This window comes from Periplaneta americana, chromosome 14 (genome assembly GCF_040183065.1).
Source record: "Periplaneta americana isolate PAMFEO1 chromosome 14, P.americana_PAMFEO1_priV1, whole genome shotgun sequence".
Classification (NCBI taxonomy): domain Eukaryota; kingdom Metazoa; phylum Arthropoda; class Insecta; order Blattodea; family Blattidae; genus Periplaneta; species Periplaneta americana.
This window is the reverse complement of record NC_091130.1, coordinates 54,407,952-54,947,199: the sequence shown is the minus strand read 5'-3', so window position 1 is coordinate 54,947,199 and position 539,248 is coordinate 54,407,952. Positions and strand designations below refer to the sequence as shown.

At 35.4% G+C, this 539,248-nt stretch overlaps 8 protein-coding genes and 1 long non-coding RNA gene across 15 annotated transcripts; 4 read left to right on the top strand and 5 right to left on the bottom strand.

Annotated features, from left to right (window-relative positions):
- Positions 1 to 30,179: 30,179 nt before the first annotated feature.
- On the bottom strand, positions 30,180 to 68,525 carry LOC138713303 (uncharacterized). The gene is made up of 3 exons (XR_011335828.1): positions 68,392 to 68,525; positions 58,688 to 58,865; positions 30,180 to 52,632 (listed from the first exon to the last, which is right to left on the bottom strand). It is a non-coding gene; the product is annotated as an uncharacterized lncRNA (long non-coding RNA).
- A 55-nt stretch (positions 68,526 to 68,580) lies between these two features.
- Positions 68,581 to 80,153, top strand: LOC138713302 (chromosome transmission fidelity protein 8 homolog). Of its 2 annotated transcripts, none has more exons than XM_069845290.1 (3): positions 68,581 to 68,727; positions 74,724 to 74,835; positions 78,674 to 80,153. In XM_069845290.1, exons 1-3 carry the CDS (start codon positions 68,708 to 68,710, stop codon positions 78,911 to 78,913), a joined length of 372 nt encoding a protein of 123 aa, XP_069701391.1. In that variant the 5' UTR covers positions 68,581 to 68,707; the 3' UTR covers positions 78,914 to 80,153. The 2 variants fall into 2 exon arrangements, with proteins under 2 accessions (XP_069701391.1, XP_069701392.1); XM_069845291.1 differs by lacking the exon at positions 68,581 to 68,727 and adding an exon at positions 68,738 to 68,895.
- A 30,062-nt stretch (positions 80,154 to 110,215) lies between these two features.
- On the bottom strand, positions 110,216 to 184,455 carry scny (ubiquitin specific peptidase 36). Its single transcript, XM_069845285.1, has 13 exons — positions 184,302 to 184,455; positions 183,573 to 183,865; positions 169,875 to 170,056; positions 166,242 to 166,317; positions 164,926 to 165,039; positions 162,981 to 163,089; positions 150,908 to 150,975; positions 149,517 to 149,748; positions 147,740 to 148,309; positions 137,377 to 138,858; positions 132,553 to 132,773; positions 125,968 to 126,083; positions 110,216 to 125,841 (listed from the first exon to the last, which is right to left on the bottom strand). Exons 2-13 carry the CDS (start codon positions 183,841 to 183,843, stop codon positions 125,572 to 125,574), a joined length of 3,711 nt encoding a protein of 1,236 aa, XP_069701386.1. The 5' UTR covers positions 183,844 to 183,865; positions 184,302 to 184,455; the 3' UTR covers positions 110,216 to 125,571.
- Positions 184,456 to 184,659: 204 nt separating this feature from the next.
- LOC138713301 (ankyrin repeat domain-containing protein 54-like) lies at positions 184,660 to 205,150 on the top strand. Of its 2 annotated transcripts, XM_069845288.1 has the most exons (7): positions 184,660 to 184,886; positions 185,007 to 185,412; positions 186,210 to 186,327; positions 187,054 to 187,161; positions 189,349 to 189,499; positions 190,425 to 190,540; positions 191,474 to 205,150. In XM_069845288.1, exons 2-7 carry the CDS (start codon positions 185,176 to 185,178, stop codon positions 191,803 to 191,805), a joined length of 1,062 nt encoding a protein of 353 aa, XP_069701389.1. In that variant the 5' UTR covers positions 184,660 to 184,886; positions 185,007 to 185,175; the 3' UTR covers positions 191,806 to 205,150. The 2 variants fall into 2 exon arrangements, with proteins under 2 accessions (XP_069701389.1, XP_069701388.1); XM_069845287.1 differs by having other exon boundaries at positions 184,660 to 185,412.
- A 19,489-nt stretch (positions 205,151 to 224,639) lies between these two features.
- On the bottom strand, positions 224,640 to 417,809 carry LOC138713300 (sphingosine kinase 1-like). The gene is made up of 8 exons (XM_069845286.1): positions 417,164 to 417,809; positions 262,930 to 263,281; positions 257,523 to 257,622; positions 254,846 to 254,966; positions 252,076 to 252,293; positions 249,302 to 249,629; positions 246,628 to 246,767; positions 224,640 to 245,149 (listed from the first exon to the last, which is right to left on the bottom strand). The coding sequence occupies exons 1-8, from the start codon at positions 417,684 to 417,686 to the stop codon at positions 244,964 to 244,966; spliced, it is 1,968 nt and encodes a 655-aa protein (XP_069701387.1). The 5' UTR covers positions 417,687 to 417,809; the 3' UTR covers positions 224,640 to 244,963.
- A 285-nt stretch (positions 417,810 to 418,094) lies between these two features.
- Positions 418,095 to 424,246, top strand: RpL18 (ribosomal protein L18). The gene is made up of 5 exons (XM_069845284.1): positions 418,095 to 418,155; positions 418,276 to 418,362; positions 418,829 to 419,035; positions 419,679 to 419,802; positions 424,018 to 424,246. The coding sequence occupies exons 1-5, from the start codon at positions 418,153 to 418,155 to the stop codon at positions 424,161 to 424,163; spliced, it is 567 nt and encodes a 188-aa protein (XP_069701385.1). The 5' UTR covers positions 418,095 to 418,152; the 3' UTR covers positions 424,164 to 424,246.
- A 1,380-nt stretch (positions 424,247 to 425,626) lies between these two features.
- Positions 425,627 to 468,547, bottom strand: BHD (folliculin). Of its 5 annotated transcripts, XR_011335826.1 has the most exons (11): positions 468,409 to 468,547; positions 460,599 to 461,854; positions 457,535 to 457,789; positions 448,379 to 448,595; positions 446,226 to 446,372; positions 443,512 to 443,733; positions 438,735 to 438,877; positions 436,149 to 436,261; positions 433,098 to 433,342; positions 427,648 to 427,870; positions 426,295 to 426,397 (listed from the first exon to the last, which is right to left on the bottom strand). XR_011335826.1 is itself a non-coding variant. In XM_069845282.1 (10 exons), the coding sequence occupies exons 2-10, from the start codon at positions 448,574 to 448,576 to the stop codon at positions 425,778 to 425,780; spliced, it is 1,530 nt and encodes a 509-aa protein (XP_069701383.1). In that variant the 5' UTR covers positions 448,577 to 448,595; positions 468,409 to 468,546; the 3' UTR covers positions 425,627 to 425,777. The 5 variants fall into 5 exon arrangements, 3 of the variants coding, with proteins under 3 accessions (XP_069701383.1, XP_069701384.1, XP_069701381.1); XM_069845282.1 differs by lacking the exons at positions 457,535 to 457,789; positions 460,599 to 461,854 and adding an exon at positions 425,627 to 425,913 and having other exon boundaries at positions 468,409 to 468,546; XM_069845283.1 differs by lacking the exons at positions 460,599 to 461,854; positions 468,409 to 468,547 and adding an exon at positions 425,627 to 425,913 and having other exon boundaries at positions 457,535 to 457,669.
- A 46-nt stretch (positions 468,548 to 468,593) lies between these two features.
- Positions 468,594 to 496,006, top strand: LOC138713296 (PR domain zinc finger protein 5-like). The gene is made up of 11 exons (XM_069845279.1): positions 468,594 to 468,728; positions 468,899 to 469,073; positions 469,969 to 470,108; positions 472,794 to 472,982; positions 479,680 to 479,877; positions 482,891 to 483,177; positions 484,546 to 484,692; positions 488,157 to 488,408; positions 490,186 to 490,294; positions 492,653 to 493,001; positions 494,624 to 496,006. The coding sequence occupies exons 2-11, from the start codon at positions 468,905 to 468,907 to the stop codon at positions 494,959 to 494,961; spliced, it is 2,178 nt and encodes a 725-aa protein (XP_069701380.1). The 5' UTR covers positions 468,594 to 468,728; positions 468,899 to 468,904; the 3' UTR covers positions 494,962 to 496,006.
- A 24,491-nt stretch (positions 496,007 to 520,497) lies between these two features.
- On the bottom strand, positions 520,498 to 529,955 carry CIAPIN1 (cytokine induced apoptosis inhibitor 1). The gene is made up of 5 exons (XM_069845278.1): positions 529,691 to 529,955; positions 527,265 to 527,602; positions 524,722 to 524,899; positions 524,487 to 524,614; positions 520,498 to 520,765 (listed from the first exon to the last, which is right to left on the bottom strand). Exons 1-5 carry the CDS (start codon positions 529,839 to 529,841, stop codon positions 520,652 to 520,654), a joined length of 909 nt encoding a protein of 302 aa, XP_069701379.1. The 5' UTR covers positions 529,842 to 529,955; the 3' UTR covers positions 520,498 to 520,651.
- Between the last annotated feature and the right edge of the window lie 9,293 nt (positions 529,956 to 539,248).

Genomic DNA, 539,248 nt, shown 5'->3' with positions numbered 1-539,248 from the left:
TATGTTAATGTTTATATAGATCAGGCTCTTAACCTATGGTACAAGAAATGCTTTGAAATCGTATTCCTATAGAAGATAAAACTCTACATTCATTATTATTCGCTGATGACTAGGTGATATTTGCGGGGGATGAACATGATATGATATATATGGTAGATAAACTAATGGAAGAATATAGAAAATGGGGACTACACATAAATCTACAGAAAACAGAATATATATGTTTAGGAAAAGATGTGGGTGACCTCATACTTGAAATAGGAAAAATAAAAAAATGTGAATCCTTTAAATATCTTGGATCAATAATCACATATATAGGTACATGCGAGAGAGATATTCAAAATAAAATTGCTTTGGCAAAAAATGCTACCAAGACTTTGCACGGAATAATCTGGAATAAAAATATTACAAAAGAAACTAAAATTAAAATCTACAAGAGTATAATACAGAATATTTTATCATATGGAAGTGAAACTTGGTCCATGACAGAACTACAAAAAAACAAAATTAGAACAGTTGAATTCGACTATCTTAGGAGAAGTCTTCAAAAAACAAGACAGGATAAAATTAGAAATGAACTCCTTTGAAAAGAAATGAACGTCACCACATCTGTTGTTAAGAGACTAGAAAATCAAACTCTGAAATGGTATGGACATGTACAAAGAATGGGCAACGAAAGATGGCCCAAAAATATATATCAATGGTCACCCCCAGGAAAAAAGAAACGTGGTAGACCAAAATTGAAATGGAAAACCCATGTCAGAGCAATAATGGTCGACAGGAATTTGGAAGAAGGAGATTGGAACGATAGATATATATGGAAACTGAAGACGGCAAACCTATAAGTGGAAAAAAGCCGAAGAAGAAGAAGAAGAAAGAATATTTCTCAAAGCAAAAGCGGTAAATAGAGGTAAATAATCTTAATCCCTTAGTTTCCTGCTACTGCAATGCAGACCTGGAATATTGCTGGAGTATTAGTCCATGCTAATTCAATAATTATTTGACCTAATAAAGAAGATGAAAGCTGCAATGTCTTACCTTGTTGGCAAAACGTTTAGTCCACCATCATTAATTCTATTGGGTATCCACTTCATTATCTGGTATCCTGATGTAGCCAGTTGTTTGACTGGGTTAGTTAAAGGGTCCCACTCCATGGGCTGCATGTCATTCTCAGCACTGATGCCTTCCCACTGCATGGGCTCCTTTATTTTTAGAAAAAATTCAGAAATGTGGAATAATAAATGTTAAAATTTTAATCGACAATGGTGAAGTTTTAAGGTCCACAATGCTGTAAATTGGCTCACTTTAGAACAAAAATAAAGTGGGCGTCCCATGATGTAGATCGACGCAATTAAATTAGTGTTATTGCTGAATGAGTGGATTCTATGAAACATTTAGAATTCACTTCTTTTTTAAATCTTCTCTGTCGCAGGTAGATTTCTCTATAAACCTAAAATACTGCAAGAAACTTCGATAACACTAGTCAACAAGGTTTTTGTCACAAGGGTGAAAATGGTCATTTTAGATCAATTTTTGTGTGCTGATACTAGATCTGAACTTGAAAATTTTCCATCACGCACCATTTAAGAGGAAAATTGGAAATTGTGAAAAAATAAGAATGAATTTACCAAAGAACTCGGGTATCGAACTATGGACTTTATTTAAACGGTTACACAGTATATTCATACGTTTTATAACATATTGTTGCTCAGGATATACTAAAAGTGTATTTTAAGGAATAGGTTCTTTCAAATACATGAGTCTGCATTAATAAGATGCGTAGTGGAGGATATATACCTGTGTTATTTTATTGCTTTATGACGCTAGACCGACAGAAAGCACTGAGAGGGTGGGCTTTTGGAGTGACATAGATTGCATTTTAGGATTAGTTGAATATTATTTGAGCTTGTGACAAGTTGTATCGCTGGTTTTAAGTGTTTATCTTCGCGTTCATTTACTCTTTCTCAGAATGAAAAAATCTCGTCGTGCATTTGTAAATTCGCCGGACAGCTTTTGTTATGTATGTGGAGAATTTACGGCAAAATCGCAGCGTCGGCCGTTATCAGATAAGTTAAAACAAGCATATTATTACTATTTTGAATGTAATGTGTGTGATAAGGACAAATCATGGGCTCCCCATATGTGCTGCACAACATGTTACTCAAAACTGATAAACTGGATGAACGGAGAGAAGACTCGAAGTATGTCGTTTGCAGTTCCAATGATCTGGCGTGAACCGACAAGCCATGCAGAAGACTGTTATTTCTGTTTAACAAAGATTACGGGATTTTCAAAGAAAACAAGTTCTAAAATTGAATATCCTAATGTTCCATCTGCAATAAGACCTGGACCAAAACTCCCTGTTCCTAATCCTCCTTCGCAATTGGAGGAATTGGTTCTTCCAATAGAACAAACAGATGATTTAGCTCAACCATCAACATTCTCTGATCCGTCCTATAGCCCAGAACATCATAAAGAACCCCATTTAATTCAACAATGTGAACTGAACAACTTAATAAGAGATCTTAATCTCACTAAACAACAAGCTGAGATTTTAGGGTCTAGACTGCAACAATGGAACCTGCTAGCACTAGATACTAAAATTTCATTGTACAGGAAGAGACATGAACAGTTTTCAAAGTATTTTATAATGAAGAATTCTATGTGAATGTGTGCAAATATAGACGGCTTAATGGAAGAACTAGGATTTCAACACATCCCAGAGGAATGGAGAATATTCATAGATTCTTCCAAAATAAGTTTAAAAGCAGTGTTATTGCACAATGGAAACACTAAACCATCAATTCCAGTGGCGTATTCAGTAGATATGAAGGAAACTTATATAAATTTGTCAGTGTTACTAGATGCAGTCCAATATAAAATATACTGCTAGCAACTCTGCGGAGATTTGAAAATTGTCGCCTTATTGCTCGGACTTCTGGATGGATTCACAAAATACTGTTGCTTTCTCTGTTTGTGGGGTAGTATAGCGACTGAAAAACACTACATAGTGAAGACTGGCTTCCCAGAGAAAGCTATGTCCCAGGAGAACATAATATCAAGTATGTCCCTTTAGTAAAACAGGAAAAATTACTGCTTCCTTCTATACATATCAAGCTTAGTTTAATGAAGAGTTTTGTTAAAGCTATGGATAAGAATGGAGAAGGTTTTGCATATGTAAGGAATATGTTTCCGAAATTCAGTGAGACTAAAGTGAAAGAGGGAATTTTTGTTGGCCCTCAAATTAGGAAACTTTTGAAAGATGAGAGCTTTAAAAAAAAAACTAAGTGTTGAGGAACAAGAAGCTTGGAATGCCTTTGTAAGTGTTGTTAGTGGGTTTTTAGGTAACAATAAAGCTGACAATTACCAACAGTTTGTACAAGAACTCCTGCATAGTTACCAGAAGCTTGGTTGTCGAATGTCATTGAAAATACATTTCCTCCATTCCAATCTGGACTTTTTCCTAGAGAACTTAGGAGCTGTAAGCGATGAAAAAGGGGAAAGATTCCATCAAGATATACACAGGATGGAACAACGATATCAAGGAAGGTGGGATTCTAGTATGATGGGGGACTACTGTTGGTTTTTGTTCAGAGAAGGTGACTCAAACTACAAGAGGAAAAAATAACTCTGAGTAACTAAATACTTTTTTTTTTTAATCTAGCTTGAAGTCTGTATATGGTTGTTTACTTCTAAATTATTTGATTTGAGATTTTAATCAATTTAATTTATAAACCTTAAAAAATTATAGTTACTTTGATCCAGTTTTAAATTAATAAAGTAAAAGCCTATTTTGAAGGGGAAAAAAAAAGGAACATAATGCCATTTTTTCTTATTGTAATTATTATTTATGCGGCATTATTATTTTTCTGTGAAACGTCAGTGTATTTTGTGTATAAATTTTGCATCTTAGGAATTTATTTATTTTCACTGTTGTAATTACGTCTTTTGAAATGCGCGAAAACGTTTTTTTTTAATCAAAATATTTCCCCTTCTGTCACACAAAAATGTTACGTGTTACAGATTTTTCGCTGCCATTTTCGTAATCAGCAGGGTCGATTTAGTAAAAATCAGCTGATTTCATTTCTGTGACAGACAAAAAGTTAAAATTTGTTGACTAGTGTAATCGAATCAGTGAATTACATGTAGATTCCTGGAATTGTTTTGAAAGTTTTGAAAGACTTGTAAAAACAGCCTAAAATTTCTTAACACAGCTAGTGATAAGTAGGGAGCACATTTTTATCTGCTAAACATTTTTAATATATTTATTTCTTATGTGCAAAAAAATACGAAAATATTTGCTAAAAAAATATATTTCTTTTAATATGATAAAAATATCTTACTTAGCTTAAAAAAATTGTTACTAGGTACTCACCAATCACACTTGAGTATCAGTTGCTAGTAGCTGGCCGAGAATTGCAGTGGACAACAAAGGTCATCTCCAAATTCTCCATCATAAATGCATGCCGATTATCTCTGAACAACGACTTATACTGTGAAAACGATCTTTCCACAACACAGGATGTCAGACATGAATATTTAAAGGGAGGAATGTCACAAACACATACAGTACACCATCAATTTCACCTACAGGCACACCCTCCAATACTTGAGTAACTTCACACATTTTTTTATATCCACTGTTTTTTCCCAAACACATTCTGGAATTTGTCACTTAGTAGGCTTACTTGTTTTTCTGAACCTGGTAGCGAGTCTAGTTTAATCCATGGATGTTTCAAGTTTTTTATGGTGTCACAAAAAAAGCTTAAATTTGCTGATAGGAAAGCCAAATAGTTTTTTAAACAACCATTTTTCAGTAAATCTTGAAGGATATCAATTGACAAAGCATCGTTTTTGTCCAGCTCATTCACAACAGACGCAAAACTTTCAAATTGTTTGCATAATATACAACGGCACTTAGCCATGTACCCCAGCATGTGACACAGGCAAAGGAGGAAGTGTAAGATCTGGATATTTCTGTTTGAACACATCAATTTTTGAGGGTGATTTAACAAATACCTTTTTTTTCCATATGACACTAACTTATCTACTTTGGGGTACAGAGACACATAGTTTCATATAATGTAGAGCATGGACCACACACATTATATTTATCATTTTTGGAAAGCTCACTATAAAGCCTTCAGCTGTTTTTTTCATATACGCTGGACCATCTGTAAGTAGGAGTAACACATTGTCATACACTTCACCCCATTTGGCCACAGTAAATGCATAGCTTCGTTAAATAACACTGTTCTACAAGGGTCATTTTTCTTATATGAAAATATGTGATTCCAAAGGATTTTTATATGGCAAATTCAAATCTGAAAACAGAAATTCGCTATCAGGCACAGTTTTTTATTATACGACAATATACGTCTCACTTAACTTACATTTTAAGTTTGCGATAAAGATGGTGAACTTTGCTTAACAACAGTTGACAATATACGTCTCACTTAACTTACATTTTAAGTTTGTGATAAAGATGGTGAACTTTGCTTAACAACAGTTGCCTAAAGTTAATTTTGTTCTTCAATGGTTTTCATTTTCAAATTGTGGCATTCCTGTTGCTAGTAAAATGTTATGTTAATAACCAAGTCGTTGTCACAGGATTTAAAATTGAGTTAAACTGGCATTATTTGGAGACATTCCTTATCTTGTGAGTAAATATTCATTTTCAACCATAATATTCCGGCATCTGTGGTATATAAAATATGTAAAACTTTACATATTTATCTTTTACAGAAACCTCCTAAATCATAAAAATAAAATAGATTCTAACAGGGAGAGAGAGAAATCTTGAGTTTAACCTGAAATTCTTGTTAGAGGAAGTAAGTATTGTTTGTTTACATGAAATATTGTTTCTGCATATGCACAATTCAACTCATGATGACATTATGCAATGATGTTTGTGACCTAATGAATATTTTGAACTTCAAATACGAGCCACAGGAGTGGAGACTTTTTATAGATGCCTCAAAATACAGTCTAAAGGGAGTTCTCCACAATGGGAACATAATGCCTTCTGTCCCAGTTGCCTATGTAAGTATGACTAAAGAGTCACATGATATTTTGAAAAATACGAGTATGCTGAGATCAATCAAATATAATGAGCATAAGTGGAAAATATGTGGTGATTTGAAAATAGTTGCCATGATATTAGGTATGCAACAAGACTACACCAAATATGGATGTTTTCTATGTGAATGGGATTGTCGCGATAGGAATTTCCATTATAAAAGAGAGATTTGGCCTGAACTTAAGTGGAAAGTTGGAGAAAAATATACTGAATGAGAAATTCGTAGCCAGTGAAGATGTTCTTCTGCCCCCTCTTCACATCATGCTAAGCCTTATTAAACAATTTGTTAAGGCCATGAACACATCTGAAAGAGGATTTATGTACCTTTCAAAAAAGTTTCCTCGTTTTTCTGCAGCAAAAATAAAAGAGGCCTGTTGTGGGTTCCCAAATTAGAGACCTTCAGAAGGATTCAAATTTTGAACAATGCCTTGCACCAAAAGAGAGAAGAGCGTGGTCTTGTTTCAAGAATGTAACACAAAATTTTCTGGGATGAAAAAGAGTTAACGACTTCGAACAATTGGTTCAACAAATGATAAATGCATATAGAGATCTAGGATGTCACACGTCTTTAAAAGTGTATTTCCAAGATTCTCATCTACATCATTTTCCTGAGAGCTGCAGTGATGTCTCCGACGAACATGGTGATAGGTTCCATCAAGATATAATGTCCATGGAAAAGCGGTATGAAGGGAAATGGATGCCTGCGATGCTTGCTGACTACTGCTGGAACATTATTAGAGACTGCAAAATTGAACACAGGAGAAAAAGATAAGATTTTTAAATTCTTAGGGAAAAGTGTATTTTGTTCATATTTTCTAACCTTAAATAAGTTTTTCCATATAATATAATTATTATATTAAGGCTTGTATTTATTTTTTGTTTTATAGTGCATAAAATGTTTGTAAATAATTTTGTAAGTGACTAAAATATTAATAGTTACATATTTTGCCTACATAAATACATAGCGTGGAAACGAAAATTATTTAAAAATGAAATTGCATATAACTTGAAAACTATGCGTGACACAGAGAAACTAATTACAGATTTGAATTCAGGAGGTAAATTCCCATATTAATCAAGCATGTTATGCCCAGAAAAATGAATTTCATTTTTTTTTTGTAGAACAGTGTAATCTAGCTACTGTGACATGGTTTGCTGTAGGCATTTCTTTACACGCTAACAAAAACGAAAGTTCACAAGCAGTTTTGTCATTCTTTAACACAACAACAACAACAACAACAACAACAACAACAACAACAACAACAACAACAACGTTTCCTACTTTTCTACCACTTGAATTGGTTGTTTCGTCAATGCTCACCCCCAGTTTTTCACTTTCACACACTGACTGAATTTTCTGTGAAGTTTCCTTGTAACATTTTGGGAGGTAATGCTTCCTTAATGTTGATTCCTCAGAAGGTTCGATGTTGATGTATTTAGTCAGGATATTTTTAAGTTCCACATTATTTAATTTATGGAGTGGAATATCGGCTGCAACAAATGCTCTGCATAAACCTAAATAATATTGGGAACACTGACGGTTCTACGTTGGAAGAAGCTGGTCCACCTATTAGCACTTGTCGTGAATGCACACGTGAAGCAACGGCAATGTGCTTGTTTCCAGACAAATGTTGGGTTATCTGGGAACGCTGATCTTCACTTGCTGATTTATCATATGGTTGGTAAAATAACACTTTTCTGTCGGTAGTAAAAATGTTTTTAAATTCATTTACGTATTGCTGAAGGCACGATCTTAAACTCGATTTGATTTTAGCCATCTTAAGGGACTAATAGACACATGTCTTAATGTAAACGTTTCTAGCTACTGACTGACAATGTCAGAGAAAAGCTTCCTATAGTGAAGCCACTACACCTACACTACACAGCTTATGCTTATGGTCCAATAATAGGGAATCACAACAAGATGTATTGCCTCACTTGATAGGCATGGGTGACAGGCGAGAGATTTGTTTAAATAAAATAATGTTTATACCCGAGCTCTTATCTGTTTGAGTTTCACAAAGCCAGTTCTTATCTGTTGTGTTTGTGTTTCACAAACAAAGCGGGGAATGAAGTCATCTTCAGCAACAATAAACATTCCTATTATATGTTGCAAGATCTCTCCTTCTTGTCCATGTTAATTTATTCTCTAATAATAATAATATTGATATGCTGCCTTGCAGTTGTAAAACTTGAGGCGATACTATTACAAAAATGAATCAAGGACATGCCACACAGAGCATAGAAACACGAAGCAAGAATTCTTAAGAAGAACCAAGAATTCTTAAAAAGATAACGTACTTTTGAGTGATATAATTGATTTAGTTTTAAAATATTTGAAAGTTCTTGTAAAAAAATTATTTAAGAAAAAAAAAATTCCAAGATTAATGTGTTTATAATAGATTTCCTGAAAATATGTATTTACATAATTTTTTTGTGAAAATATGTGTTTTTATGTGAAATAAAATTCGGGTTTTAAACTTGAAACTTCACATTCGGGATTTTTAACTTTGTTAATTGTGTTTTATCACACGCAAAAAAAAAATAATATATTTAATTAGGCTACATAGGAATCTGCTCCTTAGTGATAAACGGTGTAGATGGATTAGGGAAAGGGACTTGTGTGCTGGGAATGTGAGTTTGATTACATTCCAGTTGATACATTAGATGTGCATGTATCTTTTCTCTCCATGCTCTTGGAGGCAATGTCGACAATGCAGTAGACACATTGCAGCTTTCCACATTTGAATGTGGAAAGATAAAATGTACGCACTTTTTTTTTTCCTTTCTGGCAACTTGTAAGTCTGTTATTTAATGAGATCACTCAGTGTCAAATGAAATGGTGAAATAGAGATGATATTAAGGCAAAATTAATCGATGATGAGCTACGGGACCCAAACAAGTGATCAGATCAAGTCAGATACAAGCAATCATGGGATTCAATATATTTCAATTTCTGTCAACACTGAGACCGCTTCGATAATAGGAGCAGCAAAAAAGAAAGATGAGTTCATGTCAATTTGGCCGTTATTCGAGGAACCTGTCATCAGTTCGTGGCTACCTGTAAGACCTCTGATATTGTGAGTTCGTAAAGTGACTGAAAAATTACAAACATTTCGAAGCAATTTTTCATTCGTACAATATATTCCTGTTAAATTACAGATATATTAAGATTTTCGTAACAATTACTTGAATTTGAATTAGATTTAAGGCACTCTGGCACACCCTATTTACCTACCAATGTTAAATTACTGATTTGAAGTGTATGTTTTCTCAGGACTTGCTTGGAGTAGAACTATGAAATTTTGTGGACTTGTTCTTGGGACACTTGTGAGCAATTTAACATGGGCTTTTCAAATTATGTCATATGAGGAGCATCGTTTCAAAACGTATTATGTTCCCGAATTCTAATTTTACAGGAAATTACAGGAAAACGTTTCTCTCCTAAAGTGTTTTGAATATGTATAAAAATGAACTGCCATAGTGTTAATATCGACATTTATAACTAATACTGATAAAATCTGACATGTGTTTCCTATCACAATACGGAGAAATTTGACTTTTAATTTGTTACTTAATACGTTTTGAAACGACATAATGAATTTAATACGTTTTGATCCAACACCTTTTGTTTCTTACACAATGCTGTTTCACTTATTTACCATTTTTCACAGAGATGTCATTTATTACTTGTTATAAACTAACACAAATTGATATTTGAGATTAAATACTCTGTGTTCCCATAGTTCTTATCAACGAAATACTATATCATAAATTATACTATTGACAAAATTGAAGCTACATTGTTTTTGAGTACCCTTTAGTCTAAAATTAAAGCACTTATGTAATATAATTATGAAAATACAATCTTTCAGAGTTTTTCAAAACCTGATTATTCATGAAGACAGCCACACTGTTCACCATGTTCACTATTTTCAGTAGAAGATCCTGCATCAATGCTTAGAGCAGAAACATAGAACCCCAAGTCATCCAGTTCTTCCCAGATATCTCCAAATCTCGCTTAGAGCAAAGTATCCTCATCGTTCTTCTTAGCATCAGTAAGAAGTCTAGAAGTTTCTTTTATTTGTGGCTCTGTTATTCTTCTTACTCCTCGTTTTATAATATGAATGCCTACTTTGAAAGGATAGTCACATCTAAATGTGGATACCATTTTCAAAGAAACCTCTGATTTTCCATTTTTGTAGATCCTTTTCAACATAACCCTTTTCATGTCCTTGATTCTGTCCACCTTTTTGCACTGTGAAGTTAGAGATTTGTAATCTCGAATTGTCCAATTTTCTCCTAGATTTTTAACGGAACCCACTGTTTCACAAACAGTCCTATAATCATTAGGGGTAATTATCTTGGCTTTTTTGCACAGGTTTACTCCACGACTCCGAAAAGTCTATCAGCCGGTAGAAATGAATGGCCCCGCACTGGAAAATGCACTACAACTTCGGAATTGTGTGGGGATGCCTCGCTTTGGAGCCAGAAACAAAGAGCGTGTACTATGTGCATGTTTTTGTTCTGCCAGCTGTATCCATCACAGAAAAGTATTATGCAAGTAACATCCAGCTCAAAGCTGAGTGCTTCGAGAAATGACACTACTCCATAATATGTAGAATGTTGGGGACTTTGTGGGAATGTCAGTGATGCACAGTGAATAAAATGCAATTTGGCGAGAGTGATAGGCTTCACCAAGTGCCAATTTTGGACCTGCTGTAAATCAAAGCGGAATGAAACTAAACCACAATGGCGTTCTTTCATAAAATTGTTTAGATCTGAGTTTCTGAGCATGCAGCTCAACCATTAGAATCTGTTTTGAAGCCAGTTTAGTTTTGTATAACTTAAAGAGTTTGTTGATATTAAAACAGATGACAGGTAAAGTCGTTGGCTCTTGTTGCGACTGTAATGAGATTCGGTTGCCTCTAATTTCTTAATAAATTCAATAACTTTCTTCTTCTTACGAGTATATAGTTCTTTCTTTCCCTTATCAGAGGCCTTCCTGGTTTCGGAAGCTTTGGTGAAGACACTTTCATCATTTGACTCAATTTCCGATCCTGATCCATTTTTTTTTTTTTTTTTGGTATGCTGTACACCAAAATCTTTGCTTTGAGTAGAAAATATACAGGAATACTGCCACATCTAAATCGACATTCTTTATGACAACATGGTGATTCGAATGCTGATAAATCTTCATCACGGTTTGAATACCTATGAAAGAGTAGGGGTACTCAACAAAATATATATATATATATATATATATATATATATATATATATATATATATATATATTAGTTTCATGTTGTAGCTGGTGACAGCATTGAAAACCGCAACTCAAAATATCAAATGGTTCTCGATATATAGAGCAAAGGAATTTTGTTCACTCCTATTGCTGATGTCATACTGTCTCACCTGTAGCTTGCATTGCGTAAGCTTAACACTTTGTTATCAGTGATACAGTTCCTGATATCACCCACTGTTCTTTTCATTATTGTGTGTGTTCTGTAAGTATATAATTAGCCTATATGCTGTTATGATGTATGTCTGTCGCAAAATAAAATCGGCAGCTACAAAATTCTAGGCGTTACAGATAGGAAGGACAAACCAGATAATATAGGTTCATTAATTAAGAAGAACCCAAGCAGAAAGAAGAACGATATTTTTGCGTTTTGGACAATACTGGATGTAACGTGATTAACAAAAGCAAGAATGAAGCATGACAGTGTGACGTACCACGCATCGCCATTACCACGTTTTAATTGCAAACGATTAGTTGCAGAAAGGTCTAGTTTGCCCCATTGTGTGTATAATGAAATGCATGTAGTTTAAAATATATCTCAGAATATGATGTTTAATTCAGTTTCTTGTAGTAACACAGCTAATGCATTTATCTTGCTTCCATTTCGTTTTTGTTTGTAGCCTTTTCCTGCTCCCTTTGATCTTTCTCAACTATTGCATAACCATCCATTCTGCACAAAAGTAGTAAGCAACCATTATTCGTTACATCGTACACAGGCTCTGACAACTTAGGAAAAAGGTGGCATTTCGTTCAGGTCAACAAACGAAAGGAAAACGTTTGGGAATTTAATACGATTTGAACCGATCAGTTTCACGAACATAACACGATTTGATCTGACACATCAGAAAGAGCATACAAAAAACACAGGATATAATATGAAATGATCCAATTTTGTTACAGAATATGATAGAAGACATGCTTATAAGCGCGAAATTGCATCAAACTAAATTTCGATGGAGGGGGGACCTAAACACGTTTTGAAATGACACTCCTCAAATACAGTCTGATCCATTTGGATATGAATAATATTAATTTATCATTATAAAGCTATTATGATGGTAGGAAAAATTTCTTGCTGGTTATATTATGATTAAAAGATGGGAGTTTCCATATATGACAATCAACAATGCATAATCTGAAAGGACAAATGAAAATCGTAGATGATTAAAATGGCTACTAAGAATCAACAGGGGGCACAATATGTTCTTTGGTATGCTAAATTTGAGTGTGTTAAAAGAGCTCAAAGGGAATTTCGACGTGAGTATGGTGTGCATAATGTACCTAAATATGATCCCATAATGTTGTTGTATCAAATATTTGTAAAAAGAGATTCTGTGTTAAAAAAAACATGCAAGAGATCGCAGGCGAAACCCAATAAGAGAACCAGCTATCTCTTGGCTTGGTCTCCAAACCCCCCAGATCTAACCCCTCTTGACTTCTTCGTGTGGGGTTTTGTTAAAGACATTGTCTATTCACAGAAACCCAGGAACATTGATGATCTGAGAGTAAAAATTACTCAAGCTTTTCAAGAAATCACCCCTCTTATGTTACAATGGACATGGGCTGAATTACATCACCGTTATGAGTTGTGCAGTGTGCGCAATGGGGGTCACATTGAGCTCTGAGGAATCTCCCATCTTTCAGTGTTGTGTGCACAAAGTTTCAACAAATAAAGTTCAGTAGTAAATGTTTTACGGTTGTTTTATTTTAACCACACCCAAACGAATCACCCTGTAGTATAATGATTAATTATTCTCTCTCTTCAGGCATCTTGTCAACAACATTTTTCATCATATTTTTTAGCTATAATTCATATAAAAAATTGAAAATCACAAAAAGCTCGTGTTAAATTACTGACGTGTTCAGATTAATAAGCCCTCAAAATCTGAACTAATTTTTACCAGTACAACCTGAAAAAAGGTACAATTTATAGAAAAAAACACAACTTATGGGAAATGGCCGCTGAAGTTTCTCAATACATTCCTGGTCCATATGATGGATTGCCAGCTTCCTCTTCCAGATCATCCACTAGTTTTCCTTATGCAGATCTTCTGTGCTGTCTAGTCTTCATTTCAATGTCCCTTACATACTAATCACCAGCTCCAAGTCTTTCTTTGTCCATCTTGTACATGGCTTTCACTGTACAGAGTCCGATGGTTTTCAACAAGCTCTGTAATACTTTACATCTACACATGTTGCCATCATTGAATGTAATCACAGTATCATACACTCGAAAGTTAAGTGCACTGATTGAAACAAACACTGTCTCTTTGGTAGTTGTGCCCATATGATAGTGTTGACGCACTCATTCGGATTCTGTATCTGATCGTGGAGGCATTTTTTCAAAAGCTCAGTATTTGTAAGATCTTTGAATATTGACTTGTATATGTATGTACATATTTGTCTTTAAGCAATATACCTTTCAGTGGGGCGGCAATTCACAGGATATTGACTTGATTTCTTCTACTATTGCACAAGGTAAACTGTTTTTGTGACTGAAAGGTTGGCCAGATTCTTTGGCTTTTTGGTATTTACACCAAGAGTCACCACCTTTAGGGCATAGTTCATGATATGGACTTTTGTCACTCGAAGACATGTGAAATAAAATACACCACACTGCAGTTTTCATTGCCTCAACACTATGGGTGTTCTGCCTTATAGCCAAAACCATAGTAATTTTGTATTTGAGACAAGAGGCACCAGTAAAGCATTCAAAGTGGGCGTACCCCTCGAAGAGAGACACACGATATTCGATCCTTCTGCATGGTGAAACCATTTCGATTTCGATAGAGTAGTGCGATTTCCAGAGCAGTGGATGGATAGGGAGGATGGCGTTTGGTTTCTGGAAGACAGCACAAGCAGTCATGAAACCGGAAGAAGAAGAAGAAAAAGAAGAAGAAGAAGAAAGAAAGAAAGAAAGAAAGAAAGAAAGAAAGAAAGAAAGAAAGAAAACGATCGGACAGACCCTCACAGAAACAACAGGAAAGGACTTCTGGACTATGTTCTTATGAAATGTGGAAGGGTTAAAAAGCATAGGTAGGTACTGAACTTAGCACTGGATAACCTGCTGGAGACACACGACATAAACCAGAGGTCTGCATTGGATGTTTTTGCTCGAGCGCCAAGTAGTTCATAGCATAATCCGATAGGTAGTGCACATGCATGATGGGTAAAATTGTCGCGAGCGATAAATCCTCGAACGGTATAAGCCAAGCGTTAGACATTCGTTCTTGTTACAGTGATGAACTGTGTAGTAACATCATAGATGTTATGATGTTATCACAGTCTACTATATACAGTCACGAAACTTGAGTTTTGAGGGTGCTAGAAACAATAGACTGTGACGGTACTATTCTGCATTGCCTGTAATGAGGCGATATTAGCAATCCTAGTGGTAAGCAACTATCTAATGTTTGCATATTTGTTACATATTGAGCTTCGCGACTGTATATACTAGATTGTGATGTTATCATTTCAAAACTTTGCAGTGTTTAACTAATCTCTCCATAGTAAAACTACAAAACTTGCTTTTAAATGTAATATAAACGTTGTAGGTAAACGTTTTTTTTTTCTACACAGGAGTGATTTTACTTTTGTCACATCTGATAGATGTTATTGGATGTAAATGTAATTATTATAAATGGAGAACACAATCACGATAATGCAAGAACCGTATCACGTTTTCTAGTAATAATAATAATCTCTAATAATTAGTGTATCAATCTTTGCGTCTGTAACAGTTGTGCAGCATGATTATTCGTTTTATTATATTTTCTGTGACGTTATCTCTGTACTAATATTGTTATTAATCTACTGCTATATCAATAACATTTTGTAAAACGTTTCTACATTGTCGCAGTATGTAGGCGGAACACTATGTATGGACCTATCATATTATATATGTGGTAAGTCATATAGTGAATAATTCTTAATTAGCAATAATAACTGTATATCAAAGTTTTTCATACTATTTTATTTATAACTTTGTGTTACTGTTTTGGTACGTTCCATTAGACCATTCCATTAAACGTTTGTCATAAATGCCTTATTTTTACCGTGTGAGCAAAACATATACATATCTTATCTGTCGCCTTCCATACAAGATAAGACATGTCGATGAGATAACCTTGTACTGTGCTTCTATTTATTACGAGCGTATCACGACCGATCTTATCTCACTCGAGGGTGCGACATTCGACCGAGTGCAAGTGAGCGATTTAACTCCAATGCAGCACTCTGACGTAAACATACTCACAGAAACCTTCACCACAGAACCTGCCGATATACCAGGTTACTATAGTATACATGCCTTGGCTACACAAGAAACAGGAAGATCCTCAGGTGGTGTATCATGCTATTATAAACTAATCACTGGTAGAATAGTGAATACACACATAAGTTACATACACAAAAAAACATCATCTTCCTAGAGACAACGAGTTTATACATAGCAGGAATGTACTGCAGACCCCAAGAAGACCCAGCAGACATCACAGCAAAATTACTAACTGCAATATCAAAAAATGTGCCATGACAAGCCTGCGCTGATAGTGGGCGATTTAAACTGCAGACTTGACCAACCGAAACTCAAAACAAAAGAAGTCTTGAAATGCCTAGAAGAAGAAGGTTTGATACTTATAAACGAGGCAAAAATGAAAATCTACTTTGTACCAAGTGAATGTAGCACAATCGACCTCGTTTTCTACCAAGGAAACATCAGTCATGGAAAGCAGAAAACACCTACCCATCAGGGGCGGCTTTCGAAGGGGGGCTGCGGAGCTGCAGTACCCCCAGACATTTGTGGCTCTTGTCTCGTTTTATGTTGTGAAATACATTTATTATACAATCACTATTTAGCGGCTCGAATTTTTTATAAAATTTCGCTCTCATTGACATGCACGCAATCATTAGTGAAGTCACTTCCTGCCCTGGTACTGCCAGAGCGAAACCAAAGACAAGGACTATAGGATGAAGCCACTTCCTCCCCTGGAGCTGCCAGTCTCATCTCGGATGCTTTGCGTGTTAGTTTTACCCCTTCCCCTGCTGCCCCTTGCCATGAATCCAGCATTTCCAGGCGCTGCAAAATTTGCAGCAGTTTGTCAGTAGCGCGCAGTTTTAAATACATTTTCTTTAATGTTATGAATATAACAAGTGCAACAATGTTTAATTCTGTACAATATTTACAGTGTATTTAGTTCAGTACCTTAACAATTCAGGAGAAATGTGAAATTAAGTGCCCATCAGTTGAATCTCATAATGAAAGAGCAGCTAAGCAAAATACAAAGGCTCACATATTTTTTGCTAATTTATCCAGTATCCCTGCTTTCTTCTCTCAATCTCCTCACAGTCTGTATTACATTATTGTGTTTCAAAGACAATTCCATTAGCTGAGGCAACAAGATGGAGTTTTAAAATAAGAACAGTAAATGTTGTTCATGAGAAGAAGCAGCCATTGTTAGAATGTTTTCAAACCATAATGAAATCTGAAACATCTAACAACATCACAATAAATGAGGCAAGCACGGAACAGTGCACAGTTGAGCAGCGAGATCTGTGAAAATGAAAACCCTAAAAAGCGTCGTAAGGTCGAAGGGATTCAGACAAGGGTTGCGGCGGCCAAGGAAGTGTGTGACCTCATTATCACACAAGCTAACACCCGATTCCAGTTCATAGATCATCTGATATCTTCTCTTCTGTGTCAAGAAAAATTTGAATGCTATGAAAGCTCATTTCTTGAAAATGACCTAAATATATGTGTGAAGCTTTTTCCAATGTTCGATAAAGACAAACTAAAAACGGAACTCACTGTGTTGTATCAGAGACAAGAATTCAGAAATATCAGTGACGCAGTCAACTCTTGCAGTTTCTTCTATCTGAGAACTTGCAGACCTCATTTTCAGAAGTTACGAAACTACTACGCATAGCTTCAGAAGTTACGAAACTACTACGCATAGCTATCACCATACCAATGACAACTTCCGAACCAGAACGTTGCTTTTCGTGTTTGAAGAGAGTAAAATCCTATCTTAGAAATACGATGAGAGAAGTGACTCCATTAGCTATGTTTTCCATTGTAAAGATTATGTTAAACGACATACCGGATTTTAATAAGAAGATGATTTAAAAGTTTGCAACCTACAAGACAAGGCGCATGGAACTAATCTTTAAATAAAATAAGTTGCTTGGTTTATTTTTGTATGCAGCCCCCCTTAATTCAATACCCACGAGCCGCCACTGCTACCCATTACCACGGAATTCCCCTTCAGTGACGACAGGGGATACAACAGGAAAGACGAGCAAAAGACCACCAACTCGAGAAAAATAGACCTGCAAAAGCTTACTACCGAAAGGATGGAAAGAGCCGAAACTCTAATACAAGATGGTAACATATGAATACTTAGAAAGAGAAGGAAGAAAAGAAGCCGAGGAGGCAAAGGTGGACCCCACTGAAACAAAAGAAAAGATACTGAATACAATACCAATGGAGAAATGGGAAGAGCACTTTGACAGCATCCTCAACAAAACTGGACGAATTCCACCCTTAACAAGAGCCTTAAACAAGTCCAGCAAAGAGTATAATAGAATCTCAGAAGAGGAAGTAACAAAAACGGTAACAGCCTTAAAGAAATGCAAGGCTGCCAGCCTTGACAAATTATTCAATAAGCACATACAGGACACCAGCATGTTAATGACGAACTATGGTCAAAAATCTTCAATCTAGAAATGGGAGACATCCCCGACCAGTGGAAGATCTCGCAAATAAAGTTGTACAAAGTTGTACAAGGGAAAAGGACCCACCGATAGCGTCGACTCATATCGAGGCATCACCCTAGAGAACACCATCTTCAAGGTCTTCACAAAGATTCTAACAGAAAGACCATCAAATTCCAGACCAGCAACTCTGCTTCCACAAAGGCAGGTCGACTTTACATGCAATCGGGAATCTTATAGACGACATAACAAGTGTCGTAAGGAGACCAAAACGAAAACTATACACTGTGTTCGTAGCTTACAAGAAAGCATTCGATTTTGTCGACAGGAAAATCCTTGTAAGGAAACTCGAAAAATTCACAGGAAATTACGAACCCAGTATGATCCTAATCAGAAATATTCTGACAGGAAACAAAGTTCATGTAAGTGATTCTATAACAACAGTGGCGTGCAGTGACCATTCAGACAGCCGAAGCACTGAATATTATATTTGTTAGGTAAACAATAGTAAATCAAGGGGCTTGCCCTGATAAAATCACAACTGAACAACTGATAATAATTTAAAAGAACATATATTAAAATTTAAATTTCTTAAAGCTACCATTAAACAACATTTGATATAAAATAACAAGCTTCTGGCTTTAAACTCACCCTTGGCACTTCTCATAGCAAGATCAACGGAACTGAAATTCAATCCTTCTCTCCTGGGAAGCAAATTTGGTAACCACCTCTTTTTTCTTTCTGAGTTCTCCTAGTAGGCGTGCTTCAATTGAAATAATTCCAAGATGAGATAGTCTTTCTTCTCCAGTAGAATTTCGAGAGTAGCTTTTGATTCTCTTCAGCTTTGAAAACGACCTTTCTACTGAAGACGTACTCACAGGAATTGTACACAGTAATGTCACTAACACATTTAACTGCTGAAAACTTTTTTTCAGCATTGAATTAGTACTCAATAGTTTTGCAAGTTCACTCATGGTTTTATTTCTAAACTCTTCACTGCTGTACACTACAATCAGCTCATTTTTCAATCGAATTATGTCGAAAAATTTTCCATATGTATCTATGAGACTTTGAAAGCAACTTTCTGGGAATTGGTTAGTATATTTTTCATAGTTTTGAGGCGACAATAAATTTAAAAATTTCAGTTTAGAATAATCTTGAAATCTTACATCCAAGTGGTTATCAATATTATCAAACACTTCGCAATAGATGCGTTTATAGTTGATATTTTTTCCCTTCGGAGGCTCACCTACTTGAGACATGGTTTCTTGGAAAACCCCTTCATAATCGTCACGTAATGTGGCTATGGAACGGCGAGTTTCTTGTATTTTCTCTTGACAGTACAGAATATCATTTGCTTGGTTCTGTAGGATGTTGTACAACACATCGGTGAAGGTAAATATTTTGTCAAACGTATTTAAGAGAAAAACAAATTTGAAATCTTCCAAAAGTGTCAAAAAGCCATTAATTGGTGCTAAAATATCTGACTCAATTTCTTAAGGGTGTTCTAGCATAGCACAAAATACATTACAAAGTTGAATTCTGTTCCTGCACACAGTGTTTACCAGTCTTGATGAATAATTCCATTGTGTTGGACAGACGTGTGGAAGACGACGTTGCAAAAATTGATCCAAAAAGTTTGCACGTTTCGGCGATCTTGAAAAAAAAGCTGCAAGTCCATTAAGCGTACTAAAAAATATTTTACACTCAGGTATTTGGCTGGTGCTTTGAGACAAAACGAGGTTAAGTACATGGGCATAACAGTGAAAAAATAGGGCTTCTGGATGTGTGACTTTGATTAATGCTTGTACTCCATTCAAATTTCCCGCCATTGTCGCTGCACCGTCATACGTTTGTGCAATCAATTTTTCATTACATCCGAATTCTGATAAGAAGTGCCGGATAAGTTCTGCAATAGCTTGGGCATGTTTGTCACTACTTATATCACAGAACCCCAAGAATCTTTCCTTTATCTCTCCTTCATGCACATAACGCAGGACAATAGAAAACTGTGCTTTATTTGCCACATCTGAAGTTTCGTCAACCATGACAGCTACAAAAGGAACTTCAATAATTTCCTGCTTTATAGCTGATAAAACGGTTGAACCTACAGCTTGGATTAGGTCATTTTGAATTCGATTAGAAATTCCTTTAAACACAGTAGAGGTTTCTAAATGCTCCGCTAAAAGAGGATCATATTCTGCAGTGTACTTCAGCAATTCCACATAATTGCCCCGATTAACAGAATTTTCTGTTTCATCATGGCCTCGAAAGGCCAACTCTTGTTTTCCCAGAAAACACACGCATTAATAAGCCTTTTAAGGATGTCCCTGTTCCGCTTTACCTTTTGATTGTGTAGAGATATTTCATTTTTAAGCTGATGGTCAAGTACAGTTTCTATTCTATTTTCCCCAAAAGCAGCTATAGCTACAGACGATCGTAGGTGGTTAACAGACAGCCAGTGCTCGGCTATAGATTTTACTAAATTTCCCAAATGCGTGTACCCAGTTCTGGTCCAACTAGTATTTCTATCCTTTCCAAACAACAGACAGTACCAGCAAAACACCGCATTTAGCTCAGCGCTGCCGGCTAACCAGTCACATTTGCTATACATATTAGACTGAAAATGTCTAGTAAATTTACTGGTCGGTAGTTCTGGTGTTGGCCGTCCATTTTTAATTATCTCATTTTTTTCTTGGAAAGAATGAGCGGAAAAGGGCTTCAACACAAGCTCTTTTATAATACATGTAGACATTGTTCTATATTATATAATGTATTGTATTATTAGTTACTACCTGGTACATTCATGAACTAAAACATTTTCACACACATTCGACAAACGTACACTGAAGAAAACATAACTATTACTGATACACTTTACACTTTCTATATACAACTTTTCACATGTGACTCGAAATTACAGAGAATGCTTCTGAGCGCGACGGTCTGAACAACACTACAAAAAAAAATAGGGGCGAAGTGTGGCATCTTACTGCTCTAAAAGAAAGCAACACACAGGTATAGTCGGTGACTCAGGAGAAGACGAGCGCGGAAGGGAACAGAAGAAAGGGTGGTAAACAGATTATCATTACGACAACAGTGCAATACTTGTACTACTAGTAGACGGAAATAATGTTTCCACTCACTAGTAGTACAAGTATCGCACTGTTGTCGTAATGTAATCTATTATCCACGCTTTCCTCTCACTCCATGCTCGTCTTCTTCTGAGTCACCGACAGTACTCGTCTCCATGCTCTTGCAGGCATTCTCTTAATTGACATGCGTAACAGTGACGTCACAACCCATGCTAGCTTCGGATTGTGGGGTGCAGACGCACATAGCCCGTGGCCTTCATCAGAGGTGCGCGCGCAATTCCTTCGCTGTTCAGCCGAAGTAGAAGTGACAATGCTTCGGTTCGCTCACAATGCTCATACCAATAATGTAACGTATTAAGCTCTAAGTTCTTTACGTTCTGAAGAAATTTGACGATTCTATACGGATATTATTGAATAATCGTGTAATTATAATGACATAATATATTGTTACCGAAGCAGTGCTTCAGTAGCTTACCCTGAATGCACGCCACTGTATAACAACATCAAGAGAAATAACTCAGATGAACGGTGTTCTACAAGGGGACCCCTTCAGCCCTCTCCTGTTCAACATATTCACATCTGATATCACCAAAGCACTGCAAGACACGCCAGCCTCACTGTATATGTACCTACACCAACAACATGATACTAGGATCAAGAGATAAAAACGAACTACAAGCGGCACTGGACACCCTGAGTGAATGGGCACACATCAACAGCCTGGAAGTCAACGAAACAAAGACCATGCAGATGGTGTTCAGAAAAGGGGGGCAAATAGCAGGAAGAGAATCTATTATACTCAATGGAAAAAAATTGCAGTTTGTGAACACCTTCAAATACCTTGGGGTAACTTTCCAGACAAGTGGAACATGCTTCAACATACATGCAAAGGAAAGGGCAGCAACAGTAACGAAAGCTTTTTACGAGGTAAGACAGCTACAGAAACTGTCGCTGGATACTGCAATGACTCTTTTCAGAGCAAAAATATCCCCGATTCTCAATACAGCATAAATCTAATTTGGCCATATTCATCCAAAAAAGCTCTGGAAAACTTAGAAGCAGTTAAAGCCAGATTTCTAAAGACAGCTCTGGAAATATCAATATATACACCATCACGACTAGCTTACAACCTTGCCCGGGAAACCTTCTTCATCGAGGATGTTCGAACACAACTGCTCCTGCCATCTTCAGAACGTCAGAAAGTTTCCGAATGCCCACACCACCAAATTTAATTGGGAGAGAGGCTTGAGTCCAACTAGTATCAGTAAAACTTATATTCACGATCATTTCCAAACTGGATCGAAAAAGAGCATCAGCTTTATGTAGGAAAGTTGGAAGAAGCCATAAAGGAGTAGTACGCATAAAGTAAGTCATCTTAGGGATTAGAAAACAATTTTTAAGGAGATAATAAGAAATATGAGGATGTATTAGTTTTAAACGATCGATGAAATATTGCAAAGAAATTAGTTTTTCTTCAGTGATGTGATCGGCAGCTTCCAAAAAGACGGGAGATCCAAGAATCGTTAAAGTGGATTTTGACATTAGTAAAATACCCAGAGCAAGTTTTTGAAAGGAAGAGAAGACAGTTTGATTAAACTTAGAACAAAAATAAATTTCACATTTATCAGGATTAAGTTCTAACCCTATAGTTGAACTGAATTGAATGATTTTATTAAGATCTTGCAAAACATCTGAAGGGGCTCCACTTAAGCAACCATCATCTAAGTAAAAAAGGTTGAGTTCACTAATAAGTTCTTTAATAAGGGAATGAATTGTTAGACTAAAAAGTAAAGGGCCAACCGGATCCCCTTGTTGGCAACCTGATTGAGACATAATTGTATCAGAACCAAAAAATAAAGTATAAGGGTGTCTGTATGATTGCCAGAAATAGGGGAAAAGTTGTGGAATTTTAAGTTTGACAGCTTGCAACATGGTATCTCTTTCAATACAATTGAAGGCATTTCTGAAATCTAACTTAAGAACGATTTTATCAGAGTGAGAATTGGCAGAAATGAATGAGCGCAATGAGTGAATAATACTTTCACAGCCCTGAGGTGAACCGAAGCCAAATTGATTCGGTCTAAAATATGCACTAATTTCTTCTTTGACACTAACACAAGCTATTTTGGATACCAATCTTCGGAAAGTGTTCCCAATGGCAATAGGTCTGATGCCACCATCCTTTTTATTGATCGCAATAAGGAACGCTCCATAAAATACAGGACAAATCCCAGGATCTAAGTAGCCATGTAACAGAAAACTGCAAAGGTGGGTTAACGAAGAAAGAAGCCGTTTACCGGAATCACCTGCAGATACAGAAACCAGATCCTTAAGGTGTTGAGGTCGTAAACCATCGATACCAGCCGCGGAACCTTGTGGAAAGCTCTGTAGAAATTTCAAGACATCTTCGCTGGTGACTGATAGGCTGGGTGCTGTAGGATCAGGAAGGTCAGGGAAGGAGGAAGGTCTAGAAGGAGATGGATGTTTAGATTTTAAAACATCATATGTAGCAGTTGTTGGATCTGCAACTCCCATATCCGAAGATAAGAAGCGAACAGCGCCACGGATATCTCCTTCCGAAACTTTCTGTTCTACACGACGGATGTGATTAGAAGGAGAATCACCTTTATATGAACGATTCCTGACATGAGGAGGATTGGATGGGAAGTTTGTCACATTGTCTTTGATTTTAGATATTAGAGATTAATTACCAGAACGATCAGGAACTCGAAGAGCTAAATATGGGAAAAGAAATAAATCATGCCAGGAGGTAGTAGTATTGTGCGATAAACAAAAATCAATTTGTTGACTTAAGCGACTGGCAGCTGAAGATCTAGTGCCTTTAGGTATTCGGCGTAATACATTAACATTTTTCTTTAAGGTACTTAATTTAGAGAAAAAATCATCTATAGAATTAGGTGTAGAAGAATCTGGAATAAAAGATTGAGAATGAACTCGAGAACAATGAATCTTTAATCCTCTAGCAGATTTGAAAATCTTGGAATCTGTAGAAGGACAAATAGGGCATGAAAAGAATCCTTCCGTAATATTATTGGAAGAAGGACTTGAATCGATCAAAACATGAGAATTATTGACAGAAATGTCAGACGAAACTGATGGATTATGATTCAAAGATTCATGACATCGGGCAATGTGAAGATTGATACCACGTTGAGAAAAAGATTTGCCACATGCCTTCTTACATAGAGCTGTTGAAACCAGGCAAGGAGATGAAGTGGTAGAGGAAGAGCAAATATCATTCATATTCATATGGTGTTGAATTATCTTGGATAATGAGGATTCGTTATTATCAGTATCATCCATAAGGTGAATAATTTGTTCTATATTAGAGCTATAATTAATGTGTGAAGTCACTGGCTCTTCGTTCTTCTGATCTGGATCGTATAATATGTCTTTATTAATATTATTTAGCGATTCTTGCATAGAATCGTGACTGCGGTTCCAAATGAATATTAATGCCTCTAGTAGTAAAAGTTTTTCCACACTATTGACTTTTAACAAATATAGGCGAATAAGCAATACGTTATTCCTTGATAGTAAAGCTCCTCTTCGTATGCAAGTACAAAACTTGAATTGTTTACCTTAGTTACGGAAAGACTGAATATCTGGACGAAATTATATACACATATGCCATCACTTCACAGAATTTACACGAAACAAGCAAAGCAGTACTTGACTGGTAGTGAAGATCACACAAAATAATATGTAGTAAGACACAAAAAAAAAATTAACTATTGAACTAACATTATGATGTGAATAATAATATTATAAGATGTTTTAAAAGAGATATCTCATTGGTGAAAAACAACATTAAAACTACAGTGCATACTTCTTAATTGTCCTATTAGCTCTCTATTCTCCAGGTTACTGATGCATTACTTTTTTAGCCTTTCTGTCCTTTTTTCCAGTCACTGTTCTACAACTTATTCTGTCACATTCATATTTTACAAAACAATTGATCATTACGTTAAGGAACTTATTAACGAAAAACATGTTTACAATATTTACATACTGAATTAGTTTGATCTATTTGTTCAAAAATAAGGGTCATTATCTTGGTTTTTACACCTTGTCTGCTTGATGAAAGAATTTTTCTGGTGCGTGTGAAATGTTGATCGAATAATTTTAGATAAAGAAACTGAATAACTTGTGGGAATTAGAAAATTAGCACTGTCATACTTTTTATTTGCAATGTGCTGATAAATGCCTGTCAAGTTCTCAGATTTGAAACTAGCTAGTTCCAGTTTGCGTGTCTCATGTGGTATTCTGCTACAAGCCCACCCTGTCACATATGTTAGTGCATTATCTGGAATCATACACTGATCATGATTGTCCTCTTCAAGTTCAGCGGTTTCTACAAAACTGTTTTCTGTTGCTGGATAATCACTGCAGATTCTAAATGAACTTTCTTCAGTCTCCTTCTTCGTAACTAAAAAATCACTGACTTCAATTTCACAGTTGCCTTTCTCTGAAGGTGTTAAGAGCTGGCAGCTCATAATTCCTCTGACGGCAGACTTGAATTTACAGCTGTCAGGGGTAATGTTATTACCACCCTTAGAATGCACGACAGAGAAAATATTTTCAATGCAGTCTTGTGTTATACGTCTTATAAGCAGGAACCGAAAGTTAAAATTTTGTTCCAACCCTTAAAGCAAGGAGGGTTTGTCCTTTTTTCGCTCAGAATTTTCAGTTTTGAAAACAGACTTTCCAGTTCTTGTACAGTCGTCCAATGATAAGAAGTAGTTTGTAAAGCCCTGCGTGAGGATTTTGCATCATTCATGGTCGATGAATTAAAATAGTCAAATCCATGCTCCACTAGCTCTATAAACTCAGCTGTTTGAAGAGCTTCTTCAGGTAGTGACTGAAACGACACATGAGTTTTTATGGCCTTGCTGACTGAATGACTTAGCACCTGTGCAGACAGACAAACCCTCATGGGCGAGAAAGGTGGAAGTTCTATATGCTTTTGTCTCAAATTTGGGCATAATCGAGGATTCATATCTTTATCCTTATTATACAGTTCAACAACATGTTGCCACTTGTATACTTCATCTTTGTACGAAAGGTCATGCCGCTTAAAGTTAATTCGTACTGATTTTAGGAGATGCGGTGTGTCATGGAAGAAGTACACAATTTCTCCATTTATTTCAATAAATGGTTTATCAACCTCGCATTCCAATAAATTCCTCATTCTAATATTACTGGCTGCCTGGTCACTAACGACTACTTTAGGAAAATAGCCACATTTCCTAACCTCGTGGATGGCTTCGGAAAGAAGATCCTTTAGAACATCATCGGGCGTGGAATTATTAGATAGGAAATATCCTATTATCTGCTTGTAGTTGGTTTGCAAGCCCCTAATCGTAAATACTAAAGCCTGATTTGCGGGTTTCAATTCTTCACTTTTTGTTTCATTTTGACTCTTGTATGGTTCAAATTCTACAAAGCCATCGAATAAATCTGATTTTGCATCATACAAGAAACTTTGTTTCAAAGATATCTCGTCAAGTACAATAGAAACAACTCTCTGAGCTGGTGTCAGACTTCTCGATTTTATCTTAAGAAGTTGCATTATTGTCTCATTGAAACCTGGACCAACACTCAATTATTGCAGCCAATTACATAAGGAGCGAATAGTCGGCAGACAGAAAGTCTTCCTCAAGTATCGATATGCATTTGGTGAAGCATAATGCAATGCCAGTGCGAAATTTTTGTCATACTCGGTATATTGCCTTCCCATAGGTTTTCTTTTTCTTAGCTTCAACTGAGATTTAAGAAATGAATCTTCTACCAGCAATTGAACGCATCTAAAGATGAATGAGATTTTTTCAATTTTTGTACATCAGGTCTTAGGGTTTGAATGAGTTTCCTTTGTTTTGACATAATTTTCTGCGCATTCCTTAGTTTGTTAGTAAGAAATGTATTTTTTTCTCAAACGAAATTTTTTATCTTTTAGGAGTTCTAGTATTCTCCAAATTTTATCTGTAACAAGATAAATTTTGTACTTTATAAGGCTTACAATATTATATTTCGAAACATTTTATATTGTAATCATATTTGCTAGCATCACAGCTTCTTAGACAGGCAACTATTCTTACTTCTAGCTCGCTGCAGGCAACACAAGAAATGTTTCGATCTCCTCTCGCACGGCCGACCCTCTCGTCAACTTATTCAAACCTTTCCGCTTGGAGTGCTGTTAGTCGATGTCGCACATATGAGAGCCAGCTTTCTGGTATTAGTATCTACAGTATTTGGTGGTACCATCAAATGTTTAACATTCACACCATATATATATATATATATATATATATATATATATATATATATATATATAATGTAACTTTAAATTTCCATAATAAATAGACGATAAAAATCAATTATGGTTATTACACAACTTCTAATCTAGCTTAAGCCTAAGAAGGTAAGCTTGTTTTCCCGTGCTCTGTAACAAGTGCTGTGAACTCTGGTGATATGGAGATTTTGAGTTAATCGTTGTTCTATTGTTGGAAAGGATAATTTGCATGTGGCACCTTTCTGTGTGTTTTTCCATTGACTCTGCCACTTTTCAAGACATTCTTTCCCCAGTTCAGTGACAACTGATGTTACAGGTTTCCTATTATAGATTATAGCTAGTTCACTATTTTTGGCTGCTTCTTTGGCAAGTCTGTCTGCCAATTCATTGCCTTCTATACCAATATGTGTCTTTACCCATCCAAAGTGAATTGTCCAGTTGAGATCCTTAAGTTGGCGAATCTTCTTTTGAATTACTTCTATTATTGGGCTATGTATAACAATATTTTTCAGTGAGGCAAGCGTCACTTTGCTATCAGTGTGAATGGCTGCTCTTTTGTTGTTGTTAGTACAGTTGAGGAGAGATTGTAGCTGTTCCAGGGACTTCAAAATGGCTATAGCCTCGACTTGATTGTTTGAGCAATTTTGATAAAGTCTGTACTTAAATTTCTTTGTCAGAGTTCTATTTACACATATTGTTACTCCTGCACAACTTTGTCTTCAATTTTGCTGCTGTCCCTGAAGATATCTACCTGGTATGATGTTGAGCCATTTATTTCATATATTTTCGTCCGTTGTGCTGGGTGTGGCCAGTCAACAGGTAGTGGGAGATCATAATCAGATCTTCTCTCTATGTGGTGTATTTCTTTGTAGAACTGCACTTTTTCTTCTATTACCATTCACTCCTACCGGTGGCACACTGACCATCACACAGGAGGCTTCAAAGAGATAGTTCTATAGGCCTTAGCCATCTTTATATTAATTATAAGCTTTTGTACTCTCTCCAACTTCCGGAGGTTTGCTTGTTTATATATAGAATCTCGGTATGTGTGAGTGTGTGTGCGCACGCATCAGAGATCCTATTATGAATGATAAGAGCGAAGAAAATGGAATTTTTCTTTTTCGTCGCTTTTATCATCCTATCTTTGCTTTTATCATTACTCCAGTATGCACACCTCAATGACAATACTTACTTACTTACTGGCTTTTAAGGAACTCGGAGATTCATTGCCGCCTTCACATAAGCCCGCCATTGGTCCCTATCCTCAGCAAGATTAATCCATTCTTTATCATCATATCCCAAAGTTTCACAACCATACAGAACAACTGGTAATATAACTGTTTCATAAATTCTAACTTTCAGACTTTTCGACAGCAGACTGGATGATAAAAGTTTCTCAACCGAATAATAACAGGCATTTCCCATATTTATTCTGTGTTTAATTTCCTCCTGTTGCTCCCAGATATTTGAACTTCTCCACCTCTTCAAAAGATAAATTTCCAATTTTTATATTTCCATTTCGTACAATATTCTCGTCACGAGACATAATCATATACTTTGTCTTTTTGGGATTTACTCCCAAACCTATCTCTTTAGTTGCTTCCAGTAAAATTCCCGTGTTTTCCCTAATCGTTTGTGGATTTTCTCCTAACATATTAAGGTTATCCGCATAGACAAGCAGCTGATGTAACCCATTCAATTCCAAACCCTCTCTGTTATCCTGGACTTTCCTAATGGTATACTCTAGAGCAAAGTTAAAAAGTAAAGGTGATAGTGCATCTCCTTGCTTTAGCCCACAGTGAATTGGAAACGCATCTGACAGAAACTGACCTATATGGACTCTGCTGTACGTTTCACTGAGACACATTTTAATTAATCGAACTAGTTTCTTGGGAATACCAAATTCAATAAGAATATCAGATAAAACTTCTCTCTTAACCGAGTCATATGCCTTTTTGAAATGTATGAATAACTGATGCACTGTACCCCTATACTCCCATTTTTTCTCCATTATCTGTCGAATAAAAAATATCTGGTCAATAGTTGATCTATTACGCCTAAAACCACACTGATGATCCCCAATAATTTCATCTACATATGGAGTTAATCTTCTCAAAAGAATATTGGACAAAATTTTGTACAACGACAACAAAAGTGATGTTCCTTGAAAGTTACTACAGTTAGTCTTGTCCCCCTTCTTAAAGATAGGTACGATTATGAACTCTTTCCATTGTTCTGGTACAATTTCCTTTTCCCAAATAGCAAGTACAAGCTTATAAATTTCGTTAGATAATGCGCTTCTTGTATTAATTCTGCTGGAATTTGATCGATACCTGGAAACTTATAATTTTTCAGATTTTCTATCGCAATTTCGACTTCAGAAAGTGTAGGTTTGGGTATAAATGGCTCAGCAGTTTGTATTTCAATTTCGTCCCAATCATTTCTATTTGGCCTATGTATATTTAGTAGTTGTCCAAAATAGTTTTTCCATCTGTTCAGGATTGAATGAGCATCTGCAAGCAAGTCACCATTCTCATCCTTGATCATGTTTACCCTTGCCTGATATCCATTCTTCAATTCCTTTATGCCCTTATATAAATCTATAATGTTTTTATTTTTACTATTTGTTTCTACCTCGTTCAGTTTTTCCTTCAAGTAATCTCTTTTTATTCCTAAGCATACGATTTGCTTCCCGTCTTTTATTGAAATAATTATCTCTATTCACCTCAACTGGATCCTGTAAGAATTTCAATTTTGCCTGTTTCCTTCTTTCTACTACCATGCAACAATTTTCATCAACCCACGGTTTCTTTTTCTTAGTTTCATAATAACCTATGCTCTGTTCAGCTGCAATTTTGATATTATCTCGGATATTTTCCCACATGCTATTAACATCTAACTCTTCCTCAACTTCGTCGGAACTTGCTAATACAGCAAACCTATTTGAAATTTCGACCTGATAATGTTGCTTAGTTTCCTCGTCCTTTAATTTCGGAATATTGAATCTTCTAATATTAACTTGTTGCTCTACTTGCTTGGCTACTGACAGCCTTTCTCTTAGTTCTCCAATTACCAAATAATGGTCAGAATTACAGTCTGTCCCCCTGAAGGTTCGAATGTCTACTATACTAGTATTCTTCTTTTATCTATCAAGATGTGATCTATCTGGTTATGTGTCAATCCATCTGGAGAAGTCCAAGTATATTTGAGGAGCTCGGAATCAAAACGCGTTATGTCCACAAATCAAAACTTTCCAGGAGAGTCGAAAAACTAAAAGCTCCTAAACTTCTGAAAAATTTAAAGTTTTGAAAGCAATTATATAATTAGAATTCTACGCAAAATTAGGTGGCACTATTGCGCAAAATCAAACAAAATTATCCAAGCGTAATATTTATATAAGAAGTTTTGAAAATCATGGACTTAATGCGTTTTGTTCCGAAATTACGGACTGAAATCGTTTTGTTACAAACATATATTCAAAACACTCATTTAAGCTGATTTTTTTAATTGTGACCACATTCCTTTCCAAAGACTCTTATACAAATACAAAGTTAACTTTGAAGACAATTATTTTATTAAATTATTAAATTATGTTTACCTGTTTTAGCAAGCAACATAGAATGAAAATTTAATTTATTAAATTTAACTGTCATTGTTGAGTTCAGTTCAGTCATATCACTGATAATCCAGGCTCTTCTTCCATACACTCACACTCCACTATTTCATCATCCTCACACTGATCAGAAAGTCCTTCTTCATGGTCAATAACCTTGACATACAACTGCAGCTGATCGTTGTTTTTCCAGTTTTCACCAAATCTTTGTTGCAATAACTTTTTTATATCCAACAATTTTTCTGCTTTTATTTTATTCCTTACTGGTACTAAGGGTGGGTCAAACCTCTCAATATTTTCAATGGCATGACCTCTCTTAAGTAGTGATACTGGACATTTACTTAGGTCATCCATTGTGTAAGTATACTCCAATTTTACATTGATGTAATGTTTGTTTGCTTTCATTATTTTCCTGAGCCTAACTCTCTTCATATCACTTATGCCAACTGGCTTTTTCAAGTAATCGCACAGATCTCTGAAATTGTGTATATGCCAATCCTCACCCAACACGTGAACGACACCGAATGTACCATAAATATCATGATATTCTTTTGGCGTCAGTATTTCTGCATGTTTCCTGAGGCTTTTCTCCAAAATACCAAACATTCGGTCTGCTGGCAAAAAGGAATGCCCTCGCACAGGAAAAGTCATACATATTTCCTTCAATGAATCTGGAGATTTATTCAACAACCACCAATACAAAGCATGGACAACATGTGCATTTCGATTTTGACCAGCGCAACCGTCGGAGAAGAGTCTCAGGAGGGAAATGTTTTTTTTTTTTTAATTATAATTTGTTAGGAAATGAGTCAGAGCAGAGCTAACTGCAATCGCCCCTCTTTTTGCCTGGTTTTCTGTCCAGCAGTAAAAGTTGGGAAATGTGTTATCAATATCAGTAATGCACAAAGCATAGTAAGAAAGCTGTCGTGCGTAGTATGCCTCCCCAATTGCTAGCTTTGGTAATGGCTGCACTTGTTGGAGATCAAAACATAAGGACATACTATTCTGAGGATCTTTCTTCATAATTTTGTGAAATGTTTTCGCTCTCAATTTATGAGCAGTTAACTCAGCTTGTAGTTCCAACTTCTTTTCTGGAGTATCAGCACATTCAATTTGGAATTTCGTCCTGATGCAAAAGCTACAAACGTCCGTTGCAGGATCCCCAAACCCCAAGTTGAAATTTGTAGAAAAAATGTTATAAAAAAACATTTTTTCACCTTTAAAGAATATGGAACTTCAGCATTGTACATTTTATGCAATCTATTTATGTTCAGTTCCGAAGCAAGGTAAAGTCTCTTACTTTTCCCCCTTGAATAATGGCTTTCTCTGGCTTTGAGTTTAGAAAGAAAATTGATTACAGACTGTTTTTTTTTCTGCATACAACTTGCTTTTGCGGTCACCCCCTCTCCTCTAAGTGATGGGTTTACACGACATTACTGACTTAGCAATACTGTTAGCTCTGCTTTGCCCAATATTGAATAAAGTTCTAAAAAAATTACAGCATATTGGAAGTGTTTCATCATGAACTCTAACTTGATACCTGATGAACATCGAGTTTAATTTTTCATCATCCTTCCTTGGACGACGTCGTTTCGGAACAGACACAGACATCATGGATCCCAGAAGTCTATCTTGCTGCAATTTATCATGATGATTAAGGACTCTTTCTCTTTGCTGAATTAGGTAGAACGCTGGGATGCTGCAGCATCTGTATCTTCCTTCCTTATGGTTACAGGGAGGCTCGAAATGAAGCATGTCAGGATCCTTGTCGGTATATCTAAAAATTTCAAAATTATGATTATATTAGGTGATGGACTATGCAACAAACTTACACAATATTGCATCAATTATTGCGTGATTAATTATCACATTATCATAACGGGTGAATTAAGGAGTCAATTCTAACTCATAAACTCATATGTAAAACTGTATGTAGAAAAGTATAATAGACTCACCTGTTTTCTTGTTCCCTCTTTCGTTTCGATGTTCCACTCTTCCGACGTTTTCGAGTTCCTGTAGAGTGCTCCCCAACTGGCATACCTTCTTCCATGATTTTATAACATGCGTAGTGCTTAAAGTGTTGTAATGAATGCAGCTAATACTCTATCAGCCCTTTCGTGTAAATTCTTAAAAAATATTAAATCTTTCACTTATTTCCAGAAGCTGTATTAACTAACCCCTTGCCTACTGAAGACTGGTCAGCAACGTGATGCGCTCCCAAAGCGTAGCCGTCTAGACATGACGTCTCGGAGACCCTGTGACTTTTATTTACAGTTTTCATTCAAGCTGTCATATTGAGTTTTTTGAAGCTGTCTATTTAGAGATTTGTTGTATGTTGTAAAACGACCTTTCTTGAAGAAGAGGAGTTATTTTGCTCCAAATATATGCAAAAGGTTTTCTAAAATTCGTAACTGTTTAAATAGAAGTGCATTGAAGTTGTCCTGCATCCCAAGTGGAATCGACAAAGTTTAAGAAAGGGAGTGAGAATCGAGGTCTTGTAAGAGTTATTGGCAGTAAAGTGACATGACAGAAAAGGTCTGTCTACGAAGCGCAAGATTCACATGGTCAACATAAAGGAAAAAAGGGTAACAATGAAGAGGAAGAAACGGTGGTGAAACTGAAGGGCGTAATAGAGTACAATAACGTTATGTTGTGGGTTCGCCGTCAGGTCAGCGTCAGAGTGAAGTCTTATATCCCTTCCTCATTATGGCAAAATACGTAAAAAAGACTGCAGAAATGTTTCCTTCAATATAATATTTATGGTACCGGTCCTTTTCAGCTTGTCAATGTCTACGTAATTGCATGTAAGACCGTGAAGGGAAGCAAACCCAGGCAGGAAAGGAACTTCACAAATCGACTAGACCTGAAAGCAGACATTTTATTGAGGTTTAACCTTGCCTAGCTGCAATGTTAGTGGAAGGGATGCTGGTGTTACGACGACAATGTTACAAGCAAACTGTCGGGCTCATTCCCCCCCCCCTTCCCGTCATATACCTATCACCCATAGAAAAAGAAACCAGCGATAACCTGCAAAGTTTTTAAATCTCACAAGAAACAAGCGAAATAACGTGGGAGTGCAAACAATGTTTTGCACTAGAGTCTTTCGAAGCCTACCATACAGTTCAAAATGTAACTAAATTATGAGTATAATATCACAGTTTGTAGTAAAAGACCCATGTTTATTGCAAACCACCTCCACCTGCTTTTAAATGCCACTTACCGCACACCACTAACTCACTGTCTGCGCGTGGGGATTTAAATAGAGATTCCAGGCAATAAACTCGTCCTTTTAAATCTTACTGCATGGACCTAAAGGTAGCAATAAAAAAAACTTTAGAGAAGAGTCAACAATGAACATTAGTTAAAGACAGGAGGCGAATTAATTACGTTCATTCTGGTGTACTGCTTTCGTTAGAAATCTTAACTTCATGGACTTAACTCGGTTTGATCCATTCAGGGTGATGGACAGAATACGTTCTGAATCAGACCCTCGATTTCAGGCTGACTTTAAACAGGCTAAAAATGTCAATTGCAACAAATGTCAAGCGTAGCATGATGAAGCGCCTCTAAAAGAATGTAAATTCGGAAAAAACGCATTTTCGATAAAATCTGGACTTAACGCGTTTTGATTCCAAGCTCCTCATTTATGTATATCCTTATGGGGGAATGTGGTACTTTTAACAATTAAAATTTTTGATGTGGCAAAGACCTCAATGACAATGCATGGTTCAATTCTCTCTGATATAGCATCACTGCTTCTTTTATAATTTATTGACGCTCCAACATGTACGTTAAGATCTATCATTTGTCTGAACTTAAACCAAATGCGTGATATAGTATACTAGCATGGATAAATTGAACCGAAATATTGAGAAACCCCACATGTCTAGAAAACTAAACCTTTCGTTGAGAGACATCCAACTCTCCCTATTTCTTATTAAATTAAAAATATTTTCATTACCTTACTTTAAATGTATAGAATCTTTATAACTTACGAATAACTCATGTGCTTGTGAGGACCTCGGAAAAATCATGTATTTATCTACAAGAAAAAAGCGGGTAATATTCCACTTCTCAAAACCAAATTTGTCGTACTCTCCTTGTCTATTATTCCGCAAGGATGGCAGATGGGTTCGAGTTGAGAATTATTTACGTCCATCACCTCCTTATTATTCTACTATGTTACGTTAACAGGATTCTCACACCACTATTGTAGAACAGAAGGACAACAATGAACTTCATACAGGATTCCTACTTGGAAATAACTTGTGGTTAAATTAAATTATTAGAAATTTGCACTTATAGTAACTGAAGTCTAGTTCACAACAAAACAAGGTTTATTAAGACTGTAAGTTGGAAGAACTTTAAAGGATACAAACAGATACAATATTGTTGGCTTGTTGCCTCTACGTATTGGTGATGGGTCTTCCTCTTCTGATGCCGTGGTGACATCAGACGCAAAGTCTAAATTTCTTCCTCGCAGAAGGATAAAGCCTTCTTGTCGACTTCATGATGTCTTGCTAGCAATGGTTCAACTACTGACTGACTACTGACTATCTAACTCGGGGTGACGCAACACTTAGCTGTGAACGAACACACACAAATTGATGACAGTGTTACGAAACCAGCAAAGGTGCACTTTATTCTGGATGTATCTGAGGTACAAACTCCAAATTTTCAGGGATTATTTAATATACATTTATCTTTAATAATACAAACTAGTTTTGATCAAATGTTATTAGTTTTTTAATTATTAATTTTTTTCTAAATGTTTAATTTTGTGTTTGTGTTCAAAATTTGAAAACTCAGGTTCTAAGTAATTTACAAAAATGTCCTTTCATATTATTATTAGTTATGGTCTTCCTAATGTACATTCCAAATTTCATGCATTTATCTTTAATGGTGTTGATGTAACGTGCACCAACGTTACAAAAAATGTACAATTGAGAAAAATGGAGTTTAAAGTTTTGGCAAATATTCTCATACTTACGTGCATTGCTAGGACATTCCAGCATCATAATCTGGATCTTCTGTGTCCTCATGGCTTCTCTTCTTATTCCTCTTCAATTTTCTTCCTTTTTGCCATTTCCTCCATTACCATTTCTGCTTTTTTGATGCGAAGAGAGTCTAATTCCTTCAAGATGTTATGGTATTGAAGCCTGGTTCAATCCTCAACTTTTGTAAGATTTCGACTCTTCCAATATTTCCATCACTGGATCATATGATGGCATCTCTTAGTCCTAATCTAAGTGTATTGACAATACCAAAGACTGTTTTGGGGGTCCTGCATCACAGAACACGGTTAAATGCTTCGTTTGTATTTTGAAACTTACTGTGCAAACATTTTTTTAGCAACTCTGGATGGTACAAGTCTCTATATATTGGTTTTATGGCAATAACAGATTCTGGTAAACCATAGTGTTTATAATGAGGTACCTTTCTATTATATTGGCACCACGAATTGTCACCTTTAGGGCACAGGTCATGTTGGGGATGATCGTCAGTGGAGAGTTCGTGAAAATATGTAGCCCATACTGCACTCCTCATATCCTGTAGACTATTCAAATTATTTCTTAGGGCTTGATCATAGTAATTTTGTAATTTATCTATCATCCCATCTGTAAGTCTCTTTGATCCCCCAACACCTTTGCCATCTGAAAGTTTCTCCCCCACTAAATCTTTCTTGAGTTTGCGAAGCCTGGAACCCATGCGCTTTTGTACATGTCCAATGCACTCCAGTTTCTCCACAGTATAATCGTCCCTGATTATATGGTTTACTTTCCACAACTTTTACAAAACCATTACTGTCTCCATCACCTAAGTACTGTTTTTATTTTACACCATGAGTCTGGTTGGGACGTTGAAAAATACATACAGCTCCCTTTGCATCCATACCACCACTGCTTCCATCAAAATTCTTTACACAACCTTCATGAGTCCCTAACTTTTTGCATGTATAACAATATTTTGATAGCAATTCTGAATCTAAAACTTTGCCTGTATGAACTGAAGTAGCTACCACAACTCATGGTTTGACATGTGGCGTCTCTTATGCCATGTCCCATCTAATGCAACTGGAATCTTATCATCACTGTCATTGCATTGCACTGTTTCCTTACATGCTTCTAACATACTATCTTTGAGACTCTATCAGCTGATTCTTGAATATGTCCAATCACCTTATGAAATTTTGAATGAGGCTTAGACATTCATCATGACACACAATCTACCAGCATAACCTTTTCCAATACAGCGTAGCCCATATATGAATCTTGTATTAACTTCATATCCACTAGCAGTAATTTTTTATGTTTGAAAAGTGCCTTCCTTTCTGCACACTGCACACACTATTACTAATGATCTGGCAAGTCCTTTTCGTTTCTTTATGTCTTCTTGAATTGACAGAGAGTCACATTCACAGTATTTACATTTTGTTTTTGAGATAATGCTTTTGACATCAGTTCCAAATCCACTAGTACATAACCAGATTTTAACATGTTATTTTCACAAATATTAGACTGTTGCATTTCACACATCTCATCAAATAGTTCTATGGAAGATGAAAGTTCCTTCTTCGATAAACTAGGAGGTGTAACACACTTACCGGCTCTGGTAGTTGTTACATTTGCTTCACATGGTGTTCGGTCAAACCTCTTCTGCACTAAATACATTACTAACTTTTCCATTACTAATTAAATCACTAGTAACTTCCTTCTTTCTTGTATAAGTGTTCCCAGTAAACTTTCTCTTTCCAAACTTCTTATTTCTTCCCATTTTTTACCTTCACAAATACAAAATAACAAATATTTACGTTTACCTCGCTTCCCGTTTCCTTGGAAACCAAACCATAGATGACCATGACCAAAGAGAAAGTTGACAGAGGTATCAACAGAAAATATGAAATTTCTCGCAAAAAACAAGAGTTAGTTCATAAAAATATCTTCAACGGTTTAGGAAATATATCGAAAAACATTAAAGTCTGCAAAAGTGGGCGTGGTCAGAAAAGACATACAATCAATTATATGCTCATTAAACATCCAATTTTGGTCCGAATAGATTATAAAGCGCATATTCGCATTCAGAACACTTGAAATACCTCAAGCTCAACACATCACTAATGGAAAATACAAACTCAGATAGATTGAACAAATATTTCTGTGAATCTCTTCTTAAAATTGCAAAAAAGCACATTCCACGAGGCAAACCAAAAAATACACCCCATTCTGGACAGAAAACCTGAATTTATTGAAACAAGCTAGAGATAAAGCAAGAACCAAAGCAGAACATACCAAAACACCATAAGATACTCAAGATTGGAGGAAGAAGACTGCCATTCTTAAAAAAGCAATCATAACAGCAAAAAAGAACAGTTTTAATAAATTTATTGAAAATATTAATTACAGAACCGATAGCGCTAAAACATATAAATTTCTGAAGAATATTTCCAATACACAGGAAAATTATAGCCAACCTATTATTCATAATAACAAAACACTAACAGATAGTAGAGATATGGCAAACGCATTTAATAAACACTACTCAAACTCTCACAGATTACATCCCAATATAAAAAAAAACTGACAAATTTATCAAAAGAGAATTACATAAAAATAATAAAAACAATATTACTAGTACAAAACCTGAAATATTTCATCAAAATTTTACTTCCAAAGAATTAAATATAGCTATACAAAATTTAAAAACCAAGAAATCTCCTGGCCCCAACAACATTCATTCCGAATTTTTTTAACATCTGGGGGAAAAAGCCAAGTCTGTACTTTTATCCATTTTCAATTTATCATGGAACACCTCAATTCCTGCAGCTTGGAAAAAAGCAATCATTGTACCAATTCACAAAAAAGGGAAACCTGCTCATGATGTTAATAGTTATCGACCAATAGCACTATTAAGCATGATAGCAAAAACCATGGAGTCCATGATCTCCAACAGATTAACTTGGTATTTAGAATCCCAAAATCTTTTATCACCAAGACAAGCCGGCTTTCGACAACTACACTCTACCAATGAACAAGTCATACGCCTCGGCCAAGAAATAAAAGATAGTTTTAACAAGAAAGAAGATACCTTGGCAATATTTATTGACTTTCAGTTAGCATATGCTCTGTTTGGAGAAATAAATTATTACTAAAACTCCAGAAATTAGGTATCTCCAGCAATATGTTCAGATGGATATCAGAATTCCTTAGTCAAAGATTCATTGCCACTAAATTCAATAACTCACTTTCTAGTTACAGACAAACATATTGAGGTCTACCTCAGGGTGCTGTTCTCAGCACAACTTTATTCAATATTTATATAAATGACTTAAGGTACGAACACACGATGCTACTTTTGCAGCGCTGCAGTACAAAAAACTGCGCAACTCTTGTACTGCGATGAGTGAACAACGGTGCAACCCGAAAAGTAGCGGCTGCCGAACCTGCTGCCAGCTACTTTTCCATGCTGCGCGCAACTTAAAAGTAGCGACATGTGAACAGGGTTCTCAGGGTTGCAGCCGCAGCATTTTTGATATCGGTTTTGTTGAAACTTTTGCTGCGGTTGCAACCAGTGTTACCACCCAAATGTGTCAATGATACTTTTATTGTTTGGATATATTTTAATGTTAAATGTGATGAAAATAAATTATCTGTAACAGTTATTAAATACACAACACAGTATGAGCATAATTGGTGACGATATAATTCATTTTTTAAATTTTCCGTAGCATAGTTCCAAACAGGAGGGTTGCCAACATTGATTACGTGAATATACTGTTGGTTATCATTTAAGTATATAGGCGTTTTTAAAAGCTTTATAGTAAAAATAATGTCAATTTCTGAATACTAGATACGACAGAAAAGCAAATAATAGATAAGGAAGCTTTCGCATGAGTTTCTTAATAATGCGAACATAACCACAAAATGTATATTGAGAAGTCAACACAGAGATGGGAACCTGCAGCATGACTACGGCTGCAAAAGTAGCGCCTTGCGTGTGAACAGACTCGCAACCTCCAGTTGCAACATTTGCAGCACTCGGGTTGCGCAGCATGAAAAGTAGCGTGCAGCACGCTACTTTTGGCTTACGTGTGAACATGACACGCAACTTTTGCAGCTGCAGTATAAAAGTAGCGCTGCAAAAGTAGCGACGTGTGACCGTACCTTTACCCTCCCTATTAGAGGAATCAAACATGAAAATAGCACTATTTGCAGTTGATATAGTTTTGTGGACTTCCGGATCTTACAGACATAGAGACAAAATTCAAAATTCTGCTCTTAAAGCTCTAAATCAATTACATGAATGGAATACATCAAATTTGATGACACTCAATTTAAGCAAAAGTAACTACCAAATATTTTCACTTGGTAAAAAAGAAAGAGAATTCAATATCCAATACAATGGCCAACAACTCCCTAGGACTTATGAATCCAAATATCTTGGAGTTATTTTCGACAGTAAGTTAACATGGAGCAACCATTTGAAATACATTTCTGAAAAAGCTCGTAAAAGATTCTCCCTTCTAAAAAGACTAGCAGGAAAGAAATGGGGATGCTCTAGGAATACTTTGAACACTACATACAAAATGTTTATACAGCCAGTGCTGACATACTGCGGAGAAATTTTAATTACTTCACTTTTCATAAACGAAATAGAATATGTTCAAAACCAAGCTCTCAGACTCATTACTGGTGGAATCAAAACAACTCCAATAGATTCTATGAGATTCCTCACTAATATTAACAGCATCAAAATGACAATAGAAGAAAATGCACTGATTCAATATGAAAAACTTATTAGATTACCAGGAAACAATTGGCATTCATACAGTCCTCTCTGTAGATTGAAAACTCAAAAAAGTTTCATATCCATTGTTCAAGAATTAAAACAGAAAATTAATATCCCGAATTTAAAAGAAAACCTACAAATTAAACCAAACCCTTTAACTCTATTAAATATAGAATATACTCTAAATTTAACAGAAGAAATACTAAAATCAGAAGTAAACACTGAAATACTAAAACAATTGTCTTTAGAGACTATTAATATTAGGTACCCTCCACAAAACTGGCTTCATTTATACACCGACGGATCCTTGAACTCCAGAGAACAAGGTGCCGGTGCAGGTGTTACGTGCTGTCTCTTCTCACTTTATAGATCTCTTGGGTATGGAACAACAAGTTTTGATGGAGAAATCATTGCAATAAGTGAAAGTCTCAGGAATCTTCTATGCCACATCAATAAATTTAAAAATGCAGTTATATTGTCAGACTCCAAAGCAGCTATTCTATCAATAGTCTCTAAACACACACCTTCATCTCAAACAGCAGAAATAACTAAAATGCTCTCTCAATTAATATCACTCAATAAAAGAATTGTATTCCAATGGATACCATCCCATTGTGGAATCCTGGAAAACGAGAATGCGGATGATTTAGCAAAGAAGGGCAGCACTGCTACTTACAGACCTGTCACTAAATCTATGTATTACTCTGTGAAAAGATTTATTAAATCTACATACTTAAGACTTCAACAAACAAAATTTGATAACACAATCCCAAGGGAAAAAATGGAACTCTCTGCATCAAAATCCACAGTTAATTCCCGATTTACCACGAAAATCGTCTGTAGCTGCATTTAGATTGGCAACAGGCCATGATTGTTTGGCCAAACACCTGCATAGAATTGGAATATATCAGTCCTCTAACTGCCCATTGTGCAACTCAAACCAAGAAATGGATTCGGAACACCTCAAAATCTGTGCTTCAGTGGCTGGCCTTGATAATATCTTTGAAAAATATTGGAGTGTAAGAGATCAAATGACTTTATTGTCAAACGCCTGGCATTAGAAAACAACAACATATTTTGAACCATAAACGAAGGCTTGCTTACCTTAAGAGTTACAAACAACACTTGATCATGCGATGACGTATGTTAATATGTCTTTACTTTAGCCAAATAGATTCGTACAAAGTACATTAACACTCAGTGGAAATACGGCGAAGCAGCACTAGAGTGCTTAGACAGCATATCTTACGGTGTCTCAGGTTGGGATTCCCTATCATCTTCTCTGATAATTTGGCTTTGAAACAACTTGTCATTCTAGCTGCAAAAAACAGCTAATGGTTCTAAATACAATTAAATTAAATAAATTTCTTGCCTGTCCTCTTTGTCCAAGAGTCATGATTTTGAAAGGTGCTGCTGCGTCCAAAGACTCTCTATACATCATAATCCCATTTTCTTGAATAAATCGAAGCCATTTCACATTTTTCCACATAAACTTTTTGCCGTTACCATTCTTCTTCTTCTTCATGTGCAAAGCATCTTTGAAGAAATCAGAACACTGGTAAAAATTTGCTTCATTTTTATCACTTTAATTGGTTTCTTTCTCCCTGTTCCTCTGACAAGTTGCATCCAATCATGTGGATGATCGATGGACATTCTTCTTATTTTCTTTCTTTTTTCTGTCCGAGCTTGATCTGATTTTAATATCTATAATTTCTCATTTATTTCAGTTCAATATTGCTTACAATAGGTATACTATCACTTACCTCTTGATGAAGAATTGGCAAGACGCATAGAACAGAGTGCTGTGATATTACAAGTCCTTTGCGAAATCTTAATTCACAACTCATAAAAATTTTGCTACTATTTAGGAAGTGCCAACACAACATACTTATAAGCTCTAATTTAGAAATTACAATTTAATACCACCAAACTGTGTTTAAGGAAATAAGTTTACATATTTCCTTTTACCCAAATCAAATTATTACATTAAAGTTCTGTGTCCTTTTACACACGTGGATTTAACAATTTCTAATAGAGATATCTCTTGTTTCCCTTTACCCAACTAAAGAACGCGCTTTCAGGATTATAACAGTATATATAACTCATTTTGGCCAAATTTTGACATATTCCTCTTTACCTGAAGACAACAGGTTTTATCCATTACTAGTGTCTAAGTTTAATTTTAAATTGTAGCCCTTTTCTTTGCAATGTGTTGTTTGTGAAGAAGTTAACTTCACTCCAGTTTATTTATCAACATCCTGCAAGTCTGCACACAACTGATATTAACGTCCTAGCAATTGTTTATCACTTATAGTGTATTTATTTGTTGTAGGGAGAATCTGTGAACGTACCAACTTGAAAATATGTTAAAGCTCCATTTTAAAATTACAGAGATGTCTATAAATGCATGAATGTATGGATTTTATTGCTGTGCTAATGTTGTCAAGGACAGAGTGATTTAAAAACTTTTAATTCACTGCTGTGAATGAAGTAATTGTTTAGGTTGCTAAGGACGGTGAAATAAAGACCAGGTTATATATGAGTAATGGATAAAATCAATTAAAATTTGTCCAAGTTATTACTTCCATGTGAATAGATAGTGTACCAGGATATTCAAATAAACAATTCATTTCTTTATATAAAAGATAATAGCTTAGAGCTAAAGCTCCATGCCTTCATGACCTCGGCACTATAACGAAGTTGTGTGGTTGGCACCATGCTCCAACCGCCTTTTATCACCAGGAAGGATCTGTTACTCAGTTTGATAGGAGGTTGAGTACACCTTGGGGCCATTCTGAAAGTTTTGGCAACGAGCAAAATCCCATCACCACTCACGACCCAACTGAGTCTGTAGCCATTCCCAAATAAACTACTAGACATTATATTCGTTTTTCCGTACTGAAATGGTTTTTTATTCTACACAAAACCAACCATTTGTTACAATAAAATATACTGTATACTAATCACTATATTGAGCACCAATATGCCTGGGTTAAATCCCAAATCTCTCTGCAATGCATATGAAGAGATGGCATATGTCACTGTTGATAGCGATTCATCCATTGGGACATTAAGCCTGGCAGCCCCCTTGGTGTTATTCGACAGAAGTAGGCTACAAGCCAGCAAAAGGTTTCCCCAGCGAATAGGGATTATAAAGAATGGACACTGAGCGAATTTTCCTGTGTTTTGTTTCTCTGTGCACCAGCATTTAGTTCCACTTTCAAGCGCTAGAGGTTAGTGTAATCGAGCATATGCTAAGATAATAATTGAGACTAGAGTTGAGACACAGGATCCAAACATCGCCTACCTTATTGCATAATCCAGTAATGCTTTGCTTCAAATAAATTCAAGTTAACAGCTTTTCCTTATTTCTCAGTGACAAACTAGTTGTAATAATAATATTTTACATTTCAGATATAATAAATTATATTATAAAATAATATAATACATTATAAAATTAAGTATCGAATTCGTTTAATATTTGTATATAATTATAATATAGGTATATGGTTTTACTTCTCGTAAGAGTTTTGTTTTTCCATTTTCAGCGCTATCAAATCATTACATATTTTAATTGTTGTTGGGGTCAACGTCTCAACTCTCATTATAAAGGAACTCTAGAGTCTAGACATTACAGTTAATGACGGATTTATTATTTTATGGATCCAATTTATTTTAGTTGAGTACATAATGTGCCTAGATATATTAATTATGTGTGTTATATTTCCAATATGTCGACTGCTAGCTGGTGTGATGTTAGCGACAACTCTAGGGAGAAAGCAGAATCTCACGCTTTAGCTGGCTTGAAGGTCATTGAAATCAGTCCGGCTACATCAAAGGTACCGACGCGAAGTGTCCATTCTTTATAATCCCTATTCGCTGGTTTCCCCTTCTCCCTTCCTCACCCATTCTCTACAACACATTTACACGAACACTTACACACACACTCACCTAAAAACACGACATAACTCTTCACAGATACACATCATGCATAACGTGGTCTGCTGAAGTGGTGTGCAACTTGAAAAAAAATGGGTCACAGTCCTGCCATCTATCTGCAGTATATGGAACCCGAATCACATTAAGTGAAGAGGGTAGGCATTAGACACACACGTACACACAATGTATACAACATTTTCAGAAAATGTATATGTATCTAATTAGGGAAAACACGGAAATTTTACTTGAAGCAAGTAAAGAGATAGGTTTGGAAGTAAATCCCGAAAAGACAAAGTATATGATTATGTCTCGTGACCAGAATATTGTACGAAATGGAAATATAAAAATTGGAGATCTATCCTTCGAAGGGGTGGAAAAATTCAAATATATTGGAGCAACAGTAACAAATATAAATGACACTCGGAAGGAAATTAAATGCAGAATAAATATGGGAAATGTGTGTTATTATTCAGTTGAGAAGCTTTTATCATCCAGTCTGCTGTCAAAAAATCTGAAAGTTACAATTTATAAAACAGTTATATTACCGGTTATTCTGTATGGTTGTGAAACTTGGATGCTCACTCTGAGAGAGGAACATAGGTTAAGGGTGTTTGAGAATAAGGTCATTTGTAAGTAAGTAAGTATCTAATTCCTACCCACTTCACTTGCGTGATTCGCGTTCCGCATATTGCGGATAGATGGCAGGACTGTGACCCATTTTTAAGTTGCACACCACTTCGGTGGGCCACGTGTTGCATGATGTGTATCTGTGAAGAGTTATGTTGTGTACTACGGTGAGTGTATGTGTAAGTGTAGTGTAGGATATGGGTGATGATGATGATGGTGAGGAAAGGAGAAGGGGAAACCCAGTGCCAGCACATAGCCCACTCCTATCGAATAGCATCAAGGAGACTGCCAGTCTTAACATCCCCATCCTACGGACGAATTACTATCAATAGTGACATGCACTGCGGAGAGATTGGGATTTAACCCAAGTATATTGGTGCACAATTTAGTGATTAGAAATTACGCACCGCCATCACTCCTAGACCTGAGGGTGAAATTTTACATGAAAACTTAGAAGAAAATGTAAATTACTTTTTATTGAGGTTTCTTTATTTGTTTGTTCATGTTCATATTTCATTTTTACACTGCATGTAAAATTACTTAAACTGGAATGTTTACCTAATTACACTAGCATTCTACCAGTCATTCTTTATTAATATTATGCATCTGTGCACTGAGGGATACTTCCAGCTCACTTCTTTGGTTAAGGGGTTAGGTACAGCTTACAGCAATAAAATTTTGGAAATATTTAACATGTTTTTCCTCCATTACTGTATCTTGTACAATAATGAAAATTAGTATATGTAAAGCACTGTCCTTCTGCTATATGAAAAAAAATACTTTTACAATTTAAAAAAAAATATTTACATTTTTTTTCTTCAAAATTCAAAATGGTGGCAGTTCACTGTGCAATGATGAAGCGTTTCCCTCATAACTCAAAAACTATCCAACATTCTGTGATGAAATGTTTTGTATGTATTTATGCATGTCATATCTACAATATGATGCAGAATCACTTCTCTACCTTTGATAGATTGTATGATAAAAAATAAATTCATTTAAAATATGGTCAAATATCAGTATTTTCTTCTAACACAAAATAAAAAAATATTATTTATCAAGGAATGTAGTTGAAAGAGCATGATATTGTAAACATGAGTTTCAGCAATAAAATAAAAGGGAGAGAACATGAAAAAGTTAACAAGTTTATGAGTTATGACGAAAATGCTTCATCACTGTACAGTGAACTGCCACCATTTTGAATTTTGAAGAAAAAAAAACATTTTTTTTAAACCGTAAAAATATATTTTTTTTTCATATAGCAGAAGGACAGTGTTTTACATATACCAATTTTCATTATTGTACAAGATACAGTAGTAATGGAGGAAAAAAATTAATATTTCCAAACATTTTTACTCCTGTAAGCTGTACCTAACTCCTTAAGTACTGCATTTTAGCTTTGTTGAAACAGCAGCAGCTCTGTTAAAATTTTGAAATGCATGCACTCTCGCACACACAAACACACACACACACACACACATAGATAATAGCTGAGCATTGTCCCAAATCAAGGGCATCTACCATGGTGATACAAATTGTTACTAAATATATTTTACTGGTCTTAAAAATGACTAATAATTTTCGACAGAAGGCGTGAAAGTGAAGGCCAACATGGGTTAATAAGCTAAGGATGCAATAACTTCAACAAAAATAAAAAGAACTGGGAAGAATCGTCAAGATTTGCAGATGCAAGATGAGCAACTGGAAACACAGTTGAGACTGTACTTAGGAGAACAGCAAACTAAAAGATATGTCCAGAAGTCTGCTCAGACAATTGTAGAAGTATCAACACCTTTTTCGCTCATTATCAGGCATCTTCACAGACTTGGAGGGTTACATTCTCCTCAGATAGGAGAATTTCGACCATGTTATAGGAAACTCCATGGACTCCGTAACTGAAGTGGACACCGCATCATTGAACTGTGATTGTAACCTCTGAGAAGTGCATAATTTTGAAATGCATATCAATACCTGTGACTTGTTGACTACTAGAAATGGGGTATAGATCCCTTTCCTTTGATGATTCAAGTCATCTCCTACTGCTGTCAATGAGAATGCCCATGAGTGCTGAGTGTAAAACTAGTCTATTCAAAGCCAATATTTCATTTAAAAAATTTCTGGGGGCAAACATGGTAACTATTTAATTTATTTCATCTCATGCAAGAAGAAAATAAAAATGGAGTCAATTTCGTGTTGACTGCTTTTTTTTTTTTTTTTTTCCATTATTTATTTCAAATAAATATCTATTAATTTCTTTGCTAAAATGATTGTAATTCACGTGCATCATTCTAAGATAAACTGATTTGTGAATACTGAATATGAACAAAATCCGTCAAATAGTTTATACTTTATAAGACTTCTCTGGTGCCGATAATATTAATAATGATCTAATTAAATATGCTTGCAACTAATTAAAGTAGGCCTACCGCACATTAAATCTATTAAACATATCTTAAAATTCGGTCATATACCTAACTGAAAAAAAGGCACAGAAATAAATGTAACAACTACAGAGGAATCAGCATTTTGTATATAATATGTTGTATTATAAAACATATGCGACAATAATAAAATAAACTAGTTCGAAATAATAATAGATATTAATATACTACTTTAGAAGTTCAAGACGGATTCTGAAAATGCAGAGTTTATGCAGTAAAGGATCACAATCTCATGCTTTAGTGGTACTGATTTTCTTTTTAATTCAGCTATCCACTTTTCAGCGGTTGCTTCTAATTCCTGTCCACCATAAGGATCTATCATTCCACTGTCCATCTTCTAAGTCGAATTTAATCATAACTTTTTCCACACTACACACCAACTTAAATGAGTCCTTCCTCTTTTCCTTCTGTCCTTGTGGGGGACCAATGAATTATCCGTCTGGGCCATCTCTCCTCCTCCATTCTTTGTACACGTCCATACCACTGCAGTATCCATTTTTCATTCCTGTTTACTACAATTTCTTCTGCTTCCATCTCTGCTCTAATAAAATCACTTCTTACATGCTGCAACCGAGACACTCTCATACTTCGACGTAACCCATCCATCTCAGTGCTCTCTAACTTTTTCCTCCATCTGTCATTCCAAGTCCAACACTCTGACCCATATATAAGGACACTCTCTACCGCTGTTTTCAAGATACATTTTTTAGTTCCTTTTGTCATTTCTCTGTTCCAAAGGATACCATTCAAGGATCTAGTTATTTTTCTCTTTTCTAGTTATTGTCCTTTTCACAAGTACCAGAACTATCTATAATTGATCCTGAATATTTAAGCTGACATTCTTAATTGTTACACCATTTACAACCAAGTCCTCTCCTTTCCATCCAACAACCATATATTCTGTCTTCATAAAATTCACTTTCAATCCGTGTAGACTATACTCACTTACAAGCTTGCGGAACATATACTCAATATCTTACTGATCTTGTCCCACTATTACCTGGTCGTCGGCAAATAGCAAGGTATGCAACATATGGTTATTAATTTATGCCCATACCTCTGCATGAGTCATTCCATTTCTTCGAGGCATTCTCTAGGAAAATTTTAAATAAAGTTGGTAACATTCCATGCCTTTGCCTCAAGCCTTTTGTAGTACAAAATTCTGCTGATAGATTTTCCCCCATTTTGACACATGCCATACACTTATACATTCTCCTTATGAGGTCTATGAGAGGATTTGGGACTCCAGTTTTTTGTAGGGCAGTCCAAAGTCGATTAACTGGTACTGTGTCATATGCCTTTTCTACATCAATGAAGATAAAATGTATCTCTTTTGCTTTGGTTAACATTCTTTCCATCATCTGTCTAACTGTAAATATATGGTCTACACAGGATTTGTCTGTTGTAAATCCAGCTTGTTCTTCGGATATCTTATTTTCTATTAAAGACTCCAATCGTATCTTGATTATTTTACTGAGTATCCTACTCACTGATGCCAAGACAATGATACCTCGATAATTCATAGGGTTCCTCTTTGTATATTGTACTTATATATGATAAGGTCCATTCTGGTGGAATAGTATCACCCTCTATGATCTGGTTGAAGAGTTTGGTTAAGATGGTACTGATTTTGAGAATTGAAGATATAAGATGCACAAACTATACATTTATCACACTTGAACTTGATTCTGACACATGTACTGCTAATTCAAATGCCAATTAACAATGTTAACAATATTGACATACTCACGTGGAAAGTTAGTGGTATGTACTATCACCTTAGGAGTTGCGCAGGAGGAAAATTGGGCAATGTTGCCAACTTTACTTAGAATAAGCCATGTACCCGTATTTTTTACTTGTATATTTCGGAAAGAAAAGTGTGTGGGGTATTCGAGAAATTACATGTAATTATGTGTGCAGCACAATAAAAAGATAACTTAAGAGTACTGGAAAGGAAACTAAACTAAAACTGTATGAACTAATGGCAGTTAAAGTGAAGTTCAGAATTATGGAACACAATCAAATACATAGCACAAGAAAACGGATACAATCCAAACATAATAGACAACATCATAAGGAAGACAAAACAAAAACTTAACAAACACAAAAATACACAAAACACAACACAAACACAAGAAATACATCACACTAACATATGAAAACAAAAGCACACATAAGATCGCATCTTCATTCAGAAAACAGAAATACAACATAACATACAGAACAGAAAACACACTACAAAGACATCTCAACACACAAAAAAAAAACAAACAAATAAATACGACCACACAGGTGTATACAAACTCACATGTAATAGTTGCGACAAGTTCTACATAGGACAGACAGGCAGATCATTCCAAACACGCTACCAAGAACACATTACAGCTATAACCAGAGGACACAATACATCTACATACGCCGATCACATAACCAATACTAACCATACATACAATAACATAAATACGGACATGGAAATCCTACACACACAACCCAAGAACCAAAAACTCAACACACTAGAACAATACGAAATATACAAACACACTAAAACACACCCCAATCAAATCCTCAACACACAGATCAATTTCAGTACACACACACTATTCGACTCCACACTTCAACACCTTCCAACAATAAAACACACCCTCTTAAGGGGCAGAGAAATTCGAGATGATGCCGCGATCTAGTAGGCTCTGATGATGGTGCGTGAAGCACTGAAACAGCTGTAAGCCGGACAAATATTACATATTTAACACGAGTAAGTCCACTAGTTCATCAATTAATGATAATTAAATTAGTTTCCACACATTCAGCAATATCGCAGAAATTATGAAAGGTATAAAAAATATACCCTTACTCTTTTTTATTCTTTATCTTATTAGGAACAAAAAAGTTTATTAGGACAATTGTTGTAGAACAGACCTGAGACAAATTACAGAGAAGAAAAGAGATAATTGTCTGTTACGTCTTACATCTTGAAATGGCGACTTCACACAGGCTTTCTGCCACAGATTCAGACAAAACACCTCTCACTCACAAGCTGTACATGCTCAGTAGTCATGCTATTCCTTCATTTAAAATTTTACGGACTAGGATATATGAACGTATACCCCTTCACTATACTGGGTGTAAAAAAATATATGCTACAAGGCTCGGTGGTAGGTAAGTGCGTACTACGTGATCATATTTTGTTAATAAATTCATGTCCGGAAACACTTTGTTTACATGCTAGCGTCTCTGAAATGTGGAAGAGAATATAAGCAGTATGGATCACAAAAACTAGGAAAGAAGTACAGTAAAAAAGACAATTGAAACTGAAATTGCACCCATGTCCAGAGACCCATGCCCAATAGTCTGGCCCCCTCGCTCACCTGACCTGACACCATTGGATTTCTTTGTACATGGAAACCGAAACTCCCATGGAGACACAACAAGATCTTGTGGCACGAATTCAGGTAGCAGCTGGAGTCATCCGAGATATGCTAAGAATATTTCCAAGAGTTCGACATGACATAACCAGGGGATGCACAAAATGTATCGAAGTTGGTGGCAGCCATTTGGAGCATCTTCTTTAAATAATGTTTACTTACAGTATTTCAATTGTCTTTTCAACTTCTTTCCTAGTTTTTGTCATCTATACTGCCTATGTCTTCCTCCACATTTCAGAGATGCTAGCATGTAAACAAAGTGTTTCTGGACATGGGTTTATTTAACAAAATATGATCACATGGTACTCATCTACCTACCACCGAGGCTTGTAACTTTTTTTTACATCCTGTATATGTTGTTAAAAACTTGCTACACTACATTCATTTAATACAGTTGGTATTAGCATTGTGCATTACAGACGCTATGTTGGGTTCAAGTTTGTCAAGTACAACGAAGTTCGATATTTGCCAATGTTTGCTCTGCAGGAGGAGGCTGCCGTGTTTGTTCCATCTTGTTAAAAAAATATTCTCTGTTCTCCCCTTCCACCCATTCATGTTTTAACAGCTTAAGCATTTTAGCACAGATCTTGCAATTAGTTTTTCATATGAAATAAGGCGAAATTTTTAATGTCTTGTTGCCTCTCTCATGTTCAAACATTGCAGACACTAACTGGTACAACTTCCACAAACTGAAGCACCACAAAAGCAGTATGATTGTCGCACGTGATTTGAGAACAATGCTCAACTATGATATGATTCCAATTTTAAATCTTGTTCACATTTTTGTAAATAATTCATAAATAACACCTGAACCACATTACTGCGAATGAGTATCTAGCATACAAACACTAAAACAAAAATTATAACACATTAATTGTTCATATATGATTAATTAAACAGTGATTATATATACACAATTCTCCCACCATTCAGATCTAACAAATATTTAAATATATTAATTCAAAAAAGTCAAATATTCCTAACTTAAATATATTAAGCTCTTCATCAAACTATTCCCTTATTTACCTATCACAGCAGCCCATAATATATCTTCAGAAATTTGTCTTGTATTTCTTTAGCTCCACCTTGATGTGATGAATATTCGTCAGCTGCACACGAGCATTTGGAGTTAATAATTTTTGGAAACGGTGATAGTACTGTACCAACTGGGTGACAGCCAACTGCAGAAGTGAGGAACCAGTCACCAAATTGGGAAATGAAGACAGGATCTCTAGATTCAACTCCTCCAAAGATCATTTCCATCCCGTAGAGAAAGAATGAACAAGTGCCAATGCTTTTTCTGGAAAGAAGGTATAAACTTTTAACCTTTTAGAACATTTTGCAAAATATACAGTCATTAGGACTGGCTATGTTTACTAAATTTTGAGCTCTCAAGTTCCAGTCATCACTCATCAGGAAAAATGAGAGAATTCAGAAATAGGTAGCATACCTCTTGTTGTATAGGTCTATGCTTTCTATCACCAAATCTTATCATCAGAATTTAAATTCTCTCATTTTCTGTTAACATTTGAAGGGTACAAAGGAATAACGATCAAGGTCCATTTTAGAATGTTTCGAGAGAACGAATTTTGAAGTTTAAGCACTTAGTACTTAGTTATGTGTGTATTTAATATAAATTGACGTAGTGGAATGTAAAAAACGATAATTTCTTATTAATTATACAATACCATTTTGTTATCAATTTGGATGGCAACAATGGAAAATGCAATATAAACAAACAATGTGTAAACTTCCAAAATAAAAACGATCAAGGTCCAAATAGGAAACTTCGAGACACATGGGATACAGCGTGCATTATACTGAAACATCTCTTCTACCTCAGACATTTAATTTGCTTTTGACCATTTTATATATAATTCCAAAATATAATTCTTGTTTTCCTTTCATTGGTCTTATACTGCAGGACTGCAGAACTGCTTCTTTATTTGAAAGTCATTGAATGTTGCCATTTTGAAATATAATAATCCTTGGTGCTACAGCCCATGAAGGGCCCAGACCGACCAGCCGGCTGCTGGCCTCACGTCCACATGTCGAAGTAGAGGTGGACGATCATCCAACCAGAATGGAGGTACTGTGTGCTTAGCATGATGATCCACCCAACCATTATAGCTGGCTTTTGCAACCGGATTTCGCTACCTATCGTAGCTCCCCGAGTGCATCACGATTCTGGGTGGGCACCGGTCCCATACACTGGCTGAAATTTCATGAGAAAATTTCTTCCCCCACCAGGACTCGAACCAGCACGCATTCCATAGCGCGAGTCTTAGGCAGGACGTCTGAGACCTTGAAATATGTCATCATATAAAGCGGTTGAAGATTTTCAACTCTTTCGCATTGTTCTTCTTCTGATTTCTTTTCAGTGGCTTGAAATATAATTAAAATAATGTTAGAAAATGACTATTATAGACTAATTTGGATGTTTAATAGCATTTGAAATTAAAATGCGATAAATAAAATTAAAGATAAAATAAATTTGACAAATAAAATAGAAACTCCCTATATAGCTTTCATATCGTCCGCTTGATGATAATCAGGATCATATTTTTAGTACAGTATCTTATTTTATATTGTAGATTGCAATGGACCTCTAGGCGAAAGGGCTTTCTTTTTGCAGTAGCTATTCAGAAATTCTCCCCGTCCATAAAATACTTCTTTTTTTTTATCGAGTTATTTTACGATGCTGTATCAACATCTCAGGTTATGTAGTGTCTGAATGAAATGAAGGTGATAATGCCGGTGAAATGAGTCCAGGGTTCAGCATTTGCTTATATTGGGTTGAGGGAAAACCCTGGATTAATTAAAAGCCAATTATAAAATCTAGCTTTGAAACTATTGGTTGGTAACTTATAATATTGACTGGGAAGCTTATTATATAATTTCATCCCCATGACAGAAAAATTTGTACTAATTTTATGTAATCTACAGTATGGAATATTAATTTGTTCACTATTTCTAATTTCATGATCATGTATATTGGCTATTAATGAGTAATTGTCTATATCTTGTCGAATGTAAGGGACTAGGTCGTATATATATAAATTTATGACAGTTAATATCTGTGATTGTTTGAAAAGAGGTCGACAATGTTCAAGATAGTTTGATTGACATAGAATTCTAGTGGCTTTCTTTTGCAAAATCAAGACACTCCCAATTTTGCTACCATTTCCCCAGAAAATTAAGGCATACCTAATTATCGACTGAAAGAACGAAAAGTAGGCACACCTTAAATAATTTTGAGAAACACAAGTCACTAATTTCTTTAATAAATATATAACTCTTGATAATATTGTGCATATATATTCGATATGTTTTTCCCATGTTAAACTGGAGTCTATAAAAAGTCCTAGAAATTTGGTATAGTTTTGTATGTTGTCCTTTTTTATTACATGATTTAGGGTAAAAGTTATGTTGAGTCTTTTCTTGATTAAGCAAAAAACCATTAGATTCAAACCATAAAGCCATCTGTGATAGAATATCATTGGTTAGAGCATGTAATTCATTCAGAGTAGAGCTAGAACATAAGAATGTAGTGTCATCAGCATACATAATTGTTATAGCTTTAGGAAGGTCATTTATTGCTACTAAGAATAGCAGTGGACAAAATTATTGAGCATTGTGGAACACCATAATGTATACTGGAGAGACTTGACCAATTTTCGCCTACTGAGACTAACTGCCTTCTGCCATGAAGATAGGTTCTAAAAATATTTAGTGTATTCCCTCGAATACCATAAAATTCTAATTTTGATAAAATTAAGTTGTGATCAACGCAATTGAACTCTTCCTTAATCATAGACTTTCTGGATTTGAAAGGTATCCAAACATTCAGAACACTTTACCTCATACAAAGTATCTCTTTTCCTCTTATGTAGTTCATTTTGAGTCGCTGTGGTTTTTGCCTATTCAAATTGTGTATCTGAGTTGCATCTTTATCGTTGTTTATTTCTAATTCAAGTTGAGATGTATTGGTTCTAAATTTATCGCAAATACATGCATCACTTCTGAAATACCCAAAACTTATGCTGTACTAATTCAAAAAAATCAATTAATATTTCTTGTAGAACCTCATAGTATTTACAATGATAAGTCCTGTCAGGTGAGCATTCTATGTAGCACAGGAAGCCATTAGATTTCATTCACTCATTAATCTACTCCTTTCTATAAGTAAAATATTCTGAGAACATCTCAATCCTCAACACTTAAACAAGCGTTTTCTGTAATTTATTTGACTCATGATCTGTATTCTTTTCGAAGAGTTAGAAGTACATCAAAAAATTTTATTTTCTTTGTACTAGCATTCTGCATAACTATATTCTCTGTTATTTCTGATATCTCCATTTCACTTATGACTTAATTTTAAGACAACATCAGGAACAACTAACACAAGCCTGAAAGAATGTTCATGAAACAAGCTGCAAATAAGACCTTGTTTACTTTAGTGCAAAAAATAATCATTGCATTCTTACTCAATAGTGGAAAAGTAATGAAATTGTCGTCAATGGCACAGCCAATGGGTAGGCCTGGGCCCAAAAAAACTCGTGAATTTTTAGTTTTTTTTTTTTACGGAAAACACTCAACATCAAAAATAAACCATGGATCCAGAGCAATAATTAAGATAAGAAGTAAAAAATTCGTTCATTGACACCTTATTTTATTTTAAAGCTAAAAATATTTTGTACAGATTTTGTTTTTTCAATTTTTAACTAAAAATGACATTATTATGCACTTATCATAAAAATTGTTACAAATCATATGACTTTAGGAACTTGATTCCTTACAGTTTAATTATGCATCCTAATGTACAGTCTTAAAGAATTTACAAGAGTGGTGTGATTTTTGTAACAATTGTTGTGACATGTGCGTAAGAAGATGCAATTCTGTAGTGACTGAACATTGAAATTAATTTACACTATGTGAATGCTGAATCGCAAGATGCGTTAATTAAGATTTCTCTGCTTCCAATTTAAAATTTCATATATAAATACTAATTTTTTAGGACACATATTTCCTCCGAATGTTATAAAAGAAAGAGATACAGATGTATTAGTGTCAGTACAGCACATTATAGCAATTGAAACCTATAATGATGTTCTGTTTTCTTAGTAGGTACCAATTGTTCGTTGGTTATGTATTATTTACTGATACACTTTTTTTCGTCATCATTTCAGTCGCACACAATGCACACGCATTGTTTACCGGTCTTCGTGTTCAGTCAACAGCATCAGTCTCCTCTACCAACGTCACAAGAAATAATCAATCCCCTCTCACTTCTCCGATCTTCACTTGTCATCGTACGTTTCCACAGTGTCAGCCAAGTGCTAGTTGTCTCGCGGCTTCTTGAGCTGCTTCTTGCTCTGGTTCAGTTTCTTATGCTTGTGGAGTGTCGCCTTCTTGGGTCTATGATCTTCCATGGAGCGGATTCCCTGTTTCTCCAGATATTCCCCTATCTTCAGGTTATCCGTGCTCTCAACTACCACAGAACGCCAGAGTTTCTGGAACTCATCGTCCACAGGCAGAGCTGCTGTCTTGTTTGTGAAGAACACAATCTTCTTCTTGTCAATCGGTCGCGAGATGTATAATGATCTCATTCTGCAAAGCCTTGAGGGTTTTATTACAATGTGGCAAAGATTCCTGAACGTCTTCCAACAGATTCCTTCAAGACTCTTCAAGTCTTGTTGTGTCAACAAACGCAGTTGATCCCGGTATTAGGCCAATATTTTGAATTTTTTAAAATAAAATATTTCCTCCAAAGCCAGTGTTTGAGGAAATGTCCCCATAACACTGGCAGCATTCCCATGCTGGATAGCAATATAGCGATTCTTTGTGTCAAGAAGTCAGTCGACCTGGAATCTCCATTGAGCGCTTGCAACTTTTTCCCGATGTCTGAAACCAGCATTTTAGTCTCTGTGCTCCAAGGTCCCAACGTCTCAACAGCAAAAACAGAGAACAAGTATTTGTCCTGGAGATCCCGATACTTATTCCTTTTGATGCTCACTGCGGATGTTGCAGCAGAACCAGCAACTTTGGAGGTGACAGGCAAATGGGATGGTGCTAAAGTGTCGACACAAGTGGCATCCCATAGCAGAGATTTTCCATGAGACCAGGGTATCAAGGTCAATCCATCTGGTCTTTTTCCATCAGAATGGCAGATTCCAATAGGTTCCAGGATTGATGGAAAACAAGCAGAGACAAGTGCCCTTTTAATGATGTCATTTAATTGAAAGTGCCTGGAAAATCTCCCGATATTTTTGGGGCAACTTAAGCCATGATGACCATAGGGATCAACAGTGGCTCCACAAAGACATTTATGTGGAAAACAGATCTTGCACCCGAGTCTTAAGGCGACAGCAATTTTGAAGGACATATTGTCCATTAATGTGCCAATATTGGAAGATGGTATTGACTTAAGCCAAGACCCTGATTCCTTCTGTCGTATTGCATGGTATCTAGCTTGATCGACCTCAGACGATGAAGACGCTAGTAGAGCCTGGTAGATATCAGAAGCATGGATGTGGTCCCATTGTTTCTGAATATCACAAGAAGCTGGGAGGTTGTTGTTTCCTGTAATACTGAACCATTTATCCAAAGCCTCATTCACATAACAGATCCCGATTTCATCACCGTTAATTGACCATTTAGACCATGAACATGAACAAGGAACTTCTAGAGAAACAGTGTTCCCTGTGAATATTAAATCAAAACATGTGTGTGACCTATATTCTAAACTACAGAACATAAGCATGGGTTTGGCATTCCAGGAACTACTCCAAGTTTTACAAATTATATGCCTACTGATCTGTCCCATCACGACTGCATCTGCAGAAAGGAATTTTTCTGCATCATGACGAATAAAAACTTACACCAGGACAGCCATGTCGAGCACAAGGCTTTGTAATCTAGCAATTTTATCCATCGAGAGGAAGAAAAGTTGGAATTTGTTGAAGGACCCATCATCAGTGGTCAACAGATTCGTGCTAGGAAATGTCGACAGCTCCAGATCAACTTATGAAGCATTTGTATGACCTGCATGATTGTTTATCATAATTTTGCATGTTATTCAATAAGACTTCCGAGAATGAGTTTCAAGAGGGTTGACGACAGTGCCATTGTCAGGTACTTTATAAGATCCTGTCTTGTAAACGCAGTACCAATCTAAGATAATAGCTCAACCATTACCTTTCTGATTATCCAAGTAGAGCCACAATAATTTTGGTGTCAGAACTGATCATAACAAAACTGATGACCGGTAGAACCAGCCATAACAACATGTTGGAAGTATCTAATATCTATAGTGTCAGTAACAAAATTAAATGATATGCAACAAAGATACTCACTTTCATGATTTTTCAGTTCATCTGCTTGTCCCTTGTCAACCAGCACTTCATCTTCCTTCACAAACTGCAATATGCCACCAAAGTGAGGTGACAAGATTTCTTCCACATATTCTGCACTGCGAGTATTGAACTGTTCACGGAAGCCTTCTGCCTCTTTAGAATTGTCCCGAGTGCGTTCCTTAATGCAAACATCAATATTTTACTTTACATTTGTTTGTTTATCAACTGTCAGAAGACAGGTCTGAACCTCATTAGTGACATCAATAAAGGTGCGTACACACATAGGGAACGAACAATGAACAAGGGATGAAGCGAACTTTCACTGTTTGGAGCAACATACAAATAATCAGCAAATGGTCAGGGACCATTCGTGTTTGCTGGTTATTCGCAATAATGGTAGATGATTTATTATAGTAAGTGCAGCAGTTATTATGGGCTGTCTAACAAAAATAAAGTTGAAAAATAAAGGGTGATTGTGACAGATTCCACTATACAAAAGTCGCAATTGGTATAGAATAGAAGCATTGACTTGTTTAATTACTTACGTTAAATTCAGTGGGATAGTTTTAAAACTTCTGTCGAATTTCAGCAACAGACTTTGAAATGTCATCATCATCATATCCATCACATATTAGATCCTACAGGATCTGTTATGGCCTCATGCCAGCGCCTTCGTGGTCTTCCCAATTTCCTCTTTCCTCTTGGTACATAAGTAAGAATCTGTTTAGGCCATTTAGTGCGATCCATCCTTTCCACATGTTTTTTCCACTGAAGTCGATATTGTTGAACAAAATTAACTATAGGATCCATTTTTAGTTCCTGCAATATGTCCACATTTTTACGGTGTTCCAGCAAAGAGCATCCCGCTGTTCGTCTCATGAACCTGATTTCAGCTATCATCAGCCTTTGCTCATCAGCTTTTCTGATTGTCCATGCCTCGCTACCGTAAGTGAGGACCGGTCGAGCTAGTGTTTTATATACCTTTAGCCTTGTATGTTTCTGAACATGGGATGATTTGAAGATGGTGTTAATTACGCCAGTGATTTTTATAAATTTAGATATTTTGTTCGACATATCTTCATCAGTGATGTAAGAGAGGTTATAACCTAAATAGTTAGGCTTCAACCACAGTGCAAGCGACAAGCGGCATGGCGCGTTGAGTGGCGGCGTGGATGAATCACAAACGCATGTTAGCAAATGCAGCTGGCCATAGTGTGAGCGGAGTGGCATTTTGGAGGGGAAGTTGGTTCAAAGACAATGCTACACGCCGCTGGCCGCTCGCTCTTGTTTGAGATTTTAGCGGCGCCGCTCACAATTGCAAGTATGAATTGTCAAGAAATGAGAAAGAAGTTATCATTTAAGAAGTGAAAACCCGAATATTCCTGTGGAATAACTGCGAGAAGAACTTCTAAAACTTCTCCATGACGAGGAATATGTAGAAAGACATTTTACTGAACGCGAATAATATTTTTATAATATGTCGTATGATTATTATTATTATTATTATTATTAATCATATTTCGTAGAATATTGTCGGGATAAACACTCAGTACTTCGTACAATATTAAACATATTCCAACTCCAAAATAAAGGTACAATTATTTGATTTAAATATTTCTGTTGTTACGATTAACCATCGTTAAAGCAAAGAAATACCGGTACATTAAAACTATTAGGTCAAAAGTAGCCTAATTATTTACAATCTCATACAAGAATATTGACACTTCTGTTATGAAAAACACAATCTATTAAGTACAAATTATAATGTTATATTAACATCTGCGACTGATTGAAATAATCAGTGAAGTTATCCTTATTTTTGTCTATCAAATTCACTGCAACTATTATTCCTGCGATCTGAGTTCTAATGAGTTTGCACATTATCAGTTCTGTAAATTTGTAAAATCGTTTCATGATAATGAAGATCATTCTTTGTCGCAATCTTTTCTCAAATGAAAGATTATAATATGTGCTGGCTCTTTTCACATTTTTGTCCATATTTCTATTCGTGAATCGCCACTTAGCACGCAATATTCCGAAAACACATTCCACGTATTATTTTTCGAACACTAGATAAACGTTGATTAAAATTTTTCCTTCTAGGCATTAGTTCTCTCACTAGATATTGCCTCATAAGATAAAGTTTTAGAGGATAGGCTTCATCTCCAATAAGTACAAGTGATACCATTACATGTGAGTTCTATAGTTCAGGCACATTGAACCTGTTAGTCTCCAACAAATTGAGAAGTGTAAAGTTGTGAAAATGCTTCCATCACTGTGTTTTCCTCTTCCCACCAAATCAATGGTTAAAATGTTTAGTCTGCGCCAGCAATACTCTGTAGTAATAGTACGTAAATTAAAATATCTGGAACCGAATTTATCAGGACCCTTTACTTGACTATGCTTTTCCTCGTTTGTTACGAAGCAATTAGGGAACCACAACGTTCGTAGTAATCACTGACTACTTCGTTTAATTTTTCTTTATTTGGTTATAGTATAAAGTCTTTAATTGATTCATTTTAGATTACCTCACACATTTCTCTTGCCATTACAATTGCTGTAAATTTTCCTACCCTGAAGGAAAATGCCAGTAATCGCAATGATGTCCCTGTGGTTATAAACCTACAAGAAAGAGTAATGTTAGAAATTTACCTTAAATTGTTCTTCATTTTAACGTAGTAGAAGACTTAATATTAGAATATATAAATATTTTAGTCACTAATTCATTAAATATTCATTATTGCATTCTATTTCAGAAGACGTGGCAAAAATAAGTGGTAGAATTTTAAAAATAAATTTGAGAAGGAACTCCAGAAGCTCCCAAAGATACGAAGCGGTTCCGAAGCTCTTGAATCGCTACATCGTTATGGACGTTTTTCGACCTGACGATGTTTATGAAGGACGTCGTCCTTTCTGATAGACTGTAGGAAATCTTTCCTTCCAGGAGATCCCATCGACTCCAAACAGTCCTGATTTGGGAGAAAGTAAAGACAATGATCAGCAATGATAACATATCACTTCAGACGAATATGTCTTCGAATGCCTCAACACCAAAGCCAAGGGCTCAAATATAAATCTAAATTATTTAAATATATATTACTTATATAAAAATATATTTATGTTAAATCTATTTATCAATAATTGGGTTTTTAAAATAGGACCTTATATATACACTAATATAAAAAAATAATTGATGCTGAAACTAGAGTAGTTCGATATCCTGTTAATAAAGCAACGGCAAGAGAGCACATTTTCAGTGGTCTGGAGCACAATTTTTAATGTCTCTTTTGCCGCATATGAAAAGTAATAATTATAAGTGCAGTGGAAAAATTAAAATTGCACAGCACACAATTGTAAGAAGTTTTAAATGCAATAAACCAAAATGAAAAAAATGAAAAATATTGAAAACTGCTCATTTCTAATGTTAAATTTTCGTAAGTATAAACATGTGTTTTTTTGCCATGTAAGGTGCAGCCCATGCAATTATTCGTAATGAATGAGACTTAATTCCATCAACACAAAAATTTAAGGATTCGTAGGACTATTTTTATTTAATTTAATTTATATGCAGTATAGCCTACCTGCATCATTGTTCGAAAAATGCATGATCCTGTGTCTTTAACTTAAAATAATTTTATCTTAATATAATGATTAGCCATTGTGCAATAGTGACAAATCTCTGAAATTTGATGGCTTGCTTCTGTAGTCGCTCCTTATTTTTATTTATAAAATAGCCGAAAGTTGTAATAGGCATGCGAGTATACTTCAAATATCTATCTGGAAATGTCCCTAATTCTCCATACAAACGATGAAATTCTCAGAGTTTCACATCTCTTATTAAATAGATGAACACAAAATTCTCTTCCATTCCTATTTTAAGCTGTTCTTTCTAGATAAGAATTGCCTAAAAGCAAACACTGTCATGATCTCATCTCCACACCATGCTGCATCGCTCACCTATACTGCGCTATATGGCCACACAAACGCTCTTTCCTCCCACTCCTCAATTTTTCGAGAGCGGTACCACGCCGCACGACGCTTCCAATGTGGCCGCAGCCTTAAAGGAATTAACACGTTCAATTAAAGTATTATTTATCATGATCTTACTTGGAATTGGATTCTCTCCCGAAAATGCCATGACTTTTGTTTTCTCTTTTGAGATTTCCATATTGAAATCTGATGCGGTTATTTGCAAATTATAAATGGCTCTTTGTACAGCATCCTCCGTTTTAGCAATAATAACCTGATCGTTGAAATGTTACTATGCAAAATAGGCTAACACTTTGCAAGAAAGACAGACTGGTGAGAAGCAATACCTGTTCATGAAAGATTAGCACTAACACTTCAATATCTGGCAACAGAGGATTCGTATACAAGTTTTAGGTATTTATTCGAAGTTTCCAAACAGCCGAGTTCCATGATTTTTCCAAAAATTTCCTGGTCCTGATATAATTCAATAAGGTTGATGTGGCACTGTATTTATAATTTTTGCCACCTCAGGCAACTAAAGAAATGTTGCCCCCTCTACATAAATAACAATATATGAAAATTAGTGAAAATGAAGACAGAGAATCGAATAATCAATATTCAAATGGAATTAATTAGTAAAAAAGGGAAAATAATACAAAAGAAATAAAATTGAATACAACTTTAAATGTCAGTAATGTAGGACTATTACAGTACATTCAGTGATCACTGCCCTGCTTTTTGTTGGATCTGAAATCTTCTAGATGGGCCTATTGTTTCACTCCTTGACTGGTGAAATAGTCTCTAGTTACTTCATTTATTGCTCAGAATGCTGGATCTAATTTTACTTATTTCATTTTCATACTGCAGTCATTATTTTAATTACATAGGTGCTGATCAATACTGCCATTCATTTCACTTTCATTATCGTACTTATTGTTAGTTTAGAAGATGTATCACATAACAGTGACGATGTACTCCCATCAGTTTTTGAAAGAATACCTCAGTTTCATTTTGAACAACTCGATTTTGTGTGTCTTACTACATAAGCACTTTTTGTTTCTTTTCTAATTATTTTAAGTTTTCACTGTTTTCTATATTCAGCCTCAATTCTTTTCATATCCGAACTTAATAAGACTAATAACTTAAAACTTCATAACAGTCATTTTAAACATATAACTTGTGTACTAGTTCATTTCAACTAATAATAATAATAATAATAATAATAATAATAATAATAATAATAATAATAATAATAATAATAATAATAATAATAAAATTTCAGGTATTTAACCAATAAGTTACCAATTTTTGCATAGAACAAGAATTATTTTGCTTTGAGATGTTATGAGCTGCCATGCAAAATTAAGTGACTTACAAGCTTTAATTATGTGACGCACATGTGAAATAAAGCCTTGACTGGTATATTATAATCAGATAACCTTACTACCTCTTATTAATTAGTTAATTAATTACATCCTGTTCGCATATAGTATAAAAATACCTATTGTTCGGATATATAAAAATTAATGTAAAATGTTTGTCATAAATGCACATGTATATAAAATTTCTCAAATTTTCACAGCTTGAGTATGGTACTAATCCCAAAAATTTGCCATCCAGAGCCATGGCTCATGTTGATCCATGCGAAAAATACGGCCCTTTGTTGATGACATCTTCTTCAATCCATTCCAGTTTTGATATATATTACTGGTTGGTGAAATTAGGTATATTAACCACTGCGGTCTGCTGCTACAACAAACTACGAAAAAGTGACAAATCCCATCCACAGCGAATACCAATTTCCTTTGATGTACTGATAAGCAATGGATCACATACAAAGCAAACCAAATGACTGGTTTACCTTCGTTGTACCGTCCACATGTTCCGAATTCAGTCAGCAAATGCATTTGTTCATTGTTTGGTCGCTATATGGGTTTAAAATTAGTGTTGTGGGATTTAATCGATTAATTGATCAATTTCTGTTGTAAGATTAATCGATCAAAAATATTTAATCGATATTCCTCTCTCGGAAATTGCTTACTTAAAAAGCACAATAGTACTGTTATTTTTTTATTGCAAAGCAGGTAGCTTAGGGAAAATCTTTGCACAAACACTTCAGAAAGAGATGGAAATATGAGGACAGTGACCTAGTCTACCTCTATTGAAAGTTTAAACACAATGCGAAACCCTTATTAAGTTTTATGGTTTTCCAAGAAAACTTCCAACTTGTTGTCAGCTCATCTTCCTAGCATATGAAATACATACTTTTCTGGGCTTCGTCTCCCTCATCCATTTCAAAATAGCCATGTATACACTGTGTGCAAGTGAGAGCATAACTACCTTCTTCTCTTTTTAAAATCTGGTAATTCAATTACAACAGGGGCCAGTCTTCTGTTTCGACCGCTGTACTTTTGCAGTGGCAGTTTCTGTACTGAGTTGGTATATGAAGGTTGTGTGTTTAGTTTGATAAAGAAAAAAAAAAAATCAGTTTTCTGTGGTTTGTGAAAAGTGTAAACTCTATTATGTCACATGAGAATTTGAGAGGTAAACTTGGTGAAATGTTAGGATTTAAATTAAACGATCGTGGAGAAGTGTTTGACAGAAAAAAAGTTTTTTCCTGTTTAGTGTTGCAGGAAACATTGTTACTAAACATAGAGTGGCACTTAATTAGGAGCATGTGAATGCACTCACATGTTTAAAATCATGGATGATGCAGTATTAACTAGGTGAGTCTTCATATTTTTTGTTATTTATGTTTGTCTCAAAAATTCCCGCAGAAATTGACACAAATTATAAGCCTCATAATAAATATGTTAACAAGTAATTAAAATAGTTGTTCTGTAATATAACGATACAATATATACAGATATACAACATTTAATATTTATGCTAATCACCTAACACAAGTTAAATTTAACAATAATTGAGTGGCTCAGTGCCAGACTTGCCTATACCACAATTACACTGAAAAGACTGGACGTCATTTTTTTAAATAATCACATGTCAAAAGATAATTATTTCTCTTTTACCGTAATCTAGTATGTATCTAGTCCATGTAAAAAAGTAAGTTGAAAAATATCATTAACCCAGAAATATGTTAAACTGTAAAACGAATGATAGGCAAGTTTAGTCCTAAAACAAATTATATTTCAAGTCCAAACATGTGGCATTGGCAATGTTAGGCAAGTTTGGCCCTCATAAAAAAAATTTGAAACCCAAATAAGTGGGATATGCAAGTTAGGTTCAAAAGTATAAGACATTAAAATCATTGCAGGCAGTCGTATGATGACCGATTTATTGGACTAATTAATGATAATAATAATAATAATAATAATAATAATTTATTTAATCTGGCAGAGTTAAGGCCATACGGCCTTCTCTAACACTCAACCAGGAGTAAAGACTGCGTTACAAAAACACTACAAATTTACAATGTACACTACAATTTTACACACAAAACTGAATAAGATAATAATAAAATGTAAACAACAAGTAAGAAGAAATCAGACATAATATATAACATAAAGAAAGAAAGAAAAAAACATAATAAAATGTGAACAGCAGGTCAAAACAAATGAGGCATACAAAGTATAAAAAATAAGACAATTATTCATAATAATAATAATAATAATAATAATAGTAATAATAATAATAATAATAATAATAATAAAAAATAAGAATAGTAATAATGATAATAATAATAATATTAATAATATTAATAATAATAATAATAATAATAATAATAATAATAATAATAATAATAATAGTAATAATACTAATAGTAGTAATAAAATAGTGCAGTACAAAGCATATAGTGAATACAATATTTTTAAGTACACACAAAAGGAAAATTAAGATTATATATAGCTCAACTTATCACATTAGAGATATGCCATTATCGGAAAATATGAAAACAAAAATATAAAATAAGTTGAATATCACTAGAACATAAAAAAATGTGAATACGTGGAAACATGCAATACAACACTTGTCATAATAGTAAGTTAGTTTGGCAACTCGTCATAAGATAATTTTCTAACTTGGATTTGAAAGATTTCAATGTTCGGCAGCCCTTGACTTCAGGCGGCAGAGAGTTCCAGTGACGAGAGGTAGCAACAGTGAAAGATGAGGAATACAGAGACGATGTGTGAAGTGGAATTTCAAGCGTGTTATCGCGTTGTGATCGAGTATTAATATTATGATAGCGAGAGATAGTATGAAATCGAGCGAATAAATAATAGGGGGATGAAGTGTGCATAATTCGATATAAGAGAGAAAGTGAGTGCAGATTTCTCCATTTAATATGTGTATCCCAATTGAGATTAGATTCGAAATGCACTCCGAGATTTTTTACGGTAGAGCTAAACGGGATGATTGTTTTATTCAGTTTCACAGGTGGAATATTCAGATCGTTGACTTCAGGAATTAATCTACGGTTCGTGAACAGAATAGCCTGTGATTTAGATGCGTTTAGGTTAAGCCCAAATTGTTGAGACCAGGAAGAGATGGAATCAAGATCTTCATTAAGACTATTAATGCTATCATTTAACAAAGTTACAAACTATAAATCTTTGGAACACAAAGAAAAATATGGAACTCTTTATTCATTATCCCCGTCAGTTCCTCCCATGTCTGGATTGTTGAAACCTTCTCCTTTTACTTTCAGACTTCGGTAATAATGGTGGTAAATTGGAGGGATATATTTGAGTAGTGACATTAAATCTTTCTTCTTCTCTTTCGTGATTGGCCGACCTCTGGAATACAGGAGGTTCAATTTCTGAGAAAAGTTTCGCGATGGGCACCCTCAGATCCCTTTCCGTGCTATATCAACCACATCAAAATCTATGCAGTCAGACACACTGTATGTTTTGTAGAAAAGTTTCTTGGGTTCATCTTTCCGAAACTGTAACCATCGAATCTTGAGCCATTCCACTTTTTGTTTATTTTCTGATGTTTGTTATTTCATTTTCTAAAGTATCTCAACTATAGAATAATTCGCTAGTCATACAATGGACCTGAAATTTTGGATTTCTTTTCTTCACATCAGCTATTACTCTTTCCCACTTTTCAGGAACATATATTTCTTCGTGATAGTGTTTAGACCTCTCGATGACTCCAAAGTCCATGTCACAGATATCAAAACTGTGGCCAGGAATGAAACATTTTTTATTGATCACTTCAAGGGTTGGGTGGTTTGCAATGCGTAAGATAAGAAGAGTGCTGTTTTAATATTACGATTCTGCCCTCCACAGCTGTCACTATAAAGTGTAAGAACTTTGGTTGTCTGTGGGAGAAAATTGTTGATATGATTGAGAAGGCATGCCATTCCTAACTCCATAATCATCAAAGATGACAAAATAAAATGGTACATGTGGTGACATAAGCTGTAAATTTTAGCCAAACAACAACAATTATTCGTACTTAGCACTAAACTTGCCTAACCAACCTCATCAAGGGATTTTAATAGATTTGATTTCGTAAAATAGGCTACTACCTTTAATTATGTTTCATACGCATGCAAATAGAGCAAACTTGCTTACATTATAAAATATTAATTGAAAATATAAACGAAAATATCTATAAAAATAGTGCCCAACCCTCTGCATTTCTTATGGGTTTTGAAAAAATGTAAGAGACAAACTTGCCTAAGCGTCACATTATATCAACTTTGCAAAAAATACAATTAAAAATAAGAAATCATCCATTAAAATATACTTATTACAAAAATAACTTACCTGATGAAGTCAGATCACCATAATTGGGTTGATAATCTTTGTCAGCATCACTGTTATCTTCAAACATGTTGGGAATGAACTCCAGGTATGAATCTTCATATGCCATGTTTGTTTGTTTCTTTGTTGCTTAGGCAACTATGTCGCGTCACCTGGCTCCATGGTTGGTATTCGTTAGAAGTAATCGATTCTTTGCAGAACCGACACATATCGATATCTGTCTGTATCGAAGGTTTGGCGCGTCTGGAAATCACATGTTTTATAAGTTGGTCATATTTTGGGAGTTTTATATTTTGTATTAATTGTTAATTCGAGACATATGGCCATAATTGTTAAACTGTAAGTGTGAAGCTGCAAGAATTAGATTAAGGGGTACCGATTAAGGTGACGCCTTACTATTCCGTAGATTTAAAGTTTGTGTCTTTAATGTCAGTAGGGCGTCCCGTCAATAGTAATACTGTAAGGACTCGATATTGCTAATTCTCCAGAAAAGATGCACCAAAGAAGGTATAATTTTCTTTTGTTTCATTGAGTTTTGTGAGATATATGTAACAATAAGTGCCTGCTTTTAGTTTGCAGTCACAAATACCTTTAACATAAAAATGGTTGTTACATTTAGGCCTACTGTTGTAACCCCCCTCCTACCTCCCTCTCACATGTTATGTTGGTAATTCTAATTAGTAACAAGTGAGAGGGCTAGGCTAGAACAGTGCATTAGGATATATAGATACGTATTAAACTGAAAGTATTTATGGCTAGAGATTAAAATCACGTGGGTAATTCTGGAGGAAGATTTTCTACCCTTTTTTTTTTTTTTTTTTTTTTTTCCACAAACTACGATTTTATGCTCGATTTTCGAAAGATAAAAACATTTCGGAAACATTATTTCGACTATAACCTATCACAACCGAAACTAAACCGACCCGACCTAACCTAACCAAACGAAACCTTAACTAACCAAGCAAAACTAAGCTAACCTAACATAAACTAACAAACAAATATAACGGTTAAATCGCAAGGAACAGAACGCAAGTAGGGGAAGTTATTACCACTTTCGCCACACGGCAGCTGCTCTCTCTGTCTGCTGTCTGTCCCCCCACACTGCCTACAACACACACCAGATCTACATATTTAGCATACACAACAAACCTACGCCCGCCAAACTGAAATGTGCATTCGACACTGGTGAACTAGTAGGGAAAAAGTAGAGGAAGGGGTGAGCGGAGCTTCTACGTTCTGTTCTTTGTGATTTTCCCAACATAACATTTTGTTACCGTCCAAAATTACGTAAAACTTTAAACATCTGAAACATGTAAAACAAATAGTCCACCCGCAACATTTTACACATAGGCTATAAGAGGATGGGAATTTAATATACCAGTAGTAGTATTATACAGAACTTCTAAAATCCATATTTTCCTCCAGAATTACCGTAATACCATGTGTTTATCACTTCATACATCTAATAGAAGCCAGTGAAGCAAAAGTAATTTGTGCCTCCTGGAAAAATACCTTATTCCGGTGCAAAATTGACATTGGTGCTCAATTTGTATTTTGTTTACAATATGTATGACTCGACTAAAAGTCAAAATATGTATGACTCGACTAAAAGTCAAAATATGTAAGTACATTATGTCTTTCTTTGGTAACGCAATTGTAGAGAATTATCGCAGAGGACTATCTTTATAAAATATCAATTTATGTTACCATTAGTTTGTAAGACCCTTCCGATGTTATGAAGTAACGATGCATGTCATGCACTGTAACTGAAAGAAAGAAAAATTATGACTTTCTTCTCTCACCCCCCCCCCCCCGGTCTATCTCTACTTCACGTTTTTCTTTCAGTGTTTCACGTTTCTGAAATTGGACATTTTTACATACAGAATTACCATTAGACCTACAAATACATTATAAAATGAAAGACCTACTTATTTTTAATTAGGTCATTTCTAATTAGCTACGTTTGTCGCCATATGAACTAGGCAATTAACATTATTCCTTTCATAAACATCTTAAAGCATGTTAATTTTCCTGTTTTCAAATGAACTCTTGAAAGTTATTGTTGAGTAAGTTAAGTGATTAAGTATAGGGCTACTAGGGCTTTGCATTGCTTACCAGGTTTGTAGCCCATTTTGATAACAGAATCCACGGTAATGTGTACTCATACTGCTTTACCACAATCCCAAATTTAGTCCAGGGTAGAATACTAATTTTTACTTCATTTGTATTGTATATTTGATCCAGGGAAAACACGTCTTACGAAAAGACTTGTCTTTTATTAATTGATGTATAATACTACATTTATTTGTTATAGTTGAGCCGCCTTTTTAAGGAAATAGACTACAATGTTTGCCTCTGATTGAGGGTACATCTAATATCAGGCAGTAGGCTACATCTCACATGACGATATGTGTCAGAGGAAGAACAGTAATTGTTTGTATGCATCTGAAGTCTGACTAGTGTAATATGTAGTTAGTCGGCGATGTATGCAATTGAGGGGGAAAGGAACTGGCCACCCTATCCCATTATCTCCTGGCCTAGTATCCTCATGAGTGGTGTCTTGTTGGTATCACTTGTGCGGTTCAGACCTCAATCAACAGCGAAGATATTCCACTTCTCTAGATTTCGACCAGCTTTGTAGGCTACTTCATTCCACTGTCTCTAAGTAACATTCTTTTTACTATTTGTCTTAGGTTGAATGATATGGTCAAAAACCGTAGTTTTACAAAAATAACACAATCTAGTCATACATTTTTCCTCAGCAATGTTGCAAGATAATATTTTCAAAAGTTCGCCAGGTGTTCCAAGAAAATATGGTAGCTACTTACTTTTTTTACAGCTTCAACTTTCTAAAGTCGAAATTTACAAGATAATGGCAGATGCAAACATTGTGAAGTATACTGGAGGATAGAAACACGTGAGGTTGTAATTCGTAGAACTTGCATAACACAATTCTTTCACCGCCCTTAGCATTTTCTTCTGTAAACAATTGAATAATGACTATATAATAATAATAACTATGTATTTCTTCTGGAGAATATGTTACTTGCTGTTTTTGACAGACTGTAGGCCTATCTCTCCTCCCTCTGAGCCTGGTAACAAGTGTCATCTCTTTAATAAAAGTTGTTCACGAGTTCAATTTGTTCTTTTCTAATAGCTCTTTGGAACCTACGTTTGCTGCCTTCAGTCTTCTTAAACACTGGTTGAATCTCCAATGTTAATTTAGTTCAGTAATAAACTTAACTTAATCACTTTTTTCATTACGGGTGTGACACCAATACATACTAACTTATTAAGTGCTGTAACAGCAATGAAATTTACCTCGACAATTTTTTATTGCTGAAGTGATGAATTCAAACTATGAACAACAGCACGTGTATATAGAGTATACAATTTTGATGTTGTACAGGAAGTCAGATAAGTGTGCCAATTTGACTTTTCCACTCAAAGCAGTTGATGATGCCAAATACTTGGGCATCACTTTCGACAGAAAACTTAGTTGGAAAAAACATATAACAAACATCTCAGAAAAGGTTGAAAAGAAACTGCAAATCCTGAAAAGGTTAGCTGGTGCTAAATGGGGCTGTTCAAGGAGAGTCCTTAATACAACATACAAAATGTATATTAAACCAAACCTCTTGTACTGTTCTGAAGCATTAATAACAGCAGCAAATGCTAACATCCATAAACTTGAACAAATACAAAATCAGGCTCTTCGCCTAATCACTGGAGCAGTTAAATCCACACCTGTTGATGCCATGCTTGCCTTAACATGGATCCCATCAATAACAACAAAAATAGAAGAACAAGCACTGCTCCAACATGAGAAAATGTTACGACTGCCAAACTCTAAATGGACAGAAAAGAACCTCCCTTCTTCAATCCTTAAAACTCATAGTAGTTTCCTAGAAAAGGTAACGCAGATTAAATCCAAATTGAACATTCCTAACACAAGAGAAAATTTACTTATAAGAGAAAATCCAATGGAATTATTGCAACCTACCTTCAGTTTGGAATTAACAGAGGAAATAAGTAAATCAGACACACCAAAAGAAATACAAAAACTTCTAACACTGGAAACGATCAATACTAGATACTCTACAGAAGAGTGGCTACACATATATACTGATGGATCAACCACAGAAAATCTTACTGGAGCTGGAGTTACATGTACACATTTTTCCTTTTATCATTCTGTTGGCAGAGACACAACAAATTATGATGGTGAAATAGAGGCTATACACATTGCTCTCCGACAATTATTAAATCTTCCCTTAAATAAATATAACAAGACAGTAATTCTTTCAGATTCTAAAGCTGCAATTCAGGGAATATGTTCAAATGCTTTAAAGAAGTCAACAAAAATAAGAGAATGCTACAAAATGTTAACACAACTTCAAAAAGTTAATAAGATTGTCCGTCTCCAATGGAGTCCAGCACACTGTGGAGTCATGGGGAATGAAACCGCAGACACACTTGCCAAGAAAGGCACAACAATATAACAAAAATCTAAATTTAATTTCTCATATTCCTCAATAAAACGCTTGATAACTACAAAATTTTCTCATTCATACCTACAAGAAATAGAATCAAATGCTAAAGACAAAAAATGGATTACACTACTTTCCAACCCAGATATAATCCCCCAGAGACCAAGGAAAACAGCAGTTGCAGCCTTCAGACTATTGACAAATCATGATTGTCTAGCAAGTCATCTCTACAGAACAGGTATCTCAGCTTCACCCATATGTGTCCTGTGTAACAATCCAGCAGAAATGAATGAAGACCACTTGAAGAACTGTGAAGCATTAAGATCAGAAGAAACTACAATTCAAAAGTATTGGAAAGCACGACTGCTAATGGCTTCATTGCCAAATGCAAGGCACTAGACAACAATAACAACTTTTCCTAATGCAAAACCATTATACACAGATTTTCAACTTCAACTACTCATAAAGTCGGTAAAAATAAAAATAAATCATAATTTTGTTTCCAATTCTTGTAATGTAATCGTTTTTTTATTACAGAATCAATTAGTAGAAATTATATAATAGTATATTATTTTTTAAGATTATGTCCACTTTTTCATGGAATGACATTTGGACGTTACGAAAATTTTTGTAAGAAACGAGTTTTTTCACCTGGACCAATAGTACAATGTCAAAGCGGCCATAATTGAAGACAGGACATAAAAAAGTCTGTAAGTCTTTGAAAAATATTTTTTTTCCAAAATAGGGTCTATGTCCCTGGCTCAATCCAGCAGAAAAAGAAGGTAAGTCGCATTGTAATTTTTATTTAGAACCTAGCTTCCCAGAGATGTGCAAATGGTATGACATCACATTACTAGCTGCACAAGAAATCCTTGTTTTCTAGAGCTCTTGCAACGTTTTTTTATGTCCAGTCTTCAATTATTTACAGTGTTCGCGAAGATAGCCAAAATTTATTTTAGAAATATGGTAAGCATGGCATTTAGTATCGTGAAACCGAACAATTTGTGTGTTTTTTTTTTTAATTCCTTTGCAGAACGAAAATGTACATTGGTTCGCCTTAAATTTCTGCACATTTAAAGGACAAAACTAAAATTCTCTCAATCATTTATTATTATAATACACTGTTCTCTTAAATTGACCGAGCATATTGGGATTTAATTCAGTAACTTTCCCAGAATACGCTATGAAATGTTTCATATAAAATATATATTTTTTTTTTCCTTGGAAAGAAAGCAAAAAGGAGCGAATTGTAAGTTTTTTTTGTTTCAAATATCTCAAAGAATAACTCCGTGAAATTAATGACATTACTTACGGTTCACCCTGTGTATATGTAGCTATGTAATGTATGTATGGCTTTTAAGGAACCTGGAGGTTCATTTCTGTCCTCACATAAGCCCACCATCTGTCCATATGCTGAGCAAAATTAATTCAGTCCCTACCATCATATTCCACCTCCCTCAACTCTATTCTAATATTATCCTTTCATCTATGCCTTAGTCTCCCCAAAGATCTTTTCCCTTCAGATCTTCCAACTAACATTCTATATGTATTTCTATATTCACCCATACATGCTATATCTTACCTATATATATTTACAGTTTAATTACCAATATTTGGCAAATATGCATAAATGATTCCATATTCAAGAAAGCCTAACGTCTTTCGATCAGATGGGAAAATGTTTCAAACTCACTGTATTGCCTACAGAAAAGTATTAGCAGAAAATTGTGAATTCTCGCATAAAAGAGATGATTTGCACTATTTGGTCATATATCATACTAAAATACCTGCTTTATAAATATTTTATTAATCAACATCTCACAGCATTCTTTTCTTAAGTTGCAGTGATTCTCCAGTGGAAGAGTGGGCAGTTGTAGAATTACAAGGAGATTTAGAATCCAGAGACAATGAAAACTTTCACGAGCAATTCATTGGTGATCTCCACTACACAAAAAAGGTTTGCATATTGAAAGGAACTTTTCTGAATTGTATTGCATGTATCTGTAGCTTTATGTTCTCGTAGATAAATGCCAGCCAAAATAAAATTGTTAATAAGTACCGGTACCAAAAATGAATACTGTATTGTCATAAACTACCGTATATAAGTGATTACTCCGCGCATATTTTTTTCCAAAATTTAGTAAAGAAAAACTGGGGTGCACGCATTATTTGAAATAAGGTTGGTACCGCTCCGCCTCAAACACTTTTTTAAATTTTCTCTCCTAAAATTTGGATGTCCGGAGCAGGGGCATATATTGCAGATGTTCAAGGTATGCGCTGGACACCCTGTAAATTCAGTAATCTCATTTTTTATTTTAAGTTGTTTTATATAATGCAACAATAATTTTAATTTATCACAATTTAAATGCGTGGTAATCTCATTGGAAGTTAACGTATATAGTTCAAGACTAATTTTAATTCATTACCAGGGAAAGGATTTATATGTAAATACATATTTACTTATAAAGCTAATATAATTTATATTTTGCATTATCTTTATGTTTCACAATGTGTAGGGTTGAAAAATCCTACTTTTATTTTCCATATTTTTCCATATTTTAGAGTTTAGTACATATTTTCGTTAATTTCCATATATTTTCCATATTTCATATAAAACAGTCCATATTATATTAGGTTTAACAATAAAACAAAACAAAATTCCATTAACTTTTAAAAATACATTTCAACAATAGAGATTTAAACACATGTTCAGTAATCCCTTTAACATCAGAGTTATTTGAAAATTAGCAGTCCTATCAACAATGGGAAAGTAAGTTACAAAACTGTATTAATTTAATTTAAAATTTTTAACAGACTTCAGTTGTGCAGCTCAACAGTTAAATGCCAGTCAGAGTACACATAGGTTCAGTTTTGTAAATCATACTATAAAGACGGTAAATATGCCAAAAGTACGTCATTCAGTCAATTTAAAATCAAAACTAACAAGTTACATTTCAGAATTTAAAGAAGATGGTTTATCAACTGACAATAAAATATTATTTTGTAATTTGTGTCAGTGTGCAGTATCATCTACACAAAAGTTCCTGGTGCAACAACACATTACAACTAGTAAACATCAGGCCAACAAACAACTAAATTCCAAGCAGAGACAATTGTTTTTAACACAACCAACAACATCGAATGTAAGATCTGAGTTTAACATCGACCTGTGCCGTTCTCTCATCTCTGCTGATATTCCTCTCTACAAACTAAAGAATAAGGTCTTCAGGGAATTCCTTGAAAAATATACTCAACATACAATCCCGGATGAGTCAACACTTAGGAAGACGTATGCTCCATCCATCTACGATGAGACAATACAGAAGATAAGAGATGAAATTAAAGATAGTTCAATTTGGGTTTCCATTGATGAGACTCCCGACAAAGAAGGTAGACTTGTTGGTAATGTAGTTATCGGTTTGTTAAGTGAACAATATTCTGAACGAATTCTTTTACATTGTGATGTTCTAGAAAAGTGCAATAACAAAACTATAGTTAAACTGTTCAACGAAGCTATGGGTATCCTGTGGCCAAAGGGTATTATGTACGATAATGTGTTATTCTTTATTAGCGATGCTGCCCCTTATATGGTCAAAGCTGGACAAGCATTATCTGTTGTATATCCTAAATTGACTCATTTTACTTGTGTGGCGCATGCATTTCATCGTGTGGCAGAAGTGGTCAGAGACAATTTCCCTAAAGTAGATTTGTTGATTTCATCAGTGAAAAAAGTATTTCTCAAAGCTCCCAGTAGAGTTAACGTGTTGAAAGAAATGTACCCTGAAATTCCATTGCCACCAAAGCCAATTTTAACTAGATGGGGTACATGGCTAGAAGCAGTTGAATATTATGCCGAACATATAGACTCTATTAACAATGTTCTCCTTGCATTGGACTCTGAAGATGCAGTCTCAATTGATACTGCGAAAACAGTTACCTGTGACATAAGTGTGAAGAATGACTTAGCTCACATTCAGCATACATTTTCATGCATCATAAAAACGCTCAAAAGTCTCCAAAATAGGCACCTTTCACTATCTGAAAGTTTTGAAATTATAAATAGTACTGTGGAACAACTGAATCGTGGTAGAGGTAAAGTTGCAGATGCAGTAAGAGCTAAGGTGGACACTGTACTTTCAAAAAACCCTGGATATGAAGAACTACAAAAGGTTGTTGCTGTGATGAGTGGTGAATCAACAGTGAAGATTAACTTGGACTTATCCCCAGCAGACATTGTGAAATTGAATTATGTACCAGTTACTTCTTGTGACGTCGAACGCTCTTTTAGTCAGTATAAATCTATCCTCAGAGACAATAGAAGAAGATTCACTTTTCAGCACTTGAAAGAAATGTTTGTAACCTATTGTTATGGTAACAGACAATAAAAATTGTGTTTTGTTGAAACTACATTGGAAGATAAGGTACGTCCATTATATTTTTTGTTTAGTTTGATTAAAATGTACCAATATTTAACGTACATAGTCATTTTTTTATAATTTTAAGTCCATATTTAATTCCATATTTTGGTAAAAATCCATATTTAATTCCATATTTTGGTAAAAATAACTACATATATATTTACATATTTCATATATTTTTAGTCCATATAAATCCGTTCCCTGTTCATTACCATTTAAATATTTTAAATGCCTGCTGGTTGAATGCGCACACCATCCCCAGAACAGCTTTCGTTTTATAACGTACACTCTGCCTGACAAAGTGGAATGAGTTCTGGTCTGGTTGTCCTGTCCATACAAAAGAACATCCCCTGCTGAGAGTTACTGCTGTAATTCTCTGCGCGTGCAAGGTGGCATGGTGGGGATACTCGCTTCTCTCAAGCTCGCAGGTCGTCCTGTATAAAGGCAACTAAACTTGTCAATAGCGTTACAAAATATTGTGTTTGACGCATGTGTTTACTGTTTGTGTGAGTGAATTTACTGTGTTTAGGTTTTACTAGGTTCATAGTTGTGTGCCAGCGCAGGTGAAGAATTTAAATTACTTATTTAATGATAATAGCACTTGGAAATATACACTGTAAAAGATCTTTTACAAAAGCCATTCTCTTCTCGCCCACTAGGAGAGAAATTACATATAGTGAATAAGGGTAGACCTACCCTGCCACTTCCGAATTTAGTGTAACAATATAAAACAAAAAGCAAACAATATACTAGAGATTTTTCTATTTCACAATATGAAATTGTAGAATAGTTAGCGGGTTGTGGAACTTCAAACAGGTTATTTTGCTGGCCATGGTTATTGTTTGATTATAAATAATGCAATTTTGAACGTTATTTGTAGTTGCCTCCTTTCTCTGGCATTTGCAGGGCAGTCATTGAAACAAGGTGATTAATTTTTAAGAAGTTGTGGCGCGAGTACTTTGAATAATATTTAAATGTCATTTTCTTTTAATTTTATGTCATTTTTCCTTTAGTTTAAGGGCATTTTAATTATCATTTTAAGTAGATTTTTAGGTCATCAACATCCGTCCCATAGTTATTATTTATAAATAATACTACATTATATATTAAAAATGGCAGTTAATGTTGACCCGATATTTCACTTAGGCCTATAATAATTGTGCGAGATAGACCAACTATATATTTTTAACAGAACACCCAAACTCCAGGTTCAGCATATGCCACTGATCTGGAGCATTGGCGTGTATATGATATGTTCCTTACAAACCCTATTATTCTTATACAATATGCCCTAATTAACCACCTGTTTTAATTAAATACATCTTAACAGTGGTTGATGACGGAAAATGTATTTACTATAAATATTTGTGCTTGCAGGAGAAGCCAGTATTAATCATAGGCCATCATATTCTACATGGTAACGTAGTTCCAATGGATAAACCATTTGCTGTTATTGAACGGAAATCAGAGTCTGATGACGATCATGACAGGGAAGACGCTGTCAGTTGTGATGTGCAGAAAAAAGTGGAGTATTATGTGAAAGCTGTTGTGAAGAAGAAACTTTTGTTCAGTGATAGACCAAAACCTATAATTGCAAATGTTCCTAAAACAGTGTAATAAAGGAAAATTTCTAAGGATGGTGCTGTATACATTATCTTGGACTAGTCTTGACAATTGTCCCACGCCGTAGCTTCGTGGTCTAAAGCATCCTGCCTAGGACTCGCGTTATGAAATGCATGCTGGTTCGAGTCCTCGTGGGAGAAGAAATTTTCTCATGAAATTTCGGCCAGTGTATGGGACCAGTGTCCACCCAGCATTGTGATGCACTTGGGGAGTTACTATAGGTAGCGAAAATCTGGTTTCGCAAACCAGCTATAACAGCTGTGGGAGAATCATCGTGCTAACCATATGATACCTTCATTCTGGTTGGATGATCGTCCACCTCTGTTTCGGCATGAGGACGTAAGGCCAGCAGCCAGCTGATCAGTCTTGGCCCTTCAAGGCTGTAGCGCCCCGGATTTACTTGTTTTACTTTATTTTTAGTCTTAACAATTAGTTTGTAATCAGTTAAGCGAACAGATGCATTATAAAGGCCAATCTCCTTATTGGTTGAATGATATGAATGTTACTATCGATATCTATTGTTGTTATAATCGATATAAAATATATTGCTAACTTCTAAATTAACTAGTCAGTTTTATATCGTTGACTTGTGCTTCAAAATGGAAATAATGGCAGTAATAGTAAAATTTATTTTCCCTGGACCAAAAATATAATACAAACTGGCTAAAATTAAATCTAGTAACAAACTATTTAAATTTTTTTTTATTTAATGTTTTAATTTGGTAGCATTTAATGCGTACTGAATACTAAAAATGCTAATCAAACCATTACTTCCGCTGACTTTTTTTTTTTTTTTTCCATATAATGTGTGATGGGTGCCCCTATAATGCATCTGTTCCCAGTTAAGCCATGTCTGCTAACCTCATTCAATGTTATGAATATCATGAACAATATATGCCACCTGGTATTCACAGGATTTCAGATGTTGTTCATGTCATGTGAAAGGAAAATTCAAACTTTACAGTATTCGAGGGAGTTATAAATTCCTTCCTCCAAAGATAAGGTTACCAGGCAGTCACATTCTACAGCCTGAAAAGTTTCCCAAGTGGGTTTTTGAGAAACTGCTGAATATTTTTTCCAGGATATATTATATAAACAGTAATTAACCATAATACGCCATTGAGATACATTTGAAGCTGTCCACTTTTCACATATTCTAGTTATGCATTAACTCGTGTTTTCCAGGATTGTTTAACTAAATGCATGGTGGGGAATAAAAACTATTATTATCGTACATTCTTTTTCCCTCTTTCTCTTTTATCTACCCTTTACCCTCTTTTTCCTCCTTTCTCTCTCCCTCTCACTTTCTGTTACTTTCAGTGTACTTCTTTATCAACACAAATTTATATATTCTAATTTTACTTATATTGAAACCACTGGGAATCGATCCGGGAACCCTCTGCTTAGTAACCATTAGACCATAATACAGTTGAAAATTCCACATTAAAATTATTTACAAGATATACCTTTGATAATGTCTTTTAACTAACTGTACAAATTTATCGATTCATGTAATGCATAAATGGTTTCAACTTAAAATTTACGAACTATATATAGATTATTACTTCAAAATTTCACACTGACATTTCATTCCTTATACACATATACAGTACATATATCTACATGGTTCAGTTTTCCATGCTCATACACATTCAATCTGGGAAGAATATTGAAAGAATCAAGTTTAAAACGCTTCAATTAAGATGCATGAAGATTTTGTCTCTACATGGTGCGCCATTTTGAACGTCATCTTCACTACGTATATATATTAATATTAAATATCAATCTTGTATGCATTGCTTGAATGGGTAAAGTTGAAAAAAGAGTTGAAACATGTAGAAGCACCTTCAAGTGTTCCTACAAGATACTCACAGAGTCTATCCTGAATACAGCCAAACCAATTTAAAACCAAATATTTACTTATTTCCTTGTGTTTATTTATTTATTTATTTATTCATTCATTAGTACTGATAACTGTCTTCCAATGAACAACTGTATGAATAAAGACAGCGAGTAAGGTATAATGTGAGTACTAAAATGACATACCTATCTGTATATATATAATTTGAACTGGTAATAGAAATTACAAGAAAATGGCTGAACGGATTTTAATGAATGACTTGTCATTTTGAAGCTTGGCATCCAAGGATTTTCAGAAAAATAGTAACTTTCAGTGAAGCGTTAGTTTTCCTACATAATTTTCCAAAATCCATCTTTCATCAGTTTCGAGAATTAATTGCATTTCAGAATAAAACAAAACACACACTACAATAAACAATAGGCTATTACACGAAGGCAGAATTTCTGACATATTTTCAAATTCAATTGGTTATTAAAAACTTCAAGACTTACTAAAATAATTTACAGGTCTGATTCTGCAGTGTATAATTTATAATCTGAGAACAGCTGTGGATTGGATATTAAAATCTACAAAACTTGAGGTGGTTTGATGACATTACTACCATTAGAAATGAAATATTATTATAGTTAATGCCATAGTTAATAGTTACAGTTCCTAAGGAAAGACGGTATAACTTATTGATAAAATAAGAGGCCTACAGAATTTTGTAGTCTCCCAATCATTTCAGCAAGATCTCTTAGCAGGATAAAATGACTTTACTCTCTACATTTCAAGCTCTAAACGCAGCAGCTATACCAAGATGCTATGTCTATTGTTCGAAAGCATAGCAAACCTGATATTTTTTAACTTTTACAGACATTCCACAATGACCTAGAATAGCTATTGCTTTACTCCCACATGAAAAACCCACTGATCGTCCTGACATTGTTACTTGCGTTTTCGCATTGAAACTCGAAAACTGAAGGTGGATAGATTCAAGAAAAGAGGGAGTATGTTTCATTATTATGGAAGCAAATAACTTTCAAAATGTCTGGTTATTTTTCATTGAAAATAAATCTGAAAAATTTTTATTTGAACGTTTAATGAACTTAGTTTGCAGCATTTGCTGCACAAGCCACTAGTTTCTTCTATCTATTATATAATTTGAACTGGTAATGGAAATTATGGGAAAATGGCTGAATGGATTTTAATGAACGACTCCTCATTTTGACCCTTAGAACCCAAAAATTTTCATAAAAATAGTAGTTTTCAATGAAATGTCAATTTTCCTATATAATTTTCCAAAATCCATCTGTCGTCAGTTTTGAGACACAGTGGCTTTTCAGAATAAAACAAAACACACACACACACTACAATAAACAATATCACATGGAGGCCATAACCTGCAGGATTGCTGACATAATACCAATATGTTGATCTTCATTTGTGTAATTGTTTCTTATATATTGATTATTCAAAACTCCAAGACTTACTAAAAAGAATTTACAGGTTTGATTCGTGTGTAATTTTCTGAGTACAGCTGTGTATTGAATATTAAGAACTACAAAATTTAAGAATGTTTGATGACATTATTACGATTAAAAATTAAACATTATTATAGTTAATGCCATGACGTATGTGTCACAAATTATACACATTATCGATAATATGAAACTAAAACCTTTTGGGACTATATAGACGTAGAGAATATCTTAAATTAGATCTTCATTTCTATAATTTACTGAGATGATAATATTGTTATATTAAATATTTTATAGTTATTAATCAAGCGGTGTAGGTATTTTTCACATATTTCATGGCGGTGTGCTGTAGATATTTATATGTGTGATTCTCTCATTTTCCTTGGTAGGAATGCAGTATTATGGAAGAGTCATTAGTAGGCCTAATTGTGTCATGCTTCCTATTTTAGTTGCGTTTTTAAACTACATCAAAATTAATTTCATATTCCTTTGGTTTAATCAATTAGATTTGTGATCGCTACCAAGCATATCATTTTGTTGTAGGGAGAATAGCAGACCATTTCACTTCTTGCTGCCGTGATGAGTCAGTTTATTTCTCGCAACCAGCAATGAATGAAACACTGAAACTGCTAACGATTTGCGATGAACAATATTATTTAGGGCACATAGGAAGATTCTATAACTCTGATATAGCATTTGCCTCACTTCCCACATCTCAGCATTAGATTCTCTCTAAACATCCTATACTGCTGAAAATATATGAGATAATACCATACATAAATAACTTATGTGTTTGATTTCCCGCCATTAACAATTCATTACGAGCTGATGGCCAATTATTAGGGATGGGCAAAAATAACTGGTTATTTTGATAACCAATAACCGGTTATATTTATTAGGTTAACACTTCACTGCAATCCAATGAAGTGGTCATGGTACCAGGTGTTTTTATTTATTCACGGAGTTTTATTAAAATTTGTTTAGGCATTTTATACTTGAAATTTCGAGGATCGTAGTGTCCTAAATTTGAGATAATTGAAGTTTTCACTAGTTTGAGAGTAGAAAGTGCTGACTGTCTGTTGAATCTCTTGTGTGATATACTTAAGACCAAGATCTTCATGTAATTGAACAATGCGAATGTCGTAATCTGCAGCAGAAATTATTCTACCAACTTTATTTTGAAGGAATTGTAGTCTTTGGAGATATGTCTTTGCTGTAGACCCCCAAGCAGGCGCTGCATAAAACATTACTGGAAGAATGAGACATTTGTACAACTGAATTTTCTTTTGAAGTTTCAGAACCGGAGAGGAAAGCAGGGGATACAATTGATGTATTCTTTGTAATGTTCTCTGCCTTATATAACTAATATGACACTGCCATGTTAATCTTCTATCAAGTTTTATTCCGACATATTTTGTGTTTGTTGCATATGGTATAACTTTGTTATTAATTAGTAATGGAGGTGGTATTAAAGGTCTTCTTTTTGTGAAAACTATTACATTTGACTTTTCTTTAATGACACTCGGGAGGAAATTAAACGCAGAATAAATATGGGAAATGCCTGTTATTATTTGGTTGAGAAGCTTTTGTCATCTAGTCTGTTGTCAAAAAATCTTAAAGTTAGAATTTATAAAACAGTTATATTACCAGTTGTTCTGTATGGTTGTGAAACTTGGACTCTCACTTTGAGAGAGGAACAGAGATTAAGGGTGTTTGAGAATAGTGTTCTTAGAAAAATATTTGGGGCTAAGAGGGATGAAGTTACAGGAGAATGGAGAAAGTTACACAACGCAGAGCTGCATGCATTGTATACTTCACCTGACATAATTAGGAACATAAAATCCAGACGTTTGAGATGGGCAGGACATGTAGCACATATGGGCGAATCCATAAATGCATATAGAGTGTTATTTGGGAAGCCGGAGGGAAAAAGACCTTTGGGGAGGCTGAGACGTAGATGGGAAGATAATATTAAAAATGGATTTGAGGGAGGTAGGATAAGATGGTAGAGACTGGATTAATCTTGCTCAGGATAGGGACCAATGGCGGGCTTATGTGAGGGCGGCAATGAACCTGCGGGTTTCTTAAAAGCCAGTAAGTAAGTAAGAGTTAATTTCTGCAAATGACTTTGGACTGTATTTGTTGAATCTATAATACTGAATTGTCTAAAATAAATTACTGTATCGTCTGCATATCGAACAATTTGACATGATCCATGTGTAGATATTATAAAGTGCAGGAGCAAAGACTGGGCAAATGTCTGATGTCCGCCAACAAATTGTTTTCTTGTATCATTCCTAGATGGCACATGGGATGTTGTTTTAGTTATTTAATAAGTCTATAGATGGCAAAAGAATTTCGACTGCAATTCAACTCACAATCTATGCCTATCTTAATCGCTGACTTTCTCTGTTTAGCTTAAACACAATATAAATGTGCATGTATTGGGACATTTCAAACAGGTGACAATTTTCACTTCTCTGATTGGCTGATGTAAATGCGTGGGTTACTGGAACATTTCAAATGATCTGTGATTTCAAACGATGTCGTATTTCCTCTTTTTAAAATAACTTTCTACTAATTAACCCAGATATGTCTATTGTCCTCCTTAATATTTTTCAAAATATTTTTATTTTTCAGATATAAAATGAGTTTCTTAATTTTTATTAAAAGCATATAAAAGTGATTTAACACTGGAAACTCTATTATATGCTTACAAAACAACTATTTTTAACAAAATAATCTGCCCTCAATGAGGGTGACCATAAAGATCCAGAATAAAAGCACAGAATAATTTAGAAAGACAAAAAGATTAAATACAGGAATTGTTTAGTAAAACATCCAGAGAAATGCAAACCGTATAGAATCGTCAATGGCCAAAATATAAGTGGTAGTCTAATATTTGGATTGAATACTTAAGAATATCCAATAAATTTTTTTGAATGTCAAAAAAAAGGAGACCGAGTGCTTTTAAAATATTCCATATGAATTTAGGAAGTGTGCCACGCGCACCAAACAAAAGACCAGAAACACTCCACTGACTAGTGGGAAGGTTATATTTCTCACTTAGGTACGGGATGCAGGACTCATAAATGGATTTCTTCTCCTCATCAACGTGTTGTGCCTGCAGGGCATCCCTCTCAAACCGGATTGTAGGATCAAGAATTATTCCCTTAGATTGAGTCCTGTGGATGGCTACAATATCTGCTCTTCTATTCGAATCTAAGGATGAAACGCAGTGGATTTCCTCGTATACCTCCCATCCGCGATGCTTGAGGACATCAGCAATACCGGTCCTGGCCTTATGGTGTCGATTGTTGCGCAGCAGCTCCGTTTTTCGACAGAATCCCAACACGTGACCAAGAGTTTCCATCTCATTGCAGCCAGGATGGTGACAACGGGTTGTGTTGAAACTTCTGCTGGGCACAGATCTAACCGCAGATAGATTGCTGGACATTTTAATTGCATTAATATATTCTGAAATTGATAAATTTGCTTTTGATGACATCCAGGAATTTGCCTTGGGTAACTCAGAATACAGAATAACACCTTTGCCCTTATGAGATAATTTACACCACGATTCAAAACTTCTTGTTCCGCAAGATCTCCCTCAATTGTCGACCTTTAGTGTTGGGAGCAATAGAAGACTTATTGATGTTTAGTCTACGTAGACTCAGTTGCTGTTCAGTGTGCAGGTTCCTTACAAAGTTAAGATGCATATCATTAATACGGTGAAGACGATTACAGATGTTGTAATGTTGAATGCTGGCCTCCCACTCTGCACAAAGAATTCCCAAACCTCTGACTTTTTTACTTGCATATAACATTGAATTTGGCGTATCATCGGGCAGCATCATAATTTCCTTCACAGCACTTCTAATAATTTTGTCAAGATCTCGTAAGAATGTATCTGATAACTGAGGTAATGGAGCACATTGCAGAGGGTAAATCAAACCTGGCCATATATCACGGGTGCTCGTGTAAAGAGGGTTAAGTCAAATTGTAAGGTATGTAAACTTCTCTCCTTTGGTACTGAACAAAACTCCTTTGTCACAAAATACGGAGCACTGTAACTGCATCATGGATGGAAGAATGATTTAACCCCTGTAACACAAGAAAAAAGTAATTGTAGAGAGTTGAGATCTGTACTTATCCCAGTTTAGCGAAATCATACTTAACCCCCTTTACACGAGCACCCGCGATATATTCGTTTATGATTTTTTAATTTTTGGTCTGATTTTAATAATTTTGTTTGGACGAGTCCATCCAAGTCTGAAGATAGGTTTTTGATAGTCTTGGTTTTATTGAAGGAGATTTTGTCTGTGAAATCTATTCTGAGATATCGGATATGCTCATTTTTATCACTCAAGGAAGAAATAACAGAGCCTTGTAGAGAGATAATGTCATCTGCACAGAGCTTGCCCTTTTGTAAAACTGTTGCCTTGCTTTTAGCTGGATTTATATGAAGACCAATTTCAGTTAAGCTACTTTCAGCTAAATCAACAAGAGATGTAGCATTTGCTTTAGTGCTACCAATTAAAGCAGGGTCATCAGCGAAGGCTAGCGCAGACAAATCGTCGCTTTGGTAGTGAATGGTTCTATTCCACAGTGAGCAAGTTTCGAGATAAAGCTATTTGAAATGTTTGTGCAATCAGAAAAACTACATTATTTAACATTGCTAGAGTATATTAGAAATTGAAATGGATTTTATGTTTTCATACAATTAAGAAGAATACTATACTATGTTTAATTTAATTAAAATATATTAATTTTAAACTTATATTTTATAATGTGGCTTAGAACCTTTCACCATATTCAGGAATGAGGAATTAACTAACTTAAAATGATGAAAGGACATAACCCAAATCCGATAATATGAAACAAAAGTATTGTAGATGTTGCTGAACACATGTACTTTATTTAAAAAAATATCAATTACAGAAAATCAGTGTATTAATCCTTTCTGGCCTCAATTTTTATTTGCAGCACAAGACAAAAAACCATTATAAGGGATCAAGGGATCTTCACCCTCATTTAATGCCTAAAATTAAAGTAATGTCAAATATCTTCAAGTATTACAGAAATGTTTCAAAATTAAGAATTTACACTTGTATTATAGGCCTAGATACTATAATTTTTAAATTAGGATGAATTGTTTTTAAAAAGGTGATGTACACTTGCGTGATAGGGTTAATACTATATTGAACAATTGATACAAAGCATTAATTATATATAAGTCATCTTCTTCTGATAACGTTGCTGTAGTAGATGTTGCATCCTCCGGTTTTAAGGATTAATAAAATGAATTATATGATTTTGGAATGCTGTTCCTTTTCTCAATTGGCAAGATCCTGAGTAGTGTGTGCTGATATCACTAGTAAGAAAATGTGTTTCTCTTCGTTTAGACATCTAATCACTCTGATGGTTCAAAACTCTAGGTTACTCAATCTTTCTTTAAAAAATATGCGTGTTGAATTTTCTTTTCTGTATTGTAACCATTTTACTGTCAACCGGTTTAGGGTACCTCCATCCTTATACTTGTTCTTATTAGTTGAGGCGTTCAGAAGTCAACATGATTAACTCCTTTTCCAAAGATTTTGAGATATTCAAGGTTAAAGTTAAAGTTAAACACACACTATATCCCCAAATAATTCATTTCTACTGTTTTCAAAGCCTGGATGTATGTCAGTTTTACTAGAAGTTGATTTTGATGGCTCAGTATACAAAAATTAATTAAACAGTGCTGCCACAAGTCCAAATTCCTAAGCACCCAGAAATTAAAAATAAAATAACTTAAGCATTTTATGTGGTTTGCAAATCTTCACAATTCACAACCTTTCGAGCATTCCTGTTCAAATGAAATTGTTGTGAATAGATGTAAGACACTTGCAGGTGGATTAAGACTCTTCACAACCGTACAAATGTTCCAGAATTTTTCCTTCCAATGGAACTGTGAATGGATGTAAGACACTTCAGTCTATTCACAATTCAGTAATTGTGGTATAGGGCTTTTCACAAAATTCAAATATCTCTTTATTTTTTAAACTAATCGCATATTATCTTTAACTAATGTAAAATTTAGACTTCTTAGACTCCATAAATGGTTTTAAGTCAAAAATAAAAAATTTTGTGGGTTAGGGCCCTTCACCACCAAAGCGACGAAATGAGGTAGTTGATCTGATAAAGAATAGCCATATTTAGTAGAAATATCATAATCAGTCAGATTTTGCATCACATGATTGATTGCCAAATTAAATAATATGGGTGATAACGGAGAACCCTGTGCTATGCCACAATTTAAGGCTATAGGTTTTGTTTTTTGAAAATTTGATTCAATTTGAGTAGTATTTGCTGATAACGAAGAAGAAATGAAATTGTAGAAATTCCGTGGAATGCATGCATGCTTAAGGGCTCTTTTATATGTTCATGTCCGATGGAGTCGAAGGCCTTGGATACATCAACGAATACGATACAGCAAATTTTTTTTTATTTTTTTGCTGATTGAAGACAACCATTAACAATTGAAAAATTTATATGCATGCCAGGCAGAGCCATAAATCCTCGCTGATATTGATTTCATGCAATATAACTTCTCAATTTTGAATCCAACACTCTTTCAATAATTCTTCGCAAGACAGGAAATATGGTTATCGGTCTCCAGTTTTTAATATTTTTTTCATCACTGCCCTTATAAATTAATACTGTCCGAGCCTGTTTCAGAGGAGAAGGCATAAAAGAAAATTGTAACATTGCATTGGTAAATAAGGTTAGGAATTTCGTTGTTTTGAGATGTCTTAATATGCGAACAGTAACGCGGTCAGGGCCAGGAGCCGTGTCAATCTTAATGCCATAAAGAGCCTTATGAATGTCTTCTTCAGTAACAGTAATGTTGTCAGGTAAATCAATATTAGGAGCGAAACTGGACAGTGGTGAAACATTATTTTCCGAACAAAATACATCTTCAATATGCTCAGAAATAACATTAAGAGGAATTTTGCAGCGTTATTGTTTGCTTGATTTTCGCAAAATTTGTTGGGCTATTTTCCCTCTTTGATTATAAAAATTATACTGCGCCAACTCATATTCGTATTTTTTTTCTATTTACTTCTCTCTTTCGAATAGATTTTCTCACAGGATTATTAGATGATGGAAAATTATAATTAATTGATGAACTAGTGGACTTACTCGTGTTAAATATGAGTAGGCTCTGATGATGGTGAAGCACTGAAACAGCTGTAAGCCGGACAAATATTACATATTTAACACGAGTAAGTCCACTAGTTCATCAATTAATTATATTCAAGTGTTAAAAGTGGTGTACGCAAGATTCAAAATGGATGAAAATTATACTTGTATTGGACGTTTAATTTGCGATTTTTGTAATGTCGTATAGCTGGATGTTGAGGGCCAGGTAATTCAGTGGTTTCATCAAGAAAAAATTTTAATCTTTCGTTAATAGTTCCAGATCATCAGTATTTCCGTCCGACAGAATATGCGAAATACGTCTTCCCATTGCTGCATCAGATTGTCATTATGACTATTGTGAGGCACTGCATCGAAAATATGACAATTATTATCTTGTTCAGGTGAAGTGCTTGCAAGTACCGGCGGAGGATCATTATCATTAGTATTAGAAATATAATTGTCCGAAACTAGATCATTGGAAGAAGTAGAAGAAGAAGGAGAATAATATTGACTCACGATTTTGTCCCATCATTGTTGCGGATGAGCTTTACCGATGTGAATATTGACACCAACAGAAGATTTGCACTCTTTTTTACGAACTGGATATATGGCAGTTGCACTAGTAAGTTACATGAAGAAACGTTCATAATGAGACTAAATAATATAACCACTAAAGTGTAGGAAAAATTTGGGTAGTCAGCGTCGAACATAGAAAAATATAAATATAAATAAAAAGTTTATATCACATTCACAAACACACTTAGATCCTCTTGATTGTAAACCAGTAGAAGATAACACAAGTCATAGACGGAAATGTATTATATAAAAGTCCATAACAACCATTAGAAATAAACAAGTCCACAATAGCAAATTTAAAAAATGTAACACTCTTGATGAATTAAGTCATATTAAAGGGAACAAATAAGTTAGCATATACAGCATAGACGGAAATGTATTATATAAAAGTCCGTAACAACCATTAGAAATAAACAAGTCCACAATAGCAAATTTAAAAAATGTAATACTCTTGATGAATTAAGTCATATTAAAGGGAACAAATAAGTTAGCATATACAGCATAGACGGAAATGTATTATATAAAAGTCCATAACAACCATTAGAAATAAACAAGTCCACAATAGCACATTTAAAAAATGTAACTCTCTTGATGAATTAAGTCATATTAAAGAGAACAAATAAGTTAGCATATACAGCATAGACGGAAATGTATTATATAAAAGTCCATAACAACCATTAGAAATAAACAAGTCCACAATAGCAAATTTAAAAAATGTAACACTCTTGATGAATTAAGTCATATTAAAGGGAACAAATAAGTCAGCATATACAGAATAAAGTAGAGAATTGAAAATCAGTACCTAAAAATAGTGAATATATGTTATTCTAATAATAACAGAATTATTTCTTCATCGACAACCGAGGAAACCAAATAGCAAAATTCCGTTTTCACTTTTCTTCACATATTAAATCAGATAAAAGGTCACTAACATTTGCACAAGTGTAATATGTAAGAATTTATATGAAAATTACAATAAATCAACAGTAAGTTATGCTTTTCCACTAAAAACTAAGATAAATATCAAGCTCAATGTATATTGCAATATTGCTGTCGTCATGGCCAACTGTATCTTGTCAACAATGGGTTGTTGTAACAGAGTTGAGTGATTCAGATAGAAACGACCAATGAGATTTATGTTTTTCTTTTTTAATTTTACTGCTTATTGGCTGCCATTTAACATTGTCGTTTACATCTTCCCGCTTTATATTCAAATCGATTCAAAACTTCAATAATAATAATAGGAAATGCGCACAAGTGTGCAGAGTAGTTTGTCTATACTGAGTTCAGTCACGGTTTTGGCATTCTTCTTGCAGTTCAGAACGTTGTATTTGCCACATTTTTCACCACACAGTTTGCATATGCATTTTTCGGACACTTTATGGAACCTATCTATGCCGCACACTTTATGGTGGAATCCGTGTACCACCAGTCTGGTAACAACGTTCCTCATTTGCTGATTAGCTCCTTCAATAGAAAGTGTGTGTGTGTGTGTATCTAATGCTCTGGATTTAACAATGAAGTCATCATCCTTCTTGCTTCCCAATATTTTGATGGAAGGTCCACAAATGTCCTAAGAGTTTCACAATTAGCCAGGTGCTCCATCTCCATGTCCTCTTCTCTGGTGCACAGTAAGCATTTAGGTGAATTTAGTACTCCAATACGATGGAGGTGTTTACTGAGGCAATCATGACCAGTAATCAATCTAAACATGGCCACAGCAGATTTTCGAGGTAGATCAGGAATTAGTTTTGGATCTTTGAATGATTCTTTCCATTTTGAATTTTGATGTTTTGCCTGTTCACTATAACTTATTCTTTTTATGACTCGCTTTATTGATTCGTATGGGAACTTGAAATTTGTTTTTAAGTTGATTTTAGTTCCTTTCTTTGCTAACATATCCGCTTTCTCATTACCGTTCAGTCCACAGTGGGCCGGGATCCATTGGAAGACCACTTTTTTATTTAGCATTTGAATTTGTTTTACCATGCAATGAATTTCTTTTACTTTTTCCATTTTAGGGGATGTAGTTGAGCTGATGGACTGGATTGCAGCTTTGGAGTCAGACAGGATGACTATGTTTTTGCACTGGTTTAGCCAAACAAATACATTTTGAAGTGATGTATAAATGGCTTCAACTTCGCCATCAAAATTTGTTGTGTACTTGCCATCATTTTTATAAATAGAAAAGTATTGGCAATAGAAAGTAGATTGTTGCGAACATGAGAACGTTAGGAATATATGTAGTTTCAGTTCTTGTATTAACAGCCGGGAAAAATGTACATTATGACCACAGTTTTAAGTTAATATTTTTTTAAGTGTCTGTTTATTTTCTTAGTTTTAAATTGCTGATATTTTTAAGCGTGTGTTTATTTTATTGGTACAATCAGTGATCCTCAAGAAGGACCGTCCATGCCGAAAAAAAAAAGTGAAATCAGGAAAGAGTTATCTAAAAGTGAAAAAATTTTGGCGGAAACAATCATTCATTGAATCATGGTTGGAGCAACCTCATTTTAAAGGTTGGTTGGTTGAATCTAATGATCCCTATAAAGTAAAATGTTTGTGTTGTAAAAAGGAACTATCGGCTGGTAAGAGTGAATTAGGAAGACACAGCTCCACGCCCTCGCATAAAAAATGCATTACAGTTGAAAAATGTCCCCAGAATTACCAGTGTTTTTACAAGAAAGCCATCTGATGACAAAGTAAAAGTTCAGATTACAATGTTTGGAGTTCTGTCAAGTAGCTTTCAAGGAGTCCTTGAAAATATTTCCCGTTCAACAAGATGTTATAAGTAATTTGACTTTTCTAGATCCAAAAATTGCATTAGGTATCAGAAGATTGGTGAAAGGTCTAGTATCACACTTACTTCATTAGTTGATAAATATAAAACAAAAGTAAACCAAGAATCAGTATTAAATAAATAGAGTCTTTTACCACAATTTCAATTCTGAATTTTTGTTAAAAAATTTAGGAAAACTAGCCAAAATTTGCCTTTCCTTGCCCCATTCAATGCAGCTGTAGAGAGCATATTTGCAATGGTTAGTGATATAAAAACGAAGAAAAGAAATAAACTATCAGCAAAAACAATGTGGTCTCTTGTGCAGGTGAAACTTGACATGAGCAACATGAACAAAAAGTGTTACTACTATCCAATCACCGACGAAATGTTGAAACTGTTCAATGAAAATATGTAGCCTACAAGGAATCAAGAGACAACAAAATAGCTGGGCTGCTGGTTGTGTAAGAAGAGTGGGAAGAAAAATGTGAACAGGATCATCAATAATATGCCGATCTGAGGGTGAGTACTCTGTTGCACTGTGATATTTATTAGAAACATTGTCTTGTTCTAATTTATTATTTTAATTCGTTTTTAAAATGTGTATTCTGGAGTTTAGACCATACATGTATTCAATGGGAGGTGCATTACTGAAAAGCGTGGAAGTTGTCAATGATTTGGGTGTTCAATTAGATAGTAAGTTAACTTTCACATATCACATAAGTAATATAGTAGCATCAGCGTATAAGTCTTTAGGTTTTATTATTAGAAATACAATAGGTTTTAAAAACGTCAAGGCATTAACATGTTTATATTCAAGTTTTGTTAGATCTAAATTAGAATATGCATCAGTTGTTTGGTCTCCCACTACTATTAAGTATAATACATTAATTGAAAATATACAAAAAAAATTTCTTAGGTTACTTTATTATAGACAAAATGGCAAATATCCACTACATGAAAATTATGTTCCATATTCCATATACTATGTTTATGAAAGTGTACAATTATAATACTTTAAAATAAATAAAATTTAACGAGCTTGGAACTACAGGGCCATGTTGCCAATGTGGACTACCACGCTGCCAACTGATGGAAGCTAGCAATTGTCGTTAAGATGGCTCAAGGCCGCCGACAGGATTTGACCCCTGTGCAATATTGTGCTTGGGCCCTTTTGAAAAGAAAAGTTAAAAATGACAAGTTACCAATTATTGTGACCATAATAATTATTTGGAAAATAAATAAAAGATAACCCCATACACAGATACGAATCTAAAAATATACGCCTTTGTTCCATTGAAAATTTTTAGCAAAACTTCACATTAACACAATATATTTTATTCATCACGCTTCTTTTTCAGTAGGGCCTACATAGTATGTTTCGTGATCATGACGAAACTTTCGTCTTTTCGTTGTCGTTTTCATAAAACACTATCCTTAAACAGCTGTAATTTCTGACTTGCAACATCCTTGACTTCATTGATGCAAAATCATCAATTATATCATCAAAATTTAAAGACATGGCAAGATTGCTCTCCAGACTAAGGAGGCCAAGGTTACTCAGTCTTTCTTGACACATCATCAAAAAAACCAACTAAAGTGAGATTCAGAAATATAAACAGGGAATCATTAAATAATTTTGATATAAATCTTAAAAATGAAACATGGGAATCAGTATACAGTCAAAGTGATATGAACAGTAAATTCAACGAGTTTCATAAAACATTTCTAAATATTTTTGAATCCAGTTTTCCTGTAAAGTATAAAAATGAAACAATATGTAACAATAGATGGATTACACAAGGTATTAAAATCTCATGCAAAACCAAGAGATCATTATACATACAGAGCAGAAATAGTAATGATACAAACTTAAAACAACACTATAAAAATTATTCAAAAATATTACACAAAGTAATTCAAAAAGCTAAAGAATTACACTATAATACAACAATACAAAACTCTGATAATAAAATCAAAACAACTTGGAACATAATTAAAAAGGAAAGTGGACGATCAAAAAGTAAAGTAACAAACTATACCCTTATATCTAACAATACAAAAACGTCAGACCCAAATGAAATTGCAAATATATTTAACAAATATTTTCTTACAATAACTGATAAACTCAACATCCCCCAAATAATGTTACTAACAGTTTAGATTTTTTAACACAATATTTTACGACAAAGTTCCCAAATATTCAAATATTTCCAACAAACAAGAAATAATTGCAATTATTAAAAATCTAAAGTAAAAAAACTCCTCAGGGTATGATGAAATAACAAGCAAAATATTAAAAGCGAGTTCACATATTATAGCTGGGCCATTAAGTTATTTATGTAGGTAACTATTCAATGTTCAATGGTATATTTCCCGAGAGATTCAAATATTCAGTGGTTATTCCTATCTTCAAAAAGGGAGAAACGTCTCCAGAAAATTACAGACCCATATGTCTTCTCCAAAATCTTTGAAAAAGTAATGTATAAAAGATTATATCATCATCTAGAAAGATACAACATTTTAGTCCCAGAACAATTTGGATTTAGGAAAAATAAAGACACAGAAAATGCAACATTTAGTTTAACTGACAAAATTCTGGAGGCAGTTAATAAAAAATTACAAGTTCGAGGGATTTTCTGTGATTTATCCAAAGTATTTGACTGTATAAATCATAAAATGCTGCTACATAAATTAGATTATTATGGAATTAAAGGTGTTGCACACCAATGGTTTCACTCATATCTCATAGATAGGAAACAGAAAGTTGAAATCCATACAACTATGAAATATGCATCGACATGGGGAACTATTAATAATGGAATTCCTCAAGGATCAATATTATGTCCCCTACTTTTTCTAGTGTTTATAAATGATCTTGCCCCCCTAATAAAAGATGTAGGTCATCCCATATTATTTGCAGATGACACAAGTATAGTAATTACAGCCAATAACTCCAACACATTCCAATCTTCAACAGAGGAAATTCTCTTCAAAATATGTGACTGGTTCTCAGTCAGTAAATTGGTATTAAACTGTAACAAAACTAATATAATTCAATTTAAATCCTGTCCAAACTCAATGTCGCAAATTTCTAGCGCAATAATTAACAATAGATCCCTATTAGAAACAACAACCAAATTTCTTGGCTTAAAAATCGATAATGTGTTAAATTGGAAAAATCATATTAAAAAAATTACCCCCATACTAAATTCAGCTTGTTTTGCTATTAGCTCTATGCAAAAGATAGTAAATATCAATACCTTAAAAACAATATACTTTGCATACTTTCACTCAGTAATGAGTTCTGGAATAATATTCTGGGGAAATTCCACAGATAGTAACAGTATATTTCTATTACAAAAAAAGTGTAATTAGAATAACAGTAGGTGCCAAATATAGGGAATCGTGTAGGACTATTTTCAAAAAACTTCAAATAATGCCCATGGCTTGTCAGTATATCTTTTCATTAATAATCTTCCTCGTATGTAATCGTGAAAACTTTGTAACTAATTCAACAGTTCATAGCATAAATAGCGACAAAAAAAATGGCTTTCATACTCCATCAGCAAGTCTATCATGCTGTCAAAAAGGAGTATGTTATATAGCAGTAAAAATTTTTAATAGCCTCCCTAGTGATATAAAAAATGAAACTCAAAACATAAAATTATTTAGGACCAAATTAAAGAAGTACCTAATTTCTCATGCCTTCTATTCTGTAGGTGAATTCATGACATTCAATAACACTTCATGAAATTGATACTAAAACTTTGTGTTGTACTATTAGACTATATTGTAAATCTCATTTGTATATATTTCATCTAGACTGTGACTATAAATTAAGACTTTATAATAGTATTAAGTTTTTTGACTTGTTCCATATTCTAACTGTAAGCAATGTATGAATATTATGGAATATTAATAAATTAATACAATACATTGTTATTCTGAATATATTTTTATTTCCTTCATTTTATTTGAAGTTGGTGTGAAATTGAGTGTTGCTATAACTTGTTTTTTTGAAAGATGGGACATGACAGTTCAGCGGCCGAGCTTGAAACTACACTATTGATTGATTAAATGGCGATCTTACTTGTGTTAATTGTGTAAGCATGTGCGGCTTACAGCTGTTTCGGTGCTTCTTCACACCATCCTCAGAGCCTACTTGATCTCGGCGTCATCTCAAACTTCACTGCCTGTTGTGTGGGTGTGTTCGATTGTTGAAAAGTGGTGAAATGTGGTGTCAAATAGTGTGTGTGTTCTGAAATTGATCTGTGTGTTGAGAATTTGATCAGGGTGTGTTTTAGTGTGTCTGTATATTTCATATTATGTTGCCAATATGGATTACCACGCTGTCAGCTGATGGAAGCTAGCAATTGACATTAAAACATTCATTGACAATTGATGCGAAGGTAAGAAAACAATACAAAAATCGACAGAGAATCAAAGACGAAACGTACCAATGCTAACTTGTGTGCACAATAAATGTCACCAAGAGAGCTGTTAAGCACTCACCACGTGGGAAAGGTAAGTTTGGCAACTCAACCGTTGTTACCATAGCAGCAGACCTACCACACTATGTGACATTCAGTTGTTTTTCCGATCGCAACACTCCTGTCATGTCCCATCTTTCAAAAAAACAAGTAGTGAAGGTGCAGAAAATAAACCAATCTCAGGCTTGTCTGTTCAGGTTGTCAAAAATGAAGACAGTTCAAACTTTGAAGTGAATACCTAATTTTTTAAAATGATGTTCATCCTCACAAAAAACAACACTTCCCGGTGCCGTACAGTCGATTTGGAAACAAACACCCCCTCCCCTCGCTGCCAGAGTTATTAAACGAAAGAATGGTGTTTTCAACATTTATTAAAACACATAAATGTAAAAACAAAAACAGTTTCAATTGTTGACAAATTATGGTGTACAATTTTGAAAATGTCTTCCCGTCTGCTGAATGCACAATTGTAACTGACGTATCAACTCTTTATAGTCTGGTGAGCATGTCAGGCGTAACCATTTGTATAGTGTTCAATTCGTTCCAATAATTCAGGAATGGTATGTGGCTTAGTTGCATAGACACAATCCTTGATGAATCCCCAGAAAAGGAAGTCCAGATGATCGCGGAGGCTAACGGATTGTGCCTGTGCTACCAATCCACCTGCCTGGAAACGTCTATGAAATAAACGCTTAATTTGAGCGACTGTTTCCAAGTTCAAACTAGGCAGCAATTTTTCTCTTCTGTAATAATGTTAAGCGGCTGTGTGGCATTTTATTATTCCAATCTATCACAACAATGAGTATAGGCATGGCCGTTTCCATTATCCTTGACGTATCGGCACTGGGAAGGGTTCTTTCTTGTGATGAACATCATTTCAAAAAATTATCCAAAATAGTATATGATCATTTAATAAAGATATTTTTGGGGGCATGTTTCTTACAGTTACATCCATATCCGCGAGTTTCAGATGGAGTTGTACAGGGCTTGAACAGTAGGTCTACTACAAATTATAATAGGGCATAACTTAAAACAATCTCCCTCTTTTTGTCTCTCGTACAAAAACACATGCTTACAACAATAAATCTACGTAACAGTGCTAACAGAAACTTTTTTATATGAAGCTTACCTTCCTGAAGATATCATATGAAATGTAAACTCTCATTTCTCGTCTTTAAGTTCACACATTATACCGGGATCACTTTTCCTTTTTCTGCATTGTTGTGCAGTATGTTTTTCATATTTCCTCCAAGTGGCGGCCTGAACACCTTCAGACTTCAAACACATGAGTACAGGCTGTTACAAAAGAAATATTACAATGCTTCCATTCTTCAAATGAGGTACAGAAATTCTTATACTTACTTATGGCTTTTAAGAAACCCGCAGGTTCATTGCCACCCTCACATAAGCCCGCCATCGGCCCCTATCCTAAGCAAGATCAATCCAGTTTCTACAATCATATCCCACCTCCCTCAAATCCATTTTAATATTATCCTCCCATCTACGTCTCGGCCTCCCCAAGTCTCTGTCAAGTTTCAGTGGCTACAGTGTGAAGCCAAGTTCACATATATGTTGTGGAACACAGAATCATATGATACTTGCTTGGAGTGTGTATCATAGAGAAAAGTATAAAATTTCATACAAATTATCCCAACTGCATAACATAAACATGGTGTAATAAAATTTGTCAGACGTGTATTATAACTCTGCTCCAAAAATTCAATACCGAGACTGGCAAAAACGTATTACGGCGAACGCCAGTAGGGGAAGTTATCCCCACCCGCGCCGTTCGGCACCTCGCTCGCATGCTCTCTCTCTCTACTGTCTCTCTCTACTATCTGTCCCGCTTCGATGGATCACTGCCTACCACATTGTAATACGCATTAGACAACTGTCCACAACCACAATGCAATACGCATTAGACAATACGCATTAGACAACTGTCCACAACATGTACTGACACAGCACAACACAACACAATGTAATGTGGTTTGCCTACCACATTGTAATATGCATTAGACAATATGCATTAGACAACTGTCCACAACCACAATGCAATACGCATTAAGGTGCGTACACACTTAGCGAACGAACAACGAACGAACGACAAACGATTGCATTCGTTGATTGAAATCGGTACATGTGTACGTCGCAGCAAAGGCAAACCGATCGTTTGGTTTGCCTTCGGAAGTGATCCGTCGCTTGTCGGTACATCAAAGGAAGTTGGTATTCGTTGTGGACGGGATTTGCCACTAGCTTGTAGTTCGTAGCAGAACGCAGCGCTTAGTTCAATTTCACTAACAGGATGTCGAAACTGGAGTGGACGGAAGACGCTGTTATAAATCTTATTAATGCATATAGGGAGCAGGAAACTTCATGGAATCCCAAGTATCCTACTTACCACAATAAAATAAGAAAACATGATGTTTGGGAACCTATTGGAAAGATGTTTAGCTGCAAGATAGGCGAGTCAAACACGCGCAAAATTTGAAAATTATTTTTGTTTATTTATTTTCAGTGGATATATGTTTTTTGTTTATTGTAGGGAGCAGAAGTCAAAAAGAAAATTGAAAATTGAATCCCTACTGACATCATTCTGGAGTGAAAGACAGAATTCCATAAAAAGTTCTGGAATGGGGAGTGATGAAGTGTACGAGTCACCTTGGTTCGCGTATAAACATATGTCGTTCCTTTTGGACAAATTCACGCCCAGGAAAAACAAAGTTCCAACCTTGTGCACACAAAATAAATTATTGGCATTGAAAAGTGTCTTTTCGTAAGCATGATGCGCATACGACAAACACAGACAAATCTCTCTTTTTAATATTTTAAGATAATTATTGTCAGTGAGGTATCCGTGTACTGAAACTTTCCCCTGGGGCCTATTTCATAAAAGTAATAATTTAATACCATTACTAAAAAGGTAATAACCAGACATCGGATTCTAGGGCAAATGCCTATTTTGTTTCTTTAGGAGAAAAGTAAAAATAATTATTAATATTTGTGTTTCATGGAAATTGAAAGGTATTCAAAGAGTTTTATAGTGCCCTAAAATTCCCTAAAACGGTTATTAGAGCCTAATTTGTTAATATTCGCCTAAAAATGCCTAACTCACTGTAAAGTTTCGCATTTTACTCTTACTTTTTATAATTTATACATGCATTCACTGCGAAATTTAAGGCATTTAAAAAGTGGAAAGTTTGCTTCACACCGGCCATGAAACCATTGATAAAGGAAACAAAATGTTTTGAATCTCACGACACTCGCAATAGATTTCACCGAATTTAACATGTTTGGAGGCATAAATGCCGACAAAGAACCAACCTTAGTTTTGAAGCAGGCAACAATCACAACATGTGCTGCTACCGATTCAGAGATATACTATACTATAAAAATGACTGTTTTCGGTCTGAAACCGATTAGCTGTACTGCCCTTCAGAGTGTCATAAAATCACAATTTTTGGAGAAAGAGTGTTTTTGAAATATTTATGAAAAGTCGTAAAACTGCGAATTAGTAGGGTAAACCGTTACAAAATATTTAAAAGAATGGCCCTCCTAGTGTTAACACTACCAGGAAATGCAACAATAAGTGGAACTTTGTATTTTTGTCCAATTGAATCTCAATAACAACGGTTCATTTGAATGCTCGTTAACAGTTGCTCTTTCCCTCACCTTATTTGTGTTGAGAAGTTTTGAGCGGTAGGGCGTTTTCCTGTGAAGTTTAACGCGATAATGCCGAAAAATATAAGTGCAAAATCTACATTGATCCGGCAATGGCTAACAGAATATTCAGAATTCACTTATGATGGAAAAATAATATTCTGCAAGATTTGTAGCAAACAGGTATGTAACAATAGTTGAAATATATAAATTCTATTAATTTTATTGAGTAGGCCTATAATATTTATACATTGACTGAGCTATCCTGAGGTATAATTCTTTTTAAGACCACTACACTTTAACCTTTTAAATTCCGATAGTTAAAGTATTTGCAGGTCATTAAAATTTTGATTGTTCGAACCCACTAACTTTGTGATAGAAATACGGCAATACAACAATTAGGATTTTATTTTAATTCAGTTTACTTTGCATTTTTAGATTTCGCAAGAAAAGAAGTGCCACCTAAAGCAGCATGTGCAAGGAGCGGCTCATAAGGCTAAAGCTCAGCAGAAAAATCAACTGCAACGAACTTTACTAACACAGCCTACTTCATCCAATCTCAGCAGCAATTTCTATGCTGATTTAACCAGAGCGTTTGTTGCTGCTAACATTCCCTGGAATGCAATTGAAAATCCGGTTTTAAGTCAGTTTTTACAACAATACTGCAAACAAAATATCCCATCTGAGTCGACCCTAAGAAAAAATTTCTTAGACAGAATATACAATGAAACTTTAGCTTCCATTCGGGAGGATATAGGTGATTCTTACATATGGGTCTCTGTGGATGAAACCTCAGATCCTATGAATAGGTATATAGCAAATATGGTAGTAGGAAAACTTAGTCCTGATGGACCTTCGATTCCACACCTCGTATGTGTTAAGGAACTTTCGAAAGTGAATAGCCAAGCCATTGCTTATTTTGTAAATAAAGGCCTACAGTCTTTATACTCAGGTAATATAGACGATTCTAAAGTTCTGTTGTTTTGTACTGATGCTGCCTCATACATGGTTGCTGCAGCTCCACTTCTTAAAACATTTTATCCTAACCTCACGCATGTAACCTGTCTAGCACATGGCCTTCACAGGGTTTCTGAAACAATCCGGAATGAATTTCCTCTTGTCAATTCGTTTATTTCTAATACAAAAAAATGTTTTTGTAAAGCCCCATCCAGGATTTCAATATTCAGAGAGAACTTTCCAGATATCCCACTCCCACCTCAGCCTGTTGTTACACGATGGGGAACCTGGATTCAGTCAGTGGTGTATTATTCTAAGTATTTTAAAGAAGTGGTCACAGTTATTGATAAATTACCTGAAACTGATAGTGCAGCGTGTGTGAAAGCAGTGAAAGATTGTCTGAATGACTCACGAGTGAAAAACGATATTGCCTACATAACATCAAACTTTTCTTTCATACCTGCAAGCATTGAACAATTAGAAAGTGAAAAACAATCTCTTTGTAGCCAAATAGCAATAGTAAAGGAAGCTCAAGTGAACATACATTCTGCTTTGGACGAAACTGGGAAAAAAGTTAAAAATAAGTGGGACAACGTATTAAATAAGAATGTAGGATTTTCATTGTTGGAAAAAGTATCAAGAGTGATATTGGGGGGAAGTGTAAATGTTCCAGTAAGTATTGATGTTTCTATTGTACCTAATTTAAAATTTGCGCCTCTCACATCAGTTTCGGTTGAAAGAAGTTTTTCTGCTTTCAAAATGATTCTCAGTGACAAAAGGCAAAGGTTAACTGTGGAGAATTTAGAAAAAATTCTGGTGGTGTACTGTGCAGATAGTTATAATAAAGTCTGAGCATGGAACTGAATTTCAATAACTTAACATGAGTAATCTTGATATCAATAATCATTATTTCATTAGTTTCAATATATTAAATTTGTGCAGCTCTGTTTATAAATATAATATAGTATTCTTTTTTAATGTTTAAACATACTTTTTTGTGCGTATTTTAGTGTATAACTAAAAATTTCAGCGAAAGAAATAAGTATGATACCTTGATGTGCCTAAAATGCCTATTTTCATTAAAATAGAGCCTAATTTTACAAATTTTGTGCTTATTTTAGGCGCCTAAAACTGCAATTTTTAGTGCCTAAAAATCCGATGTCTAGTAATAACATTAAGTAATATTATTACTGTTCTGTTTCATAAAAGTAATATTTAATAATATTATTTATTACTGTAAACGCTCATATTATTACTAAAATAAATAATAATATTACTAAAGTGTTTCATAAAGCAGCAAAGATAATTAAATTTATTAATAATATTAACGTTAGTTCCATGACTGTATTTTAAGTAATAGTTTAATAATTTGTAAAAAGTAAATGCCAATGTAGGGTTAGATTTTGAAGATAAAACCATGAAACCATTTGAAATGGATAATTCTGACTCAAATAGTGATGAAGAGGGAGTGTTTGTCCGACGTCCAAGAAATTTTAGACAACGAATATCCTACAACCATATGCAAGAAAGTTACGAATATAATGAAATAGTTGACCTTTCAATTCGAGAACTTTTCGCAAAAAACTCTGTTCCTTCAAGTTATTTTCACGTCTTTTCCCCATTTTAAAAAGCATAAGAGACAAAATAAATGACTAACAAAGTCCCTCTCCATACTTACAAACTGTCGTAGGCGCCAATGTAGGTGGACCAGGCTGAAATTGAAAACTATCTTATCTAATTGTAAAAGAGGAACAATTTGAAAGGATGAAACCTAAATTAAATTCAATTACAGTATAGAACTGTTAGAAAGTAATTACTGTATATTTTACATTATTTTATGTTATTTGAATGATTGAACTTAACGTTTTTCCCTCCTTTCTCGTCATTTTTTAAATTATAATAATTGTTCAGAAATATATGCCTATGGGACATCTACATCACAAAATACAGTAATATTAATATTTTCTGTACCTATTGAAATGTTTTTTCAGTGTATACTTGTGAAACCTGAATCTATATACTCTTCATAATTAACATTGTGAAGATCTTGGTGAGCCAAAATCGTTTGCAGACATATATCAAGTAGATCTATTACAAAATATGTGGACTACTTTAAACCACCCCTATTGAGGGCATAAACTAAAATTAACTTACGAGATTTATAGGTACCGTATCCACAATTCCACATCACAATCTCTAATTAGAACATATGTATTTGCACTTTGTATAGTCAGGTAACTTCTTGAAAATACTACTTACAACATAATCAGCAATAAAAACCCATTAAGACAATTTCAGTATTTTTATTAATTTCGTCATAACATTAATCTTCTACAACATCCACACCTTCAAACTCAAACACTATATTTTCTAGGAACGACTTCACCGCGTAAGTACTTATGTCGTTATTGCATTACTTATTTATTTTTGGTAAAAGAGTAATTTTTATGTGTATTTATTTACGCTTGCACCAATAATTTTTAAGTATTTTTATATAAGTACTTGCGCAGTATTCCGAATTATAACGGAACTTGAAATATCTTACATAAGACGCTTTGCAGGGTCCACTAACCCTGTCGTTAACACTGTCCTTAAGGCTGGTACAATATTGTCATCAAAAGTTTTCACTGCTTAACATTTTCATATGGTACTTCTTTAGATAACGAGGTCCAAGTTTTACACACGCGCGCGCACACACACGCTTCTGTCACTGATACACTGTTTTTGGAATTGCAAACTTTACAACAGCAGATACGTGATAAATATCTGTTCACAATATTTTAGATTTATCATATTGTTTCTTTTACTCGTAAATCAACTGAATCAAATAACAGAAACAATAACTTCGAGTTGCAGTGATTTACAATCTTATCTGAAATAAATTGTCTCCCAAACCTTCAACATATTACGATTTACTCTGTTGTTGCTATTAAAGATAGTACTTCAAAACTTATTTCATTCAACAACTGTTAACAGAGAGAATAATATAAATAGCTGTAGAGTGCAGACCAACTTGGTTATGTTTGTCAGCCTTAACCTCAAATCATCTGGCTACTGTACGTATTTTATGACTCGTGCAAAACGTTTATGAAACAGAATTTAGTCGGTTAATAAAATTGTTTTCATGACTGCAATACTATTAATTAATATTATTACTGTGTTTATGAAACAGGCCTGCACTTGCTATAATTATATTTTCGTCTGCCTTTATAGCGGATAATCAGCGAATGTGAATGTTTTCTGACAATTTGCTGATGATTTGTACGTCGCTTCAAACAGCGAACGAACAACGAAGTTTTGCTTCATCATTCGTTCGTTGTTCGTTCGCTAAGTGTGTACGCACCTTTAGACAACTGTCCACAACATGTACTGACACAACACAACACAATGTAATGTGGTTTTCATTAAACAACACTCACCTGTTAACTTTGCACATCCTCGAAGTAACACAATAGTCTTTTTTTCCCACGGGTTGGACACTCGTAATAACTAGCAAGTAGTCCATGCTCCTCACAGTACCTTACCGTATCCGCCTTCAAATTCTCCCTGGACATTTTCAGGAAGAAGTACACGTCTTCGGTACGGATCATCACTACATGTGGTTACGTCTGTACACGAAGTTGGACACGGACACAATGAAGCTCCGCGCGTTAACACTTCTGCCACCCCCGTAGTCAACCTCTACCAAGCGACATTCACAAGCCCACCAGTTTCTACCCACGCTATTCGGTCATTGTCCCCTTCTACAATACGTTATGGCAGTTCCCTTAAACATAAATAGATGCATTTTCCCTTCTACTTCAACTCGCCTCGATAGCCAAGAGGTCTAAAGCGTAATTAAAAAGCGTGCGTTTAGGTTTAGTTACGAACTTTCTCGGATCGCATCTCCCCTCCTGCGAAGTCGTAAGAAAAAGAAAAAAAAAAAAAAAAAAAAAAAAAAACACACAGAGGAGAGGAGAGAGAGAGAGACAGAGACTCACAGGACGAAGTTCCTCTTTTGCTTAGTAGATGTCGTTACTCTTTTTGTTCCACTTCCCTACACTAGATGTCACCCCACCCTAAACCCCTATTTCCACTCTTTCCCGCTAGGGTGTGTGGTGAGCTTGTAGGGGAAAAGTGGAAAGAGGACGTGGGCGGAGCTTTGCGTTCGCCGTATTACGTTTTTCCCCCGAGATTATAACTATTATGACAATCTGTTACACATGTTGTATAAAGAAAATCGATGCCATAATAGTACATTATGCAACGAGCCTATATTGGTAGTAATTAAGACGCGAGTATGTTTATGAAACGAGCACAAGCGAGTTTCATAATTTTCATACGAGCATCTTAATTAGCATTATAGGCAAGTTTCATACGACTTTTTATGCTCGACCATATTTCTAACTTGAAATTATTCATAAGTATTCATGTTATTCTTATCTGAGGAGTGGAACTGACCTTGTGCAATACCTCGTAAATTGTGAAATGTGCGCAGACGCGAAAGTATTGATTTTTTCCGAGAAACTGTGTCTAATCTCACGCTAGTTGTCTTTCGATTGCATATCCGAGAATAATTGATACTTGCGCTTTCATATTGCTACAATGGTATTTTCTGATTGGTGGAACATCTGAACTTTAATGAATAGGTGTACTTTAATGAGGTCCATTAAAGTGCTACTACCAAGTGTATAATTACTACATTTCGGCATGGTCGAGCATAAAAAATAATAATACTTCAAAGCTACTGCTAGTAAATGTACGTAGAAGGTTAAATACTGCAGCTGGTTCCAACAATTAGTATGTGATGTGTTTGTTGGTCTCGTTCCACCTTAACCATCATGTTAATATTATGTCAGCAAATATGCATGTTGTAAAGGAGTTCCTTTACATGGCGTGAACATCAGAGTCTGGTGTTTACAGAATAATTTGGGCCATTTCACAAACAGACAGTGAATTCTGAAATGTATCTTAATGACATATCGAGTCTGTTCTTCCATGAACTGAACGAAGAAAAAAAAAAAAAAAAAAAAACTTATAGTAATGTTATACAGAATAACACAACTGAGAAGATATCGGATATCATCACTGTCTCAAACTCCAAATTTAAATCCTGGATGTATTAAAGTCCCGACACTGTTACTTCCGGTGTGACTCTGCCTCTTTGCTTACGTCTTAGAAAGTGAAGGCTCTATAAAGTCTAGGTAGGTAGTATCGTTCGCCATATTTGTTCTTACGTTGCCCAGCTACCATAAGAGGAATCTATTTGCCACACCGTTAAACATTATCATGTCGTAGCTCCTATGATAATAAATCAAACACAATGTAATTCAGCAAATAATGAAGCGGCAAATAACGTCGTGTGCTTTATACGAACGCCAACGAAAGAGCTAAAATGGCGGGCGATTATATTAAGTATTTATCGAGCCTTAAGAAATGAATCAGCGAATCACACAAGATGCACATGTTTAAATGTAGTCGACCTGCAATGCGATTGGCTGCCGGAAATTAGAGTGACGGGACTATAGAAGACAATATTTATGTTGAAGTTTTCAGTAAGTATCACAAAACAAAAAATTTGTTGTTTCAGGAAACATTTCTGTAACCTGGAAGAGATGAAGCCATCACTTTGAGGATCTACTATAAGATAATTTTTATATGTGGAAAATTGGTCAGCAGTTAATATGGTAATGATACACCACTTTACAGAAACAAGACACATTGCAATTGAAAAATAATTGCATGTACTGTACTGAAAATACTATGTACAAATAAATAACAATGGTCTGCGTGGGTTTTGTTGTTTTGAAAAAATTAGTGTTTCTGAATCAGAATTTTATGCTGATTACAAAAATTAAGTCCATTCTCATGTACTACGTTAGAATTTTTCACAAACCAAAATTTTATTTTTCTAATATTTTTCATAATAGCAAATCATTATTATTTTTCTGTAATTGATATCTGTTAAAAACAATTATTTGAAAGGCACGACAGTTCATAATTACAACTTTATTACTTAAAATGTGAAAGAATATTCTTCCTTCTATATTGAGTAATGTTGTCTTACTATTGTCGTCCTTTTAGTAACTTAAAATGAACTGCAGGTAAGACATTATTAGCCTTTATCCAACATCATCTATAAAGAGAAAGTTGAAATCCAAATGTTTTCAAGTCATAAGATTTTATTGAAAGAAATATTTGCTCTTTTAAGAGCTTGCTATTGGAATAACCATGAGGGAGTGCGATCCAGCCTGTGAGATTACACATTTAAAATCTTTCAGAGATAAACTATCTCCCTTTAGAAGTTGTTTTAAACTTGGAGATTCAGTCTTGTGTTTTTCATTGTCGAGTAGAAGTGAAGTGTATATATTAGAAAGACACTCTTTCAGCTCTCCAATAACGGGACTGCCTCATTGGACAAAGCATAACAAACACACAGAGTGAAAACAAAACAGACCATAAAAGAGAAGTGTAGGGAACAAAAAAAAAGGGAAATTAAGTACAGGAAAGATAATAATATACATATAATAGGCCTAAACATAGTAAATAAACAGATTAGACGTTCAAACAAAAGTTCTTCCTTTTCAGAAAACAAAGTACAAGTGGTATTTTAAAATGACAAGTGACCCTCTGATAGCAATAATGGAAACATCACGAATGACGTCGTTGTTCAGCTGGAACTTCTTGCAGAAACCGACAAAGAGGCAAAGTACTGTGCCCCTAGCACCAATCATTAGCCCAACTACTTCGAAGGAGGTGAGGTGATATTTCTCCAAACAGGATAGAACTGTGGGCTCATAAATTCTGCATTTTTCTGCGTGGACTTCAGCGGGCTGTTGTTCCTGTGCCTCGAACCTGATTGTCGGGTCGATAATGTAGGCAGATGTAGAGCCTGGTGGAATGGCAAGCATGTCAATTCGCTGACAGAATCCCTCTTGAGAGATGCCATAGACTTCTTCATGTACGGTGAGACCTTTCTTCCTCGAGGCTATAGCAACCATGGACCTGATTCTGTGATGTCTAGAGTTCTGCAGCATCTCGCTGAAAGAACAGGCATCTAAAATGTGGCCAAGAGTTTCAATCTCATGACGCAATGACGACAGAGGTTTCCATCTCAGGACCTTCCTGGTATAGCGCACAGCTGACAAACATTAGCTGCCATTTTAAGAGCTAGACTCCATTCACTGCTAGCAGTTCTCTTTTCTCTGTGAGAACAAAGAATAATAGTGGTTGTTTCATAGAAATGTAGAAACGCGTGAAATTAAGTTCAATAAAACAATTTTTTAAAGCTCTAGATTACCTTTGTGCTGTAAATACCTTTGTGTTAAATTTCCCTCATTAACCTATGAAAAAATTAAAACTGATATATCCATTGGTCCACAAATTCGAAAACTGATTATGAACAGACAATTCGAGAATACTATGAGCTGAAATGTAAAGGATGCCTGGAATGCGTTCAGAAACATTGTTTTTAATTTCCTTAGAAATAAAATAGACCCAAATTATGTTAACAAAGTGAAAGTGATGTTACAAAGTTTCAAACAGATTAGTTACAACGTAAGTGTCAAAGTACATTTACTTTATTCCCATCTGAATTATTTTCCTGATAATTTAGGAGATTTAGTAAGAAACAAGATGAAATATTTCACCAAGATATAAAAAAAAATGGAAATAAGATATCAAGGAAAGCAGAGTGGTAAAGTAGTGGTTGACTGCTGGATGTTGAAAAGAAACTGCTCTGAACAAGATTCGAGGAGGCCAAAAAGGGGGAAATTTGAAGTGCAATATTGAGGTAAAATTATGGATGTGATTGTTAATGGTTAACAACAAATTGTAATCCATATTTTTCTAACAAGATGCTTGTCGAAAATCATTTTTATGACGTTTCACAAAGCTACAACTTCATTTCTAAGTAGTAATTTATTAGCATTTATTTAAATTTTTATGATTTGTATGAAAATCTGACGTGTTGGAATAAATTCGAGATTATTTTCGAATTCAGCACAAAATATCCGTTAAGAATTGCATATCAAATGCAAAACAACATAAAAAATTTTCAAAATGCAGACCAGTGAATCACAGAAATCTTTGAATGATGCATAATTGGCAATGATGCACCACTTTATAGCACCACGAAAACACACAGCAAGAAGACAGGATCTATGTACCGTACAAAGTATGTTATGATAGGAAACTTCTGATGAAAAAAAGTGATTGACTTTCTGGTGTCTCTTAGTTTACTATGGAAAAATCATGAAAATTCTGTTTAATAAATATTTTGTTATCGACTTATAAGTGTGGACACTAGAACAGTGTGGGGAAAAATGTGTGATTGACCTGAAAAGATACTTAATGAGCTCATCTTGACCTTTAATGCATCTGTTCAGCATGTCCAAATTGTTTCTGTCACAGTACATTCATACAAAACAACAGTGCACCCTTAATATATTGTTTACATATTCAATATGATTGGACATGACTTGATTCTAATAAGAAACTCATTGCTTTGCAAAAGTTTTATGTACTAAAATTTCAGATGTCCCCAAACTGCAAACTGCTTTAAAAGCTATGAACAATAAATACATTTTTAGGATACAATTTATAGATCTAATCACTGTACAGTTAGTTTATTTTACATTACCAGAAAAACACAAGTGCAATAATTTATATTCAAAATACTGAAATCAATTATAGCATGTTGCTACTCTCTTACATCATTCTAGAAGGTAACTTGTTGAAATCCTCATATTTTTCTTACATGTCATGGTACTCACACGACCACCAACACAACCTCTTAAATGTTCAAGCTAACAATACAATAAATGAATTTAATATATAAATGTACACTGTATTTATTGTTATTTGTATTATATAAAATTATAGTTTCAATTTTAATACATATTATGTGAAATACGTCTTATATAACACCTCAAATATTCAGCATACTTTCAATAACTTCAACGAACTCTCCTTCTCTATGTTTTTTTCTTAATTCTATTCTAACCCATTTTCACACATAGAGATTGAAAGCCAGTTCTCAATGTACAGTTTGGGGAACCTCTGATTACGTGGTTGAACCTCACAAGTTATGAGACAACAAAATTTGAATAGTACTCTGTTTATTCTCAAATTTGGTATATACTTATAGGAGCTAGTACGTTGTTAAAAATTAACTTTTGTTGTTACATATGTATATGAAAGGAAGAACTCTCTTCACGTTTCATATACCAACTTCTATGTGGTGCATAGCACAATATTATCATTATGTACAAAAAAGTGAGCAATGTTAAGTCTTACTTCCTAGCCCAGACATGCTATATTAATAAACAATTACATATCTTGCTTACTGCACGACACATTTTCCAGACACATCAGATCTGTACCAAATTAAATAATTATGATTGCCAACTGAACTCCCAACCCATGCCAACTAACTCGAGTAGTCTACTTCAAATCAATTATTTATTATATTCATATTCCAATTTATTTACTATAATCAAAATTGTTACAGTTTCGAATTTAATGGGAGGAAATAATAGCAGATTATTATAATATAATGGGCTCAGGAAATAAACTTTTGTCCAATTTAAGAAAATTCTGAGTAGTGACATGATGACGTGATGTAATGCTCATCTGTCACAAGTGTATCTACATCAGGCATTTTGAATTGAATAGTCCTGAAAGACAGCATTGCTTGCTTTGGAGATCACTAGGTAGAAAACCTAGAAAGAAAACTACATGAGAATAACACAGGAACATGTCTCACAAGAAGAGGACATTCTCTGCATATCACCGAATGGAATAAGATTGTGTGAGATGAAAGTACAAGAAGTACTGTTTAAAGTCATACCTGATATGGGTGGCCAATGACCCCTCGTTTTGAAAATATTGGCTATTGTTTGTGACATACTTCCGTTAGGTGCTCAATAGGGAAGCATTAGCCTGCATAACAGCATAGCCCATATGGTTGGATGCTGAGTTGTTATCCAGGCAACCCGAGTTCGAATCTTAACTGGTTCTATATTTTTTTTCTTTTAATAATGATTAATATTGTGATCACAGTTATCTATTTACATACCTATGTCATATTTCTCAATGTATTCAATGCTTCATCATGTTTTAAACAAATTACTAATTAACTAACATTGTATTGTAAAGGATAAACAATGAAATACTGTTCACGCAGGAAGGTAAGATGTGTCACTGGCGTCTGTTCTATTTCTGTAGCAGCTATTCCATTTCATTTTGTACCCGATTCATTATGTCATAAAAACACACAAAACATACATATTTCCTCCACCATGCACAGCAAATGAAAGAAGGTTGTCCACAGTCACACACATTTTTCCGCACTTCTGCTGCGAAACAGATATCTTCACATTCACAAACACTTCTCGTTCGTTTATCAGTTTTGATGCATACCACACATATTTCAACATGGCTTTGAATATAGGAACTGACAACTGAAAGTGAATTAAAATAATAATAATAATAATAATAATAATAATAATAATAATAATATCAAGCTTTAAAAAGTGAGAAGGCATTAGGATTCGAACTCGGGTTGCGTGGATGACAACTCAGCATCCAACCACATGAGCTACGCCCTTACACAGTCTAATGCTTCCCTATTAGGCACCTAACGGAAGTATGTCATAAACAATAGCCAATATTTCCAAAACGAGGGGTCATTGGCCACCATACCAGGTATGACTTTAAACAGTGTGTCTTGTACTTTCATGTCACAAAATCTGATTTAATTCGGTGATATACAGAGTGTGTCCTCTCCTTGTTAGTGATGGAAAGTTTGTCATGGTTTAATTATAAAACAGCATTTACAAAATAGGAATGTAGTTTCAATCGTACTGGTACTAAATAATTTTCTAATGAATTTCTGACTCAGTTGCTCTCTAACAGGTTCTCTATATGGAAACAATGATTTATGGTGGTTAGTTAATGCAGCATTCCTTTAAAACATGTTTTTCAGAGTCGAAAAAAAACGATTAATGTGGGTATTTCAAATTAATTTGTCCTTATACATGGTACAACAATAATTCAAAATTAAGTGTTAAGAAGTTGACATATGAAGAGTCCACTGCAAGAATGATGGATGTCATTCGGAATACATTTTTTCAGGAGAAGCAATTGTAAGTTTGAAATGCTTAGCGCTCAAAGCTTAACTGTGATTTTCCGATCATTACTGGACAATGACTATCAGTGTTAATGCCATATAACTCTCTATGTACATTCTATATGTCTTAAGCTATGCATTGACAGTCTTGGTTCATTTTCAACAAGAAAGTGACATCCATCATTCTTGCAGTGGACTCTTCATATACTCTCCCATCACACGTTTATGCATTTCAAAATAAACTGTTGTCGTATTGAGGATTATATTACTGATTTAGGGTCCTTTTCATGAACTATTATTATAGTCCAGTGAAAATGGTTATATTTTTAAGGAAAATTAATTTTAAAATTTCAAGATTTCGACGTTATTGCCAATTTGGCGGTGTTATTTTAAAATTATATATATATATATATGCAAGTTTTATAATCCTGGATTAAAATATAAAACACGATAAGAGCAGTATATGCAGCACTTTCAATATCAATTTTCAGTTTTTACAATTTATATAATAGATTTTAATATATTGACGGTCCAATTCAAAAGGAAAACTCAAAATTTAAAGTTTTGATAAACCTGCATTTTAAACCTTCATTGTTCCTGTGAAAAATCAAAGTGTTGTTGAAATTACTCCAAATTCTGTTAATGTTGTTATACCAGGTAGTTATAATTAAACTGACGGTGTTCAGCCTAACACAGCACAGCAATGAAGTTGATATTAGGCATGTGAAACCACGTAGATATGCCAATTAAGCAAAAAATGATTAGTTCTAAGTTTTGCCACCAGGTGATAATATGGCGCTGTAAGCAGTCAAAGCGCAGTATAGGCACAGGAAAAAGGCAAGAAAGATCAAACAGATGATAACAGTGGTTCTGGCACGTTTATTAGGAACTATGGTTACAAACACTGTTCAACATGGCCATGGCCTTCCACCTCAGCAACATGTTGCATCAGTAACACGGCATGGTCGACAGTTATAGCATATCTGGTGAAATCAGAGTGACATGTAGGTTGTTTGCTAGCCTTTAGATCAGGCAGAGACCGAATGTATCCCTGATAGACACAATCTTTCAAATATCCCCATAACCAGAACTCACATGGATTTAGGTTGGGGATCTTGAAGGCCACACATCTGGAAATTGCCTAGAGATGATGTGGTCGTTACTGAAAGTTTTTCACAGCAAATCTTTCACCTGGCGAGCGTCATGTGGTGTTGCCCCATCTTGCATGAAAATAATGGTTGGTCAGTTGTGTTCTTGCAAAGCTGGAATCACATGTTGCACAAGCAGGTCCTATAACGTGCAGATGTCACTGTACAGACCCACGAGATGTCATCTCCTCAAAGAAAAATGGACCAAAAATGAAGGAGCTTGTGAAATAACAACAAACAGTAATGTAAGCTGAGTGCAATGGTTGTTCCTGCACAACATGTGGAGGAGTCAAACCCTTATACATGACAGTTCTGTATATTCACTGCACTGTCCAGAGTAAAATGTCACCGAAAGAACATACTGATGTCAGAGTTACAGACAATTGCACGTTCTGACTGCTTACAGCACCATACTTTCACCTGGTGGCAATACTTGGAACGATTTTTTTTTTGTATAATTCGCGAGCACATTGGTTAATTAGCATATCTACGAGGTTTCACACTCCTACGATCATTACAGTCCGTGCTGTGCCACATGAACACCTTCAGTTTAATTATAACCACCTGGTGTGTGTGTGTATACTATAAGTTTCAAATTAGAATGTCTTAATTGGATTTTTCAGAACAACATTAAGCTTTAAAATTCAATTGTCTCAAAACTTCAAATTTTGAGTTATTTCCCTTTTGGTGTGGCCCATTGATATGGCTGCATTCAAGATATTAAGAGCAGTATATGCAGTACTTTCAGCATCAATTTTCAGTTTTTACAAATTACATAGATTTGTTGACAAAATGGCAGAACGAAATGTGCCATAAAAAAGACTTACATTATTAAAGTAAAAAGGTAAAGGTAAAGGTATCCCCGTAACATGCCATGAATGCACTTGGGGGGCATGGAGGTAGAGCCCCATTCTTTCCATGACCTCGGCACTAGAATGAGGTGGTGTGGTCGGCACCACGCTCTGGCCGCCTTTTACCCCCGGGAAAGACCTGGTACTCAATTTTATAGGAGGTTGAAGTATTACTTAAAAATACATTATTATTAAGATTTCGCAAATAAAAGAACAAGTACTGCTGAAATTCGTTTAAAAACTTAAATTATGTTTTTTTCGTGTTGTTATAAAAATTCGCGTTATTTTACGATTCAAAATTGTGTTTTTTGGGGTAAAGGGAAGAAGTAAAAAGAAATGGTGCAAACAGATTAGCAAAATGAGAACAATTTCCATTATCGCATCTAAAAAATTTCACAGATCGCTATTATTCGAAAGATATGCATAAATGAAGTAATATGCACTCAGAATTAATTTTTGTTAAGTGAATACTTTTGGTTAAAAAAGATAAACATTTCATTTTGAAGTTATTATCATTTGCAATATGATAGAAGAAATCAATTGATGTAGAATGCGTAAACTATCTCAGAAAGTATGTGTCATTTGCAACACTCTTTTATGAATCTTACTAGTCAGCCCTGGATACACTACAGTCTAATCACTGTGCCCAGTCTCGTACTTTCTGCTTTGTTTCCTACTTTCTCTATGAGAGGCCTATGTGGTCTCATGAAAGTCCTGCACAGGCATCTACGACAATGAACCACAGAGACATTTACCTTCAAAGCAGGAATTTTGAGTGAGGGAGAGTGAATAGCTGATCAATGGTCTTTGTATGGAGTCCTATCATTCAGAGACAATGTGCCATAAATTGACAATATGACCCTTGTCTTTACTTCCTTTCCAAAGAAAGTCATATTAAGGGTTTTTATTGCCTCTTAGAAGTCTATCACTCTCACATGAATCTGAATTCACCACTGTAACTTCGAATAAAATAACAACAATGGCAAGAACTAGATCACCAAGGATAATACACACTCCTCCTTGCAAGTCCACCATCCTCTGCTGACCTCTGCAGGAGAGAAAACTGTACACATTATAAATTGAGCCAGATAATAATGTCTGGTACAGATAAACATAATGACCTTGAGTTTAATATGCCAATATTAAATTATAAATCCTATTTCATATGTATGTCTGAACTGAACATTTGAATACCAAAATGTTCACATATTATGCTTCAACACAACAAGAACATATATTAAAACAATACTAATGCTCCAAGACCTAAGTTTTAATGGAAACATTCAAGCTTTCAAATGTAGTAACATACATCTGAGGTAAAATGAACCAATCAAGTTAACTTATGTTAAGAGAGGTGATGGGTGAAATTTCTATTTTAGAATTTTTTTGGCTAGAGACTTGATAGTTTGTACACATACTCATATTGATATCAATAACATGTTTTAAAAGGTATTTAAAATAAAAAAAAATTAGCATAATTTAAAAATGTTTCATTTCCCCCAAGTCTGAAATTTCTTTTACAATACACGTAAACTCTTTAGAAAATTCCTATGCTCTAATTTTTTTTATTTTATCTTGTAAAACAAAGGAAAAAAAAATTAAACCTATTCATATTCAAATTTATCAAATTTACAGAGTACATGCGCATATTTTATTTTTTTTTTATTAAAAAACTACTTTATTTTCTGAAAAAATTGCCAATATAACTGTGTTTAAGTATACTTTAAAGAACGTGCAGTAAAAATTTCAGCTTCCTAGCATAAAATTTGTTGAATCCTTAGCAATCCACATTAAGAAAAAAAAAAATTCGGGAACATGAGTTTTAAAAGTTTGCATGCATTTTAAACTTAAAGGATGCAGCCTTTTTAAAGATGGTATAATTAATGACACACCTACCGTAGGGTTCTAAAAATTTGTCAAAGTGTAAAGTAGGCATCATAGCTTCATTTTGTACAAAAAAAAAAAACAAAAAATATGATTTTTGACCAAACATTATCAAATTTTCACCCGTCTCCTCCCTTACAGAGTAGCCATCTATTGTATAACTTCCTTTCCTACTACGAAACTCATGTAACCAAAGAAATGGTACTGTACCATCAGGAATAATATATGTTTTATATAGCAACCCATATGTATGTAGTACAGTTTCATTCAACATCAAATTGTCTGTTATTAAATCGATTCATGAAGTTGATCTACATTTAAAAATGTAATAAGGATCAAGTTTCAGATTTAACTAGTTACACTGAAAAATTGAAAGTACAATTTAAAATACAAAGAATTTCGATTTCCTTATACAGCTGCACAATATTAACTAGTCTGCTAATAAGGCACTAATCCATCTTTTCATCTGCATGAAAGTTGATGCACATAATTTTACTAATATAAAATTATTTTAATTTTGAACTGGGAGAAACTGTTGCTCAAAACTTCTTATATTCGTTTTCCTTAATCAGACTGCAAAATTACTGCAATGTAATATGAGACTCTCCCTTCGATTAATTTCTTTTATGCAATATTAAGAATCCATGCAACTTACATTGCAGTGTATCTTTAAACATAAGTAATTTTAAATTGCCATATACTGTACGAATTAATGCCTCTCAACGTCGACATTACATTATCATACACAACCATTAAGTTGGCCTGATGCAATTACTGAATATTAATTATAGTGTTCAAATGTATCTCACATAGACAGGAATTAATAATTTTATCTAATTTACTTTGTTTCATATTAAAATCCCTTCAATTATCAGCTTAGTAGACTTGTTTAACATCTCTGAAGAAGTTAAATACTTGCACATAAAGAAAACAATAGCCAGGAGGATGTGATTATTTAATTATTTACAGTGAATGTATCACTTGACAAAAATTGAAGAAACATGATTTTGTGATAAAATTATCTCACACGTACCGGTATTTTCCATGCAAGACAAATGCTAATGGCAGATAAATATACATTCATGTGCAGATAATTTCTGGCAATACAGTATACAGTATGCTCTTCTTAGTCATTTTTACAATTACTGCAAAGACAAAATAATTTTGTGAAACAATTATCCCCCATGCATTTTCCATGCAAGACAAATGGTAATGGTAGACAGATATACAGTACATTCATGTGTAGTTAAATTCTGGCAATATAATGCTCTTCATGGTCATTTTCACAATTAATACGAAGACAAAACAATTGTTATAAAATTATCTCACACGTATTTTCTATGCAAGACAAATGATGAGATGTACATTTCTGTGCAATTAATTTCTAGTAATATATATGCTCTTCAGAGTAATTTTCACGATTACTGTGAAGACAAAATAATTTTGTTATAAAATTATCCTCCATGTATTTTCCATGCAAGACAAATGGTACGTAATACATATAAATGGCTCCCACAAATGTCCTTTCCTGTTTCGGACACATGTGACTTACATTTAATGCAGGCATGTCAAGGACATGGGCTAGGTTACAAACTGTTGGCTATCAGAGTACACTTTGTGAGTGATTTGGTTGAGTGAGCATAAGAGACGTCATTATCAGAGGTTAGGTTGGCTGCGTTCAGCCGGGACAGCGCTGAAATAGTGACAGCATTGAATGCCTTGCTGGCCGACAGCGCTGAAATAGTGGGCGCCATTTTTCGTAGCAAAATTTTTTTTGCTGCAAGCCTGCTGCTAGCCAGCGAAAGTGGAGGGGGTAGGCAACAACCAATGGTATCATATATTCTGCAGTAGACGGAACAATAGCAGCGTGTTTCTTTGTAAACACAGTGGACATTTTGCAATGGTCGTGCAGGAACTCACAGCTGCTGTAACTCAGCAAAAATGAATAGCTGAATTAGCACTATCCCGGCTGAATGTAGCTGTTGTTTCGACAATCATGTTAAATAATATTTTTCTGGCAGTATACTTGATAAAAATTCTTAATAAAAATTATTTCACGTTATAACACAAACAATTTGAAATATTACTATATTGTGAATGATACTATCCATTCATGAATAAATGCGCAGTAGGCTAAATCCTGGCACCTTTTCAAAATGTTTATATACTGACAATTTTTCGCAATAAAACTAAACTAATTCAAATCTCTTTTGTTTTTATACACATACACAAACATCTGGGTTTGTCCTTATTCGTGAAAATTTCTATCTTCTAAATTTTTGTAATGTCCTCTAGAAGTAATTCTTCCAATGTCAGTCTTGCTGGAAACTATCCTCATAATAGAATCTATGTGAGAATCTGTCCAATGTGGTCTTCACCAAGTTTTGTTGAGATTCACTTGTGAAAAAACTGTTCACATCTATAAGTGTTCCCAAATATTGACATTACTTCTGCTGCAAACTTACGAGCGAGATGGAATTTAAACAAATATATAATAACCACAGTAAAACTTTTTAAATTGTTAACTACCCAGCCTTATAACTTCTAGTTAGATTTTCAATATTTTAGTAAAATTTTGGACTACTTATAGTTTATAATTATCAGTGCTTTTCGTCCTATCATCTTCCACAACATTCTTGTATTCTTGGGAATTATATGTATCGTAATGTCGCTGTATATTAAATTACAGATAATGTGTTTTTTACACATTGTGCCTTTCCATCACTTGAAAATGTGAATAATCAATCTTAATGCTAAGACTGAAAAACAGCTACTGCTGATTCTAGAACTAGTAGTGCGATTTGAGTGTCAGTTAGTAGTCTTCATAATTACACTGATATCCCTAATGTAATTTAATCGTATAATGAACAAAAATGGATCAGCTTCCCATAAATATATAAATATAAAAAAAAGAGTTAATTAATTCTTCTCATCATCCCAACGAAATAAATTATACTACATTTTGAAATAAAATATTTAAACAAACTTGCTACTTACTTACTGGCTTTTAAGAAATCTGGAGGTTCATTGCCACCCTCACATAAGCCCGCCATTGGTCCATATCCTGAGAAAGATTAATCCAGTCTCTATCATTATATCCCACCTCCCTCAAATCCATTTTAATATTATCCTCCCATCTACATCTCAGCCTTCCCTCCGGCCTCCCAACTAACAATCTATATGCATTTCTGGATTCGCCCATACGTGCTACATGCCCTGCCCATCTCAAAGTCTGGATTTAATGTTCCTAATTATGTCAGGTGAAGAATACAATGCGTGCAGTTCTGTGTTGTGTAACTTTCTCCATTCTCCTGTAACTTCATCCCTCTTAGTCCCAAATATTTTCCTAAGCATAAACAAACATAATACATAAATATATAAACCTCTCTAGGGTCTCACTAACATGTGCCATTGTGTTGTTTTCAGAAGGTACTGCAAAAGCAAGCAATTGTGTGTTTCGTATTATCAGTATACTTATTCGCCTCTCGCGGCAAAAGAGGGGAAGAGTACAGAAGCCAGCAAGCTAGACTGTTTGCACAGCAGGCAACGTACTCATTGTAAGCTGATGTTGGCATGACTGGTTCAATGAAACTCAGATACTTAAAATTCATACTGACATAAAGAGAAACTCAGAAAGTTTTGTTTCAGTAGATCACATGTGGTAAGACTAACATCTGTTCATTGTTGGGACGAAATGGCTGCTATGGAGGACAGATAAAAATACTCTTGCAGAAAGAAAGTTGCAGTCCTTTGTCCTCTGGTTTTAGGGCCTGAATTTAGAATCTTCCACACAGTCGACTTCAGTATTTGCAGTTATCTGCTGGCTCTGATTATGGATTTTCGTGGACTACGTGAAAAACTTTCACGGACACACTGAACTGCTTCCTCGCTTACTGATGGGCGTCTGGGTAATTTCCTCTACAAATGCATTCCCTTGCCTCAAAATCGGAGTACCACTTGCGAATTGTAGACCCAATGGGTAGTTCTGCACCAAACCTTGTTCGAAAATGTCATTGGACACTAATAACTGACAAGTTAACATGAAAATCAAAAATATAAAAAAGCTTTTCTGTCCTCTATAGCAGCCATTTCGTCTCAACAATGAACAACTGTTATTACACAGCAGTCTTATCACATGTGATGTACTAAAACAAAACTTTCCGAGTTTCTCTTTCTATTGGTATGAATTTTAAGTATCTGAGTTTCATTAAACATGTCACATGTGTTCGAAACCGGAAAGTTCATTTGTTGAAGCTCTGTATGATGGAAACAGTCTAGTTTTTAGCAAAGAATAACAAACTGAATCATTATCCTTCAGTGAAATTTCAATCTGTGAACTTAGCAGACAAATTTCAACTTATATGTCACAAACACACAGTTTGTAATAGAACACTTTTTCTTTGATAATTTAAACGCATCATACTGTTTAGAATTGGTTCAAATATAAGCTATGCTTCCTCACCTTCACCAAACAATGCCTGCCTGATAACAAATGGTGTTAACACTAATGCGTCCAATGCTATTATTTTTCTCAAATGTAACAAATATGCCTCATATATGAAGTATGAAATGTCATAAAATATCTTTAGTTTGCAACACAATATGCATCCTATATAACTTAGTGTTTTATTACAGTTTGTAAAATGCGTCTTATAACTTAAATAGACACTATGTTTTTCATAATTTTCTGTAGTTTCCTAACTGTAATCGCAAATATAAGTTTATACTGATACATTATTATAGCAAAGACCTGCTTGGTGGTTATAAACAGTGTGCACTTTTAAGAATCAAAGGATGAAGTACTGTGTTTACCACTAGATACTCTTTCTTAATATTCAGAAAAGAATCAGTTTCATTTTCTGCACAATTTTTCATAGAAACATATAGATAAAAAACTATTGTAAGCAAACTGCATATATATTCTCTTATACAAAATGCAAGGACTATCTTAGAGCAATGTAAACAATGCCTTTTAAGTCACACGTAACGATTTCTACAGTAAAACTTACTGCTATTTTTATTTCCTCTAAATCTATACATCTTAGCACCGATTATCAATAATGTGTATTTTAGTTACAGTGCAGATGCATCATGCGTGTATATTTTAATGTCTTATGCTACCTGAATTACTCATACAAAAAGTTTGTACACAACATAAACTGCTATTATTTCCTTTAAAATAATTTGAAACACATTTTTAAATTTATATGCATTTACAAAAATACACAGCACATGAAGAAAAATGTTGGTTTTACCAAATAATACTCATGGGGTTCCTTAAATCTGACACATATCTGACAAAAAAATTATTTGAAGCATATTGTGAGCTTAAAAAATTAAAATGAAAAGCCTTAAGAACATGTTGCTTTTTATAATAACCAGACAGCGAATTTTCGGTCCCTACACAGTGGTAAGATCTTTGGCATAGGTAGAAAGTGTAATAATGAGTTCAATTTCCTGCAACTGAAGTACACCTAACATTCAGTATCAGGACCGAAAATCCACTGTCTGATTATAATTATGAGTTTTTAGGCTTTCACGGTGACTGTGATTGGAATTAGATATTTGGGTAATCCACCATGTCGAACTGACATTTCCAGGACACTGTGAATTACTCAAAAGTCTAATTCCAATATACTGCAGTTTAATGTATGAAAACAAACCTCGATTTCGAGATTTAATGCTTCATAGGAAGTTTGCATTATGGAACATATAATATCCAATATGGATGAAACCTTTGAAAATATGCTTATTTTCAAAACACTTGCACTTTTTAGTATCACAATACTTCCAAAGTATCATCACACACGAAAAAGTAAAATTGCCTTTCAAAGAAAAAAATGCTCTCTCTATCACGGCCACTATTATTTTAACAACTTTGACGATGCCTTCAATTAATTTCACAACAAGTGATAACAAATCACTAGTAAAATTCTTTGATGAACATATTAAATGAAACAAACACCCCTTGATAATTGGGATGAAAAATTCCAGTTCTATCATATGCCACATAAAAGGCATTTACTGACTGCTAAACTATGTTACTTGCTCTTTCTGTACATATGAACAAATCTTAAATGATCAGAGTTCAGAACATGTATACACGTCTATGTGGAGGGGAAAAAATCAATTTCTTCTGCACAAAACATAATGGTCTGCATAGTTAGCAAGAGGTAACTTCTGCTACTTCCTGTTAGCATTTAGCATGTTATGTCAATATTAAAATCATACATTACAGTATAATACATATATACGTGAATATTCCTCAGGTAATATTTCAATGAAATATGGCCAATATTTTCGTACTGTCTGTTTCAAATAATACTTATCCTTACTACGAAAGTAAACTCACAAAAGTATAGAAGCAAAGATCCAATTGAACTTCTATATCAATGTTCAAATTATCCCATGAAATGCATATAGCACGATAGCTTGAAATAACAGGTCTATTCAATGTTTTCACATCAGTGAAAAGTTCATAAAGTCTTTCTCGAGGTCTTTCAATAAAATAATATACACGATATCCTTTTGTCAACAAAATCAATTTACACAGGAATCAAGATGTTACAAAGAAATAAAGTTTCATAAAAGGAGATCACGTGCAACTTTCTATCTTATTATTTATGTATAATAATAAAATAAACCATTATTTTATACAAAATAGTTTTTAATTTTATTCATTTACGTTATTTTACACTAATGTCACAAACTATCTATAATTCTTTCTCTCTCTCAAATTGGGGATTTAAGAACTTGAGGGTGAAAATCGTGCAAATAAATATACACATGGGTAACCTAGTAATACAAATACTACCAGCATTTCTACTGACCAGTGTTTTAAAATTTAAATAACTGCAATACAGATAAATAAGAGAAGTAGAGACTCTTTACTTCATATCTAAAATGTCTGGAATATGCTGCCAACAGTGTAAACAAAGTACTGGCTATGTACATACCGCAAACATGTCTGAAAGGAGGGAATATGAAGGAGATCTACGAAGAAATATAAAATGAGAATTTGATTAAAGCATTGCATTCAACTGTACATATTTTATAATCTCTAAATACAGACTCAAATGACAGATTAAGATCATGGCTGATTGATGATTTCATCACAAATTTAAAAAAGTGTAATTTGGTACGAGTATGTCATATAGTGCATCTCTGTCATGATCAATGTTCTTTTAATATATTGTGACAAAACTAAACCATAGTTAAATATAAACAGTGACTTTTTCGATAGTTTTCCTTCAACTCATCAAAGTTCACTTAAATGAACAAAACATTAGAAAATGAATGTCAATACCCTAATAAATTTGAAAAATAAAACATGTCCTATAATCAGTGCATCCGTTGTCCATGTCTCAGAAACCTTCACAGTATACAATTGTAATCTACAATACATATCAGACACATTTAATTAAGGACTCCTCAGTTCATGTCCACTATGAGCAGCAATAGCAGATACAGATGCTTAGGCAAGTTATATACATTTGTTAATAACGCTTACAATGAAGAGCTGCAATCAGTATTTATACAACCAAAAATAAATAACCAACCCCCACTGAACTATATAGTATGTATTATATATTAATCACGGTGAATGGATCATGGGTTGCTGCTGTTTATGAAAATGAAAAGAATTTTTGCTTTCAATTAAAGATGCTCCCCTCTCCCCTCCCTTCCCTGGAACATGCTATGCATCATGTCCGAACTCAAAAAGTATTCTAAGATGACAAACACCCATGTTCCATCGTACATGATTCACCCAGTACAAAATTAAAAATGACTATCTTCTTGCTGAAAACCAAAGTTTTCAATATGATAAAAACACTACTTTTGTACACCACCAATTCTGTCCGTTGCACTTGTCAGTTGAGAATAACAACAGAGTTAGACTGCAATGATTCATAACCTCACTATTCACATTCTGTAATCTGGTGATTTGGAAGATCACTGCTACTATGTGGTGATATCTGTACTCTGTGAATATACATATATATTTTGTAATATAATACCATTATCCACCTTAATTACATCTACAAAAGTTCCGTAGATAAGTCAGTATCTACAAAATGCACAATCCAAGTTGAACAGCTTTGATTCCCATGTGGAATATAAACGTTGTATGTCAAATTCCACGGATTTGAAAGTAACTATAAATATCCCCCAGTGCTCTGGAGGAAAGAAAGCAAAAATACAAGGTGTTCTGAGCCACCTGCTACTCAATCTGAAAGGTTCCACTAATGGTAGCTCAATGTATCTCCACACACAACACAGTTACCCTAACAGCTCTTCTATGTGAGAAATGTCTGTCTAGATGCGACATCTCCAGCCCATTCTAGGAAATTTAGAAAAATCGTGTTTTTATGACCAAATAGATACTGTACATTAGAGCTTTAATGACGATGCAATTTCTAAATTTGTTACAGGAAAAATCTACTGACACCCACAAATGCAATATAATATTAAAGGTGTCAGAGTCACAAAGTTCAGTAGTCATTACAATAAACAAAATCGTTTTTAACATGATTAAGGTGAAGGAAATGTAGTCTGTTCATAGCATACCCAACGTTTCCAACAAAACAAATTGTCTGCAGTTTTTATCTTGACACAACATTAGTATGCACATTGAGAGAGTTACAAACAGGCTACACCCTCCCTACAGAATCACAAACTTGTATGTAGGAATCAGTGTCTCCAACGATCTCTTTTAGTGTAACGGTTGTGGTATTTGTTTCCATTGTGATAACCACCATTTCGCCCTGCATACTTGTTGCGAGGATGGTAATTGTTGTATTGATTGTAGCCTTTGTTACTATTATGATAATAAGGTTTATGATAATAACTGCCACCATTACTATTTCCCCACTGGTGTTTGTAATTGTGATAGTCCTGGAACACATTGTACTTCGGTTTGTTATGATGAGAGTCCATCTGATGATATTTGATCTTTTTAACCTGCAAAAGGAAAGTAAAATGAAACAGGCTATGACAAATAAATTAGTTCTCCCCTCCCCTTATTATTTTTACATGGCAAATATGACACATTTCAGGAGACACTGCATTAAATTATCCATGACTTACCCTCCCCCTATCAAACTCCTCATTGTAACTATTATCATAGCTTCTCTTTCTGTCTTCTTTGCGATCCCGTTCAACTTCCTCATCCATGTGACTGCGTTCACCAGACCAGCTTGTTACTGAAATGTTATACAATTTCAAGTCATTTTTATCCCACTAACATATAACAAGAAAATTAGAAACGTGTTAATGTCTTCAATTTGATTAAATAAATTGATAGCCTATGTGTATGAACTAATCAGCCTATATTATATTTGTATTCTATAATTTTGGAAGATATGTTTTTTCATAAATTGTCCTATTTTATTCACATAAAAAATTATTCTTCTCTATGTTAATGTTATATTATATAATTTCATCGCAGCTGTAATTTTAATTTTAGTTTCTATTTTATTTTATTTTCTATATTTCTCTTATATTAATATATTACATTATATAATTTCACTGTACCGGTAGCTGTAATTTTAATTTCAGTTCCTATTTTATTTTATTTTGTATATTCTCTTATAGGCCTATTAATAATACATCTGAACTGTGACTGAACACGAGCGTTGTTCATTTGGTCCTCAAATTTTGTTAATATACTGTATCTTCTTTTTTATATTGATTGTATTATTTTATTTCTACTTCTAGTGTTGCAATTATATTCTGTATTCCGTATATTTAAATTTAAATAATGCTGTGGAGAAACAGCTAGCATTCTTGGCCATGAAACGAGCAGGCCCAGGTTCAAATCCTGGTTGGGACAAGTTACCTGGTTGGGGTTTTTTGTAAGGTTTTTCTCAACCACCCGAAGCAGAATTGCTGGGTAACTTTCGGCATTGGATATCGGACTCATTTCGCCTTCATTAGTATAATTTCATTAATAATCTTAATAGATTACAGGTTACCAAGAGGACATGGCGGATGTGGTTCCAGGATCTGCCTATAGGCAGCATTTGTCTGCGGGAACTGCACACTTCCAGTGAAGCCGCAGGGGTTTTTCAGCAGACTGTTGGCAACTGGGGTAGTGTAAGCTCCCTCAGACAGATGACGCCTTGATGAGTTGAGGAATCGACAGCAACGTATTCTGGTTAAGGATTCACCAGATTCAAGCATATGAATTGCAAACAGATGCCGATGCATCGATCTGAGGAAGCCACAGAACAACACCACAGAAAGGCGGAAGAACAGGTCTCCAGTCAAGACTGGATGCTGTGGCTGAATTGGTTCAATGACACCATCCAGTGAATCATGCGCTTCAAGAGCGAACCTAATGGACTTCTACAATCATTCCAATAAGGAGGCTGCACAATAAGCCTAAGGCTACAGTGCTTGCCTGCGGGCCCTCCTCCGAAAAAAAAAAAAAAGAAAGATTTAAGTTTGTCTAATGAACGGAATGAAATAAGATATGAATAACAGCCAATCCTTCAATAATAATAATAATGATGATGATGATAATGCAGTGAAACAGAATGCATTATTAACGGGACAAATAAAGAATTGGTTTTGAGTCACAGACAGTAACAATTAACTGGTATAAGCAAATGAAACTGTTATTATTTATTCATTAGTATGCGAGTAATGCCAAGTTTGCATTAACTTTCTATAATTATGCATGTATTCTGCATGCATCTGTTTCACGTCCATTTCAAAGCATAACTGAGTAACATTTTTTTTAAATATATTTTAACCCACTATGACTTATAATAAAGTCTTCCAAGTATATTATGTATATGTACGGACTCCCTTTGTGTGTAGGAATGGACTTGTTCGCAATGACATCCTAATATAACGTAAACATTTCCATGCCAACGTCAGTATAATTTCCATTCCACAAAATCCTTTCATTTTTTCCCTCTCCTTTCTGAGGAGAGCTCAAAGGCTTGCATCGCAGCCTATGGCTTATTGTGCCGATCTTATTGGGATCATTGTAACTGAGTAACATTTTTTTAAATATATTTCAACCCCCTATGAATTATAATAAAATCTTTCAAGTAGATTATGTATATGTACGGACTCCCTTTGTGTGTAGGAATGGACTTGTTCACAATGACATCCTAATATAACATAAGCATTTTCATGGCAATGTCAATATAATTTCCATTCCACTAAAGCCTTTCATTTTTTCCCTCTCCTTTCTGAGGAAAGCCCAAAGGCTTGCATCACAACCTGTAGCTTATTGTGGGATGATTGTCGAAGTCCTTAGGACTGCAATCCTGTATGTATGCGATTCACTGTTTGGTGCCATCTTATCAATTCAGCTACAGCATCCAGATCTGATGAAGTCTTCCAATTGTCCGCAGCCTCCTCAGAAACACAAACAAAAGGTGCCAAGACCAGCACCAACCAGTTCTGAAGATGGCCCATAACATGCCGAAATATGTACGAGAAAAACATATAATACATATTCCATGTGATATAGTGTTAAAAGTTGTGTAATCAAGATGTACGATGGAATCTGTTTGCAAATCACGTAATAAGTCCTACTGCATCCCATATTGACCCAAAGATCGCAGCAATGTAGATACCATGATCCATTATGGTGTAATCTGTCTGAGGGAGCTCTCTGATCTGCTGTAGTCCACTGTGGAAGTCCCTTTGACTACATGGATTACATGCAGCTCCCTCAGACAGATGACACCTGAAGGTGAATCATGGTACCAAGTCTGCTGGATCTCCCGGTCGACCTGAAACTATTGTAGATGATACATGAAGTTGAAATTATTGAAGGTGAAATGAGTCCGAGGTCCAACATCGAAAATTTCCCAGCAATTCTTCTTCAAATGGCTGAGGAAACACCCCAATTAGGTAACTTGTTCCAATCAGGATCTGAACCTGGGCCAGCTTGTTTCACTGTCAGGCATGCTAACTGTTACTCCACAGTGATGGACCATTTTTTTCTGTTAGTGTAGGTAGAGCAAGACTGTATGTTACATTACCAAACATTATAACGCAAAATGCTTCATTAATAACAAAGTCTGAATAATTATTTTTCAGGTTTTCTTCTCTTTTGATTGTTATACAGGGAGGAAGGTGTTCAATGACAGAAAAGATAAAAGGAACAGAATTTTTCTTTGCTATTTTCAGGTATTTATTTTTATTTAGTGGGTATTCGACTTGGTTTCTAGAAATGCAACAATGCAGTAAACCAGAAGTACTTTCAAACATATGGAAGCAACCCTTCTCCGCAGCATTGTGTGGAAAAGCTGTAACACCACCTGCTGCTGCTGCTGCACATTCCACTCTGCAAAATATTCTATGCCCTGCGCTATTTGGGTCTTAGGGTGAAGCACGCATCTACATTTGGTAACAGCACTGCCAAACATCCATTACTAAAAACAATTTATTAATAAATAAAGTATTAAAATCCTCCTAAATCGTAAACAAGCCGGAAACATTGTGCAAAATTATTTTTTGGAACTGCCATCTCTAATGTAAAGATGTTTATAAAATGTGTCTTCCTAAATGTGCTTAAAGGATGATGGAATAAAAATCTATCATTAAAAAATTTATTTCTGGGAAATCTAAGCACAGAGGAACAAAATGGCAAAGGACTACTCCATTCTTACTACGTTAAGGATTCGTCCAATAAGAGACAGTCACTGAACACTTTCACTCTGTATACTCATCTTTAAAATTCGTTCATGAACTCAAATTAAATTGTATTATTATGCACTAACGGCTATTCTACAATGTATTTACAGGGTTGGCCACATACATTACATGATACATATTTTATGTACATTGGTAATTACATGTGATTTATATCGCATAAAAAATTAATATTTTACACGACTTCCTACACAGTGTAATAAATTACTTTTACGGAAGTAAATTAATAAGTTATTTACTCTACTAACTGCCTGAACATGCTGTGTTGCTGTGTTTTTAATTATCAAATCACAAAATGTAAATTTTGCGCAGTTTTTATTTTGAAGTTTTGTGGGAATAAAACCAATTTCGTCATACTTGTTATGTAAAGGTCTTCCTGCCATGTCATTTTCAACTTTTATTTTTAATATAGGAACTTAATAAGTTCAAAATCACTTATTATATAAAATCTTACTGAACACTTCGGAACTATGTTGTGAACTGAGTTGATTATGTAATTCCATCCTTTTAACATTTCTACACTATCACATCACAATATGATCACAAACAATATCTGTATTATTTATTTAGTGATTTGTCTATAACAGGGCAAAACCCCAATTACAACAGACAGTACAAAATTCTAGTTACTTTTGCAATTAAAAAAAGAAACAGATATAAATACAGATATAAACACGAGATACAAAAGTGTGTGGTAAATCCAAAGATGCCACCTCTGGGAAGTGTCTACAGAGTTCTCAATCAGACAACTAATTTTGTATTTCCTCTTTTAATATTGGCCTCTGTGAACAGGACTTCTTAGATTAGATGATAAAGGAAAATAAACAAGTCAGCATTTCCCACAAAGACAATACCCATTACCACAATGATACAAGGAATTTGGCAAAAAATATACAGACAAAAGATGCAGTGTTGCCAACTTTACCGACAAGTCACTAGATCTAGTGGTTTTGAGGGTGTATCTAATGACAAAAATTACAAAACAGCGACCAACGATTATTCCGGAGTTTTTATTAATCATTTGATGATAAGTTTAGCGATTTTTACATGTTGTCATTTTAACTGTTTTTAATACGAGGCGTGTTCTTAAAGTAAGTTCCAAAAGGGTGTAGTAAGTAAACAGGAAGATATTTACAAACCATTTTTGTTGCAATTGTAATCCCCACACTTCAATTACTACTCAACATAATCTCCACCATTACTGAGGCATTTCTCGAGTCGTGGCACAAGTCTTTCTATCCCCTCATTGTAGAATTCGCCCGCCTGTGATGCAAACCACTCCCGCACTGCTGTTTTCACTTCATCGTCACCATCAAAACGTTGACCACCAAGGAACTTCTTGAGATGCAGGAGGAGATGAAAGTCACTCGGAGCCAAATCCAGGCTGTAGGGGGGATGGCCAATTTGTTCCCAGCCAAATTTCGAGATGAGATTTTGGGTGTCACGAGCTGTGTGTGGCCATCTCCTGACCATTCCATCACTAATGGCATCATCACCATACACTTTACAAAGTTGACGATGAATGTCAGCTGGTTTGATGTTTCTCGCATTCAAGAAACGGATAACAGACCGCATCTCACAGTCAGCGGGGTGCTCAATCACTTTAAACATTTCAACTGATCACAACTAACCACACACACGGACTGAAGCTCTGAAACTGTATGCACAGCTTGCCTGAAGACTGAAGAAGAAAACATGCATGCACAAAATGATTGCAGCGATGCAACGGCTATAATTGAAAACGGAACTTACTTTAAGAACACGCCTCGTAAGATCTATTTGGAAACATTTTTAATTTGACATATTTAATGTTATTATAGAGAAAATATTTTCTTTGGTACAATTTCAAACATAAGAACAACTCTGCACAACGTATCATGACATCTTGGATAATCCCCTGCATTAGCTCTCCTTTGGCAAATACTTGGCGCTGTTAAATGATGCAATATAAATTTGCTGGGGCTAATTCTAATAATTTTCTATGTTTGCAACGGCTGTACTTCCTCTTTCCTAGGTTGCACTCCTGTTCAGACAGTCTAACCTAGACCTACATCTATTAGGTCCAGGTCTGACTTAGTGAAACCAAAACTACACAACAAAATTTATATTAAAACAGCTTGGGAAAAATGAGTTACAAATATCAAATTTCCTGAAAGTGTTCTGCGGAAGACTGGAAATACTGATGTGTATATACGTTCCACTTCCGGCTTATCCTTGTTTTCCAACTCAGCAGCTACAGGTAGAAGTGGAGGATAGGGATGATTTGTATCTGTAAAAGTTACGATACATTTTTGCCATTGTTAATTTTACTCGTTTCTTTTACTTTTTTACTTTTTTATTTTTCACTTGTAAATTGAGTTTAGCGACTTTTTAGCAACATTTGACATCTTATTTGGTGACTTTCATGTTGGCAACATTGAAAAGATGCCAGTGGAAACCATGAGAAAAGCAACGACAAAATGACGAAAGTCGTCAGCAGCCTTTGATGACTAGTAAACTCTGAAATCTGTATCAACGCAGTGAGAGTTACGGAACACACAGAAACACTGTATGGTGTCAGCTATCACTTCAAAGGATAGAAGAAATGAAGACTTAGTAGGACGAGTTCGAATGAATTAGTGATAGTAATGTATGCTGCTAGTCTGTGAGCTCGAGGAACACTGTAACATTTTGTTTATTTAATGTGTTACAGCTAGTTTTGAATTTATTAAATTTTTTTTTTTTACTTTTATAACATAAATTACGCATTTTTACGTGTTGTGTAAATTTTTTTTCCACATACGTCCCAATCATGCATATTTATTTATAACACAGTTTTAATTTGAGGCATTTACCTTGCCATGTGAATGATGTTGCAAATCTAGTTCAGACAGAATTCTAAGAGGAAAACTTCACCATTCACAATAACCACTTGAAAGTTGTTTTTTCAAAAGCATTATAAAATTCCTTAAAACAACGAACACATAGATAGTTACAAAGACACGCATTTCTTACCATTAGCTGTACCATAACCTCGATGGGAGAGATGTGATAAGTGGTTGGTAACTTCAGATTTGCGAGCTCCATCCCAGCAGTGACCGTTCGTTTCTGCTTGAGGGGTAGTTGTTGTAAGTCCCAGAGTTTCATGTGTCTTCTCTACCCACTCATAACAGCCATTTTCTTCATCTTTAGTAGACTCAGAGTTCTCGCTTTCTTCAGCTGTAGATTTCTCTCTCCTGTATCAGTCAACAAGTTCTTGTTAACAAACAACTATTATATACCCTGATGCACACATTGAAAATAAAAAAGCAGTAAGTGTTAATAGTAACTGTCACACCTCTAATCCTTTGCTTGCCAATCTACACAGTGTTAATTAATATGTGGAACACCTTTGGGGAATGGAAGAGCCATGTAAATATGTAGTTAATTTCATTTTGTTTCTAATTACATGTACTTCTTATCTTTTTTTCAAGTGGTCTAATTCTTACATTATTGGGTCATATTTAAATCAGTAAAAGGTAAAGGTATCTTCATCAGACGCCATGAAGGCACTTGGGAGGCATGGAGGTAGAGCCCCATGCTTTCCATGACCTCGGCACTAGAATGAGGTGGTGTGGTTGGTACCACGCTCTGAATGCCTTTTACCCCCAGGAAAGACTCGGTACTCAATTTTATAGGAGGCTGAGTGAACCTTGGGGCCATTCTGCAAGTTTGGCAACGAGAAAAATCCTGTCACCACCTGGGATCGAACTCCGGACCTTCCAGTCTGTAGCCAGCTGCTCTACCAACTGAGCTACCCGGCCGCCATTTAAATCAGTAGTCTTTGTAAATAAAAAGAGCATCTACTCATTATTGCTACCTGGCAAATGAAAACAAGGGATAGTGGAAGCTTTGAGATGCATGATAGGGTAAAGATTCTAAGTCAGTGATTCTCTAACAAATTGATATGTCGTCAGGATCAACATCCTGGTTTATCAATCCAATGGATTTTTATTTTTGGGGACATTTAAAAGCAATTGTGTATTTATTACTATTGAGAACATTGAAATTCTTTACCAGCATGTTGAAGAAGGAAGTCAGCAGATAGTGGTACAACAGATACTTTGAATATGAGAGTACAACAGCTCAGGATGCGGAGCTTAGTAGCCTGTATTAGAGATCCTGGTGGCCATTTTGGGCACTAAGTGTAGAATGTCTGAACTTTGTAAACAAAGATGTAAAAATAAAGTTGTAATAAGGAAACAAGAACTAAAATGTACCTGTAATTTAAAAAAACAAAGCGAAATTGACTAGGCCTATATAGCTAGTGAACTTTTTTTGCTCGTTTTTCGGTCCTCTATTCAATTCCTAATGGTTTCCCACATATCAGTTAACATCCTATTTGTAGCCTATTTATATTTCTATGCCAGAGTGTTATCACTAGGCAACAGATGTCTAGCACTAAAAGTTAAGAATCGCACTATGTTTAGTAGAGTAAATATGGTGTCCACTGGAAAGGTTTTTAGGTCTGGTTCACAGTATTCTGAAATCTAATGATAGTGAACTGAGTGACATGAAATTAAGTTCCAGGAGGTTTAACTCTTATGATCAGCAGTGAACTTCTGCCTACGCAAACTAGGCAGCTACCTGGGGTCCCAGCCAGGAATAATAATAATAATAATAATAATAATAATAATAATAATAATAATAATAATAATAATAATAATAGCAGTATTTGTCGGTACACTAAAATCTGAATGCACACATGCACACACACACATTTTGTGAAATTTATTTATACATGCTCTAACATCTGTGATCATCGCGTGTTTAGGATCTGTGGGTATACTGGTAGACCGTTGTTACTATTGTTGAGTTCCTGTTTCTGATTTTAGATTTTCATTAATGTTTATGACATTAGTGACTGAGGTGGTGATGAATCGTGGTATGTAAATTTCCAATCCGGCAATTGCCTTTGTGACTGAGGAAAACCATGAAAATCTCCAGTCAGATTGGCTAGCCATGGAATTCGGACCCCAGGACCTCCCAAATGCAAGTCTCAAATGTTACCATCTGAGTCAACTCGCTCGGGATGAAATGGTACATATTGAGGACACAGGACACAGAAAATATATAATGTGTAAAAAGGTATAGTTGATACTTGTCTGTTTCATTTCTAAGTCTACTTGTCTATTTTCTAAAGCCAAGGTACGTTAAATAAATAAACAATAAACATAAAGTTTGTTTTTTACTAAATTACCAAAAAGGGTTAACTGCCTAGGGCCCTGGTTCGGGCCTGCTTATGATGCAAAGTTCCTTAGTTTGCCACATTGGGGCTGGAGAGTTGCTAGCTGTGTTCTGACAGGAATGACGGGGAGAAACTAGTTATAAGTGTTGCCAATATGAATACTCATTATTTACAGAATTTCCCAGTTTTATAACAGTGATATTATTATTATTAATAATAATAATAATAATAATCCGTGGTGCTACAGCCCGTGAAGGGCCTAGACCGATCAGCCGGCTGCTGGCCTCACGCCCATATGCCGAAGCAGAGGTGGACGATCATCCAACCAGAATGGAGGTACCGTGTGGTTAGCACGATGATCCTCCCAGCCGTTATAGCTGATATTCACAACCGGATTTCGCTACCTATCGTAGCTCCCCAAGTGCATCACGATGCTGGGTGGGCACCGGTCCCATACACTGGCCGAAATTTCATGAGAAAATTTCTTCTCCCATGAGGACTCGAACCAGCGTGCATTCCGTAACGCGAGTCCTAGGTGGGATGCCTTAGACCGCGACGCCATGGCGCGGGACTATTATTATTATTAGTGAACTATAAAATCGCGTTTCTGAATAGCTGACTTAGAATTTCAGTCAGATACAAAGTAGCAATATTAGCCACTTTTGTTCATCTGGCCAGCAATAGAAGTTGATGATCCTGTTATATTTAAATCCAATAAACACATAAGCATTGTTGTGAACAGATCACACAGCAGAGGGAATGTGTTGTCAATGGTTTTCAGTTTAATGTTCAACCATTATATTCATATGCATATGTCAAAGCAAAAAGTGTATGTGGTATACATATTGTGATTAAACATTTCATTTAAACTGAAAAATCATTATGCGCTCCTTTGGGAAGTAATACAAACAACAACAACAATAACAATAACAATAATAATAATAATAATAATAATAATAATAATAATAATAATAATAATAATAATAGTACTGTTGATATCATGAATACCTGTAATATCTATCAGGCTGTGTAAAGAGATGTAGTTTCGATTTTTGCCACCACTGTCTTCAGCATTCGCTTATAAATTTCAATAGTCTCTCGAACATATAGAGTACATGAGTTAGAGGTATTTCTATGCTCAGTTCTCTATCATTAGATTTCGGAATCTTGTGAACGAGACCTAAGAACCCTTCCAATGGACACCACATCCACTCTACTGTACTTGGTGACATTCTTAACTTTCAATGCCTAAACATATAATGTCTAGTTATCACATTTCCTAAAGCACTTCACATACCAAATCGGTCCGAAAGTAATTTCAAACTCTGTGTACCCAGAAGATTACAGACAGATTAAAATTAAAGTACAAAACAGTCTAAAAGATGGCACAGCAATGAAAACACTGTTCCTATCGAGTTTAAATATCTCCTGTTGCCAAGGAGTTGAGAAGAATCATTACTTTATTCATGCATGGCTTAGGAGAGGAGTACTGAATATTAATAAAAAACTTGTGCACTCTTAATGGATTCTAAATTAAACAGACAATAACATCTGATATGCTACCAGTTGCCATTTCTCTTTATAAAGAATTAAAACAAAGATTAGACTGAAATTTAGAAAAAAAAAATTAATTGAACTATGTTAAGTACTGGTACATTAGCTTAATTCATCAAAATATGGCATCCATAATGTAATGCTTGCAGTCAAAATGATGTCCAAATGCAAGTTAGGATGTCGCAGTGTTTTCTGCTCTCTCTATAAAATATTACAATATTTATGTAAACATTTTAACAATAATACATAGATCATTCTAACTAGAAATATGCAATAAATGCATACAAGCTTGAGTTATTCAATCACAATAACTGATATTTTGTGATATACATCTCAATCGCTGATTTATTACATGGAATTAAAATTTAAACGATTAGTAACTAAAATAAAGCCAAATATCTAGTTTTTCAACTTTATGGTTAGTTAATAAAATAAAATGTTGATATTATCTATTTAAATTTCTTGAATGAACACAATATAGAAAATATTTAGATTTTTAGACTAAAATCTTTCAGTTTCACCACAAAATTAAAACTCCATAAACCCCATTATGTGAATCTTGAATATTCATATTACAAAAATTAATTATTTACACGTATTTAAAGAATGCATACATGAATAATTAAATAAAGAAGCTAAAGTTTCTGCTAAGCAAAGCTTTACCTCAGGGACTGCATGACTATGAATTGTTAGACACAAATAGTGTTGTTACTGATAATAACGAAGTATTTCTGTTTTTATGATTTACCATCAACATTCTAGATAATTCGAACCTTATTCTGATAAAAATCAACTTATAAAAGGAAAGTAACATTACAAGTAGCAGTACTACATGATACATATCAACATACAAATTTACATTATCTGTTTACCAACACTACTTTCTCATTCCTATCATAAACAACTGGCAGCACATCATTCTTACAATTAAGTGAATACAATGTAGCTTCCATACTGCTAACACTTCTACTGAGTCTGTGAAGTTACAATGGTGAGAAGATTGCTACAGATAATTTGTTATAGGTGGGTGTGTTAACTGAAATTCAGGTGTAACTCACTTTTTATGTTTCTTTAACTTCTTTAGCTTCTTTTCTCGCTTCTTGTTGTATTGTTTACTATTAGGATCGTCTGTATCAGAGTCTTTGTCATCCTTGCTTTTTTTCCACTTGGGAGATGCAGATGGTGATCGTATCTCTTCTTCGGACTTCCTTTTTTTCTTAACATGAACACTTCTCACGTCGTACTTTGATGTTTCACTTTCCCCATTACCAATGTACTCTGCACTTTCAGGTTTTGAAACTGCAATGTCACTGTAAGTTTTCCAAGCTACATTTTTACTAAATTCTGATTCATCTTTTAACAACGTCACTTCACTATGAAGTGTCGATTTGAGAGAGTTCACAGTCACGTCATTATGTAGGTCACTGTCTGAGCAAGATAACTTGTGAGCAGTTGGTTTCTTAATTTTCCTTGAATTAGGATTATACTTCTGCTTAACATCTGATACAGCCCAGTCTGTTGTTGAGTTGGCAACACTGTTACCGCTACTACTGCCCTCACTGGCTACTGAGGGGCTGTGCAGTAACAGATCAGTCACTTGCCACCCTGTATTGTATTTCCAACGGTTTGTAGCAGGAGAGGTATTTACATGGAGGTTCACTGTTTCACTGTTTTCTTTGCGAGTAACCGAGTCCGTGCTCTGTCTGATCTTTGGATTTGCACTTCCAACGGGCGAAGAGATCTTGTCTTCCGGCACAGACACATCCGTTCTCCATGGATCCACACCCTCTGCACCATTTTTGCTAGGCGAAACAGAACTGTTCCGACTCCGAGATGGGCACCCCATATCTGCCCTTTTCAACTTGAGGTTCTCGGTAACATTTCTATCTGGGGACAGCTTTCCCTGAGAACTGGTGTTATGTCCTTCTGTTTTCACGATATCTGTCTTACACTTATCTTGTGACACAAAACTGACACTATTCTGAGAAGGAACATCTTCAGTTTTCTTAATTTTTACAGCGTCACTATTACTTTTACCACTTGAAACTGAAACATCGCCAATAGAAGAAACATCACCAACAGAAGAAGTATTTACGATATTTAAGTCTGACCTCTTAGCCTGAACACTTTTACCAACCACTGTACAATTGGACTCAGAAATCTGATTGCTGCTAGTGGCCAGAGGCAGTACTGACTCCGCACTGTTGTTCCTTTTCAAATTGGTCTTTGACGGTACTTTGTTGCTAACAGGTACAGGTTTGGAGTGCGGGGAAGAAGGGCTCACTTCACCAAGACTAGGCATGTCCCACAAACAAGTCGGTGGTTCCTCTGAGTCACTCGAACTAGAATCATCTTCTCCCGACTCACAGTATGGCACGAGACTGGCTGCTGTGCTGGCTGCGGTGGATGCACTTGGCTCCTGCTGTTGAGGAGAAGGCTGAGGTGGCGAGCGGTAAACTTTGCCATTCTTAATGTGCATCACCAATCGCGACGGCGCGGGTGACGCAGCCGGCTGGTGCAAGCCAAACACAACACGGTCCCTGCAAAAATATTCAGGGTGTCTACCAATTCAAACACTACAGGGCTTCATCTGCTTTTGTTGTGCAGTTCCAGACTTGTGGAAATGCACAATAATTCTCTGTAATGAGGTTAGTGTTAATCCTCAACCATAATTCACTGTACTAATACTCTGGCATTTATCTATCTGAGTATCGCATGTCAGTATAGATCAAGCTTTTAAGCTTACACTGTTTCGTGTCCCTTGATGCATTTATAAGGGTTATGCATTCAAATTCAAAATTGCTTTACCCACGAAATTCTTAGTAGCTATGGGACGTAATATCTAATTATAATGACTATACCCTCACAAGCCAGAATTAATGTACTTACAAAAACATTTCTTAGAAGCAACTATATAACAAGAAACTTAAATTATATTTCTCTTTCCAGTAGACACCCTGTTTATGTACTTCATGCCATCATGCAGAAATATTCTTGAAAAAGACCCTATCTACCAACCTCAGCCTTTGATTCCATTCTCCCCAAATGCAAGTTACTAGCTATTAAAACAGTATAATGTTCTCCTCCACCAAAATATTAGCACTTGTCTTTCTTCTTTCATTAACATTCATTCCAAAGTAACATCCAGAACACTCGTATTTATAAGAATGAAAAACAGAAAATAAAAAAAAAAAAAAAAAAAAAAGTTATTGTAAATCTTCATCTCTCACTCCATATTCTCACTCTTTCTCTCTCTCTCTTTCTGAACTACTGGTTTTAAAAATTTTCCGAGAGATATACACTCACATTTATTAAAGTGTACATTAAAAGAGGACACATTTTTCACAAAGCAATCATGTTGTAGAAATATAAAATGTTAGCACTGAGTTTGTGTGAGCACATGTATACAGAGGGAACCATAAGAAATATCGTTCTCTGAGATATTTCAAACAAAAAAGTTTAATACAATTTTGCTCGTTTTTGCATTCCTTCATACGATAAAAATTCTTTTATATGAAACATTTCATACCTTGTTTTGGGAAAACCACTTATTTAATTTTCAAAATGGTCAGCCAATTTAAGAGAGCAGTGTATTACGATAATAAACGCTTGAAAGAATTTTAGTTTTCTCCTTTAAATGTTCAGAAACTTGATCCAAACAAATGTAACTTTTCATTCTACAAAGAAATTTTGCATGTCACATTTGTTCGGATCACAATTCTGCAGATTGAAAGGACAAAACTAAAATTCTTTCAAGCATTTATCAACAGTAATCTCACTAGAGGTTTTGATTTATCTAGAGAAAATCAAAACTCGAGTGAAATTTGACTATTACACGATTAGAAGGAAGTACCAGGTATATAAAGATTAGAAGAAATAAATTACTCTAATACAATAAAATATTGACTTACTAAACTATCTTCAAAATGTATTACTGTACCATCTCATCATTACAAATATTCCACTACATGGCAGTAGTGTGTTATGATCAGTGTTCTTTTATTACCAGTTGTACCAACTACACAATCTTCATTAAACTCTATGGACGATTGCTAGTCAAGAAGGTTTTATTGATTCAGTTTCATTTTTATTAAAACAGTTACATTCCACTTCAATTATCACTCTATATTAAACAATCTCTGATATGTGACTATCCATAATCTCATACAGCAGAAGTTATAACCTAAATAATATAAACAAGATAAATGATAAAAAAAATAATTAAGGATAATGAAATAAACATGAATTATTTTAAAAGGTACAATTATTGAAAGTACAATGTTGGCAAACACAGAAACAAATGCTAGAGAGATAATAAAACCAAAAGCTAGGGAGGTGATAAAAATTGTAGGATAAGCAGCCATAATTGTTTGAAACACTTCATTCTGTACTGTTTTATTTGCCAAAAGTAGTATGACGTACGAAAAGTGTAATAGTCATCATAATATACTGCTCTCTTAAACTGAATGAGCACATTGGGAATTAAATCAATGGCTTTCCCAAAACACAGTGTGAAATTTTTCATATAGAACATTTATCTCGAAAAGTAAGCAAAAACGAGCGAAATTGTATTAAACTATTTTGTTTGAAGTATCCCAAAGAATAACTCCCTGAAATTAAAGATATTACTATGGTTAACCCTGTATACAGGATGGTATGGACACTACAATGCTTGCAGATTTGGCAACAATTTCTTAATAAAATATGACAATTTTTTCATTCTTAGAAGATGACAGTGCAACATATTAAAAGTATTCATGTAACATGTATACTTTATCATATTTCAGTGACTGTACAATAATGCAACATATTTAATAAGATTACTTTGTAGCATTATGTCATCAATCATTAACTGTTGCTCTTCTCAGACATTTCTTTACCTGTTCGAATCAAATGCTCCTGGACATAGATAAAAAAAATAAACAGTTTTATACAAGTACAATATTCAGTACATTAAATACTGCAAACAAGGGCAATACAAGGTTATGTTTCATACATTTCAGATCTGAGAAATTTTATTGGCATGTCTTCTGAAGACACATTTACACATATATTGGATAGAGAATATTTGGCAAAAGAAACGGAAATTCCTGTGTCTTAAGAATCAACAATTATTTATAAATGAATAAAGATCATTTTTACTTCAAAATGGTGCTTTTCAACGAAAAATGTAACACTTCTAAGAACACCTCCATGTTCGCCCTCTACAGAGTAAAACTGTTTGCTTACCAACACTTGTTTCCTCCAAAAATTCATTAATCATTCCGTGACTTTTTTTTTAGTTTACTAGGGATAATACATAAGACTGAGAAATATGCAGTATTCAAATTAAACTGATAAAACTATTATCTTATAAAGCTGAAATGTTATGATATATTTGAATTCAAAATCTTAAAAAGTTTCCCTTCTGCAGCTGGTAAGTAAATATTAATTAACTGCATTTCTATTATGCTTTTCAGAAATGAAAATTTGTGTATAGATTTCTTCTACAAATGAATCACTTATTTATGAAAGGCTCGTTGTCCAAAAACATATTTTTGTGAGAAATTAAAAAAAACTGTTTATTGAAAATACTAAATATTTTAAAAATCTTAAAACATGATACGTTATACTACAAAATAAAGGGAACATGTTAAGGAAATTTTCAGTTACTATCATCAAAATTGTCAAGCATACAGCTTTTTGAAAAGGCTGGACAAAGGGCCTTTCTTAAATAAACACATTTTTTCCATTCTTCAATAAAACATTTATTACAAAAATAAGCATAAAACATGAGATGTAGGCCTGTGTTTCCTTATTTTTTTACTGCTTCCCTTCTGTGTTTCCTCCACTTGCCTCCTACTTTGCTTTTTTGGCCATGAAGATGTGAGAGTGCGGAACAATTCGCTTTTGTCTTCGGGAATGTCAGGCAAAAGCGATTTCGGGTCATGAACTTTGTCCTCTGTAATTAGTTGACAATCAGTGTAAGCCTTTTGGTTTGGCAGAGCTATTTCTGCTCCAAATGCAAATAGAAAGTACTTGGTTTGTAATCCTCCAGTGTAAGGTAATGCCTCTACATATCCATTTCTTTCTTCGTCCAGATGAACTCGTGGTATGTTGATATTGCAAAGACTTCTCTTTCCTTTTTTAGAATTCTTCGATCTGTGAACTTGGCTTTCTTCTGATACAGGAGATTTCTTATACATTGTGGAGCACCAGGTTTGGAAGTCCAAGATGTCTTCAATTTTAACAAGCCTAACACGAAATTTGTGACTTGCACTTACAATAATTTCTATCATATCTCTGACTGTATAATGTCTATCCACTTTGTTTCGGCTGCGCTTCACCGTACCAAAATCCCAGTCATTTGGCAGGTATGAATGTCCACGTATTGGTAGTCCGTACACAACTCTTGAAAAGCGACCCGTATGCATAAATGTCATCAAAAAGCAAATCATGGAATGATTTTTATTTTGCTTTGCTGCGTTATCACTGTAAATAAACAGCTCATCGATATTATTTGACACCTCTTCCCTCACATATATGACAAGAAAGAGCACACATCACTACTCCCTTTCCTTGCAATGCCTTCATGATATACAAAAACATAGGCCTCACCAGACTTAACATTGTGAATAGAAAATACATTCAGTGTCAGCGGCCTTAAGTAAAACACCTGTTAGAATGGAATATGAGGTCGATATGTATTCTGCATTTAATCAATGGTCAAACATAAAACATTGTCTTTATCTTTGCAGTATTCCTTCATTTGCTTCGTCGGTCTGGTTGGCGCCTTCTATGCCTGAGGTTGTGGGTTCGATCCCGGGCCAGGTCGATGGCATTTAAGTGTGCTTAAATGCGACAGGCTCATGTCAGTAGATTTACTGGCATGTAAAAGAACTCCTGCGGGAAAAAATTCTGGCACACAGGCAACGCTGATATAACCTCTGCAGTTGCAAGCGTCGTTAAATAAAACATAACATTTTTCATTTGCTTCAGTGATGCATACGAGTAAAATTAATTGCTCCTCCTTTTGTGAACAATTAGTTGAGCTTCTGCCACTCTCTTAGCAGTTTCATTAAGAGTGAAGCTCCTCGCATTCACAGTATGTATCTATCTGCAGTCTACCAAACAATACCGTACTCTTTAAAAATGTTATAGTAAAAACTATATTTTACAGAGCAATCAGAATATTTCTCCTTAAAAAGAGTATACATTTTTTAATGTTGAACTTTGCATCAAGGTAGTTTACTTCCTTGGATGAATAATGACTTGTTTTCAGGGAAAAACTTGCAATGTGAACTTTTACTTGCATCACTGTAGTGATTGGAATAGTCTTCTTTTGCCTCTGTTGTCCTTTTGGGATTTATCCAATAAAATGAGTTTTTGTAACCTTCTCACCAATAGCTAACAGATTCATGAATAGCTTTTTTACATACTTCCAATTTCCGTTCACCAACCATTACAACCCAAGATTATTTATGAAAGGTCTTTACTCCAGGACATAGGGCCATTCGTAAATAAACAGTTATACGAAACCCTATATTACACACACAATGAGTTGGAATGCGGCCTTTCTTGCCTGTATGAAGCGCCTTGGTATAAGGATTTCATCCACACAATAAAATGAAAATGCCTATTTTGTGGACAAATAGCCTTTTTTAAATAAGCGATTCAAATATTCAGTGGTATCATTCTAATTTTTTAAAAACTAGTTCTCTTCACTAATAACCGCAAATTTCATAATAGTTTTAATATAAAAATATTAAATAAAATAACAATTATAAGCTACAAATAAAGAAAAATTAAAATGCAACACGTTATTGCAGAATTATATACAGAGCTATTTAACCGTTAGGGGGGGGGAAAAAAAACGCGCGCGAGCGCACACACACACACACACACACACACACACACAGAGTATATTTTGTATTTGAAAGTTAATTTATTTTTTTTAATGATGTTTTTAATACTATTCATTGATGTGTATGTGCTATTAGCATAGTAAGGGGTAAAGGGTGGAGAACTACGAAAGTAATGTAGTTGGGTTTCAAGGTTGCAGGCATATCATACTCATGTCCTGACACGACAAATTTAACAAGAGGTTTGAGTGAACCAGACGAATGAGACCACTGAAAATATTTGTTTCCACAGTACTGAAATTAACACTCACTTCACATGTACCACAACTACTCAAACTGACAATACCACAAATTTAGTTAATATCTGAAATCAATAATCACTCAAAACATTCTTATTTTGCTTTAAAATCTTTATGTACACCAATATACTAAAGAGTACTTGTTTATTTTATTGTCAAGTCTTTTCTCTAGCGTAATGTTTGTGCATGGACGTATTCTGCAGAATTTATCGAACTGTTACTATAATAATGCTACCATTTCTTGTCAAAATAGCTATACAACATTCCTGAAAGTCTCTCATATTATGACTTTATGAGTTAAGTCTACTACTTGCTGTACTACAGTTTTACAATAATTCTCCATTATGACGACAAATAATATTGTTCCTAGTTAGACTATTTCAAAACACATTGCAACATTAAAGACATACTCAACAGTACACAAGATAACTAATTTCTCTCATATGTACGATAATTGAATAATTTTATTATTCTTTCAGTGTAGAAAAAACCAGAACAAAGCAGAATTCTATAAATCTGCATTCTACTCTTTTGAAAAGACAATGATTAAAGCATAATAAACTAGTATTAGCATTAAAGCATTTCGTAAATAAGCTATTGCATCACTTAATACTCAGTTTCAACTCGATAATTTATACAAACTTAAAAAAAAAAAAAAAAAAAAAAAAAACATTAATTTCATATTCTTTATTAACTTGATGGAAACATTCTCCTTTGAGTCAGTTATGAGTAAGAATAGATGTTGCATACAGCAAGGCTCAATGGCAATGACATCCTATACTGACCCAGTAACAAAATTTGGGCCGCCTGAATTTTATTTCTGGGTCTGTACAAGCTTCATTGAATCAGATAAATTTTACTTTCCTAACATAATTTTAGATAAACAGGAGCAAGTTTACTTCAATATAGTAACTTGCTATAGAATGGGAAAGTGCTGGTTCAATACTAGATACCAACAAACAATTTCTACATTTGACACAAACTGCATAAGGTAATAGAATAACGTCCAAATTTTTCTACTTAGCTTTCTATTAATTAAATGAAGATTCCTTTCAAATGCTTGAGTGCCCAAAGAAAGATGATCAATTACTCCTCCTGGCATAAGGAACTCAATTCCTTAAATCAATTCTATCTTAAGTACCGGATCAGAATTATTAGGCTTTTAGGTATTCCACTGTGTCCTGAAACTTGACATTTCCAGTGTTTCAGAACTGCATAAGTTCGGTCATCTAGACTAGCCAAGCATAACAAGCCTAACAGAATAAGTGACCCCTTTGGTCATATCCATCTGCCCTGATGATAGAACCTGTATGAAGTTCCGAAATAGTGGAAATGTTACATTCCAGGACACGGTGGAATACCGAAAAGCCTAATTTTGATCACATTCACCGTTGAAATCTAAAAGCATTATATGAGGGGGCAGAAGCAAAGGAGTACAATAACATTTCTAAGAACATGAGTTAAGTGCATCTAGGGCAAGGTAAAACATTTACAATTTTAGTGGCAAAGAGATACATCTTTTAATCACATCACAAACTGAAACTGAAATAAAAAATTTCCCGGAACTTACGAAATCTTAAGTACTTTCAACCACATTTTCTCACAAATAACTTAAGTGCACTTATACACCTTTGTTTCTGACCCCCTCATATGGCATAAATAAAGAATATTATAGATACCTGAGAGACTGTGCAGTTTTTCAGTGCAAATATTATATTGATTTACGTAATTAATATGTTAAGTATGTTTACATGTATGCTGCAAGATGTATAAATAAGCAAATAACTTGCTGACAAGCATGTAGCAGGAATTTAGACTGACCTACTGTATTCACTGAGAAATACTGATTCAGCTATTGCAGTGTGCTGGCTATATGTCAACAACTGCTAACCTGGATGCAGTATGATGACATGGAAGAATTATTTTTCATTTTTGTTTTGGTTTTCCGATAAGTTCACAATAATATAATGTATAATAAGTTTTAATTAATTATAAGCATAGATGGTTTAATTAAAACTTATTATACATTATATTATAGAAGAATTAGTTAATAGGCATAAGTGAACCTATAATTAAACATGAATATGAAAGTTATAAAATAAATTTAGATGTTTAAAGTTAAACAAAAAAAAAAAAAAAAAAAGTTAAAAATATTCATGGTAGAAAATTGTGAAAAGGAGCAGATAAATAAGTTTTAAAGTTTTAATAGTTATCACAATTGGTTTAAACATGCACTAAAACTAGATGTAAGTGCAAGTTTGAACAATTAATTACTGAGATTTGCGATAAATTATTTTGTTTAGGAAATTGTATATTTATTATGTATAACTACTTTTGTATATAGATAATTTTTTTTTAATTATTAAGTTTGCACTTTTGTGAACTAATATCAATAAATCTATCACTATCTATCAGTGGAAATATTAAAACTGAATGATGAAATTAAAAGAAAAAAAATGGAGAAAATGAATGCTGTATTATATCTGAACAACATAACATTAGTTAATTTCTACTGGAATTCATAGAATGTAAGAAATAATATATTGTAATCTAATCTGATCTATCCAGGTTAGTAAAACTAACTTTATGCGCCACTATATGGTAAACATCTTCTATAATCACATTATATGACCATTTCACACCTTAATTTCATTATTATTATTTATTTCAAGCGCAACTCTTGAAAGACTAAAATATATTGACAGTTCAAATGATCATACTGTAACTCAACAATCTCGACATAATTCGGATTCTTAGTATCTACCTTCATTAGGTCTACTTAAATAAAAGTACGCTGTCTCCACATTCAGGAGAAGATTCTGATTAGGTTCATTTACATTTTCACAACACATATGCTTCTCATGAAAACACAATGTGTCTTATGGGGTAGTCCACTTCCTTGCAGGATATTCACATGTGTACAGGAGGTATGAAAGAAAAATTATATCCATGATAGAATTACCTCATGCACTTGAATACTGAATCTGTACAGGAAATAACTTTCATATGAAAGAGGAGTCGATAGTTTTGTATAAAGTGTGCATGGTTATTTTGAAAATCTTCTGATACAGAGAGAAAGAGAGAGAAGTATATATGAAAATACAATAACATATTACCGCATCCTTAATACTGCACAACAAATCACACGCCTTACACACACATTAATCAATGAATAACTCTGTAGCGATTCACACGCAATCTATTCACTCATGCAATAAATGTTCTAGTGTTTTATCAGACTAACCATTATTTTATAATGCAGTTATAACAAAATTACTTACCTATCTTTCGCAGGTGGTAGAGGTGAAGCAGTTGCATAGCTAGGCGGAATAGTCAAGGAATTTGTATCAGATCCTTGCTTATGATTGGTTACGCTCATGGAATTTGTTTTATGGTTCACAGTTGCTCCAATCTTATGATTCAAAGGAACAACTGTTGGTCCCTGCACAGTCTGACCTCGAACTGCTGCACCGAGTTTCTGTCCATTAACAGTTGCTGATGTAGCAGTAGCAGATGGAATACTCTGTGACGACGATGGACCCTTCGGCTGCTGAAGCCGTGGCTCGCGCTCATACATCATAATGTATGCATTAGTGTCCAGGACGGCTGCCAGCGAGATGGGGCGCACTAAACTGTCATCAAACTGGTAATAATGACCTGTAGAAGTCTGTGCCACAGCAGTATAATGTCCACAATGAACTGAGGAGCCAACATGTGTCACCACAGAAACAAGACGGTATGTGAGAGGTACAGGCCCCCGATGGGCTGACTGTGGACAGAGGAACCTGGTGAGATCCAGTCTCTGGGAGAATGATACATGTTTGTTGATCTTTCCTCCAAGAATGCTGAACCTAAAAAAATTAATATACAGAATGAGACATACACACGCACAAAACTTATAGGTTTTATAGCTGTATATAATCATATACTCTTGAAATAATTTTGATCGAAATCGTAGGTTTCGTGTTTTTTGTATTTTCTGATTTCCTGCTAATTCTCTGCTAAATGTTTCTCTCTTCTTAACTTTTACAATAAACTGTCTAGCTTTTATTAATCAGTTAATCTTTTAGTACCTTGATTTTTATTGTATTTGTAAATTTAATATTAATTGTAATTATAATTGTAATTGTATTCTTAATATTGTAGTTGTAATCCCCTGGTAGAGGGGAAGAGAAGGCCTGATGGTCTTATCTCTACCAGGTTAAATAAAATAAATAAATAAATAATTCTAGTTTCTAAAATACATATAGTTCAGAAACAATATTTTCCATTGCACTGTGTACCAGTTGGTACCTTGCGAGTGAAGGTCAAACTACATTACACACATCCAGTGTGTTCTGTCTGAGTCATTCAACTGTTACCATAGTGCAACATTTCTTTAAAAAGTGTGTTTAAGTATTCTTAGAATATCATTCGGAGCATGCATCACAGGGTGGAGAACTCATTCGTATGCGGGGTAGACACACCGATTACTAAAGATTGCTAGCACCATGGGAAAAGAGATTTTCAAAGTTTTGTTGTTATGACTTAAGTTCAGAAGATTATCTTTTTATTTGTATATTTTTTTGTACATATTGTTCAAAATGTTTGATTCAGAGAGAATTATGCTTATTTTGTTAAATAATTACTGTAAAACCATCAAAACGTTGACTGTAAGAATTCAATATAGTCGTATCCATGTCATTCCAAACTTTTATTGCAGTGTGTATATAAATCAATTATAATTTAATCAACTGAGAAAGAATAATATTCTTTGCTGTGAATGTTACGTCAAACTAGTCTTTACAAGGTGAATTAGTTGATATACTGAACTCAACTTAGAAATTTATCCTTCTTCAGATAATTATGCAACTACTGTATAATAAAAGCACTTTAGATATGATGCAGTAAAGTTAAAAAAATCTACTACTACTAACTATTAAATCAGAATGAATTCTCAAATTTCATAATGGACGTTGTTCATAATTTAAGAATGTCTTCCAAATAATAAAATACTTATAACTATAACATAAATTTCTTTATTTTTAAAGTCAATTGTAAGAGAATTATGTAACATACCTTTTAAACTGTATACAAAGAACTTGTGGAGGCTTCTCTATAGAGAATTTCTTTGTAGCTGAAACTTTTCTATGGCATCGTTCACAACGATAAGCATCGTCACCATCCAGACGTTCTTTACAGAAGTAAGCAGCCAATGCATCATCCAATGTGGATGCACGTCGAATATCCAAAAGCAAGTCTTGACAGTGCTGGAATGTTGTGGACACCCCTCCACACTGTAAGCATGTCACTGTAACGCCAAGAGAACAAAACTCTAGTTGTGTAGACATCTTGTTTTACTGTCAAAATAGATCAAAGGAATGAGTAAGAAAGTGACGAATTCTCTCATGATGACGCATATCTCTTGCTGAGAATCATACACATATGATGGGAAAAATAATGTTCATTACAAAAACAAACAATATCTTCTACTTTCTATAAAAAAGTTTAATTCCAATTTCGACAATATTCCAGTACTACAAAAATTTAATTGTTAACTTCAGTGGAGCAAAGTATACAGAACTGAAAAGATTTATGTTTGTTCCCAGATGATTAATTTGTAATGAAATCAACATTCTTCAGTTAATAATAATAATAATAATAATAATAATAATAATAATAATAATAATAATAATAATAATAATAATAATTATAATAATAATAATAATAACAGAGTAATAATGGTAATAACATTAAGTTATTCAGTATTATTATTATTATTATTATTATTATTGGATTTATTATTGAGGAAAGAGAGTGGCAATATAAAAAAACTCGACATATATATATATATATATATATATATATATATATATACATATACATAAAAAATTAACAGGAGAATTACAGAATCCTATGATTAGTGAATACGTCTTTGTTTTATTGCTTTGTGTCTTATACAGTAGTTTTTAGTCCATCTTCTTGAAAATAAATAACAAACACTTCCATTTTTAGTTAACTCCCTCCTATTACATGGACTCATCAAGTGACATAATTTCCTTGATAATATCCAGTTATAATATGCAGGTAATGCTAGTTTGCTTATTAGATAACACGCTTTGCTTATTCACTTATAAGTAGATTATGCAACATTCAACAGATGGGAACACACATATGATATAGCATGTGCAGCATCTAGCGCAGACTTCTTGAACTTCAGATTACACTAAAATTGTTAGATTTTCTCATCAACTGTACCTCGAACAAAGATGTACTCACGTCAAAAAACAAGATTGTACAAAATCTAAATTTTTGTCTTTGAAATTGTAAAGAATGCTGATTTGGTCAGTATGAGATGCTCAATACATTTGCAATACATTTAAATGCTCGTATTAAAATCATGAAAATTATTTTAGTCTCCTTCATTAAACATTAACACATATTACATTTACAGATACTGTATTATATACCTTCTGTCCTAATATAACCACCAAAAATTTGATTCAGTGGTGTGGTCTCCTTGCTGTAATTGTCAAGCCTGCAACAGGAAGGAAAGAAAAAAAAAAACATTAATTATGATGTCATTACACCATGATCACTTTCGCATGTACTGATGCACACATTTTGAAAAGTTAGAATAATGGAAGCTCAAATCTGCCAAATATGAGAAGATTGCATTGAAAAGCACACCATTAACACAAATATATTCAATAGGTACAATTTTCTTCATAATTAGCTTATGTCTTAGCACATGTTTATGTTAGGAATGATAGGTATAAACAAGAAAGAAATTAATATGAAATAACCATTTCACACCAAACCCTTGCAAACCACCTACTATTGTAACATTAATCCCTTTCAGACCACCTAATGCACACCAAATACAAGACATTTCAAGAAAGCTTTCCTGTATGACTATATACATGTGTTTACATTTAACTTAACTATTTTTCCCCAACACCTACCACACATATACAGGGACATCATTTTATTTTTACTTCAATTTTCATTGTACCTCAGTCTTTGAATGTACTTCACTCCCACCCCTTCTACTAATGAAGTTCAATCGTCCTCCATACAGATCCAAGACCTCATATACAGTCATAGTAGCCTTATGGTCACAGTAAACAGTACGTTCCAAAAATATGTTCATGTTTTCCAGTGACAAAAGAGATTTCAATATTGAATCATTTTCGCACAGGTACTGTCTTCCATTTGCCTACGTCGTATCCCGGTTTCCCCCACCAGCTTTTATTCGCCAGCTAGTGGCTGGGCTGTCTTAGCTCTTTTCTGAGAACATTAATTTCTGTTAGGAATTGGACGTCTACGTAATATTATACCCATACAATTGTTTAAAATAACTTAAATAAAAGGGCCTCGTTAAGTAATTAACTGTCACGTGATTTCTTCCCTTTCTATGACGCTGCGACGTAACCACTTGGAAGGACAGTAGATAGCATGTCTGAGTAATTTTATCTTTTCGGATCGGGCAGAAGTGAAGACTGAATTCACAGTACGTAAGGTACTCTTTTATAGAGTAGGTACAGAATTATTTCAACATGAATTACTAGTACGAAGTACGAACCTGGTAATTGGAATTACGTACAATAGTCTATAGTGCGATAATATGCACATTAGAACTGAAGCCTGTATCGAAATGAACGGTCACCATTTTAAAAAATGTGTTCAAATATCCATATTATGATTATTTTTCAATTTAACTTCATTCTCTATATTGTACGCTAATGTGCTGTAGACAGTATAATATACACTGCATAATGAATACGTCCACATGGACAGCTCAGTTCACGAGTAAAAATACTTTTTGTTAATACTGTACTGTATTTTGATAAAACAAAAACCCAATGAAAATGATCAAACTCAAAAGCGTGACATTTCCTAGTTATGTAAATTGATGAGCTACTTTTCTTCCCTCCTATACCTAGTGAAGTGATTTGTTTGTATATTACTCCAGTATCATCGAACTCCAGTCGTGGAAGGGGGTAGCAAACGGTGTTGATCCAGAGGTATAGCCAAGTTAATATTAAAAATGTTAGTAAAAATAAAATGATGTCCCTGTAGAAACTATGTAACTTACCACAACATATGAATTTCAATCACTACAGCTTGAAATGACATACACTACAGAGTCTCAATGAACTAATATTAGTCATTATACAATTGTTATATTTAATAACTCAGCTGATTGCATAGTTTGCAACTTCACACCAGCTTAAACTTTGTTTAACAGTTTGCACTGAAATTACATTAGTACTGACGAATTTATATAATGATGAAAAGGTGCTGTAGGAAAACAAAAAATGTTTCCATCACAAAACAGGTCAATGTGACATTGTTGTAAGGAAACTGTTGTTAACATAAAACTATCATCAAATAACAATCGTCGTATTTAAACTGTTGTTAACAACCTAACAATAACCACTGAACAATCATCATGACAACTGCAAAGTTGTACTGTATATGAACAACTACAATGCGATATTTCCTCTCAGTGACGAAGCTAAGGTGTAAATACTGGGTAGGCTGAAAAATCTGTTTACCTTATATCTTTTTATAGAGCAGATGTTTCTCGGCTTTTCTATCAAAATATATTTTGTGACACAGACTCCACAAGAAGATGATGACCATTCATTTTGATTCCCAAATAGAATACAGGCATAACAATATATCTTATTTGTCTCAGAACACCCTGTTAGCCAAGGATATTTCTTATACCACGAAAATTGAACTATTTTGTCTCCTTCCATCTGCTATTTTAATATGTAAATGTGATGTCGGATCTCTTTATCTTTGTATGCACATTTTGTTTCATATGTCCAACTAAAATGGTTTCTCTTTCAATTCTACAAATAAATAATAATGACCTCAATGTTCTCTCAATACGAGCCATTTTACACAAAATTAATATGTAACACACACACGCATGCACTTTTGATTAAACTAACACTGAACTCAACGCATTGACAGAACACCAATATAGAGCGAAGTATTATTGAGACAGTAAGGTTAGCCTCATTTCGTAGAGATGTAGTGAATCGATACCCTCTCCCTAATTCCCAATCAAGCTTGCGAGTCAAGGTTGTAGCCATGTCTTTAGAGGCTTCTGCCACAAGCCTCTCGCATTGAACTCTGGAATGACTGTCAACAGTGAACTTAATATGTGAAACTATCGGAGTGCAACCAAGTATTACAATACATTGTTATTACGAACTTGTAGGCCTAATGTTACTAGGTATAATAACTCAGATTTTTTTGGTAGGATAAACCTCAAAAGTCTCTTAATAGCTTTGCCATTGTTTTCTTTATGTCCTGCTGCCAACAGATCTTGTGCAGCCACAAGACTAAGCCGAACTCCCTAGATTGCTAACCATTTGGGTCCAATAAATAGAGCAAACATATGAAGTAACATCAACACTTATCTACAGACAGTCATAGCTCATGGTTTCAAAATTGGAGAAGGCCCTAAACAAACACATAGGTAATATCATCTGTAAATTGTTTGTGACCTCGGGAGTTGTATATACAGGAATACCTGTTCAAGACAGAAGTGACATGGTCCCAATTTTTTTTCCATTGTGGACAGGTTTCTGTATTATTCAGGTGTGAAGTTAAAATGGAATATTTTATCATTTGTATAAATGAAAATCAAAATGGCAAGCTGCAAACTGCAAGAAGTACAAACTATTCCGATTAACACTACTGACATTAAATCAGCTTTCTGTCGCTTATTCCAGTGGTGAATCATATTGAAGAAAAATCTCATTTTCTGTATAAATGTTATCGTAACTCACTCATTAAACACAATTAAACCACAGTAAATTTAATATCTAATACTATACTATAATAGTGTACTGCATATCATTGCAGTTGGTCTAGAAGCCATCCATTAGAAGCCTTCAATTCTGGCTTATCTATTTTTTTTTTGCCAGTTCAAGGGTTTGATTTGCAGAATATGTCCAGAAATTGGCACGATCTTTGAAAGGGCATAAAGAACTCACTCTCACAACAGTTCATTTATTTCCACATAACCAGTTGCTTTCTGTTTCCTTTTCATGTCACCATTATTGACCGCAAGCCACTCACTCATAAGATGGTCTTTATTTTTCACTCACTCATGAGATGGTCACAACTGAACTTCAGCATTATCTCCCATACACTTAGTTTCTCATTTTCCTTTTTAAGTCGACAGCTTTTACTTCATCACTTAATAGTGCCACATTTTTATGCAACTTTTTTTTTCTGTCATGAAATCACTACACTTGCATTCTGCCCAGCTACAACAGTATACCGGTGTGAAGCATTGAGAATCTTTGAAGGGACTCGTCTGCCTAGTCAACAGGGTAATACAATTTATGACTGCCAGGCCAACACACCCTTGCACCCTCTAAAATTTTGCAAAGAAAACTTCTTTTTATCTTAGTGACCTACATATTTCGTACATTTCTTGAAATTACACACTATTTCAAAATATAGTTTATATTAAAATAGTGTGTCCAAAATAATATTTCTGTTTTGAACAGTATCAGACAGTTTCTGTTTCCGCATTGGACAGTTTCCGTTTTATTTGGACAAATTACGCATAATACATACGAATTTCGCCAGGACCAATAAATTGTTCCGAAATAGACAGGATTCCGGATTATTCAGGTTCCGATTTGAACAGGTTTCACTGTATTTATTTATAATCTGTACCTTATTTTACTAAGCATGGGTGTCCATTTTTTGGTATTTACGGATTCCTAATGATTCTTAATAAGAAAAGGCTTCTCTATCAGATCACAAAAGCTGGTAGTCTAACTCCCAATAGTTTACAAGAATCTATTTGTACAAGGTCGGAAGTCAATGTCATTCTTGGAGCACTAAGGGCAAATGTGGACTTCCAACTTCAAAATTCACAATAATGGACAGCTGCCTAGATAACATGGACAGTGCCTTTATGGTTAATAGTTTTTTTTCATGTTCATAAGGCAATAGTCCACAATCAATTTAATTTCGTTTTTTGCCTTTCCTTAAAAACCTCATAATTATGAAATGGCCTTTAGTGAAATAAGGTTAGGTATATTTATTTGCTTATTCGCCTATTTATTTTTGTAAGTAGGTAGTTGAAGAGTAAAGTTACTTATTACATTAAAGAGCTCTTGCCACAACTTTTTTTTTTTTTTTTTGTTATTGAAATCAGTCCTACTCTTCTGTATTGAAAAGTGATGTATCGCAAATTTATTGAAATTCACAGATTCCAATAGCTTGTTTTCAAATGGAATATATTGCAAGTGCATAAAGTCGAGTTAGCCTTCTTTCACTGTATTTCACACTAAGGTTACTACTCGTTTTAGATTACAAAAGTACTGTTCAGTCTCTCCAGTTGTTTTCATAAAGAAAGTTCAATTCACACATAATAAGTATAAAATTTCATCATCATATTCACGAGTTTATCATGCAACAAAGACTCACTAAATGGCATTATTGTCACATCTTACAGTACCATATGTTGGTGCTCTCTGACAAAAAATGTGTATACATCTTCGGATTATGGTTCTTCCTACCTGTCTGTTGTGGGGGACCAGTTAGCAGTGGGAAATTAAGGAAATCACACTACAAGAATAACATACTTTTTTCTTTCAAGTGCAATCATTTCCTCATCAATACTAAAGTAATCTTGGTATGACTACTGTTATCATTAGAGATGAGATAGAAATGCACGTAACTTATTGACACCAGCCTGTATACCACATACTGACCCAAAATACACACAATGGTTTCACAAAATGAAATTGTGAAAGTATGAGTTAAGCTGTAAGTTCACACAGTGAAACACAAACACATTAAGTACAATAGAAACTGATAAGACTAAATATGACAAAACAACATCCAAGACATTCGCAGTAGAGCTGAAAGTTAAAGATAAAAACTGTATGTAGTCAAAATAGACAAGACAAAGCTTGATATGTCAGAACATGGTACAGAGGCCAATGTGAAGGTGTTAAATACATACTTAATATTCTTGTCAGGATTATGAAACACTTGTAGCAATCCAGTCTCGACTTGTTATTAATAACTGCTCAAAATGATAATGTAAGTAATGAAACCTCCAAAAAGTAATTTAGTTATTTTGCATCTAATTTGATGTGATGCGTTGGCCTAAAACTTGAAAACTTATTTTAGCATTCGTATTAATTCTTCAATACTTGCTTCTAAATCATCAATCCTGAGAAGATGAAACTGTAACATCTTGCACCACGGGAAACAGAGAAGAAGCTCCACGATTTCTTAACCCCCTCACGAGATGGAGGTGAGTGGTTAGCTGCTTTTCACCCAGGGAAAGGGTCCCAGGTACCTATTTGAGAGGAAGCTGGGTGGGCCTCAGAGCTGTTCTGGAAGTGGTGGCTGAGTGAAAAATGTCCCTTCCCTGGGAACAAACCCATTATCTTCCAGCCCATGGTCAGTAATTCAGTATTACAACATATTTTTCTAATATCTATATTTACATGTTGGAATGTCAGCTGATTCAATGAGGCTTAAAAGCCTCTTCTTAGCAACAAAATGTTTTATCTGTAGCACTGCTGACCCTTTCAGAAGTGCTTAGCAGTTTACAATCATTAATATAATTTGTCTTTAATAATAAGTGAAAAATGTGTAATTTCACTTAAAAACTAAAATTTAGTGTCATACTTTCCCCATAATTTTATATGAATAATAAGAATTCTTAACTGTATACACTGTAGCTTTAAAGACACTACTCAACATTTAATCAAGGGGACACTAGGCTGAAAAATCTGAATTTTTGTGAATTCTTTTTTATTCAATATTTGGCAACCTTAATATATCCTCTAATATACTACAAAGGCATTTTTAAAAATTCAGCTACAAAATGTACTAAATGAGACTTTTGTTAGTGGCTCTGTACTTCACAATGGGGCGTGGCTGTCCAGGTAGCTGTCAAAATACTAATCTTTTTCTATTTTCGTTCAACACTAATTTTTTGTAGTTTGAATTGTGCGCGTTTTCACGCAATTGGCATTCTTGTTTCAAATAATCTCTTTAATTATTTTTGGTTACATCTATAGGCTTTCAAACGAACTTTTTAAGAAAATGAAAGGCATCAAAATTGTTTACATTCGAGTTACATCTTTACAGTTCCTGTGCCTTTGTTTTATGAAGGAAGAAATTTTGTGGCCTGCATAAGAATTTTGTTTATTGCAGAAGTTTTTAGAATATAAATTAATTACAATATTTAGAGTGTAGATAATACTTTGCAGTTGAAGTAGTGTATAGGTCATAGTCAGTATAATCGGTAGATTAGGAATACTGTAGTTTTTAGTTGTAAAAATGACGAACAGTAATGGCAAATTGTCCAAGAGAAAGAGGGCTAAAACAGCAAGCAGTTCAAGATGGTCCAGTAAACAAATTACTTCCACTGAAGCATTACCTCTTCCTTCTACATCCTCACTTCAATATATGTCAGCACATCTAGCTATGTCATCATCAGTTCAGGAAGTTTCAATGACTAACTCTGTAAATGCTAAGAAACTTGTCTCCGATAATAAAAACATTTATCAATCCAGTCAGTGTAACTCCACTCTTGCTCGCAGAAAACAACATAATGACACACTACTACTAATATTACAGTACAGTAACTGACCAACGTGAAAACTTTCTCCCAACAATAATTAAATAAAAAATAACACTTAGGCTATGTATACGTATTGCAATTTTAATAAATTTAGTGGTAGTGGATTATTTAAAAATATTTAGGCCTATCTTACAATGGACGGGTCAACTCGGAATCGAAAATTCGCTATCCCCTGCACATTCAGAAGCATCATCACCAATGCCATTCTCATCATCTTCTTCCTCGTCGTTGTCCTCCTAGTGGTTGGAAATTATACTGTCAGTCACATCGTCTATAATCCCTTCCCACTCCCTGTATTCTTGTTCCAATGCCTCTACATGTTTGCTGTAACCTTGCCAATCTTCTGCAGTAACAGATACTATTCCATCTGTAGTTAACTCCACCAGTTGCTTCAAAGAAAGATTCCCTGCCACGTTGTTTTCACGAACATAGCACTTTATTTTAGACCACGCCAGTTCAATCGGACTAAGTTCGCACATATATGGTGGCAGTCTAACAACAGTATGACCATGGTCTTTCAACAATTCATCAATAACGAATTGTTTTTTTCGTGGTTTCTTTGTCAGGATTAGATCATATAACTGATTTTTAGTCATAGATAAATCACAAAGTACTCCCTGTCGATTTTGTCACTTTATCACTTCTAATTTTATGAAATTCTTATTTGGCATCTTGTTTACCTCTACTCTATGATAAGGTGCGTTGACAAGTACAACAATTGAATTTGGAGGTAGATTGCTTATTAGTTTCTCTCGAACCCATTTTTTTTTTCAAAATTCTTACTATCCATCTGACCATGGTAGTTACCACTTGCAGAACCAGCTTTATATAATAAATCAGCATTCTCTAAGAAACCAGAACTTGATCCAACATGAATAAAAATAAGTCTTTGTGAAGCATTTCTATCGGCACATATCCTCTTTACATCATCACTCTCCCAACACTTTTTAAATGTCAAATGTCCACACAACTTTCGAGATAAAATATATTTCTTCCTTCCTCCCTCCCTAAGGGTTTTAATTCTACATAAATATCTTCTCCACCATTGTACAATGTCATCTCTCTCAATCAAGATTTTCCTTTTGCACATGCTTTTATTCCATCTAAACCCCAACTTATGTCACACTCTTCGTAAGGAATGCACTTTCCATTGACAATGTATTTTCTCCCTTATGACAGGTAGCAGTTTGGGGCAAGTCGGCACTTTCTTCTTCTTGACATAAAATTCCTGAACAGTTCGCCATATCAATGTGAAATCAAAATTGTCCAAGATAACATTTCTCTCACCAGACCTAAGCCCCTTCTTTCATGGTGTATATAATGGAGTCGATGAGCCCCTTTTGATTGAGTTTTGACTCCTTTCTAATTGTTTTAATTAAACTTTTTTAAACTCCAGTGTAATTGGCTGCTTTCTCTGTAGCACGTGCCAGAAGAATTGTTACTTTCTCTGTAGCACATGCCAGAAGAATTGTTAGTGTTTTTCCTCTTGCTTTTTCATCACACATTTTAACTACCGTACATTTGAGTGGCTCAGTGCCACAGCTGCCTAAACCACCATTACATGGAAAAGAGTTACTGAAGTCTAAACTTACAAGTCTTTTTTTTTTTAAATAATATGCTCTCAATTGGAAAGTACTTATATTTTACTATAATTTAATATTTATCTAGTTCTTGTACTTTGGCACACAAATAAATACTAATTTAAATCATTTTATGAGGATTAAAAATTTGTGGGTTAGGCAACTTTGGCACTGAACCACTCATTCGATATTATTTCCCATGCTTCACTATGAACAAACACTTTTTCCCTTTCTACGTACCTTCGGCATGTTCGATCAACTTTTAAAATATAAACTAACAGTTTCAACTTATACAATACACCAACTCAGAGCTAGTTTCAAACTGCCTGATATTTTCAGCCACAGTATAATTAAACACCATGTGGTGACAGTGATGTCATCTATTGAGTGTCATAAGGCTCATAACTCATTAACATATCTTATCTCTGGTCAGTTTTCAGAAAAGCAGTGCTTCATTCATCAATATCTCCAAGCACCTCACCTAATTAAAATACACCTCACAGAGAGTTACTTGTAAGCTCCACACAGTAGTCTGTTTCTGCTAGGGTTACAGTATGTCCTATATGAAATCCATACAGGACACCGAAAATTCCATATTTACGGGCATTATGTGCAACAATTTTTTTATTTTTCTTCTATTCCCTTCCCATACTGTATGTATGGATATGGATATCGTGTTGTAGAATTATAATAAGGAACAGTCACTTTTTTATCAACATAAGTGTCTTCAAAAATGCGACAACGAAGCAAATAACTTTAAACCTCTAGCTGCCTCTATTTCAGTTAAAAGTAATTATATTTCCAAACAGTAGCAGTGCTTGGTTATTGGTGTACAGTAATATTGGTGAGTGGTGTTCATACTCTCATAAAGGAAAAGGTGTTGAATTATTTTCAGAAGTACCATCTGCCAATGCTTGGATTATTAAAAAGCAAGGTCTTTCTAGTTCAGAGTGGAGAGATATAATAAAAATGACAGCCATAGTAGCGCCAGTTCGGGCTCTTCTAGGATATTTCACAGGTACATCCCACTCCAGACACTGTAATGAGTTTGAATCCTTACCTCATATGCTTGGGAGGTGTCATTAGGAAGAAATCTTAAGAATAAAACGACATAACATCATTCATTCTCTTCTTGCTGCTGCTCTCCGAAACAAAGGTTTGGAAGTTTACGAAGAAGTTCATTGTTTGGCTGATGAAGATAGCATACAGAGGATTGACATCATTGCAATCAATAGGAAAAAATCTCTAGCAGAGATCATCGACCCTACAATACACTTTGAACAGTCGAAAGAACAACCTCTGGATGTTGATAAAGAGAAAAAAGAAATATACGAGTCAACAATACCTTACTTCCATAGCAAATACAACGTCCAGAGTATCACAGTGGCAGGTCTGCTGTTGGGGTCCTGAGGAACAGTCCCTAAATTTTTTGTGATGTGGAAAGGGAAATATAAACTAGGCAAAGCTATTCAAGACGAAATTGTCCAAAACATAACTAAATATTTAGTTGCCATCTTAAAAAATCATCTATATGGTAAACACTCCACATAATTGTTTAATTATATATTTGTGATTGAAAATCTGTATTTTATCTTAAATTTTTATCTATTTATTTCTTTCATGTGCCCATTCATGTATATTGTGTGTTATTCTGTGTCTATAGGCAAGCCTTGGAAGGTCAGATAGTAAAAATAAAAAATTGTGTAGTATGTGTAAAGACATGAAGATTATTTCAAATGATATTAAATGTTTATCATCTACATGAAACAAAGAGGATGTGGTGCATTTAGAAAAAAGTAGAACATACTTAGTAGTTTGATTAAACACAACCTTTGAAATTACCTCTTCCCAATCTGAATTCCAGATATCAATACTGTGTCTTCTAAATTTTAGTAATAAAATAAAAACTGATTGTTAGTAATGTAACAGATTTAATGGTGTAAGATTAAATATATTTTTTTCTTAACTATATTTTAACAGGCTATTAAGTGCTCGTAGATGGCACTCACAGGTTTGTCTCTCTCTCTGTCTTTAATAGAATTTCCTCGTATTTTTCTCGACTTAAATGTTGCAACTGTCCCTTATTTATATTCTGAAAACCTGGCGACCCTAGTTTCTGCTTACTATTTTAGTTCAGTTAAGGTTCTATGTGGGGTTTGTATGTCAGTTCGTGAACTACTAGGCTATAATCAATTACTAGCCGAAAACTTCAACTCTAATTCTGATATCGATATGTAATTATCATCTTTCACATGGTGAGGTTACCCTCATATCAAAGAAAAAATCTATGACCTCTTAAGTCTGCTTTATCTTCTTTCCATAGTAAGCAATGCTACAGATTCCTGGGCTGGGACTGAATACGGGAATCAATGCAATCACTAGACCACCCAGAACTTATGCTAGGTATTCAAAACATTTGAAACAATTACTAATACACTGAAAATACCCAAAATAAATACATTTTAATGAAATCCCTTAGCATTTCATTATATCTTCAAAACTTACCTACCCTTAATCTTCTATTTCCTAAAAATACACATAATTGAAGTGACTATGTATTCCAGTTGTACCTCTTGATGAATAAAGATAAAATTTATTACCATGAGCTTCTACTGATGTGATATTAGCATCATTCTTCCACAGCACTTTAATTATTTTCACACTAAATTTCAAACATTTTCCATCGGCTTTTGACATTACAACATATCAGAGTAATTAAGTACACTTACTGTACAATTAAGCGTCAACTTATTAACAAATAATTTCTCATACATAGGTACAAAACAATTATAGTGTCTCTTGGCTATAAACTTCAAATTTATGTTTATCATGCTATGTACGATTATAGTATGAAAACGGATAATTTAGGGTGATATTAAGTTAACAAGATTGTGTATATTTATATTTGGTTGAGATAAAAAATAAGTTCCAAAAATCTTCAATGCTTAAAAATGAGGCATCCTTGAAAAAAATAACGGATTATCTCAAATATGAGTAAGTAATTTTTTTTTATGATTAAATAGTTTAGCGTCCAGACCTTTCCACATTACAAAATCATAAAAATCACTTTCTTTTTTAATAAAAAGGTTGTTTACAGCAAAATTTTGATGTCAATGTTTGCCAATATCACAATACTTTCTCTAAAATACTGTGTATGAGAAAGTATGAAAGAAGACAAGAGACTTACCAGAATTAGATCTGGAGATAAAAAAAAAAAAAACTTTAGAATTTTCACCTATACAGCAAACTTCATCAGGAGGTCACATTTCTCTTATTAAGTTAAGTTCACTGATAATAATAGTTTACACGTACTTGTTTCCTTTATAGCGAGTGAGGTAGGCCTTCTCCATACTTTCCAGAAGATATCGCATGAATTCATGAGCATCCTCCTGTTGACCATGTACCAAATGCTTGCAGATAACTGGAACACACAAGATTAGCTCAGCCTTCGTATGGGCAAGTGTCCCCCCCCCCTTCTCTCTTACTTACTTACATCCATAATTCTCAGACTTGATATCAGTCATTATTCACTTCAAACTGTGCTAGCTCCCAAATTCTACTAATCCAATTGAAGAGGTGGATTTCAAGCTGACCTAAGTCCAAATGACAAGTTATGAGAAAAATGACAAAAACTGATAAAATAAATTTGATACCCTCAGATCCATTTAAAAAAAACACATGCAGACACTAAGTTAAGATTTCGGAGAGTATGTTAAAATAAGCTTACACAGTTACAGTATATTACATAAGCTTGAAAAAGATAAATTAAAACGTGAATAATGCAAGTTAAAATCTTAAAAAAATGGACTTAGGACACTTTGGATCCACTTCTTCAATTATAAATACATTACTGTCACAAAGATAAAATATAGTTAAGTTTTTTATAAGTATAATTTTAACAATATTCTCATTCTAACCAAAGGAAATCGAATACAGTGTCGAAATATTTAGTTGCTAATAGTAAAATTAGAAAGATCTCCAAGATTTTATACAGAATAGTATTTATCATATTGATGAATATTTCCGGCTTTTGTGATGATACAGCTGGTGTAAGAAACCCCTAGTATATGAATTCACTCTTTGCAAATAATTCACCTAAGTCAGTCATAGATATTCATCCTGGTTTGTTACACTGTAGAAGAAAATTATGGCAAACCTAAGAAATCTTTTACAAACTAGCCTATGATAGTGAACTTCATAGGAATAACTTTTTTTTAATTGATTATTTTACGGTGCTTTATCAACTGCTGTGGTTATCTAGCATCTGGGTAAGTTAAAGGTGACAATGCCAATGAAATGAGTCCAGGGTCCAGCGCCGAAAGTTTCCCAGTGTTTGCTCTCAATGAGTTGAGGGAAAACCCCAGAAAAAACCTCTACCAGGTAACCTGTTCCAACCAGGATTTGAACCCTGGCCTGCTCATGTAAGTCAAGCATGCTAAACATTACTCCAGAGCAGCGGACACAAAGAAGTAACTACTGTTCTCTAATCCTTTTTTTGTTTTACATTTCCTCCCACAATGCAGTTACTTCATGATTCCACACCCGTTACACAGTTTTGGACTACAAACTACAGGAAGACAGGAAAATAATGAAACAAAAGATGACAACTTTGCTGAATCTCGGAAAGAACATAGTTTTCCTAAGAATGCCAGCACACTGAAGCACAAAAATCGAAACTGCAGATTCGCTAGCCAAGAAAGCAACTAATACCTTACTAGCAAAAACCACAAACTGATTTTACCAACCAGTAAAAATCATAAACAAAAGACTTCAGCTGTCATTGTCATTACTCATTACACTACACTGTCATGAAGCAAATGGGAACAAGTTTTGTGAAACTTGCCTTTAAAAATCCCACAGCACATCAAGCAAGCCAAGAAAGTATGCTATAGCTACTTTTCGACAATAAATTTGAAATGATTGCTTAGTAGCATGTTGGCACAAAATTTCAATATTAACATCTCCTCTCCCACAATGACTTATTATTAATAAGTTATATCATCTAAAAGAACATTTATTCCGGGAGAATGAAACGAAAATAAATACAAAAAGGCATTAATAACAATTTATTTAAAAGCCCAACATCAAATAATGGCATTAAGTATCACTGTGTTTAGCTTTTTATTTACATTATCTGATACCAGAAATAAAATGTTTAGTTCTATATAGCAGTTAAGACTTATTCCTGGATATGATTGCAAAGAAATGTGAGATAATATATTGTAATACAACACAGTGTGTGAAATAGAAAACTTACATTTGAGTTTGTTGTATATGAGGAATGGTTTTATAATTGTGCCCGATTTACTCTGAGATGCTTTTAATGTCTTATTCATTGCACAGATGATACATTCTCCATTCATTGTTCCATCTGGAAAAAGTACAAAACAAAATTAAACAATCTATGTTACATCATATTGTCACAAGAAATGTGTAAAATTATGCAATTAGTTAAAATGGAATTACAGAAGGAATGAAAATTAATTAATTCATATTAAATATTATTCAATAATAAAGTATAGTCATCGAAGATATTGTGGAAAAACAATATATCCATTTCTTTTCATTTGCATTTGCCGAGAGAGAAAAAAAAAACATACACACATATTTAAACATTATGTATGATCACTATGATGCCCTTTCAAAATAATTCTGAATATTCAGAAATCACATAATATACAAAGAAAGAGCAACAGTATACAAAACACAACGTAACAAACAAACAAATTAATGATGAATTTTCTTAACATTTAAATATTTCAGTGAAGCATGATTGGTTGAATTTTAGAAAATTGTACTCTTACAATTACAGTAGTATTTCAATTATTATCGCTAAATCATTCCATAAAACTGTAATAATCACTGAAACGACTTGCTAATTCATTCCACAAAACTATAATAATCATTCGAACGACGATAATCAAATTACTTATACCTATTTGCCAAAAATAAAACCTACGCACATATAAACATATTTTTTCTAGGTTGGAACTTTGAATAAAATGAAGTACTAACACTATAATACTGATTCAATCTAATATAAAAAAAGTTAACAGTAAGATGGAAAGGGTCCTTTATAGTCTTGATCTTGAGAATAGAAAGTCCAGGAAATAAATGACGTCTTTGATTTTACAATGGATGGCTGGAGTACTGAAATGGCTGGAACATCTTGTTTCTTGAAACAGCTATACAGACTTAATATTTCAAAACCTGCCTTCTTTGATTGGACATAATGATAGTATGCTCGTGATTGTGTGAATGGTATGAATTTCAGTCATGCAAGATAAATGTCTCAGGACAAACAGCAGCATGATTAATAGGATTTTAATGATAAATTAAATAGTATTACAAACAAAACGCAATTAATGGAAGTGAAGGCAGTCAAAGACAATAGTCAAAGCTCCATTATAAATATAAATATAGTAAACAAGGATACCAGTATATTAGGAAAAGTATCACTATTAGAAATACATCCAATTTTTTTCTTCACTACTTAATAATATTAATATTCAAAATAAACTACATAGGAAACAAGATCACACAGTTAAAAAAGATAACATGTTCAATACTTACTGGCAATTGTACAACTGCTGAGATGATTTGTGTCACTGTGAAGCCAATTAACAAATGCTGGCACATGGAATAATGCCTAAATTGAAGCAGAAAAACATTACATTTAAAAGAGATTGGAACACATTCACAACACTGACAATAAAATGGTTATTATTAGTGTAGTCCTTAGAGCACTTAAAAATTCTCGGAATCGAACCCGCTGAACTATACACAAATAACAAGCTACCATGTTTTCAAAAAGAAATAACTTATTAAAAAGTTACATTATAACATACAGTAATCAATATCTCCATATTTTCAAAAAGAAAGAACTTATTAAAAAGTTATGTTAAAATATACAGTAATCAACATCTTACTTATACATCCAATGGAAACAAGTTACTCTTTGTTTTATGTTCAAATGTCTATAATTATTTCTAACAGAATTGCCTTAATTTTTCTGATGCTACAGAAACACAGAGTGAGTCAGCCAGGGCTAGACCAGTGTCAATGGAAAGTCATATACATAGTAACTGCTGCGCCATCGCAGTCATTAGACCTCTTGCTCATGTATATTTCGTGTTTAGTTATGTAAACACGTTCACACAGTGAATGTGCAGCTGTATACCGTTTTAGAGTGCAGTAGTGTGTCCATCATGAAATATAGCCTCGAACAACGAGTGTTTATTTACGACAACTTCGTGAAATACGAATCTTGGAGAACAGTTGTAACAAACTTCTGTCAGTCATTCCCTCATTCACCAGAGCCTTCTAAAGCAATGATTTACAATTCAGTGAAGAAATTTCGTACAACTGATCAGTACTGTATAAGAAACAAACATGTGCGAAGCATGTTCTCACTGAGATCTTAGATGAAATTGGCTACCGACTAGAGAAAGTCCTACAACATCATCCCGCCGTGTAGCTCAGCAGGTAGGAGTGTCACAGTCTTCAGTGATAAGAGATATGAAACAATTAAAATTAAAACTTATAAAATTCGTGTAGTTCAGAGGTTAATGGAACCCGATTATCAGAGCAGACTTAAGTTTTGTCTTTGCATGGGTTCCAACAGTCAGTGTATGATGGACTACTTGACCCACCTTCAATTTTTTTTGTGACGAAGCATGGTTCCTCCTCAGTGGTTAAAAGTAAGGTTTATGCAAATAACCCACATTCACTTGAGGAACTGAAACAAAATATCCGGCACGAAATTCGAGCCATTTCGGAGAACAAACTGCGGCAAGTTGCTGGACATGTCTTCAGGAGATGTGCAGCCTGCCAGATATCACAAGGACATCATTTCGAACATGAATTGTGAATTCAGTAAGTACATCAAATTTCAACAGCTGCTAAGAACAATTAGAAATACACTGTTTAAGAAGGTCTGGCAAGACACAATTTTGAAATTCTACAAAACAATGGCCATTGCAACTTTGCTATATGGATCAGAAACTTGGACTCTAACAACTAGTCAACTGAAAAGAATAGAAGCAGCTGAGATGAGATTACCAAGACCGCTAGCAGGCTACACTCTCTATGACCATAAATATAATGAAGACATCTGACAAGAACTAAATATCGCAGCCATTACAGAGACAATCCACAAGTATCGGAGCAACTGGCATGAGCATGTTCTATGGATGCCAAATGACAGACTACCCAGGAGATTATTAAATTACAGAACCCTTGGATACCAAGATCGTGGATGCCCGAAGAGGCGATGGAGAGACCAGCTTTTCACCTGAGACGGAACAGGCCAAATGGCCTAAACCCTGATAGCTATTGGTGATGATGATGATGAGTAAGTACATCATTATGCAATACTAACTGCAAAAGTGCGGAACGAATCCTCCACATACGGTAGCGTCATTACATATGAATCAGCTGCCGTGGTTTAGTATAGATGATAATATAAAGTATCCATTAGAACAATTGACATGTGTGTCTGATGCACACATATAAATGAAATCATGTATTGAATGACGAATTATACATACATTAAACCCTTGCTAATTTGGCCCTCAGTAATCTGGCCTCCTTCTAGTGTACTTCCTATTGTTCCACTTTAATAGTTCTCTAGGAAATTTGCACCAGTATCATGCGTTGTACTGTATTACCGTACTTATACACATATATTTTATATACGTACTATACACGCACCGGGCACGAGTGGAATATTCTAGTTTCGATTTAGAAGTGCAAGCAGAATAGTTGGTGCAGTTTATAACATTAAATTTAATGACATCTTTAAGCACTCTCAGTAATCTGACACCATTCTGTACTATATAAGATGAACAGCATACTGCATAGGACATTGTCTCGGACAAGACAATTTTGTCTTGGACTGTTTGATGTGATAGTGATTACATACACTGTTATGAGGCTGCAGTATACTGCATCAGATATTCGTCCTGGGAGAGGAGTGAAAGAAAAACGACAATTTCTATATAAAAAAAACATTTTGTATTATTTATACCCAAGAATTTTGAATCAAGAACGTGCTCTTCAAGCCCTCAAAATTCTAGCAGTGCAAAATAAGGGAGCTTTTGTAAAGAGACAATATAAGACAAACAAAACAAAACTCAGGAGCAAACATGGACAGAAATGAAGTAACACATTTTGTATTATTTATACCCAAGAATTTTGAATCAAGAACGTGCTCTTCAAGCCCTCAAAATTCTCGCAGTGCAAAATAAGGGAGCTTTTGTAAACAGACAATATAAGACAAACAAAACAAAACTCAGGAGCAAACATGGACAGAAATGAAGTAACACAATGGAGGTACCTGCGGGAATGTCAGAAAAAATTAATCTAAAACTGTATAATTCACTCATAGTTTCATAAACGCGATGTGTCTGTTTCTTTATCAATGGCTATTGCTTGAGTAATCTTCCCACTGAACTTAGACAGCCTCAGCTTGGATAGAAAAATCAGCTTATCTTGACAGCAAATGTTTAAATTTATGCAGGTGGCCACATATTAATGGCTCTAGAATGTTAAATATGAAGTTGCTACAGTCAGCACCACCAATTTTGGCATATAACCACAGTCTAGTATATACAGTCACGAAGCTTGAGTTGTTGAGGGTACTAGGAACAATAGACTGTGCAGGTATTATTTCGCATTGTCTGTGATGAAGCGATAGTAGCAATCCTAGTGGTTAGCAACCATCTATGGATGCATATTTACTACGTATTGAGCTTTGTGATTATATATACTAGACAGTGCCCAGTGAACCAGCCTCTCCTGTCCTGTATGAATGAGTTGTGATAAAGCTGTCCCGCATTGTTTATATTTTCACACCTTCCACTCACATCATTATTATGAAAAATACTGATCAACCACAATACAGTCCAAAAGGATTCAGTAGCATGCTGTAAGTGACGTCCATTCACAATAATAAATTAAAAGGAAAACATTGCATAGCCAAAAGAAAGAAATTATAGCTAATGTTTATGACTTCATAAGAGCTGAAACATAGATATGAACTGTGTTCCCCAAGATTCATAACAAACAACCAGAAAGTACAAGAACGAGTTGTGGGAACAACAGAAATCTTCGATTTGTTTGATTTCAAGATACATGATGAAATAAGATCATTTGACATACAAAGCAAGATATGAATTACCGTATTTATTAATAAATAATACATACCTGCAATGTGGAATTGAGGTAGCATGTGTTGCCAACGTTAATCATACCAGCTCCCACACACTGAGTTCCTCTCCAGCCCAATTGTACGCATTCTGCTGGAAAGAGGGTGACTTTTGGTGCTGGGAGAATTGAGTCTGGTTCTGGCTTCATTGTCCCGTTGTAATTAATACTAGCACTACTCACTGCAACAAACACAAGAAATGGGAGCATAATTCCACATGTTGACAACATAATACTTCATAGCATTTTCAGAGGTAAGAAATTCGGTAGATATGATTACTACAACATTATATCAGAGAACTTCTATGTTCAGCTTCCTATGACATACATAAATATATGAAGGGCACAGGAAAAGAACGTGCTTTGTCCACTTTATCAAATTTTTCAGGAGAGCAATTTCAAAGTTTGAAACCGAATTCCATGGATACTAACGGAGATATTAATGAACACTTAAGTCAGTATGAAAGAACAGGTTATCTGAATGAATTTGAAGTTAAGTTTGCAACCTTAGTTTTGAAAATTGTAGTTTTATTGACATTTACGTAAAGTAATGTCATAAGTTACAGGGAAAAAACGTGCTTCTTATGTACGGAGGAATTAATTTTAGATTAAATATTACAAGTAAAGCTGTTTTCTCCCGGAAACGTGTTTGTATGTCTGTTTGTGCGTATTGTGTGTATAGAAATTTTGAATTAATATTCAGAATTTCAAAATCACGGGATTGACAAACCTTTAAATGATAACATAACGTTAATCATTTTCTCTTTCCTTTTTTAACTTTTTCTGTAATGAAGTGGAGTGGGGCATAATAATAATAATAATAATAATAATAATAATAATAATAATAATAATAATAAAGATCACTTTTGTCACAAAATGCGCAAGGCCTCATAAGAATAAAACAAGATCAATTCTGTCCCAAAACACACAAGGTATAATAATAATAAAGATCACTTTTGGCTCAAAATACACATGAACTAATAATAATAAAAATCACTTTTGTCCCAAAATGCACAAAGCCAAATAATAATAATAATAATAATAATAATAATAATAATAATAATAATAATAATAATAATAATAATAAAGTTCACTTTTGTGCAATTTTGTCCCAAAATGCACAGGACATAATAATAATAATAAAAATAATAATAATAATAATAATAATAATAATAATAATAATAATAATAATGCTCACTTTTGACTCAAAGTGCACAGAGCCTAATAATAATAATAATAATAATAATAATAATAATAATAATAATAATAATAACAATGATCACTTTTGTTCCAAACTGCACAGGACCTAATAACAATAAAAATCACTTTTGACCCAAAATGCACAGCCCAGTCTAGTGTGGAAGGTTTGTGTAAAACACTCTATCTTCGTGTCCACGAAATTCCTTCAAAATCTGGAGGTCCTAATACTTTTCCTTCGATATTACCAGAGAAGTTTCTTTGTTAGAAATAATGTTATCGATATTTAAATTATTAGAGAATATAAAATAAATTATTCAAAATAATTTGTGTTTTGCCTCTGTAAGCAGGACATGGGTATTCTTCAGATTGCTGCTCTCGAAATTGCAGTGAAGCTCTCACCACCGATGAAATCCTAGTTCCATTACACATATCACGATGTTGAATGAGGTGAGGGTGTTCTTTTGTGATGATTACCCCTCTGATGGGCCTTGTAAGAAATGAATATTTCCTCAAATATTTCTTCTGCAGAAATGACTCCCAACTTCCCATCATATCTTGATTGAACACCACAACATCAAAAGGCGTAGGTTTACTTCGAGCTTGTACCATGATCCGCACCCAACCCATTGGAAGTTCTGCTACTGCTTTTGTATTAGTTAGTCCTATATTTTATTACATTCCATAAACGACTGTTTCATTCTGTTCATAGCCTAAGTTTCAATTCGTTCACAAGATAAGATACTTCAGAACAATATAATTCTTGCTCTGGCCTGAACATGAATCACAAAAATTTTCAAGATATCCGCTTTGTTGTCCATTATTCCTGTCACAAAGTGATTTAAAAAGGATACGACTTCATTGGCTCCTTTTCTACCATTATCTTCAGTACAACTAAAAAACACTGAAGTTTCATCTGAAATTTGATGAATATTGAAAGAGTAAACAGATAATTGCCTTCTGTAATACTAATAGACATAATTGATACTAATGTACGGTAAGCATACATTTTTTCGTAGTCCATGAAAATTGCTTCTGTTTCTTCAAACTTCCGACTTCTTAAACGAGCATTCCTCTTTCTAGTATAAAATATTTCAACTTTGAGTTTATGGACCTTGTTGTTACTGGTGATCTTATTAATTTATTCCAAAACTTGTTTCTTCATGTTGCCATCTAAATTATTTTCAGTCAGTCTTGCATTCAGCACTTCCATCTCAGCTGTGTACTTATCATATGCATGTATCACTCCTTGGATATCCAAATGCTATATTGAATTTGGTGTTCAACATTATTCTGTATGTTTCATATGAAATTATTAAATTTTGGTATTTTTTCTTGAACATTTCATACATCTTTTTCACTGATAGTGCTTCTGGGAGATACAATTTATTGGTCCTTCCATTGCTGTAATGACTGATCGCTTTCGATAAACTGGAATTATTGTAATGAGCCCAGTCATATGTAATGATTGTTGATTCCAGTTTTCTAAATAATTAAATTGCCTTATAATACTTGATCTTTCTTCAGCACTTACTTCCTCGAAACACTTTAACAGTTGCAGTCTTCTCCTACTTCATGTGATTGAACCCTTAATTTCTTCATGACTGCAGTCATTCTCCCTCGTATTTTCTTTTTCTTAACACTGTTAGAAGTCGAAGGTCTCTGAGTTCCATCCTCAGATGAAGTACTCAACATTCAATAATATAATAATATTAAAATTTAAGTGACAAATTTACAACACTTATACTTCTAAACTGAATTTCTCAAACTAAAAAGATTTATACTTGTACATAAAGTTTATGGAGCAAGAACGAATTTTCTCATTATAACAATAATGAAAAACAATGGAATATTATTTTTACTCCAATTCCCTTCTTCCTGCTATAACATGCATGCCAATCCGTAAGGAAACTAAAAATTAAATCACAGAAACAGAGGACATTATTTCCCTGTAGTGAGAGGACTTAGCACATTCTTTCCCTGTACGCCAAATCTAAAATCTCTTGTAGCACTTCGACTATTCACATTATCACATTGGTCGATTAATAACTTTAAACTACATGGAATCCTGCATCTCATAGCATGCATAACTCATTTTTGAAAAAAGTGGACAAAGCACGTTCTTTTCGTGTGCTCTTCATATGTAATATACAGATTTATCTGTAGGTGTATTGTATTACTTACTAAGGTGCTGTACTAACGAAAATATGGGAAAGGAGAGGGAAATACATAGAAAACGCGTGCACAAACCTTCAAGATATTCATGACAAGCATACATTATACAGAGTAAACCAAGGGAACGAAGAGGCAGGGGCTGATCATGAAGGAGATGGACAGACCAGATTTTAGCCTCAGAACAGGTCTTAAAGACCTAAACCTTGTCTCGCAGAAGATGGAGAAGTTAGACACACAATTAGGGTTGGGTTGCCAACCCTTCCGTATTTCCAGGGATCTCCCGTATTTGCCCATAATTTTTAACAGGCTCCTGGCTCCTGTATTTTTCTTCTCTTCGAGCATTTTCCCCCCTTATTTTTGCATAACATAAAAACTTTTATTCTAAACATTTAATTTTGCCGTAAATGATTATGATTTATATGATGAATTTTGTTGAAGACAGGCATTAAAATGTGCAGCCTTTTTAGAAGGGTTTTAGTGCTCATCCGTTTAAAATCAAAACATGTTAATGTTATAAATTTGGAAAAACTTGCGAGTTTTGTTCTAAGCTTACTAAGTAGTAATGCTCAAACAAAGAGAATGTTTTATCTCATGAACAATAGTTGGACAGATATTCGAAACAGGAGCACGACATATCTAATCAAATCAGAGCTGCAAACTGAAGTCTAATTCAACTATGACATGACACAAAATCTGTCTCAAAATACTCTTAATTTAAGCCTAGCAGTCGAAGTGTAGAATAAAGTTGTTTTTAGTAACTCAACTGAATAACTAATTTATCAATTTTCTATGTGAAATTTTGTTGGTTCCTTAGTCTCCCGTATTTTCTTCAAAAAAAGGTTGGCAACCCTATACACAATACAACTCATTCTCCCCATTCAAACATATGTACCGAAGAAGAAGTCATATAATGTGTGTTTACACATGTTTTGGCAATGTTTTTTCAGAGGATACACAACCACTGAAACAGTGCGTTAAATATAAAATAATTAGAGAGACTCAGGTTTCATTCTTGACTAGAAGAAGCTGTCGTCTTTCTCAATACTGTTCAGACAACTCATTAATGGATACTGACAATGCAAAGTGCTAGAAGAACAGTGTTGCCAGCTTAGTGGAAACAACTAACCAGCAAAACCCAATAAGCTGCCTGTCAAAAAGCAACCTCATGGCTCAGTAAGAAAGCCAGTAACTTACGTTTTATTTCTGTATCACTAAATGGCACTTACTCTCGCAGCTGCGTCGCAAATTTCCCTTATGGATCTCATGCTATGTATACTGGTTAAGATCAGGGCCTGACATAACAATACAATAACACAGGGCAAACACAAGACATTTGGCTCATCCAGTGTGAGGGAGATAAATATCCAACTGAGTCTGATAATCAGTATGGTATAAAGATGACTAATACAAACTTAATTTAATTGTTGTATTAATACCAATGTTATACTGTCTGAAAGTTTAATGTTACAATGTTAGTTACTATATTATATAACAAAGATAAAATAATATGAACTTAATTTGTTTTTATTAAATGATATATGTTTGTGTGCTTTCAGTTTTGTTAAGATGGGATACCGGTACTTGAAATAATAATCGAAAGTATACAATGCATAATCGATACTACAGAATACTCAAGAGTGCGTCCTATGCGTCTGTTTCATCAATCAATACATCAACCAACCAATCAATCAATCAATCAATCAATCAATCAATCAATCAATCAATCAAAGGACATTATGGAGCATGTCGACTCCATGTCGATTTCACAAAATGCTTCCATTCTGTTCTATCTTTTGCTAGTTCCTCCCAGTTGGTAATCCCCATTTCCATGCATTCCTTCTTAATTTCATCTTTCCATCTACTTCGAGATCTTCCCAGTGTCTTTCTGTTGTTAAAGGTGTTCATATATATTTGTTTTGCGCTGCTGCAGTCATTTATATGTATAACATGTCCTGTCCAATTTAATCTTTTGATCCGTATTACATCTAAAATTGACAGTTGATTATAAAGTTTGTGAATATCATTATTATGTCGACTTTTCCACTTGTTTTCAAGTGGGTAAAAAATTGGATCAAAAAGTTTTCTCAACACTTTGTTTTCAAAAACCATTAACTTGTATTCTTCCTGTTTCCTACAGATAAGAATAAAATCTGAATACCTAATTTCAAATAATCTACTATGGAAAAATGCTACTTTCAACATAACAACTGGATATCTCACTATAACCCGTTCAGACAGCAAACTCACATCTCACAGAACAGAAATTGCTTTTATGATCATGTATTAACAATTGTTACTAACTTAGGCCTATAACTTACACTTACCGCAGCTATTATCAGTCATAACTGCAATAACCAGTAACAACTATATAGTTTTTTTATTAGCAATAGCAATTCTTAATTATAACACACAGAACTCATACGTAATCCGTATCAAGCGTAATTATTATAATTACAGAACTGGAAAATTATGGAAACCAAGCTACAATGTTGAGAGAAACATGAAAGTACAACAAAGACTATGACTGTGACGCAAAAGAAAGAATTTTTGCGTGTAACCAGTAACAACTATATAGTTTTTTATTAGCAATATAAATTCTTAATTATAACACACAGAACTCATACGTAATCATAATTATTATAATTACAGAACTGGAAAACCATGGAAACCAAGCTACAATGTTGAGAGAAACATGAAAGTACAACAAAGACTATGACTGTGATGCAAAAGAAAGAACTTTTGCGTGGCTTTGTGTTAAATTTTATGCAAGTGAAGCAGACAAAAGTGTAAATGAAGGGCTACACCATTATACTGCATATTAGCAATTGCTTGGATGATGAATACTTTGAAAGTTTGTCTTCTGGGGTACCAAAATGAATAATGGGTAATTTCTGTCCCGAAATTTGATAAAATACATGTCAATTACATAATATTATGTACCTATTATACTATAATACTGCTTATCTTAAAATATTACTGAAACCACTCTAAATATTTTAAATTCTTAGTAAATATTTATTTGCAGTTACATTATCTGATTAAAAACATTAACTATTATCAAAACAAAAACATTCCCCGACTGAGTATCAGATAAGAGTTTATGAACACCACTATGTGTAAATAACTCTTTAGCACTGCTATCTAAATAAGCACAAGTTTTTCATTATCTTTCAATTATGTCACTCAATATTTCACACCCAATAATTTCCATAGACACAGAGATAACAATTCTTATCTGCTGTGTTTATACCTAAATAAGGAAAGAGAACACGATAAGAGTTCATATACATTCAGGTAACAATTAATTATTGGTATACGAAAAGTAAAAGTTTATTCTGATAAACTTAGTTTATCACTTAATGGACTGTTCTTATGGCTGCTCATATGGCTCATACAGCATGCTTGGTAATCACAAAGAATCACTGTATAAAACCAAGTTCAGTTGAAATCACATGTTTTTCACGAAAATGAAGAATTTAAGAGGCAGCAATAGAATCGTAACCTGCAATATTAACATGGCACTTGTATTTAATACTGACTAGTTAGTTAGTTGCTAATGCTGTGCAGAATTGGAGTTAATTTTTCTTCTGGCTTCCCAGTAGTCATTTACAAGCCATGTTGGTGTATCAGTTTGGATCTTTAGAATGGCTTCGCACTGGAGGAGAGTATTAATACCGACTAAAACCACGAAAAACCACATCTTGTATAGCTCTAGGAACTGAATCCTGAACTTCCTACTTCAGTGAATGGCGCCAAAGAAAACTAGTTTCCCATTTTGCCTTCATTTATTCATAATGTTCTGCCCAAGAACAGGTCTTTCACTGAAAACCCAGCATTCTTCCATCTACTTTTAATGAAAGTTGCATGTTAAAAATGTAATTAACTATTACAATATCTAAATAATTTTCATTCTCTTTCTTTTAGGCGAAAATTTAAATTAAATCTCTAGTTTTATTATTCGTCTGCACTAACAATTTCCATTTTAACCTCAATGATGTCTTTCTTCAGTATCCAGGAGATGTTGGTGAGCTTATGCGCATGTACTCACCAGTACATGCATCAATCTGCCGACTATTTCTGACCGTTCAGGACCCATGTCAAAAGTTTGTTGAAATGTCCGACTATTGTACATGTATCTGGTTCAGAACTGATTTGGAATATACTAGAATGTCTTTTCTGTACTGTGCATGCTCACAATAGTTACGGAGGGTTCCTAACTGTTGTTGGAATGAACCTATATTCAGCCCATTTAGAATTGGTGGGTCAAGGTCACGTACAAACCATGCACAAGTCACTGAACTGAACTGTGAACTGTAATCCCGGCTGTCCCAGCTGATATTAGTTGAGGAGAATGGTCCAGGAATGGGGTAAGCAAGCATGGAAAATGCATTGCTTGATCTTGATCCACCAGTTCGAAATGCACTGACAATAGTGAACTGAATGTGTTGTCCCTTCCTCTTGAAAGTTAATAACATACTTTGCAAATGGTTGCTTTTTTCATTTCATCTTTAAGTTCAATTAAGACAGTGCTTCCAAGATCTGAGGACTTACCAGGGCTGTCGCCCTTATTGATAATGGCTGTAACCTCCATTATGCTACTGCTGTTATATGCAAGAAGCTATGAAATGGTCCCAAGAAGCTCAGGAGTTACTGCAGAAAACCTGGATCTGGCAAAAAAAAATGAAGACTTCAGCCTGAGATGACTGATTTCTTTTCAGTCAGGTCATACTACAGCACTTAAGGCTATAAACAAACTGTAATATGTATAGGTTGTGAATGTGAGTGAGAGAATTGTTCAGCAACTTCCTTTGAAATCTCCAGATGACAAGGAAAGAGTCTGGAGATAATTAGGAAACCAACATGTAGAGAGCACATTTCCTGGGAGAACGGCATTCTGCAGAGGCTTTTTAAGTGTGGGCTGGCATCTTCATGGAGGACTGCACAGGGTGGGTTCATTCTATGCTCACCACTACAACAAGATCCTCAGCTACATCGCATGTTTTGCTTATTTATTGAAGATCAATTTATAATCCTGGATGATAATGATCGTCCATATGCTGTGTGGTGCATGTTGCAAAATCTTGACACCATGGAATGATTCAGCTCAAATGGCCAGCACACACTCCCGACTTAAATCCTACAGGACACATCTCTGAAACAGGTTGGATAGACATGTCTAGGTGGTAATCCTGTTCCAGAGACTTTACATGATCAGCAGGTGGCACTCCAGGAGTAAAAGAATAACATCAACCCAGAGACATCGGAAGTCGCAATCAAAATCATAGCTGACAGAATAAAATAATAACAATAATCTGTTGCATGACAGCCCATGAAGGGCCAAGGTCGACCAATTGGCTGCTGACCTCATGTCCACATGCTTCAGCAAAGATGAACGACATCCAACCAGAACGAGGTACGACAATGAGCCCCGCCCCCCTCCCCAACTGTTATAACTGGTTCTGTAACAATATTTTGCTACCTATTGTTAGGGTGACCAGACGTCCTCTTTTGTCCGGACATGTCCTCCTTTTCAGGCCTTTATCCAGGGTCCGGGAGGATTTTTAAAAAATTAATAAATGTCCTCCTTTTCGTAACTTGTATGCCTGATATTTTGAAATTATCTGATTTGACATCTTTTACAAGTAATTTGCCTGCAGGTGGCAGCAGCATCGACGGAATATACTCTTTGCCAACGGTCATAACTTTCTTTGCTCTTACTTGTTACGGTCGTTGCTTTCATATGTAGCTCACTGTAAAATAATTTTATATCATTAAGTTTTATCATAAGTATGCTGTAATAAAATAGATACATCATTTTAAGTATAATATAGGCCTAAGCCTAAATCTATATAGATATTTTCTGTCCTCTTTAATATCATAGTTCTCATGATGTTCATATTGTAACTAACTGTAAAATCATTATTATTATTATTATTAAGTTTTTATCGTAATTATTTTGTAATAAAATAGATATTAACATACTTTTAAGTATGATATAAACCTAAATCTGTACTGTAAATATTTTATAATAAAATAGATAATGACGTAATTTAAAGTATAATAGGCTATAGAATAGAATAGAATAGAATAGAATGATTTATTTTCGCTGGCAGAGTTAAGGCCATAAGGCCTTATCTTCCACTCAACCACCCTTAATCAATACAATACATATTTAAATTACGAATATTTACACTACACTTAAAAGATTCTCCAGCAATATTCTTCAATTAAGTTTTAACGACTAGTAAATGTTTATTTAAATTTAGATAAACCTGTAAGATAAAGTAATAACATAATTTATGAGCTAATTTAATTCAATCAATTATAATTCAGTTGAGATAGCCAGTAAAATGATGATATAGGCCTATATATATACATATATATATATATATATATATATATATATATATATATATATAAGTCTAAATCTAAGTAGGCTACATATTTTCTGTCCTCTTTTTTTCGAACATTGTCCTCCTTTTTGAAGTTAATTCCGAGCCTTTGGCGTGAGATGAACTCGATAGCTCAGTGGTAGAGCACCTGACCGGAGACCAGGAAGTCGCAGGTTCGATTCCCGCTCGAGGTTGTGAAATTTTTCTTTCATACCATGGCATGATTGTGACTATAATAGTATTTAATTCATTAATATGTCACATCAACGGACGTATATACGTCACCCAAACATCGCAAGATGAAGATTACTTTATGTTCTCTTTTTTTATCTATGTGAATCTGTCACCCTACCTATTGTAGTTCCCCTAATTCATCACAATGCTGTATGGGCACCAGTCCTACACAATGGCCGAAATTTCATGAGAAAATTCCTTTACCATGAGGACTCGAAGCAGTGCACATTCTGTAACGGAGTCCTAGGCATGACGCCATGGACCATGACACTATGGCGTGGAACTTCATAGATGATAGAATGGACGCTGTAATTAGAGCGAGAGGAGGACTCACCATACTGAGTCTGTTTCTGTTATTAGTGTGGACTTGGGTTGTTGCAACATCACCATTATCATCATTATTTTCAGTGAAGTTTAGTGAACAAATATCCAGCTGGAAGGCAAGTTAACAGTCCGTTCAGACACATTGAAGAAGTTATGTAGATGAGCATTGGGGGGAGGGGGGGTCTTTAAGGACTTTGTGTGTTTTTTCACTAGAAGTCTTATAGGTAAATATTATTACGTCATTGTACCCAGTAAGCATATAAATCATTATCACAAATCACAATATCTTCCATAAGAATACAATATTTTATTAAGCTAATTTTTATTCTTTGCTGGACACGTTGAAGAAGTTACATAGATGGACACTTGGAGTCTTTCAGGGCCCCTGCAATTTTAACAAGAAATCTTGTGGTTATACAGAGTGAAGCATGAGCAATATCATTAATTTCAGGAGGTTATACTGTTAGATGTTGCAAACAAAAAAATGTAATACAATTTTGCTCGTTTTTGCTACCTTTTCGAGATAAAAATTGTTTTATATGAAACATTTCATAGCATGTTTTGGAAAAGCAATTGATTTAATTTCCGATATGCTCAGTCAATTTAAGACAGCAGTGTATTAATGATAATTATAATTATGATTGAAAGAATTTTAGTATTGTCCTCCAAATACGCAGAAATTCGATCCAAACAAATGTAACATTGTAAAATTCCTTTGCTGAACGAAAAGTTACATTTGTTCAGATCAAATTTCTGCACACTTAAAGGAGAAAACTAAAATTCTTTCTATAATTTATTATCATAATACACTATTCCATTAAATTGACTGAGCATATTGGGAATTCAATAAATGGCTTTCCCGAAACACTCTACGAAATGTTCCATATACTAAAACAATTTTTATCTAGAAAAGGAAGGAAAAACGAACAAATTTGAATTGAACATTTTTGTCTGAAATATCTAAAAATATAACCCTCTGAAATTAATGACATTACTTACAGTTCATCTTGTATATTATCACTTCATTGTAGTCATAAGAACATACGTCACAATCTGTTACAATATTTTTTTCCACCTATCATCATCATCATCATCATCATCGACGCTACAGCCCAATTTGAGCCTCGGCCTCCCTTAGAACTCTCTTCCATGCATCTCTGTCCCTGGCAACCAACCACCTTTTCCACCTATTATAACAATTATTATACAGTCAAACCAGAAATTAAATTGTATTTCCATTGGGGTCTTCAAAAGCACCAAGTGTCCAACAAACGAATTTTTTAATTTCACATCAATTTATGACAAGAGGAGAACAAATTTTTAAATTAGAGAAATGAATGTACAAAATCAATCAAAAAAGAGATATTTTGGATACCGGTACTGGTAACCCAGACATGTATACGTCATTCACTACACATTACAGAACAACTCTGATATCTCAAAAGACCCCAGTACCCATCAGAGGGTTAAAATTTTCTACAAACGTTGTAGGTTTTTTATTTGACAGCCATCATTTAACAATTGGTGCATACATCTCAAGTCTCATAAGTGAACTTCTCCGCGATGTATGAATTAATGAAGGGAGAAAGGAGCTGGCCACCCCACCCCATTATTTCCTTGGCTCAGCTGCCTCATGTGTGATGCCTTATTGGTGTCACTTATGAGATTCCAACAAGTCTTCGGACTGCTGACTAACATACATACCTAAAAATTAAAGAAAAAGGTGACACTTAATTTCTAACAAGTCCATGAAAATGTAGGCTAATCTTCAAGTTAAGTATGATAGCATCTATGTTAGATGCTAGGATTACTTAATAATTTACATTTAAAATAGACTGCCATAGTGGTCTACTGGCTAGAGTGCTGGACTCGATTTCCTGTGGACCCAGGTTCAATCCCCAGCATTTCCCCAATTTATAAGTTGTGTTGGGCAAGTCTGTGGTCCAGGTAACATAATACCAGTATACTCATATAAACTTAGCTTTTAGCTTTCTCTCTCTCTTTTCAGAGCATTTAAACTAACTTATACAATGAAGTGAAATATCTAACTTCTTGGGATTATAAGTAAATATGTTTTGTATGCAATCCAGAGAATGTAAGTTCATCTTAAATATCTGAGTGCACAGTAAACAACTCCATTTATATGTGAAGGCATTAGTTTCAAGCCAGACGTGACTATCCCACAATATCACAAAAATTAAGTTTCTTGTCTTAATTGAAGCTACTTATCTTAATCTAACTTATGGTAAACATAAATAATAGTTTCCTTAACTGCTGAAGGCTGCAATTGTAAGATTAAGTTTGGCATTAGGCTATATGAAAACCGATCGAAGTTGAACTTATGGGTCCCTTCAGACAAGGCCACTTTGAGAAAGTATGAGACAATTTCATGACACTACTTTTATCTAATGGCACTTCCACCTGCAGAAATATTCAATGTCGTGTAAATGAAATACGAATTGTGGTTGACAAACATGAAGGATTTTGAATTGAAAGGGGGTGAGAATGATATAATCATATGTCGCAAAGGCAAAATTTTTACAGAAAGCATATTGAAAGTTTAGAGTCCAATGCTATTAGGTCAAACGTTTGACGATTTCTTTTACTTTGTGTGCCAACACGGATCACCTGGTATAGCTTTCACCTGTAATTTTACATATTTCTCCAATTAAAACTGGTTATGAATTACATAGATGAATAGATTTACTGAACAAAAAAATAAGATATCATAAACATTTTATTAAAACTGAATTTATTTTTAAAGAGGTTCAAAAACTAGTAACTAACATTACTTAATTATGCACTTGTAACCTCGTATATTTTTTCAGAACGTAACCATTCCGAATTTATTTTTAATTTAAGATAGCCTATATCAAAACAATGGTGTCCGGTAGGTTACGTAGTTAAAAATCATTACTAGTCATTTTTTATTTTGGTTCACGTAAGTCTAAAGCAATTCTTCAGCTATATTGTAGTTCATTTTTAATCCGTTATTTAACGACGCTTTATCAACTGAGAGGTCATCTCACATCAGTGGAACAAGTGATAGCGACCTGGGACTATTTGCTACATTACCTAACATTCGCCTTACAGCTGGGGGAGAATCCTTGAAGAAAACTCAACCAGGTAATCAGTCCGAGCGTTTTAATAGAGCATTTTTTCTATTTATCTTAATCTTGTCTCAAACACGATAAATGATTATAATTGTTACTATAACGAATGAAAATGAAAAGAAAAAATATAACAAGTTATTGAGAAGGGGAAGCTGCAGTTGCGGCAATAGGACGACGACGTACCTGACGCTTTCTTACATCCATTTGCCCTAGGATAGGCTACTATATGGCAAAAAAATGGTAGACCCTAATATATTGTTTACCTGGCATGGTGGAATTTGTAGATAGAGCAGCTGTCTCTGCTCCATTCCTAATTGCATCTTGACTCTTAAGAACAATATATTTATTTTTAAGCTGAGTGATGGCATTGCCCAAGCAATTTCCAGCAGGTTCATAATCAATGCGAGTCAATAAAACTCGAGCATTTGAAGCTATCAGGCGTTTATCTAGATTGCTGCTGTCTTGGGAACCTTGGCTGGCTGTCAGAGACAAGCGCAAAGCCGCAGTCACTGGATCACCGCCGGATGCAGGCATAGTACTCCTCTCTTGCACAGGACTGTAAATACAACATATTACGTAGGTAACACTCAAAGAATATGAAATTTGCTGTTTATACTACAATGTGTTATTTGTCCACACTATAAGTTTGAATGTCAAGACTGAAAAGCTGTTTGCCTTGATAATCACTTAAACTTGACACAATTACACGAGTAACCCCATACTACCTACGATTATAGTCTTTCAACTAATCAGCCCGCCTTTGAAAGTTAAACACAAAACATAACTTAACAAGTAATCCATCATACCACACATGTCATATATTAACGCATATAACCTTCAGAAATCAAACTTTCAACACTTTATGTATCACAACATACGCACAAAGTCTCACATTGCCTATAGCACATAACCATCAATACATCACAAAACTGTGACTTTTAATATGCATTTGCAACGTTTGTAGCGTATCAATCATTGTATTACATACTAACCCATTGATATATGTTCCTTTAAAGAGATCGTATAAAAGAAATATGTCCGATATTCAGAAAATATTTTATAAATAACGGCAGACTATTCACCGATACCGGAACATTGGTCTACATAGCCCACACATGCCGCTAACCATTTCCGGTTAATTTTGTCACAGGAGTACTTCACTGACTTATTTCTGAGAACATATTTAGTACTGCCACTTATAAATGAATATATTACAATTCCAAAGCTACTTCAGTTAACTTAGAAAGAGAAATTGCAATTAAATTTAGAAACTAGATTGCTTAATTATTTTGCATGACATATAAGTTTACCATTATTGCAGAATTTATGTTGATTACTCCGTACATTGATAATTTCACAGAATCATGGGAAATGGAAAGGACTGGCGCAATAGTGTACGGAGTGTACGTATTTTGCGTAAATATATGATCGTGATGTTGTTGTGGTGGTAGCGAGCTACTGTAATAGCGGAACTTTAATTATGTTAGACATTTTATAGTTCTGATGCTTCACTTGAAATACTTAACACGGAAAAACCCATGAATAAAAAGGCAAATTTTATTGTGCTTATTATCTCAGTGCGTATGCTTGTTACCTATACGTAAATTGTGTTAATGAAGTATGGGGGGAGGGGAAATGTAATAGACAACTGTCACCTAGTGGTCAATATTTTATAATCAATTGTTGTGTTTTTATAGCTGAGTTGACAAGTGAGACAGAAGGAATCGCAAAGGAAATAACTCTTTTTACTTCACTATTACGAACAACGCAAGAATGTAAAACGTTACTACAGTTCGTTAAAGTCTTGAAAGAAAGAGCAGTGGCATGTGTATTTAGATACCAGATTTTTATAATTCTTTTCCTCCGATGACTTCTGTAGATTCTGGAGTAGAAACGGGAAATGATAGTAACGACAGTTACGCAACTTTAGATTCTCAGTCAACAACTCAAGAAGTGAGCCCTGTGAAGATATCAACTAATTTGGTTCACCCTCTTCAGCAGTCTGCAGTACAAAATTCAGTCATGAGTAAGTCTACATCATCTGCTGAACACTCCAGTGGCACCAATGGTACTGTGGATAGCAAGAGTCGTGACGATATTGAGGTAGGCATTGTCAATAATAGTATATTTACTAAACCTAGACGTAGAGCCCTCTTAACCCAGACGCAGCATTGTAAGAGTCTGCGCAGCAAAAATTGCCATTGATAAAATGAGCAAATTACAAGAATATATTTCAGTCTTATATTGCCTTTGTGGAAAATGTCAACAAAATTTATTCTACTAATTTATTTTTATATTTGTAGGTCTGCTCATGAAAAATTCGATAGAAAATGTTGGTCAATATGACGGACATCAATGACGTCATCGCGGATCAGTGGCAGGTTGTTTGGTTTGTTGAGCTTTTCAGTATGCTTTGCATTTAGACCTACGGTTTTTGGTAGTCATACCAAATCCTGAAAGAACCAAACCTAACCTGTCACACGTATCCTCAGTTATGTCCGTCATATTGACCGTTTTATACCGAATTACCCAAAGTTCATAAATAGTAAACACAGTGAATATTATTTTATAAAATTCTTATGAATTAAAAAAAAAAAAAGTAAGGTACAACTTCGATACTTCCCATACTACACGTGGGGGGGGGGGAGAAAACGTACTTACATCATTGAAACCCTTTCACAATCCTCGGACTCACGTCATTTACTTAAATATTTTCTCAACTAACCCACTTAACCCCCCCATTTAACCCATAACGAAACGCAAATCAGATGTCATTCTGTATATGGTATGGGAAGATATCGAAAATTGGCCAAAAAGGTAACAATTTTCACTCCCAACTTTTGTCCATTGGCCTACACATACATACCATGCATTAAATAACATTCTTTGCTCTTCTTCAGGATTTGGAATTTCGACTTCCATTGTACAAGCTATCAGAAATGGAATCTCCTGCTGGTTTGACATTCCGTAATTTGCAGCCTTCTAGCCTTGGTTTAGGCAATGGATATGAAGTCATAGGTATGATAGAAAACATATTATAGGACTAATACCATAATTATAGCCTAGCTTAATTTAATGTAAGGTTAATAGGTGAAGGTTACAGTACGATTATTTAGTCCTGACAGTCGCCGACATTATGCGCCTGGGTCAGGCTAGTCCATTATGTTACGCCAAGTGGTGTTTGGGTTAGTCAGTCACTTGCATTCAGAGCGATTGAATGGCATGTGTGCGGTAGAGCGGTGTGTTTCCAGTACAGTTAAGCTGTACTGCATTTTTTTACCGACCGCTCACTTATCTCTACTCCAGAGCTCTCCCCACTAATTACTCCTATTACTTTCCCTCTTTCACATCGCTGAGCTGTCAGGACTAAATAATCGGTCTGTACTTATGTCCCATCTCTTACGAATAAGTAAGAGATGGTAAGAAAATTAGTCTACTATCAACTGATGAAAGTCCAATGTCGGAGACCTTTCAATATCTGTTATTTGGAATAGGTATTTAAGTAAAGAAGGTTGTGTTAAATTTCTCTGTATAAATAATGATTCGATTTTTTTAAGAGGTTTCTTAGTGTTGACTTTTTCATTTCTATTCAAGTATGCTTGTACAAAATTCACATCGTCATTATTCATTTCTGTACTCTGCATAGTGGATTGTGCCAATTTAATATTTAATTTAAATAATTTTATAAATAATAATGTCTTATATATCATTCAAACACTATAATAATATTGACGTTCTTTCCAGGTCACACTTGTTCCGTATACCAGCATGAAATGCAACGAAAAATGCGAGTCTTGCATTGTCGCCTGAAGAATCATCGGGATACGTGGTACCAATTTAAAGGACCTTTGGGTAAATCAGTTTTCAACAGAGTAGGATCAGTGTGATAAATTGATAAATTAGGGTGCGCTTAAATAAATGAAATTCTAAAATAATGAAGTTCTTAAACACAATAACTGCAGATTTTAGATTAAAATAAGTATTCATTTATTAATTCATAGTGTTCTGCCCAAGGGTAGTTCTTTCACTGCAAACTCAGCATTCTCCAATCTTTCCTATTTTCTGCCTTTCTCTTTGTCTCTTATGATCCATATATCTTAATGTCGTCTATCATCTGATATCTTTTGTGCCCCGAACTCTTCTCCCGTTCACCATTCCTTCCAGTGCATCCTTCAGAAGGCAGTTTCTTCTCAACCAGTGACCTAGCCAATTTCTTTTCCTCTTTCCGATCAGTTTCAGTGTCATTCTTTCTTCATCCACTCTTTCCAACACAGCTTCGTTTCTTTTTCTGTCTGTCCATTTCACACATTCCATTCTTCTCCATATCCACATTTCAAATGCTTCTATTCGCTTCTCTTCACTTCGTCGTAATCTCCATACAATGCTACACTCCACACAAAGCACTTCAGTAGTCTCTTCCTTAGTTCTGCAGTGCCTGGGAAAAGTGACATAAGTCAGTTTCCGCAAATCTTTTTTGGTCATTTATTGACAACTTACAGAACATCTGCTCGCTTGAAAAAAGAGACATAAGTATTTCTCCCATTACAATAATTCATACAGAAAAAAATCAAATCGACATAAACCAGCGTAAGTTGTCAATAAATTATCAAAAAAGGTTTGTGTAAACTGACTTATGTCACTTTTCCCAAGCACTGGAGAGTTTCTCCAGAGGTCCACAGAAGATGCTCCTTTTTCTATTAAAAGCTTCCTTTGCCATTGCTATCCTCCTTTTGACTTCCTGGCTGCAGCTCATGTTACTGCTTATAGTACATCCCAAGTATTTGAACCTGTTTACTTGCTCTACTGCCTCATTTAGAATTCGCAAATTTACCTTCTTTACTTTTCTTCCTATGACCATGGTCTTCGTCTTGTTTTCATTTATCTTCATTCCATACTGCTCACAGCTGTCATTTAGCTCTAGTAGCATATCTCTTAGTATCATCTCCTCTTCTGAAAATAAATATGTAGTGTCATAATTAGATGACATACTTTCTTATACATTTTACACATTTCACAATAATTTAGGACAGCCTAATTCTACAGAAAAAGCAGATAAAAGGAGACACCATTTTTTCTTTAACAATTGCATACTATGAATAATATATAGTACTAAGCACTTGGTTTTACTTTCTGGTTCCCAATACTTTCCACAGAATAACCTAGAACTAGCCACCTGTTGTACATAGTAGTGAATAGATGTATCGCCGCCATATTGTGCATATCAAACGTCACGAGCAAATAAATCACCATTAAAATATAAAAGACAATTGTTAAAGTAAACACAGAACAACTGTAAACATGAGGCAGCACTAGATGCAGCTGCTATTCTGCAATCAGCCATTGAGATCGCTGCAACGTTGTCTAGTTGACTGCACTAGCTCGTTGTGGTGAATTCTTTTTATTTATTTCTTTACGTGCACAAAATGTATTTCATATAGGACTTTTTTTGATAAAATCATGAGAAAGAGCCATTTTTATTGAAGATGTCTGTCCATACCGCATGCCTGTAGGATTCTCGGTTGGCGAGATAAGTGCTAACCTTGAAACTATTATAAACACAGTGACCCTTGTTTTGTTAAACCAAAATATAACAACTGAAACTGAATTTTTTGAGTCCTGCATCATAATTCATATCAGTGTGATAGAAAATATGGGTAAAGACGTGTTTCGAGTTGTTGAAAGATGAAATTTATTTATACACGCTTTAATACTCTATGCCATATCGCATGTGTATGATATAGGGGTATATCAGTAGACCATGAACTATTGTGATTCTGTTTCTATTTTCATAAAATTATATAGCTTTTATACATCTTAACCTAATTTCAATTTTATTAAGAGGGGTGATGGGTGAAATTTTGGTCATTTTCAATCAAAAATCACATTTTCGTTTTCTTATTAAAAAAATGAATCGACAGTCTCTTATTTATATGTTGCTTATTTCTATTGCCATAAAATGCTATTTGACCTTCAGCACTTCTAAAAGTGTTGTGTAAATTGTGTACAATGTTAATGCTAAATTGAATTAATTTATAACAGATGAGCGCCGATTACGCCAGGCTGCCTCAACTAATAATGTGGAGCAGGTAGCAGCTTTATTGGATTCAGGAGTTGACCCTAATTGCAGAGATGAACAGCGTAGATCTCCACTTCACTTGGCTGCCTGTAGAGGCTATAGTGAAGTTGTGAGGTTTGTAATTTTCAGTTCTGTTAACTTTAATTATTGTCAATAGCTATTTATTAATATGACAACATCTTAATTAAAGCAGTATGTATTTATAAATGCTGTTGAAATAGTTAGGAATAAAGTAGGCCCACTTACTGCGATAAGAATGGATATAAATTTACAGTATATTATGAAAGAAAGTATTACTTTGTTAATCATTTAAGAATTCTTTAAAATTTTCTATAACATACATACAAACTGTACATATATGTATCTCGGTCGGCTAAGGTGCTTGCCTGCCGGTCCAGAGTTGCGTTCGGACACAGGTTCGATTCCCGCTTGGACTGATTACCTGGTTAGGTTTTTCCGAGGTTTTCCCCAACCTTAAGGCAAGTGTCAGGTAATCTATAGCGAATCCTCGGCTTAATCTCGCTAAATATCATCTCACTTTCACTAATCCCATCGACGCTAAATAACCTTGTAGTTGATACAGTATCATTAAATAATCAAATAAAATATTATATATGTATATATATATATATATATATATATATATATGTATGTATAAAATACAGTGCGTTCGTAGCTCGGCCGAACCACTAAAACATTCAAATTTGAAAATTGTACTTTCAATAATTGTTCCTTTTAAAATTATTCATGTTTATTTTTTATTTCATCATCCTTAATTAAAAGTTTTCTTGTTTATTTCATCATCCCTAACTAAAACTTTTCTAACACTTGTTTATATTATTTAGGTTATGTTATAACGGTCAGCCGAGCTACGAATACACTGTATTATTAGTACATATCCATTTGAAAATACAGTTCAGAAGTCAACTTTATCTTATTTCTTCAAATGCTTAGGAGATGGCCAGATTACCGGAAATTAAGTTGCAAGTTACAGATTTCATTCATCTTGAAACAGAAGTAAATTTTCCTTGGTTTGCAGATTATTGTTGGAGAGAGGGGCAGACCCAAATCGGAGGGATTCTCTGGGAAACACTGCTCTTCACCTTGCTGCATGCACCAATAACGTTGGTGTTGTTACTTTACTGCTCAAAGCAGGTATAGTTTTGTTCATACATATTTAGTAATGAGTACAAATTAAAACAAGAGAAATATTTTAAGTTTCTTTATGCTCAACCATGCCGAAATGCAGTAATTATACACCTGGTAGTAGCCCTTTAATGCACCTCATTAAAGTATACGTATTCATTATAGTTCAGTTGTTCAGCCAATGAGAAATCACCTTTGTAGCATTATGAAAGCGCAAGTATCGATTATTCTCGGATATGCAATCGAAAGACAACTAGCGAAAAGTCATGGAGGCTGGAAATCCAATACTGTCGCAGAAGGTTATGTTCTGTTACTATAATAATTAGCGTTAATTGTAAATAATATTCAAATAAATTCAATTTGTCATCTCGTTTTTCAATTCTAAATCAATTTCCAGGTTATATCAAGACTAATGTTCATGTTATTCTCTAGATTATATCAAGGTCAATGAAATTCGTGCCTCGGAAAAAATTAATACTTTCGCATCTGCACACATCTCACAATTTAGAAGGTCAGTTCGCTCCTCACTTACATAACCATAATATGAATACTTCTGAATAATTTCAAGTTAGAAATATGGTCGAGCATAAAAAGTCGTATGAAACTTGCCTATAGTGATAATTAAGACGCTCGTATGAAAATTATGAAACTCGCTTGCGCTCGTTTCATAAACAAACATACTCGCGTCTTAATTACTACCATTATAGGCTCGTTGCATAATGTACTATTTTACGTTTGTAATTTTCAGTAGTTTACAAGTAAAGGAATGCAATATGTAATTACATAAGAATCTGGGCCATAGTTATATATCTTACATGTCAAATGATTTAAGCTTGTGCGAGATATTTAATCTATGACTTTCAATATTGTTTTCTTTGAATAGAACAAATATACAGTATAAAAAGAGTTAGGTTGTACTGACCAGATTGCAACATTTTATAGGCACAGATGTTAGCTGCAGTGATCATTTTGGTCGCAACCCATTGCAGCTGGCCCAGTCCAAACTCAAATTGCTTCAGAGAGGTGCTGCAAATTCAGAGGATTCAAATATAGTCAAGGAAGAGGTACGACAAGTTATAGAAATGATGTTGGCTTATTTGCATAAACGTGGTCAGGAAATAGAGGCCGAACTGCTAGGAGCATTCTCATCAAGACTGACACTCAGCAACACTCGTGAGGAAGTGGAGACGGGAGTGCGGGACCTGCTGGCCAGTCTGGCAAGTCTCAGCATAGACAAGACTGCCAGTGACCAGACAAAAAGCACTGACAAGTAACAAGTGATTTTTATCATATCATCTGTACAGGACCAAGCGTTCTGATGCTGTATCTGTTTCTATAAGTGAGAAAAACTCATTTTATTTAATATGCCATTCAGTCAGACTGAATAAAGGTGTAACATACTCGTAATGTTGCATTGATTGAAATACTCTTATTTTAAATTAATTTTACAGAGAACAAATTGTTATTGTAGGAATCCATAGCAAATTTAATCTGGAGATTATGCAAATAAACCTCACTTGGCAGCAGAAATGAGCAGACTGAGTTAAGTTATATTTTGGCCATGAAAAAATATCTTCATAATCTTTCATGACTAATGAGTACATTGTGAAGTTGTTTAAACTTCTCACCGTTTTCTCCACTCTACTTTACTCTGATGTGGAACCACCAACTGAGTAATCACATCATTCATATTTGACAAGCTGGTCGTAACTGATTGTATGGTCACCTCTGCTATACAGGTAGAGCTTGAATGCAGAGAAAAGTTGAGATAATATGCATAAAATACAGTGTGTTTTAAATCACAGCAACAAAAATAGGGCTAATTCAAACTTTAATTCGATTGATAAAGTTGATACCAATATGTGCTAAACTCATACATTTACGGAAAAATTCAGTTTGAACTAACAAAGGAACTGTATGTAAGCTCATGTCGAAACCTCTCCTCAAACTGTGCACATAGATCTCTATAGCAGATAGGCAAACGTAGAAAATTAGCTACCCATACTAGCTGTAAGGTTATGCAAACTTACTTGTAATGTTGCGTAAAGAAATAAGTACATGTGGCCACTGGCGTAGCTCAGTCGGCTGAGGCACTTATCTCCTGATCTGGAGTTGCGCTCGGGCACGGATTCGGTTCCCACTTGGACCAATAACCTGGTTGAGTTTTTTCCGAGGTTTCCCCAATCATAAGGCAAATGTCAGGTAAACTGTGGCAAATTCTTGACCTCATCTCGCTATCACCAGTCCAGTAGTTTACACAGCGTCATTAAATAACCAACTAAAAATAAATAACTACATGTACTTGGAGCTCTTAGTTGAGTTGCCATCCTCTGTGAATCCCTAACTTATACGTGAGATGTGAGGCAAGGTTGTGCACTGAGGACTACTACTGAATGCTGGGGCTATTCAGTTTTTTATAATCCTTTATCCAAGCTTAATTTCTAGGCCTTATATTTGGTGTGGCCAGCTAATGTTTTTATAGTTGTATATCTGCTGGAGACATCAAACTACTTGTTCAATTTAAGGTTAGGTTTGGATATGAGCTCATTAATTCCATTGTGAAAATGAGACACTTAACTGCTGTTACACTGTAGAGAAGTATTTAAATACATTTTTTTTTCCGCCACATTTATGTGTTTACTGTCACTGTGGTCGGAATAAATGTTGTAACTTTCCAATATGATATTTATAAAAGAAATTACGTTCACATCAAGACAACTTCAATACCCTGTAGTCACTCAGGTAGAAATATTAATTGCAATGACACCAGTGAAAAACATAAGGAAACTAGCATTGTTTGCTCACTTCAAGCTTCAGTGATGTCAAAAATAAAGAAAGTTCAAAGTTTCAGAAAATGGAAGAGTTTAGTGCAAATTTGGTACATGTAATAATATCACTCAGATTAGTCTGAAAGTTATGCCTTCTCTACCCCCCCCTCCCTTTACGCCGTTATTTTTTTAAAATTCTGTACAAAGACTCATTCAAAATGAAAGCTTATCCACATCATTTGGTACCATTCACAGTGATTTGATGTAAAATAGAAGCATAAGCAGTTCGTGTATTCATTCTTTGCTGATTTCATCGCCAATGTTTTTAGTTTTTTATGTGTGTTCTCTCTTCCTGTCATCCACTCTCTTTCGATCTTCGATTTTACTCTTCAGAATTAATTTCAGCACTTCTTAATTCTCTACAACTTTTTCACCTAATAAGAGATTTTATCTGTACTTAATGATTCACCCAGATACCGTTAGTATAGTTGCTAGGAAGACTGTCCTGGTCGAAAGCAAGTGATTTTGTCTTCCAGAAAGGCTTTGGAGCTTACTGAGAATGACTGTTCTACTTTTCTTTTTTTATTAAAGCAGCAGAAGCATGTTCCTTAACTCCAAGTGTCAAGGTTACAAAAGTAATGAGTTCTGTAATTTGTAGTTTCTGAAGACCTTCACGGCGTATAACACTAATAATATAAACTAAAATGAGTAAGAAGCCAGGATTCGTTGATATTGAAGTGCTGAAGTAATATGTTATTTCTCCAAGAAATGATTTTCACTTTTCCAAAACAATTTGCATTTGCATGATAGGATTCAGTACTTGAATTTGTAACAAAGTGGTCATTTACAGATGGTATTCTTGAGTGACGTAACAGGAAACAACTTCTTCGAAAACCTGAGATTGAAAGTATTATAAAATATTGACTGTGAAAAGTTACTTGATCAGATTATCATGACTGACTGACTGACTACTCGCCACTACAGGCCTATGTGAGCCTTGGCCTCCTTCACAATCAGTCCCCATTCTCTTCTATTTCCAATATTTTCTCTCCATCTCCTTATGTTCATAATTTTCAGATCTTCCATCACATTATCCATCCATCGGATTCTAGGTCTTCCTCTCTTCCTTGTTGAATAACATCTTGCTGTAAACACTTTTAGAGGTATTCTATTCTCATCCATTCGTTCTAGGTGACCTAGCCATTGCAGCCTTAGTGATTTTATAAATCTTATTATATCTTCTCCTTTAATAAGTTGGTTGATTTCCTCATTATATCGAATTCTCCACATGCCGTTATCCAAAACAGGTCCATAAATTCTTCTCATTATTTTATGTTCAAATTTCCTTAAAGAATCTTGGTCTGATTTTATCAGTATCCATGTTTCTGCGCCATATGTAACAATTGGCCTTATTAATGTTTTATATATCTGTATTTTATCTGTCCTCGTTAATATTTTCCTTTTTAGTAATTTCAGATTTGCAAAATATGCTTTATTCCCTGCTTGAATTCGGTCTTTTATTGTGGCACCCATTTTAATTTCAATCATTATATTCCCCAAATAGTGGAATTTTACTACTCAAATACTTTCTGTTCAATCTGCAAATCACATGGTGTTCTCTTTTCTTCTGAGGCTGATACTATCATATATTTTGTCTTTTCTATATTAACTCCCAGTCCCATTTTTTCTGCTTTCTTCTCTAATTCTTTATATACTTCTGTTATTTTATACTTAGTCCTGGCTACAATGACTATCGTCAGCATATGCACAAATCTGGCTCATCTTATTGAAAACAGTACCTCTTTGATGTATATCCTTTATAACATGATGGAGGGCCAGTATGAATAATGTGATAGACAATCCATCTCCCTGTTTCACACCTCTATTGAACTGAAAACTATCACTTATTTTATTATCAATTTTTACTTTAGCTTTGGTATTTGTCATAGTCATCCTTATCAGTCTAATTTCTGTGGAATTCCCATTATATGCATAGCTTCATATAATTTCTTCCTATTAATACTATCAAATACCTGTCGGAAATCGATAAACAATATATGTAAATCTAACCCATATTCATAATGCTTTTCCAGTATTTGTCTTATGGTAAAGAGCTGATCAGTAGTTCCCCTACTGAGCCTAAACCCACACTGATTTTCACCTATTACTGTTTCTGTTATCTGTTTGTCTCTCATTAATTGCTGCTGATAATACTTTATTAGCTAAGGTTATCATGGAGAAACTATTGAAGTAGATGTAAATGCGAAGAAGTGAGAAGGTTGTCCATGTGGACAGAATGCCAGCAACAGACTAAATTGTCAGAAAAAAATCGTCTGACAGGGAGAAGGTACCTAGGAAGAGTCATAAAATGTTGGAGTTTCTGATGATCTAAATTGGAGTAACAGGTCACAGATCTGTAACATAGACGAGGACACAAAAGTTCAGTGAACTGTTAGCTACCAAATTGCTTTCATTTCGTTAATGTTCCATATTTATATTTCTCATTGTGAATGGTCCATGTCAGTCTATTTACATTTTTAGCAGTGATCATGTTTAAGTTTGCATTATTAATGAAGTCTAAATTAATTGTTATTTACTAGTATTTCTGCTCTAATTATTATGGAATATAATGATGTACCTCATATTCTGGAGCAGCTAATACTGCAGTTGAAGCTGCCACTGATTCGGTTGCTAGCCTATTGTGGAGTGTATTAGAGACTCTCCCAGAGCTGAAGACAAGAAACTGACATCTGTCTCTATCTAGTGCTAGAATTAAGAATCTTGATTAGCCAAGTATAAATCTGTAGTGCTCGGGAAAAATGGCACAAGTCAAAAATGTTAATTTTACAGGAGAAGAAAAAAACTGTCTTCACACTGGTTTATGTTGATTTGATTTTCTTCTGTATGAATTATTCTAATGGGATAAATACTTATGTCTCTTTTCCCAAGCAACCAGATGTTCCGTAAGTTGTCAATAAACTGATAATTTTTTTTTGTGGAAATTGACTTATGCCACTTTTCCCAAGCATTGCTTAATATACTTAGTCATAAATACTAGATAATTAAGGAACATGTGAAAACATATTTCATGTTGAATATAACATATGCTAGTAATGTAAGAATTATTTTTCATTCCATATAATACGAGAATGGGAGCCGAGTTAGCTTATATATAGGTCATTCGTTATCTCGTGAAACCAAATACTTCAGTCCGCTGTAGCATATAGTAAGAACCTTATGGTAGGGGTACATGAGCTTGCTTGCTACAAGTAGAAGCATAGTGAGGGAGAGAAGCTTCTCAGTCCACTTTCTTCTTCCTCTGACATTCAGTTAAATTTCACGAGATACTGAATGGCCTGTAGTAGAATGACAGATCATTGACTGACTGACTGAAAGGGAGAGGGTTCAGTCCTAGGTATAGGAGAGGGACTTTTCTTTTAGCCATAACTTTCAAAACTGCTCTGCGACTCAGTCTGTTATAAATTGATTGTTGGGATAAAGGCGGCTGGAGTTTGAAAGCTAATCACTTCGTTCTCATGACAGGGTTAAGAAAACATGGGACCTCTACTTCCCTGCTGTCTGTTCGACTTCATGATATGTGCTGTCTTAATCTTCAATACGTAATGAAACTATATGTGTACTTAATATTTAGAGACTACACTTGATATATCAATTTTATATTTGGCAAAATTATTGATATTTCAGGAGTAGTGTATTTATTTTCTCCATTGAGGTCATTTAAGGTAAGAAGTGTTGCCACTGATATTATACAATGCCACCTTTTCTGTTGAATTATCAGAGAAGGAAGCACAAACAAGCAACACTACATTCTACTTGTTATGTCCAAAATAACATAAGTCATGCTGAATTGAATAGTTAGTACCCATCAACTCAAGTTTATAAAAAAGGAAAATAGTAAAATCTTTATTCTGAGGTCCCAGTATTGTTATTGTTAATTAATGCTGAGCTTTTGGCAATAAAGCCATTAAGACTCTTGCTTTCCAATATAGGAAAGTGATGTAGCAAAAAGTATAAGCATTTTAATGTAGGCACCAAATTTTTATGTTATGGTGGTTATATCACCTACACACAACATCCAAACTGTTCAGAGGACCACACCGTGGGTCCAGATGATCTAGCTGGGAGGATTGTCCAGACAACTCCATCGACCGTATTCCCTCTTCACCACTTAGGGGACGCTTATGCATGCCACGGCAGGTCAGCAGCCTTGTTTGTTAAAAACAGGTTGCACCACGGGAAGGTGAGATGGGATCTGAGTAGAAGAGGTTATGGAATGCACTTCACTACTTCTTGCAACTCATGAGATGCCAATGTAATTACAAGGAAACTATATAGAATAGCAGAAAATTTACTGTATGTAATAGTCATTGGACTATAGTCATTTTCTTTGTGGATCTGAATGGCATAATGATTGATGATATTCATGTAATAACCTGATGTATGTACATACTAGTCGATGAAGTTGTTCTGAGTGATGTAATGGAAACAGAGAATCACAACTTAACCTTGTGTTAAATGGAATCCTGTGCCCTTATCCACATTTTAGGTTTTACATTGCAGAAAAATGCTCACTGGTGTCTACTTAATGGAAAACTAGGTGTATATAGACCTGTTATGAACATGGAATAGTTACTTGCTTCTTCCATTGTCAACATTTAAGAAGTATTGTTCAGAATTATGTGAAAGTTGGCATTGTTTCAGTCATTATTAATATTGTTATATGTGATTTATGAGGAAATATTAGATCTACATACCACATTCAGAAAACTTTCAAAGTGAAATCATCTTAAAATTGCGTTATTTTAAAAAGTTCAATTCTACAATCAACTTTTTTCACATACAGTAAAACCTCCTTTTAACGAACTCTTGGTGGTTTTCTTGAAAAGATATATTAATTTAATATGAGTAAAGAAGAGCTGAGAATAGAAATTAAAAATTGAATACCCACAGGCCATTTAACTATATCATCATCGTAATCATAACCATTTCATGTATTAGATAGACCTACAGGCCTGTTACGGTCTCTATCCAGCACTTTTTAGGTCTTTCCAAGTTCCTTCGGCCTCTTGGAGTATAGCGTAAGATCAGTTTTGGCAAGTGCTTGGCGAACATCCTGGCAACATGTTCTCTCCAGTTCAATATTTAACTATATTATAATGACCAAGCTGTGGATTTTTAGGCAGGCAAAATAGGCATTCAAAATTCTAAAAATAGGCATTTAAAAAGGCACTAACAAATTTCTAATTCACAATGGCTAACACGACCATAGCGTAGCATTATACACTACTTTCTATAGGAATGTCGTTATGGCAGTGAATAATTAAATATTCATCCAAATGTTGTAATGAGAACTGATGTCTATTGTCTGTAAGAATGTTCTTAAGTTGGGAGAAACTCCCTTCTACTTCACATGAAGTGATAGGGCAATACTTCAGGGATCCAATCTCAGCTGGGGACCAAACCAGTGGGAACACAGTAATGACAATGTATTTTCCAATCAGTGCTTCTGATGACTTTTGCTTCGGCATATCTCCATGGTATACTTCACGTATTACAGCAGAAAATTCAACTCCATACTCAATTCACAAACTCACAAAACGGATACACAATTTAAAACAACTACCCTAGTCAACAACCACAATGATTCATGCGGCTTTCAAAATGCATTTTTTCTTATTGGTTGATTTTAAAATTATTCGAATTTCTCCGCGCTCTGCTGGCAGTAAAATGTAACACACACAATTATTGATAGTTCTCTATCACTTCCCTCTGCTAGATAAAAAAGAAACAAATTACAGATTCAAAAAATATCGATAGAATGGTCAGTAAATTCAAGTATAATATATAATACGGATATTTAGGCAACTTCTAGGCATTTATAAGCAAATAGGCATTTACAAGTGAAATAGGCAATTGTAGGCACTATAGAATTCGCATATAACACTCACAATGTCTTAAAATGGATTTGTAACCTAAAATCTTCCGCCTTCAGGTTAAGGATTAAAATAGGTATATAGGCATAAATCCACAGCTTAATAATGAAATATCTTTAATATCCATTAAAATGTGCTATTAGCAAACACATTAACAATAAACTTTCGCAAACACATGGTATATTTTCACAAAATCACGACATATTTGAAATACTGTAACTAAATTTACTATTTTCTTATAGAAATACACAGTAACATTTCTATAAGCTTCCAATATCGATGTGTACTATTGATTGAGACTGATTACAGATGTTTGAAACAGTTACGAACTTTGCTAAAATAGGGTGTGTATTCGGAAATCCGGTCAAAATGTATTCTTAGATGTGAGATTTTTCTTAAAGCAGAGTTTCTTAAAATGGGAATGTTAAACCGAGGTTTTACTGTAAATTCTCTAGTGACTATTTGGATCACATGAAATAACAAAATCGTAACTAGTCATCCTTTTACATTTTAGTTTCTGTTGTCTTAGAGTGAAATGAAGGAAAAGAAAACAGGCTTGTAGGAAGAGAAAAAAAACAGAGAATTTTGTTGACAGTAAGGGCATTATAGTATTCGGAATAACTAAATTTTTCATAGTTGTACGGGTACTATTTTTTTCTCTTCCTCTTGCAGGCATGTCTGATAGACACCTTTAAAAGAAGTTGGTTACATATCACAAGTGTTTCATTCAAACTTGTAGACCTGTGGTAAGTTTATAATGCAGGTGTACATTTATCTTTTCAACATTGTTTTATCACTTTTGTGAATTAATCATTTATGTGAGTTTAGATTTCTAAACCTCTGTTATGCTTCTGATGTATGTTTTGGATGACGAAGAATTCAACTTAAAAACTTAGTAAACAGGATAGTAGATTATAGAAATATGACTCTGCGTTTTCTACATGCAAAATGAACGAGACCATCATTTGTTTTTGACATTTATTAACCCTGAAACTGTTTCAGTAGATGTGACTGTGATTCTCTTGACACAAAAAGATTTATCTGCATATCTGTAGTCATGAGGATATCAGATCGGACTGAGTCTACTTATTCCATGAAATTTATGTGAATTCTTATCTTGTTAAATAACTTGAAGTTTTAAAGTCAAAACTTTAGATAGCACTGTCTTCTTGAATTTTCATGAAAATAAATGTCTTTACTTTCTTTGGAGAACTTTACTTTTGTATTATTTCCGACTTGCTGTTAGATTATATAACAATGATAGGAGCTTGTACAGATCTGTAAATCATGTAAAGTTTATAAAAAATTGTTTGTTGCTTTGACTAGAACACCATTATGACCTTTTCCTTATTTTATTGATTTCTTGGAATTCTGAGTTTCTGTGAATTTCAATTAACTGTACTCCTTTATTCATAACTATCTGAATTCTTATAGTATTCATCATAGCCTTTTTAATTAGGAAGATTCTACTATCTGGTGTCCTAACCTGTTACATGCGTGTGTTAGAAAGTATGTACTGAAGGCAGTATGTAGATTAAAAATCTGCTTAAGCAAAATTTAGACGTACTTATTTAAGTCCAGCCATCTTTACTTTTATTTAGTTATTTACTATTAGACTAGGCACATCTAAATAGTTTGTGCAGACATGGTACTTAGGTGTTATATTTTCCAAATATATCCGCAAACTTGAAATAATGTTAGCTACTCTGGTAACGAGATTAGCTGTGGGGGAGGGGAGAGAAAAAGAATAAGTTTCTCTATGTAAAGGGAGACTCTGCAGCTGGAACACGGTGCTAACCACTTTCTAGCAGGGATTAAAGCATGCTCATACATTTTAATGCCATCGCCAACGAATACTTCACAGTTTGTCATTAACGTAGTAAACTGAAATAATGTTAAAGAAAATTGAAATATGGATAGAGTTGTATTTTTCTTTATTTTATATGTAATAAGTGCAGTATGACCAGGATTTTGTTTCGTGTATGTTTAATGTTGTTATTGTGATGGTTTTCTTCTGGATATTTTTGAATGTATGGCAACTTTTATATAACTCACAATGATTAAGTGCTGTAAATGGGTGTAATATATTATATTATATGTTCTTAGAATAAAATAGGTTAGGTTAGGTTAGGTTTTCTGTATCTGGAACATTTATAATAAGATAGTTCTTTCTTTGTAAAAAAGCTAGAATCTTGCCAGCATTGATACATAATAATTTATACATATTTTTAGTATAACAGAAGTTTTGTTACAGACACACTTAAGGAAGAAACTGGCTTTCTGCGCAAAGATCTTGGATTCAGAACTCTGGAAAACAATGCAACTTTTCTATATTCTTTTCTCTTTCTGACGAAATGCTAGGTTCAGGAGTTCAAGAAATACTCGATTCTTACTCTGTCAGTATCTATTATAGATTGCAATTCACACAACATTCTTTCAACTGTAACTTTTATCCTGGGAGAAATAAAACTAACTTTGTTCATCATGTGTCACAAATTAATTTACCCTACCTCGCCTATTGGATGTAGGAGAGGTAGATTGTTAAGATCCTGCTTTCAAATGTTCCAGGTTTTGTTAATATATCAGAATAATTGTATGACAACTTCGTGTCGTGAAGAAGATGTACTGTTGCATAAAAGATGAAAATGTTTCAGATGTTTGTTGAAAGTCTGTATTGTAGGACATGTTTGAATGTGCATAAAAATTGGATTCTAGGTGAAATGTATTTGGATTTATATATTGACATACCATTAACTGAACTTCAAACTTTTCCTATTAAAAAATGTCTCTAACACCATTCTAGTGATTTTGGAGTGAGGTATAAATCAATACTTGAAAAAAGCACAGTGTATTACAGTGAAGAAACCGATAAACATTAGAATTGATTTAATAAAAATTCGTGGTAATTAAATACAAAACAAAAAAATAAATAATTATTGTTAAGCACGTATGTAAAACATGCTACAGTTGCTACACAGAGAGTTCCTATGCAGACCGGTCCCAGGTAGTAATGTTCCATCAGCTTAATGACGATAGTGCGGAGTGCCTATTCCGAGGAAGCTAAGTGATAAGGAGTGGAGTGAGACTGGTCTGCTTAACGAAGTGTGCACAGAGTTGTGTGTACATCAGCATATGACTGCTCATCACCAGACAACAGATTTTTTTAGGTAGAGGTTGGAGTGGAACCGGTCTGCATAAGAACACTCTGTATTTTAATGTTGATTGTATAACAACATTGTAATTCAGCTTCTTTGATATGTTGCAAATAGTAAATTTTAATATTGATTTATAATAATTAAATAAGTCTATACCATAGATTTATGTTGCATTCTTTCCTTAAAAGAAATTTGTCGGTTCTGATATAATTTGTTGCATATTCCTCTTGGTATATAAATGTAAATAAATCTTACAAGGCATATACTATGAAGCATGGCTAAAATTATTTGAAATTACAATAATAGTTTAATATCACTGGACTGTCTGAAATTAAGCAAATTATTATTATTATTATTATTATTATTATTATTATTATTATTATTATTATTATTATTATTATTATTATTATGTAATTTCATTGTGGTAGTTTTCATGATGTGACATGATTGTGTTGTCTAAAATACAGAAAGTAATCCAGTGTCACTTTTGGTTAAGTACCTTGTAAGTACAGAGCATTCCAGCCAAGATGTCCCCCACTACCATGAAAACTGGTTAGCGGGCGGGAATGATGCAAGTCCCGGCGTTATGCCTGTCAGATTCCCACGGCTCTCAAATCAGTACCGTATTTATTGCATTTCTGTTGTGTGCATTTGTATTGTGATGTACAGTATAGAACAACGTATTTTTATATGCAAGACTTTCGTGAAATATACTGTACATAGAGAATGTGTTGCCGTATATTCAGGTGTCATTTCCCTAATGGTCCTGTGTCAAATAAGAAAACAATATACAGACTCGTAAAGAAATTTAACGAGACAGGCTTGGTTTAAAATATGAAGTGTCGAGTGAATAAATGGGTCTTAACTGAAGAAACATTAGATGAAATAGGTTTTCGATTAGAACAAAGCCCTCAGAATCTTTGCGCAGATTAGGCCAGAAAGTAGGAGTGTCAAAAACCTCAGTTCAACATGCCACTAAATTATTGAAGTTAAAACTGTACAAAATCCGTGTAGTGCATCACATATGTGAAAATGAACTACAGAAAGTGTCCGGGAATGTGCTGAAGCAATATCAAGCATGCTTGAATGCCGAAAGTCATTATTTCCAGCAATTACTACAGTAAAGTAAGTCTTTTATTTCAGTATTATGAGTTTATTTTGCCGCAAATTACGGTCACCGTTTGGTGGGAGACGGGCGATCTATACAGCATGCAGAGGCCACACGACTACTGGTAGTGAGTGGTCATCTTGGTTCCAACACTCTGTACAAACTACTGAAAAATTTGATGTTCCTGACAGCTGAATTTTTCTTTTATATAAAACTGTAATAATTATAGTAATTTTACCTGCAATTATTGCAGTATGATATTGTGTTGTGTAATGGACACTTGGAGCAATTGAACTTTATTATATATAAAAGGGAAGAAATTGCTTCAAATTACTGTAGTTATTAATTAATTTTGAAAAATATTGATAATATTAAAATGATCATTCTTTACTGTTTAATTTTGAAGACAAAAAGTTTTTGTATTTGATGGTTGTAATTTTATGGTACTAAGTCTGAAATTTTTATATTAGACTCAATTTTTATTCAGAAAGTATTATAAATTCTGAAAATCATTGTGAACACGCTGTAGTGCCAGGTCATTTCATAAAATAATTGATTTGCACTGGTTGAAGGGCTGTGAAATAATAGTCTGCAGAGTATAGAAATTATTGCATAAGAAGAAAATACTTCCGTTTGTTGCAAGATAATACTCAGAGATTATGTATGAAAAAGTAAACCTGTATAGGTTTTTTGTTTAATATATATCATATGCCATACTTACACATTTTTAACAATATCTTATTAAATATATTTTAAAAAGGTGCTTTGAAAATTGAAAGTTGACAAGAGTTTTTTTGGCAAGATGATGGAAATTTACTTCTGATAGTATTGAGCACTAAATCTATAAAAACTCAAATTAAAGGTTACACTGAGAAAACAAAATATTTAATTATAATCTATTGAGTTTTTGTATGTAAATAGAAAGTACTTGTTCCACCAGCAAATTTCTATCCAATTTGTGTCAGTTTCCCTTTTTATAATCCTCACACCCTCTTGCCCAGTAATATGATCTCAGTATCTACACACTTTTATTGTACTATGTTGGGGAATTCTCTATATGTATTCAGGAAGCTTTCATGTGTATAATAATGATACAATATGGAGTGAGAATTATTAGAGCTATAGAATAGTAAATATTTTTCAGAATTATGTTCTAACAGTCTGTATTCCAGCCAATGGAAAGTAACGAAACTGAAACTGAAAATGTTATGAAGTACCTGTCACATTGAAAATGCAATGGCTTATTCACTGCCACTATTTTATTCATAAATGCATTATTGAATCATCAGAAATATGACATTATTCAGGTGTACGTGAAACAATCACTTCCATACATTGAAATGTTACAAAATAAATCTCTGTGATAGATTATAGGAATGTGCTGTACATTTTACTTTGTATTATTATAATCTTGTATGTACTTTAGACTTGTAAACATTTTCACACTTTTGTAAACTGTATCTTTGTAACTTCAGTAGATTTTATGATGGGCCATTTGTTTGAAAAAGAAAACATTCCAGAATTTACTATTTAAACCCACTGACTACATGCTAATGTTGTGTTGTTAGTATTTAACATTGCATCCGTGGGATATGTAAATGAAAGATAAAAATAAAGAGATTCTCTAAAAAAAAGTTTATTTCTTCCTCTTTTCACCATAAGGATGAAGTATGCTCAGTATAGTTGACAAAAACAAATTCAACTAAAGGAATATATGTGTTACTGTAAATGTACGAAGACCGGTAAATCTTAAAATTTACCGGTATAACCTAACATTTACCATTATAGTGCGGTAAAACCCGAAATATCTTATTAGATGCATACATTTTGAACTTTTACCAAGAAATGTTGGTAAATCTCAGGATTTACCAATGCGAGCCGGTAAAAGCTAGATCGAAGAATCTCGCCTTCGTTGTGCAGATTCAGACATGTTTGCAGGGGTGAAGCAGTTCTGAGAGGCTGCGAAAGAAGGTCTTGATATGCAAGCGAAGAAAATGAAAGCAGCCACTTGTAATAAAATTCCAAAATTCTTAGTCGGATAGAATGTGAGAATCAAAGTACCAGATGCAAAAATTGACGCAAAATCAATAATAACTGTGATCATAAATATTTAAGATGAGTTTTATCAACTTGGTACCAAAGCTGGCAAACTGAAGTCATTGTACTCTAGGAACCAACTTATATTGTGTAAAGAAAATTTTATCAGCATTGAAGAATTAGAAAAGGAAGGAATTTATGTACGGGAGTGGTTCGTCAATTACCTTTCGTTGGAGGACAAGGGTTCAAAAAGTGTAAATGTTTAAAAAGTGTTCAACAAAAAAGTGCTTCATAATGTTTGTTTTACTTTATTTGTGGACCTAGACTCTTTGAGAAGATGTAAAGGCTTTGTTAATTTTTATATGAAATACTATAACAGACAGTGGTTAAAATTATAATATTTTTCGCTATTTTTAATATAGACTATTGTTTATTATACTCACATTAGAAAGTATGAATATTTAAATGAATATTTAAAAATATATACAAATTATTTCAGTCATTGCTGAGGTGATTTTTATTATGTTTTAAATAGATCCTAAAACAATAATAAAAGATGAATTGGAAATAGATATGTAAAAGTGCGAAGAACGGCAAATCTTAGTAAAGATTCTTTTTTCTTCTTTAAACGATTTTACCACAGCTGATCAGTAACTCCTGAGATTTACCAACATCTCTTGGTAAAAGTTCAAAATGTATACATTTAATAAGATATTTCGGGGTTTTACAGCACTGTAATGGTAAATGTTAGGTTATACTGGTAAATTCTAAGATTTACCGGTCTTCGTACATTTACAGTAACATATGAATAAAAAATACAAAAATGTACAATAACAATAATTTCATCTAAAAATATTATAGGTTTTCCCACTGTTCTTAAAAATTTGTTGCAACAGGAACAATGTTGCCACGTTCTATTAAATTATTTATGTTTATTGTTTTCTTCTGTAATCCAATAGCTTTTAGTACTTTTCACAATCAGGAACGTGAAATTTTAATTTGTAGTGTTTTGTGTTTTACGAGCTTAGGAAGTGTCACAAACATATATTTTTGAAAGAAATTTTGAGCTTTTCCCTCAGTTATATTTTTCACATGTAACTATATACCGCACTTTTAGACACACCCATTGCTTTAAGTGTTCCCTCTAAAACCTGGCTAACAGAAATTGCTTGTATTACATTCCTTGTATTGTATTTGCTCTGCAAATGCATATAAACACAACATTCTAGTATCAATGTGCATATAATTTCCTTCACCACCTAATTAAATATATTGTAATTGTTAAGCACACCAGTCACAATATCCTTCATCCTAAATAACATGTTTAAAATTTAGTTAGGTTACAAGCAGGCATACACTGAGGAAGGATAACAGAGAACGTCAATATGTTGTAAGAATATCCTGTCAAAGAGGTATACAATAGTAAGTAGCATACCTACAACCCCTCCTATTACTGATTAGCAAGGTTTTCCCTAACATTTAAACTTACCAGTGGGAAGTTTCCTTCTGTTAAAAAAACAAAGTATAATGATTGCTTTATCTCGAAACTTTTCCATGATACTTACTTCACAGATGCTTTTATTAATGTGAATAAAGTACAGTAACAATATTTTTTTTTACTTTAAGTTGTTAAATTTCCAAAATGTTAGCTTCAACTATGGTAGTTATTTGGCATGTGTGATGTGCAAATAAATAATTTATGCCACTTATTACTAATATTAGAAACATTTGTCTTCAGTAGTAATAATAATCCACTCCCATCACAACACAAACACAAGGAATGAGGGTTTTTTTTTCTTTCCCCATCCACTAATAAAAATCACTCATTCTCATTACCATTAGATGAAGTGTAACAACTTGATATATTGGGTTTTATTTTCATCTTGAATTTATTGGTATCAATTTTTTTTTTTATTTATTTCATTTTATTTAAATTTTACTGAGAAAAATATAGGTGATGAGGTAGAATCTCTAATGAATCCTTGATTATACCACTGTCTAGTACATACAGTCACAAAGCTCAATATGTAGGGAATATGCATCCAGTGGCAGTTGAACTTTAGTTGCTAGCCACTAGGATGTGTACTATCGCACAGTCTCTTATTCCTAATACTCTCAGTTGCTAACAGCTTGGAGCGCTGTATTGCGAGAAATGCAAAAAACCACCTCAAGCTTCGTGATTGTATGTATCAGATTGATTATACTTAATATAGTGTCACATAACCTGCAAATCTTTTAAATATGAAACTCCTCCCCTGCCACAAAACAGTAAATCAGTGACTGTTCATCTGTCTAGTGTTGGGTTACTTTTAGTTTACTTCATTGAGAGAGATCTTAAATTACTTTTTTCTTCTTGTTCACTTTTCTAGTAATCAAAAGTAACTATCAATAATATTTGTTTTATTATCTGAATGGTAGCAGATTATATTGTTAGTAGTTGTCAATAAGTAACTAGTCATAGTAGTAGTGGGATTTTTCCTCAACCAATGGTGATATTCGGCTGGTTTGCACTGGTTCAGACGAACTAGTTGTTAAATTATTTCTAGGTAATGTTTGCAATTACCATGGATGGATATATGTTACTGTTAAAACCTGAAATCCGTCAAAACCAGTTTCAACTAGTAAAAGCTAGTTTAAGCAAATGTAGGTAGATAGCGAGTTTTCGTAAAATTTAGAATCAATGACAGGTTAGGTTTGGTAAGTTTAGGTTTTTGTTTGATAAAAGCCTAAACAAACCAAACCTAACCCGTCACTGATTCTAAATTTTATGAAGACTCGCTTTCTATTATATAAGTTTTTAAAACTAGTTTTTACTAGTTGAAACTGGTTTTAACTGATTTCGGGTTTTAATGGTAACATATATACCTTATATATTTAACATAGGTACACATGAGAGAACTGGTTGTTAAACTTCTTGAATATCACCACTGTCTTCAACCCTTCAAGTTAAATGCTGGGAACTTTCGATATTTGATTCTTCGACTTATTTTGCCTGCATCATCTGAGTGAGGCGTCAATCAGATAAAGAAAGTAACAGAAAACTACCATATCTATCATTCATTTCCCTGATACAGTCTGGTAGCTGCTGAATTGCTAATATCATTACAGTCACGCACAGTCTGGTAGTTATCAGATCGTCAACATTCCTGGCGTTCCTGGAGCTGTAACATATAACATTGGAGCAAGATCTTGTCAGCCATCTAGACTTAAAAGGAAACTACCTCAAGATATCTTTCTTAGCGATACTGACGACTCTTCATAAATTTAACACAGAAAATCATCATATTTTTATTCTCATAGTTCACAAAAATGATTAATTAATTTAAAATAAATTTAATTAGAGGAGCCTTTACAGCCAACCTCAGCATGATATTCTTTATGGGATATTCCATAATTTAACAGTGGTCTGTATAGCAAGTTTGCTGGTCGACCAAAAATAAATAAAAAAAAAATCATCAACAATCGTTCTTATCAGGCACTTAAAGAAGAAGTCATAGCAGCAGCAATAAAGGTAAAGGAAGAGGAATAGTGATATGATTAAATATTCCAGTTTTAAAACTTTAAAATAAAATTAATGAACACAGTGTAAGGAGAATTTCTTTTTCATTTTTAACATTATGGAATAAATGCTTAAAATTTATAGACATCTGTTTAATACAATCCACAAAATTCATTTAATATCAATCCAAAAATAAAAGTAAAAATATCCATATAAACAAATTTCCATAGCAAACCACAAACGAAACAGCTACTATAATTATTATCTAAGATAATGTTCACAAACAACTAATGAAGTACGTATGGGGCTAGCAAAAGTAAATACATAAAATAATTGACCAATTGATCTGCATGAGATTAATCATGTAAGATGAAAGAGTAATAATGGTTAAGTAATAATTTTGAAAGAACTATTACATATTATTAAATTTTATAATTGTGAAAAAAAAAAGTCTAATCTGCTGGATTCCCAGACTTGTTTTACTATGTACTTTCAGAATATTCAGCTTTATATGCTTGCTATGTATAGCACCTAACAGCTCATACAACTGCTGACCCCATGTTCAATAATGATACTCCAATTGCACAATATAAATGTTTGAGACTATCAGAATAATTTAGATCTGTAAAATGGACTTTTAACCAATCGATGATATTTTGCAGTTTTGTACCACAAACTACAAACGATATGTTCTGAATCTTATATGAACAATTCAGTGCACAACTACAACAACCGAAAATAATAGGCAATGATGTGACCAAGTGAGAAGTGGACTTTAGAGTTGGAACATAATCATTACAATTTGTATACAGTATTTATTAATTCACTTCATCTTCATCCTTGAGTACTGGTACTGTAAATGTTAACTTCATTAGTTTTCATAAAATGATCTAGGAAGTGTAATTTTATTCACTGCCTTCTTGGCATGTATATTTCTGAAGCTCAAATGTTTTTCATGTTTTTCTGGCATGTCTCTATCGTCGTTGACTTTGGGTTCAATTGCGGGAGGAGGAGGGGGGGAATCTTCACTCTATCAGGGAAACACTGGCACGTAGAATACATCACCAAGTTTCAGGAATAAAAATACAGTTGTGTTAGTTTGAATGTTTTATTTTTGTTTCTGTCTACAAATGGAAAGTATGGGTTTATGATAAATTGTTAAGAGAAGTAATTAATGAAGGATGTGCAATGTTTTTTATTTTCATATGAAGTAACATTACGAAATTAGCCCCAACTCACAACAAATTTTCCATTATAGTTCATTTAAAAATGTATCAGTTCAGATATTGAGAAATCATTTGTATGGGAATGATAATGGAAATTTCAAGTTATCTTAACCGATGGCTGTTGATTGGTTTCGATATTGATGCCAATAAATCCGTACTATTATTTTTCTCGCAGTATATGGCATTCAAATCATTCTAACCTATCCCCCTTTTCTTAACTGTAAATGAGCACAAACGCTACTTAAGTGTAAATTTTTCTGACATTTTGTATATTCGATTCCCTAACCATTTCAAATGTATATCATTTTACCTTTTAGGTGTGTTTCCAAATTATATGTAATACGCTTTGTCAAATCTGGCAACCTTGTCATAAGGGAAGCTAAATTTATACTTTTTAATAACCTTAGTAGCACAGAACTCGCAATTACAAATCAAACGAGTCTGAGATATTACTGGAAAAGGCCACGCAGCCTGGCTAATTTTACACGCAACTTTAGCACCCTCATGCCCATAGCAAGGAGAGGTGGCGTCAGAAGTTACTTTGGAGCATGGCCTAACTACTAATAACACTATTAATTATTAGGTTGTGGCTAATAGTGTTGTTACAATAAGCATTTTGAAATTCTGTAATTTTTTGTTTTACCACTATCCCAGATGGGTGCCAATGCTCAGTGAGGGGAAAGACATATTCCATGTCAACAAAGAATACCGTACGTCAGCTTACAAGTAAGCCAATATTAATATTATAACTAGGGGACGGATGTTGATGAAAAGTCATCTTATTTTTCACATTAGGACGATACCTATTAATATAGAAATCCTTTCTATATTAATATCAACGTACAAAATTAATTTCTTATATTGCATTTTTTGACGTTTTTGAACTAATAGGTCATTTTTTACATTTTTTCTGCCTATTTATTTAGTTAATTTTTAATATTCTGAAGAATGTTTAGATCATTTTGAATGCATTTTACTTCTTTCTTTACATATAGACTTTTTAAATCTTTTTCTAAGCAAACAGATCAGTAGTAGGTCTTACTAGTAATTACCTACTGAATAAGTGAATAACAAAGAGTGAAATTTGAGTTTTATAGTTTGGAACAAACTCTGAAGTCCATTCCTCATTTCACTAAAGGCTTCACCTCACACAAAGGAAGTAATATAAAATGCTTCACAACAGCTTAGTTTAAGTGAGGGTTTTGACCACTACTGTTCTTTTGTTGGTACGAGGGTGTCTTTAGAATTTATGTTTGGAAGGGGGGAAACTTTCACCATTTCCTGGACAATAGGACATTGTCTTTCCAATATGGTTCAGAAGGGATGTACTATAGTACACAGTATTTTTAACACAAAGATTGCAAGAATGCACGCTGTGCCCACAATTTGTTTTGTCATTTACACTCCCCATCTGAAAGGTCTGGTAACAAAAATGAAGAGGAGACAGAGAATGAAGGCACTGACATGGACCACCCCTGATTGAAACACATTATAAACCCTCATTAAAATCTATAGTTTTCCCTTAAAACTTTCATTTTCTTGCTTGCTCTTTTCCTTTATCCTAGTCAAATTCCAACAAGTTGCCTCCTCTCTCCGACATTTGCAGGGCAGTCATTGAAACAAGGTGACTGACTAATTTTTAAGAAGTTGTGGTGCGAGTATGGTGAATAATATTTGAACGTCATTTTTCCATTATTTTAAGGGCATTTTATTGATCATTTGTAGATTATTAGGTCATCAACATCCGCCCCCTAATTATAACTAATCTTGAGATATGACCATGCTGCTTTACTTACACTATTGTCGACTTACGTATAAGCAAACATAATTAGCTCAGTGAAATGATAAGAGCAATGAATATATGCACTTCAGTTATTTATAGAACATTTTATATTCACATTTCATAATGTCTTAAATTCCCATATTTTTAGAGTATAAGAGAGTAGTGAAATATCTCTGATATTCTACTGTGTACAACAAGATGTGAAATTTTTTTCTTGCGCCGTATCATCATCAATGGCTCAACAGTCCAGAAGCTTTTTCCATTCCTCTCTATTAAGAGCCTTGCCCTCCCAGTTCCTTTCTCCAAGCAGTTCAACGTCTTGGCAGATACAGTCCTCTCATCTCACTTTAGGCCTTTCGGTTCCTCTCTTGCCATCTGGTTTTGTTTTAAAAATTATTCTTGTAATTCTGTCATTATTCACTCGTATTATGTTGTTGTTGTTGCTTTCTAATGCCAGGCGTTTGACAATGAAGTCATTTGACCTCTTGCACTTCAATATTTTTCAAAGATATTGTCATGGTCAGCCACTGAAGCACAGATTTTGAGGCGTTCCGAATCCTTTTCTTGGTTTAAGTTGCACAATGGTCAGTTAGGGGACTGATATATTCCAATTCTATGCAGGTGATTCGTATTATATGCCCTGTCCATTTGAGTCTATAAAGTTTAATGAAATTTAAGTTTAACTATATCTCGTCCATTGTACAACTGATCTAATTCAAAATTGTACCACCTTTTCCATTGACCCCCTTCTTCTACAGCCCCAAAAATGCATCTGAGTATTCTTCTCTCAAGTATACCCAGTCTTCTTTCATCAGACCTAGTAAAATTCAGGTTTCAGAGGCATATGCCACCACTGGTCTTATAAGTGTTTTGTAAATTAATAATTTAATATATTTTTTTAAGTTAAATATGATTTAAATTGTTTTCTGAGTCCACAGAAACATTTATTCCATGTAACTAAAACTATGTAGGCCTACAGGATGGATATTGCTTACAGTTTTTTTTTTTATGTAACTGGTATATATGTTTTGTCTTGAATTATTTGTAGGTGCATTTTACTTGCTGCTCTTTCCAGATTAATATAGGCCTACTTCATAGTTCTTTCCGTTCTTCCCACAATATCAATATCATCGGCATAAGCAAATATGCATCCATATCACAGGTATAGAAATACTGGTACCACGTTTTGAAGCTACATACAGTACCGGTACGTATAAGCTGCACCAGAGAGGGCGAGAAAAGCAGAGCCTATCTGTTGAATTTGTTACCATACCGAGAGTTATTAACTTATTTCCTTGGTTTAGAGCAGGAACAACAATAGGTGCGCATATGAGCAAGTTGCACATAGGAGTCAGTAGTTGTCCATCACTTGCTCGTATATGCTCCACTGATACCAAGTGCATCTGACGAGGCAAAGATTATTAAGCAAGGGTGTGCATGGAGGGAGAGAAGATAAATCTTCAAACCGTTTTAACCCCAACTGAGGGATAACTTTCCTTTTTAGGAATGCAAAATGGGGAAATGACCAATGTATAATATGCAAGAAGCACATTATATGCAGAAAACATAATTTAAAATAACACTAGGTAAATTTGCAGCCTATGTAGGCTACTGTCCATGTTTGGTAGTACATATGCTTGTGAAAAGTTATTCTCTACAATGAAGCATATGAAGCCAAGATAGAGCAAACATAAAGGATTAAAAGTTGCTTTGCGGCTTGCAGCATTAAAATATCTTAAGCCAGATATTGCGAAAATAAATTAAGAAACAAACGAAGCCCATTCTTCCAGAAAATAAGTTCCGAAGGTGCACAGACCTTGTTATACTGTTTGAAGAGACAAAAAAAAATTGTTTTTAATAGAGTACAGTACTTATGTTTAAAGTATCCATGAAATTACAAGTCAGTATGACATCTGCCAAAACCAAAATGAATAGAAAAAAATCAGAATTGTTTTAATTAAACAAATGTGTTATTTTTAATCCTATTGTTTTGGTACATTTCGACTTAAGCAGTGTGCAAACCATATTAAATATCTATTTACTGTGATCGAATAAGAATTATTGGTCTTGTTATATTCTGTTGGTAAAAAAAAAAACTGTAAGTTCTTGTAGTTTTTAATGTCGTTTGCCAGAAAGATTCAATTAATTTTCCTTAAGCAAGATGCTTTAGATACTGTGTACTTTTCGAAGTAAAATATATGTTTCTAAGAATAAATTCCTTGTACACGTATGGACTGGTGTATTTTTACTACTATGATACTGCAAATAAATCAGATGGCACACAAATTGTTTCTTTATTGAGATTCTATCAATAATAAAATTACGAGGCGTGTTCTTAAAGTAAGTTCCGTTTTCAATTATAGCCGTCATATTGTTGCAATCATTATTTTGCGCATGTATGTTTACTTCTTCAGTCCTCAGGCAAGCTGTGCATGCAGTTTCAGAGCTTCAGTCCGTGTGTGTGGTTAGTTGTGATCAGTTGAAATGTTTAAAGTGATCGAGCACCCAGCCGACTGTGAGATGCGGTCTGTTATCTGTTTCTTGAATGCGAGAAACATCAAACCAGCTGACATTCATCGTCAACTTTGTGAGGTGTATGGTGATGATGCCATTAGTGATGGAATGGTCAGGAGATGGGTTAGGAAGTTCAACGAGGGCTGCGTCTCTCTGCATGACGAGCAGCGTACCAGTCGATCAATGATGATTCGGTGCATGCTGTCAATGAAAAAATTTATGAGGACAGGAGGTTCACAATTTCCTTGCTTTCCTTGAATTTTCCACAAATGTCGCGGAGTGTTCTCTACAAAATTGTGGCAGATCGATTACGATATCGAAAATTGTGCCCACGATGGGTACCCAAGATGCTCACTGAGGAACATAAAAGCAAACGAACTTCCAGTGCATTGAGCTTTCTCACACGTTACAGTGAGCAAGGCGATGAGTTTCTTGACCATATCGTGGCAGGTGACGAGACTTGGGTGTCTCATATGACAGCTGAATCGAAGCAGCAGTCCATGGAATGGAGGCACACTGCATTGCCAAGGAAAAAGAAATTAAAACAAACCATGTCAACACGCAAGATCATGTGCACTGTTTTTTGGGACAGAAAAGGAATCCTCACTCATCGAATTCTTGCCTCGGGGTGAAACCATTAATAGAGAAACCTATTGTCAGATCTTGAAAAAGCTCCTTCGCGCAATTCAGAACAAGAGACGTGGGATGCTGACCAACGGAGTTGTGTTGCTTCATGACAACGCTCAGCCACACACAGCTCGTGACACCCAAAATTTCATCTCGAAATTTGGCTGGGAACAAATTGGCCATCCCCCTACAGCCCGGATTTGGCTCTGAGTGACTTTCATCTCTTCCTGCAGCTCAAGAAGTTCCTTGGTGGTCAATGTTTTGATGGTGACGAAGTGAAAACAGCAGTGCAGGGGTGGTTTGCATCGCAGGCGGGTGAATTCTACAATGATGGGATAGAAAGACGTGCCACGACTCGATAAATGCCTCAACAATGGTGGAGATTATGTTGAGAAGTAATTGAAGTGTGGGGAATACAATGCAACAACAATGGTTTGTAAATATCTTCCCGTTTACTTACTACACCCTTTTGGAACTTACTTTAAGAACACGTCTCGTATTCTTGAACCCTGACATGTATGGCGTACCCCCACAAATATTATTCTTCAATTCTTGTTCAGTACATTCATATTTCCATCATCCTTGGTACGAGATGTAAACAGTCTTTATGAATAGCACGTTTTGTGAAGTCGTTGTTTTCGCGTCTTTGCCACTCCTGGTTCAGAGTATATTTAATTTCAATACATAGCCATTGGCGTAGCTCAGTCGGCAGAGGCGCTTGCCTTCTGATCCGGAGCTGTGCTCGGGTGTAGGTTCAGTTCTCGCTTGGGCTGATTATCTAGTTGGGTTTTTTTCCGAGGTTTTCTCCAATGAAGTATAATGTATATCAGTATCAATTACTATAAAAATCGATGAAGTATCTGATAACATCTTAGCAAGAATATACAGAAATGTTGTCAACAGGGCAGGAAAGGGGCAATGATGGACTAGTTCCCACATGAAACTAAGCCGGTCCCATCTTTGTCTCCTCCCATCCCCATATAGATATTGATATGCAGCTGAGACTTGTTTCAGAACGTTTCCAATACAATTTACTCATTACTGCAATAGAATTGTTGTTAATTTAATTTATAACTTTTTCTTAGTAGTTACTCATCACTTCCTTTTATTGCAGCGCATAAACTCACAATGTTGATGTTTTAATATGATAAATAGGTTATTCTTTTTTCTTACGAGTAGGCTACATTGTGAGAAGATGTAAAATTAATTATAATTTACATCACTAGGAATACCGTAAAACGGTGAATAAAATACATCGTCGGCAAATAAAATCACTTACTTCGTGAAAAAAAAAAAAGAGGAGTTATTTCGATTTATGAAATTCGTGGAAACTCGGTATTTAAACACATAAGTTAAATCGTTAAGAAACAGTTTCAATTTAAACATAGAACTTACCTTTAAAAATTGGTAATAAAATACTCATTCTCCTACATTATTCCTTAGTTTTCGTTGCTACTCTTGGTGAAAGTATCTTTTACACATTTCTTCTTATTGTATTAGTATGTAGCAAACCTAAGCATTGCGCATGCGCAATATAGATTTTCATTTTTCACAGCTGAGCAGTCATGCTTTCCACGTGATAGAACATAAATAACAAACCAATATTTCCACTTATTTTGAATGTTTCACAATCGAAAGTAAAATAATGAAATTTCGCTACCAATGAATGCACGATTCTGCAATATTCATAAAAAAAATTCGCTTTAACGCAAAACATTGCCAGATTCGCAAAAAACGAGCAAGATTTGCGACAAATCGCTATCGTAAAACGTGTCTACAGAACAAGTCTCGTTCATACCTAAAGACATTTTAACTCTCTAATTCAATTAGTAGAAATTCGTGAAAAAATTATTCGCGAAACTCAGGTGTCCCTCTACATCACTCAAGAAACATTTCCGCATAACAATCTGAATAATGTGGGGTACACAAAAAAGGAAAGCTGTTCACCCAAATGCCTATGAAATAAAAAAAATGCTAGTAACGTCACAAGTCATAAGAAGTTCCTTAATCTTTCGTCCTAATTGTAATGATTATGTACCGGTATTGAAGTAGGTAGCCTAATGGTAGCTTGATGACTGATGATCCAGAAATTATGGAAGATAGCATTAAGGCACTATCACATCAACATAAGTGCAGTAAGAAAACCAATGAACGAGGCAATGTTAATTAAAAAAATGGTATCAGTACCAACGAAGTTTGATCGTACTTTTCATGTTAATGAAAGAGAAATTTCTCACTCACAATATAAATCTTTTACATTATCTAATCAAGACGTTCTATAGTTATACTTTAATGCCAATCATAGTCAAATAATGAAGCAAAAGATTTTATTTGCTTTTTTTTTTTTTTTCAAGTAAATAAAAATGTAATTTCTCATTATGGTATTTGTAAGAAATTTTTTATTTTATATAAGAATTATTAGAACTATGACAACTAAAATACATACAGTATAACATTTTGAAACATGAAACTACATAGATCTATTCCGCTCTCATAATTTGATTATTTGGTACCGTACCGATATATGAATAAAATTGTATGAATTTTACATTAAAAAGACCAAGTCGAAAGTGTTGCTTGCTATTAGCTTTGGCACTGCAGACAATTATTTAAATATGAACCATTACATAGCAAAATTATGAATTTCTTTTGTGTGTGATAAAAAGATATTTACCAGTAATATTATGTCACTATTTTAGTTGGAAAAATAATCGAAAAATTATAAAATGTATTTCTAAGTAGTTACCACATACCTCTAATCTACTCAGGTATCTTTGTGGAAAAAATTATTTGCTTTAATTTCTATTAGTGTTTTATCCTAAACTAAGTCGCTCCAATTTGGTATACGAAAAGAAAACTGCATATTGATTTTCATCATATCTTTGCTTCTAATGGTCACACAATGAACATTTTAACTCATTTTAAGCAAATTATAACATCTGTCTTATTTGTAACGATATTTCTATAGCAATATTCAGTAAATCCTGTGTTCACTCTGTACCATAACATAAACAATTTCGAAGTTTGAAAAATTGCTCTGGAAGCTGAATTAATATCATAGTTCTCAACTTTAAAAACTAAGAAGTAAAACATTTAAGTATTTCATGTATACTGGTACTTCATACTTTAAGTTATTGTTCAGTGTTGAAATATAAATAAAGAAAAGATACTTTGATAGTCTACTTACAATTAAAGTCTTTACATTTCATTGATTTTATAAACTGAAAGATGTAGAATAATTTCGATTTCTACAAAATCACATTAGGCTGTAAATACAGTAATTTCAATTAAGTTAAACTACGGTGTTGACTTTAATTTATTTTTAACGGTATTACATAAGAACAATAATTATGTCTGATTTCTGAAACACTATTATGACAAGCAGGTGTTCGTAATTCAGCTTCCAAATTATTTTACTATTATTTTAATTCCAGTTTATCTATTTTGATCAGTGGCGGTGCGTCCTATGTGTTCAATGGTTCAAAGAACTCCCAGGAAAAACAATTTAATTGTTTAAATAAATTTATTTATAATTTACACTATCATTCCTTGTTTATTGGTCATCTTTAATAAGTTTACTTGTGGTTCTGATGTACGGTACCATATTTTTGTCGTATAAACCTATGAATCAAAGAGATCGAATACATGCTTACGAGGTCCTCTGAACCTCACTGAGCCAGCTTCTGGACTTGCTTGCGAGGCGAAAGGTAAGAGGGGAATGCTGCAGGGGAAACATGTGCATGCGCTGGTCAAAAGATCAGTGCACTGCGCAGAGTGCAGCTGTCCAGTGACATAATAGTGAGACAGCCGACATGCTATGGTAAGAATGGTCGTTCTTGGTGTTTTAGTCTTAATATATTCATCTGTGAATGTGACCAGTGTTCGTTTCCAAAGAAAATTAATAATGTTCAATATCTTTTACAAACAAATTTTTCAGTTTTAATATTGGAAGATAAGTGTAAAATAAAGAAGAATGGAAGGTCGTTACTTCAATTCGATTTAAAGCAAGCAAAAACAAGCCGAGGTAAGACAATCTGCAGGATTTTAATGTAAAAATATGTGAAAGAAACAGCTGGATTTGCGGTTCTCAATCTACACATAAATTATTTTGTTTCCCGTGCCTGCTATTTGCTAAGGGTAAAGATACGAGCTGGACATGCACTGGTGTGTCTGATTTAAGCCATTTGACATAGAAAATTAAGACGCATGAGGAATCTATTGTTCATAAGAATGCTTGCCTAGATTTATCAGTCCTTGGAAGAACAGAAATTAGGCAATGACTCAGCTCAGCTTTCAGGCAGAATATTGAAAAACAGAATGATAACGTAAGGAAAAATCATCAGGCTTATTTTAAGGTACTTATACACTTTAAAGAACTGTAGTATTTTTTTAATACATACAGCAGAGTTCGTATAGGTCAGTTTCTGTCAGATGCATTTCCAATTCACTGTGGGCTAAAGAAAGGAGATGCACTATCACCTTTACTTTTTAACTTTGCTCTAGAGTATGCCATTAGGAAAGTCCAGGATAACAGAGAGGGTTTGGAATTGAACGGGTTACATCAGCTGCTTGTCTATGCGGATGACTTGAATATGTTAGGAGAAAATCCACAAACGATTAGGGAAAACTCGGGAATTTTACTTGAAGCAAATAAAGAGATAGGTTTGGAAGTAAATCCCGAAAAGACAAAGTATATGATTATGTCTCGTGACAGGAATATTGTACGAAATGAAAATATAAAAATTGGAAATTTATCCTTTGAAGAGGTGGAAAAATTCAAATACCTGGGAGCAACAATAACAAATATAAATGATACTCGGGAGGAAATTAAACACAGAATAAATATGGGAAATGTGTGTTATTATTCGGTTGAGAAGCTCTTATCATCCAGTCTGCTGTCAAAAAATCTGAAAGTTAGAATTTATAAAAGTTATATTACCGGTTGTTCTTTATGGTTGTGAAACTTGGACTCTCACTTTGAAAGAGGAACATAGGTTAAGGGTGTTTGAGAATAAGGTGCTTAGGAAAATATTTGGGGCTAAGAGGGATGAAGTTACAGGAGAATGGAGAAAGTTGCACAACACAGAACTGCATGCATTGTATTCTTCACCTGACTTAGTTAGGAACATTAAATCCAGACGTTTGAGATGGGCAGGGCATGTAGCACGTATGGGCGAATCCAGAAATGCATATAGTGTTAGTTGGGAGGCCGGAGGGAAAAAGACCTTTAGGGAGGCCGAGACGTAGATGCGAAGATAATATTAAAATGGATTTAAGGGAGGTGAGATATGATGATAGAGAATGATTAATTTTGCTCAGGATAGGGACCAATGGCGGGCTTATGTGAGGGCGGCAATGAACCTCTGGGTTCCTTAAAAGCCAGTAAGTATTTTTTTAATTTCTCAGAAATGAGATATTGTTTAAATTGTTGGAGAACTATATAATATCATAAAAGTAGTGAACCCCTTGTCATTTTAGACACGAACCGCCACTGATTTTGGTATCATATTTACTTCATAGCGTCTAAAGGGAATACCTTTACTGTACATTTATCAGATTAACATGGTGATTGGGTTGTTTTACAACAATAAATAAGATATTGTATACTGGTAATATTAGTTTTTTTTTGTACTCCAGCATTATAAAGTCTTTATCATTAGTAAAAATCGTGCATAATATGCCACATTATTGTACCAGGGCCATAAAATATTACCATGCCAACTAAAACGTTATAACACCTATTATGACGGCATAACTTGTGCCATAAAGTTAATATTATGAAAAGATTTGCCGTGTAATAATATTTAATAGCTACATAATTGTTGTCACAGAAATCCCTTTCTTCATAGACTATGATATCAAACAAATTTGATGTTATTTCTTTATTCATTATTTTATAATGCTGTCGTACAAAAAATCAACGTATGAAACACGTTTATAATGTTATACAGCGACTGCACTCGTCAAAATTAGAAAGCTACTTTTGCTCATTCCCTAAACATGACTCATGCCATAAAGTGTAATATTATAAACTTGTTTCATAATATACTATTCTTCACGATGCTATAAGCATTACTTGGGATACAAGTCAGTTATCAAAAAGTATTCCTTTCAGTTATCATAATGCAAATAATTATCAACTACGATTAACTAATATTTTCATTTTCTAGAACCAGTATAGCCTACAGCCGAATATTCTTTATATAAATTCGAATTTTAATTTATTACAAATTATAAATACTGCATTTACATAATGTGGAAATAGAAGACAATACATCAATTTCAACTACAGATTCTTAATGAATACTAATAATTTTTAACTCTTTAAAGTTACGATTTAGTAATTAATAAAAAATGTTAGCCAATACATAGTAGAACTACATGGGCATGGTAAAAATGTAAGAATTTTAGACACATGAATAAAAGCATAGGTACTGTAGGCCTGCCTATTTGTTCATTATTGTGGGATGTCGTAACTAGCTGGAGCTTATGTCCACTACTTCCCCAGTTATGAGATGATACCAATGAATATTGATCACTAGTATGTTTTCGAATATTTGAGCCTATTAGTCACAACCATTAAGGAACAACTTTATTTTTAAACAGTTATTACTTTCTGGCAAAATAATTCTCCTTTAACAATCCTGAGAAGCAAGCACAATAATTAAACTTAACATTTCATATCCAATGTTACACAATATTTAGTAGCATCTTATTTCATGATACCAGGATAATTTCATGTAAAAAATACAGACATCTGGACACATAACAAAATATCGTCAAAACGATAACTAGTTAACCAGCAGTTTCTTTTCCGAAATCAAATACGACATTGAACAATACAGCGCGATAAAATTGAATGGCAAATATTACGAACGGACGAAAGGTTCATGCACAAATGTTACTCAAATTATTCTTCGCTAATTTCTCTTCTAATTAATATTTTGCTTTATCAAGAAACGGGAGTTTAATTCTTTGTTTCATATCATAACATCATTCATACAAAATCATACTTATTTAATAGTAGAAAATAAAACAGACTGAAGGAAGATGTTACAATGGTCATGTAACATCGAATCACGAAAATGGTCACAATAATAACTGAAGCTATGATGTTTTTCATGTTCGATATGCAAGGAATATATATGGAGAAATTATATACGAGTAGGTATCATAAAATTCCTGAAGTACGAAAATTACAATCTTAAACACATTTCAAAGCTTCCAATCACAGATCTCATATAAATGAGCTGTTCCCTGGAATAATAACTTATCGTACGTTATGTCGTTTTTCCGTTTCCAGCATATATAGAATCCTTAATAACATACCTCCCTCCCGACAAAATATTATTCCCTTCAACAAACACAGCGTCTTCTAGAAACATTTGAATATCATTCTGCGCAATGTTTTATACGAGATCTAAAAATGTTTGATGCTGTGTCTGAAATCCAAGATTCTGCACATAAGTTCTTGTTCCAGAGAACGTCTCAACTTATGACAGAATTTTCCTTTCATCAATCAAATTTTTGTACCAGTGTCCGACATGCCAAATATAACAATTCTGAAAATCTCTAGATGAAAAATAAAAAAAATTAAGAAGTAATATCAGGAATATGATATATAAACAGTGGCCGAATTGGAAATAAATGACTGCCAATATGGACAGACTTGTCCTGTGATATTATTTTGGGGATTTTTTTAATAAGACATTACTCCTGCGCGCCAACTAAATCTATATAAAACATCACACATTACTGCAGGAATGTCTAAGAGAAGGTACAGAGTATGACAACATTATTGGTTGCGTAATTGATTGTGTGGTCAGCTTCACTAGATTAATTTTTACTGCTGGTATGCTTTTTGGCATCTTATTTTACTTCTGGTATGACGTATTGGCTCATACTGGCCTAATTTGACCACTGCATGTAATGAGGAAATTCTGAATATAAATTGGAAACTGCAAGAGAGTTCCAGTAAATATATTGACATCTGTTTTTTATAAGTAAGATATTGACAAACTGAATTGGCCTAAATCCATTAGAAACTATGAGCCAAGTTCAGGACTGTAACATATCTACAAGTACAATCTGAGTTATAAATAATTCTACAGAGCACGTACAAATTTTTACGGTACTTGTGGTATTCTTTTAAATTAAAAAAAAAAAAAAATCAACGGGGCACTACCCAAAGAATACCGGTATGAACATTTAACAATTTCATTGAAGCTCTCACAAAGAACGAGTTGAACTATGCGATAACATATTATTATTATTTTTGCAACAATGTCAAAATGTTAACATGTTTAGAAGAACATTTTGTTGGGTATCGGTACCTACTCTTATCATTATTTGCACCTAACTCAGCAATTTGAAGAAAATTTTAATAGACATCTGGTGAAAATTAAATATATTTCAAAGGTAAGGTACCGATATATAAACAGAAGTGAAGAAAAGATAAAAAACAGTCTTACTTGCTCTTACTATTTCAAAATAAAATAAACATAACGAAAAGAAAAAAAAAAAACCTCAGTAGGTACTGTAATTGCTATTCTGAAACATATTAGCCTACACACTAAAATCCAAAAAGAAAGATATATCAATATGCAAAGAAAAAAGGTTGGTTTCATTGCGAGTTTACTTAAAAATAGATCGAAGAGGAATTTATCGAAACAAAATGGCTATGCAGCCTGAGCAAATAACAATGAGATTTCAATCTTTTACTTGTAGAAACTAAGAACAATTACAATTAGTTGGTAATTTAAAGCTATCAATGTATGAAGGCCACTCTAATTTTGCATACATTATATTACAATTGAAAATTTACAACTACAAGGTTTTCATAACAGTAAATATGGCAGTTTTAAATAACAGAAACTTTTCAAATTTTAAAAATAGACTTCTTATCCTAGAAAAACTTGGTAATTTACTATTTTAACCTTGCTGTACTCTGGAGTCACAAAATGTAGAATTCCGACATACATGTCTTGAAAACAGACATTGATAATGGTATCCCAAATAGCTATATAAAGTAGGGCTGTCATCAATCGGATAAATTAAGAAATATTTTTATTTTTATTAACTGTTGAAACACACTCAGGCAGACCATTATGTGAATTCAGTGTTCCTAACATCAAAGTTAAAATCTCTACAATAAACTATTTGGAACTGCCATGTCACAGAACCAATTTCAATATAAGAAAACAGAAAATAATATCTTGAAAACCACAAACAAGTTTGTTCTCATAGTGTTAGTATTGCCTGAAAATTATTTCAATGTCATCATTATGTTGAGACAATAGAATTATTAACAATTACTAGAGAAAATAATTAACAGTTTTGGTTTCGAATCAAATGATTTAGGTAAAGTGGAGGAAAAGAAAGAAGGGAAGTCGAACAAGGGAACAACATGGTAAACTGCATGATATGAAAGTCATCAATCTATGTTAGAAATATAAACAGTCTTTAATATCAGACTAAATGTGCAAAGCATACGAAAAGCAGCAGTTTTTACTTACCAAATAAACACATTGGTATGAGACGCGAATGTTTGGGGAAATACTGTATATTTATTCTAGCAAATAGGCCTAGTACATAACAGAAGTTCACACGTACAGAGTGTTTTGCTTCAAGGACTGCACGAAAAGTAGGGTATATAGATTTAATTATTCGATTCTTCCTACTTTTTTGTAACATATGTGTAACTCAGTTTTTGAATCTGCTATCTGTGAAGTATGGAAAGTAAGAAGAATGCAAACTTACGTAGTTTAAGGGTTTAGGGATGATATAGGAGTGCATGAAGCTAACTATAATAGCAGCAACCATAGGCACTGATTCCTTTGAAATATTGGGGAAGGGGGGAGCAGGACCCCGCACAAAGGTCCGAGAAACCTTTAATTGCTGCTTCTCAAAAATTTTCTTCATACTATGGCTCTTATACATTATCTTTTCCCTTTCACTGCTTTGCTCACCCTTCATGGATCCTTGCGCGATGATGAACATGAGCTATTAGTTTCAATGCTGCTACTACAACAACCCAATTTATCATTCTATTCCAGATTATTTCAGTTTTCTTTATTAAAATTTATCCATTTTCAATAGTTACATGTCAATCACTAATCACTTGATATTAGCACACACCCATGACAATCATCATCACAAGAAATGATCATTGAAACTGAATGTTGATAACGACACTTTAAAATTTTGTAACAAATTTAATACCGTTTGCGAAAAAAATTACTATTAATAATGATTGGGAGGCAAAAGCTAACTGGAATTTCCCGGTCTTTGATTGGGTCAAAAATCCTGAAAGAACTAATATTTAACACTTGTGGTGAATTTCAGTGAAGTCCAGAGGGTCTAACTAATCAAATCCACTCTCCTCACCTCCACGTTGGGGCTCCCTGGGATCTTTTAAGATGCGAAAGAGAGAGTGGTATGCAGAAAGCAATGGAAAGCTACCGCATTTACCTTTCCCAATAAAAACTGCAAACATGGCATGATGAGTCTTTCCACGGTAAAAGATTCCAGACGTAAACTATCCCCTCACTCGGATGTCCGGGAGAGGGATGCTGGGGAAGGACACATTATGAAGCAACCCAACAGAGAGAAGAAAAGAAGATTGAGGATTGGAACGTGGAATGTAAGGACTCTTGTGCAGGCAGGTAAGTTGGAAAACTTTAAGGAAGAAATGAGAAGAAACAGAGTGGATGTGATGGGAATATCAGGAATGAGGTGGGGAAATAGTGGTGAGTTGGTGAATGATGAATTTAGGTTGTTTTATTCAAATGGTGAGTGCAAAGGAGTATATTCTAAGATGGAAGAACAATTGAAAGAAGAGTAGTTTGACTTCAGGAAGGGAAAAGGTACGAGAGATGCAATTGGACTGCTACGAATAATCAGCGAAAGATACCTAGAGAAGAATAAAGAAATGTATATAGTATTTGTGACCCTAGAAAAGGCGTTTGACAGAGTGGATTGGAATAAACTGATGGGGATCCTAAAGAAAATTGGCGTGGATTGGAAAGAGAGGAGGCTGTTCAGTAACCTTTATATGAAAGAGTCAAAGTCAGCATCTATTTGGAGTATTTAGTGAGGAACTGTTTTCAGAACATGGGAGGAGTGATAGTAAGAGGAAGAAGAATAAAGTGCATAAGATTTGCTGATAATATAGCGTTGTTAGCAGAAGAGGAGATGATACTAAGGGATATACTACTGGGGCTAAATGACATCTGTGAGCAGTATGGGATGAAGATCAATGCCAACAAGACGAAGACCATGGTCGTAGGAAGAAAAGTAAAGAAGGTAAACTTGCGAATTCTAAATGAGGCAGTAGAGCAAGTGGACAGCTTCAGATACTTAGGGTGTACTGTAAGCAGTAACATGAGCTGCTGTCAAGAAGTCAAAAGGAGAATAGCAATGGCAAAGGAAACTTTTAATAGAAAAAGGAGCATCTTCTGCGGACCTCTGGAGAAAGAATTAAGGAAGAGACCATTGATGTGCTTTGTGTGGAGTGTAGCATTATATGAGGCAGAAACATGAACATTACGACAAAGTGAAGAGAAGCGAATATAAGGATTTGAAATGTGGATATGGAGAAGAATGGAACGTGTGAAGTGGACAGACAATAAGAAATGAAGCTCTGTTGGAAAGAGTGGGTGAAAAAAGAATGATGCTGAAACTGATCAGGAGGAGGAAAAGGAATTGGTTGGATCACTAGCTGAGAAGAAACTGTCTATTAAAGGATGTACTGGAAGGAATGGTGAATGGAAGAAGAGTTCGGGGTAGAAGAAGATATCAGATGATAGATGACATTAAGATATATGGATCATAAGAGGAGACAAAGAGGAAGGCAAAAAAATAGGAAAGACTGAGGAATGCAGGGTTCGCAGTGAAAGACTTGCCCTTGGCCAGAACAATATGAATGAATGAATAATGATTTGTTAACTGATATTTAACAAAAATATAGTGGAATATACTGTTAATTCCATATTATCATTTCCTCCTGATAATATTCATGACCATTACTGTTCAATCACAATAGTTGAGAGACTTAAACTGAACTGAAAAAATGTGAATCATAAACAAAATGGAGTCACCATTGCACCAATCTCAAATGCAGGAGGAAAGAAAGGAAGGGAGCATTGTGAGTTGTGTCGATAACATGTTCATTACTGCAGCTGACCCTCTATATCGATTTGAAATAACCATTTATGGCTTATATCCTAGTTCATCTTTCAAAGAAATTCATTATTTTTTAAACATGAGAAATCACTCTTCTCGTCGGTGGTGTAATTGTTAGTCTAATTTGTATACGTCAGACGGATTTGAAGTCTTTAATTGCTTATTCTTCTGTAGCTCATATGGGTATCATTATTGGCGGATTGATAACTTTGAATTATTGGGGATTCTGTGGAGCATATATTTTGATAATTGCTCATGGTTTATGTTCTTCTGGTTTATTTTGCTTGGCTAATATTTCTTATGAACGGTTAGGTAGACAGAGATTATTAATTAATAAAGGCTTAATAGGATTTATGCCTAGAATAGCTATATGATGATTTTCATTAAGATCTTGTAACATAGCTGCTCCACCTTCATTAAATCTATTAGGTGAGATTAGATTATTGAATAGTTCAGCACGAATTAGTTACAATTTAATAAAGTTTTATGATTTTCAGGTTTATATATGAATTATTTGGAGGGGCCAGGCGATGCCCTTGACTGTATAAGTTGAGCGGACAGAAATTCGGTGCCTATGACAAATAAATCATCATCTTGTAACTTTGTTTGGCAATGGAATAGAGAAGAGGGACGGTATAGTGGCATTAAGTACAGTCTGTTAGCAGCACAAGACATTTCAGTAGCTTATGCAGTTATTTTTTTATCAGGTACAGAGATCTACTGAGTTCCTATAAAATCTCTGATTTTGTTAGGATGGGAAATATAAGGAATTTAGTTTTTACATGCAATTCATTAATTTATTAAAAACATACCATATTTCCCCCTGACAATTTTTTTCGCAAACGGTATTAAATTTGTTACAAAATTTTAAAGTGTCGTTATCAACATTCAGTTTCAATGATAATTTCTTGTGATGATCATCTTTTCTTAAAAGATGCCGTTGATACAATTAAAGAAAGAGAGAGAGAGAGAGAGAATATCTTCAACCTCAAGCATCTACACACGTCGCTACAAGTTTTAACGATTCTAAATTTTAATTGCTGTTATTCTGCTCAACTACAAACATCTGAACAAATCTCTATGCAAAGCATGCCCCAAGTTACCACTTCTAATAACTTTACATAAAAATATACACAAGTGCGTAGCTACGTTTGGCAACTCAAAACTTTAAGACAGTGGAATAATCAAGGAGTTGCGAAAAAAAAAAAAAATTGGCCTTGTTTTCTGCTTTCTTCAGAAGGGGATGTATGGATTGAAATTTCATTTGCTATGTACTTTTATTTTAAAACCAACTGGCTCAATATTACTGGATAAAAATAAGTTTTAAATAAATAAATTTTATATTTCATTTTCTTACGTGGATATGACGAAAGCGAATGAGCACATCTACATCTCAGTACAAGAATATGCTAATGAATGATACCAGTACCGTATGTTTAAAGTTATTATGCAAGGAGCTATAACTAAATGAAAAAGTAAGTATAGAGTTTCTTGGTATATTGTATTAATGTATGAAATATTCCTTCTGAAATTTCATTAACTGTCCAACTAATTGACTGATTACCATTTGATATCTGACAAAAGACTATACGGTACCATAGTCAATTGACAGCCCTAATACAAATGTACTCTACTGTCATAAGTGTTAGGAAAACACGAACTAACACGTACTAAGTGACGTGTAGATGCTTAGGAATCCTATTTAATCTGGAGAACATGAAGACAATAGTCCTGTCAATAACTGACAAAAGTTTTTAATTAAACTATAGGCTTGTTAAGAATAAATAGACTTATTAAGATCAATATAAATGCTTGAATTCTGAAAATGTGATGTTGAAATAGCTGCAAACAAAACAGAAATTTCAAATTTCTTAACTAATTTAACACTGAACATAAAAATAGTTATTATCGACATCCTTCCATGTACTAGGCTATCTCAGTGATGACCAACTCCTGTTCTTTGTGCATAAGCATTCTCCACTGCATACGAATAGTAAGCGAGACCAGATCCAAAACCATTGGAGGGATAAATAGGCTAGTGTTGCTAAACATTCAAGCACCTTTGTCACCACTCCTTCCTTTCATGCTACACATTCTCTATTCTGTACTGGGTGAGAATGCTATTTACGTTTTATATTTACTAACTGTTATTAGTTGTATAAATAAAAGAGTAGCATGAATATATATATATATATATATATATATATATAAGATTGGAAGATATATGTTTGGATGAATTGAGAAACAGTTAAAGACATGTAATTCCTCATCTTTATTGCAGATAATAATGTATAGGCTATGGTATAATTTTAATTGCATAGCATGATATATACAGTCTTGTTACTTGGAGTACAGTACTCGTATACTCATACTAAATAATTTTGTACTGAATGTTACAATGCTGTTTCATAAGTTTTCATAGAGTACTGTACCGTATCTCTACAATCAAATGTTCAATACACTATGAATTCTGAAAAATTCACCTGTGCTTTTTCTATTAAAGATCTAGATTTAATCTTTATATACCGTACAATTTAAATTTTCAAAACCATACTAATCAGATAATAGATGGAGTATACGGACAATCAAAATTTATTTTTCATAATTCCATAGATATTTTAAGGATGAACATGATTTGCAATTACTTTATAGGTACTAGTTTAATACGTAGAAAATTGGAATATGTTTTAATAATTTTATTGCGTGGTCACCTGTATTTAAAAATAATATTAATTACCAGAACAGAAACAAATTTAGAAGCATTTCCTTCGATAATCTAGTACATATTTAAAAAAAAATAGATATGTTTTACCAGTAAGTAAAGTCCCGTCGCTCTAATTTCCAGCAGCCAATCGCGTTGCAGGTCGGCTACATTTGAACGTGTGCGTCTTGTGATTCGCTGATTCATTTCTTAAGGCTCGATAAATAATATAATCGCCCGCCATTTTAGCTCTTTTGTTGGCGTTCGCAGAAAGCACACAAAGACGTTATTTGCCGCTCAATTATTTGCTGAATTACATTGAGTTTGATTTATTATCATAGGAGCTAAGACATGATAATGTTTAACGGTGTGGCAAATAGATTCCACTTTCTAAGACGTAAGCAAAGAGGCAGAGTCACGCCAGAAATAACAGCGTCGGGACTATAATAACATTTATTATAATGCATCATTAAAGGAATTTAATTATGTAGCCTAACTTTAATTGGTATAACATTGGTGGCACAACAATTACTCTTGTATAAAATTGTTAGCAGTGTAATTATGGTTGTTTATTTGCTAATGCTCGGCATATTGGAGTTCTTTCATTTCCCTTTTTCTTCCCAGTATCGTAATGACAGATCTGTAGCTGTTAAATTTATTTAAACTGAGATTGATTGGAGCTGTTTTGAAATGAGCACCAGTTTTATGTTTCCAGTGTAATTATTAGCAATGAACTATTATTAAATCTCATTAATTTTAATGCAGTGAAAACAGAATTAAAAAAAATGTACTATTAAGCTACCTATTGCATAGCCCATTTTAAAAATCAACAGTACTGGTATTCTTCTTCTTCTCCTTCTTCTCAAGGCACTACAACTTCAAAATTGAATGTCTTGGCCTTCTCAACAATTCTTTCCAGGAACTTCTATTCTGTACGACCATCATCCAATCCGTGATTCTTACCTTCCTCAAATCATTCACAATGTCATCTTCTCAACGGCTTTCTGGTATTACTACCTGACCATTCTGTTTGTGAAATGGCAGTTGCTTGTACCAATAAACAGCAGTTACATCAGCTGTCCGGGGTCCAGCACCAAAGGTTACACAACATCTGCTCATATGGGGTTGAGGGAAAACCCCGGAAAAAATCTCAACCAGGTAACTTTCCCCGACTGAGAATCGAACCCGGACCACCTGGTTTCGCGGCCAGACGCGCTAACCGTTACTCCACAGGTTTGGATGTGTATCATATTTAATTCCCTATCTCTTAAAAATAACCTTCTGGATTTTGGCTTATTATTACAATATCTTCTACAAAAAATTGTTTTATGGACTTTTGTACACGTCATTTGATTAAAATTTATATTATAATTTGTAATTTTATGTAGGCTCAATATATTTCTTTATCCTCCCTCGGACTTAATGAGTTTGTGTATTTTGTATTGTACTACACAGCACAACTTAGCATAATTGTGTCAACTGTAAGTGGGATTATTCCCGTTGTCGGCAGAATAAATAAATACAGTTTTCATAGTGCTCAATCTCTTATAGTAATCTACACAGAGGTTACATTCATTCACTTCGTGCTTCACTCTAATTGTATGGATACACGAAAGTTACTGCAAATTTAAAACTTTTAATGTGAGTTGAAAATAGATCAAAATCAAGCAAATGACCATTCAGACTCTCAAATATTCCCATTTCTGGAGCCTGTTTGGTGATATACAGGATTGTTTCCGATCTCTGATAACGAATTTGAATGACATCATGAGCGTCAGGAGTCACATGACAGCTGAACTGTGGCGCGAGGTGACAGACCAGTAGTGAGTGATCTCATAGTCAGAGTGCATGGTGACTCACAGCAGAAATTCCCAAGAAAATCGAGTCCTTTTGGGAGGGGTACATTACCACCCTTTCCAATGCCAAGTACAGTTAAGTGAAAATAAAAGAAGCCTGCAATATAAGAGGTTTCGTTATTTCCAAGAAAGGCATCTTCTGTGTACTTAATAAGATTGGTAAAGCTCGAATGGAATTAATTTGTATCATCTCATTGGGTGCGACTTGTGATGTGGAGTGGATTTGCTTGCTTTTTCCACTCTGGAATTAATCCCATCCGAGCTTTGCCAGTCTTATTAGGTACACACAAGATAGCTTTTCTGGAAATAACGAAACCACGTTTTTTGCAGGCTCCTGTGATTTTCACGTAACTGTACTTGCCATCGGAAAGGATTGTTATGTACCCCTTCCAAAAAGGCTCGATTTTCTTGGGCATTGCTACTGTGATACACCGTCCACTCTGATTATGAAATCACTCACTACTGGTCTGTCACCTCTCGCCGCAATTCAGCTGTCGATGTGATTCCTGATGCACATGACGTCATTCAAATTCGTTGTCAGAGATCGGATGTATGTATGTATGTTAGGTTATCTTACGACGCTTTATCAACATCTCAGATTATTTAGCATCTGAATGAGATGAAGGTGATAATGCCGGTGAAATGAGTCCGGGGTCCAGCACATAAAGTTGCCCAGCATTTACTCATATTGGGTTGAGGGAAAATCCCGGAAAAAACCTCAACCAGGTAACTTATCCCGAGCAGGTATCGAACCTGGGCCACCTGGTTTCGCGGCCAGACGCACTAGCCGTTACTCCACAGGTGTGGACTTCAGAGATCGGAAACAACCCTGTATGAATTATGAATCTATAATATTGCTACACCCCTCTTTCAAACCGGCTTCAAGTTATTGCATGACAAGTGTCTCCTTTTATTCCTTCAATATCTTTGGATTCCTACACATGGCTTGCTTCCTTGCTCGCAGGTGTACACACTGCTTCTTAAGAGCACCTGAGTTGGTCACCACTGAGCTATCTTAAACTGTTATATTATATATAACTGTATATTATATTACAGTGTTGCATTTTCTCTTCAACAATTCAATGAGCGTTTTATATAGTTAACAGTACACAAAAATAAGAGACAAAATTATTTTGTGCTACTGTATCATACAATACTACATCATACCACCCTAAATAATGCAGAAATGAATGATATAGTAGTACAATTAATACTCCCGAAGAGACAAACTAAGTAATATATGGCAATTCTATGAAACGTACACTCTGTACTTCCAATATTTTGGAGTCAATTGTGATCATCTGTTAATGTGTCAAATGCAATTACTTCACTATTTTTTCTTTGGTAAAAAAAAAGCACCAGTAACAGTCAATAGTATATTTATCATACAAATTATGGTACTTTTACTTTGTAATATAACAGAAAATTTATTATTTCGATATAAAAAACATTCCTTAAATTAATAAAAGAGTTCAATACTGATAAAGAATTTCGCATCATTTTTTTTCTTTCTAATATTTCTTAGTTGGCATTTTGAAACTGTGCATCATATTGAGTAATCACTTTAGGTAGCAATTTTCCGCACAGTTTGAATAACATTACATAAACACACAGAACCAATAAATGTCTACAGTATTAATGTAAAAACAATCTACCGCATGCTGCATAATAAAACTGAGAAACAATTACTGTTTTAATATTAAATTCTTAAAAAGTGTACCACCCATCTACACAGTGAAATCTATTCCCTTAATAACCACTGAAACTTTAACTGTGGATTAAATAGTTTCATGCAACTAATAATGCTTGTGCTACAATAATCATTTCTCCAACACCATTTTTAAATCTATTACTTTGCAGTGCTAATTTCAGAACAATAATTATTGCCAATATTATTCTCTGTATGTCTTAATATTACAAATCTATATGAGCTCTATTTGCCTAGGAACTTCTTGAAAACAAGTTAAAATATTACACTGCTGAAAACACTGCCTTCTAACTACTTAACAAAGTATGTGCATCATGCTTTACTATCTTCCACAGCAAATAAATAAAATTTAACAATATGAATGAGAGGTTCTTAACAATTCAAATTAACCTACAAATACAGCTAACTTTCTAAAAATTAAGGTCAATATATCATCAATTAATTGGCATTTCATAAATTTCTGTGTAGACAAACTTATGCCACCGGTACCATATTCTACTATTACTGACCAGTTATATGATAATATTGAATTAAAGGAAACAAATGATTGTTATGTCAAGTTAAGACACGTTAATTTTGAAATTACTCAAATTTATAAATTAATTATGTACTGTACTGTAAAGACATACTTCTGTACATCTGTCTGTGTCCGTAAACGAGAGTTAAATTTATCATTATTTCTATATTATTTCAGTTGAGATGTAAAAAATCTGTCCGTATATGAGGAGTGTCTGTAGGGAGAGGTTTCACTGTATGTAGTAAGGACAAATCTGAAATCTTAGTACAAACGTGTTTCAAATACATTTGTTACAACAATTCTTAGTACCGGTATCCTAGAATTTATTAAGCAAATACACAGTGCTTTAAACTATTAAAATATATGCCTATATTATTTGTGTCATAAGGGCAAAAGACCTATACTTCTCCAAAAATCGTGATTTCCTCCCATCCCCCGAAAATGATCAATAGTATTCATGGATTAATACATTTTTTCCTATTATCACAGTGAAACCTACAAAAGAAATGGGGATAATTATCTACATGCATATTATTAATAATACTATCATGGTACAGTAATTAGAATAGGTTAGATTAGGTTTGGTTTGTTTCTGTGTATAGTTAGAGGGAGACTATGAAACCTCAAGATTAATTATGTTATAACTGCCATAAAGAATACTGTTGACTACCGGTACTGTATAAATTATTCTAAATCACATTAACACTGCTCAGTGTCCGATATAACAGATACTTAACAAAAGATTACAGGAAATCGGGGGTACTGTAGTTAGTCATAAGTGCACAAAGGCACACACCCTTCCTGGAAAATTTAAGGCATTAAGGATTCAGAGGATAACGCAAACCACTTCGAAACTAGTCAACCAGGTAATCTACCACCAAAATTTACAATATTAACACAGTGAAGTAGTTATTACTTTTTCAACAATGTTCATCAGTGATTAAAATTAATATTAATCTCATGAATTTTAATATAATTTTATAGAAGATATATGAAAGTGCAATACATTTTCAGTTTACGTAATAGAGAATCAATGTTTTTAGCACACGCACATACCTGAGCACTGCTGAAGTAGGGCCGAGTAAAGCCCTTAGTGTCCTTGAAAAGAGATAGGAAGAGGATGTGGAAACTTGTGCAGTTGTTACATGGTTCTGTGGTGTGAATGTGTCTCCGTGCCTTTTGTGAGACAGGAGTACTGCGTCTGTAGTGTGGAGCACATGTGTTCTTCAGTACAGTTTTTATGTGATTTGTGTTAAAAATCGCCACCAATAATACAGTAATTGCTAAAATTAAAATTGCGATTTTAATTATTTCTGTGAATTAACTTAAAACATATTTTAGTAGGTAGCATACAACATCCATTCGTCTGTCTCTTTAATTTAATGTAACTGCATTAGTTTAAGTGACTGTACCGAGTTATCAATCTTCCCAGTATTCTATGCACTACACATGAAACAGAAATACAAACATTATAATAATAGATGCACCAAAGAGACATGATCTACATGATAGCTATTAGTTTATAATTTTTTCCAACGCTCATAAATATGAAAACTAAAATCAGTAGGTGGTTGTAGATAGGAAGAGAAGGAATAATGGAAACATTAAAAGGATGTAAATTAATGCTTTTTTTTTCACACTCGGAGAGACTATCACATTAATATGGAGCCTTATACAGTAAAATCCCTCGCAACAGGCACCCAAATAACCGGAAATACCAAAACAACGGCACTTTTGGCTGGGCCAAAAAAAAAAAAAAAATTTGAATCTACTACATTGTCACAATCAGGGCCGTCAGTTTTGTCACAGTAGGAAGTTCGTACGAACTTTCATGTTCAGTGAATATTCGAACCTGAAATTAGTGTATTATTTGTGTTGTGTGATGTGTTTTAATAAAGAAAATTCACACAGTTTTTTATGTTTATTTATTTATTTATGTTTGGGACGTCAGTATTGCCACATTAGGAAGTTAGCACGAACTTTCATTTTCAGTGAAGTGAATATTCGAAGCTAAAATGTTTGTATTATTTGTGTTTTGTAATGTGTTTTAATAGAGAAAATGCACACAGTTTCATGTTTATTTAGTTATGTTCGGGTCATCAATGTTACCACATTAAGAAGTTCACACGAACTTTAATTTTCAGTGAATATTCGAACCTGGAATTAATGTATTATTTGTGTTGTGTGATGTGTATTAAAAAGGAAAATCTACACAGTTTTTATGTTTATTCAGTTATGAGCAAGTGATAGAGAAATAAGTTTCACATGGCTGCAGTTTCAATATTTCGCACCATGAAATACGAACTTTTTTTTTTGTATATACTTACTTACTGGCTTTTAAGGAACCCGGAGATTCATTGCCGCCCTCACATATGCCCGCCATTGGTCCCTATCCTGAGCAACATTAATCCAGTCTCTACCATCATATCCCACCTCCCTCAAATCCATTTTAATATTATCTTCCCACCTACGTCTCGGCCTCCCCAAAGGTCTTTTTCCCTCCGGCCTCCCAACTAACACTCTATATGCATTTCTGGATTCGCCCATACGTGCTACATGTATATACTGGTATTTATTAAATTATCCGGCAAAATCTCATATCCAGAACTCTCCTGGTCCCTTTGGTGCCAGATAAGAGGGATTCTACTGTATTTTTACTTTATTGTCCACAAAAGCTGCGTTATATTGATAGTTTAATGCTATGATTATCCTTAATTTGAAGTTTTCTTCTTGTTAGAAGCAATCTTATTGTAACATATTGTACATAGTAATCATTAACAAAAGCAAGTGATTTATTTATTCTATCCTGGCTCACAATACTGATTTCTCAAAGAATGCTGAGTTCTTCAATATCCATAGTAAATACTGCTTACGTCAGCATGCAGCAAGGTGCTGAAGTTTGCCCAATATAACTACCATACATAGAACTAAAAATATCTTGCCTTTATATACATATGTGAAAAGTATCCTCCTGCAGCAAAAATACTAAGAATATAAAAGATAATACTGTAAAAAAACGTGTAAATGAAGAATGTATACAGTTAGAGCAAACAGTAAGACATAAACAGAAATAAATCTGAAAATAAACTAAAGTAATAAACACATAATTGGGCTGATTGTAGTAATGTATTTCATTACACCATTAACTACAAAATTTATTGAACAATACTGATAAATAATATTGCATGTGACTTACAGTGTTTCGAGCAACTATTACATTAGGCCTGTAATATTTTACTTATGAAAAAATAGCATTTATAACGGTTTCTAAATATGTAGGACTTAATTTTTTCATGTGAAATGAAAGGTTATGGCATGGATAATTCAAAGTTGCTCCAAAAACAATTTTTTCTTTAAGAATGTAATTTTGCAACATTAAAATGTTGTAATATAATGTAAAATATAAATAATAATTGTGAACAACGTAATAGGTATGGCCCTGGTGTTGATTAATTTATGTAAAATTGTATACAGTTCCTGCATATAAATTCATTGTGTACTTTTCCATATACATTTGACTATGTAACGAAATTACATAGAAGATTATATATTTGTAAATAAAGTATGGAAGATTTTTAATAACACATATTCGGACATAAAAAAATGATAATCGAATATAATTTTATATTTAATTACTATATTTTTCAGCACACCAAATCTATTTCCTTTACTACAAACTTTCAGAACCAAATTACCAAATGTCTACTTTGTATATGGGATGTACGAGGCTCGAGATCTAAGGCTAACTGTCATGACAGAGGTTATGATGGTTCTTCCCAAGTGCTTCGTGCCTGGTTACAGCACTTTAGAAGAGGAAGCAAGAACATTGTATATGCCAAGAAAAATTCATTTCTATAATTCTCTTTAATGCTAAATAGCCTTTGCTGTTGATAAAAGGCATTCTATAATGTAATAACATTTTTTAAAAATAGTCTATGATTCTCATGACATCTCTGAAATTATTATGCTCGCATTAAGTATTTATTTGTTTGAAAACGATGTGCCTCCAAAATCCACTATGTGCATTTAAACAGATTTTTCAGGAGAAAGAAAAAAGCATTATCACTTTTAATTCCCTATCTATGGATCAACAATTGGCTCTCTTCTGACAAAGAAAAAATTTTACAGTCTGTACAAAAGAAACCAAATGACCTGGAAATGTACAAAAACTTGCCCAGACATGTTCAAACTTCTTTTAACAAGAGCCAGAACAGGTCATATGTCATACAAGTGTACCTACACCGATTTCACCTTTCTGATAATCCTACTTGTCTCTGATGTAATAATCATGATGAAGATCTGGAACACATTCTTCTATACTGTCCATCCATAAACCACAAAAGAAGTAAATTAAAATAATCAGTACCAGTTGCAGAAGAGAAAGCCCTGCAGTACTGGGTGTTCAGTTCAAAATGTGTCTTGGCTCGCTGTATGCCGTCATGTGGCTAGCTGATGAGCCTAGAGAATTCAATCTTCCTACACTTCCGCAGCTCAGGTGTATAATCTAAGAGGAAGAGAAGTTGGCTAGCAAGTACGGCGTTCATTCTGAAGAGTACATACCGATACAAATGGTAACGCCGGTAGTGGCAGGAATGTGAACTGTTTGGAAATACGTACTGTCGGGATATGGGGAGAGGGTTAAGACGATTACTTACGTATTTGTTGACATTAACTTCGACGGTCAACATGGACACGGAGCATTTGATTTGTGTTGTGGAATGTTACCGTACGCAACCGATGATAACAAATACCCTGCGTACGACTTGCCGGCGCAAAACACAGTTCGAAAGAGGTTATGGTAGCACACAGACCGTACAGACTGCCATCTGTTGCTACGACGTTCAAGTTATACCATACACGTTCTCAAGTTCAGATTGAAGAACGCCTTAAATAATAGGCAACTTCTCTAACATATAAGCTGAAACTCGCTTCAAATCGGTGACCCAACAACTGTGACGTCATGACACACTTTGAAATGAACACCCAGTATATATTGACTACACCCCACCTCTGGCTACTAGCAACAGGCATCTACAATGAACACCGATCAAAATACCCCCCATTTCTCATGAAAAACAAGAACTGAAAAGACTACAGTGTACTATAGCGGACCTTATGTTGTCAGGAAACAGCTGAAGACATTAAGAAGATTGACTGATTTAATTCCCTTGATTTTCAATGGTACTTTCGATATAATTTCAATCACTACATGAAAGATAATGAAATTATGCCAAAAGTAGCTTTGAAAATCAAGGGAATTAAGAGTGATTTTTTTTCCTTTCTCCTGAAAAATCTGTTTAAATGCACATAGCAGATTTTGAGGGCACAGTGGCGATATCTCATAGCTCAGCACTTACGACTTTAGAAACAGAATATCAAATGCTGATCATTGTTTCCACAACAGTTACAATGCAGGCAAATATTATACGTATGTGGTGCATCTAGAAAGTTAAGTTTCCCTGGGACAGTTTAGAGAAAGAAAATATAATTTCATGGAAAAACTTATTGTAACAGATACAGCAATTGTTGGGCTATATTTTTCAACATATTCTCCACTGAAATTGAGACATCTGTCATACTGTGGGATCAACTTTTGTATCCCTGTGTCATAAAAGTCTGCCACCTGGGATTGGAACCAGTGTGTGACAGCCGTCTGCACCTCTCTGTCACTATGAAAATGCCGACCAGAGAGGAATTTCTTGAGGTGTAAGAAAAGATGGTAATTACTGGAAGCAAAATCCGAGCTGTAGGATGGACGTTGAAACACCTCCAAGCACAACTCCTGCAGATCTGTTGTGAGCAGAGCAGTATGTGGCTGAGCGTTATTGTACAGAACGACAACACAACACTGCCACTAGGCACAGTGATAGAGAGGTGCAGACAGCTGTCACACACTGGTTCTGATCCCAGGTAACAGACTTCTATGACACAGGGATACAAAAGTTGGTCCCACGATATAACAAATGTCTCGATTTCAGTAGAAAATATGTTGAAAAATAGCTCAATAATTGCTGTATCTGTTCCAATAATTCTTTTTTATTTTAGTAGGTTATTTTACGATGCTTCATCAACATCTTAGGTTATTTAGCATCTGAATGAGATGAAGGTGATAAAGCCGGTGAAATGAGTCCGGGGTCCAGCACCTAAAGTTACACAGCATTTGCTCATATTGGGTTGAGGGAAAACCCCGGAAAAAACCTCAACCAGGTAACTTGCCCCAACTGAGAATCGAACCCGGGTCACCTGGTTTCGTGGCCAGACGCTCTAGCCGTTACTTCACAGGTGTGGACTGTTCCAATAAATCTTTCCATGAAATTGTGTTTTCTTTCTCTAAACGATCTCAGGGAAACTTACTTTCTGGACGAGCCTCATAAAAGTCATAACGGCGAGTTTGAATCATGGTCTAGGGCTTGAAGAACACGCTGTTGCCACCATAATTGCCTATATTATTTTGCATTAAGATAAGATGAAATGACAACCACAAATCGCAGGAATCCCGCCGAATATCTGTCTAATGTCGGAAAAGCTGAAAGATAATCTAGGTTGACCCCAATAGGAATACGGTATATAAAACTACTGTGTGTATATATGTATGTATGTATGTATGTATGTGTGTGTGTGTGTGTGTGTGTGTAAGTGATGGATATAAAAGAAGAGTGAAAGGGCGTGAAAATAAGAGTACAGGGAAAATATGAATGAAAGAGAGTTCAAATCAAATACTTATAATTTTATATAAATCTTAAATTGGAACTGTTATGTGCAACCCAACCGAACTGGATACAAAAAAATTAAGTTATAAAACAAAAACTACCTTACCTATTTACAATATAAATGCACAACTCAGAAGACAACATATATCAACAAAAGGATTAATTACTAAGAGCGAATTATTATTTACCAAAGAAAAACCTTTCTATTTTTATCTTGTTAGTTTTAAACAGCGACACAAATTGCCATTCATATTGAAGAAAATTGACCTTAATTCAAGTAAACCAAGCAATGATAACGATGAGATCGTGATGTGTCAAGATTGTAACATTATATAAAGGTTTTACTACCAATATGTACAACGTTAGTGTGTGGTATTGCTGTGGATATATTGTTTATTGCGACCCAAATTGCACCAATTTTGTTAACACATTCAATAAGATCACAGCCTCCTCAACCAATGATTGTTCCTAAAGTCTTTAGACTAAAATGTTCTTTACCAGGTACTTCTCAACATGGAATGGCTTTTCTTACACAACGACACACCTGAGATTTCAGTATGAATGAATGTCACTACTCAAAATGATCTTCTTTCCTTAACCTCACCACATGACACAATTTGTGAATCCTCACTTCACTGTATGGAAATTAGGAGATCTTCCAGTAAGTGAGGTACCAGCTTAATAATTTTTATCCAAGTACAGATAATATAGGCATCTTAATATGAAAGTATTATTACAATTTTCATATTTTCACAGCAAGAGGATTTGAGTTTCTAACTACAAAATTGTTGAATAACTGTGTAAAGAAAATTCGGATTAAACTTTCTATTTCAACTGGGTATAAGAAAAGGAAAGACGAAGCATCTACGTACTATAGCACAAACATACACAGAGGTTTCCTTGTTTTGATTTTTCTTTAAATGTTCGTCATACAGTTTTTGTTTTACTCCTGAATGATATTTTACATGAAGTAAACACGTCCAATTAGTAAAATATGAAGCACTGGTACCTATATTCACACGTCATTACAGTCGGCTTAAATGGATCCCTTGTACTTAAGATAATAGAGAGTTTTCGCACCCTCACTGTAAGCTAAACACTTAACGTTATGTTGACGCGTCATTGATGAAAGAGCCAATCAGAGCCATTCGTCTCACTTATTTCAAAAGCGGATCCGCTATCTCTAATCAGATAACGTGGGCAAACAAAGTTTACTATAGGTTTGATTCAGCGTTAAAATAAGGCATCTCATTCTAGATTTACACTGTGGACGATATTCATCTACTTAGAACAGCTCAAGACAGATAAATTATTCATCCTAAAGTACAATAAGGCTCAGGATTGAAAGAATTTTTCGTCGATATTCCAACAAAAGTTGAGTCGTGAATACTCCGTCAAGCAAAATGCTCCTTTGTTCACTCGCCATAACTCGGAAACCGATGAAGATTTTAGTAGTGACCACTTTTAAAAGTAGTTTTCATTCTTTCTCAACATTTCTTTCGCTCTGAACGCCCCATCTAACGTGAAAAATAAATAAGTTTGCCGCTTACCAACTTTGAAAGTGTAAATGTCTATTCTGAACAGATCACATCGAAGTTCGTATTTCTTTTCTCACTTTTCAAGAAAGATTTTCATTTCGAATTTTTTCTATGCTTTTCTTAGACGTTGAGCTATCAATTAAAAAAAAATTACAGCGTGATTGATTGACTATCACAGGAGCTACGGCATGATAAATGTTAACGAAGTGGGAAATATCGTATAAGAGAAACAACAAACAAAAGACACCATAGTTAATGGAATATGTGCACCAATCCCTTTCAATTCTTTCCGAAGTTTTACGAACAAGAATATACGTCACCAAATACTTCACTACTGATGTCAACATGAGTTAGATGTTTAACTGGCGTCGAGGTTGCGAAAACTCTCTAACAAAATTAGTCTAAAAATGATTATTATTTATTCGTAAATAAATGTTGAGATAATAATAACGAAAGAGTTTGAATAAATAAACATATTAGAAAAATATCTATTTGAACTAATTTCTAACTCTATTTTTCTGTGAAATTCGTTTCTATAGTCATGCATGGTGGTCTGATGACGACCATGTTTGCAACTGAATCCAAGGTTCGCATTTCAAGCCCAGTCAAAGGCCGCAGTGTTAGCATAAGAGTGCCATATCGTAGATTTATGTCTCCATGCAAAATTTGTCAGCATTTTTCGTCCATATGGGAATTTTGATAGCACAATGGATCCATACCAGTGATCTATGTACGTGTGGGCTTGTCCCACTCTGCATCATTAATCCATACGAACTTATTATTTCCCTATATTTTTAATACAATGAAAATAATATAGGGTATCCATACAAAAATAGTTATCTGTTTATTGGTTATATTTGTTTTACTCCGTAACTACGTGGTCTAAGGCATCATGCCTTGGACTAGCATTACAGAATGAGTGCTGATTCGGGTTTTCTCACGAAGTTTCGGCCAGCATATGAGAACAGTACCCACCTAGTAACGTGATGAATTTGGGGAGCTACAGTGAGCACCACAATCCGATTTCCAAGCCAGTTTCAATGGCTGGAGGATAATAGTGTTAACTACACTGAATGATCATTCACTTCTGCTAAGGCATGTGAACATGAGGTTAACAGTCAGTTGGCAGACCATGGCCCTTCAAGGATTTTTTTTTTTGAACTGCTACTCATATAAGGTAATTCCGACAGTCAAAACTTTTAATGTCACTCCAATATTACACTTAACTACTATCAGCAACAAGCGAAAAGGATACACGATCTTATGAGGACGGACAATGCAAACGTAAAAAATATGGTTTTCTAATGTTTCGATGTACTTAATGGTTATACAGTATTCAACTGTTTTTGAAAGTACTTGCAGTAGTCATCATAACTTTAACTAGTATAGCATTCCTAAATTAATTTTGATTCTAGAGTTAGAATTAACGGGCCTAAAAAATAAAAACATCATGTAATAAAATTTGCATACGAAAATTTTTTCTGGTAACTTAAACTTATGTGTATGCCAATATATGAACACAGAATAAAATGGACGTTGTGAAAAAGAGTGTATTTTTTCGGAAGAAATTTGTTTTCAAAATCTTGTTATTGGTTTTAATCTTATACAGGGTGAGTTTTAAGTCCACCGACAAACTTCAGGGGGTGATTCTTGACTGAAAATGGAGCATAAAAGTTCATATCACCTTGTATCTGGAAATACATAGTTTCCACGGTCGATGGCACTGACGACATTCTCTCATAACTTGCAGTGTGCGTTTTGTGTGATTTAAGCAACGTAGAAGCACAATAGGCCGGTATTCCATCCAGGAACAAGCCGAGATGGTGCTTGTGTATGGCCAAGCGGATGGAAATAGTCGAGAGGCAGCACGGATGTACCGAGCCACGTACCCTGACAAACAGCACCATCCACAACACACAACATATGGAGCCATTTTGGGGCCTTTGAGACAGACGAATGTGCAGGGCAGCAATAGGCAGGGATTCAGGCCATGTACTGTGTGCCAGGGCTCTTTCTTCAGTGCCATCTACTGTGAAAACTATGCATTTCCGGACACAAGGTGATATGAATTTTTGTGCTCCATTTTCAGTCAAGAATCACCTCCTGAAGTTTGTTGGTGGGCTTAAAACTGACCCTGTATATGAAATACCTCTGAAATAGAAATAACTGTTGCTTCACTTACTGATAAGTCTCTGAACTATTATCATACACAACATCGTTATTCAGTAGACTATGCTCGCCTAACTGTACTCAATTTTTGAAATAATGACGTCAACGTATAAAACATAATCATGCTGAACTCTGCCAGCACTTTTCTGACACTTCACACAGCATCATAATCTATACAATAATAATTAGGCCTAATACTTAATCAGTCCTTGGAATGTAACCTCTTAAAGCTACATTGTAGAGGAGATCGTCAAACTGTTACAACTCTGTAGCTACCCGGAGGAACTATCAGTCTAACGCTACAATAGTAAAGAAATGTCACAACAACAGAAGATGAAGACAGTCTTCTCTTCGAAATCACGACACTGAGTATCGCTGTTTACATTGACATAACGCTTGCTAGACTGGGCATTAATTCTGCTTGGATTGGTCCATAATCCACAACTTCTCCATCTACAGTAATGTGTCCACCTGGAGTTTCTGGTTCCAGTCTGAAGGCAGTAACAGGTATCATCTCAGCTTGGGGAATTAATAAATGTGTTCCTGACGAAAGACCCAGCAGAAACTGCAATAACAAATAAAAAAAAAACTAAATTAATCAAGTCCAGACAAGAAAAATATGCAATATAAAATAAAAAAGTAAAAAAAGACATACATTTAGAAGATCTCTAAAATGTGCATTACCATAAATAACATCGTTATCTCAGAAATTAGCAATGTGCTAATGAAAGTTCTAAAATCCACAATCTTTTTAGCTAGAGAGTTGAAATTTTTACTGAATATGTATATCAATATCATAATCATACATAGTAAATTTCAATCTTTTGTTATAACACTTTTTAAAAAATTAAACTTTTTTAAGAATCCTATTATTTTTTGAAAAATCTAATTTTTTCTTAAAGATAACACTACATATTGTGCAATGGAGCATTAGTAATACCCTACTCTAATTTTTTTATTTGTGAAAAAAATATATATATAATTTCTTCAATGTTCAAACATTAATAAAGAAATAATACTGCTTTACATATAATTCTCTAGCAATAAAACTATGCCGAATACAGCCAATCAAATGCTCCATTTCACAACAGAGATACTAATGAATAAGTATGCCAAGTTTCATCACTCTAGCTTCAACCACTGAGAAATGAAATGAAATGAAATGAAATGAAATGAAATGAAATGAATACTTGTGGTTGAAAACTTACAACATTTCTTTTTTGAGATAATTAAATTTAAAGTTTTCGTTACACATAACACAACTTCTACCAATTATGTAAAAGTATACTCATAATTAAGATATTTAGATAAAATTTTCATGAAACCGTACATTTTTTAGCATAAAAATAAAAAAAATTATAAAATTGCTAAAAATTCGACTATTTTCAACAACAGAGCATCGCCTTAAATTTAATAGAGAGACATATTTTATTAATGCAATCCGATCATTTTGTTTCTATATTTGGCAAACTGCAAAAAAATGTCAAATGCTTAATAGGATTTATGTTACAAGAAGACAGCTCTAACAAAATCTTACATCTACCTAATAAAACATGCTAGACATACGAGATTTTAGGCTTTTGCAGTGATAGTGTCCAGAAACACTTTTGGATATTCCACTGTATGCTAGAACTTAAGATTCCAAAGTTTCAGAATGACATACCGGTTCCATCTTCAGAGTAGTAAATGTACCAGAAAGGTTTTTTACACTCATTTGAAGGCATAAAGACCCATAAGAGTAGGTTACTCTTTCTGTATAGTAATTGCTTTGTATGTAGTTTCAAAATGTTTGAGATGTTATGCTCCAGCAAATGAAATACCCAAAAGTATTTTTCTATGTCAGCCGTGTTTATACAAGTTACTCTAGTGACAATAATCTTAGTACTCTACCACACAAATTATCGTGCTAATACAGATCTCTCTAATTAAGCAACGTATTTCTTATTATTCAAATGAAAGAAATAAAGAAAAGAGAGATGAAGAGAGAAAAGACAATGAAAGAGAACTAGATTCTGAATTATACCTATGAATAAAACTACAGACCTGTAGTAGTTGTCCTCGACTAATACCAGCACGTATCACCAACAACCAAATGATTCCATCTGCCAACTTGGAGTTCGGTGCAAACAAGCAATCAGAACTAAGATGTGACAGGTAAGACGCATGAACCAATACGAATTCACCTACAAACAATACAACAAATTACTCTACATGTTTATGAACAAGTATGTTGACACGTCACAGACAAAAATATAATACAGAAAAATGGATATAAAATACAATTTTATGTGATTTGTTCTTTATACCTACAATTAATTTACTACCAATATCCAATTTATCATAATTTTTTAATTGGTTTATTTTACGAAGTGCGATGGTAATCTAGCATCTGAGTGAAATCAAGGTGATAATGCCGGCAAAATGGGTCCAGGACCCAGCACCGAAAGTTACCCAGCATTTGCTATTACTGGGTTGAGGGAAAACCCAGGAGAATATCTCAACCAGGTAAATTGTCCCAACGAGAATTTGTACCTGAGCCAGTTTCACAGTCTGACATACAGACCACCAGTGGCATAGCGTCAATGTAAGCTAAAATGCTCGGCTTCCCCAGTCAATAACTCCATAATAAACCTGCAGTTTATTAACAAAATTATTTATTATTTTTAATACAATTTATATTTACACGTTAAATGTTGTGATGCGGCAGCTTAGGATGATTTGTGATGCAGCAGGAACCATGAAGCCTGCACACACCAGCTTCCAATCCCCTCCACTGCGCTACAAACAGGCTCGTTTCTTTCACGCATTCTTCAGTGTAACCCATACCGCAGATTTTCCATCCCTTTCTAACTAAACTATCCTGGTTGCAAGACTCGCAAGAAGCTAGCTTTGGCATTGGAAAGAATTTAGCTTCCGAGTTATCCCTTTCGTGAGTTGTGTTCAGTTGAAGTGTTAGTGTGCACTGTGGCTGATATAATAAATAATAAGTGAAATAACAGTTGCTGACATTAATTCATGTAAATGTCAAAAATAATCTTCTGATAAAGATTTTAAAGTTGACTGATGTAATTATACTAACACTGTATCTATTGACTGTTAATATTGTGATTTCTCTAAATATGACAGGGAGTGAGCTAATGTTAAATTATACATATATGTGTCTATTTGATAGAGATATGTATAAATCAAATCATATTTTACTACCATTTGAGGTGATGCCTTATTGGTGTTACTTATGAGGTTCCAACCAATCTTCGGACTACTGACTAGACATGAACTACTATTTATTTTAAGACTATATTTTTGCAATACGTTTCCTCACACTATTCCAAATGGTGGACCTTTCTCATAATTTAAACCATCGAACAATAAGTTTAATAATAAAGAAAAATGGATCACCTTTGAACAAACTACAAGGGACATGGGTCACTTGTGTTGAATGCTGTTGCTTAAAATATCGAACGTCTGGCAAATGTGGACATGAATATGATTTTAAAACGACAGAATTGTCTTAGTTTATTTTCAAACAGGCCCATTAATATTCCGGGAACTTACCTATTATAATTAAGAAAAATCATATAATAAGCTTTAAAGAAGAATTATTTTGATATACTATAACTCTAATATTGATGGTGTAGTTGCATATCTTTGGAAGTTTCATCTTTCTGCTCTAAATGCTTAGTAAAGTACGGGGTTATTCATAACTCCGTGAAACATTTTAAAGTTTAATAACAAATAAAGTACGAAACATACCGTATCATGGTAATTGACATGCAGATAGAGAGAGAAACTCTCCAAGTTTTTTTTAATAAGAAAAGCCCACTCTTACTTGCCGTGATTTATTGATAGGTGGCAGTAGTTATCAATAATGGCAAAATGACGTTTACTAAACGTGAGCAATCGTTTTGTATGTTGAAATATGCAAGAACCTCGTCAAAGATTTGAAGTAGACGGTTTTGCTGACTTGCTCATCGCGACGAAGCAACTTTTCATCTCTCTGGAAAAGTGAATCGGCACAATGTGCACATATGGGGAACTGAAATTTCCCGTGCAGTGATAGAGCATGTGCGAGACTCACCTAAGGTGAAGGTCTTCTGTGTGATTTCGAAAGAGACGGTGTATGGGTAATTTTTCTTTGTAGAGTCCACCGTCACTGGGATGATTTACTTGGACATATTACAAAACTGGCTGATGCTTCAGTTGAATGAAGACACCAATGGTTACATCTCTCAGGAAGATGGATCTCCCCGTCATTATCACATAATCGTGCGAGAGTATCTTAATAAAAATTTACCACACAGCACGAGAAGATGACGCGTTAATGAAGTGGCCACCACGATCACCGGATTTAACTCCGTGTGACTTTTTCTTGTGGGGGTTTGTGAAGGATATTGTTTATGTGCCTTCGCTCATTGCTGATCTTCAGGAACTTCGTCACCGGATTACAGCTGCTGTGGCTCTGGTCAACAGTGACATGCTGGGGCGTGTATGAGGTGAGATGGATTACCGCATGGATGTATGCCGTATTAGCAAAGGTGGAAACATTGAGCATCTATGAGGTATATAACAAAACTTGGAGAGTTTCTCTTTATTCTAGTGTAAAGTAATTTGTTATTCGTTGTGTAGTTTAGTAGTTACGAATTTTTTTAATGTTTCATGGACTTATGAATAACCCTGTAAATTAAACTGAAAAGATGTCTTTGTTGTAATTTATTACCTTCAATAGAGCTCCAGTGATCAGGGACGGGTTGAGTGAGAGCAGGTAGTTGTGAGGGAGGACCATACATGCGCACATTGCTGTTAGGTCTCCGTGGTTGTATGTCTCCACCCCCCTGCCCACCCATGTAAGAGCCATTGTCAGCCACAGACCGATATTCTGAACCTGCTGTGGAGAAATACGTAGAGCGCCGGGAAGCAGCAGAGTAATAGGAATCAAGTCTGGGACGCCCAGAGTCATCTCCATCTGTCAGTTCCTCTAGTGCATGTCCCAAAGATGTCTCCAAACTTAATGAATCAGCAACAGGATCTTCATCACAGTCTGCTCCCTACACAAAATACAGCGAAAAGTTACATTACCACTACTACTGCCAATACTGCTACTATTATTGCTACTGGTACTAGCACTACTTCTTCTAGTGTTACTTGCTGCTAGTGTTATTACCCATTCATCCATCTACCCGAGAGTAAATTTATCTTTAGGATATTTTTTCTCTATTACATCAAGCGTATGAATAGTATAAGAAGGAGAACATGAGAAAAAAAAGGCTAAAAATAGGAGAAATTTTTTTAAATATTCTTTTTATCTTATCAATAGATAGTGGCATTAGTTTCGTCATTCCTGAAACTCTTTCACCATTATATGTGCCACTTAATTTCATCCTTCATCCTTTTACACTGCCGAGCAAAAAAAAAAAAAAAAACGCAACACTTGAATAAATTTGAAATATCAAACCGTAATACAAATTATAGCATTACTGTGTGCTTCTATGGACCTCTTTGTGTTCGGCAAGTGTTAATTCATGTTTTTGGAAGAAAAGTTTACCCATTGGGTGGTTTATGAACCATCTTTGCTACTTCCTGTCCCTTAGTCTGTATTTATTGCTGTGACATTAAAATTTACAATCCTAAACACAAGCAGCTAAAACAAATTTACAACATTTTTGTTTTCTTTTTTTTTGCTTATAATGGAATTCTGTGATATTGAACTGAGTTTTAAACAACGTTTAAGAGAGTTAAGATGCCGTTAAAACCCATGAAAGCTGCTAGAGCAGTGGCGTTGATAGAGGATGGCCGCATCTTACGTTATGTGGCTCAGGTATTGCATACAACTCTGTTGACGGTTTCACATACAGTGCAGAGGTACAGGGAACTTCGTTCATATTCTCGAAGACCGGGATATGGTAAGAAAAGATTAACTTCTTGCAATAGATGACCAGTTCTTGCGCCTTGAAGTGCTGCGTAACCACAGCACCACTGCAGTCTAAGCCAGAAATTGACTAGAAAAAGTGCGAAGTGTGAATGTCTGTGAGTGTACTATGAGGAGGAAGTTACATGATGCTGGCCTGATCTCCAGAAGACCTGCTCCTGGCTCAGAACTTACAAAACAACATCGTCAAACTCGCTTACAGTTTGCAAAGGAAGATCAGGAATGTGCTGAGGAACAGTGGAGAACAGTTTTGTTCTCTGATGAGACCCAATTCTGCCTCAGATTCCCAGATGGAAGAGAAAAAGTGTTGAAGAGGACTGGAGAAAGGTATTCTCCATGCAAATTTTCATCAAGGACAGCATTTCATAGCCGTTCAGTGATAGTGTGGGCAGGCATCAGTTTTACTCTACAAATGGACCTTGTCTTTATGGAGGGAGAGTTTCTTACTGCCCATCGCTACATGAAAGAAATCCTTGGGGAACGTGTTCTTTCTTTTGCATCATTTATTGGTGACAATTTCGTGCTCTTGGAAGACAGTACACGTCCTCTTGTGGCACGATATGTCCTCCAGTACCTCAATGAAGTAGGGATCCAACTCATGCAATGGCCATCACGTAGTCTGGATCTTAACCCAATTGATCATCTGTGGGATATTTTAGGAAGGAATGTCCGTCACCATGCTTCAGATACTCTTCAAGAGCTACGGGGCCATGTATGCAACACCTGAGTCACATAACTTAAGCTGTGGTCATCCTCTACCAACGCGACTACTCTAGTGGTGTTCTCGGGGCTTAACAGCATCTTAACTCTCGTAAATATTGTTTAAAACTGAGTTCAATATCACAGAATTCCATTATAAGCATAAAAAGAAAACAATAGTGTTGTAGCTTTGTTTTGGCTGCTTGTGTTAAGGGTTGTAAATTTTAATGGCACAGCAATAAATATAGAGTAAGGGACTGGAAGTGGTAAAAAAAGGGTGTCATAAACCACCCAATGAGTATACTTTCCTTTCCAAAACATGAATTAATACTTGCTTATGACAAACAGGTCCGTAGAAGCACACAGTAATGTTATAATTTGTATTATAGTTTGATATTTCAAATTTATTCAAGTGTTGCGGTTTTTTTGCTCGGCAGTGTATTTTCAGTTTTCTTCTATCCTCGACCACATCATCCAGTCATCTCTTTTTGAGTCTCCTGGCAAACATCCTACCATTAGACTTTCCTCTGTAGAGCTTTTGTGGAGACAACATTGATTGTGGTAATGTTGCTGATGATAGAGACAATGAAGATAACAATGTCGGTGATAACGAGAGAAGATGACAATGATCACAGCAATGGTGACAATAATGATGTTGATGAGGGACCTCAACCAACGACAATAAGGCAATAAAGATGTTAACGAGGGACCTCAACCAAGGATGATGACGATAAAGGCAAAGATGATGACAACAATGGTGTTAATAATGGCGATGCTGATGAAAAGCAATACGAAGAGGAGAATAAGGGGGAGGATGAAACAATATTGCTGTATCTGACATCCCATCTGGTTACCTACAAACTTACTTGAAAGGGACGGTAACGAGAATTGATGCTGTCATGGTAGCTGCGGCTAGGATGCACTGGAGTGTACGAGGTTGCTGGAAATATGTCAGGTGGTTTGCTGCCTGTATCAGCACAATGACTGGCACTGCGTGTCAGTCCACCGACATAATTTCTTGGAGATTGTGCCTTACACCCTGACACAGGCAGATACCACAGCTTGCCACGGTATGTTCTCAGTCCTGTAAACATCGCACCTCATCAGTATGTAATCAATCCTATAAACATTCAGATGTTATCAGTCCTTTAAACATCCAGCTTTACACATTGTGATATCATCAATATTTATAGAAACATTAAGATATCAGTCCTGTAAACATTCAGGTACTATAAGTTCTGTAAATATTCAGGTACCATCAGTTTTGTGAACATTCAGGTACCATAAGTCCTGTACATATTCAGGTACCATTAGACCTGTAAATATTCAAGTATCATCAGTTCTGTGAACATTCAAATACCATCAGTCCTGTAAATATTCAAGTACCATCAGATCTGTAAATATTCAAGTACCATCAATTCCGTGAACATTCAAGTACCATCAGTTCTATGAACATTCAGGTACTATCAGTCCTGTAAATATTCAGGTACCATCAGATCTGTAAATATTCAAGTACCATCAGTTCCGTGAACATTCAAGTACCATCAGTCCTATAAACATTCAAGTATCATCAGTCCTGTAAACATTCAGGTACCATCAGTTCTATAAACATTCAGGTACCATCAGTCCTGTAAACATTCAGGTACCTACTATCAGTTCTATAAACATTCAGGTACCATCAGTTCTATAAACATTCAGGTACCATCAGTCCTGTAAACATTCAGGTATCTACTATCAGTTCTGTAAACATTCAAATGCCCTCAGTCCTGTAAACATTCTGATACTATCGTCCTGTAAAAGTTCAGATACTGTCAGTCCTGTAAAAGTTCAGATACTGTCATTCCTGTAAACATTCAGATGTCATTAGTTCTGTAAACATTCGCATATTATGAGTTCTGCAAACATTCTCATACCATCAATCCTGTAAACATAGATACAGAGATCTTGTTTCACTTCTGCAAGAGTATAATACGCAGTATTTTTCTACGAGGTGTTTTACCACTGGCCGATCTTGGCTGGCTGGTAACAATGCATCACTGTTGGATAGAATGTTGAATAAATGTCTGCTACGTGTGACTGATCCTTCAGTACATTGTGTTTAGTTAAAAATCTGTATAGTGAATGTAGCATTAAACGTAACAGAACCATGACATGACAGCTTGAACCATTCCATTAACTGTTTTTTTAGTTGGTTATTTTATGTCGCTTTATCAAATGCTATGATTATCTAGCATCTAACTGAGATGAAGGTGGTAATGAAATGAATCCAGGATCCAACACCGTAAGTTACCCAGCATTTGTTCTTATGTGTTGAGGGAAAACTCCAGAAAGAAACCTCAACCAAGTAATTTGTCCCAACCAGGATTTGAATCTGGGCCTGCTAGTTTCACGTCAGACATGCTAACTATTATTCCACAATTATGAACTCCATTAACTGGAACCATTTACACAGATTTAAGAGATAACTACGTACAAGTAGAAGATTTGTAGCTTCAGAGTATTTATTTCAAGTTTGTGGAAAATATATAATTCAGGGATGACGCATTAAGAGAAGATCCAGAATTCTATCGAAGTACAGAATAAATCTAACATTGCATTTTTATGTGTGTTTTCTGTTTTTAAAATAGGTGTATAAGAAACCGAGTAATATTGCAAAACCAGCTTGCAATACCAGTTAGTACTCAAACTCCGTGATGGAGAATAATAACTATTGCCTGTAACAACACACAAATTGACAAATCAACAACATTACTCGATAACAAATAGAGCTGGCTAGTCATTATGTACACGTTTCTTATTCTGCAAGATGAAATTTTCTTTATTATCTTTCTGATTACTGGTACACCAAACTTTTAAACATATACGTTTACGTTGTAAATGTAGCTTTACAGTCACAGAATTTGAACTCTTAGTGAAGGATCGGCTTACGTATTTTGATTTCATTCAACATTGTAGGAGCAGTATACCGCATAAAAACATTAGATATGTTGGAATGTATAAAGTACAGTATACAATAAAAATATTTTATATATTCAAACAATGCGGACGAAATGATAACACAAAAGGTGTCTATATGAGTTGGCTTTTAATTGTTTCTGCTGCTGCTTATTCGTGTTCCTTCTAAATCATGTTCATGAAAATCTTCTATATTGAACTCTTTCTGTTGCGAATGTTTTACATTGTGTACACGTAGAAAATATTCTTCTCATGTTCACTAATATTACAGTTCTAAGATGATCTGATGATAGCCGACGCCATTTGTTGTTTACTGTTTAGGGAAATTTTTAGTGCTTCACTTGCTGCTTTTGCCTTATAGCAGCTATATTTTGACAGTAACTTCCAATTTACTAATAATTTGGATTTGCATTTGGAATGAATTTCAGTGCAGGCGAATTCATGTTTATTTGGTTTTGTGTCTTTTGATTCTTTTTCTTTTAAATCAGTGCTGGTGATTACATTTTAATAGTGACTATCGCTCTTTAACCTACATAAATATGTGTACAGTCTATAATTTGTGTAGTTTATATCATGAATATAATAATGATCATAAGAAAGTTACGAAACCTTACTTACTCAGTTGCTTTGAAAAGGGTTAGTTGCATGCCCATTTCAAAACAAAGGCATCAATTTACTCACCTATAAGTCTTGCAACGCTCCATACTGTGAACCTTTGCCCACCAATGGCCCGCAGTCTCTCAGATTCAATATCAATATCCGAGAGGAGACCCCAGCCCACAGAAAGGAAGGAAAATACGAACTGTAATGAGAAAAGTTCAGGATGAGACATCATCTGTCTACTTTTAACTCTCTTAACCATGATGAAATAGGCTATAAGTGTTATAAAAACTAAATAGTTAATCCAGCTAATTAAAGAGAGAAATGGTTGATATCTGTGGTGTCAATACGAGTTTTAAATTACAAAAATGAAATATTTTAAATTTAAATTAGTTTCTTTCTCATACTTCAATCCTTTTGGTATTATATTTGCCTTTGTCTCATTATATGGTTCTTTTCAATATTAAACTTGGCTCTGATTGACTGGACGGTATGACTTCTGGTGTTCCAAATAAGACTTCAGTACGATTCTTGGCATCTCTCAGTGCAGTCCCTACCCGGAGATCCGATTGAGGGACTATTTTACCTCTAGAGAATTTTACGCTGAGGGACTCCATGAATCATAAGCAGTCAAAAATATAGTGGGACTGCGTTGGTGTTAATGAAGCTTATGTGGGTACCTCTTTGTTACTTGTTAGCTTAAACAACAAGTTTAAGCCCCCTCACCACGACAAGGTGAGTACCCACGAGATCTGGAACACATTCTTCTATATTGTCTATCCATAAACCACAAAAGAAGTAAATTAAAATCATCAATACCAGTTGCAGAAGACACAGCCCTGCAGTATATATTGACTACACCCCAACTCTGGCTACTAGCAACAGGCATCTATAATGAACATCGATCAAAATACCCCTCATTTCAAGTGAAAAACAACTGAATAGACTACAGTGGACTATAGTGGACTTTATGTTGTCAGCAAACAGCTGGATACATTAAGAAGATTGATTAGTTTCTATTTCGAAAACATTTAGTACAACTGTCAACATTTTGTTAAGAACACATGTAAATTACGTTTAAAACCACATTGGCTAGGTTTAGAAGCAAGCAGTACAATAAAATTCATGGTTATGAAAGATCGGTTGTGTTGTATTACGTGACACACAAACAACCCTTCGGACGCTGCTAATTTGATCCCTTCATAAAAAAAAAATCATATTTGAAAAATGTTCTATCTTTGAAAGTAGATGCACTAGAATGTATCATATTTATAGATGTTTTTCATATGTTTTTCTGTTTGTATTTCATTCACAAAATAAACTTCAGAGGATCATCATTCAGATCTGATCTAAAATATAATTAGCTGAAAATCACAACGGGACAGCAAAGCTAATGTCTGAAAACAGGAAGTCCGTAATTTATATTTCAGGTAGTGGCAATTATAGAGCTCACAAAACCCTCATTCTATTAATACGCTGACTGGAAAGCTATTTGGGTAATTATATTCATTCATCTACAGTCTTAATTATGACGACCTGTAGCATATATTCCACATCCATATGTCTTCACGTTATATGGACTCTACCTTTACCTTAGAATTGTCAGATATTTAACATGGCAATTATAGCGGACGTGAAGTTTAATTTCATTTGAGAGAGCATTATGAAAACAAAAACTCACGGCAAATTCTTTAAATTCAAAATATTTTTAATAATTACATTCACGTGATATGGTAACTGTTGCCATACTTAAATTGATAACCTTTTTAATTCTCTCAAATTTGACATTTTTAAGACAAAGGTCAGTATAGGTAGGACCATTTATGTCTGAATTCTTATCATCTATCAAATTTCACACTGCAGTGCAGGTGCAACTGATAAAGAAATAGTAAACAGATTGGAAAGTTTATCTACTGGTACTTTATCTGTTTACAGATTGTAGTATATTTTACCAGCAGAGTAGATAAAACTGATAAAATCTTAATCCCATAAAGATATAGAGACACATTTTGGCTCACAGGTTATAATGGAATTTTCTATTTCAAGAATCTTTATGCTTACGATCCAGAGATATATATATATATATATATATATATATATATATATACATATATATATATACATATATATACATATATATACACATACATATATATATACATATATATATATATATATAATTATTTTAAGATCCTTTCTGCGAAGTGGTAGTACTGTAATGAGAAATATGTTTACTTTGCATTCAATGAATACAAATATAAATATTTCAACTCAAAACAAAAATCTTTTGTGCTACAACTGTTGATTCTAAATTATATCTAAACTAGTGTTCTTTCACAAAAGGTCATGTAATGATAACAATTAATTGATTAAAACTAATTCATTCTGCAACAATACGTGTATATTTTGTTCCAAGACATCTCCAAAGAAATAAAAGAAAAATGTATTTGCTGTAAAAACTGCGATGTCGAATCTACTACTATGGCAGGTAAATGACTGACCAGTAAATGGAATTTGGCGGGATATTAGTAGGATTAAAGCTACCAAATATAAAATTAGAAGTCATATTATTATTATACTCCATGTCAAGATTTTAATAATTTATTGTAGTTTATGAATAACTATAATGTAAATGACACCACGTATTTCGCGTTTTTAATATTAATGTGCAAATGAAGTGTCCAAATAACGCACTTTTGCAATTCTAAATTTCCAGTGGAATGTTCTCCTCGCTTACAAATTAAAATAGATGCTGTACCTGAGATTTTGTTTCCACTCGAACTAAATCCATCGGTGCAGACCTACATTTGATCACAGCCAGTGTAGAGATAAGAATCGGATTCTGGTCAAATGGCTCTCTGAAAAATACAAACATCCCATTATGACAGAGATGTAATATTATGTAATTGCCAGGTGTTAACTATAAATACACAAAAAATAATGGAGCATCCTAAAAAATTAGAAAATAAAATAAAATAAAGTAAAAATGAAAAGTGTTTCCCTCCCTATTTTTAACATAAAAGGATTTTTGTTGAGTTGTTGATCATTAGAGAAGAGATGTTTTCCTCTAGAAATGGGGCATAAACCACCAATTAGCTCAATTTAGTTAACTTTTCTAAAATAAAATTTTAAATATTTTTCGCCACAGTACTGTTATGCATTGTACATACCAGTATTTAAGCAGAACAAGTACTTCAACATTACAACAAATCATACTGTACAGAAATAAGTAAACCCTCGATTCAACGGACAATTTTTTCCGGACATTTTTATTATTATACTAGGGCATTCGAAAAGTAATGACAACATAATTACTGTTACACACTAAATTTATTTTGGTTACTTTTGACATTATATAAGTCAAATATAGTCCTCTGCCATGTCAACAATATGTTCCCAAATCCTTGGAAGATTGTGAACTCTATCTGCAGTATCATTTCTGGATATCTGGATATCGAACCAAAGTTCTTTGGATGCCAACTCTTGATTGAAAGCGAATGTGGGTTCGATTCCACTTGGGCTGATTAGCTGGTTGGTTTTTTTCCGAGGTTTTCCCCAATCGTAAGGCGAATGTCAAGTAATCCATGGTGAATTCTGGGAATCATCTCGCCAAATACCATCTCACTATCATCAATGCCATCGAAGCTAACTAACTGAGTGGTTGATACAGGGTAATGTAAGCTATTGGAGTGGGAACCAGCATGAAGTGTGTGTGCTGCGTGTTTGGTGCTTGTTGCCATGTGTGAGTATTGTCGAGTTACAGTGATGTAACTATTCATATAAGCCCACAGTTTCCTCAACAATTTATGGAATAAAAGTGCAGTCAAAAAATCACATACCAATGACAGGAGGTGCTGAAACTGGCTGCCTTCGTCAGTAGTGACTCGCCATAAAAAATAGGTGAAGTGCTGTTCACATACCAAATAAATGAACAGTTTTACCCATGTAATAAGTGGGCCTACTATTCGTAAACTACGTACAATTTTACTAGTTCTAGAACATATGCAAACAAGAAAATTAATTTATTTCAGGACTCACCCAATTTTTTGCATAACAAGTCAATCCTCCTATCTTTTAGTGATGTAGCATTCCGAGTGAAATTTTCAATATTTTCAAACAGAAAAGCTTCTTCCATCAGAAGAATTTTTTTTAAAGTTATTTTATACAACTTCTCTATTTTCTTAACACGTTTTAAAACAAAGAACAAGTGGAACTGTAGGTCATCCAGAATTTAAAACTTTTTTTTTATCCTCATATATAAGTCTACAAAACGGCATTTCTAATAAATTATAAACCGTGTCATTTTCAGGATACATATTTCGCATTCATCAATATTTTCTGTGTATTTATACCTAAGTATTTGTATAATAGCACTATAGTAATTAAATATATAATATACACTATGATTTAGGATTAATATACTATATACAGTTATCAATAATACAATCTAAATACATCAAATAAAATAAGTTAATATATACGTACACACCATTAAATTACATGTGTACATTTACGCACGCGTTAAAATTTCAAATACATAATCTGGAATAAAACTGGCAAGCTCATGAGCTCATGAGAAGATTAATAATACACGCTGCAAAAAATAACTTTTAAATATTGCGAATGTATGTGGCGTGTATCCTGATAAAATAACATAGAGCCAGCTAATTTACCGCTGCAGGGGTGGCAGCTTGGACACAAGGAATAATAATACTATTCTCGAGTCAGGTAATACATACTGTAAAATTTCACAGCCCTTAAACAACAGCCCCCAGCCTTGGAGACCAGCTTCAACCCTTCTCTATTATTAGTACCGTTAGATCTGCAAACTGGTTACTCCACCTACAGGAAGTCTGACAGTTCTCTGTAACTGAAAGACTCAGAAACGCACTTCACTCATACAATCTTTCTTCAGTGCGTGACGTCACGTTACCATGGAAACCAAGTGCTGTATGAGAATGGGAACCCAAATAATTTCACCTCTACAGTATTGTAAGTTTCAATAGCCACCGCTCGGTGCTAGTAACAGTTGAAATTATTCTATTCAGCGGACAGTTACAGGTACTATTTATACAACTAAACACTGTTCAAAAAGACGGAAAATAAAACTTTTTTATTATAGAAATACGGTACCGGTAATAGCTAGAATTAATTATTAATACGAAATAAGTTTGTGTTTTACATGTAAATAGGTGAAGTGACACTTCACCTACTTCACCTGAATAGCCGCCCCTGCCCTTCGTTCTTCGTACGTCTCTTCCAGGAACTATTCATCACTCACTGTAGTTCTCGTTGAGAAATTGTGGTAATCACCTAACGGATATTAAGTTTGTTCTTCCAGGGTGTATAGGAACTGTCTTGGAAACGACATTTAAAATCTACCCCAGAGATAAAAGTTATTACAGGGGATTAGGTCAGGAGACCACAAATCTCTACTAATAAGTCTGTTCTTGTAGATTGAATACACTCTTAATTAATTATTTCTGTCATCGAAATGGCTGTATGAGTTGTGGCAGGAGTAGGCCTACTGTTGAAAAAAGGAAAAACCACGCTTGCTGTCAATGAATTCTCAAAAAGGGGGAGGACAAGATCGTATTCATGTATGTATGAGTATACGAACATTTTAACTGCATTTATATCAGGAATGTCAAAACGCCTGCATTGCATGCTCATACCACAAGCAATACAAATCCAACAAGGTTGACTTTTCAGCAAAATGAAGTACAATTATCGTTCTTATGGTAATGTTGTGTGGATTCTTGAGAGCGCGCAGTGCAGGCGCTTCGACTCCCTGATTTATATTAAGGAAACTGTGTAAGTATGGTTACATCACTGCCCCTCTATGAGATACATGGCAACAACAGCTGCGCGCCGATGCCATAGTACAAACTTCGCGCACTGGTTCGCACTTCAATGGCTCTCTCTATATTAGTGTCCTGCAATGTTCGAACATGAGAGGCAACCAAGACATTAAAAACTTTGTCTTATTTCATATGAAACACTAATAGCAAGATCTGTGTTAAAATCCTTAAGCAGTTAAAACATGAAGGGGTGAGAGTGGAGGGGAGGGGAGGGGAGGGAATATTTTTATAACAAGGTGAAACAAACACGACAGGTCTCCTCCTGCAGAGTGAACATCGGCGAATATCGAACTTCGCCATACTCGACAAATATGAACCGAACATAGCGCCTGTAAAGGTACGTAAACACGTAGCGAATGAACAACGAACGACAAATGAATGCATTCGCTGATTGAAATCGGAACGTGTGGACGACGCAGCAAAGCAAACCGAACGTTTGGTTTGCCTTCGGTAGTGATCCGTCGCTTGTCGGTACATCAAAGGAAGTTGGTATTCGTTGTGGACGGGATTTGCCACTTGTTTGCGGTTCGTAGCAGAACGCAGCGGTTAGTTTAATTTCACCAACAGGATGTCGAAACTCGAGTGGACTGAAGAAGCTGTCATCAAATTTATTGATGTATGTAGGATGCAGAAAATTTCATGGCCATATTTTGCACAGTAATATTTCGAAGTTTGTTTCTGAAATACGACAGAAGTTGTGAAACTGTCCCGATTCAATTCGACGTAAATCATGAAGCAAATCAGTGCCTCTATATCGATTGCGACTTTCGTAGAGTGGCATCTGCCACCGTCACCGTTTGTTTTTCAAACTTGTTTTTTGTTAAACTGCCTATAATAATAACGGCTACACTTGCTATAATTATATCTTCGTCTGCTATTACTGCAGATAATCGCGAACGCGAATATTCTCTGACCATTTGCTTATGATTTGTATGTTGCTCCGAACAGCGAACGAACAACGAAGTTTTGCTTCATCATTCGTTCGTTGTTCGTTCACTGTGTGTGTACGCATCTTAATGCACAACGCTACTCTGCACAACCCAAGATCTGAATGGTCGCCTATTCTACTGGATCGTTATCCCAGGATAATAGAAATAATTGGATATATTACGTCCAAAAACAGTAGGAAAACAGAACTGTTCTAAACACAATAACCGTTAAAGCTCAAAATATCACAAAACGACTGGAAGCACTTGAAATGTGGATATGGAAAAAAATGGAACATGTGAAATTGACGAACAAAATAAGAAATGGAGCTGTGCTAGAAAGAGTGGGTGAAGAAAGGAGAATGCTGCAACTGCTCAGGAAGAGAAAAAGAAATTGGCTGGATAATGGCTAAGATGAAATTGGCTACTGAAGGATGCACTGGAAGGAAAGGAGAAAATTTCGGGGCAGAAGATATCAGATGATAGACGACATTAAGATGTATGGATCGTAACCGGAGATTAAGAGGAAGGCGGAAAATAGGAAACATTGGAGAATGCTGGGTTTGCAGTGAAGGATCTGTTCTTGGATAGAAAACTAGGAATGAATTAATATTTAACGACGCTGTATCAACTACGAGGTTATTTAGCGTCGCTGGAATTGGTGATAGATGATATTTGGTTGGGAAAATCTTGGGAACCAGGTAATCAGACCAAGAGGAAATCGAACCCAGGCTGACCGCACCTCCGGATCAGGAGACAAACGCGCCTACCACTTGAACTATGTCTGTGGCTTGCATTACATATTTATCATATTTAATTATTATAAAACTCCTATTCATGTACGGTAGCGATTTCTTTCTATTTAAAGTTGTTTTGATTCTTAAGATATAATTATGTTTCAAGTAAATAACATTAACTCTGCATATTTCTAGTGGTCTTAATCTTCAAGTACTTAATCTTTGCTTGAGGACAAAGAACAATTGAATGGTTCAGAGCCATAGTGGGCCAAGCGCCATTTATTAAAAACGGAGAAAGCAAGGGTTAAAGTTAAGTGAATACCATAGTTTGATGAAGATTGGCATATCATTTAGTTTTAATGTGTATACTTTATATTACTTGTTATATGTTTCCATTGAATTATGGTAATAACTTCATTTTAACCCTTGTTTTCTATAGTTTTAGTAAATGGCGCTTGGCCCACTATGGTTCTGAACCCTTCAATTAAGAGTTATCTAAAAATATTTTGATTTTTTAAGCTCGTGCTGAAAACTAAGCAGTTTAATTAAAATTTACAAAGCAAACGCAACCACCTCAAAGCAACCTATTTCCTCTCAGGAGGCTGTAGCTTGTAATATGAAGTTCATAAAAACATACTTACTCAATAGCGTAACTGATAGTCTTGGCCAACCCATTTCCTGACCCGCAAGGAATCACACCAATAGAAAGTTCTTTTAAGGCTTTCTGCCAGTCTTCGCGTTCAAACAGTCCATTTACCACCTCAAAAACTATTCCGTCACCACCTACCACAACGATACACCGCCACTGATAGATATCTTTTGTGCGAACAAAGTCTCGTGCATAGTTGGCGTGTTTTGTCACGTGTAGATCAAATCCCACTTCTGCTTCCGCGAGAACTGGAACCACCCTCTGCTGGAAGACTTCTCGTGCCTTTCCTGGACCACTCTTTGGATTCAGCAAGACTAGCAGCTTCCGCTCTTCCAGGTTTTGAACTGCAACACAAAAATGGAACTAACTTGTAACATTTTTCCGTTAAGCTCATTCTTCATTCAAAACCCGTACAGATGTAAAGAATACAATTTTATACAAATAAAAAAATTATGCCTTATGCTGATGACTAGGGGGCGGACGTTGATGAAAAGTCATCTTATTTTCACATTAGGGCGATGCCTATTAATATAGAAATCCTTTCTATGTTAATATCAACGTAAAAAATTAATTTCTTATATTGCATTTTTTAACGTTTTTGAACTAATAGGTTAATTTTAATTTTTTTCGGCATTTTTTGGTCATTTTTAATATTTCGAAGAACTTTTAAATCATTCTGAATGCATTTTCCTTCCTTCTTTACATATAGGCCTGTTAAGTCGTTTTCTAAGCAAACAGATCAGTAGTAAGCCCTACTAGTAATTACCTACTGAATAAGTGAATAACAGTGAAAGTTTGACTTTTATAGTTGGAACAAACTCTACTCTCACTTCACTGAAGGCTTCAACTCACACAACAAAGTAATATAAAATGCTTGACAACAGCGCAGTTTAAGTGAGAGCTTTGACTGCTACTGTTCTTTTGTTGGTTCGAGCGTGTCTTTAGAATTTATGTTTGGAAGGGACGAAACTTTCATCGTTTCCTGGACAATAGGACGTTGTGTCCCCAATATGGTTCGGAAGAGATGTACTACAGTAGCCAGTACTTTTAACACAAAGATTGCATGAATGAACGCTGCACCCACAATTTGTTTTGTCATTTACACTCCCCATCTGGAAGGTCTGGAAAAAAAAGGTGAAGAGCGGAAAGAGGAGGAGACGGAGAATGAAGGCACTGACATGGACCACCCCGATTGAAACACATTGTAAACTCTCATTAAAATTTATAGTTTTCTCTTACAATTTCCATTTTTTTTGCATGCTCTTTTCTTTTATCTTAGTCAAATTCCAGGAAGTTGCCTCATCTCTCCGACATTTGCAGGGCAGTCATTGAAACAAGGTGACTCATTTTTAAGAAGTTGTGGTGCGAGTACGATGAATAATATTTAAATGTCATTTTTCCATTATTTTAAGGGCATTTTATTGATAATTTTAAGTAGATTTTTAGGACATCAACATCCGCCCCCTACTGATGACCTAGTAATAAAATCAATATGATTGGTGTAAGTTAAAAGGCACCATATAAAGAAGTCAAGTTTGCAGCCAAAACTATTGGTTTAGAGGTAAACAACAACAAAACAAAAAATATACAATCACGTAGACTTCAGTTACATCCTGAAAGAGTAACTATTGATGAATATGTAATTTTTCGCAAGAGCGTTAAAATGCGAAATGACTGTAAATACTTGTGCTCTTTTATTTCTATTTTTCACGACCTGTATGTCTCTCTTTAATGAATTCTAAATATGTGATATAATTCGAAATGTACTCAAAATGCGAAACCGATTATTTTTTAAATAACATGTAACTTATATAAAATTACATTTATATAATACTATATACACCGTGTCCCAAAAGTTCTTTTCAACTTTGATGTCATACAGCACGACTTGTAATTAACACAGATCAGGCCTTCCCAAACTTTCTAGTGTCACGGATCCCTTGAAGCTCATACTTCATTTTGGATGACTCCGCAAAATATTTTGCATTAAATATTTGCGTAATAAAGTGAACTGAACATCCTTAATAAATTAATAGTGATATTAAATTTTGGTTTTAGTTTTTCAATATAGTCTATATCGAAGTTCTTATGTTAAGAGAATAAATTTTTCCGAAATGCAGAAACAAAATGAGAAGTTCCATTACATATCTAAGCCTTAAATAATGTTCATGGTCATTACCGAATTTCATAGCTCATAAACGAAAATGACCTTGAAGATAAATTATCACATCTATAATGTCAAAACAACAGGACACACATGTTACATATTGTTTCAGAACAGCAAGTGGAGTTGTTATTAAGCTATTTATATTAAATAGAAGTTATGAAAAGACGAAACAAAATCATGAAATAGTTCCGAAGTTTAACACGCAAAAAAATTATAGGAAACTTGAGGTCATAAATATGAATTCAATCTTTCCACATATACACTTATACAGTGTAATTTTTAAGATACGCAACAGTTTCAAAGTAGACAGCAAAGCGGCATGGACCCTTCCTCCCACAGAGAAACAATTTCTTTTGATATAGGTAATGAAATGCATCTAAACCCTACTTTTGGTTTAAGTCAGCGTACTGTTGTCACGTGCACTGTAAGTTGAGACAAACATTTTGTATCACTTCGGTGAGAGAAATAAGTTTGTGAGTTGCTGACAATCAGCTGTTGAATGTTGTCGTGCAGAGAATTTTTATGTAAGACACTTTTCTAAAGGGTGAGTAATCAGATTCAGGAACAATATTTCATAAAAAATTTATTATATTGCTGTTTCTAACAGGGTCACAATATATATGATTATAAATTATATGTATATCTGTTATCAGGCAGTACACCTCACCTGACGATATGTGTCGGAGGAAGATTTCTGATGAAGAGGGGATAGAATCCTAGATACAGAATACCATACATACAATTATTATTATTCTCATTCGATACGGCTCAACGCTTGGTCGTACTGTGTTGCTTGTCTTGCATCTTGGTCATAATAATAATTATATCCATGAGCAGGCTTAAGATAAGATGTGTAAATCTTAAGTTATTGATTGTTGTCAGCTTGCCGGTGATGACAGTAGGCTACATCAATATATATATATATATATATATATATATATATATATATATATATATATGTAGCCTATTGTGACCCTGTATATATTTCGCTTACTTTATACGACTTTATAAAGTATACTCGAATTAAAACAATTATATTTTGTTAGGAGGGATAGAAGTTATCCCTGGCAGGGATGATTATACGAATATATGATAACTTTCCAACAGGGGGGGAATCCCCCATCGCTCCGTTAATTCGCACCCTGGAATAGTGTAATATGTACTATATATATTTGATGTCAACATTTACATCCATGTAATGCGGACCTCACAATTTTGTATCCGGTGCCACAATTACATTCATTACAGATATATCTTTTGTAGACGCTCTTCTAATTTAGATTCATACCTCTTACTTACATTCCCTCATTATTGTATCCTCCTCTTTCCCTTACGCTCATTCACTATTTACTATAATCTCTTACTTTTGTCCTCATCTAAAGTGATTAGTATTACCACCTTTAAAACCTAACGACTTAATTTAGATAATTCAAAATTGACACTTTTACAACTCCTTTCTTGATTTCACTTCACTTATATCGAATACACTCTGTTTCTAATAATACTTGTTGCTAATCCTTACTACGTCACAAATAGTGTAATATTATAGCTAGTCGACGAAGTATGCAATGGTGGGGAAAGAAGCTGACCATCCGACCCGAATATCTCCTTGCTTAGTTGCATCATGAAGCTGCCTTGTTATCACTTGTGAGGTTCAGACCTGTCTTCGGACAGTTGACTAAACAACAAGATAGTGAGTTTGTTTTAAACAAGAAAACAGAAATGGTTCCGTCATGTTCAAAGGGAAATTAGATTAAATTCGAAATTCCTCTCCAGATCTCAGTCGTTTTAAACAAGAAAACAGATATGGTTACGTCATGTTCAAAGGGAACAAGAAAACAGAAATGGTTACGTTATATTCAAAAGGAAATTGATTAAATTCGAAATCCCTCTCCAGATCCCTGTCTGTTTTAAACAAGAAAACAGAAATGGTTACGTCATGTTCAAAGGAAAATTAGATTAAATTCGAAATCCCTCCCCGGATCTCTCGTCATGTGATTTGAATCTGCGGAGAAAATTAAAGAACAAAGTGCTGAAATACAATTACCACACTTCCGAAAAACTGAAATGCAATATCAGGAGAACCACAGGTGTAGCTACGGCGGTAGATGCGTTTTCCTGCTGATCCGGAACTGCGCTCGGGCTGATTACTTGGTTTGGTTCTTCCTCTGTATCAACAATTACATGAACGTTCAGTGAGTTTCAGTGAAAGTTCCCTGTGTTGCTGTAGGCCGACTAGCGGCAAGAGCTCTCCGCTTAAGCTGCTGCTTGCACTAGCGAACTCAGGCGCTTCACCGGATTAAAACTTAGTATGTTATATTAATAACATTCGGTACTCGCTCTCCATACAGTAGCTGCTGGAAGTGTTGCCTATCTTGTGTGATGTTTAATTCACATCACATCATTGAACCTGTTTCATTAAATCTATTCACTAAATTCAGTATTATTTTTCTATGCGGAACTGTGCGGCCAGGAAATTGACGTCTAAAGTTTCCTCTTGTTCTGCCATACGATATATTTTTCCGCATGTAGGCTACATTTCAAAATGTGCACACGTTCACGCACTGAGTGTGTAAACAACACAACGTAATAAACTGCACTTACTCTTAGCGTGCTATTATTGCCGCATGTCTGGGACAGATTACAGACAGACACAGCTAGTTTCGAGGGACAGTGAGTGATTCACCAACCATGTAACTTCCATGCAGTGATCTTTGTATCTCTTTCCCTCATTCCCTCTCTCTTGGCATATACATAAAATAAAAGCTTATGCTTGAAGGATAACATAAACACCGATCAGAAGTGATGAAATAATAATCATACACATAAGGGAAGACGAATTCGTGAGAACAGTCTTCGTGAGAACAGTCGAATCGGCATCTTTGGTGGTATCATAAAACAAGGAAGTCTAATTTTGAAACTTATTAAATTTATAAATATAACAATTTTTAATCCAGAGAAGCGTCTTGAGTTCGCGGGTGCAAGCAGGGCGGTAGCGGGAAGGGACCTGCCGCTGTTCGGCGACAGAAACACCGGGAACGTTCGCTGGAACTCACTGAAGTTGATACAGCATCATTAAATAACCGAGTAAAAACAGGTAAGAAATTTCGCTCATAAGTCCCATGATCTCTTTTGCATAGATTCAAACTTACAAAGATGGTGTCAGTTATTCTTTATAGGGTAAAGGTTGGTGATACTGTGATAGTTCTTTTTGAGAATTTATTACAATTTTACTAAGGGAGAGGACTGGTTTTGTGCAGAAACTTGTCCACGAACATTCCCTTAATACGTTGACGCAGAAAACCGATCTTCCTCTCACTCAGTAAAATTGTAATAAATTCTCAAAAAGAACTATTACAATGTTACCAACCTTTATCCTGCAGACATATACAGTATTACCAGCAACTGCTATGAAACGGGTGTACTGTTGTTAGTTTGCAAATAAAACAGCGATATAATCGGTACAATGTAACGTGAGGTACTAAGTTGCAACGTCAACATTTCCCCCCCCCCATAACTTGATCAACAGCTTAAGTTTAGTCATTTTCTAGTTGTTAGGTTCACTTCACTATTGGACTGGCAACACTTTCTTGAATTACACTCATGTTATAGATACCTACTGTGACAGTCATTTTGTAAATGTTATAATCCGTGGTGCTACAGCCCGTGAAGGGCCTAGACCGACCAGCCGGCTGCTGGCCTCACGCCCACATGCCGAAGCAGAGGTGAACGATCATCCAACCAGAATGGAGATATCGTGTGGTTAGCAAGATGATCCCCCAGCCGTTATAGCTGGTATTCGCAACTGGATTTCGCTATCTATCGTAGCTCCCCAAGTGCATCACGATGCTGGATGGACACCGGTCCCATACACTGGCCGAAATTTCATGAGAAAATTTCTTCCCCCATGAGGACTCGAACGACGCGAGTCCTAGGCGGGATGCCTTAGACCGCGACGCCACGGCGCGGGACTTGTAAATATTAGGTTGGCACAATTTTAGGTTTATCGGACCAGGCAGGCTACTCTAAATTCACCAATTTTACTTAGATAACATATTGTGAGTATAGTTCATATCGCAATTATAGTCCACACCTGTGGAGTAACGGCTAGCACGTCTGGCTGCGAAACCAGGTGGCCCGGGTTCGATTCCCGGTCGGGACAAGTTACCTGTTGAGGTTTTTTCCGGGGTTTTCCCTCAACCCAATATGAGCAAATGCTGGGTAACTTTCGGTGTTGGACCCCGGACTCATTTCACCGGCATTATCACCTTCATCCCATTCAGACGCTAAATAACCAAAGATGTTGATAAAGCGTCGTGAAATAACCTACTAAAAAATCGCAATTATAATATAATTCCGGAAATATAATTATTATTTATTTATATAGCGACGACGGCTACGATGGGAAGACGACCTCTGAGTCGGAACGAATAGGAATCGGTCCACCTTGAAGTAGATGATGATGATGATGATGATGATGATGATGATGATGATGATACAGCGAGTTGTGTGAGAAGTTACTGTTTTCATCACATCACATAATACACATTTTTAATAACATCAGTGCTTTAGGTTCAAGGTTGGTAACACTGAAGCGCCAGCAATCTTTGAGCTTTGGTATTTCACCATAATTGTTTTGAATATAGGTACAAACCTTTATGTTTCGCGGAAGAAGAGGTGGTAATTGTTTATTTGCGTGACTTAAAATCTCGTTATGTAAACATATGAAAGCCAGATTTGCATAATACATAGGATATTCGTTACTGTAGGTACGTAAACAGAAAGCCACAATTTGTCACACAGAATTGTGTGCACTCAAAGTTGGGTTTCTGGCGTCTTGTCAGCCCATTTGAGTTGTGTGGATATAAAGGGAAAAATTGTGACGGTGTCGTGTATAGTTCCTGAGATAGCTCAGTCGGTAGAGCATTCGTGTGCTAAGCGAAGGGTCCCGGGATCGATACCCGGCCACGGAACAATTTTTCCCTTGAAATTATTCAAACTTCGGTATACTTTATTCTGGGCCATTTTGTAGACGCGCATGCATAATTTATCATTAAAACACTTTCATTATATATTCTTTTCAATTACTACGAATAAAATTCCGTCTAACAATCTGAGACTTATTATAATTACATCTAAGTTCTACTAATTACTGGCATGTCAATCGTTCGTGTCGTTACCACTGCCCAACTGGTTATTTTGTGAGATTCTTTTCATGTTACCTGTTAAGCACGAAGCTATACAACCTTGAACAGCACGGTTACGTAAGCACTCGAACATTAGCCTGAACGCTAATGTACACTTTATTTCTTAATTGCGTACCAACTGCGTTTTTTACTCGAAGGCGAGTGTTTTCCAGTCTCTCCGTTTTAAAGAATGTTTTTCCACTTTGCTTTTATGAATTATTCACATCCTACAGGAACTTTTATGGGCGTTCTGTAGTAAAACTCTTTTCTTATGATGAACATGCCATCAGAGGAAGTTTTTATTGAACTGTACTTTATGTTTAATACACTGGTGTAAAACCAATCTGTAAGGAACGTGTTGGGTATGATCAACTATGACAGAGATGCACTATCCGAATATTAGGCTAGAAAAACATCAAGTCGTTTATAATAATCCTGTAACGCACAAATAAAACTACAATATTCTACAATACGCGAAGTGTTATTGACATTGAAATAATGGAAATATTAATGTGGCTGCTTAGCGGTTACCGGGTTTGGACCCCTCTTCCTTGAACTTAAAAAGAATTACATATATTTTATTATTTCCATGGATTTTCCTGGTATATAAAGGAAAGTGTATTACCTACCATATACAAATACAGTAACTATTGACTAAATATATAGGCTACATATAATTATGGTGTAAGCACAGTCTATTTTATAGTATATATGTACAGTCACGAAGCTTGAGTTGTGAGGGTACTAGGAACAATAGACTGTGCCGGTACTATTTCGCATTGTCTGTAATGAAGCGATAGTAGCGATTCTAGTGGTTAGCAACTATCTATGGATGCATATTTACTACGATTGAGCTTAGTGACTGTATATACTAAACTGTGGTGTAAGTTTAATTAATGATACTAACATTTTTTATTATACAAAATTAATCAGAAATTAAAATTGGTTGAAAACTGAATGGCTGTGAAAAAATTACGTTTCAAAGATTTTATAAGGATATTCATGAATATGTTCTATTAGAACATAGTATAGACTAATAATTCATAAGCCGTAAAATAATAATAATAATAATAATAATAATAATAATAATAATAATGCACAAAATTTAAAAATACTGATAATGTAAATTGTAAACAATTTTAATAATGACCTCCCCCTTTTTGACAAAATTCTGCGTACGTCACTGATTGCGTTTATTTTTTTGACGCGTTGAATAAATTTCAGTTTTTATTTAACCTCACAATTCTCATTTCCAGCTCCAGCTACAGATAAGCAAAACCGAATTCGATTCCCGGTAAAAATTGTAGATTCATCTCTCTCCCAAAGGAATCGAATCTGTTCCTTGCCTTTTATTTTGTATGTGCTGTGGCCTAGTGCCATGCTAACAACATTCCGAAGAAGTCACGCTACTTGTGAAGTCCTGACTTTAATAGGAACGGAACCGATCAAGGGTCAAATTCTTGAAGATGAATAATGGCATGGATGATATTGACCGTGACTTCTAATCTACAGAGATTATGAAATTCTGATACGGCGATAATGGTAGATTGATTCGATAGTTCACAGATAACAATGTAATATTCACTTAACAGAGAATTAAATATCAACAAACAGATAATTCAAGTCCACTATTTTTTATGATATTTCACCATTCTTCTGGTGGTACCATTTTTTGCACTTCAAAAAAAAACTTGTAATGTGTATACATGAGTAGGCGAGACCTGGCATGTGAGCTGTGCTGGAGTGGAAACAATGAGCTATCAGAAAGAGAGTTTGTTTCATGATGGTTAATATTATTATATGAATCTACCGACACGGAAGTTCATCTCAGACTAAAACCTATCTTCTCCCTCCATACGCACTGGTAATATAGCCACGGTACATGATAAGGTGGCAGGACAGATCTTGCCTCCTCTACTGTATATCTCATTAAAACTGACATGACTTTCAAGCAGAAAATGAACCAAGACCGGAATGTCGGTAAAACAGAATCGGAAGGCGCAATGTCTAATATTATGACAGGATGCATTAAAACAAAACATCAACGCCTTCCAGTTCTTGAACATTAATTTGTGTCACATATGATCAATGGGCTAGATATTATCATGTTTGTGAAGAAAGCAGTGTCGGTTGATGAAAAGGATCATGTTTATACAAAACGTGGTATATACGATGTAGTTGTTGAGAATAGTTCATCAACGACCCCACCATTCGGAATAAGTTCGAAGTGGAGTATAACTTCAACTTTCTACCCGTTCGAGGCGGTTTTATTGAACCACAGGTTGCGCTCTTTGACTATCAGGTATTCAACGATTTTTTTTCATCTGGACTGCGTAAAAAGATCCTCTTCCGAAACCTTTTACAATTTATTTTACTTCAGCTGGACAGATTCAATCCGTCGTTCGACTTGTATATACGTCAATTTGTACCGGTCTTGTCTAGGTCAGTTATTCGTAAACTGAAGCTTTCACAAGTAACGGATTTTTAAAGGTCAAGTGTTCTTGATAGTTAAGGCGTGTTTAATAGTGGTCTTTCTTCCGATGCAGTTCACAGTGTCCCACCGTTAACGTCAGTTGGCCATGTATATTTTTAGAAATCTTAAAGAAGGCAAGGTTAATATAAAAGTAATTAGGCCCTATGACTTTTGAATAAACCTAATGAAGCAATGTTGGAATGAGAACAGCATATGAACCAAATTACTTCGAGCAAACCTACTCTACTTTATAGTCTCAATTCCTACAGAATGTCTCAAAATCTGTCAGAAACAGAAGATATTCATTTAATTAATATTAGAGGAGAAAAATTCGCTCCGGCGCCAGGGATCGAACCCGGGTCCTTGGTTCTACGTACCAAGCGCTGTAACCATTGAGCTACACCGAAATTCAATCCATAGCACCGGATCGAATCCCCCTCCTCCAGTACGGAGAACCAAGGACCCGGGTTCGATCCCCGGCGCCGGAGTAAATTTTTCTCCTCTAATATTAATTGTTACAGTAACAGACGTATTCTGTAGGACCAAAAAATTAATCTTTACGTAGAAGATATTCAGCTACAAAACTGACTGTAAAATGTAATTAATGACATGAGAAATCCTACCTGTTCCAGAAATTAAACTTCAATTCTCTTACAATTAATAACAACGCCAGTAGTGACAGTAGTCGTTTCAGTGATAGTAGAGTGGTGACAGTAGCAGCAGCAGCAGGAGCAGCAGCAGCCGCAGCAGTAGTAGTAGTAGTAGTAGTAGTAGTAGTAGTAGTAGTAGTAGTAGTAGTAGTAGTAGGACAGCAGTAGTAATAGAGATTGTGGTGGTAGTAGTCAGAGAGCTGCAAACCGGTTAGAGAACATCCGTCAAGGTCGGGCAACCGACCGAATATTCGATTTTCAACCGGTTACCCCTTATGTTTTGCAGGTAGACGGAACATCAGGCGCACTTCATCATACATGAAACCGACATTTTCTGAGTACATAAACGGAGCAACAGTTGAAGAAAATTTACTTTGTCTTATTTTAAAAAATGTGTTTGCTAGATGTAGGTCTACAATAATTGATTGGGCACTTTAATACACTTATCTTCATAGTCTAACTAATGCATAAATGAATAAATGGACACCAGTAACAACAAAGGAAATAAGTGTAATGCGGAATATGAAATTTGGTGTGTGAAGAAATGCAAGAATACAATAAATTACAATTACTTACTAAAGAAAAGAGCAAATAAGTACATAAGTCTACTTTCTAGTTTAATATTTACATTTTAAACTCAAAACACATACCTCTAAAACATAGTTGTTAATATATAGTGCCTTTTAATTACTCTAAAGAGCTGCATTATTATTTCATCAATAAATCATTTTTTAAAGAAGATAGAGTGTTATTAACAAAACGAAAAGTAGTTACTCTGAAGCTTAAATGCTTGCACTTTCAGGAAGCATGTTGTTACCCTTGAAGGTACCCAACTGCAATACCTGGACTGGATGAATTAATTAAACAACGAATCTATAAATTAATCAATGAATTAAATAATCAGTGAATCAATCCATACATGAATGAATAAAAGAATCGATGTATGAATGAATCAATGAGTAGATGGATGGATGGTGGATGAATTGGTGGATGATTGATTGAATGTGGTCCACACATGTGGAGTAACGGTTAGCACGTCTGGCCGCGAAACCAGGTGGCCCGGGTTCGATTCCCGGTCGGGGCAAGTTACCTGGTTGAGGTTTTTTCCGGGGTTTTCCCTCAACCCAATATGAGCAAATGCTGGGTAATTTTCGGTGCTGGACCCAGGACTCATTTCACCGGCATTATCACCTTCATCTCATTCAGACGCTAAATAACCTAAGCTGTTGATAAAGCGTCGTAAAATAACCTACCCAGTAGTAAAAAAAATTATTGAATGTACTGAGAGAGGAAGAATTATCAATTAAATGGTAGGCCTACACGATGATAAACGCGTCCTTGCAAGGGCTCTTGTAACTCCTGCATGGCTCAATGTGGTCTGCCTTTGCCGTCCACCCACAAAGAATGAGAAACAACTCGAATATTCGATAAACCGAATCTGAGACACTCCGCGAGATAGGAGAGCTTTGCATACTGACTATAGTGCCAGGCGTTCAATAGCAATATACATATAATTCCTATTGTCCTATTTTTCGTAACCGTTTGTGCACAACTCTAGCAGCAGCAGCAGAAGCAGCAGCAGTGACAACAATAGTAGTAGAGGTTTGTGGTGGTGGTGGTGGTGGTGGTAGTAGTAATAGTAGTAGTAGTAGTAGTAGTAGTAGTTAGATAATAGTAATAGAGATTGTGGTGGTAGTAGTAATGGTAGTGATAGAAGTGACAGCAATAGTAGTAATAGAGAATGTGGTGGTAGTACAAGTACTAGTAGTAATAACTTAATAGCAGTTCCGGTAGTAGTGATAGTAGTGGTAGTATTCTCGAGCAGTAGAAATTATCTCAAGTAAGTATATTTACATTCAAATATTTCTTATTAGTCTGCCATGACGATCAGTGACATAGTACGAGCTTCGTGACCAGGCGGTCCGGGTTCGATTTCTGGTACAGTTTATGAAGAAATTTGTCATCATACCTCTGGATTAGGGGTTTTGTCCTTTGTCTTGTTGCTGTCCTCCGTTTTGCTAACCTCATTCCGAGAAGGTTCACATATTTTAGCTGTCATGTTGGTTCAGGTGATATAAAACAACCTCCACATTGTGTCGACGTAAAAAGACAAATCGAAGAATGACTGCATATTAAGTTACATTTCTGGACAAGTCAAGATCGACTCAAAATGCAAATGAAGTAATTCATGAAGTCAACAAACTCTACAAATATGCTGAAGTTCTCAATAGGCTAAACGAATTCAATTCACACAATAAAGAACAAACTGAAAACCTTTCGTTAAACAGCGTATCTGAAATCGTATGTGCTGTACATAATTTAAACACCAGTCTTCAACCTGCATATAATCTAAGGGCGTGGATTCGAATCATCCTTAAGTTTTATTGCTTATGCTGTCTCAGATGTGAAAACAGGTATCGTATTAATCACATCGATGGTGTTGAACAGCAATTTCGTATGTCAAAATATTCAATTTACAGGAGAGCGAAAGACCCTTTTAATATCTTGATAACGAACAAATATCTGACATAAGAGGTACTTAAATATTTCTATCTTCTTCTAAAGTTTGTATCCATGCCATGCCTTGACATAACATGTTTGCAGAAGATTCGGAAAGACTTTATCGTTCGGATAAACTGAAATCTCTTTTTGTTCATTTTTTTACATACGAGGTTGCTGTTCAACACCATCGTTATCACGCAACTCCTGTGTTGTTTGTCTAGAGTCCGGTTGAAAATCACGAAAACATACTTTTTGTAGACTTCCCAAAACTAAGAACTACAAAAATGAATGTGAAGAGTAAATTTCAATTTAGGGGCACTGGCCATAATAAGAAAGCAGGCATCAGCGCAGCTTATCGATCTGAGGTTCCACCTCCAACTGTAAGCCGAATTTTGGGTAATCCTATAGCAAACTGAAGAGAGTGATTCAAAACAATGCCACTCCTTGTCTAAAAGTTTGTGTTGCTGTGTATATCACTTGGAAACTCGCTCAGTCGATAAAAAAAAAAAACTAGTGCAGTCCTTTCACAAAAATGGACTGAAAGCGTTTTTGTATCAACTTTTCAATTCTCAGATTCATCTTGCCAAATACCATCTCGCTGCCACGAATTTTATCGACGCTACATAATCTCGTAATTGATTCAGTGCCGTTAATTCATTCATTCAATGTTCTGCCCAAGGGCAGGTCTTTCACTGCAAACTCAGCATTCTCCAATCTTTCCTATTTTCTGCCTTCCTTTTTGTTTCCTCATATGATCCATATATCTTAATGTCGTCTATCATCTAATATTTTCTTCTACCCCGAACTATTCTCCCGTTCACCATTCCTTCCAGTGCATCCTTCAATAGGCAGTTTCTTCTCAGCTAGTGACCCAACCAATTCCTTTTCCTCTTCCTGATCAGTTTCAGCATCATTCTTTCTTCACCCACTCTTTCCAACACAGCTTCATTTCTTATTCACACTTCACTTCACACGTTCCATTCTTCTCCGTATCCACATTTCAAATGCTTCTATTCGCTTCTCTTCATTTCGTCGTAATGTACAGTAGTGGCAAAAAAACCGGACCGATCCTTGTAGCTGATTTCAGAGCCTTGTTCACTCCAGAGCACGATAGACTGGTAACTAAGACTTTCGTGGTTCGAATCCTGCCTTGGAAGGAAACTTTTTTTTTGTTCCTTATTCAAATTTATTCCCAATACTTTTCGATTGCAGCGATATTTTACTACTTAATTAACTTATTATTCCCAGAACATGAATTTTACCAGCAATCGAAAAGTATTGGGAATAAATTTGAATAAGGAACAAACAAAAAAAAAGTTTCCTTCCCAGACAGGATTCGAACCATGAAAGTCTTAGTTATCAGTCTATCGTGCTCTGGAGTGAACAAGGTTCTGAAATCAGCTACAAGGGTCGGTCTGGTTTTTTTGTTTCTGCCGCGTACGTCACTCTCCATACAAAGCACCTCACTAATCTTCTCCTTAGTTTTTTTTTCCGAGGTCCGCAGAAGATGCTCCTTTTTCAATTAAAAGCTTCCTTGGCCATTGCTATTCTCCTTTTGACTTTCTGGCAGCAGCTCATGTTACTGCTTATATTACACCCCAAGTATTTGAAGCTGTCCACTTGCTCTACTGCCTCATTTAGAATTCGCACGATTACTTTATGTATTTTTCTTCCAACAGCCATGGTCTTCGTCTTGTTTGCATTTATCTTCATCCCATATTGCTCACAACTGTCATTTAGCTCCAGTATCATATCCTTTAGTATCATTTCCTCTTCTTCTAACAACGTCATATCATCAGCAATTCTTATGCACTTGATTCTTCTTCCTCCCCCCTCTCATGTTCTGAAAACAGTTCTTTACTAAATGCTCCAAGTAGATATTGAACAGGATAGGTGATAAATAAATAACCGATTAAAAATTAAGAATGCGCGTTTAAAACAGAACAGGAAGCATTACAGCAAACAAGCATCTCGAAATTATGTCGCAACTAATTTGTAATTAAACCCCACGGAGTGCTTGGCTGTTACTTCATGGAATTTAAACTCAGTCCTTGCAGAGAGATGAAAGTACGCGTACCCCGGCGCTTCTGTAAAGCCATCTACCGATCAACCGAATCTGGCGTCCAATATTGACATTTTCACCGACAGGATCCCAGGCAAATGTCTCTTAGCTGCCTCGTTGGGATTTCAATCTGTTTGTGTGTGTGCATCTTCACTCCTTTCAGCTTGTGTTGAGGGGGATAGATCCGAATGGTCTACACATCTTCAGATATTTCTTGCAACAAATAAAATATCATACGAATAGTCTTCCGACATATGTTATCTCGACTTACGTTTCCGGCTATAAATCCAGCGAACCTGGGTTCGTTTCTCAGCAACGAAGTGCAATTCATTTCTCATCGATAGGAACTATAAGGTACTATACCCCTTGACTTACATCTGGTATTGAGACATGCTGACCACATGACTGAGTTCCGATGATTTTACTATTTAATGATATGAAATTCTCACATGTGAGGACAAAACTGTCTAAAGCAGCGGTCGTCAGCACAGAGCTCCCTGGGGCTAGCGTCTCTTACCCGCGGAGAATACAGTGCACTATGGTGCACTCGTAACTGCTAGCGGGTATGCTCTCTACCTCTTTCTGCTGCACGACGGGCACACGGGACGGCTCCGCTTACCCTTTGCACATTTCAGCGAGTGCTGACGACTACTGGTCTAAAGGAATCAATGCTTATATTCGAAAATAATGATGATGGCGACGACGAAGAAAAAGCAAGATGTGATAATAGTATGTGATATCTTCACAAAATGCCCAACTATTATTTTTTCACAGCCATTTCAGAGGTAGCTATATATTTTAACGCCACGAAAGCGTGTTAAAAATGGACTATTTTAGTACAGTAGTAACGTGAGAAAAGTACTTTTAGCACTAGTGTATGTGCTATACATTATTTTATCCATTACTTGCATCTAAATTTAATTTTAAAATTGTACGTTTCTTTGTAATGTGTCCTTTGTGAAAAAGTTATGAATGAATGAATGTATCGATTTTATTGATTGGTTGTCATGGATAGAGTGATTTAAAAATGTTAATTCACTAATGTGAATTACATACTTTTAATTCATTGTTGTGAATAAAGCCATTGTATAGGATAATAAGAATGGTGAAAGAAAGATTATCAAATTGTTTCCCACCAGATGTCATACGACAGAATCTCAACCGATCATAAAAGCGCTTGAAACGATATTATAATACAATACAATGCATAATATAATATAATATAATATAATATAATATAATATAATATAATATAATATAATATAATATAATATAATATAACATAACATAACATAACATAACATAACATAATATAATATAATATAATATAATATAATATATAATATAATATAATATAATATAATATAATACTGTATAATGTAAGCTTCTTGTCCATGCGGATGACGTGAATATGTTAGGGGAAAATCCACAAACGATTAGGGAAAACACGAAAATTTTACTTGAAGCAAGTAAAGCGATAAGTTTGGAAGTAAATCCCGAAAAGACGAAGTATATGATTATGTCTCGTGACCAGAATATTCTACGAAATGGAAATATAAAAATTGGAGATTATCTTTTGAGGAGGTGGAAAAATTCAAATATCTTGGAGCAACAATATAAATGACACTCGGGAGGAAATTAACGCATATTAAATATGGGAAATGCGTGTTATTATTCGCTTGAGAAGCTTTTGTCATCCAGTCTGCTGTCAAAAAATCTGAAAGTTAGAATTTATAAAACAGTTATATTACCGGTTGTGAAACTTGGACTCTCACTTTGAGACAGGAACAGAGATTAAGGGTGTTTAAGAATAAGGTCCTTAGAAAATTTTGGGGCTAAAAGGGATGAAGTTACAGGAGAATGGAGAAAGTTACACAACGCAGAACTGCATGCATTGTATTCTTCACCTGACATAATTAGGAACAATATATCCAAACGTTTGAGATGGACAGGGCATATAGCACGTATGGGCCAATCCAGAAATGCATATAGAGTGTTAGTTGGGAGGCCGGAGGGAAAAAGACCTTTGGGGAGGCCGAGACGTAGATGGGAGGATAATACTAAAATGGATGAGGGAGGTGGGATATGACGATAGAAACTGGATTAATCTTGCACGGCATAGGGACTGATATCGGGCTTATGTGAGGGCGGCAATGAACCTGCGGGTTCCTTAAAAGCCATTTGTAAGTAAATAATATAATAGAATATAATGCGGTGGGGTGTGGTATGGTATGGTAGTCTACACCAGAAGAAGAATTGTTTGTATGCATCTGAAGTCAGACTAGTGTAAGATGTAGGCCTAGTTGTTTTTATTCTTATGACGCTTTCATCATGTAGACCTACAGTATAGGTATACAATACTTTGAAGAATTCTGGTATGTAAATTATTTACTTTTAGTATATGTCAGACGAAGTTACGATTTACCTCATCAATCGCCTTTCATAATTAAGGAATGCAAGAAAATATAGACAGATTAGATCTATCTTCTTTATATTTAATACCACTCTATTTTTATAACATTCTACAATACTAAGGGACATAAATTTAGAGTTGGCCTTCGATCTTTGTTATAAACTAAAACGAAAACAATGGCCATAGAGAAGAGTGTATTGTTTGATAAACAGTTACTCCATGTTTGGTGATAAGGTTATCACTTATCAGATTCTGTATTGTGAATTTTTAAATAAATTACGTCACATAAAAACTGTATTTTGATAAAACTTGAGTAGCAGTCGGTGATAAATTACCTCTTTTTGAAAGGATTGTCAAAGCAAGGGAATTTTTTGGGGATATGGCAGATACAGACCGATTATTTATTTAGTCCTGACAGCTCAGCGACGCGAAAGAGGTACATTGCAGGGTCAGCGTCCTTCGTACGCCACCATGAATCGTTAGGTAGCGGAACTTAAGAAAGTAAGAATGGAGATCAAATATTAACACCATGTTGGAACACCTGTGACAATTCCTCAGGACATATCGATGCAGTGCATGACATGATTTTGGAGGATCGATGAATTCAGCTCAAACTTGTATCAGAGATTTTGATATAAAAGTGTGCAAAATTAATCACATCAGTTAAATCATAAAATACAAAAACGAAGGCATACCCTTAGCTTTTAAGATTATACAATTTTAAAATTAAATCTATGTGCAATGCTCAAAACAAAAGTTCGTTTTCTCATTTTGACTGTACTGTAAATTATTTAAATTATGTATATCATTTACAGTAAATGAAGAAAATATACTACAAAGAGAATGCTCAGTAATATTTTAACTGAATTGTTACGTAAAGAATAAAACGTATAATAAGAAAATATGTCACCTTCATGGTATTCTTACTCTACTGTACTTAAGGTTCATCCGCTACACAGCCTCGGCAGTTTATTCTGCAGGCTACTGACGTATTGTGCCCACACTCATATTTCCTGCTTTGTTTTCGTTGGGGAATTTCGCAATCTCAAGAGATGCTGACGTGCAGAGGTAACTTCAGCTTCAATCTAGATTTGCACCGTCATAGATCGCGGAGATTAAAGAATGGTTCGTGAAATTTGTACACAAACAGTAAGCCTAGACTTTTCCCTGCGGTGTCTGAGTAGGTACTTTAGACCTTCAGCTTGTCATACAGGTGGTCCCAGTTCTAATATCAATCAGTTCCGGAACTTTTAATTAAAAATGCATGACACTTGTGGAGAAAAAGGTCGCAGTTGGAGTTTTTATCGGTGTTCTCGTAATTCCCCATGTTAGGCATCAATATCATTTTCTCCGATCCCCATTTCATAGAATTCCCCGATCACCGGCTGGCAGGGAGCTGATCCATAGACGAGTGAGGGCTGCCTGCTCGAAACCTAGACACCCAGCGAACCCTAATGTAGTCAGGTGGGAGTCAGCGTAAAATTTATCAAAATAAACAAAAAAGAAATTTAAAATACAAACATTATAAATATTAAAGGTGATCAGTCAAATAAACATGTTATAACAATACATCTTGAATTAAAATTAATAATATTCCATTCAATAAAATAAATTATATAATTTATAGCAAAATAAATTATATAATTTATAATAAAATAACCCCTCCTCCCAAAAAAAAATAAAATAAAATCTGACGAAGAGCTAGGATTCGCCATCCGCCTTCAGGATAAGCCTAAGATAAGAGGGATAAATTTATTGTCGAGAGTCTATGCATCATTATCGTCATCATCATCATCATCTTACATACTTATGTCAAGCACTGGTTCTTTGATTTTCCGTCCTCAATTATGTAAGACGTTCTCTTTAAGCTAACGGAATGAGCATCGCTCGGCAGTCTATTAAACACATCTATTGCAATAATGCTGAACCACTATTTACTTTTAGCCAACCTTACATTAGGAGCGACTATTTAATAATAATAATAATAATAATAATAATAATAACAATAACAATAATAATAATAATAATAATAATAATAATAATAATAATAATAATCCGTGGCGCTACAGCCCGTGAAGGGTCCAGACCGATCAGCCAGCTGCTGGCCTCATGCCCACATGCCGAAGCAGAGGTGAACGATCATCCAACCAGAATGGAGGTATCGTGTGGTTAGCAGATGATCCCCCCCAGCCGTTATAGCTGGCTTTCGCAGCCGGATTTCGCTACCTATCGTAGTTCCCCAAGTGCATCACGATGCTGGGTGGACACGGTCCCATACATTGGCCGAAATTTCATGAGAAAATTTATTCCCCCATGAGGAATCGAACCAGCGTGTATTCCGTAACGCGAGTCCTAGGCAGGATTCCTTAGACCACGATGCCACGGCGCGGAACAGGAGCGACTATTTAAATGGTTTATACCTAGTGGAGTAGGCCTAATAACTGGGAAATTGACAATGTAAATCAAAGTTATTTAAATGCATCTTTGTGAATATAAATTTTATATATGACATACACACAGATTAATTAATAACGGTAAGTACATTTAGATTTTGGAACGAAGGTCGACAGTGGGCATTATAAATAGTAATAATTCTTAGGATCTTTTCCTACAGAATAAGTATTTTTTCCACATTGCCACAGATATAGATACTATTGTTGTTTAGTCAACTGTACAAAGACAGGTTTGAACCTCATAAGTGACACGAATAAGACATCACTCATGAGGCAACTAAGCCAGGAGCTAATATGGTAGGGTGGCTAGTTCCTTTCCCCCCTCCATTACATACATTGCTGAATAGTAACATATTACACTAATCGGACTTCATATGTATACAGACAACTGTTCTTCCTCTCATATAATACCGTCAAGTGAGATATACTGCCTGATAATACTGTAGGTGTACGTATCAGTCAGAACCTCAATCAGAGGTGATACTATAAGACAAGATATTACGAAAGAAAGCGTAATATCAATAAATTAGATATTCTTGTGATACAATGGTTTTAAGGTGGCGTAATAAATAAAATACACGAGATAGTATATTGCGATACAAGTCTGGTAAGTGAGATTTACAGAAACTAGAAAAAGTTTGAAAAGACGAGACTCAGTTCAATAAGAAGAACGTAAATTTCCACTTATTTGCTAAAAATCGAACTCGGGCCTGCTGAATTTCTACGTACGTACTTAAGTGACGTACTTAAGAGAGTCTATGTCAAGCACTAAATTCACAGAACATGATTTAGAATGAGAGAATGTAAATTATTTAAGAGGAAGCAGATGTCACCTATTAACCACGCTATACACTCTCACAATAAAGCTCTTTCATGCTTTCATACTGTCAATGCCCTGGAAAGACATGCGAAACCACATTGATGATGATGGTCTGCGGTCAGATTCCCAACAGGGTAACTCTAAAACCAAAGCCAGAACCATGACAGCTTTACATCAAATCAGATGAGGTTTCTCGGAACATCAGAAGATTATATATCAGCTTTATTTAAGAGCAGAACGCTCAGCGAAATATAAAATATGGGTTAGTTGCAGATATGTATAGCACTTTACTACAACAGAGCCAAATTAATTCTCCTATATCGTATCGTATCGTATCACATCATATATCATATCTATATATCATATCATATCATATATCATATATCATATCATATACCGTATACCATATATCATATCATATATCGTATCATATCATATCATATATCATATCATATCATATATCATATCATATCATATTATATATATCATATCATATATCATATATCACCCCCCCCAAAGCAAAGTTAGGATATATAAAACTTTGATAAGACCAGTCCTCACTTATGCCTCAGAAGCCTGGACATTGACAAAAAAGGATATACATAGATTAAACATTTTTGAACGGAAGCTTTAAGGTCGATATTTGGGCCAGTCAATGTAGATAACGAATGGAGAGCCCAGTATAATCATGAATTATATGAACTATTCAGTGAACCCAATATAACATCTTTTATAAAAATGGGACGCCTGAGATGGGCTGGTCATATAATGAGATTAGAGGACTCGAGACCAGCCATCACAGTCCTCCGATATGAACCAGGGGGAAGTAGACGAAGAGGAAGGCCAAAGATCAAATGGGAGGGTGGCATCAGGGAGGATGCCAGAACTATTGGAGTTAAAACTGGATGAGTGTTGCTAAAAATAGGGATTAATGGCGGAAACTCCTATGGACAGCCAGGACCCATGATGGGTTGTCGAGCTAAGGATGATCATATCATATATCATATCAAATATCATATCATATCATATCATATCATATCATATCATATCATATCATATCATATCATATCATATCATATCATATCATATCATATCATATCATATCATATATCATATCATATATCATATCATACCATACCATATTAACACGCTAAAGAAGTTTACAATTTAATCAGTGTTATTAACAACTTCTGCGTCCATTCTGTGAAACATAAGAAAGAGAACACTTCCTCAAAGAAACGACTCTCTTTTGCCTTGCCTGCCTTACTATTCATAAATTCTTTAATTCGTCCAACTAATTAAAAAGTCTTCATTAAGTACTAGACAACAATCTGTTGAGTCTCTAAATTGACATATCCATCTTTTAACGCGATCGTTAAACATTTAAATGAATCAATTACTAGAAGGAATATGAAAAAAGAACTTATATACAGAGTGTTTGGGATATAGTGCAAATATTTTTAGAGGTAATCGGGTATAGTGTATTGAACCACATTATGTGAAGAATTTTTCACTCGTTGGAGTTATTTTTTAGATATGAAAAGATACCACATTTTTAGACTCGTTAACACTTCCAGGCGATTTGATTTCCCTGCAAACACCTGGCTAGTTATGCGGAGGTCCAGGCTTGTGGGGGTGGTTTATCATCCAGGCTTACCATGAAGGTCTTCGTACTGTAACAGGTAACCAAATAATTTAACGTGTATCCAAATACGAACAAGCTTTGCGATACCGTTTCACATTAACACATAGAATTAAATTAATTATTTATTTTGTACCGTAATACGTTCGAATTTTGAACACAGTCTACATTTTTATTCCTATAAGGATGATAGATTTCAATAAAACAAAAGCATTGAAATTAATATTATGTAAATTACAAAAAGAGAAAAAATTAAGACGGTATCGGGTGTAATTCCTGGGTAGATCAGTGGGTAGAGAGTTGGCGCGCTCAGCCAAATGTCCCGAGATATATGATGAACCAAAATGTGATACAATGTATTTTATGTAATTTGACATTGACACTATAATCTATGTATAATACAACACGTTGTGTTGGCCTATGTAATAGAGTCCCATCGCTTGTATATCTAGTGTGTGTGTGTATGTGTGTGTGTGTGTGTGTGTGTGTGTGTAATTATTATCTTTGAAAACCGCAAGCTGTAATCGATTATATACACACGTATATATACATAGGCCTACATAAAATATGGAGAAGTTCGGAACGATAAGTGCAGAACGGAGAGCGTCGTCATATAAGCCATCCCACCGTTTATGTAATTGACTGCAGGCAGTTACAGGAGCTCTCTATTAAATGTATTTAACAAGGGTCGAAGAGCAATATTCCCACTGGCCTTACGACTGAAAATACAGCTCCACTATCTTAATTGGTTCAGACGGTGTGTTAATTAGTTAACTATAAATAGCAGCAGGGGTAATATGGATGAGCGTTACGCAAAAGGGAAAAAAGAGATTCGAGAGCTAATGAAAACTAATGATGAAATTTTAACACTTAATCGTGAGAACGAGTATTTCATCTTTCTTTTGAAGACTACACAACGATGCATGTTGGGTTTCATACTATAAAACAAGAGAAAAAATTCTGCACATATCTCTTATTTCCCTTGACTCGAAGTTTCTAGGCCGGCACGTAGCTCAGCTAACAGTTCCTCACTTTAATAATTTCAAGGGAAAAATTGTTCCAGGGCCGGGTATCGAACCCGGGACCTTTGGCTGAACGCGCCAACGCTTCACCGACTGAGCTACCCAGGAACTATACCAAACCACATATCAATGTTCCCCTTATATCCACATACCTCAAGTGGGTGTACAGATCGTCAGATCCCAGCACTGTGTGACTTAAACTGATCCGTGGTCTGATATAGTAGAGCATTAGCTTGTTCAGCCAAAGGTCCCGGGTTCCATACCCGGCCTTGGAACAATTTTTCCCTTGAAATTATTCAAGTCAGCTTCATAGGGAGCTACACCTGAAAAAGCCAGATTTGTAGCTTCTCACTTGTCAGTGCGACAATTCCAAGCGCAGGAAATCATGGACAGAAACATATAAACTAAACAGGTCACGAACTCAAGAGCTCTCCGTAACCAGTCTTGTATATACACACTGAACTAATGTAGCTACCAAAAACGAGTAGGACTATAGTAAATAGGCCTACGTTTAGGAGAAACCGGCATACCATAACGTTTGCTATCAACAAGGCAATTTTTAACTTCTATAAACCGGCTTGGTTATACTTCGTTTTACACTAGCTTACATCTAAAATAGTATCAAAGCGGCGATCTTCGTTGGTATCATTTATATTTTGTTATGCAATAGATTGGTCGCTTGCTATACTGTCAGTTGTGGTGGACGAAGACCTTTCTGAACTGCTAGTCTGGTGGCGTGCCGTGAAGAACTTCAATTCTGAAATAGAAGAGCCTGTCAAGCAGAATTCATTGCCATTCATGAGTTTGATTTTGGCATTGGTAAGAAATGTGCGATAAAAGCTATTTCCATAATAAACGATGCTAATATTATTTTAACGCTCTTAAAAACCCATCGTCTTCGATGGGTTTGAACCCTCGAGCTTCGACTGTGACAGCAAGGACTTTACCACCGAGGACAACTTAACTTAAATATGAAAGGAATATACATCTTGATTACACAACTTTTAACACTATATCACTTCGGAAAACGTATTATGTGTCTTTCTAGTGTTAAATTGATGAAGATGGCCGATAACAGGCTGAAACATGTTAACGAGGTAACATAAATTTAACTCGAGAAAGACACATAATACGTTTTCCGAAGTGAAAGGAATAAATTAAAACGCAGATTAACACAAATATTGTTGAAACAAAAATATATGTTACTTCATTAATATAGAATTTATTTATGTTAGTTTTGTACATCAGTCATCTATCATCATCTTGAGGTGTATGACCTAGGTCTAGGGGCTTATTCCGATCTCATATAACATAAAATCTGGTCTGTTCATCATTTCTTTAGTCTACCAATACCAAGGTATCACCTTTCTTTGGACCTACTTTGGAATTTTCATTTTAACAATGTCGGCATTCCATTTTATCTTATTTTGGTTTATAACATCTAACAATTTTTAAAATTTACAATTCAATCTATATTAGCCGAGTTATTTAATCAATTAGTAGATTATATAGACTGAGACTTCTGCCAGAATCTAATTTCTGCTGCTTCAGTTCCTCACAGATTTTCTTGTTGAGGTTCTCAATTCAAAACGTCTGTGTGGTTGTATTTGTTTGTTTGTGTGTTGAGATGCTTTTGTAGAGTATTATTTGTTCTGTATGCTGCTTTTGTAGAGTATTATTTGTTCTGTATGCTGCTTTTGTAGAGTATTATTTGTTCTGTATGCGATGTAGTAATTTAATTTCTTGAATGAGCAAAGCATCTCAACACACAAACAAACAAATACAACCACACAGGCGTATACAAACTCAAATGCAACACCTGCAATAACTTCTACATAGGACAGACAGGCAGATTATTTCAAACACGTTACAAAGAACACATCACAGCAAATAACAAAACTACAAAACACTTCCACATATGCAGAACACATCACAAATGCTAATCACATCTACAGAGACATCAACACAGAATGGAAATTCTACATATTCAACCAAAAAGCCAGAAAATAAACACACTAGAACAATACGAAATATATATACACACAAAAACACATCCAAATGAAATTCTCAACACACAACTCAATTGCAGAACACACGCACTCTTTGACTCCACATTACACTACACAAACACACCCCCACAGGAAACACAAACAAAAGGCGCCAAGACCAGTAACAACCAGTTCTGAAGATGGTCGATAACAGGTTGAAACATGTTAACGAGGTAATGTAAATTTAACACGAGAAAGACACATAATACGTTTTCCGAAGTGATATAGTGTTAAAAGTTGTATAAATATTTTGTATTTCAAAGAGTCGTTAAATAAGAACTCTAAACAGAAGTTTGAAGAATAGAATTACTTCATCTGTATATCATACAACGAGAAAGCAGACAAAGGATGTAACAGAAAAAATAGTACATTACCATGAGAACTACACAATGAAGAGGAATGGCAGGGTTGTAATGGAATAGAAGGAAGCGGACGTGACTTGTAGCTCACGTAAGGGGTACAAGAACGCATGCATAATGTTTATTGTGAGGTATGAATGAAAAAAATGACAAAGCAGTAGACTCGAGGAATACCATACCAGGACGTGAGAATATTACTTCATTCCTTCGAGGACAAGAATATGATAACCACCGTAAAAAAGTACGAAGGAATTATGCAATTTCGGCTAGAAATGTTATGGTCTGGTAAGTCGTCTTCGATGGTCTAGTGATTATCAAGATAATATTACGCCGAAGTTCGCTGGTTCAATATTCAGGCCGAGGGCGATTAATTAAAAAAAAAAACAATTTTAGCATAAATTTCTTCGAAAGGGCAGTAAAACTGGGGATTCTGAGTCGTAGTTTATGGTATGCAAAAGAACCTGATAGAAGATTCCAAGCAAAATTTGTAAGCCATTTCTGGCCCACATAGAAATAATACAGTGGACCAATATTAAAAATATCTACGTTCGAGTGGGTTTTATCCTAACCTCTAACTGTAATCCATAGCACCCATCTGGTAAAGTAAATGGTTTTAAAAATCTGACAGCGACAATAACCTTGAAAGGTTACTAACAATTTACATTTAGCTTCCAGATGCTAAACTGAAAACAAGAAAACATGCAATATTCATGCGTAGAAATAAAAGTAAATAGAAAACTGAAAACTCAGGTGAAACAACAAATATATCAAGTTCAAGACTATCAAGATGTTTAAACCAGGCACAATAAATGAAGGGTTCAAATCCATAGTGGGCCAAGCGCCATTTATTAAAAACGGAGAAAGCAAGGGTTAAAGTTAAATGAATACCATATTTTAATGAAGACTGACTTATCATTTAGTTTTAATGTGTATACTTTACATTACTTGCTATATGTTTCCATTGAATTATGGTAATAACTTCATTTTAACCCTTGTTTTCTACGGTTTTAGTAAATGGCGCTTGGCCCACTATGGTTCTGAACCCTTCAAATGCCTCAGAACAGTAGCGAAGGGTACGTTATACAGGGCATTGACACGACCTATATTATTTACGCGATGCAGACCAGATCTAACAAGACAAATGCTGGATACAACTGAGAAGAACACACCAAGAAATGTGCTGATGAAAAGAAGACTGGATTACAGAATACACAACAATGTTGTATCCAACAAATTGGAGAATGGGTAATGAAACGAAGCAAGGAATGGTGCAACCATATGATATGATATATTATTTATTTGTCAGCCAACTTTACAATTCATAGTCATGGTGGACCTTCACATTTCTGCTTTTCGATCCACTATCCCTTTAATACATATCACTCTTTTCTATTAATATATTAATTTGCCAAGTATTTCTTGATTACTTCCTATTTTTCTGTTTTAACTCAATTGCTATCTATCCTCTTCTATTCTCTCTCATACCTAGATTGTCTCCCTTCCACTTCTCGCTTTCCTATTATATATTGCATATTCCTTTCCTTAATAATTTACTTTATTTATTTATTTATTTTATTCTATATTCTCAAATCTACCTACTCTTAATCATTCTTTTCCAGCTATTTTCTCCTAAATTATTTGTCTACATTTTTCGTTTCTCTATTTTACAACACATCACTTATTAGACCTATTTCTCTAATATTCTATCGTCTATTTACGTATTTACGTATCTTTTTCTCTTCAATTCACTCATGAATTTCCTCTTTTATTGCCTCTTTCCATAATTGTATTTCTATAATACTCCTACAGTTATAGTACCCCTAATACTACCCCCAACCCACAACATTGAAAAACAAGAAATATCTAATTCACTTAATTACACTTCCAATCTCTCTCTCTTCCACTTCACATTTGTTCAGAGTTCGGTGCAATCATATATTATCAAGAATGAATCCGAAGGCAATTTTAAATAATTATAAATAAGAGATGGCGTCTGTGTTGGAAGGGGAAGCCCAGGCAGACCAAATAAAAGAAGGGGCGATTTGTTATCTGCATAACAGGTTAACAGATATGGAAAAAAGGAAAAGAGGGCGAGGTGATTAGTAATAGTCTGAAGAGGCCGTATATGAAATGGCTGACCTACTTCCATTTGTTCTTGATATTTCACATTATTCATATTTTACTTTGTTTCCTTCTCCGCTGCAGTCAACGCCTGAGTTCCCAGCTACAAGACCATCGGATCAGAGCTCGATTCCACGCTACGAAAACAAGAACTGGATATATGCCCCTTATCCTGTGCTGTTTTCACTCAAGTGACCTTGAGCTGTGTTGACCATATGGGAAATAGAAAGTATTCTGCTTAGAACGTATAGTGGTCGTAACAAATTTGAACAAGCATATTCAGGAGAAAAAACCGACGATGATTATAATAATCTTCATGATATAGACATCATGGCCTCCTCCGGGTTCTTTTCCCGACAGGAATGTAACTCAAAGCTTGTTTATTTATTTATTTAATTTGGTGGAGTTAAGATCATCAGGCCTTCTTTACCACACTACCAGGAATATATTTTTTACTTGGTTATTTAACAACGCTGTATCAAGTACGAGGTTATTTAGCGTCGATTAATGTTATGTTTTATTTAACGACGCTCGCAACTGCAGAGGTTATATCAGCGTCGCCGGATGTGCCGGAATTTTGTCCCGCAGGAGTTCTTTTACATGCCAATAAATCTACTAACATGAACCTGTCGCATTTAAGCACACTTAAATGCCATCGACCTGGCCCGGGATCGAACCCGCAACCTTGGGCATAGAAGGCCAGCGCTATACCAACTCGCCAACCAGGTCGACCTTTAGCGTCGATGGGATTGGTGATCGCGAGATGGTATTTACCGAGATGAGGCCGAGGATTCGCCATAGATTACCTGACATTTTCCTTACGGTTCGGGAAAACCTCGGAAAAAACCCAACCAGGTAATCATCCCAAGCGGGAATCGAACCCGCGCCCAAACCCAACTCCGGATCGGTAGGCAAGAGCCTTAACCGACAGAGCTACGCCGGTGGCTACCAGGACTATAAACACAAAAAAAAAGTGCAGAGAGTAGAAGTAGGGACACGGTTTCCTTCCATCTGAATTCCATATGAATTCCTTCTAATTTTTGACAGTGTTTAATTTGATCTAGGAGAAGGATAACTTGTAAATTCTCTTCACGTATTTTCACTTCTGATGTGATCTCTTAATGTGCATTGCGTAATTTCTCTGGAAAACAACTTCATTTCGGATGCTTTTATTCTGATTTCTTATTTTTTGTTTGAAGACCAACATTCACTTCCGAATGAAAGTGTTGGTACTGTCATTGTTTTTATAAAATTTGAATTATATTTATTTGCTGGTTTAAGGAAGACGTTGTCTCAAATATAATTGATCACTTATCTCACAATTTTTTAGTTATCCATCTGGAATTTAGTACAGGTATTTACAACGACTCACTCTATTATGATACTTAATTACAACACCTTACCATGTCAGGAAGCCTAATTACGAATCTAACGTGATATCACAAAATATAAGGAACATTTTATCATGATCTGTTAAAGATATGGTTCTGAAATGTTGTACACATTTACTCTACATTATATGTAAAAAAAAAACCCTGCATACAGAATTTGAAAACTTCAATTGGTTTCTTTCAAAATAAATTTTCGAAAATGTAGTATTTTTGAAAAAAAAAATATATATATATATTGTTTTGCCAAATTAAAGTTCTTTAAATATTCACCTAAAAACAAAGTTTCTGCAGGGAAATTTGCACTATGCAATAATAAAGGTGAATGCAAAATTACTTTATCGCAAATAGTTTCTGAGAAAATGTTCCTTATTTATTGAAAATTGGGTATTGCAGATAAGTCGTAAAGTTTGAATATGCATGCCACATTATTATTATGATTATTATTATTATTATTATTATTTTTACTTCTTGTGACCAACAATAACAACAGGCACTGGTTATAGCACACGAAAGATAAATCAATTATTCTAAATCCTGAAGAAAAATCGTTAAAAAAAAAAAGAAGTTGAATAGGCATAATTATTACACAGAGAAGGGCGTGGCATTTAACAAGCCATGGCTCTTTAACTTTTAAAACCCATTTAGACTAACATTTCGGGCGTAAATTTTGTGGAAAGATTTCCAACACTACATAATATTTTTAGAGTAATTTTTAGAAAATGTGATTTTTGGTCAGCTTGGACCTACATTTTCCCTTAATTTTTAGAGTTCTTTGTATTGTACCGCACATATGATGATGATGATGATGATAATAATAATAATAATAATAATAATAATAATAACAACAACAACAATAATAAGCCTAATATACTATCAAGATTCGGGCTTTCATAACTTTCCATCCTCAATGAGGATTATGAACTAACATTAGATAGAAGTAAGGAAACTCCTTAATGAGGTCAAAATGGAACAAGACCAAAGCGACAGATAAGTTTAAACTTTCCTTCTCGAAGCAGCAGTTGCAGTATTGAATTGAGTTTCAGGAGAGGCGCTACGATCCAGCACTGCGACTTGGAAGATCTATTGCGCTAACCCTCGAACTGGGCGCATTTCCAACCCACACGGTCGCGCTCTTGTACTAATACAGCACGCTGCACCGTGAACTTAACCCGGGCTATGGTAATGACGACAATGGCATATGAATAAATGATGACCAAATGAGTCCGAGGTCCAACGTCGAAAGCTACCCGGCATTTCTGCTTCAATTGGTTAAGGGAAAGCCTCGGAAAACACCTCACCAGATAATTTGTACCAACCACGATTTGAACTCGGGGCAGCTCGTTTCAAGATATTTCAAGATAGACATGCTAACCGTTATTCAACAGTAGTACTCGTAGTAGCAACAGCAGCAGTTTTTTAGTTAGTTATTTAAATACGCTATATCAACTAGGTACTAGGTTATTTAGCATCAATGGGATTGGTGATAGCGTGATGGTATTTGGCGAGATGAGGCTGAGGATTCGCCGTAGATTATCTGACATTCGCCTTACGGTTGGGGAAAATCTCGATAAAATCCGAACCAGGTAATCAACTCAAGTGGGTATCGAACCCACGCCCGAGTGCAACTCCGTATCGGCAGGCAAGCGCCTCAGGCGACTGAGCTACGCCGGTGGCCAGTAGTAGTAACAGGAACAATAATGTACTGTAGAAGTATAAAGTTACCTCTATTACAGGTCATGGAAGCACATAGGATAGCGGGAGTTGAAGACTGTACCTCAGAAGGAAGGGATGTTGGTGCTACGTGCTTTCTGCCGTGTTACTCATTTCTATTGAGACAGAATCGACTCCAGGGCCATAGTGTACCCGGAAGGATTACACCATATTGTGAAACATGACCTCCATAGGAGATCGAACTCGCGATTTTCGACTTTGTAGCATAACTCCTAAACCACTACGTTACCGAGTGCCCGATGATGATGATGATGATGATAATAATAATAATCATCATCATCATCCTTGCAGGTATTAGGCCTAGTGGCCTGTTACGGTCTCCGTCCATCATTTCAGGAGGCGTCCCAAAGATCGTCTTCCATGTGATATATAGCGGAGAATTTGTCTTGGGAGTCTGGAACGGTACATCCTATTGACATGGTTAAGCCATTTTTGTCTATAGTGGTTGAGATGCTCATAAATAGGTGTAATTTTCAATCTTTTGTAATTAGTTCATTCCTTTTGTGGTCAAGCAAGCTGTAGCCGGCAGTCCTCCTTAGAAATCTCATTTCCGCAGTTGTTAGGCGTTGAACATCTGAGTTTCGAACAGTCCAGGCCTCACTATCATGAGGACAGGTCTTGCTAGAACTTTATAAGCTTTTAACCTGGTATGTTTTTGGGTTTTCTTGGTTGTGAAAACCTGGTTGATGGTTCTTAAGGCTCCATTAAAATGTTGAATATTTTCAGATATATCAGTAACAGGTAAATATGTCAAATTATAACCTAAATATTTAATGATTATATTTAATATTTAATGACTACTACCACTACCACCACCACCACCACCACCACCATTATTATTAAGTATTGAAAACCACTCAGCATTTATAGTATATGCCGCTGAAAATGCTTGTTCAGACTAACCAGCATCACAAGTAGTAAAATTCATTGGCCTTGTGGTTAACACAGACCGAATTCAATGCTGAATATAACATAACTCAGATACCTACAATATAACAGAGAGACGTTCATGCTAATATTTAACCCTTTGAAGCACAGAACTCTTGATTAACAAATTTGAGGTAGATATTGGTCAAATGAAATGAAATATATAAAATAGACATGAAACTTGCAAACAATTTGTATTTTCATGTACACTTCCAACGTGTTGCAATATACTGACATGTAACCAGTTACAGCTCAAGAACTTCCTTTCATACATATTGTCATCCAGTGGCCATATCTGAGTAGTCTGAAAATATGTTCACCGTGTATAGCTTAACAATAGATTCAGGTTTAGCTAATCAGGATCTGCACCTTTATAGTGGAAACGAATAGCTACAGTGAATTTTATTATGATTAAGGACACCATTAAAAATCACGATCAGATTGTCCGATCTCGGAATTTGAGCCCAGGACCCTCCCAAATGCTAGCCCAATGTTTTGCCATTGATCCATCTTGCTCGGTCACAAGGATCTTACGGTCCAGCTTGTATTTTCTTGATAAGAAAAATTTAGTTGAAGTTGGAATTAAAATCGCACATAGTACTGAGAAACTAACCAATACGTTTCGAATATAAGCTGGAAAACTCTTTAAAAACGCGTTTTATATATTATTCTCCTGTCCCTACTTCAAGCATCTACATTATTCCCCTATTCCCATTCCAAGCAGTGCGAAATAGTTAATAGGAACTGCTTAATTAGCCAATTACTCATAGTTAATCATGTTTTCATGTCTCGAAAAGGAAACTAATGAAGTCCAGTGCCCCACCCAGACCGCGAATTAGCAACAATTGAATCTTTCCAAGAACTTGCAGTTGCTTTCCATGTAGCTGCCTAATGCAGTTTCAACACTTCCTAAACTGGAAATACACACGACATTTTAGAGAAAGGACAAGGATAATATCTGAACTACCGCACATTAGATAAGTCGATCTAAATGCATTTCGTATGTTCTTAAGGAGATACAAAGGCTAATTTTACCGCGTTGAGTGAAATGTACGGTATGCTTACCTGTATCATCGAGTTTGGTTAACTAACACGCTCTAATTCTTTCTTACTCTCCGTTGTACCATTTCCAAAAAACACAAATAATTGTATTATCTTGAAGTAATATTTTGTGAAAAATATCTGATCTTGCATTGGTATCAAGAATATCCCAGTCTCCACAAGTGTATATACAGGGTTGTTTCCGATCTCTGATAAACGAATTTGAATGACATGTGCTTCAGGAGTCACACGACAGCTGAACTGTGGCGCGAGGTGACAGACCAATAGTGAGTGATCTCATAGTCAGAGTGAACGGTGACTCATAGCACAAGTTCCCAAGAAAATCGAGCCTTTTTGGGAGAGGTACATTACGACCCTTTCCGATGCCAAGTACAGTTAAGTGAAAATAAAAGAAACCTGCAATAAACGAGGTTTCGTTATTTCCAAGAAAGACATCTTCTGTGTACTTAAATAATAAGATTGGTAAAGCTCGAATGGAATTAATTTGTAACATCTCGTGGAGTGCGGCAACTCGTGATGAGGGTGGATTTACTTGCTTTTTCCACTTTGGAATTAATCCCATCCGAGCTTTGCCAGTCTTATTAGGTACACACAAGATAGCTTTTCTGGAAATAACGAAACCACGTTTTTTGCAGGCTCCTGTGATTTTCACGTAACTGTACTTGCCATCGGAAAGGATTGTTATGTACCCCTTCCAAAAAGGCTCGATTTTCTTGGGCATTGCTACTGTGATACACCGTCCACTCTGATTATGAAATCACTCACTACTGGTCTGTCACCTCTCGCCGCAATTCAGCTGTCGGTGTTATAGCTGACGCACATGACGCCATTCAAATTCGTTGTCAGAGATCGGAAACAACCCTGTAATTCAGAAAACCGTGTGTTGAACATGGTGTACAAACAAATCGTTTGTTCACATCGTGTACATGTATATCGTAAGTTTTCGTGTTGAGTTTGCCTAGGTTTGATGTTATTTGCAGACTGTACATTTAATATCATGCAAGCTACAATCATTTTCGTAAGTAGCAGCAGTACTACTCGTATTAGGCCGCATCCTTGGTGTAGCGGTTAGCTTGTATGATTGCGAACGGATTCGATTCTAGGCTATATCTAAGATTTTCTCAAGGATATACAGTAGGACCTAACACTGGGTCCACCCAGCCTCATCACCGTAAAAACTGAGCACTCTTATCCTGTCTAATAGTTACGCAGATAATAGATATGAGATTGAGATAATAATTGTTACCACAGAAGGAAAAAATGGAATTTATTATTTTATTAATCTCGTATATCTACCTACGTACAGTATTTATAATCTAAGTGTCACTTCTCCATACATTTATAACTTCATATTTTTTCGGATGCCCAATTTGATTCCAATAGTCAGTTATTACCAGACACTTAAGCACATAACAGTCCTGCACAGCTGTTTGGAGTAGTCAAGCATAAAAGGGTCCAATAGAGTAGGCAATCCTTTAGACCAGCGGTGACCAACGCGGGTGTCGTGATCACATCGTGTAATCACAGACATTCAAACGGGTACGAGGAGTTTCCTGTACATTGCTGTGTTTCATTCACGTACTGAAGGCAAGCAAGCAACGGTATCATGTCGCTCTACAAACTCTGTCTCTACAAGCAGTAAGAGGTGGTTTCGTAAAGAATGAGAATGAGAACTTTTTTGTTGTTCTGTCGGACAAAATCTTCTTAATCTTTAGATGAGGGTAACTATTTATTAGTTATTCATTTAATAGCAATAGTGTAGAAAAAGTGATTCAATATTATGTGCCAACGAACTGTTAAACGCCAGGAATATACAAGTCTTAAATCATAGCCAGGAAGAGAAAGAAGAGATAAATGTAAGGAAGTCAGCTACCTAATGAGGTTTGAAATATCTCGTGCTCTAAAGCCTTTTAATAGAACAGAATTTCTCAAAAGAGTAATGATTAAAATAGCTTAAATAACTTGTCCATAAGAAGTTTTTAATTTTGAAAAACTACGAATTTCTAAACCAAGTATCAAGAGAAGAATTTAGAAAATTCCTGATTATATTCAAGAGGAAGGTTAAAAAAAGAAGCAAGGAAAATAGTGTATTATTCACTGGCTCTTGATGACAGCAGTGACATTACTGATACAGCAAAGCTTGAGATTTTTATCCGCGGGATTGATCAAGATGTTAGTACAGGAACCACTACTGGTTGTAGTTTTCATCTGAACTACCTTTCCTCCGTCTCCTTACTTCATAGGCTGTCTATCGCATGTAATCATGCTGCTTTAGGTAAGTTCCAGCACATGGTAGAATACCCAACTGCTAATGAACACAACACCGTTAAAGCCTATAAATTCAGAGTATATTTGGTTTTATTTCGCTAAATCTTGAAATGTTGCAATATATCAATGATCATCTAATGCGCTGGTTTATAAATTTATATCTTATGTTTCTTAAATTGTTTATAATTTTATATGATGGAAACCAAATTTACTGCTAAGCTACTTCTCGCGTGCTTGGAAGTAAGAGAATGTGTGTCGCTGGCAGGCCTCGTTTTTGCATTAACAACGTCAAAATCCGGTGGTACAATTTTATGGATTTATTTTTTATTTTAGTAGGCTATTTTACGACGCTTTATCAACATCTTAGGTTATTTAGCGTCTGAATGAGATGAATGTGATAATGCCGGTGAAATGAGTCCGGGATCCAACACCGAAAGTTACCCAGCATTTACTCATATTGGGTTGAGGGAAAACCCAATTTTATGGATACAATACATTAACAGGGTAAGTAATGTGTGTCTTCTTTACAAATGTTTGTGCATTTAAAAAAAGTACAAAAGTAGGCCTAGTCATGTCTGGTAGACCGAACGTCCGTCCTTCCCACTCATACTAGGTAAGTACTTACGCAATTTGACATTCGGAAAGTTGACCAACAAAATCATAGGTCGAGAAATTATTCCGAAAATTCATTAAAAGTTGAACCGATTTGAGTTAAAATTAGCACAAAATTCGTGTCCATTATATTTGATAATTTACTATCGTTCACTTTACATCCATATCTCAAAATGCTAAACTTAGTGATTATTCAAAGTATAATTCTAAACTTTATACGTAGGTTGACTCTTCAGCGACTACTTAAACTCGTTGTGCTATGCATTACAAACTGCAAAATTTAACCACACACACACTCAATAAGAGAAAGCTATTTACTTTTTATCATTTTCACTCCTGTACCGTTGTGTTTAGATAGCCTGGCCGATGTTATGCGCGGACATTTGAAGAGGGGTGATGTGGAGTGAGTTTCTCAGCAGATTCAGTGGGACAGGAGGGAGAAGGAAGAGAACCGCATGCATGCTGACGTTAAGTTATAGCTACAGTATGTTGAAAAACATTGGTCACGTACCTGCACACAATGGGTGATCGCAGTTTTTCCACTCACTAATATCCAAACACTCTTACTTAACACGATGCGGTCTTCGCTTTTCACTCTTTCACTCGCACTGAAGTAAACTACAATGTCTTTATTGGTTCTATTATGGTACTAATATTTTTGCAATAGTATACTACGCACTTGCACAAGGAAAAGAAATTAACTCTACAGGAACTGCACAGCGACTAACCCATATATTCCTTTTTCCGTATCAGTTATCAAATGGAATTACCTAGTTTACTGCGCAGAATGTTATGACCGGCCAAGCTATCTAAACACAACAGTACATAGGATTAAGAAAGAAACTTCTGAAGGCTGGATCTGCCGTCATTTTCAGTCGGGGAAGGAAACCTGCACTTATGCCACAAGTCAACCGTCATTGTCAAGGACAATTCAATTTTTATTACACAATGTAAAAGAAGTAAATGTAGCCTAAGTTATATACAACTTTATTATGAAACGAATCCAAAGATGTACTATTTTATAATCTCTTTCCATTTCGATTAGAGTACTGACGTCTGGAATTTGAATGTAGTAACCGGCTATTATTAGGTCATCTCATAAGTAATGTCGATTTTTAATTCTGACAATTTGTAAGATTTTAAGGACTTCGTTCAGTTGAGAAATGAAATTTACAGGACGCTATGGTTATTATTGGGTACTGTGAGCATGTGACAGTCATTGGTTCGAGTCCTCATGGGAGAAGAAATTTTCTCATGAAATTTCGGTCAGTGTATGGGACCGGTGCCCAACCAGTATCGTGATGCACTTGCGGAGCTACGATAGGTAGCGAAATCCGGTTGCGAAAACTAGCTATAACGGCTGAGGGGGATCATCGTGTTAACCACACGATACCTCCATTCTGGTTGGATGATCGTCCACCTCTGATTCGGCGTATGAACGTGAGGCCAGCAGCCGCTGGTTGATCTGAGCCCTTCAAGGGCTGTAGCGCCACGGATTATTTATTATATATAGCATTATTAAATAAAATATCTTGCACTACAATGCACAATACTGCACATAAAAGTGTAAATAATGTGTGAACAATGTAGGCCTACATTCTTTATGATAGTTTAAATAGTAAAAATCGCGTATTCCAAGGCACATAGTGTAAATAATTTAAATTGTAAATATTAGTGTAATTGCTAAATGGTCCATGTTTTGTTCTGCCCAACTTGACCAGATAGGTCTAGAAGTACTTCGCTTGCATATGCAAGAGAGTTGTCCACTTAAAAACTTCAGTAATACTCAACCTTGCAGCCTCGTGGGACAAAGTACGGTTTCTATTTATAAAGATTCTGCAGAATGTGTATATTTCGAGGTTTTTAGTGCTAATTAAATTATCCAGTTATTATGAACTGATGAACGAAATGCGACTTGAAGAGAGTCCACTGTGCTGCACTTAAGTAAATATTTACACATTTCCAGGACGACGAAAGAAAACTAATCTAATCAGCTTACCTATCATTAACCATCCTCGAGAAATGAATCTTTAATGTTTAATCTTTAATTCAGCATGACAACTGTTACCGAAAATAAGTGTCTCAGAGACATTTGACAAAGTGTAATTCATTATCTGGTGAAGTCCTTTTGTTTCGCAAATGTTAATAAACATGAGTTACTCTGTTACTCTCACTGCCAAAGGCAAATCGATAACACAAATAAAACCCATGAGTAACCTGCGATATAAAGATCGTCTGATATTAGGGTGGTAAAATACTTTGTAATATTGATCTCATTGTCAGGTAAGCGTCACTTCTTGGAAAAGTTAAATATGGCTGACAAATCACTTCCGAACTATTATTATTGTGGACATGAAATATATTCCATTTTTGTTGTATGAAAATGTACAATTTCGTAATAAATATTAAAGTTATCGTACTTACACCTGTAGAGAGTGCGGTAGCGTCGCAGTTAAGGAGTTGCGATGCAAGCAGGAAAGTCATGAGTTCGATTTCCAATGAGGCCATGGATATTCTACATTGATAATCCTTTTTAGTCAGCTATTTAACGACACTATATCAACAGTCCTACTAGGTTATTTAGCGTCGATGGAATTGGTAATAACGATATGATGTAGGCCAGCGGTAACCAAAGCGGGTGTCGTGATTACATGGTGTAATCACAGACATTCAAATGGGTAAGGGAAGTTTCCTGTACATTGCTGTGTGTTTCAATCACGTACTGAAGGCAAGCAGTGGCGGTATAATATCGCTCTACAAGCAGTAAGAGGTGGTTTCGTAAAGAATGACAAGGAGAACTTCTTTGTTGTTCTGTCGGACAAAATTTAATATGTTTACTTTGCTCAACGGTTCAATTAGGAGTATAAAGAAACATTAATTGGCACGCTGAATGATGTATTATTATTATTATTATTATTATTATTATTATACTATTAGTGACCGCTAAGTATGTGTTTCTGTAATTCTTCTGTACGTGCATGAATATTGATATTTTTAGGTCTTCTTCTTAGAAGAATAAAATTATTAGGTTTTATCTCAATTTTAATTTTCTTAATCTTTAAATGAGGGTAACTATTTATTAGTTATTCATTTAATAATAATACTGTAGAAAAACTGATTCAATATTATGTGCAAACGAACTGTTAAACGCCAGGAATATACAAGTCTTAAATCGTATCCAAGAAGAGAAAGATGAGATAAATAAATGTAAGGAAGTCAGCTACCTAATGGGGTTTGAAATATCTCGTGCTCTAAAGTCTTTTAATAGAACAGAATTTCTCAAAAGAGTAATGATTAAAATAGCTTAAATAACTTGTCCATAAGAAGTTTTTAATTTTGAAAAACTACGAATTTCTAGACCAAGTATCCAGAGAAGAATTTAGAAAATTCCCGATTATATTCAAGAGGAAGGTTAAAAAAAGAAGCAAGAAAAATCGTACATTATTCACTGGCTCTTGATGACAGCAGTGACATTAATGAAACAGCAAAGCCTGATATTTTTATCCGCGGGATTGATCAAGATGTTAGTACAGGAACCACCACTGATTGTAGAGTTCATGCTAACTACCTTCCCTCCGTCTCCTTACTTCATAGGCTGTCTGTCTCATGTAATCACTGCAGCACGAGTGTTGGTCACCGCTAGTGTAGGCCATTCGTTAACTCATGAAATCTACTTGCGCGCAAGGGGAAAAGAAAGTGGACTGAGGAACTTCCCTCCCTCGCTAAGCGTCCATTTGCTGCTAGCTAGCTCACTTACCCTCACAATAAGGTTCTTACTATGAGCTAAAGCGCACGCATGCATTTGGTTTCACGAGATAACAAATGACCTATATTTGAAAAGATGAGGCCAAGGATTCGTCACGTCATTACCTGACATTCGTTGGAGAAAACCTTGGAAAAATCCTAACAAGGTTATCAGTTCAAGGGGGAATCGAACCCTCACGCAAGCGCAGCTCCGAATCAGCAAGCAAGCCTGTTGGCTGAGCTAATTCGTCTGGTCACATTCTGGCCACAGCGGTTCATTCTGACTCCAATAAAAAATTGTACCAGGAATATTTCCTTGTGGGTAAACGGGAAAGCAAGTAGGACTGCCATCCCTACTGCTACTAGTCCCAATTATCTAGAAGGTGAGATTCTTAATCTCCCTGTGGAGCTCCATGGCCTGTAATAGGAATAACTTTATCTTTTACTGAAGAGACTGAGATATCGTAAATCACAAAGTCTACTAAAACTTATGGCCGCAAGAATATAAATTTTTAACTATCCTGAAGTTTGAAAATGTTATGCTGTGAGTAAATAATTACCGGAATTACTGTTAACCGAACATTTTGGGAACATAATAAGCTATAGGTCTTTAGTGCGTCGTCATCATCATGATCATCATCGGTTCCGACAGACCGTCCCGTCTCCAGACAAGGGCTCCTTTCATCTCGTTCTATGTCTTGGCTTCCTGGATTATAATTCCGGTAATGTATCTGTTGTTCGACATACTTAATAGACTATTCCTCCAGTTATTTGTATATTTTACAGAAAGGTCACTTGTACTACAGATACTAAGTTTCTTTTACGTACCTTTATTTGAGTGTCTGTCTAAAAGCCAGTAACACGTAACCCATCTCATGAGATTACCACATAATCATACTTATAAATAATTTTAACGTAAGAACTTCACATAAACTCCGTTCTTAAAGTAAAATTATTAGCCAATATAGAACTCACTTCTTCCGACGACAATTCCTTGAAGAAAGAACAGTCTTTAAAATAATGTTTTCGGCCTGTGAATGTATTATTTTACCCTTGGTACCTTTATCACTGGTGCTAGGTTTCGAAAGAGATTCATATTATTAAATAATAGTCACAGAACAGACCCTATTGCAATAATACACTTAAATGCAAATTCCGCAATGGTTCAAAAATAAACAAACAAACAAACAAACAAACAAACAAACAAACATGAGGGCTGTATTGAATTGTCTAAAAATTGTTGTTTGATATACGAGTAAAATTTAAGGGTGCTATTCATAGATATTTCGCTAGCTCCCGCTACGAGCGTGCTAAACTAGCCCCGGCTATCGACTGGTTACTTGTACGGGATTCATATCATATCGCTAAGACTGGTTTATGAATACGCAAAACGTTAGTTCGCTGATCATCCACCGGAAGCCCGCACTAAGAATGTCTATTAATACGGCCCTAAGTGATTATTTTCACAGCAGTCAATACCTGGTGGAGTAACGGTTAGCGCGTCTGGCCGCGAAACCAGGTGCCTCGGGTTCGATCCCCGATAGGGACAAGTTTCCTGGTTGAGGGTTTTTCCGAGGTTTTCTCTCAACCCATTATGAGCAAATGCTGGATAACTTTCGGTGCTGGACCCCGGAATCATTTCGCCGGCATTATCACCCTCATCTCATTCAGACGCTAAATAACCTAAGATGTTGATACAGCGTCGTAAAATAACCTACTAAAATAAAAATACATTTTCACAGCATACTTGTTACTACTACCTCTGGCTACATACATACATACATACATACATACATACAATATTATTGTAGTAAAACTGTGGTCTTTTCAATATGTGAGGACGGATGTGAAGAAAGCGATGTGTAACATTTTCCAGACTGTTGGAAATAATATACAATGACATTTCAATTTTTCTCTTTTATTATAGTACACACTATTTGCTGATTACAATCGTGAAAAAATTATTCAAAATTAAACAAAATACTCCCCGTTGCTATTGAATGTTATTTAAAATAACTTGGTATTGCTAGGGTTAATAATTGGCCTACATTCTGATTGTGGATAACTCAAAACTCTTATGAATTTGACACTTTTAACAAAATACAAACAATTTGTAATGCACTTCAACTCCAAGAAGAATGTTCATTACCCTGTGTATTTGACACATAAAAAAATTCAACATACTACTATGTTTGACAGCTCAAAAACGCAAATTCTGTTATCTTATGGTTGTGACAACCTTCGTAAAACAATATTGCTTATGTGAGTTAGTACCATAAAGGCGCACATTTTCGTGTGAATGTGATAACAAACATTTATTGCACAAGTTAGATAAGGAAAGGTACGTTTCATTATGTAACGAGTATGATAACCTTATACAGGGTGATTCACGAAATTCTCCCCCGGTATATGTAGGTAATTCCAGAGGTTATTTGGAACAAAAAATGTAAATAAATTAATGCATCACATTCATAATTACGGAGTTACGGTAAATTGAAAACGGCAAAAAAACTTTTTTTTTTTTTTTTCAGAATTTAACTAACAAAAATGCAAAAAATAATTAAAATACAAACAATTGATTGTATGACTTGAGGCTTTCCCGGCGTTTGATAACTCTTCTCGGGTTCTCAGCCACGTGAGTTGGAGATTTGCTTCCAAGCTTTCGATGGCTAGCTCTGCCATATTCTTCAGGGAATGAAGTGATGTGGAACCATGTCTAGCCGGTATATATGCAATAGTAAGGCCCTACTGCATAATACATACCGGTTAGACATGGTCCCATATCACCTCATTTCCTGAAGAAGATGGCAGAGCTAGCCATCGAAAGCTTGGAAGCAAATCTCCAACTCACCTGCTGAGAACCCGAGAAGAGTTATTCAAAACCAGGGATGTCGAACAACGCTCCCGAGCTGTGAACTGCAGAGCCTTCACTCCTCCCTTAGCGTGCAACGGTTGAACACAGGTAGCAGGCAGTCCGGTCGAATGATCGTAAACAAAAGCGAAACTGCGGCGGCTGGTACTTTGATAACTTTTATACATCTTATCAATTGATTAGGAACTCAGTTTTGATTTGCACTTGATGAACTCTGATAAACAAAGAATGTAGCCTACATGATGATGATGATGATGATATGATGATGATGATAATAATAATAATAATAATAATAATAATAATAATAATGTTTTATCTACTGGGTCATTCCATGAATGTTGTTCGTTAGTGACGGAAATAAATCATAATAATAATGTTGTTAATATCATGTTTAAAATATCAACTTTGTGTGTATGTGTTGTAGCAGTGCAACTTCAAGTTCAGAAACGTAAACTGTTTTGATGTATAAAATTAATTACTTTTAGCGTGACTTGAAATTTGTTCATAGTTTTTGTTACAGATTCAAAAATATCTGTTTCTCGAGTTCGAGCCTTTCGTGAAATGACATCTACAAGATCTCCATGAACATCGAAATCTGAATCGACACTCCTTACGAATATACTACAGCTAGCTGCGCCGTATCTTTCCGGTCGGTACTTTCATCAAGAGCTATAGTGAGTAATAAGAGAAAGTTTTCATTCTTGCTATCAGTTGTTCCTCCAAGTTATCTCCCATTTATGATACGCGCTCTGCAAAAATATTACGAAACAAACATATAGATTTAAAATCATTAACGTATTCTGGACATATCGCTTTTGCAACAGTCGTTGCAATAATTTCACAAATTTAGTAGCTAGCACGAACCAAGCTTATTCTACTAACACCCGATGATGATGGAAGGTTTTCTGAATTCAATCTTGATTTTAACTACAGTCTTTTCACGAGTGAAACCGGATAACTTTTCTGGTCCATAAGCTTCAGCATTACGTGTAGAATTAAAATGCCTTTTAATATTATGATGGCTAATGTATCCAAGTTCTTTTCTACATATTAAGCAATGTGTCTTTCCGTCCTTTAAGATAAATATTTATCTATCCAGTCACTATTGAATCGTCGTTCCATATCCATACCAGCCGCCAGAGTTGATAAACACTGCGTACAGAACACTGCTACAGCGAGCTGACTGTCGTTTCAGCTCAGCTTCGGTAGGAAACAGTTTTAATCCTTTCACAGTTGGAGAGCGCTGTTCGACATCCCTGTTCTAAACAATTGATTGTTCATGTATCGGTCTCTTTCATTTAGAGTGGATTTAAATCCACTTAATAAAAGGTGTATTTTCGAAAATGCCTCCCTGAATCTCAAAGCAAGGGTCCGCACTTGTAGCATTTCGCAGTTTCACACTTTTCTCCTTATTGTCGCCGCGGCATCCAGAATGCGTTGAAGCAACTCTTCGCGTGTTTGTATCTTAACCTGATACACGATGTCTTTCATCCACATCCAGATGCAGTGATCTAAGGATGTTAAATCTAGGGATCTGGGAGGTCAGGTAATAGGATCCCCGCGACCAACCCATCGCTGTGGACAGTGATATTCGACAACAGCAGCTTTTGTATTACCGTCGCACACGATCAAACTAAACACCATATCAGCATACTCCTCAGAAGAAAATTGTAAGACATTGTAATGAAACTTACACAAGAGATAACAGCTTAATAAAGAGTGACTATCAACAACGTGCACATAGTTATGGCACAGCCTAGTATATACAGTCACGAAGCTCAATACGTAGTAAATATGCATCTACAGATAGTAGCTAACCACTAGGATCGCTAATATCGCCGCATTACAGACAATGAGAAATAGTACCAGCACAGTCTATTGTTCCTAGCACCCTCACAACTCAAGCTTCGTGGCTGAAAATGTTATTGTAACTTCGTAATTATGAATGTGATCCCATTAATTTATTTACATTTTTTGTTCCAAATAACCTAAGGAATCACCTCCATAAACAGGGGGAGAACTTCGTGTATCACCCTGTATATCGTAGGAATTTCTTATGCGGAGTACATGAAGAGTACGTGACAACTTTAATAAAAAAAAGTGTTGGAATTACGTGGGTAAGCTCAAAAAGTGAAGTTGCAGTGTCGTGCGAAGATAATGATTGTTTTATTAACGTCATAGAGATTGCTGATAATTATGTTAGAGCAGTGTCACTGAATCGTACTGTTATCACTAGGGAGACGATTTCTAGCATATAACTTAAGAAAAATAGGAAATATGACTTTCTCAGTAACACAAGTATGTTAGATTTTTTAATTCTCGGCATTGTGCAGTCTTTCATAAGTAACGACTCTATCGAAAATTCAACTATTTTGGATAATTTTTTTAATGATGTTCATCCTCACGAGAAAGAACCCTTCCCGATGCCGTACAATCGATTTGCAAAACAAAACCCCCTCCCCTCGCCGCCAGAGCTATTAAACAAAAGAATGGTTAGTATTTAAAATCTTTGTTAAAACACATAAATGTAAAAACAGTTTCAATTGTTGACAAATTATGGTGTACAATTTTCAAAATGTCTTCCGTTCTGTTGAATGCACAAATGTAAGCGACGTATCGACTCTTCATGTACTCTGGTGAGCATGTCAGGCGTAACCATTTGTATCGTGTGTTCAATTCGTTCCACTAATTCAGGAATGGTGCGTGGCTTAGTCGCATAGGCACGATCCTTGAAGAATCCTCAGGAAAAGAAGTCTAGGGGAGTCGAATGAGGTGATCGCGGAGGCCAACGGATTGGGCGTGTGCGACCGATCCACCTGGCAGGAAACACTTCGTATAGCAAGGCTCGAACATTAAATCGACTATACGACACTGGGAAGGGCTCTTTCTCGTGACGATGAACATAATTAAAAAAATTATCCAAAATAGTTAATTTTTCGATAGACTCGTTACTTATGAAAGACCCTGTACATTGAGTAAAATACAATGTCTAACCAGTTGGATGTTATATTTAAGCAAATTATTTCAAATGTCCTCTGTCTTGAGACTAGCATGATGGAAAGATACAGAAGAAACAAGAAGTGACCGAGAGGGAGGAGAAAGTTACGAACACTTGAAAATTGTAATGAAACCCTGTTTTGTTGTATACAACATGTTTTCGCTCACAAGACCAAACAATAGAGGCAACTTGAAATCCCACATTCAGTGCATACTTTCTTTTCATTGCATTTCTGCGAAAATATAGGTATTTTACAACTATCCTGAAAAACTTTAATAGTATTACATTTATCCGAAAATATAGGTACTTTAGAGCTATCCTAAAAAACTTTCATAGTGTTACATTTTACCACGGCTAGTAATGGTTTGAATGAATGTATTAAATATGAGAAATCCGCAAAATATAACATTATGACGCGAATCTTTACTAAATATACTGTAAAATTTAGAAAATGCCTAAATATGCATACAGTTATTCTCAAAATATAAGTTAATATGCAGTTTCGTATTAAATATGATACAAAATTAAAAATGGTCCAAATATTCATTTATATGCCCAATAAAAACCCTTCCATTTTTTTCAGAATGCTTGGAATCAAGTTTAAATCAGTATGAAAACGAAACAATCCCATTGGAAAATATATGACATGTCATAGAAATCCGCCACTTAATTATTACGTATTAGGAAATGAATCCAGTGACATTCTTGCTACTGAATTCTCCTTTCAGTTAGCACTGAAACTCTATGCAATGTATTAATCACAGAATTGACAGTTGGGTCTGTCTGCGTATTTTACAAAAAGTAGAGGCCTAAAGGAGAACAGTTACACGTTAATATAATTTCCCATACAATGAGAACCTGCCAACGCGATACTGCGAACTTGTAACGATGACATTAAAAGGAAACATTAGTCATGTTCCAGGACGCATTCTCCACAAAATGAGTATCAATTGCTCGGGCAGGGGCCGAGCAGCAAGCTCCTTATTATCGACTGCACCGGGGAGAGCAGCATCACCGGGTTGCCTGCCTGCCTGCCTGGGGTTTTATGAAACGTCAGATTCCGCAGCACGGAGAGTTCACACAAGCACAGTGATGCGAAGTCAGCGGTGCAAAACAAGGCACACATGCTGCCGTCTGACAAAATATTTCAGAGTGAACTGCTAATGGAACCTTTATTATATTAAAGTGCTAATAATGGAAACATGAAATTCAAAGTAAAGGGGTTAGATTCCCGCCTACATACAAGTTCTGTTCAGAATTTAAACCTAATAATGTATGCATGTATTTATTCACACTGCAAATGGGTATATACCCGGTGGCAGTGGTAACTAATTACACTCAATAATGACACTAATAAACACAATTAATAAAAAATACAATTAATAATAATAATAATAATAACAACAGGGAGCATCCTAAATTAAATGAAGCACGATCACTTAAAATAACATTTAAAGTAAATCTAATTTGCATCTTAACCCTAAGTTCGAACTAAAACCCACGAGTATGATATGTTCATACCTGCACAAGTACCTTTCAGCACTACACTCATTTCGCTGACAATTCACTCACTGTACTGGAACTACGACACATTTCACTGATTCTATCCTGATTTCACTAACACTTCAAAAACATTTCAATGTTCAAATACAGTACTTTGCACTGCCACTATAAACTGTAAAGCTTCACTGACAGAAACACACTTCACTGGCACAACACACTTCTTCAATGATACAACACTTCAATAACAATTATCAATTACTCCCTTTAAATAGTGTGTATAATACAGGCCTACTACCGTCTATCAGTAAAGTCCTTAAGCCTATTTTAAATCATTTTTGGTTATTGGTAAAGCCTTTAGTAAGTCTGCAGGTAAAGCATTCCAGTGTCCATCCTCTGTCTTCTTTCCCTCAATTTATATGAATGGTCGTTCCTTGAAGAGTAATTTGGCGACTGCAACCTATTTTTTATTTCTCTCCAGGCAGGCTCACCTCTGTATGTTTTGAACATTGCGCTTAATCGAATTCGCGTTCTCCTGTCCGTGAATGTGTCCCATTTTAATGGTGAATTATTACGACAACGCTTGAGAGCCCGTTTTTGAATTTTTTCCAGTGTCTTAATATGTTCTAATCTATAAGGATCCCAACATGCAGCACCATATTCCATTACTGGAGGTACTAGCCTTCAGTAAACCCATGAAAACCTGATTACATTAAAACAAGCAAGTCCATGAATATTGATTCAAGATCTATTTTGAAACCATGGAAGTCTATGTCAGTGTTCACCTGATCGTACAAGTACCACTACTGCATTCTGAATGCAGACTGGCAATATCAGTACATACTAAACTAAAACGTTTCCCATGTAACGATAACCTAATTCACGAGTTTTGTCTTCCTTCCCTACGAACTGTGTGTGTTTTTCATGTTCTATTTATCCTGTGTTGTCTTCAGCGATGACGTTACACTATGCTATCACTTAAGTCTGAGCCCGATCTGTTGCTAGCAAGGAACACCATAATAGCACAGTCTAGTATATACAGTCATGAAGCTTGAGTTGTGAGGGTGCTAGGAACGATAGACTGTGCCGGTACTTATTTCGCATTGTCTGTAATGAGGCGATAGTAGCGATCTTAGTGGTTAGCAACTATCTATGGATATATATTTACTACGTATTGAGCTTCGTGACTGTATATACTAGACTATGATAATAGTGTCACATAACATATTGCCGTTGCTAAGCAAGTGACGCGAGATGTTCAAATTTTCGTAGTATTTTATTTATTAGATATGTTATAGAGCATAAACGTTTCACGTTAAAAAAATTCAGACTTTACCGCATTCAAGGTATAGCACAGACAATTTCGAACTGCAGTTTATTCCGGTCTACGGTTCATTTTCCGCATGCATGATCCTTCACTAATGTTGATGAGATCCATACGGCATTTTCTGCGTGACAACATTTCAACTCCAACCTAAAAAATGCTATCGCCATCAAATTTAACTAGGTGCAGAAGGACAGAAGATTGTAATCGAAAATGATGAAATCCATTTCAAAGAATGATGTCCTTGTTATTCACTTCGCTGTCGAAACAGTGTTACGTCCATGTTTTCCAATCAACTAGTATAGCATAAATGCCTACGCTTTTATCCGTTTAAACTTGACACGTCCATCTTTTTCCCGGAAGTCTTACTTGAAATTTTAGGAGGAAGTTCAATTTACCCCAATTTTAAAGAAAATTAATAAATATGAATTGTCGTACCGTAGCGTTGTGGTCTATGGCATCATACCTTGGACTACAGTTACGGAATAAGCGCTGCTTTCGAATCTTTGTGTGAAACATTTTCTCGTAACATTTTGATCAATGTATGGGACCGATACTACTCAACATCGTGATGCATTTGGGTAGCTACGATAGATAGAGAAATACGGTTAGGGAAACCAACTATAACGATTGTGGGGATCATTGTGCTGAACATACGTTACACCCGTACTGGATTGATGATCGTTCACTTCTACTGAGGCATGTGAACTTGAAGCCAGCAGTCGACTGGTAGGCTTTGGTCCTTTATGGGCTGTCGTTCACAGGATTATTATTATAAATTGGTTAGAACATGCTATGAGCGATTCTCCGCAAAATTTTACATTAAAAAATTGGCGAATCTCTAAAGAAAATGATAGACTGAAGTCTTTAAGAGACGGGAAAGATGTAATTCTAAATTCTTTAAAGAACCTCCATGGTGACTCGGTGTTAGAGCGCTGGTCCAGGTTCAAATCCCGCTCTATCTTGAATTTATAACTTACGTTGAGCAAGTCCGTGGTCCAGGCAACAAAGGGGTTTACTCCAGGTACTCTGGTTCCTCAATAAATACCGGGACTCTAGGATCCACTGCCTGTGATGCACTCTGGACAGTCTTTTGACGAACTAAGTGGTCTACGCTTCTATGACGTCTATGAGCCAAGGTCGTAGAGTTAGGGCGAATAACGATAAGTTAAAGGCTATTGTCCTGCTATTGGACAAACAAAATTCTTGAAAGATGAAGATGATGACTTACATTTCTTTTGGCTTTCTGATTATGAAGATGCACAGTTCTATCCGTGCTTTCTTTTTCTGTAACAATCTATAACCTGTAGGGTAAAGTTGCCCATTTCCATGATATTCCTAATCCCGTGATACTTTTTTAAAATTCAATGTCAGTCAAAGCTTTGCCGTTCAACCACAGCGCCAGACATCTTTCTCGAAAGAGTGCATCTTTCGCTTACTTTTGAGACATGGTGAACTTCCTAGCAAGATACCCAATCCCGTGACATTCAGTGAAAAGAAATGTATCACGGAATTAGGAGTATCACGGAATTAGGCAACTTTACCCTAATCATTGGTGCACAATGAAAGTGATAACTTTATTCTTATCTTATACGTTAATTATGACACTGGTGGAGCCTAGTATAATCCATTAGGCCAGAGCTGGGCACCAAGAGCGGATTCTACTTTCTCACGGGGAGCCATATGATTTCTCTTCATCTCCTTTCTTCCCCGCCGAACACCGCGCAGCGTTGATTCAGTAACGGACGAATATTAAGCGTCCCCGTTTAGAGTCTAGTTCCGCTCCCGATGCCCAGTCCTGCGTTAGGTTGATGTCAAGTATACAACCTCTGCTGCTGGAAATAGAATTTAAATCTACAGTAAAAAAATTTTAAATTAAGGTTCATTTCACGACGCCCACAACTGCAGAGGCTATATCAGCGTCGCCGGTGTGCCGTAATTTTGTCCCGCAGTTTTTACATGCCAGTAAATCTACTGACATGAGCCTGTCGCATTTAAACACACTTAAATGCCATCGATCTGGGCCGGGATCGAATCCGCAACCTCCAGCACAGGTCAGTGCTATACAGACTACGCTACCCAGGCCGACACTACAGTCTATAATTACCATGTCTGTATACTGATAAGTGATAACACTTTCATTGTTTTCATCACAAAACATTATTCAAGAGGATTAAGTACTGGCCATCGGTCAAGTATTATATCACCAAGAGGCAAGGTGAAGTCCAACATCTTTGTTGGTGTAACGAGTACACAGACAAAAGGTCTGCACTCGATTACAAGCACGATCACATCAAATAATTAAAGTAGCATCGCTTTGTTACGTCTAATCAAATACACAAACATTTTCTGGCTTTACAACAAATAATTTCAAAATATGAAGAACAATGTCGACGCAAGACTTTATAATAAAATTATAAATCATTTTCAAAATTGGGAATATTTAAAATAGAACCTTTTAAAAAAGAAATTCATAAAATTATCCATGCGTACAGTATATGATATATTAACAAATGGTGTATTTTTTAACTTTTTATTTCATGTTTTAATTGAATGTCATTGATTTTTGTCCGATTGTGAATTTATGTATTAATGTTTTTCTCTCTTTTCCTCTTTCTTTTTTCTCTTGTGTGTTAGTTGTTGGTTTGAATTAAATTAATTAGTGGATTTAATAAACTGTCTTTGTAAAGTTTATATTGTACAGTGCGTTCGTAGCTTGGCCGGACCGTTCCGCGGCTGCCTTGGACTGGGTGAAGAATAAAATAAAATGAGTGTTTATTTCAAAGAGGTGAGTAGATGAGTACAATAATTGACTTGTGGTCACGCGGAATTACCCAACTGTAGCTCATACTTTCGTGATAGGCAATAATTTCCATGGCCTTGGCGGAACGGTCCGGCCGAGCTACGAACGCACTGTATTATTGGCTAAGACCACACCGTACACGAGCCTGGCTCTTACGGTAGTGGCTAGAAACATTTTGTTGTACAATTTTGAATTTGTACGCACTTTGCCTACTAGCTAAATAAACTGTTTGCATACATCTGAAGTCTGATTAGTGATGTACACGATGTATGCAATAGAGGGGAAAAGGAACTGGCCACCCTATCCCATTATCTTCTGGCTTAGTTGTCTCACGAGTGATGCCTTATTGTGTCACTTATCAGGTTCCAACCTAGAGTCCTGCAAAACCGGTTGAAAACCGAACAAACTTACATAGCGCTACTGAACTCCTGGCTTTATAGGCAGTATGCGAAGTACATCTGCTTGCGTACTGCCTCAGTATTCGGTTTAACGTGTATTCGAGTTGATTCGATCTCTCTGTGGGTGGACGGCTCTGGCGTATAAAATGAAGATCACAGTGAACCATCCAGATATTATAGCTGCGGATCATCAAGAGGAACAAACAGCGTGCAGCGTGAAACTACAGACGTTGTAAAGCGTAAATTGCAGAAAAAAAAACTTTCGGTATCCACAAATTACCAAGGTTGTAATTTTTGCTTACACTAGAAAACTTAATTATAATTTTACAATAATGACACACTTAAAAAACAGTAAACTCGATCAATAGTAAAACTAAAACAAAAATAACTTTATATCTTCTGAAACCTACTACAACCAATGCTTTTAGTATGTTTACTATGACTAGAGAATTAAACGTAATATAGGTTTTCCATTCATTTAAGTAAACCTTATCGTCCCGTACAATCTGCAGAGTTATTTCACTTCTACCCTGTATATGAATAGCTATTGTTTTGGAGGAACGCATTTAGAGTTAATAATTATTTAATTTTATGTTTTGTGATTAATTGTAATTCTATTTTGGATTTATTTACTTATTATATCTCACATTATACATTATGCTCATTTCATTTCCTACATACTAAATTGATGGAAAGATCACCAAACAACTCTAGCCTCTCTAGCAACACTTGTGAAACGAATATTGGCCATTCCATGAATAAGTGTTTCCACCGAGCTTACCTTTAGACTAGTAAAAGAGATTTATTAATACATAAACACAAGAAGTCAACTCTGATCATGTAGTCTATGATAATAGGCCCTAATAATAATTGTGAACATCAAATAGTTGATATTAATACGTGTGTAATAAAATAGTTCTTGAATGACACTTGTTTTCTCTGAAGTAGATCTTTTCTATACAGAATGATTTGTTTCTAAACCTTGCTATTCTTTTGTTATTCGTAATTTAGAAATGTTTAAATTATACTTATTTTGTAAAGAACAACCATTGGGAGCCAAAGTAATCGTATTGTTGAAAATAACATTACTGTTTATCTTTATAAATTGATTTCTTAATAAATAATATTGCAACTGATTAGAATAATTAAAAAGCATGCAACTATTGTTTTAGAGGTAGGCCTATACATTTTTTTTAGTTTAAAGTACAAACGTCATAATGGACTTACGTACTTATTTCCTATTTTGTTTTATAATGAATTGTAATTATATTTTTGAATATGTTTACATTATAATATTTCACATTATACATTACGTCTATTTCCTTCGATGTCACTGTGTCCATTGTTCATTTATTTGTTACTAGTCAAATTACTGCAAGTTCGAAATACAAAAATAAATGTATTAAAGTGTCAAATTATTTGTATTCCTATTTGAAGCAAACATATTTTTGTAATTAAACAAAATAAATATCCTTCAATATTATTACTCTGTTTGTATAGCCTACTGAGAAAATGTTAAACAGTTATTGTATGATGAAATGTACCTGGTGTTATTTGGAGATCGTATTTTCTTCCTCCTTACCATTTCTTTCTGTGTGAGATTTGTGTTCTAAATAATTCGCAATCTTACATGAACTTATGTAATATCGATCATTGGGTTATACAAATCGAACAAGATTCAGTCAATATGTGACGAGAAAGAGTTACAACGTAATCAAATGATGACGTTATGACGTATACTATTTAATACTGGTATAGAAAAACGCCAGCTTTATAGCGTTTATTGGTAAGAAAAATATACATGGCTTGTGGAAGTCTTGTTCTGTGAAAAACTATAATATCGTTTAACATATCTATAAGCAACTTTCATTAGTAAAACTCTAAAAGTTTAAAATATAAACGATACTTATAAAGTTACTGCAAGTTCAGAATAATAAAGAAAATATATGTGTTATAGTGTCGAATGAACTGTAAGAATACTTGCAAACACTTTTTTTTTCAATAAGACAACGTAAATTTCCTTGTTACTCCGGTTGTGTACTAGAAAAATGTTAGTTTCATGTAAATGCGCCTGATGTTCTGTCTACTCTGCAATACATCAGGCGTAATCGCTCGACAACAGAGTTATTCGGCCCGGTGTTCATCGTAGCCGGTTGAGCTCCGACCGGTCGAATCTAAACCGGTTGTGTGCGCAGTTTTGCAGGTCTCTATTCCAACCTGTCTTTCGGACAGTTAACTAAACAAACATAGCCCTATATGAGTACCATTTTTTTCAACTCCCAGAGAAAGGTAAATAATTTAAATTATTCTTCCAGACCCGAAAGATGACCGAACAAGGCAGATGAGCTTGACGATGTGAAGACGGGACAATTCATCCCCTGAGGGTATTAGACTATATTTTAGTGCTTGTATTTTCAAGTGATTTGACAGTAATTGTGACAACAATCTAGCGAGACAATGTGTGTGGTTTAGGGGTAGCAAGATGAATCGTGCTTAGACGCTGTCCTTTAGTGTGGTTCGAATCCAGTTCAGGCCGGTTACCTAGCTGGATCTTTCAGAGATTTTCTCCAATTTTGTTAGGCGAATGCCAGGTAATCCCACTACGAATCCTCAGACTCATATTATCAATCCCATCGGTGCGGTGGTAGGTAACCGTGAAGTTGGTTCACCGTCGTTAAAAACAAGGCAGATCCTCACATGATCTGACAGAATAAAAACTATCCTGCTGTTGCGGTTGGTATAGTTGTCGCCAAGTTATAAACAGGCTCAAAATGTGTGCTGCTTATGAATGTTATTGATTTATTAATAAATGCGATGTAATGATACTTCCATTCACTTTAAGAAATAGCAGGCCTACATATGTATGTATTATTTTATTCGGTTATTTTACGACGCTGTATCAACATCTCAGGTTATTTAGCGTCTGAATGAAATGAAGGTGATAATGCCGGTGAAATGAGTCCGGGGTCCATCACCGGAAGTTACCCAGCATTTGTTCGTATTGGGTTGAGGATAAAACCCCGGAAAAAACTTCAACCAGGTAACTTGCCCGACCGGGATTCGAACCCGGGCCACCTGGTTTCGCGGCCAGACGCGCTGACCGTTACTCTACAGGTGTGGACCGTATGTATGTATGTATGTATGTATGTATGTATGTATGTATGTATGTATGTTTCACTTTACGTGATTCGGGTTCCGCATTTTGCGGATAGATGGCAGGACTGTGACCCATTTTTCTAGTTGTACACCACTTCGGCGGGTCACACTGTACATAATGTGTATCTGTGGAGAGTTATGTCTTGTACTAGGATGAGTGTATGTGTAAGTGTAGTGTCTGGAATGAGTGATGATAATGATGAGGAAGGGAGAAGGGGAAACCCGGTGCCCTGTCGGCACGTAGCCTACTCCTGTCGAATAGCATCAAGGAAGCCACCAGGCTTAACGTCCCCGTCCGACGGACGAATCACTATCAACATATGCCTTCTCTTCATATGCATTGCAGAGAGATTTGGGATTTAACACAGGCATATTGGTACACAATCTAGTGATTAGAAATTGCGCACCGCCATCTCTCCTAGTCCCGAGGTAAAAATTTTACATGAAAATTTCTGACCCGGCCGGGAATCGAACCCGGGCCGACTAGTCTGAAGGCAGACATGCTACCACAAAGCTAACTCGGCGGACGCAGGCTTACATATTATTAATAATAAATGAAAAACTGATATGATAAGGAAACTACGTCCAGCAAATATCTATATAATTATCTTACACTCGCAGCTTAGCAAGAGATATGGCGTAATAACGACTGCGTGTTTTGTAACTTTTCTTTTTTACACATATACAGACCATTACACGTAAAAAACATGACTTCAGAAAGAAAGAAAAAACTTCATACTAATTGCAAAATCAATATGCAAGATCAATACACACCAGCGTAAATTATTTTCTCTTATAGATATAGAACTAGGTATAAGTAAAATAAAAGACATCAAAATAGAAAGGAAAAAAAGAAAATCATTATGCAGTGTTTTATCGCGGTGTGTGTTACGAATATAGTTTATTCTCGACGAAACTGTTTTCAGAAATGTACACATCATACCTTCGTATGTAAAACCTTTAATTTGTAAAATCTAATTCATTTTTTTAATTATGTTTCTTGCTTAGAGTTCATAAACAAGAGGAGGTCTAGAAGATGTCCGAATGGTTTTGCTATACAAATCAACAGAAAGTCCCATGATAATCGTTGGAATATTGATACTTCAAGTGAGGCAAATGAATGTACTGCAGGAGATGAGAATGAATGAATGCGTGTATGTAACAATTCATGCCTGATGAAAGTTAATCAGGTTAATAATAATAACTAAACATGCTATTCCAGAACCTATGTTGGCGTGACAAATTTGCTTCATACGTTTTTAATAAGTTACTGAACGACGCTTCACCAACTACGAGATTATTTAGCATGGATATAATTGTGTGACAGCGGGAATGAGTCCGAGCATTCTCTATGGAATTACCTGACATTCACCTTACAGTTGAGGAAAATCTCTTAAAGAATCTAACCATATAATCAATGCAAGCGGAATTTGAACCTATGCTCGTACGCAGTCTGGAATAAGTAGACAAACGCGCTACCGACTGAACTACATTGATGGCTCAAATGCATACTTGTCAGTAAAATTTATATTCATAATTGCTCTCATAAATACTTCAGGAACCTACATTAGCATGAAAAAAAAACTGAAAACATAGCAATAAAATTTACATCTTGTATTGTACGAATATTCACAACTATACTTGTATAATTTTGAATAATTTCAAGGGAAAAATTATTCCGAGGCCGAGTATCGATCCCGGGACCCTTCACTTAGCGCACGAATGCTCTACCGACTGAGCTACCTCAGGAACCATATACGACACCGTCACAATTCTTCCCTTTATATCCACACAACTCAAATGGGCTGACAAGACGCCAGAAACCCAACTTTGAGTGCACACAATTCTATGTAACCTGAAAGACTAAATTTGCATATACTTGTACAATTATCTACACGGAAACAGACCGAGACACATTCTTAGTAACTGTCTAGACATGTAGATAATGGCCTTTCAAAAGGCATCTCATAGAACATACATTGGGTAAATCACTGAAGACAGACTCAATTGAATTATTTTTTTTCATAGCTTAGTCATATCAGATTTGCGCAGACATATTCCGTTAAATATGTGAAGTGGGACCTGTTTAAACTAGTTGTGATCAAATTATTTACCCAAACGAAACATCAAACTAATGTTAACTGTGGGCAGACAGGCGCTGATTGGGAAAATTGGTCATGAACGAACGTAACAAGATATATATAGCAACATGAACTCACGGAATGACATTGTAAACTGCAGGGGAACAGTTTACATTCATGCCACCCATCTTGTTACATTAATACTTATATTTAGGGCCGTGACATTTCTCAATCAGACGAGAAGTCACATGACTGCATTATTTTAATAATCATAGGTTAACAGCTCGACCCGCTAAGAAACGAACCCGAAACAATCATGTAGATGAGCACAATTTAAGTAGGGACTACTGCAGCTCATGGACGGATATGAAATATACACTGTGCGATAGAGCGATATATGACGTATCCCAAAATGATTCCGATTTCACAGTATTTTATTTCTGTAACTATTAATGCTGTAGCAACGCAGTAAGTACCCGTTGACAGATAATCGTTCTAAATTTTGTATGATATCTTACAAGTTCTCGATATATGAATCTATGGTCACACGTAGAGGTGGGGAAAAAATAACGTAACGGTTATTTTGGAAAAGTTCCTTGCTTGGAACTGTTCCAAAACGTAACAGCACGTTGGAATACTACGTTCAAAAATACGCTAGTACGAAATACTTGCTGTTACAAAATACTCGTTTCACTTTGGAATTACATTATGAAAACGCCTGTTCCACAGAAGGAAACATGATTGGCACTATTGAATGCAGTGGCGCCGACTTTTAGAAAACTCTGGGTGGGCTCAAATATTTGAGGTATAACTTAAGTTAAATAAATGTTATAACTTATAAGTATAATGATAACACGACAAATTATTGGGTGGGTTCGAATCCCACAAGTCCATATAATTTGACGCCACTGTTTGAAAGCAGAATTGGGATTCTTTTCGTCGCACTGAAAGAAATGCTGGAATATAAAGTGAAAGATAAATAGTAAATATACGAAGAGCCTCTTTAAAAATGTACACATTATCTTGAAACTAATGCTACTGAGTATAGGATTCTATCAAACAATTATTAGCATAAAGCCTATATTAGAGAATAATTACATTATGAATTTTATCAAGGGAGATGAAAATAAATAGGTTATGTTTTATCTACAAATATTTTAAATTTTAGTTTCATTACCAATTCTTGAAATTAAACTAAATTCTGTTGAAACATGACTATTGTCGAAGTTTTTTAGTTACAAAAATACAACGGTAAATTTTCATATTTCATTACGAGATTATTGCTCTTCATGACGGTACAAACACAGTCTAGTATATACAGTCACGAAGCTTAATACGTAGTAAATATGCATCCATACATAGTTGTTGACCACTAGGATCGCTAATATTGCCTCATTACAGACAATGCGAAATAGTACCGGCACAGTCTTTTGTTCCTAGCATCCTCACAACTCAAGCTTCGTGACTGTATATAATAGACTGTGGTATTAATATGAATTTTAGCACGGCCGAAATGATTACAGCTTTTATTTACTAATTTTTGGAGAAATTGAACACTATTGTTAACTTGAGCTGAGCAGAAGAGAAAGAATGGGTTAGGTTTTATTTACAATTGGGATCCACTTCGATTTTGTGACCAATAAAATTTACAAATAATTCAAAATTGCATTACATTTCCTGCTTCGAACAAACCTGATCTACGAATTCAATTTGGCATTAGGAAACATTTCTTTTCCACGAATTCACATCTCGGATCACTATGACATCACATGGCATACAGGGAAGTATGTGATCATTTAGCGTCCTAAATACCACTGTTATGTTACATACTAGTAGTACGTATCTGTTCCAAAATACTACTGTTCCATCAGATACTAGTCAATCGTGCGGTTCCAAAATACCACTGTGCTCCTTGTAGTTACACACAAGTTACATAATATGGTACTGTTATTTCAGAACTGTTATTTGGAACCTAGTATTTTCAAGGAACTGCACAGTTGGAACCGTTACGAGAAAATAAGGACTTTTCCCATCTCTACTCACACGGCACACATCTAGGCGATAACTCAATTCTTCCCACACACACACTTCGCACTGCGTAGCGTGTCACCATCTACTGTATTGCCTACACCGCAGACATGATACTCATAACTCTTATAGGTTATTGATCATAAGAGGAACGTAAACATTGTCCTTTACGTACCTCCACAGGAAAAAATCCTGACCCCCTTAAGTCAGGTGAGTGCGGAGGCCACCTTAGTCTTCGGCATTGTAACGGCCATCCAGCTTTGAGTGAGATGTTTGTTGACGTACTCACGCACATAATGGTGGAACCAAGGTAGTGCACCATCTTGTTTAAAAATAAACTCGTCTTCCTTTTCCTTGTCACAACAGAACGAAACTGCGAAATTTGGATACAACAGGACTGGGCGTTAATACCTCAATCGAGGTACTGAAAACTACCCCTTAACTCCCCACTCCACATTCCCCGGCAGAGACAATTATATACCGGATACCAGTACACTTGACGGCATGCATTGCTGAGTGACGGATTATATAAGGCATGTATCATAGCTTTCGGCTCTCGCTGGTCACATAAAATCCACACTCATGCACGGTGCCTTATTATGTGTTCGTTTCTAGAGCGGTGAAGCGGAAAGAACATGGGCGGAGGTACCTTCTTTCCTTTTCCCTTTCGCTTTATGCCCAGGGTTGAGATACAAAAAGGTCTCTGAGGTTTGATAGCGCTATATTCTAATGACATTTTCCAACAATATCCAGCGCACGCGTGTATGGTAGCCGTGTGGTTAATAAACTAGGATAAGCTTATCAAACTTCTTCCTTAACACTTTTCAAGGACAGATATCGATATAAGGAAAAATTACTTTTAACATTTCTGTTTGCCATTTACTTGCATTATTTTCACACATCTTAAAAAATTAAAACATTCATTTCATATACACACTAAAAATATTCATTCTAATGAAGTACTACTTAAACTACTGGTATTTTTAGGAGTGAATTTTTTTAAGCAGGTCCTTTTTTTTTTTTTTTTTTTTTTTTTTTTTTTTTATTCCACAATTTTGTAGCGAATTTATAACAGGTCATGTTTAAGTTGGTTTAAGATAGCAAGCATGGCTCAAACAGTTCCTAAACTCATTCTGGACTTTTGGGAGAGTTATATTGAAGAAAAACTCTCTCCGCTGAAGCATTACTGCAGGAAGACAGAAAATTTCTCTTGTGAACAACCACAGAGAAAATTAAAAAAAAAAAAATCCACTCCATCTTGAGCAGAGAGTAGCATTTTTTTTTCATTCCATTTATCATTTTCCCTAAGGTCACATGTTTATTCAAGCAGGAAATATCATCAAATAAATCATGTTCATTGCAGATCAAATCCATCTACATTTGAAGAAAAATATATTTTTTCAAATATGCAATATACATTCCACAGGTATGTTATATTGTGATTGAATATCTCAGGAACTGAGATATTCAAACAGCGCTTTCATAAAATTATATTTGATTGGTGCTTAATTCCGTAGCGATTTTTCATAAGTTTATTAAACACATCAGATACACATAAGAGAGAAGTTAATCAACAACAATATATTCTCCTTCACTATTTATAGCAGTCTGTCAAAGCTCGAGAAGATATAGATTCCACGCCTATAGAAATCGCGCGGTTTTAAGTTAAAGAAGTCGTCAAGCCATGTGTGGAGCGCATTTTCATCAGGAAAGAAAGTTCCTTCAAGGTTGTTCGATAGAAAGCGGAAAAGGTAAAATCTGAGGGCGCAAGATCAGGTGAATAAGGTGGGAGCGGAATGACTTCCAAGTCCAACTCCTGGATAGTCTTTCGTGTCAGGTTAGCAAAGTGCGGACGGGCGTTATCGTGGAGTAGTATCACTTCACGCAGTCTTGTTGATCGTTTTTCTTGGATTGCGTGTGCAAGACGTCTCAGTTGGTGGCAATAAATGTCGCATGATGGTGGAATGGTCACAGTTCATCGCATCTACCAGTTCTCGGGCACACTGACATTAATCATTGCGTATTAATCTGTTTAAACGGTCTTCATCAAACCTCTGAAGTCTTCCTGAACGTGGAGTATCACTAATGTCAAAACGACCCTCCTTGAAACGAGAAAACCATTTTCTTTCCGTGCTCTCTCCGATAGCATTGTCCCCATACACGGCGCAAATGTTTCTGGCCGCCTCCGCTGCTTTCGCCCCTCTACTAGTACTGAACTCAAAAAAAAAAAAAAAAAAATACGTCGGAAATGTTCCACTCTCTCCATTTCTAGCGCCCACGGCTTCACTCACTATCTGCAAAAATGAAAACTTCAATATGTAAACTCAAGCACAACAATTGAACTTCAAATAAAAAATGACAATCGATAAATAAATCCATAGCAACCGGAGTACCAACACGCGAAAGAAAAACGCTACGAACTTATGAACCAACCCAATAATAAATACTGAAAATCAGGGGAGTATCCGGGGAAAACCATTAAATTCTGGAGCATTCCGTGGACGAATTTTGTTTGGGGACAAAAGGAAAATTTCGGGGACTGTCCCGGAAAAAGAATAGGGGAGCAGTCGCCCTGGGATGAACTGCCACTTTCAATCTGTTCTACAAAATAATTAATAAATTTCATAACACTGACGCTAAATATTGCCGTTATAACAGAAATCATCCTGAAATAGAACATTAAAACATGATTAAACAGTTAAATTCTGTAATTCCTAACAACTTCAAAATTGACAATAACAAGCAACGCTAAATATCAACTGGATGATGGATCATGAAGGGCGATAAGAATTCTTAACGTGGCTTTTTTTTTTTACAACACGTAAAGGAACCTTGGAATCCAGTCCATTTCTCTGCCACAATAACATATTTTGGAGGTAGCTCTATGGGCCTGTATCAGTCATGTACAGTATAGTAAGTGCGCACCTGCCTGTCCCACTTTCCATCCGTAACCTATACAATTATGTAATATAACACTACTATCCACTTAACGCTATTTCAGGACACGAAAAGTAGCAATTTTCTGATAATTTGCTGGACGAAACTTGTTTTTACAACCATATCTCCGTGATGTATGTAACATATTATTGTATACACTATACAAGGCCACCACAGGAGTTTAAGAGTTTGCAAATGAGTAGAGACCGTACTTTTTGGTGAAATAAAATAAGTGATTTCGGTGTTAAACCTGGCACTATTTCGGTGGGTATTTCGTGAAATAAGTTGTCAATTAAATGTATTATATTGTGTTTAATATAAAATCTTTTGTTGCTTTTTTTTTTTTTTCGTTTACACTTATCACATCAGCATCATCAAAACATAAACTAAGCATGGTTTATATATTGTCCGCACGATGATTTGTGCAACAATCAGTATTTTCGTGTACGCAGAAAAGCCCCTTTCACAGTCCACATTAGCTGTAGGGAACAAGACTGCCTGCAAACAATTCAAACCAAATTCATTGTGGTCCTCTACTATTATGCCTTTCACTCAACTTAGTTCATACGTCTCATCTTCTTCGTGCCTACAATATTTTGTCTGGGCGCATATAACATTTAACTTACCATAACTAACAGCATTACCTTTCATTGAGGTTCTGGCTGATATATACATACATCTATTATAATTATCAGGCAATACATCTCACTCGATATGTCGGAGAAAGAACAATTGTTTGTATACATCTGAAGTTTGATTAGTAGCCTACAATATGTAGCTAATCGTCGATGTATGCAATAGAGGTAGAAAGGAACTGGCCACCCTACTCCATATCTCCTGGCTTAGTTGTCTCATAAGTGTTGCCATGTCGACATCACTTGTGAGGTTCAGATCTGTCTTCAGACAGCTGACTAAACAACAACTAATAGCAACTGAGTCTTGGCATTACAATTAGGCAACGCTGCTTAAGCGCGAATGGCTCGTGTTATTCTCAAAGGCTAAAGAGCCGCAACCTCAGTGAATAAAGTAGCACGAAAACCTCTTCGCATCAAAATATACTACAGGTAGCCTCCGGTGCACAACATACTGCAACAATCGATATCTTTTTGATATCCATAGAGATAGTACAAGTGAGTGTACACAATATCCATACAGAAATATTGGCGTTACCAAGCGATTAACAAATTAACTGAAACAAAAGTCACAAATATGTTCTTCGAATAAAATTTTTATGCGTATTTCGTAGTTTTTGCGATAGAGGGAGTATACAGAGTGTCCCAAATTGATGTATACACTCTTTGAAATACTATTTCACAGCAAAGAAATGAGATAGAAATACGATTTTTGCGGTTTATGATGCAGAAGGCAGTGGAAAGCATGGAAACAAGTTCATCTGTTTATAAACAAATATGGCGATGAAATTATCTTTCGATGAACGTAAGTGGATCCTAAAATGTTATTGGAAAGTGGAGAATGTTGTTGAGGTTCAACGACGTTGGAGGGTTGAATTTGGAACACAACCACCAACAAGATTAACTATCACAAGAATCCGAGACAAGTTTGAAGTCGACAGAACGGTGCAAGATGTGTTGAAAGGGCAGTGCGGAAGAAAGAGAAGTTCCACCGATAACGAGAGTGTTGATGCAGTCATGCAGGTTTTTGCACAATTCCCAAAAAAATCCATGAGGCAATGTTCTCGTGAGATTGATATCAGCAAATTCAGTGTTCATCGAATTTTGCGAGCTCAAAAATGGAAGCCTTACATTCCAAGACTTGTCCACGCACTAAATGAGGACGACCCAGAGATGGATAGGACGAAGAGGAAGTGCTGCGGAGTTCCAGCCTCGATCTCCGGATTTAACCCCTCCAGACTTCTACCTATGGGGAGCTCTAAAGGACACAGTGTACGCCACAAAACCACAAACACTGGAAGAACTGAGAGTTCAGATTGAACATGCCTGTAATGATATTCCATTAGCAACAATCCAGTTGGTATGTCGCTCTGTTGTACGTCGTTATTGGGAGTGTACTGTGGCGGAAGGGAGCCATTTTAAACATGTACGGACTTACGGGATACAAAACCGCAAAAATCGTGTTTGTCTCATTTCGTTGCTGAGAAACAGTGTTTCAAAATGTGTATACTTCAATTTGGGACACTCTGTATTTCAGTCTTGCGATGGTGACTAATATTTGCGGGCGAGAGCTATTTTCTGCCCGCAGCGCGCGCGCGGAGCTCTTTTGCCTGTAAACATTGCTAAAGGATGTACAGATCTTAGAACACAGTGCATCATGACGGAACAAAGGCGCTCATACAATAAGTTTCAAGGAAGAGTGGAAGATACAATATTTATGCTTCGAACATGATGATGAAGTCCAGTGTTTGTGTAAAAAAGATATCATTTGCAAAAAAAAAAGCAACATAAAACGGCATTATGAGACGCAACATTAAAAAAATATATAGGCATTATTCAGGAGAAGAGAGAAATAAATTGATTTCGGAATTGACATCGAAGATAAATTAATTTACATTTGGGTCAGTAGACTGTATCTACATTCCTTTTATTTCTTAATTTTAAATGTATTGTTGATGTTTTATTTGTTGCTTGTTTCTGGATATTTACTTTTATTACACTACGTGTTTCTTTAATTTAGAAATAATATTTTATCTTTGATTGCACTTTAACTTATACTATTACTAAGCTCAAAAAGCCAATTCACTTTTATTCCAATAACTGTTTTCAAGATTTTGAGCAAATATGAACTAAACATTTTGAGAACTTTGATGCAAGGAGCTTTTTTTTAGTAACGTCAATATAAAATATACTTAAAAATATAATTTCAAAACTATTAGACCTAATTGCACCAAATTTTGTACAGATATTATTATAGATCTGTTTATATAGTTTAAATTTCACAAATTTTTGGCTGAAAATTGTGGAAATTTTAAAAGTCATACATATCCCCTTAAATGATTGACCCCAAAAATTACGATGGCTCTCAATATCTTAATTTAATCAATTTGTTTGACCCCAAAAATTACGATGGCTCTCAATACCTTAATTTAATCAATTTGTTTTTTGTGTTACGAGAATCTCACAAATCACTCTAAGAAAACTCATTACATAATCACGACTGGAGAGTAAGGACTACATTTTCACAATCATACAATCAATATACTCTATTTCAATCAATATTGTCGTTATTATTTTATCAATAGATACTCAAAAGTACTTAGAGATCACACACGTCAAGCAGGTAGACCCTATTAGTTTCTCCTAACCAATGAAATGAAGTATTTACATAATAAATAATTGCTTTTAACAAGAAAATGGTTTACATACAATTAACTTTTCCTATTTCTCTTTTTGTTCCTAAAACACCCTTCCCATTGCGATTTGTTTATATATATATATATGTACATGTATATTAAATAACTGAATAATTAGCCCTATTACATAGCAAGAAATTTAGTAACGCAAGTTATTATAACAATTGCTGCCTTTATTCGCTGCATGTGCATGTACACTCTTAGACAAAAAAAATGACCGGGCTCCAGATTCTATGTCCGATTCGGAAGACTTCGGGTGCATTCGCCAGAGCATGATATACAAGCGGACGAATTTCTGTCGTAAATGTTTCCAGCACTCCACTGTCACCACTATATGATGATTATATAACAGCTTCTTAAAGGAAAGATTCATCGTCTCTCTCGCATAGCGCAGTCGGTAGCATTGTGGTCTTGTATTCGAAAGGTTTCGAGTTCGAATCTTAGTCTATACTTTGTTTTTTTCATTCGCATTTTTTACTTCTTGTATACTGATAATAACCAGTATTGTGAAATATTTAACACAAAGTTAAATATTTACAAAGGTCAAGTTAGATACATAATAGCAATCCCTTCCCTTGTATCTTGTATTTAAAGAAACTAAACGAAATCTTCTCGGATAGAAATAAACAAAAATAAACCTTAAGTAAAAGAAATCCTTCTTGGATAGGAATAAACAAACATAATCCTTTTCTGTCTATTAAACAAAATAAAGAAATACATCTCGGAGACCAATAAACAAAAATCAAAATAGACAAAAAATTCAACACCGGGTATGTAATCCCTCCGCATCTATAACCGCCTGCATCCTACGGGGTATGGATGCGATCAGGCGTCTCAGGTACTGTCGACGTGAAGATACACGATCCCAAGCGTCCTCGATAATATTCCAGAGTGCATCTTTTGTGGTCGGCCGACGTGGCATTATATTTATCATCGCGTTCACAGTTTTCTTCACCTCTGACCAAACATTTTCTAAGACATTCAGATCTGGTGAACAGGGAGGCCATGCTATCAGTCTGATATATGGCCTCACTGAAATCATCTCATGACCTCGACACATGTGTGAACACGATTATCCTGTTGAAATTTGATATCATCATCATCATCATCACCAGGATATATCATCCATACAGAGGGAAGCATAACATTTTCCAATAAGACCTTGTACTGTTGGGCATTAAGATTTCCGTCGAGCCGCCATAGAACACCTAGACCATCACTGGACATCCAGCTCCAACATGGAACAGATACATGGCCACTGCGAAAGCGAGTTGTCACATGCGTAGGATCGTATCGGGATTCCCGTGAACGGTGGACTATTTGCCGCCCGTAATTGTCAGAGGAAAAAGTAACTTCGTCTGAAAATATTACCTATTTCAATCGAAATTAACATGTTCCCCTGCAAATGCAAGGCGGAATAATCTGTGGTTATCAGTAATGCACTCTTTCGTTGCTGCCCCTCTTGGATAATGTCCTACGTCCCGCAGACGCCTTATGACAGTGCGAGAAGATCCAGGGAAGCGGGCATTTACTTTAATTGAAGCAGACTGATGCAGGTTCGCTTCTACTTCTGCAACTAAAGCTGAGTCCTGTGCACGAGTTGAAACACTTCTTCTACCAGAACCTGGCTGACGATGTTCAATTCCTTCTCTGGATAATCTCGGCCATCTTCTAGTTGTGGAATCGTGCATTTCTAATCGCCTACCTGCCTCAGTAGAGGAAAATCAGGCCTCCCTCACAAGAGAGAGAAGAGCTTGCCTACACGTATCTGGCCTATGTCTTCTGTCAGCCATGTTACCCATAATAATTACAAGAGAGAATGGTTGTTTCACTTTTAATACGCGCAGTTACATGTGCGCAGAACTATGTTTGTTTTCAGAAGTTCCAGATGTCTCTAAACGAATTACACATCAATATAGAAATAAACATCTGACGTCCTTACGGGATACACGATCTTGAATCACCTATACAAGAAGCAAGGCTGTTACCACGGAGCTATTACCCTAGTTCATATAAACCCAGATTGCTCTGCGTTATAGGCTTTGACGGTAACAACTTTTGTCAGGTTTATTATGCTGCCATCTAGTTGTTACATAAGGAGTCACGTCATAATTCCCATTTTAATTGCATTAGCGACTGTACTGCCATCTCGTGTTCGTTTACGGCGGATGTGTGGCGATCCTGGCGGTTGTTCTCTTCAAAGTGCAATCGATTTTAACATAGGAATGAACAATCTATATATGATCTGGGCTATTACAAAGCAGATATGTAACGGCACTATTTACGAGTGTAGCCTATATCTGGAACGCATTGGTTTAGTCTTTAACATTATTCATCTGGTTTTGCAATACTATTAACATTATGATGATAATGATGGTGATTATTATTATTATTATTATTATTATTATTATTATTCTCGTGTTTGTATTACTGTGAATAGTATAAACGGCTAACAACTGCCGAAATGAGATTCATGAGAAAAACTGCTGGATACTCCCTTCTCGACAATCATCCGAACGTAGATATTCTGAAGGAATTAAAGATTGACTCTATTGTCCATTATCTGCAGCAATACAGGCTTCAGTGGCAGACAGATGTCAAGAGGAGGATCGCTCTAGATGGCCCAGGCAGGTTTTGTCGTATGTCCCAAGAGGTCGAAGAAATTTAGGACGACCTAGGAAACGCTGGCAAGAGACCGTAACAGATCCACTGGGGTCTAACACTTGAAGGCAAATGATGATGATGATGATGATGATGAATAGTGTTATTGTTATTATTCTCGTTGTTGCACTACTACTACCACCACTACCACCACCACCACCACCACCACCACCAACACCACCACCACTACTAATTTTAGTAACTGAACAATACTCCTTATGGAGAAGGGAGAAGGTCCAAGAACTGAGCATCTGTTTTAATTCAAGGGTAATTAGGAAGAAGTCTCCGATATTAATGAACGTTTTTGTTTAATTTGTCAACTAATCCCAACTCCTGTGCAAGTTAATAAATGTATCATTTGTTTCTAGCTAGAGAAAAAATAAAACGAAACAAATATATATACTTATACGAAGGCGAATACGAATCCGGGTTTTCTGCGTGTGAAGTCAGAGTTTTACCACGGAGCTATGACACATATACAGTCCAAACCGTTGTTTGCCGATATAAGAGTATGTTCTTGGATCTCGCTGGTTTTGTCCTTGCTACTCTGATTTTGGTCATGTGTATCAGGCCCACAGCCGAATGGAACTTAGAAAAATTTACGCTTCAAGAGTCCGGTCATTTTTTTTTTGTCTAAGAGTGTACATCCCTGTTGTCTACGTTACAGTGGATGCGCTATGCGCCCGAGATCAAGGTCGAGCTCTTCTACCGTGATAGGGAGCTAATATCGTCTCATCCCTGCTGTATTTCGTGGTTATCGACATATTTTGCATAATGATCCAAATTTCGCGTTATTTCGAGAGTTCGTTTTGCTTAAATATGGTATTTTAGGTATCTAGAAGGATAAATATAACAAAGAAAGTAATTGTGGAAAATTTCGCGCATACTCCTATTAACAAAAAATATGGTACCTACAAATTGATCTCAAAGTAGCGTTCGGCCGTGGATTTGAATCCCGCTTGGGCCATTTTTTTTTTTCGCAACTGTAAGATGAATGCTCTTTCAGTCCACCGAGAATCCTCCAACTCAATTCGCCAAATATTTTATCGACGCCAGATAACTGAGCAGTTGTTAAAGAGTCGTTAAATAACAGGTTTTAAAAATGCCAGACATGTAATGAATTCCGAATATTAGACAGGATTCCACATCTGCACGAACTATTCCAGTTCGAGATCAGAACTGCAGCATGCATCTTTATACCATCCTAGCAGTCGGAGAGCAGTTTGTTGCAAACACGACAAATATAGTGACTCGCTCCGGAATTCAAGCAGTTACCCGGAAGCGAACTTCAGCCGCTTCATGTCGGTTTAAACCCCGTGAGCTTCCGCCTCCACGCTGCAAATCCACTTCCCGAAATTAACTTGCTACATCTCCTGAAATACGTGTACAGTACTGTAGCCGTCTGCTATGACCTTGCCGCTGTATTGACTCCAGAGAAGTCTAGTTCCCTCAAAATTATTGAGAGCTTGTATGTAGCCTAATTGTCAGAAGCCTTATTCGAAATTACTCTCCTTTGAGTTATCGTTAGTATTCTAACAGGATCAATCGAAATGCGCTTACAGAATGATTCACTCAAGGATACCGTATAGGCTATGTATATGATTTTTCAAAATTCGATCATTTTGTTTAGGCCTATACTTACTTACAAATGGCTTTTAAGGAACCCGCAGGTTCATTGCCGCCCTTACATAAGCCCATCATCGGTCCCTATTCTGTGCAAGATTAATCCAGTCTCTATCATCATATCCCACCTCCCTCAATTCGCCCATACGTGCTACATGCCCTGCCCATCTCAAACGTCTGGATTTAATGTTCCTAATTATGTCAGTTGAAGAATACAATGCATGCAGTTCTGCCTTTGTAACTTCCGCCATTCTCCTGTAACTTCATCCCTTCTAGCCCCAATTTTTATTGTAAGGTTTCGTAACAAGCTTTTTTTTTACGGTGATGGGTTGTTAGCCCTTCGCCCAACCCCGAAGCTGGAGGACCACCCCTTATCGGCTGTCCACGACTGTTTATTCAATATATTCACAACTACCCTCCATATCTGGAGGCCGTCTCCTCTATCCGCAACTTGAGGACGCGCCATGCCGTGATGATAGGGACCCACAATATATGGTAGTGTCAAAAAAACTCTCCATTCTGAATTCATTGGATATATCATATTTACATTAAACAGGGTGATTCACGAGGATTTACCGTCCTTTACAGAGCTTATTTCTGAAGATATTTTGAGCAAAAATGTCATATAAACATAGTTCCTATTCTCAATATTTTCAGAGTTACACTAATTTAAAGTTGTTTGTAAAATACTTTTTTTTTTTTTTTAGTTTGAAGGTAAAAGAATAATACAAATAGAGAATTAACCATTCAGAAGTACCATTTCTTTAATTGGCAATATTATGAATCTAAAAATGTGCTGTGAACTCCTTAGTTGCTTCGTACAGACATTTTTTTTTCTATTTTTAACTAGAAAATTACATTATTCTTACGCACTTATCACAACAATTATTAGAAATGACACCACTTCCATAGACGTAATTATTTGCAGTTCAATTTTGCATCATAATTTACAGTCTTGGAGCTTTACAACACATTTTAAAAAATGTCGCCGTCCGCTTAAGTACATTGGCCACACGCTTGTGAACGGCACTCGTCGCGCTACGTAACTGCTTACGGCTATCATATCTTTGATTTCCGTAGAGCTCGCGCTGACTGCTGACTGCATGCTGACCAAGATCACGCGTTCACAGCAATGCGTTCCAATAACGAAACGTAACTCTGTAAATATTGAGAATAGGACCAATGTTCATATGATTTTTTTTCTCAGAATGTCTTCGGAAATAAGCTCCGTAAAGGACGGTAAATCCTAGTGAATCATCCTGTATATTCTATGTAGATTAATAAGTTGCTGGAATGTATTAATAAAGTTCTGGTTAGTCAGAATTGAATTTACTTTAAATGTAATTTTACGAAAGTTTTTTTTTAGTACAACATATGGATGATGTTTTGTAATGAGGGCGTTATCAATAATTTTATGGCTGTGGATTAATAAAGGTTATAAATCATTTTCCCATCGACTCATTTCCTTGATGTATGAAAAAAAAAGTGAAAATAGTGAGATAAAGTAACACATTTCACGAAATGATGGACTTTAAACAGATTTTTTTAGATCTCCTGATTTTGTTGATAGCGCTCTTCTTAAAAACACCATCGGAATCCTTTCACAACCCAACAACCATTAAAGCTAGATTATTTTTATTTTATTGGGTTATTTTACGACGCTGTATCAACATCTAAATTATTTAACGCCTGAATGAAATGAAGGTGATAATGCCGGTGAAATGAGTCCAGAGTCTAGCACCGAAAGTTACCCAGCATTTGCTCGTATTGGGTTGAGGCAAAACACCGGAAAAAACCTCAACCAGGTAACTTGCCCCGACCGGGATTCGAACCCGGGCCACTTGGTTTCGCAGCCAGACGCGCTGATCGTTACTCCACGGGTGTGGACTTAAAGCTAGAGGAGTGAAATTTGACATACCGAGTCTCACATAGTAGACGATAATCATGGCCATATCTTTGAAATTAAAAACATATATAGATACACATATATGCATACTGCCATTAACGTCCACATAATTTTACATATTTTTTTATGTGCAAAGTTCAAACATTTATTGCGCGCAAACTGTAAGTTTAAATGTTGAGATAATAGGCTACGTTGTAGAATATGTTTTTACATCCCCTGAAAAAATTAGAAATAGCAACTGAGTTTGAAGAGTAAGCTTACCTAAAATCGTACTTGCATCCTAAATTATATTTTTCCATACTCTGACGAAATATTTTTATAGAAAACTAATAGAAGGAAACGTTTTTCTTCAAAATGATTTATGTTGTTGAAACCACTGTCAAACTGTAGTAAAATGTTTTGTTCATTTCTATTTTATTAATGAAAACCTAATAGTGAAAAACTCTCCATTTTCTGAAAATTTCTGTGCCTCTTCATGTAGAGTCTTAGAAAAAAAATTTGTCGTACAAAATAATACTTTACAAAACCCAGAACGGAGGCAGTGCGCATGATCAGACATACAAGAAAACAAAACTAATCTTATTACCTCAACTAGTCTATCTCCTGCGACCCATGTCGCACGTCCTCTGATCATGCGCACTGCCTCCTTTCTGGAACTTGTAAAGTATATATGCGAGAAAACGTTTTCTAAAACTGTACATATTCCCTTAACGCTGCGACCCCATTTTCTATAATATGAACCTGTTGTTTAAGATAGTTTCATAAACATTTATACGCTTAAGAATGCGTGCAAAAATACATCATATGAATTCACAAATAAAATCCATGAAATATTTTTCATCTTGGTCCATCTTAATTGCCTGAAAGTTAAGTGGTTTTAGTCATCTGTAACAGTCAAAGAGGAGGATTCTATCTCTTTCTTACCCTTTTCAACTGAGGACGAAAGCAGATCCAAGCATCAAAACGTCGTGTTGTAGTATACCTGCGTCATCGGCAATGAATAAGTCCAACCTACGATGTCACCGTGTTAAAGTAATTTTATTTGTTCCTTTCTGAGTTTGAGCCAAACGAACATCGGGTCAATTTAACACTCTGTGCTGCGATTGTTTTATGTTCTTACATTATTATTATTATTATTATTATTATTATTATTATTATTATTATATTATTATTATTATTATTATTATTATTATTATTATTATTCTGTCTTAAATTATTTAACACCTTCTACAGCGAAACATATCTTCCCACTACAATTAACATCCAAACACAACAATGTGATAGACTACGAGAAAATGATTTTACATCTCACGTAACGATTACATGAAGTACTGTACATCCACGGAAGTGGGTCGACTCTTTTTATGTTAATTTCCGACACAACGATCATCCATATAAAATATGTAGGGCAGTAAAGATAATGTACAGTACATTCCTGCAGTAATAAAATAACTGACTGTCACTGTATGTAGCTCAACTCCCATCAGCTCTTCAATTTTAGATTCCAACTGAGAATAATTTCTAATTTAGTAATTTTCGAATCGTGACTCAACGAGAATTTTACCGTGAAAGAAAGAACTGATACGACTGAAAATACTTTTACAAAACATCCATTTATTTACTTAAAAGCAAAAACATTTATTTTGTGAAAAAACGAAGGTATTTTCTATTTATTCACTTCTCAAAACTGAAATTCGGCTATTATTTTTCCATTTCGGGAGAGGCACGTTCTAAAATGGCGGCTGGATAGCTCAGTTGGTGGAGCAAATGGCTGCGGACTAAAGATCCTGGGTTCAATCCCATGTAATGACAGGATTTTCTAGTTGACGTAACTTCCAGAAGCTCGAGGTTCACTCAGTTTATCAAATTGAGTACCGAGTTTTCCCCGAGGATAAAAGGCGGTCGGAGCATGATGCTCACCTCACTACCTGATTCTAGTGCCGAAAACAAAAAAGCATGAAACTCTACCTCCATACTCTCAAGCATCTTCATTGCATATATAGGGGATATCCTTATCGTCATCTTTACATCCTAAAATCCATAAATCGGGCAGTCCTAAGCACCATCAATTCTTGCAGTTGATAATGAATTAATGATTATGGAGTCATTCGTCCTGTGTGGCTTAGCATTTATCATGCTTATTATTAATAGGAGGAGGATGTTAATGAAAAGTAATTTTATTTTTCACATTAGGACGATGCCTATTAATATAGAAATCCTTTCTATGTTAATATCAACATATTAAATTAATTTCTTATATTGCATTTTTGACGTTTTTGAACTAATAGGTCATTTTTACATTTTTTCGTTATTTTTCGGTCATTTTTATTATTTTGAAAAACTTTTACATAATTTTGAATGCATTTTACTTCCTTCTTTACATATACACCTGTTAAATCTTTTTCTAAGCAAACAGATCAGTAGTAGGCCCTACTAGTAAGTACCTACTGAATAAGTGAATAACAGTGAAGTTTGAGTTTTATAATTTGGAATAAACTCTAAAGTCCATTCCTCATTTCACTGAAGGCTTCACCTCACACAACAGAAGCAATATAAAATGCTTGACAACAGCTTAGTTTATGTGAGGGCTTTGACCGCTACTGTTTGGTACGAGGGTGTCTTTAGAATTTATGTTTGGAAGGGGAAAACTTTCATTTTCTGGACAGTAGGACGTTGTATCCCCAATATAGTTCGGAAGGAATGTACTATAGTAAACAGTATTTTTAACACAAAGATTGCAAGAATGCACGCTGCGTCCACAATTTGTTTTGTCATTTACACTCCCCATCTGGAAGGTCTGGTAACAAAAGTGAAGAGCGGAAGGAGGCTGACATGGACCACCCCTGAATAAACACATTGTAAATCCACATTAAAATCTGTAGTTTTCCATTAAAACGTTCATTTTGTTGCATGACTTTGTCCTTTATCTTAGTCAAACTCCAGGAAGTTGCCTCCTCTCTCCGACATTTGCAGGGCAGTCATTGAAACAAGGTGACTAATTTTTAAGAAGTTGTGGCGCGAATAATATTTAAATGTCATTTTCAAAATTTTGTCAATTCTTCATTATTTTAAGGGCAGTTTATTGATCATTTTAAGCAGATTATCAGGTCATCAACATCCGCCCCCTACTTATTACAGATGTTTAATGGCAATATGAAGATGCATCCACGTCGTCCTATGCGGTTTTGTGGTTGCCATGTTTACCAATAATGGAGACGAGATGCACGGGTTCAAATCTAGCAAGGGCGATAAAAATCCTTAGCAGATTTTCTTCGCAAATGAAGTAAAACTGAGGGTTCTCTGTCGTAGATATAGGGCACGTAAAATTCTGTAGGCATTTCTAGCCCACGTTAAAATGTTGAGGTAACGCCCACATCAGTAGTTTTTAAGTGCACGTGTGGTTGTCCTTTAATCTATTCCATGTTCTACTATGACTTTCTCCAAAAGGAGAGTAAATTCGGGGGTTCCCGTGATGTAGACCTACAACATGTAAGAAAGATCTATTCCTCAAAGCCCAGAGGAATTACAGCTAACAAGACTCTGATGCACTGTTTGAGCCGAAGTAAACGGTTGCGATGACACGTTCTACAGTCACTGAGTCCACGGAGCGCTCTCTGCCGTCTCTTGTACTTCGCAGCGGTGGTCTTGGGCTTGTCCTTTTCGCTTATTGCGTTCGTCTCCAATTTAGTATTCTCTCAACGTCTGAATTTTGAATCATTTTGAAAGTCCACAAATTTTTATTACGACTCGTAGGCTACTTTTTAAAAGTTATGGGTCCAATTTACAAAAACACTGTTATTATACCCTTATGTCTACTTTCCTTAAATTTTTTATGTTCCATGATTTCACGAATTTATAATTTCAATTATTTATTTATGATACTTTTAAAATAACTATAAATTTGAGTTTGTTAAAATTTTATTGTAGTTGATTTTTAATTTTATTGTGTCATTTTAGGGCAAATCGCAATATAGCGAACGTAGAAGCTCCGCCCACGACCCCTTCCACTTTTCCCCTACTAGCTCACCAGACACTCTACGTGATAGGCGAGTGTTGTGTTCGAATGCACATTTCATGTGGGTGGGGATAACTTCCCCTACTGGCGTTCGCTATATTGCGATTCATCCCATTTAAATATTATATTAAAATATTTTTATTTGTAATTATAATGAAATTAGTAAGTGCTGACATACTCTGGTTGATTTTTGTTCTCGTTTATTTAATCGAGCTAGTCATGATCGATCGACGCCGAAAACGTTCGGATAGATTCAGATTTCACTGAGTTACGCGCATATAATGGCCACTGAAATGCTGTTTTCGAGGCTTGTTTTGGCCCACTCGTCTCGTCGATCTTGAGATCCAACCGGTTTCGTGCAGAGCTTCAGATTATGGGTCTCTTTTGTCTACACGGCGGTATACTTTTCGTTCCACTATATTTATTTGTTCAAAAGTTATAGGCGATTCTAATGTAACGCTTTTTTTCTTTTTTTGACATCGTTATAGAACGGTTGGCGCCTATCCTAAGTTGCTATAGATCATTCTATAATTCATTCGATACTGTTGTTATATTTTCTCGCATGAAATAAGGATATAATATTACGGCAGCATATTTTAAATCCCTTGTTTGATCGACGTTGAATAATCGCATTTCTAGGTAACGAAGTGTTGTTAATTACAAGATACAAAGCAGATGCAACGTTTGGAACCGACATATCCATAAAGTGCTTACTTACACCGAAACAAAATTAGTAAAGCGAACACTGCTACAAATTAACGTATTTAAGGGCTTGCATCTTCTCAGACCAACCGTCTTGAAACATCTGAACGAAGCAAGATGTCTCGCGGAACGACAAGAGAAAGTGGGGATTATATTAACAATTACGAGGCAGAGAAACAAGGCGCGGATGTAGAATGAATTCTCTTGAATCTACGATGCATTTCAAGGAAATAATTAATGTGTGACGACGTTTATAATCTTAGAGTTCCACACAAGTTTAACGATCCTGAACAGCAGTAAAGGAAGACAGTGAGAAATTTAATCACGAAACACAATAATACTAATATTATATAATATTATGTAATCTGTTTATACGCACTACCATGAAATCTCAGGATAAGAGGCGGCAAAGAATGCAACTTTCTAAGAGTGTGAACTGCATCGGTATGCATTTCGCGAGGGAATTCATTCTTAACGACAAAAAGGGCCAGATTTTCCTTCCCAGAAAACCAACGTACAACAATAATGTATGCCGAAATGTAGTCTAGCACGCGACTACTGAATATTAGAACATGTTACCTGTGGTTTCTGATATGTGCTAATGCTAATAATGAAGGTTTTGCCGTGCTACTGCTAATAATGACAAATTAGTGAAACCAGAGTTCCACATAACTGAAGGGGAATGATTTAAATTACATACAACTCAGAACTACGCATAAATAAGGTTAGAATATAAGATAATTTTCGAAAGACAATGACTCAGTTTAACAGAATGTAGAGCTGGGGGCACTTTTAACTTCCCCAAATGTGTTTCAATCAATAGAAAGTGACTAGAATGTACCTCATATTTTTGCTATGATAGCTTTTTTTTTTCAATTGTGAACTCAAACTTTAAGATGTCTTAATTTAATGTTTAATATTATACTTTATTACAAATCTCTTGCAATTTCAGCTCTTGTTTTTCTGGGATTTTATTATAAATCTAACTTTTATTCTAGCGAGTAGTTTTTCTTTTTAGTATTAATTGCACATTATTGCTGGACAATCAATGAGTAACCTGCACCTGTTTTCAAATGTCTGGAACATGTCCCATAAGAAAAAAGATAAGCTAGCATGTAAAGACAGAGTATGTCGGCTCTGTATTCGTCTAGGCTATGTGAGTTTGTTGTTTAAAGGTGAGTCCCGTAACCCTGAGATCACTGATATAAAGAAGCAACGAACTTCACAGCTAACGATCATTGTAATGACATTATACTGCTAATGACAATTGAGGGGCTTAGAACAAAAAGCAGGTAAGTCACATTATTAAAAAAATTAGGTAAGTGCGTGTTGTGATAGCCCAAAAGAATGTTTCTTTGGGATAAAATCAGGTAAGTGATCGCACTGTGCAGTGCTGCTATATGGGCATCATTTCACCAAACTAGTGTATAATATTCCATTGCATGTACAACTTTAACTGTAATTTTCTCAAAACTAGGTTTCCATCACTTACCTGCTTTTTGTTCTAAGCCCCTCAATTGTAATAACATATGTTACTGCTAACGATCATTGTAATAAGTAATAACGTATTATACTACTAACGATCATTGTAATGACGAATTTTACAGCTAACGACGATAATAATGAAGGATTATACTAACTACGAAGATTATGATCCGTTTCTAGAAGGATAAACCAAACAGGTTGACAGGATTAATCCCGCAGAAGATTCCATTATGTATCTACTAGTCAAATAAAACAAAGATTACCTCAGAATACTTCGATCTCCTGTACCTTTCGAACATTACTAATGTCTCATTATATTACCTACAAACTAATCAGTGCCTCTCGAGCTCTGATGTGGTTTTCTTACCCAACATCTAACCGCCACTGATAGCAACTAGACTATAAAATAGTCAGGTTATGTTAAGTGGAATTAAAGTAGTATTATGAATTTATGACATGCTATTCAAAAAGTATCTCGTTCGATTTCCAATCCTATACATCGCAGTCAATTTTTTATCTCCAATCCCATTCAGCGTGAATGCATGTCAAACATGAAAAACTGTTGGCGATAACTTTCCGGTAGCAACAGTGATTCCGGAAAGAAGAGAGATTTCGATTAAGGGAGTGAAATCTTTCAGATGCTTTTTTTTTTTTTTTTTTTTTTTTTTGTCTGAGGTTGGATTCGCAGTTGGATAGAAGAAGAAATATCTTCCTTAACGACATTTAGAAAGAAACTATGCTACGCGAAAGTATTAGGCCTTTAAAAGAAATGCTTAAATGTACTTTATCCACGAACTCACAGGTATTCTTAATTCTCCATCATCAGACACAATTGCCTACTGTTCACCTTTAATTTTTGAAAATGCAAAACGACTTTGCAATTATTGTCATAATCTCCACCTTAATGTCCACAACTGTGGAGTAACGGTTAGCGCGTCTGGCCGCGACACCAGGTGGCCCGGGTTCGAGTCCTGGTCGGGGCAAGTTACCTGGTTGAGGTTTTTCCGGGGTTTTCTCCTCAACCCAATTTGAGCAAATGCTGGGTAACTTTCGGTGCTGGACTCCGGACTCATTTCACCGGCATTATCACCATCTCATTCAGACGCTAAGTAATTTAAGATGTTGACACAGCGTCGTAAAATAACCTACTCAAAATATAAAAAAAAAAAAATTCACCTTAATTTTCATCATTCTCATCACAAAAATAATTTGTATCTTTCAAATAATGACTCTGTAAAATAAAAAAACAACATTAAATAAGGACTGAGCATCCAATTGGAATGGGAAGGGCAAAATTTTGATTTCCGTCAGCCGGGAACGTAGCTCGGGATTGCATATTCACACGGCACGGCGCAGCCTTTTATTCGTAAATTCATTGATTCGTTCGTTGATTCGTTCATTTATTGACTTATTTATTTATTATTTGATTGCAGTGCATTATAATGTTGAATGACAGCACTGATCTCCGGTCAACAGCATTGCATTATCCAGCATCACATTGACAGATGTAATTCAGCTATGAACAAAAACACCTGCGAAAACGTATTTACTATGATGCTATCTTAAACCAGTATCAAACAACCGACTCATCATTTGGAAAAAAAATTCAAACACACAGAAGTTTAACTTAACTAACATCTCTCTCAAATAATTTAATAATTAAAAAGTTAAAATTTAAAAGTCCATAACATTATGAGTAATTAAATAAATAATCAGAATCTTATAACGAAGTCATCGAAAGGTGTACAGATGATCGAGGTATCATATATTCGTAAGACTTAATTGAAAGGTTTCCGCATACATTCCCATAAGCCGAAATGATCCTGTACAATCTCTGACAGAACTGTTCTTCCATAAACTGGTGCGAGATTAAATATGAGAACCTGGAAAGTTGTTATGCAGCAGAAATAACCTAGAGTTATTTAAGATTGTAGGATGCCTGTAATAATCATGTGAACGAACAGCCTCGAAATTAGACTTCATTAGAAGCTGCATGAGAAGTTAGAATCCAAGGTCTTAAGCTCTACATAAATGTAGTAGTAGTAGTAGTAGTAGTAGTAGTAGTAGTAGTAGTAGTAGTAGTAGTAGTAGTAGTAGTAGTAGTAGTAGTAGTAGTAGTAGTAGTGGCGGCGGCGGTGGCGGTGGTAACAGTAGCAATAGTAGTACAGACCGATTATTTAGTCCTGACAGCTCAGCGAAGCGAAAGAGGGAAAGTAATAGAAGTAGTGGGGAGAGTTCCGGAGTAGAGATAGAAGCGAGCCGTCAGTAAAGAAATGCAATACAACTTAACTGTACTGGAAACACAACGCTCTACCGCATGCGTCACATTCGATCGCTCTGAAAGCAAGCGACTGATTAACCTGAACACCCCTTGGCGTAACTTAATGGACTCACCTGACCCAGGAGCACATTGTCGGCGACTGTCAGGACTGAATAATCTTACTGTACTAGTAGTTTATTTTGCCTGGCAGAGTTAAGGCCATGAGGTCTTCTCTTCCACTCAACCAAGTTAGAATAATATACATGAAATACATAAACAGAATACAAAACAACACAAAAGAAGATACCTTAGAAATTACATAAAATAAAGTAGAAAATTACATATAATCACGATCAGTTACATAATATAGGGAAAATTTATATAATTTATAAGACATAAACGCTCGAGATAAACTCAACGATTATATACATTATACTATACCAATAAGAAACGCATGGACTACGTAATGAGCAAAGAAAAAATGAATGATAACGAAATCACTTGAGATAGAATATACAGTTATATAGTAATAGGAGAATAAACGCGGGTTACAAGACACAAAAAGTTGAGTAACGAAAACGTAATATAAACGACCAAGTAAAAAAAAAAAAAGATAATAAAAAAGGGAGATAAAAAACGAACTTGGTCGTGTAAAGCAAATTATTCAGAAACTTCTGTAAGAGTCTAGTATTGTTCAATGAAAATATTCCTAAGTAGAGTGTACTTAAAAGAGTTTAGACTCCAACTACTCCTTATTCCTGTAACAAGGAATACCAGGAACAGGCTGTGTGTAGAAAGCAGAGTAGAAAGATGTTTGATCATATGGTATTGATAGAACAAGGTTATGGTCTGAACGTGTATCACGATTGTGGTGGGATGCTAAAAGTGTGAAGCGAAGAACTAGGTAAATAGGTGTGGAATTATTTAGAATCTGAAGCAGCAAACAGAGTGAATGGACTGAACGTCTCTCTCGTAAACGAAGCCAAGATAATTGTAAGAAATACTCAGAGACATGATCATAGCGATGGCCGTTAAAAATGAAACGGACACAAGCATTATGAACACGCTGAAATTTCAATGACAATTCAACACTGTCACTATACAAAACGTCGCAATAGTCAAAGTAAGGCATCACCATGGTCTGTATCAAGATCTGTTTCAGTTTAGAAGGAAAGAAGTTTTCCAGTCTCTTCAGTGAATGCAAGATTGATAACGTTTTCTTACAGATATATTTTACTTGTGCATTCCAGCTGAGATCATAAATAAAAGTATCTGATAAAAGCGCACGTTATATGCCTAAAATTTATTTTAATCTCTGCCTTCAATTTCCCATTCAAGCATATGAAAAACTCAAATACTACATAATTACTTTTCCCAAATCTGAAGGCATGACTAATTTTAGCAAGTTAACCTCTCTTCTTCCTCTCCTTATCTCCTATTCTCGTCCCTTCCCTCACAAATATATCTCAATTCTCGTCCTTTTGCCCAAAAAATTCTGAGTTCGCTTCAACTTAAGAGCGTGCCAAACTATCTAATTCCAAGAGGGCTTGAATTTCCTCCATTTACTACTTACGTTGCCATTTCGTACATTGTCTACACAGTTGAATCTTTTCGCCGATTAAAGACACTTTAAGTGCTTTGTATGGAGTGTGGCATTGTATGGGCCAGAAACATGGATATTACGATGAAGTGAAGAGAAGCGAATAGAAGCATTTGAAATGTAGATATGGAGAAAAATGGAACGTGTGAAGTGGACAGACAAAATAAAAAATGAAACTGTGTTGAAAAGAATAGGAGAAGAAAGAATTATGCTGAAACTGATCAGGAAGAGGAAAAGGAATTGTTTGAGTCACTGGCTAAGAAGAAACTGCCTACTGAAGGATGCACTGGAAGGAATGGTGAACGGGAGAAGAGTTCGGGGTAGAAGAAGATAACAGATGATAGACGACATTAAGATATATGGATCATATGAGGAAACAAAGAGGAAGACAAAAAATAGGAAAGACTGGAGAAAGCTGGGTTTGCAGTGAAAGACCTGCCCTAGGGCAGAACACTATGAATGAATGACTGAACGACACTTTACTTTATGCAGTGTGCTCAGATGAAGGGTTACAGACTTTAACAGTAATGTAGTATTCACCAAAGTCAGTAAAAAATATTCCAATAAACACAGGTAAAAAGTTATTCTCCTACTGCTGCTGCTACTGCTACTCCTATCGTACTACTACTATGAGTATTATTATTATTATTATTATTATTATTATTATTATTACTACATACAGCACATATGTGAGTTCAATGACCCCTGATACCGCGCAAATCATCACTTCTCCATTCTACTAGTCTTCCTAACCATAGTTTGTCAGATTTCAGTAAAGTTCATTTCGTTTGTGAAAGCTATATGCGAATATTTTTGTTTTATTAATATAATGCAGTATGTCCATTGCGGAGGAAAGTCTTGAACACACTGTATCCATAAATGACGGCTTCCGGCTCACACGTGTCTTACTAAGCTGGACAAAGCGAATACACCTATGTAAAGGTAGCAGAACAAAAGCACACCTGAGCGATAAGTCAGCTATAAGTACGATAACAAATCTGCACAGGTATTTCCATGCCCTTGTATCAACGATTACGTCGTTAAACTATATGCCGGACATAAATGATATCGATGTAGATAGCATGGCTTATTGCAAGGTTTTGGCAGTATCGCCTCACTGCTTCTGCTATGTAAGACTAGTGGTAGTGTTGAAAACATCTGCTCCCGAAAAACGGAAGCATCAGGCTTTTCTACATTACCAGACATGCTCGGATGCAAGGACGAACTTGCCGGCTTTTAAATTATTAATGGTCCTATAATTACTATTATAGTGTTTAATATGCATTTTTAACAGTTCGCTAACGCGTTCATTCGCATACAGGTCCGATTTCCCTTCTTTAAATACTTATCGGTTTATTAATTTGCACAAGAAAGTAACCCAACTGCAATAGTTTTAAGGTCAAGCAGACTATCAGATAACAGATCTATCCGAGATGCCTTCTCAGGCAGTTACAGAAATGTTCTATTGATCCAGTGTTTTCAAGCTGCAGGAAGATAAATTTGAACAATCGAAAAGCAATAGTAACAGCGCCCGCAAAGCCGAAAACCCGCAAGACAGTATTGCCCACGTCGTTGGCTGCTTGTGAGTGAATCAAGCGAACTTTCAAGACACCGGGAGTGGTCAACTCTCGAACGTAAAGCAGCCTTGAATCGCCACAGTTGTTTATACCAGACTGAACGTTTATCTATTTTGGCAGCTGTTATTAATGTATAAACAATCAAATAGCCTATATGAAACATCATCTCCACCTTTCAGTGTATAATAATCCGTTCCCCAGTCTTTATTTAATTACTAGGTCCTTATCAAAAAGCTAGGACTTTTTTCGTATGTTTGAGATCAAATGCACGCTTTATTTAACATTATATTTATGTTTCTTTTAAATGCAAATTTATATGAGATTTCTTTTCTATTTTATATCACCATAGGTTTAAACTTAACAAGTGTTGTACAGTAAAGACTACAGTGCACTTATTTTTAAGTGATTCACAGGTAACTTTGAACTATATTAGGGACAAATAAAATATGCACATGATTGGCGTAAATGTCAGACGTAATATTGCTAACTCCAGCAAACATATTTGTTTAAACTGGGTTCGAGGGCACTCGGGTATATTGGGGAATGAAAGGGCAGACTAGCTAGCCAAGCTTGCTTGTTCCATGAATGTTGTAGATAATTACCATAAAATTCCTGTTAGTTTCATAAAACATAAATTAAGGGAACACATGTTAGCACGCTGGGATGTTCAATGGCAAGGAAGTAATAACGGCTCTCTAACTAGAGACTTATTCTTTCCTACAATAATCTCTAGGTTAAACTGTAAACACATGATACCCAATTTCGTGCTTACGCAATTAATTTCAGGCCATGGAAAATTTAAAACATATTTTAAACGGTTCAAAATCAATAATGTAAATGAATCCATATGTAAATGCGAGGAAAGCGACCAGACTGTTCATCACCTCCTATTTGATTGCCCAATTTTCGAAATAACTCGCCTGTTATTACTGTCACATGTCATCTCATGTTCTGGGCAATTTGAAAAACCCCTGTATTTTATGTTTAAAAAGAAATGCTGTTCAAGAGAATTTCAGAAATTCATATCACATATTCGCAATTCACTGTAAATAGTTAGTTTGTGTTTCTGCCATAGTAAGAGAAGTTGTAGTTAATGCAATTAGAAAGGGTATATGAATGTGTTAATTTTGTTTGTGTATATATATTTTTTTTCAGGTGTTATTTTTTTATCATTAATCTAACATGCAACAGAGCAAAACAGGCTGCAATAAAAGGAAATACTACTATGAATAATAATAGCAATAATCACAATAATAATAGCTATAATATTAGTTTCATATGATATTTTTTTATGTAATTTTCCTTTTTATTTGTCTTTTCTGTGTATTGTATATAATATGTCTATGTCTTGTGTGTTGAATATGCATTTGTATGTCATGTCTATTTCATGTCATTTTATGTCATATACGTCCTTAAAAGTAAAATATATATATATATATATATATATATATATATCTACTAAATGCTTATTTTTTTTAAGTAACAAGTCTGTATGTGATATGTCCTGGAAGAGTACTGTATGTAATATATCTGCATTTCATATATTGTGTATCTATTTCTATATATTATATCTATTTTATCTTATATCTATGTATTTGTGTAATATAAATACGATTTTTATTGTCATACAGATTTAATGTAATATGTGTATTTATGTCATAATTATGTATATATTTTACGTATTTGTACAGGGCTTTAATATGTATGATTTAATTACAGCCCTAATATACCTTCGGATAAAATAGGGTTCTATAAACTTGGAAATTCAATAATAATCACCATAGGTTATTTGATAATAGAACCAGAACATTTTGACAACTATGATACTGTTTTGTTTTGTACTTTTGTATCAATTAAACATCTCTAATGTTATTTATTTCAGTGATGTGTGTTATTCAAAGCTGCGAAATTTTTCCACGCCGAACAAATGCTATGAGTAAGAGTCGAAGCGTACGAGTTACGTGACGAGACTCGAAAGACAAGTGCAACGAACACAGCTAGCGAGAGTGGAAGATAGATTTATTCATTTCTAGTGGTTGATTATTCATTTCCAAACGCCAATAAAACAGCAAAGCAAATAGTGCATTTACATCAAGTATATCACGAAATTAGTGCGAGTGCACCTAAAATCTACTAAACGAATGAGAGTCTCCATGCTCCTGCGTCAGAAACAAATTACTTTCTGTCTCTCCTTGTATTGAGGAAAGGAGATGTTAAAATGTATGTAGCAATCAAAGTCATTAGTGACGTGCAGCGTTATTGCTTTTAAACATTAATGAGGACCGGAAGCTTCATCGCGGCAGTGACAACCTTCCTAAATTATCGAGTCAAGCCTTAACTAGCTCTACGAAGAGCTCCACTTTCAGAAACTATAGAAAACTGCATTAATGATTGATAGTTCAACGTCCAAAATATTCTCTCCTCCCTCTCTCTCGCCCCTCATTGTGTATGTGTGTTTACATTTCAGTTCCCTCCTTTCTATTTACAAGTACCTCTTTGTCCATTTATGTGTGTGTATTTATATCTTTCCTTTGTTTATATCTTTCTACATTAATACTTACCCGTATATGTTACATATAGGCCTAATAAACTTTATATACCTATAGGCCTATATATATCAAGGAGCAAATCTATATATATATATATATATATATATATATATATATATATATATATATATATAATTTGAACTGGTAATGGAAATTACGGGAAAACGGCTGAACGGATTTTAATGAGTGACCCCTCATTTTCATGCCTGGCATCCAAAGTTTTTCGGAAAAGTAGTAGTTGTCAGTGAAATGTCAATTTTCCTACATAATTTTCCTATTTTCCAAAATCCATCTGTTGTCAGTTTTGAGAAATAATTTTATTGAATCACGGCCGACTTGATTGAATTTCAGAACAAAACACACACTACAATAAACAATAGGCTGTTACACGAAGGCCATGACCTGCAGGATTGCCGACATATTTAAAGCTCAATTCAATTTGTTATTAAAAACTGATTCTGCAGTGTATAATTTTCTGAGTACAGCTGTGTATTGGATATTCAAATCTACGAAACTTGAGGTGGTTTGATGACATTATTACCATTACAAATTAAATATTATTATAGTTAATATCATGATGCATCTATTTTTTCATTAATTGTACATAATATTGATGCTATATTGATGACATGAAAGTGAAACGTTTTGTGGTTATGTAAGTAAATGTAGAGAATATCTGAATTTAGATCTTCATTTCTATAATTTACTGGGTGGCTGCTATATATAACTACAAAACTTAAGTAAGATAATAATATTGTTATTAAAAATCAAATATTTTTATACTTATTAACCCAGTGGGGTTGGGTCTTTTTCATATACTTAATGGCGGTGTAGTGTAGATATTGATGTGTCATTGTCTTCAGTATTGGCTCGAGAGAGGACAAAAATTACAGTTCCTAAGGAAAGGTCAAAAGGTATTACTTACTGATAACATAAGAGGCCTAGAAAATTTTGTAGTCTCCAGATCATTTCAGCAGGATCTCTTAGTAAGATAAAATGATTTTATGCTCTACATTTCAAGTTCTACATGCAGCAGCTATACGAAAATGCTATTGTTCGAAAGCTTAGCAAATCTTACATTTTTTTTAACTTTTGCCTACAATCCACAATGACCTGAAATAGCTACTGCTATCGTCCTGACATTGATACTTGCGTTTTGGCTTTGAAACTCAAAAACTGAAGTTGGATAGGTTCAAGAAAAAATATTTGGCCTAAAAAAATCCATTCAGAGGGAGTATGTTTCATTATTATGGAAGCAAATAACTATCAAAAAGACAAGTATTCTTCATTGAAAATAAAACTGAAAAATTTTTATTTGAACGTCTAACGAACTTAGTTTGCAGCAGTATTTGCTGCACAAGCCACTAGTAATCTCTAATTCTCTCTTTGCTTTTTAGTCATTTTCTTCTATTCTTTTTAGACGTTTAAGATATGAGTATGCCACAACATGTACAGCGTGGCCCGCCGAAGTGGTGTGCAACTTGAAAATGGGTCACAGTCCTGCCATCTATTCGCAATATGCGAAACCCGAATCACGCAAGTGAAGTGGGTAGGTATTAGATACACACGAGCATGGTAAAATCATAATTAAAATAAATGAATGAATAAATGGATGGATGGATTAATTAATGAATACACAACTAAATAAATAAATAATTAAATGAATAAATAAAGAACGTAAAGACGTAGGACGTCCGGTAACCAGATGGAGAGATTCTCTGAGTCGGAACAGACCATGAGACAGCCTACCATGAAGATGATGATGATGATTATGATGATGATGATGAATAAAGAACAAAATAAACAAAGGAATAAATAAATACATATATGGATATAGGGTAAAGGTTGGTAATATTGTGATATCAGTAATATTGTGATAGTTCGTTTTGAGAATTCATTACAATTTTACTGAGCGAGAGAAGGACCGGTTGTGTGCAGCAACTTTTCCACGAACATTACCTTAATATGTTGACGCAAAAAACCGATCTTCCTCTCGCTCAGTAAAATTGTAATACATTCTCAAAAAGAACTATCATAATATTACTCATACCACAATATTACCAACCTTTAACCTATATATACACAGTGACATCAAAAACATTTTCCTTGCATTTTTAACTATGTCCTGATTGTACCTATGCAGCGTAAAATATTAGCATGACAACTAAAACTTACCATTAAGCAAAGCCTGCATGGTATAGTAAAAAAACAAGGTACAATAAAAATGTAACGAAAAAGCTTTTGATGTCACTGTATATATCCAGGAACAAATATAATCCCCATTTCTCTTTGAGTATGCTGAAATGATAATTCCAACTTTCAACTGTAATAATAATAATAATAATAATAATAATAATAATAATAATAATAATAATAATAATAACAACAATAATAATAGTACTTTCCCAACATAATAATAGTCTTCATAGCCAATATACATAGTAACCAAAATTAATACCGAAACCTGCATGCAAACATGTCAAATGTATTAAAATATATAGGCCCTACGACAGATATTTCATAACAATTGTCAAATATTTTCTACGGTTTTCTTCTGTTTAAGTATTTGTCGTAGCAAAACTTTCTCTTTGTGAAACTTCTCAACCGCTTGCTTTACAATGAAAAATAACTTCCTACGTCAGAAGGACGTCATCGGTAGACATTATCACAGGAACGAGATAGAAGAGTCGATAAATTTACTAATATAAGCGTCAAGTACAACATTAATTAGTGTTGTAACTTCTTTTCCTGTAATTATCATACAACAAAATGTCGCATTTGTAATGAAAATGACAGTTACCAGTGGAATGATGAAGTCTTTGCAGAGACAGGCATATATTCTTACAAGTTATTTCTCTGACCATTATACGCATAATCAAGATTCTGTACAATTCCGCTACGCGGAGGAGAAAATCTAAATTAAGAGCCATAACATCATGCTAACGTCATTAGAAGTCAATTGTCAATTCCAACGGGAACAGTACATTTCATGTTTGTGAAGTACCAGACATCGTTTTATTTTTACTAACATTTCTAATATTAATCTGACTATACCTTTGGATTAACGGTTGAGAACCGGAAACACTATTTGTTACCCCCCCTTCCACGACCGGAGTTTGATGGTACTAGAATAAAATACAAACAAATCACTTTACAGGTATAGGAGGGAAGAAAAGTAGTTCATCCATTTACATAAACTAGTATTCATTATGCAGTGTATAGTATACTGTCTACAGCACATTACCATACAATATATAGAGAGTGCATTTAAACTGAAAAATAATCATAATCTACTGTAGACATTTAAACAAATAATTTGTTAGGTGATGGCCGTTCATTTCGATACAGACTTCAGTTATTTTTTGCATATCATAGCACTATATTGTAGCCTACCCAATTCCAATTTCCAGTTTCGTTCTTCGTACGTAAAAACAGTAACTCATGTTAAAATAATTGTGTACTTTATAACAGAGTACCTTACGTACTGTGAATTCAATCTTCACTTCTGCCCGCATCGCACGATAAATTTACTCAGACATGCTATCTACTATCCGTTCAAGTGGTTATGCAGCAGGGTCGTAGAAAGCGGGGAATTCACGTGACAGTTCATTACTTAACGAGGCCCTTTTATTTAAGTTATTTTAAACAGTTGTATACGTAGACGTTCAATTTCTAACAACAAATGTTTTCAGAAAAGAGCTAAGACAGCCGAGCCACTAGCCTTTACAGAGGGGCAAGCAGAAGCGGGTAGGGGAAACCGGGATGCGACGTAAACAAAAAGACGCACAGTACCTGTGCGAAAATATGATTCAATATTGCATGCTTTTCTTCACTGGAAAACGCGACCATATTTCTGGAACGTATTATACTCACTAACTCAGTATTGTTTACTTTTACTATGACCGTAAGATGACTTTGCATATGCGGCCTTGGTTTTGTATGGAGGACTGGTGGGAGTTAACTTGTAGGAGGGGTGGGAATGAAGTACAGTAGTGACAAAAAAACCGGACCGACACTTGTAGCTGATTTCAGAGCCTTGTTCACTCAGAGCACGATAGACTGGTAACTAAGACTTTCGTGGTTCGAATCCTGCCTGGGAAGGAAACTTTTTTTTTTTTTGTTCCTTATTCAAATTTATTCCCAATACTTTTCGATTGCAGCGATATTTTACTACTTAATTAACTTATTATTCCCAGAACATGAATTTTACCAGCAATTGAATAGTATTGGGAATAAATTTGAGTAAGGAACAAAAAAAGTTTCCTTCCCAGACAGGATTCGAACCACGAAAGTCTTAGTTACCAGTCTATCGTGCTATGGAGTGAACAAGGCTCTGAAATCAGCTGCAAGGGTCGGTCCAGTGTTTTTTTGCCACTACTGTACATTCAAAAACAAATATACAATAAAAATTGAAGTAAAAATAAAATGATATCCCTATACAACACTGCCAAGAGAAACAAACTAGTTAACAATGTTATTCAATTCTATGACGCAGAGAATGTTGACAGTTTAATTACACCAATCACTGAAACAAAGACTACTGGCGTAGGAATTGTGCGAAGACTTTCAGGTAAGGAAAGAATAGAAACAAGTTCACGAAAAAGAAGTTTAAATATTAACTCAAATTGATTTAGCACATCATCAATAAATTAAGAGCGGCATCACCGGCTCAACGCTAGCGAGATGGTTTTCATCCAGGCAGGTCGGGTTCGATCCCCAGCCACATCGTGATGAAATCTGTGGTAGATAAAGCAAACGTTGCAGCGTGTTTTCTCGGAGTCATTTGTTTATGCCTAATACACGTTTAAAACAAGAATTGCATGTAATTAAAGGTGAAAAGAGGAAAGTATTGCTAGAAAACAGAAGACGAGACGAATAGTTAAAAAATTTAAAATTAGGGCTTTGTCATAAAAATAGTTTTTCCCCAATTATGTCATCGAATACGATAAAGACAAGGAAAATGGAAGAAAAAGGCATACATTTCGCACTTTATCGATGATTAAAAGTATAGTAATAATTATATTTAACATGCTTTTAAACAAAATTACTTATTTTGACAACATTTGGCACATTTCGCATTTATCGTGATTGCGAAAATCTACCGCTTCTAATATAGTGCATGTTTATTCGTACATCATAATTATATTAAGGGGTTAGATACAGCTTACAGCAGTAAAATTTTGGAAATATTCAACAATTTTTCCTCCATTACAGTTCATGAGTTTATTAAAAGTTTGTTTCCTAACCTGTGCACTAATCCATTTTGACATGTTACGAGTAATATGATATTAAAATCACTACATTAATCTCTCTGTTCATTATTTTGTGTACCAGAGCTTCATACTTCAGAGTTCCTGTCAGAATCGGTGATACAACAAGTTGATAGATTGGAAATTATGTGATAAGAAGTATTATTTTGTGATCCTACTTCATCATTGCGTTCATTTTAACAGACTTCTGGGTTGGAATTACGTACTTTCAGAAATTCGAAACTGAACGCCACCATGAAACTGACCCTTACGGTTTTATTTTCTTGTTCATGTGTTTTAAACCTATACAGCTTCATGAAATAGCCAACCTGTTCGTTTAATAGCCCCTGCAAAACACTATTTCACTAACAGACAGAGCAAAGCAGGAAGGCATTATTGACAAAGAACAAGGGAGTAATATTTCCTCAGGTAGCTGAAAGCTTCCCGCAATTTCACATTCCACAACATCAGATACGTCAGAATAATTGCTGAGGAGTCGAGCCATTAAAGCGGCCTTGGTGAATTTACAGAGATCAATTAAAGTTCATTCTATATAGGTCTACTATAACTGTAGAAGCACGACTGGCAGAAAAAGTAGGTACTTTATTCCATTCTCTTGGGAGAAGTAAAAGTGTATACTGTATGTTCTGCGATGAACCACTCAAGTTGAATGAGATGTGACAGGATAGACGATAAAATGCAGGTGAACAAGCTCCATGTCTTCAAAGCGAACATGTTAATACTCTACCTACATATTATGTACGTATTTGCGTCTATAATACACACACACACACACACACACACACTCTCTCTCTCTCTCTCTATCTCTCTCTCGCAAGCGCGCGCATAAACACGAAAAAACATACAACAAAACACACGTATGCACACATTATTATAATATAGGGAATACCAAAAGTCCGGTAACACATTCAATATTTTATTACACAAAAACTACTAATGATAGCACTTTCAAACACACGTCAATTTAAAGTCAAGCTCTCAAAGTTCGTTTTACACCTTACAGAGATTCAATGTGTGAACCACGAGTGACTCGGCAGATGTCCAAACGATAATCAAACTCTTCCCATACCCTTTTCAACATATCCTGTGACCGTGGCGGCAGCTTCTCGAATTCTGGTTTTTAGTTCCTCTAAATCACGTGGAAAAGGCGGTACAAACACACGGTCCTTTAGTTCCCCCATAGAACAAAATCACATGCAGGCATATCGGGTGACCTTGGTGGCCATGTCATGAAACATCTGTCCCTTACTCCAGCACGTCCTATCCAACGATCAGACATCTCCGTATTCAGGTAAGCACGAACTGCATTGTGGAAATGACGATGACTTATTCAGCCGCTTAATTTTCAGCGACGTAGCGACATTCCATACGAGTGGGAAAATTAACAAGCAAACTGTCGTGTTTGGGGTACACAGAAACCTCACAGAATCATTGAACATGAGCGTGATTCACCAAAGGTGAATGTTTTCTGCGCGTTGCCACAACGAAAACTGTACGGACCTTTCTTCTTCATTGAGGCTACTGTGACTGGACATTCATATCTGGACATCTTGGAGCAATGGTTGGTGCCTCAACTTAGACGACTTCATCTTTCAGCAAGATGGGGCTCCGCCACATTTCCACAATGCAGTTCGTGCTTACCTGAATACGGAGATGTCTGATCGTTGGATAGGACGTGCTGGAGTAAGGGACAGATGTTTCATGACATGACCACCAAGGTCACCCGATATGACTGCATGTGACTTTTTTCAATGGGGGTACCTAAAGGAACGTGTGTTTGTACCGCCTTTTCCACGTGATTTAGAGGAACTAAAAACCAGAATTCGAGAAGCTGTCGCCACGGTCACAGAGGATATGTTGAAAAGGGTATGGGAAGAGTTTGATTATCGTTTGGACATCTGCCGAGTCACTCGTGGTTCACACATTGAATCCCTGTAAGGTGTAAAACGAACTTTGAGAGTTTGACTTTAAACTGACGTGTGTTTGAAAGTGCTATCATTAGTAGTTTTTGTGTAATAACCGGACTTCTGATATGCCCTGTATAAATACAGTATAAATTCGCATGAAGTGTAAGCATCCGTTTAATTTCAATCTATCACAGTCGTCTATTACTGCAAAATTATCGTTTCAAATCGCAGATATTGTTTTGTCGATGCTGTTTGGCGATTATTTTCTCCTATATAAACAATTTAGAAGGTCATGGCGGCCTTTCTGCTACAACAAAAACAGAAGGAAATACAGCGATGGCTTGAAATCACATTTTAGAATTCTATGTTGAAAGACATTATGACATTCGTGAAACATCAAGAAATGAAGAAATTGTTTCTAAGCAGTAAGTAACAATATAAGTCGTCTTTCTATCAACACTGATCCGTTCTGAGGCGAAAAAACATTCAACAAAGTGAAATTCATCTTGGAACAAGAAATTTCCGACAAGTTTCGAACAAAGTATGCTTTACAACATGCTGAAACGACTATCTGAAAGCCCTCGTTAATTACTTATCTGGATAAAACAGGTTGAAGCCAATTATTTTAACATCAGATGTTTCTTCATAAAAGGTTTTCGAGTTACTTTCTGAATTGCACAAAGAAAATGTGTGTAGGGTGCCAATACTGTATCCTAACCATTTATTTTATGCATATCTTACATGTGTGTACACCTGTAGAAGAGAAATTCTGCTTTGACGGCAAAAGGTTGAGCTTTAAATGACACGTATCGTATAACAAAGAAACTTGTGTAGCCTTTTTTCGCCTTTTGGAAAGGTCGTTCTCCTTGAATTTCATCGCAATTGTATAGTAGCGTAAAATGTAGGCAATTTACTAGCCATGCGGCCCCGAGTTCCATTATAGAAAAGGAGCAAAGTATTTCATATGATTCTGCTTGTAGACAATTATGTCAGGTTATAGTGCTGTAGTGGTTAATGTGTCCAAAAACGTAAACGAATTCAATTTTCAATCAGCCTGTGGCTCGAGTGCCAGGACGCTGATTTTCCATCCAGGCGATCCGGTATGCGTGTTAATTTGGGACACAGAAAAGAAAATCACAAATATAAAATCATAAATAATAATAATAATAATAATAATAATAATAGTTTTATTTTCCCTCGCAGAGTTAAGGTCATCAGGCCTTCTCTTCCACTCAATCAGGATCAAAGCAGGAAAATACATACCGGTATACAAGTATTGATTAACTTAAAAAATAATAACAATAAAAATAAAATAAAAAGATTAAATATATATGAATACAATCACAAACAGGAAACATATTCCGATTTACAAGTAATATCTTAAAAAAACGAATACATATGAATATAATCACACAACTAAAGTAATAGTATAATTAGTATAATCAGTATAGGTTACATTGAAACAATGACAATTAACTAAATATTAGTGTTAATGAAAAAAAAAACAAAATAATTACTATATTTAAAAAACAATTATTATAACAAAAACAATAAAAAAATATATATTTTCTTCTCTTATTTTATTACCGTTATACTGCTTATATCGTTAGTAAAATTACGAAGACAATTACATCAGTAGGTATATCTAGCAAAGAGTTAATACACTATCTACCAAAAAGTAATTGGGCACTGTTTTTGTCCCTTTAGAACCTCGTGGTACCATCTCTTATTGCTATACAGCAGCAACCCTGTCAGGCATGCTCTCCGCTAGTTTGGGTAGGATATCCACTGGAATACGTCACCATTCCTCTTGCAACATGGCACTTAGTTGGACAATGAAAATTGGTCCCACCTTTCGGCGGCTACTACGCAGTGGTATGCAGACAATAATGTTCACCGGTTGGACTGGCCTGCATAGAATCCTGATCTCAATCCCATTGATCACCTTTGGGCAGAATTGGACCGGCGATTGAGGTCTCGGGAGATGCGGCCAACTTCCATTGTCCAACTGAGTGTCATGTTGCAAGAGGAATGGCGACACATTCCAGTGGATACCCTACACAAACTAGTGGAGAGCATGCCTGACAGGGTGGCTACTGTTACAGCAACAAGATGTGGTACCACGAGGTTCTAAAGGGGCAAAAACAGTGCCCAATTACATTTTGGTAGATAGTGTATTAGTTTAAATATATATTTGTCTGTTCTATTAAGTTTTCGTATAAATTAAATAAAATTGCATCCTTAAATTTGTTAATATTCTGGCGCGAGAGACGTGACGTATTCAGCAGGCAGTACTCTGCACAGACGTACCTACAGTACATATCAGCTGAGTTCAAGCTTCCTGTCCATAGATCTACTGCCGAGCGGATGACAGTTCGGTACCAGGTATTCGATAAACAACTTACAATGTCATTCACAGTTTAGGAATACTTTCTTTTTTACTTGGTTATTTAACGACGCTGTATCAACTACGAGGTTATTTAGCGTCGACGGGATTGGTGATAGTGAGATGGTATTTGGCGACATGAGGCCGAGGATTCGCCATAGATTACCTGACATTTGCCTTACGATTGGGGAAAACCTCGGGAAAAATCCAACCAGGTAATCAGCCAAGCGGGAATCCAATCCGCGCCCGAACGCAACTCCTGATCGGCAGGCAAGCGCTTTAGCCGACAGAGCTACGCCGGTGGCCGTTTAGGAATATCATATGTTATTAATTTATGGATTAAGTCGTAGTAATTCAAGTGAGGCAAGAAAATGTACCGTCAATATTTTCCGCAATGAAGGTTATCTAATCGGCGAACTTTTGTAGCGGTTTTTCAAAGATTATTAGAAACTAAGGGTGCTAATCACAGACATTTCGCTAGCCCGCGCTACGAGCGTGCTAAATTAGGCCCTACTATCGAATGGTTACTTGTACAGGATTCATACCATATCATATCGCTAACACTGTTTATGAATACGAAAAACGTTAGTTCGCTGATCATCCACCGGAAGCCCGCGCTAAGAATGTCTATGAATACGGCCCTGAGAGTCTCTTACCTCGTTTCGAAAATTACACAAACAGAAATTCCTTTAAAAATGGTACTGCTTTATGGAAGTGGGAGAGATTAAAATGTTGCATTTAAAAAAAAAAGTTCGTGTGATTTTGTGCAGTAAACCATTATTGTTTATTTTTTAGACGTACAATAAAAAATGGACTAATATTGCCAATATTATTAAATAAAATGGAAATTTACCGTAAATTTCTATTAATGAGATTGAAAGTTTGTATTTGCTGCTCGCTTTATGTAAACAACGGTCCGCCCCTGCATTAGAAAAGAGCATCTGTTTTGTACCGGTACGTCTGTATCCGTTTGAGCTGTACTGCGTACTTGTAAACTCCCTCCTCCCCATCCAGCGACGTTGCCAAACGCCTAATATTGTAAACTATTAAAGGCTGTGTGATGTATCCTGTCTCACTGTGAAAAGAGAGAGAAAGGAGATATGTCTTACTTCGTCTGTATTGTTATGGCAATGGGGGAGTGGAGCGATGCCGTCCATCCATCCACTGGCGGAAGGGACCAGTTGATACATTCTGTAGCGCACAATAAAATTACAAAATATCTCTCTTCGTACTGTGTAGTTCCGTCACTGAGCTTATCTTTCAAGAAATTGAGTTCCGGTAGCCTGTACAATAACAAGGTTTTGAAAGGAATCCTGAAAATTGACAACCCTCCTATAATCTCCACCCTCATTTGAAGGGACTTGGTTTTATTGCTACTGAGACAAGATAAATCTTACCAGGTATAGTTAAAGATTGCAATTAGAAAAAAATTGTGAGGACATTTTTCCTTCCTTATGACATGAACAATCATCAGTTATGTGATTAGACTGTCTGACACAGCATTCAAATAGGAAAGAGGAAGTACGGCCATAGCGAACATAGAAAATTGTAAGGATATTTGTACTGCTACATATCAACCTTAACTCTAACTCTACCAGAATAAATAAATAAATAAATAAACAAACAAATAATTAAATAAATTCATAAGTGCATAAATGAACGAATGAATAAATGAATATAAATAAATACATACATATACATAGGTAAGTAAATAAATAATTAATACAATAAATTTAATAAACAAATAAGATATCACATACATTCTTCCTTTTTTGAACACTAAAGGTGCACACAAAATCTTACCTATGTTTTAATACTAGCAAGTGGTACGAGAGCCAGGGCATCCTCATCGTCTGCAGAAGACATTAAGAAAGCTGTACGACGCGCAAGTGTCGCAAGGGTTTTTGACTCTTCAGTATGCTTTGCTCACGTCATGCCCGCGTCATGTCTCCGTCCGACGTCCGAGCCACGTCCTGTCTACGTCTTCTCCGTGTGAATTGCGCAGAAGACATTCACAATCAGCAAGACTTCCTCGCCATGTGGAAACATGGCATTAGACCATCGCTTAGACTTAGAGAATCAAAACAATGCACACACTCCGTTCTTAAGAGGGAGACATATCTCTGACAGGAATCAAAAGCAAATTTGCTACATTTGCAGAACATACTACCACTGTTATAATTAAGATCCTTCAAACATAAAGAAATGAGCGGAAAACCAATACGTCTTCCACATGCCTTCACTCGTTCTTTATTACACATAACTAGGGGGCGGATGTTGATGACCTAAAAATCTACTTAAAATGATCATCAAAATCTCCTTAAACTAATGGAAAAATGATATAAAATTAAAAGAAAATGACATTTAAATATTATTCACCGTACTCCCACCACAACTTCTTAAAAATTAGTCACCTTGTTTCAATGACAGCCCTGCAAAGCTCTGAGAAAGGAGGCAACTTTCTAGAATTTGCCTAATATAAAGGAAAAGAACATGCAACAAAATGAAGCTTTTAAGTGAAAAATATAGATTTTAATGAGGGTTTACAATATGTTTCAATGAGGGATGGTCCATGTCAGTGCCTTCATTCTGTCTCCTCCTCCTACCGCGCTTCACTTTTGTTATCAGATCTTCCAGATGAGGGAGTGTGAATGGCAAAACAAATTGTGGGCGTAGCGTGGATTCTTGCAATCTTTGTGTTAAAAATACTGTCTACTGTAGTACATCCCTTCCGAACCATATTGGGGATACAACATCCTCTCCAGGACACGGTGAAAGTTTCCCCCCTTCCAAACATAAATTCTAAAGACACCCTCGTACAGAAAAAAAAAACAGTAGCGGTCGAAGCCCTCACCTGTTGTCAAGCATTTTATATTACTTCCGTTTTGTGAAGTGAAGCCTTAAGTGGAATGAAGGATGGACTTTAGAGTTTGTTCCAAACTATAAAACTCAAACTTCACTGTTATTAACTTAGTCAGTAGGTAATTACTAGCAGGGCCTATTTGCTTAGAAAATCGTCGTTGTTCCTGCAATAACTCCTATGTTCAAAGTATAAAATTTTTCAGTAGGAAGAAAAAAACATGTATTCATCCTATGGCAGCCATACATAGGAGACTGTGAATTCTTACATTTTCGAAACAAAGAAATATAATTACATATAGCAGTTTTTATTATTTGCTGTATCACTATTTAAGTTATTTAATAGAGCAAAAATCTGAAAATCGATAAATGTCACATAGGAGTTATTGCAGGAACAATGACGAAATTATTTAACAGTCCTATCGGTAAACAAGAAAGTAAAATGCATTCCAAATGATCTAAAAGTTCTTCAAAAATGACCAAAAAAATATAAAAATGACCATAAAATGCCGAAAATATAAAAATGACCTATTAGTTCAAAAACGTCACAAAATGCAATATAAGAAATTACTTTTTTACGTTGATATTAACAGAGAAAGGATTTATATATTAATGGGCAACGTCTAATGTGAAAAATAAGATGACTTTTCATCAACATCTGCCCCCTACACAACACACTTCCTTCGATAATACTATAAAAAAGGAAATATATTTCCAATATGTTGAAACAAAGATAACCATTCCCTAGGCTGAATTACTCATTATGACTACGAGGAAGATGATGAAAAGCTCTAAGATCTTGACCCAGATCCGAGACTCTGATACGTAAACAAAGTGAATCACAATGGCTTACAATTGTGCATGGTTAAGTAATTGCATACGACGCACTACATAGAGTCCAAGGACATTTCAACTTTATATTGACACGTGTTTGTTCTGTTTCATTTACACGTATTCAATTAATAGCTATGCACCTCACAAGCGAACCTTCCAAAATCATCAGGTCGATATTCGTACAAATGCAAATGTTAGGTAAAGGTAAATACACAAAAAAATGGCTACAAATACGAACCGTAAGGCACAAAAAATTGCTCAAAACCTACATACGAACACCTTTCTTTCAGGTTGTTGGAACATACACACATGCTTGACATGGTTCTCCATGAACCTTCACCTTTCGTTATCTGGTGAAACTGTGTACCAAATGTAAGACACTGTCTTCAAATCTTCTTTATGGTACCGTATTAAATTTCCACTGATAGAGAGTGTATAACAAAGATTTCATTTCATGATCTTTAAGCTATAATATACTTAAATTGTGGCTTATAACTCACAGCAAACTGCCTCTAAGGCGGTTCACAATAAACCGGGACCGGAAACGACAACGAGAACAGAAATAATGTTAAAATAATAAATGTATTTAAATGTGAGCATTCACAATAGTTGATTGTGAATGTTCACATTAAAATACATTTATTTTAACAACAATTCCGTTCTCGTTCTCGTTTCCGTTCTTAGTTTATTGTGAACCAGTCTTAAGATGTGACGCGTCTGGCTTGCGTTTGTAGTTGTGAAGAAAGTAATGCAACTGATTATTAGGGCTGTGACCTCAGTATATTTGTATTAGATTAAAGGTGAACACACGAAGCCAGACAGAATGTAGTCGACATGTTTCAAGTACAGGCAGCGGAAGCGAATTTGACACACGCCTAAGCAAGCACGTTCCGTGTTTTGTATACGATTGTTGCGAATTATAAAATATAAGGGTTGTATATAAGGGTTAATATCGGAAAGATCTAAAATGTTGGTGAGGTTGAGAATAATTGTTGGAAATCATACTTAAATTGTCACACAATTGGTAAAACATAAGTCTGAAAACATATTTACAGTTTTGCATTATAGTTTTAGAATGCCGGAAATGTAGACCTATATGGCGCACTATTTTGCTTTCCCTACATTTAACTGTTACATTAATTTATCACATCTATTCCGTACCTTAATTTTCTTGCATGTTGTTTGCCTGGTTTCGGTTCCTGCTGCAATAAACAACAACTTTCATTTTCAAAGTTTCAAATGAAAATGACCGCCGAGTGTCGGATAGTATAAACTTGTATGCGTGAAACCAAGGGCGCGTATGTAAAATATTTCACATCGTCCATTTCTACATCAAGTTGATAACAATCGCACTTGCCATCTGACAAAACTCTTACAATTTTGCATAATAAATTGAAACCACTTTTTTTTTTGTATTACTGTGTTCTTGCAGACCATTCAGTTTTGAGATGAGATTATTTACTATTGAAATTTGCTCCACTAATTTCACTCCAGTCTTTTCGAAACATTCGATTGTAGAAGGGATACATCCAAAATTAGATGAAATATATTCACTTTTTTTTTTTTTTATTTGGGTCGCCAAGAAGATTTTGGGCATTAGTTTTGGAAGCTGCATCGTTTCCATCAAACATCTTGACTCCTTTTACCCTTATATACAATGATTGTATTGTCTTGATTTTATAATACGCAATAATCGTATACAAAACACGGAAAGTGCTTGCTTAGATGTGTGTCAAATTCGCTTCCGCTGTCTGTACTTGAAACACGTCCGGCATCTTGTGTTCACCTTCAATCGACCTGAAACTAATAGAAATACACCGATGTCACGGCCTTACTGATCATACACCTCGATCTACTGTCCATTGTCTAATTCTTATCTGAGGTCTCATAGTTTAGTAGCTGAGATCAAAACAATGATGCTCCTCAGTGACGTTAGAGAGAGTTCGCTCGTTTTCAAGAAATCATAACCCAGATGTTCGAATTTGAGAAAAGAGATATATTTACAGTCACAAAATGTAAGATGATTTTCTTCTGCATACTTACAGCCCCTGCAAGTGGGGTTGCCAAGAAGTCCTCTTTCAGAGGCTATGTTCTCTTAAGAGACGAACAGTTAACCGTTTCCTGGAGAACTCTAAAAGTAACTCGTTCCTATTAAAGATAGGTTCTTGAATGAGCTCTTGGCGTCTCTTCGACTTTCTACACAAACCAACTGGTTTCTTAGCCATTTCCCTGCTGACGAGTTTACTTACTACCTTGTAGGAATGGACAAAAGGAGTTCAGCATCAATGACTCTTTGACCTGTGCCCTTCTTTATTAGGGAATCTGCAATTATACTATCTTCGTATGCTTTAAAACAAGGGTCGCGGTTGGCTTAATTTCGCAGATAAGCAGAACGAGTACACTAATGGGCCTACTAGAGAGCGGATATGCCGATGGTAATGGATGTCCCTTTAATCTGAATGCACGGTAGGAAAGAGGAAGTCACATGGACTGCCCTAGCAAATGAGACTAAGGAGTGACGCTTCTGGCATTCTTTCGCAAGCAAGTAGATTGGTTACTTAAGTAGAACCTACTACAGGATGAAGATGATATGTATGTATGTATGTGCGGACGGTTGCCCCTTTAAACTGAATGCGCCGTAGGGAAGCGAAAATGACTTTTTTTACCGGTTAGACTGGAGTTTTTATTTCAACAACAAGGACTACAGAATAGAATATCAGACTATAGAATTTAATTATTACAACAATAGAAATAGAAATGTAATATAATCAATACAAAAAGAGGATACAATAATATTAACAAAATTTGAGGACCGAATCAGCAGCGCTCATGTTCGGTCGTAGTTCAGACACATTATCAAATATAAGACAAGTACAGTAGAGCGTCTCGTTTAGGCACAGTGAAAACGTGAACAAAGTAAAGATAACGTGTGGGGGGAGAAAGAGCCGTACGATAAACACGAGGGATGCACAAGGTTTTAGTTACAACATTTATGTCGGAGCATTAATTGAAATTATATGTTACAAAACCACACAAAACAAAAGAACACAAATTGCTTAACGTTATCGTATACACATTTTAACAAACAAGCAATGGTAACGTTGAAATAATTCAATATAACAAATCAAATTTTGCTACTTATACGATGTTGCTTTCAAGCAGCATTTTTAACGATCATGAATTTCATTCTCGTGTGACTAACATAATATCACCGTCTTCTGTGGTCGAATTAACAAAACTACAGTACTGTAATTACGTTTAGGAAATAGTGTTGTCACTTTAGACCAATTCACTATAGTTTTGTTAATTCGGCCACAGAAGACGGTGATATATTAGTCATACAGGGAATGAAATTCATGACCGTAAAAAATGCTGCTTGAAAGCAACATCATATAAGTAGCAAAATTTTATTTGTCATATTGTATTATTTCAACGTTACAATTGAAGACATTATTACAAAAACAGCCCTAGTCATTTTTAATGAAACTGAGTTAAGGACACATTTGCTACTATTTCAAATGTTTATGGATTCCAAAAATGACACATGTCAGGTGCAATAACCACAAGGATAAATACCAGTTGTACAGTAACAGCTGATATGTGTTGTTCTACTTATTTTTATTGTTCTCCTGAAAAATGGCAATTTTGACAAGGGTTGTTTTTGTAATAATGTCTTCAATTGCTTGTTTGTTAAAAATGTGTACATGATAACGTTATGCAATTTGTATTCTTTTGTATTTTGTGTTTTTAGAAAATATAATTTCATTTTGGAATCCGCCCCTGAGCATGAGTTCTACTCTTTGAGGGGTGGGCGAAAATTTTATGTGTTTATATTATATTTTATGTTACAATTATTAGCAAATTAATTAATTAATTAATGCTCCGCCATAAATGTTGTAACTAAAAACTTGTGCATCCCTCGTGTTTATCGTACGGCTCGTCCTCCCCCCACACGTTACCTGAACTTTGTTTACGTTTTCACTGTGCCTAAACGAGACGCTCTACTGTATGGAATATAATGAAATGCTTAAGTAAATTACTGTCAATTCTCCCCCTACTCAACTGTTTTGACAGTGAAAGCCTATCTGGGTTTTTACAATGTTCTATTTTTTATTTTAAAATAGTGTTCACGTATGTTTTAAGCATGCAACAGGAGATAGTGAACGTGTGGCGTCACAGACAAGCACGAGAACGGTATTAAAACTACTAGTAGTCTATTAACTAAATTTCTTAACGCCAAATGCAACATTGGGTAGGATCTCTCTACTTACAACGCTGCAATGCCAGGAGCTCACAGGTTCTGATTGTGGAACTGGACTTCGCATGGTACAAAAAAAAAGTTAAAGAGAAACTGGAATTTCTCTTAATAACAGTGAGTCTTTTGTTTTCTTTCACACAGAAAGCACCTTCATCGGCGGAAAGAAACCGCAGACTTCGACGATGTTGGGTCGTTGTATTCCAGAGTTGCAAATACATTGCTGTCACACTCCTGCGCTAACGAGCACAGTTCAACCGCACAGATATACAGAGTGTGCATAAAACAAGGTTACAAAATTAAATTCAAATAACTTTACAATTATTTATTTAATTATTTCTTTACTTAATTATTTATTTATTTACTAATTTATTTCTTTGCTTATTTCTTTATTTCAAACAGCAGGATCTTAACAGTTATAATTAGGCTTCGTATTCCAGTTACCTAAAGACTGAAGTTAAAGACACATTGGGTATATAGTACGCCGAACACAGGTAATGCAACGGAGAAGGATATAAACAAACAGGTCGTCACTGCTTGTTCGTGGAGTACAGTCAACTCCCTATATTCTGAAGCTATACTAGTAAAAACATGCTTCAGCAGCGATGTTCATTTTCGTCGTGATTTTTGCAGTGAATAACAACGTGCATTCGTAAGTTACGGAACTTGAAACATGCGGAGATCACTTGAAATTATTTTATATTGCAAGAAATTCTTTCAATAGCACACGGCGTTATGAGTGCATGATGTAGTACAAGATATTCCTATTGTCTGGTATTTTTTCGTGTTTCATTAGGATATTGCATATGTCTTTCATCACTGAAAACCCACTAATTTTCTGCATAATTTTCTAGAAATTCCCTAAAATGTAGGTTATTTAATTTATTAATTGGGATGTTGGCACTGAACATCATGGTAGGCTACACAAATGCATGCTAAACATCGAGTTAATATCTTCATAATTTTCAGATTTTGATGATACTGTTTCTTTTGGATTACGACCAGTACACTTTCTGCGCCCTTTGGTATTGCACTGCCACTTTTACGTTTATTTTACACAATTTATATGTAATGTTGTCTATATTGATAGTGAAAATATTAGTTAAAATATCCTCAACTATGCCCTGCAATATTACACGCTCGAGCGTCTTACCTAAGGTATTTTACCTCTGCAATGAACCTTCAATCAGCTACAAAGATGTGATGAAGGATGGATAGAACAGAGAAAAATTGTCTCCGGCACCGGAACTCGAACCCGGGTTTTCAGCTCTACGTCCTGATACTTTATCCACTAAACCACACCGGATTCCAGTTCCGATGCCGGATCGAATCCTTTCAGTTCTATCCATCCTTCATCATATGGTAACGCAGAATTCCTGCACGGAAATATATGTACTTTGGTATACAATTATTTATTTATTTCTTTATTTAATTATTTATTTACTAACTTATTTACTTCAAACAACAGAAACTTAACAGTTATGATCTTAATCTACTTTTTGCTTCCCAGTATCAACAGATTATACAATCTCATTAATGCTGAACAACTTTAAACAATTTTTGTTAATTTCCTGTTCATCATACAATAATATAGTTTAACCGGTAATTCCAAGTCTGGAGAGTGTATTTTGTGTTGTGTACACTTCTCTCTAAGTTTCGTAGTGCTTTTTGCCTCTAAGTCACTTCACACAACGAACCTTTTTTTTTTTTTTTTTTCAAACTCATTTTCTACATCTGAACTTTAACTGACCTTCAACAATAATGGTAATGGTCAACATAACATACCTATATTTTGTAAATATTATTCATCAAATATAATGGACACAATATATGCTGTGATATAAAGTTACTGTTGTTTAATTTTGTAACGTTAGTTTATAAACATGTTGTATTTTCAGTATTCTACTGGAACGGATCATTGTACGCCGCGTTTCAAAGCTATCTTTTGTGTTTTGCAGGTGACTATGACAGTCATACTTTTGCAGGCTGTTTCTTTACAAATGTTTAACTGTATACAAACTTTTATGATGCGTATCGAAGTGTTAATGTGGGAGGTTCATTTTTCAAGTCAAATACTGCTCACTGGATCATTCGGCAATACATTACTGCAGTTATACGTGGTACAGTCATTAAGTTCTAATACTGAGCGCATAGTGGCGTTGTGGTGCACTATAGCGCATAGGTGGCGCCATGGTATGATACCTTGTCAGTTAGTCTCTCGACCCAACAAGAGACAGTTGATTGCATGCACTGTAAGCAGAACTACAGTCTTTGTTGTGACGGTGATTTGAATGCGCACGTCGGAACCCGAGATGTCACAGTTTGAGCAAGGGCAAACATCAAGTTCTGCCAGAAATTAGGAAAAACTGCTGCCGAAACGTTTCAAATGATGCAGAAAGTTTACGGTGAGGACGCAGTGAGTCGCAGTGTTGTGTTTAGGTGGCACCGACGTTTTTTGCAAGGAAGAGACAGTCTGGAAGATGGTGTGCGTACTGGTCGGCCACAAACAATTCGAACTGAACGCAAGATCCAAGAAGTTGCAACGTTGGTGCGTGCTAACCGCTCCCAATCGGTAGACGATATCGCAGCAACAGTAGGGGTCAGCCATGGTACTTGCTACAAAATTCTGTCTGATGACCTGAACATGTCTCGTGTTACCCAGCACAGTGTGTCACGAATCCTGTCGCAAGACCAACGTGATGATCGCAAGACGATTTGTGGTGACCTCATCAGTAGTGCTGACGATGATCCGACGTTTCTCAGCCGGATAATAACTAGAGACGAAACTTTGTGTTTCCTTTACGATCCGCAACTGAAACGACAATCCGCCACCTGGAAAACGCCGTTATTACCACGACAGAAAAAACCGCGACAAGACAGGTCAAAAGGCAAGGTGATGCTTGAACTGTTTTTTGATTCAAATAGAATTGTTCACATGGAATTCATCCCAGAAGGTGCAACTGTGAACAAAACCCGCTACAAAGAGATCCTTGGCCGTTTACGAGATTCAATTCGCCGTAAGCGACCTGAAGAATTGGCTGTTGCTACATGACAACGCCCCTGCACATCGCTCTGTCCTTGTCCAAGAGGAACTTGCAAGACAACAGGTGACAGTTCTTCCACACCCTCCGTACTCACCTGATCTCGCACCATGCGATTTTTTTCTCTTTCCTCGCATGAAAGCAACCCTACGTGGGCGTAGATTTCATTCTTCCGAAGACGTCTTGACTGCCACAAGAGAAGCCATACAGGACCTTCCTGCCAACATCTTTCAACGGTGCTTCCAGCAAATGTGCATAACGGCCAACGGAGACTATTTTGAGGGAGGATGTGGTTCTGTTTAAATGTACGCCGTGTTATGCGGCATCTTGTGATACATCCAGATTCTTGTGGGAGCCTACCCTCCAGGCGTCAAGTCTTAGAACTTAATGACTGTACCACGTATGACCGCTCTATGACTCACTGAAAATGTGTACCACTCTCGAGCAGTCAAATCCGGAATCGAAGCTTAGTGGGCAAAGTAAAAATTTACCTCTTTCGCAAGGACTTTGAATTTCGATGTGAACGAAACAAATACAACGTTATTTAAGGAAGACTTTTTCAAACTATAACAGATCATCATCATCATCATCATCATCAGCAGCAAAATAATTTTATTAGTCCAAATTGATTCGTTTCGCCTCCAGATAAGATTGGGTATCTACTGCACCGTCTTTCATCGCATCTAAATCTTTGTCCTCTCGATCAGTATTCTCGGGCTACTTTCGGTGTCAAACGTTTCGGCATCGTGACAAGGTCCTTTCAAGTTGTTCAAATGTTTCTATATGGTATTAATTAGACTCTTAGTTATTTAAATTTTGTCTTATGGACCAATGATCCCCGATTCGGGTTCGATCACTGATTTTTACTGAAATATATAGCGTATTTCAAAAGTCAGTTCAACATTAAACTGCTATAAATATTATAATATTTGAGACAGGGAAAAAAACAAAAGCATCACAGTGTTGGGCAAACAACGGGGTTTACAAAATATTGGGAAGATGTCCGCCGTTCTCTTGTTCAACGTACAGCATTCTGTTTGCGATACCATGTACAGCATTTTGCAGATAATGTCTTGGAATATCTGCAATTTCTTGCGAGATGGCATCTTTCAGTTGCAGTAAGGTGTCAGGAAAACTCGTTCTTCAAGGTAACCCCACAACCAAAAGTCGGCCGGGTTGAAATCTGGAGATCGCGGAGTAATTTGAGTAAATGCTGGGTAACTTTCGATGCTGGACTCCGGACTCATTTCACCCGCATTATCACCTTCATCTCATTCAGACGCTAAATAACCTAAGATGTTGATACAGCGTCGTAAAATAACCTACTTAAAAATAATAAAAAGAAGAAATACATACAATTACGCATACGAGCTTCAGTGAAATATAGACAAGTAGGTCTTCCAGTCAGGGACTCCCACGGAAAGATCCGATTACCCTATCCTGGGCTGGCGTGTATGAGCTAACCATTAGGGGAATTATCCGAATCTGTCTCTGTGGCATGTCTGGGACTGAAAAATCACTCACCGAGTTCTCTCATCTCTTTCCAACAATTCAAGGAATTAGAAAACACAATAGAATGTAATTCTCACGGTCGTAAAGGACTGTCGATCACTTCTTCCGTTAGGTAAGAAAGCAATTTTATTATTTTGGACGGAATAAAAATATTATTATTGTTGTTTGTTGTGTAGTCAACTGTCCGAAGACAGGTCTGAACCTCACAAGTGATACCAACATGGCACCACTTAAAAGGCAACGAGGCCAGAAGATAATGGAGTAGGGTGCTCAGTTTGTTTCCCCCTTCATTGCATAGGCCTACATCGCCGATTAGCTACATATTGCACTAATCAGACTTCACATGCATACAATTTTTTTCTCTGACACATATCGCCAAATGAGATGTATTTCCTGATAATAGATGTATAGTACAGTCTTACAAAAAATTTTCTCGTACATATACTTTTTAAGTCCCAGAAAGGACGCAGTGCGCATGATCAGATGACGAGCGATCTGGTTCAGAAGAGAACAACTAGTTCAAGTGGTTTTGTTTCGTTGTATGTCGTCCCTTAGTAGTTGGAACAAGTGCCAGGGAAAAGAGTTCAGCGTAAATAAGTAGTGCGGTAAAGACTTAACAAATTAATAATTAAATTAATTTAACAAATATAGAAAAAAAAAAAGGAATGCATGACAGTGGGTTCGAATACGCGACCGACTGAACCGGAAACAGGCCCTCTGTCCACTATATTAAAGCCGTCCATGAGAGAAAATTTCCGTATGAACCAATGCAATACTCAAGGATATTACTATATCACGAAATTGGACATTAACTTCATTTACTACTTCAAATTTATTTATTTATTTATTTCATCAATCACTGTTCACGTCATGGCGGATTAGATGTATTCCAGTTCTTAATCCGCCATCACTCTCAATACAAATATAACACAAACTAATACATAATGAACCTATAAGCATCCTCTGTTTACAATACTAATACTAATAATAATAATAATAATAATAATAATAATAATAATAATAATAATAATAATAATAATAATAATGATGGTACACAACTAATAATAAGTATAGCTCTTGTATTTAAAACTCCTACCTTAGCTTCTTCATTTTATGCTCAATCTCTTAAGAATTATTCTGTTAACTTCATTGACTACTCTTCGTAGTTTCTTATCGTGTGACTACTCAACATTTATAATTCCATCTCCTTTAGAGCTTTGACTTTCTCTTCCCATCTAATTTTAACTCTAAAAAGAAATTTTCCTAATTTATGCAAATTGCTGGCGTTTAGGTGACCAATCATTTTTTATAAGCTGCTTTAGCGTTTATTTGTAGAAATTTTTTATCTACCCAACTATGTCTCAAATCATTCGTTGCCTGGCACTTTAGCGCAATATGCATTGCGTCTTCAGCTAGTCCACACAAAGGACATTTATCCTTCTCTACGTTCCCTCTCCTATTCTTGAGTCTCCAGATACCTAATCTCCACCATGCCATTCCTGTTCTCTCTTCCCTTGAATTTAGTCTAACATATTCTTCCAGTTCCCAAAACTGCTTAACCTCCCTATAGTATTTTAGTGATCCTAGGTCTTTAATATTACTAAAAATATCTTGTCTCGAAGTTTCGTTTGCCCTCTCTTTTACTATTCTTCCAAACGTTTTCGTGTTTATAGACCCTAGTTCTCTCCATAGCCAATTTAGACCTAATCTGCATTTCTCGTTCCAGCTCCTTCAGCCAATTCGATTTCCAATTAGCGGCTTTCATACAGAAGATACATGTTTTCATAACTGCCGAATCATTCCTACACAGAATATTACCTAAATATTTGATTTTTCTTTCCAGAATAATTCCCAGACTCGAATCGATTCCCATCTCTAGTAACGCTGCCAGGTTAGAAGCATTCTCCGGTATTCCTAGAAATTTGTTACACATTTTGGCTCTTACTTTATCGATGTTTCTGCTGGATAACCTACTACCCCAGATCTCAATATTATATGATATCTTTGATTCTACTAGTGCATTATAGATGTTGACCAAATTCTTCACCCAATATTCGGCCATTTATTTAGGCATCTATCTACTGCTTGGAGTGCATTTTTACCTTTATTCAGTGCCAATTCATTTTGCAATTTCCAATTTCCCCTACTGTCTATTATCACTCCTAGGTATTTGAATCTGGAAACACAATCAATTGGAACTTTATTCACGTACCATTTCTCTTTCTTACTATGCACGTTGCCCTTTTTGCAGATTAGAACTTTTGATTTCTTTTCGTTTATTTTTAGATCCCAAGTTTTACAGAAGCTATTAATTTCGTTAATCGCCTTTTGAAGCCCATTGACCGAAAATGCTCCAATAGCGCAGCCATCTGCAAAAAGTAGTCCCGGAATAGTATGTTATCTAACACTGGGCAATGAGAATTCACATTTGCTACATTATCTAATACTTCAAATTACTTAGACACGGTTCACATTAGTTGTGGAAATAAACTATCTTGTTATGCTCTATAATTTATAAATGAAGTAATGAGATGTGAAAATCGTTATTCCTTAACTACACGGTGAACAGTATAGAGCAGAACAGGTTTCACGGCCTTGCGCGGCTTTGAGTCCCCCAACTCCGCGCGCATAGCCGGCCGGCCGTGAAACCTGTTCTGCTCTATACTGTTCACCCAGTACATGCAACTTAAATCTTTATTAATATTGTATTATGTTTAATAGTCTCACACACACACACACTGTTGATTAAGAATGTAGGTTACATTAGACCAATCTCTAGGAACAAAACACGACAGCACACACAGTCAATGGAGACAGCACACATACAAACGTACTTGTGTAAATCGCGCGTCAAAACTTCAACATTTGCACCGCCAAGAGACACGACAAAACCTCAATCAGAGATAAATATATTGTTATTATTATTATCATTATTATTATTATTATTATTATTATATCATCATCAGCTGCACCGCCACACACCTTCAAATATTGGACCCTATCGACCTTTCAGGAAGGAATAGTGAACGGGAGAAGAGTTCGGGGCAGAAGAAGATATCATACGATTCATATATCTTCTGTGGACCTCTGGAAAAGACCTAAGGAAGAGACTAGTGAAGTGCTTTGTATGGAATGTAGCAGTATAAGGGGCAGATACATGGACATTACGACGAAGTGAAGAGAAGCGACTAGAACACTTAAAATGTGGATATGAAAAAGAATAGTGTGTGAAATGGACAGACAGAATAAGAAGCGAAGCTGTGTTGGAAAGAGTGGGTCAAAAAAGAATAATGCTGAAACTGGTCAAGAAGAGAAGGGATTGGTTGGGTCACTGGCTGAGAAGAAACTGCCTCCTGAAGGATGCACTGGAAGGAATGGTGAACGGAAGAAGAGTTCGAGGCAGAAGAAAATATCGTATCAGATGATAGACGACATTAAGATATTATATGGATCATATGTGGAGACTAAGGGGAAGGCAAGAAATAGGAAAGGCTGGAGAATGCTGGGTTTGCAGTGAAAGACCTGCCCTTGGGCAGTATAGTCAAGAATGAATGAATAAATCTGACTTGTGATATAGTGTACCCTACGACAGGGGTATTTCTTAGAAAGTATAATAATAATAATAATAATAATAATAATAATAATAATAATATTATTATTATTATTATTATTATTATTATTATCATTTATTTATTTTTACAAAGTAAAAAATGAGAAAGCATTTTGTGATGATAAAATCTAAGGTAACTTTTTCCCGTGCATGAATCGTTGGTGACACGCATGAAGCGTCGCGTGTACGTACTGTGTCACAAAAAGCAATGTAACTTCTAGTGGCCATTTGAACAAGAGGTCAATTCATGTAACAAGGACAAACATATTACCGGTCTGAAACGCGTTACATTCGAGGTCGTCATTTCACAGATCGAAGATGAAATGGTTCTTCCAGTGACTGACAAATTCAGGTAGTTTCCTTACCCTGATTCGACTGTAAGGCCCTGTTCAGACGGTACGGGAATTTTTCAAAAGCTACATTTATTCGAATCGATATCCTGCGGACGGTAGTGGCAAAAAAAAAAAAAAAAACCGGACCAACCCTTGTAGCTGATTTCAGAGCCTTGTTCACTATAGAGCACGATAGACTGGTAACTAAGATTTTCGTGGTTCGAATCCTGCCTGGGAAGGAAATTTTTTTTTGTTCCTTATTCAAATTTATTCCCAATACTTTTAGATTGCTGGTAAAATTCATGTTCTGAGAATAATAAGTTAATTAAGTAGTAAAATATCGCTGCAATCGAAAAGTATTGGGAATAAATTTGAATAAAGAACAAAAAAAGTTTCCTTTCCCGGCAGGATTCTAACCACGAAAGTCTTAGTTACCAGTCTATCGTGCTCTGGAGTGAACAAGGCTCTGAAATCAGCTACAAGGGTCGGTCCGGTTTTTTTTTGCCACTACTGTACACACGGTTCTATTTTTTCCCCGTGCATAAGTTTAGTTTTTTTAACTACTTCGTAACCAATGGATGTGAATACGTTTCTGGTTCTGTATGGTATCATCGACGTACACGTAGCAGAAGCAGAAGGTATTGGGCACACGCAATTGTAAATCATAGATTTGATTTGAGGACGTTACAAAACTTACGTGTCAATTGAGAAGTGATAATGAAAAGTCCTTCAATTGGCCAAGTTTTGTTGTCCTGTTAAGGAAAGTTTTGATAAGAGAAAATACGAATATAAGAAGATGCATTTCCCTTGAAGAAATATTGGCAGTTTAAGGTGAGCAATCTATGGTACTTTATTAATTATAAAACTATCTCCAATAAAATTACTTTAAATATAGACAGTTTTTAGAACACAACTTCATTATTCTATTGAAACAAACTGATACAAAATCATACAGCAGTTAAATTATACGAGTCTTCAGTCCTTAGTGATAGTGGTGATGGCGTAGATTTTTTATTTAACGACGCTATATCAAATACTCGGTTATTTAGCGTCGATGGGATTGGTGATAACGAGATGGTATTTGGCGAGATGAGGCCGAGGTTTCGCCAGAGGTTACCTGGAATTCGCCTTACGGTTGGGGAAAACCTCGGAAAAAACCCAATCAGTTAATCATCCCAAACGGGAATCGAATCCGCGCCCAAGCGCAACTCTGGATCGGCAGGCGAACACTTAACGCTTAATCTGAACAGTTATCACAGCAATTATAATTATTATGAAAATCACTGGCTAACTTATCTTGGCTTTTCGAGGACTGTACCCATGATGGATTCTTAAGGTTGGTCCACAATAAACCGGGAACGGAAAGGACGAGAACAAGAACGGAAATTATGTTAAAATAAATGTATTTAAATATGAGCATTCACAATTAACGAGAATGCTTGCCGCAGCCCAGGAACTGGAACGTGAAAGTTAATTGTGAATGCTCACATTTAAATAACTTACATTTATTTTAACAATACATCCGTTCTCGTTGTCGTTTCCTTCCCGGTTTATTGTGAACCAGCCTTTACACTTGGGCTTGTTTTAGCCATTGTGCGTCCTATATATGCGATGATCGTCTAAAGTCCGACAAGTGGCCTGGGTGGCATTTGTGAATCCGATTCTGACAGATGGGCCATCCTGCCTCAGGCCTAACAGAGTCATGTCCCATCCTCAGACGAGTACCTGATGAGCCCTAGGGCTCGGGGCCCGAAGCCCATACTACCCCCAAGAATTCACCCAGCCTATTTTCAACTACTGCAGATGATAGATGAAGTGAGAGCAAGGTGAAGAGTGGTGATGGAACGGTAGAGCGAAACGGAAGTACTCCGAGGAAAATCCTCTGCAACTTCTGCTTTGTCAATCACAAATTTCATTACGACGTGATCGGAAATCGAACCCGGGCTGCCAGTGCTTGAACCACAGACGTGGCAGATTAATGGCTAAGAATTTAACCTATAATCACTAAATATGAAGTCAAATCCCTAACCAAAACTGCATGCATAATGAACAAGATGTAAATACTAACGCACAATAATTTATTATTATTAGGCCTAACAAAGTCGATTCAAAACCACTCAGTACCAACCGAAATTCCGTTCAGTGAATCAGTAAAGAACCTAGGTATTTATATGGACAAACGTTTAAATTGTAACATTCATGTTTGGAACATGCAAAAAAGTATTCTCATTAATCCACTCCTTTAGGCGATTGAAGAATTTTCTACCCTTTTCCCTGAAAAAGATGTTCGTGCAAACACTCGTGATGCCCCACTTCGATTACTGTGATTTGCTGTTTACTGACCTAAGCGTTACTTCGGCGCAGAGACTACGTGTTCATAATAATTATGTGCGTCCGTTTCATCTGCAATATTCGCCGGGCTGATTACGTAACATCATCCCTCGAAATGTTGTCTAGAAGATCGTAGGAAAATCCACTGTCTTTCCCTCCTCTTTCATATATTGCATTTCTCCACTCCTGTCTATCTTACGTCTCGTTTTCAAAATTCATCCACCCACCATAACCTAGACACACGATCACAACACTCCTCAATATTATCCATTCCCTTCCACCGATCATCCTCATATTCATTCATCTTCTTTCACTGTGGCTGTTCCTCGACTTTGGAATTCCCTACCGAGTAATATCAGGGACTGTCAGATATCAAACCAATTTAAGAGTAGATTAAGGAAATATTTTTCTAACATTTATTGTTAACAATAATAGCTGTTTCAAGTTTCTCAATGTTTAATGGTTATTTATATTTATATATATAAATATATATATATATATATATATATATATATATATATATATATCAGAATAAATATTTAAATTATCTCATTATTATTATTATTATTATTATTATTATTATTATTATTATTATTATTAGGGACCGATGGCGGGTTTATGTGAGGGCGGCAATGAACCTGCGGGTTCCTTAAAAGTCATTTGTAACTAAGTATTATTATTATTATTATTATTAATATTTCTTACCAATGCTTATTATTATCTCATTAACATTACTCATCCAACTTTAATTATTTATTTTCATGTTGTTTTATGCTCTAGATATTAATGAAATAACTATTAACTGTATGCAATTGTAATTAGAGTCTCGCAGGGCGGAAGAGAAGGCCTACTAGCCTTAGCTCTGCCAGATTAAATAAATAAATTATTATTAATTATTAATTACACTCCATTATACAGCTTTCTTTATCGTACTATTTTTGCTTATGCTGAAATTGATACAAACTATTTCAAGATTTACCTCAGGTTTACTACCCCTCTGAGAACACCACCTTCAAACAAATATGACAGCTAACATTAAAACATGCTTTCATATTCGCCACGTCATCTGACTGTCGTTAAATTAACTCCGCTGATGGGTCTCATAAAACAGAGCACGAAGTACTAATCAGCTAAAACACAACCAAAATATGTAATTTATGGGTTTTTAGCCATGCAAGGTCGTAGTGAGTGTTCAATTGTTCTCTTTGTAATATCAACACAGCTGGACATAGCATTCCTCGCTCATGAATGGAAATAATCAGCATTTAAACATGTACCAACATGTGTATTCAATAGTTACACTTGCAAGATAAAGCATGACTAAACCACCGGAGTTATGCAAGCACCAACTACAACGCAATTTCTCCAATATTGTTTTCAGATATTGCTCGATATCAATGGCCTTCTAATTTAATTACTATTGTGAATATTTTTCATTCGTTTTGCACTTACGTAGGTCTAAAGTTCTTCATGCATAAATTTATAATATATGGTCATTAATGTACCGTTTATCTTACTGACAATAATAATAATAATAATAATAATAATAATAATAATAACAATAATAATAACAGTATTACATGCAACCTAACCTAATAATAACATATTACATAAGAGGGATGAACTTACAGGAGAATGGAGAAAGTTACACAACACAGAACTGCACGCATTGTATTCCTCACCTGACATAATTAGGAACATTAAATCCAAATGTTTGAGGTGGGCAGGGCATGTAGCGCGTATGGGCGAATCCAGAAATGCATATAGAGGGAAAAAGAGCTTTGGGGAGACCGAGATGTAGATGGGAAGATAATATTAAAATTGATTTGAGGGAGGTAGGATATGATGATAGAGACTGGATTAATCTTGCTCAGGATAAGGACCGATGGCGGGCTTATGTGAGGGCGGCAATGAACCTCCGGGTTCCTTAAAAGCCATAAGTAAGTATTACATACAAGTCTGTCTGTGCTTAATAATTATTAACCACAATTCTTCAGTTATTTCTGAAACTATCACCATTTTAGAATCATTGCAGTTGCCAATGACTGAAGCTATAAAAACAAGTGGACAATATCTCACATATTCTTAATGACTTACCTACCGGGCAAATCGTCACAAACTTAAAATATAAACTTGTTAACACACTCGAGAACAATTCTGGGTATGCAGTAATGTTGGCTATACGAAATAATGTGTTCACTAGTTCTACAGACGTACTGTAAACATGCAGGAATACATCTGCAGTGCTTGGGAAAAGTGACATAAGTCAGTTTCCACAAACCTTTTTTGATAATTTATTGACAACTTACGGAACGTCTGCTTGCTTGGAAAAAAAATGCATAAGTATTCCTCCTATTACAATAATTCATACAGAAAAAAACCAAATCGACATAAACCAGTGTAAGTTGTCAATAAATTATCAAAAAAGGTTTGTGGAAACTGACTTATGTCACTTTTCCCGAGCACTGCAGATATAACTTGTGTAAAAGTGACATCCCGTACTTCAGATATTAAGTTCTTACTACATCCTGTGAAGTGGAACGTTCTTTTTCACGATACAAATGCTGAGCGAGCATCGCAGAAATGTTTCCTTCGAAACAGTCGTAATTCACTGCAATGTTGATTATAGTGGAAAATAAGACATTGCTATAGTCTCGCTATCGGAATAATCTTAAAAAAATGTAATGCTGGGAAGTGTATGTAATGTAAATTTGTAAATAATTGAAGATATAGACAGTAATGTTAAATGTAAGGAATATTTCTTAATGACTATGTAACCCATCTCTGTATGTACTGCACATATTATGTTCTATGAACAAAATGTTTTGTTCCAGAAAATTGTGACATGTAGCTACATGGTTCCTTTCTTTACTTTAAATGATAGTTCACTTGTGCAACTACCTTTGTATACTCTCTGAGCAACAATATGTTCCATTGTTGTTGTTTAGTCAACTGTCCGAAGACAGGTCTGAACCTCACAAGTGCTACCAACAAGGCACCACTTATGAGGCAACTAGGCCAGGAGATAATGGGGTAGAGTGTCCAGTTCCTATTCCCCTCCATTGCATACATCGCCGATTAGCTACATATTACACTAATTAGGCTTCAGATGCATACAAACAATTATTCTTCCTCTGACACATACCGTCAAGTGAGATGTACTGCCTGATAATACATGTACATATCAGCCAGAACCTCAATCAGAGGATAATACTGTGGAGTCAGAAAGTACCGGAACTTCGGGTGGCAACGGCATGCTCTATAGGCAACTTCTCTGTCTTGTCCGTGTAGTATGTGACCTCCTCTCCAGGCGTATAGACTCAGTGCAGCTAACGTAGCCGGAATTCAATTGAAATACAGTGCAGCTCTCAGCTTCGTTAAGTGAAGACGTGTAATGCAGTGGACCTTTCCGCTTCGTTTAGTGAAGACGTGTTGGTACATGTGACAAAATGAGCTTGAAAGGGGAGAGAGGTATCATTAAATTGTGTTAAACTCGGTAAAACATTTACTTAGATTTTGGCACTCATGCGCCAAGCATATGGAGAAGAAGCAATGTCTCGGACCCTAGTATATGAGTGGCACAAGCGCTTCACAAGTGGCCGTCTTTCAACGGATGATGATCCACGTTTAGGAAGACTCAGATCGGCAAGAACGGAAGAAATGGTAGCTCGAGTTGCACAAGAACTCAGACGAGACCGCAGACAGTCAATAGATGATGTGGCTACTTCCTTAGGCATTTCGCATGGTTCTGTGCAGTCTATTCTCCACAATGATTTGAACATGCAACGTGTGTGTATGAGCACGTTGTTCCAAGAAGCCTAACAGATGAGCAGCGGGAAGAGCGGCAACTGGTTAGTGGAGACCTGATTGACAGGGTGGATCAGGATGCAACTCTCTTGCACAGAGTGATCACAGGTAACGAGACATGGTGTTTCCTTTACGACCCGCAGCCAAAGCGGCAGTCTTCAACGTGGAAATCTCCCAGCTCACCACGGTAAAAGAGATTTCGTGCCGACCGATCAATGTTTCGAGAAGTGGTATGGACGCTGGCAGAAGTGTGTCACTGCCCAGGGGGCGTACTTTGAAGGCGATGTTGTGCAAATGGTTATATGACATCTGCAACAAAGGTATCTATACATGTTCGCACTGAGTCTATACGTCTGGAGAGTAGGTCACATACCACAGGGACAATGCAGACCATGGCGTTACCACCCGAAGTTCCGGTACTTTCTGACTCTACTAGTATGTTCAATAACACTGTTTATTATCAGTATAGTGCTTTCATTAATCATCATAATTATTATGTCATTAATTTCAGGGGTTATTCCTCGACATATTTCAAAGTAAAAAGTTAAATACAATCTTGCTCGTTTTTGTTTCCTTTTCAAGACAAAAATTGTTTTATATGAAACATTTCACAGTGTGTTTGACAAAGTTATTGATTTAACTCCCAATATGCTCAGTCAATTTAAGAGAGCAGTGTATTGTAATAATAAATGATTGAAAGAATTTTAGTTTCGTCCTTTAAATGTGCAAAAATTTGACCTGAACAAATGAAACTTTTTGTTCTGAAAAGGAATTTTAAATTATTACATTTATTTGGATAAAATTTCTGCACATTTAAAGGACAAAACTAAAATGTCTTAATTATTTATTATAATACAGTGTCCTCTTAAATTGACTGAGCACATTGGGAATTAAATCAATGGCTTTCCCATATAAACAATTTTTATCTCGAAAAGAAAGCAAAAACGATCAAAATTCTATTAATGGTTGTTGAGTGGTGAAGAAAGAATGATGCTGAAACTGATCAGTAAAGAGAAAAAGGAATTGGTTGGGTCGCTGGCTGACAAGAAACTTCCTACTGAAGGATGCACTTAAAGGAATGTTAACAGGAGAAAAATTCGGGGCAGAGAAATATATCAGATGATACAAGACATTAAGAAAATGTGGATCATATGCGGAGACTAAGAGGAAGGCAGAAAACAGGATAAATTGGAGAATGTTGGGTTTGCAGTGAAAGACCAGCCCTTGGGCATAAAACTATGAATGAATGAATCTACTGTACATGAAAGTAAAATTATTTTGTTAATTGAAATTAAAATGTCTTTATTAAGTGTGTGTATTCATTTGTTTGGACTTCATATTAACAGCAAATTTATACAGACCTAAATTATGTTTCGTTAAAAAAAATGTGTAGAAACTGAAAATACACTACAAAGTGGGATAAACTTGACCATAAAAAAATTAAACCATATCAACCCTATTTGTGACTTACAATCATAAACAAATACTTAAGAAATGGAGAAAATATAATGAACTATACAACTATGTTCAGTAGACATCTGATATGGGTTGTCATTTTTATGGTGAAGTTTACCCCAGTTTACGGTATGGGAAATAGTTCATTTCAGAGGAAATGGGGAGTTAGTACGCCACGTGAGATAAGCCTACACTATAAGGTCTTCAATAGAAAATCTTGCTCCCCCCCTCCCCACAAGCAAAAACTAAAACGACGCCCCCGTATGTCGATCACACAAGAGAAAGTATATTGATGTCACTTTCAGTTGCAGATAGAGCAGTAGCGGCCCGCGGTTACAAAGGTTGGCAGTTCTGCATGAAAAATAGTGTATTTAGCAAACGCATGCGTTTATTGCAACTAAATCGGATAACGCGTGTAATTACAGCTCCTTCTCGGAGTTGACTGTGCACCCGAAATTGTACTCCAACAATCCGTGCGCTACACCTCTCCCACCTGGTACAACTAGTCACGTAGTGGAGATGTGCCCCACATGCTTTTCTAGTTTTTTAAGTCAAATTAACTAAATCCTTCACTCCGGTGTTTGTCCATGTATTTTCTCCTCTAAACAGAATACACGGGTGGGGGAGAAAGCGTTTTCATGAGCGAAGCAAAAAACCAATCGTTTCCATTACACATTTCGGTATTAAAATGACTAGTAGGCTACATGATTTCCTCGACTTTTTCCAGAAATTTCAATATTTAAATTTTGTGCAGGACGTCCTAATTTCTTGAGTTAACATGCAATTTCTCTTTTAATTTCGAAAAGGGTTGGTCGATTAGGTTTTCATTTCATTCATTTTTAATATAAAATATTTCCTTAGACACACTGACTAATCACATCATACCACCCACAGTACTACAACACACTGGAACTGTAATGATATACAGTAGTCCACAAGCCTATGTGTTCTAACGCAGGTCATAAAGAGATGAGGGTGTTGGCGATTCTTTTGTATATTCGGAGAGAGCTGCTTCGGTCGCAGCTCTTGGGACGGTGAAAAAAAAAAACAGTTTTCTGCTGCCGACTACCCTACGTTGAGCTCCAGGAACTGCCGATCACAGATCCGAAAAGTACACTACAGCTAAAATTCTCGAGCAGTTCAAGGCTCCTACAGACAGTAAAATCTCGAATCGAAGGAGAATGAATTGGAAAAATGAATGAAACAATGAACTAGATTACATAAAAGCACGTTTTATATTTTTAATTTTTTCAGGTCCATTTAAATAGCGGTTCTGCAGCTCTGCAGTTCTTATTGTAGAGCAGCCCCTGAGATAGAGGTAGAAAGTTGGAGGTTTTAATTTATACTTTAAAAGTGCTTTTATTAGAATGTTCTTGTTAGCACAAGGTGTAGTATTGTTTCGAGAAGTAGGCTTCTCTGTTAAAGACAGCACTGAAAACTGTCAGTCTCGTCATTATGCGGTAACGAATTCACTCAGATGTCATAACACAACACGCGGGAGTAAACACACAACCGCACGTCATGCTTCAGAACTAATTTCGCTATCGAACTGTCTATTTCCACGACAGAGAAAAGAAACCAGCACAAAGAATGACACGTACTGCCATAAAAACTTTGCGATTTGTTGGAGATGACAACAGGCATTTAGAAAGGGTACAGAATGTTCGCTTAAAAAAAATGTACCGACCACAATCATATCACATTGAAAACTTCACCACTGTCATTCAACTGCCGGTGCCTCGACACAATCACGTCCCATTCTCTCGTCACTGGGTTCACTCATCGCTGCGACACTGGTGTCAACGTCAACTGCAGGAAGTATTATAATGGCTATCAGCTTGTAGATCGTTCACCATTAGAAATATAACCTGTTGGCTTTTGGGAAATACCTATGACCCCGTAATTTCCCGTTCCTTTCTGCATCGGTGATGATGAGGCCCCGGGTGTTTATGACCTTACATACCGTACGCATTTTTTTTTCCTTTTTTTTTTTTATTTGCACAAAAAACTGAAAAAGAAACATGTTATATTAACATATTCTGACTGAAATTAGGTGTTTTTAATTGGTCATATGGTAAGCCTAGAATATTTTACCTCTCTTTAGACTCTTCATATTTCCATCATTTTTTGTAATTAGGTCATGTTTTACTCGTATTTTATTCCTTTTTAATGTCTTATTTGTTTACCAGTCGCTTTACAGCGTATTCTGCATACTCCGGAATTGTTGCTTGTAACTTCTCAGAATTTTCTTTTAAATCATAAAGTGAATAATTTTCTTGAAATTTCAAGCCTTTCAGTTGGTGTAAATTGCATTTCCCGACAGCAGAAATTTAAGTAAATTGCCCCTACTTCTCTCCCCAGCCCATTCTCACGCGTTGGGGAACGTATCTTGAAGCTGCAAACTATTATTTCACCAACTACAAGATAACTGAAGATGCAGTAAATAGTTTCAATTATAGAGATGCTCCTCAATCAGAACCGCCAAGGAAAAGTTACATTTGTTCTGATCAAATTTCTGCACATAGTAAAATTCTTTAAATCATGTATTAGCACAATACACTGCAATGTTCTCTTAAGGGAAGACTCCACTGAAAATCATGAAAATTTTTCCAAATTTTTTTTAGCTATTTCACTTATTCAGAATTTATATTTTCATACCCCAAATAGATTCAGCTGAATTCTGATTACAAATACTCGTATGTTTACACTTTTTAAATTAAGGCTGGAGGGGGGGCGTGGAATTTAAAGAGCTGTCAAAATTGTTTTTCATCGAAAAATTCTTTTTTAAAATTTCTGATTACAAATCTATTAACTTTTTGTTGGCTCCCTGAAGTTACTATATGAATGTAGCGGAGGAGAATATTAATTTACATAAATATTCATTTTATTTTCAAATCTATTTTTCTGTGTTCATTTTTGTTGATTCAACACCAACTTCCTTATGCCAAATATTAATCAATCTGGATGACATTTCACTGCAAGTATTTATGAGGTAGATCCATGTTTTTATGCATTAATTTTGTGAGAAATGCTGCTAGTTTATTTTACTAATATTTTTCTTAGGAAAAATATTAATAAAAATAAACTAGCAGCATTAAGAAAAATATTAATAAAATAAACTAGCAGCATTTCTCACAAAATTAATGCATAGAAACATGCAGCTACCTCATAAATACTTGCAGTAAAAATTTTATCCAGATTGATTAATATTTGGCATAAGAAAGTTGGTGTTGAATCAACAAAAATGAACACAGAAAAATAGAATTGAAAATAAAATGAATACTTATGTAAATTAATATTTTCCTCCGCTACATTCATCTAGTAACTTCAGGGAGCCAACAAAAAGTTACTAGATTTGTAATCAGAAATTTTAAAAAAGAATTCTTCGATGAAAAACAATTTTGACAGCTCTTTAAATTTCACGCCCCCTTCCAGCCTTAATTTAAAAAGTGTAAACATACGAGTATTTGTAATCAGAATTGAACTGAATCCATTTGGGGTATGAAAATATAAATTCTGAATAGGTGAAATAGCTAAAAAAATTTGGAAAAATTTTCATGATTTTCAGTGGAGTCTTCCCTTAAATTGACTGAAGATATTGGGAATTAAATTAATGGCTTCATAAAACGCGGTATGAAATGTTTTATATTAAACAATTTTATCTCCAAAAGGAAGCAAAAACAAGCAAAAACTTTGTTTGAAATATCTTAAAGAATAACTCCATAGAATTAATGACATTACTACGGATCACCCTGTATACTACACCTACTTTGTATTATGAGAAAGTAGCATCAGTAGTAAGCAGTTTAGTGCCTAGTATGAATGGCAAGTTCCTAATGCTCGGGCAGAGTTACCTACGAAATCTCAGCGCAAGAGAGAGAAATATTGAAGGGAGATGTACAGCAGTGGCAAAAAAAAAAAAAAAAAAAAAAAAAAAAAAAAAAAAAAAAAAAACCCCGGACCGACCCTTGTAGCTGATTTCAGAGCCTTGTTCACTCCAGAGCACGACAGACTGGGAACTAAGACTTTCGTGGTTCGAATCCTACCTGGGAAGGAAACTTTTTTTTGTTCCTTATTCAAATTTATTCCCAATACCTTTCGATTGCTGGTAAAATTCATGTTCTGAGAATAGTAAGTTAATTAAGTAGTAAAATATCGCTGCAATCGAAAAGTATTGGGAATAAATTTGAATAAGAAACAAAAAAAAGTTACCTTCCCAGGCAGGATTCGAACCACGGAAGTCTTAGTTACCAGTCTATCGTGCTCTGGAGTAAACAAGACTCTGAAGCAGGGTTGCCAGATGTCCCGATTTTCATATAAAAGTCCCGAGTCCCGCTTCGATTCGAGACGGGACGCAAAAAGTCCCGCCTTTAGAAAAATAACGTCACTTGTATAATTTTATCGTTACCTAGTAACTATTTTAATCCAGGCCTAAATAACTAGATGATGGATCAGTGGAACAGAGAAAAATTCTCTCCGACACCGGGATTTGAACCCTGGTTTTCAACTCTACGTGTTGACGCTCTATCTACTAAGCCACACCGGATTGCCATCCCGATGCCGGATTGAATCCTCTCAGTTTAAGTTCCATCTCTTGGGTTCCCTCTAGTACTGTACTTCGGTACATCGTAATAAATATACTAAATAATTAGGCTGCAATAAATTTAAATTAATTTTCTTAACAACGTCGGTTTTTATGGCAAGTGTAAGGTTTGTAACAGCTAATTCGGTGGTGAATATGAAATTTTTAAACATTTAAAAAGTGACGTTCGTCACAAATGCATGGCAAAGAGAATGGAAAAAAGCTTGTTGAAAATGCTAAAGTCCAGTGCTAAATATGTAGGAAGCTCTGAAAATTTATACTGTACGGTATGTTAAATTATTGATTTGGAGCAGTAATATGCTAAGGCACAAAATGAATACGAATTCAGGTATCAGTAAATTTTATGTCATTGTTATGAATTAATAAACATTGAAATTTAAATATTTTGTCACATCTGGTGCCATATTTTTGGAATTTGTGCTTTACAATTGATAAAAAAAATAGCTGGGGAAATCTCTTAGACAGAAGTACTATTAAGTCATTAAGTTAATACTTTGACATAACATATTGCCACAAACCGTTCAGAAAGACGCCAGAGAAACGTGATGTAACTTTCAGCCAGATAAATATTGTTTTGTACTTTGAAACATGTGTCTACAATAGGTTCTTTTTATTAAAATTTCAATTTTGAGATTCATGTTAGTTTCTTCTACTGTATATAAAGGGATTATTTATTTATTTATTTATTTTTTTTTGTAGTCATGAAAATGTCAACTCTGCCCATATTCATATCATTCTTTCTTTAAGACAAAACGTAAGTACTGTACCCTATATTATGATAGAAAAAGAATGTCCCTCCTTGGCAGATCTAAAATCTGGCAACCCTGCTCTGAAGTCAGCTACAACGGTCGGTCCGGTTTTTTTGTCACTACTGTACATCCCCGTTAAAGAATTTTAAAATGAAGTCTCAAATTCCATTAATAGTTACGACATGTAGAAAAATTAAGGCTGAGAGCAAAATTTCCAGTCATTGCTTTCCTATGACAGTGTTAGAGCCTAACTGAAGCGGCAACTCAGAACTGATTATTGAATAGCTTATTGCAGGCTTGGCAAGCTTCACATCCGTTGCCGAACAGCAGAAATAACAGACTGAAGTTGACGCTGAAAAAAAAAGTTGTTTCAATCGAAAAAATACATATAAAATCACAGTCCGTGAAGGCCTTCTACTTTTTCGAATGCCCTCGACACACAATTTCGAAGCTGCAGGCCTAGGCTCGCATTCACAACAATGTCAAGTGAAATGTCACACACGCACATTAACACTTTACGAGGTAACTGAAAATATACAATTCTATTTCATGTTCTGTCAAATGAACTATCTCATCTCATGTCCTATCTGTCTTCTTTCTATCGAAAGACATATACAGTGGTATATATTTAAATTTGTAGAATCTGTTGTAGAAAAACAGTACAATGTAACCAAGAAACCGCAGAAATAACGATACCATGTTTTTCGATGTGATGATCCAGAAAATAAACGAAAAGGTAAACGTGACATGATCGTTACGTGTCACAATTATTCAAGAACATGCTCTTTGTTGACTTCACAGAAAATGAATTAACCATGTTCTCAGACTGTCAAGGCTAACAAAAGCGCAAAGCCTAACCGCTTTATTTTACTCAATTATACACCACCTACGATTTCAGTTTATGCATTTACATCAATATAAAAAACCAGCATCACAAAGTTGACACACATTTTCTAATTATAGACTAAGGTTTACGAGTTTCATAACAATTCAATCCCATTGCTATACTGCGAATGATATTATTGCTTCTATATTTTCTTGAACTATTGTTTAATATGCAACCAAATAAGAGAGACTTTCCTTTACTTGATTGCATAGACTACACACAGTGGTTCATTCACGCGTAACAGATGTGTTTATAACAAGAGACGCTGACCCTACGACAATGAGATGTTATTGGACTGAGTTGTCCTGGTGAGGCCTGGCAACTTTTGGAACTAACGAAATTCGCAACGAAAAGTAAAAATAATTCTGCATTCAATTAATAAATTTCTCCTGAACAGAGGGGTCCAGGAACATACTGCAGAGCTAAATAGTTTCTCTACATCATATGCACAAACAAAATAAAAAAGCCGTTAGAATAGATGTCAACTTTATTTTCTTTTCGAAATCAAAGGATAATTAAATTTAACTAAAATTTTTATATTTCATGTCCCTAACATTCCCATATAAATTGATTCGTAGATAATGAATACAAACAAAATCTTACAGAAGAACTAATACTGTATTTCGAAATCGGTGGAAAAACATAATTTAGATTTTAGGTAGTATATACATGTAGAAAAGAACCATGGATAACTATTTATTTTTAAATACCATTGTTCATATCACATTTCGTCTACACGCATGACGACCGTCTACTGTTTGTACATCACTGATTTCCTATCTCTCTGCAATCAGCAGTTTCCTACACGATTCACCTTGTCGATCTCCTGGCCGTGTCCTAGCGCCCGCGAATATTTTCAAGGTCATAAAATTCGCTTGCTTTATGTTGTTATATTGTTGACAGTGAATGAAGTACAGCTCATGCATTATGTCCAGACACTCCCCCACTCTTCCTACAGAGCTGCGCACGAGATCGGATGAGTCTACTGTCGGTGACTCAGGAGAAGACGAAAGCGGACTGAGGAGGAAGGGATGTGAATAGATAACGTACGACAACACGTCCAATATTTCTAATGCAGTAAGCGGAAACATTAGGTCTCCTTCTGTTCAACTTAGCTTTAATTTCCATACGCATTGTGACTCATGTTTCCTGCACGAGTAATAACCTGGCTACTGCGATGCTTATCTGAGCGATGTTTATAATAATCAACAGCGACAGTCAGGAAGGTCACATTCTTTCCGCTCGTCTTCTGAGTAACGGACAGTACTTACGAATTATAGGGGAATGGTTTAGCCTTTGCCTTGAACTCGATAGACACAAGCCCGACCTTCCTTTCTACAGAAACGTTGTTCCCCTACTGCGCATCGCGAGTGTCTTGACAAAATGCATGATCTGTACCTAACTCCTACAACCTACCGTGTACCGTGCATTAGGACAATGTTTTCGGTTTTTATAACAAATTTGAAATTACATTCATAGGAACATGGAATTCTGAATTACATTTCGAGTTAATTTCAAATGAAGGTACGGAAAAAAAAAAAAAAAAAGGAATTTTAGATCTCAACGAGAGCAATTGGGGGAAAAAATAAAATCTATAAGTTCCGTTCAAAACGGAATAACCTATTATTATCCCTCTGTTCATGAGACTTGGTTTAAACTTCGCGAAACGAAGAGGGTTCCAAATATAATAATTTTTAATAAAAAACTATGCTATTTTAAACTTTTAGCGCTACACACTGACATATCTAAACCACTTTTTGAATTCAATAATGATCGTTATATGCTGGAACAAATACGCACTGCTTCCATTACTTATTAACTTCCTACACCTGTGCGTTGGTGGAGGCCAGGGGTCGTGTTGATTTTTGTGAAAAGGGTACGAATATGAGTTCAAGGCAAACCACATAATGCGGTATAAAATCCTCACTGTATACAAAGCCACTCAGATCCATAGGATCGAAATGGTACAGGGACATCATTTTATTTTCACTTCAATTTTTATTGTACCTGAGTTTTTTAATGTACTTCACTCCCACCCCCTCTTCTAGTAAACTTCCAACCTTCCTCCACACAGACCCAAGGCCGCGTATGCAGTCAAAGTAAACAGTACTGAATTAGTGAGTATAGTAGTTCCAGAAATACGTTCGCGTTTTCCAGCGACGAAAGAGCTTTCAATATTGAATCATCTTCGCACAGGTACTGTCGTCCGTTCGCCTACGTCGCATCCCGGTTTCCCCTACCCGCTTCTGCTCGTCCCTCTGTAAAGGCTAGTGGCTGGGCTATCTTAGCTCCTTTCTGAAAACATTTCTGTTAGGAATTGGACGTCTACGTAATATTATACAACTGTTTAAAATAACTTAAAATTTTTATGATTCACGCATCCCGATAATTAAAAATGTGTAATGCAGATGCTGAAGATGTGGTTTTTTCAGTGATGAAGCACATTTTCACTTAGCGGGATGCGTGAATTATCAAAATTTCCGATATTGCAGTGGACAGAACCTTCGTGAACTTCATGAAAAACCTCTACATAACGACCGTGTTACTGTATGGTGCGCGGTTGCAAGAGTCGGATACTTGGTCCTTACTTTTTTGAAGAGGATGGTGTTACTATGACAGTAAACTCTCAGCGGTACACTTTTATGATCAACAATTTTTTGGCACCAAGACTCAATGCGCTGCAGATTGACCAGGTATGGTTTCACAGGACGGAGCCACCTCTCACACAGCTCAAATTTCTCTCCAAGTCCTGAGACAGATGATTCCCGGACGTTTAATTTCTTCACGTGGCGACGTCCCCTGGCCAGCATGATCACCAGACCTTGCACCCTGCGATTTTTTTCTATGGGGACATCTTAAGCCTGACGTGTTCAAACATCGGCCGAAGATTATGCTAGGCCGAAGACATGCAATAGAGAAAGAAATTGGTCTTATTCCTCAAGAAATGCTAGTTAGAGTGATGCAGAATTTCCGAAATCGCATTAAACAATGCATTGATAGTGAAGGACACCACTTGAGAGACACGTTATTCAAAAAATGAAAAATTCCCACTGTTAAGATACCATTCATATTAATAAAGTTTCCTTATTTTGATCCATCTGTTTTTTATTTAAACTGTAGGCCTAAATTAGGGAGGATGATTTGCCGCACCCTTTACCTAGTTGCTAGCAGTTTTGATATAAAAGATACCATGATCGACGAGGCAATTTTACGGCATCAACTATTTATTAATTAAATTCCAGATTTCAGGGGTAGAATCCAAAAGCTAGACAAGCTTGTTAAGGGTCTGGTACTTAATTTTTAACAGACGTCTGTTGATTCATAGTTCATGCCAAAAAGAAAGTCGTGGTGATAAGAGAACTGTTTGCACGCCAGATTTTGAGTAGGTGACAACACAAGAGCCATTAACAAGCACACAAAATTGCTCATAACATGAGTGCTTCTAATAGCATGTGCAAATATTCCTCACATTCATTAGTCGGATTTCTATGACCTAAAAACTTTGGAAATACAATATGCATGCACTTATTTGTTAAAAACACCAAAATAGTATGACAAAAAAAGTTTGGAAATATGTCTAAACAATTAAATATAGCTAAAAAAATACTTAGAAAACTTATTTGCTCACTACTCAACAGAATTAATGAATATTAACTCTCTTAATATGGACTCTGTAGGAATAAGATGAGCTGTGTATCTTTCTAAGAACTTTCGGAAAGTACCTATGGACATTTACTTTATGTATAGGAATGTTCGATGAAATCATCTCACAAAGATACCTAGAACACTCAGGTGGAGGCTGAAGATGAACTGCTGGGTGATTTCTCTAACAGCAACAGCTGTCTGGCTTCTACAGCGAATTGTCTGTTTAGACAGCTTTCTGTTTATCAGTAGGTCTTCTGCAATCTTGTTGGATTGTAAAACGTTTCTGAGCCATAACTTTCACTTCACAAATGTTGCAAAATAAAATTTCTCCATTAGTAATAAAATATTTTTCATCAAACTCTTTAACAAATCCACGTAATTTCGCATTACAAGCGTACTTTGCTTTAGACATCTTAAAACTAGACTCGTATGCTGCATAATTGAATTCACACTTCACAGTAAAGAAGACGAAACGATTCTGAGAGGAGGGAAAAGAGGCGTGAAAAATATCCGATACCAATAACAGTCTTACTAATAAACGATGTATAAAAAATTTATACAAGACTTTTACACCGTTGAAATGCAAAACTTTAGTAATAAACAGTGTGTAAGCTATTCTGTATAAAGAATGTCCAGATATTAAGTATCGATTTTGTAGAAATAGGGTGTTTAGGAGTAAGATGTTTATTGCAATAAATTTCAAGTACACTGTGTTTCTAAACTGTGTAGTTCAATGATGTCAACGGGAGCGCAAACGTGCTCATAGCCCGTATGCGCTGATCAGAGCACGCAGGTACAAGTCGCTGGTGTACACAAGGGTTGTACATTACACATTGATGAAGAAGTCGTTCAGTAAGTTTCAGGCTGACTAGACTCTTAACTTCTGATGTAAGTGAAAGATGAGGTGATGCTCTTTGTTGGTTTGTGGAAATTATTTAGTTACAAAGACAACCAGTGTCGAAAGCCTGAAATTATTAGTTCATCTACAGAATGATATAATATTCAAATTAGTTTGTTTTTATTGACATTAAATAGTAGTAAATGTATGTGAAGATGTATTGTAGAGCTTTTTCCTCACAGTTATATTTATGTTTACAGAATAAAGTACAAACAAAAGTGTGTGATGCTAATGGCGTAGACTCGTTACTCAGTTACGAGTTATGTCTATAAATTGTCCAGATTTTCGTACATAAATTCTCAGTTTGACGATATTTCTTACCATTACGATATTGTTCTGTCCAGGTATTTTGAATTGCGTGAATATTTATCAGAATTCGTAACAGAAAAACATAGACAGTCCAGAACTAGTTGACTACATGGATCGAGGAACGTAACTTTCTCAAGGATATATTAGAGCATCTGAACTTTTGAATTTGAGGTCGCAAGGAAAGAATCAATTAATTTGTGTCGACAGATATTGTTAAAAGCTTTCAGATGAAGACTTCATTGTGGATGTCACAGATCTCACAGCACAATTTTTATAATTTCAACGCCTTCAGTCACTGAACTTCTGCTCAACAGTATAAAATACTGCAATGTTTTAAAAATCTCTGGGAGGAGTTCCATAAACGATTTAAAGATATTGACCTGCTCCAGCCCAAGTTGGATTTGTTTTGTGATCCTTACTCATCAAACCCAGAAAATATACCAACACAGTTACAATTGAATACCTGAATTGACAAATATTCCAAGTCCAAAATTTACCGAATTCGACTTTTTACCTAACTAGTTGTGTTTTAAATAGTCTATCACTCTGTAAAAACGAATATCCTAAGTCCGACTCTAAGCCTGTGTTTTTGGATCATACAAATATATATTTCAATACTCATAATGCAAGCCTATATAGTTTCTTTGCGGTCCTGAAAAATGTACTTCAATGGGCTTGGAATGTTAGCCAATTCAGGTCTTCCATTAGAAATTATTTTGTTGCAAGAAACAACATTTCACCGGACATTAGAAGGCTGGTGTCAGCAAAAATCAGAAAAAAAAAAACACTTCTGAATTAGGTGAGAAGTCAGGAATTTAAATTTGTTTCTAGAAGTGTGATGATGCTCATATAAGTAGTACATGATTATGTAACAGTTAATAATTAGGCTAATTATAAGCCTCATTATGTAAAATTGTTTAAGTTAAAGGGAAGCTATGTTTATTATTTGTTATATACTACTATTTTATAATTAACTGCATTTATTAGAGAGGTACATGCTGCAAAACATACTTTTATTTCTTGTTTTCTTGTATGAGCGTAACACATTATCTACTACTGAAGAGCAGTTTAATTCATCTTGCAGTGGTGGGCCAATAGAGTTCATTTTGCTCACCCCTTCTTTTTCACTGCTACTGCCTGCAGAATAGATTCATTGCAACCCGTGAGCGCTTACGTAAAGTTCTTAGAGTTTTTCACGTGCTCTGACCTTGACATCCCTGGCAGTTGCTGCTGGAGTCCATGCATTGGCTTTGTGACAACAGCTAAGTGTTCTGTCATTACAAGTAACTGAATCTGTACGATCTTCACTTTACCAGAAAAGGTTGCTATGGTTAGAGGGGTCGTCGTATGGTTACATTCGGACAAAATTTCAATGCCGATTCCATAAAGCTGGACGCACAGACAAAACACTTCACAAACTGGCGATCAAGTTTAAACGTACTCGGACTGTCACAATGCAGCCCGTACGAGGACATCCATCATCCTCAGAAGCGTCATCAGATTGTCCATCGAACCACCTGCAGGTATAGTTCCACCAGTGTGGTAATGGGTCGAGTGAGAATACATCCTTTGATAAATCCATACACAAAGAAGTCACACGCTGTGCAAACTCCTCCTCATGCAGGTGGTGCAGAACATGCAGTTGGTATAGCTTCTTCAGAGTGAAACGCAACAGCTATGCACCGTCGAATTTAACGTGAAACATTTATGCTCGAGGGTAAACTGGAGAAAAGGTTACGGAAATTTCAACATCTGGCGCCATTTGCTTAGCAACGGCAACAAGTTACATCACATTATCTGTAGACTATAAGTTAATAGTTGGTCGAGTCCACTTAGGCGAGGCCAGGATTACCGGATTATTTTAATGAAATGTAGGACAAAATGATTAAAAATGAATGTAGGATATTACAAAAAAAAATTTAGGACTTTACAGGAAAATGTAGTAAGGGAATTAAACATCAAAATGTAAATTGCAACTAAGTATATGTATCATAAAATTATATACGGCCTAATATTGTTTTAAATATTCAAAAACACAAAAAATAACTATCAACGAATTTCATTAATTACACTTCTCTGAAGAACTAATATTACGCAAAACATCGGGCTTCTTTGAAATATAATCATGAGACCCTGCACAACAGAAGTTTTTAAAATAAAATTATATTTCACTAAAACAATAACATTCATGAGCCAATCGATAATCTGTTCTTTCGTCTGTATGTGCAGATATCAGTGGAAAAGACCTTCTCAACTTCAGCGTTCTGTGTAGGAATAGGACAAAAATACTCCATTAGTTTCATCAGTTCAAAATGGCAGTTGTCATGCTGAAATAGGCTACCTACCCCACCTATCATTAAAAGACAACTTTTAAAGAGCAGAACTGTGCAGTTGCATAAATTAGTTCGATCACAACACTTTAGATCATCTATTACAAAGACTTCTTCACTGAAAAAATTACGAGTAATACGCACAAATTCAACTAAAAAAAACTTGTATAAAAATATTGCGCTGTTGCGACATCTTTCGTCGTCTGTCACAATAGTAAGACTGTAGCCATGTTACGGCTAATTTCGTCCTTACGCGAGTCGTTAATCCATTTTATAATTAATTAATAAATGTTTGTTTCTCAAAATTCAACATTTAAAAAAAAAATCTTCCAGTATGCCGGATAGAAGGTTAAAATGCAGGAAGAATTTTCCGGACGGCTGGTAACCTTAGGCAAGGAGACTGTTGAAGTAAACAGAATAATTATTTTACTGCATTTATTATTCATTAATAAAGTGAACTAAGCTCTGAAAGAACTCATTATGCATGCAAATGTAACAGTCATCATGAATCATGGGTGAGCAACGAGTGCTCTCAAACTGTGAACACAACCTCAGTCCAGGTAGAACGGACTCTGTACTAGCTGTAGTGTCTGTATGCGGTTCTTGCAAGGCGCAAATATGCTCGCGTGTGTTGTAAGTGGCGGCTCGTTTTAAGTGAAAAATAATATAATCCGATTAGATAATTTCCCTTTAGTAATGAGTGGAAAGAGAAAGATTTTTTTTATTAAGAAGGGAGGTAAAGTTTTTATTATATTCTACTAACTTGCGCATCACATTTTATGTTACAAATAAACACAGTAAAAGTTTTAGTAAAGAAATACTGTCTGGATCTGCTTTAGAACAGCTAAAGGTAAAAATGGGATATCAAAAAGGTGAGACTGATATCAAATATCATTAGCACGTTGTGCGTGCAAGGTACAAAACTGCACGACATATGATCGACTAGCTAAGAGCATTTATGGATAAATTTGAAATATGCATCTTGTAGAACATAGACAACTTCACTTTCCTTGACAATAAACTATCTTGAAGAGTGATAAGAAAATCTGCTTATCAAATCTCGTAAGACCCTACTTCAAGACCTACAGCATAATTCACTGGTAAGTTTGGAGAAATAGTAACAATTGACAAGGAATCGAGATTTTTCTGAAATCCTATTGGCTTACAGCCGATAGAAGATTCTGAAAGTCTGTAGCTCGAACTGAGAAATCTACAGAACAGCACGCCACTTAGATTCCAGCGAAATCAGGAATCTAACTATTCGCAATGCCGCCTAAGTCACAATTTCCAAAAATAGGCCTACTCTTTGCTTCCAAATATTTGTGCTTGAGGCAGAGATTAATATAAAAAAGAGGTGTAAAAGCTCTCAATGTACAGAAAGAACTCAGAACTTGATTTCATTTGCCGTGCGTGACATGTAAAAATTACTTCCTTGAATTTGTGATTGATTGCGAATACAGACTATTACCTTACTGAGAACTTTAATGTATAAAGACGTAAATTCTCGCCTTCTATGATTCAAATATGACATATAAGAAACATTAAAAAAAATAGTTTAATAATAAATAAGTGTTGTAGCTATGTTTGTTGTATCTTGAAAAGGTTGTATGCCTATTCAGTTTGTTTTTCCAGTACTAAACTAATTTACAAAGCTAGGAAATGATATAATTTTGTTATATGTGTTTAGATACAGTCTGTCTAAAATTACTATAATTATTGTACCATGCAGCATTCTGAAATTCAAATCCTGGAGTAGAAAACTGACCACCTGCATGAGCCGCCAGAGCGCACCGTGGCAGTACACTGCTTCTGCAGCATAACTACAAACAACTTGTAACTGCTGCGGCTGGCCCAGTCTGTCTTTCTTTTTCCTTCCTTTCTTTCTTTCTTTCTTTCTTTCTTTCTTTCAAGGCTTTTAGCACTTTGTGAGCACGAGTTACCCATCCATGGTCATGATGACAGTCGCGTTGCAACATTGAAGCTAACAAGTCGAGGAAAGATTACAAAAATGCTTATTATCAACGGAAAAGAAAGGTAAATGATCAAGGCGAGCAGGCAAGCAAACGAGTTTGTAAAAATGGAAAATAACGCAAGCGAGAATACAGGTAACGGAAAAGAACCGAATTGTACAGGCTTTAGATAGAAATTTATGTACAGCAAAGCAACAAAATATTAAAATACTTGTACAGATAGGCCTATATGGTATATATTAAATAAAGAAATAAAGGAACAATAAACATTAATAACCCAATGCATAAATATCATTAAATTCATTTCACTCTCAATCATATTCACAATCCTTGTAAATAAGAACCAATTCCTTAAAAATCCTCACAGTAACATCCAACCGATAGCATAAACGTTATTGAAAGTATTATCCGCTACTTTTTGGAGCTATGACTGTCAAAACGAAGTAAATTTTTCAGGTCATGGTGCTGTTTTATGACTTGGTGGAGATGGGTTACATTTGTAGGCCTATTTATTATTGGATTTATTGAAATGTTGATATAAAACTGGATTTAAATGTAATTCTTTTAAGATTATAGAGATGATTTTACTTCGAAAATGTGTATACACTGCCCATCACTTGTTAATGCAACCAAGATGTGCGAATAATAGAACTAACATCTGAATGGTTCTATCTGCGGATCCATTTGAAGAGGGGAAGCGAGTCTTTCGCAACCACAGGCTATTAAGCAAGTTTATGTCGGGAGAGAAAGTGATGCAGGAAGTAGAAAGGAATAACTTGACAAAATGACAGGTCTTTATCGTCCATAAGAAACGTAGCGTAGTAATTTCAGAGAGAAATTCATGTCAGACATGAACATCGGAAACAGAAGTATCTGTTCCACTAAATGTTTGGTTACGGACGTATTGATGAAATATTAAATGTTATGTTTTATTTAACGACGCTCGCAACTGCAGAGGTTATATCAGCGTCGCCGGATGTGCCGGAATTTTGTCCCGCCGGAGTTCTTTTACATGCCAGTAAATCTACTGACATGAGCCTGTCGCATTTAAGCACACTTAAATGTCATCGACCAGGCCCGGGATCGAACCCGCAACCTTGGGCATAGAAGGCCAGCGCTTACCAACTCGCCAACCAGGTCGAACGTATTGATGAAACCCTCTTCGATGAAATGTAAATATAAATTATAGTGAAGTTACGACTGAAACAAATCTTAAAGTCTAAGTTCAAAATATTTTCCAAAAATTCATATTTAACATATAAAGGCAATATTTTATCACAAAAAGAAACAAAACAGAAACAAAAATAATAAATTTCAAGATTACTACAAAGATGCCCATTAGGCACTTATTTCAAAGATTCAATTAAACTACATGCTATCGTTGTACTCATCACGATCATCAATAATTCTTCTTCTTCTTCTTCTTCAGCAACATCATCATCATCGGTTCATGCGGGAAGCGTGTTTTCCTGTTGATCCAGAGATGCGCTCGATTTCCGCTTGGCCTGAAAAATCTAGTTGACACAGCGTCGTTAAATAACCGGCAATACCTGCTGATCCTGAACTGTGCTTCGGCGTGAGTTCGAGTCACGCTTGAGTTGATTACCTGGTTGAATTTTTCTCAGGTTTTCCCCGACTGTAAGGGAGAACCCTCGGCCTCATCTCACTAACATCCATTCCGATGATGCTAAATAACCTAGCAGTTGATATAGCGTCGTTAATTAATAGACTAAAAATCATCATTACGAATGAACCGCGGATTAGGTCCGAAGACTTTTTCCAGGAAAGCTCAAAAGGGTGTAACACACCGTTTGTTTCCAGATCATCGCCGTCTCTTTTGCCTCTGGATAGGAGCATAGAATGCCAGTTTTGAGACTCATTGTTATTTTCCATTCGTTGCAAATGGGTTCATTTCTATTGCTAAGATAGTAGTAAATGTTCACTTGTAACTTTCCTATCATAACATTATCCCCTTCGTTCTGCAATAATGTATAAACTAACAATGGCCTTATCTATGTATATTATTACAATGTACCGAAGTACATATGATATTTCCGTGCAGAAATTCTGCGTCATCATATAATGATGGATGAGTGGAACAGAGAAAAATTCTCTCCGGCACCGGGATTTGAACCCGGGTTTTCAGCTCTACGTGCTGACGCTCTATCCACTAAGCCACACCGGATTCCCATCCCGATGCCGGATTGAGTTCTCTTGGTTTAAGTTCCACCTCTTGGGTTCCCTCTAGTGGTCTACCCTCATGCACTGCATCATAGATGTATGACAGTGGCACAACGTCCACACATGTGCAGAGGTGCACTCGTTATGAGTGACTAAATGGCCGGGATCCGATGGAATAAGAGCCGTCTTAAATCACTAAGTGATTATTTTTCGCATATCATTTATTATATTATTACCATGTATCCGAAGTACATCCGTGCAGAAATTCTGCGTCATCATATGATGATGGATGAGTGGAACATAACGAGTGCACTTCTGCACATGTGTGGACATTGTGCCACTATCATACATCTATGACGCAGTGCATGAGGATAGGCCACTAGAGGGAACCCAAGAGGTGGAACTTAAACTGAGAGGATTCAATCCGGCATCGGGATGGGAATCCGGTATGGCTTAGTGGATAGACCGTCAGCATGTAGAGCTGAAAACCGGGTTCAAATCCCGGTGCCGGAGAGAATTTTTCTCTGTTCCACTCATCCATCATATTTATGTACTTTATTGTCTTAGGACACTGTTTTTGTTTACAATTGATACTTCGTCGACGTATATCAGTATTGTTTTTTAACCCTTAAAAGCACAAAGTATCCTATAGGATACAACAAATTAATAGGCTATATGCTATAATTTTAATAGAACAATAGCAAAAAAATTGGTAGGAAAATTAAATTTAACCAAAATTTCACAATATCATAATATTGTACAACATATAAAATATGGACACTGCGATAGTATGTTTTCTTTACAATCCGATACGGTTTAATAAACTAGTGTGAGAAATGAAGTTTTGCCAATTTAGGCCTAAGGGTTAATGACATCACTGCGATCATTGGAAGAGCTTGGTTCATTGCGAGTTGAGGATGGGACAAGCCCACATACATTTAAGGCACTAATTTGGACACATTGCACTATCTCTAAATTTTGACAAGAGCGAGATGGGCCGGAAATTGTTTCCAAGAGTCTTCTTTGAGACATCAAAAAAATGTCTCAACTATACGACACATGTTCTTCAGCTTTACTTCCCTCCCGAAGGAAGCCACACTAAGGATTTTCATCTAAAAATCCATCGTCGTTGGTCGGGTTCAAACCGCAAGCTTCGAATTCATTCTCAAACATGTAATCGTTATACCACAAAAGACGATAAATTATAAGATCAGGGGATCAGAAGCAAAGGGGTATAGGTGCACTTGTTATTTAAAAAAAAAAAATGTGGTTGAAAATACTTTAGCTTTCGTAAATTCCGTGAATTTTTCATTTAAATTTTCGTGTGTGATGTGGTTAACAGATACATCCCTTTGTCACTACAATTTCAGATGCTTTAGCTTGTCCTGAATGTGCTGAACTCACATTCTTAGAAATGTCACTTGTACCCCTTTACTTCTGACCACTCACATATATATTTGCTATGAAATTAATGTGTTGTCATAAATTTTCCAATAATACTACTGTTAAACTTAGGTAATTTTACATAAATGTTATTTCCATCGAATCTTAACAAATTTTTCATGCAATTTAGGCCTATCTCAAAAATGTGTTCAATTCCCGGTCTCTGACCGGGTCAAAACCCTGGTAGAACTAGTATTTAACCCTTGCGGCGAATTTTGGTGCAGTCCGGAGAGGCTAATTAGTCAAATCCACTCTTCTCACCCCCACGCTGAGGCCCCCTGGGATCTTTTAAGATGCGAAAGAGAATGGTGTGCGGAAAGCAACGGAAAGCTACGCATTTATCTTTCCCAAGAAAAACTGCAAATATACTGATCAGAAAGAGAAAAAGGAATTGGCTGGGTCACAGGTTGAGAATAAATTGCCTTCTGAAGGATGCACTGGAAGGAATGGTGAAAGAGAGAAGAGTTCGTGGCAGAAGATATCAGATGATAGACGACATTAAGATATATGAATCATATGATGAGATAAAGAGGAAGGCAGAAAATAGGAAAGACTGAAGAATGTTGGGTTTGCAGTGAAAGACTTACCCTTGAATGAATTGTTCTCGTCTCGAAAGTGTGCAATGTCATTCCGAATGTTTAATTTCAGAAAAGTCTCATAAGTAATGTCGATTTTGGAGCAAAACTTTATTTGGAGTGCGTTGTGACATGAAATTAATCTAATCTTCAAAGTATTTAAATTTTCGTGTGTGATGTGGTTAACAGATACATCCCTTTGTCACTACAATTTCAGATGCTTTAGCTTGTCCTGAATGTGCTTAACTCACATTCTTAGAAATGTCACTTGTACCCCTTTACTTCTGACCACTCACATATATATTTGCTATGAAATTAATGTGTTGTCATCAGGGAACGGATTTATATGGACTAAAAATATATGAAATATGTAAATATATATGTAGTTATTTTTACCAAAATATGGAATTAAATATGGATTTTTACCAAAATATGGAATTAAATATGGACTTAAAATTATAAAAAAATGACTATGTACGTTAAATATTGGTACATTTTAATCAAACTAAACAAAAAATATAATGGACGTACCTTATCTTCCAATGTAGTTTCAACAAAACACAATTTTTATTGTCTGTTACCATAACAATAGGTTACAAACATTTCTTTCAAGTGCTGAAAAGTGAATCTTCTTCTATTGTCTCTGAGGATAGATTTATACTGACTAAAAGAGCGTTCGACGTCACAAGAAGTAACTGGTACATAATTCAATTTCACAATGTCTGCTGGGGATAAGTCCAAGTTAATCTTCACTGTTGATTCACCACTCATCACAGCAACAACCTTTTGTAGTTCTTCATATCCAGGGTTTTTTGAAAGTACAGTGTCCACCTTAGCTCTTACTGCATCTGCAACTTTACCTCTACCACGATTCAGTTGTTCCACAGTACTATTTATAATTTCAAAACTTTCAGATAGTGAAAGGTGCCTATTTTGGAGACTTTTGAGCGTTTTTATGATGCATGAAAATGTATGCTGAATGTGAGCTGAGTCATTCTTCACACTTATGTCACAGGTAACTGTTTTCGCAGTATCAATTGAGACTGCATCTTCAGAGTCCAATGCAAGGAGAACATTGTTAATAGAGTCTATATGTTCGGCATAATATTCAACTGCTTCTAGCCATGTACCCCATCTAGTTAAAATTGGCTTTGGTGGCAATGGAATTTCAGGGTACATTTCTTTCAACACGTTAACTCTACTGGGAGCTTTGAGAAATACTTTTTTCACTGATGAAATCAACAAATCTACTTTAGGGAAATTGTCTCTGACCACTTCTGCCACACGATGAAATGCATGCGCCACACAAGTAAAATGAGTCAATTTAGGATATACAACAGATAATGCTTGTCCAGCTTTGACCATATAAGGGGCAGCATCGCTAATAAAGAATAACACATTATCGTACATAATACCCTTTGGCCACAGGATACCCATAGCTTCGTTGAACAGTTTAACTATAGTTTTGTTATTGCACTTTTCTAGAACATCACAATGTAAAAGAATTCGTTCAGAATATTGTTCACTTAACAAACCGATAACTACATTACCAACAAGTCTACCTTCTTTGTCGGGAGTCTCATCAATGGAAACCCAAATTGAACTATCTTTAATTTCATCTCTTATCTTCTGTATTGTCTCATCGTAGATGGATGGAGCATACGTCTTCCTAAGTGTTGACTCATCCGGGATTGTATGTTGAGTATATTTTTCAAGGAATTCCCTGAAGACCTTATTCTTTAGTTTGTAGAGAGGAATATCAGCAGAGATGAGAGAACGGCACAGGTCGATGTTAAACTCAGATCTTACATTCGATGTTGTTGGTTGTGTTAAAAACAATTGTCTCTGCTTGGAATTTAGTTGTTTGTTGGCCTGATGTTTACTAGTTGTAATGTGTTGTTGCACCAGGAACTTTTGTGTAGATGATACTGCACACTGACACAAATTACAAAATAATATTTTATTGTCAGTTGATAAACCATCTTCTTTAAATTCTGAAATGTAACTTGTTAGTTTTGATTTTAAATTGACTGAATGACGTACTTTTGGCATATTTACCGTCTTTATAGTATGATTTACAAAACTGAACCTATGTGTACTCTGACTGGCATTTAACTGTTGAGCTGCACAACTGAAGTCTGTTAAAAATTTTAAATTAAATTAATACAGTTTTGTAACTTACTTTCCCATTGTTGATAGGACTGCTAATTTTCAAATAACTCTGATGTTAAAGGGATTACTGAACATGTGTTTAAATCTCTATTGTTGAAATGTATTTTTAAAAGTTAATGGAATTTTGTTTTGTTTTATTGTTAAACCTAATATAATATGGACTGTTTTATATGAAATATGGAAAATATATGGAAATTAACGAAAATATGTACTAAACTCTAAAATATGGAAAAATATGGAAAATAAAAGTAGGATTTTTCAACCCTACACATTGTGAAACATAAAGATAATGCAAAATATAAATTATATTAGCTTTATAAGTAAATATGTATTTACATATAAATCCTTTCCCTGGTTGTCATATATTTTCCAATAATACTACTGTTAAACTTAGGTAATTTTACATAAATGTTATTTCCAATAGGAAAGACTGAAGAATGTTGGGTTTGCAGTGAAAGACTTGCCCTTGAATGAATGAATGAATGAATGAATGAATGAATGAATGAATGAATGAATGAATGAATGAATGAATTGTTCTCGTCTCGAAAGTGTGCAATGTCATTCCGAATGTTCAATTTCAGAAAAGTCTCATAAGTAATGTAGATTTTGGAGCAAAACTTTATTTGGAGTGCGTTGTGACATGAAATTAATCTAATCTTCAAAGTAAAGGTCATTACATTCTATGGTCTTGAGCCGCCTTCGGCGAGATATGTTATCCTGCGAGTTTCTAATGGAAATTCCTTCCACATAGGAAGAGGACTACAGATCGAAAGAGACGGTAATCTGAAGGCGAAAGATCAGGGCTATATACCGGGTGTGGTAGAAATTCGATTCCTTCGAATTTATTAATGTTTTCAATGGTTGTTCGAGCGGTATGAGATCTCCCATTGTCTTGTTGCAAAAGAATTCTATTTCGATTAAAATAATGTCTGATATTTCTCTCAAAACTTCCGTGAACTCGTTCTAGCTGTAGAGAATAAAGATAATGAAAAATATACATAGCTCTCCATCCAAAATCCATACATTTTTCGGAAAAAATGAGGGTTAAAATTAAAACTCCGACACCCTTTCACATTGTCAGAAAACCGAGAAATTAAAATGAATACAATTTTAGTATAGTCATACGTGATATAGACATACATTTTGAAGAGGGGAAAACCAAATAATGTTGAAAAAATAAAAATATAAATAAAAATTTTCATCCAAAATCCAATTCCATTCCCCTTAAGAAACTTCTGAGATGAGTGTAGTGTTCAAGGTAGGTTGGGGTATTGAGAGATGTGATATTCTCACGCCTATATTTCTTCCCTGCACTACGATCCACAGGATAAGGATTCCCGTAACACGTTTCTGTCTAACTAGGGTCATCCATAAGCAGCTATCTTTCAAGGTAATCGGGATTCTAGCATGTAGAAGACCGATGACTTTGCGATTTATTGGTGGATATAAGTTTCACTTTATCTCCTTCAACGTACCTTAGAATAGTTCCCAATCTCCTTATTCTGACTCCTATTTGCTAAATTAACACCCATATTTTATAATATGAAAACTGTATTCTGCGTGCTTGGTATCGTGAATGAATTTTACCTCTTATAGATCCCTGTAACTGGCGATAAAAAATATTTTCCTACAAAACAAACAGGAAACTCTAATTGTATCGTCAACTGACATGTCGACATTAACGAACCTCTCTCCGTCACTGCCAGAAAAAGAATATGTGACAGCATGTCCGCGATATAATAAGAGAAGATTGAATCTCTTCACTTAAATTAGCATAATAATCCCCGTATACTTAATAATACGAAACAAAAATAGAACAATCCTGAATAATAATAATAATAATAATAATAATAATAATAATAATAATAATAATAATTTTTGTTACTGTTACTCCAAGATATTTGAATTTTTCCACCTCTTCGAAGGATAAATCTCCAATTTTTATGTTTCCATTTTGTACAATATTCTGGTCACAAGACATAATCACATAGGCCTACTTTGTCTTTTCGGGATTTACTTTCAAACCTATCGCTTTACTTGCTTCAAGTAAAATTTCCGTTTTTTCCCTAATCGTTAGTGGATTTCTCCTGACATATTCACGTCATCCGCATAGACAAGAAGCTGATGTAAGCTCTTGTCATCTAGTCTGCTGTCAAAAAATCTGAAAGTTAGAATTTATAAAACAGTTATATTACCGGTTGCTCTGGATGGTTGTGAAACTTAGACTCTCACTTTGAGAGAGAAACAGAGAATAAGGTTCTTAGGAAAATATTTGGGGCTAAGAGGGATGAAGTTACAGGAGAATGGAGAAAGTTACACAACGAAGAACTGCACGCATTGTATTCTTCACCTGACATAATTAGGAACATAAAATCCAGACGTTTGAGATAGATAGGGCATGTAGCACGTATGGGCGAATCCAGAAATGCATATAGAGTGTTAGTTGGGGGACCGGAGGGAAAAAAATTGGGGAGGGCGAAACGTAGATGGAAGAACAATATTAAAATGGATTTTAGGGAGGTGGGATATGATGATAGAGACTGGATTAATCTTGCACAGGATAAGGACCGATGGCGGGCTTATGTGAGGGCGGCAATGAACCTGCGGGTTCCTTAAAAACCATTTATAAGTAATAATAATAATAAAATAATAATAATAATAATAATAATAATAATAATAATAATAATAATAATAATAATAAATCACAAATTCAAAGTTATATCAATTTGAATCCATATCATATAAGAGAAAATTCTGTTATGAACTAGAAGATTCAACATATTGTACATCCTGTTATTCGTTACAGTCTTTGATTTTCCTTTCTGTGTAAAGGCCTATGTTTGAAAGTTTCCGCAATATTAAAGTTGTTTTATAGACAGCAATTGTATACTAGCGAGAGGACAGACAAAATAAGAATTCACAGAACCTTGAAAAAATAATTTTATGGTAAGAATTTCCTATTTATAGCTTCCATCATAGGCAGGTTCCTCTGTAATGATAACAATAATAATAAACACTATAATCAGTATCATAATCATCAACCTTCAAGGGTTAGGTCACGCCGAATTTATTATCTGCTTTTTCCTATTGGGAATAGAACCCGGAATGTACTGTACTAGATATGTAGGCCTAAGTACAGTAACTACAAAAACAAAGTTCGGATGATAATGATGTAAAAACACATCATAAAACAAAAATCGGTTGCGCTACAACCCTACCAGCCGATTGCTGACCTCACATCCAATGACTCGGCAGAGGTGAACGATCATCAATCAGTATGAGTAACGTGTGGTTAGCACGATGGTCCCCCCCCCCAGCCGTTATAGCTGCTGGCAAAACCTGATTTTACTACTCACTCTAGCTACCCAAATTCATCACGATGCGGGTGAGCACCGGTTCCATAAATTGACACAAATTTCATGAGAAAATTTCTTCCCCCATGAAGACTCCAACCAGCGTTCAATCTGCAACGCTAGTACAAAGCATAACACCTTAGATTACGTAGGAAAGGCATGGATTAAACCCCTGATCAAATTATAACAGACTGATCAGTCTAATGCACTTTCAAGACAACTTTTTCCATTTCAATATGCTGCCATCTAGCGACTGCAAAAGAAGTCCAATTATAACCCCGATGAAATTGCATGGTGGTCGTTTCATCCATCTGGAGGTCGTTAACAAAAAATTCATTTTCGGCAGCGGAGATCCTAGCGGTTGCTTTTTTTTTATATGCTGTCATTTTATAACATGGGAATGGCCAATCTGATATAGATGTGATCAGGAACTAAACCACATGAAGACTTTAAAAATTGTGAAAATATTTAAACAAATAGTGGTAGGGTATCCTGAAGATACCACTTTCACAATACCTTTTATGCGTTTCATAGCGAACTCGTCCTTTCATTCTATATATTCATAGTTCATTTTCGCGAGCAATCATTTACAAGATATACGTGAATGAAATTTTATGCCCCCCAAATCAGATCAGACTTTTATTTTGATTACTGTATACAAAACACTTTTCTTTGCGATCCCAAATAACACGATAACAACGTCAACTATAATTTAATTGTACTGTTTAAGTAGCCTAGAACTATGTAATTAATTTTGAAAGAATTGTCATGACAGCCATTCGTAAATTTTAATCATTTCTAATATTACTCTGCTATTTATGAAAATCGGTAATTAAAACTGATATGAATATTTTAAAAAATAGAATTTACTGCGCTGTAGCGCTATAGGCCTACAAAAGTGAGAAAATACAATCATAATAAAAAAGTAGTTAACAAGAAGGAGGTCAACCAATTTATATGTCCCTCTGTGACAGAAAAAAATGTAAGAATGTTTGAATTTAATTTGACTATTACACTTTTACTACGTCTTACTACTTATGACCAATAAAACTGTCTTTCAATCAATCATGGCTGCTTATCGCTCAATTTTATCGCTTTCCTAGCATTTGTTTAATTTTATCGCTTCCCTAGCACTTGTTTGTTTTTATCATTACCCTAGCATTTGTTTCTTTGTTTGCCAACATTTCAAACTCAAATTCTTTACGGTACTATAAAAGATGCTTTATTTCTTCTAATCTTTATATACTTTATTCTGTTTTTATCACCTCCCTATCATTTGTTTTTTATTTTACTTGGTTATTTAAAGACGCTGTATCAACTACGAGGTGATTTAGCGTCGATGGGATTGGTGATAGCGAGATGGTATTTGGCAAGATGAGGCCGAGGATTCGCCATAGAATACCTGACATTTGCCTTACGGTTGGGAAAAACCTCGGAAAAAACAAACCAGGTAATCAGCCCAAGAGGGAATCGAACCCGCGCCCGAACGCAACTCCGGATCGGCAGGCAGGTGCCATAGCCGACAGATCTCTTTGTTTCTTTGTTTACTAACATTTCAAACTGCAAATTTTATACGTTACTATCTGAGAATATAAAAAAGAGGGTATTATAAAACATGCTTTGCGATCGTCATTTGTTTGCAGCATAGACAGTCATTGAAAATGGCAGCTTCCTTCAAACGTTTTCGTGAAGCTAACATTGGTGAAATAGAATTAATATTTTATTGTAGTAGAGCACTTTATTTCTTCTAATCTTTATATACTTTCTTCTAATCGTGTAATAGTCAATTAAATCCCACTCGAGTTTCGATTTACTCTAGATAAATCAAAACCTCTAGTGAGATTACTGTTAATAAATTTAAAATTTATACAATTACATGTTCTCCATCGGGTGACTTGGATGAATCTGAAGATTCTAATAGGATGTTCTGGGGAAGACGTTCTTGATGCTTGTGAGCTGAGCGGATCTTTCCCCGAGAAAAAAAGCAGCAGATCCTAAGACATTAAGATACGAGAAGAATGTTTTCGCCTGCCTACAGTGTATAGTGTATTATACTAGCTCTCTATGTAGTTGCGAATTACGGATAAACCAAAATACATTAACAGCAATTAGTCGTCTGTTTTGAAACGATTTTATTCTTCGAATTGATATGAAAAAATGAGAAAACATTAAGTCGCTTGCAGTAAGATTATATTGTGCCGGTATTTAGCCTATATTATTTGTCAATCAAGCAACAACATTATGAAAGCAAACCGTTAAAGATGGAAATCTCCTGCTAGTGAATATAAATTTGTTGCTTAACATCTAACAAGTTTAATAAAAGATTTCATCATGTCGAAGATGTCCAAATCCCGATTTTTATTCTGGCTCAGGTATTCAAGCAAGATTTCATCGAACCTGGTGGAACTGTTATACGATGCAACGTTTCCTCTGGTGAATGATACTGGTATGTAACCTAGTGAATATTGAATATAGTCTGTGATATAGATTATGTACGTAGTTTGGAATGACTTGATTTCAATTACGATAGGAAAAGGAGCATTTTCTGAAATAATTGAGCGAAACAGCACCTTTTTTGTCACCTTTCTCCTATTTTTTCCCCTATTAAAATTTTCCCTAAAAATCCTAACCCTGGTTATAAAAAAAGCCGTGTCGAACTGCAGATTGAACGAACTGCGATCTGTTTGCATCGTTGTAGACATCCTATCCCCTTATGTTTCTCCTTTGCTATAGCATTAAAATAATGTCATCCGCGGCAAAAAATTCATCGCTGACGAATTTATTTGCTAAATTAGCAGATGATTGTTGTATTGTACTGTATTTATTAACATTCCATGGTATTCATACATTGCTTCACAGCTAGAATATGGAACAAGTCAAAAAACTTAATACTATTATAAAGTCTTAATTTATAGTCACAGTCTAGATGAAATATATACAGAAGAGATTTACAATATAGTCTACTAGTACAACACAAAGTTTTAGTAACAATTTCATGAAGCGTTATTGAATGTCACGAATTCACCTACAGAATAGAAGGCGTGAGAAATTAGGTACTTCTTTAATTTGGCCCTAAATAATCTTATGTTTTGAGTTTCATTTTTTATATCGATAGGGAGGCTATTAAAAATGTTTACTGCCATATAACGCACTCCTTTTTGCTAGTATGATAGACTTGCCGATGGAGTATGAAAGTCATTTTTGACGTGTATTTATGCTATGAACTGTTGAATTAGTTACGAAGTTTTCACAATTACTTAAGAGGAAGATTATGACTAAAAAGATATACTGACAAGCCATGGGCATTATTTGTAGTTTTTTTTTAAATAGTCCTACAAGATTCCCTAGATTTGGCACCTACTGTTATTCTAATTACTCTTTTTTTGTAATAGGAATATACTGTTACTATCTGTGGATTTCCCCAGAATATTATTCTAAAACTCATTACCGAGTAAAAGTATGCAAAGTATATTGTTTTTAAGGTATTGATATTAACTATCTTTTGCATAGATTAGTTTGGGGGTAATTTCTTTAATATGATTTTTCAAATTTAACACATTATCGATTTTTAAGCCAAGAAATTTGGTTGTTGTTGTTGTTTCTAATAGGGATCTATTGTTAATTACTGCGCTAGAAATTTGCGAGGTTGAATTTGGATAGGATTTAAATTGAAGAGCCGCTCGTAGCTTAGTTCAGAGTGATGCACATTCTTGTTTCTAATGTTCATATATGATATATTAATTATTCCACCAGCTCACATCGGTCGTGATGGCCCTTCACATTTCTGTTGTAATGTTCATAATTATAGTTATTGCAACGTGATGGATATGGACAGAGTTATGTTTAAAAGTAGTAATTTTATAACAGAAAGAAGTTACTAAACTACTTTAAAAATGAAATACGTGTTTCATTACTTTCTGAGTAAAATCTGCATAAAATGCCGAAACTATAAGGCTGGTGTAAGTGTAATTAATAAAGGCGAAACTTTCTCATTAAAATGTTGCGTGTTCCAGAGATAACACTTCTTTTCGTACCTCGCAAAAGGTTCGCCGTCTTGGGTATGTGGATAGTGTATGCCAAGTGCTCTCAACCTTTTTAAGATAGTGAGCACCGCCCACATGTAGAGCGAGTACAATGAAGTCGAATAGGTTTAATATAGGTTAATATAGGTTACTAGTTGAAAGCACCCGGCGTTGCCCGGGTTGTCCTTTTTTCTTCTTTTTATAATTAAACTGGTTGTTAGACTTTTCGGAAATCTCAGAAACTCACCTATAAACAACCAAAACGAATTGTCTTTATTAAGCTTTCCTCGCCATAAAGATGAATCTTTACATAGCGTCACTTACATGAATTAATGAACTTCTTAGCCAAATGCCTATACGGATTAACTCAATTTAAAACAACTGTAGATCAGGCAACGAAAGAAAACATTTCCTCACGTGCCTTACGTTCAAATGTTTTTCAATTTGTGTTTATCTGTTTATTTATTTATTCTGACGTAGTTAAGGCCATCAGACCTTCTCTTTCACATCAACAGAAATACAAATAAAATAACAGAAAAATCAAACTATTAATAAAGTAAAATCAAACGAAAATTTATACAGATTACAACCATACAAAATTTAAATGATTCAGCATTGCCTTGCAGCAAAACAAAAACACTCCTCGGTCCCTATACGCCCACTTAGCATTATCTCAATTTTCTAAAGATCTTACTTACATTTTATTTCTGCCGGTCACTAACAGTTAAATTTCTTTGTCGTGGGAGTCAGCGTATTAAAAAAAAACATTACAACCTTTCGGCCGTCTCCTTTCCTTCCCACCGCAAATGTGACGTTGCACAGAGGCAGAGATAAAATAATTATAAGATCGTACATTGATCTGAAGCTGCACATTTCACGTAATTTCATGTCTATGTGTGCTTTCACTTGAATTTCAGAGATTATGAATATATAATTGAATTAAGTAACAAATGAGATACGCATTTTTAAAACATATAACGTGATAATGAGATACTTGAACTCGAATTTTATTCATAATTTCAGCGATGTCCAAGGATAAGCCGCTTAGATATGAATCAATAAATTAATCGTGATCTTGCTTTGTTGTGGAGGTATTTCATAAATGAGAAAGTTTCTTTTTCGCATAGGTAAGTCGTACCGAACATAGCTACACATTTGCGAGAAACAATCCGTAGTACTTGGAACCTTTTTTGTACCTTCTCCTTCCCAAATATTATGAATTTAATTTTGCTTTTAAAATAAATATTTCAGCGCTAAGGAGAACTGGAGATATATCAATTGAAGTTCCTCACGAGCAGCCATATTATTGTCTTAAATAATCTTGATTTTTCTGACTGTCTTAAACAATCTTCATTTTTCTAAGTTCACAAAGAATTGAAAGGGATTATACAGCATGAAATACGGGAAAGCCTGTTAGCTTGCTAAAGCAGTACAATGGGTGGTTATGAAAACTATTTGTTTCGGCTCGTACAACAAAGTTTGCAATGAAAAAAAGACCTCTGTAGCGTTTGTGTTCGCGAGCACATTTTTACTCTCATGACGAGAGCACCAAATATCATGCCTGGTGTATGCGCTTACCAACCAAGCAGTCCGTGGTTCGATTCCCGGTATGAGCAATGGAAAATATTCACCTTCAATCTGCGAGGCTGGGTGTACGTTCCCTGTCATGTGCTGTCTCAGCGGTGGCCCTGTACCATGCTGACCACATGAAGGGAGACCCATAATGCAATCCGTGTCCAGTGTAGGTCAAAAGACAATAACCTCCCCTACACCGCATTGGATTGTAAATCGGTAATATGCCTACATGGTGAGGTGAAACTGACAAAAAAAAAAAATAAAGAAATCTTGCGAAGTACAATTCAATGTACAAAACTTCACACGCAATTAAAGTAGCCTAAGCTGCAAGGAACGTATTATAGGTAAAGAGTTTCAGTTGTTTGCGCAATGCGTATTGACATGGGATTCCGCTGGTCCGTGTTCACATCGCATCCGGAAATCTTTTGTGATATTTTACTGATTATTTACACAGTTTCCTTCCAATAATTACACAAATAATAGGGCTATATGATTACCTCTCGGCCCAGTCATAATAATCTCATGATCTCATGAGATCCAAGTAACAGCCTCTGCACTTCATCAATATCGTTATGTCGATCGAGTGGTTTATTACGAGTACACAAATTTATTCTTTACTCATATTTTTCAATTAGCTCTGTGGTAGCGTGTCTGCATCTAGACTAGCCGGCCCGGGTTCGATTCCCGGCGGGGTCAGAAGTTTTCATGTAAAATTTCTACCTCAGGACTAGGAGAGATGGCGGTGCACAACTTCTAATCACTAGATTGTGCACCAATATGCCTGAGTTAAATTCCAAATCTCTCCGCAGTGCATATGAAGAGAAGGCATATGTCACTGTTGATAATGATTCGTCCTTAGGATGGGGACGTTAAGCCTGGCGGCCCTCTTGGTGCTATTCGACAGGAGTAGGCTATGTGCCGGCACCGGGTTTCCCTTCCTCATCTTCGTCATCACTCATTCCAGACACAACACTTACACGAACACTTACACAAGTGTGACCCGCCGAAGTGGTGTACAACTAGAAAATGTCATCTATCCGCAATATGCGGAACCCATATATATATATATATATATATATATATATATACACCATATTTTTCAACCTACAATATACGTACAGGTACACCGCCAAGCATGACCAGCAAGCACTACGCTGGTCAAAGTTGACCGCGTAAATTACATTATGCATATTTTACGTAAATTACACGTAATTTATGTCCGTAGAAAAACGGATACTTTACATGATTTACTATGCGATGTAATAAATTATTTTCATGGAAATAAATTAATACGTTACATACTCTAGGCCTACTTTTGCGCAATTTTCATTTTATTTCCATGTTCTGTGGGAATAAAATTACACTTCTATATACAGCAGTTTTACTTAACATTAATTTTTTTACCATACCAATATATACGTAGCATGTTTAACAATTTGTAATATAATGATGGAAATATAAAACTGTCAAATAACGACATTATTATACTAATATATGTGTAGCATTTTCAACCATATTAGTTTCAGCTTCGAGAAGCTACAGCTACTGACAGTCCTAAGTCTGAAAAACGGGAAGAAAAATATTGCTCCCAAAATTATACCTACGGACGTAATGGCACGCAATTCGGATACCTCTTAGTATACTGTGGCATGCAATTCGGTATTTCTTTTTCTTTTTTGCAAGCAATTCAGGTTCGCCGGTCCATGTTTCTGCCCCACTTTACACAAAGCACTTCACTAGTCTCTTTCTTAGTAATTTTTCTAGAGATCCGCAGAGGATACTTCTTTTCCTATTAAAAACTTCCTTGCCATTGTTATCCTCCTTTTAACTTCCTGGCAGCAGCTTATAGTACACCCCAAGTATCTGAAGCTGTCCCCTTGTTCTACTGTCTCATTTAGAATTCACACGTTTACCTTTTTTATGTTTGTTCCGACAACCATGGTCTCCGTCTTATTTGCATTTATCTTCATCCCATACTGCTCAGAACTATCATTTGGCCCTGCCATTACAATATCTTCACGAAACATGGAAATGACTAATTCTACTCTCATTTTGGACATAACTTTGATGATTTTGCTTATTTTCTGCTGAAAAGTGGAATTTGAAAGTGTTGAGACGTCCATGTAAAACAGCGGTCCTCAGCGCAGAGCACCCTGAGGCTAGCGTCTCTTACCCGCGGAAAAAACAGTGCGCCATGTTGCACTCGTAGCTGCTAGAGGGTATGTTCTCTACCTCTTCCTGCTACACACGGGACGGCACCGCTTACCCTTTGCACATTTCAGCGAGTGCTGACGACCACTGATGTAAAATAAGTGCATCTTATCGTGTGAAAGAATAAGCATTTGTGCTACTTTCAATTTCTAAGCGGAGAGAAATAGCAAGAAAATTTTACCTGGAGCCCTCTATTATGACTGTTTACTTGCCGTAATTTTACGACACGGACTTCTCAGTTTTACTTCCATCCCGAAAGAAGTCACGCTTAGGATTTTATCGTCTCCGGCCGGGTTCGAACCCACAAACCTTACATCCAGTGGCTGGCACAGTAATCAGAATCACAAGATCACCGAGGACGATCAATGGGTGAATCTTCGATTCCGCTACACACAGCATTAGAGAGAAAGGAAAAAACGTAGGATTTAAATCAATGAAAATAACCTCAAAATTGTAACACCCTCTTAAAGACACGATGTCATCATTTCCTAAGTTATAAACTCACCAAATAATTTGGTTTCCAATTTTTTTCTTACTATGTTATTTAATGACGCTGTATCAAATACGAGGTTATTTAACGTCGCTGGGATTGGTGATAGCGAGATGATATTTGGTGAGACGAGGCAGAGGATTCGCCACACTACCTGACATTTGCCTTACGGTTGGGGAAAACCTCACACCGGATCGGCAGGCAAGCACTTTAGCCGACTGAGCTATGTCGGTGGCCTAGTTTCTAATTACCCGACCGGTGATTTTCTCATATATTTTCACACGAAATCATCATTTAACTCACTATACCACCATTATGTTGCACTCCGCAGGAAAGCACCTTAATCTATTTATGTACCTGTCTACCAAAAAGCATACCATGCAAAACATATCAAAAACCTGAATAAACCGAAACTAACCTGTCCACAGTAGCTATGCTGTGACCTGTCACTGACACTCGACCTCACGAAAACTCGCTTTTTTTTTTTTTTTTCAGATGTGTAAATTTATAAAATTGTACCGGTACCATCTTTCAGTTCCATTTCATCATGAAATAACGTAACACAAAATCAGATGTCAGTCCTGTTTGTGGTGCGAAGCGAGATCGAAGACTCAATATTTTAACAAGCGGTTTCCATAAAGCAAAAGCGAAAGACAGTGTTGACGATTTCTTTTATACTATATCGTATCGAATTCAGATTTTTATAGCCTTTGTCCCGTAGAGTTCCTCGATACTTTTCATTAGGAAACACATTTCGAAGGAGTACTGTAATAGCATGAGCGTCTGATGATATCCCCCACCCCCGAGAAAGAAATGAAATTATTAATATTGTGTAGCCACCACTACCTGTGGAAAGTTTGAAACGTGGTAAAAGACAGTAACATCTCACTGACAAAAATAACTGGTCTACGTACTTCGTTCTGCCCCTTCCTATTCAGCGTTTACAGTTTTTATGTTCAACTGACACTACAAACAGATGCAACATAAATACTTTGGGCAATTTCCATCACCATGGGGTTAAAGAACAAATTCGATCAATAGCTTATGTTGTTTCCTACAAACTACCCTTTCATTTAACTTTCGCCTGACATTTACTAATGAAGTGAAAATTTACACTGGTCTATTTCATACATTAAACTTCGTTTAAATATTCAATATACAATATTGTGGCCAAGGACAATCTGACAAGAGGGGGGATGGCATATCTTTCGCAGGAAATGAAAACGGGAGTTCAACCAGATCCCCCATTACCATTTACTTTATATTAAACTTAGCCGCTTAATTTTAATAGCGCTATGCAGTGGAAGTACTGCAATTTCAGATAAAATACTGAATCTATTCATAAGCAGGACATCCTCTTTGATGGAAGAACGTTACAATGAATGGAATCATTGTCATTGACTCAATCGTAATAAATGGAGCGAATGTAATTCTACGAGGCAAGCCATTTTCTACTTAAATGAGTAGAAAATAATATTTCTCCTTGTACAACTGTCATAAATGTTTACAATCGCTATAGACGTGAACACAATGACAGTAATTCAATGAAATAGTACGTCACGTCGCAACGCGGCAAATGCCCGGTCCAGGCCAGTACGATGTCCAATAGCTTTTATGCTACCCTGACGTCAATGAGCTGCACGTGCGCGACAAAATGACATAATAGGCGTGTCTGTAGACACACAATACAGGAAACTTATTATTGATAATAAATGAAGTCCTAATCAACATACGATATTAAAAAAAGTTATACACTCACAGGTTTGAGCTGTCACTTGCGAATCTTCACTGGTCAGTACACTCCGTGGAATTGATTTATTCTTGATAAGACACTTGACCGCCAACCGCCACTTTTGGGCTTCCCTCATGTTGTCATCATATTTATCGAAAGATCTAAACCTCAGCGTGATTGTCATCCGTTCTCGTTTTTGCCCGGATTTCACTCTGTATTTCTTAAGAACATAAGCATATATATAAAGATATGCACTAATGTCTTTTTCATCTTGTTCACTAGAATTTTCTTCTACAACTCTCAAATTGTTCCTTCGAATAGCGTTTGGATGACAAGCACAGGCGCCCGCAGACCTACGTTTACTTCTCATACAACGACAACCAACAATGTCATTTATTCTAATAATTTCAGTTTTCGTATTTCCATTACTCTCCTTTTGCAAACTTAGTCCTTTCTCCGTTAATTTCACTCTATATACAGTGTTTTTCTTCGATAAAATGTAAAACGTCTCTTCTAACACCGGAGTGGCATGCACACTAACGTCCTCCATCTTCCCAACATCAACGTAAACTGAAAAACTGGAAACTGTCTTCTTCGAACAAAATTCGATTGCTCTTATACGGAAACACGTCTTCAACTGTCATTGTTATATTCAAAACTGTCCTACAGATTTCGTCCTTCACAGACTGCTCTCGTTCAACGCCATCTGATGGCAAAAGTAAAACCTAATTCAGTAGAGGCAACGTATGATATAGAAATAACGCACGACAATGATGTTGTTACTTATGTTACAAATTACACAAACGTGTCTTGTTTTATGTTAAAGAAGTAGTAATTTTATAGATTTCTGTAAGTTATTAATGCTTGTAATTTGCATAACATAGCTCTTTTATTAGTGTACCCAGCGTTTTGCTGAAATTTTAGTTCTTTTCTTGCTTCAATGTTTGTAATCTTACTTTAGTAATTCACTTCCTCCCAAGGTGCTGTGCATATAGAGTTTCTTCCGGCTGGTAAAGATGGTGGGTTAATGCTGTCTTTAATGTTTTTAATTTGAATCGATTGCAATCATATTTTGTAAGCGTCATTTTACTGTCTTTTTTGTAACATTTATGTGAGACAATGAATTATCTTATTTTCAGGGTATTGATATCAACCATAAGTGGGACCGTAAGGTCAGAAGAACAGAGCCAAAATCTCAGGACGTGTATCTGAGATTGTTGGTTAAGGTAATGTAAAACGACTATTAATAAATAATTTGTCGGTTATTTAATTCGTATTTTACAGAGTAACGTGAAGATTTTGCAGAATATACAGTTGAAACCATATTTTTTAAAGTCTCTTAAGAAACAAATGGAAAGGACTGTTTCTAAATTTTAGGATGAGTAACCATGCACTGCAATTCGTAGTTCGTTACACATTTCCCAAAGTACTAACTAGTACAATACGTGAACAACCCATGTGGAAGAGCACAATTTATTTTATGTCAATCTTTGTAACGTGTAATAGAGTAATAAAACCATATATGTTAAAATAGAGTTGAATGAATTGCAGCATTGTAGCCTTCCTACTATACAAAACAATAATATGAATGTATTTTTCTTCAGTATTACATGAATGGTCATGGTCATATTATAAATTATAAAGAGTGATAATTGCATCGTTTTTATTCTTAAGTCAATATGCTTCTTTCAGTTGTATCGATACCTGACAAGACGGACAAGATCCAAGTTTAACAAGATTGTGTTGAAGAGGCTGTTCATGTCCAAGATAAACCGGCCACCTATTTCACTTGCTAGAGTTGTACGTCTCATGAAAGATCCTAAGCGTGCACCATTGATTGCTGTCATAGTTGGAACCATTACTGACGATCAGAGAATATTTGATATACCCAAGTTAACCGTAAGTAATAAACTTTACACATATTACTTCTGTTGGGAATGTATGCTGATTTCCTTGTCTATAAGCATGAAGGATTTTAACCTGTACGTAATTAGCGAATAAACTATGGCAAATCAGAATTACAAATTCCATTAGTTATCAGAATCGAACGAAACAAATTTGTGAATTTTAAGGTTATCTGTTGAAGCAATGATGTATAAATATAAACATTTGCAGCAAGATAAAACCGCTCTAAACCGGATTAATAAAAAAAACTTCTGCAGTAACTAAAGTTGACGAATGAACTAAAGCAGATGCACTACTCGGGCTGTTAAGTTTGCCGAGGAGATTACATAATTACGAGTATTATAGGACTTTTTGTTTGTTTATAATCGCACTAAGCGCATAACTGTATTAGAGGAAGGACTGATTTCTTCACCAATGTGACATTTGTTTTGTTGGATAGTTATGTTGGGAAAATTTCAGTATACGGATTCCTCACTGGCAATTATATATTGAAATACTAAAAAGAGCAGATTTGTCTGCGTTTGTCAAATGCACATCATTATGTTTACGAAAAGGCACTTTTCAGTGCCAATAATTTATTTTGTGTGCACAAGGTTGGATTTTTGAAGTAAGAGGGAAATTTTTAATTTGTTTATAGGTCTGTGCCCTACGTGTCACTGAAAGAGCTCGTGCACGTATTCTAAAGGCAGGTGGTGAAATTATCACCTTTGATCAACTTGCATTACGAGCACCAACAGGAAAGAAGACTGTGCTTATCCAAGGTGAGAAGTTGCAGTAATATTAAAAAAAAATTAATCTTAAGAACCTAGTTTTTAGTAAGAACATTTGTTTATGTAATTTATACATTGTACAGTTGGGACGTTCGTTCTGTGCCGGTGAGAATCATATGGTAGCTAGCCAGTGAGTCTACACTCTCGCGCATGCGCAGAATATGGCAAGTGGCCAGTCTCGCAGAAAGCCTTGGCTGTGTAACATCGTCCTGCCACGTGCGTGATAATTGCTGTTTGTTAGTTTAGTTAGTTCATATTCATATTGTTTATTTATTATCGTGGCAAATTGCAGTTGTGTGTGTTTGTGTAGACTAAAATGCCTCCTATTCAGTCTAAACTTGGCGCAAAAACACTGCATAGCCAAACTCGGGAAGTTGTGAACAATATACATTCTTTCATGAAGAGTGAAGCAGCTTCTGGAGACTTTTTAATACCGCTGAAAAAGGTGCAAGAACGAGTGAGTGCAGCAACTAAAGTGCCCGAAAGAACAATAAGAAAGATAATTAAAGAAGGGAAACAGTGTGAGGAAGAAGGGACCTCTTTTGGAACGCCCGGTAAAGTTCATCGTGTACCGAAATGCATTACAGATGTTGATGATTTTGATAAAAGAGTTATACGACAGACAATTTATAATTTTTATATAAATGACAAAACAGTGCCCACTGTCAGTAAACTGCTACCTAAACTAAAAGATGCCATAAACTTTAGCGGGGGTAGTACAAGTTTAAAGATCATTTTACGTGATATGGGGTTTAAATGGAAGAAGACAAGAAATAATAAAGCGGTATTACAGGAAAGGCATGATATTCGAGAACAGCGCATATCATATTTACGCGCAATAAAGAAATACAGAGAAGAAGGTAGACCTCTAATATACGAGGATGAAACGTATATTCATAGCACGCATACAAGACCAAAAAATTGGAGTGATGACAAAACCTCAGGTTTACTGGCGCCTATTTCGAAAGGACCTAGGCTTATTATTGTTCATGAAGGGGGTCGAGCGGGTTTTGTACCTGGCGCATTTCTGATGTTTAAATCGAACAGGAAAACTGGAGACTACCATCATGAAATGAATGCCAACAATTACCAGAAGTAAGTGATATGCAGGACTGGCTTAGAAGAAACAATGTGCAGTTTCAGGAAAATATGCTGAAAGTGGAGCTTTACGGGCTCATTAAAACACATAAGCCACTTCATAAAACTTACGTGATTGACAATCTCTTAGCTATGAATGGACACTGTGTACTCAGATTGCCGCCGTATTCACCTGAGCTAAATCCATTGGAATTGATTTGGGCAGATATAAAGCAGTGGGTAGCCAGTCAAAACACAACTTTTAAATTAGAGCAAGTGATGAAATTGTGCCAACAACGGGTTGATGACATCAGTGTAGAAAAATGGGAAAAAGTATGTGAACATGTTGAAAAAATCGAAGATGAATATATTGAATAGGAAGGAATTATGGAAAATGTAATTGAAAGCTTCATAATTACGGGCGGAGACAGCAGTAGTGAAAGCGACGACGATGAAGATGATGATCACGACGACAATGGTGGTGATATATCTGGTATCGAAAGTTTGATGATTAGATATATTGATTGCGTCTGTTTCTCTTCATTGCTATATAATTGAACCATGGATATCATGTTATGTTTATAATCAGTTTGTATTTATTATGATAACACGTGTGATGTGATAAGTGATACTGGACAACTGTGAGTGGAATGCGCCGTTCATCGCACATTCTGGAACCAACTGCGCATGATGATGTCACTACACGATGCAGATCCCAGCCGAGGCGGTAAGTCACGTGTTTCTATAAACTCACTCTGTTGCTCAAGATAACCAAGCACACCGGCACAGAACGACCGTCCCAACTGTATACGACTTTAGAAGTTATGACTAGGGATCGTAACTTTATGCACTATATAGTAGTATTGTTACATAATAATAATAATAATCCGTGACGCCACAGCCCGTGAAGGGCCTAGACCGACCAGCTGGCTGCTGGCCTCACACCACATGCCGAAGCAGAGGTGGACGATCATCCAACCAGAATGGAAGTATCGTGTGGTTAGCACGATGATCCCTCCAGCCATTATAGCTGGCTTTCGCAACTAGATTTCGCTACCTATCATAACTCCCTAAGTGCATCATGATGCTGGGTGGGCACCAGTCCCATACACTGGACGAAATTTCATGAGAAAATTTCTTCCTAGTATTGTTACATATTTCATATAAAATGACAACTGTATTTGGGTAGGAATAGTGTACATTACGGATGAGAAAACATGGTGTAAAACGTTGCTAAGTTTAAATCTGCCAGTCTTTATGTAATAATACCTAAAGGAGGCAATTAGTCACCTATTGAACCACATGCCGAGAATATTACGAGTTACTGTTACATTGGTTATCAAGAGATGCTGCCCTTAAATTGTTGTCTTTTTTAAAGCCTTCTGTGATTGGATGTAATATGCATTGCTTCCTATATCACCAACTAAGTATACAGAAATATCTGACAATGAGGACGTGGTTAAATGTGTAAGAACTAGCAATACTACTTTACAGTGCATATAATTTCTATCCCTAGGTATGGTGCTCGCACACTACTACTTAAAAGAAAAACAAGTATAGTAGAATTCCTTGTATCCGGCAACTGTGGGACAAAGCCAGTGGCGGATAACTGATTTTGCCGGATAATTGGAAAATATGTTTATAAGTTACGTAAACACACACTGTACTGCACAAACCTTTTTTTCCATGTTGAAATTTAGTAATTTTCATATAAATATTTAAAAATAAAGTTTTGAATTACGTACAGTGTTTATTTTTAGTACTGAATACGGTAATGTACATTAATCAATTCATAATTACTGTAATGCAGTAATACATAATAGTGTAAAATATACTAAAAGTTTTCGTAACCTTATGACAATTTTAAATGGCGGCCATGTGAGTCATGTGACGAGAAGAGCAGTGTAGCCAGTGTCGCAAATATGAAGATGAAGTAACGCTCGATGATTTGAGTGTAAGAATATTTCGCTTGCATTTTATGGAATCCACTGTGCAACAGCAATGCTTAGCAGTAATAGCCATGATACTATCTATCACTTGAATGAAATTTTTGCACGCTGTAGGAACAGAATTTCACACTTTTCTATTTAGACTCATTCAATATCCCTTCGAAATGGGCGAATTCAAGTGGTAAATTTAAAGATATCGTCTCTGCGCATTGTTTGCAAGGTCCAAGTGACAGCTTACCGATGCTACCCGATATACTCTAGGGACATAATGGGGTTTTCAGTCTTATGTTTTCACACATGAACAATGTAAAGAGTAAACACAATATGCGGCATGTGTGATCCATGAAAACCACTCACCATCTTCGTCCTATTCTTCCCTTTCACATGATTTTTTTAGGGGGGGGGGGGGGCTACCCAAAGTGTTGTTTTGGTATTGCCGGTTATTTGGGTGCTGGATACGAGGGATTTTACTGTACTTTAAAAGGTTATAACACATCGTGAACATTAAAGTGAGTAACTTGAATATCACTCTTTATCACCTGGCTTGCTTTTCGACTTTTTGTGCTAGAAGACTTCAAATACTGGCAAGACCAAGTAGAATTGTGGTGGACAATATTGTGGTTACTTAGAATTGGAATATATCAGTCCCCTAACTGCCCATTGTGCAACTCAAACCAAAAAATGGATTCGGAACACCTCAAAATCTGTGCTTCAGTGGCTGACCATGATAATATCATTGAAAAATATTGGAGTGTGAGAGGTCAAATGACTTTGTCAAACGCCTGGCATTAGAAAACAACAACAACATATTGTGGTTACTGTTCTCTCCAGATTTTGGAAGTATGGTGGGCTAGGTTCCATACAACTATATAAAATCTAACATGACCTTCCTTCATTTGCCCGTGCATGTAAAAGCCCATAAATATAGTTACACAATGATTTATGTGCACAATTGTTCTAGGCTTAAAAATTATGTAAAAATAAAAGCAAGTTGTACCTGATTGTTAACTTAAAATATTTTGCTTTTTGCTTATGGTAACGAAAATTGTAGAAGAAATGATTGAAGAGAGACTGAAGGAGATAGTGGAATACCGAGTTAGTGCAGAGTCTTAAACCAAACCAAAGTCTGCCCGTGTTTCATATTATAATGAAAATGTTAATGCTTTTACTTTGTTTTCAGGTCGGCGCAATGCCCGAGAAGCTGTGAAGCACTTTGGACTTGCACCTGGTGTGCCACACAGCCACACGAAACCTTATGTTCGGTCTAAGGGTCGCAAGTTTGAGCGTGCTCGAGGCAGAAGGCGCAGCTGTGGATACAAGAAGTAAACAGCGAGTTTTGGAAAAGAACCTGCATTTCACATGCTATTTGTATCATTAAATTTGAAACAATAAAATTACTCTGCCGGTAATATGATTAATTATTCATATTGAATTTCACTTGTACAAAATATATACATTTGAAGAGTTCTGTCAGGAAGGGAGCTGCGCTACTTCACGACAAAACAGATAAAAATTGATTTTTCTAAAACTGAAGTTACTTGGTATTTGTTTTGTACAATGAATGAGTACTTCAATTTAAACTTAATGAAAATTAAATGATGAACAGGTACAAGTTTTATTATACTGAATATTTAGTCTGCTTACTCTTGGTATATCGTCGATGTTGGGAAATAATTCATCAGATTTTGGAGGAGGGACAAAAAACTGTTTCATCTGCTGTATTATTTTATAATAATCCTACATACATGTGTCCTTTCCCTTGCAATGTTTTCCAAGGATTGCCTTAACATGTCTTTGTCCCCCACAAGAAGGCTTGCCCATGATTCAGAATTGCACCATAATACAGTGTTTAGAATTCTGAAAGACAACAGATTTCATTCATACAATATTCATCTCCATCAGGAACTTAGGGGATATGACTTCCAGACTCGTCTTGATTTCTGTAACTGGTTTCTAAACATGGACCGTGATTTCGAGCTCAGAATTCTGTGGACTGATTAGACAACTTTCAAAAGTAATGGACAGATGAATCTCTACAATGCCCATTATTGGTCTCCAGTTAATCCACACTGGCTACATGAAGTAGATTACCAGCACATGTGGAGCCTCAACACATGGTATGGCCTCCTTGGACACCGAGTCATAGGACCATACTTTTTTGAGAACTTGAATTAGAGAAGCCTGTGGGTCTCTCAGCTGTGCTGAAATGCAATCACGGATGTTAGGTGGTGATCAGAATATTGTTTAGCACAGGGTGGCGTACATTTTAAACACTATAAAGAGTGTACGTACATAAACAACATACAGCAGTTCTAGAAGATACCATTTTTGTTTCTTTGTGAGTAAACAATAAATGTTAGAGAAGTTTCAGTAAAAGTTGTTTCTTTTTAAAAGTAGTTTCCAGTGATACCTTCAATGACATGTTTTCATTTGAAATTTCGAAGTTAGCCACAGGTATCCCTACTTCCGGTTTGTTACGAGAAATGGTACTACCAATCGATTCTTCACATAGGTTTTGGTTATCAAAATTTTTTAATGAACAACCAGTATCACATAGTTTTCGAGAAAAAAAATCTCATACAGGTGGTCTGAAACACATGGTAAATGGGACAGGATTTCATAAGGGATGTAAGGTCTTTAAAATATACTAAAATTCTACAACTGTGAAATTATTTCAAGTACAAAAATGTATTTATTGTCTATATGATTAACTACACATATATTACTGTAATCAGTACTTCGACAAAATAACATAGAATTCTAAATATAAATAGTTGTATTTCGTTACAGAATCACAGACGAACTTTAAGTCTACTTTACGTGGAAAGGGTGAAAACCTTTTACATTTTGAAAGAAAATTAGATCATTCACTGTTTTTTTTTTTCTGGTGCAATAATGTAATTCCTAATGTATTCCATATTTCGTTAATTTATAAGTACATTATGTTGCACTAGCACCCCAGAATTCTAGTAAGCCTTTATCTTGCTCTTGAGCTCCCATTGCTTGTAGCAAAGCAGTCACATCTTGAGGCTGTCCAACATTCCACTGCTGTACACGTCTTATCACTTTTGCTATGCTTTGGAAATATAAAAATGTTAAGTTAGTGTTGAATGTCTATTAGAATGAAAGACTACAATACATATATTCATTGTTTTAAATTCATTCTTGTTTTTTTTTTTTTTTTTCCGAGAAAAAAAAAGATGTTGCTGTGAAAGTTCCCAACAGTTTCAATAATAATTGTTAGTTTTATAGAATTATATTATGTTAACACAGATATTAGAATGAGCCACATTGTCACTGTTGTCAGTAAAATTATAATGTAAAGAAATTGATACATCCTGGCAGTGATTTACGTGTAACTCATTTGTGGGGGTTGGGCTCCCTGAAATACAGAGTTACATTATCCTGATGATATGATAGGATGATTAAGCATCAAGATATAATATAAAATACTTACTTCAGCCATTCTTCCTTGAGAGCAACAAAATGATAATGCATTGCACTATCATTCAACTTTGAATTTTCAATAGCTTTCTCCATTTTGTGTAACACAGTTGGACCTAAAATAAAAGTAAATAAGAAATATAAAAATGCTACACATATATCCTAACATATGGTAGGCCTAATTTCTGAAATATATTCATGAAATTCATAAACCAAAATATGAAAATTTACAATACAGGGTGTTAAAAAAAAGTATTCAATATTTTAGGAGGTGCTAGTATGCATCAAAACAAGAAAAAAATGTCTAATAAACATGGGTTCTACAACACATACTTTCTGAGATGTGAACACTTGTTCATAGGAGGTGCTCAATGTGATGTCCATTCATGACAATGCATTTCTCTGCCCTTTGGCATAAGGAATCACGCACTCTTTGAAATTTATCTGGTTGTTCTTGATAACCAAAAGTCTAGGGGATTTAGATTTGAGAAATGAGCAGGCCAAGGTGTGGGGCATCAGGTGAGGTGTTCATGCTCATTGCGGAAAAAATGTGCTGGTGTGCCATCATGCACGAACCACAACTGTAGTCTTTGCTGACATGGCACATTCTCCAGCAAGGTATGCAATACGTTAATAAGAAAGTCCTGATAACGAGCCCCAGTTAATCTCTGTGGTAGCACATATGGTCCTTAATCTATCGTCAATAACGCCTGCTCATACGCTGATTCAGAATCAGTGCTAATGCCTTGGGACCCTTCGCTTAGCTCACCCATTGAGCTACCCCAGGAACTATACACGACACCGTCACAACCAGAACAATTTTCCCCTTGGAATTATTCAAGCCTGCTTCACACGGAGCTTCTACCTGAAAGCCACATTTGCATAATATATTCGTTACTGTAGGTACGTTAACAGAAAGCCACAATTTAAGTCACATAGAATTGTGTGCACTCAAAGTTGGGTTCTGGCATCTTGTCAGCCCATTTGAGTTGTGTGGATATAAAGAGAAGAATTATGACGGTGTCGTGGTGTATAGTTCCTGGGGTAGCTCAGTCAGTAGAGCATTCGTGCACTAAGTGAAGGGTCCTAGGATCGATACCTGGCCACAGAACAATTTTCCCCTTGAAATTATTCAAGCATGGCTTGTTTATAAGACGAACTGACAACAATGCTACTATGTCGCAACTCAGAACAGGGATTTGTTGTTGTCATAGCAACCTTGTTAAATTTCTGTCAACATGCCTCTGGTGCAATCACAAAGTATTTTTAATCAAAATATACACGAAGCAGATTACGAGGATAACCAGAAGAGGATATTTTATAACGAAAATGAAACTTCAAATAAAAGTTACACACAGGGACTTACATTTGCTTGGGAGTTTGCCATCCCAAGTTATTTTGTAGTTAAACTTGTTCACATTGTGGTAATCAGCTTGCTCATCAGGTTGCAGAATGTCAAGGCGAAGAATATCTGGACTAGGCTGTGGCACAGCAACCTGTGGCTCCACACCCAACACATTGCAGTGAGGCATATCCAAGTACTGGTCAGAATTAAGTGTAGCTCGAAAACACGAACGTGGTACCAGCACCTATAATAAAACGAAAATGTAATTTTAAAGGAACACTGCAAGACTAACCTAATGGTTAATGTATTTGCTAGCCATAAGAGAGATCTGAGGTGAATTCCTGATAAGTAAACAGAAGTTTCAGTCAACAGAGAATCTTCTTTGTGCCATACCATTCCAAACATAAACGAAACAACATATCGTCCCCTGCAAGGCAGAGTATCATAAGCATCATTTTGCTAACTTCACAGGAGAGGCAGTTTCGATACTTGTCCAACATGGTGGTGAACATGATAGTCAAAATGTAAACCAATTCATCAGAGCAAAAAAACTGTTGAGGCTCGCAAAACTTTTACAGTCAATATGCAGTGCTGGGCAATTTATTCTAACCACTTTAACTCATTTTCGGTAAAAGTTGTTATTTTCTAATGCCAGGCATTTGACAATAAAGTCATTTGACCTCTTGCACTCCAATATTTTTCAAAGATATTGTCATGGTCACCCACTGAAGCACAGATTTTGAGGTGTTCCGAATCCATTTCTTGGTTTGAGTTGCACAATGGGCAGTTAGGGGACTGATATATTCCAATTCTATGCAGGTGCTTGGCCAAACAATCATGGCCTGTTGCCAATCAAAATACAGCTACAGACGATTTGCATGGTTAATCGGGAATTAACTGTGGATTATGATGCAGAGAGTTCCATTTTTTCCCTTGAGATTGTGTTGTCAAATTTTGTTTGTTGAAGTCTAAGTATGTACATAAAATAAATTTTTTCACAGATTTAGTAACAGGTCTGTAAGTAGCAGTGCTGCCCTTTTTTGCTAAAGCATCCGCATTCTCGTTTCCCAGGATTCCACAATTTTCGGTAAAAGTAGTGTTTACGATACTTTGCCTTGCAGGGGAGAGATTAACCAAGGTGTCAGTGTGCTGATAATGACCGAAATGGGAATAAATGAAAATGCAAAAAGAAACTGGAACCTATTCCATAATACAGTATGTTCTAAAAGTCGCTGTGCAGTGAAACTTAACTTAAGCATTATAGTTCCTACATGATATGTTGAAAATGTCGCCCATTTCCCTCTTTGGGCATTTGATGCACCATTGTCATCCATTAACTGTCATTTCTCCCTCTATGCCATTATTATTCAATTGGCAAGTAATCTGTTAACAGAAGCAGATGTATCAATTGCTTACTCATCTTGGAATAAGGAAAATGATGGAACAAATGTTTTTGTACATCTTGATTACACAACTTTTATCACTATATCACTTTGGAATATAAAGTTTATATTGCTTTCACTTGTTAAATACTAGGTTACCAAATGCTCAACACACAACACAATTTCTGAACACACACTTTATGATTCCACATTACGCTACAAAAACACAACCCCACAGGAAATGCAAACAGAACACGTGAAAACCACCCAGTTCTGAGCATAGCCCACAGACTGAAACTAGTCAACAAGGTACTGTAACCTAGTATTTAATACGTGAAAGCAATATAAACTTTATATTCCGAAGTGTTTTTGGTTGAACATGTCTTTTTCCATAAGAACAAGTACAATGACGAAGTACAACAGTTTGTTACGGCATTTCCTGATGTAGTGGTCCCATACTGTAATGCAGTGCATAATCTCATAGAGAATTTTCGAGACCTAGTATTTAACACGTGAAAGTAATATAAACTTTATATTCCGAAGTGTTTTTGGTAGAACATGTCTTTTTCCATAAGAACAAGTACACCAACGAAGTATAACAACAGTTTGCTATGGCATTTCCTGATGCAGTAGTCCCATACTGTAATGCAGTGCATAATCTCATAGAGAATTTTCGAGAAACTGGCAATGTTCACGATGCTGACCACCTTGCTAGGCCATTTATGGCAGCAAAGATCGGGGATGACAGGAAAGGATATTGACGAGTCCACAAAAGTCTGTGAGGCAGCTGTCACAACAAGCTAATGTGGCCAAGGGTACTGTGCACGATATTCTCAGAAAGAAGTTGCGTTTCCATCTGTACAGTGTGTGTCGTGCATCAACTGAACAATGGGAACCACGAGATCTGTGTTCAATACTGCAAGTGGTTTCAAGACTTCCTGTCTGAAGAAGTTGAGGACATTCAGGATACAATTTCTTTATAGATAAGGAGTGTTTCCATCTGACCAGGTACGTTAACAGCCAAACTCGCTTGTGAAGTATTGAAAATCCCCACGAATTTAATGAACTCCCTCTTTACGACCAAAAGGTTGGTGTTTGATGTGCTATGACTAGGAAGCACATTATAGATCCCATTTTCTACGATGAAACCATTATCATAGAATAGTACCATAACCAGATTATTGATTCGTTCATATCACAACTGACAGAATGTGAAATTTATGAAGGATGGTTCCAGCTCGATGGTGCAATAGCTCACAATGCTAGCAATTTTAAAGGCATGTTGGGTCCGATAAGTATAGTATCAATATCAAATAGTGTAGGTTTATTACAGTCAAATTACTTAGCAATAGTACACACGTTGAACCTTTATGTTATTACATGAAATGGTATTTAAAAGTTTTTGACAAACGTTTTCGCCATAACCATGGCATCTTCAGGCCATATTAAAAGAGAACATAGTAACACATAATGAACACTTAAAATATTCAGGTTAACACAATCGTTAAAAAGTTAAAAAAACTGGTGTGGTAGACAGTCTGAACATATGCCATTAAAAATACATGTAGCATGAAGTTAACACTGTGAAAAACATGGAATAGGCAAATAACACTGTACTAATTGATAAGTGTACAAAAAGTAGAATAAAGGCATAACAATCTTCAAATACAGGCAGGTGCTGTTCCCAAAATGATGAAAACATGCTACAGTAAGTAGGTCGCTCGTGCTGCTGTTTTATGGGCGTATGAAATTAAAGCCCTGTAAAGTATAATGGGGTAATGTAAGAAAATGTATTAAATAGGGAATTAAGAAGACGATATAAATTTTGAAGTCATGGTTAACGAAACTTACAAAATGGTTGAGGAGAGGTTGACCTGAGTCCATTGATGCAGCAACACAACTGAGCTTTACAGTGAGATGGAGCAAATAAAGAAAACTACGTACCTGGCAAACCTAGTAGATAAACCGGAATTATTTCTGTACAATTTTGAAAATACAAGTATATCTTACATTTAGCGCAAATTAACGGCTTTAATAAAAGAATTATAACTAATCTGATACGTAAAAGTAAGAATAAACTTAAATCAGAAACTAAAACAAACACTACTTCATTAAGATCTGTGAAAAAGGATAAGATTACTAACTGGAAACCTATGACATTTTTTGGCAACGTTTCTTATAAATTAGGTAATTTTTTCAAAAAAGAAAAAAATCAACGTGGTCTTTAGGACGAATAATAAACTCAATAACATCATTCCAAATAACTTACAAAATCATAATAAATTTTCTAATAGTGGAATTTATTTATTGCACTGCAAAAACTGCCCTAGTAAATACGTAGGACAAACTAAGAGAAATTTCCACACATGCTATAGGGAACATGTCACCAATTTCAAACATAATAGAAATAAGTCCAAGTTTGCGACACACCTAATCAATCACAACCATGAACTTACAGGTATAGATGACACCCTCCAAGTTTTAAAGACAGTTAATAATAATAAGTACATGAATGCCGCAGAGGAGTTTTACATAGCTACCCACTCTAATAATAATAATAATAATAATAATAATACCCATTTACTCAATGAATAATATCCTAATTTAAATGACCTGCTTTTCAAAATTGTACAGAAATAATTCCAGTTTATCCACTAGGTTTGCCAGGTACATAGTTTTCTTTATTTGCTACATCCAAGACAAGAGGAGTAGAATAGAAGAGAGGGTCTCAAAAGGCGGATTAAGTGTAATCAGTCAAGAAGCTTCTTTTTACCAGCAGTGGAGTGCTGTACTTCTATTCTACTCCTCTTGGCTACATCTCACTGTAAAGCTCAGTCGTGTTGCTGCATCAATGGACTCAGGTCAACCTCTCCTCAACCATTTTGTAAGTTTCCTTAACCATGACTTCAAAATTTATATCTTCTTCTTAATTCTCTATTTAATACATTTTCTTACATTACCCCATTATACTTTACAGGGCTTTAATTCCATATGGCCATAAAACAGCAGCACGAGCGACCTACTTACTGTAGCATGTTTTCATCATTTTGGGAACAGTACCTGCCTGTATTTGAAGATTGTTATACCTTTATTCTACTTTTTGTACCCTTATCAATTAGTACAGTGTTATTTGCCTATTCCATGTTTTTCACAGTGTTAACTTCATGCTACATGTATTTTTAATGGCATATGTTCAGACTGTCTACCACACCAGTTTTTTTAACTTTTTAACGATTGTGTTAACCTGAATATTTTAAGTGTTCATTATGTGTTACTATGTTCTCTTTTAATATGGCCTGAAGATGCCATGGTTATGGCGAAAACGTTTGTCAAAAACTTTTAAATACCATTTCATGTAATAACATAAAGGTTCAACGTGTGTACTATTGCTAAGTAATTTGACTGTAATAAACCTATACTATTTGATATTCACAATGCTAGGATAAACTGAATATTCTGGACAACTTCTTTGGCAATCATAACATCTCCAGGAGACGGTGGTCTGTCCAATCACCATATCTGACACTGCCAGACCTTTTTCTCTGGAGAGACCTGAGAGGAAAGATATACAATGATAATCTGTACACATTTGAATGCAATAACTGCCAATATCCAACAAATGAACCAAGACACCCTGGGAAATGTTTTTGCCAACATGCAGAGGCGTGTGCAAGCAAGTCTCGACGTCAATGGACAGCATTTTCAACATATCGTGCAGGAACTATGACTACAAGTGTAAGTTAAGTTTCACTGTACAGCCACTTTTTGGACATACTGTATCATACTTTCTAGAAATGAATTTCATTGAATTAAATATTTAATTTGAATTTCATTGAATTTTTAAGTCACATGTTCCATTATTGTCCACTGCTCAGGAGTCTCTGGAAGGAGTTTGCCTTTAAGTAGGTTGAAAGATTTCATTGTGAGTGTACCTTAATACTACACGTTTCAAAGTGTGTGTTGCATAATATAGATACTTAAGGGCTACATACAGCTTACAGCAGTAAAATTATGGAAATGTACTATTTTTCCAACCAGTATTATACTGTGTAACTGTTATATAAAAAATTATATCTAAAATTCTCTCACCTTAAGACAGTTGGCGATGCTACCTATAAGTCCTGCAGGCTGACCTCGTATGACAACTTGTCTTCCCACCATCAGACTATAGGCCAGTGAAAGAAAAGGAGTTGGTCCTAAGACCTGGCGAAGGTGTCTGAGATTATGGATGACTGGAGAGGAAGGATTGGTGTCATGTGATGCACTGGCTTCAAGCTCCAGCACTGGAGAATGAACCTGCTTTGCTGTCACCAGTGTAAAGCCTTCTTCTGTCTCTGTAATTGTATGGCATATCATTATTTTATGCTTTAATTTTTACGAACTCATTTTTAAACGAGTTCTGATGAAAAAGAGTCCAACATTTTATTTTTTTGTGCCAATCAGTTGTATCTGACTAGCACAGCATGTAATCTTGGATTCTACTGCACATATCTGACTTTTGCCAGACTGTTCAATCCTAGGGAGATTTCTCATTGAAGAAACTCTCAACCGCAACTCAACTGACTTCAAGCAACTGCAGTGTTGCTATTAAAACAGCAATGCGAACAAGATGCATACATTCCCAAGCTTTCAATATCAACTCAACTGTGATTTCAATTGATCAAATGAGCTGACATGTTGTGTATTTTCAGTGGTTGTGAGTCAATAAGAGCACAAGACCACATGAACACCTTGTTTCCATTAAAGCACGACTAGTTCTATTGTTTAATACCATACTGACATAGTGGGAACGTATAATATCAGAATAGAGTATTTTAATCTTCCAGCATCTTGCATAAATTCTTATGTAAACTTGGCAACATGCGTTCACGTACAAGCCGTGCTCTTTTCAAGGAGGTTACAGGAATTACACACATTTGCAGGAGAAAATTATCTTTTGCTGGCTGCTTATGACTCATCATGAGAACAAAGCATTAAGTGAACAGTGAATCTATCCTACAGATGTCAGGTGCATCGGTCTATCGTTCACGTGCTATATCTCGAGGAGAAAATTTAATAGTCTGTATTTTAGCCTGTAGGTGTCCGCATTTCTCACTGTCAGAACGTTTACTTTATGTGGATGTGTGCACAGTGCTGCTACGAGAGTGTAGTTTGTGAATTACTATACTTTAGTGTTAACATAATAGCATAGTTTGGCTTTCAAACACGTGCTGGCTGAATCTGATAGTGGTATGAATTTAAACATCTGTATGGTGGTGTATAGTATTAAACAATAATATTTACTGGCATGTATTTATAGTAATCAATCTATATGAATGGAATTACAGTACTGGTATAGGCTATAGTGTATCAGTGTGTTGTGAACCAAAATATATCACTGAACACACGCTTGTGTAAATAATGGCACTGTGGTGTGTATTCATTTTTAACAAACGTAAACAATGAACTCTTTTCAAGCAGTTAAGAAGTGGGTAGACTGACTTACCAGGAAAAATTGAATATACCGGGTAAAAAGACTGGATATTGTTATTGTTTTGTTATTATTGTTGTTATCCTTCTTGTTGTTATTGTTGTTATTCTTGTTGTTATTGTTGGTGTTACTATTATTATTATTATTATTATTATTATTATTATTATTATTATTATTATTATTATTATATGTTTTGAATTCATATATGATTTTTTGATAGTGTAATATTGGAATCATGACATTTCATATTAGGCTAAACGTATAATTTCAAATTCTCTTCGGTTTTGGAACACAAAATTGTGAACACACGTAATATTTTATCACGAGCCGCCACTGTGCATTTTGGTGAATGCAGTTGACAGTTTCTGTTTACATGTACAAAATGGCGTGCTCACAAGCTAAAAATAATATCGAATTTGCATTCACTAAACTCAAAGTTGCTCTGGTATGAACAGACGTGAATCTATAACACAAATAAGTTGCAACTATAACTCCATTTCGATTCAGTTACTCCAGTAAGAAATCTCCCCTACAGTGACTGCCAGGCAGACATGACAGTCAGACTTGTATCTTGTGTTCAATGTATTCGTGTTTTGAATCAAAATGACCGAAAGTATTGAGCAAAAAATTTGCATTATTTTTATTAAAAGATCTGACGAAATGCAATCAAAGACAAACGAAAAATTTTTTTCAAAGATGGCCAAATGCCCGCTGAGAGCAACAAACATTCTGATAGGCTTCAGTCAACTGGAATCCCAAAACAATTGACAAAAAGTGGTAGTTAGCAATGCAGGATCGTTGAATAAGAAAGATAATATGAGTGAAATAGAAATTTCGTTTGATTCATGAAATCAGTTTTGACTTACGATCTTAGCATGCATTGTGTCACAGTACATTTTTTTTTTTCTGAGACTCTTACTCGTGACCAGAAAGAAAACGATATGCAGATCGTACATGAGAGACTGAAAATCGTCAATGAGACTCTGATTTCGTGAAAAAAATCATAACTGGAGTCTGGATCTACAGTCACGATCTTCAAACAGATGCACAGTCATCTCATTGGAGTATGTCATAGGCATAGCAATTACGAAGCAATGTGAAGATTATGTTCAAAGCCTTTTTCAATGACCAGAGAATAGAGAGTATGCTTCTCAAGAACAAACTATCAATAAAGAATACTGACTGACTGTTCTCCATCGCCTATGAGATACTGTTTGCCACAAGAGACCCACAACTCTTGACAAAATGGTGACTGGTATCTCCATCACAACAATGCTCTGGCTCATGCATTACACCTCTTCAAGGATTTTTGGTGATACACGGCATTCCACAGGTTGAGCAGTCTTTTTACTCTCCAACATGGCTCAGTGTGAGTTTTATTCTTTCCCAGACTCAAGATGTCACTCTAAGAGACAAGATTTCAAGTCACAAAAGAAATCAAGACAAATGTGATGAAGTGCCTGATAAAGATCCCAAAAAATTACTTTAAAAAAATGCTTTCAGCAGTGGAAATACAGCTGGGAGAGGTATGTTAACTCACAAAGGACTCATTTCGAAGGGGACTACATTCTGAACTAAATAGATAAACTAGTGTTTTTATGGTATATTGTTGGATACTTTTTGATAAGATCTCGTATATATGAATTTCACCCACTATATGTGTAATGTACCTTGATGATTGTAGAGATCCAAAGCCAAATCTGGTGTTGGTAAACCTTCAACTATCTTCTCCACTAACCTATCTGCTCCAGCTTTGAGCAGCCAGGTGAACTGCAGGTGAAGCCTACAATGGAAAATGCCAAATATAAATTATTACTTTCCCTCTTCTCTCTCGTTTTCAACAGCTTTCTTAGTTCCTTTGGCTTTATTTGCTCCATTTTTTAAAATAATTCTAAGTAAAATTACAACAGAGAATAGAATGAATGCATTATAGTTATATAACAAACACCATCTTATAAAATAAGTACCATGGTTGACAAAAAGATTGTTCAGCTAAAATACTTCAAAGTCAAAAAATTACGCATCGCTAGGGAATGCTGGGTTTGCAGTGAAAGACCTGCTCTTGGGCAGAACATTATGTATGTAACCCTAGATCATATATGTAACAGATATGTCGGGGTTATAGGCTTTGAGGTTAACAACTTTTGTCAGGTTTACTACACTGCCATCTAGTTGTTACATAAGGAGTCACGTCATAATACCCATTTGAATTGCATTAGCAACTGTGCTCCCATCTCGTGTTCGTTTACGGCGGACGGATGGCGATCCTGGCGGTTGTTCTCTTCAAAGTGCTGCCAATTTTAATGTAGCGAGGAGTTATCTCTTACATATATGATCTAGGATGTAACCTGCCATGACCAACATTTTTACACTGCTCCTCATGAATTTATTCACCACTTTCCAAGGGTACATACCCAAGCATCGGACATTACAAGTGCCAAAAGAGTATGCCTGTTCACAACATATAATGTGCCTGTTTGCTAACTAAAACATTGAAGTAAAAGAAAATAAGAAACAGGTTATTGCAATTTTTTCGAAAATCGTAGTTCGAACGTGAGAAAAGACTTAATGATAAGAAACACCACGTCTTTAAAATAACCAAAACAATCAATATAATAACACGTGACAAATTGGCTGAGTGGTTACATTAGGGGAATGCTTATGGTGTGAAGACTCTGAACGAATCCTGGTGGAATGATCTTTTCTTTTCTTTTTTTTTTTTTTCAACGTGTTCTTTAACCTACTTCAATGTCAATTTTTCGGTGTTCTATGAGTGTCTTATGCAATATATTGAAAAACTGACGCAATTTACAGGACATGTATAAGAGATCTATGAATCAATTTTATCTAATTCGTTCTAGCCACACGAGATGTCGTATCATGTCTGTAACATAATTTTGAGGAAAGAGATCAACTGATTCACTGTACTTATCTTGAGAGGATCTTTCCCATAGACTTGCTCTATCCATTCCTTGGAGGATGGATGCAGTTAAGTGAGCGAATTCATGTGGATGAAATAATGATCCCATAATATCTTCTTTTTATTTTATTTTTTTCAAGCAACAATAATAATCTGGCCTATGAATATATACTTTTTTTTTAAACTGAGGGAGTCACTTCTTAAGATAGATCAAATATTTCCTACATACAAAAAAGACATCTATGAGATTCGAACTCTTAACACACACAATGTACAGCATGGAGGAGGATGGCTTTGGATAGAGAAGGATGGAGGAAGAGGATAAAGGAGGCTAAGGCACGATTTTGGGCCATGATGCCATTGTAGTAGAAGAAGAAGAATACAATGTATCATATGACAGCTCCATGTTCTACCACAGGGGTAATATGTACATATCTTGCGGTGGTGATTAAACATTGCAGTTGAAAACTAAGCAAAGGTTAAACTATTGTCATCTAATGTGCAGTTTGCCATAGCTAATGTGAACTGCGCTTTAAGACAATGATTTCAAAGCAGACAATCTTTTTTGTCCACCATTGTATATTTATGTATCTAATGAGAATATGATTATGTAATGAACTTGTAACAAAGTGGCATTTTGTGTTACAAAATACATTAATTATTATTAATAATGGTCCGTATTTTACATTTTCATGTTTTACTAAATTTATTGGACACCCCTCATTTCTTGTGAAAAACAACAACTGAATAGACTACAGTGGACTATAGTGGACTTTATGTTGTCAGCAAAGAGTTGGATACATTAAGAAGAAGATAGATAGATAAATTTATTAAAAAGTTATGCGAGACAATGCTCCTTACAAAGATAGGCTCAAGGTCAAGTAAACAAATCAATCTTCTTAATGTATCCAGCTGTTTACTGACAACATAAAGTCCACTATAGTCCACTGTAGTCTATTCAGTTGTTGTTTTGCAACAAATGACGATTACAAAAATCTCACCACAAACTTATTCTCTGGTGCAGAAGAAAGCCTCATATTAAACGGAGAGCTGGGATGGGGGAAAAGAACTCTGAATTATTTTTGCTAAAGATAAAAGAATATAAAAGATTTCAATCACAAGTGTCAAAGAATCCACCTTATTATCACACACATATCTGTAATACATATATCAGGCTTCACCAAATATGATTTCTTGCTCTTATGAATAGATTTTAGCTTTACTTCGCTTTTTTACTTAATACTGCCAAGCAGCAGATAATCTTAAAACTATAACAGTTTCATTTCCCTTACTGTTGGAAGTGTAGCCACCTGAAAATACAGTTCATTCTACTCACCAAGGAAATACTTGGTCATCAGCTGTTAATTCAGCAAGAGATCGTGACGGTTTATTAGATGTACGTTTGCTATCAGAGTTTGTGTGTACAGCTGCAAGCCGTAAGGCTCTCTGTGGACATTCTGCTTGTTCTCGCTCATACACCTGCAGAAAACAAGAGAGAGCACTGATAAATGGAAACACTATATAACATTCATATAAACAGAAGTAGTTTATAATGCATCACAGTACGTGAAACACAAAAAAATACAAAATGAGTTATATTTTACATAGATACATATTCCTATTACTATGTAATTTAATAAATAGAGAGACAAATCAAAATTCAGTACATATATATTTTAGCAACCAGTGATTCTTTATCTGCATTTAGTTCGGCTCCCAGCTGGGAACACACATATCAGACATGCCTGCATTCATGGATCAAGAAACCTAGATAATGCCATATCATAATCAGGTCAAGACCAGAGAATACATGTGTTTAATCAACTTATAGGTCAGTTACCACTACCACTACTACTCCTCCTCCATCATATACAGTAGAACCCCAATTATCCGACACCTGATTAACCGATTGGCAGATTATCCGACTGTCTCTCTTTCTTTTTTTTTTTTTTTTGCTGCAGAATAAAATATGAAGTTCTATACAATTACTTGTTGGAGGGGGTGTTTTTCCCAACTAAATTAGTCATTACCTGCTTTCAATGTAATGACCCCAAGAACTTCCACACAATTGTAAAATCCGTGTACCATTCAGTCCTTGTCCTACTGTTGAAATGGCCATACTGTATAAATTATATAAAATGTCTTCCATGGGTGTCGAAAGAAGCGAAAAAGCGAAAATAATTTAGAGACTGGGAAAGCAGAAACTGTATTTCATGTCGAATCACAACCATCACAAGAAGCTCCCTTGGCCCTTAAAACCGGACTCAAATTAGTTAACTTCTGATGCTCTAACTAGCATGTTAAACACAACACCATGGAGAAAATTTGACCTATGTAATATGCACTTAATTTATGAAAATCTTTTATGGTGTCGGTACTGATTATCCGATTTTTTCGATTAACCGATCAATTCACCCCTTTCATTACAATGGATAATAGAGGTTCTACTGTACTGCCCATTGTAACCTTGCCACTTTAATGACTTTAGGTGATTTATAGAGCTGATAGAGTTCATTATATTTTATCCACCATTCTTCATGTTATTGTGTTGGTCCATATATTCTCCATATATATATTAAAAACTAAGAAATCTCCTGGCCCCGAAAACATTCATTCCGAATTTTTTAAACATCTGGGGGAAAAAGCCAAGTCTGTACTTTTATCCATTTTCAATTTATCATGGAACACCTCAATTCCTGCAGCTTGGAAAAAAGCAATCATTGTACCAATTCACAAAAAAGGGAAACCTGCTCATGATGTTAATAGTTACCGACCAATAGCAATATTAAGCATGATAGCAAAATCCATGGAGTCCATGATCTCCAACAGATTAACTTGGTACTTAGAATCCCAAAAATCTTTTATCACCAAGACAAACTGGTTTTTGACAACTACACTCTACCAATGAACAAGTCATACGCCTCGGCCAAGAAATAAAAGACAGTTTTAACAAGAAAGAAGATACCTTGGCAATATTTATTGACTTTCAGTTAGCATATGACTCTGTTTGGAGAAATAAATTATTACTAAAACTCCAGAAATTAGGTATCTCCAGCAATATGTTCAGATGGATATCAGAATTTCTTAGTCAAAGATTCAGTGCCACTAAATTCAATAACTCACTTTCTAGTTACAGACAAACATATCGAAGTCTACCTCAGGGCGCTGTCCTCAGCACAACTTTATTCAATATTTATATTAATGACTTACCCTCCCTATTAGAGGAATCAAACATGAAAACAGCACTATTTGCAGATGATATAGTTTTGTGGACTTCCGGATCTTACAGACATAGAGACAAAATTCAAAATTCTGCTCTTAAAGCTCTAAATCAACTACATGAATGGAATACATCAAATTTGATGACACTCAATTTAAGCAAAAGTAACTACCAAATATTTTCACTCGGTAAAAAAGAAAGAGAATTCAATATCCAATACAATGGCCAACACCTTCCTAGGACTTATGAATCCAAATATCTTGGAGTTATTTTCGATAGTAAGTTAACATGGAGCAACCATTTGAAATACATTTCTGAAAAAGCTCGTAAAAGATTCTCCCTTCTAAAAAGACTAGCAGGAAAGAAATGGGGATGCTCTAGGAATACTTTGAACACTACATACAAAATGTTTATACAGCCAGTGCTGACATACTGCGGAGAAATTTTAATTACTTCACCTTTCATAAACGACATAGAATATGTTCAAAACCAAGCTCTCAGACTCATTACTGGTGGAATCAAAACAACGCCAATAGATTCTATGAGATTCCTCACTAATATTAACAGCATCAAAATGACAATAGAAGAAAAGGCACTGATTCAATATGAAAAACTTATCAGATTACCAGGTAAAATTGGCATTCATACAGTCCTCTTTGTAGATTGAAAACTCAAAAAAGTTTCATATCCATGGTTCAAGAATTAAAACAGAAAACTTACATATTAAACCAAACCCTTTAACTCTATTAAATATAGAATATAATCTAAATTTAACAGAAGAAATACTGAAATCAGAAGTAAACACTGAAATACTGAAACAATTGTCTTTAGAGACAATTAATATTAGGTACCCTCCACAAAACTGGCTTCATTTATACACCGACGGATCCTTGATCTCCAGAGAACAAGGTGCCGGTGCAGGTGTTACGTGCTGTCTCTTCTCACTTTATAGATCTCTTGGATATGGAACAACAAGTTTTGATGGTGAAATCATTGCAATAAGTGAATGCCTCAGGAATCTTCTATGCCACATCAATAAATTTAGGAATGCAGTTATATTGTCAGACTCCAAAGCAGCTATTCTATCAATCGTCTCTAAACACACACCTTCATCTCAAACAGCAGAAATAACTAAAATGCTCTCTCAATTATTATCACTCAATGAAAGAATTGTATTCCAATGGATACCATCCCATTGTGGAATCCTGGGAAACGAGAATGCGGATGCTTTAGCAAAGAAGGGCAGCACTGCTACTTACAGACCTGTTACTAAATCTACATATTACTCTGTGAAGAGATTTATTAAATCTACATATTTAGACTTCAACAAACAAAATTTGATAACTCAATCCCAAGGGAAAAAATGGAACTCTCTGCATCAAAATCCACAGTTAATTCCCGATTTACCACGAAAATCATCTGTAGCTGCATTTAGATTGGTAACAGGCCATGATTGTTTGGCCAAACACCTGCATAGAATTGGAATATATCAGTCCCCTAACTGCCCATTGTGCAACTCAAACCAAGAAATGGATTCGGAACACCTCAAAATCTGTGCTTCAGTGACTGGTCATGATAATATCTTTGAAAAATATTGGAGTGCAAGAGGTCAAATGACTTTATTGTCAAATGCCTGGCATTAGAAAACAACAACAACATATATTCTCTTTTAAAATGCACGTGCAAGTATTCATTAAATTTTACAGTAGTCCAGTAGAGTACCTGCACATCACTAATCACTATCCCACAAGTCCACACTAGAACACAGAATTTTTATGTATGAACTTGGAAACAATATAAGAAGAAAAATCTAAGTATTACGACAACAATATCGGGAATGTGTTAATGTAAATGGACACCATTTTGAACAACTCCTATAACACCAACTAGTATGGTATTAACACAGTCTAGTATATACAGTCACGAAGCTCAATACGTAGGGGACATGCATCTATTGATAGTTGCTAATTACTAGGATCTCTACTATGCCTCATCACATACAATGTGAAACAGTATCGGCACAGTCTATTGTTCCTAGTACCCTCATCAACTCAAGCTTCGTCACTGTATATACAAGACTGTGGTGTTAATTACGAAGTAAAAATATAATTGTGTAAATGTTATCATTAATCGAAGTTATATCAGTAAAAATACGCAGAAGGTGACAGATCAATAATGACTCAGTCTTCACTGGCCATGCAAGCATGTATGATATGTGTGATCCTGAGCAGGAGCTGAGCTGACTGTTCTATACAACTGAAGTCATATTGTTTGCACGTTCTTGAACAGATTTCTGTAGGTATTGCACATTCTGCTACAAGAAACCGCGTTTTTTTCAATCACAGTACCTGCTTCAAGTGGACACATTAGATTTTGCAATTAATTTAAGATGTTTTGGATGTATTATTTAGCTTGGTAGAATTGTGAAACAACAGCTAAGTTTGACAATTTCCACAAAATATGCTGCACAGCCAATCATATTAGTTTATGTTGTAACTATCTGTGTCTTAAATTAGTGAATGGCCCAAATTAGTTATTATAAATTTGCTATATTCTTCTAAACAAAATCAATAATTCGGAAAAAACACATAATTTGGTAGCTTTCAAGTTACAAACATTAATGTGTTATGGGTAACACAGAGAACATATTTCTATATACAATATATCATATGTCACACTCTTTTAAATATGGCCACAAAATACCTTTTACTCTATTATAAAGCAGGATGAAAAGTGGTTTTATTTATCACAATATGTCGCAATTAAATAATTATAGTAGTTCTCTATAGCACCCTAAATAATTTGTAACAATTATTACCTAGAAACATGTTTATGTATCTCAAGATACAGACTGTAATAAGACATTAAGCAAATTATACTACAGCATTCTTACATTTGTAGCTTTTGATTGGAGTTCTGATATGGTGACCTGAATGTTTTCCACTAGGAATGGCCATGAGTTCAGAAGAAAAAATTTGTCTTTCATGAGGATAGTGATACTGAACCAGCGATGAAATCCACGAGCCTGCGCATCTTTGAGGAAGAAAGTGTAACTGAGTACATGACCACGAACTTCATCTCCAAAAAATACAGGTCCCTCTTTGCCAGGACTGACCTGAAACATAATTTAAACATAATTTTACCAATCTAAATATTAAAATTAAAAAGTAGAATAGAAATTAACATAATACAATCCAGCGATAGTTTTTTTTTTATGAAGGAACATTTTGAAGCGATTTACTGGGTCAGTTCTTGGGAATTGATCCATAGATGCATTTCCCTTTCCTTTCTTGATAATGAAACCAACACGTGGTTCCAAAATGTTGGATGTTTCTACATCTATGATAGGTGCAAAAAGAAAAACTCACAACATGATGAACATCATAAACCCATAAATCATAACCATAAAACCTTTCTTACATTATTTATTATTGTTTTATATAAGGTCTTTTCATCTAAACTATTTATCCAATGTCTATCAAATGATGAAAGTACAATGAAACAGAGCAAAAAGAAATATGGAGTTAATCATGAACTAATGTGTTGAAGATCAAACCTGGATGTTCTGGACAAACATCCAACATTCTAGTCCTTCATGTACTTCACAGAGAGTATTTCCTCTTAAGAAAAGAACATAGACGAGTTCTTAATAAATTTATTATTTTATTTATTATAACAGACATCCTAAATCACCACGGCATGGCGTGTCCTCAGGTTGTGGATAGAGGAGACGGCCTCCAGACATGGAGGGTAGCTGCGAATATATTGAATAAGCAGTCGTGGTCAGCCGATAAGGAGTGGTCCTCCAACTTGGGGGTTAGGCAAAGGGCTAACAACCCATCACCGTAAAAAACAGCTTGTTACGAAACCAACAATATACCTCGAAATGGGACTGATTCTCAGGCATGACTACAGCAAAGGAAATGCATATACAGTAGAGTGTTAGTTGGGAGGCTGAAGGGAATAAGACCTTTGGTGAGGCCAAGACGTAGATGGGAGGATAATATTAAAATGGATTTGAGGGAGGTGGGCTATGATGCTATGGAGTAGTAGCAGTAGTAGTAGGGTTTAAAAAGGGCGCGTCAGCTACTATGGCTTTTTGCGCACTTATCTAAAATTCTTAATAAAACAAAGACATAAATAATATAATAATCAGAGTGCTAAAAGAACTAAAAAGCGTTGTCACGGTAAAACGAAGTACACAGATGCTATGGACTGGATTAATCTTGCTCAGGATAGGGACGAATGGCGGGCTTATGTGAGGGTGGCAATGAATCTCCGGGTTTCTTAAAAGCCATAAGTAAGTAACAGACATCCTAGACCAATGTGAAATTTACGATGCTCACAATTTTTTTTTTGCTTGTGCTACATTCAGGTAACACATCATCAACCAACAAGAGAGAGAGAGGGGGGGAGAGGGGGAGACGGGGGGAGATAGAGGGGGAGGGGAATGGAGAGGGCGGGAGATACACAGATAGAAATAAAGATCCAGATAGAAGGAACCAGAAAGATGTTATAATATCATTAAATATTATACAGAGTGAATAGTAATTAATTTCAGGGCATTAATCTCTCAGATACCTCATACAGAAAAGTTTAATACCATTTTACTCGTTTTTACTTTCATCTCGAGAAAAAAATGTTTCAAATGAAAAGTTAAGTAGTGTTTTTTGGGAAAACTATCAACTAAATTCCCAATATCTTCAGTCAATTTAAGAGAGCTGTTAATTTCGATGATACATGATTGAATAAATTTTAGTTTTGTCTCTTAAAGTTGCTGAAATTTGATCTGAACAAATGTAAATTTTTGTTCCTCAGAGTAATTTTAAATTGTAAGAAACCATGACAAAACTGTAAAACGTTATTAGCTGGAGCCAACAGAAACATATAGCTCACATGTATGTTTGTTAGAGGGATGGAGGAGAGAGAAAAAAATGTAAACATAAATGTATGAGTAAACATAAACAATTGCATTTAAAGACAGGTCTGAAAATTTACTTTCTCTTATATAAGTTTACTGGTTCATTATTTAAAAAACTGAAATGTGATTTTTTATTATTTTGAAATTTGTTTAACATGAAATAAGCATGTATTTATTATTGCCTGTGTTCTCTAGAACATTTAAATGAAACTGAATTTTGGAGACATTTCTTAATTCTTTTAATTTAGTTTGAAATAAGCATATCTTACTATCTGTGTTGTAGATTTGATTTTAAATTTTGCAAGTTCATTTCTTTAACATGATATAAGCATTTTTCATTGTCTGTTTCTCTCTATACATTTAAAACACTAACATTAAACAGCACTCTATCTGTATTTTTTTTTCTTACAACATTAAAAACAATCTACATGGCAATGATCTCCCACTCCCCTACTCAAAATCTGCGCATTCGGCCACTCATTATAACATTGCACAATGGCACAAATTCACATGTTTAAAAGTGCATGTTTTCTGAAAAACTATCTACAATATAGCAAAATGGTACTTGACTTTTTTGTTGCTCTTTACTAAAGAAATCGTCCACCAAAATAATGAAGTAACTAAGAGTTCTCCCAGTATTCAAACGTAAACTGCAAACACTGCTTGATTCCAAAAGCCATTCTTACCTCACAACTGAGACTACGGATACAAGCCTGGCGAACAAGGGTTGCTACATCATGCTGAGTTGCTTGTTGTGTACTTAAATAACTTATTCTCCCTTCATGATCATTACTTAGGAAGCCCCTGTTTGTGGGAGTCAGTGAGTGACATGCCTGCAAATAATATCAGTACATATTAATTAAGAAGTATACACAAACAATATAGAAATATTACAATATAAAGACACATAGTCTGTGTAAAGTATTTATGCTATAACTTTTGCAATATTATTTACATTGTTGAAATAAGATAATGAATCATATACAGTAAAACCCTGAGAAGATGCTGTTCAAGGGACCGCGTATTAACTGCGTATTAGGCGGATATACTAATTTTGACTTATATACAATATATATTAACATTTTTCTTTATTGAAATACATGATTCATGAAAGGTAATACAGTATTATTCCATTATGTAATTACTGTACTGTACGTCAGAGACATTTACAGTATATACTGTACTTAATTCTTTCGAAAAAAGGTCATTTACAGTTGTTTGCTATGTGCGTGTTCTCAAAGTCCTCATGTTTACCACATTTCACTTTTCTGCGCTTACATCCTCCCATTGTCGCAGCTGCAGTGATTGAGTCGCGAATTTTTATTATCGTCCTTAATGTCGATGATGGGATTCCTAATGAATCATAGAGTTGTTTCTGATTAAGAGTACTGTTTTCATCATACTTTCGTAAGATTTCCAATTTTCCGGACATAGAAAGCGCTTTTCATTTAACACTCACTATAATCACACTTGTACACACTTCAATACACTAAAGGACAACAAACTGACCATCAAAAATTTTCCATTCAATGGCCAAAATGTTTCATTGCTGTTACAGTACATTGTTGAAAATTACATCGAAAATATTCCACAAAAATAGCGTATTATGCAGGACTTGAGTGCAACAAATGGGTTATTTTATAAAGGTATTATATATGAAATCTGCAGGGACCAGACAAAAAAAAAAGCATATTACATGAGATAGCGTAATAAATAGGCGCATCTTATCGAGGTTTTACTGTAGTAATTTAATCAAATATACATAACTTTTTGCTTGTTTCAATACTGATATGTTATTGTTAAAAAATCCTACTTTTATATATTCTGCAAATAATTTAATGACAACTCAATTCATTAACCTCAACAATTTAATAAAAATATCAACATTTATCACAGAAAACTTTAAATGTTTTTAGAATTATGACCAACACCATTGTGAAACCTTGATTTCATTCCCACTATTCATAAATATCCAGATTTGGAAAATTTTAGTATCAGGAATTTCAAAAATAGCGTTAGGAATTTAATTTTTAAAGAATATATATATTGATTTAATATGTATATGTATTTGTATGACTTAAATTGTTAAAATTGAAATTGTATTTTTAAATTTAATTTAATCCTGTAATTTTTTTTTTCTTGACCCAGTTTGTGTCAAAAAATTATCTTTGTGTTTATCTTTGTGTTTAGATATCTCCCTGAGCACGAGTTTTTTACTCCTTCAGGGAAGAACTAAGATTGTATTTCTGTCAATGTTATTTTATTAACAATAAACAATAAACAATAAACATTATCCATGCATAAAATTGCTACTACATATTATGTACATCATATGACACATTCTCTCCTACAATATAAACACAGTCTACTATATACAGTCACGAAGCTAGAGTTTTGAGGATGCTAGAAACAATAGACTGTGCCGGTACTATTTCGCATTGTCTGTAATGAGGCGATATTAGCGATCCTAGTGGTGAGCAACTATCTAATGTTTGCATATTTACTACATATTGAGCTTCGTGACTGTATATACTAGACTGTAATATAAATATCGTCGTTGTTCCTGCAATAACTCCTATGTGCAAAATACACAATTTTTCAGTAGGAGGAAAAAACACAGTAATTCATCCTATGGCAGTCGTACATAGAGGAATGTAAATTCTTACATTTTTGAAAGAAAGAAATATAATTACATATAGGAGATTTTATTATTTGCTATATCACTATTTAAGTTATTTAATAGAGCAAAAATCTGAAAATCGATAAATATGTCACATAAGAGTTATTGCGAGAACAACGACGATATATTATCAGGATATGAGAATAAAATGCAACAGACCTCACATGAGACAGAAGTATTGTTAGATCCTGTGTCTCTCAGCCCTAATCTTCCTGTTGCGTTACCATAACATCTCTTAGGCTGTTGAATATCTGGTTGCGTTACTGGACCATTCGGTTCATGGAAAGCTTGTGTTACAAATAATACACTTGGACCATGAAGTTCGCAGAAGTGACACAGTGAAATCACGGCATTCATTACAGTCACAATGAATCACCTGTAATGCATTAGGAACTTACATTAAAATAAAATTATTTTTATTTAATATACTAACAAGGGAACCATCCCAGGGCTTGAATTTAATGGAAATGCATATTTAAGATAATTTCCGTTCATTAAGAAACGTGGAGATAGTCGCTCGTTTCGCTTTTTCCTCATTTATGATGTGACTTGAAAACCGATGTTATTTATGCCGCTTCTTGTGTGCACTCGGATCCTCAGAGTTCCGCGACACCGTAACACAGCTCTCACATTAATGTTCTAGTCCTAGTCTATTTTATTTTTCTCTTAACTCACATTAATACAATATTCTTGATGAAATATAAATTCAATTTGAATTAAAAATATGTATTATAGGTATCCTACAACAAAACTCAGCTCGGACTCCTCGCGGTGAGCATGCTATAACCCTCTTACTCCCCTGCAGTAGTCTTGAGAGCTTGCTGGAAACGGGAGCATACGTCATCTGCGCGAGACAGTCATGCCCGCTGGTTTCTGTGGTCTGAGTTTTCCTTGTTGGATGCCAATAACTTTGTGACTCACGTTAAAAACAGTGTATGATAGTGTAAGCCATACTATATTAACTCATATTATTGGAATGAATGTTGATATCATGTACTATATTTATAAAATATTGTTACATTTAAAATAAGGTTCATATGTATGTATCAACCCAAAGGGAAAAGAAGCGCTGGATGACTAAAGAAGACGTGATCAGCCGTAAAACACTTGATCTCGGAATAGGCAAACTGCCTAAACTGTATATTTGATGATGATGATGATGATGATGATGATGATGTTTAATGTTATGTTTTATTTAACGACGCTCGCAACTGCAGAGGTTATATCAGCGTCGCTGGATGTGCCGAAATTTTGTCCCGCAGAAGTTCTTTTACATGCCAGTAAATCTACTGACATGAGCCTGTCGCATTTAAGCACACTTAAATGCCATCGACCTGCCCCGGGATCGAACCCGCAACCTTGGGCATAGAAGGCCAGCACTATACCAACTCGCCAACCAGGTGGTGATTGATGATGATGATGATGATGATGATGATGATGATGATGTTAGTACAGATATGGAAATAACATTTGGAACTCCCTTACTGTACAAGTTTCGCTTACAACACACTGCTCATGTGGAGTAAACAAGAGCACCTGTATATATTATGCTACTTGTGGACAGTCGTGTGAAATTGTTGCCTACAAACAGGTGGACTCCCATCAAAACTTGCTCCAAATTTTAATTCCGTATCTGTACAAGGTGGGTCAAAGAAATGGGTGATTTTAATTTTGTTGTTGGTAGTACATGGATTATTTTAATAGGCGTAGATTCATTGACATTGTTTAGCTTGATTGCTACATTAAACATGGTGCATTGGACTGATGGGCAACGAGGATTTGCTGTAAAATCTTATTATCTAAATAGTCAACGCGCAGAAGCTGCTTGTAGGGAGTCTCACCGCCACTTTCAACTCTGTCGTCATGATCTTGTGCCATCTTCACATGTGATTAAAATCTGGGTTCGCAATTTAGAAGAAACAGACTCAGCACTAAAGAAGAAACCTCCGGGTAAAGAAAAAACTGTTTGGACTCCTGAAAATATTGAGACAGAGTTGCTTTGGTGGGTAACTCAACACATTCAGTCCAGAGACATGCTCTGGCATTTAACATGTGTACAACGAAACTGAATAAAGATTCAATATTTCACCCATACAAATTGCAAATTTTGCATAAATTAAATCAACAGAACTTAGATTATCATGTCATTTTTTGTGAACGATTTTGAATGAGATCGAAAATGATGCTCTTTCCAATTTATGGATGTCTGATGAAGCATTTGAAGGATATATATAATAATAAATAAAGTTAATTTAATACAATATCTAAAATTTCATTTCACTATTTAAAAATCTCCCGTTTCTTTGGCCCACCCTGTATTTTAATAGACATACAGCCTAATCATATAAATCTGCCCATATAGTGGTCAGCATATCTGATTGCGAAACTAGTAGGCAGGATCTTGTCCTGGTTGACGTTTTTTTTGGGGTTCTTCCTCAACCCTTTAAGAGCAAAGGCTGGAATTCCAGGCTCATTTCACTGTCGTTATCACCATCTTCATCCACCCTGCCTACTTTCATGCTCATGTCATCCTATCATACGAGGCAAACAGAATCCAACCTAATGGGTGCCCCAACCTCAGAACAGGATTCTTCATCACAATCGTAAAAAAAAAGTAGGCAGAGGTGCTAATGGCTATGTGCTAATATGTGCAGCATTAGAAAAGAAAGAAAAAAAAGACAGGAACTATTTCGGCCTTATCTACATTTATCTGGAACAAAAAGTATACTATAAGTAGTGATAAAATTATTTATATTGATGAACAGCCAAATATTAAATATAAAATAAACGTGTACACGCTTACTTATTTTATCTTTTTATTCCTTCATACAAAAATTTGCAAAAGTATAAAAGTACAAAACATGCTAAGTCCTTAAACATTCGACATCTTACAGTAAAATAATTTAAATACTGGTATCAAAGTTTTCCAATTTAACTAGCTAAGGTAAAAATCATGTCATTGGAACAAACAACATAAATTATGGAACCTTAATACATTGTTTTTAAGTAACTTCTGATTGCTGAACAATCTATTTACAAATTTATTTAATAAATGTTTCGAGTATTATTATCATATAATTTTATATCAGAACAATAAACGGCAACCTTCATAAACAGCACGCATCCAAATACCTACAGCATGAGCACCAGGGTCAGGCATTAAAAGTGGGAGATTAGTGCTATCACTAGCCTTCCCGATCAGAGCCTTCTTGCCTATAGTTTCCTTAGCTTCATCTTCAGCTGCGGCAGCAGCTTTTCCTAATGCTTCTAACTGATCATCTGGATTCAACGTCAATGCAGCTTCCAATGCAAAGGCTGCACTGCTTAGAGAATCCAGCATTGTTCTATCTCCTATTTCTGCTCGTCCGTAACGCATAACAGCGGCAATGCCTTCCCGAAGAGCTTCCAGCCAAGTCTGTGCATTCACTGGATCATTTTCATTCTTTTTTTGAAATGCCTGTAATGAGAAAAAATCATCTTTTCTTTTTGCTTCTATTATGTCTGGCGTCCCCAGAATGCTTTGATAAATTTTTGGGAGATGGCTCTACATATAAAAATAAATAAAATCCATAAATTGAAAAATCGCACAGTATAAGAGTGATTTCACAAATTCATGATAAGTTGCACATGTACTTCCTCTGAGAAACTTTGTGAGGTAGTTCTACATATAGAAAAAATAAAATCTCTCTTAACCAATGGGGCCAGGCAAGTTCCGGATACGAGATTTTTCCAGATAATTGATTAAGTATTTAAAAAAATTATACTCCATTTTATTTCATGGAGTGCAGTTCGGTGGCTCCTTTGAACACCCACTTATAGATTTATGACTTCCTACACAAACAACTCTGACAATTCCATCCTGTACCCTCGTCCCAACATTGCAGTTGCCACAATCCTGGTGACCCTCGAAATGAGACTGACGTGATTCTTGGAATTCGGAAAAGATACGGCAACTCTGCCTCCACGTGGAATTGACGGGAGCCTGTCGATTCTTCTGAACGAGGGTTGTGATTGGTTACTAACAGGAGAAGACAAGATTTCCGTCACAGTAAGGAAGACATTTATTTATGACAACCAATTAGTCAGGGGCAGTAGAAGGTCTGTCGGCAAAGTCCTTTCTATGAAACTGCACTCCATGAAATAAAATGGAGTATACCTGTTCATATTTTATGATGCCAACTTGTTGAAACTGCAGTCATATGAAGCTTATTTCTCAGTCACCATAACTAAATAACATAAAACTGTGTGGATTTTCTTTATTAAAATACATCATACAACACAAAAATGGACTAATTTTCGGTTCGAATAATCACTGAACATAAAATTCGTGCGATCTTCCTAATGTGGCAACACTGATGGCCCAGGCTGTGGCAATCCATCCATGCATTCTTTTGTGCCTGATAATAATGGACAGGGAGATTCTTTCCTTTTTTGAAACAACTTGAATTTCAGTATTTTCCCATCACTGTCAATGTCCCTTTGTGGGTACCCGCAGCATTTCTGCATACACAACAGTTACACGATCATTGTTTTGTTTGAACCCATGGGGGAGGTTTCTGTCGCACACGCCAGTGTTGTTGTAGGAAGACACCTCCATAATAAACTAGTCCCGTTGGCATCATATATTTGTTTCACACTAACATTACTCTCAGACACAATTTTCTGGAACTGATTAATAAACTGATCTGCGGACACTTTGTTGCCACTCCTTTGTTCACCAGACATGTCTAGTTTTCGGATTCCATGTCTCTCTTTGAATCTATTGAGCCATTCGAAAAAAAATTCACACTCGTCTTGCAGTTTCATTTTCTGGTATAATTCCTTGACTTTTTCTTGTAGCATCGGCCCCGAAATGCACATTCCCTCAGATCTTTTAATTACGAACCACTTGTATAGAACATGATCCAATTCTTCACAATGAGACTGATGTACAGTTTTCCGATTTTCCGCAACTTTCGTAGATTCATTGTTACTTATGAATCACCGAAGTTGATTGCCTTATTTCTTTACATCGTATAAAGTTGAACTTCCAACTTTATATTCGTCCATTAATTTGGATCTACTAACTCCTCTCTCTATTTTCTCGAGTAATTCAAGCTTTTGCTTCAGTGTGAGAAAATTCCTCTTGCGCTTAGCAGTAGTAGCCATGATGCTATCACACGAATGAAACTTTACACACTATAGGAACAGAAAATATCACAATTTCCTATTTAGACTCGTCCAACACCCCTCGAAATGGGCGAGTTCAAGTGGTAAATTTGAAGACATTGTCTCTTTGTAAGACCCAAGCGGCAAGTTACTGACACTACCCGATCTACCCCAGAGACATAACAGGTTTTATGCCTATATTTTCACGAGTAAACAATGTAAAGAGTAAACATAATATGCGGCATGTATGATCCACAAAAACCACTTACATCTTCGTCCGACTCTTCCCTTTCACATGAATGACTATTTTTTTTCCCTAGCCAAAAGTGTCGTTGTTTTGGTATTTTCGGTTATTTGGGTGCCAGATACGAGGAATTCTACTGTACCTACATAAATGTCCAAAACTGAAGCGCTGAGTTGGATGAGCAAGTATACGTTATGTAGCATATTTCAGAGCAGATATTCGAAATGCTCACAGAACAGGCTTGCTTTAATTTTCTGGTTAATGTACTGCCTTGAAGATGTGTTTCTACATTTATAAGGCAGAAAATGTAATATCATGCACAATGCAGCATCAGCTTATTTTGTGCACTATGTTCCCTGTCATCTTGATCATGTTCGTCCTGGAAAATGGGTAGTCTAGGTGGGCCCATTACATGGTCTCCTCACTCATCATCATGTGCACCACAGCCCAGTTCAGGCCTCGGCCTCCTTAAGGATTTTCCTCCATGACTCCCTATTCCTCGCCTCCGTCCACCAACTCTTAATTCCAAGCCTTCTCAAATCTTCGATTATTCCATCCATCCAACGTAATTTGGGTCTCCCAACACTTCTCCTTCCTTCCTGTTTATATTCCATAACTCGCTTAGTGATTTAATTGTTATCCATTCTCCATACATGTCCGGCCCAACATAATCTTGCGACTTTTATAGCTGTAACAATGTCAGGATCCCCATAAAGTTGATACAACTCATGGTTGTATCTACTTCTCCATTCTCCTCTTTCGTCTATGGGTCCATATATCCTACGCAATATCTTCCTTTCAAACGAGCCCAATTTAATAATATCAGACTGAGACAAGGTTCAGGTTTCACACCCATACATTAACACAGGCCTTACCAATGTTTTATATATTCTACATTTAGATTCAAAGGTAAGCAATTTAGATTTAAAATGTCTTGCAATCCATAGTAGCATTTATTTGTGATCTGTATTCTTCTATTTATCTCTTCGGTCTCCTCACTCAATGGATCTTAATCCATTGAACAGAGACATGTGAAATGTTTACTTTATGCTGTCTCAGTGAATTATTATTAAAACATCAGATTCTTTAAAGTGTGTGACCATTAGCCTAACGCATAGGGCGTTGAAGTACGTATGATGTGTTGAAACATGTATGATGGTCAATGCAGAATCGTGCCCAAGCCCACATATTGAGAAGGGTGGAGCATTTCGAACATGTGTTCTAAAATATTCTACGAGGGGCGTTCCATATTGATTTACACTTTCAAATTTCCCACTATCTGTGGTACACCATTTGGCTTGCCATTACAGTTGCAAGCATGTAGTACAGTGTTCTGCCTGCAGGGCAGCACGATATAGAGTGTAATTCCTGCAAACTACAGCGCATTTTCCCAACTGCTGTCATTACGCGAATGGACAGCATGGAGAGTGATCGTCAAGGACGACATGGTTTCTGTGGAAAGAGAGTGTAAACACTGCAGATATTCACAGGCGATTGGTGGCAGTGTGTGGTAAGCATGTACTGTCACGGAAAACTGTGTACAACTGAGTAGATGGCTGGAAACAACATCAATGGACAAGGAACTAGTTCTGGAAGGAAAGTGACTGTGAAAATGCCAGTCAACATCTCTAGAGTGGAGCGGCATATTCTGGAGAACAGGTGCATCACATTCTCAGAACTGGAGGCGGCCACAGGACTTGCTAGAATCATTCTGCACCACATAGTTCATGAACACCTTAAGATGGGGAAGGTGTCTGCCAGGTGGGTCCCCAAGTCCCTGACTGCAGCACACAGAGAACAGCGCAAGAATGTGAGCAGTGATCTCCTTCAACGCCACAGCCAAGATCCAGAAGACTTCATATCTAAACTCGTGACTGGCGACGAAACTTGGCTCCATTACCATGAGCCAGAGACCAAAGCCCAATCAATACAGTGGAAGAATAAAGGCAGCCCTATGCCAAAGTAGTTCCGAACATCAGTAGGCAAACACATGGCCACAGTCTTTTGGGACAATGATGGAATCATCCTTATTAATTGGCTCGAGCCAGGAACCACCATTAACAGCACGGCATATGTGGTGACCCTTCAGAGCTTGCGTCGTGCAATTCAGAAGAAGCAGCCAGGAAAATGGGCGAAAGGTGTGCTCCTGCAACATGACAATGCTTGTCCCCACACGAGTCGGGCAACCACGACTGTCATTGCTGAAATGGAGTTCCAGATGCTGCCACACCCACCGTGTTCTCTTGACTTGGCCCCTTCTGATTACCACCTAATTGGGGCTTTGAAGAAACCTCTGTGCAGACTTCATTTCCCTGACTTCCAAGAACTGAAAACAGCTGTCTTGACGTGGGTGTGACAAACTCCGAAAACGTGATTCTAGGAGGGCCTAGAGAAGTTGCCACATCAGTGGTGCAAGTGTGTGTACATTGAGAAAGTGGCTGTATCTGACGAGGCACAGAGATTCTAGGTGAGTGTAAAAAAATAAAGTATAATTCAATATGGGACGCCCCTCATACATAAAGAATGCATGTTTATCAAAAAGAGTCAGAAATGCTTCAGTTCTGGACATTTATATATCTAAACTATCTTCATTATTTCTGTATGTACAAGGTTGCCAAAGGAAATATATATGCACCATATCATGTTGTATGTGAACAATTGGGCATTGCTCGTACATCATGCAGTTTTCGATTTACACTTATATGAGCGTTTAAAATTATTTTTATGTGCAGAACCAGCTCGCAAAGCTTGTCAGAGAATTTTTGGGATATTCCGTATTATGTTAGGTCAACAGGTTAAATAAAATGTCTTTGTTAGTAACTTGACTCAGTGTTAAAACGATTATGAAGTCTCTTATTAAATAATACATCTATATTCTCAAAAACATTTCACTTCACAATAATTAATCATTAAAATTAATGAAATTTTACAAAAAAAAATAGTCCATTTCCATCGTAGTAGAATAACTGAATTCAAGTACTTGAATATTATTATTACTTAACAAATGTGCATGATTATACTTAAGTTATAATAAAATGGAACATGTAATCTTTGAGAAATGTTATTAAATACACTGAAACATAAGTTTCATATATCTGTTTTTATCCTTGAACTTCGGAATTTGTGTACTTAAGATTCTAACAGAAGTGACTGAACAGTAATAAGAGAAACTACTTTGGAATCACACATACATTTGACCAATCATCCACATACGACTATGGCGTCATGCTTTGGGCTAGTGCTACAAAATTATTGCTGGTTCGAATCCTCAATGGGGAAATTTTTTTCTCCTGAAATTTCGGCCAGTATATGGAGATGGTGTGCCAGCATTGTGATGAATTTTGGAATCGCAGTGAGAGCGAAAACCAGTTTCATAAACCAACTATAATGGCTGGGGGATCATCATGCTGACCAGACATCCTCTGCTGCATTCATTAGATGATAGTTCACCTTTGCTGAGGCATGTGGACGTGAGACCAGCAGTTGGCCTTGGTCCCTCATGGGCTGTCATGCCATGGATAAATAATTAAATAAACAAGTGAAATATATGAAACAGTGGCGACTGGCTTTATCTCAACAGATTTCAGAAATCTAATCAAAATGAAAAACAAAGGAAAATGGAAGCAACATTCCTGAGAATAAAATCCTTCCGAAATCAAAATGATTTAAATTACTGAAAACAGGCAATGGAATATATTTTTATCTGAATTGCAATGTGTCATTATGAAAGCGAACAATGTAATCATGATTCAGAGAGAGAAAAAAAAACAGGACCAGAATTCGAAGAATATATTAAAATACACATATAAAGGTAATGTAAAACTAGATTAAAGAGCTTCAGCACATAGTCCAAACAAGATTAACAGACACATTAATGATATTAAGTCAGTTTTAAGTATGAAATAAAATTTGATGAAAATCACCTTTGCTGCAGCTGCAAAAAATATGCTATAAAGGGCACCTGCGGTACCACCCATTGTACTTTCAAGAATAGTGCTAATTGTTTCAAGCATGACATATGGTCTGTTTGTTATTAATTTTCCAGACTTGGAAGCACGTTTTATTGCCTCAGCTCCCCGCTTCAAAGTAGTTCCTGTATCTCCATCACCAGCTTCGGCATCAAATTGATTCAGCTGAAATTCACATGCTGAGAGTGCATCGGTGGCAAAGTTTAAAACCTATAGGAGACGGAAATTTCAAATTACTCCAAGAAACTATATACTCATGTACTTATTTTTATAACAATGACAATCAGTAGAGCTATAAACAATTTGGAGAAGCAGTGTGGTGAATTTTTTTTAATTCTTTCAGCATCAATTTCAGCTCTGTGTTTTCATTATATTATATATATGGTAAAAATTAAGTCATAATGTTTATATTAGATTACCTGATTTTGTACATGCTAAAACGTATGACTTTTTTTAGTTCAATTTTTTACAAAGTCATCATATAACCTAGCAATTCTTTCAATCTGAAGAAGTGTTACATGAGATTCCATCAGAAATATACAGGTGAGAAAAATATAATTAAACCCCAAACTGAGAAATAGGAGCACCTTTCGAATGGCTAAAGTGTCAGCTTTCACACTGGTAACCCTGATTTCAATCCAGTAGTTCAAGTGAAATATGTGTGGTGGACAAAGATGATCCTCTATGGTAAATTTTTTAGATATTCCCCGTTTTCCTTACTGGCATTCCACCATTGCCCCACTAATCATCATCTGGCGCTATGCAGATCACCTCCCATTATGCACCAAAGACAATGCTATGGCGTCATTATTCCTTGGGATGTTTGGGTGAATGACCCAAGTCAAATACCCACAATTTATATATTCTGCACCAGAAAAGTTATGTTTATGTTTGTTGATATATTGTTATAAACTTTTGTATCATATATTACAAATAAATGTTCCAATTTAAGATTACTAAATATTATACATCACTTATAGCTACCAAACACGTCGCAACCTTATCTTCCATCATCTTTCAAGATTAAATAGTATAGCGTGTAACAGGAAATAAAATAAAGTGTAATATTTTTAATACTAATAGGCGTTATTTTCTTCTTGAAAAACTGTGATAGTAGAAGCTCGAAATAACGCGATTGTTGGGAGACATAGGCCTAATTCAATATTATAGCTATATGTACTATGGTATATTGGAAGTTGACGTACAGAATGACAATACTTTTACATTTATATTCTTTCATCTACCATTTAATTGCTGCTTCTGGGATGAAGTTGCTTCTCATTACCGTTCTTGGCATGATCAATTATTTGAGTTTATCACTTGCTAAGTATCTTTGTTTTGTGTACTTCACTAATTTGAAACCAGTTTGGAATTCCATGAAGTGCACGAAATTATTCGAAATCAACACATTGTCATGTGGAATTACAATAATATGGGGCTGAAAATACTGTATGACAGGGCTCTTTGTCAACTTGCGATAGGGTTAGTGATAAATTGTAGGCTAATTTACTGAATCTATACAATTAAGAATTTCATTAATAATGGTATTTTCGTCAGGGGACATACTTTTCATTGCGTTATATCCAAATCTGCGGTGTATTGGACCACACTATGCTATATAAGGTTCCTACCGTATTTGAATACATACTTCTTAATAAGCTAAAAGCTGCGTAAAAACACAAAAACTAAATATTAAATCAGTTAAAAAAATTACATAATAATTAATTACGAAATACAGAGTGATCCAGTCGGAAATCGATCGTCATACAACAATAACACTGACAGTAATGCGTTAGGACAAGGCTAGCTTGTACAGATTCAGAAACAAAATTCAGGCGGCCCAAAATTTGTTCCTGGGTCTGTACATACACATGCCAAAGTGCTTTTGTGTGGTCAAGACGTGTTTTTAGCTTTTCTTTGTTCCTGAACAAAACAAGAAGACTCAATTCAAATAGTAGTCTACTCCATTTCACACAGAGTTTCCAGATGGAAACAGAGTCAGTACATAAAATGCGGAAACACTTCAAAGTTCAGCTCCCTTGCATTAGAGTTTCATACTCTTTCACAGCACACAATTTGGTACATAAATTTCGAGAAATAGAAAATGTTGAAGATCAAGCGTACTAACCAAGGAGACTTTGGATGACATTGGCTTTCAACTGCAAAATTCCCATACGAAATAGCCTCGGCACATCTCATAACAAATAGATGTTTCATAATTATGGCTCTGTGCAAAAGCTTACAAAGTTTTAAAACCATATAAAATTACTATGATGCAGGAGTTATAACTAGAGCCCGGAATTTTAGGTACTAAAAGTTAATATTGTTCCTCGCTATAGTTTATAAATATAAAAGCCATGCCCCCCGCTTCTTTGAGATGTAATTCAGTATTTTCCCTTCGGTATCGCTAAAGGTCTCTAATTCTCTTAACCACCACTTACAAACTAGTGCACGATTTACAAGATCATTACCACGCCTCCACTTCTTTCAAATGCCATTATTGTCATTCAGTATTTTCCCTTTGGTATCGTTAAAGGTTTTTAATCCTCTTAACCATCACTTGCAAATTAGCACATGGTTCACAAGATCCATTGCTCAGTCCTTCTGATTCTGTTATCTGTTATTACATATCGGACTCTTGTGAATTAAGCTTAAAACTCTCCTCACAGGCACCATTTCTTTTCATCTACACTCAGTGTCATTCTTAACTTTTAGCACCTAAAATTCCGGGCTCTAGTTATAACCTAGTGATTTTGAACAGAGGGATAAAATGTCTGAATTTAATAATATGTTACAGAATCAGTAGCTGTTGCATTGCATTCACAAGAATGAGATGCTTGCATTGTCAACATGTATCTGCCAATAGTACATACACCGTAAGGGCATAAGAAGTCAATTGCCGAATGGATCACACTGTCATGTAAGTCACATGTTTATTAAAATAATAATAATTTTAAGGTCATATTACTAGAAATGGCTAATTCTACATATTATATAGTAAATATTCAAATTCACTAACCTGAAGAAGTGAAACTGCTGATTTATCTGTTATTTTGGGGCCAGCATTCAACGTTAAAACTCTACCAGCTTCCTCGTCTTCACGAACAGAAGACGAAGGAATACACAGTGGGAGGCCAGTGTCTTGTAGTACTTTGTCCTGTGTCGACACACACGCAGCACAAAGAGTGCGTGGCCATCCTGGTGCTGACGTAGGAGCATCAAGGTACTTCAATATTTCAGGGGTCTTCACCTTCAGAATGGTAATAGAAAATCCAGCTGTTTCCAAAGAAGTAAGGAATGTGCCACAATAGACACGCGATATTTTGTAGCCTTCATTAGTAATTTGCTTTAATGCTTCCATTGTAAACACCTGCTCTTCTAATTTGGAGCTGCCACCCATGTTGTTAATCAGTACTATAATTGGATATGCAGGGTCTAATTCTATACGGGTTCTGGAGTTGGGGTTTAGCATGTGCTCCAGCATGCTATGGACTATTTCAGCAGCTGTTCCCATAGAAATCTTATGTACACCTGGTTCACCATTAATACCAAGTCCAAGTTCGAGCTCATTTTCTCCCAACACAAGACTACCTTTCGACATTCCTCGAAGGAAATTCGTAAGCTTCAGGCCGACACTAATAGTGGCCATATCTGACATTGAGGCACTCCGACATGATGAGAAAATATCTTCCAACGTCTTTCCTTCTTCTGCCATGCCACCTGCCAGCTTATGAATAAGAATAGTTCCTGCAAGACCACGCCGACCTTGTAGTTTCTCAGTGACAGGCATCGAACAATCTTCACCAACTACAATCATCTTTATATTAATGCCTTCATTACGGGCTCTTTCCATTGCAACACCAAAGTTTAATCGATCACCAGTATAATTTTTAACAATCAGCAGTATACCATCAGGATGGTTCTTGGCAAGTTCACGGATGGCACAAAGGATTGTAGATGAAGGCGGGGCTGTGAAGACATCACCAATGACAGCAGCTGTGAGCATGCCCGGTCCAACAAAACTAGCATGAGCAGGCTCGTTGCCAGATCCACCTCCAGAAATTAATTTTACTTTCCCTACCATTTCAGCATGATCTCTACGTATTACAATTCGCTGATTTTCCAATAACACGAGACCTCTATTGGCCATCACCAAACCAAGTAGTGCATCATCAACTGTAGTTGGTACCTCATTTATTAACTTCTTTATTTTTGAAACAGAATGTACACTCCCGTATATACTTGTTTTGGCCAATACTTTTGCTGCCATTTTTCCTGAAAGGAAAGGAGGGGAGAGGACAACCATAAGCAGGATATCTAGCATGCCAAGGAGCTGATAAATATGAAATTATACCACTACAACTGTATACATAAAATGATAGAATTCTTTATCAACAATTTAATCTCTGGGGAAAATATTTTTTAATTGGTTATAGAGATGCTGTATTAAATGTGAGATTCTCTAGTGTTTGTGGAATTTGGATAACGAATTGATATGAGGACTATTCATAAAGTAACTTCCATTTTCATATAGAGTATGCAGTAATTGGTATAGCAATGTCGTCTTTGCAGTAAACATTGTGTGATTCAATTGATTTCGAGCAGTGTTACAAAGAGGATCGTGCAGCTGTTACTTACAGTGCTGCTCGTGTTCAAAATGTGTGCTGTAACTAGAATCCCACCAGCTGTGAGATATACTTGGTGATATGATTTCTTTTGGCGAAAACTGTAAAGCAGCTGAAATCCATCATGTTGTGTTCTGGAGTGTTTTTTTTTTTTTTTTTTTTGCATGACAATGCCAGTCTGCATATTATCCAGTGTACGGTATCCAAACTGCAAAATTTCAACTGAGGTTTGGTCACCCTTCATATAGCCCTGATTTGGCACCTAGTGATTACCATCTTTTCATGCATATCCAGGAGTGACTTGCATCATAGCACTTTGACGATGACGAAGTGTTGCAGTCCAACACTGTAGGTTGGCTTCAGTCACAGACGGGAGACTTTATGACTGTGGTATTCAAAATCTCGTTAAATGCTATGATAAGTGTCACAATTTAGCCAAAACCTATGTAGAAAAATAAATCAACATTTCTAGTTTCAAACTGTTGTAAACAAATCCTTGTAACCATACTGTAGTTCTGTTACAATAAAACAGAAGTTACTTTATGAATACCCGTTGTATTTGGCGAGATTAGTTAAAGGATTCACTATGAACAAATGCCTTACAGTTGGAGAAAACATTGAAAAAATCTCAACAGGTAGGCTGACCAGATTTTTTATGATCCAGCAGGGGACATCGGCAATTTCAAGAAAAACCTTAACTAGTCACTCTCCATTGAAATGTAGAAAATACATGTAACATGTAGATACAATAATAGAACTTTGCACACTAAATTTGTCGAGTATCTTAACTTTTGAATTAAATGCATGGCCACACGTAACTCCTATATATAATTATTGCCACTAAGAATTCAATTTCAGTACTGACACATGCATGGTAGTCTTTCACATTATATTGTACACACTGAACTCTAACACACATATTACAAGTACTTGTCTGAAGAATGTATTTTTTTAAGGATCTGTTCATTTCCATACACCTTCACACTATGTCTTTCACATGAGAAATGAAAGTTTGTTTTCACTTGTAACAAGGCTTTAACTGTTTCAACTTTTATTCTTGACTTTTCATCAGTCCAATTGAGTTCATTGTGGAGAAAAGTCTTTCAACTGATGAATTACTGCCCAGAAGACACATGATTACTGACACTATTTTGAGATTTTCAAATGGAATGGAATTTTTTTTAATGTTGAAAAACATCATACCAATTTTCATCTGTTGGTTTGTTACAAAATTCCTCATTTTTTGAGCTTACTACTTCAAAATGGACGCTGTGGCAGTTCCAATGCTTTTGCGCAACGTGAATGTTAAGATGACCAAAGACAAAAATTGTTAATGTTAATGTTATGTTTTATTTAACGACGCTCGCAACTGCAGAGGTTATATCAGCGTCGCCGGATGTGCTGGAATTTTGTCCCGCACGAGTTCTTTTACATGCCAGTAAATCTACTGACATGAGCCTGTCGCATTTAAGCACACTTAAATGCCATCGACCTGGCCCGGGATCGAACCCGCAACCTTGGGCATAGAAGGCCAGCGCTATACCAACTTGCCAACCAGGTCGACGACAAAAATTGTATCACAGTCTACTATATACAGTCGCGAAGCTTGAGGTGTTTTTTTGCAAATCTCGTGATAAAGCGCTCCAAGTGGTTAGCAACTAGAAACAATAGACTGTCCATGGTCGACTTTGGACTGTGTCGTATTTCTATCGAGTGCTAGCTCGTTGCGTATTAAACATTGATGCTTGTGAAATGTTCGTTATTGGTTGTAATGAAAATGTTAATGGCTAAAATATAATAATTGGAATAATAATATGGGACAAGGAGGAGACGTTTGTAGTGCTATAAATTGTAGCAACAGTAAGAGAAAGAGGCCAGAGTTATCCTTTGTCCGATTTCCGAAAGATTCAGAAAGGTTCCTGGGTTTCCACAAGAATGCTGTGCAGAAACAAAACTCTTAATTTTGAAGTTCTTTGTGACTGTTAGAATACATTATATCCTTAAATTTCACAATGAAATGTTTCAGTCTAACCGAAAGGACATTAGATACCGGTTAAAGTTCTGTCACTTAGGCTGCTAAATTTCCAGAGAAATAAAGGTTAGGTCTACTTTTTTTTTCAGGGGATATATTTTTAATTGTAGCTATTAATTTTGTTATTATTTTTATGTGTTATTTTACTAAAGACGTAGAAAAATTAAGTTTGTTTTAATTAAATTTATTGATCACGTTTTATTTTCAATTCTGGTGGGATTATTATTGCTTAGGCCTATTTTTTTCAAAGGATATGTTTTTAATTATAGCTGTTAATTTTGTTGTTATTTTTATTTGTTGCTTTGCTAGAGACGTAGAAAAAGTCTGTTACAATAAAATTTATTGATCACATTTTATTTCCAATTCTGGTGTGATTATTATTGCTTAACCTCATCCCACTTTGTTAACTACGTAAGCCTACACTACAAGTACCGGTACGGTTAAGTTACTCCATTAATTCATATTTCCATTATTATTGCTATAAAGGGAAATGCAAATTAATATTTATTGGTTTCATAGTTAATTATCGCTATAATCTTGAATGAGTAAATTTCAGTTCGTTTTGCACAAACAAAAATTATATTACTTATTTCTTGCAGGTATCTTCGAGTTTATGGTGGAATTTAATATACTTCATTAAAATAATAAATTAACTTCATGCATTTAATATTTCAATAATGGAAGGAAGGTGTTAATTTTTCAAAAAGAACACGACAACGAAAGTGTAACATATTTTGTTGTCTGCTAGGAGAGAGATCTGCGATGATGAGGCGATAGTAGCGATCCTAGTGGTGGGCAACTACCCATGTTTGCATTTTTACTACATATTGAGCTTCGCGACTGTATATAGTAGACTGTGATTGTATGTTCTTCTCAAAGAGTGCAGAATATATCATACTGTGCTCGCTGGTTCTTCTGTGTTATACTAAAGACCATTCAGAAAAGTGCATGAATCCCAGCAGTTCAATCACGATACTTAAATATTTATGTTTAAAATGTTATCAAAACAAAATCCAAGCTTCTGGGGACAAAATTAATTTCCGGGGACAAAACAGGGGCATTTGCTCTCTGGGGACAGCAACTCAAAACCGGGGACTGTCCCTGGAAATCAGGGACGTCTGGTCAGCCTACCAACAGGCAATCAGCTAAAGCAGGATGTGAACCAAAGCCAGAATATAGACTCAGAGCATGAGTCCAGCTTGCTAATGCCTGAGTTATGCCAGTGTTAAATTAACAAGTTTTAATTACCATTAGTGATGGTAATTAAAGTGTTAAAACGTATGAATCAAGAATGAAGAATTAACTTTCCTCTTCAATTAATTACCCCAGTAATTAAAATAATAGAATCAGTATATCACAAAAATATCTTGCAGAATTCAATGTCGATCATGAAGGTCATAATTATATTTATCACTCCATGTCAAAAAGAAGGTGGATGGGTGAATGGATGATGTTTCTTTAAATTTTGTCAAATTGAACTCTAAATTGAGTCTTCACCACTCCACATTTTGAAATTAGAATAGTGTTCAATAACAGTGGTTTGCCTAACACTTGTCAAAATACACCAACTAAAGTTGACTACCAAAACATCAAGTACAGTACAGCTTTTCCAAAGCACTATAAATATCCCAGAAACCCTTACCAGTACTTTCTTCCTGTTAAAAAAAAAACTTGTAACGGAATGTATTGCAGTGTAGATTCTGTACTACTTAAACTTAACTAAACATTAAAAGAGAAACTTTAATCTCTAAAGCCAACTGTTTACAAGAATTCTGGCATAAACCAGTTATAGGCCTACTCATAGATAGAACCCTGAAATTTTCTGAATGGCTTTTTGCGTGAATATTAATAAAAATAATAATAACTGTCTTCTTGATTCGTGAAGTATTAAGTCACAGTAAATGTTTTTACATTAGCGAAATTTACCGAAATTTGATTAATGTGATGTTTTCCGCGAAATTTCACATCTCTTAGCCATTTTTACGACATTTCACACGCAATAATTTATTTTTTAAGAGTTGATAGTCAGGTGTTACTTTCAGACTACTTATGCCTGTAATCAATTTGTAAAATATATTAAAAAGGTAAAAGTGTCATATGCTTGATATGTTATTGAGAATCAAGGATGTTAAATGTTATGTTTTATTTCACAACGCTCGCAACTGCAGAGGTTATATCAGCATCGCCAGATGTGCCGGAATTTTGTCCCGCAGAAGTTCTTTTACATGCCAATAAATCTACTGACATGAGCCTGTCGCATTTAAGCACATTTAAATGCCATCGACCTGGCCCGGGATCGAACCCGCAACCTTGGGCATAGAAGGCCAGCACTATACCAACTCGCCAACCAGGTCAACGAGAATCAAGGAAGAACTCAGTCAATTTAAAGTGTTGTGTGAAGAAATTGTGGGTGCCACGTTCAAATGTCGACAGTGAGCATGTAATTTCCTTGCAAGTTATGGAAATATCTTTACTTGACCAATGTTTCTTCAGAAATAGTTAAATTAATATTTTGGTTCTGCGTGTGACTAAGATTGCATAATTTGTGCTATGTGTATTGAGCAATATAGGCCTATGCAATTTTAAACTGGCCTCAAGTGTGTAATGATTTTACGGACATATTTACAACAGTGTCTACATAATAAAATACTTTTTTCTCTGTCATAACTGTGGTTGCAGTCTACAGTAAAATTAAGTATTTATTCGCACCTCATATATTACTTCAGTAACAAAAAAATAAACAAACAAACCATTAAACTTAGTTCATATGTATAATCAATCTCGCATTGCATAAAACTAACAAGACAGTGAGTTCTTCTCACAAAAAAGATTCTCATATCCTAATAAATCCTTAAATGTTATCCCATGATATAATTTACTGTACATGAAATAAATTTGTTAATAAGACCCTAATAAAATTCTGAAAATTCAGTAATATGTTTTTTTTACTACAGCATAGGCCTAGATCATAACACAATTATAAAATAATCGATTAAATGGCGATCTTACTCGTGTTAATTATGTAAGCATGTGTGGCTTATAACTGTTTCGGTGTTACTTGACACCATCCTCAGAGCCTACTAGATCTCTGCGCTATCTCAACTTCGCTGCCTGTGTGTGGGTGCGTTCGTGTGATGAAGAGTTGTGTCAAATAGTGTGTGTGTTCTGAAATTGATCTGTGTGTTGAGAATTTGATTAGGGTGTGTTTTATATATATAGGAAAAATATAAGTTAGTCTAACAATTCTACTGATTTTACCCGCAGTTATGGTCGACATTTCTAATAGGCCTGTAATGAATTAGAACAGTACTGCTTTCATTTTGTGGTTTATTTTAAGTGTTTAAGTGATTTGTCATGTGCTATGTACAAGTGCACGAAGTTATGCTTACAAGCAACTGCGTCTTGCATATACTCAAAATTGTCTGAGAATGTCCCCTTTTCTGCTGTTCGCCTTCCTAAATATTGTACAGATCTACCAAAAAGAAAAGTCAGTAGACTATTTTAACCATCAATTCATTCAATCATATTCTTATATCGACTAACAATTGGGTGTATACACAGATGGGAATGTCAGCTGAAAACTATTTCCATCGCGACGCATCTTTCCCTACCTCCTTAATTTCGAATTCGGACACATCCGGGCTTGTCATGTAATAATTATTTGATTATGATCAGAATCCTATAGATTCAAAATCCCCTATATCCACTTTCACAAATTAAAGGATTTTGACATTAACTAGTGGCAAATAGAGGGAATTTTCAATCTAATAGTGACTAACCTTTTACTTTAAATTTAGTGGCTTTTTGAATTCAAACTATATAAATCATTAGAATTCATTCTTAGCAGCAGTATGTGGGCTTATTTCGGTTCTTAACAAGATGGTCTTTAGGAGGTTTTGAATCTAGAGGATTCAAAGATGCAAACACATGCTATATTTGTTTTTCGGGAAATAAAATAATCACTCATTAATCAAGCCCCATCACTATATGTAACTTCCCGTAACTGACTTCCAAAATATCAATAAAATACGTAATTTGTCTCACATGACCCATCGTGAGCAGGGAGTGAGCAGAAGACATTAGGATAGATATCATACTAGTTTAATTTCTGTAACTGCAAAACATAGTTAAAACAACCACGAATTATTGAAAACAATCGTACATATACTTACTAGGAAATGATTTGTAGAATCAAAAGCTTAACGCCGCCAAGTCACGGACTTAAAAAACATAAACACATTCTTGACAACATAACAAGTAACAACTGTCTTATTTTCTTTCCATCCGTCCATGAATCACGCACAATGTGCGTTTTTCACTTCATCATTACTTGGAAATTACTTATTGCGGAAGGCCACGGCAATCATAATTCATGTTATGATCGTTATAGTAGCTCATGGCGGATACAAAATGGAGACGTGAAAGTGTGATTTTTGCATGCACAGCATGTATTGTGGACGATTATATTATTATCGTACCTGTTTTGACCTAGGTAAAGTACTAAATTAATATTTTAAATATGCTTATTGCAAAGAACAGATATTGAACATCACTTAGTTTGAAACAAGATCAATTTCAGCGCAAATAAATATGTTGCTATAAATGAAAACGTAGCACAAAAATTGTTTAAAGTAGAATAATTTAATTTAATTTAATTGACAGAGTTTCATGAATGAGGTGGAGGTTCCTGAGGGGTCGGTGTTTACATACCGGCTCTCAAATGGAACGCATGTCTTGATACATCAACCATCTGTTATACAAAATAAGGAGGCAGAAGATGGTGATAGCGAAGAAGTACCACTATTGTTTTTGGAAGATGGACAGATCACCTATAATGGTATGTTAATAGAGTTGAATTGCTCAAATAGAAGTAGGGTAGTTTCCTAGTACCCGAAACTCGTCACATAAGTCGTTTTTGTGTTTGCACAGTGGTTCCTTTCTGAAAAGAATTTTAATAGTTTGTTACTAGATATGATTGTAGTCAGTTTGTAATATATTTTTGGTCCAGGGAAAATACACATTTCTTATGAATATACAACAATGGCTAACTTAACGGCTTATGTAAAGAGTACCAGGTACTAGGAAACTTCCAGAAGTACTGAAACATCTCGACGGTAATTTACATGTCTCAGTCATTACACGTTCTCAAAACTTGTATCAGATAACCTTATAGGTTACAGTTGAAGTATTATATTTACTTTTACATGTCCAACCCCCTCTCTTCCCCTCCCACTAACTTGGCACACGTATCTCGATGTATAGCTCCGATGAACTAGTCTACAAGTTCCTACTCCAAAATAAACAACACACTTCGGCAATAGTAAGTAAACTGGAATACTTTCTATTAACATCTAAATTACAGTTTACAATTTTTTTTTTCAAAACCCCTATTCTTTTGTCATTATTTCAGAAATCTTTTACTAGTTTCCTCGGAGTTGCCACTGTATCTGTAACTCCGTATTATATATTTCTGGTTCAGGGAAAATACAATATTGCGTTGCTTACGAGTGTTTTTTTGTAAACAACGAGTATTTTCCATAGAGAATAAAATACAGTATGGCTCTGCTACAAAGTAGCAGTGATGTGATGAACATTTAATGTTAAATTAACTTGATGTAACATTTTCATATTCGAAAAAAAATTATGGTAAAACCAAAAGTTTCACAAGTTTACTGTTTCACTGTTGACATTGCCATCTACATAAGAATTAAAATTCCATATTTGGTTGACAGGACATGAAATTCTGGAGACTGAGCTCCTGGAGTCATCAGATGGAGGAAATTTTCTCTTCTCAGCTTCACCTCTTGAGACAACGGATGTTAAATCTGATTCAGTACCAGAAGAGAGAGAAGAGACATCTGGTGATCCACTGGTGATGAAAAAAGATTAAAAATTAAACATTACAAGGCATTACTGTTCTATATTATATTATGCTTTCGTGGTTTTACCCAATATATATTTATTTTTACTTGGTTATTTAACGACGCTGTATCAACTACTAGGTTATTTAGTGTCAATGGGATTGGTGATAGCAAGATGATATTTGGTGAGTTGAGGCCGAGGATTCGCCATACTTTGCTTGTCTTATTTTTGGGGAAAATCTATGAAAAAATCCAACCAGGTAATCAGCCCAATCAGGGATCAAACACGCACCCGAGCATAAATCTGGATCGGCAGGCAAGTGTCTTAACCAACATAGCTACGCTGGTGGCTTTCAGTATGTTAATGTTAATGGGACTACTTGGAAAATGAATTATTGTACCTCCATTCCCATTTCTTGCTATAAAATTTGAATTATTTCTGATTGTTTGCACTTCTTCCCGTAATATCTCTTTCTTACATCCTGTCATGGAAAGATTGTTGTATGGTGTAGAATAGGAACTTTGGTATCAGTAGGTGAAGTTGTACTTTTTTAAATTAATGATGAGCAGTTATATTGAATATAGAACAACATTTACAAATAATGGAGGATTTCCTCATACTCATAATAGAGGATATAGGTACATCATCCCCCAGAAAATTTGTGGTTGCACAATGGGTCACCTGCCCATACAGTTTATCACACTGTACAGACTTTGAGCAAATTCTTGCGTGCATACATCATCTTAATTGGTGACATTGCATGGCTTTTTCTTTCACCCAGTTTGAAAACTCCAGATTTCTTTTTATTGCCATATTTGAAAGAAAGGCTATTTTTTCATAGACCGTATAATACTCAAGAGTAGTAGGACGATTTTCTATGTGAAGATGACAATAATGATCCAGAGTTGAATTACAGGTTCGTGTGATCGTGAGTTTCTGTGAAAGACTGCAGCAGTGTCTTGCGCCTAGGGTAGCTTACCTGAAGGATATAATATGGTTTTTCAAAAAGTAGCTTAAGCTGTGTAAATAAAGCAAATCCTAAAGTTTAAACAATCTCTTGAGTAATTTAAGTACAGATTTTTATTAATTTTCATTTTAACAATAGTGTGCTTAAAATATCAGTACCCTACCTTGTTTAAGTCAGTGAACGCTCTGCCAAAATTACATACAGTGACCCAGCATGCTAACATTATTTTTTTAAACAGAAAATAATCGAATCTTCTAAGGTTCAAGTGAAAAGACGAACTTGATAGATAAAGAACTAATATTTAAAAAACTAGAAATTGTGTCAATAATAATAAGAACAATATCAGTCATAATCACAAAGGAGAAAGGAACCAACTGGTAAATTGGCAATTCTATATGCCTTTGAGCTGCGAACTGTTGTAGATGACCTGTAATATCAAAATGATGCATCTGACATGAAATGCTAATCACACCTTATGTGCACAGTCCCCCCCCTCCCCCCCATATAATATTTGCTCCTTGTCTGAAACTTTTCACATACCTTTATAAAAATTTCTCACCATGCCAAGGGTAGCATTTGTGCTTAAGGTTGTCAGGTTCTTTTGTAGATAGTATCTGTGATATCTCAACCACTTTCTGTGTGTGTATGCACCCGCTCACATGTCTTTCTTGAATTTGAATCTAAATAAAAATCGAGGATATTTTTCTGATATATCTTCTTCCCTTCCTCCTCCTTTTTCTTTTCTTTTACATCCTTCTCATAAGGCCCAAGTGTATAAACCATTTATATCAGAGATGAAACTGATCTCCATTCAAGCTGAACTTACCGGTTGGTTAGTTTTTTTTACGTGAAATAGACGTGTGAAAGGAATAATATGATAATAAAAGAAAATGAATCAACTTTAAGTCCCAACTATATTTTAAGTCCAGATAATTAACAGACGTGGTTGGTACATCTGTCTTCTCAAACTTTTTTCTTCACCTCCCTCCTCTGCCTGTCGCATTATCTCTTATATATAATTTTACTGTTATTATTCGGTTGAGAAGCTGTTATCATCCAGTCTTCTGTCAAAAAATCTGAAAGTTAGACTTTATAAAACAGTTACATTACCGGTTCTTTATGGTTGTGAAACTTGGGCTCTCACTTTGAGAAAGGAACATAGGTTAAGGGTGTTTGAGAATAAGGTTCTTAGGAAAATATTTGGAGCTAAGAGGGTTGAAGTTACAAGAGAATGGAAAAAGTTACACAGCACAGAACTGCACGCATTGTATTCTTCACCTGACATAATTAGGAACATTAAATCCAGACGTTTGAGATGGGCAGGGCATGTAGCACATATGGACGAATCCAGAAATGCATGCAGAGTGTTAGTTGGAAGGCTGGAGGGAAAAAGACCTTTGGGGAGGCCGGGACATAGATGGGAGGATAATATTAAATTGGATTTGAGGGAGGTGGGATATGATGATAGAGACTGGATTAATCTTGCTCAGGATAGGGACCTATGGCAGGCTTATGTGAGGGTGGCAATGAACCTTCGGGTTCCTTAAAAGCAGTAAGTAAGTACTTATATGACCTGAGCTAGGAAATATTTAGGAGAAATTGTAGTATTAACTCTCGAGAATAGTAATATAAATTAATATTAATAGTTAATAGTACAGTTTCTATTCTAAAATTTTACCAGTAATATGAAAATTCTCATTAAGTTATTTGTTCTGTTATATATTACAGGCTGCGGAAGAATCAGTCAGTCAGTCTAAAACCCTGAAAGTCGAGAAAGTACTGAAAGAAGAAAATGTGACTTTGGATAAACTGGAACCTTTTGTAGAGTTAGTGACATCATATAGTTGTCGTATCTGTCCTTTCAGTACTCCAGATCAACAGGAATTGTTGCAGCATTTCAGGCTTCAGCACATGCAGGTAAGCACCAGATATGCAATATCCCTCAAACTTTTAAGCAGGGGCGGCTCGTCCATAAGAGCTGCGGAGCTGCAGCACTCCCTGCTTTGACAGGAAAATAAAAATAATATTTATTTTAATTTTTAGAAGAATTGTTACAGCTTTTATTGGTAAATTGCTTTATATTTCATCTGGCCGGGAATATGTACTATTATCTTATGCATAATCTTTTTGCGCGTCGACTGTATTGGAATTGACACTGCATTCAAAGTCGTCCTGGGATCTGCAGGGTGGTCAGCTCATAGAGAGTGTGTCTTGCATGGTCAGGGGGTAGAGAGGTGAAGGGAAGCAGAGGGAAACTGCCGCTGTTTAAAACCCACATCTCGCTACAGTGGCTTGCAGAGCCAGGCCACAAGGGATCTTTCCTCTCTTCCCACACCACTATTGTAATGCTGCGTCAAATGGATTCTCTATTCCCGTAAAACTTAATGACAAAATTTTTATTTTCTTTTCACATACCGGTACTTATTGTTGTAGAATCTTATTGAGTTAATATAACGAAATTAATATCCTCTTTTGCCTTATTATTACGTATATATTCAGCCTCCAGCAGGACTTAATATTTGCCTTAACTCAAAATGATTGCACGAGTAGAATCCTTTTGATATAGCACGTAAAATATGAAAGAGACTTCTTTTCCAGTTTTAGAAAATTGTTGACCATCAGTATATCTGAGTGTTGCTTTGGCGTGACGTCTTAATACCGTAACTTAACCAGTGAAAATTTGCAAGCATGAGTGTGTGTGAATTACAGAATATTAATTTTATTTTTCTCAACTTTCCCTTGCGGAGAATATTGATGTAATGAAGTGAAATTAAAGGGTCATCCATTACCCGACTTAAATCTTACTTAAGCTTCATCCAGCCGAAATAGTGCATACAGTATATGTAAGGAAGTATAACAATGAAATTTACGCTAAGCATTTGTGGTTACATGGATGTGAGCAAAAAAATCTGTATTTTGTTTTCCTTGCCTCCTCTTCGGTGGTGATGCTGCATGGACTAGGAGTGGTGTGACAGATTTAGGACATTTTCCCCTAAAAAGCAAAATGCATGAATCTTCGCAGTCTCACCTGAAAAATGTTGTTTTATTGGCTATGTTACGCAACTCATACTGCCGTGCAATTAAGTGAAACAAACAGAACAAACATTCTCAAACATAATCAAGAAGTGAGAAAAATCGTGAAATTATTTTTAAAAAATATTGATTATATCAAATTTTATGGCCAATATGAACTTCCCCTTAGGGAACATGATGAAAAAACGATTCGAAGAACCCTGATGTGTTTCGTGGGTTTCTACAGTTCGTGAGTAATCTAAACAAGCCTCTCAAAAATCATTTGGAACATGCCACTGTTTAAGGTTATTCTAAGACAATTCAGAATGAACTGGTAGATTGTAAGTTGAGTGTGTGCCGATCTGAAATTCAGACTGAAATCGATGGTATTAGTTTTTCTTAGGGATTAGCAAATGGTTCCACAGACATCTCCCAACTAAGTCAGGAAGTTTTGGTTTTTCGATATGTAGTGCATATATTTTTGTCATATACTTATTAATAATGGTATCAAGAAGTGAAATTTGTATGTACCGAAATCTACTGCAGCTCTCCCAATCCACAAGTTCACGAACCGCCACTGCTTTTAAGTATGTATAAAATAAAACATTAAAAACAAGATTGGATATAAAATTACTACAAGTGTGGCATTATTTTAAAATCATTTTTGATGTAGTTGATTCGAATAATAAAATCTTGTTCTACAATTTTGATTAATACATACTGTTCGCGCAACTTATCTGGGCAGCTAAAAGAGCGGGGAAGCGGGGTGTAGTGAGGTTGCTTGTAGCGGTAGCGTCGTAGGAGAGGGAAGGAGAGGGGCAGCGAGAGAGCACTAGGGAACCCAAGTGCCTAGATAATACAATACATCATACTGTATGGGACTTAGCTTACCCGGCTTTGGTAGGAGAAGTATAGAAGAAGGGAATTTGGTAGGTGGGGGAAATTGTGGGAGATGATCATAAGCCATTCCACATGTATAACATCATGAATGAAAACTTTGTTTTGATTTTAAACACAGTGTAATATTTCTGATAAAATTGTTACATGCAGACTTGTATAGTATGAGAATTTTCACATGCTAGAAAATCTAGCTTTAACAAATTTACGAGTATATCTGATATATTGCAATTAAGGTTTATATGATGGCATAAGTTCCTACCATGCCTGAGTAGTCTAAACCTTCTGCCCATCATGTATATGATTTTGGTTCAAGTCGTGATGAGACCTGCGATTTTTCATTGAAAAACTCATTAAAATCCATAGTGACACATGGTGGACAAGTTCAAAACTGAGGTTTTTTTCAGGGTTCCTCCATTTCTCCACATTAGGCATCAACATAATTCTTCCTCATCTCCGACGGATCCTACCGAATTTTTCTCCACTCCACCCATCCTTCATCATATGATAATGCAGAATTCCTGCACGGAAATATCAGGTGTACTTCGGTACATAACAGTGATATGATGTGCGTAAATAATCACTTAGTGGTTTAAGATGGCGGTCATTCCATCGGATCCCAATCACTTAATCACCCATAATGAGTGCACCTCTGCACATAGTGTGTTAGACATTGTGCCACTGTCACACATCTGTGACACAGTGCATGAGGGAAACTAGGAGATGGAACTTAAACCGAGAGGATTCAATCCGGCATCAGAGCTGGAATCTGATGTGGCTTAGCGTCAGCACAGAGAGCTGAAAACCGGATTCAAGTCCTGGTGCCTGAGAAAATTTTTCTCCGCTCCACCCATCCTTCGAAACCTCAGCTAATTTTAGTGTAGTCAGCTGCTGTGGGTTGGGAATACGTCCAGTTGGAGGTCAATATAAAAGTTCTAGCAGTGGGATAATGTGTTAGGCTTCGTTCTCTCCCTTGAGGATAAATAAATAAAATCATAGCATAACTCACCACTGAGTTCTTGCATATGCCATCACTGTTCATCATGACGCACCAAAGAATCAACTCGATAAACAAGCAAACATTCATGCTATCTTGTTTTGACTAGCACTCCAGTCAGGTGTGCTTCTCGAAGTAAACAGATTAAGAGGACCACAGCTGCTGCTGGTAAGAGACTTCAGTTCGCTGCATGATCAGATAAGAAATATGTTGTATAAATTGTGAGAGAGTTGAATTATTGTGTTGGCTGGCTGGGTATTTTTTTAGGGCTGGACGCAAGATGCATCCATGTACTTAGGCTCACATTGGCCCATTGTACACCCTATATGTGATTATTGCTCCAGTCCAACAGATAAGCCAGGTGGCAATCATAAATCAGATGCTGACAGGCGGACCTCCTGTTTCAGTCTAGCCAGGGTCAGATCTCATTCCCAGACGAGTACATGATAACCCCAGAGCCCCAAGTCCCTAAATCCTGTATCAGTATGGAGACCCTTACTATCTCCAAGACTTTATTCTAGCCTGTTTTTAACTATTCATTCATAGTGTTCTGCCCAAGGGCATGTCTTTCACTGCAAACCCTGCTTTTTCCAGTCTTTTCTATTTTCTGCCTTCCTCTTTGTCTCCTCACATGATCCATATATCTTAATGTTGTCTATCATCTGATACCTTCTTCTGCTCCAAACTCTTCTCCATTCACCATTCCTTCCTTCAAAAGGCAGTTTCTTTTCAACCAGTGACCCAGCCAATTCCTTTTCCTCTTCCTGATCAGTTTCTGCATCATTCTTTCTTCACCCACTCTTTCCAACACCGCTTAATTTATATGAGAGGAGAAAAATTCGCTCCGGTTTGGGGATCCTTGGTTCCATGTACCAAGCGCTCTCACCATTGAGCTACGCCGAAGTCCAATCCACAGAACCGGATCGAACTCCCCTCCTTCACTGTTTTTCCCTTTGTGGCCTAACTCCAAGTTGGGCATGTATGTTGACATTTTATTAAGTCAACTGCCATTATACTAGGAGCGCACTCAGTTGTGTGACTTGATGGCCGGTATTCCACAGTAATGTGCACAGTAATCTGTACTATCTCCTCTAATATTAATTGTTACCATAACAGATATATTCTGTAGGACCAAAAAATAATAATCTTTAGTAAACAGCTTAATTTCTTATTCTGTCTGTCCACTTCACATGTTCCATTCTTCTCCATATCCACATTTCAAGTGCTTCTAGTTGCTTTTCTTCACTTCAGCATAATGTCCACGTTTCTGCCCCCATACAATGCCACACTCCATACAAAGCACTTCACTAGTCTCTTCCTTTGTTCTTGTAGATGATAAATGAAATGAGAGAGAAATTGAGTATGTTGAGGGAATGATAGAGTTGAATCGAGAAAATTCTCCAAGTCTGCTTTGTCCACCACACCACAAATTCCATCATGACCAGGCTGGGTATCGAACCAGCATGCGTTAATACTGAGCTACAGACATGGCTTGTTAATTATGCATGTGATGTAGAACGAAATTTTATCATTCGTGTTTTGAATATGATAGCCTACATATTCCTTTCTGGATTCGGAACACCTCAAAATCTGTGCTTCAGTGGCTGGTCATGATAATATCTTTGAAAAATATTGGAGTGAAAGAGGTCAAATGACTTTATTGTCAAACGCCTGGCATTAGAAAACAACAACAACATATTCCTTTCATATTGTGTATGAGTGCAACCTGTACAGCCATAATACAAGTAGTGATCCCTATGCTCCATCCCGGACCCATTTATCATAAAGGTACAAGAAAGCTGGTTACCTTATTTTTTAATGAAATCTCCATGCAGGTTGATGCACTTCTCCTCTGGGCTCTCCAGCATTTGTATACCTTGCGGGAAAAATATTGTCCAATCCCTGCAAACCACTCTTTATAGCTTCATTGCTTTGAACTAGATTTGAACCTACAACTTTTGTATCTAATGGTAGAAATCGTAATCATTGGATCGCTGAAACTATAATGCTTTTCACGCGACTTAGTTCATACATCTTATCTTCTTTGTGACTACAATATTTTTCTGGGTGCATTTCACTTCCCATAACTAAAAGTGACTGAGTCTTAACATTACAACTAGATGCGAATGGGTCATGTTGTTCTGGGTGACTAAAAAGCTGCGACCTCCATGAACTAAGTGCCATGGAAAGGCATATAAACTACAGCGTGTCCTAAATGAAAACTACCAATAAAGAAATGAACTAACTAGAAATCCATAAAAGTTACATATGGCCAGCTTGCACTAAAATGTAGACAAACTCAACAAGTTTTTATGTCGTGAAATTGGCGAACCTGTTATTCCTATTGCTGTGTACACACAGATTGTTTTCTAAAATGGCTCCATTTACACCGCAAGAAAAAATGCAGTGCTGTTATTGGTTAGCAGAGTTTAAGTTTCCGGTTACAGTTCAGCGGAGATTTCGTGAAAAATACGGCTGTGCAGCTCCTGATAGGCACACCATTGTTCAATGGCACAAACATTTGCTAGGAAATGGAGACTTTCAGCGACGTGGTGGCAATGTTTCACGTGTGTGGCTATGTTAATCGCCACAATTGCAGGATCTGGGGTTCTGAGAATCCTCGTCTTATTCTTTAACATGAATGTAACTCTCCAAAGTTAAATGTTTGGTGTGGATTAACCAGTTCATAAGTGATCGAACCTTTTTTCTTCATAGAGAACACTGTAAATGTTGCGGTATATCTCGATATGCTTGAAAATTTTGCGCTACCCCAGATTCCAGAGAGGTTCACTTTCCAGCAAGACGGAGCTCCCCCTCATTATTGGGAACCAGTCATTCAAACTTTACACAATCATTTCCGGGGACGATGGATTGGTTGTGATGGTCTTATTGCATGGCCCCCACGATCTCCTGATCTTACACCATTGGACTTTTTTGTTTAGGGATTCATGAAAGACCGTGTCTACAACACCTTCAAGTGTTACGTCAAAGGATTATCGACACAGTAAGATCTGTAACTCTGCAGATGTTATATTACTAACAATATTATCACTAAAAGAACCATATATTTTAGGAGATCCAGACAATTTCACCCCAGCAAATCCTTTAGTAACTCCAGTCCATATTCAGCCAGAATGATACACAATGTCTGGAGAGAGATTGAATACAGGTTAGATGTGTGTCGTGCTACTAGAGGGGGACACGTTGAGATTTACTGATGGTGGCATAAACTTGTTGAGTTGATTAATATTTTCCCATAATTTGTTTTTGTGTGCCATAATTAAGGAATAAATTATTTACGATGTAGTATAATACTTTAAATATAATGCATGTGTGAATCATGCTATTGAATGGATGCATAAAAGTCTTAAATAGACTAATCCATAATACTCAGATCATTATACAGGAGGATCTGAAGAAATTTTTGTGTAAAATTAATTTAATTCAATTTACAACCATGCAAAATGAGATTAATTTTTTTATGTACACTACTCCTTAATTTATATTTATTTGCAAAAAGCAGCAGGAATTCCTCATCCAAGACATAAAACTAGAAACATGCAAGATGACGTGTTGAAAATAGAAAAGACATGTAATGAAGAAGTGTTGCAGTTTGACATTATTTCTTGTTATTGACCTGAAATGTGTATAAACTGCTTCGTTTCCCAAAAATGTTTTTGCAGCTTGCACACAATTTCTAATTTCTAGATGAAGTTAGATTATACTGCAATAAATGGTGCAACACAACCAGTAGTAACATTGACAGAGGCAGAGCCTGTGGAGAATTCCAGTGATGCTGCAGTCTCAAGCAACTCTCAACCTGTTAGTGAAAAACTGGTTTATATATGCTGCCAGTGCAATGATGGTTTTGGAAGTTTGGAGGCCTGCAAACAACACATGATGCAGGTAATGTTTTGTGTTTAAAAACTTTGGTAGTTTATTTATTTATCTTATTTTTTTTGCCACAAATGGTTACCTTTGTCATAACAGTATGTTTACAGATAGAAGTCTCTTAAATAGAATAATTGTATAGATTTTAGAAATCACACTTAAACAAATAAATTTTTATTATTTTATGCTCGACCATGCCGAAATGTAGTAATTATACACCTGGTAGCAGCCCTTTAATGGACCTCATTAAAGTAAACCTATTCATTAAAGTTCAGGTGTTCCACCAATCAGAAAATACCATTGTAGCAATATGAAAGCGCAAGTATCGATTATTCTCGGATATGCGATCGAAAGACAATTGTTTTCGCAGGAGTTCTGTGACAATTTTAGTAGACACTGGCAGCGACATCACAACATTGAAACATCACGGAGGCTGGAAATCCAATACTGTCGCAGAAGGTTATGTTGAAGAATCGATCCAAAATAAAATTGAAATCTCAAATACAGTATTAAACTCAGTCGAAAAAAACAACACACAAATTAACATCAATTCACCGTCATTTTCCAGCCTTTCACAAAGCACATTCCCGCAAATTCATTTCACCAATTGCACAATAAATCACCTATATTTGAAATAAAGTCAGTTCTGTTACTATAATAATTAGCGTTAATTGTAAATAATATTCAAAGAAATTCAATTTGTCATCTCGTTTTTCAATGTCTAATTCAATTTCAAGGTTATATCAAGATTAATGTTTATTTTACTCTCTAGATTATATCAAGGTCAATGTCGACATTTGTTTCTCGGAAAAAATCAATACTTTCGCGTCTGTGCACATCTCACAATTTACGAGGTATTGCACAAGGTCAGTTCCGCTCCTCAGTCAGATAAGAATAACATGAATACTTATGAATAATTTCAAGTTAGAAATATGGTCGAGCATAAAAAGTCGTATGAAACTTGACTATAATGGTAATTAAAACGCTCGTATGAAAATTATGAAACTCGCTTGCGCTCATTTCATAAACATACTCACGTCTTAATTACTACCATTATAGGCTCGTTGCATAATGTACTATTAATTCATTGTCTTCTATTTTATATCAGTATAATCTTAAAGGTTTTGAACTCCAATCTACTATACAGTGTAAGAATAACATTTTGAATGATAGACATTACTACAGGCGTAGCTGATTTATTACAGTAATACAAATTTTTAGCCTTTTATTTTGAAAATTTTGTGATATATTACTTGAATGTAATAACGTCATTATTTTGTAACCCTCTTATGGATTTAATTAATAGGTTGATATGCTTCAATATGCTCTCAATAAGTGATTTTCATTATTTCTTAATTTATCAGTTTTGTACTGGGTATTGTGTAGCTGTCCTACACTGACTGGAAAAAAATAAATGAATAAATAAATAAAAATTTAAAAAGGAAAACAGCACTATGTGAAATATATTTATATTTTTTTCTTGGGTCTTATTTATGATTGCTTTAACTTCATGCTGATTTCATGACTATCGACTGTCTGTTTGGAGCGGTATGTTGTTGATACATTGGATTGTTGCAATCTGTTGGCCAGTCTGCTGTGTTCGCCATGTGCAGTCTGCAGGGATTGAGATCTTGTGAAACATTATCTGTGTCAAAAGGATATAAAATGTAAATGGGAACTGATCTGACATTTATCTTTTAAATAACTTCTTACTTATTTTATTATCGAGGAAACCTTTAAAAACCCTGATTATATTGGTCTACCCCGAGATTTGAACCCGGGATCTCCCAAATACAAGTTCAGTGTTTTACTACTGATACATCTCTCTTGGAGGAGGTCATGATTTTGGTTTGGAGAATTGGATGTGGATTCATCTTTTTGAAGTATTTTCGTGAATGTACACTATGAAAGTCAGTTTTGTTTGATATTAAATGTGTTTTGTTGCATAGAAGTGATAGCAAGTGATTTTATTACATACTTTTTCACTTAGATGTGATTTGGTATTCCCTCATTTTAGACTGTTTATTCTTCGATAGTAACAGAAGTTTCATGGATATTTCTATGAATTATATTGATGTTTATAAGTTATATCTCCGAAACTCAGAATATCCACAGATAGCAAGGTAAGTTCACATAAAATGGAGATGATACTACAAAACGTAATGGAGGGACTGTGTCAGTAAGAGATTAATAAAAAGAAGATTGGAGGAGACAGACTTCATCTCTAGCTATAAGATTAAAAAACCTACCATATTCTTCGACCAAATTCCGTATTATAATTTATATTGATTTAAGTAGTATAAATATTTATTACAGTAGTTTGGCCATGTCTATATACTTATTTATTGAAAGACCTTTTGGACTGCAAAGATTTTTCAGCTTTTGTGAGATGATGAATGACAATAAGGTAATAGTGGAATGATATTTACATGAAGGAAACTTTCCTATAGCCTTTTTACAATTCATTTTGAAGGAATTTGTTCAGATAAGTCTTTGAAATACAATGAATAATTTATTATTTTCCGTTTAACATTTCATATGAGGTGTGAACCTTTATATTACATATTTATTCTTGGGTATTAACGTTTTCGTCGTACTAAACGACATCATACTATTATTAAATTACAATATAATAATCTCTTATTTGTGTACACGCATATGCCCTTGATGTCAAAAAATTAGACTTGTACTGTTATATTTTATGTACTTAGGTTAAGTGTTTAATTTTTTGACATCAAGGGCATATGCGTGTACACAAATAAGAGATTATTATATTGTAATTTAATAATGGTATCTGATGATGTCGTTTAGCACGACGAAAATGTTAATACCCAAGAATAAATATGTTTTATAAAGGTTCACACCTTATATGAAATGTTAAGTCAATGACGGAGAATAATAAATTATTTATTGTATTTCCTATAGCCATTTAGTCCACCATAGATCTTACAGAATTTACCAGAAATAATGTCCATCTTCTTTAGTGAGAGCAATGTTTATAAGTAATTGATAAGAATGTACATTTCAGGATCATGATTTGATCGTGTATGAAGGGGGTACAAACTCGAAATCAACTGAATCTGAGCCGAAGATCGATGATAGCGTTAGTGAGACTTTACTTCAACAACCAAATGAGCCGGCATGCTCTACAGACAACAACAAAGTTTCTGCAAGTTCTGAACCAAAAGAAGACAAACAATCAGCTGCTGCAATAGGCAAGCGGAAAGTGCGGATGCCAAAAACATTGGAACGAGAATACTTGTTGAATAAGAAATCAGGAAATCCAGATACATCACCAAGTGACAGCAAACTAAAGTAAGTCATTCATCAGCATCTGAACTTTATTTTGAATGCATTACTGGTTATAAAACAATAGAAATACATTTAGATTACAAAAATGCAGTTTTCCAGTTGCATCTGGCTTCTGGTTTAAACTGATTGCCTTCGAGAATTCCAAGAATTCCAGTATGGAGCTATGAAATCTTTCCCATCTTTCATTAATTTTTCACATATTGGTAGATAATCCTTGTTAATGGTTATGTAGATGAATCCAAATTGCAATTTAGTATGAATGACAGTCATGTTATGTTTGTAATAGAAATGTTGTTACAGTTTTTCGTAATATGTGTAGGTTTTCTTTCCACAATTTCTGTAGTGGACATTTTTGAGTCTTTGTTATAATTCTGTTACAGTTTCCTTCCTACGAAATCAGTGACTCTGCCAACATTTTTAATTTGGGAGGACATAAGACATTAATTATGAGAACAACTCTCCTTCTCTCAGGCTACCAGAAACTGGAAATTGTTATGAAAATAGATTATTGCTAATCAAGACAAAATGTTTCTAATATTAAATATTAATACTGATTGACAAATGATTCATTTTTCAATTATGTATTGCCTAGACCTCGTCATCTTTCAGTCGAGGAAATTTGGCCTAGTGACATGTTCCATTCTCATGCCATTTTTTTAAGATGTAAAAAGAAAACGATATGAAGATAAAATTTAATGAAAATAGTGTCTTTTTATGAAAGCATAAAAGGAGCTGTGATGTTAAGGAAAAATTTGTTTGGAAGTATTCTGAAAAAAGTTCAGCTGCACTTTTAGTATTTTTTTGGAATGGAGAGGACATAGTTCTCATGATGGAAGAATATTCTTATGAAATTTCGATCAGTGTATGGGACCAGTGCTCACCCAGCATTGTTATGAATTAGGGAAAGTACAGTGTGTAGCAAAAATTTGTTTTGAAAGTCTGCTATAATGACTGGAAGGGGGATAATTATTGTGCTAACCACACATTATCCTTATGTGCAATGTTGTCTCCCTCCTGGACATAAGGGTGATAATGTACTGTATTAATTTTCAGGAGTCACTGAAGTTCCTCCACCACGCCACTTTTAACATGAAATACTGTGTGCAATGGGACACACTAGAAATATATAATTTTTGTGTTAATTTTAAGTGTATTTATTGTGTTCACATTCCTCTGAATTGTGATTCCAATTTAATATTATTGCTTGGATGGCTGCTTTCAATCTATTCAAAATGCAGGTAAAAGTGAAATCTATTTTATTCTATTGCTGTGTGGTGGTTTAAAAGGTTGCACTGGACATCTACACAAGTGTCCTGCTAGTTAATAAGGAAGGCATAAAATAATGTTACATTTTTTGTGTAATTTGCTTAGATGTGGAGAGCGAGCCTGCCAGTACAAATTCAATAGTGAAGATGCCCTACACGTTCATATGTCATGTCATGCTGCAGCAGCAGGTGCTGAGAAAGTTGGAGGTGCTGCAACACGTCGAGAGTTTGGGTGCTGTGTATGTGGAGAGAGGTATATAGGTTAATTGTATTAATCATGAAATTTAAGTTAAAAACAGTTTCTAATCATGCTAGTGGAGTTATGAATATTCAGGCTTCATAAAAAGTTTGAATTCAATTGTTTGTATAATTTAACAAAATGAAGTAATAAATGCATTTATGCAAGTTATTGTAACAGCTGCTGAGCTCCTATGAATAGTAAGTACATACAGATCTTGTATTTGAGGGAAGGTAACATTTTGTCTCTGTTCCTTAGACTAGTACAAATTACGCGTAAGTTTGAACATGTCTAGTTAGAGGTGTGAAATTACAGCATTAATTTTTTGTATTCATAGCAAAAATGTTTGTAAAACAATATTTTATAGCTTTAATTATTCAAAGAAATACTGTTTATGGGCTAAATCTTGTTTTGCTGTTTTATGTATTTGAGTGGGGTATATGAAAATAAGATATATAAATGGTAATGGACATACCTGATCATTATTACAGTGTTCACTTAAATAAGTGTAGTTTCAATTATGTGTAGGCTTGCCAACTGTCCCGTATTTTCCGGATAGTCCCGATTTCATGGCATATTAGACATACAGCTGATTTTCGTTCTTATCATATTTTGGGATTTAGTCTGGATTGGAAGATATTTCCGAACAGTCTCATACAGACATGTTTATAATATGTTGCGAAATGGAGAAATGACTCTAGTACGCATGTTCGAGTCAGAAATTTAATTCTCGTTGATGTGTCAACAGAGTGACAGATGCAATGATCATACCTAAAGTTAGGGCAGGTTTGATCACAGCCTACAGAATACTTTATGAATCTTCTATTACTTGTGCTCATCTTATGCACTTTGACTTTAGTTTGGCGCCATTCAGTTTTATGTCCACTTTGTTTCACTTGATGCTTCATTCATTGTTTTTGGCGGAAAAGTGGAAAAAATAAAAATTTATATGACCACTTCTACAATAGATAGGCTATAAATATAAATGAGGACAACAACAAAGACCTGTAAAATACCATAGCCCCTTAAGTGTGATAAGATCTGATAGCTGTGGTGATAAATCATGTAAACATCTCTGTGTTTTCCAAGGAGAATGGCTGAAATCTTTTGTGTACCTACGTAGGTTAAGTTAGTTCGGGTTAGTTCAGGTTATGTTAAGTTAGATTAGTTTATATTAGGTTAGTAATTACATCAGTATGTTGTGTTCCTAGTTTAAGAGTTAACATTTCTTTTATAAGAAATTTATACTGTTTTTCAACTTGTTTTGTGGTGATTTTTGTAATTTTTTTACATATGAATCGAGGTGGTTCTATTAATAGGTGAAAATAATTAGTACAATAAAATTATCATAACATTTCTGTCCCCAATTTTTACTTACGAAAGTTGGCAAGCCTAATTATGTTGCCAAAAGAAGAGAAAAACAAACGAACAAACAAACAACATTAAACTGTAAAAAAAAAAAATAATAATAATAAGTGCATAGTTATATGTTGGGAACGACTGTGGCTAATGAGAAAGACAGGCTATGGCATGAATTGGAGTCACGAGGTTATCATGGTCTAGTCATGGCCATCTTGACAATTGTCAAAGTTCTAAAAAAACAAAGGAATTGCTATATTAAACTCATGTTAAATATGCATTTATATATAAACTAGCGGCTTGTGCAGCAAATACTGCTGCAAACTAAGTTCGTTAGACGTTCAAATAAAAATTTTTCAATGAAAAATACTTGTCTTTTTGATAGTTATTTTGCTTCCATAATAATGAAACATACTCCCTCTGAATGGATTTTTTTAGGCCAAATACTTTTTCTTGAACCTATCCATCTTCAGTTTTTGAGTTTCAACGCGAAAACGCAAGTATCAATGTCAGGACGATAGCAGTAGCTATTTCAGGTTGTTGTGGATTGTAGGTAAAAGTTAAAAAAATGTCAGGATGCTAAGCTTTCGAACAATAGCATTTTCGTATAGCTGCTGCATGTAGAACTTGAAATGTAGAGCGTAAAATTATTTTATCCTACTAAGAGATCTTGCTGAAATGATCTGGAGACTATAAAATTTTCTAGGCCTCTTATTTTATCAGTAAGTAATACCTTTTTATCTTTCCTTAGGAACTGTAATTTTTGCGCTCTCTCGAGCCAATACTGAAGGCAATGACACATATCAATATCTCCACTACACCGCCATTAAGTATATGGAAAAGATCCAACCCCACTGGGTTAATAAGCATAAAAATATTTGATTTTTAATAATATTATTATCTTACTTAAGTTTTGTAGTTATATATAGCAGTCACTCAGTAAATTATAGAAATGAAGAACTAAATTAAGATATTCTCTACATTTACTCACATATCCTCAAAACGTTTCACTTTCATGTCATCAATATAGCATCAATATTATGTACAATTAATGAAAAATAGACGCATCATGATATTAACTATAATAATATTTAATTTGTAATGGTAATAATGTCATCAAACCACCTCAAGTTTCGTAGATTTGAATATCCAATACACAGCTGTACTCAGAAAATTATACACTGCAGAATCAGTTTTTAATAACAAATTGAATTGAGCTCTAAATATGTCTGCAATCCTGCAGGTCATGGCCTTCGTGTAATAGCCTATTGTTTATTGTAGTGTGTGTTTTGTTCTGAAATTCAATCAAGTCGGCCGTGATTCAATAAAATTAGTTCTCAAAACTGACAATAGATGGAGTTTGGAAAATAGGAAAATTATGTAGGAAAATTGACATTTCACTGAAAACTACTACTTTTCCGAAAAACTTTGGATGTCAGGCATGAAAATGAGGGGTCACTCACTAAAATCCGTTCAGCCGTTTTCCCGTAATTTCCATTACCAGTTCAAATTATATATATAGATTTGTTCAATGTTGGCCAGGTTATGACTAAGAATGTGACGTTGTGCCATAGCCTGTCTTTCTCACTAGCCACGAAATGATCCATTTTGCTATAACAGTATAAGTCTGAATGAATGTTCGTTTTTAAATGCAACAGCAGCCACCAGTTATTGTAATTTAAAAGTCAACAATCGAAATATTACAAACGTCTGGTGCCTTCCTTCACCCTTGCCCTGATACGATATTGTGTCCTTGTCTATGTCACAGAGTATCAGAGTTATACTCTCTCTGGTCCATGTGTTCTGTAGCAGAAGAAAACAAAAAGATGAATATTGCACATGCGCAGTCCACAGTATTTCAGATTCCACAAAAACGAAATTTCTGTCCATGTCCTGAAGAACGAAATAAAATCTGAAATACAATTTATTACAGTAATATCCATTTATAGCAACAATGAAACTGGCTTCAAAGGGTTGCAATTGCGTGGAAATGTAGAGAAAGCTGAGAAAATAAACAAAAAGTATGCTCTTATTTTTATATTATTCATCACAATTGCGATACTTTCACGCCTCTAACTAGAGTTAATTAATTTGATTGATAGAAAGTGTGAAAATTTTAGGTTCGAAAGATGGAGAGGTTGTGCATTACATCTATGGAAAGCACATAATATTGATGCAGGACTCCTAAGTTGTCCAGTATGTCAAGTTTACAAAACTGTGACAGCAGTGAAGCTGGAGAATCACATCAAAATACATGGTGAACTAAGAGCGTATACGTGTCCTGATTGTGGTAAAGGCTTCAAACAGGCTTCCCAATTACGCAATCATCGTGTAATGCACCTTGATCGTAGAGCTGGGCCTGTACCTAGGTGGTGAGTATCATTATTATTCTAATTTCTTTTCCTCGCTTCTGCTCATCTTCTTTTATCCTCTTTCTCTGTCTTGAGTTAATCATGCAGTTGGATTTTTCGAGTACCGGTGAAGTATACATCAGTTCAAAACATCTCTAAGTTGAATATACTTTGTCTTCAGGTAAATAAAAGTGTGAGAAAAGAGTATCCAATACATTGTAACGACCTCAGCGAGAAGATTACCCTTGTTAGAATTTCATATTTTTGTTTTCGTACCTGTTTGTTAGATAGTGGAACAGTGACTAGTAATAAGTATTATTAGTAAGCAAAGAGAGACAAATGTAATAAAAGTATGGAGAAGGTGACGAACTAGGATAACAAATCACAGATTAAAGAAAACAAGTGTGTTATATAAGTGAAAGAAACAAATGGGAGAAATTAGGGAACAGTGATTTAATGTAAGAAATGTATTTAACAATGAATCTATTTGTACAAGGATAAAGCAATGATTAGTGATTAGTAGTAAGCAAAATGAGACCGAGATAAGTAAACTGATAAAAAAAGGATAAAGAAAGAAGTAGTGGAAGTGACAATTTTGAATAGGTTTAATTAAGTCATTAGTGTTGGAATGAAGGAGAGAGTAGAAGAAATTAGTTGGGGATGGATGTAAGAGGTTGTAGAAAATAGTGAAGAGAAAAACGAAACCTTTTCAGTGCAAAGTAATGAATAGTGATAAGAATTATAGAGAAAAGTAGTATGAGATTAGTTGAAAATGGAAGAAATAAGTAGAGAAATGAATAAGCAGTATAGTAAAATAATACTAATTTATAATGAAAAATAGAATTGGAAAATAAATATTACTTAGAAGAGAAATAGGAGATTTGTTCATGATGGGTATAAAGCAGTGACTAGGCATAAAAACTACATTTCAAAGACAGGAGAGGAAGCATGAATGTGACATTTGGGTAAGAAGAGGGAATAAAATGGTAGGTATGAAATTTAGGTATAATAGTACATCCGCAAGAAAGTGTTTATATATTAAATGTAATTGTGGCATCGTATGCAAAATTGCGAGGTCCACATTACAATGAATGTAACTGCTGACATGAAATATAATTCATATACGTATTTTTGTTTACTTGAAAAAGAAATATATTCTAGCTTTGAAACATTGTTTTTGCATACTTCACCAGTAACAAAAAACGTCCAGAGCTACACAGATTCAAGCAATTGTTTCTCTTTAATTCAGTATATTCATTACAATGAATAATTATTGACTGAATTTTGTTCGAAGAGCTGCTGACAAATTTTAATACTCGTGTCACTGCTATAGGTCATTACAATAGTTATTTCGTGAAACTAAATGCTTGTATGCACCATAGCTCATAGTAAAACTTTAGGGTGGGGCTAAGCGAGCTAACTATCTGCAAGTGGAAGTGTAGTGAGAGAGGGAAGCTTCTTAGTCTACTTCTCTCCCCTTACACGCAGGTAGGTTCCGTAAGTTACTGAATGGCCTATATCCCGAAAATTATTTTTTGTCTTGGAGTGTTTCTTATTTATACTAGAAGTGTGACAAAGATGCACTTGATTTTTAATACACTCGTTTTAAAACGAATAGTAAGTTCTCACAATGTTAGATTTACAGAAGTGTACATCGGATATGTGTTGTTTTTCATCATTTTAATGTTTGTGAAGTGAATAATTTGATAATTTAAGAATTGTACTGTACTTCTCCACATGCAGACTGTTGATTAATGTACTGACTGCTTTTGATAACGAATGTGATTCTTATGTACAGGTATGCATCAAAACGTTGTGACATATGCTTCAAGAGTTATGCTGATTCCAAGTGTTTGAAAAAGCACATACAAGCAGTGCATAGCAAGCTTCGGCCATATGTCTGTCAAGTAAGTGAAGTTATTACTTTTATCATTTTTTATCTCTTGAGTTTAAAGAACTAACACAAAAGTAGTCTGACTATTAACAATGCCTCTTCTTTCATTTAATCTCATCTGTTTTATGGAAATTTATATAATTTCAATCATGAATAACACAAGTGTTAAAATATTCACCAAACTACTGTAAATAAAAGGTAAGAAGATGGTTTTATGATGTAATTAGAAATAAGTTAATAATTAAATACTGCAACAATATTCGTGGCGCTACAGCCCGTGAAGGGCCCAGATCGACCAGCTGGCTGCTGGCCTCATGCCCACATGCCGAAGGAGAGGTGGATGGTCATCCAACCAGAATGGAGGTATCGTGTGGTTAGCACGATGATCCCCCCAGCCATTATAGCTGGCTTTCGCAACCTGATTTCACTACCTATTGTAGCTCCCCAAGTGCATCACAATGCTGGGTGGAGACTGGTCCCATACATTGGCCTAAATTTAATGGAGAAAATTTCTTCCACCATGAGGAATCGAACCAGCATGCATTCCGTAACACGAGTCCTAGGCAGAATGCCTTAGACCACGATGCCATGGTGCGGGACCAAATATTGCAACAATATATCGTATTTTCTCAAATAACCAGCACACTTTTTTTTCCGAAATATGCAAGTAAAAAATATGGGTGTGTGGCTTATTCGAAATGAAGTTGGTAATATTGCCTGATTTTCCTCCTCGCAATTCCTAAGGTAGTAGCACATGCTATTATCTTTCTGCGTGGGTATTTCAATTCTTAACATTGTGAAATGGCGTTTGGATTAGCAGTACATGTTCAAGTGTGATAAGTGTATAGTTTGTGCGTCTAATATTTTCTGTGGATCTGTGACGCATGGGCACACATATTGGTCCCTCTTGTTAAAAAGATTTTCAAAAATTGTAGCAACTTCAATCAGTTGGATGGAACTGAGGATGATTGTGTATGGAGAAGCGAGAATGAAGACGAATGCCTGGGCAATGTCAGTGATGATGAAAACAGCGCAGAATTAAGAAGTTAATAGTATTTATTATAACAATTCACGTAATATCATACAAAATAAAGGTATATAATTAATTAACTGACACATGCTATTAATGTTTCAGAATATTGTGTAAACGGCTGATTAATCAAGATAACTGACATGCGTGCACATAGGATGGGATTGAAATGCATACAGTTGTTGAAAGTTTTATTTTTGTATATATATATTTTTTTCTTTTCTCTGTTTCAAAAGTGGGGTGTGAGATGTTATCCGAGAAAATTGCGGCATTTTCTGTAAATTTAAAACTGTATATATATATATATATATATATATATATATATATATATATATGTGTGTGTGTGTGTGTGTGTGTGTGCGTGCGTGCGTGCGTGCGTGCGTGCGTGCGTGCGTGCGTGCGACTAATTTATTACTCTTTTGCCTTATTTACCATATTTACTTGCGTAATTTCCCCTTCACTTTTCCCTCAAAATTCGTAATTGAAAAATTAAGGGGGAAAATTGCATGATAACTGCAAAACATCGGGAATAAAATGATTATAAATAATATCAAACAATTCATATGGTAATCAAATTACTGATTAATACTAGATAAATAACTACAAATATATTGTATGTACATTTTCTGTAATTATGGGCAGTTTTGTGGTTTTATTTCTATTATTATATGTCAGTTCTAATGCCTGTAGCCTGACCTTGAGTAACCTTGGATCATCGTGTTAAACTTAACGTGATATTCATATCAAAATTAACTTACTAATTACATAAAGAAAATAAACGTACATATATTTTATAATCCATTGCTATCATCAGACAACAAATTCAGGTCCACATCTGTGGAGTAACGGTCAGCACGTCTGGCCGCGAAACCAGGTGACCCGGGTTCGAATCCAGGTCGGGGCAAGTTACCTGGTTGAGGTTTTTTCCGGGGTTTTCCCTCAACCCAATACGAGCAAATGCTGGGTATTTTTCGGTGCTGGACCCCAGACTCATTTCACCGGCATTATCACCTTCATTTCATTCAGACGCTAAATAACCTAGATATTGATACAGCGTCGTAAAATAACCCAATAAAAAAAACAAATTCAGATTTTCTTCCAGGTTGTCAGAGGAATCATGGCTTTTTCCACTGTAGAAGGGATGGGTAATGACTATGGATGTTTCACACATATTTTTTACGACATTTAGAATCTTCATGAAAGGTGCTACTGAAAATAGAAAGATGTTCAATGTTTTTTTAATGTAAGAAGGGGAAATTACGCGAGTAAATACAGTGGGTTGAAAACCTTTAAGTACATTAAATCACTTCTGAAGTAAGTGTATATTTCTCTGTTCATTAGGTATGTGGACACGCATCTGCTCGTAAGGCCATGCTACAGATGCACCTCCGTCAACATACAGGTGAAAAACCATATGGTTGTAGCCTGTGCGATTACCGTACTGGTGATCACAATTCGCTACGTCGCCACACCATGCGGCACACAGGGCAGCGGCCATATCGCTGTCCACATTGTGATTATACTGCAATTCAAAGCAATTCGTACAAGAACCACTTGCGAAGTAAACACCCTGGCATGCAGGGACTGTTTAGTTGCACTCAGTGTTCATTTCGAACAGTTAGTGAGGAAAGTTTCTTGCAACATGTATCTGATCACAAGAATGGTCTCATCTCTTCAACGCCATCAGAAGGTATGTGCACTTTCATTAAAATTAAAAATTGGCAGTACATTCAGTCTCCTTCTTTCAACATCATTTAGAAATTATCCATGTACAATAAAACCTTGGATTATGAGCATAATTTGTTTCGAAAACGTGCTCTTAATTCAAAACACTTACATATCAAAGCGACTTTCTCCATAAGACAGCATTGCAAACTCAGATTAATTCGTTTCATAATCTTTTATTCATAGAAAATACAGTATAACTTAGGTAATATTCAATACAATAGTGCAACACAAATTACTTTATTGCATTTTGTTTTTGAGTGTCTTTCACTGTTTTATTGCTTAGTAAACTTCTTGAAACATTTAAATGTTATATAACATCGCATTTCGATATTGCACCTTCCCCTTGTTAAGTGTTCAGTAACAGAAACCAACAAGACAATCATATTTTCAGCCAGTGCTGACGTACTGCGGAGAAATTTTAATTACTTCACCTTTCATAAACGAAATAGAACGTGTTCAAAACCAAGCTCTCAGGCTCATTACTGTTGGAATCAAAACAACTCCAATAGATTCTGTGAGATTCCTCACTAATATTAACAGCATCAAAATGACAATAGAAGAAAAAGCATCGATCCAATATGAAAAATTTATCAGATTAACAGGAAATAATTGGCATTAATACAATCCCCTCTGTAGATTAAAAACTAAAAAAAGTTTCATATCCATGGTTCAAGAATTAAAACAGAAAATCAACATCCCGAATTTAAAAGAAAACTTACAAATTAAACCAAACCCTTTAACTCACTATTAAATACAGAGTATAATCTAAATTTAACACAAGAAATACTGAAATCAGAAGTAAACACTGAAGTAATGAAACAATTGTCTTTAGAGACAATTAGTATTAGGTACCCTCCACAAAACTGGCTTCATTTATACACCGACGGATCCAGGGAACAAGGTGCTGGTGCAGGTGTTACGTGCTGTCTCTTCTCACTTTATAGATCTCTTGGATATGGAACAACAAGTTTTGATGGAGAAATCATTGCAATAAGTGAAAGTCTCAGGAATCTTCTATGCAGTTAAGTTATATTGTCAGACTCCAAAGCAGCTATTCTATCAATAGTCTCTAGACACACACCTTCATCTCAAACAGGAGAAATAACTAAAATGCTCTCTCAATTAATAACACTCAATAAAAGAATTGTATTCCAATGGATACCATCCCACTGTGGAATCCTGGGAAACGAGAATTCAGATGCTTTAGCAAAGAAGGGCAGCACTGCTACTTACATACCTGTTACTAAATCTACCTATTACTCTGTGAAAATATTTATTAAATCTACATACTTAGACTTCAACAAACAAAATTTGATAACACAAATCTCAAGGGAAAAAATGGAACTCCTTGCATCATAATCCACAGTTGATTCCTGATTTACCACGCAAATTGTCTGTAGCTCCATTTAGATTGGCAACAGGCCATGACTGTTTGGCCAAACACCTGCATAGAATTGGAATATATCAGTCCCCTAACTGTCCATTGTGCAACTCACATAAAGAAATGGATTCAGAAGACCTCAAAATCTGTGCTCAACAACAACATATTTTCTAATTGAAATGATATCATTGTATCTCTTTTAGGTGAAATAGAAGTTTTCCCTGGCAACGTTGCAGCTGCACATCTCATCTATCGATGCCTGAACGCACTGTCAACGGATGGAAATCCATTGCAAGCAAATGTGACTGGAAGTGCTACATCAGAGGATGGAACCACTCAGACTATTACTATCCAGATTCCAACGCAGCAACAGGAAGGAGGTACAGGAGTGGAAGGTGAAGACGAAGAGACAACTCCTTGTTTCTTGGCAATACAGGAAGAGGAGGAGGAGGGTGTGGACACAGGAGGAATCACCATCCCAGCCGAGCCTGACCCTGACCCCAGTTCATCTCCTGAAATAGTAGTGCCTGGGGGCTCCTAGCATTGTGACTTTGAATGAGTATATTGTCTGAACAATCTCGTGTCTATGCAAGGTTTCCAAAGAATGCATCTTTCTCATTAAATGGGAAAGATCTATGACAACAGTATTGTAAATTGCATTCTTTCTCAACTAGGTGAAATAAGATCCATTGTGGACTTCTACACGGATTTTTAATCGTATGAAGAAAGGGGAGTGAAATATGAATTTTTCATATAGGATGAAAACTTGTTTATTCATTGCATACAGTTTCATTCATTATCTCTAGTTATTTAAAGAAACTCGCTTTGTTGTAATATTAAATTTAATTCCACTTCTTTATTCTAAAAATCTGTCCACCTGGTTCACCGTCCAGTAACAATTTAACAGATCAAATGTGGTGCATGTCTCCATTCAATTATGAAAGTACTTGTATGTTTTCTCTCTCTTAAAAGTAAATTGCTGCCATTCATTATTCCAACAATAATACACGCAAGCTTTTCTATTCATGTGTCTAATGCAAGCTTTTATATATTAATGTGTCCTTTGAATATCTATAGTTCTGGTCGTTTTCCATCTTATTCATCTTTTAAATTAAATTTATTTGAATTATACAACATTTGGAAGAAGCTTGCATCACAGAAAGTTAGGGGAAAAAGAAGGAGAGGACACTGGATAAAATAATAAATACTGTATATATCACCAGCTCCTTCTCCTTACAATATCTCGTGCATAAGCCCCTCTTCTGTTTTTATGGCAAAATTTGGGGCTTATACACGAGTAAATAAGGTAAGTATTTTGGGATTATTTGTTTATTAATTGGTAAGATACTACAGTTGAGATGCTGTTAAAGTTTTGTGATACAGAACTAGTAAAAGTAAGACAGTTTGTGTGGTGAAACGTGCCATGGATTATGTTACAAGACAGACAAGGTAATTGCAACTTCAGCAGGTTTGGTCAGCAATGAAATAAACCTCCAACGTAACAAACAGAGAAAACATTTTTATTTAAAAAAAAAAAAAACTCAGCATCAGAATTAATTCAACAATATAGTTTACATTCAATTCAACACTGGTTAAATAACAAGATACCTTTTATCATCCCTTCAAATTCACCTAATCTCAAATTGATTCAGTTATTAATACCAACAAGTTCAGATGTATATAAATTAGAATTATTCATTTTTGGCAAATATGGTTTCCGATGTTCACTTGTAACAAAACTAAATCAATTACCATGGCAGAGATCATAAGATTATTGGTTCTAAATTTTGATAAATCGACCAAAATGATTAATATTAGAGCTGAAAAATTTGCTCCAGTGCCGGCGATCTCACCATTGAGCTATGTCGAAGTCCAATCCACAGCATGGGGTCGAACCCCTCTCCTCCAGTGTTTTTTCTCCTTTGTGGCCTGACTCCCAAGTTGGGCATGTATGTTGACATTTTATATTAAGTCAATTGCCATTATACAAGGAGCGGTCCACACCTGTGGAGTAACGGTCAGCGCGTCTTGCCACGAAACCAAGTGGCCCAGGTTCGAATCCCGGTCGGGCCAAGTTACCGGGGTTTTCCGTCAACCCAATATGAGCAAATGCTGGGTAACTTTCGGTGCTGGACCCTGGACTCATTTCACCGGCATTATTACCTTCATTTCATTCAGACGCTAAATAACTTAGATGTTGATAGAGTGTCGTAAAATAACCCAATAAAATAAAATAAAAATACAAGAAGCGCACTCAGTTGAGTGACTTGGTGGCCGGGATTCCACAGTAATATGCACAGTAACCTGTACAGTTATATGCACTGTTGCTCGAAGAATCTACGTAAAGATTATTATTTTTTGGTCCTACAGAATACATCTGTTATAGTAACAATTAATATTAGAGAAGAAAAATTCGATCCCTGGTGCCAAAGCGAATTTTTCTCCTCTAATATTAATTGTTACCATAACAGATGTATTCTGTAGGACCAAAAAATAATAATCTTTACAAAATGATTAAGCCAAAATTTGTCATTATACAAATAACTAACTTTCAGGGAAACCCAGAATACCTGTTACCTCACATTGGTTCCCGTCATTTTCATGCTGTCAGAGGGAGACAGAGGCTATTATTTATCCAACATGGCAGGCCTGCACTCAAAAGAATGAGGCTGACCATCCCAACCTTCTACCACAAGTAGAGGCCCCGCACTTGTGCACAGAATCTAAAAACATTAAATAATCACATTGGAAACCTGAACTCTTGCTCTACCATTCTATCAGATTACAATGAAATAGACATTCACATTCATACCATTACAGTGGAATATCTGGACTCATACTATTAAGGCATATATATACCTTAGTTGTTGAAAGATGATTATACTCTATTTATTTCAGTTGGATGTACTGTATACTGCAGCATGTCTTCCATACTTGTATTTATAGTAAAAAAAAGTATAAAAAAGATCCTTATATACAAATTAGTAACAACCATCAATGTAACATATTTTGTGAATTTCTCCCATCTATTCTTTCACGGTATTATGGAAGTATCTAAAAAGAACACTGTGCACAAAGTTGAAGTAAATGGTTACCATTATATTATAACCATAAATAATAAAACATGTCCCATTTATACACCAAGATACATGAGGAATAAGGCTTCATTGCAATGGGAGAAAATGAGTGGTCATTTATGCACTGTATTACTTCTACTTCCAAGTAAAAGTTTTTCTGTCTCTTATTTCAAACATACAATACTTCAAAATAGGATGGTATATATTGCATTAAATTATTTTAACACTTTGGAAATGAAGAACATTTAATTATTTCTGCCATCACAGTGGTCCAGTGGCTAGAGCACTGGACTTATAATCCTATGGACCTGGCTTCGATCTCCAACATACTCCAGAATTAGAACTTGTGTCAGGCAAGCCCGTCTAGGTAACATGGGTTTTCTCCAGGAGTTCCTGTTCCCCTGTGGTATCCCAACAAATCTCCAATTATCTCATCTCATTGCGGATATCATAGACCAGTCTCCTATGGCAAACCCTGGACAATGACTCTGTCGATAAATTGGTCTACACAAGTGGCTTCATATGGGTGAATGACAAACAGTCAGGTACCTGCTATTAGACAAAAAAATATTTATCCCTACTGTAATGCCAAAGAACTTTAAACACAAAAAATGCATAATTTTTATAAAATGATTAGAACTCATGTAGCAGTCAGTATTTCTTTGCCAAATCCTTTGCATAATATTGATTACACATTATGTAGTGTGGCTATAAAGTCCATATTACATCACAGATTTTACAAGCAAAACATTGTGTCCTTTATTATTAAATGGTTTCCCTATTCTTATACTATAAAGATAAAAATACTGCGTTGCATATACAAAAATACGACAAAGTTATGATCCCATTAATATTTTAAAAATAAATGTACAAAATATAATAGATACTCAAGGAATCATTCAGTTTCATGTGGCACTGATTTTCAGTTGTCTTTATGCATTTTTCCATGATGGTTAGCTATGTAATGCAATGATCTACAATCAAAGGTAAGAATGTTCGTACGTTTCATTGAAAGACAGAAAAAGTTGTTTTTTTTTTATGTTTCTATTGAAAAGGCGTGTCTCTAATGCACAGAATTTAACAATAAAGTTATCATCCTTCTTCTTTCCCACTCTATTGACAATATAGAACATTAATATTCAGGCGAAGTGATTTTCCTAAAACAACTTTGAAATCACTCAAATCTTCATTTTATGATACTATTAAAATTGGTTTGTTAATAATATCTTCTAATAAATAACTAAAGCTTTCTTCTGCCAGAAAGCTTAATGTAAAATATATAACATGAAAAATACACTCTATAACATGATTTCCTCAACGTAAGTAATTTATTTTATAGTTAGTACAGCATTAAGCGTACATGAGACTGGCAAGACTAAGATGGGCTGGACATGTTTAGAGAAAGGAGAAAGGGGATATGGTGAGGAGAGTAATGGAAAGCAGGGTGGAGAATAGAAGAAATGTTGGGAGATCGAGACTGAGATTGATGGGGTTGAGGAGGATGTGAAATGGTTGGGGATCAGGAATTGGTGGCAGGTTGCCAGAGATAGGAATTGAAATACTTTCGATTACAATAGGTATAAATCTGTGATTTGCTCCACAAATTTCGGAACATTGATCTTATTAAAGGGTAGTTTTGAGATAGAAATTATTTCTTTTCTTGTAGTTATAGCAGCTATAACTAAGAGAGCTCAGATTCCATTTTCTTCATGACTTTCTCCTGTAGTAGATGCTCCACCTGAAAATCAGTTTTTAGGGAGGCTGTTGCTTGCTTTGGGCTGTTAAGCAATGATGATGATGATGATGATGATGATGATGACAGCATTAAGCGCATCTATATACGAACCTTTGGTGTATTAATGCTTTCCTTTCTGACTGCTTGTTTTAACAGCACTCACAAATTATGAGCTTTTTTGGAGTGAATGAAAAGCTAAAGATTCAAAGTGTTTTGAATAAAGCCCGGATTTCTGTGCACTATCAAATCTTAAAACATACACAATGGAGCAAAAAACAGTAAAAATATGCACTATCAAAATTGAGTTCTACATTATGTTACAATTTTATTTTATTTTGAAACAACGTACTTCCCTAATTTCTCATATTTTCTTTACTTAAGCTCATGTGTTTGTCTGAAGAATGTCCTTGAACATAGAAAATTATCTTTCTACGTTACAAGACGTGACAGGACTTAAGCGAAGAAATTTGGGTTTGGGGAAAAAGTGAGTTCGAATTGTAAAGTCTTTATGCATTTCTGCATGACCATGACACTATTGGGAATTGAACCCGCGACCTTATGACTTTGCAGCGTTATGTCTTAACTGCGACTCTATTGTGCACCTCAAAATACAAAAGTACTTACGTCTTTATTACAGTTATCACAATAAACTACATCATTGTCCGTCCTTAGGAATTTCTTTCCCTCAATCCATTTTGACATAAGATCTCTTCTTGCAGTTCTAAAATGAGCTATAGCAACACTTTACAATTCGACACAAAATTATACTAGATTGCAGTTCTCAAGCATGCTACTTCTGGCTTCCTTTCTTTCATATTTTGACCCCTGTCTTGTAATAAGCGAGAGTTGGGACTTGGAAATTCCAGTCTAACAAAGGGAAGAAGTCCAAAGTGGAAAGTCCAAAGACTAGTCAGGTAGGATGCCACGAAACCATATTGCCAGTAGTTTTCTTTTATTTTTCTTTTCTCAGTAGACAAATGACGTGGAAATACCAGATTCTACGAAGCAACTTTCATAAAAGGGACTATTATGCAAGTTAACTAAAGCCAGAAAAAAAGGATATAATATGCAATATGTTGTTGTTTGTTCTTGTTTTCTAATGCCAGGTGTTTGACAATAAAGTCATTTGACCTCTTGCACTCCATATTTTTCAAAGATATTGTCATGGTCAGCCACTGAAGCACAGATTTTGAGATGTTCCGAATCCATTTCTTTTTATGCAATATAAAAGTCTAAATATGTGCTGTTAAATCTAAAATCTTCAAAATATGCATTATGCATGAATTTAGTCCCAAAAATGTCGAAACATGCAAACATGCATGGAAAAAGTGTAGTTATTTGAAATTGATGAGTCATAAAATGAATATTTGCAAAGTTTGAGAAGTATAACAAGCTTATATAAAAACATGCATTTGGATGGAAATCTGGGCTCTAGTTATGAAGTATAGCTGCATTTCATGTTTTATTAATTTCTCTTCGTAAAATATTTATTCATTCATTCACAGTGTTCTGCCCAAGGGCGGGTCTTTCACTGTAAACCCAACATTCTCCAATCTTTCCTATTTTTTGCCTTTCTCTTAGTCTCCACATACGAGCCATGCATCTTAATGTTGTCTACCATCTGATATCTTCTTCTGCCCCAAAATTTCCTTCCAGTGCATCCTTCAGTAAGCAGTTTCTTCTTAGTGGCCCAACCGATTTCTTTTCCTCTTCCTGATCAGTTTCAGCATTATTCTTTCTTCACCCACTCTTTCTAGCACAGCTTCATTTCTTATTCTGTCTGTCCATTTCATACACTCCATTCTTCTCCATATTAATATTTCATATGCTTCTGGTCGTTTCTTTTCACTTCATTGTAATGTCCATGTTTCTGCCTTATACAATGCTACACTCCACAAAGACTTCAGTCTCTTCCTTAGTTTTTTTTTCCAGAAGTCCGCAGAAGATGCTCCTTTTTCTATTAAAAGCTTCTTTTGCAAAAAAATATTTATAATAGGTTTAAATATATTATTAATAATAAATTGGAATGTATTGTGTTACGTAAAAAATAGGTCCACATTGTAATTAAAACAATTTATTCATTCCAAATACTGTAATAGATATGCATTTCATTTAATGTTATCTTAGAGTACTACATTAAGTATGCATTGACTTGATCACCTGATATAAAGACTGAACAGAAATATATTTGAATAATCTCGAGGGAAAAATTGTTCCGGGGCCGGGTATCGAACCCAGGACCTTTGGTTAAACGTACCAATGCTCTACCAACTGAGCTACCCGGGAACTCTACCAGACACCGATCCAATTTTTCCCTCTATATCCACAGACCTCAAAGTGGGCTGACAACCATCAAGCAACCAACATTGAGTGCACACTAACTCTGTGTGACTTAAATTGTGGTTGCTTGACGGTTGTCAGCTCACTTTGAGGTCTGTGGATATAGAGGGAAAAATTGGATCGGTGTCTGGTAGAGTTCCCGGGAGCTCAGTTGGTAGAGTGTTGGTACGTTTAACCAAAGGTCCCGGGTTCGATATCCGGCCCCGGAACAATTTTTCCCTCGAAATTATTCAAACCAACTTTACAGGGAGTTATACCTGAAAGTTTGATTTGCAGAAATATATTTGTATCTAATTTTATTAAGCCTAATGTTAGCATAATAAAAATTATGAATATTATGACTCAAGTGCCAAACTAATGGAGATACTTTGAGTTTTACTATTTTTAAATACAAAAAATTATGCAACTAATGAAGATAACAATTTTACTATTTTTACATACAAAAAGTTATGTAATGTAAGAATAAACATACATTTATTTTTATGAAGAAACTCATCCTACATCTTCACACACACAAAAAAAAAATAAACATCCTTATGTAAATTTATTTTCTTCGATAAATTATATACCACAAATTAACTAATTTGATGTGGGATCTCGTAAAAAATTTAATGACAATTCTGATTGCCTAGGACAGATATATTTTTTTCCTTATGACCACACAACAAACAGGCTGTAGTATACTAGGTTAAGTTCAATGTTTAGCCTCCATATGAGTGTTTCCTGGTGTATATTTGGGTCCCGAAATATTTAAAGTTTATTGCTAATTTATTCTTTATCACATTCACGAATTTGTTCGACAAAAACTGTTACTCTGTGCTACAGTTCGTTTTTAATGAAGCTGACTATTAGGTCAGTGGTTCTAATTCTTAAGTATCTGTGCTTTTTCTTATTGACATCTTATTAGATGAAATTCTGATAATTGATATGTTCTGGCATCGCTTTCATCAAAAGAGAAGATTGTTGTTCAGAAGCATTGAATATTATGCCTTAATTTAAAAGTACATGAACTTGAATATTTAATATTTACGTGACAAGTACTCCAGAAACAAGTGAAAAAAGTGTCTTAACAAAGTTAAAATTTCATTCTTACTCGTATTATATCTTTTCCACTTCACAACCACTAATGTAAAAGAGGGAGAAGCAATGGTTCATTGTTTAGAAAATATTTATTGGATTTCTTGATAGTATCCAAGGAAGAGTCGCTGTTTTCCTAATCAATAAGTTGGATGACGTAATAGGCACACAATATTTAGAATATACCGTATGGCTAACTCACAGGCTTCCCCGGCCCGCTTCTCTCCTCGTGACACCACAAGGGGTCCACAGCTGAGAGCTAGTCACTACGTAATTCTTGTACGTGTATGCATATTCATCTTTTGCTTACATTTCTTGTACACAGACACATCAGTAGATTAAAAGAAACTGTAGTACAGAACAAAGCGTGATCATGAAGATGGAAACAAATAGGTAGGAAATATTTTAACCTTAGAACCGAAAAGATCAAGCATAGAAACCCTTAAGAAAAAGTGACAAAAGTAGAGCTATTTATGGCTTTAAACCCTATACATTTACTTTCAGTTAACCCTGTCACGTCAAGAGAAAGTGTACTGGTCATTCCATACAAAGAGGTTAACTACCCATGCAGTTTACTAAGTCTGGGTTAGACCTCATTCATGAAAGTAATATGGAGGAAATGAATATGATATTTATTTAACAAAATCCCATAGCAATTTTTCAGAAATAAATTATTATGTATTCTACATTTAATAACAAATGAAGATTAGTAATTCCATTGAGGCAGTTCATAATACAGTAGAGCCTTGATTTAATGGACTTCGGATTTAACAGACATATTTTAAAATCTCTATCTAAATTATTTAAGGCAGTTTCGATCTTTAGTAATAAAGAAACAGCAACTGAAGATTGATGCTGGCTTCATTCAGCCTACTAGCTCACAGCAACCTTCTGCCAGTAAATAAGTGCTTGCATATTCTTTTTGACCATCAGTGACTAACAGAAAGGGGGTTTTTTTTAATCACTAAAACAGTCTGTAAAATGGTTTTTTTTATTACTGTACTGTATTCAGATCCTAATACTGTATAGTGTTTCATATTAAAATAATAATACATTGTACTGTAATGTAGTGTTAAAATTTCAGTGTTGTATTATAAAATATTCTATTTAACGGACACCTTTAGTTCCTATTAGTCCGTTAAATCGAGGGTCTACTGTAATTGCAACACTCGCAGCATAATGGCTGTGATAGTGATTCACTAAACGAAAGGTCCTAGGATCGAATCCCGGTATATTTGAAGGTAAGTCAGGTATTCCAATTTAATATAACGTAGTTAGTGGAATAAAGTAAGTTGAAGGAGAAGATAGAAGTAGAGAAAAATATGTGAGGAAGAGAGAGCAATGAAGTGGTGTAGGATGGGAGAAAGGAAAGCTATGTTAACGAGGGTTTTGGGGACAGTAGGCTCCGATTAAATTCCTATTTTGAAGTATTGCCATCATGCATGATGTCACATCGCATCATCGATCTCCTATTGTTCTGGAAAAACAGCAACTGATTCTTGGATTTTACCTATTCTTTTTAATGCTGTTGATAAAGTCATAATGTTTAAGTCAGCCAAGCAGATTGAGATGGAGATAGAATTAATTTTGAAAATGTTGTGGTTTCCTTGTTCATTAATAGCAATGGAAAAAGTCCAATCTATACCTCTTTTTCACAACCATTGTTTCTCAATTGATATAAATTGATCAGTGAATAGATGCATAAATATGAAAAATTCTGTGCTGTACACTGACATGTAGAATACATCGCCCAGTGTTGGGAATTAAACTACATTTATGTTGGTTTGAATGTTTAATTTTTTTTTCTTTCTTTTTCGGTTTACAAATTAGGAGTATGTATCTATGATAATATAAATAATTAATGAAGGACTTGCAATATATTTTCATATGAAGCAATATTACGAAATTAGTTCCAGCTTACAACAAATTTTTCACTACAGTTGACTCGTACGTGTCTGTTATCACATTAACCCTGCAATAAACGCACCATATTCTCAATAGTCTCTGTGGACTGTAAATTTGCACGTAAGTGAAACTGGATTTGTGAGTAATAATCATGAAAGAAATACAGATTATGTATTTATGGTGTATAAATTTTAATTTGCAAACATAATTTTGACATTAAATCTGTAAATTTCTGAATAGGTAACTTTCATTCCAATGTGACATATAATAATTATAAACAAAATGAATAATAAAAGAAACTTACACATGGACCATTATAATAAATAAGATTACACATTTAATTCAGTGTGTTTGTTTCCCAGACATTCTGAACACACGATTTTTGCATGTTCTAAACACAAGTATTTGCTACATTTCTTGGTAACTGAACCACGTATGTCTGCCCCTTTTTCTGTCACAGCACGCACAATGGTCTCTCTCCTTGTTGGCATTTTCAGTAGATCATTACCTTGCTTCAATTTTTAAGATTTCATAGATTCTTGACGGAATATTAACTAATAACCTGCTTATGGCAGCTCAACAGCAACAATGAACTTTTCCTAATGCCAGTGGTCATGTGTGACTGTGAGTCCGCAATTGCTATTTGCTCCAGTACCACTACACTGATCAAAGCGTAGAGTTTTTTTTTTTTTTAGTGTGCAGTAATAAAAGTTAAAAGACAACAATCAAGTGAAAGCAATAGTCTTGTATTCACGGAAATTTGCATTGTGTAAGTTAAACACAATTACAATAAACAGAGAAGTACAAGTAATGTAAACAACTGTAGCATAATTATGCAAAATTGATGTAAGAAATTAACTTGTAACAGCCAACAGTATCTTAGAATTTTGGTGCCGATTTGTGCAGTAATAAAAATTGCTAAAAAAACTCTGTCAGAGCGAAACTAAAGAATGACTCGTAACAGCTGGTACAGTTACTGAAATCTCTGATTTCTAAGGTCCAAGATATTACTGGGAAAGATAAAAATGAATTCGTACACAGTGTAAGTCCACATGCTACTACTGCAGAACTCGCAATTACAAATCAAACGAGGGGTCACACAGGTTTGTAGCTGCTCTTGATGCCGAGATATTACTGAGAGAGGCACTGCTCATTTTATACGCAACTTGGGCACACTCTTGCCCATAGCAAGGGGAGGTGGCATCATTGGACATGGTCACAAAGTTACATTGATTAATGGCCTAACCACTAGGATCGCTACTATCGCCTCATCACAAACAATGCGAAATAGTACTGGCACAGTCTATTGTTCCTAGTACCCTCAACAACTCAAGCTTCGTGACTATATACTAGACTGTGGCCTAACTACTAACATTAGCATCCGGCTCTGGCTCATAGTGTTTTTACAGCAAGCAATTAAAATTCTGCCATTTTTCGTTTCACCACAGATCCTGGAACAGGTGCCCATGCTCAGTGCGGGCAAAGACATTCCAAGTCAAAATCATATTCAAGATTGACATAGACTTAAATTGTATCAGTTTAAAAAGACACATTCCTGCACATGCCCTAGATTTTGGCCTAAATGTGAGGCAGAAATTGTTGCCTTGTGTTAATTATGTGCAGTCTAGCTATGTCTTCTAGAATTTGCTACCTTTTTTTCTTTTTTTCACTTTAAATATCATAAATATGAGAATTTTACGGTGAATATTTATGGCCTTATCCTAAGTATTTACATTACAAACATATGGGGCGTTCAGAGCACAAGGGAATCGAGTCCACTTTTGGTCAATTGGGAGATATTTCGTCTGTAGATGAGGCTACTTTCAGAGCATAAAAGAATCATGTCCTCACAATCTTTGTAATGGTGCAGATGTTTAAAATCACACTCACCTTTAATGGGTAATGAACTATACATAAAGACTGTCTAATTTTCTGAAAAGTTAATTTTTGTGACATGATTCCCTTGTGCTCTGAACGCCCCATATCTTTCATTCTTCACCATCTGTCAATTAATGGCTTCGTTGGTAGGGCTACATATACATTTTTGTTTGTATAAGCCATGGTGTAATTAAAATTACGAAAACACTTTCTCCTGTGAATTTTATAGACATTTTGTGCCGGTCATATATTTATACTTCACCATTCAATTCACTATAAGATTTAACAGTTCATGGAAATGCAGTGAATATGAACGTGAAAGAAGAGAATGAATTGGGAACCATTGTTATACTACTGTAAATAGTCTACATATTGGACATTTGTATAGTGTTATAATACTTTTGTCCATTCAGTGATGAGACAAGTGACACTTGTCAAGACAGTGTATGAATGCTTCATATTATTATGTAATAATAGTTTTGGTAATTTTGTAGGACTTGAAGTTGAAATGGTTGTGAATATGAGTTCTGTACGTATAAACGGAACTAAGTATAGTGAACAGTGATTCAGTATGTGTTTGTCTTTTATATTTTTAAAGCTTGTCACTTGTGGCGTCTTGGGGTTCTTTGACAAGATTAAATATACCGTACTGTATTTAACTAACACACAACCTTAAATCTGTGATAATCCCTTAAAATAAAGCTAAAGATGAAAATAAAGATTCTGTAATTTTTTTCATGACCACACCCTACTCAGTGCCGGATTTAGGCCTAGACAACCTAGACAGTTGCCTAGGGCAGCAATTTCCAGCGGAGGGCCACATTTTTCTCTTTCTTTTTATTTCCTTTTTTTCCATTTTCATTTTAGAGTGAAATTTGTTTTTAAAACACTCGGTAAATCTTTTCTGAAATTGTTCTTGAACACTGTGAAAGAAGAAAGTCGCTGTCGCGGCGAGAGTAAATTTTTTTTATTTTAGTTGGTTATTTAACGACGCTGTATCAACTACTACGTTATTTAGCGTCGATGAGATTGGTGATAGTGAGATGATATTTGGCGACATGAGACCGAGGATTCGCCATAAATTACCTTGCATTCACATTACGGTTGGGGAAAACCTCGGAAAAAACCCAACCAGGTAATCAGTCCAAGCGGGGATCGAACCCGCGCCCGAACGCAACTTCAGACCGATAGGCAAGCGCCTCAACCGACTGAGCCACGCCGGTGGCGCGAGAGTAAAAGGAAAGTGTACAACTAAATAATTATATTGTAATATCGATATCACATTATTATACTATAAAATTTCTTGTATAAACAAGAGTGCATTGTTGAAAATCAAATTGGATGTGTTTCTTATTTATCACTATGAATAATAACCACAACTCTCAGTTACATTTCCAGTATACTAGTTGGTGCACATAGGCAGGGAGAGAACCGTTTCCTTGGGGGAGGGGGGGGGCAAAGCAAAACCATAGAATCCCAATATAACGAGGTTATGGGGGGATATCATTTACTTCCCTCCCCGTTATAGCTTGACTGTGGTACAGTATATCGGAATATGATCATTTAATAAAAGTATTTTTGGGGTGCAAGTTTCTTTCAATGTTACATCCATATCCATGATGTTTCAGACAGAGTTGTATAGGGCTTCAACTGTATATCTACTACAAATTATAATATGACATAACCATAGGCAGAGTTATGGGAGGGTATGTGGGGGCTCTGCCCCCCCCCAAATTTATCTGAACTCTTTTTTTTTTTTTTCTATTAACATTACAAAATATTGAATTCAAAAGACTTTTCTTGCTTTTGTTTATGGATGGGATATTTGTAAATGCTACCATTGTACCATCTTCCTGGAAAATGGCTGTTTTCACAAAAAAATCTTTGGACTATGGTTGTTGTATGAAAACTATTGAAAATTTCCACTCCTTTAACATGAGACTGTTTTTTTTTTTTTTCTCCACTAACACCTAATTCAGTAGATGGCCGCTGCAGACTTCTAACACAGGAGTACAAAAGAAACATTACAGTGCTTCCATTCCTCAAACGAGGTATACAGGGTGTTTAAAAAATACGGGGCATAATTTCAGGTATGTATTTCCCACATGTAGACAATCAAAATAGTTCATTACAACATGTGTCCGAAAATGCTTCGTTTCCGAGTTATGGCCTTCACAACATTGAAATTCACCGGAACGTTTTTCTTTCCGCAGGTCATTGTCATTACAGAAGATGTTCAAAATGTCCACCTCCTGCTTGAATACAGACCTCACATCGATGTCTCATTGACCTGCGAACACGATCCCAAACTCCAGGAGTATTGCGTATGTCCTCAGAACATGCCACAATTTGATTCCGAAGGGATTCCAAATCAGGCACTGGAGACGAATAAACCAATGATTTTAAATGGCCCCACAAGTAGAAATCGAGAGGGTTCAGATCAGGTGAGCGTGGAGGCCAAGCAATTGGGCCACCTCTACCTATCCATCGATCAGGAAACCTTCGATCCAAGTACTGGCGAGCCGTATGACTGAAGTGTGCAGGAGCGCCATCATGCAAGAAGTGAATGTGTTGACGATTGATCAGTGGAGTGTCTTCTAAAACATGAGGTATAGTGTTTTCCAGGAAGTTTGTGTATGCCTGCCCCGTAAGTCTGTTTACAAGTACATGGGGTCCAACTGATCGATCACCAATGATACCGGCCCACATGTTGAGGGAGGTGATGAAATGGAACAGTTGCACGTGGGTTTTCATACGCCCATACATGCTGATTGTGGAAATTTGTTATGCCATCTCGTGTAAACTGTGCTTCATCTGTAAATAATACTAAGGCAGGAAAGTTCGGATTTACATCACACTGCTGCAAGAACCACTGACAGAACCTAACTCGTGCAACGTAATCTGCTGGTGACAGAGCCTGTACATGTTGCAAATGATAAGGATACAATTGATACTCTTTCAACAGTCTCCAGACAGTCGTATGAGGAACATTGACTTGCAACGCTACCCTTCGTGTGCTGATAGAAGGAGTCATGTTCACAGCCTCCAGAATCTCCTCCTGTACTTCTGGAGTTGTAGATCTTGGTCGTCCCCTTCCCAAACCAGGAGAGTTAAATTTTCCATACTCGCACAGACGGTAATGGAGACGTACAAATGTCTTCTGATCTGGACATTGTCGCTGTGGGTACCTCTCCTGGTACAAACGACGAGCCAGCGCAGCATTGCTGTCCGCCTTACCGTACATGAAGTGTATCTCTGCCAGCTCTTGATTTGAATACATGTCGCACAGTCTAGCGCCTACACAACACTGAATGTAACCTTTGCCTCGGAATGAACTGTCAGAGTGCCCTCTTAATGTCTCCTTTGACGGCAACGACCTGCGGAAAGAAAAACATTCCGGTGAATTACAATGTTGTGAAGGCCATAACTCGGAAATAAAGCATTTCCGGACACATGTTGTAATGAACTATTTTGATTGTCTACATGTGGGAAATACATACCTGAAATTATGCCCCGTATGTTTTAAACATCCTGTATAGAAATTCTTATACATTAAGAAATTTAAAATAAATATTATAGCCTAGACACGATCTAAAGACATTAATTCGTCAATTTAAGCACAGAAACTTAATCATAAACAAAAGCAAAAAAAGTATTTTACAATCAATATTTTTTAATGTTAATAGAAAAAAAAAAGAGTTGAATAAAGTTTGGGAGGGCCAGTGCCCCCCCCCCATGCCCTCCCATAACTCCGCCTATTTTCTGGCGCAGATAAAAGTAGTCCTCCTCCCGTTTGAATGCGAATGCAATATTTTGACTGATTGAAATTCCATTATCGTATTCTATCGTATCGTATCGTATCGTATCATAACGAAATGAATAAACAGCTACAACAATGAAACATTTTTGCAATACCGGTAATCGATTGTTGGCATTAGTGTATGCGAGAACAGATTCGATTAAGAAAACCCGCGTAATTTTCAGGACAAGTTTCCGGATAGAGGACGGCAAGGAAAGCAATACAGAGTTTGGTTAAAAAGTGGCGGACTACGGTGTCTGTGCAAAATGTATTTGTGGAAGTATATTTGAACACGATTAGACGTGCACAGCTGTGTATTGATGCTGCAGGGCGCTTTTAACATCTTCTATAAAAGGTGAGTCCTTTTCAGCACTTCGCGTCTGTATTTTTCTTCTGTATTTACTCTATACTTACACGGGCTACTTTTTGTACCTGCACCATTCTGTATATCGCCAACATTATTTAATCACTTTTCAGCATGTGCACTATATAATCCGATATGAAAGGTTTATTCTGCAAAGGTTTGGATATTATTTTTAAATTTACTTTATACTTTCTGTCGAAGTAAGAAATACTCGTAATAATTATACTACCAACAAAACCAATGCTTAAAAATAAACCACAGCCTGCCTTTCACATGGCTATCAATTTTGTTTCAACAATGAATAAGTTTGGCTATGTTTCTCTTCGTTAGATGGAATTTGATGACATCAACAGTGCTTTCTCTGAGAAGGAAGTGCGAAGGAAGTCTTTACAATTTGTAACTCTGAAAATATTGAGATTAGACAAATGTTTATATGACATTTTTTGCTCAGAATGTCTTCGGAAATAAGCGATGGTAAATCCTCGTGAATCACTCTATATACAGTACTAGCTCTTTTTAAGTGTGAAAACCTTGCTACAAAAAATTCTTACACTGCAGCTTCGTAGTCACATAGGCCTAACATCACAAGAGATTACTGAATTAGGATTTAAATAATGTGTGTCATTATTCAATTTAAAACTATGCCCACATTTCGTATTTTCTGATCTGTATTTTGAGTGTCGGTAGATTTTTTTATTTTATTTGGTTATTTTACGACGCTGTATCAACATCTAGGTTATTTAGCGTCTGAATGAAATGAAGGTAATAATGCCGGTGAAATGAGTCCGGGGTCCAGCACCGAAAGTTACCCAGCATTTGCTCGTATTGGGTTGAGGGAAAACCCCGGAGAAAACCTCAAACAGGTAACTTGCCCCGACCGGGATTCGAACCCGGGCCACCTGGTTTCGCGGCCAGACGCGCTGACCGTTACTCCACAGGTGTGGACGTGTCGGTAGAACATCGAACATTTTTAATACAGAATAATTCACGATTAATGACCCGCGCTTTAGGAATCAGTTCTACAGGCCATTTTGTATGAACATGGATCCGAATATCATTAGTTTGAAAGTTATTCGTAAAAATCTAAGTGCCTTACTGTGAATGAGACTTTGGAGTTGCTTGCATTGTACCGGTAATACAAACTTTGAAACAAACTGAAAGAGAGTTGCGCTGTGACGTAAAGTACAGAAGTGAAGGGGAAGATAGGTCTGGTGATTATCAGCTGTGCTTGTAAGGACAGCCGTGAAGAACGCTAAGCGCCATTCACAATCATGCGGCCAAGTGCACTGAAGTGAAAGAAAATGAAAAATATAAAAATCTGCTTCGAAGATGAGATATGTTTATTTTATGATTAATACAATATTTTTGAATCAATATTTTAGTGTATTTTAAGTGAACAATTCTTAGTTCTGCTCAAAACCACTGCTACTTTCGTAGGATTCAATTAGCTGTAATTCCTTAATGGTCGATAATGAGATCCATGTTCATATGACTTTTATGTTCAAAATGGCCTTTAGAACTTATTTCTGAAACACGGGTCATTAGTCGTGAATCACTCTGTATATCTATTCCTGCATGCAATACCGTACGTACTTCATCTGTAAATGTTTTCGTCCATTGTTCCTGGGTCCAGTTTTCATACATTCTTACCCATCGTACACACTGAGCTCTGTGGTGCCCCCTCAGTGGTCTTTGAAAACATAGCCCTATGTTATGCAGGCAATTCCGAACAGTTTGCATAGTCACATTGGCTCCTATAAACCCTTGGAGCTTCCTCCATAAGGTGGTTGCAATGATAGTAGGGTTTTTCCGAGCAGAAATACAGATGTATTGGTCTTGTGCATTGGTGGTTAAGTGTGTTTGAGCTATAGCATTTGTGTGCTGGAACTTCCGCCACACACAGGACGCGTCACTTTGATTGCACTGCACTGTGTGAGCTATCTCGACTTATTGTCAGATGTCTTTGTTGCATTAGTCAATACTCGGATTTGATTTGCTGCTGAAAGTGTAGGCCTTAGCATTACCGTAATGTAAACAATACGGAAAAGCAGTATTCTCAACTTCACAACTTGGCCTAACCCTTGCAACTGATCTGTATCTCTAGTGAACGAATGAGTGCTTCGACAGGTAAACAAAAATGGAATGCATTTGAAAGATCATACAAAGGCAAGAAAATACAACATCGTTTACCAGACATGACCATAAGTCAATGTTATGACATTATGCAAAACTTTTTTTGACTAGTGTATTTTTCTCAACACTTTTCTCTCCCATCTTCTCAAAATTTTCCCCTCTGCAGTTGTTGATGTCCATGTCTCTGAACCACACATTATCAGAGCTCAAAATGGACAGGAGGCAATGGCAAAACTTTTTATAGCTGCCCCCTCCCCCCAGGAAAAATGATAATCTGGGCCCCTTTTCTTACTGACATTTTTTTTTTTTTTCATATTTTCATAATTTTATTTTTTACATCTAATTTGAATAAAACAATTGAGCACAACAAAATACTCCATTTTTAAACAAAATTAAGTGAACAGAACTGAAAAAAATTTAAATGATACAACTACTATTTTACTAAGGCTATAATTTAATGTGAAGCTTAGTTCAACAAGCTCTTTTCCCTTCTGGCCTTTTGAGAAGTAAATAACTCAATGAGTGCATGTAGAGCTAATGATCTAGTCTTTGGGCTTTTCACATTCAATACTTAATACGCTGTGAGCACTAAGTCTTTCTTGAGTCACGGTACTGAAACACTGGGATTCGCTCCACCACAGGTATAGTTTGTGTTTGACTATTTGGTCGAAATACTGAATCTATTTTAGTCAATTTCGAAACATATTTTTCACGTTTTTTCCTTTTGTGTTTTTCTGTACCACTTAAATGTTCATAATAACTTTTAAAAGGTTTCATTATCACAAAACACGATAAAAATGATGAATTAAATCTACAGTAGAACCTTTCTTATCCGTGGTAATGAAGGGGGTGGGCTAAACGGTTAATCGAAAAACTCGGATAATCCGTACAATAAATATTTCGTAATTTTCTCCGTGGGGTGTTTTGTGTAAGATGCTAGGTAGTGGACAGTTCACTAATTTTATTCTGGTTGTCAGCTCTTCGTAATGGCTGTCTACAGAAAAAAAAGGAATAATGGAGGTCTCATTTGTAGATTTACATACTTTATACACTCTATCCTTTGTTTTTTTTAATTAAATATCGCAATTATAACTCCAATCTCGTATTCTGATGCGAGATGAGCATAGTTTCCCTTTCCCAAACCTTTCAATTATTTGCACATTTTTCGATACGTTTTCTCTTGACACCCGTGGAAGACATTTTATATAGAAGTTATATAGTAGGTCCACCGCTGTGGAGTAACAGTTAGCATGCATGACCGTGAAACGAGTGGGCCCGGGTTCAAATCCTGGTTGAGGATTATTTCGGAGTTTTCCCTCAACTCATTAAGAGCAAATGCTGGGTAAATTCCAGTGCTGGACCCTGAACTCGTTTTGCTGACATTATCACAGTCTCATTTTGACGCTAATAACCTTAGAAGTTGATAAAACGTCGTAAAATAAACAATTAAAAGAAAATAAAAGTTATACAGTATGGCAATTCGAACAGTAGACCATACTGTTTAACGATAAAGGATTGTAATAATGCTTCCTTGAAAAACTACGTACCATTACAGACCTGGGCGTTATTAACTCGATTGAGTCATGCAGATCACTCCTTAACTTCCCGCTCCACCTTCCCCGGCTGAGACAGTTATGTTTTGGTATGGTACGAGCAGAGAGGAAGTCAGTGACGGATTGTATCAGGCTTTTACTAATTTACGGTTCTCACTGGTCGTCTAAAATCCACCACTGATGCATAGAGCCTTACTCTGTTTGCTTATAAGGCGAAAAGGACATGGATGGGGGTGTCTTTGTTCCTTTAACTTCCCGTCTTATGCCAGGGCTATACTAATATAATGGGCAAAACAGTATTTCATGTAAATTATTTCTGAAATAAAAACGAAACCAAAACAGTCGGGTAACCCGCCAATCGGTTAATAGGGTGACGGATAATCGGGGTTCTACTGTAGTAACAAGCAGACGTGTTGTTGTACAAAACTTCTTTATTTCAATGTGCGTTTACTGTTCATATGCTGCAACTACGGCTGGCAGCCTGATGACATGAAAATACACCATGAGAAACAATGTCTCCATCCATAAAAATCTGTGACATTTTCAATGTTGACATCACTGCAGTATGGTTGTGGGCGAGTCTACTGAGGCAATCGATGGGGATGTATGATGCAAAGTATTACCAGGTGGATCATTGTATGTGCATCCTCGAGTCCAGTGATGGTGGTCATTACCACAGATTTCCATATGCCAGAGAGTAAAAAAAGTGGCTATATGTTATGGAAAGTACATAATGTGGGCCCTGAACTGTAATTCGAAATCATTTCCAAATATGCGTCAGTAATCACTGAACGTTTTCGGCCCCCGGCAACGCAGGGTCTGCGGAGGTGTAAGTTACACCACTGACCAGAGTAGTATTCCAGTTCGTGAATTTCAGGAACCTTTCCATTTCACCTCGTAATAAATGACTGTTGTCATTTGAATTTTGTATTAAAACTACAGGTAATGGCACTGTCGGTACGTCTTATTAGAGCATCCTTATAAGCTGTCGCTAATTTATAATACTCTTACAGCATGCCTTTGATATGTGTGATTATGCATCAAGTATCATTGAGGTTCTCAATACTAGTGTGGAGTTCATGAAATTAAAAGGACCAGGACTCAATAAGGCTTCATCATTCCATATCGAGCTAATGTTCAGATTGATTGATATTGGAGGAGAAAAATTTGCTCTGGTGCCGGGTATCGCCAAATGCTCTAACCACTGAGCTATGCCAAAGTTCAATCCACAGCACCGGATCGAATCCCTCTCCTCCAGTGTTTTTCCATGTTGACATTTATATTAAGTCAACTGCCATTATGGAGGAGAGGAATTCGAACTGGTGCTGTGGATTGAACTACGGTGTAGCTCAATGATTAGAGCGCTTGGTACATAGAACCAAGGACCCGGTTCGATCTCTGGTGCTGGAGCGAATTTTTCTCCTCCAATATCAATTGTTACCATAACAGATATATTCTGTAGGATCAAAAAATTAATCTTCACGTAGATAATGTTCGGATGTCACAGGCCACTGCCAGGCAACAAGTCGAATTTCTTATACATAGTTTAAACTGCAACCTAAATATCCATTTCAGATTGCGAAACAAAGATTCCAGTCGTAAGTGTAAAGCCTGAAATAATTTTCTTTCACTAATAATAATAATAATAATAATAATAATAATAATAATATAATAAACATCAAAGTAAATTATTAAAGATGTGTGCATTTTATTGAATATATGTATTTTCCTCCACCTGAATGAAGTGACTACCATTCATGATATCCGTCTGTGTAAATATGATAAAGGGATAAAAATTTTCGAAGACATGTGTCCGAAACTTTTATATTAATTGATATGTATATAAGTATTTCACGGTAATATTCAGCATCATCTCATTGGTCATTAACAGCACTGTGTCCACGAAAATAAGGCTGTGTTCCAGTTTGTGAAAATATCCAATTCAAGCTCTACACATTACCATTGGCCTGACCACTCTTTTGTAAATAATCAAATTTGAATTTATACGTACTTATTGTTCGAGACTTTAATATTTTGATTAATGACATAACTTCCATGGCCTGCCCTAGTTCTTCTTCCAGGATACCAAAAAGGCTACGATACATCCCCAGAGGAAGATCTGTGGGTTGACCATTCCAAAGATGACAGGAGATCGTAACAGACCACTAGGCCTACTACTCGAAAGGCAGATAATGATTTCTTCATATTGTTATCTTCTATTATCACTAGGGGCCAAATTTTACAGGTTTTTACCTATTTTTTTTCTTACTTCTAAACTCTAACTTCTTAGATAATTTTCCGAATCATGGTCATAAGTCATATAGCCTATGTAAATTCTGTTGAGCCTAAAAAAACCTAAATCATAATACAGTACAGTAGAACTTGGTTATAGCGACCTCGTTTTGTGCGACACCTCGCCTATAACATCAAATATTCTGTGGTCCCAACTAATTCCCCATAAGACATATGCTTTCCTACCTTGCTTAATACAACAAACGCATATGTGTCTACCTCGCATATAACGTCATTTTCAACCTCAGTTTGGAATAAGATTTTCTAAGAACCAAAGTATTTTAAGAAATATTTTGTTGAAATCTGTTCCTGACAAATTCTTTACAATCTCCTTGTCATAGACCTCTGGGTTGGTGACCCATTGTAACCTGCCCGAATTCGTGCAGTATTAGATCAGTTTCGACAGTAAGTTTTCACTAAGTACACGCATTTTAACGCAGTATGGCCACTAAAAGAAGTGAGTGACGCTTTAGAAGTCATTAGAATTATGAACATGTTCTATGAAGCTAGGGACGGGAGCAGTGAAATTGCAACTGAAATTATGAACATAGAACGTAATTTAGCTCTAGAAAGTGTGTATTGGGAAAGTAGAAGACAACAGAGTAAAATGATTGATTACTTCACTTATAGGTAAAGTAGTTTCGTGAGTACTGAACAAACTGTTTTAATACAGAATACTGTATTTATAATTCTAGGCCTACATGTATTTTATTTTTGTTCATTGTAGGCTTAAAAGCCAATACATAAATCTAAAGTAACTCTAATTAAGTTTATTATTTTTCATTTTCCACCTCTAGATTGATAATGTGAATCTCAGTTACTACGACACTCGTTTATAACAACATAATGTTTAAGGTCTCTTGGATGTCGTTATAACAAAGTTCTACTGTATATATTTTTCCATACTCACTGCGTTTTATATAAATATATTTAGAAATTTCAATACATCTTATAAATGTTATTCTCTTCTGCATTGGAGAAAGCAACCCAGTAAGCAGTCTTTACCCCTTCAGTCTTTTGTTTTGGGTAAAATGATTAACAGGGAATTCCGTCTGTCTTTGTATAGTGAGCTATCCTTCAGAGGCTTCACCCTCTCAAGGACACTGATTGAAAGTATATGTATTTTGGAAATTCCACTGATCGCAGATATGGCATGTCAGTAGAAGGGTATGAAGTGGCTGGACTTCCTTTTGAGGTGAATGAACTGCGAAAAAGTCGCATGGTTGAAATGCGCAGTTTTTGGACATGTTCCCTGATAGAAGACAGTGATCTTGCATATATGCAGATACGACCTGTGAACTTTTCTGAGGTCTCTGTGCAGTCTGTCTTATTCTGGTTCTTCTGATGTTAACATTGAATTTTTATATTTTGTTTTGTTAAGCTATGCCAAAACAAGTGAAATCACATTTATTACGACAGTGGATTGGAAATGATTCCATCTTTACCACCGAGGTAAAATGTATGTTATTTAAAATTGACTGTAAGCATACATTTTTAACAATCAGGCAATTTTTGCGTCCCCTTTCACAGTTTGAACAAAAAACCTATTTCATCTATTCCAGTAACTGTAAAATGGACTTCTTAAAAATCTAAAAATTCAGTCCCTAGTTATCACTGAGCCCAAGAAGTGAACGCAATTTTCGTAAGGCTTTCCATTCAATTGTACCTTCTGGACCACACAATTCTGCTTTAGTCTGGGTGAGAACATGTATTTTGTTTTATTATCATTTACTTTAAGACCGAGCTCTAATGAATACCTAATTTCATCAGGTTCTCTTAAAGTTCTTGCCATCTCCAGGATATTAGGTCAATCTCATCAGCATATGCCAGTTCAAAACTAAGGTACAAACAAAAATTTTGAAGATAATGAAAAATTAATGCTGACACCTGATGTAGCATTTTCACTACAATCACAGTCTAGTATATACAGTCACGAAGCTTGAGTTGTGAGGGTGCTAGGAACAATAGACTGTGCTGGTACTATTTCGCATTGTCTGTAATGAAGAGATATTAGCGATCCTAGTGGTGAGCAACTATCTATGGATGCATATTTACTATGTATAGAGCTTCGTGACTAGACTGTGCTACAATCTTCAGTTATGTAATTATTGTCATTATCATTAAGTACTACTGATATGATAAATAGGGCTTTAGTTAGAAAATAAAAACAACCATTACTCACTTAGTCTCTGATTGAGGTTCTGGCTGATATGTAGGCTACATCTAATGTATTATCAGGCAGTAGATATGTCTCAGAGGAAGAACAATTGTTTGTATGCATGCATCTGAAGTCTGACTAGTGTAATATGTAGCTAGTTGGCATTGTATGCAATGGAGGGGGAAAGGAACTGGTCGCCCTAGCTCATTATGTCCTGGCCTAGTTGCCTCATAAGTGGTGCCTTGTTGGTATCACTTGTGAGGTTCAGACCTGTCTTCGGACAGTTGACTAAACAACAACATGACACTTCAAAATTGTCATTATCGAGTGTAATTGTTATTATTCAGTGTAATTAGTTACCATTGCCACTGGGTATATACCCATTTGTAGTGTGAATAAATATATACATACAAAATTTTCCATCTGGGCTCGAGGTTCTACTGTTATTTTTCTTTTATGAGAATTGGGATCTTTTGCTGATCATCTACCAGAACACAACCAGAATTTCACGTATAGGAGTCAAACTGATGCAGCTGGGGTACAGTTAGTTAACCAAAGACAAAATTGAGAGATCATCTTGTTTTATTTTCAACATTTCAGTTCCATTACATTAGCCATCATGTTTCCAGAATACTACTGGATTTTTGAACTCAAGCCATAAACAACAAGGTCCTTGTTACAATAATCAGAACAAACTCTTGCCTAAGCACTTGACATCAAATGTTAAATAATTTCATAACTTAAAGAAAATGAGCAATGGTACGAAATGTGGTATTTTATCAAAGGTAGAAACTTTTGCTAGAGTACTTCAACAAATGTTACAAACTACTCGTACTGAGTACTGGCAGGTATCAGCCCAATTAAAGCACTGATGATAAATCAATCTGAAATATCATTTAAGTACTAAAACCACCAATTACTAAATCCATTGCTGCAGCTCAGCATTAACATAAGGTTCAAAAAAAAGTTCCTATTCGAAAGCACAGCAATAGCAAACACATGAAAACTTTTTAAAAACTATGGCATGAATTTTTCGTCTGTATAAGAAATATAATACATTTCTGTTTTATTGTTATTATCGTAGTTTTTTCTCTAGTTACTCAGCTTTTGGTTAGAAAAATTAATCAAATTTCGTATTACTTTTTTAAATTTATTATCTTATTTTTACCTTCCTCAAAATCTCCAATAGTGATAAAACATTAAATACAGTAAAATACCTAAGCTTACAGTGATTCTTGCAAATGTGCATGCAAGCAATTGGAAAAAGGCCCAACACAAATATTTAATGCGTAGAATTAAATAATTAACACTAACTCGAAGCTTACTTTTCTTCACTCCATCTTCCTATGTAACACTGCAATGGGGAGAAAGGTAATTTAGGAGGATTGAATAAATCTTGGATAATAAAGAATTGGTCCAATATGCAGAATGTATCACTGAAATTAACCCAATACTGATTACTTCTAATACAGAAAATAAATGAAAACCCACACAAGTAAAATAAATGTTCCCTCTTCCTTGATGTACCAAAAAGTTTACAATCATGTTCGATGCTCACAGCATCATAACAGCAAATCAAAATAATTTTTGCTTTCACTACAAAGACTGACTTTTGATTCGTGGAACATAGAATTCTAATATTAATATATTATCATATATTATATAGTTTAATGTTATCTGAACAGTTTTAGATAATTTCCAATACCAGGGTCGCATTTTCAGTGACATCCTGTATTTTTTCATTAATGCAGTAAATAAATCATATATTTAATGAAATCTATACTTTATTATATACAATTTTATTCAGTACTTTTTGATGCCAAGTAAGAAGGCTACATAAATATTAAGATATCTAAAGCTTTGACAAAATTTGTAAATTTTGTATTAAGTAGTACTTATGAAAGATACTAATGCCATCTGCTAAACATCTGCCTTCAATTGCCTATCGGTGAGTTGAATCTTCTCCCCAGGCTTGAATGCTGGCATTCCAAGATATGGACAACTTGCACACCGGAAAGCATCTCCTAAGTAACACTGTAAATAAAAATAAATTGCAGACGCTATCAAATTAATTTGAACAAATTTCCTCCTAATGGAGATAGTCCCATAGGACTCGGTATACTCACAAACATTGATATACTGGTAGGTATCATTGATACAATAAAATAACAATTTTGTTTCGGAAAGCAGAGATATTATACCAAATAAAATAATAGTACATTATGCAACGAGCCTATAATGATAGTAATTAAGAAGCGAGTATGGATGTTTATGAAATGAGCGCTAAGCGCTCGTTTCATAATTTTCATACAAGCTTCTTAATTACCATTATAGGCGAGTTTCATACGACTTTTTATGCTCGACCATATTTCTAACTTGAAATTATTCAGATGTATACATTTTATTTGTATCTAACAAGATCGGAAGTGACCTTGTTCTAGGTCGTGAATTGTGAGATGTGCGCAGACGCGAAAGTATTGATTTTTTCCGAGGAACAATAATGTCATTGACCTTGGTGTAATCCCGTTAAACTTGGCATAACCTTGATTATTGGATTCGACATTGAAAAACGAGATGACAAATGGAATTTATTTGAATATTATTTACAATTAACGCTAATTATTATAGTAACAGAACATAACCTTCTGCAACAGTATTGGATTTCCAGCCTCCATGACTTTTCACTAATTCTCTTTCGATTGCATATCCGAGAATAATCTATACTTGCGGTTTTATAATGGTACAAAGCTGACTTGTCATTGGCTGAACATCTGTAAACTGAGCTGCCATTGGCTGAAAACACCTGTACTTTAATGAGTAGGTGTACTTTAATGACATGCATTAAAGGACTGCTACCAGGTGTATAATTACTACATTTTGGCATGGTCGAGCATAAATACATTTAAGAAGTTACTAGGTACTTCATATGCAAAGGACCACATATAATAATAAATTTCATAGTCAATGAGTTTGTTAAAAAACATGGATACTCCATGTTCACAGTGATTATAAAGGTAACTTTATTTCTGTGCCCAAAAATTGAAGAAAACACTAGTCTGCGATAAAATTCCTGCCTCCAAAGTTTTAATGTTTTTAGGGTATTTTTAGCATGCTGAAATCAAATTCAGAGGCAAAAAGTTCCTATCACGTACCATTTTTTTGTTATTTTAATTTTCTTATAATATATTACGACAATTTATAGCGTAATTATTTAAACTGTAATACTTTAACATATGTAGGTTTAGTATGTTAGGATATGAAAACCAAATGTATTCAACATATTTTAAGGTGTTTATATTGAAAACCAAGGACACTGGCTGTTTCTTAGCAGATAGGGGGTGCAAGCACATAAGGAAGTTAGGGCGAAATAACGTGCAGCCTTGTCATTATTTTTATTTGAGAAAGATAGAAATGTCAGCCACTCCTCAACTCGTCTAGTTTCTCTCACATTTCATTAGTCTGCGTTTCATCTGGAAATGAAACGAAATCAGTTTGAAGCTTTATTGTGGAATAGAATGTTGAAGGTTTTTAGTTAAGTAAGAAAGTATTTACCATGTTGCATCGAGGATGTCTAAATAATCCAGACCACTTCTGTTATATAACTTATGTAGGATATACACATTGTCTAAGCAGAGGTGTAATATTACAGATTTTGTGAAAAAGTCATACCATGCCTATTTTGGAATCAAACTTGGAGACCAAAGTAAAGCTTGGGCACCACACAAAGTATGTAGAGTATGCACCGAAGAGCTTCGTCATTTGATCAATTGGAGAAGACCGTTGCTATTTTTTGGAATACCTATGGTTTGGAGAGAGCAGTCGAACCATAGTAATGACTGCTATTTCTGTTCATGTGATGTGAAGGGGTACGATTCTAAACATAAAAATCAAATCATGTATTCAGTTGTTTGGTCAGCCATTTTACCTGTGCCTAATGCACCAGTCCCTGTGCGACGAGAAAATCTTAAACATCATCATTCTATTGGTACTGACAACGTGAAATAGTTTTTAAATACTTTCTCTCCAAAGATGATAATATTGTATATTGTAGTAATGTGAAAGAATTTATGCTAAAACTTGGACTTCCAAACTATGACCTAAGTGAATGGAGACTGTTCATTAATGCTTCCAAGCGAAATTTAAAGGATTTCCTCCTTCATAACGGAAACATTTTTGGTTCAGTGCCCGTTGCCTATTCAGTGATCCTCAAAAAATCATACACAAATTTGCAACTGATGTTATTGCGACTAGACTATAGGAACACAACTGCCAAGTTTGTGATGATTTCTAAGTTCTTACTATGTTGCTGGGTCAACAATCTGGTTTTATCAAATTTCCATGCATACTTTGCCTGTGGGATAGTAGGGCACGAGTTGATCACTGGACTATGAAAGATTGGCCACCTCGACAAAATTTGGAAGTCGGTTGTAAGAATGTTGTGTGCCAAAGTCTTGTGAGTTCTTCTAAAGCTGTCATCTCTCCACATCAAGCTTAGCTTAATGAAACAGCTTGTAAAAGCTTTAAATAAGGAAGGAGGCTGTTTTAAGTACATTTGTGAAAAATTTCCACTACTATCTGAAGCAAACTGAAAGAAGATATATATTTAATGGTCCTGACATAAGAAAACATGTCTGGTGCAGCGTTTAGAAACAGTATGGATGAAAAGGAGAAATCAGCATGGATGTTGTTTTGTGAAGTTGTTTTAAAATTTCTTGGCAACAAGGGTCCTAATTACCGATACATTGTATGCTTGAAGCATACAAGGAATTTGGTTGTAACATGAGTATCAAAATTTTCTGTTTTCTCAGCTAGATTATTTCGCCGAAAATCTAGGATTTTTCAGCTAAGAATAAGAAGAACGATTTCACAAGGATCTGCAGGAGTTCGAAAGAAGGTACCAGGGACGTGGGAGCAACAGTATGCTTGGTGATTATTGTTGGATGTTAAAGCGTGATATACCTGAAGAGAAACATAAAAGAAAGAGGAACAGGAGGACTTTCTCAACTAAGAAGCAAGTGGTGTAATTTTTTGGTTGATACATTGTGCTAATTTATACATCCAATAGTGAAGTAAACAAGAAAAAACAAAGCAAAAACACTCTAGTGACATGTACATACACATAATTTCAGCAAGTTGTGTTTTTTAAATATTGTTTTTGAATATGAATATGGATAGATATAGAAATGATGACATAAGGAATGAACTAAACCTGCTCCCAATTATAGATAAAATAAAGGAATATAGAATTCGTTGGTCGAATCATTTAAGAAGAATGGATAAGGAACGAATACCGAAACAGGTGTTGGATTATAAACCACAAGGGAGAAGAGATATTGGTCGGCCAAGAACAAGGTGGAAAGTTGAGGACGGAACAGGAGACTCTCCTACTCCATGAAGAGAAGAAGAAGAAGAAGAAGAAGAAGAAGAAGAAGAAGAATATGAAATAGAAAAGTGAAATGAAAAAGTTTGTGATGAAATTCACGTAATTATAAAATACATTTAAAGTGATTTTGCAAACAAACCTGATGTGATAGAAGCAAACGGATTGAACATTCGGATTCATCACATCGACATTATATAAAATCACTTTACGTAGTTTAGGCAACAAACACAAAGTTGAAATTCGCAGGCTAGTGAAATTAATCTCTTACGAAATAATTTAATTAAAATTTGTATTCAGTATGATGATATAAAAAATTAAAAAGCGAATTCATTTTAAACAATATATCAAAATAATACCATAAAATGACATTACATTGCCACATGCTGATGGTTTAGTCAGATTTTCCTGCACGGCTGGCGCTTTCCCTTCTGCAGCCAATTCTTCTGCAAGGCCACACACACAGTTCTTACAAGCTTTTCTTTTGCCTGTTGTCCCACACACTGAAGAGCAAAACATGATATTATTAATAATTTCGGATTCTAATATATTAACGTCTAAAAAAAATCTGTCATCTGTTATAAAACAGTAAACTAAATTAAAACTTGACCTCTAAGAGATGCTGGATCTGGTTTCTTAAGATCCTCTTCGTCCAATAAATTACTTTCATCAATTGTTTCTATGTCATCATCAACTGTAGCATCCAATTTCCATACTGCTGCTACATTGGCAGATGGCTGAACAGGAACATTCTTCTTTGCAAAAGACAGTTTTGTTGAAGACCCCACCTTTAAAATATTTACATTTGCAGTTTAAATTATCAATAGGCTATATTAAAATTAAGTGTAATGAACCTTTGTGAATACTTTGCACTTAAAAACAGTTCATTTAATAAAAATAAAAATTCTTGTACATATGACTAACATATTTTTCCTCCTCACAATATTTTACACATATAGCCTAGCTGTTACCAGCCTGGGTGGCACAAGTGCTAGAGGCACGGACTGTCTCTACCGCGTGGTCCGAAGGGTGGTAGGTTCGAGTCCCGCCTCGGGCATGGGTGTTGTGTTTGTATTAGTTTAAGTAAAGTGGAAACAAATGAAAGAAAACAGGAAAACAAAGATATACTTCAGTAAACGGCCTCTGGCCGATAAACTTAAATAAAGAAAATAAATAATTAAAACAAACACAGAACCCAGGCCTAACAGTGTGGAACTAGAGATTAACTGACACTGTGACAAGCCACAAGGCATACAACGGAAGAGGATAATTTTTAAATTTTATCAGAAAATGTTACCAGTACTACCCCTATCAGAAATGTCTCGGGTGTAATGTTACCATTTCTTTTCTTTTTTTTAATATTACCATTATGACAGGACCAATAAAATATAAAAATCATATAATATCGGCTTGAGTGCACTTATTTATGGTTAATAAGTGACGGTCAAACAATAAAAAGTTTGTTCTGTGTTTATTTCATTTTTTGTGATTTTACCTGTTCCATGGTAGACTATGGCTTTCCTTATGCTCTGGGACTTTTAGGCCTACAATCCTATTGTTACAAATGCTTAAAAGTTACAGTACTTAGCAAGAGTTTTCAGTTAAGAGCAGAACTTTTAATGACCGATATATGTAAGATGAGATATCGGAATATGCAAACCTATTTCCATATCCTCTTTGGTTTCTTAGACTGACCTTCCTTGCTGAAATTTTCGAACATTTAAACAGTTTGAATGTTAGACTGCAAGGTCAAGATGTTAACATAATAATAGCCAGGGATAAAATCAACGGATTTATAAATAAACTTGATTGCTGATCAACATTACTTAACAAAAATCAGCGGATATATAAAGAAACTTGATTCCTGGTTAACATTACTTGACAAAAATACATTTTATTCATTCCACTATGTTACATAACTCAAGAAAAATTTAACTATGTATGATAGACAAATACCGAGTTTGTTTTTGTGGACATGCAATTAAGTTTTCTCAATTTTAAACAATAGCTCTGTATATTTTCCAGAAGAAACTCAAACAATTATGACAGTCACAAATGGATAGTGAATCTACTGTTTTCTTATTTCATAAATCATCTTGCAACCTTCTTCAGCTCCTTACACGACCCCAACTTTGGGAACCACTGGTGTAGATGATAGGTTTAATTATATTCCACAAAGTTAGATCATTGAGCCTTTTGGTTAACAATCATGAAGGAGGCAGGACCCAGAGTGGTACCTGATTTGTGCGATTTTTTTTAAGACTGCGTATTATACGATATAATGTCTTTGTGCAATAAATGTGTTCTTTGTAAGATCGAGGCTCAGTCACAGTTTAAATTAGGATTGGTTTGTTCAGACTTTTGGTAGGTCTTAAATATAGCCTAACATCGAAGTAAATTAACAGCAGTGGAAATGAAATATCTTAGAAGAACTGTAGGAAAGGCCAGAAGAGATAGGATAAGGAATGACAAGATAAGAGAAGAAGTTAAAATGAGAAAAGCATTATCAGAAGTGATTAATGAAAGGCAGTTGAAATGGTATGGGCATGTATATCGTATGGGAGAGGAAAGGAAGGTTAAACAGGTGATGGAAATGAGAGTGGAAGGAAGAAAGAGAAGAGGAAGACCAAGGATTAAATGGGAGGATACAATAGAAAGAATAGGCCAACAGAAAGGAAAAACAATGGTAGAGATGAAGAGAATGTGTAGAGACCGGGAAAAATGGATGAAATGGACCGAGAGAGGCGAACCCGACTCTTAGCAGCAGAGGGGACTGAAGAAAAAGAAGAAATATAGCCTAAGTTTTTTGGTTGGAAAGTGGGGGGGGGGGGAAGTAGTCTGTAACTGTGCTATGTTTTTAGACGTAAATTATTTTGTATTTCTTTCTGTATAACTTAGGCCTATCAATTTTTAGCGGTTTTTTAAATTTGGAATTTGTAATGTTTCCTTTGGTTTTAGAGAGTTAAACTACGTGTTCCGCCATTTTAGTTTTTGAAAAACCATGAAATGTGGCGATTTTTTAAAAGAAAAATTTAAAAAAGGGTCATCATGACAAAATACAATTTTACTGTTTCAGAAAATTGTAAAGTGAAATAATGACTAATTCTACTAGATACAATAAACAATGCATCAATATTCCAATATTACACTCACCTCAAAATTGGGTTTCTGGCACTGTATTTCAACAATGTTAACATTTCCAGCTGTATTAAGTAAATCTTTTAATGTTTGGAGTTCTGCATCTGTAAGTGTAATATGTTTGGCTTCTTGAATATTTGTCAAGCCTGTAATCTTTAAAGTTGATTGTAACTTTTCTATTGTTTTCAGTGAAGTCCCATTTTCTTGTGGTACAATTGCTTCTTGCAAAATAATCTTGCCCTCAGGTTTCACCACTCTTAAAAACTCTCCAAGCAACTCTGTAGTGTGAAGTATTGACTGAGGAAAAATCACTCCAGATAACACAACATCAAATGATGATGTTGGGTGAGACGCTGGAAAATAAATTATATTTACTTTAAAGGGAAGCACATACTGCATTGAATTCTATCTTTTCCACCAAGTGTAGTAGATAACATGGCTGTTTAAATTAATTTACTGCAAATTGACCAATCTTCGATATCTTCTCACACCACGCATGGGACTGAAGTCTTAATTTGCATTCACTTATGGGTTTGATGGGTTAAATGGATAGCTAAGTAATATGAGGCCGGGGTATGTGACAAGGTTAGTGGGTTAATTGAGGGGATAATTAAATGACATGACAGGTTGTGAAAAGATTTCAATGATTTAAATATGCTTTCTCTCCCGTGTGTAGTTCGAGGAGATACCAAAGTTTGACCACATAAATATGTCTTATCCACGAAATTGACTGAAGTAGGCCTATAGAATGTGTAGAATTACGAAGTCGAGGAATTTTATTCAAGATAATTACTTTTATCTCTGCCAAATTTATATATATATATATATATATATATATATATATTATATAGCACTGAGATAATTCCCTTCCTATTCCGCTTATCCACCTTGTATATAGGAATCTGTGACAGGCTAGGTTTGGTTATGCCTTGTATGTACGATCAACTGCACCTCCTTTTTATTTTCGATTTTAGCACATTTAAAATAAAAGCTAAAATACAGAATTGGAAACAAAGAGATAAATAAGCTTATATACAAATTTGACACATAAAAAATAATTACCCTCTATTTCAATATCAATGACATAAGAAAATAATGCGTGGTTATTTACGCCCACGTTAGCAATACCGTTCGTATTCACTATTTCTCTACTTTTTCCTGTATGGTTCCTTTCTGCTTCCTCTCCGGAAGTTAGATTAGGTTTGTTTAGGTTATGTTCGTTCTGAAACATTCTAACGACACTTTCTCGACCTGCTTTTGGCTTATATACAAATTTGACACATATAAAAATAATTACCCTCTATTTCAATATCAATGGCATAAGAAAATAATGCGTGGTTATTTACGCTCACGTTAGCAATACCGTTCGTATTCACTATTTTTCTACTTTTTCCTGTATGGTTCCTTTCTCCTTCCTCTCCGGAAGTTAGATTAGGTTTGTTTAGGTTATGTTCGTTCTGAAACCACACTTTCTCGACCTGCTTTTTGGCGGGCTACTCTGGCGCAATTAAAAACAAAACTGTTTCTATTTACTTTCACTGACAATTCACAACGTCCACACACACCCCGTTATTTTTTATGTCGCTCAGCACTTGTTCAATTACTTCCATAAACAAGAGAAAAGGGGAAAATCTGAAAGAACAGATCGTAGAAAATTTTAAATTATGGTTTATTTTAACGACGCTCGCAATTGCAGAGGTTATATCAGCGTCGCCGGTGTGCCGGAATTTTGTCCCGCGGGAGTTCTTTTATATGCCAGTAAATCTACTGACATGAGCCTGTCGCATTTAAACACACATGACATCGACCTCGGCCGGGATCCAACCCGCATCCTCGAGCATAAAAACCAGCGCTATACCAACTGCGCTACCGAGGGCGACCAGATCGTAGATGAGGTTGTGTTATGCTAAATGCTTGAGTGTCGAATGCTCATTTCATTATGGTGGGCTTGGTAGTGAGCCACTGGGGTGGAGGGAAGACAGTAGACAGAGAGCAGCTGCCATGCTGCCAGAGTGGGGATAACTTCCCCTACTGGCATCTGTTCTTTCAGATTTAGCCGAGAGAAGTATGGTAGACTTATTGTTAAAATAAATAATTAGGCCTATCAAATAATGTTCTAAAAGTAGTGGCGCTAGTCATTCTTATTTCAGCACACAAATTAATTCCCGTGAATATGTTCACTTCAAACAACGAGTCTTAAAACTCAAATCACACCACGTCACCACCGCTGTGTTTATCTTGTCAACTGACATTCCTAACCACCACTAAGAAGTAGGACTAACATATATTTAAACTAACACAATTACATTTAAAAAAATGTAAGTACACAGTCTGTTGAATTCTGTGTGGTTTTGGTACCGTAGCTTCAATTAAAATCCATATCATTCTAGTCTTCACGCCTCTTTTAACTCCAATTTAGGAAAATTAACATTCATACGTACCCAGTGCTAACCTTTCCACATTTTCCAGAGAAATCTTTCCATTTGTGCCAGTCATGTTTCTCAGTCCTTCCACAAATTTCTGCAAACCTTCAGCCGCAGCAGCTGCACCCCAAACTACTAAAACATTCTGACCGCTCTTTATAGAATACATAATGAATAACTAAATTGCTTTCAGTATGAAACTTAAAATGTCACAACTTCATTCGCAAAAAAAACAATTGACACACACACACAATACAAATCATTCAACACCACTGGGCACTGCCTGCTGGATCGCATCTTATGGTTCATGAAAATGATCTCAGAGCAGAGCCATCTTCAGTTACAAACCGGAGCATACGTACGTTTGGCAACGCCGAGTGGAGGGGGCGGAGGCTAAATAGGCAGTGTTGCCAACGTGGAGGTTTCTCCAAAATTTGGGGGGAAAACACTTTTCCCGAGGGGAGTATGGGGCGAATAATAATTTTAGGGAGATTTTGCAAGAGAGAGAAAATTTTAGAGGGTTTTTTTACACTATTTTACTGAACCATGTCATTAGGATTTATTTTTAAAATTAATTATAATGAAACTACTGTGTTGTGTAATTGAATACTGAATATCATGATCATGAATTCTCTCTTCAGACGGTATCGCATCTTGCAAGAATGTTTTCTCTTCTCACTTCCTCTCTTTATAGTTTATACTCGTATCATATTATGGCACTTTCTACCGCCCCGTTGTCGCATTGCCATGTTCTGTGCTTATATCATGTTTTACGCCACAGTCTAGTATATACAGTCGCGAAGCTTGGGGTGATTTTTTGCATTTCTCGCGATAGTTGTTAGCCGCTTGGAGCGCTGTGTGTACTAGGAACAATAGACTGTGTCACTGCCATCGTGATCTAATACAGGCCGTAAGGCAGACCATGTGACTTGCTTAACCCGATCACGAAGGGCGGCGTTTCAACCATATACATTAATTGGAATGCATAAAAAGTAACACACATTTCTCTAAAATGTAGTGTAATTGCATTAATAAAACTTAAAACTATGATTAGGAGACACTTCAGACATAATTTCTTGCGAGTTAAGGTGTAATATTATTTTTGGTGTGAAAATTACGTTGTTCGTATGTGTAATAGACCTAACTGCCTTTATTTCGATTAAATATTGCGAAATTCTTGTACATTCATTTATGCACAATTCAATAATTTTCAGTTGCACCGCACGAATATTTAGATATGTTGAAATTATAGGTTATGTTTACAGTTTCATTCTATATCTTATCATATAATAAAAAGTTTTGCAACGTGTAGAGACTGGGAAAACAATTTAATAAAATCAACCGAATCATACTCGTTCATTTTATAGGCAATCTTGCGGGTCGCATTTAAAAGAACCTAGGAATATTAATATTTTCTTCAGTATATTTGTAGGCGTCTTGTCATACGTACATGACAATCTTGCTTAGGTTAATCCTTCTAGGAATAGCTCAAGTGTTTTAAATTTAGGGTACATAAAATCTTTATTTTAGATTAAGTTACTAGCACATATTTGACGAAATATTATACCAAAAGCCAGGTTATGAACCGACTAAACCGGAAGCAACGTTCTGTTGCTCTCCATCTGGGCGCGAGATTCAAATCGTGTTCAGCGTTTGTCACTGATATGTTTAAAATAACTACTGTATATAGTTCTCGATAACACTATCAACAATATTAGTAATTGAAATTACTGTTTTTAAGAAAGCACGAGCTAATGACGCTGGTACGAAATGAGACTCGTAATGCACGTGGTACTGCAAATGAACTGGCTACACTGTCTCCGTGATTCCGTTGCGAGATTTTCGTTAGATGACATTTTCACGCAAGGTCCAATGAAAAGCTCCGTTCTCGTTCTCCCCTCCACCTCCCCCACTCAACGTGTCATCACTGCACAGGCTACCCCTCTAACCCGCACTTTCCTCTCGCCATCCCAAGTACTTCCTATTTAGTCGGTTCATAACCTGGCTTTTATTATAGATTTTTCCACTTCAGTTTAACCTATTTATGCAAACGAAATTTTGACAGCTGGCGATTGCAATTTAACTTATCGCCACGCCCACTTTGTTTTGGGATGCGTGAAAGTGTTCAATTTTGGGTCGAGGAACAGCGCTCCTAGTGATTCTAGGTAAATATCTCCTTCCCACAACATAAACTGTGTATGCAATAAAACTCGTTTTCTGAGAAAAGTAGTTTTGTGCATCAATCGAGTTTAGCAAAAACGCTCCTCAATTGTTTGCAAAAATATAGTTTCAGCCTTTTCTGCTTTGTAAGATCAATGGATCTCAAATTCGTGCCCTTGTACGTGACGAGGAATTAATCAAGAAGATAAATAACAGGAGAAGACAGCATGACTGTTTTTCATGACAGTTATAAAAACTTTTTCTGTAGCAGTAACAAAAAGCCAATGTTATTCATACTGTCGTATATTTCCGCAAAAAAGATAGTCTTCAGATAATACGAGGTATAAATTTGAAGCACAATATTATGGTTTTGCTTAGATCTGTCCTTTAAAATACCCTCAAACTATCAACTGTCATGGGAAAAAGTGAAAGCGTAAACAGTGATGAAATCCTTAAAAGAAATATGGAATTTCTAACGCGATGGATAGCACAAAGGACTATTTGTTATGGACTGGTTATAGAGAAGTAGAAACCGACTCGTCACATTCAGCGTATTCCGAATCTCACCGGTCCGGTGGGATCAATGACGTCACGTTGCAACGAAAATAAAGAACAAAACTGCTGGAAGAATCGATGCTGTCATGGCGACCGTGTAAGTGGTTATCTGTGCTACGCTAGCAAAATTTTGCGAAATTTTCGTACTGCCATCTCGTTCAAAGAAAAGAGATACAAACAACTTATTTCTTGAACCAGTAGTAATAACTGGTCCGTTGACATGTTCGCTCATAAGCCATTAACATATTGTTTTTACGTTGTGCTCATTACAAACAATGCAGCAGCACAGCAGCACTAAAGCAGAACACACCGCCATGACACAACAGTGCACTATGTCATTCGTCTGCTAATTCCCGCCCTATACAAGAACCAATCAGATTCACTGATGGAGACTGCACCACCTCTGCAAGTTGATGGCACCGGTGCGACACCGGCGGAGCATCAATGACGTCATCGGTGGAATTCGGAACACCGTGATGCCATCGGATCGCTCACCGGTGAGATTCGGAATACGCTCATTCAGAATGGTACCTATATGATGGCGCTGTCAACAGTGAAAGTCAGGATATATTTTACGAGTTCTTTGCCTCAGACAACGAATGTGATCTGTTTTTTTTTTTTGTAATGGTTTTAATGTAGAATTTTAATATCTCTTTTTCTTTTATCTGCCATATAAGACGACCCTGGTTTTGTGGATTTATTATGCAAACTTACATGCCACGTAGTGGATTAGCAGATTAGGAAGTGGAAGAAAGCTATGACAAGATAGAAGAGGTAGTTGAGAAGGAGAAGAAGGGAGCTGCGTAATCCTAATGGGCGACTGGAACGCAGTAGTAGGAGAAGGACAAGATGGACGAACAGTTGGAAAATGTGGATTGGGAAAAAGAAATGACAGAGGAGAATCTTTGATGAATATCTGTAAGAGAAATGCAGTGAATGTTGAAAATACACTATTCCAACAACATAAATACATAAGATACATCTGGACATGCCCAAGGTACGAAATCAGATATCAGATTAGACTACATACTGGTGCAGGAAATATTCCGAAATTGCTTAAAAAATGCAAAGGCTTTACCATATTAACTCAGACCATGTCCTGTTGGTAGTCGAAGTAGATTTTCGTCTGAAGAAGATAAGAGGAAAACAGGTGACGAAGAAATTTACAAGAGAAAGCTGCTACATTAAAATCCACACCTGAGAATAGCAATGAATACTGGATTCGTCTAAAAAGCTGTATAAAGATACCAGCAGGAGAAATAATAGAATATAGAGAAGGTGTGGAAATGAAGAAACCTTGAGTCACAGGGAAAATGGACGAAAAGGAGAAAATGGAAACAAATACAAAGAACACTTCACTATAAACCTATTTCATGTGAACTTCGTTGAATATTTCTACTGAAAAAAATAATTTCAAGTCAATGATGTGTGATACAAATTATAACCAATGATGCATTTATATTTAAAAACAAAATAAGTCAATTTGTAATCTCTAACATACTTTAATGAGTCTCCGATCAACAGCGTCCATGACCTGGCCTTATATATGTACCACTACTTGTAGTTATCCTGTTTAGCCAAAGAAGGACGCGTTAACCTTTCCATTTTACAGTATTTATTGTATTGGTAGGTAAAGTTTTGCTAAGAAATTTTATGTAAGTGACATCTTAGAAATTTGTTATAGGCCTAAACATGAATTAATTAAAATATCGAGTGTCCTAAATGAGGCAAGTCACGGAAAATTGGAAAAATACTTTCAGCCATTAATAAAACTGGCATCATGCATCCTTCTTTGTTTCACCCGCTCGCCACGATGAGGCACAGGATATGAGCGGGGCCTGAAACAAAAGAAACAAAATAAAACAAAAAAACTTGTATTAGTGAATATACAAAAGTAGTTTGATTTCTATTAATACCATTTGAGCATTACCTCCATTTTTCCTTCACTTACATTTACTCTCCCTTCATAAATCAGGATCCTCAGTCTGGTGGCTTCTGAATGCTGCATATAAAGTTGTAAGAATTATAACAAACGGGGAAAACCAAATATTGCAATGTGTTCAAGATGTAAATCGGATAATTCCATAAATAGACAATATGTTTATATTTTATTTGCAAATAACTGATTATAATATTTAGGAATTGGTTGGGTCACTGGCTGAAAAGAAACTGCCTACTGAAGGATGCACTGAAAGGAATGGTGAACGGGAGAAAAGTTGGGGGAAGAAGAAGATACCAGATGATCAGGGGCGGACGCAGGATTTTTTTTTCGGGGAGGGATTTGAGGAGATAGTAAAAATGGAATAATGAGAAATAAGTTTATATACTCACAATTTGTTTCCGAGTCACAAACATTTACAAGTTGGCTTGAGTAGCGTAGTCGGTATAGCCTTCTGTGCTCGAAGTTGCGGGTTCTATCCCAGCACAGTTCGATGGCATTTAAGTGTGCTTAAATGTGACAGGCCTCATATCGATACATTTATTGGCATTTAAAAGAAGTCCTGTGGGAAAAAATTCTGGCGCACCAGTGACGCCGATATAACCTCGGCAATTGCGAGCGTTGTTAAATTAACCACAATTTTTAAATTTTAATATTTACAATGACTGCAATACAAAAATAATGACAGAGTGATATTTACAGAAGAAGGTAACGAGGCTTCTTAGACATTTCATCCAGTACTTCATAAGCTTTTATTTCTTCATTTTTATGTATCATCATCAAGACCAGTCCATTTAATCTGTCTGCTCCTCAAGTAAGTCTTCAAACACTGCAATGTTGAGAACGACTATTCTGGTGTTGCTGTAGTTACAGGCAACATGCAGAAAAGTTTTAGCGCCTTGTGAGTGCAGGGAAAAATAAGTTCATTGCGCCTGTTCAAAGATTATATAAAATCAGTAGGCATTAGGTGAAGATTTTTCTGATCAAGGAAATTTCTTCTCCACATCTTCAATTCATTGAAGAAAGACTCTGGTGATGCATCAACATCATTGGGAAACTGGTCTACTATAGCCTCAAAAGCAGTTTCTAAATCTTCATCTGATGCTCGCACTATGTTTTTAGACAGCAAAGTTTGTATGGACTTTAGATTCCCTTATGATTTAAAAACCTGTCCTTGAGCTGAATAATAAAATAGAGTAAGAAGGGAAGGAGAATTGAAAGCCTAAAATACTCTTCAGGACTCTCTGTCTTGAAGTTAGAATGCTGTGTTTGTCTCCCTGCAGTTCTTGGAATTTCCAGCGTAATTCCAGTAAGTTCAGCAACACTTTTTGCCTCTAGGTTCACTGGCTGAAAATTTAAACGAAAATCTTCCAGTTCTCTTTCTAGATTCTCACATAGTTCAATGCATGTCTTAAGGTCCATCTGTTCTGACTGTAGTAGACTGGCTAAACCATGTGACAGGCTAAAAACATGGCTAGCTACAATCATTGACACTAAAAATGTTGGTTTCTGTATGGCTTATATTACGATGTACCGAAATACATATGATAATATTTCAGTGCAGAAATTCTGCGTCATCATATGATGATGGAAGAGTGGAACAGAGAAAAATTCTCTCCGGCAACGGGATTTGAACCCGGGTTTTCAGCTCTACGTGCTGATGCTTTATCCACTAAGCCACACCGGATTCCCATCCCGATGTCGGATCGAATCCTTTCAGTTTAAGTTCCACTTCTTGGGTTCCCTCTAGTGGCCTACCCTCATGCACTGCGTCATAGAGATGTATGACAATTGCACAATGTACATACATGTGCAGAGGTGCATATCATGATATGCGAAAAATAATCATTTTGTGATTTAAGATGGTGCTTATTCCGTCGGATCCTGGCCACTTAGTCACTCATAACGAGTTATATTATTATTAGTCCTCTTGCGTTGGATCTCTTGTAGTAAGTGTCAGAGAACAGTGCTAATCTCCAGTGGGCAGTGGATCAGAGTTGCGAAGCAGAGGCACGAAAAATCCCGGATATAGGGATTTCTTTCAATGCAAAGATACGTTTATTTAACATTTTAGCAAAGAGAATTTAGTGGAAAACCCTCTAATTCCTACGTACATTCAGGAATTAAAATCAATATTATTTTTGTTTCTTGTTTCGTATTTTTCTCAAAATTTCGGGAGGGGATATATCCTCTTAATCCCCTACCTTGCGTCCGCCCCTGCAGATGATGTACGACATCAAGATATATGGATCGTATGAGGAAACTAAGAGGAAGGCAGAAAAGAGGAAAGATTGGAAATGCTGGGTTTGCAATGAAAGACCTGCCCATGGGCAGAGCACTTATAAAGGGTGCGTCAGAAAGAACGGATGGATTTCAAACTATCGATACGCAACGAGGAGAGAGATATAGTGAGGGGGACCACGACTGTTGGGTCAGCCATAGAATGCAGTTTCGGTTGAGAATATGGTGTTGGTCTGATGTACAACGTGCTTTCATCGTAGAGACATTTTTGAAAAATGAAGAGTCTGTGATAGCCACTCAGGACTCATTTCGACATCGGATGTCACGCTAGGATTCCAACTCGGAATACAATTTTGCGGTGGGTGGCTTCATTTCGTATCACAGGTTCAACATTAAAGAAGAAATCACCTGGACGAAATTCTATTGCACTGAGATTGTCCGAGGCTACGGTAAGATCTCGCGCCCTGCGACTTCTTTCTTTGGGACCATTTGAAGGCGTAAGTTTGTAAACATCGATCACATACACTGGACGAACTGAAGACAGCGATTCGTGAAGAAATCGTGGCAATTGCACCAGCTATGACTGTGAAAGTGATGGCGAACATCAGAAAACGCCTCGATGCCTGTATTGAAAGCCAAGGACATCATATGGATAATGTTGTTTTACATAAATAAACTGCATGTATTGGTGAATATGTTGATAACAATAAATTTTTGATTTGATGAATCTTTACAATTTTCTTGCCATGTGAAATCCATCCGTTCTTTCTGACGCACCCTGTATATACACACACAACATTTATACATATTATACAAAACCATCACGATGGTCCAGTGGCTAGAGCGCTGGACTCAGTCCTGTGAATCTAGGTTCGATCTCCGGCATAAGCACGCATCCATTAACACAGGTATTCTCCGGAAGCTCCTGTTCCTCTGAGGTATCCTAACAAATCTCCCACAACCTCTTCTCAAAGTGGGTGTAGTGAAGATCAGTCTTCTATGGCGCACCGTGGATGACTGTCTGTAAATTGGTCTACACAACTGGCTTCATATGATGAAACATATTGATAAACGCACAACAATTTGACAGAACCAATCTACATAGAGAAGTATTCATTCTATGCTAAAAATATAGCAAGAAAATTTTAAACTAATTTATGCTGAGAAGAAAAAGTAAATAAATATAATAAAAACTTATTGAGAAAAAAATTAACACTTATTTTAAATATTCACGTTATTTTTGCATTCACTCTTTAGAGAGGGAATTTCAGTATTTTATGGGGCAACTATTACTTTTAATTACATCAATTCTACGGGAAATAGATTCTTCTTCTTCTTCTTCTTCGGTTCTACAGCCGGGTTCTAGCCTTGACCGCCCCAACGATGCTTTTCCATGTCCTTCGATCTAAAACCTTTGTTTTCCATCCTCTAACACCTGCTGCTATTATATCCTTCTCCACTTCATCCAGCCATCTTAGCTGAGGTCTCCCTACTTTTCTGGTGCCAAAAGATATAGTGAGAGTCAATTTCTTGCAAGGATCATTTTCATCCTTCCTACAGATATGGCCCAGCCACCTGACTCTCCTAGCTTTAATTTCTCTGCAAACTTCTGGTGCTTTAAAAAGTTGGTATAATTCATAGTTATATCTTTTCCTCCAACTGCCTTCATCATTTACTGGTCCGTATATCATCCTCAGAACCTTTCTCTCAAATATACTCAGTCTACAATTGTGGGCACTACCAACTGCCCAGGTTTCAGATCCATACAGCAAGACTGGTATTATTAATGTTTTATATAATTTGCACTTAGTGTTGAGGCTGATATCATGGGAATAGATTCTACTAATTCTAATTTCTTTGGCAGTCATAGCTCAAAGTAAGATGCTCTTCTTCGTTAGACTTAAGTAGAAGAAAAATACATCAGTTCGCTTTTCATATAGTTTAAGGTGTAATCGAAAATCATCTTTTGTTGCAGGATTTTGCACAGTTTTTAATTTTCTCCTTCATTCGTAAACATGTTGAACAACAATCAGTTGCAGGACTTGCAAAGCTTATGTTGTACTCATTAACAAATATATTTCGAAAGTATTCATAATTGACAAGAAGCTCCTAGTCATGAGCTTTCTTGTACTCATCCCACATAGCTGAAATGCTTAAATGGCTGGTTTACATTTTTTGATCTGCAGTAGTGACTTTGAGATGGTTATTTCTCAATTAATATTTTAACTGATTGTCTCTTATTGGCAAATTTGTTATTTCGAAAAATGCCACCTCTTGTTTTTTTGACCAAACACCTTGTTTGAGAAATTTGTTACATAAATTTTAAAGACGAGACCTTCCTATTTGAAGTGCTTCTAGGAACAGAACTATTTCTACAGAGCGGTCTATGACATTCTCTACGGTACTCGGCGGCAAGCGGGCCCAGCGTCAGCGCTTGTCATTCCCGGTGAACGGGGTCCGCCACAGTCGCACGCTACAGTCTTTCTCTCTCTGCCCCTGCTTTCCCTCTCTTTCCCTGCCTTCAAGGACACATTGCAACAGATAGCTGCTCTTCTGTTGCCTATGAGCTCTGTTGATGTTTGAATTGATGTACGCACGTTTTAGATGAAGAATGAAGATTGTGGCTTAGAATGGCATCACAAAAGCTTACAAGCAACAGTTATTAAGCCACAATCTTCATT

Excerpts from the sequence above, each read along its gene's own strand:
- CIAPIN1 (XM_069845278.1), bottom strand. The coding sequence starts at position 529,841 with ATGTATTCTATAAAGAGCGGTCAGAATGTTTTAGTAGTTTGGGGTGCA. Across the intron at positions 524,900-527,264 it reads GCCAGAAACCCAATTTTGAG|GTGGGGTCTTCAACAAAACT; the intron begins GTGAGTGTAATA and ends AATATTTTAAAG. Across the intron at positions 520,766-524,486 it reads AACCATCAGCATGTGGCAAT|TGTTACTTAGGAGATGCTTT; the intron begins GTAATGTCATTT and ends TTTTATTTACAG.
- LOC138713302 (XM_069845290.1), top strand. The coding sequence starts at position 68,708 with ATGGCCATAATTGTTAAACT. Across the intron at positions 68,728-74,723 it reads ATGGCCATAATTGTTAAACT|TGATTCTCCAGTGGAAGAGT; the intron begins GTAAGTGTGAAG and ends CTTAAGTTGCAG. Across the intron at positions 74,836-78,673 it reads ATCTCCACTACACAAAAAAG|GAGAAGCCAGTATTAATCAT; the intron begins GTTTGCATATTG and ends TTGTGCTTGCAG.
- LOC138713301 (XM_069845288.1), top strand. The coding sequence starts at position 185,176 with ATGACTTCTGTAGATTCTGGAGTAGAAACGGGAAATGATAGTAACGAC. Across the intron at positions 186,328-187,053 it reads CAATGGATATGAAGTCATAG|GTCACACTTGTTCCGTATAC; the intron begins GTATGATAGAAA and ends CGTTCTTTCCAG. Across the intron at positions 190,541-191,473 it reads TACTTTACTGCTCAAAGCAG|GCACAGATGTTAGCTGCAGT; the intron begins GTATAGTTTTGT and ends AACATTTTATAG.
- BHD (XM_069845280.1), bottom strand. The coding sequence starts at position 461,849 with ATGGCAGCAAAAGTATTGGCCAAAACAAGTATATACGGGAGTGTACAT. Across the intron at positions 457,790-460,598 it reads CAGCAGTTTCACTTCTTCAG|GTTTTAAACTTTGCCACCGA; the intron begins GTTAGTGAATTT and ends CGTCTCCTATAG. Across the intron at positions 451,677-457,534 it reads TTTTTGCAGCTGCAGCAAAG|GCATTTCAAAAAAAGAATGA; the intron begins GTGATTTTCATC and ends TTCTCATTACAG.
- LOC138713300 (XM_069845286.1), bottom strand. The coding sequence starts at position 417,686 with ATGGAGGACGTTAGTGTGCATGCCACTCCGGTGTTAGAAGAGACGTTT. Across the intron at positions 252,294-254,845 it reads GAGCGTTGCAAGACTTATAG|GACTGAGAACATACCGTGGC; the intron begins GTGAGTAAATTG and ends CGATGTTTACAG. Across the intron at positions 249,630-252,075 it reads CTCGTTACCGTCCCTTTCAA|GGAGCAGACTGTGATGAAGA; the intron begins GTAAGTTTGTAG and ends TATTTTGTGTAG.
- LOC138713296 (XM_069845279.1), top strand. The coding sequence starts at position 468,905 with ATGAATGAGGTGGAGGTTCCTGAGGGGTCGGTGTTTACATACCGGCTC. Across the intron at positions 472,983-479,679 it reads TCAGGCTTCAGCACATGCAG|ATGAAGTTAGATTATACTGC; the intron begins GTAAGCACCAGA and ends TCTAATTTCTAG. Across the intron at positions 479,878-482,890 it reads GCAAACAACACATGATGCAG|GATCATGATTTGATCGTGTA; the intron begins GTAATGTTTTGT and ends TGTACATTTCAG.
- RpL18 (XM_069845284.1), top strand. Across the intron at positions 419,036-419,678 it reads TTGATATACCCAAGTTAACC|GTCTGTGCCCTACGTGTCAC; the intron begins GTAAGTAATAAA and ends ATTTGTTTATAG. Across the intron at positions 419,803-424,017 it reads GAAGACTGTGCTTATCCAAG|GTCGGCGCAATGCCCGAGAA; the intron begins GTGAGAAGTTGC and ends CTTTGTTTTCAG.
- scny (XM_069845285.1), bottom strand. The coding sequence starts at position 183,843 with ATGCCTGCATCCGGCGGTGATCCAGTGACTGCGGCTTTGCGCTTGTCT. Across the intron at positions 163,090-164,925 it reads CATATACAACAAACTCAAAT|TTATCTGCAAGCATTTGGTA; the intron begins GTAAGTTTTCTA and ends TGTGTGTTCCAG. Across the intron at positions 148,310-149,516 it reads CTTTGTATACAGTTTAAAAG|GTTCAGCATTCTTGGAGGAA; the intron begins GTATGTTACATA and ends TAATTTTTTTAG.